Genomic DNA, 492949 nt, shown 5'->3' with positions numbered 1-492949 from the left:
TTCTAGCCACAGGCATAGATCCTTAGCCACAGAGGCACCACTCCACCTCAAATCTAGCTGAAAATAAAAATATTTTTTTGAACTTTATTAACAATATTAATTTATAAATAATTAATACAATATCACATATATTAATATAATATTTAGCTGGTTGTGGTAGGATATTCCAATTTCTTCATATACATCTAGAGGTACAGTAAATAAAATTATTTAATTCAGTCACTGGTGATTTTGGAAATGTTGTGACATGCTGGTTTTAATACATTTTGCTGTTGTGATTCTTGTAATGGAAAATAAAATGCTTTAGTTTCATTGAAACTCTTGTAGAAAAAGTAAAATGTAACTCCTGTAATTTTTAATTTAACTTATCCAGACCAAGTGATGCTTTGGTTCAAAGGTAGATTTTTTGGCTGGCAGCCTGGATTTGATTGTTGGCCAATATACCTGTTGTATTTTAACAAATAATGACTTTCTCCAATAGTAAAGTTTTATAAATAATATGTATGCTACATAATATATACAATACTTATATACAGTACATTCAATGTTTGTTATGTATGAAATGTATTATGCAAATATTACAATAATATTAATAATGAATACATAAATAATAATAAATATTAATAAATAACAGGAATGAGTTAGAAAAATGTGGTGTTAATGGCAGGAGTAACAACCAGATCTTTCCATTAGACCAGCAAGGTGCTCTCCAGGTATTTTTTGGTGAGAGTAGGAGAAGTTAGAGTTGTCTTTAAGAAGAAAGTGCAATTGAGGTTTTTACAATACATGCATATTTGCTTTTAAATACTAATCATCCAAGCCACAATGTATAATATATGTATATATCTGTAAGTGAAATCTAAAATAAGAAAGTGCTATTAAAAAGACAATAAACTACAAACAGGTTTTGTCCAGTGCTAAAGCTTTGCTAGTTCTTTGTTATCACAGGGGCACTCGTAGAAAGAATTCACAGGAATCCCTTTTTTGAAAGTTTTATTTTCTAAAAAATTTAAAAAACAATATAGGAGGTATTGACAGGTCAGGGGTACTGCAGGCTGCTAGTGGGGATCTACTGTAACTGCAGTACCAGACTCACCACCTCATAGTGAAGTTTTAGTGATACAGCAGTCCTTCCAATTTTGTTTTATAGATTTGTTATTAACTACTAAGATCAGCTAAGTATGTTGCGCCCGTAACAAAACAATCTTTATACTGTAATTCAATTTCCTTGTACTTTTTAATGTTTATTTGCTTTGCATAACATAATACAACATTTGTTTTTAAAGGCCGGGAGTTGCTCATTGTAAACTTTTAAATATGAAGCTCAAAAGAAAATCACAAATAATCTAAATTAAACGTTCGAGTAGGTAGCTGTTTGAGTAGGTAGCTACTCAATACACATTATTATTATAATATTTAACATACTGTGTAATATAAAATCAATAAAAACATCCATATTGTTTGTAGTATAGATAATTTATGGTATTTTAGTATTAGAGAAATAGTCTTAATTTTGTTACAAATACAATTTGCGTGTTGGCTGGGAACTGGATCCAGATTACAGGCAGATTACTGTATGTAAAACACATGGAACATTAAAGATTAATTTCATTGTGCCACTGTGCTGTTTTACAGAGTATCGCAGTCCTGTATCAAATTATTTGAAAAAACATAAAAAAGGTGTTGGGTGTTACCTTTCTAGTTAGAGTGGCATGCTGCAAAACACCCCAAGCATTCTGGGAGAATGGAAGTGGTCAGGATTAGGATCGAACCTTCTTTCCAAACTTCCATTATAAACTCCATACCCTGTATATTGTGGTTTCTCTTATTCATGTGTTTCTCTTAGTCCACAGGAGACAATATATATTTTATGAATTGTCACAATGCTACTTGAAACATAAGTTTTTGCATTAACTAGCCTTTCATAGTACATCTGGCCCCAATCTCTAAAAACATTAATGCATTGAGTAAGTCTGTCTTTCTCTGCCATTTCTGTCAGTTGAAGACCTTAATCCATTACAAGGTCAATTAACAGATTAATCTGTTAACTTCTCTTTTGCATATATAGATTAGTGAAGCAAAACAAATGGAAATCAGCAACATACCTGTAATTATTTTCTGTTATATCTTAAATACATTGTAGACATTGACAGAAAAGCAAAAAAAAGCATTGCAACAGTTAAACCTGTCAGTCAGTCATGAGCAGGCTTTATCTAAATAGATAAACAAATCAATTACTCAATAAATCAAACCATAATACTAGGGTGAAAATTCCATACTAGTTCATTGCCATAATACTCAAAGGACATGAATATTAACCTGATTTCTATCGTTTGGGAGGTCTGGTCTTCTGATGTCTGTATACTTACTCTATCTGAATTCCACAATATAAACCTGAAACAATACCAACAAACAGAAAATCGAAAGCAATTGCAGCTGTTTTCTTTTTACCCTTACATTTAATGCAGATAGTTATTGCCTCTTGGAGTCTTGTAAAGTTTCTCCAACTTTCCATTCATCATGAGGACAGTGTCCAGACACAGCACTTTTATCTATTGATTTCAATTATTTTTGTACACAGCAGTTACCTGTGTCAGACAGCTCACATGCCAAAAGATGAAAGATAGATGGCTACAGCAAGAACACTGACAGGCATTAAAAATGCAACTAATAAGTATTGGAACCAATAGCTTTTGTTGCATTTTAATGCCTCACAATATACATCAGATGTCTTTATGAAATAAACACGATCTTCAGTATTAAAATAAACCAATAGTTTGCTTTTGTAGACATATGCACACAGCAGAAATCACTTTTGCTTCACCGTACTAAGAGTACATATTTATAATGTACCTGTACAGTATACAGTACATGATGTATAGAGTATGGGGATATAATGAAATGTGTCACTCTATTGTTGTGTAAAACAGACAAATCAGTGGGAATATTCAAGTCTGATGGTCTGGACAGGAGTTTAATCACTACAGAGTTTTATTTTTAAAAACAGGCAACACAGAGGGCCTGAGAGACTATTTCGGACAATTCTAAAGGGAATTCAAAGGAGAATTCCAGGGCAGGACAGCCCAGGAGCAGAAGGCTCCCAAGGGCAGGACATTCTCGCAGCGCGCCTCCTGATCATCCTGAGACTCAGCCCAGACAACCACGGAACAGCCAGTGTGTCCGAGTGCCAGAACCTTCCTTTGTTCTAAGAGTCGAGGTTGCCTGAGAGTAACCCAAGGATCCACCCGAGGTTAGCACCAGCAGCAAGCCTCATGAACAGGTCGGAACTGTGAACTAGCGCTTCATCAGGAACGAACTGGTCTTCTTCCTGACTTGTTGGGACCCACAGTTATCTTTTCTCCTGTGCACAAACTGTGCTAGTTAAAGCCAACACGCCCTCTGCACTCCTACTCTGTCCTGTCCCTAGTTTCCTGCTTACTGTCCTTCCGGTTTCCCTCTTTCCTTGGGATATATAGATGCAGCCATTCAAAATGTGCAGGCGATACCGCATTATTTTGCGGTGCGCTTTACGCAGTCTACCGCGAGTTACCGGTAAATACCGCGAGTTACCGTAAATTCTGCTATAATACCGCAAGCAAAATAATAGTATCCGGAATTTCCGCAAGGTGTAGCTAATAAAGCTCAACCTCTCATGTTTGAGCTGTCGCCATCAAAGTCTTTAGCGAAGATATTACTAATAGTATTAATAATGAATGACCTTGGATAAGCTGTAAACTCAAAGTATTGCCCTGGTCCACATTCTTTTTTTCATTGACCGTCTTTTAAAAGTAACACCACAGCATTTTGTAATCACGCATTTGTTTCCAATCATGCAAAGTACAGTAATTTTTGAGAATCTCCAATTCAACATGCGTTTCACATGCTCATAAAAGAGATTGATTTAGGAACATAAACATATTACTGTATGCAAACTGTACTGTATACAGTATGTATATGTATATTTAATGTCTTTACTGTGCCCGTTTAAGTATTGAATATTTATATGGAATTTTACCACTGAAGGGAAATCTTAGTAGCTGAGCATAAAAAGAATAGGAGCATACTGTAACACGTGTGAAGGCCATAAACGATATTAATTTTTGAACATAAACATACAGTATATGGCTGGTCTCGGTACTTTAAACAAAAAATACACACCAGTATTTCATTTCTCCCTAAACATTTTAAGCATCAAAGTCTTTTACTAACGTAATACCTGAGTCAACAAGCATACTTTTAGAATTTGATTAAAAAGGAATATAATATGGAATCGCGTATCTAAAGAAATTAATAATTATATAATTATATTCATGTACCGCAACACAAGAATAGTACACGCTGTATGATGTCTGTTGATAATGTTTCTGTAGGGCTTTTTCAACACTCCTCATGTGACCTTGCCAGTGGTGCTGTGGTTTAGCTTCCTGACTCACACATCACATGTTGGGTGTTCGAATCCAGCCAGAGCCATGACTTTCTTTTAACAAACATTTCTTTGAAAAAATAAAATAGGGTTAGTGTTAGGGTTACTGTCAAACTAAATCAACAAATGATTTAAGGACGATCTGTCAAAGTGAAATTAAATACAGTATTGTTGTTGTTGTTGTTATTGTTGTTTTTATCCTGTAAAGGGTTTTGAGAAGCCACCTTTAAAGGCGCTATATAAAAGCGCTGATTCTTATAGAATGTGTTTTCTTTCTTCTTTTTTTCAGCATGGAATAAACCTATTACTTGATTCTTATGGATGCCCGGTTCCGCCCCAAAAAAACCCATGGAATCGCATATCTAAGGAAATAGCAATATAACCTTATTCATGCACAAAAAGTGGCATGTTACATTATTAATTTGGGTGTCTCCTCTTGCCAGAAAGCTCTAAATTGCATTTTGAGTGCAGTTTTTGACTTTTTAAAATTATTTAAAACTGTATTACGGCAGCACAATGCACAATGCAATGTAAATCGCTATCTTTGTCTTCTGTGTAATAATGTTCACCTCTCTGTCCAGCAAATTAACAATAGTAATAATAATGAACTTTATTGTATATAGCGTCTTTAAAGGTGGTTGTAATCACACTTCACCTGGACTCTGTGGATGGAATCAATGTACCCAAGTCCTATTCAACAATGACTTGACCACTGTGCTAAAAATTAGACAGTGTCCTTGCAATGTGCATAATGGTAATCATTGAGAATAAATGATTAATGGATAGGAAGATTGAAGTGTGACATTCTGGGGTTTTTAGTTACTCCACTGATGACAACCTGCCTGCACGGCACTACATTAATCAAGTCCTCATTCGCTGCCTTATTTGTGGGTTCATCCTAACTTGACATTATTTCAGCAAGATAACACATATACTCATTCTGCTCATGTAACAACAGCTTTCTTGTAAGATGTGAAAGTGACAGTTACAGTATGCTGTAGATACCCTGTTGCCAGACTTGAGCCCTGTTGAACCTAGGTTAAGCTGGGATCACCTGTGGCCTCTAGAGGTGAGCGATGTGAAAAGGTACTGTACAGTACATGTTTGTGCTGCCTCATGAGATGCATGGGATAGATACTGTATCTATAACATAGCATCTATAATCAGCATTATATTATTGAACTGCTCTCATCAGCAGGGACTGGGAAACTTGTCATAATTTGGACAGAACAAAGTACAGGTACAGTAAATTTTAAAGAAAAACTTGCTTCAGTCTGCTAAAGACTTAGAACTGGGATGCAAATTCACTTTTCAGCAAGACCACGACCCTGATGACTGAACTAAACTGATGACTAAAAATTCTTTAGCAATACTTGAGAATCAATATTTGTCAATAATCCTTAACCATCTTGATAGAGCTAGAGCAAATATGAGTGAAAATTTCACCATTTCTAATGTACAAAGTTTGTAGATGCTCATCCAAAAAAAACTCACAGTCATAATGACAAAGGAGCTTCCACCAAATAACAACATTTAGTAATTTAGTTTTTTCTTTGCAATTTTATTCTGACATTTAACATATTTCGTCCATAAAACAACTCAAGTTTGAGCATTGAAGTTGTAAAGTTAAAAATCTTCACTTTACAAATGTGTACTGATAATTTACAATTTATGCAGCCTTTTCAAGCCATTATGTATACAGTATATAACATAAACTACATGTTGTGTCTGCATTTGAATGGAAAACAAACTGTATCAGAACTGAAAGAGGGAATGTGGTAACACCACATTTTCAAAGTCCTTTGTAGTATTTGTGCTTTGTTCTCTCTCATCCTGATGAAGAAATTGGCCCTATCTAATTCCAATACAGAAGAGAATGTCAGTATAAAAACATGATCTTGAACTGCAGGTCAGCAATGGTTTCTGTACCTGAAAGCCATTCTCTAGTTCCACTTGCTTTTTTTATATTATGGCTTTGCTTAGAGGCCTTCAAATTCTTGTATATTCTGCCTTCTCTCTAGAAAGTGTTCTGCTTTCTATTGTCACATTTCACTAATAATGTTTGCATTGTGATTTTAAAATGTTCTTTTGTAATGTAAATACAATTATTTAAATTTAAAAAACAAAGAATTCATTTTAAAACATCCAAGCCCATGAAAGACCACAATTCTGCATCACACTAAGAAGATATCATTTCATTGAAATGTTGATGTAAGTTGTGGCTGGAAGCTACTGTATTACCAACATCCTACAATCTTTTATTTATAATAATAATAATAATAAACTTTATTTTATATAGCGCCTTTAAAGGTGGCTTCTCAAAGTGCTTTACAGGATGACAATAACAATAAATAAGAAGACTACAACAATAAATAAGAAGATTTCACAAGATAGGACACAATTATAATTACAACAATACAACAATAACAATAGAGGAGACCGTGGAAGGTGGTATTAAGAAGAGCAGAGGGGTGAAGAATGGAAGCAGTTAAGTAAAGGCTTTTCTAAAGAAGAAGGTTTTGAGTCTAGATTTGAAGGAGTTTAGAGAAGGTGACTCTCTAATATCCTTGGGCAAAGAGTTCCAGAGCTTGGGGGCATAGCGGTAGAAGGCCCTGTCGCCCATACAATGTAGACGGGCTTGGGGGACAGTAAGGAGGGCAGAATTTGAAGAGCGGAGGTTGCGAGGTGGGGAGTGGGGCGATAAAAGTTCAGACAGGTATTGAGGTGCCAAGCCATGTAAAGCCTTATAGGTGAGCATGAGGATTTTAAAGTCTACGCGGAATTTGACCGGAAGCCAGTGCAAGGACTCCAGGATAGGAGTAATGTGAACATTTGCACTAGACGTGGTCAGGATTCTGGCTGCTGAATTTTGGACATACTGCAGCTTGTTCAGAGTAGATTTAGATACCTCAGGGAGTAGAGCATTGCAGTACAAATATGTTGATCAGCTTTTCAGCCACAGTTAATGATAGCATAGGGCGTAGTCTTGCGATATTTCTAAGGTGAAAAAAAGATGTTTTGACAGTATGCTGAACATGTGGGTCGAATGTTAAGCCAGAATCGAATATAACCCCAGTGTTTTTCAATTTAGATTGAAGCTCAAGTACAGAGCCATCTACAGACAGGGTTACAGGACTGGCTTTACGAAGTTGATGGGGGGTACCAATAAGCATGACTTCAGTCTTGTCACAGTTAAGATGAAGGAAGTTTTGAGTCTACCAAATTTTTATGTCAGAGATGCAATTAGATAGAATAGAGACAGCCACATCAGTGTAGGGTTTGGTATGGATGTATATTTGAGTATCGTCAGCGTAAAAATGAAAGCTGAGGCCATGTGATCTTAAAAGCTGACCAAGTGGGAACATGTAAATGCTGAAGAGCAAGGGGCCCAGTATTGAGCCCTGGGGGACACCAGACTTGACAAGACCAATTTCAGACCTGTACCCATTGAGAGAGACAAAGTGACAGCGATCAGTGAGGTAAGACTTAAACCATTTGAGGGCAGTGTCAGAGACTCCAAACACAGTCTCGAGATGAGAACGTAAGATGTTATGGTCAACAGTGTCAAAGGCAGCACTGAGATCAAGAAGGATAAGTATGGAAAGAGAACCAGAATCAGAAGCAATTAAGAGATTGTTGGTGACTTTGACTAGGGCGGTTTCTGTGCTGTGAAGTTGACGGAAGCCAGATTGGAGGGGTTCGAAAAGGTTGTTTTTCATGAGGTGGTTATGTAACTGAAGTGTGACAGCACGTTCTAGAATTTTAGAGAGAAAGGGTAAGTTGGAGATGGGGCGAAAGTTGTTAAGATTGTCGAGAGCCATGTTAGGCTTCTTTGGCATGGGAGTAATAGCAGCAGTTTTGAGGACCGTTGGTACAATGCCGGTGCTCAAGGATTCATGTATTATATTGAGGACAATGGGACAGAGAGAAGAGAAACAGGACTGGAATAAAGTGGTGGGAATGGGATCAAAAATAGATGTGGTGGGTTTCATGCGCGTAACTAGTTTGTTTAGGGATGCTGAGTCAAGAAGAGAGAAGCTGGAGAGACGGGAACCAGAGAAGTTGGATGAGGAGGGAGGAGGTATGGAAATTATATCTGTAGTGGAGAGAATGTGATGCCGGATGTTGTCGATCTTAGAACTAAAGAAATCTAAGAATGTGTTGCAAAGTTGTGATGAGGCAGGTAATGTGGTAGGGCAGTTTGGCTTGAGCAGTCTGTTGATGGTGGAGAAAAGATGTCTGGGGTTGTTTTGGTGATTTTCAATGATGTGAGAGAAGTAGGTGGATCTAGCAGACTCATATTTATTTAAAGAAAGTAACTCTGGTTCTTAATATATTGTTTTACATGTTTTAAAAATGGCAAATAACATTAATACAAACAACTACAAAATCTAGTGTACACTTTCAGGTTTTAATTATAATCGTTTCTTGAATCTGAAAAAAAAAACTGTTCGGGAATGAATAAAATGTTGTTTTTTTTGTGCTTGGGCATGCCAGGAGATATTGCAGATAAACATCTAGTGAGCAAGAATTATAAAAATATAGCAAATTCCAATAGATAAAATATATTCCTGTGTAATTGTTGCTGTTTATGACAAAAAGACAACCTCAAAATGTACATGCATTTTTATGGTTTGTGTGATATAGCAGTGTTGCAACATTTGTATTCAGTACCTTTAAGAGGCAGTAGGACTGCTATGAAGAAAAAGCTTAAATAATATGCTAACCTTGTAGATGTTTCCCAAAGGAATTAGTGCAATAAAAAAATAGCTGATGCACAGTCAAATTATTTTCTGAGAGACAGCACTATAAGAAAGGGGAAAACATTTTGATGTTCATTCAGATAGGAAGCTAATAAAATTGTATTTTCCTTGTTCTTTTTCAATTTAGGTGGACTGCGAATGATCTGTTGATACTTTTAAGAATTCTGAGCTATTGCAACAGTGTGTGGTAGAAACTGCCTTGTATTATCTTGTTTTATGTGGTTGATATGCATGCAGATTTTCTGATATATTCTACTGGACTGTTCCAAAATATACACTGAAAAAATAAAATTAGATTTTGAACCTCTACATTATTCCCTGAGTAAAACTATAATACTTGTGGTGAGAACTATTCTATATTATAGAGTATTTAAATTTTACATTTTCCCTTAAAGTATAAAGTGAAGTAACATGATTTTACTCTACTGGAATTCTTGTTCCCAGTAGATTCCCAGTTCCTAGTAGGAAATTATGATTTATTACTCTATTGTACATAGGTATATTATGTCTAAGTCTAGAATACATTTCCATTATCTAAAACAAAATTTAACTCTATCAGTATACTGTTCTTGGACTGAAGGATCACATGACCAATCTTAGCTTATAGGATGAAGTGTAAAATATACCATACAACACAGTGGGCACAAATACCACTCAGTACCACATATAACTCAGTACCACAGAGTTCTAATAATTTTATAACATTTAATTGCTATAAAATTGTTATTTTATTTCAAAGGAATTGCAATTTTGCTAATCTTTCATCTGTGTGTTGCGAAGAAAATAATACATAAATATAAAGTAAACTCCTTGCTCTTAAAAAACCTTTTTCATAGAATAGATAGATACTTTATTGATCCCGTAAGGGAAATTGCAGTGCAACAGCAGCTTAGCACAGTCAACACAGCACAGTGTAAGGAAATGATACAATTATACAACAATACAATACAGTACTTACTGTACAATACGGTCAGTACAGTCAGTGAGAAGTGCAGTAAGAAGAGTTGCTCACAGTCCAGAATATACAAAGAACAAACCAGAACAGTACACAAAAAAGTTATATTGCACATATAAATATATATGTCCCTGGCATATATTGCACACAAAAAAAACAGTTGTAGACAGGAAAAGACAGATGTAAGCAGAGAGTTTACTGTTAAGTCCAAAAACAGGTCAATGTCAATGGTACCCTTGCCCAGACACTAAGTGGATGAGTTGTACAGCCTTATGGCAGAAGGCAAGAATGACCTTCTGTAATGCTCCATGTCGCATGGTGGTTGGATCAGCGTATTGCTGAATGTGCTCTTCATTCTCACAAGCATGCCATAGAGGGGATGGGAGATGTTGTCCATGATGGTCTCTAGTTTGGACACCATTCTCTTCTCAGCCACTACCTCCAGTGGGTCCAGGTCAGACCCAATGATAAAGCTTGCTCTTCTTATGAGCTTGTTTAGCCTGTTAGCATTCCCTGCTCTAATAGAACATATGTAGAATCTTCCTACATACTGTAAATTGAAGGACCCTTCTTGTAGATGACTTCGGTGTTCTTAGACCATTTCAGTCTATCGTCGATGTGCACTCTCAGGTAATTGTATGAGTCCACTATCTCCGCACCACTCCCATGGATGTAGACAGGAGTAGGTTGGACCCCCTTCCTCCTGAAATCTATCACCAGCTCCTTCGTCTTTGCCACATTCAATTGCAGGTGGTTCTCCCCACACCACTCCACAAAGCTACTGACCAGTCCTCTGTACTCTTCCTCCTGCCCACCCTTGATAAAACTGCAGAGTCGTCTGAAAACTTATGCAGGTGGCATGACTTTGAGTTGTATTCCAAAGTCCAAAGTATAGAGGGTGAAGAGCAACGAAGAAAGAACTGTCCCCTGATGAGCCCCTGTGTTACTCACTGCCTGCTCAGACACACAGATATACAGAGTACTAAAATGTCACGGACTTAAGGAGAATGAGAATGTGGTTGAAATACGGGGCTTTTATCAATTTCTTGCCTGTCATGTCTCCCAGACCAACAGAGCTAGTCAGGGCCCCAATATACTGTATATAGGTAGTTTGGTCAAATTCTAACGACTAAATGAGCCCCCTAGAAAGATCCACAAAACTGAAATCCAGATTTTGGAAACTGAACTAAGAGCAAGGGGGTTCAGTTGCACTTTCACTGGAAATGAGCTGAACCTGTGTGCAGCATGAAATGCATGAGAAGGAGGGAAAGGGAAAGGAAAGAAGAGTAGAACAAATCAGATTAGGAAGAGAGAGAAGGAAAAAAGGGGAGACAAAATCGCTCCAGTGGTTTGGAGTTTCGGGAAAGATTGACGACATCAGAAGAACTGAAAAAATGTATAGACAGCTTGGCATTAGCACAGCTGTTCGTTTTTGGTGGAGGACAGAGGATAAAGAAAGAAGGAAGCATCTCCACTCCTGGCTTGGTGGAGTTTAATTTGATTAAGATAAGGCCCTAGGAAAGCAGAGTGCAAAGGGAAGCAACAGTGCCAGATTAGAATTGTCTGTGAAAACAAAAACCGTAAAGAGTAAGTACTGGGACAGTAAAATTTGACATGGTTTTCCTTGTACTAATGAAATTTTTAAGATGAAGCAAAATAATAATATTTTAGCTTTTTTTCTAGGTATTACTGTATATTGCAAACATGCTTAGCCCTGTTACAACAATGTTATTTATTGGGTTCAATCCCCCCATTTTAGGTGAGTTCAAATATTGGGACAAATGGCTAACAGGTGTTCCATGCTACAATTATGAAAACCTAAAAAAGCAGTGAATGAAGTTAGAATCTATAAAACAAGATGAAGACTAGAGAATTGACTATGACAGAAAAGTAAGCAATTGTGAAGATAGAAGCAAAGAAAATTATAATTAGAACTGTAGCGGCAAGCCTTATTAAAAATACAGGAATTAAGTTTGCTGCTACCTGTCACACCCGACATCCCTCCCTAGAGGGCGCTCCACTACTCCCGTTATTGTTTCTGTGATTAAGCTCCCCAGGTGTACCTTCTTAGGTTTATTATTTAAAGACTAGCTCCTCCAGTCCTCGGGGCTCATCATTAGGGTAAGAATGTTGCGAGGCCCTTCTGACACCAGGAAACACTATGTCCATCTCCTGAGGGCATAGGCCTCATCCCCGACACCTCCTGCTTCCTGAGCCCGGGGTCTGGAGGATCTCACCCCGTCACCCTTGAACCTCCATGTTTTGTCTCTCTGTGTGTTCCCCCCTCCCGGGGATTTTAACCTTGTCACGTCCCAGGATGCATGTCACGATTATAGTCCCCCCTCCTTAAGGGTGATCCAACCCTTTCACTTCAGACTTAATTCTGTGCACCTGACCCCTTTTCCCAGCCCACCTTAAAAGCCAGGCGCTGATGTTCATCCTGGCTCTGCATCTGGTTTCCGCACCGTGCGAGTCCGGGACCTGGAAGCGCCTGGTCCCGTTAAGGTTTTAATCTCTGTTCCCGTTCCCTGTCCGCCAGTTCCGACCCTGTTCATGGTTTTAATTCCTTGCTTGGATGGATCACCTAGCTATGGACTTATTCTTGTGTTTTTGGATTCCCTCTATGGATTACTTCTGGATTGTTTGCCTAAGCCACATCTTCTCCGTGCACCAGCGCACTTTGGACACGCCCCCCTGTTTTCAGCCCCGTATCCCTGCATGACCTTTTCCTAGTGTTTCCCGCTTGTTCGAGATTGTGTCGTCCGCATAGGGTCCGGAAAGAACTGTTCGTTACATGCATTACTCGCCACTGAACTCCTGGACTGTCTCCTGACCTGCCTTTGGACCCATTTGGATTTGGATGCCGTTCTTTGTCTCCCCCGTTCACTGTCTCACACACTGTCACTATTTTGTGCACTATTAAACCCCCGTGTTTCCTTTTACCACGCCTCCTGTTTTCTCCTGCTCTTATCTTATCTTATCATAGGGTCTACAACAAGACCTGACACGGATCTCGGTCCGTGTTCATGACACTACCTTGCCAGTCTCTCTGTCTCTCATCTCAGTGGTGCTGGATACAGAGAGGCCATTCCATTTGGTTCACATTTAAGGTGTTTTTCAAGCTGATAGAGTTTCCTGATAAGGAACAGCTCCCAAGGCTGAGATTCACCAGCCACCCTAATAAATGGTCATCTCTGGTGCCTTACTGTCTGAGAAATTCCTTGGGAGAGTCTCATCCCAGATTGTTTATAACCCTAATGTCAGAGAGCATGGTTACACATCCTCCACCTCGTTCAGGCAATTAGGAACTGGTAGGGCAGGGTAACTCCACGTGGGTCTTGAATGCCTGCGAAACATTGGACGACCGTAGTTCCTCCAGATAAAACAGGCAGCACAAGGCCCAGAAGGGGCTCCTCCAGGACATTCTCAGACTCATCTCGGACAATCACATAACAGCCAGTGCGTCCGAGTGCCAGGACTTTACTTTGTTCTAAGAGTTGAGAACGGAGGTCGCCCGCACGTAACCAAAGGATCCGCCCGAGGTTAGCCCAGCAGCAAGCCTCGTGAACTGCCGGTACCCCACCGCAAATGCTCGCCTGATCAACAAGTGAAGTACGGTCGGAGAGCTACATCGGGAACGAACCAATCTTCTTCCAGTCTAAAGAGTGTGACTTGCTTGGATGCAGTCACTTTTCATGTGCACAAACTCTCGCTAGTAAAGCCAGAACTAACTATCCGAGAGATAACTTCAGAGAGCCCACTGCTAGCGCGCCGCAGCAGAAATCTCTCCCTCCTTCTCCCACACCTCCAGCCGAACCAGATATGCCTGGCCAGAGGATACCGATTGGACGCAGCAACAGCATGCCGCTGTTCCTTTGTGTCCGTGGAAGATCTGAATCCACACAGATTGGATGAGTATTCAACATTCTGCATTGCAGCTCGAAAGTTCAATTGTTACCTCGACCTGACTTGATATCAATTTAATTCTTATGAGTTATGTACTTGCTTGCGAGTATCTAGAGTAGAAGTTTTAATCAAAGCTCATTAATGAAACAATATAAATGAATGGTATACTGAATGTACTGTATGTCCCTCTTTGTATTTGTAACTCTTCATTATTGAATATACTGTATACCTTTTGTATTCTGCTTACCCTCACTATAAAATCTGTTATGTTTATTTGCACATTGTATTAATAAATGTATTGTTGTGTATTAGTATCTGTTTGCATTGCTGCGTTATCCCGCAAGGCCGGTTTTCTAATAGCCATCAAAGAATCATTTTGTGACTTACTGCTACAATAAAATAATTGTCCCAGTAAATGCACAAAACCCCTACAGAATCATTGCAGTGAGATTTGGCATTGCAAAATCAACAATATAGAATGTTCTGAAATAGAAAAAAAATGGAATGTCCAAGGACAATGAAAGGAGTTAAGAAAAAGTTCTAAGATCACAGTGCACAGCTGCAGAACACTAGCAATGGGGTAGACTGTGATACTGGACTGTTTTACACTGTAGTACACAGTGGAAAAATCAAGCAGTAAGATTTCAAAAAGATGTGTGCCTTTGTGACGTTTTTTCCTCAGGTAGACTTACTGTATTATATTTAAAAATTCCACAGTTTCCTGCAGTGCATTCCATGATTTAACATACAGTATGACTTTCCAGTCACTATTTCTTTAGCATGTTCTAACTGCTTTTATTCACTTGACTTGGCTTTCAGCCATTTGTAAAGTAAATACACTAATTGAAGTTCATAACAAAACTTCTGAAGAAAAACAAATGCCAGATCTCATGTATCTCAGGATCACTGTGGTATAAATAGAGTTATCTAGGCCATTCTATGGCTAAATGATACACCCTTTTGCCCTATCCAGGACCACTGCCAGTGTACAAACATTTTGATTTATCGTAGGGGGTTGTGATTACCTTATCCAAGCAGATAAAACATAAAACTATCTGTAAATGCTTTGTCTTTATTGGAATTGTAATGGTTGTTGTCTGTAAATTCTACTGTTATCATTCTTCTCTTTCAAAAGAACTTCAAATGCTAATGTTGTCATGTCTAAGCCTCATAGAATCTGGGGAATTTGGGTTTTCTTTTCCTTAGGACCAAATAAATCTTTATAAGATAATACCAAATGAAGCAATAAAAGACTTGTCAAATTAAAAGGTTTAAAACTCTTCTACAGTTGCAAATGGTGTGCATGAGATCTCACCCAATGTCTACTCTGTCCACATGGAGATCAAAGAAAAAAATCTTCCCTTACAAGCAGTTGTATTTCTCAAAAGAGTAACAGAAAATCTCATTAGAATTAAGTATACTCAAACAGAAAACACAATTTTTCATTTTTGCACCTTCACATGACATCGGACCACTCATGCATTAACTCTTTGGGAAACTGCTATTGCAGAGACTGGTAATTCACACATACTTTAGTTATTAAAAAAAACAATTACAATTAGTTTCATTGTAAATGTGTTTTGTGCATGGTATCCTTGCTCAATCAGTTGTGATGAATCATACTATAATTTTTTGCTATCTTCTTGGCAGCGATGATTTGGGAACCTCATGATTCTAACAAAGCTAAAGGTCTTAAATAAATCTTGTGAGAAAGACAGGCAAACACAAGAAAAGACCACAGATCTCTCCATTTTTTTAGTAACCTAATAGGATCTGGAGAATAATGGAGAATAGGGGACAAATAGACCTTACATTAGTAAATAGGAGGGCTTTCTAATACCTTGGAATCTATGTATTATAATAATAATACCTTTTATTTAAAAAACACCAGTCCAAACTCATGGATGCTGTACATAGTGATAAAAATAGTGATAACGGCTATGAAATACATATATACTGTATACCCTAGTTAAAAGGTGAGTTTTAAGATCTGAAAAGAGTCAAAGTCTTCTCTCAAAAAGTCAGAAGAAGGGTATTCCATAACAATGGAGCAGTGACAGAAAAAGCACAGTAATCAAACGTCTGAGAGTTACAGTAGAACTAGGTACAGTGAGCAAAAGACCAGCCTCAAATGAATGAAACCTGTGAAGAGGAGTGTAAACATGAAGGAGCTCAGAGATTTTGTGATTTTAAGTCTGGTGTGAATTAGAAGTCTAGCTGAAAAGTTTAGGACTTTTTCAATGTTCTGTGAAGAGTGATAAGGAGCCCATAGATCAAAGAGCTGCAGAAATCAAGCCATGGTGTTATAAATGCAGGCAATATTTCCAAGGTGAATGGGCAGGCCATCCACCATTACTGTGAAGCTCTTCCACTTTTCCAGCAGATATTTGCTGCCCACCAGTTAAATTTCTGTTTTGTCACAATTTAGTTTCAAGGAATTTGATGCCCACCAGAGCTTGATGTCATGCAGACAAGGGATGAAAATGTTAGAGGCAAAAGATCAGAGGGGGTAGAGGTTTAAACATAAATCTGCATACCAATGAAACTGAAGACCGTGTTTGAATATAATCTGACCAGGAGGAAGCATATAAATATTAAAAAAACAATGGGACCAAGACTGAACTCTGCGGCACACCACGATTGACTGAGACAATGGTGGATTTATGAAGACCAAGAACAACAAAATGCTGCCGTCAGATATGAGTAGAACCAATTATAACAGTACCATTGATAGACAAGAAAGTCTGCAAGCGTTTGAAACAACATTGAATGATTTACCAAAAGCCATACTATGATCAAGGAGCACTTTAAGCTCTGATTACTGTAAAGGCAAAGTGGGAGCACTTTGAAATCACTCCTCCAACATCTTCCTGTTCAGTTGAGTTACTTGCCATTTGCTGTGTTGCAAGAACACAAAAAACATAAGAAAGCTGCAAATGAAAAGAGGACATTCTTGCCTATCTTGTTGCTCTTTATTTAATGATCTCAGAATGTTCTCAGTCTGTTTTTTTTAAGGATAATAGTGAGTCAGCCTCAACTACATGACTAAGGAGCTGTTTCCAGAGTCACTGAAGACATTGAAAACGAATGAACTCCATATTTATCATTTGGTACAGACACCCTCTGTTCCTTTCTGTTTTTAATAATATATGTAATATTAATTAATAAAGGTTATACATAAAAAATAAAATATAAGTAATATAAATAAGAGAGCAGGAGTACAGTAGATGTGCTCATGTCTTAATAGGCTGTGGAGAACAAACCTGTTAAAAAACTGCAAGAACACTTTAATGAACACCTGAATGCATCAAGAGTTTATAATAAAATTAATAATTATTCAGTATGTTTTTTACAGTCAATTTCTGCAAGCCCATTAAAGCAAAAGGCTGAACTACAGAGCTGACACCTTTAACATGTTGATTGTTCCAACTGGTTAATGTGATTTCCTTGTCTTCAATATTTTTTCCAAGAAAATTACGGTTGTTTTGCTCTTCAGCATGAATTCCTAGAGGAGCAGGACCCCTGGGTTTTTAGCATGTGGCTAAAGCATAAATTTCTCAAGAAAACATCTTAATCTCCTAATCCTTTCATTTATTGCTTTTCTTTAGTTTTTTTTTTAATTCTGTGCCTACCACTGACAATGATATATACTTCAAAGCCAAAGCATTCTGTTTTGTGAAGGGTAGGTTTCAGAGAGCATGGGACCTTCAAACAATTTTGTGTAGATTTACAAAATCTGCAAAAGATTTGTTACAAACAAATTTTTAGTAGCATTTATTGATGCAGAACAAAAATCCTTCATTATTTCTTCTACTTCAGATACTGTATGCCAATTTATCATTACTGTTTATTTCAACACTCACTTTAAAACTATATTTGAGCCATAGCTCCAAAAAGGAATGATATGAGGTTGAATTGTTAGCAACCTCAATGGTTTTAGAACTAAGTGAGGTTTAGTTCATAGCCCACCATGCTTTTCAGGTGAGCACACTGTTTCCACTGGCAACCCATTCTCATCAATAAGGAGATGTTGAATTAAGGTCATTTGATTTTTTTAAAAGAAAAAAAAAAGATTAATGATTTTTAAAAAGCCTATCAATTGACTGTGACCTTTATATTTTTTAACTAGGTCATATATTTTAACAAGCAATAATAAATGAAAGTGCTCTTACCATTCTATTAATGCTGTAACTGTAACATCTATCATAGTTATTACTTGGAGAAAGAAATCTGTGCCCAATAGTGTCTTAGGAAATGTTTCACTTTTGACTCACACATGTTGCTTACTTGTCAATATGCTAGGTGTCTCTGATGTTTTGTAAAGCCATAATTAAAATGAAGAATTGGAAATGCTATTGTTCTACTGTATGTCCTAATTCAGATACAGTAGCTATACTACCTGCAAACAGCAACCAGTAAATCCATTCAGAACATTTTGATATTACAACAGTCAGTTAAACTATTATGACCCCATATGTAGTGTAGCTTAACAAACAGAGAACAAGAAGCTTCTGAGCATACATCCTGATCTTTGGAAAGTTTTTTTTTTTGAGAGAACCTCAGCAGCAACTGAAGTATTGTACCAGCAGTGTATCAGACTGCAGATCAATAAACTCAAGTTGTACTGTAGGGCGCTGGTAGTGTTATCTACATTGAATGTGAAAGGAGAGGAAAATACAAACATGGCATTTTCTTTTGTTTTAAAAATCCTCAAATCATTGGGAAAATTCACCTTTGTAGCGGCGAGGCTTATTAATAAGGCAGAATTAAGTGTTTCTGAGCTTCCCAAATGAGGCCCCATTTCTCTGTTCATCTCTGTGGTGCAGCCACAGAGAAACCATTCATGCAAGATGTTTTCTTTTGATAAGGACAGCTCCCAAAGGGGGATGCACTTAGCTAAGCCTGGCTATCATGATCAATGGTCATCTATTGGCGCCTATCTGTTTAGGGAGTGCCAGTTGGACATCTGGACTGCATTACTAAGTGTCAGGAGTAAGTGACTCATATCTCGCCTTGATCAACCAATCAGGGACTGGTAGGGCCGAGTAACCCACGTGGGACTCTGATGCCCATGGAACTTTCAGCCAATCAATGAGCTGAAGTTCCTCCAGGTAAAAACAGGCAACACAGAGAGCCTGAGAGATTCAGATTCAACAAGATTCAGACAAGATTCAGATTCAACAATTCTAAAGGGAATTCAAAGGAGAATTCCAGGGCAGGACGGCCCAGGAGCAGAAGGCTCCCAAGGGTAGGACATTCTCGCAGCGCGCCTCCTGACCATCCTGATACTCAGCCTGGACAACCACGGAACGGCCAGTGTGTCCGAGTGCCAGAACTTTCCTTTGTTCTAAGAGTCTAGAGTGGAGGTTGCCAGAGAGTAACCAGCAGCAGGCCTCGTGAACAGGTCGGAACTGTGGACAGCTGAATTACTATTCAGAACTAGCTCTTCATCAGGAACGAACCGGTCCTCTTCCTGACTTGCTGGGACCCACAGTCATCTTTTCTCCTGTGGACAAACTTTGCTAGTTAAAGCCAGCAATGAGCATCAGCAGCGCACCGTCGCAAGCCGCACAGCACAGCCTGGCACCGAGCCAGAGAGCGCGGATTGGACAGCAACAGCCTGCAACTGTTTCTTTGAGTCCGCAGGAGATCTGAATCCCCAGAGATTGGATGAGTATTCAACTTCAATGCATTACAGCTCGAGAATTCAATTGTTATCCAAACCAGTTGATATCAATTTAATTCCTAAGAGTTATGTACTTGTTTGAGTATCTAATGTAGAAGTTATAACCAAGTTCATTTATGAAACGGTCTTAATGAATTATATACTGAACGTATGTCCTCTTGATATGTATAACTCTTTGTAACTGACCGAATATACCTTTTGTATTCTGATAACCCTCTCGATAAGATCTGTTAGGTTTATATGCATATTCTATGTATTAATAAATGTATCCTCGTGTATTAGTACCTGTGTGTGCGCGTTGTTTGAGTTATATCGCATGGTTGGATTCTAAAGCCATCAAAAGAATCAACTTTGTGATTTACTGCTACAATTAATAATTGTCTCAGTAAATGCCCAAACCCTACAGAACTGGTGCCTTCAGAGAGCCACTATGATTACATATTTGGCGTCCCTGAACCGGCTTAATCTACACCTTGCATGCAGCTTTCAGGTATATTTTCCCCATTGGTCACCTAATATGTCCCTGTCTTTCAATGTGAAGAGGTGGGTAAGATTGTTGCTTTCCAACTGCGTCAGCAGGAGCAGCTTTGTCATGAAGGCCTTAAACATTCTATAAATCTGATACCTGAAAGGGCATTTGCCATATAGCTTGGTATTCAATTCATTCATAAGATCTGTAACATCCACAGCAAAGGCAAAATCTGCCAGCCACTCTATGTCATTCAATTCAGAGAAGTCCCCCTCTTTTCTTTTAACTTAAAAAAAATGACCAATTTCTTTACCCAAGCTAAGCCAATTAACTTTTGTATGATAGCTGAGGTCTGAGTTCTCTGACTCCAACTCTTCCAAAAGTGTGACAAACTGCCTCTCACTCTGATTGAAGCTCTGATTTGGTTACTAATTTCACAACATGGTTTATCTTCAGGACAGATTTAAAGAGAACTTCCCGATGAATAATGCAATGGAAAAAAAAACTATTTTCTGTGCTGGGTTTTCTCCTGCTACTTTAACTTGTAACCTTTTCAGAAGGCCAACATTTTTTCCTGTCATATTAGTGACACCCATCAGTAGTCACATTGGCTACCTTCCCCTAATTCAGTCCCAAATTTGTCCTAATAAATCTTTTCCCGTAGTGTTTTTCATTGACTGCACTGAAGCCAGCTTGATGAGTAGTTAAACCTCATATGAATGTTAATAGCTGGGCTGTGTTATATACATCACAGCTCTTGTCAAGGGCCAGAGAGAAATACAAAACATTGTTTACCTTTGCTTTCAACTGTTGTTCCAGATTTTAATCTATAAATCTACAATTAGCTAAATCAAGCCTTACCGTTATACAGTAACTGATTTGGACAACTATTTAAGCCCTAGTTTTTCAATCGACATTCCCCCTAAATTTTGAATTTAGCATAGTTCAATTCTTGTTGCCTAGATCCCATCACTACCTCTTAAAACTTTCCTGCCAGACATCTGCCCTATAATTGTCAATATTATCAACGATTCCCTTTCCATCAGTGTGGTCCCTATTTTTTTCAAGACTACATCAATCACTCTAATACTAAAGATCTAACTTTAAGTAACTGGATGCTACTTTGGCACAGCTGCCTGAGCCCCCACACAAGGCAAAAGCTCTTTTTCTCACTATCTTATGTCTATACCCAGGACCCTCCCAGCACAGAGAACCTACCACGGACAAACCTAGCCCAGCTCTGCTTACCAATGCAAAGTTTAAGCACATCAAGGATGCTTGGACAAATGGATTCATTGAGTTATTCACATGCTTCTCGAGAGTTGAACTGTTATTCCAAACATGCTTGATGTTGAGTTCATGATAGTAAATGCATATTTACTTTTGTCTGAGAATATAAATGTAAGTCAACTACGATCAGCTTTCGTATGCATGTTTTGGTTATATCAGTAAATTGTATATAGAATATATAGAATACATGTGTGAAACTGTAAGTTGTTACTGTATGTTTGATTCCTAAAAGTCATCAAGTACAATTTCTGATTGTTACAGTAAATTAAAACCCCCATCTCCAACACCTACTGTATAAAGTCATGTATTCAGATCTTGTTCCTGATGTTTAAGGCTCAATCACACACTTCTGAACATATTTACACATTTTCCTGTAAGCTTTGTTCATTTGAGACTGGTCCTTTGCTAACTTTACCTTGGACTAACTTTCAGACTTTTGTTGAGTATGTTTTTTCACTGCTCCATTCTTATGGAATACCCTTCCACAAACAAATTGTTTAATAATGATGATGATGATGTTGGTAAAAATAATAATTAATGTAGTTTGCCCAATTTACCCACTGGAATCTATCAGGGTCCTTAGATATCGCTGTAATATAATTTTGAACACAGGAGCAAATGTGATACAAGCATTCATATAACTCAAGGGCAATGTTAACCATATTCAGGCTGCATAGTCATGCCATTAAAATCGATGTCTTTCCTTCTTTCAGGAAACAGCTACTGTAGGTGGGTTGTTTAGCTACTGCATAACTTCCAAACTTCTTAATAGCCTCTTCTCTATTGTACCCTTTATGTTCTTCACTGCCAATAAATTGTTTGCCTAGAAACAATTTATTACAAAGGCTATGTTAAAATGTTAAGCTATTATTTGATATTATTTTAATTTCTAAATGACCAGGTAAGTCAATTGAGAACACAATTACATTTGCAATGAAAAATCCTTTCTTTTGATGTGCTGAACCCTAATCACTGCATTTATGATACTTGAACTAGAAAGGCATATAAGAAAGCAGCATAAGAAAATTACAGTATATTATACATATAATATACAACCAGTGAAATCAGAGAGACTCAGTTGTATTGTTTTATTTCCACTTTGCACTATTACCTTTTAAAATAAGATACTTTACAAGTCACTTTATATATTGCCCTTCTGTGACCCAAGTAATGTACAGTACATTTACAAGACCTGACAAATAGGAATCAAATTGAAATGTAATTTGTTTATTTCTCATTCTTGTCAGCAGAAGACATCTTCTGTGCTGGTGCCTAAATCAAAATAGGTGTCAGTCTTTGATGGTCCTTAAATAACCATGGCTATCAGTTTTAGGAAACCTTCCTTAAAGTTGATTTTCAATGTAGAGTTGCAAGAAATGAAAGCGGTTTATAAGCAGTGCTCTCCAAATTACTTTGTGTATTGAGCATGATGAGAAGCAAGTCTGAATGTCACTGGATATCTGACGTGCAGTAAAAGCAATCCTCAATTTTATTAAATAGACCTCAAAAACATTTGCATGAATATAAAAAATGATTCTTGTAAATGACAACTATAGGGAGCAAAAATAAAGTTTACCTGATTTGTCACATGTGATTTACTTAATTATACAATAATTTCCTTCACTATTTTATTAACCTGGTTGAGGACAGCCAGATGAAGATTCCATATGATGCTTTGTATATCAACATTAAACTGTTAAACTCCTCCCTCACTGGAATGAAGAATATTTAGAGACACATGTCTAAACCCCAGAAATCTCTTCTATACCTGATGAGGTTTTATGGTTGATATACAATTTCCCCTGAACTGTATTTTTGTCTAAAGAAGTTATGCTTCTTGCCTGCTTTATAAAGGTTTCCATGAGAAAATCACTCCATATAGCAAGGAAAAAATATTTTTCTTGCTTTCATGTGCAAATATGCGTTGTTGTTTACGTTCATTTCTCCCGTTATATTTATACTGAAAGCAGAAAACAGTATTTATTTCAGACTATAACAATATTTCTTTGTTTCCTATTAAAACTACTGAATATACAGTAGGAAATACAAAGAATTACTTCTTACTTAATTTACTTCTTTAATAGTAACTTGAAAATCTAAAAATCTGATACAAATTCACAGAGGTTAACTATTGAAGCCCAGTTAAATGTTTTTGTGAAATATTTTAGACTAAACTCCCTTCCCAGTTTAGGGTGGAAGATAAAAACAGCAGTTATAAAGCATTATGCATATACTGTAAATATTAGCCCATTCTTTGTCAAATCTATCATCTATCCATCCATTAATTTTCTAGGTACTTTATCCTACTCAACGTCCCGGAGCCTGTTTCAGCAAGCAACAGGTGCAAGGCAAGGCACACGCTGAATGGGCTGCCAGTCCATTTGTTATTCTTATTGTAAGGTCCCCATTTTGTGCCTATTACAGCCACCATAGACAGCTGTTTAAATTAAATTAAATTGAGCTCATCATCGTAACATAGATAAGGTTTAACATTTATACAGTCATACTGTATATAGTAAATGGCTCTTGGAATGAACATTTATCCAGTGTAGGGTCAGAGAAAACAACATGAGTCACAGTTAGTTATCTTCATAAACAATAGATTTTCATCCAAATATAACAAGAGGACAGAACTGCCTTAAGGCTTCTCTTTCTGCTTTGTTGTGCATACTGTATAAAGTCAAAGATGGACAGTTACTGTAAGTAATACTGATGATCATTAATAAGGGAGAAACAGCTGTCCATAGCTGCTAATTATGACTTTATATGTGCAAAAAGGTGGAATTAGATGTTATTACAAATTTCCATCTTCTGTAGCATTGTACTGTAATTTGACAAGGAGTTAACTCATATTCATACCAATTATTACTAAAGGTTGATTACAAAGGGTCATCTTTCAATTTATGTATAAGAGCCTGACGTTTTACCTGTTGACAGAAGACACATAGTCCTTCAATTTCTCCTTTATTCACACACTTACTAGTATGTGGCTCCAGAAAGTATCATATAGATCACATAGCCCACTTTATGGCTAATGCACCCCTTTTCCACAATAGTGCACTTATACTTCTTAGGTACTATTTTCTAATATACAATAATACTGGGTATTCCTTACCATCCATCATTTGTGAGAGAACTACTTCCTAGCTGACTTCCAATGTTTTTATTTGTATGATTACTTTACTAAAATATAGGACTTTAAGTTGTACGCAACATGTTCCTTGGAGTTCTGAAAGGAGATTTAATTGCTTCTGTACTTTTGACCATGTTGAGTTATGGCCTTTAATAAGTCACTTAGGTGTGCACCAACAGAAACAACATCAAACGTTTGGTAGTTTCCTGCTAGTTCTAGGTATGCCATGAACTGAATTGGTTTATTGGCCGAGCCCAATTTCATATGGTCAAAGTTTCTCTGGTGTGGCAAAAGCTGTTTTGTATCTTTGCCCTCTCTGTCAGTAGTACAGTATGTATTTATTGTAGCGGCAAGGCTTATTAAAAATACAGGAATTAAGTTTGCTGCTACCCTTGCCAGTCTCTCTCTCCCTCATCTCAGTGGTGCTGGATACAGAGAGGCCATTCCATTTGGTTAAAATTTAAGGTGTTTTTCTAGCTGATAGAGTTTTCTGATACGGAACAACTCCCAAGGCTGAGATTCTCCAGCCACCCTATTAAATGGTCATCTCTGGTGCCTTACTGTCTGGGAGATTCCTTGGGAGAGTCGTATCCCGGGTTGTTTATAACCCTAATGTCAGAAAACATTGTTACTCATCCTCCATCTCAATCAGCCAATCAGGAATGGTAGGGCAGGGTAACCCCACGTGGGTCTCGAATGCCCGCGTAACCTTCAACCAATGAACGACTGTAGTTCCTCCAGATAAAACAGGCAGCACAGGGCCCAGGAAGGGGCTCCTCCAGGACATTCTCAGACTCAGCTCGGACAATCACATGATGGCCAGTGTGTCCGAGTGCTAGAACTTTACTTTGTTCTAAGAGACAAGAACGGAGGTCACCCGCGCGCAACCAAAGGATCCGCCCAAGGTTAGCCCAGCAGCAGCTTTGTGAACAGCCGGTACCCCACCGCGAACGCTTGCCTGATCAACAAGTGAAGTATGGTCGGAACTGTCGACAGCTGAATATCAGGATTCAGGACAGGCGCTACATCAGGAACAAACCAGTCTTCTTCCCGTCTAAAGAGTGTGACTTGCTTGGACCCGCAGTCTCTTTTCAGGTGCACAATCTCTCGCTAGTTAAGCCAGTACTGACTAGCCGGTCTTCATAGAGCCCACTGCCAGCACGTTGCAGCAGGAATCTCTCCCTCCTTCTCCCACACCTCACGCTGAACCAGGACTGCCTGGTGCCAGGCCGATTGGATGCAGCAACAGCCTGCTGCTGTTCCTTTGTGTCCGCAGGAGATCTGAATCCACACAGATTGGATGACTATTCAACATTGTGCATTACAGCTCGAGAATTCAATTGTTACCTCAACCTGAGTTGTTATCAATTTAACTCCTATATGAGTGATGTACTTGCCTTTGAGTATCTAATGTAGAAGTTGTAATCAAAGTTCATTTACGAAACCTTATAAATGAATGGTACAGTATACTGTACTGAATGTATGTCCCTCTTGGTTTGTAACTGTTCGTGATTGAATATATACCTTTTGTATTCTCCTAACCCTCACTATAAAATCTGTTATGTTTATATGCACATTTTATGTATTAATAAATACTGTATTGTTGTGTATTAGTATCCGTGTGTGTGCGTTGCTGAGTTATCCCGCAAGGTCGGTTTTCTAATAGCCATCAAAGAATCATTTTGTGACTCACTGCTACAATTAATAATTGTCCCAGTAAATGCACAAAATCCCTAAAATATTATCCTTTAGAGTAGGCAAACATTTGCCTTTGCAGACCTTTTCAGTTTGTTGATGCTAGGCTTAAAGAAAATGTCAAACTTTGAGAATTTGTTTAATTTCCTAAAATCATTCCAAAAACATTATATCCTGTCTGACTTTCATAATCGCACTACTGGGTTAAGCCATTCACTGTTTATCACATCTACTAAATCTCCTAAAGTTAACATTTTCTCCATCTCCACTTTGGCATCTCTCCTCTTTGCCTCTGGCACCCTACCTGATTTAACTGTGGTTTTCACTCTTAGTGGTATCTTTGTGTTATATTAGTTTTACTCAGCAACTGTGTAGCTGATCTTAACATGGTTAACGTGGCTTTTATTTATTCTTCATTACTAAGCACCTCATCCAAAAGTCTGTGATCATGAGACTTGGTGATTATCCTAGTCTGCATACCCTATTAGGCTTATGACCTGTATTTTTTTATGTAACATTACTTTCTGGTGTTGGAACAGGTAGCATCACTCTTTCCTCTGACTCAAAGTTCTAATGGTAGATGATTGTACCCCTTTCTCCAGTACAATCTGAGTTGCACTCCTTCTGGAAACCACTGGACCTACCCAAGTCTCTATTACTAGAATTCCCTGTGGCTTTCTTCCGTATAGTGGTTCCACCATCCAGGCAGACAATTAAACTAGATGTCCCAGAGATCCACCTATGACCAAAGCACTACACTGCATGGAATACATTATAGACTTTCTTATTCTAGCTTTTAAGTGACACAGTTAACAGTGTGCTACAGTACATTTTTGCTTGTACACATGACATAAAAAAATCTGCAGTTTGATTCTGGTTCAGTTAATCTTAGATGACAGTTTGAACTGTCATAAAAACTGTAATGTTGGTTTTCATAGATGAAGATTTTCTTTTAACACAGATATAAAGAGCAGACAAACCTGATCCATTCCAGTTCACGCGTGAGTAGTAGTACCACATTAGTAGTGACTGTTCTGTGATAGGCATAAAGGTTAAAGCAGGACTAAGTACTATAAGCACAAGCTAATGATGAGCTGCTGGATGAACTTGTTGTTAGAGTGCAAACAACACTAGAAAATGCTCATAAAATGATATTTTTAATGATTTTTGAAAGATATACTGTATGGTTTAAACAGCAAATTTGGAGTGCTTGAAAAATAGAAAAATATCCTATGCCAAATCCTCTTAAGTGCTTCATTGTTTTAGGTGTGAACATAATGATGCTTGTTCTCTATTTTTATTGTATGTCTAAATGCTGGATGTCTACTTAACCTATGTCATTGAAAGATTAAGCCCAGCAAACACCTAACATTATTTCCTTCATTTAATATTTTATGTTTTTTATATTATGTTATAATATCCTATGCAACGAAGTACAAGTACATCAGATTAAAGTGTCAGTCATGAACATACTGTATGTGGTCAGGCAATGACATCATTCTCATGAGCAAATCAGAGGAAATACAGTTTGAGCAAGCCTATAATGTATTAGTCTTTTGACAATCTATAGCTTAAATAAATGCTCCCCCTTACTTCTTCACATAACCCATGCTGCTTACCACGATAGAAAAAGTATGTTGCTCAAGCTTTATTCTCTTTTGAAATGGTAACTTTGCTGTTGTATGATTGTCCTATTCTTTGCTATAACTGTAAAAACCTGAAGCAAGCAGAAAGAAAATATTAATTAGCTGCCAAGAGGGAAAAAAACCATATTTCAAAGCATATTTCTTTTGCTCATGTATGTATTAATGAATATAGTTCCTATGCTATTATTTATTACTTTTAAATGATATGGGAAATCAATGAAATTGTTTGGACTATTTCCTGCTGTCAGTAAACTTTTTGATGATACAGTAGATATTGATGCTGTTTTATATGAGACAAAGACATCTTGCAGCTTTATTGTATAGTGATGTCCTAAAGAATTCAATTACAGTAAATCTTGGTCTTAATTCTGTAGACCTGCAACATCTATACCGACTTTTAAAGGGTGGACATGAGCAGTGCTGTTTGTGAGCAGTTACCTCCATCTGCTGTTGCTTGCTAATTCACAAAATATAATACAGCTTAGCTTGAAAATCATTCCTGGGTATCACAGATACAGTAACCTGGCTAGCTTGTGCTTATGAAAAAATGCATAAATTCAAAACCTCTTTGTATAATGTGGTACAGAGCACTGTTTTGTTTTATTTCTTTTTGTAGATGTAATATGATGGAATAAACATTCATAGCTGACAGTGCAGCTGAAGCATCACAGAATATTCTGGAAATTAATATGGTTCTTTTCTGATTATGTCACCTTAGTCATAGGGAGATGAACAGAAGCCTGCCAGCAATGAATAGAATGACATTAAAGGTTGATTTTACTAGATATCTAGGCTGTCTTTTCATAATTTGGTACCATGTGATGTCCTTCTATTTTAGGATTAATATTTCAGATAGCAAATCTCATCGTGTCTAATCTGGATGAAACAGAATGTCCATTAAATGAAAACAAGAAATCATAACATTCTTGTACTTGGATATGACAGAGGATACAGATGAAAGTAAAATATGCAGAAAGTCTTATTGAGTCAATAATCATGAAACTTTTTTACTCCTAAAATATTTAATGCTTTCAGATTTAAGTACTAAAAGGCTAAAGGCCTCATTGTAAATACATATTGTATAAATTATATCTGGCTGTTTTCATGGATGGAAGCACACTGTTGTTTTGGTTAGGATTGCTGCCTCACAGAGCTTGAACTCTGAGTTCAATTCCTGGAAAGCTATCTACTGTATGTTCTACCCATGTCTGTGTTGGTTTTCTCTGGGTGCTTTGGTGTCTTCTAACAGTTGTGTTTCTATATGAGTGTGTTCTGTAATGGACTGGCATCATGTCCAGGGTGCAACCCGCTACTTCCTGGGATATATTGATCCTATATTGAATCAAGTTATTAGAAATGGATGGATGTTTTCACAGACTGGACATACCTCTAATTCTGTGAAATAGCAAGCTGTCCCAGGCAGTTTCACCCAGAGTAGCCCTTAAAATTTAAACTCCTTTACTCTAAATTGTGTTTTTTGTATGATGTATGTGTATCTGAATGAATATTTAGAGTAATTTAAATTGTACTGTACATTGCATATGTTTTTATTAATTAAATTCTTAATGATTGCTTCTTTTCAAAGTTTGTAAAAATGACAACTAAAAAAGATCTTTTAAACTAATCTTTTCAAACCACCAGTTAATTAGAACTAGGACTCAAAATGCAACAAGGACAAAAATTAAAACTAAAGCAAACAACATTGTTTTAAGCATTATAGAAAGCTGTGATAAAGATCCTCATAAAAGACTGATTCTCCAAATCTACGCCCATAATATCGAAGGGAAAGTTTTCACATGCTTTGAAACATTTTTAATAAGCAGAAAATAGTACATTACATTAGGAGATACAATCTATAATTCAGTAGGTGTAAGTAGGGGTGTACCACAGGAAGCCATTTTGTGCCTATTGCTCTTCCTGATTTACATCAACATGATTTTGATTTATTTGGCAAGTGACAAATACTAACAGAAACACAAGGGAATTACAAAAAGACTTCACATCATGGAGTGGGCATACACATGGCAAATTCAATTTAAAATTGATGTGCAAAGTGATCCACACTGCAAGTAGGAATATACATCATACAAGTCACATGGTAATTAATGCAGTAAGCTACAATTAAAATGTGCCTGAGTTTATATAGAGTTTCACTTGGAATTTAGTGTTCAGTTTTGCTCAATGTAGAGTTCAGTTAAGAGCAAAAGGTTCCTGTTCTCAAAAGCTTGTCAGCCTATGACAGGTCAATATCTTTTCAATCCAGAACAAGAGAAATTAAGAGGAGATTTGACTCCAATAGGTAATGACAGGGAGTATACAGTATACAGTATAGTGTTAACCCAGGGGATTATTTCATGCTGTTCAGCAAAGCAAGGGCACTGTGTCACAGTTGGAAACTGAAACAGAAGAGAAACAAAAGGAATTTGGAATATGTTTCCCAGCCAAGTGGTTGATGTCCTAACTCAGCTCAGGAACTACCAAATCAGCAAGATGGACCAGATGGCTTCTTCTTGTTTGTATTCTTTCTTATGTTCCATATGTATGGAAGAAACTTCTATATATAGAAACCTCACAAAATAGAAGTCCTATACCAATAATTTAGTGTGAGTAAATTTTCATAATCTGTTTTTAGTAGAAGACACTCTAAACAAAGTAATTAAGAAAAAAAACACACATAACATGCCATACCACAAGAGGATTCATCTTGTTAGCTATTTTGATTCTAAATAATTTTAAGAATAACATAAACATTATTACACATAAGGGAACTAGAAATACTGTCAATGGAAACATTATCACCTTTTAGTGCCAGTCATAACTTTCCTCTTTTTCAGTAACTGATGAGAGACCTCCTGGGGAAAGAGCAAAATAATTGCAGATGACTGTAAAATATAGGTACTCTGAATTTATTATAGTTTGCATACTGATCTCTTGCACTGACAATGTATGGTACAAATCTTTCATTATTACACTATTATTTAATATCTATGATTAATTTATGTTTTCAGCTCCTTGAGACTTTTGTATGCCCTATTAACTTTAGTGATTGCATTGGCTTCATTGGGTTTTCCCACTGGGATTTCCCACTACCTCACTAGTAATTTGTAATCTTAATAAAGATCTTACCTTGCACAAATTGAAGCGATTAGAGGAATCTGAGATGGTGAGAAATAGGAGTGATGCAATTGCCTGGGATAACTTTATGTTTTCTTCTAAAAATGTCCTGCAAAGTCTTAATTTGGGGCTTTGGAGGACAGAGCTTAATGGTTTTCTTCGCTTGTTTTGTATGGAATAAAAATGATTCTTTAAGATGATGTTTCATCTTCAAAAAGGTGCTTGTAGAAGTATGCCGGAGGTATCCAGTATTCAAACTTTCTTGGCTGTACGGTAGAAAATGATATTAACACTTACAAAAACAGATCTTGAAATTTCAGCTCTTTTCAGCTGGTGTTGTTTTCCCTAAAGACCACACTGTCATTTCTGAATAAAAACATTTCTAAGAAATATTTTGCGTTTTCTCTAGAACTTTAAAGATAAGGTACTGTAATTCAGTTTAAATTTGTACAAGTTAAAGCAGTCTTTAGGATATTTTAAATATCTTGTTTTGAACCCTTATTTGGAAAAATCTTGTGGACATACTTGTGAACAAGCCTTGTTGCAGGGCTGATGATAAGATTAATTGAGCTTTGTTTGGTGTGATAGGCACTGACCTGTGTTCTACGCAGAGGTCATAGCAAGGCTAATGATATTAACATAAAGGTTATGGACTGTCTAATTATGGATAGTTTGCTGAATTGCTGGCACCCTTAGGGCTACTTAGTCCTCAACATCACTTTTGGCAACACAGTGGAAAAGCAAAACAACTAATTTCTACTCTACTCTAAAAAATAAGAATATTGTACTACCATTTTCTCATTGTCTCAATTAAAAAGACAATCATACGGAATGTAACTTGTCATTTTTAACCTGAAAACCTATCTGCTACAAATCACAATTTAGCTGTCATTGGACTGCAATTCATGATGTTACATACAGTACTGTAGGTTAGTGATCCTAATTCTTGGTCTTGTAGAGCTACATCTCTATAGATTTATAGGGAGTTCAAATTCCTCACTAAAGCAAAAAGATATGTAATTCAGACAATTTTAATTAAGACATTAAAGTCAGTAATTGGGTTAATTAAATCTTTAAGAGCTCATGGACAATGAAGTCTGGAATACCCTGTACCTCTTGAACACCAAGACGTTCTTTAGAGTTGTGACTTAAATTAGGAATGGACTATTGCACTTTTTAAGGGCTGTATGGTCTGCTTGCCTTCACTCCAGACATGCTTCAAAGTTTGTAAAATTGCATTACTTTTTTGGATAAGTCATATCACATGTTTTTATCATGTCTTAGGCACTTGATAATTAAAAAGTATCTGCAAAACTTTCAAAACATGCAGTAGGTGCCGGAGGTGTTCACCAATTCCATGCTACATATCTGACACTTGACTCCTGTCTTGTAAGGTTAACATCCACACTCTGTAGGTCTTCTACTTTTGACCATTAAAGTAATCAAATTAGTTGATTTACAACACAATTAATTTCAATTTCATCTTTGTAAGATTATCCACAACATGTCTGGGTAATCTGTTCAACTCTCCCACAACCCATTGTGTAAAGACCTGCCTTGTTCTTAGTTTAAATATATTTCCACACATTTTCCCTCTGCGTTCTCTTGTGTAATGAGCCTCTAAACACACTTGAGACGGAATGGGACGGCGGTCTGTCTGGGAGAAAGGATGGATCCTTGTGTAGAAGAATGGTAACGGTGCTGAGCTCAGTGAATGAGAAGTGAGACAGTGAGGCTGCAGGCACAAGGAGGCAGGCAGGGCAAGCAGGTGGAGCAGGGGAGGCAAACCAGTGAGATGCAGCTAGGCAGTCCTGCAGAATTCGCAGACCTGCAACATGCAGTTGAGATTGAGATTGATACAGCTGAAGACAACAGGGTGGAGATCTGAAGAGGGAAATCACAGACTAGGGGCCCAAGATCTGTAGAGGGTCAACACAGTCGAGCTGTCCAGGTAAAACACAGGAGACAAAACAAGGCTGAAGGGGAATCCAAGATTCAATGTAAAAGGAAACAAGCATTAGTCACGCCTGAGAAGTTTTCAAAAACACGGGCTGAGCAAACTAAGACTGAGGCTGCAAGGTAAGCAAAAAGGGAATAAATGCATTCAGGTGAGCACCGTTTAATTCTGTGCTGGTGACATACCTGCCCCAAGCATGTTGTCATACTGTAAGAACAGGCAAATTGACCATGGTGTTACGGGAGCTGAAATGGCACTCAGCCAGTGCCATTGTGTATGTTTTGTTGATTTAAAAGAACTCCATGGGTTAATACTTAAATACTTAAAGCTCTTGTCCTTTCCTTTGGCTAAAAGGTGTTCATTTTCTGGTGTGAAGTAGTCTTGCTGCTTGAATGGTCTGCAAGCAGAAGTGCTCTGATAGTTGGTTGGTGGGGGAAGGGAGACCTTTCTTAAAAGTCCAGCAATTCTCAAAAATGTCTTTTCATGATTCCCAAAAGTCATGAAAACCCATCAGAGGCTCCTGTGGTTTTATCTAGATTGATTTTGTTGAAAAATTTCCTTTGTCATGCAGCACAGGAAAATGTCCCTGGAGGAAGGCTGGGAAACAGACTAATAATGTTCTTTTGGAAAGTCTCTGCAATAAGGTGGTCCAGCTGATGAAATTGTTATTTTTATAGGTACAAACTTAAAATCCACTTAACTTTCAATACAGTGGTGTCACTGGAAGAAAAAAAATTAACCCAAAGTACCTTCTGTCAAAGGACTTTCCCTCTTTTCACAGCATTGTGTAATCACTGTAATCAATCATTGTTGATCTAAAGTGGAGTATATCCTATGCAGAGCAGACTGGCAATATAACTATTTGAACAAAACAACTAACATTGTAAAAACCTTGTGGAGTGCTACTGTTTGTGAAATCCTGTTGAAGTTATGCAGAACAGTTTAATTAATTTTCAATACAACTTTCATACTCCATCTACTGGCAAAATGGAGAAGTACATATGTTGAAATGGAGCCATTGCTTTGTATATTAGTATAAAGAACAGAATTTCATGCTGTGTAATTTATACTAAAAAAAAAAGAACAAGAAAAACAGGTTCGTTTAGCCATGTTTTCCAGGCTAACCAGACGTACTTATAACAAGCTATTCTCTCTTTTAAATGCACTTTCACAAATTTCCAGTTGTGTTCTCTGGTTTGTGATTAACAGTTCTTCTGAACATGTCTCTGTGTCAACTTTGTCAGAGCCTTAGACTGTTTTAAATTCTTGTATCAGATCCCCTCATTATCTTTGTTCAAGACTTAAATGGTATGGTTCTTTCAGCTTGTAAGTGTAGGATATTATTTTAAGTGCCTTCTATAGTTTATTTTTCTCACTTGTATGCCCAATGAATCTTAATTTCATACCTTCAGTTAATCAATATATACTGTACATGTACCAATAAATTGGTCTGATACTTTTCAAACTTTTTTACTATTGCAACTTTTTTAACTTTTTGCAAATATTGAAAATCTTAATGAAGTTTCTTCATATAAGGTTTGCTTAGCTACTAAAACTCTTAAAATAACTATTATATAGACATGCTGTCCTAAAGAAGCAAAATGTTATGAGTTGTCTTCTTTTGAACTGTAGATCAGGAAAACAAAAAACAATAACACTTTAAATCATTTTTTTAAACAATGGTGCTTCAAAACGAATTAAGACCAAATGCCCTCAATCAGGGCATATTGCTCATATCTAAGGCCGGTTTTCCCCAAAAAGTAGACAAATCTGAACCTCCCTTTACAAGTGAGTAATAATACAGTGATGACTAATACTCCAGATCTACAGTATGGTTCAAACTCCTAGTGTATCATTATGTTTCTTCCATCCATCCATTTTTGAACTGCTTTAAACAAAACAGAGTCGTGGAAGAGCTGGAGCCTACCCCATCAAGGCAGTTTACACTCTGGACAGGACACACACAGACAGAAACGTGCACTCAGACCAGGACAAATGCTCCCAGAAACCGATTAACTTATCAGTATGGTTCTGGACTGTGGGAGGAAACCAGAGTACCTGGCGTATCAGACAAACCCATGTGAAAACATGGAGAACATGCAAACTCCATGCAGATAGTAACCGGGGAATTGAACATAGGGTCCCAGCTCTGTGAGGCAGCAAAGTTAATCACTGCATCACTATGCAGCACACCATTATGTTTCTTTAGAAGATAATTTCTTGTGGATACTGGGTATTTTTCTGGTTATTTGAAACGCTGATGAAACATTAGTAACACTTTACACTGTAATGAACTGGCTTGAAGGGGCATATTAGTCTACTGTTGGGGGGGTGGAATTAAAAAACTTAGTAGTCATTCCATTTTTATATCTCATTCATTGTTTAAATGTATTGGTAGCTGCACAGACACGATGTTTTGATAGCAGCGACCTTGCATTCAGCATAAAATGAAATTTGGACTTAGTGGACTTAGTAGTGTGCTAATACTTTCCAAGTATAATTAGAAATTGGTGATGTTATTTATATAATGTTCATATTCATGTTCAATATGTTTCAACCATCGCTTAGAATGGGAGCTTTGTTGCAAATAGAACACCAACCCATCTAAAAAGGTACAGGCAATATGGATTAAGAAAAAGGTTTTATTCAACTTGTTTACCGGAATTCTTTTACATTACAATGACGGTTAATACAGCTAAAGCACATGATATTACATATTTAGATTCCCAGGACAAATCCTCATGAATAAATAGTTAATTGTTAAACTCATACTGTAAGAATCCACAATAACGTCAGAGCACGCAGTAGATTGAAATCTAGTTAACAAATAGGAAATACAGAGTCTTTTTTAGAGGAATTACCTCTAATTGGACCAATGTAGTGCATTGGAGAAAACCATTTTAGGCCCATTTCTCATCTCGATTTATGTCAATTTAGATTCTGATATTAGCGGACTAGTTAAAATTGCAAGTGAGTAAAAACAGAAACAACAGCAAGGGAATTACACAACTTAAGTAAAATCATGGAATGGGCAAATACTCAGAAAATTCTAAATTGATAATGTAAAGCAATTTACTGTATAGCACATAGGAAGCAGGTGTATAGACTATTTGTCACGCCCGATATCCCTCTCTAGAGGGCGCTCCACTGCTCCCATTATTGTCCGTGTGATTAAGCTGTCCGGGTGTACCCTTTTAGCGTTATTATTTAAAGACCAGCTCCTCCAGTCCTCGGGGCTCATCATTAGGGTAAGATGTCGCGAGGCCCGCTTAACACCAGGAAACCCTACGTCCGTCTCCTGAGGGCATAGGCCTCATCCCCGACACCTCCCGCTTCCTGAGCCCGGGGTCTGGAGGATCTCGCCCCGTCACCCTTGGACCTCCATGTTTTGTTTGTCCGTGTTCTCCCCCCTCCCGGGGATTTTTACTTTGTCGTGTCCCAGAATGGATTTCTTGTTGATGGACTCGGACTGTGCTTTGACCTGCCCTTGGACCCGTTTGGATTTGGATGCCGTTTTGTCTTCCCCGTACACTGTCTCACGGATTGTCACTATTATTTTGTGCACTATTAAACCCCTTATTATTAAACAAAAAAAGACTGAAGATCTTATATAAGGGGCTATTGATATAGACACTGGGTCACAACTAAAAACCAAAATGCAATTAATTTATGGACAAATGGACAATAAAAATCAATTTTTATTTTTGCAATATATGCAAAGATTAATGGGTTTCTGGAACAGGCTTCTAAGCTTGGTGGAGCCCAGAGTAGGGCTTCCATAGTCATCTAGATGAAATTTTAGACTCATCTGCTAAGCTACCAAACAGGCAAGACAGGCAAACTTCCTTAAGTCCTTATGATCTTTTGTTTTAGAACCCCAGAGGAAGAGACTGAAATATTGTATTAGCCCCGAGTTATTCATTCAGAATACATTTAAAATTCCCAGCCTTTAAATTTATGCTTTACTTTTTCCTTATCCACTCTCAATGACAACATCAATGTTCTGTCTATGTGTCAAATCAGTTTTCTTTAAAATGCTAAAAAATTAAGGGCGGAACATAAACTGCCCCTGGGAAACACAAATTGTTCAGTTCCCACACATTCACCTTTTCAGCTTTTATGCATATTTGGATGAAAGGATCATTGCTGAGCACATCCAGAAAAATGCAAACTGCATTTACTATGTAAGAACACGTCTAGAGGACTCACTGCTTTATTAAATTATATAACTTTAATCTATATTTCTGAAATTGTATTACTCAAATCCTTTTTGTACCTGACTGACTTAACTTTCAAAGGGACCTATTTCTTCAAAAATCAATACTCAGCAGCTGAAATTATACAAAGAAGATATCTGATATCTCAATGCATTAATTGGCCTTGACAGACAAAATTTCCATTATTTTGAAAGCGATCTAAAGCAGTGCTTCCAAAGAATTGGTTGCATTTAATAAAGAAATGCGCTTTGAGTGAATACGCAAGAGAGGTAATAAGAAACCTCGATGGTGACAAAAATCTGAATAACCAACCTTTCATATACATAGCTTGCAGGTTTTTTCCTTGCATTAAATACAGTGCCTAGAAATTTTATGTAATGAGCACGATTGTATGTAAAATCATTGTTAAATAGGTTATTGTTTATTGGTTGGTCAGTTCGCTTGGAATTGAAAACAGTTTCATGTAGGATTTGCACCAATAAAATTCTTCCATTTTATTTTTTATTTTTTCTTTGAATTTAACCTTGTTATCAAATGAACACTGCCACTGGTATACTGGAATTGAAAAATAAGTTAATTTTCTAACTGAAAGTCACACTTTTAATCTTTATTATTGGATAAAGAACATGAGGGTCAATATGTTAATACTCAAGACTCATGACCGGCACATTTAAGAGTAAAATTTAAATTGCTCTCTAGCGGCTTTTAGTTCTGTTATATGAGATTGTTTTTATTAGACACATTTTTCTGTTGTAATAAAATCACACTAATGGTAAACAGTAAAATAAAAGCAGTACTATTGCACCATTTGTTTATACATACTGTGTATTGAGTAAACACAGTTATACCTGAGTTTATATCAGTAAAGACAATCTAAAATGCATCAACCCTTCTAAAGGACATTTAATGATTTACCTGTCTCTGAAATCATAAATAGGATGTAGGAGATAAATCCTGGCTCTACATACAGTACTTTCAAGCAGCAAGTGTTCAGTTTAATCCTTTTGCATTCATGGAGGTATTTTCACACACCACACCAACTTTCCTCTCACATTGTTTTCTGGGGGATTTGTATTTCCTAAAGCTCCAAATCTTGGCCAACATCCCAAGGACAGCTGAGCTGTACTGAACAGTTTTAATACTGGAGCTTTTTTTCAGATTTAAACCCCTCATGTACAGTAGAGGGAGTCTTTCAACTTATCCTTATGTAAGTATAAATGCCACAAGAATCAAAGACTGGAAACACCTCATACATGAGGTGCTGTCATTCTTACATACAGTACTTGTGACTTCTATCCTTGATGATAATAACTTAAAATAGCAATTATGGATAAACAAACATGATTTATTTTTAGCTCATAGTGTAAGCAGCAGTGTTGAAATTTGTCATTATCTGTGAGCTTCAAAACTTCCAAAGTGTTATTCCACAAGGGTATTTGTATTAAATCAGGCAGGGTGTGAAGGTTACGGCAAGGCCTTTGCTGTAGACAAGTAAAGGTCCCATTAAAAAGATATGAAGCAATACTGCTACTTTGTTATGTTATAGTGTGCCATTGAGGGTTAAAGATTATGAACATTTCATGAAGACCAATACCCACTGTCAACTCTAGTTTTATCTCAGGACGTGAACCAATTTATAGATGGTGTTAAGTGTCATTTTTATGAAGGAATGTGCACAGTAACTGACAATTCTTCAAACACTACCTGAATTGTAATGCTTCACAACTGGCATCTTTCGTTCAAAGAGAACAAATCAACATGTACTCTCAAAATGACAGGTACTGACACAGTGCATCAGAAACAACTCTGAATAAGTAAAATGTTTACTTTTCCCCTGTCTATTCTTCCAGAAGGAGCTTTTAATTCATTTTATTTGTGGATGATGTAAGTCTTTGCAATACAAGGCTTAAATATTTCTCAGAATCCATTTTCTAAGATGAAAAAAGTACTTTACAGCCTAAATAAACTATCAAAACCTCTAAAAAGTTGTTTTCATCTATATTTTTCTAACACTGTTTTTGTCTTCTGTGCATGTTTACAGTACAGTACATGGGTGGCCTTTGAGAATCTTGGTTGTCTGTAATGTTATTTTCCAAGCTACAGTACATGGGTCCAACACACGCTGAAGGTGGACAGTGTTTATGAAAAGAAATGACAAATGTAAAATAATGGAAGTTTATTCTTACACAACAGCATATACAGTATGTAATGTGCATCTGATTACATACCTCTGATAGCTCTAATAATACTCTTAATTTTACTCACTTAATGCCTCAATAGTTTAACAATGTAGCATTGGTTCTTATAATCACTTCACTGTAGTACAATTTATTATTATTATTGCTTACACTTATATAGTGCTTTTCTGGATACTCCACTCAAAGCACTTCCCTCCAACACCACCAATGTGCAGCATCTACCTGGATGATGCAACGGCAGCCGTAGTGCGCCAGAACTCTCACCACACATCAGCTATCAGTGGGGAGGAGAGCAGAGTAATGTAGCCAATTCATAGATGGGGATTATTAGGAGGCCAATGGGAAATTTGGGCAGGGTAATATTCCTACTCTTTTCGAAAAACGCCCGGGGATTTTTAATGACCACAGAGAGTCAGGACCTCGGTTTTACGTCTCATCCGAAGGACAGTGCCTGTTTACAGTATAGTGTCCCCATCACTATACTGGGGCATTAGGACCCACATGGACCACAGGATGAGCGCCCCCTGCTGGCCCCACTAACACCTCTTCCAGCAGCAACCTTAGTTTTTCCCAGGAGGTCTCCAATCCAGGTACTGAACAGGCTCACACCTGCTTAGCTTCAGTGGGTTGCCAGTTGTGAGTTGCAGAGTGATATGGCTGCTGACTATATATACCTAGTACTATACGTACATTTGCTGTGTGACTTAAAATATATCTACACTGTTTCCAACATGTATCCTATGCAGTCATGCAGCAATTTCACACAGTTGGTAATGTACACATCTGTGAAGTCTATTCATTTCTACCAGCTCAATTCTCAATGTCTTTGCCAGTTTTGCTTGTCAAAACTATAACATGGACACCAATTAAACTGTATAAACAACATATATAATAACTATAATACAGATAAGTAATAGGTTTATTCCATGCTGAAAAAAAGAAGAAAGAGAACACAACGTTTCGGCTGTGGAGCCTTCTTCAGGTGAACCTGAAGAAGGCTCCATAGCAGAAACGTTGTGTTCTCTTTCTTCTTTTTTTCAGCATGGAATAACCCTATTACTTGTTCCTTTGCAGCCTACGCATGCTGACGCAGCTACCCACCTGAACTATAATACAGATATACTTTTTAATTAATAAAAAAGGAACTACCATACAGTTGATTAAATAAAAAGGAACAAGTATATTTAACAATGGAGAACTATTGCTCTGAGGATCTTTAGTCCTCACTGATGTGTAATCTGAAACAGTCAGTCTTATTCTTGTCTTGCCAATGTAAATGTCACTTTCTGCAAGACACGCAGCAATGAGATTACGAGATATACATGATGCTCTCTGGGTAATTTTGAAATGGCCCAAGGAGTGATGTATATGAGTGAAACTGACTACACATTCACAGGTGTTGTCTAGTGCAAGTGCTCACATTACTCCTATCCTGGAGTCCTTGCACTGGCTTCCAGTCAGATTTCGTGTAGACTTTAAAATACTCATGCTCACCTATAAGGCTCTGCATGGCTTGGCACCTCAGTACCTGTCTGAACTATTATTGCACAACTCCCCACCTGGCAACCTCCACTCTTCAAATTCTGCCCTCCTTATTGTCCCCCAAGCCCGTCTACATTGTATGGGAAAACAGGAGGCGTGGTAAAAAGGAACACATAGGGGTTTAATAGTGCACAAAATAATAGTGACAATCCGTGAGACAGTGTACGGGGAAGACAAAACGGCATCCAAATCCAAACGGGTCCAAGGGCAGGTCAAAGCACAGTCCGAGTCCATCAACAAGAAATCCATCCTGGGACACGACAAAGTAAAAATCCCCGGGAGGGGGGAGAACATGGACAAACAAAACATGGAGGTCCAAGGGGGACGGGGCGAGATCCTCCAGACCCCAGGCTCAAGAAGCGGGAGGTGTCAGGGATGAGGCCTATGCCCTCAGGAGACGGACGTAGGGTTTCCTGGTGTTAAGCGGGCCTCGCGACATCTTACCCTAATGATGAGCCCAGAGGACTGGAGGAGCTGGTCTTTAAGTAATAACGCTAAAAGGGTACACCTGGAGAGCTTAATCACACAAACAATAATGGGAGCAGTGGAGCGCCCTCTAGGGAGGGATGTCGGGGTTACACTCTCCCTCCTACATATAGAATGATCAACAGCCAAAATCTTTTATTCTCATTTTCAGCCTCTACCTTTAATTCATTAATTCACCTCTACCTTTTCCTTTACAGACTGCAAATTAATACATTTTAGTAGATAAAATAACAATGCTGTGCACCAAGAGCAGATGAAATGGCATTCCAGATGACATCTCTTTTGTGATATCCCCGTAAAAAAGACTGTTGGGATCATGGAGCACTTTGTATTTCTCCACATAAGAATTAATTTAACATTGGTCACCTTTCAAATGATTCTCTTACCCTTTCAGTGAAACCAAACATGATCCAAGATATGGTTTTACACCTCATTGTTCACTTGACTAATGACCTCATCAATTTGTCATCCACCTCAGTCTCAAGGTTTCAAAACTTTTAACTTTTTTCTTGTTGGAATAGACTGTTGGGAGTTATTAGAAGTGTATAATGAAAAAAATGTAACATACATACTGCATCATATAGCCAATATAGAGCGTGTCTTTACAGTCCACTTATAAGGGCATGAAAAATAAATTTCTACAAATTTACTAGCAATAGAATTCTATGTGAGTCAGTGTAGTGAGTCTTGAAGCAAATGATACACAATATAAATAATGAATTATACAAATTATGTAAGTCGTTATTTTGAGTTATAACATCAAAATGTTTCTGGATTTAAAAATGTTTTGAATATACTACATCAAGTCAAAGAAACAAAGACTTATTTAAGTCTGTATTTCATAAAAAATACACTAAATAATCTTATGTACATGATGTACTGTAGCAACTGTGTTTGAAACAGAAACCCTGCAGCTAGTTCCCCTAGCAGATAAAATGTGTTTTCTTTTGCAGTATCTTTGCTCTCATAACTTTGCAAATGCCACAATCAAATTCAATTATTTATTTTCTAGTTATTTGTTTTGCTTTGTTTATTTATTTATTATTAAATGTCAAACACACCATTTGCCTAAATTTTAGTGATTAATATTCAAATATCTGTTACAGACATACAATACTTTACATTATCCATTATATGTGAATAATTTGCTCTGTTTAAATTAATTTCCTCTAAAATGTCAGATTCATATTTTAAAGTTGGTCTGTGTTTTTAAATATGGAATAACAATAATACAATTCTGAAGAGCAAGTTTCCAAAACATTTTTTATATTTATATTAATATTATAAATATAAATATTTATATTATATTATTTTAACACCAACAATAATAATAATTATAATAATTTTTATTTACATTTATATAGTGATTTTCTGGATACTCCATTCAAAGTGCTTTACAGGTAATGGGGACTCCCCTCCACTACCACCAATGTACAGTCCCACCGGAATGACGCAACAGCAGTCATAGTGCACCAGTACACTCACCACACATCAATTATCAGTGGGTAAGAGAACAGAGTGATGAAGCCATTTTATAGATGGGGATGGATTCATAGATTAGGAGGCCTTGATTGGGAGAAATTTGGCCAGCATGCCAGGGTTACACTCTTACTGTTGCCCTGGGGTTTTTAATGACCACAGAAAGTCAGGACCTTGGTTTTACATTGCATCCAAAGGATGGAGTCTAGTTTTTACAGTGTCCCGTCACTATACTGGGGCATTAGGACCAACACAGACTGCAGAGTGAGCACCCCCTACTGGTCCCACTAACACCTTCCAGCAGCAACCTTAGCTTTCTCAAGAGGTCTCCCATCCAGACGCTGGCCAGGCTCACACCTGCTTAGCTTCAGTGGATTGTTAGTTTTGAGTTTCAGGGTGTTAGAGCTACTGCTTTTAAGTGCATAAAAGCACCCTGATGATCACTGATGTCAGCTACAACAAGGGTGACATGCAGCAGTCTGTTTTGCTTACATGTTTCCTGACCTGGATGCTAGCCAAGACACTCCTACTCTTAGGAGTAGTACTTCAGATTGATATTTAATTGTGAGCTGCTTCATACAACCCAATGATTCCAGTCACCATATTGAGGCTTCATGTTGGGCTTTATAGTGAAGAATGATGAATGACCACTACTTACTTACTGGTCACGCTTCAAATATCAAATATTTTGCCTGTTCATAATGAGTTGCAAATGAGTACTACGTAAATATCATCAGAATGTTTTTGTCACATATACAGTATATGGGTTCAATATAAGGTTTGAGGGTGTATTGATGTGATCGGTATCGGATAACATTCATAAATATTATTATTATGAATTGTTATGAATTTTTATTATGAATTATGTGTACTAAGGCATGGTACTGTACAGTATATAGAACAACAATTTTTCTGGTAGAATGTTGTGAGAGGAAGATGAAAGAAGTGATGAAGGCAGCAAAACAAATTGACTTTTGCTTTGAATAAGACTTCTCTGATTGATCACAGAAGTGCAAAAACAGGTCCCACAAGAAGTACATAGGACATGCATGTATTGTTACTATAGTAATCTGTTGGAATTCATTATGAATTTGCAGCTTTTTAAAACTGTTACAGAATTCCACATTAGGTTGTCAAGTATAAATCTAAGCAACAACCTAACAAAAAAAAATAGTGCGTGAAACAAATTACTGAATAAAATTCTATAAAGCAAAATGCTATACTTTGAATATCAAGATGCTGTATATAGTACAAACAAAAAATTATATCAGAGTCTTTAACAGATACCATTAAAAGATCAACAAAATAAAAGTAAAGTAAAAGTTAATAAAGTGCTGTAGTTCATGAAAAGATATGTGCAAAAATATAAGAATATTTACAGATTCAGAATTTCTAATGAATGCTGGCAAAGAATTCCTTAAGAACACACTTAGTGAAACAAGTGGTAACACATGGTTTTTGACATAGATTGTAGCGCACACAACAATCTAGCACCTGCTGAAGGTAAGATGTGAAAACAGTTTGTATAAGACTGCATAAGCCTCTCAAATGCAGTTGGGCAAACTTATGTAAACCAGTACATTTTACATTGTTTTGCAGAGTTTACAATCAGTGAACTAGGAACAGAGGGATAGAGAGACAACAGAAGAAGGATGGTTAGATTTTGAAAAATATGATGTAAAAGGCCCAAAATAAATTCATTCCTAAAACAAAATCTAATTTTAGCTAAATAAAACCTAAATGGTATAATGGAGAAATAGAAAAAACCTAAAGGGGTATAAAGAGTCTATGATTCAAATGTAGAAATAGAGTATGTAGAGCTACATCTACACCTAAAATGTCAAATACACCAAATTTCAGAATTATCAAGAGGGAGTTTCAAATGAATATTGTGATAGAAGCAACATAATGCAATCATGTAATAAACTACAAATAAATCAGTCTTACTTCAGTTACTGGTAAAGGTATGGAACTTATAGTGCTAAATTAGTAGAATACTGTTATTAGAATACAAGAACAATTTAAAAGTCTACATGGAATATGGCTTTAATAATATACTATAATTATTCTAATACAGTAAGTAACAGAACAATACTAAAGCAAATGACATGATATAATTATATTTCTGGAAAACATTTTTTGAGGTCCCTCATAAAATGTTTATCAATAAATAAAAAGGAATCCAAGGTCATGTTTGGAATTGCTAATGGAATTGAATGGTTAACAAACAGAAAAAAGAAGAACTTCTAATGGTAGATGTGTTCTTGATATACAGAAGATACCAACAATCTACAGTATATTATGGTTTACATAGCAAACTAGTCAAATTTGCTGATGATATTATAATTGGGACAGTGGTAAACAAAAATAGTGATGAGATTTTCAGAGAGACTAAAACAACATGAAGGACTGGGTTGACATATGGCAAATGAAATTTAACAATAAATGCCAAGTGATCCTCACTATATTTACTGTATCACACAAATGCTTCTGATTTGCAGTTGTGGAGGTCACAGATGAAAAGGACCTAGATGTTTATGTAGATTATTTTATGTTTTTATCACGACAATGGAAAGCAATAAAAACAAGAATTCAGGTGAGGAAGGATAATAATAATAAACTTTATTTTATATAGCGCCTTTAAAGGTGGCTTCTCAAAGCGCTTTACAGGATGACAATAACAATAAATAAGAAGATTACAACAATAAATAAGAAGAATTCAAAATATAAGACACAATTACAATTACAACAATACAACAATAACAATAGAGGAGACCGTGGAAGGTGGTACTAAGAAGAGCAGAGGGGAGAAGAATGGAACCAGTTAAGTAAAGGCTTTTCTGAAGAAGAAGGTTTTGAGACTGGATTTGAAGGAGTTTAGAGAAGGTGACTCTCTGATATCCTTGGGCAAAGAGTTCCAGAGCTTGGGGGCATAGCAGGAGAAGGCCTTGTCGCCCATACAATGTAGACGGGCAGAATTTGAAGAGCGGAGGTTGCTAGGTGGGGAGTAGGGTGATAATAGTTCAGACAGGTATTGAGGTGTCAAGCCATGTAAAGCCTTATAGGTGAGCATGAGGATTTTAAAGTCTACGCAGAATTTGACTGGAAGCCAGTGCAAGGACTCCAGGATAGGAGTAATGTGAACACTTGCACTAGACCTGGTCAGGAGTCTGGCTGCTGAATTTTGGACATACTGCAGTTTGTTCAGAGTAGATTTAGATACCCCAGCGAGTAGAGCATGGCAGTAGTCAATTCGAGAGAATACAAATATGTTGATCAGCTTTTAAGCCACAGTTAATAATAGCATAGGGTGTAGTCTTGCAATATTTCTAAGGTGAAAAAAAGATGTTTTGACAGTATGCTGTACATGTGGGTCGAATGTTAAGCCAGAATCGAATATAACCCCAATGTTTTTCATTTTTGATTGAAGCTCAAGTACAGAGCCATCTACAGACAGGGTTACAGGACTAGCTTTACGAAGTTGATGGGGGGTACTTCAGTCTTGTCACAGTGTAACTTTGCCATAGCCAAAATGTAATGTAGTGTGCTCTCTGAAGGCACCAGTTCTGTAGGGTTTGGGCATTTACTGGGACAATTATTAATTGTAGCAGTAAATCACAAAATTGATTCTTTTGATGGCTTTAGAATCAAATGCGACATAACTCAAACAACGCACACACACAGGTACTAATACACGAGGATACATTTATTAATAACATAAAATATGCATATAAACCTAACAGATCTTATCGAGAGGGTTATCAGAATACAAAAGGTATATATTCAATCAGTTACAAAGAGTTACATATATCAAGAGGACATACGTTCAGTATATCATTCATTTAGACCGTTTCATAAATGAACCTGGTTATAACTTCTACATTAGATACTCAAAACAAGTACATAACTCTTAGGAATTAAATTGATATCAACTGGTTGGGATAACAATTGAATTCTCGAGCTGTAATGCATTGAAGTTGAATACTCATCCAATCTCTGGGGATTCAGATCTCCTGCGGGCACAAAGAACAAATGCAGGCTTGTTGCTGTCCAATCCGCGCTCTCTGGCTCGGTGCCAGGCTGTGCTGTGCGGCTTGCGATGGTGCGCTGCTGATGTTCACTGACCGGCTAGTTAGTGTTGGCTTTAACTAGCAAAGTTTGTGCACAGGAGAAAAGATGACTGTGGGTCCCAGCAAGTCAGGAAGAGGACCGGTTCGTTCCTGGTGAAGCGCTAGTTCTGAATAGTGATTCAGCTGTCCACAGTTCCGACCTGTTCACGAGGCCTGCTGCTGGTGCTAACCTCGGGTGGATCCTCTGGTTACTCTCTGGCAACCTCCGCTCTAGACTCTTAAAACAAAGGAAAGTTCTGGCACTCGGACACACTGGCCGTTCCGTGGTTGTCCGGGCTGAGTCTCAGGATGGTCAAGAGGCGCGCTGCGAGAATGTCCTGCCCTTGGGAGCCTTCTTCTCCTGGGCTGTCCTGCCCTGGAATTCTCCTTTGAATTCCCTTTAGGAAAGTCCACAGAATTCACAGAATCTTACTGAATCTCTCAGGCTCTCTGTGTTGCCTGTTTTTACCTGGAGGAACTTCAGCTCATTGATTGGCTGAAAGTTCCATGGGCATCAGAGTCCCACGTAGGTTACTCGGCCCTACCAGTCCCTGATTGGTTGATCAAGGTGAGATATGAGTCACTTACTCCTGACACTTAGGAATGCAGTCCAGATGTCCATCTGGCCCTCCCTAGACAGATAGGCACCAATGGATGACCATTGATCATGATAGCCAGGCTTAGCTAAGTGCATCCCCCTTTGGGAGCTGTCCTAGGAAACCTTATCAAAGGAACCTTAAATCAGCCTGCATGAATAGTTTCTCTGTGGCTGCACCACAGAGATGAACAGAGAAATGGGGCCTCATTTGGGAAAGCTCAGAACACTTAATTCTTTCTTATTAATAAGCCTCGCCGCTACAACAGTTAAGATGAAGGAAGTTTTGAGTCATCCAAATTTTTATGTCAGAGATGCAATTAGATTAGAGACAGCAACATCAGTGTCAGGTTTGGTATGGATGTATATTTGAGTATCGTCAGCGTAAAAATGAAAGCTGAGGCCATGTGATCTTAAAAGCTGACCAAGTGGGAACATGTAAATGCTGAAAAGCAAGGGGCCCAGTATTGAGCCCTGAGGAACACCAGACTTAACAAGACCAATTTCAGACCTATACCTATTAAGAGAGACAAAGTGACAGCGATCAGTGAAGTAAGATTTGAACCATTTGAGAGCAGTGTCAGAAACTCCAAACACAGTCTCGAGATGAGAAAGTAAGATGTTATGGTCAACAGTGTCAAAAGCAGCACTGAGATTGAGAAGGATGAGTATAGAAAGAGAACCAGAATCAGAAGCTATTAGAAGATCGTTGGTGACTTTGACCAGGGCAGTTTCTGTGCTGTGAAGTTGACGGAAGCCAGATTGGAGGGGTTTGAAAAGGTTGTTTGTCATGAGGTGGTTATATAACTGAAGTGTGACAGCACGTTCTAGAATTTTAGCAAGAAAGGGTAAGTTGGAGATGGGGCGAAAGTTGTTAAGATTGTCAAGAGCCATGTTAGGCTTTTTTGGCACGGGGGTAATGGCAGCACTTTTGAGGACTGCTGGTACAATGCCAGTGCTCATGGATTCATGTATAATATTGAGGACAATGGGACAGAGAGAAGAGAAACAGAACTGAAATAAAGTGGTGGGAATGGGATCTATAATAGATGTGGTGGGTTTCATGTGTGTAACTAGTTTATTGAGGGATGCTGGAGAGAAGGGAACCAGAGAAGTTAGATGAGGAGGGAGGAGGTATGGAAATGATATGCGTAGTGGAGAGAATGTGATGCCGGATGTTGTCAATCTTAGAACTAAAGAAATCTAAGAATGTGTTGCAAAGTTGTGATGAGGCAGGTAATGTGGTAGGGCAGTTTGGCTTGAGCAGTCTGTTGATGGTGGAGAAAAGATGTCTGGGGTTGTTTTGGTGATTTTCAATGATGTGAGAGAAGTAGGTGGATCTAGACAGACTCTATAGTAACCTTATAATCAGATAACTAATCTCTCCAGGCCTGGTAATGTACATTTAGGCCGGTAAGACGCCACATACGCTCAAGTTGCAAGAGGCTGCCTTCATGAATTGCAGATGGTCATTGTACCAGGGGGCAGGGCGAGAGAAGGAGATGGTTCGAGTTTTTAAAGGAGCTAAGGTGTCGAGGGTTACATTGTCAAGTAACTGTATTTTGTCCTCTAGAGGGTCAGAGGAAGAGAAACAGGATAAGGAGGACAGAACAGAATTTGCAAACCTTGGGTGATCAATTGATCGCCAGTTGCGGAAATTTACAGAGCGTGAGGGGGAATTGTTAGAAACAGGTAATTCCAGATTGAAGAGAATGGCTAAGTGGTCAGAGAGGCCTAGATCAAGGGCAGAGCAGTGGGAGACAAAGGAGTCATTTGCAATAATTAGATCTAAGGTGTGTCCTTTGTTATGTGTAGGGGTACAGACAAACTGAGTAAGGTCAAAGCATCCCAAAAGAGAAAGGAAGTCTTTTGCCAGACTGGAAGAGGTTGAATCAATGTGTATATTAAAGTCCCCTAGAATAAGGATCCTTTTAAACTTAAGGGATAAGAATGAGAGAAAATCAACAAACTCGCCTAAGAAGACTCCACTGGGTTTGGGTGGTCTATAAACTGTGGCAATAATAGTAGATTGGGGGATAGAAACATTTAAAACAAGATACTCAAAAGAAGTGGGAGGAGGTATAGTTATAGGACTTAGACTGTAAAAAAGGTTGTAAATAACAATGATTCCCCCGCCTCTGCCTGAAAGACGTGGAAGGTCAAACAAACCATATCCAGGAGGAACTAGTTGGTTGAACAGGAGTCCATCGTTTTGTTTGTGCCATGTTTCGGTTAAACACAGAAGGTCCAGTTGTTTTTCTTTGATAATGTCACATAAAAGAAGAGCCTTGCTGTTAATGGAGCGGGTGTTGAGTAGCGCTGATCTGACCAGTCTGCAGGGGGAAGCAGAGTGCGGTCCAGGTGCGGTAGTGAGAGAATATTTTTTAGATCGGTGCAGGTACGTGATGGACTTACAGACGTGCGCCGAAAGGCAGGGATAGAGGCAGACGGATTAAAATGAATGAAGGGTTAGGTACCATGAAACATCTACCCTTGGAAGACAAAACAAAACAAAAGTTTAGGATCAATGAACAGGGTGGATCAGTGGATCAGGGTGTCTGTGTGTGTGTGTGGATCAGGGTGTCTGTGTGTGTGTGTGGATCACATTAGTTATATCCCAAGAGATTGTTTTAGTGTGGCAGGGGTTGAAGAAAGTTAGAATATAGATTTCTGAGCCTGTGTATCTGTGAGTGAAGTGTTCACGGATCTTGTATTTACACTCAGGTGAAGCAAGATTGGTTACTAAAAAATCTTCCCTGTTTGGACATTTGGGTCCTTGGTATACTAATGTCAACAAGAGCTGAGAGTCTCCCAAGGAGAGGAAATAATAATATCAAGATAATCTCAGAGGAGATTCATTTCCTCAACAACAGGCAGGTTCTCACCTCTGTATACCATAAGGTAAGGGGAAGCCAGGTATCCAGTCCTGAAGCACACATCATTTTTCAGAGAAAGGATAGAGATTCATTACAGTCTTATCAGACCTGCCTAATGGCAGGACAATTGAAAAGCAACCCATCTACAGGATACAGAAACACCACAGTTTTTACAATTCATAACAGAGAGTGCAGAAAACGAAGTTGGCTCAGAGTTATGGAGTTCCTACCCTACTGTACATAACAAGGAAAAATGATATTAAAGTACACTATGTACAGTAAGATTGTATGGTGTTTAGATAGCTTCAGCCTAAGGTACTGTTTTACACTAGTAGTAACAAGTAGTAAAAGTAGTGAAACAAGGACATGGGGTCACAATTGAAACATAAGGGAAATGTATTAAGGACAGAGAATAGGAAACACTTCTTTATTCAAAGAGAGGTAGGTATCTGGAACAGGCTTTCCAGCTAGGAGGTTGATGCCTACACCAGAGGCACCTTTAAGAAACAGCTGGCAAAAAACTCACAGACATTTATTATATGTTCTTCTGTTCTTAGTATTATTAGAGACAAAGGGAAGCTTAAACAAGCTATTCACGATCTTAACATGTGTAGAGTAAAAATCCACAGGAAACCTTTTTGTCGAGCAGAAGAAGAGCTAATTGTATATTTGGCCAAAGGGAAGCACCCTCCTTGCAATTAGGAGGATGATTCTAACAAGAAAGAAAGTTACAGCTAACCTTTCATATACAGTAGTGTACTTACTTGATAAGGAATACAAAGAGCCTAAGTCTCAAAAAGAAAAACTTTTTTAATCTTATTTAAAAATCGTATTTAATTTCTATTGGTTAAGCAAACTTATACTTTAATCATACATTGTCTACATAACTGAGCTATATCAGTTTTTTCTAAATGCAGGTAGTTGCAATTGGCCTTCTACACAAAAGCAATTATTTGGGATTCTTAAAACAAGCCTTTTTGTGTCTGCAGGCCCCTAGTCTTATCAACAGCAGGTACTATACATTTAATGTTGCAGCTGGTGTTTTGCTGAACATGGTGTGCAGAGAAAGAATTTAACCCTTCAGAAGCCACACTGCATTGCTGCATTGCTTATGCAACCCTCATCCTGAAGGTTAAAGTGTCCCAATTTAAGATGTTAAGAATTCCACGTGCTTAAGTCATTGACATCCAAACCACATTTATTGGATGCCATAGTGGCAGGTCTAATCTTTCATTAGTTTTGGAATTGAACACATTATGTGAAAAGTCAAGATTAAGTAGAACTTTGTTGGATATTTTCCTATAGAAGTATCCAGTCAAGCTCTGCATACTGTGGCAATGCCAGGTAACAAACTCCTGGGTTACATGCCTTGGTAAAAACTAAAACATATGGTTCATGAGGAAGACCAAGCAGAATTATTTTTCAGGAAGCTGAAATCGTTTTTGTGTAAAAATCTTCCTCGTCCATATTGATATACTATAGTGAACTATATTAAAATATCCTCATCCCAATACAGCAAGCTATAATTTGGAGTATAACACTGTTTCATTTTCGAAGGACATACTGTATATGTTGAATACAACAAATTATGAAAAAAAATCAACGTTCACAAGTGGCTAACAGTCCAAGTGAAATAGTGACAGCAAGCTAAGTCATATTTTCTAAAACTTATGTTTAGGTATTCCTGAACACATAACACGCATGGATTAGATGTGCAAAAAGCTTTAAAATCTGTTATTATTTATCCAGTGGGGTTTCTCCTGAGCATTGAAAAACTGAATAAAACTTTGTGTCTTGATATATTGCCGCTGCATGCTTTCATCCTCCAGCAAGGCCTAAATGTAGTGTCTCAGCTTCTTTGCTTAACAGTACCTGACAACTTGGTTGACATCTGAAAGAGTTTCTTAATATAATCTTAAACCTTTTGGCATCCCTTCCTGCCCTAGATCTCATGAATAAAACATGCAGCCAGTCAGCAGCTCTGGCAGGGAGGAGCAGTAGAATTCCATCGATCACTGTCAGCTACTTCTTTACGAAGTGATTTCAGGTCGTCTAATAATCATGTTCCCTTATGTTGGTAAACATGTATGTTCTGCTTACGGCTCAAACACTTAGCAAGCAATGTTTAGATTCATCAAGCCTTCTGTTAAGCATACGGTTCTCTGTGCATGTTTGCAAGGAATTTCTCCTTGTGTAAAGGTACAGTAAATTTGGTGTCTGTCCCAGTCTGCTCTACTCCCTGTTTCCTACTAAAAGTATTTTTGCCAGCAATACAAGAGATTAGAATGCAAGAAGGTATGTGTAGCAAAATGTGGGTGGTGGTAATGAAAATACACATCTATTCTGCTGGAAATGTAGGATAACAAAACATACCCTTGAATAAACAGAGAATATCATTTAGCTTTTTGCTGGAATGAATGCTGCAACTCCTTAAACACTGCTTATACAGGTTTTGTGCTGCAGTATTTTTTCCCCAAGAGCGAATCAGGAGGCTCTACTTTGTTTTAATCATATGGATGTTAGGTCGGACAAGCAACATTACTTTGACGGTGAAGATAATTTTCTAGACAGAACCTTAAAAAGGTCATAGCGATAATGTACTAGGAGATGTAAAAGGCAGAAGCTGAGTGTTTCAGTGTGGGGTATGGGAAGCTGTTACTTACATTAGCACTGCCTTAGTCTGATAAGAGACAACTGTATCTTTAAAAGCCTACCTACAGATAGGAGGAGTGAAGTTAAAATCATATTACATTATGTGGCCCCTGTATAAGCCACGTACATCACCCCCTCGGTACTGGTGTAAATTTATCTTTAACACTTATAGCTTTCACATTTTCTTGCTTGCTTTTTTCATACAGGCAAGCTGGATTGCTGGGAAAAAGAGATGACCAATTAATATTTTTAAAGAAAGACATTACAAATTGATTTCAACTTCAATGCCTGTTGCATTTCAATGTCTGTAAAGGTAAATAAATTAAACGGTTCTTGTTTTACCCGAGAGATAATTCCAAAAGTCAAAGTTAAACTTAAAAAATAAAGTCAACCAAAAAAAAACAATTTATTTACTACTAACATTTCATGAACTAACACCAAAATAATTAATCAAGTTAGAATTTAATCCTATACAATGCCAACAAATATAAAATAATGTCTATTGAAATATATTTCCCATTACCAATCTCTAATATCACCCGACAGTTAACCAAGAAACTGGTCTAAATGACCAGGAGTACTTAAATTTTTATGTACAGTAATTAAATTAAATTTAAAACTATACGTACTGTACACATCAAACAAAAAGGCTCACCATGTTACAAATTCAAAGGTAAAACAGAACAAAACTACACCTGCTACAGAATAAGAACATACAATAAGAACGGTAACATAATAAATAACAGCCCTTATTGTAGTTGCTGTTTCTGAATTCCAGAGCCAATATACCCCTTCTGTAACATCATTTACAATATTGTGTACAATTTTGATTGTTGTACAAAATTTTATGTAACAAATATTATTGTACACAATAGTTCAGTGGGTAGCTGCGTCAGCATGCGTTGGCTGCAAAGGAACAAGTAATACAGATGCGATACCGCATTATTTTGCAGTGCGCTGTACGCAGTCTACCGCGAGTTACCGGTAAATACCGCTAGTTACCGTAAATTCTCCTATAATACCGCAAGTAAAATAATAGTATCCGGAATTTCCGCAAGGTGGAGCTAATTAAGCTCAACCTCTCATGTTTGGGCTGTTGCCATCAAAGTCTTAACGAAGATATTACTAATAGTATTAATAATGAATGACCTTGGATAAGCCGTAAGTGTAAACTCAAAGTATTGCCCTGGTCCACATTATTTATTTCATTGACCGTCTTTGTAAAAGTAACACCACAGCATTTCGCAATCACGCATTTGTTTCCAATCATGCAAAGTACAGTAATTTTTGAGAATCGATTCACCATGCCTTTCACATGCTCATAAAAGAGATTGATTTAGGAACATAAACATATTACCGTATGCAAACTGTACTGTATACAGTATGTATATGTATATTTAATGTCTTAACTGTGGATAAACAATAACAGATTTTAAAGCTTTTTGCACATCTTATCCATGCGTGTTATGTGTTCAGGAATACCTAAACATAAGTTTTAGAAAATATGACTTAGCTTGCTGTCACTATTTCACTTGGACTGTTAGCCACTTGTGAACGTTGATTTTTTTTCATAATTTGTTGTATTCGTCCTTCGAAAATGAAACAGTGTTATACTCCAAATTATAGCTTGCTGTATTGGGATGAGGATATTTTAATATAGTTCACTATAGTATATCAATATGGACGAGGAAGATTTTTAAATTGAATATTTATATGGAATTTTACCACTGAAGGGAAATCTTAGTGCCTAAGTATAAAAAGAACAGGAGCATACTGCAACGCATGTGAAGGCCATAAACGATATTAATTTTGGAACTTAAACATACAGTATATGGCTGGTCTCGGTACTTTAAAGAAAACATACACACCTGTATTCCATTTCTCCCTAAACATTGTAAGCATTGAAGTCTTTAACTAACGTGATACCAGAGTCAACAAGCATACTTTTAGAATTTGATTAAAAGGGAATATAATATGGAATGGCGTATCTAAAGAAATTAATAACGATATAATTATATTCATGTTGCAAAAAAACTGCAGCGGACATAAAAACTCCCTTGCTTTTAACAGAGCGTTCCATAATTTCTAACTATGAAAATTATTTAAACTGCGACACTTATCATTCAACCAGAGCTCGAAATATCACAAGGATCCTCTAGAGCACAGCAAAGACTGCATTAAAAGAATTGCGTATCTAAATAAATTAATAAGATATAATTATATCCGTGTACTGCGACAGGGCTGTGTAGGGCTGTTTCACCTCTGTCTTCATGTGACTCTATTCAAAAGCCATTTAGCAAAGAGGGGATGAGAAGAGTGACAAACTAGTATACAGTACAGTACTTTAGATCTTTTTTTATGAACCGGGGAAAATCTGATCATGTTTCTCTATAACAATAATAAAAAGCATTGCCACACCCGGACTGTTAAACCAACGCATATTCAATACTACAATGGGCACAGTAAAGACGTTTACTGTAAATCTTTCTACGACAGAGCAAAGGACCACAAGTGCCCCTGTCGGTCAACCAATCACATACTGCGGTACCGCGCGTCATCGTGCATCACAATGCGTGACGCCGTAGGCAATTACCTCCGGTACGTGTGTACCGCGCACTTTGAATGGCTGCATCTGTAGATTTATTCCATGCTGAAAAGAGAAGAGAAGAAAACACAACGTTTCAGGCCACACCTGAAGAAGACTCCACTGCCGAAACGCTGTGTTTTCTTTCTTCTCTTTTCAGCGTGGAATAAACCTATAATTAATACACAATTGTGTAAATGATGATCATTGTACAATTTTAACATATCGATACATTTTCCAGATTTCAATTCTAAATTTCTACCTAACTATTCAATATTTTTGTTGCCCTTTCTTTTCTAGAACAAAGGTCTCCAAACCTGGTCCTAAAAATCCCCAATCCTCAATCCAGTTTAAGTTATAGATTTTTCTATCTAAAGATCGGCAACACCTGTAAATTACAGTATTGATGAAGCAAACACACAAGCTGTTTAGAAGGTGGAAATTACAGAGATATCTCTCTGCTGTCCATGGTAGGCCAGATCATCACAATAACCCTCTCGAACTGTCTTATTTCTCTTGCTGAAAGCCATTTCCCAGAATCTCAATGTGAGTTCAAACCATCAGGTGTAAAAACTGCTGGATTAAAGTTCTCCATTGCCAAGGACATATCTCTGCAGTACTCTACTCGTAGCCTCATCACAAAAAGTGTATTCTCATCCCAAAAATAGTAGTATTCATCCCTTTTCTGTACAATCTGTTTTCAATTTAATAATCAATTCTGAGTCCAAATCTAAAACAGCATTTCCTAAATGCCTACCTCTTGCAATTTGAGGATTAATAGTTTATGGGCTTTATCAAAACCCTTCTGAAAATCTAAATATATCATGTCATATGCCCTATGTGTATCCATTTCTGTAAATGCTTGTTCAAACAATGCTAACAGGTTGGTTAGACAAGACATCTGTTTTCTAAATCTATGCTTTTTCCTAGAGTATCATTTCAATGTATGCGATCCTCTGGTTTTGTTCTTAAGAGTGTTTCGATAACCTAACTGATAGAAATCAGAATTATATGTCTATAATGCCTTTATTCAGATTTCTCAACAATTTATATGGATGGGCACTGCATTAGCAATTTTCCAGTCCCTGGGTACAACCACTGTCTTAAACTACTGTTGAAAGAGTTGTATCCAATGGCTTCTTAACAAAATCAATTGAATCTGAATTCAATCAGGAGATACCATCAGGCCCTGGTGATTTATTAATCTTGAGTTCTTCTATTAACCAAAAATGTATTATTTTTCTATACTAATACATATGATACAAAAAATTGTCCTTCTGCTGTTTGAAACATATTGTTTACTTCCTTAGTGAATACCTGAGTGCAATACTCCTTTAGTGCATCAGCTATTTTCCTTTCATTGTTTAGAAGTTTTCCATTTACTTCATCCTTGACAGTTTTGCTGCTATGGTACTAAAAGAACTTGTTATTTATATTAGCCTCAATTTAGCCTCAATATTCTTTTCATCTTATCTCTTAGCCTTTCTAATATTCTTTTTTTTATCCATGCTTGCAATTCATTGTCTGTATCAAACTTGAAGTATATGCCATCGATATTGTCAAAGAACAAGTAAAGGTTTATTCCATGCTGAAAAAAGAAAAGAACATTTCTGCTGTGGAGCCTTCTTCAGGTATGAGATTCAAGTGTGACAACAGATATTGTCAGCATAGAGAAGTAGAACAGTACAGGTTTTGGATTTGAAGCACATTGTATGTATTCTTTGAAATAATTCTGTCTGTATCCATGCCTTTACATTAAAAAGCTATATATAAAGCTTTCAGGACCCAAACAAATTAAAAAGAATGAAATAATGAAGGATATAGAAACTTCATTGAGAATCAAAGTAACACCAACACATGAAAATTAATTGTTTTAATGTGATCAGCCCTGCCATTAATGTGTTCAGACAGCAGAGACACATGTATGGCCACAAGCCTCCAATCCTTCACTGAGAGGCATGTGGTCTATTCTTCCCCATTGCGCCAGTGTAACATGTTGAGCATGCACAAAGCCAAGCTATTAACCTTTAGGCACACAACACCTGTAATACTTATTTGGGGAATGTCAGCTTAAACATTAAACCTTTAATGAAACAGTTTATCCCAAATGTAACAGCAATTAATGTTGTTGAATTACATGCATGGCATTGTATTGTATTTTGTCTTAATACTTTGGCTAATGCTTAAATTATTTTTTGTTTCTAAAAAATAGTTGTATTTTTAAATTATAAGGTCTGATGTAGTCTTTTTATGAGAGTTAATACAAGTTTACCTATAAGGAGATAGAAATTGTGAAAATGTCTCCACGTACAGTACAGTAGGTAGTAACTTCTGACAAATGTGACAATGAGGGGATATTCATTTTTATAGATCATAGATAGTTTCTTCTTTGAACGTGCCGAAACTGTTTGGGGGGTCTTCTTCTGTGGGGAGTTTCAATTTGCAGGGTAGAGAATAGTTAATAAAAAATAATGAGGATCAATGGGAAGTCCTCACTAAAACAGAAAAAGCAATGTGTGAGTTTGAATATCATGCACCTCCCTTTAGTTCAATAGCTAACTGCTGTCATCTGTGTCAGGAACTCTATTTCATTTTACTTCCAACCCAGTTCATTCCAATATCAGTCTTGTTCAAACTTGGCACCAAGAGCAAGTTCATAAATTCTTTTGGTGTATCACAAAGGAATCTTTGTTTTGTAATGTGGTGTGCATTCTGATTCTTAGAGGCTGCTGAGATTTACTAGTCCACTTCTCCTTGCAGAATGTAGCCTAGGAATAATGTTAATTGTTCTCTGTATTATCCACATTGTTAATTTAGCAGTGGTTTCAACACCTGGACACAATAAATGAATTGGTCTTAGCCCTGTGAGATATTTAAACACTTGAAGTATGTGTAATCAATTATTTTGAATGATATCCTTTGATCCAGGCTAGACAGAATGGATGGTATACAACACTGATTTATTAATATTCCCCAAACTCTGTAATCTCTGTGTTGTGCTGTATGTTTTGATAAACAGATCTATGATAAAGACAATATATTGGGCAACAGCAACAGAAATAAATAAACAATTTATTACAAACCACACACCTGAAGAAGGCATCACAGTCAAAACGTTGTGTTTTTTCTCTTCTATTTTCAGAATGGAATAAACCTATTACTTGTTCCTTTGCATAAACAAGGTACAGTTTTTTGCACTCACTGTGACCAGGTGGTTTCTTGGTGGTTTATTTCTTTTGCATGTAAAATACGATTATGTTTCCAAAAGCTAACTGAGCTTTACTAGCATATAGTTAAATATATGTAAAATATAAATCAAATAATTCTAATTAATGATTAATCATTTCATATCTGGGTTTAGATTATAGATGACCTCCAATGTATTAGAAAAACTTCTAGAAAATTCAAGTTAATTTCAACATGATTGCACTTTTAGTAGAGTAGAGAAAGTTATGAATAAAATAATATGATTAATGATTGATTTATATGTTAATATGATAATATGAATTATTGATTTTGATGTCAGGCAGCACTGCGGCAGACAGAGTGAAGTTTTTCTGCCTGTGTCTGAAAGAGCAGCTGGCAGGAATCTCATTTATGGGGGGGCATATATGAACAGTGACATGTACCACCAGTTCTGGGGTAACCTGCTTGAAACAGTCACCTCAGAAAAGGTTAAACAAATGTATCTCAACTCCTAGGGGAGATTTCAATCAGAATGGTTGAATATATTGGCCTATAACTATGTAGAATCTATAGAACTTAATGGAGAACTACAGTCCCAATTTCTCAGACCAGTTATTATAACTCTGTTAGAAAATTAAGTAGTTGATGGTATAGGAAAATTTTAGAAATTTCTAAGTAAGCACAAAATCATAAACTTTGTGTAAATACTTCAAATTGCCATGTTGTCGCAAACCCCTGATTCCAATAAATCGTGACGCTAGTCACTGTAATGTGATGTACGAGTGAGTTAAACACAGGTTGTGCACCAGTTCCATTTATAGGCAAAAACCTCCTGAAGTCAAGAGAAATATTTATTTTGGGTTAAAGTGTTTACAATGTCATAGGGCCACTTCACGTCAAAGTTTTGCTGCCTTGTTCTGAATCGCAGAATATGGTGCTGCACATACAGTACTTGGAAATCTTCTGATGTAAACTGGAGGTTTTACAATTTACTGTGCACATTTTATTTTTATTGTGGTTTGAAATGCACTCATCAATGCTGAATATACTGTATAATGCCGGAAAATAAAATAGTATTGCAGTTCCCCTTTAATATACAAAGATTGAAACATTATAATGGAGCAGCTGTCGTTTAAAGGGATTTTATTATTTTATTAGTTTAAGCATCTGTGAAAGGGTTTGAAATCATTAAAGTCATGTTTTAAGGGTGGCTTAAAGAGCTCAGTTTTGGAATGTGCAAGCATTTTTGCACTTATTTGCAACAGCATTCTGCTGCAGCTGTTGCTGGTTAGTTAAATAGGCTGAAGAAGGCTCATAGTTCCTGGATAATATCTCTGTGCTTAGGGCTCCTGGTGAGTGGATGGTCAACAGCAGTCTCTCGGTTGCAGGTTATTTTAGACATGATACAGTTTGACATGGATGGTTGGGCTGGATATACAGTGCCTTGCGAAAGTATTCGGCCCCCTTGAACTTTTCAACCTTTTGCCACATTTCAGGCTTCAAACATAAAGATATAAATTTTTTATTTTATGTGAAGAATCACCAACAAGTGGGACACAATTGTGAAGTGGAACGAAATCTATTGGATTTTTGAAACTTTTTTAACTAATAAAAAAATGAAAAGTGGGGCGTGCAAAATTATTCGGCCCCCTTGCGTTAATACTTTGTAGAGCCACCTTTTGCTGCGATTACAGCTGCAAGTCGCTTGGGGTATGTCTCTATCAGTTTTGCACATCGAGAGACTGAAATTCTTGCCCATTCTTCCTTGCAAAACAGCTCGAGCTCAGTGAGGTTGGATGGAGAGCGTTTGTGAACCGCAGTTTTCAGCTCTTTCCACAGATTCTCGATTGGATTCAGGTCTGGACTTTGACTTGGCCATTCAAACACCTGGATACGTTTATTTGTGAACCATTCCTTTGTAGATTTTGCTGTATATTTGGGATCATTGTCTTGTTGGAAGATAAATCTCTGTCCCAGTTTCAGGTCTTTTGCAGACTCCGACAGGTTTTCATCCAGAATGGTCCTGTATTTGGCTGCATCCATCTTCCCCTCAATTTTAACCATCTTCCCTGTCCCTGCTGAAGAAAAGCAGGCCCAAACCATGATGCTGCCACCACCATGTTTGACAGTGGGGATGGTGTGTTGAGGGTGATGAGCTGTGTTGCTTTTACGCCAAACATATCGTTTTGCATTGTGGCCAAAAAGTTCGATTTTGGTTTCATCTGACCAGAGCACCTTCTTCCACATGTTTGGGGTGTCTCCCAGGTGGCTTGTGGCAAACTTTAGACGAGACTTTTTATGGATATCTTTGAGAAATGGCTTTCTTCTTGCCACTCTTCCATAAAGGCCAGATTTGTGCAGTGTAAGACTGATTGTTGTCCTATGGACAGACTCTCCCACCTCAGCTGTAGTTCTCTGCAGTTCATCCAGAGTGATCATGGGCCTCTTGGCTGCATCTCTGATCAGTCTTCTCCTTGTCTGAGCTGAAAGTTTAGAGGGACGGCCAAGTCTTGGTAGATTTGCAGTGGTCTGATACTCCTTCCATTTCAAGATGATCGCTTGCACAGTGCTCCTTGGGATGTTTGAAGCTTGGGAAATCTTTTTGTATCCAAATCCGGCATTAAACTTCTCCACAACAGTATTACGGACCTGCCTGGTGTGTTCCTTGGTCTTCATGATGCTCTCTGCGCTTTCAACAGAACCTTGAGACTATCACAGAGCAGGTGCATTTATACAGAGACTTGATTACACACAGGTGGATTCTATTTATCACCATCAGTCATTTAGGACAACATTGGATCATTCAGAGATCCTCGCTGAACTTCTGGAGTGAGTTTGCTGCACTGAAAGTAAAGGGGCCGAATAATTTTGCACGCCCCACTTTTCATTTTTTTATTAGTTAAAAAAGTTTCAAAAATCCAATAGATTTCGTTCCACTTCACAATTGTGTCCCACTTGTTGGTGATTCTTCACATAAAATAAAAAATTTATATCTTTATGTTTGAAGCCTGAAATGTGGCAAAAGGTTGAAAAGTTCAAGGGGGCCGAATACTTTCGCAAGGCACTGTATGAGGATAGAAGCATGGTTGGTTATTACTATGGTTGGTTCTAGCAGGTCCAGCTGGAGAGTACTATCCTAGGCAGTGGAAGAGAAGACCTGGAGAGGAGGAGCACAGTTAACCATTCCCAGTGGATTAGGAGTTCCTGTCTTGGTCTAAAGATTAGAATGATGATGTAGCTCTTGTGTGAAAAATATGTCTGCACTGCATTGAGTGAAAGGGAATCCTATCACATATCAGCAAACACAGCAGACTGGTGAAGGAATAGCAGACCAGACTGTGGATGCAGGTTTGGGTTATGGTTAGCATCTGTGGCTAAACAGGATCAGCCATGCAAGTTAGGGTGCTGGTGGTAATGGTTATTACTGGTTAACATTAAGCAATGGGTTGAAGGCTAGGTTTCTGCTTAGGTTTAAGAATAAGGAAGAGTAAATCTTAAATTCACTCTCCCCATGCAGGGCGATATTTTTGGTTATGGTTACAAATCCCAGAATTCCAGAAGAACAAACCCCATATGGCCCCAGACCAGAGATCCAGTTTACAAATGTGCTGTAGCTGTGCAGATGCATGCATGTTTGTGAAGGTATGGTTTCAAAGATACTTAAGGCTTTGCATCCAAAAATAGTTTATTACAGTTTATTATGTTGTTTAGTTAAGGTTTCTCTTTTTTTCCCACAGCTAATCTTTCTGCACTCTTGTAGAACACTTTCACATACATTTGTGAAATAGTAGATGTATGTCTTCATGACCACCTTCCACCAAAAGCAAAGTAAAATATCTTTTCAATTAAACCTGAAAGTGATTCCTGCAAAATAAAAGTAATTGCTACTCTTATATATTCTCTAATTTATAATATAAAATAATTGAGAGAGAGTTCAGAGGAAGATATATTTTTATTTATTTCCATTATTTATGCCCTGCTTTCAAATCCCCTGACCCTGAAGAGATTACTGTCAACTAGCTGCCCAGATGAATGATATTGATTCTCACGTTACCATGTCAACATGTTAGCAGATAAAAGTGCATCATTTTTGTTACATATACTTTAAATGGGAATGTAAAAATTAATACACTAATTTCATATTTTGTATAAAAGTAGGCTTTATGATAATATCTACATTCCTTAATTCAATAATGACAAGATATAATGACAGAAACATTTATTAAACCCTTTGACTTTTAAAATAATGAAATAAGAATTATTTAAACAGCAAAATGTCGGTGGTGCCTGGATGTAATTGTGTATATAATACTTAGGGAAGGAAGAATTGAACTGTTCTGTTCAATGGGAGCCTAGCTGAGCCAGGCTGAGAGGGTTAACAAGTTTCTTCATCCACACCTTCTTCCCTGGCACTCTCTGTGAGAGACACAAGACATGAATAGCAAAGAAAATGAGCCATTTGTAGATGTGCATCATACTGACCTTAAAAATTGAAAAAACAGATTGTTTCTCTAACCCCTGGTTTCTCAGAGAAGACTGTTTTCTACTGGTAATGAGATGATAATGAGGTCTGATGATAATAAGCCCTACTAAGTTCTAAAGTGGTACGGCTGCCGTTTTATATATAGACAATGCTGTTTAAATTTCTAGCCTGCTTAGAAATGGTCAGTAGAACTGAAAGTTTTTGTTGGGGTTTCAACTTGTTTAGAATTTTGCTAAATATTTAATAAAACTACTGTTAGGAATCCCTGGTGGAAAGATTCATGGATCCTGTGCAGACGCAGGAGAGGGTAGTGAACAAACGCTTCACTAGTGTAGAGAGTGAGGAAATAAAGGGCATTGTAATGGGATGGATGGATTAAGGGATGTATTTAATTACTAGCAACTCAATGAGCAAGGCTGCCCAATCCCCAAGGAGAGCCAGTATCTCATCAGGTTCTTTTAATACTCTTTAAAGCAGAAGCTGTTTCATGGGTATGATTAAGTCCATAATTTGCAAAGCTAAAAGTTATGTTGGAATGAAAATCAGTAGACACATAGGCTCTCCAGGATCATGATTGGACAGTCTTGAGCTAGATGGTGCGAATGGCATCTTCTCATCTGTAGCCTTTTTTAAATTATAATCCAATGTCTGAAGCAGTCTCTCACTTCTCTACTTGATCTGATGTGTCACAGGGCTCCCATGCATCACCCCGGAGGAAGACATGAATCTGAAAAAATTATGTGCTAAGATTTGACTATTGCTGTTCATCAATGATAACAATAAAACTTAAAGTAAAGATAGATGGGAGAATATAAGATCTGGACCCATCCTGATGTGCAAAGGTGTTAGAGACTTATCTAAAGACGCTTACACAAGTGCAATTGCTGCCAAAAGTGCTTCTACTGTTTGAAGATTGACTCAGGGGTGAAAATATATGCAAATAACATGTTTTAGTTTAAAATTTTTCTTTGCAGTTTTTGCTTACTTTTAAATTCTTCCGTGCATCTGAATTACATCATCTGTATTTTCAAACAAAAAGTTACATAACTGGAAGTACCTTACTGTTGCAAGGTACTGCATATGAAAACCTTTTTGAAATATGTTGTGATACAATATAAATATATAAATATAAATACATTTTTTCAAGAATTTTATTATTACTATTTTATTGTTATTAAGCTTTTTAGTTAGTTTTATCACAGAATAATGTGAGTTTCTCAGTATATAAAATAAAAAATCTGGCAAAACTCATTCAGATAAGGCCAAACTAAAATGGCTGCAGGATGTCATAATATATTATTTGAAATACATGAAAAAATGAAAAGGAAAATTGACAGTTTTCTGCGGCTGTCTAAAAAAGAAATAACCAGTATTATTTTTGTATCATCCTTGAGTCTAGACTCTCATTCCTAATTTTCCCTCCTATCACTAGATAAACAAGCATGTACACTGGGCTACAGTTTAAAATGGTGTGATCAATACAAATGAGTTTGTTTTGATTTCTGTGATCCCTAATACTACAAAATTCTAATGTTCATAAATCATTTAAGGAAATCAAAATCTCTTTGGTCAAAAGGATTCAATAAGTTTAGGTTACAGAAACAAGTCCAATGACCTGCAAATGAACCCCTTCATTATCTGTCTGATAATAGTTCACGGGAATATCACAGAGACAACTGAAATTGAAAAGGTTACCTGACATGAGAACCTGTTACGCATTCCACACGCGTATCTGTTCTGTCTCACATTCCCACACACACTGTATTTAACAAACGCTCATGCCGCAAGTAATTTACCTATCACCACTCACTCCCGTCACAATTTTAGTTCCCCTCTTTCCTCACTTCCCCACTCAGTATTGCTGATTCTCTTCGAGCTCCTAAGTGCACATTTCAGAACTAGTTTGTATTCGTGTCTGGCCTTCTAGCTTGACCTTTGATTTAGTCTTTTTGCATTTTTGATTGTTGCTCTCTAGTAGTCTTTCTCATTTTCTGACCTTCTTGCTTGTTTTCTGGAATATGTTTTTGCTTAGCGATTTGGTTTGGTGTTCTCTCTCTCTCTTGAGTCCTGCACAGGATCCATACCTCCTACCTGCCTATTGTTACAGAATAGTGAGCCAAAACATGGATCTACTGCCTTTTTTCAACAGCAGTCCCAGGCTCTTGGACAAATGACCGCCGTGGTTCAGCGCCAAGTGGACTACGCCACCTGTCTGACACACCAAAAAGCGGCCCCGGTGCCAGCCCCTCCCCTGGCTGCTGCCACTAGCCCGTTACCCCTCCCTACTCCAGAGAAATTTGAAGGAGATCCGGCAAGACTTCTAAGTTTTTGGACTCAGTGCTGGATAGTTTTTCACCTTTGCCCGGACTGTTTCCCCATTGACAGAGAGAAGATCACCTTTATGGTCCCCCAATTCTCCGGTTGAGCCTTGGACTGGGCTACTACCCTCCTCCCTGTGACTGCTAACTTCAACAGTTTTACTGCTGCCATGGAATCCATTTTTGGTCAGCTCCATTCTCACCATTTAGCCGTCTCCTGTCTCACCTCTCTTTCCCAGAATTCCTGTACCTTTCAGGATTATGCCATGGAATTCCACCTTTTGGCGGGCCAAGTCCCCTGGAATGAAGAGGCTCAAATCCACCAGTTCTCCCGCGGATTGTCTGATGCCTTTCAGGATAATTTCACTTACCTGCCACTCGACTTTCCCTCCCTGTTGCACCTTATCTCCCATTATCCTGATCCTAGCCTCCCCTTTGTGCTCGAGGTTGATGCCTCTGCCCTTGGAGTCGGTGCCATTTTGTCTCAACACCATGGACAGAAGGGTACACTCCATCCATGTGCCTTCTTTTCTAGACGCCTATCCCTTGCTGAGATGAATTATGACATCGGGAACAGGGAACTCTGGCCATCAAGCTCGCCCTGGAGAAGTGGAGGCACTGGCTGGAGGGGGCTCACCATCCCTTTACGATTCTCACTGACCACAAGAACCTGGCCTACTTGCAGTTAGCTAAATGCCTCAACCCTCGCCAGGCTAGGTGGACTCCAGGTTCTCCAGGTTCTGTTTTTTCATTACCTATACCCCAGGCTCCAGGAACGTCAAAGCCAATGCCCTTTCTTGCCTTCTTGATCCCTCCGAGTCTGAGGAGTCCCCTGTGACCATCATGCCTCCTGACAGGTTTCTCACAGCCATGCGTAAGGACATTGAAGATCAGGTGAGACAGGAGACAGGAGATCAGGTGTGCTACGGAACCTCACAGTACCTCCCCAGTGCCTCCCGGACAGACTGTTTGCTCCTGGTTCTGTGCGTTCAGCTGTTCTTCAATGGAATCATGACTCCCCCTTTGCCCCCCAGGTGCACGACGTTCCATTGAATTCGTCTCCAGGGACTTCTGGTGGCCCTCTCTGAAGTCCAACGTAATGGAATACATGCAGGCGTGCCCCACCTGTGCTAGAATAAAGACCTCTCTGCAAAAGAAGGCAGGCCTCTTGCAACCCCTTCCTAACCCTTACACGACCTTGGTCTCATCTCTCGGCTGACTTTCTGATGGATCTCCCCAGAAGCCAAGGTAAAACCACGATCATGGTGGTCATCGTTCGCTTTTCTAAATCCTCGCAAATTGTCCCTCTCCCATCCCTCCCATCAGCCCCCCCAAAAAAGATCCCATTGGCTGATCTTTTTGTCAAGCATGTTTTTCAACTCCACAGTATTCCTGAGGATATCGTTTCTGACAGGCGTCCACAATTCATATCCAAATTTTGGAAGGCATTTTGTCATGTCTTGGGGGCATCTTCCTTGCTCACTTCTGGATACCACCCTGAAGCCAACACCCAGGCAGAAAGGATAAACCAGGACCTGCTAACTTACCTCAGGGCGTATGTCTCCGCTGCCCATGATAACTGGATCTCCCTTCTCCCCTGGGCCGAATAAGCCCATGATTCTCTTTACACCTCCTCCGCAGACATGTCTCCATTTCTTTGCTCGCTCGGTTATCAACTCTCGCTCTTCCCTGACACCATTCCTGACACCTACATTCCTGCTGTTCGGACATCTATGAATTGGCTTCATTACTCTGCTCTCCTCCCCACTGATAGCTGATGTGTGGTGAGCGTTCTGGCGCACTATGGTTGCCATCGCATCATCCAGGTGGATGCTGCACATTGGTGGTGGTGGAGGGGAGTCCCCATTACATGTAAAGCGCTTTGAGTGGAGTGTCCAGAAAAGCGCTATATAAGTGTAAGCGATGACCATTCCAAGTTCAAGTTCAAATTCAAGTTTATTGTCATTATACTCATCTACAGGTATATGGTATAACGAAATGCTATTTAGCTAGCTCTCAGACAATACATAGTACAAAAAACAACAACAATACTTCAACTGTCTTAGGAAGTACAGCCGCTGTTGCGCTTTCTTAATCAGACAGGTGGCATTGAGAGACCGTGTGAGGTCCTTGGAGGACAGCTACGTTGAGGTCAATTTGTCTGGCTTTCTTCCAAGAACATTCCTCTCTGGCAACCCTCCTGCAAGTTGGGTCCTCGCTTCATTAGGCCTTCCGAGTACTCTCCCGAGTTATACCCATCTCGTACCGCCTCACCCTCCCTCCCTCAGGATTAACCCCACCTTCCATGTGTCCCTCCTGAATTCCCATTTTCTGGACGTCAACCACGTCCACCTCCCCTCCCCGACTCATAGATGGCTCTCCCACCTATATGGTGAATAAGATCTTGGGCACCCGATGATGTAGAGGCTCCCACCAGTTTCTGATTGACTGGGAGGGTAACAGTCCAGAAGAACGTTCCTGGGTTTCAGAAGCAGATATCCTGGATTGAAACCTCATTCTGGACTTTTTTGCACCCATTCCACTTCGACTAGTAGGTCGTCAGGAGCCACCCCTGAGGGGGGGGTACTGTTACTGTTAACATTCTCTGTCCTGTCTCGCATTCCCATGCGCATTGTGTTTAACAAACGCTCACGCCACAAGTAATTTACCTATCACTACTCACTCCCGTCACTATTTTAGTTCCCCTCTTTCCTCACTTCCCTGCTCACTATTGTGAATTCTCCTCGAGTTCCCACGTGCGTGTTATTCATAAATAGTTTGTATTCATGTCTGACCTCCTAGCTTGCACCTTGTTTTCGATTGTTTTGGATTGTTGCTCTCTAGTAGTCTTTTTGCTTGTTTCCTGGAATACGTTTTTGCTTATAGATTTGGTTTGGTGTTCTCTCTCTCTCTTAAGTCCTGCACAGGATCCATAACTCCTACCTGCCTGTTGTGAATAATTTGCTAATTTTTTCATTATTTCCTGCTACATTGGAGTTGATGGCTAAACTACAAGAAACTGTTTATTTTAAACACAAAAGGGATTGTACTTACAGTGACTACATTACTATCTACTTGTCATTTTTCTTCTTGTTCTTCCTCCACCATGCCTTGGTTTGTAAGCCTTTTGTTTTTCTGAAGAGGGCTGTGGTTACCAGGCAACAGTTGCATCAGTGATGTAACTGGTTTTTAATAGATTGATGTTTGCTACTGTGCAGCTGCTCAGAGGTTAACAGTTGTTATTTTGAGTCTAGTGATCAGCACTTCATTGTTGAACTAAATGAACAGCATCTCTTAATGTGAGTTTTATATTCTTCTGGAATGCATTATGATGTAAATTGAAGCAGGGCTGTGCTAATGCAGACTTTTATATCTCACAGATCAAGGTGGAATAAAGCCCACTGCATAAAAACTGAACCATTGTACAAAAAGGTTTGATAGGATAGATTTCACATCACCTTGTGTGGTGGAATACAGTATCCTAATTTATTTCTGCAGCTAAGCGACGGACTGAGAGTGTAGCTACTTACCATAAAGCACAAGAGGTTCTTTATTATGGTAAAGAAGACTAAGAAAAAAATTAATTACAAGTCAGAGACTGTCGCGGTTTCTGAAACATTTGTGGGAGGAAAATTAGATTAAAATTAACGCCTCTGTCATTGGAGTGAGGTTTCATTAATTTCTCGAAGGAACCTACCTTCAAATTGGTAAACTTTCATATTTGCAATTTAGATCAGGATCATTTCTTTAACAGCGAAAATGTGCCTGTAAGGCACCTTCACACTTTATTAACAGCTCAATCAGTGCCAAAATTTAAATAATTTGCCACAATCCACATAGCAAAAACAGAGCATACGGTTTACACAGATGTGAGAGTAAGATTTTTTATCATGGTTTGTGTCTTCAAGTTTTCACACAGTTCCTAAAACAATAAAACTTATTTCCCTTTCTGCTGTGTATATCAACAGATTTCATTATCACTTTAATTTCTGTTGCAGCAAAAACATGACAATGCCTATATCAAGCACAATCACTACTGAAAGCAGCATGAAGCTGAACTGTCAGAGCAAGATGGACTTCATAATACATATTTGAAGCCACTTCTCCCCCAACTTGTGTTTCTTTTCATTACTTGTGTCCCTTCTCATGACAGTCATGAGAGACAGGATGTTTGGAAAAGCTTTAGTATGTGGCTATAGGGCTCAGAGAACACAAGTTGAGTACATTCTATGAAAAGGCAATAGATGACACAACCAAAAGCAAGACAAATAGCAGAAATCAATCCACAGTGTCATTTCAGATCTGGGACATCAATCTCCGAAGATTACTAAAGATTAATGACCCTGAAAGAAAACATCTTGATAATGAACTTTATAATGATGGATGGTGTCAGAGTTTAATAAATAAACTCTGAGATCAGGTTCTCATCATGGATTGTGGATGTAGATAGCATAGCATCCATGAAAAAGTTTTATTTTATCTGCATACTGTAATTCATGATAGCAGTTCAGTTTTCACAAACTCACATACATAGTAAAAACAGTGTGAATAGGTGTGAATGAAGAGTGAGAATATTCTGCTTTTTTGGTATACAGTATGGAATAACCTTCTGGCATATCAGTCTTTCTGTGCAACAAAAAGCCAATATGTCAAGACTCTTAAGGATGTGCTCTAAGTTAGTGGGGCAGCTACTTGATTAGAGCTTTCAAACTGCTTACTTTAAGAGGATGTTGAGACTAGCTGATAGTACTGCAACTCCTCTGATCCTTCACATGCTCTGCGTGAAGAATACCAACTGATGCCTTCAACCAGACATTTTAGAGTTCTCCACTGCAGAAGTAAAAAAAATAAGAATTTCTTTATCCCATATTCAATCAAAATACTCAGTAAATGAGTCCACAATAAAGGAGTATTGGTATATGGACAAGTGCAATTAGTGGTTATGTGCAAAAATGAAGGGGTTTTGTGAAATTATGGGGCTTAGGGTGATTGTGGGTGAAGAAACCTTACAGGTTCAGGTAACCTGTGTGGATTCGTGCAGGAGTGCACCATATTGACTATGTCAATATGTTTTATATATGTTATATTAATGTAATGTTTATATGTTTTGTAAGTCTCCTTGTATGTAAAACATAGATGCTTGAATGCAAAGCAAAATTCTGATAATTTAGACAATAAAGTATTATTGTTTCACTAGGGACAACAACATCCAAGAATTTAGATGCTTTGTGAATGTTTTGAATTTGATGGGATAGGTTTGGCTTAACATGCTTGGTAATTGGTTAGCCTATAGAATGAGGAGTCCCACACTATTCAGAGAGGAGTGAACTGAGGTGGAAGACAGATGCTTGAGACAAAAGCAGAGGGAAGTGCTTTTATTTTCGGTATATATATTGCAAATTCCTGTAATAATAGTGATTAGGAACAACCATGTCAGATTGACTTGTTGTTATCTCTCCCAAACACCAGTTAATAACTTTCACATCATACCATAAAGAAAGTGAATAGGATTTGTACTTTTTACCGTGATTGGATTCAGAGATCTTGTCACCAAGAGTTTTTCAGGGCCCTATGCAGACAGCAGAATCTGGAGGGGAGTGAGACAACACGGGGAAAAAAAGACTATTATTGTTGCTGGAAGAACAGGGGGGCGTGTCCAAGGTGTGCCTGTGCTCGGGGGGGCGTGGTCCAGGCAAACATGTCCAAAGGGGGTCCGTAAGAATTACCAAGAGTGAGCTAAAGTCCAGAGCTTAAAAGCCGGAGCGGGATCCGGCAAAGGGTCGGTGAAATAGAAGGGGTAAAGGGGCCAAGTGCTCCAAGCATCCCGGACCCAGATGTTCAGGACATCATTGTGAAGCCTATGCCATCGAGCCACTCCTGGACTGGGCGTCCATGTTCCAATGCTGAGCCCAGATTTTTAGGAACACTTGTCTTTTATAGGAAGGGGACTGGAACAGGATCAAGTGCAGGAAAAAAAAAAAAAAAAAAAAAAAAAATCAACAAACGGGTTGAAAATCAACAAACAAGAAAGGGCTGGAGCATCCTTAAGAGATGGGGTTTACGATCGTGACAGATCTAAGTTCTACGATTTTAAGTGAGTTTTAAAAATGTGCCCTAAATTGTTCCAAATATGTTCTACACTTAGAAAATAGCAATTGACTTTCAATAACCAAGTGTCCAGTTCTACAGTTACAGAATTATGAGAATTAACTCAAGTTCTGAATCTGAAGATGACAGACTGACATCTGTGTAAAGGGAGTCACATATTTACAGTTTGCAGGGATTTAAACCCCCTACAAAAAGTTCAAGTCACCAGAAAATTTAGAAAGAAAATACTCCACATAAATCAGAACAGCTATGTAGAGATAGGGGTTTCAAAATATACTGTCTTATAAAGTGTGTGTCAATGGAAATGTGGTGTGAATATAGTGTGTACTATTCAGTCTCCACTCAAGCCTTGTAAAGAAATGTTTTTCCAGGATAAATGATACAGTATTAGGTGTAAGTAATTTTATGCTAACTGTTGCATTAGGGATAGGCTTGAAGACACAACTAATTAGTGTGAATGGCCTGAAAAGCAACAGGCTTTGAAAGCTGGAGAAACTGCATTTCTGTTGCATGAAAATAACTAAAATGCCTGGATGAATACAAATAAATCATAAAACCCATTGTACTGTAGTTATCCATCAGACATGTCTAGACTTCATTGAGATAATTTAATCATTCCTGACCTGTAGCACTGGGCAAGCTGATTCAGCAGAGGACTGGTTACGAGCCCTGAGAGGGCATCAGGAGCTCAATTCAGACTGCTAGAACCATCCTGCATTGTGCAAGAAATGTAACACTGCTGTAACATTACATTGTTACACTGCATAGCCTTGCAAATAGTTTGTGCCACAGTTGTGAAAATGTAGGATAAGGAAGTGAATTACTTTATTTGACCTCCATCTTGTGGTTAATGAATATATATTGCATTCTTTCAAAGATTGATAACCCTGCAGAACCTATTTTACTAGTGTGTATACAGTCCTTACAGAATTCATATTATCAGTATGAAATAATCAACAATTTTTGACAAAGCTTTTACTTTTGTTTACTTTGCTAGGGTGCTCTCATGCTTGAATCCAACGGTGACCTGTATCAATCACGTTTCTTTTTAAATGGTATGCTCATTTTTAGTTCAAAGGCTTCTAATGGAGAGCATGCACAATGATTTATAAAAAGATAACTGATAGCAAGAATCAGGGCAGTGAGAGACCCAAGGTTAACTAACTTAATATAAGAATATAATACTACTCAGGATCTGTGTGTGCCGCATTAGGCTGTTTTTCTCAGAAAAGCCCATTCACTTGTCTTTTCAATTAATCATCCTTAATCGATTACTTAAAATGGATACGATTGGGTATGTTTCTGCTTTTTACTAAGAAATGAGGGACCATCTTCGTTTCTGTCTCTTTAAGACACGCTGAAATTAACTGAGATGCAGATAGCACTGGGGGAAGGTGTGGGTGGGAGACTATGTGGAGATGAAACTAGATACTTTTTAAAACTATATTACATTTCCACTTCATCTTCAATGAATGTGGCATTGGTTGTGATTGATCACTAAAAACTATTTTAATAATACTTCTATCCATTTTATAACCAATTTATTTAATACAGGGGCGAGGGGGAGAACAGGCACAAGCCAGAATACACCCTGTATGGGGCATCTGTCCATCAAAGGGCACACACTGTCACAAATGTACACATATCAGGGCCAGTTTTTCCAAAAGCCAATTAATGCCCCACAGTCCTTGTACTGTGGAGTTTGGATTTTGGAGAAAAGATACAAACACTACAACAGAGAGCATCATAAGTCCAGAATTGAACCCAGGGCCCTAGCTCTGGAAGGCAACAATGCTAACCAATGTACCACCATGCTGCCTTATTATGATAATAATAAAAAAAAATACTTTTGGAAATTGAATTTCCCTTGTACATTTTAGAATAACTTTTGAAGTGGTCAAACTACATATTGGTCCACATTTGTTCTCTTTTGTGTTCCAGAAAAAAAGCGGTCATAATTTGCATTTCACCAGGGAAAACTAGTTAATTATTACAAATAAAAATTGTGTCTTTTTATTAAACAGGACAATACAATTTTATTAAACAATTGCAATAGTGGGGTTATATTAGTTTTTTCAATTAAGTCACTTTACAATGGGGTAAGAAATACACTGAGCATCAAAAGAAACTTATTTAAGCCACTGAAGCTAAGCAGGTGTGAGCCTGGTCAGTACCTGGATAAGAGACCTCCTGGAAAAACGAAGGTTGCTGCCGGAAGATGTGTTAGTTGAGCCAGCAGGGGGAGCGCACCCTGCGGTCTACTGTATGTGGGTACTAATGCCCCAATATTGTGACGGGGACACTATACTGTAAAAAGGTGCCGTCCTTCGGATGAGACGTAAAACTGAGGTCCTGACTCTCTGTGGTCGTTAAAAATACCAGGACGTTTCTCGAAAAAAGGGTGTACAATGCACTATGGCTGCCGTCATATTATCCAGGTAGATGCTGCACATTGGTGGTGGTGGAGGGGAGTGCCCTAATCTGTTCCAACTATGTTCCAGGGGATTACCTGTAAAGTGCTTTGAGTGGAGTGTCCAGAAAAGCTCTATATTCTGTAAGTGTAAGCAATTATTATTATTATTCTATTCACATATATTTTTACTAAAATTAAGTATCTGTATTTTGGATATGGATGAAAAGTTTTTACTTTTTATTATTTTATCATTCTTGTATGACTGTGATGTACGTAAGTGCCTGGTACATAACCACTAAATTCTCCAATTAGTAATAAAATTGACTGAGCACAGGTAGGTGATATAACCTGTTGAATGTCAAGCCTGGTGAAATTCAAGAAAGAACAATACAGAATTAGAAAATATGCCCACTTATCAAAAAAAAAACTGTGCCTTCATGCCAAACCATGTTGAATGCTGGGGTTACTTGCATTCTGGAGTCTTCACAGCCAGCCACTTCTTACCTTGCAGGGCATTACAGCCAATTGCAGTCTTTCAAAAATAGCCCTAATCATAGAATCTCTGATTATAGGCTGTGATCACCGGTGACAGGGATGTCCAGGTATAATAGTCTGGGCAATATTTAGACACTACACAACTCCATTTGTAGTGATTGATGGCCACCTGACTGCATGACATAACACTGTCAATTCGTAGGACCTCATGTGCTGCCCTTTCCTTGGGTTTATCCAGATGTGACAACATCCAAGCAAGACAATGCAAGCTTGTGTAACAAGAGCTTTCTTACATGACAAGAATTTGACAGTTGTGCTGTGGATGTTTTACTTGTCACAACTGAGCCACACTAAAAATTTGTAGGATGAGCTGGGATGACTTGTAACATCTATGACTCAGAGATCAGTGATAAGGCACAAACTTGCCTAGGCTCTATACAGGGGATGTAGTGACAGAATCCCATTAGGCAGCATCTGCAACCTGGTGTAAAACATTTCTTGCAGATGTACAGCTTGGATTATTTCTAGTGAGGGCCACAGATAACATGACAAATTATTATTCAAGATAATGATTACCTATGATAAAGTATGTCTGATCACTAAAATGTCAGAGCACCTCGAACATTTCCAAAAAGTTTGTAATTTTCCTTCTTTGTTTGTCATGACGACACTTTGTACAGTATATGTTAGAAGACAAACTTATTGTTATGTTCAGTACTGCTGTGGTTTGAATGTATTTTTTTTCTGTTGTTGCTTACAATATAAAATTGATGTATTGCAAAACATTTTTTTATAGTTTATTTGTTGTTCTGATTTTTTAATTGTTGTTTTAAACAGTTTAATCATGCTTTGAACATTTTGTTTTTGACTTTCTGCTTCCTAAAGGTTAATATATTATTGTTCTTTTAAACTATTAGAATATTACTTTAATATGTATAGTATGAGGAATTAGTTAGGTGGAAAAGTCAAGAGAACAAGGACAAATCTGTTTAATTGCTCTATACAATTTAAATGAAATATTAATTAATTAAACTGAATTTTTCATCTTATATTTTTGTAACTAAGACACCCTTACTTTAATAATTGTCAACACATTACAAAACAAAATATTGTTATGTAATTTATGCTTCCAGTATTCACTGCCTATTGTGAAATACAAGTACTTATTTAACTACAGTACATCATTCTTTTAAATATACAGTACAGCATATTTAAATTCATGTCAAATTTCTATACAAAGCCATGGAAGCAGCAGACAGAACACAAAATAGTCTGTACCATATTGATTTTAAGGTCTTTTATAACAATAGTCTAAACCACGGTTAACACCAGGTGGTAGAAAATGTGTGAGACAAGGTTTAAAGCATAAACAAGTAATTTTTGAGAAAATTGAGCACTCAAAGATTTAATAGATGTATTCAATTTTGTGCAACAGCATTTGAATCTATTTCAGTCACTGCTTATTCAAAGTGCTCCATTTCTTTTTATAAGTGTTGTATAATATTCTAGTTGCACTTTCAGCTGTTTTTTTAAATGCTCCATTAGTTCACAGACTCAGACAATGCAGATAAGGTAATTCCCAGGTGTTTGCCACATTAATGGTTTTGAAGCTACTCTATATGTCGGTTGCTAATAAGAGTAACCTCAGGAGCAAAGGCAATTTATCCATAGATCATGCCTTAAAGTGATTGTGAATGAAACTGATAGTCACTAGTTATTCTGGATATATTCAAATGCTTTACACACTGACAGGTCTTCCCTGATGGTTTGTTGTGTTATCTCAGTACACTATATCCCATTTAACACTAGTATATGAAAGCAGAATTGTTAAAAGTTTTGGTTTTTTTCCAGTCCCCTCAGGATTTACAAACTAAATACAGCTTTTTCCAGTTCAACTTTAAAGAGCCTTTAACACCCAATGAGAAACACTTTACCTTTCTGTCATTTTTTATTAAGCTACATCCAGAATACGTCAGATTGTTCAGAGTAAGATTTTTGTTTTTAATTTAGAAACGTAAAGATTTTTTATTAATGACTCCTGTGATGATGGCGATTATTTTCCTTTGCTCCGTGTCTTTTTCCTTACTTTGCACACTATAGCCTTTTCAACATCACAGTGTAATTTGTTTTTGAAATTATAAGTGCATACCTTGTATCTTCTTGCTTTGTTGTAAAATCCTGAAACAACATGTCAGAGAAGCTTCAAAGAAGTTATTGAATGCTCCATTAGTTTTTCGACTTAGACAAAACAGACAAGCTAATTTCACTTGCTGTTACCATATTAATGGCCTTTGCTTTTTCCAGGGTGTCTGCTGCTAATAAGAGTAACCTCCAGAGCAACAGCAATTTATCCACACATCCTGTTCACAGTGGAGTTGACTGCTAATAATGGTTACTAATCCTCCAGGGTTGTTTTTCATCTTTATCGCTTCCTTTTTGTGTATTGTATTATTTTGCACTGCCGAGCATTATACGGAACAATAACTCAGACTAATGAATGCCCACAATTTTTAACTAAAGCTAAATTCTGCTGTTTGTGTTTATACTGGTCCACATAACTCTAAGATATATTCAACTCTGCTAAGACATGCTTTGACAGTTATCTTAAAACACTTAAATTGCACAATTTCTACTTTAGCAGTTTCCTGGTAATGGGACATATGAATTCAGAGATATCTTTAAAGATGCAGTCTTGAAAACAGACAAAGGGCTTGACTTCCTGAGGGAACATGTAACTAAAACTGAATTGAAACCTACCAACAATTACAGTACCACAAATACAACTTTCTTAAAAAAAACAATTTTATTTTATTAGTTGAAATTACTTCTATAATAGAACTTTTCAGCTACAATTAGTTTGTTCCTTTCATAATAAAATACAAAAATAAATATCTTACATCTGGAATGCCAGAAAAGATTGTCTGAAATGCTTATTTTCTATTTTGTTTTCAATTGAATGAAACCAACAGTAAGGCAAAGGGTAGAAAAGAAACTGTTTTTGAAATTCTCAAAGCACACATTTAATAAGGTTGAGATTCATTTAATTTGAAAGCCAAGAGGAAGAGAACTGAATTTCTAGCTGTCAAGCCTGTACAGAAAGAGTCTTGAAAAACTAAGATTACAGGGTTCCTTCTGTCCTGATATATGGTAAGTACAAATTTTCTTTCTACTGTAATTTACCCATGCATTGGCCATAGAGTACTCGTGACAGGTACTAATAGTTACAAATTCCTTGTGGGCACCTTTTCATTTTAAAGTATGACAGAAGTCTCTCTCTTGCATTGTGTATTATTTAAAACTGTCGGCTTTCACATTGGGCTATGACTGGTAAATCTGGCCAAAATGGAAGAGATTGTGTTATATAAGATGGATTGTGCATTAAGTACATTCTGTTATATGTAGTAATTATTTACAGCTAGTGTATTGTACTGCATGTATCCCTTATTCAGTTTAGTGGAGATAACAAGGGCCTAAGCCACTCTCATTCAGTGTGATGGAATATATGTGTTTTCTCTTCTGTAATGATGTTTCTGTGGCTTGCGTCTGGAAAATTGGATTTTTTTTTCTTATACTAAGATAGCGTATGCCTTTTAAGCTGATTTTTATTTCATTACAAGGCTACATACAGTATAAACCAGCTTCAAACAGCTTATATTCAGTACACTGATGTCAGCTAATACTTGGTATTTTCTTTAATTAATGTTTGTTGAAGTTGCTAGAAACAGTAAAGCTGATCATAGGTTCACATTCTATAGACCCATATTTATTTTTTCTTAATATTGCTCAGCATTGCTTCATTATTTGTTGCAGAAATCAGACCTACTGTTATTGTACCCCATTCCAGTGATGATGCATATCATTTGCTATATTTATAATACTCTTGTGATATCCTGATTGGTAGCTGATGTGTAATGTTTGTCTATAAGCCATTGTTAACAAACTGCTGTATGGGTGGTTAAACAGTTGCTGGAAGTGGAATGAGCACATATATTTAGGCTTTCTGATTTTTTTCAGTCATTGTCAAATATTGCCTGCAAATATTGATTTTCAGTCCAAATGTGCTTTTGCAAGACTAAAGATGATATTTAATGTTCAATACTAACAATTAAAGAATTGATGGCTATACACCAATTCAGCTTCAGTCAGAAGTCAATTTATCGACAACTGCAGGGAAACAAAACTGAGAGGAAGCCACTCTGAGCACTTCTGGATTAACAAAGTATTCAGCCAAGGATCAGTAGTAAAAGAGGGCTAGGACCACAATCACAAGTAAAAAAGACCAGTGTGATACAGGATGTTAAACCTGTAGGTGACAATGGATGTGTCTCAAAATAATCTTTAAACATTGGGTAATGCCTGACAATGCAAATTTCCAGCTTCAAAGCAAAGGGGATATTTGTTGAAATATAAAGGGTCTAGATTCTGTGATCAATGAAATCATAAAGCTTACCTTGGTTTACCTTAGTTAATTAAGTCCTGGATAAATGACTAAGTGTCAATCAAAAGTCCAGAAAAACACCATATAAGATGAGATCAAGACAAAAAAAAGGGAGTGAAGACCACACGAGTGAGAGGAGACCAGAGGAGACAGAACATGAAGCTCATGTCAGACAAGAAGAATTTGTTCAAGATAATCAGAAATGACCCAATTAGAGTTAAATATTTAAAACTTGCCAACAGATCTTGCTATTCTGTAGCTTTTAGGGAACTTGGAGTTCCTGAGTAAAGAATTTCTCGGTTTAAAACTGCCTCTCCTTTTAAGTGTGTGCATTTTATAATAGGGAGATGGGAATACTGTAGGTAGGTTCCCATTTATTTTGTCATATCTGGATTTACAGAGAGAGATTTAATCATAGGTTGTATTCTATTAAGTTTAGAGAGCAGCTTATCTTTCCTTTTGACCTTTATAGGCATTAAGAGTACTTGGTAGTCTAGGTTTTTCTGGTTGGTTTAGAAGTAGGTCTCTGAAACACCTTGTCTGTAAACTTGTACTGTACATAGAGAAACTTGGGTGTTGTGTGTTTATGTTCTGTGCAGTGTAGTTGCTTTGACAGTCATTGGTATACAGTATAAGATAAAAAGGAGGAGAGAAAGAAAGCAGCCTTGTGCAAACCAATAAAAGTACAAATAGAGTAAGATGCCAACCCATTAATAAGTACATTAATAAGTACATTTAGCATCACAGGATAGTAGACAAAATTGTGACTTGACTATTTTTTCAAGAGTCTTCATCATTATTGGAGTCTGTGCTATTGGCCTTAAGTCACTGAGAGATTTAGCTCTATTCTTCTTAGTAAGAGGAACAACTGTGCCAGTGTTCTGGCTGTTGGGAAGCAGTGTAAAGAGAGCTGGAATAGGTGTTGAAAAACTCCACTCAGTTCTTCAGCATAATAATTTTAGTATTAGCATTGCCACATTTCCCTTCTCCTGTTGCTGAATCTTTTTAAAATAGTTTATAACTGTACAAGTTGATATTTGCAGCATTTTTAGAGCTGGTTAAGATCATTGAGTTGCATAGAAAAGTATGCATTTCAAAAGGAGTAAAAAACGTATTTAGCTCATCAGGTAGGGTCTGTGTGCTAATTCCATCCACTATGATGAATTTCTGACCCTCACAGATATTGACAGTGGCCACAGTTGTAACTTTTTGCACAGTACAGAGATACTCAGAACTGTAAATACCTGACTCCAACTATACTTGTTGTACTAATTGTAAAATACTAATTGTTTTCACAACTGTCTCTGTGTGCTTGACCACTGGCTTGTAGGCAGGAGCAAACAGGATGTTATTATGCTTAGCAGCACCAAGAACAGGCATAGAGAATGATCTATATGCTCCAGGGAGAGAGCCGTAGCATCTGTCAAAGATTTGTTTATGGTGTGTAACACTCTTAACATACAGTACTAGTGATATGGTGCTAACACTTTCCAGGTAGTAATGCTTGAAATTACCTTAAACGAACTTCAGCATCAGCAGATGCTGAGGTGGGCATAGGCAGGGATGGAATCTAATTTATTAATAACATTAACACTGTATTCAGCTGCCTTTTTTACAATAACGTGAGAATGGATATACACTAAAGGCAAGCTCCGGCATCATCTACCTGCTCCCCCACCTGTCATTGGGCTCAGGAGAAATCGAGGTACTATCAGTAGATAGTCAGCTTGAGGGAACCAGGTTGTTCTGCAAGGCAAGGACTACACTGAGTTTCATCACTTTCCTTGGTATGATAGCATGCTCTATCTCAGGTGACTGTCATACAGTACACTGATTTCAAAGGGACAGGTCCTTGGGTACACAGGTAATAAACAGCCCTTGAGCAAGTAAAGAAACCACAAATGATGAATAAACATAATTTATATCTGAAGTTTGTTGAACATCCTTTGTATTTTTGTCTACCACCTGTTTCTCAGTTCTGTTTTTTCAGTTTTGCTTTTGGGTGGGCCAGTTTCTGCTGCTAAGGTTCCTCTACCGTCCATTGAAAATGTTGCTGTTGTGAGCAATAAGTTCATTGATCATCTGGTGAGTGGTCATTGAAATTGGCATTTTCCGCTCTTTCACTCACTCCATTGCCAATGGTTCCATTCCGCAGACTGGAATTTCTTCCATCTCTGACAATGATTCCACAAATTGTGTGATAAAGAAAACTTAGATTTGTCTTTAGAATTAAGATCAAAGGCCTGAGTAACTCACAAAGACAAAAGAACAAAATGCTCATTAATTCCAATATGATAGGGTGATTAATGATTTCATTCTTGATGACAAATGCAATTGATTTGATAGCCTCATAGAGAAATGAAATATTCAAAATAAGCAGTTGAGACAGATTATGAAAATGAAAAAGACAATGTATCACAGATGAAAGGGAGCAACCCTGGTATGTGTTCATAGACACAAAATACTGCTGAAAAGTTATTACAAAACCTCGATCATATCAATGAAATCTCATTCCAAGTTTCAAAATGTAAACACAGCCACAGATATTTCTACTTGGGTTGGTCAAAAGCTTTCTTGGCATCCAATGCAAGAACGACACAGAAGAAAGCAATGTATGTAGTCACATGTACAGTATAATGTGGAGGAGGTATAGATTTATCAGATGCAAGATGTTCCTAATTATAGCCTTAAATATAGCCTGTCTGATAACAGTATATTAATTATAGTAGGTCTCTAGCCAATGTGATTTAATCTTAAAATATAGAATTGCATGAAATTGGAGAGGCAACACCTTGTAAAACACCTAAACATATTGTGGGATCTTTGTCTGTTAACAAAAACATTAACTTCCCTCTGAAATAAACCCTTCTCATAGCAATATGTTGTTCATTTATAGCAGTAAGGGACTCAATTGGACCCCGAAATTCAGATAAAATGAACGCCAGTAATTATATATACAGTTTTTTCATCCTACACCAGCACCCTTAGCACAGACAGGGACATAAGTGCTTCCTGTTCAGCCAGCTTTAAAACACGGTAAATGAAGAGACTCAATCTCTGAAGAAACTTCACACTATTTCCATGACCACATAGAATGTCTAAATTGAACAAATTAGAATAAATGGGTAGAAATGTGGAGTCTGTGTATATGAAACAGCAACACCCAATGTTCACTGCTGCAGAGTCTCAAACCTTTTAAGTGGCTGGGTTCATTGCCATTAGTTCTGTCCAAATCTACATATACTGTACAAACTTCATGCAAATGTAATTATTTTCTAACAAGGTTCATTTCCAATACAGTGAACAAGTGTTATGTACGTTCTAGCAACGCTTACCTGGTTTCCAATTCAGTAATTCTCCTCAGATGAGATTGATGTAGTTGTCACACATCGACTGTGTCCAATATACTGAAGGAATCATGGTTAAAATCAAGAAAGGGTGGTTTATTACCTGCTGGCACATGAAGATTCATTATTTGGTATATATCTGCAGACATTAGCTGGTAATCAGAGAGCAAAATAGGTACTGTCTCAACAAAATCTATATTTCTATCATTAATAGCAAAAAGCTATTTTTTGCGAGGAAAAAATATAATCAATTCTAGGGCACAATGTATGTTTAACTGAAAAGGAAAGTAAATATCTGACCACAAGGGATAAAAGACAGTAATGCTCATTGGCAAATCTAGAATTATCCTGTTTCAAGTGAGATTCCTGTATAATGACAACATCTGTTTTGTTTTTGGTTTTTTTTTTGTAGCTCAGAAGGAGCACTGTACTTGGTCAGATTGACTAGACTGAACATTTCTCTCCTGGATCAGAGAAGATTACATTGAGTTTGAGTCAAGGGTGCAAAGTATTCATAGTTCAAATCAAGAGTGGCAATGCCTCTAGGACTATGCATTCACATTCAGCATTCAGCCTAAAAAATAGAATATACATATTACTCTGACAGTAGTGGGCATCTGGAAAAAGTTAATTGGCCACCTTGTTGAAACTGAGTCAGTGGAATCCTTTAAGATATAACCTGGTAAAATTGTTAGATCTCTCTTATCTGCTGTTTTGGCTCCACAACAAGTTCATTGCTGGTACAATTAGCTAATTCATCCCATTAGCCACAATCATTGTATCACAGAACTAAAGAGTTGAAGTTACCCTGGATACTAATAGTCATCATCAGTCTCTCCAGGTTCTTAGCAAGCTTTGGTTTAAAGAGACCTCTAAATCCTTCAGGAGGTTGCCCTCCAGGAATGGATTCTAAAGCACCCCGTCCCGATAACTACTTCTCTAACCTGAAAGGAAATGAGCCATGAATTTTACCCTGTATTGTATAGTTTTAGAGAACAGTGCTTCATGGAAAAGATCAGTGACTAGTGAATGTTTCCATCCCCTTCACTATTACTCTTTTTTTCATTTTGGTAAGATACAGAATTGTTTATTAAAATGCACATATGCTCTCAGTTGTCTCAAATTTCTACCCTTCCGTTCAATCTCAAGCAGATATATTGCACAGAGTGCATCATGTAAAGCTTCATGCTCACCTCTATTAGCTCTCTACTGGCACTTCATAATGAAAGATGTACTCTGCTACATGTAGATCATTTGTATCCCTTTGTGATGATGGCCTCTGTAACACAACAAAATGCCCTTCATCTGACACTCTGGAGTGTTTGCTAACATATGCAGTACTTTGTAGACAAAAAACAACTTTATTTCAAGGTGAGTGCTACAGTATTTGCTCTGCATCCATTTTAATGTGAAAATCTCACATGGTTGAGTGCTGTAAATGGAACAAGATTTATTTGCTTGCATTTTAATGAACGAATATGATGAAGAGGTTTGTTCAGAATCAGAGAAAATGATACAGTAAAGTAGCTCTACTGTACATTATCAAATAACATAGCACACCCTTGATTACTTCCTATGTCTAACCATTAGCATTAATAATGCCTGTTTGAATTATTTTCTTGAATTCAAATGTATATATAGGATTTATGGTACCACCAATTTCTTTCATTCATTATCGTCCATCAATCCAAAGTGTTTCAATTAACAATGTACTAGTTAAATTATGCTGAGTAGCATTGGGTTTTAATCCAGTATGCATTGCTTAACAATCTAAATTTAGCTAAATTAATCACAAAATGTTTAATTATGACCACCATCATCATTGTGAATTATGGTTACTGTCATTTTAAAACATGCAGAAATGTAGTAATGTCCTGATAATTTAATTAAAGCAATAGTTCTTTTCCCTTTTTTGCCATTAAAATATTCGATCAACGATTTGCAGCCATTTTATGTAACTTTAAACATGTAAGAAAACGAGGTCTACAAAACATCACTATCCAACATTATGTATTTTGAATGCAATTTTGAAATATGATAATATGTCATGTTTTCTGCCTAACCGTCAGAACGTGCTATTTTTCTCAGACTCTCTGATGCCTGTAATACATTGCTGTGTTTGAGTGATTTTGACAGTCGTGTGACAAGAAGAAACACATCTTCGAAGCCCTTTATTTTGATCCACTTTCCACTCCAACAAGCAATGAACAAGATTTAACTGAATTACCCCTCTCTGTGATTTAAGCCATTCCCTGAGGAAAAGAAAAGGCTTCTTTCAGTTTCACCAGATGATCTTTCCATTGTTTTACTAGGAAAGCTCTGTCAGAAACAGTCAGTGAAAAGGCCTGCTGTCTTTTGAAAAAAGTAAAATTGACACAATAATTACTTTACTGCAAGTGCTTTTTTCATCTTTAAACAAAAGACAATATCCTTGGATGAGTTTTCTGAATTTAAATATTGAGAAAAAATAAATGGATTCAATCCAAATCCATATATTTTACTTTCTCAATAGGCATACAAACAACAAGAACTAATCTTCTTGATTTGTTTAATGTAAGAATAGTTTGTCTTGAAGATCTAAGTTAAGTTTAATTTTTCTAGGTGAGGTTTTAAGCCATTTGAACCTAAGTAATTCTTGTGATATTAATTTACTGCTGTTAATTAATTTTTAATCTAGCATACCATCCACATCAGCCATCAAAATAATAAATTAGCAGAACACCCTTCCTAACATGAATCTTACGGCATGTTGTAGCTCTGCTGAAAAATATACTCCGCATTTACCTGAAAAAAACAGACTTTAAAGACTGGATTTGTAAATAATTTAAATTGAACACTTTAACAATTACTCAGACTACAGTCCTACATTTAAGTTGCCCACCATACAGTGAGTTTGATAGAGTTTGATCCAGGTGGATCTACAATGTGTGGTGGAATACCGGTGTAGCGGCAAGGCTTTATAACAATACAGGAATTAAGTTTGCTGCTCCCTTGCCAGTCCCTCTCTCCCTCTTCTCAGTGGTGCTGGACACAGAGACACATTCCATTTGGTTCAGATTTAAGGTGTTTTTCTATTCGATAGAGTTTCCTGATAAGGAACAACTCCAAAGGCTGAGATTCTCTAGCCACCCTAATAAATGATCATCTCTGGCGCCTTACTATCTGGGTGATTCCAAGGGAGAGTCTTATCCCAGGTTGTTTACAACTCTAATGTCAGAGAGCATTGTTACTCATCCTCCACCTTGATCAGCTAATCAGGAACTGGTAGGGCAGGTTAACCCCACGTGGGTCTCAAATGCCCACGAAACTTTCAACCAATGAACGACTGTAGTTCCTCCAGATAAAAGAGGCAGCACAGGGCCCAGAAGCCTTCTCCAGGACATTCTCAGACTCAGCTCGGACAATCACGTGGCGGCCAGTGTGTCTGAGTGCCAGGACTTTACTTTGTTCTAAGAGTCAAGACTGGAGGTCACCCATGAGTAATCAAAGGATCCGCCCGAAGTTAGCCCAGCAGCAGCCTTGTGAACTGCTGGTACCCCACCGCGAACGCTCACCTGATCAACGAGTGAACTACGGTCGGAACTGTCGACAGCTGAATCTCAGTATTCAGGACTAGCGCTTCATCGGGAACGAACCGGTCTTCTCCCCATCTAAAGAGTGTGACTTGCTTGGACCCGCAGTCACTTTTCATGTGCACAACCTCTGCTAGTTAAGCCAGGACTAACTGGCCAGTCTTCAGAGAGCCCACTGCCAGCGCGTCGCAGCAGGAATCTCTCCCTCCTTCTCCCACACCTCACGCTGAACCAGGACTGCCTGGCACTGGGCCAGAGGATGCCGATTGGACACAGCAACAGCCTGTTGCTGTACTTTGTGTCCGCGGGAGATCTGAATCCACACAGATTGGATGAGTATTCAACATTCTGCATGACAGCTCGAGAATTCAATCGTTACCTCAACCTGAGTTGAGTTATTTAATTCCTATGAGTGACTTTGCTTTCGAGTATCTAGTATAGAAGTTGTAATCAAAGTTCATTAATGAATCAGTATAAATGAATGGTATACTGAATGTATGTCTCTCTTGGTTTGTAACTCTTTTTTATTGAATATATACCTTTTGTATTCTGCTAACCCTCACTATAAGATCTGTTAGGTTTATATGCACATTTTATGTATTAATAAATGTATTCTCGTGTATTAGTATCCGTGTGTGTGTGGTTGCTGAGTTATTCCGCAAGGTCGGTTTTCTAATAGCCATCAAAGAAACATTTAGTGACTTACTGCTACAATTAATAATTGTCTCAGTAAATGCACAAAACCCCTACACTAGTGAGCTGTTTACATGTGATAAGACTTTCAGTTTGATATCTGTGATTTCAAAGTAAGTGCATTTAGGCTACACAAAAATTCAAAGGATATAGGATAATATGATGCTATCTATGTCATTATGCCATCTACAGTATATTTGCATGCACACAGATGTACTACAAATGTGTAACTCTTGTATTAGCAGGTTGTCTTTACAGTCCTCAAAAAACATGGTACTATCCATACAGTACCCCTTGCTGTGGTTATTCCCACTGCTTTTGACAGAGTGGGTCATTCTGTAATAGGAGCATTCCATTCTCTTAAATTATGATAGGGCAGAATAAATATAGTTACATTGTGGTCATTGCTGTTCTGCCCTGTGATAATTGAATTTGATGCTGAGGATTTTCACCAGGACCTTCATCAACAGCATTAAGCACCTTGTCATGTTGCTGTAAGTTCTGCATAAAAAAATATGTACTGTAACTACTGTAGCTCAGCTCCCTGTTTTGAATAGTATTAAACAATTTTGAGATGCTTTGAAGCTTGCAGTGGATTCTGGAAAAAAATACCTTGAATGTACTTAGCCAGTGCTTTTAGGCTTGTTTTCGTATTTCAATTTTAGTTGATGTTACACCTACATGTTGCACTTAAAAGTGTCAAATTATAATGCTTCCGTATGCCTTGTATGTTATTTTCCAGAGTTTGATTCCTGGAGTAATAAGCCTGAAAATGTCTTAATAAATGAATAAACTGCTTTTCTTCTTATATCAAGATCCTGCTAATACACTAGAGAAGGATCTCTGGCTCTGCAATATTTGTAGCCATTTTTAAGGCTTTTCTTTTAATGCCTTCTCTAAAGTATGATTTGCTTGCATCTTACATTTACAGTACAGTGATATATGTCGTAAAGTTGTAAAGGAGACAGAAATGTATTTCCCAAGTGAGGCAGATTCAACAAACAGCCTCAATAAATGATTCATTTTTATGTTAACTACACATTAATAAAACATTGTATCAACGTTATAATGCTGTATAAGTCCTCAATAGAGAAAACCACAAGAGGAAGGCTAGATGTGCACTCTGCATTTTAATGTACTAATGCACTTCCACTTTTTTGCTGGCAGGTTATTAATTCAAGTTTAATTTATAAAGAAGGTATTTTGACACCTTGTTCAAGATATATAAAAGAGATATAGACATTATATAAAGGAAGGGAAGGACATTTAATAAAATCATTATTAATATTTTTAATTACACAAGGATAAAATGAGTTTTTGCTAAATCACAATTAGCTCCAGGATTTAAAAGATTCTGCCACTCTGTCAAAAGACATGAACAAAACATTTTGTTATTTGAAGTCACAACTAAAACTTATACAGCCGCAAGAAAAAGTTTGTGAACCCTTTGAAATTATCTGGATTTTTGCATTAATTACTCATAAAAATGTGATGTGATCTTCAGCTAAGTCATAATAATAGACAAACACGATCTGCTTAAACTAATAACACACAAACAATTGTACTTCTTCTTGTCAGCACTGTCACATTTAAACATTCACAGTCTAGGCTGGAAAACTTATGTGAACCTCTAGGCTAATGACGTCTCTGAAAGCTAATTGGAGTCAGGTGTTTGGACGAATTGTTTTGCACCCAGGACTTCTTTTCTCTCTCTTGCACCCCTCTCATTATTCCATCTGCACCTTTGCAGCAGCCATTCACTCAGCCAGGCAATATTCGCAAAAAATACTCTCATTAGGATCTAACTAATCTACAGAAGACAAAATTAATACAGAAGGAGTGCATAAGAGAATAAGAGAGGAATATTTTGAGCACATTAGTGGAAAATGATGAATGATCAAGTGTATTATGTTTCCAAGGATTTAATAGTTATATTATTTTTATAATATATTTTTTTTTTATTTGCTGTTTAACATTGAAGACCGGAGAACAGATGTGATTCTCTACAGGAGTGGTAATGGGGGTCTTAGACCTTGATACAAGCAGGGTAATAACACCTAAGATGAATTATTATGAATTACTATCACAAAGCCTTAGGAAGCCACAACATATGTGGAAAAGTGGAGTAAGTCTAAGCCAACTTTTTGAACATTTTAATAATATTCAATCTACCAATGATTTCTTAATATTTATTTTTGTTTCTTGCTTAAAACATTATAGACATAAATTATTTTTTTTACAAATTCTTGTTATAAACTAAGAAATTTGTATTCCTTTTTGTTTGGCATCTTATGACTATATTTAAAGTTCAGCATTTTCATGTACAAATAGACAATGCTTCACAGTTCTTGAAAGTCAAATATTCAGTAATATTTTTATTTGAACTGACTAATTAAACTAGTATGCTAGTTCCTAAACACACCCTTGGCATATGTTTCTTACTTCCAAACATACTGTAATACATACAGTAATTATTCTTAACTTTAAAATAGGGGTCAACAGGTTTCCTGTTAACAGCCCTAAAGGGGAATAAAAATATATGCACAAAAAAGCTATTATGTCCTATGAAACCTGGAAATTAGAAAAGCTCTCAAGCATGGGCATTCAAATGGACTATGGGAGACAGTACTTTAAAGAACAGAGGTAATGTGCTTGTATATTCTGTCCAGTTAATCAAGGTCAGAGTTCTTTTGAAATGTAAGTGTTGTAGATCTACTCTGTTGCTATAGTGCTGGCTGCGTTGTGCTCACAGTTTTTAATGAAGGTAATGCACACTGTGAAATACTGCTGGTAGAACAGTGGGCCATCAACAGTGGCATGGAAGAAAATTTGAGGACAAGAGGGGATATGACAAAGTAATTATTAAGACGAATGCAGAAATAGTCCTTGTACCCTTAGTCTCCAAGTATCCATACAGAAGCCAGGACTATAGATCATATACTTCAGTTAGCAGGACACACAGGAGTATAATAGGTATTAGAGGTTAATAACATTAAGCAGTCATTTGATAATTGCTCGTATTCTTCTTCCTTTTGTCATGGGAAAATAAATTCACTTCCTGGAAAAGATAAGGCAAGACCTATTCCATCAAAAAACAAATAAATGTAGTAATTTTTTAGAAAAATGTTTTTTTTTTACTTAAGATATTATATAAAGCTGTTTAATTTCTATTTTTCATTGTTTTTTTAAGAAAATTGTATTTAATGTTAAAATAATTATATAAATGACATGGAGAAAACAGTCCACTGTTGCAGATACAGAATAAAACAGTGGGTCCCTCAACACTTTATACATTTGATATTTTTCATGGATACACTAAGTACTCTTACACTACAAAATATAATAATTTTATTCATCACTTGTTTCTGAACATAAAGCCACCACAGATATTCATTGTCTTGACAAGGTGTGACTGAATCTTGATTTAACAAAAAAAACAGCAGTTCAGTTTTCGACCACATTTAAATGTTGAAGAGACATACTGTACAAGTATTGATTTTGTTTAACCAAAGTGTAAAATCAATGAATTGCTTGACTTTTAAATTCAAATGTTCATTGTTTTCAACATTAAGGTCAATTACTGTAAGCAACAACAGCACTGAACCAGATTATAATTCTATTGTTGCTCTATTAATAATTATATTATTATTTAATTAATTCTGTTTTAGGCTACAAGGTCCATGTCCTGAGGGGTTTCTGGCATTAATACTTCTCTGCCTGTTACTTAAGGTGTCCCCAGGGACTACTGCCCTCATTTCAAATCCAGAACTGATAACAGCCTTCAGTTCTGGAGTCTAGTCCCCTGGTGACTCTGTGTCAAATGGAGTTGTTAAATAACCAGTGGGAGGTCAAATTGTAATCTTGCACTTCTACCCTCTTATTTATAAATACTCATCTGCTGCAAAATTTTGTGCAGATCTTTTCTAGCACCACATCCTAACTGTTGCAACAGCCTCCCTGCTTCATTCCTTGTTAGTCAGGGTGTTGTGACAGATGTGACCTCATGGCCAGGGATGTCATTTCCTCAGCAATTCAGTTAACGCCAAACACCTAAATATGAAGTACATAATCCCTTGATAATATGTTGTCTCATCTCATAGTAATTAGAATATGACTTGAACTACACAAATGTCAGGTAGGGAGGATGAAGATGAAGAATTATCTAGATTTCAGAACAAGCAACAAGAAAACACATTAAACTGTCAAATCCAGCAATGATAAAGTTATATCCTTTCCAATGAAGTACGACCTACCCATCAATCCTAATGTTTTTCCTCTGAAGCTAAATACTTCAGTAAGTTCATTTACATGAAGCATGCTAAAAACTCATCCTTTCCACACTGAATACATTCGTCAAATATTGAAACTGCCTCTGATTTTTAAGATGCAGAATTATGTTTTAGCTAGTTACTTTCCAAATGCTAGAACTTTTTATTTATATCATTTTCCATTAAAGCCAGATTGCACTGTCCCTAATATTACTAACAACTTGTTACTGTATGTCCCATTTTCTGATTAATATCTTATAGTAACAAAACTGTATTTCTCCAAAATGCATGAAATTTGTAATTGCTGCATTGCTGCTGCAAGGTTGCTGATTAATGTATCCTTCCCCATTCTACAAAAGCAATATTACGAATGAGAGTGGGACAGTAGGTCCACCTTGCTTGCTAATTTTTTACACAGTAGCTACTTAATCCGTCTGTTTCTTGGAAGAAGCCAAGGTATCACCTTTATCTACATTAAGTAGTTCAAGGCTTCCGCAACCCTTTGTCTAACAAACTGACTCTTGTTCTCAGTTTTATAACATATACACTTCCCTATAATTTTGTGCAATTCATGCCCTTTGTTTTGTGTTTCACTTCTGAAGTCCATAGTATTAGCATTATTGATAAGGATGGGGATTCTGAATACTTGTATCAGGCCCTCCCACATTCTTCTCTGCTCAGGGCTGGAAAGGCTCATTTCTTTTAGTTAGTGAGTGTAGGATATCACTTAACCTCTGGGAATATATTTGGTATATCAGGGAACATATTTGGGAATATGAGAGCCCTTTGGATTTGTTCCACAGCTGTAATACACTGTTGTTACAAATTGTAGGTAACAATTATGGTGAATAACAGGAAATGACTGTCACGATTGTTACTCCTCCTATTAAGGATGCTCCAGCCCTTTCTCGTTCTGTCCCATTCCCCACACCTGTTCCTTATTCCAGCCCCTCTTTAGTTCCACCTTTAAAGCCAGACGCAGGCGTTTGCCCAAGGCTTCTCATTGAATCCCGTTCCTGCCGTGTCTGGCTCCGTTATGCTTTTAGTTTCCTGTTCCTGATTCCCTGCCCCACCGGTCCCCACCCGGTTCTGGTTTTTAATTATTTTGGATGGATCCCCTGGTCTTGGACTCTGCCTCCCATATTGGATTTTCCTTTTGGATTTATGCTTGGATTGTTCGCCCCGGACTCACTTCCCCTGGACACCTGCTCACCTCGGACACGCCCCCCTGACCCACTCCTGCATTATATTTTTCCCTACTTTTTCTTCACCTTCCGGATCGTGTTGTCTGCATAGGCCCCGGAAAGAACTGTTCGTGACAATGACCAAGCAAATTACTCAATGACCAAAATAATTAATCAGAACCCCAACTTCTAAATACAAGTATACAGTATCTCCAAGAATATACTTGAGTGGTTGGTGTAATTAGTGGAACATTAATTCTTCATTCTCTGGTACAGCTTTGGTGAAGAGAGTAATTCAGGCACACATTTATTAACAATGACAGTGACACACACTACACTACACACAATATAAATATACAATACACAAGTTTCTCTATGTATACAGTATGTATACAGACAAGGTGTTTCAGAGACCTACGTCTAGACCAATCAAACCCCAGACTTCTACCAAAAATTTGACTCCTACAAAGGCCAAAATAAGAATACAGTAAGCTGCTTTCTAATCGCAATACAACCTGCAGTTTAATCTCTTTCTCTGAGATACCACAAAATAAATGGGAGCCTACTGTATCTCCCTGTTTTAAAAATGCACCAACCAAACAGATGAGGTTGTTTTTAACCATGGTATTCTTTACTCAGGAAATCCACGTTCACTAAAAACACATATAGTCAGCCCTCTTTAGCAAGGTTCAAATACTTAGCTCCAATTGGGTGTTTTCTGATGATATTGATGAAGGGACTCTTGCCTGGCACATGCTTCAAGTTCCCTTTCCTCCTGGTTCCTCTCTCTTAAGGTCTGTTCTTTTTCTCCTGTTTCCTTCCGTTTCTCTGTCAGTCTTGTTCTGATCTGATATGGTGTCTTTCTGGACTGCTGATTGACACCTAATAATTTACACAGAATTAAATTAAGGCAAACCAAAAGATTCTTTTAAATAGTGTCTCTCATACCCTGCACAACTAAGTAAAAATCCCTTGGTTTGAAGGAAGGAAACCAATCTAGGTACCAACCAAGGAAACATCCCTTGATAGGAAGTGGAAATATTTAAAGTACTGTAGGTATCTGCATTATCATGCATAGGCTGCAATGGAACAAGTAGGGTTTTATTCCATGTGACACACCTGAAGAAGGCTCCAGAGCTGAAACGTTTTTCTTTTCTTCGCTTTTCAGGGGAGATATTGACACTAGTTAGGTATTAACCATTGCCTAGATTCATGAGAGACCTCCATTGTCACACTCAATGCATTCTCATTTAATAAACTTATAAATCAGCAGGTCAGTGGAGTCGCCATGAGCACCAAGATGGGACCTAGCAATGCAAATATTTTTGTAGGCTGGGTAATAATAATAATAATTGCTTATACTTATATATGCCAGCAGCCATATCACCCTGCAACTCACAACTGGCAACCCACTGAAGCTAAGCAGGTGTCAGTACCTGGATGGGAAAAACTAAGGTTGCTGCTGGAAGAAGTGTTAGTGGGGCCAGCAGGGGGTGCTCATCCTGTGGTCTTTGTGGGTCCTAATGCCCCAGTATAGTGATGGGGACACTATACTGTAAACAGGTGCTGTCCTTCGGATGAGATGTAAAACTGAGGTCTTGACTCTCTGTAGTCATTAAAAATCCCAGGGTATTTCTTGAAAAGAGTAGGGGTTAAATCCTGGCGTCCTGGCCAAATTTCCCATTGGCCCTTATCAGTCATTGCCTCCTAATAATCCCCATATATGAATTGGCTTCATTACTCTGCTCTCCTCCCCACTGATAGCTGATGTGTTGTGAGCGTTCTGGTGCACTATGGCTGCCGTCGCATCATCCAGGTGGATGCTGCACATTGGTGGTGGTGGAAGGGAGTCCCCATTACCTGTAAAGCGCTTTGAGTGGAGTGTCCAGAAAAGTGCTATATAATTGCAAGCAATTATTATTATTATTATTATATAATGCTTTTCTGGACATTCCACTCAAAGCACTTTACAGGTAGAAGAATGCTTCTTTGCTTCCTACTGTATACTGACTTTGTCCCTGACCTCTACAAACAATACATCAATGATTGCGTGCTGCTACATGCTCTAATGACCAGCTAGAGCATTTCCTGCATCAATTCACTACCTCTCACCCATCCCTCAAATATACAGTTAACATATCTTCCACCAGTCTTTCATTTCTAGACATTAATTTATCCATTAACCTATAAACTATCTATTAACTATCCCCGACTCTCTACCTCAGTCTATTACAAATGCACAGATTCACACTGCTATCTCTGGTACAGCTCTTCTCACCCCACTCACACCAAAAACTCTCCCTTTTTAACAGTTCCTCAGGCTACAGTATGTCAACTCTGCATTGACAACATGGATTTCAAGAACCAAGTACTTAAAATGCATATTTTTTTCATCAACAGAGGATACCCCACCCATGTTATTGATAGGATCCTTACCCGGGCCAAAAAGAGCCCTTGGTTCATCAGGTCGATCGGGAACTCCCTGTCTCACAACCACATTGCTTTGGTGCTTCCCTACCATACTAACACACTTTCTACCCCCAGGACCATTATTAAACAACTAATCCATTTTACAGGAAGAAAGGTTTCTCAACTCCCATAGCAGAAAGGCAACAGAAACAAAACTAGGTTAACACCTTCCCTCTTTTCTCAATGATAGATTTATTTTCGTGTAATCTTCTCTATTCTCATGCAGGTTTCGACTTCACACCTTTCTTCACCCGTCTCCACTTTGCACCACCTGAGTGTCCTCTCTGACTCTCCCCTCTCCCACCTCCTCCCCTCTCCCAGCTTTTGTTCTTTTGTGTTATTTAATCTTTGTTGTCTTCCCTGTCTTTCTCACACCTGAAGAAGACTCCACAGCTGAAACGTTGTGTTTTTTCTCTTCCCTTTTAAGCATGGAATAAACCTATACCTAGTACTTGTTCCTCTGTAAAACAGTACAGTATATTGTTGAAATGTGGTGACAAACAGTGTTCAGGCTATTAAAAGTCTCAATAATGTATTGTATAATTTTACTAACACATTGTATGATTTTAACATAGCCTCTAAACTCTTAGTGGCAGAGACCCATTTAGGCAATGTCCGCCTGGAATTTCCACCCCTTAAACATTTTGTTATATCTCTGCAGCAGAACATAGCAGGAGCCTGGTTGAGGTCGTAAATTGAAGCTAACCCCCTTGGCTTTTTATTAATGTGTCCACTCAGCAGACAAACATATGAACCCCCCCCCCCCTTCTTCTTCAGAGGTCAGAATTTTCACTTCCAGGCCTGGGAATGAAAACCTTGTTCTAGGTGACTACTAGCTTGGATAAAAATCTGGCACAAATTGATCAATTAGAAAAAAAGTCTACATAATGTTTTGTGAAGACTGGACTTCGAATGAAATTTTCCACATATAATAAAAAATCATAAAAATATTAAAATAATAACAACAAAAAATTGCAATTGCTATAAAAACCTTTAGACACTGCTAGAGAACCTTTATCTGCTGTTATACAATGAAAAAAAAACAAAAAAGGAGCACTGATAAGAAACTGATAAAATACTGATTGATTACTCCTTCTGAGTAAATGATTGACAGCTAAAAGGCAGGAGGAATGCAGCCTGAGGCTTCTAGAGGAAGTCTTACTCCACAAGGGCTCTGAATGGCTGAAAATACAATGAATGACAGAGCTTTTTACCAATCAGATCGCCTTATTTCTGGCTGTCCTGCTTCAAACATTTACTAAAAAGTCAATAACATTCAGTAGCCTCCAGGTCTGGAGATAAACTAGTGTAGGCTTCTGTGGATATACAGATGCAGCCATTCAAAACAAGCGGTGCACTTTACGCAGTCTACCGCGAGTTACCGTAAATTCTCCTTTAGTACAGCAAGTAAAATAATATTATCCAGAATTTCCACAAGGTGGAGCTAATTAAGCTCAACCTCTCATGTTTGAGCTGTCGCCATCAAAGTCTTTAACGAAGATATTACTAATAGTATTAATAATGAATGACCTTGGACAAGCTCTAAATTCAAAGTATTGCCCTGGTCCACATTCTTTTTTCATTGACCGTCTTTGTAAAAGTAACACCACAGCATTTCGCAATCACGCATTTGTTTCCAATCATGCAAAGTACGGTAATTTTTGAAAATCTCCGATTCACCATGCCTTTCACATGCTCATTAAAGAGATTGATTTAAGAACATAAACATATTACTGTATGCAAACTGTACTGTATACAGTATGTATATGTATATTTAATCTCTTTACTGTGCTTATAATAAAATAAAGTTTATTGTTATATTTAATATTGATGATATTCTTATTCTTATTGATATTCTGATGTTTTATCTAGGGGCTGCTCGCTCGCCTGCGTCTGAAGGGCGGCTTCTAAACTGAAAACATGTGTCTGTCTTTCCGTAGGGGGAAGGGAATCTGATCTGCAAGGCCCTTTTGCTACGAAAGTAAAAAGAAGGCGCTCGCTCTCTCTCTCTTGATTATTACATCCAATAATCAAAAATGACACAATAAACATAATAACCATAATAACGACCAACCAACAAAAACAACAATATAAACATAATACCAACCAAAAACATAGATAACAACCACAATACAAAATCAAATATATCAAACCATTAAAGCAAAACAGTCCTCCAATTATCAACAAATCTCAATATCTTGTACGAATTATTCATAATACAAACCAAAAATAGCCCGCAAACTCTCTCAAATTCATCCAATTATCATAATCCCGCCCCTTATGCAAAACCAAACCCTCCTCCCATCCCAGTTTATCCTCTTTATCATAAACAGAATCCACCTCAATTTTCAACATAAAGCATTACACAAAATCAATACCTCAACACTCCATACTCAACAAAGATAATTCCCAAACAGCCAGAACATGTAACTCCACATTCCCAAATAGACCTCATTTCCATAGCCCCGCCCCTTATGCAAAACCAACATCCCTCCCCTGTTCTCTCTTTCCGCTGGCGTTTTTAATCGTTTTTATTTTAAAATTAATTTTAGCAAAGTCATGTATTTTAAAAATCTTAAGATTTCTATATGTATGTCTTTATTTAATGGTTTCATTAGTGACAAAGGCTAAACTTTCTTGGAAAAATGTCTTTTATGTAAACCATGTTTGCTATTAATTCATTTAGGGCTAGAATATGTTTTATTGTCTTCCAATGAAAGAAGAGTTCCTTTCGCCATAGTCGGGTTGACATTAGAAGCTTGCCACGCCCGGACTGTTACACCAATGCATTAGCATGTTAAAGCGATTTCATTGAGGAGCCTAGCTTTCTTAACTAGTAAGTACTGTACTTACTGGGTGGTTTTGGAGGCGGGGAAGTGTCTTTCGCTGGAAATCTCACCCCCTTCTACTTCTGAAAATACCTGTGAAACCGGTTTAATTCGTCACAGCCAGCACTCCCGCAGAGAGGGGGATGTACTTGCAGTGCATCGGTATAGATGGTAAAGCCAGAGCCGACCACTACGCCGCCCACGTGTTATGCTGTTCGTTAATGTCTAAGCCGGAACACATCATTATCTCTCATTTTATATTTCTTAAAAGAAATTGTTTGCCCAGCCTAACAGTATTGTTGTTATTGTTTTTATCCTGTAAAGCGCTTTGAGGAGCCACCTTTAAAGGCGCCATATACAATAAAGTTCATTATTATTACTATTGTTAATTTGCTGTACAGAGAGGTGAACATTATTACGCAGAAGACAAAGATAGCGATTTACGTTGCATTGTGCATTGTGCTGCTGTAATACAGTTTTAAATAATTAAATGTCTAAACAGTATCAGCTTTATTTATGTGTTTTAAACAAAAGGCAATTTAAACCCGATTTAAATCAATATAAATGTTTATATTGTAACGCATAGGTGACTATTCATTGTTATTAAAATGACTTAAATTCGATCATGTTGTGATATTTAGAAATATAAATTTGTTTGGTGCGAGTGAAGTTTTATTTAATCTCTGAGCCAGGGAAACGTTTTATTTTTTCAAAGAAATGTTTGTTAAAAAAAAACTCATAGCTCCAGCTGGATTCGAACACATGAGGAGTGTTGAAAAAGCCCTACAAACATTATCAACAGACATCGTACAGCATGTACTATTCTTGTGTTCCAGTACATTATTAATTTCTTTAGATACGCGATTCCATATTATCTTTCTTTTTAATCGAATTCTAAAAGTATGCTTGTTGACTCCGGTATCACGTTAGTTAAAGACTTCGATGCTTAAAATGTTTAGGGAGAAATGGAATACTGGTGTGTATTTTTTCTTTAAAGTACCGAGACCAGCCATATACTGTATGTTTATGTTCCAAAATTAATATCGTTTATGGCCTTCACATGCATTACAGTATGCTCCTATTCTTTTTATGCTCAGCTACTAAGATTTCCCTTAAGTGGTAAAATTCCATATAAATATTCAATACTAAAACAGGCAGAGAGATAGACAGAGAGAGAGACACCAAGGGGTGCGGAACCAGGGAACTATTTACATGGAAAATGGGCAATCTCCCCAGGTTTCACTGTTACCTGGATACCTCTTGGGGGATATCCTCTATTACTCTTGGGGGAATATCCTCTTGGAGGATATTCTAACAAGTGATTATAAGACGATCTGTCAAAGTGGAATGAAATACAATATGCTGGACAGTATCCTTCTCAAAGCGCTTTACAGGATAACAACAACAATTTTACAAGTCCTGGGAAGAAGAATATCATCAATATTAAATATAATAATAAACTGTATTTTATATAGAGCATTTTAATGTGGCTTTTTTTTAAAAAAAACGTTTTTTTTAAATGCATTTGCATTTGCACACAGAGCAGTGTTTACTTGAGCATGGAGATGCCAAACTGAATAATTCCTGCACACAACCATTGCAGCGGAATTTACATCATTTGGCAGGGCTGTGATTCATACAAGCGGTGGTGGATTTGTAGACAAAATGTATTTACATTGGGTTGCTGTAAGTGGAGCACTAATAAGCCCAAAGCTCTACTTATTATTTTACATAAGAAAGCACCTGACAAGCTGGACAGTATGCTTCTCAAAGCGCTTTACAGGATATCAACAATTTACAAGTTCCGGGAGGAAAATATTATCAATATTATTATTATTATTATTATTATTATTATTATTAATAATAATAATAATAATAATAATAATAATAATAATAATAATAATAATAATAATAAAAAACTTTATTTTATATAACGCCCTTAAAGGTGGCTCCTCAAAGCGCTTTACAGGATAACAACCGATGAAACAACATTGGTTGGGGGTTGAAAATACCCGTGAAACCGGTTTGTTCACAATTTACTGTAGACACAGAGTGTTACACCAACGCATTAGCATGTTAAAGCGATTCCATTAATTGTTTTGTTCCTTGATACAGTATCTGATCTGCAAGGCCATTTGAAACAAAACAAAAACTAAAAATAAGATCTACAGACATTCACAACATAAACATATCTTAAAACATTTACATATATTGTTAAATTATTACTTTAGATATATTCTTTAGGTTACTGAAACAGCCTTCTTTAACCAATCCGTGTCTGAGTCACTGCAGGTAGAGACACGTTTGAAAAACAGTTAATCCCAGCTACATTACATTATTTTTAATATTGTAACGCAACGGGGGCTCAGGCGGGCGCCCTTGCCGCATTAGGTCGGCCCCTGCACCGTCCGGGGCTCGAACCCGGGACTTCCGCGTCTCTCTGCAGTGACCTAGCCCCGTGAGCCAAAGAGGGATCTCTCCACAGCCCAGTAGCTGTGGTCCTGCTATCACAGGGAAGGGCGGTGACGTCACCCGCTCTGGTACACCGGCTCTTACACAGTGCCTGTCGGCCGTAAGCGTTACACTCTCTCCCACTTAAATCGCCGTCCCCGGCGAAGGGCTATCCCGCCCCGCTTCTGACACCAATGTAACGCAACGGGGGCTCAGGCGGGCGCCCTTGCTGCATTAGGTTGGCCCCTGCACCGTCCGGGGCTCGAACCCAGGACTTCCGCGTCTCTCTGTAGCGACCTAGCCCCGTGAGCCAAAGAGAGATCTCTCTTCAGCCCAGTAGCTGTTGTCCTGTTATCACAGGGAAGGGCGGTGACGTCACCCGCTCTGGTACGCCGGCTCTTACACAGTGCCTGTCGGCCGTAAGCGTTACAATATTGTTGTGGTAAGAGGGAGCAAAACATCAGTATTTACTGCTAGTAATTAGTGTACGATCCGTAGTTGAAATCTGAGCCTAAATAAAAAGAAAAAGCATTGTCAGAGAGCAATTACGCTGTGTTTATGTAGAATAAGTGATTAGGTTTATGAGCAATCTAATTACTTATTCATTTAAAACGCTATATAAAATAAAGTTTATTATTAATTTGCTGGACAGAGTGGTATACATTATTATGCAGAAGACAACGATAACGATTAACGTTAAAAGACATTTAATTAAACACGGGTTTGTGATTTAAATGGAATGGGGGTTACGGGAACTCTTAATCTAAATAAAAATAAAATAAATAAAACAGGTTTCGATCGTTAATAACCACTTTTTATGCACGAAACACGGGTGATTTTTCTTCCTCCTGATCAGTTTAGAAATCTGTGTACGCTGTAAGGTTTTTACTTCTTTAATTAAACTTTTAAAATACGTTTCGAATAGAAATAAATCCTCTTCCTGGTATAGTATATGTATAGCAGACCAGCACGTCTTTTTTCTCCAATCAGAGGGGTGTCAGATGGTGTCAGCCAATCACCATTGCGAAGCCCTACCGTAATCTCTGGTATAGGGAAACCCCAGAATTCTGTCCCATGGTTTAGATAGGCGATAGATAATTTTATTTATCCCGTGAGGGAAATAAAGTAAATCATTTTCATTTTAGGAAATTATTAAATGCTCGGTTAAAAGCAAAGGAGATTGTCTGTTATAGTGGACATAAAAACAAGTGTTTGCTGCGGCGTTATTGGAAACCCAAATTTAACAAAAATCGCTGGCATTATATCCTAGAAGTAAGCTGGGCAAACGATTTAAATTTTGAAGTAGAAAAAATGAGATATAATGATGTGTTCCGGCTTAACATAGACATTGCCCGACTTTAAAACCTATAAAAACAGGTTTCGAGAGTTAAAAAACACTTTTTATGCGTGAAAAATGGGTGATTTTTCCTCCTCGTGATCAGCTCAGAATCTTTGTGTACGCTGTAAGGTTTTTACTTCTTAATTAAACGTTTAAAATAGATGAATTTCATAAAGACAACACACGTTTCGAAGAGAAAAAATCCTATTCTTTTCTCTTCCTGTTGTGTGAAACTCATCAGCAGGTCGTTTTTTCCCAATCAGAGGCTCTGAAAATACTGCCCACTGCACTCCGTCAGATAGGGGCGCGGCACCGAAAGAGGGAGGAGGTGCGGAGCTCAGCAGTACAGATCGAACGTTCTGCTGCCTGGAGCGCTTATGGGAGCAATCGCGTCTGCATTTATAACTTAGTTTCTAAAATTAATCAAGCAATATGAAGCATCTCTTTTTACTTTTAAGTCCCTTAATTATCATTAAGCACAGCTTTCTCACCACTTAGACTACTTTTTGATACCATCCTTAGACAAAGCAGAAACCTGTTGTTCTGTCTAATGACATTACAAGTGGAAAGATTACAGATTTTAATCGTCTTTAATTTTGTTACGTTATACATTTTAGAAACGTTTCATCCATACAAACGGCACAAAACTGTTCTCGATTGTATTTCTGAATGGTATGTTACACTAAGTTCACTGTTTTAAATACATCTAATTGAGAAAGTTAGGTGTTAGCATAAACTATTAGCAATCAATAATATTAAATTTAGCACTGTAATAAGTTGTTGCACTTTCCCCCACATCTTGTAAAAATATATTTTCATTGTTCAAATATACATTAAATCTGACTATCATATAATAAGTTAAATACAAAACTAAAGAAAAAATAGGGTTAAATATAATTCAAAATATTTTGCTAACAATGTTAACTGTTTATGAATAATAAAATGTATTAACTAAGGAGTAGGATGGCACAGTTATTAGTATGCTTTTTGTTTTGTTTCTTTTTCATAAATACAACAGTAGTACCTGATGTCTCAGTAGCTTTCAAAATTAAATTATGCATGCAAACCTGTGAACTAGAAAGATAACTAAGATATCCATCCATTTATAATGGTGGCGAAGTGGTTAGCATTGCTATCTTGCAGCACTGGGGTCCTAGGTTCAATTCCTGCCATCTTGTGTGTGTGGGGTTTGCATGTTCTCTCTGGGTTACATGGGTTTTCTCCATATGTGTGATTTGACTCCCTCTCACACTCCAAAACATACTGGTAAGTTAATTGGTTTATGGGAAAACTGGCCCTGGTGTGTGTGTGTTTGTGTCTGTCTGTCTGTCCTGTGATGGACTGGCGCTATGTCCAGGGTGTATTCTGCCTTGTGTCCATTGCTTACTTGGATAAGCTCCAAATCCTCTGTACTGGATAAAGAGATTAGAAATGGATGGAACTATACACAGTGTTAGAAACCCACTATGAAATGGCAGCATCTCACTGGGAATAAAATATTTTATAGTGCTGGCCTTTCCACCTCTCTTGCACATCAGTATCCATACCTAGTTATTTAAACAAATTGCCTCTAATTCTAAACATCTTAATATGCTGGCTCTGTGGATCCGCATCAGCTATGTTTGCCCATTCCTTTAATTCATGTGCATCCAACACACAGTTCAATGCTAGTAACTGCACAAAATACAATCCTCATTTCAGTATCTATGTAAACATACAGTCTGTTAACTTCATCATCTTCATCAAAAGTATGCCTAACCCCATTAGGAAGTGTTCTTGTTATCAGTGTATTCCTTAGCTTTCCCAAAATTATCTTCATCTTACCAACATCTCTAGTCTTTTATCCTGCAATAATTCAGCCAACACTTAAATCCCCAAAAGCTGATTGTGTTAATTTCTTTTAATCACAAATATCATGTGTAAATACTGGCCATTTAATACTCTGCATTGTGGAATAATAGTTTATTTTAAAGGGAACTAGAGAAACTAAGAACTAGAGAAATCAAGAAAGGCTTTTTTTTCCAGAATTAATAAATGCACATCCTGTTCACTGGGGAAATTAAATCCACACGGAGCAATCTTCAATATGTTCAGAATATGACAGCGAGAATCCTATCAGGGATGCATTACACCTGTTTTCAAGTCTTGCACTGGTTACCTATCAGGTTTCGAGTCAACTTCAAATTCCTCATCCTCATTCAGTACCTACAGTATATGGCTTATCTGTCTACTCCCCCACCTTTGTTCGTCTGACTCTGGTCTTCTAGCTGTCCTCAAGAACATCTACATTCTGTGGATGACAGGGTCTTCTCTAGCTGCACCCCAGAGCTCTCAATTTGTAGTCCCAGTGATATCAGGCACGTACCCTGAGTGCATTTAAATCTAACCTCAGAACCTTTCTTTTCAGAAGACTTAGTGTCTGTATCTGCTTCATTTTCTAATTTTGGTAGCCCCTCTAACTGCTTGTCTTTCTTATATGTAAGAATTATATTTTTCAGAAAAAAAGATCTAAAGTATACTAGTTTGTCACTCTTCTCATTCCCTTTGCTAAATGACTTTTCATACTAATCTGATCAATCTAACTGCCAGTTTTCTGTGCTTTCTCTATCCTGCTAGATTTGCAATTATTCTGAAAATTTTCATCTTGAAAGAACTCATTTCTAAATACCTTTTTCACTGTTAACATCTTGCAGCAACTCTGTGACGAAATATACACTTAGCTCAACCTGACAGTTCATCCTGCTACCAACATTAAATAAAAAAATCTTAAATTTCTATATTTATGTCTTTATTTAGTGGTTTCATTAGTGACAAAGGCTAAACTTTCTTGGAAAAATGTATTTTATGTGTTGTGGAAAAAACTGACTTGCTTTAACAAAATATGTTTACAAATCCTATCACCTGGCAGTTTACCTGAATGCCCAACTATCTGAGAAGCCCTCCATGAAACCATAGTTGCTATTAATTCATTTAGGACTCACTGACAGAATTGCTGTTTTTTTATGCATGCTAATTTTTTATTCCTCACTCTGTTTCATGTTTATAGATAAGACTTTATTGATCGCCAAGTGAAATTGATGTATAACTAAGGTTGCTGCTGGAAGAGGTGTTAGTGGGGCCAGCAGGGGGCGCTCACCCTGCAGCTCATGTGGGTCCTAATGCCCCAGTATAGTGACGGGGACACTATACTGTAAACAGGTGCCGTCCTTCGGATGAGACGTAAAACCGAGGTTCTGACTCCCAGGGCGTTTCTCGAAAAGAGTAGGGGTGTAACCCCGGCGTCCTGGCCAAATTTCCCATCAGCCTTTATCAATCATGGCCTCCTAACAATCCCCATCTTTGAATTGGCTTTATTACTCTGCTCTCCTCCCCACTGATAGCTGATGTGTGGTGAGCATTCTGGCGAACTATGGCTGCCGTCGCATCATCCAGGTGGATGCTGCAAATAGGTGGTGGTGGAGGGGAGTCCCCATTACCTGTAAAGCGCTTTGAGTGGAGTGTCCAGAAAAAGCGCTATATAAGTGTAAGCAATTATTATTATTATTATTATTATTACATGTTCATGTACATGATGAACATGTTTGCATGTTCTTTTGTAACATACACCTTTTTGTGATTTTTTTTTGTATATCTACGCAAGTGTTCCTGCATCCCTCTAGGCATGGCTTTTTTTCTTTTTGCTCCATTTCTAAAACTTTTTGCTCGTGTGCATGTTTGTATTTTTTTACACCTCTAGCACTTTAACGTCCTGCATTTTCATTTGCCTTAATTTGTAGAATTAATTTGAGTTTAAACATGAAAAATCTTAAGTTTTCACTATCTTTTGTTTCTTGTCCTACAACTGTTATTATTGATCACCAAATTATTGTACTTGACATGACTTCATTCAGCCTTTCCTGAACGTCTATGTCAGGCAGAGAGAGTGCTGTTTCTGGTGCGATCTTTTGCAGCTGGCATTTCACTGTTTTAAATGAACAAGAAATTAGATTGCTCATAAATCACTTATTCTATATAAACACAGTGTAATTGCCCTACGAAAATCCTCTTTTTCTTGTTCGTTTTAGAGACCTTGATCGAAACTGATTTTAGATGTCAGAAAGGATTTATTTTCTCTGTATTTCCTACAATGCTTTGTCGAGATTTAAACTTTATATTTAGGCTCAGATTTCAACTATAAATTGTACACTAATTAATAGCAGTAAATACTGATGTTTTGCTCCCTCTTACCACAAAAATATATATGTTTTGTAGCTGGGATGAACTATATTTTGTACGCGTAGCTACTGCGATTCGGACACGGACGGTTAAACATAGTGGCAAATCAAGCACCCAGAGGAGCGGGGGGGGCGTCTTCTCGCCTCCATAACTAAAATGCCAAATAGGAGTGGCTTAAGTGACATACACAGTCGTGTAACTGACAGTTTGAGGTAGCCTATCGTGTAAATTTCGCTTTGTTGCTGATAGGTTAAGCTTTCGAAACTCTGCCCCAAAGTCATTTGATTTTTCGCCCTGTTTCGTTGGTTAAACGCAATGATCACAAGCACCACCATGGTAACTGGGATGTGTAGTTTTTAATTCCGTTTGAATTATAACTGTACGTACTATCTTCATATTTGGCCAGGGCTTTAAAGAGAAGGCGCGGCAAAAAATTTCAGTGCCTTCGTCTCAGCTTTAAAGGTACCCCTGTGCTGAAAGAATTTGACCTCGGAACGTTTGCCCAGCGTACTAGAAGACACAGACCGGCGCCAGACCGGGAGAATGCCCGCAGCATAAAAGAAAATGCCTGATGAACTAGGGATTGGACAGTTTCCAAGTGCTTGCACAATCGATGGAAATGTTCAAATAAATGTGCAAAAGAAATAAACAAAATAATCATTTATTTCTTAATCATATTGGCTAGCTAATGTCCTCTCTTTGCTAGTTAGTGGCTGTATTTCTGTGTTGGGTAGCAACGGGTGACTACGTATGTTCTCAGGCGGAAGATGTTAACAGCTTAACTTTCGTATTAAATATTTTTTTTAATTAAAATTCATTCTATGCAGCAATCGCATATTTGGGTACCGTTTCATAAAACTTTCATGCTTAAAATGTTCAGGGAGAAATGGAAGACTGGTGTGTATTTTTATTTTAAACTACCAAGACCAGCCATACACAGTACAGTTAACATACAGTAATGTTTATGTTCCTAAATTAATATCCTTTATGACCGTCAGATGCGTTATGCTCCTCTTCTTTTTATGCTCAGCTACTAAAATTTCCCTTTAGTGGTAAAATTTCATATAAATATTCAATACTAAGCGGATTAAAATGCGCACAGTAAAGAGATTAAATGATTAAATCTTTTCACTACCAAGCAATGCACCACGAGTGCCCCTGTCGGTCATTTTGGCCAGCCAATCCCTTACCGTGGTGCCCTGCGGTGGCTTGTGGGTAGTTGCCCGTACCGCAGGTTTGTACCGTGCTTTTTGAATGTCTGCATCTGTATATTGTGCTTCAGAATAAGGTAAAAACATGGGATATATATATATATTTTGCTGGTTTTTGCTTTTTCTGAATTATTGATGACCTAATCAATGCTTTTTGGAAGTTTCGATGTGCATCATCAGATAAAAAGTGATTTTGCAATCGATCTCTTGATTTTTGGTTGGCTCTTGAAGTTCTGGTTGGCCTTTTGCAATTGATACCATGGTTTGGTGTTTTTGTTGTAATCGATAAAACGATTACAATTACGAAGGAATGAGAGGTAGATATTGATTTACACCGTGGACGTTTACGACGGTAAGGATAGTATATGTGTGACTATATGAACGTTTTTCTATAATTTTTAAAAACGGTTTTGTGAAGCCCTAGTTGAACACTTTTTGATTGATAAAAGGTTTTCTGTAAAGGTTTTGTGGTTTTGGTGATGTAAATTAATGAGACGGAACTGAATCTGATGATACAGATGCAGCCATTCAAAGTGAGCGGTATAGACACGTACCGGAGGTAATTGGCTGCGGTGTCGTGCATCATGACGCAAGATGACGCGGGGTACCGCGGTACGTGATTGGTTGACCGACAGGGGCACTCGTGGTCCGTTGGTCTGTCGTAAAAAGATTTACTGTACAGTACAGTAAACGTCTTTACTGTGCCCGTTGTAGATATTAAATTTTACCACTGAAGGGAAATCTTAGTAGCTGAGCATAAAAAGAATAGGAGCATACTGTAACGCGTGTGAAGGCCATAAACGATATTAATTTTGGAACATAAACATACAGTACTGTATATGGCTGGCCTTGGTACTTTAAAGTAAAAAATACACACCAGTATTCCATTTCTCCCTAAACATTTTAAGCATCGAAGTCTTTAACTAAAGAGCTACCGGAGTCAACAAGCATACTTTTAGAATTTGATTAATAGGGAATATAATATGGAATCGCGTATCTAAAGAATTTAATAATGATATGATCATATTCGTGTACTGCGACAGGGCTGTGTAGGGCTGTTTCGTCTCCTTCTTCATGTGAGTTCCCCTGTAGCCTACTGGTTTACGTGCCTGACTACCAACTCACTTGTTGTGTGTTCAAATCCAGCTGGTGCTGGACCTCTCTTTTAACAAACATTTCTTCGAAAAAATAGAATAGCGATATTATGGACAATCAATTGACTTTTATATTTCAAAATATCACAACATGATCGATTTTAAGTCATTTTTGATAACAATGAATAGTCACCTTCTTCCCTTCTGACAACGGTCCCTGCTTCTGCTTCCTGCTTCAATTGTGTGTGTGTGCAATAGAGTAAATTTTTAGAGAGAAATGGAGGCTGGACAGTATGCGTTACAATATAAACATTTATATTGATTTCTAATATGTAAAATAAAGTTTTTTATTATTGTTATAGAGAAACATGATCAGATTTTCCCTGGTTCAGAAAAAAAGATCTAAAGTGATACACATAACTTTCTTAATTCGATGTATTTAAAGCAGTGAACTACTGTAGGTGTAACATAACATTCAGAAATATAATCACGTATTTGACAAATAAAAACGATTATAATCTAATCCTTCCACGTTTGATCCCAAAATCCCAAGAAATATAAATCTAAACGGGTAGAAAGCTATGCTGAAAGTTTATTAAGATACTTAGAAGACAAAGATACTGTATCAATTTATGTTGTATTAGCCTGATTATGATTAAAAACACATATAATTAAACATGCGTTTGCGATTTAAATCAGAACACGATTTAAATCAATATAAATGTTTATATTGTAACGCATACTGTCCAGCCTCCATTTCTCAAATTTACTCAGTTGCACACACACACACAATAGAAGCAGGAAGCAGAAGCAGGGACCGTTGTCAGAAGGGAAGAAGGTGACTATTCATTGTTATTAAAAATGACTTAGATTCGATCATGTTGTGATATTTTGAAATATAAAAGTCAATTGATTGCCCATAATATTGCTATTCTATTTTTTCGAAGAAATGTTTGTTAAAAGAAAAGTCACAGTGCCAGCTGGATTTGAACACACAACCCGTGAGTTGGTAATCAGGCACGTAGACCAGTGGGCTACAAGGGAAGTCGCATGAAGAGAGAGGCGAAACAGCCCTGTTGCAGTACACGAATATAATTATATCTTATTAATTTCTTTAGATACGCAATTCTTTTAATACAGTCTTTGCTGTGCTCTTGGGGATCCTTGTGATATTTCGAGCTCTGGTTGAATGATAAGTGTCACAGTTTAAATAATTTTAATTTTAAATAAAATTAGTTAGAAATTATGGAACGCTCTGTTAAAAGCAAGGGAGTTTTTATGTCCGTTGCAGTTTTTTTGCAACATGAATATAATTATATCGTTATTAATTTCTTTAGATACGCCATTCCATATTATATTCCCTTTTAATCAAATTCTAAAAGTATGCTTGTTGACTCCGGTATCACGTTAGTTAAAATTGATCATGTTGTTGATCACTTTTGTTATAAAAGTCAATTGATTGTCCATAATATAGCTATTCTATTTTTTTGAAGAAATGTTTGTTAAAAGCACCAGCTGGATTTGAACACACAACCTGCCAGTTGTTAGTCAGGCACGTAGACCAGTAGGCTACAGGGGAAGTCACATGAAGAGGGAGGCAAAACAGCCCTACACAGCCCTGTCGCAGTACACTAATATAATCATATCGTTATTAAATTCTTTAATTACGCGATTCCATATTATATTAGCAGAAAAGCTTAAAACTACCACTTTTTCACACGCTATTTCACATGCTAGTTAAATACTCCGATGCTTAAAATCGTTAGGGAGAAATGGAATACCGGTGTGTATTTTTCCTTTAAAGTACTGATTCCTGGAATCTGACTGGCTGGCACCCTTCTGAAGTGGTTCCATAAAATCTGGTATACGGAAAAGAAAGCGTTGATACATACAAGTATCTTTTAATAAAGTCTTTGCTGTGCTCTTGAGGATCCTTGTGATATTCTGAGCTCTAGTTGAATGATAAGTGTCGCATTTTAAATCATTTTCGTAGTTAGAAATTATGAAACACCTTGTTAAAAGCAAGGAACTTTTTATGCCCGTTGAAGTAAAACAAACTGCCTGACAAAGTATGGCTTGGACAGATTCCAAGTGCTTGTACAAATGTGCTAAAGAAATTATACTTCGAGTTACAGCTTGTCCAAAGACATCCATTATTAATACTATTAGTAATATCTTCGGTAAAGGCTTTGATGCATAAATATTTCTGATAAAGGTAGGTTGTGTACTTTTGTCCAACTGAGCAATCTTGCTTTCATAAAATATACCAACATTTTAATGACTGATGATTAACATGCTGTAATACACAGTTCAAAATTAAAAGCTCAAATGCTGTACATGAGAGGTTAAGCTCCCCCTGGCGGTTTTACAAGGTGACGCCGGATAGTTTCCGGCATGACGTCAAATGACGCGCGATTAACCACGTGATACTGCGTGATACTACGTGACACCGCGTGACACCGCGAAACGCCCACCGGGGTATGCCGCAAAATACCCCACCCATTTTGAATGGCTGCATCTGTATATTTATTTGCTTATATAACGTATTCTATAAACTGGATTTCAACATTAAATCAAGGGCAGTTAACACCAGGCTCTGGACAATGTGGTTTATTTTTAAAATGAGACATTTGTCCTAAGAAAAATGTGAAGCTAGCAAACCACATTCCACCTGTAACTATGCAAAGGGTGCAAAGGATGCAAAATGCCCATCAACATACACATAATTTAGGATGGCTATTCCCATTCCCCTCCACCTGGTTAAAGGGTACAGTATAACTTTTTGCAGGAGGAAATGCATAACTGAAACCTTTTAAATAAAATGTGCTTTAATTTGTTTCCAAGTATGAAGAAAATATCCGATTGTGAAATGATTTCCTATTTTTGTAGCTTGGCTGGGGTATTAAGTAGTGCAAGGAGAGAGATCCACCTACAAGCTACTGACTCAACTCTACCCAGGAAGAAGTATTATTTTTAAGATTTTCTGGTTTGACAGTTCTTTCAACATGCAAAAATATTGAAAACAAAGCTCTAGACAATGAGAGCATTCACAATCCAACTAGAGACATTGGAAGAGTGTTACAAAATTTGAAATTTTACTAAGGTTTGATTTCTTTTTTCTATAACCTTTTTGGCTTTTTGGTAATTCCCAAGTAAGTAAATGTATCTTGTGCAATAGTTATGGGCAAGCTGTTGGAAAAATGTTTGAGTAATTAAAATTAATTAGCTTTTTTTGGCAAATATTATAGTCAGAAAACGTCTCAAATATTTAAATTAAATTTCAAAATGGATCTAGTGACGTTTACAGTAAGTGTTGGGAGATACAGGAAAAGATGCATTAAATGAAATTTCATTTAGGTTTGCGCTGATGTGCAATATGCAGTATTTGAAGGATATTGTTGAATACTTACAGTACAACCACTGATAGGATGGAGTTGGCCCTGTACCTCTAAATAACTGATGGAGAAGAAATATTTTTTAAATTTCTAATAAAAGAATCAATAGACATATTTCATATTATTTTAATCCTATTGATAGATTAAGGGTAAATTAAAATCTTGCAAAACCTATGAATGGTAAGTCAAACATAATTAAATCACACATTTTCTCAGAAAATCAAATCAAAGCTTATTTATCAAATGCACAACAATACAGTGGGCAGCAGAAGTTGCTGACAATGAAATGTCTTTTCTGTGAGCTCACAAAAATCACAGAAACACAAAAATCACAAAATTAAGGTTACAAATCACAAAATTAAGCACATAATATTATTAATATAATTAGCAGTGTGTGTGCTCTCACAGGTTAAACGTGCTTGAGAAAATAAACCTGTTTGATCAGCCTGTTTGATATTATGGCTTATATTATGACTAAGAGCTAGCAAAACATTTACTCATAAGCTTTATTTCAGTAGTTTGGTCAAATTCTAATAACTACAAAACAAACTATTGAATATAAAGGAATAGCATATTTAATACTTTTGTGTTAGCTCGTTTGGCTAATGAAATGACAAGAGAGAGTGATGAAAAGAAAAAGAAAATGGGAATATGGATTCCAAAAAGAGAGGTTTTTTAATTGGTTCTTTAGCCGCATTTGAATTTCTGGAACTGAGATTTGATTATCTGGTTTGAGTACACAGAGATATGGCAGTGCAGTGGTTACAAACCCAGGTGAGGTATCCCAATGATTTCAATAAGGAAATGGGAGACAAAAGAGTACCCCTGTAGAATAATATACAAATTATACTTCAATTAAAGAAAAAGAGAGACCTTGTGTGTGAGAGTGAGACTGGTGGAAAGGAATGTAATTATGCAGTCATGTTTGACTTGTGATCATCCAGGTGGATGCTGCACATTGGTGGTGGTGGAGGAGAGTCCCCATTACTTGTGAAGCACTTTGAGTGGAGTGTCCAGAAAAAGCGCTATATAAGAGTAAGCAATTATTTTTATTATAAGGAAATGCAGAAAGAGCTTGAGTTGCGAATCATCTTCACAAACGCTGCAAATCTTACACTCATCTGCTCCTTCTTGAGCTGAGTGGAACTGGTAAATTTGAAAAGACTTGGGTTAGAGTGGAAATGGACTGTGCTAGGGAGCAGGGAAATTTATAAGAAAGTCATTCAAAAGATGGAGATCAGAGGGGAGTTTATGTATATTAAGGAGAATACATTAAGAGCCTTGGACTGCTGGAGCACATTACAGTGAGACAAACAGCAAAGTAAAAATTTAAAATCCTTAGGATCACACCTTCCCCCTTATTGTTTTTGTCAGCCAAACATTTCTTCACATGATAGCTCGATCCCTGGTTGTGTAGGGCAGGGAAAAATTGGAACTAGGGATTAAATCATCATCACACCAAGCCAGAGGCAGAGCAGGGAGACCAGGGGTGGCAAGGATTGTGAATGAAGAGGCCCAGACGCAGTGCAGTCAGAACCATGTGCATGTGTCAATGGCCCGTGTTACAGCAGGAATTGGAGAAGGAGAAAATAAAAAATCACCAAAGACAGGTCTGGACTGTACAGTATGTGCAGAGGATTAAATGCTTAACCAGAAACTGAGTGGAAGAGAGACAGAAAGTGGAGCAAGTGGAAATTGCAGAATGATGAGAGGCACAGATATTGTGGGAGAGAGAGTGGAAAATAGGAAGAGGCCAAGTTGTTCCAGTATTCCAGGGAAGGGTGACATCAGGAGAACTGGAAGAGTGAGTAGACTTCATAGCAGGTGCAGGGTTTAGCAGACAGTTGTTTTATCTGGAGATGTTGAGGTTGAAGAGGCACTCTCATCCCAGCGTGGAGGAGGCAAATGGTGGTTGGATTTGCTAGGAAGGGAGGCAAGCATGAAAAGATGATTAGGTGGGAGCCAAGCTGGGATCATAAGAAGGCTGCAGAAACAATATAGTTAAGCTCTAGGGATGCCAAACGCAATACACCAGTACACAGATGCAGGCAGCTAGTGAGTTTTTATACCTAGGTAAGAGGAAGTGAGAGATTACAATTTCACCTCCTGCTTTTTTATTATTTGTTTTGCATAAGTTAAAAATACAAAAAATACATTGTCAGCAAAATACATACAAAAAATGTCTGTGTAAATCACGCAATAACAACAAAATAAGCTAAAATTGATCATGTCAACAATAATATAAAGGAACAAACAAAAAAAGATTTAAAATTCTGTTAAAAAAGATTATTCATAAGAGTTAGGGACAAGTAGGTCACAATGTACACTAAAACAAAGTGTGTAGAGGAGTTAATATAAATATGGAGGTTCAGCTTTAGGTTTTTGGGAATTCACATCTCTAAAGATCTAACCTGGACTGTGAACACTGACTCTATCATGAAGAAGGCTCAGCAGCGCCTTTATTTCTTGAGGTGCCTCAAGCGATGGGGGATGCCAATACATGTGTTGGTGAACTTCTACCGCTGCACTATCGAGAGCGTCCTCACCAATGGGATCACCGTGTGGTATGGCAACACCTCTTCGTGAGAAAGAAAGGCACTGCAGAGAATGGTCAATATGGCCCAGAAGATCATCGGCTGCGGTCTCACCGAGATTAAACAGCTCTATGAGGACCGCTGCCGTGGTAGAATTCTGGCCATCACAGAGGACAGTCACCACCCTGGGCATGAGCTCTTCACCCCACTGCCCTCAGGCAAGAGATATAAGAGCATACGGACACTTACCACTAGATTCTTCAATAGCTTCTATCCACAAGCAGTGAGACTGGCGAACACATTTAGCCATCCCCCTCGGACCACACCCACACCATCACCATCTACCTCATTGTAATTTATTTATTGTACGTCTCCAGTCATTGTTTACACGTCTGTATTGTTTACATTCAAACTGCCTGCATGTTTACTTGCACATTATCTATTGTTTGTTTGTACATTGTCTTGATGCACTGTTTGCACTTTGTTTTGTTTTTTTACACTTGTTTTACAATCGAGAGACTTTCTGTAAGTAAGAATTCCATTGTACCAGTACCGGTTACATATGGCAATAAAGTTCAAGTTCAAGTTCAAGTTCTGTATGACAGAATGTGAACTTTACCAATGTGTCTTAAAGGAGAAGACTTTTCCTATAAGAATGAAAGGATAAGAGTCAGGATACGGACCGTAATTTATTCATTTTTACTCATAGCTAACCAAATAAAGTTCATACTGTAGGGTCATCTTAAAAGCCCAGGTTACTTTAATAAATAATTAACTTATAGTGAAATGGCTTAGAAAGGGAAATTAATATCCAAAAGGAATAATGTATTTAGCTTGAGGTATGTTCCCAACACAGTTCAGACATGGGTATACACATTTAATGTACCTATAACTCATAATAAATAATAAATAGAAATAGTGTCACCAACTTCTTTTGAATTATGGTGTCATCAATACCAACAAAGTTTGTTAATGCTTCAGGGTAGATTTTTTTTTCCACACACTGTTCATGCATTTAAAGATAGAGATCACATCATGATCCACTGGCTGGATGAGCAATGTAGCACGTGGCCGTAAGTACTTGACTATATACAGAATAATTTTTAATGCAAGATTTTGCACTTTACAATATTTTTTCATTTAATGAACAAAAGTATCCACAAACTACTGTACCTAAATCGGTGGCTTCTGATTCCTTAAAAAACAAAATTAGTGAGGGGAAATTTTTACATCATGGTCCTCAATTAATCAACAAATTAAGTGCGGAATGATGTACAGTGGGATTCCTTATAACAGGGGTGGGGAACATCCATGGGAAATCATTTGGTCTGGCCCTGCCAAGGCAACCGCAGGCGTAGAGCCTGGCGATAATTCGATACCGATAATTATCGCGATATAATTTTCCTCGATATAATTTTAACAAAAGTTCGATAAATGTTCATGCTTTACGCATGATACGCGCATGCGCACTAAATACTGCCCGAGTGCGCGTGCGTGTTGCAGACCGGGCAGCTTAGATTTGTTTAATGTTTCTGTTTGGCAAGTGTGTTCTTAAAATAAAGAGTTGTTTAATTCACCAATTAACTGTCTGGTTTCTTCAATTTTCACTCAGGAGAAAAAAATCTGCCTTTAAACTTGAAAGAAATAATGATTTGACATTTATCGTGATAATTATCGATCTCAACTGATATGAAATTTTTTATCGTGATAATGTTTTTGGACATATCGCCCAGCCCTACACAGGCGGAACTTGAAATTCAATAAATCTAGGAGCTTTTTTCATAGCAACATAAATTTATATTAAGTGAATCATAATAATAACATTAATTTTGAGGGACAAGCAAGGAACGTCCATTACGGGATAGACAGGACACATACGAGTACATGACGGAACAGACACATGACGCATGCTTTTTGCCGGCTACCCGCGGCCCGTCTGCCTGTATTGCGGTGACTCAGAGGGCAGTCAGTGCCAGGCAGGCTGGAAGTGTACACGTTGCGAAAGTGTTAACACACTGTGTTTTACGAACTGCGGGATGAAGTCAAGCAGTTCATGGAGGTGAAGGGAAAACCTGTCAGGAAACTCAATGATAGCAAGTGGCTGTTTGATCGACTGCGCTGACTGACCGACGCAAACCTGGAAAAGCAGTTGCGAGTAGCAACATCATAAATACCAGCTAACATCGCACGCCTCACCAAAGAGAGGCAGTTCCAGCCATCACAATAGGGGTGAGTTAATTAAATGTTTGACCAAATATAGCAGGCAAATTTTTAAATTGATAATTTTGTATGGCCCGCAAATGATGTTATAAATATCCAAATGGCCCTTGGCAGAAAAAAAGGTACCCTATCCCTGCCTTATAACAAGACCTCTTTTTCTAAAATGAGTAATGACACTGGCTTTAATGTCTGCTTCATCCTAAGCCTCTGTTTTAGAACAGTGCAATATACGTATGTGTTTTTAATTTGGGGTAGAGCTGAAATCACGTTTTGAATAAGTTATGATATGTAACAACAGGAGGATGTTTCCTTGAAACATTTATAGTACAATTCTATAATCTTATCAGGCTCATCAGGCTTCGGAGTTTGTTATTCTGTAGTGGTTTTAATGAAATTTTGAAGTTTTGTAGTTTGTCTAATTGATTGCACCCTCACTTAATTTAGGTTTATTCATTGTCATTAAGTTATTCATTCTATTATACAAGTTATGGCTACATGTAAATTTGTACATTAATATAAAAGTTATAAAACATTTATTGATATCTTTAGGACATGTCTGTTAGAATGTTGTTTACTTCAGCTCTGACTGTACAGTATGTTACACTGGTCACCTGGATGTTTCATAATTACCTTGCTAGCAATTTATAAGACTTGTCCCTGAGCTAAATGTGTTTCTGCCTGTTTGTGAGTAGGTTACTCACATGTCTGGAGATTATAACATTATAATTAAGTTTACAACTTTTATTTAACATCCAAAGGGTAGGGAAATTAATGTTAATGTTATGTTATGTTAATGATAATTACTAGATGTATTCCGTATGTTATGTTAATTTCTCAACCTCCTGTAGTTTAGCATTATTCTGTTGTTGTTTTTTTAATTTGTAACTTGTATGATATAACAAAACCCCTAATAACTACCTTGAATGTTTCCCATAGGATTAAATCATTTACACCTCACATGTAATTTGTTCCTAAGAACAGTGCATTTTTTAAATAAATATTGTCAAAAATTGTTGCTGAGATGTGAGGCATTAAGGTGCCAATTCTGATCACTGTTTCTGAAACAGCTAATTAACCCCAATGTCACAGACTCAGGCACATTTTCTGAAATTAAAATATTAAGGCAGTCTGTTGCAATGATCTCAGAAATTAATTTAAAATCTTGTGAATCTTGTTAATATTTTTAAATAAGATTTATGAATCTGCAAAAAAGAAAGAATAAGATCCACTTGAAAGATTAATAAGTTTCCAAATAGTCATAAAATTCATACTTATTATTATTGTAGCGCCCTTGCCTAGTGATGAGGGGAAAGTGCACCTACAGTAGGTGCTGAGGGTACTGCAAAGCAGGCTGGGAGTTGTAGCAGAGGGAAGTCCGAGGGTCCATAAGATGACCAGCAGCTGACACTGCTCATGTAAATGAGAATAAAAGCTGGTGCTAATGTGTCTACGGCATCTCCGCTTATCCTTTGTCCTGCATGAACCTGTAAGCATAACATTATTTAGGAAGGTGCTAGAGTTCCATGAGACTGATTGCTGAGTAGAATGCAACTGAAATAAGAATTTATGTAGTATCTGAATTAAATTTAAATTCAAACTGTCAAAGCTGAGGCAATATACTGTACACTCACCAATATGAGTTAAATGGAATGAAGACTATCTGTCATGATAATATACTGTACCAGCTTTTGGGGTTGAAAAATGGAAAGTTATAAATGATATGGTACTGCTATACTGTCCTTCATATTCCAAGAAACTAATGTCATCCTTGTCACAATTTGAATTATTTGATTTATGCAACTCTGTATTATGTTGACATTTATTCATTTGGCACATGATTTTAGCCAAATCGACTTAGAATCACATCCGGTCAAGATGCAAAGGGTGGATATACTGAAACAGTACTATTTCATCTCTCTTTAAAGTCCAAAAATGTCCAGACTTAATATGACATGATATCATATATATTTATCTCACAAGAAATATAACTAAATTAAGCCATTTCAAACACTAGGCTAACCAATTCTCACTCAGGCATTAATTCTGCTTCCAGATCTTTCAGTTCTAAAACAGTCCTGTGCTTCACCTTATTGTGTCAGATGTATGTGTTTCTCTCTCAATGGTCAATTTCAGTTATTAGAAGGAGAGAAGATTAACTCCTGATGCTTTGTATATGCTGTACAATACCTGCAAACAAAGTCTCCATTCATGTTTCGGAACATTAATTTTTAAAAAAGTTTTTCAAGTTTGGCAATGTGTCTTTATAAAAGGACAGTACAGATGCAGCCATTTAAAATGCACGGTACAAACCAGTACCGCACGCAACTACTCACGTTATACCACGGTACGTGATTGGCTGGCAAAAATGACCGACAGGGGCACTTGTGGTGCATTGGTCTGTAGTGAAAAGATTTTATCCTTTAATCTCTTTACTGTGCATGTTTTAATCCGCTTAGTATTGAATATTTATATGGAATGTGACAACTAAAGGGACATTTTAGTAGCTGAGCATAAAAAGAAGAGGAGCATAATGCGTCTGATGAACATAAACATATTATCTAACTGTATAAGGCTGGTATTGGTATTTTAAAGAAAAAAAAACACACCAGTATTCCACTTTCTTCCTAAACATTTTAAGCATCAAAGACTTACATGTGGTTATTTACGTGCTCCTTCTGACCATTTTAAGTTTATATACTTTGTGAAAAGTGCTAATGTTTTAACCTTTTCTGCGAATACCCTCGTTATTGGAGTAAACAAAAGCATACTTTTAGATTTGATTAATAGGGAATATAACATGGAATCGCGTATCTAAAGAAATTAATAATGATATAATTAAATTCATAGACTGTAGCTCAAACAGTAGTGTGACACTTTCTATGGATACAGTATGTGTGCTTGTGTTTCAGTGCTTCCCATGTGACTATGTCTGTGGTGAGAAGGCTTAAGTGTATACATTATAAGCCTGTGGTCTGTGGTTCAAGTCCTGCAATGCTATCACTTTTCTTTTAACAAATAAACCTTTCTTTGAAAAACTAAAATAGCAAATGTTATGGACACTACTGTATATTGACATTTTTTATATTTCTAAATATAACAACTGTTCGAAGCTACGTCATTTATTTATAATGAATAATTTGAAGCTGCTCTTACTGTTGTTATTACTGATAATACATATTATCAACACTATGTTGAATTTGTGTATTTCTAAATAATGTTCAAAGTTAAGTGATTATCATTTTTCATGAATACTTTCGCTCGTTATCACAGTAAAAGAAACTCATACTTTTCAGAATTTAATTATTTAAGCAATAAGGCACTCGAGGCCTGTGCTATATCGTGGATATAGTCACACTTAAAAGGTATTGTTAGGCTTGAGGCGATGCGGAGGGCTGGCAACCCTTTTAACTGTGACTATATCCACGATATAGCAAAGGCCTCGAGTGCCTTATTGCTTTTATAAAACAGTCCCCAATTATGCGATTGCTGTACAGAATGAATTTTAATTAAAAAAAAATATTTAAGATTAAAATTAAGCTGTTTACGTTCCTCTGCCTGAGAATATAATCCTTTGTTGCTACGCAACGCAGAAACACAGCCAGAAGTAACATTAGCTAGCAAAGAGGGAGCATTAGCTAGCCAACATGATAAATACAAGGGAAAAAAGCAATTGGGGAAAAAAGATCTGCTGATCTGTTCTACATACCAGGAAGAGAACAGAAAATGATTTTTCTGTTCGAAACGTGTGTTGTCTTTATGAAATTCATGTATTTTAAACATTTAATTAAGAAGAAAAAAACTTACAGCGTACACAAGGATTCTAAGCTGATCACGAGGAAGAAAAATCACCTGTTTTTCGTGCATAAAAAGTGGTTATTAACTATCGAAACCTGTTTTTATAGCTTTTAAAATCATGCAATGTCCAAGTTAAGCAGGAACACATCATTATATCTCATTATTAATTTATTTTTTTTTAAATAAAAAAAAACGTTTGCCCAGCCTAACTGGGCATTTATAATATTGTGGTATTTTCGGGAAGAAGTCAGTGTTGTATAGTAATAATAGACGTGGGTAATGCTATCCCCATTAAACAATGTGCTTATCGTGCAAATCCTGCTAAACTTAAAATTAGACACAAGAAGAGTAGTGTCTGAATCACTGTGCCCGTCCTCGCCGAACCCGAAATATTGAGCAGTATTTCTCGCATTGTGAACATACTGTATGTACACAGCGGTCCCGCAGGGTGTAGGACGTAAACCCACATGAGTCCAAAAGCGCTGCATTATTAATAATACTTCTATGTCACATTAACATTGGAATGTTCTATTTTACAAGTGTAAAAAGAGGCGATACACAACGTTCCATATTATGTTCTGCATTAATCAAATTCTAAAAATGTCAATAGAGTGTCCATAATATTTGCTATTTTAGTTTTTCAAAGAAGCCTTTTAAAGGCTTGAGGCATCTGTTAAAATGCCCCACTGAATACAGTTTGAATTAAGCTGGTTTAACAGCTCTTAAGTTTTTGTTAACTCAACGCAGCTTTGTCAGTTAAAAAAATGACTGCAAGCACTTTTCCTTGCCCTCTTCATTCTCAGAGTAGAATAGACGAACCTTCAATTGAAAGACAGTCCCCCTTCCCCCCACGGACAGACTGACAAATGTTTTCACTACCTCACAATATTTACTTTTCTTTAGATACGCGATTCCATATTATATTCCCTATTAATCAAATTCTAAAAGTATGCTTTTGTTTACTCTGATAACAAGCGTATTCAGAGAAATACAGAAATAATTTTTAGAATCCGCTAAATGGAGACTATAATATGGAATCGATTATCTAAAGAATTTCATAACGATATTAATTTAAGGATCTAAATATATTGTAGCGTTAACAGGTTCTTTTCAGAACAAAGGACCAGTGGAGACGCGATTAACAAACTAAGCGCTAGCTTTATTCATTAACAACCACAAAACCAAACACAGGATATACACGCAGATGAGGAGACTGACGGAACACGTACACTTCTTTAGGGTGATAATTACTTAACAACAGGCTATACTCTTAAAAGACTACACAGGGCACTAGAACTACTAGGACATTATTTACACAGGTAGGGTCAGCCGCTGGTCATCGTGCTGACCCCCAGACTCTCCCCGGTTACCACTCCCAACATGCCCAGTGGTACTACGAGCGCCTAGGGGCGCTTCCTCCTCACCACCAGGCAAGGGCGTTACAATATGTATTTATATAGCTGGTAGGATTGCTGTAATCCTCTTTCTTTGTAAACATTTTATGTTTAATTTAAGTTAATAATTAGTATTAAAATTCACACTGTGATAAATTGTTGCACTTCCACATCTTGTAAAAGCATTCATTTGCAAGACTGTGTTCAAAAATATGTTACACTTGACTATCAAAAAACGAGGGTCTCTCCCTACTTTCTCTCACCCTCTGCAATTCGCACAATGGTTACAAATGGGAACAGGTCAGGCAGGCAGAGGGAACAGTGGGTGGAACTGTTTCCTGTCCTGGATAAAGTTGTTAGAAAATAACTGGATTTACACTTGTAAGAATTTTAATGCAATATGGAAGATATTATTGATAATAAATGACATTGGACGGTCTGTAAACTGAAGATTTATAGAGGAGACACGTTGTGTCTTTTCTTTCCACCTTGGAATTAACTTTTACTTTATGTTATGCAGCTCCGTACTTCTCACAAAGGCTAGGAGTGGTAACACCCCGCTGTGTAATGTTATGTAGAATATACAGTTCTGGGGGATGAGAAGGAATTTTCAGTCACATGCTCTGTTGTCATTGTCACTGTTTTCACAGCCTTCAATTTATTAAACAATTATTTTAGAGACAGCTTTGGTAAAATTTATGGATACTTTGCCCTTGAGCTGTGAAGCTTTTAGATTCTTTGGGTCCTTTAAGCAGACCTCTCAACTGTAGGAGCACCCATGATTTAAAAGATTTAAAAAACTATGGCTTTCATAAAAATGTGAGAGTAGCTTCATGCATTCCTCCTCATAGCACTTTACACTTAGTTTGAACTACTGAGTGTACTAGGTTTAATACCGCCAGCAAGGGGCAGGTCTTAGTTCTTAGTTAGTTGTGGGTCAGCTTCAACAACTGTCCAACTGTGTTTTTGATCATTTTACTTGGGCTTCTTTAAAAAAAGCAGGATAAGGTCACACTCACACTTACTTGCAGCATTGTGGGTGCTGTGGTTAAAATGCTATTGGCTTGTGTACAGCATACCCCTATCCCAATGTATAGTGCCACATTAAATAAAAGCACGAGAAAAAGAGATTCACAATGCAAAGCTACAGATGCAGCCATTCAAAGTGCGCGGTACAGACACGTACCGGAGGTAATTGGCTATGGCGTCGTGCATCCTGATGCGCGATGACGCAAAATACCGCGGTACGTGATTGGTTGACCGACAGGGGCACTCGTGGTCCGTTGGTCTGTCGTAGAAAGACTTACTGTAAACGTCTTTACTGTGCCCGTTGTAGATATTGAATCTTACCACTGAAGGGAAATCTTAGTAGCTGAGCATAAAAAGAATAGGAGCATACTGTAACGCGTGTGAAGGCCATAAACGATATTAATTTTGGAACATAAACATACAGTATATAGCTGGTCTTGGTACTTTAAAGAAAAAATACACACCAGTATTCCATTTCTCCCTAAACATTGTAAGCTTCGAAGTCTTTAACTAACGTGATACCGGAGTCAACAAGCATACTTTTAGAATTTGATTAAAAGGGAATATAATATGGAATCGTGTATCTAAAGAATTTAATACAGTATGATTATATCCGTGTACTGCGACAGGGCTGTGTAGGGCTGTTTCGCCTGCCTGATCATGCGAGCTGTCTTGTAGCCTACTGGTCTAGGTGCGTGACTACCAACTGGCAGGTTGTGTGTTCAAATCCAGCCGGTGCTGGACTTTTTAACAAACATTTCTTCGAAAAAATAGGTAAGCGATATTATGGACAATCAATTGACTTTTATATTTCAAAATATCGCAACATGATCGATATTTGCGATATTTTGAACATATCTTCCCTTCTGACAGCGGTTCCTGCTTCTATTGTGTGTGTGTGCAACAGAGTAAATTTTTATAGAGAAATGGAGGCTGGACAGTATGCGTTACAATATAAACATTTATATTGATTTAAATCGTGTTCTGATTTAAATCGCAAACGCGTGTTTAATTATGTGTTTTTAATCATAATCAGGCTAATGCATTTCTACATTTTCTGTATGAACCAGCTTAGAGGTTCATACAGAAAGACAGCTTGTGTTTAAATTGAGTGTAAGGTAATTTATGCTTCTAAAGTCATGGTCAGTATTATTGTACTGTGCTGTACTGTGTCACATTATTTTATAGCGTTTTTATTGCGTTATTAAATCCGGTGGCGCTGTGTTAGTTTCCTGACTCACATTATTTAAACTGCGACACTGATCATTCATCTCTAAATAAACTTTATTTTATATAGCGTTTTAAGCGAATAAGTAATTAGATTGCTCATAAACCTAATCGCTTTTTCTACATAAACACAGCGTGATTGCTCTCTGAAAATGCTTTTCCTTTATTTTTAAAGTAGGCTCAGATTTCAACTATAGATCGTATTATTATAAACTTTCTTGGAAAAATGTATTTTATGTAAACCATATTTACTATTAATTCATTTAGGGCTAAAATACGTTCATTGTCTTCCAATCGAGTCGAGTTGACATTGGAAGCCTGCCACACCCGGACTGTTAAACCAACGCATTAGCACGTCAAAGCCCATTGAGCCAGTATTGGCTTTAGTATTCCCCCCTTCTCCCCTCAGTTCAATTCAATTCAAGGTGTTTTATTTGCATGACAGATGGGTACAAGCAGTGTTGGGAATGTATATTGTAACGCTTACGGCAGACAGGCACTGTGTAGGAGCCAACGCACCAGAGCAGCGCACCGAGGGAGCATCTGCATTTATAACTTAGTTTTTAAAATTAGTCAAGCAATACGAAGCATCTCCTTTTACTTAGTGCCTGAGCATACTGCAACGCGTGTGAAGTCCATAAACGATATTAATTTTGGAACTTAAACATACAGTATATGGCTGGTCTCGGTACTTTAAAGAAAACATACACACCAGTATTCCATTCTCCCTAAACATTTTAAGCATCGAAGTCTTTAACTAATGCGATACCGGAGTCAACAAGCATACTTTTAGAATTTGATTAAAAGGGAATATAATATGGAATCGCGTATCTGAAGAATTTAAAGACCAGACAATCGCAAACTCATTTTCAATAAAATTATTTTATTCATTCAGCAGTTTGTGAGAGGGACATCCAGCAGGGAGAGACACACACACCGGTTTTCATTGACAAAATTGTTTTTTTTCAATTCCTCTTGTCTAACAGGAATGTTTTGTTTGTGGACAGACTGTTAGACAAGAGGAAAAGACCGCCTCCTCCTACGAAGCATTTCGTTGATCCGATCACGAATTCTTTGAATTGAGGGGAGAAGGGGGGAATACTAAAGCCAATACTGGCTCAATGGGCTTTGACGTGCTAATGCGTTGGTTTAACAGTCCGGGTGTGGCAGGCTTCCAATGTCAACTCGACTCGATTGGAAGACAATGAACGTATTTTAGCCCTAAATGAATTAATAGCAAACATGGTTTACATAAAATACATTTTTCCAAGAAAGTTTATAATAATACGATCTATAGTTGAAATCTGAGCCTACTTTAAAAATAAAGGAAAAGCATTTTCAGAGAGCAATCACGCTGTGTTTATGTAGAAAAAGCGATTAGGTTTATGAGCGATCTAATTACCTATTCGCTTAAAACGCTATATAAAATAAAGTTTATTTAGAGATGAATGATCAGTGTCGCAGTTTAAATAATGTGAGTCAGGAAACTAACACAGCGCCACCGGATTTAATAACGCAATAAAAACGCTATAAAATAATGTGACACAGTACAGCACAGTACAATAATACTGACCATGACTTTAGAAGCATAAATTACCTTACACTCAATTTAAACACAAGCTGTCTTTCTGTATGAACCTCTAAGCTGGTTCATACAGAAAATGTAGAAATGCATTAGCGTGATTATGATTAAAAAACACATAATTAAACACGCGTTTGCGATTTAAATCAGAACACGATTTAAATCAATATAAATGTTTATATTGTAACGCATACTGTCCAGCCTCCATTTCTCTATAAAAATTTACTCTGTTGCACACACACACACAATAGAAGCAGGAACCGCTGTCAGAAGGGAAGATATGTTCAAAATATCGCAAATATCGATCATGTTGCGATATTTTGAAATATAAAAGTCAATTGATTGTCCATAATATCGCTTACCTATTTTTTCGAAGAAATGTTTGTTAAAATAAAAGTCCAGCACCAGCTGGATTCGAACACACAACCTGCTAGTTGGTAGTCACGCACCTAGACCAGTAGGCTACAAGACAGCTCGCATGATCAGGCAGGCGAAACAGGCCTACACTGCCCTGTCGCAGTACACGGATATAATCATACCGTATTAAATTCTTTAGATACGCGATTCCATATTATATTCCCTTTTAATCAAATTCTAAAAGTATGCTTGTTGACTCCGGTATCACGTTAGTTAAAGACTTCGAAGCTTACAATGTTTAGGGTGAAATGGAATACCGGTGTGTATTTTTCCTTGAGATATTTTAAGCTCTAGTTGAATGATAGGTGTCGCATTTTAAATCATTTTTGTAGCTAGAAATTATGAAACGCCCTGTTAAAAGCAAGGAAGTTTTTATGCCCGTTGAAGTAAAACAAAATGCCTGACAAAGTATGGCTTGGACAGATTCCAAGTGCTTGTACAAATGTGCTAAAGAAATTATACTTTGAGTATACAGCTTGTCCAAAGTCATCCATTATTAATACTATTAGTAATATCTTCAGTAAAGGCTTTGATGCATAAATATTTCTGATAAAGGTAGGTTGTGTACTTTTGTCCAACTGAGCAATCTTGCTTTCATAAAATATACCAACATTTTAATGACTGATGATTAACATGCTGTAATACACAGTTCAAAATTAAAGGCTCAAATGCTGTTCATGAGAGGTTAAGCTCCCCCTGGCGGTTTTACAAGGCGACGCCGGATAGTTAGTCACGTGACACACGTGAACTGTGTGATACCGCGACACGCCCACCGGGGTATGCCGCGAAATACCTCACCCATTTTGAATGGCTGCATCCATATGTCAGTCTTCTGTGTGAAAAATCGGTTTGGACATAATGGGTGCTGGTTTTAATAAGCTGCTGAGTAAAAAATAGGAATTTTCCTGCTGTCAGCAGTATTATGTATATAGTTGACCTTTACCTGAATAAAAACAGGACATAAAGAAAGGGTTTCAGAAATCAAACAAAGCTTTTTTCCCGTGCTTACAGTCTGGGTAATTGGTGACTGCTCTGTTCTGCTTCCTATGCTGATATATGTATTTTTTTGCACGAAGCCGTATAGAGCACTATTTCTCGCATTGTGAACTTGTGAAATTGCGTACACATCAGTCCCCCAGGGTTCCAGTTAGTGCATAATTACGCATCACTGAAAAACTGGAGGTTTACAAAAAGAGAATTAGCTCACTGATAGTTTTCATAGTATTCACTATATAAGAAACAAACTGAAACTAATACTCTGATTGTGCTTTAAACCATTTGGTGCAGTGCTTTGTCCATTACTGCTATAAGGACAATAAATTATTTTAAAAAGAATCGGATGTCAAAATGTTTCCAAAACGTCCACTTGTGATATTTTAGCTGCTTAGTTACACAATTACGTATTCAGATAACTATCAAGTGATGTTAAATCACTACAATAACACTACAATAATCTTTTTACAATAACAGCAAGTGGTGTTATTACTTATTATTAGAAAAGGATAACACGTTTATAACTTTTTTTAACATAGGTTTATAACATTACTTTTAATGAAGTACAGAATATAAGATTTATAATGTTAGAACAAACACGTTAAAGCCAGAACCCATGTAAATTACCAAGTTAAAGACTTTGATACATAAAATATTTATGATGAAGGTGGAAGGTTGTGTACTTTTGTCCAACTGAGCAATCTTGCTTTTATAAAATATGCCAACTTTAATGTTTAACGATTAACATGCTGTAATACACAGTTTAAAATTTCAAAGTTCAAAGAGTATACAACTTAAATCCTTAATTGGATAAAGATTGTCCCTCAGCAGTGATCGGGATTCAAAACCAGGTGTTTTCTGGTGACAGCTCAAATGCTGTACATGAGAGGTTAAGCTTTATTAGCTCCATCTGGTGGTGATTCCGGATACTATTATAATACCTGCAGTTTAAAATTAAAAGTTCAAAGAGTATACAACTTAAATCCTTAATTGGATAAAGATTGTCCCTCAGCAGTGATCGGGATTCAAAACCGGGTGTTTTCTGGCGACAGCTCAAATGCTGTACATGAGAGGTTAAGCTTTATTAGCTCCACCTGGTGGTGATTCTGGATACTATTATAATACCTGCAGTATTACGCAGTATGAGGCGATATGACGAGTTAACACACGTTATGATGCGACATGCCCACCGTGTTTTCCCGCAGCGTACCTCACTTGTTTTGAATGGCTGCATCTGTAGGTTCAGACAAAATGGAAACTCATATCCAAAAGGCAGTAGTGAATGACCTGCCATCTTCAGTCACCTGAACGTTTGGCATGACAACTGGCTGGGTGACAACCTAAAAACCAAGAAACAGATGCATCCAAGTTGATCTTTGTCTACTGTTCGGGGATAGAGAGCAAATCCTTTGTTATACGAATGGAAAATCAATACTCTACCTTCCCACATTGTTACTAAAAGAGGTCAAGGAATTTCTGGTGATCAAGCGGGCACACGGTAGAAGCTAGCTGGTCACAAGGTCCTGCTGCAGGCTAGATCTCAGCTAGAATTCTGGCTTTATTTCCAAAAGTCAGAGTCTAACTTGGTGCTTTGGGAAAAAGTTTTAATCCCAAAGTTCAGACAACAAATGTGGCTGGCACATGGTTCTTGTCAGCCAAGTCACTGGAGAAAGGAGGGCAGTGCGGTTAGAGGTGATACACTGCTTTTTAACTGTTGGTGATTGGTCAAGAAGCTACCTGGTGGAGTGGGTATCCACCCACCCACACCCTCTAGATCATTGATTGGTTGGTCATCTTGTTGAATGATTTATCATGCCCTATGACTTTTAGGCTTATCTCCAGATGTGCCTATGTCCCTCTTCCAGACATCCAGGCACCTGCAGTGGAGATCCATCTTAAAGGAGTATTGATCATTGATCTGGACTGTCCCAGGAAAGATTCTTATACAAAAGGTAAGCTCATCTCCCTCACTTGCTCATACACAAAGAGCAGTACAGTAGGTCATCTTGTGGCCGACCACAGAGATGGGCCTCTTTCGTTACATTCCTGTGACAGGCAACAGACTGTTTGGTGAAGGCACACAAAGATTTTTAGAAATACTTGATTTCACTTAATTCTAAGTGAAATAATAGGCTTTGGCTCTACACTACTTAAATGGAAAATGGATACTCTTCCTTCCCACAATGTGACTAAAAGAGGTCAAGGAATTTCTGAAGTTTGGGTAAATCAGTATTTTATACTATGTGTAGAAATATACAAATAATATGGTATATTTATTATATAAATAATAAAAGAATATTATTATTATTATACTATATTCTAAACACGTTATGACTTTATCATTGTTTTTCTTTACGTTATCTGGTATATGAAAGATTATTATTTACTTAAAGTTAAAAGATTAAAAATTCCTGCTGCTGCTTCATACAGTAACTAGGGTCTTGGTTTACCCTTTTAGTACAATGGAAATTGCAGCCTCATCAGTTTAAGTATGATCTGAACATACTGTAAGTATAAGTTATAAGTTTTCTTTGAAGCTAACTTCTTCCACCTCGGATGGGATGAGCATGAGATAAATTCAGTGGGCTGACCATGTTGAGCTCCTTCTTGTCAGGTAACAGGAAGCAACGGGAGGTACAGATGCAGTCATTCAAAATGCACGGTACAAACCCGCGGTACGGGAAAGCCACCGCAGGGCACCGCGTTAAGTGATTGGCTGGCCAAAATGACCAACAGGGGCACTCGTGGTGCATTGGTCGGTAGTGAAAAGATTTAATCATTTAATCTCTTTACTGTGCACATTTTAATGTGCTTATTTTAATCCGCTTAGTATTGAATATTTATATGAAATTTTACCACTAAAGGGAAATTTTAGTAGCTGAGCATAAAAAGAAGAGGAGCAATACGCATCTTAAGGTCATTAACGATATTAATTTAGGAACAGAAACATTACTGTATGTACATTACTGTACTGTGTATGGCTGGTCTTGGTAGTTTAAAGAAAAAATACACACCAGTCTTCCATTTCTCCCTAAATATTTTAAGCATGAAAGTTTTATGAAACGGTACCCAAATATGTGATTGCTGTATAGAATGAATTTTAATTTAAAAAAATTATTTTACACAAAAATTAAGCTGTTTACATCTTCCCCCTGAGAACATAGTCACCCGTTGCTACCCAACGCAGAAACACAGCCACTAACTAGCAAAGAGAGGACATTAGCTAGCCAATATGATAAAGAAATAAATGATTATTTTGTTTATTTCTTTTGCACATTTATTTGAACATTTCCATCGATTGTACAAGCACCTGGAAACGCCCGTTTTCCATGTAAATAGTTCCATGGTTCCGCACCCCGCACCAAACAAATTAATATTTCTAAATATCACAACATGATCAAATTTAAGTCATTTTAATAACAATGAATAGTCACCTATGCGTTACAATACAAACATTTATATTGATTTAAATCACGTTTAAATCGCCATTATTTAAAACCCATAAATAAAGCTGATACTGATTAGACTTTGAATTATTTAAAACTGTATTACAGCAGCACAATGCACAATGCAATGTAAATCGCTATCTTTGTCTTCTGCGTAATAATGCTCACCTCTCTGTCCAGCAAATTAACAATAATTTGTATATGTATATGTTCATTGTATATGGCGCCTTTAAAGGTGGCTCCTCAAAGCGCTTTACAGGATAAAAACAATAACAACAAGGCTGGGCAAATGATTTTTTTAATAGAAATACAAAATGAGATATAATGATATGTTCCGGCTTAGACATTAACGAAGAGCATAACACGTGGGCGGCGTAGCGGTCAGCTCTGACTTTCCCATCTATACCGATGCACTGCAAGTACAACCCCCCTCTCTGCGGGAGTGCTGGCTGTGACGAATTAAACTGGTTTCACAGGTATTTTCAAAGTAGAAGGGGGTGAGATTTCCAGCGAAAGACACCTCCCCCCCTCCAAAACCACCCAGTAAGTACAGTACTTACTAGTTAAGAAAGCTAGGCTCCTCAATGAAATTGCTTTAACATGCTAATGTGTTGGTGTAACAGTCCGGGCGTGGCAAGCTTCTAATGTCAACCCGACTACGGCGAAAGGAACCCTTCTTTCATTGGAAGACAATGAACATATTCTAGCCATATAATAGCACATATAATAGCAAACATTGTTTACATAAAAGATATTTTTCCAAGAAAGTTTAGCCTTTGTCACTAATGAAACCACTAAATAAAGACATAAATACATTTAAAATATATTTATTTAAAAATAAAAACGATTACAAACGCCAGCGGGGAGAGAGAACAGGGGAGGGATGTTGATTTTGCGTAAGGGGCGGGGCTGTGGAAATGAGGTCTATTTGGGAATGTGGAGTTACATGTTCTGACTGTGAATTATCGTTGTTGAGTATGGAGTGTTGAGGTATTGATTTTGTGTAATGCTTTATGTTGAAAATTGAGGTGGATTTTGTTTATGATAAAGAGGATAAACTGGGATGGGAGAAGGGTTTGGTTCTGCATAAGGGGCGGGATTATGATAATTGGAGGAATTAGAGAGAGTTTGCGGGCTATTTTTGGTTTGTATTTCGAATAATTCGTACAAGATATTGAGATTTGTTGTTGTTTTGTTGAGATTTAACTCCGCAAGTCTGAGTTCTTGTGTCCTTCCTATCTGAACCCGAAAGTATTACAATATGTATCCTTATAGCAGGTGATGTACAGCTTTTTAGTATAGATTACACTTTTCTAAAATGTATTTAAAAAATAAAAATGATTACAATCTAATCTTTCCACGTTTGATCCCAAGATCCCAAGAAAAATAAATCTAAATGGGGAGAAAGCTATGCTGAAAGTTTATTAAGATACTTAGAAGACAAAGATATCAATTTATGTTGCATTTGTCTGATTGTGAATCAAAAAACACATATATTTAAACACGCGTTTGCGATTTAAATCAAAACGTGATTTAAATCATATAAATGTTTATATTGTAACGCATAGGTGACTATTCATTGTTATTAAAATGACTTAAATTTGATCATGTTGTGATATTTAGATATATAAAAGTCAATTAATTGTCCATAATATTGCTATTCTATTTTTTCAAAGAAATGTCGCAGTACATGAATATAATCATAATTTCTTTAGATACGCAATTCCATATTATATTAGCAGAAAAGCTTAAAACTACCACTTTTTTACGCTATTTTACATGTTATTTAAAGACTTTGATGCTTAAAATGTTAAGGGAGAAATAGAATACCGGTGTGTATTTTTTCTTTAAAGTACCGATTCCTGGAATCTGACTGGCTGACACCCTTCTGAAGTGGTTCCATAATATCTGGTATACGGAAAAGAAAGCGTTGATTTTATGAAAAATCAATTATGAAATTATGAAACGCTCGGTTAAAAGCAAGGGAGTTTTTATGTCCGTTGCAGGAAAAGAAAATGCCTGACAAAGTAGGGCTTGGACAGATTCCAAGTGCTTGTAGAAATGTGCTAAAGAAATTAGCAAAAAAAGTAATTCCTTTATCATTCCTTTATCGTATTGGCTAGCTAATGTCCTGTTTGTCAAAGAAAAAACTAAAAGTATTTTCGTTTAAAATGACGGTTAGAAAGAATGTGGACCAGCGTAATACTTTGAGTTTACAGCTTGTCCAAAGTCATTCATTATTAATACTATTAGTAATATCTTCGGTAAAGGCTTTGATGCATAAATATTTCTGATAAAGGTAGGTTGTGTACTTTTGTCCAACTGAGCAATCTTGCTTTCATAAAATATACCAACTTTTTAATGACTGATGATTAACATGCTTTAATACACAGTTTAAATTTAAAAGCTCAAATGCTGTACATGAGAGGTTTAGCTTTATTGGCTCCTCCTGGCGGTTTTATAAGGTGATTCCGGATACTTTCCGGCATGACATCAAATGACGCGATATACCGCGTGATACTGCGTTTTGCTGCGACACGCCCACCGGGGTATACCGCGAAATACCCCACCCATTTTGAATGTCTGCATCTGTAGGACCCTGTGTGTAGCTACTCTGGTGGAGTCTGACTGGGAGGTATATAGAATTCCAAAGTGGTATGGTGCCCAATCGAGAGATGAAGTCGTGGTCTTGAAGGTGAGCTAGGAGTCAAAAGCCAGGAGGGTTCTGAGGAGGCGAGGTACAAAAACAAGAGGTGAAGTTGTGGTCTGGAATGAGGATAAGGAGTCAAAAGCCAGAAGAGTGGCGTTTGAATAAACGCTGGGACAGGTAACAAGTTACTGAGCTCAGGGAGGAGACCTCAATAGTGAGCGAGGTAAAAGAGAAGAGTGAGGGTTTAAATAGTGTGGTGTTTATTGGTGCATGGGCGTTTAGAGAGACTAGAGCTCATGGAAATGTGGGAGTGCTTGCATGTTTGTGTGTGGTTAATGACATTTCTGGAATTTTCACAGGCTGGCTCTTAGATGTGTTTTAGCCACGTGTCTCTCTAGGCTTACTTGCAGGGCTAGATGACATCCCCTGACTCTGTCCTATGAAATAAATACTGTATTTAATATATCTGTCCTGGCAAAATAATATTTTTACCTTAGTTTCACATTTTATTTATAAATAAAAAATCTGTTTGGTCACCACAGTATTCTGTGCCCATCAGTTACTATTTCAGAGCACTATGCAATACCTGAAGTCTTTCTGATATCAGGATGTTTCTTCTTGTGCTGTGCTGATGGTGTTTGTGGTGAAAAATGACCTCATCATCTGAGATGTGAAACCTTACTCTCTAACTCATTGGACCAAATGCACTGGGAAAATAAAGCCTGTCTGCACATCATGGACCAGTGAACCTGAGCTAAACACATTAAAGAGACACAGGCACTGTACCCGGAGATCACAGCAGTAACCCAGGAAGGTTACTGGTCTCTAGTTTTAAATAATTTACATGTTGTTTTGATATTGTTTTAAATGCATGTTCTACCATTTTGACTGAAAAAGTGGCCATTCGTTAAGATTCTGAAATGATTGCTTTTAAAGGCACTATATAAAAGATTTAGTATAAAGGTAGTATAATAGATCAAATATTATTATTATTATTATTATTATTTTATTTTATTTTTATTATTCACATTTATGTCTATCCTGACAAAGGTGATTTCTCAATTTAATTGTTTTAACGTTAGACTTTTAAAACTATACTCTTATAGGGAAAAAATACACCAACAGTGTATGAAACTCTTTCCTGCGAAGAAAGTATGGGAGGTGGACTCCATTATGAGACAGTAGCAAGCAGCACTTTACCTTCATGGGCTTTTCAAAGTGGAATTAATGTGTTAGAAACTGAAATTTAATCTTCTACATAATCAAGAAGTGTCATGAAAAAAGGTGAAACTGTTAAACTCTGATTTATATGCCTTACTTTGGGATGACAGTGCATCGGACATGCTCAACATTCATTTTTAATCAGTGCAACAATAGTTCAGAGAGGGGTTGATTAAACCCACTGAAATTACTCAAAGCGTAGGACACACACCTGCTGTGGGTTGCAATAAAGGTCTGCCATTCGCTCTGCTCAGCAGAGAAAAAAAAAAGCCCTGACAAATATAATTGTTTTGTGTATTTTCTAAATATAATCATTTATTTTAACACTATTTTAAAACAACATTTTAGCACTTTTAGTATGTTTTCATAATTATGAATATGCTGTAATAATAATTGCACATCATCTATTAGTGGGGAGGGGCCCCTGCTGGCCCTAATAATAACTCTTCCAGCAGCAACCTTAGCTTTTCCCAGGAAGTCTCCCATCCAGGTACTAGCCAGGCTCATACCTGCATAGCTTCAGTGGGTTGCCAGTTGTGAGTTGCAGGGTGATATGGCCACTGGCACAATAGCAATCTAAAACAATGTAACAGTAATTGTTATTTAAAAAAAGTTAAATAAAAGCTGTATTTTGTACAATAACAGAAACAGGATTTCATGATTACAGCACTCAGGTGCTTTTCAGATACAAATATCCATTCATTTTCTAAACCACTACTTCCAATTTAGGGTCATGGGGGAGCAAGCAACAGGCACAAGGCAGGACACACCCTGGACAGGATACCAGACCATTATAGGGCAGCCAAACAGGCACAAATACAGACACCCACTAACACCTAGGGCCACTTTCCCCACAGTCCTGAATATTACAAATGTTATTTGAATGTTACAAATACCCAGAATGCTTTTGAGCTGTAAGAGGAAACCAGAGGGCCTGGAGGAAAACCACACAAACACAGATAGCACTGAGTTGGAATTGGAATTTAACTCAGGGCCCCAGCTCTGCTAACCAGTTTCCCACTACCCTAATAACTTAGTTCTCCGCCCTAATAACTTTGTTTTGCCTGACCCATAGGAAGAATAACATCACAATCTACATAGTTCTTTGAGTCTTCAGAACTCTGCAATCAATAAAATGTTTTCTAATAAAAATTGTGTTAATTAGTACTTATAGTTGCTATAAACTGTTACAGTACATTCATTATGATGAAATACTAGATACGTGAATGATTAAGCACCAGCACACAGAGCTATTTCCCTATTGATATGACGTTCATAAAGTAAAGCATCTTCTTGATAAACTTTACCTTTAAAACTAAAATAAGAGTTCAGATTTTTAAATGACATTGTGACTGGTTTAAACTATAAGTTGATCATTGAGGGAATGAGCCTTAATTGGCTCATTCCCTCAATGATCAACTTATAGTTAAAACCAGTCACAATATCATTAGACAAATAGGTTGTTATTATTTTGGGGAATGGGCTTTCTTGTTGTGGACTGTTTGCCTTCCAGGGGATAAGAAATTATTAACAGACCCCGGCAAGAAGCTATATTATTTAAAACTTGAAAGTTTGAAAATTCCCAGATCTTAGTTTGTCATTTTAGCAGGAGATGAGAAGGCTATCCCATTAGCTCAGTAATTATCAAGAGTGCTTGTGCATTCACCCTTTGCATATGTTGTAGAACTTGGTATAAATCCAACCCATTGGCCTTCCTACTGTGTTCTGCATATTCTACACATAAACACATGCAACTGAAATAAATTAATGTTTTTCTTCATTATAATATTTGTTGGCTCTGTTGCCAAACCAGTTTAGTATATATGAAACCAAGAGCAATTACAGGTATATATACGGTATATTTGACATTTTGCAGATTTTACAACTTTTTGTAATCTCAGTGGTCTATATGGCACTGGATCCAACAGAAGACAACTAAGCAGTTAATATTTTTCAGCTAGGTAGCTGTGTTAGCATGCATAAGCTGCAAAGGAACAAGTAATAGGTTTATTCCATGCTGAAAAGAGAAGAAAGAGAACGCAGCCAGCTCCATGAAGGCTCCACGGCTGAAACATTAGGTTTTATTTCTTCTCTTTTCAGCATGGAATAAACCTATACTTGTAATATTTGTTAATGTTATATATTAAATTGTTGAGGGTTTCAACAAAAGTGATAATGATTAAAATGACAGATAAAAGACCTTCTGATTGGAATATTTAGTACAAAGTACATTTTAAATGTAATTCCCTGGTTGCTTTTCAGGCATACACTGATAATTACAGTGTTATCATAGAGTCCATAATCTGTTGATGGTCATTTATTAAAATGCAGAAAATCTGAGTGCATAAGTTAGAAGGTATTGACTCATGTTTGAGAAAAAATGGAACAAAAATATATAACATATTTGGGTTAAGCTTGGGCATTGTTCCTCTGAATATTTTTACAGGGGAGAAATTAATTTTATTGTTTGTACTGTATACCCAGAGCTCAGCTTTTTAAATATATTTTTAAAAGATACCTGTATGCAATCCACACCCCTTGACTTCTGAGAATAATGATGGTCCAGGATTTCCCAATTCTTTTGGAAAATACAATACGGATAAACTCTCTTGGAAAATAAGGCTGCCTGTTCCCTCAATCTGTTTTGGGTCTGTAATTTTGCCTCAGTATCTGCAATCAGGAAGATAACTGGTTCCTCTATCACACACATTTGCTGGGATCTGATGAAAGGAAAAAAAATGCTGTATGTGATTTCAAAACTGAGGTCCCAAAAGAAAATGCTATAATAAAACTGGATACACAAAGATGCTCTTCTTTATTATTACAAACAAAAAGAAAATGGTATGTCTCTTGACCTTGCCTGCCCACCTAGTACATTCATGTCCTGCGCTTCTCCCTGAGCGCATCTTTGTTGCACCTGTCAGCTTCATACAGTGCTGATTGATAACACTGCAGATACAGGAAGGCAATGACTTTGGTGTGCAGGTTAGTGTATTATTACAGGAGCATCCAAAATCCAGAAGAGACATTATGTTCCACATGACTGAAGATCTTTAAACTGAACAAGAGTATACCTATGGACCAATGGACAAAGTAATCATCTGATACTGAGTATTATGCATGTTCTTACATTTGCTCAACAAAACAAAGGGAATAAAAAGTTCCCCCACCTTACATGTTCTAATTACATCTAAAATTTTAGGAAAAAAAAGGAACCTTCTAGATTTTAAGGTGGATTTTGGCATTGTTTACAGTGTATATGTAACTTCAAAATAACTAATATTTTAAGGTATCTCCCTAGCTGCCTCTTGTAGCCCACAGTTTAGGAAAGATTATTTCAATGTTTTCTTTTGAAGTGAAGCTGGCCCAGAACTGCTGGCTGCACAAGAGGCAGGTGGCTCTCTAGTTCAGCATTGCCTGATTTCTTCTTCTTTTTGAGAGCCATCAATTTTCAGTGCCTGTGCAGCTCCAAAACACCAGTGGGTATTGGCTAGAACATGAGATTGAGTCAGATGTAATGCTTTTTGCTAAAATTACATTCATGCCTCCACAATTGTTGCTGTAGATGAAAGTCTGTGTGACCGCATGGTTAGAAGAAAGAAGCATTGGACCCAATAGAGGTATTGATTTATCCCAGCAGTTTCAAAGATTCATTAGGTGATACTCTGATACTTCCCAAATTTGTAGCCAGAATCACTAAGCATGAGAAAAATTTACCCATAACCCATCACACTGAGTCTTAAAATGAAATAAAAGAAAAAGTGCTATTCAAAATTCTGCTGTTGCATGTTTTTGCAGTGTTAGATTTGCAGAATTACTTTCTTACCATTACACCAGCCCAGAGATCTGTGCGCCAACGCTTAATTTTTGTTAAGCTTCACACCATTATGTGATGTCATGGCTTTGGTGTGTTGATCAAGGATTTGACACAGCAATGAATAAAGAGCAATGCACTAGTCTGTAACGAACAGTTCTTTCCGGACCCTATGCGGATGACACAATCCGAAGAAGTGGGGGAACACTAGGGAAACATCATGCAGGAAAACAGGGCTGAAGACAGGGGGGCGTGTCCAAGGTGTGCTGGTGCACGGAGGAGGTGTGGCCGAGGCGAACAATCCAAAAGAGTAGTCCTTAGGGAATATCCAAAAACACACGAGAAAGTCCAAAACCAGGAGATCCATCAGAACAAGGAATTAAAAACACGAAGGCCGGGTCGGAACCGGCGGACAGGGAACAGGAACGGGAACAGAGATTAAAACCTTAACGGGACCAGGCGCTTCCAGGTCCCGGACTCGCACGATATGGAAATCAGATGCAGAGCCCGGATGAGCGTCAGCGTCTGGCTTTTAAGGTGGGCTGGGAATAGGGAACAGGTGCACAGAATAAAGTCTCACGTGAAAGGGCTGGAGCACCCTTAAGGAGGGGGGACTAATATCGTGACATAGTCACAGTAAAGAACCAATAAGAAAAGATGTTCAGTATAAAGACAAATTCTTTAAAATTCTCTTAAAGTCAAGTCACACATCATTGCAACATAATGCTTCTCACTTCTTTGGTAGGTCCATAGATCAAAGGTATTGGCACTACAGTATGTGGCAGTAGTTTAAGGTGCCCACAATGTCTGACTAAGCTCAACAGTATTTCAAGTGCTTTCTTGAGGGGTCCTTGACAAAATAGTTTTGCTTTACTGCAAATAATAATAATTATAATTCCTTGCACTAATAGCTATATAACCCGACAGCTCTCAACTTGCTACCCAACTGCTTTGGGAGACCTCCTGGGAAGCTATGGTTGCTGCTGGAAATGGTGTTAGTGGGACCAGCGGGGGCCGCACACCCTGCGGTCTATGTGGGTCCTTATGTCCCAGTATAGTGGCAGGGACACTATACTGTAGTGGGCCCGGTCTTTCGGATGGGACGTTAAACTGAGGTCCTGACTCTCAGTGGTCATTAAAAACCCCCGGGCATTTCTTGATAAGAGTAGCGAGTTATCCCGATGTCCATGCCAAATTTCCCCCTTTGGCCTTTACCGTGCCCTCCAAATTGTCCCCATGTATGATTGGCTTGTACTTGCCCTGCGATGGACTGGGGCCCTGTCCAGGGCGTACCCTGCCTTGCACTCGTCGCTTGCCAGGTAGGCTCCAGCTTCCTTCTGTACGGTATAAAGCGGTTTGGCAAATGACATGAGATAACATAATTTCTTGTACTTACAGTATATAGTGCATGATTGGACACTCCTCTCAAAGCGCTTATGGGACACCCCTCCACCACCACCAATGTGTAGCACCCACCTGGATGATGCGATGGCAGCCATAGTGCGCCAGTACATTCACCACACACCAGCTAACAGTGGGGAAGAGAACAGTGATGAAGCTAATTTATATAAGTGATCACAGGAATTCTTGCAAATCCACATGGATTAATATGATTTAAATCATTTAACTTGTTGTGTGAAGGTGTGGTATAACATACAGAATTTAAAATATTTCTAAATGCAAACAGAGCAAATATAGTTTAAAGATCCCAAACTGTAACAATGCTTTATTTAACTTCCTTTGTTAAGTCACAGCCCAACTTCAGTAAACTCTGAAAGCTTAAACAAAATCTTAACAACCAGAACATTATTGGTTGCTCATAATTAATAAGGGATGGCCACTCTATCACTCATATATAGCATTTACATTTTCATAGACAGTAATTCATATATAAGCTTTATTGAATGAGAGCATTTAAACGTTTAAATGAAATCGGAAATACCCATGAGTATGAGATCTTACAACTTAAGAAAATCCTTTGAGAATATGTTGTCCATGTCCACTCCATCATTCCACACTTATCTTATCAACCTGTACCCATTTTCTCACTGAAGTTTGGAGACTCTGCATCCATATCACATTGACATATAATCTGTATATCAGATTGTTATTCATATCTCCTAACTACCTAGTAGACTGCATTTTATAAGGTTGGCTAGGTTGTGCTGAATGAAAACTTCTTTCAAAAACCTTTCAAAAGTGCTGAACATGCTGTTCTTGTACAAAAGTTTGCTTTCAGGGATCCATTTTGACTCGCAGAAGAAAATGTATAGATTTCAGGAGCTTGGTCAGACCCTAATTAAGTGGAGAAGAGGCGAGATTTGCATAGGGAGCTTTATTGGTGTAACTTGCCTAACTGAGGTGAAAAACTTGTTGTCAGACCCCTCCTCCTCTTTGATGAAGGATGAGCCAGAGAGCTGTAGCAAGGAGTGAAGATGGGATGGTTTGAGGGATACAAAAATGAAACACACCAGTGAGTGAGCAAGAGTGACATTTACATGCAGTGGGCGAGATTGAAGATTGACCTTCTCCTGAACATTTAAACCTGGTTAAAATAACCAGTCCCACTCAGCACCTACTGTATATACAGTGTGTGATCGTTTATGGGTGCCAGAGAGGAGGTGTCCAGGCAAATGGACAGACAGTTCTCCAAATTCTAATAATGACAAAACAAACCTATGAATTTAAGGAGATAGTGTACTTTCCTGTTAATTTGCCTGGCTAAGGAAATGACAGCTCAGGTCAAAGGTCAGCTTTGTCACAACCTCCTGAAATGGATCACCAAAACATTGATACAGGTTTTGAAGCTAAAAGCAAGTCAGTTCAGCTATAAAGTTTCGCAGGAATTGGGCAGAATGTAAATGTAGCAAAAAATGAATGAAAAGTGTATATGATACAGGTTTGAGCTTGATTGATCAAGTATATTTAGATATGCAAAGGAACAAGTAATAGGTTTATTCCATGCTGAAAAAAAGAAGAAAGAGAACACAACGTTTCGGCCGTGGAGCCTTATTCAGGTGTGAGAGAGACAGGACAGTAGGCAAAGGTAAAGTAGCGGGAGAACAAAGGTTGAGAGGGAGGAGGAGTGAGAGGCGGGAGCAGGGGACAGAAAGAGAGGCCAATCAAGAGGTGTGAAGTCAGAATGGGTGCAGAGAGGTGTGAAATGAAACTTCCAATGAATGGAGAAAATTTAAAAGAACAGTAATCTGTCGTTAAGGGAAGGGAGAATGTGTGACCTTAGCTGCAGAATAATTTTAGTTTCGGTGGTCTTTCTGATGTATGAGTTCGGAAAACCGTCTTTGAGAACACAGACGGAGAGATTAGAGTGGTCGTGGCCGTCAGAGGTGAAATGAGAAACAATGGGCTTGGAGAGATCTTTGATCTTCACAGCCCTGACGTGTTCTCTGAAGCGGTCTCCGAGTCTCCTTCCTGTTTCCCCAATGTAGATGGCTGGGCATTTACTGCAAGAGATACAGTAAATAAGGTTGCTGGAGGTACAAGATGCTGTCTGGGTGATCCGGAATTGTCCTGAGGGGCCTTGAATGAGTATGGTGGTGGCTGTGTACTTGCAGGTGATACAGCGAGCTCTGTTGCAAGGGAAAGTGCCTGGTGTGGATGGTTGCTGAGGGCGGTCAAGGGAGCTGTGAACAAGGAGGTTACGCAGATTAGGTGGTCGGTGATATGAGATGATAGGGTGATCAGAAAAGAGGGCCCCAATGGAGGGATCATCCTGTGGGATGGAAAAGTTCTGGTTAATGGTCCTGGGGATAGGAAGTGTGTTAGGGTGGTAAGGAAGCACCAAAGGAATCCGGTTGTTACGGCGGGAGTTCCTGATCGGGTTGATGGTCCGGGGGGTGTTTTTGGCTCGGGCAAGGGCCCTGTCAATCACACTGCTGGGGTATTCTCTGTTGATGAAAAATGAGTACATTTCGAGGGCTTGGTTTTCGAAGTCGATGTCGTCGCTGCATAATCGTCGTAACCTAAGGAACTGTGAAAAAAGAAGAGAGTTTTTAGTGTGGTTGGGGTGAAATGAGCTGTACAGGAGGTAGCTGTGTGAATCCGTGGGTTTGTAATAAACTGAAGTGGACAGTCGGGGTTAGTTGATAGACAACTACCCCTGACCCACCTGAACTATATTTAGATATGCAGTGTTAGATATGCAGTGTTTCAAAGGAATACTGATGTTAAATGAAATTAATGAGAAACCTGTATGATGCAGGTGATGGAATGCACGCCAGCGAATAGGTAGTAACACTATCACAGTGGCTAGCCTGAGATAGGAACTCTGTGATGAGGAACAGAAGATGCTTTGGTAACTCAGAAAAGCAGGCTGTTGAAGAAGTTGGAAGATAGCTACCATTTACTGAAAGTTGCTAGTTTGTGGGGAATTTGAGGTTGAAGAGGTGCGAAAGCATCTCAAGTCCTGACTTGTATGATACAAATGCAATAAAGCTAAACTCTTAGTAATGCCAAGTGTGAAACATATCAGCCTCAGATGGCACCATAAAACGCTAGAAAAGATGTGCTCTGGATGCAGCCAGAAAGCAGATAAATTGGGGAGCTGAAGTGCATCGTTAGAATCTGACCACCTCTTAAACTCAGTTATGTAACACCACATAAACAATAAATCAGAACCATAGTATTCAATGAGGCAGGAGCTTCTGTCATGATCCATAAATAAGCAATGCATATTCTATAAATACCAGTATTTTGCTGGTATCACTTGAACAAGTAAAGATATTCCTAAGTTTGGTTTAGAGTATGGAAGAGCACTTACAACCCACTTATTAACAATTAACTACAGCCATAATATTTGTGGTGTGCAAGAACTTGCATATCAGAAAGGATGGGTTTCATTTCATGCAGTACATTTCATATCTGTAAGGACACATTAGTGTGCTCAGCTATTAAACTGTGTCTTTACAAGAGTGACAGAATTGCTTATGGCGGCAATTATAAGAATGTATTTTTAACACACTTCTCTGCAGTCAAGCACCAATAATGCACAACACCTTAGCAAATTTCAAAATCTCAAGAGAACACATTTAGGGTGAATTGATTTACTGTAATTGGGATATATCCATCTTCAGGCTAAGGCTGAAGTTTGCATTTGGGTTGACTTGATTATTTTGCTCCTTTATGCATACAATGCATGTTTGTGTGACACTCTTCTTCTTCCCATTTTTCCACTTATGTGGGGTCTGCTTTTTTGCACCGATTTTTTCACTTCGTACGGTCTGCGGCGTCTCGGCAGGTGACTTTTGCGAGGTGCATGTCGTCTTTCAGCCTATCCAGCCAGCGCGTAAATGGTCGTCCACGGGGCCGGTGGCCTTCCACTTTCAATTCGAGGACGGTCTTTGCCATTGATGTGTCATTGTATGGCACAGCAGCCGGATTGGCCTGTAATTGGAGCAGTCATTAACGTTGCCTTTGCCTTTCCAAATTGGCACTGTGATGCTGGTTTGCCACGTTTCTGGGGGTGCCTTTTCCTCAGTGATCTTATTGAAGAGATCCGCGAACCATGCTGTTCCCTGTGTTCCAAAGAGCTTCCATACTTAGGCTGGGATGTCGTCCGGGCCAATTGCTTTGCCATTTTTCATCTTGTTGATGGCGGTGGTTACTTCTGTGATTGTGATGGTGGGTACTGGGCCAGAGATGGTATCGGCTGCTGGTAGTGGAGGAGTGGAAATTCCTCGTTGTGTATTTTCTAGAAGTAGTCCTTCCAGCGCCGGAGGATGTCTTTTGGCTTCTGCAGCATCTGCCCATTTTCATCTTTGATGTTGATAACATGTCCTAGGTCCTAGGTCGCGTGCGCGGGCAAGTTTGTAGATCTTGTTTGCCCCACCAGGCGTGTCCAGTTGATCATAAAGGTCCTGGTAGTGCGCCGCCTTTGAAGTCGCCACGGTGTGCTTTGCAGTGGATTTCAGTGGCATTTTGTCTGCCGCCAGGTCTTGTAGGCATCCTTTTTTGACTTGGTTGCCTGCTGCACATCGTCGTTCCACCACCAGGTCTGTTTGTCGATAAAGCGCTGGTTTGGTTTTGTGGTTCCCAGGGTGGTTGCAGTGCATGTCTTGAAGCGTTCAGCCAGGTCATTCCAATCTTCGCCGACTGTTGATCTAGGATTGGGCACCAATGGTCCTAGTGTCGCCTTCATGACAGCTCAACGTGCTGGTAATTTCCACCATTTGATGCGTTCAATCTTGGTGGTTGGTCGTGCCGGGGTTTGGACTAGGTGGACTTTGGCATCCAACACCAATAGCCGATGTTGTGGGGCGATGCTGTTGTATGGGATTACTTTAGTATCAGTGACCATTTTGAAGTCTTGTCGTCCCACCATCCAGTAGTCGATCTGAGATGTTTGACCGCCGCTGTAGTGGGTGATGAGGTGTGATTCCCCCTTTTTGAAGAAGGTGTTGGTGATGGCCAGATCCCAGGCCTTCGCGTGCTCTAGGATCCAGGTGCCGCCTTCATTACAGTTGCCGTGTCCTTCTCCACCATGGTTACAATCAAAATTATCCTTTGCTCGGCCAACATGCCCATTGAGGTCTCCGCCAATGAAAAGATTTTCACTGTCATCGATGGCTTGGACGTGTGTTTCGAGCTCATGGCAAAATTTCTCTTTCTCCTCATCTGGGCAGCCAGCCTACAGTGCATAGCATGACACAATGTGCAGTGTGCTGGTTCCCATGCTGATTTTGGTGGACATGAGGCGGCCGGTGATTTGGGCTACTTCGGTGACGGTGTCGCGGATCCACTGGCTTACGACCACACCAACGCCATTTTGTGTTGTCTTCTTACAGTGGTAGATCAGCTTATAGCCTTCTCCGATTTCTCTTGATTTTGCGCCGGCCCATTTGGTCTCTTGGACGCAGGCGACGTCCACTTTTCGCTCCTTCAGGGAATTAGCCAGTTCTCGGCTTCGGCCCGTCATTGTTCCGATGTTGATGGTCGCCAGCCACATCCTTTTTGGCTGTTGCTGTTGCTGTTGTTGTTGTTGTTGATGATGATGGTGATGGTGATGGTGATGATGGACTAGTTTCTTTAACCGTCTCCGTCCTTGAGCCGGTAGCCCTCGCTCATTTCTCGCAGCGTCCGGGCGAGAACACTGCGCGTCGCCTGCGGGGGACGCCCTAGCATTTCCCATTTGTCATTGACCTGTCGTGTGCATTTTGAGGCAACAAGGAATTTTTCTTCAGCCGGCTTGTTGCACGGCCTGTCGCTGAAGTCCCTCCTCCTTTCGCAAACGGGCTTGGGCCGTCTATGGGGGAGTTTTGTGTGACACTGTGGGTATTAAAATATAGTTGGAACAATAGCCCTACACCCATAAAGTTTCTAGAAATGCATTCTAATTTCTATGGATTCTTTAAACTTTTCTAAAGAATCAGATTGCCTTGTTTACTGATAATGGAGTGAGCAACAGTACATTTCACACATGTCTCAAATTCAGTGCTGTGTAAAGTGAATGGCAGACACTGAGTAAGATGTTCATTAGAAAGGTTAGAAGATCAAATTTTAGTTAAGTTCCTCCATAGTATAAAGGTTTTTACACAGAATTTCCAACTTCATATTCATCTAACAGATGATGGAATTTACAAAACAGATAAAATAATTTATCTTCCTAAAATGATTTAAGCCATAATGGGAAAATAGGAAAACTGCGTGAAAACTGCACGTGCAAAATTTGAATAAATGTAGTCTAAAATGTAATTGATTTAGTTTCTGAATACAAATGTGAACCAATATAAGGAGGGAACTGGCAACAAAGGAGAAACTGAAAGATGTAGTAAAACAATATACAAAAAAATACACTATATTTATGGCCTGGAGTATTTCCTGACTAAGTTCCTAACATGTATATCAGTCCTCCCGCATGAAGAGGTTAATAGAGCCTCTCCTAAAGGCCGTTATTACACACTCATCCCATTGTGTTTAATTACTACAATTAAAAGCATGTAGATTAACAGCAATGTTTCTGACTACTTACACTTAATTATGCATCTAATTTATTCTGTAGTATCACAGACAACAGATCAATAAATTAAATTGATCATCAGGAATATGCACAATACATAATGTCACCAAATAGATTTGTTTTTTTGAGATGTAAAATATTGAATTAAGAAAGTGAAAGCAGTAACATAATTAAGCTTCAGAAACCTAAACACTGCAAAGCAAAAAACAAAAAAAATGCAGTTTAATGGGATCACATAAATATCACAGTACAGTGTGATATATTTTTCCGTTAATCTTGATGAGTTGCTTTATCCATTCATCTTTCATAGATTGATATTGCTGTGTAAAAAGCTTCAGATGCAGCAGTCTTTCAGTATCTATAGAATTGCTAACAGCTGACAAATATTGTTAGCCTTTTGTGATAAACTGGGAAATAGTTTTTAGTATTCATTCCAAAATTCCAAACATATTCCATAACAATATTTGGCATAGCTTTTGCATTTGTCCGTTTTGGACTTTTTACTCATCTTCAGTACCTGGAATATATTTTACTGGATCCACATCTAAATACTGCAGACTTGTTTTGGGTGAAATAGCCTGACTGCCTTCAGGAATTTGTGAGATGGTTTAATTAAACATTTTTTTAGTATATCTAGGATAAAGTGTGCAATCAGTTTTTCACCAATTTTACTGTCGATTTTTTTTAGAATCTACTTTATTGTTCTCATTCCTTTGGCCTTTTAGACACAAAAATACAGAAAACATAAAACATCAGTGCAACATAAATGATAACACAATAGAATATAGTCTAAAAATATAAGATTCAGGTGTGCATTATACTGTATATTGCACTTAGTACGTTTCTATTGTGAATGTTGTTACCTTGTCTATATACTAGTATAATATTATAATATTACTAGTAAAATACTAATAGTTTACTACTATTACTTGAAACTGCTAGTAGGAACTTCCTTGAAAGATTGCAGTTTACTGCTTATGAAAGTTTTTCTTCTTTTGTAAGCATTTTTCTGAACAGACCACTTTAGTAAACAGACACTTTTTTGTACAATCTTTTTTGTCTTCTTACAAACCCCTGGATTTACATTCAGGTACTTTAGTCACAATAACATACACATGCACATGGTGTGGAGAACACTAGTGGGTTTGTACCTATTACACATGCACACAGTGTAAAACACACAATTCAATTCAACTTTCAATTCAATTCAATTCAACTTTATTGTCATTAAACTTACACAGGTGCATAGTATAATGAAAAGTGTTTCTCAATAGTCACTCAGGTGCAGTGTATAAATAGGACAGAAGATAAGACAATAGACAGTAACACAATAGCAATAACAGTAATATGTAATAACATAACATAAATAACATGTAATCAAGTAATCAAAACTGTGCAAAATTCCGCAAACAGAGAAAATATAACAGGACAAAAACAGTGCAAGGTAATTCTTGGAACAGTGCAAAAATAGTATGGTTAATTAATAAATATTAAATATTATTACGACTGGTACAGTTTTACTGGGCTATTGAGGGGACAGTACAATTTCGGCTTACATGTGTGTTTAGTGGTGTAGGAGTACAGTCATTGTGGGTACAGGAAGACATTAGGAGAGATCATAATATGGTGGGGGGGAGTGGGGGCGTCACCAACTTGACAGCTCTGGGGAAGAAGCTATTTTGGAGTCTAGTTGTGTGCGACTGGAGTGACCGGAACCTTCTGCCAGATGGTAGGGGAACAAACAAGTTATTACTGGGGTGAGTGGGGTCAGTCATAATTTTGGTGGCTTTTTTCAGACTCCTGGTGTTGTATATTTCCTGGATGGATGGAAAGGCACTGGCGATGATGTATTGGGCAGTTTTGACCACCCGCTGTAGTGCCTTACGGTCAGATGCGGTGCAGTTGCCGTACCAGACTGTGATGCAGCTGGTCAGTATGCTCTCCACCGTACATCTGTAGAAGTTGGTGAGGATCTGTGGATGTACAGTAGGTGTATTTTCTTCAGCCTTCTCAGGAAGTACAGCCGCTGTTGTGCCTTCTTGATGAGACTGGAGGTGTTCAGTGTCCATGTAAGGTCCTTAGAGATGTGAACACCTAGGAATTTGAAGTTATTCACCATCTCCACCGCAGACCCTTCTATGTAGATGGGGGAGTGAACTTTTCCTTGTCTTCTGAAGTCAACAATCAGCTCTTTGGTTTTGCTGATGTTGACATAGGTTGTTGGTTCGGCATCAGTCTGCAAGTTGTTTTATCTCCTCCCTGTAGGCAGTCTCACAAGTGTGGTATTGTCAGCATACTTGATGATGGTTTTTGTGCTGAACTTGGCAGTACAGTCGTGGGTGAACAGGGAGTAAAGCAGTGGGCTGAACACACATTCTTGAGGGGCACCGGTGTTAAGGGTGAGTGTGTTGGAGGTGAGGTTGCCAATCCTGACAGTCTGGGGTCTGCTGGTGAGGAAGTCTAGGATCCAGCTGCAGAGGGTTGTGTCTAAACCTAGAGCCCTGAGTTTGGTAGATCGTTTTATGGGTATGATGGTGTTAAATGCTGAGCTAAAGTCAATGAACAGCATTCTTGTATAGGTGTTCCTTTTATCCAGGTGGGTTAGTGTGGTGTGTAAAGCTATAGAGATTGCATCCTCTGTGGAGCGGTTTGTATGATAGGGAAACTGGAGGGGATCCAGTGTTTTTGGAATGCTGGCTTTAATGTGCGGAATAAGTAGTTTTTCAAAGCACTTCATTATGATGGGGGTGAGTGCAATAGGGCGGTACTCATTCAGGCATGTGGGGGCTGATTTTTTCGGTACTGGCACGATGGTGGTCGTCTTGAAGCAGCTAGGTACAGTGGCCTGGGCCAAGGACATGTTGAAGATGTCAGTACAGACATCAGCTATCTTCCAGGCACATGTTCTGAGTACCAGGCCAGGGACACCATCAGGTCCAGCAGCTTTATGTGTGTTCACTCTACTTAGTGATTTCCACACATCTAGGTTGGATACTGTGGGGGGGTGGGGTGGTAGGGGAGTCAGTGGTCCAGGTGGTTGGTTCAGGGTTTTGAGCTTCGAAGCATGCGTAGAAGGTGTTAAGCTTGTTTGGAAGAGAGGGGTCAGTAGCGCTTACAGGGCTTGTTTTGCTCTTGTAGCTTGTGATTGTATTTATGTCTTGCCACATGCGTCGTGGGTTAGTGTTGGTGTTGTAGTGGTGTTCTATCTGGCATTTGTACTGTTTCTTGGCAGATTTATGCCAGCTCTTAATTTTTTCCTAGCCCCTCTCAGTTCTTCCTCATTACCAGATTTGAAGGCTGCATCATGGGCTTTGAGCAGGGAGCGGATCTCAGTGTTCATCCAAGGTTTTTGATTCGGGAGTTTGCGTATCTTTTTAACGCTCACCACATCATCAGCACATTTGCTGATGTAGCTAATGACTGCTGATGCATACATATCAATATCGGTGTGGGATCCATGGGAGGCTGCATCTTTGAACACACTCCAGTCTGTGCACTCAAAATAGTCCTGAAGCATTGATTCTGCCTCTTTGGTCCATGTTTTTACAGTTATAACTGGAGCCTTGGTGCGTTTGAGAAGTTGTCTGTAGGCTGGGAGTAGCAACAGGGAGATGTGGTCAGATTGTCCAAGAGGGGGGTGAGGTACTTCTTTGTAAGCACCGGGTACATTAGTATAAACAAGGTCAAGTGTGTTGTTTCCCCTGGTGGGGCAGTCAACATGTTGGTTGTAGCTACGCAGGACTGATTTCAGATTTCCCTGATTAAAATTGCCTGCAATAATAAAAACACCATCAGGGTGTGCTGATTCTTGTTTACTAATAGCTTTGGATAGCGTTTTGACTGCTTCCTTAGCATTAGCGTTAGGAGGCATGTATACAGCGGTAATAATGACCGACGTGAATTCCCTAGGTAGGTAGAAGGGTCGGCATTTTACCATTAAATATTCTAAGTCGGGTGAGCAGTGGATCGCGATTTCTGTAGTATCTCTGCACCACGCTTGGTTGACATAAATACACAGACCTCCTCCTTTATGTTTACCAGAGGCGGCTGTTCTGTCCGATCGGAGAGTTAAAAAATAATAATTTATAAAAAATAATAATTTACTATAATAATAATATTTATATAATAATAATATTAATTATTATTATTATATAAATTAAATATAAAAATAATAATATAATAATAAATGTGTGGGTTTATTAAACAGTAATAAACCCACACAAGTGGGTTTATTACTGTTATACATATGAACATTGTACAGCATCCTAGTAGGCCTATACTTATTACACATTCACACACAGTACAGATCTCTGCTGGGTTTATACCTGTTACACATACTACGCTCTAGAGAATACTACTGGCTATACCTATACCTTCTATACCTACTCTAGAAAATACTCTAGAAAATACTACTCTATACACTTAATACATTAGAGAATACTACTGGCTATACCTACTATGGCTATACCTATACCTACTGTACTATACCTACGGGCTTGTACCTGATATATAGACACAGTGTATAGTACAGTATTGACTTAATTCCTGTTACATACAGTATATTGTACACACACTAGTGCAGTACACTAGTGGGTTTAAACATATTCCATTAATTGGCTGCAAACTGAAGACCTTCAATATGGAAATAAGTTAATATATTAACCTGCAAATGAGTCTTACTGTTATTTACCTAATTGGCAAGTAGAACTGAAATTTTCCACACTGAACAAATTGCCCATTAAAAGAATGCTTTTCATCAGGAGATAGTAATCAGAACATTTCCTGTAAGCTTCGAAATGGCAAATTAATGAAGAAATATCTGTTGAAATCTGAAAGTTTGGGGAACATTCGCTATACGCTGAGGGATATCCCTGTAATTAAAACTTCATTTCAGCTGCAAATAAGCAACAGACTGCCATTATAAATATTTTCATTCTACTAATCCCAAACTCATTAACAATCAGTTTCTCATTAAACTGTGTGTTCACCACAATGAGTGTGCTTATGATTTCTTAATGCTGTTTCTCATCAAGGTTGTGACTCACTTTAAAGGGGATATGGTAGTATTAAAAGACCAATTTTTGGGGATTTTGTGTATCAGCAAAAGGGTTTACCTGTGAACAAGTTGATTATGGACATTATTTTAGTACCCCCAAAATCCATAAATGTTTTACTTCCATTAAGTTTTTGTGTTGTGTTAGAAGAAATATACTGATAGTGTACAATGGGTATTAAATGAAGCTATGAAGGAAATGGATGGCAATTCAATGTATCTAATTTTAAAAGACATAAAAAAACTAATGATATACAGCATGAAAAGGGGGAAACGTATTAATCCATCCGTGTTTTTATTATTCTGAAGCCAGTTGAAATCTTGATTGCATATTCATTTAACCTTTAAAAATAATCATTGTAAGAAATGTAGTAAAGACTGCCAAAATCAGAGATCGCTTCATAGTAAAAATGCATCCCTATAATGTCCTGCATCCCTTATAATGTTGCCTATGAATCCATGTACCTGAAATGCCAGGTCTATAATAAATATACAACCTGGAGCACATGGGAACTTTATATAATATCAGTGGCTTTAGTCAGCATTATCTATTCAATAACAAACAGGGCTATAAAAATGTTGAATCTGATGTTGAAGGTTTATCTACTACTAAATTATTGATGCTTCTATCCAATGCAACTTTCACTTATTCCATATCACTTTCCATATCACGTTTTACTGAAGTCAGGAGTACAGGAGCAATGCTCAAGATGGGATCTGAACCCATAATCTTTCAGCTACAAGTCCAGTGCCCAGACCAACACAGTATTCTAAACATGCTGTACTCCCCCAGGTATGTCTTATTTTTTTAGGCAGTGCATAATGATAGAGTAACAATATGAAGAATCTTGGTGAAATCAAATTTTTAACATTCAGTTTGTAAAAGAAAAATAAAGCATCTCACAAGACTGGAGTACTAAACATAAACAGTCACTGGTGTTCCTTGAACTTCAACCCACTTATACTTTTGTCAAATGTTTTCAGAAGATTGTTGAGGAGATTGAAACTTAAATCTTAAGTGGTTTTTACAGTCTAGACTTTGAATGATTTCTTTACTTGTTACAGGTGAATACTGCCTTGTCTTTTTCAATAGACTCGATAAGGAACAACTAATATGATAAAAAGCCATTTTCACCCCTTGTAGATTAACTAATTGCTCAACAACAAATTCATTATACCATTTTTATGTAAATATAACAGCAGTTCATTTGGTATACACACCCTAGATTGTTTTTAACCAATTATCTTGGCAATAGCTTAATATATCATTAAAATGCTTTCTAAATTGAATACAAACAGATGTGAATTATCTTACCGCTGTGGTGAAAATATGCCAAATGAACATTTAATATAACCCCTGATACTGTATTAAACAAATTATCTGAAATTATATTTCCCTCTTATGATGTTTAATTACATGGTTTGAAAATGAAATATGAAATGTTAATGATGGTATTAAATGCTTCACAAAGTAATTTGATCTTACCAAGGAAAGCGTATTGTTTGCTAGCATGCTGATGAATTCTGCAAGAAAGAAGAGAATCTAGTTATCAAAGCAACCTGCTGCATTTGTCTGCCTGATAGGACTCCCTTTGCATTATTGATGCTGGATAACAATGTGAAATAACCCTAAGAATTCAAGCTTGAAACAGATTTGACTTTGATGTTTGCCTCCCAACATTAAGAAGAAAAAACTAGAACAGTTGAACAAACACAGTCTTGGATTTTGTGAGTGACGTGGTATTCAAAGGCAAAAGGTGTTCTAATATTTTGCATATCTTGTTGTAGTTAATAACATTTAGTCTTCGTGAATTGTGTTACAATCATGAGTAATGTGTAAACTGTGAAAAGTTGTACATGAATTAATCAGCTGGATACAGACATCTTTGTTTCCACCCTTTGTAAATATATACAGTTGATTATTTCTAAGGTTGGAGAAAAGAAATGTAATCTGTGGTATCATTTTCAAAATTGGCTGAGGAGGCTCTAAAGTGTGATCTGTCAATATAGAAAATATGCTAATTATGTGGAATGAACCAGGACTGTAAAACCTGTTTCACTTGTAAGATTAGCATTAATTTTGTAATATGAGAAAACGCAATTGCTTTGGATTTGCTCCAATGATCATTTCAAGAAAACACTGAACTCTATTTGCATGGAGCATAGGGGTTTGTCAGACCTGTATGGGAGATCTGTTTGTTTTCCCGCCCGGATTTACATAGATTTAAAACACAGTAACAACAAAATGACAAGGAGCATAGTTTTAAAGGAAAGAATGGCATTTTTAACATATGTTTTGTATTTTAGTAGTTTTAGATAATAAACTACTAAACACCTTACACCTAAAGAAGGCTCCAAGGCCGAAATGTTGTGTTTTCTTTCTTCTTTTTTTTCAGCATGGAATAAACCTATTACTTGATCCGTTTTAGATAATAAGCCATACAGTTTACACCAGGGTCCAAATGTCATAGAACATCTGAAAAGGGGCAAGTTAGTTGGTCATATACAACAATACTCCATGACTTCATGAGTTAGATGTTCTGAAAAATGTTATGTAAAACCAGAACTTGAAGCAAATTTTTTGAAAGTGCATTAGATGTTCTTAGAATGTGACATTCGGTCCAATCAGAATCTGCCCGGATGGAATCATAAAGTATGATAGCTGGGGGGAGGCTTGGGGATGTTGGGGAAGGGGTTTCTCCTTCCTATACCAGCTCTCTTTTAAGTGAATCATTTTGAGCAGCACTGGTTCCTTGGCTGCACACACCCTTTCGCTGTAACAGATATAGAAACCTTTCTAGGGTGGGGTTACTCTATGGTGCCAATTAAATACTGTACCTGCTACCTTGAACACTGAAGACTCACACAGTAAATCCCCTAAAAGTAGTATTTTAAGTACTGTATGTAAGCAACAAAGATGCTATAGTGTAATAGAAATAACTTGACATTTCTAATGTAAGCTTAAAGTATATGTTTCTGTTTTTCTTTTGTTTATTCCTTATTGTTTATTGCAAGCTCTTTTTGTCATAGAATCATGCCTAACAGGGTGGCATGGTGCAGCAGATGGTGTGGTGTCTGGCAATATTCTATGAAAAGAGGGTCTAAGTCTAATATTTTATACCAAAGAAGACAGAGAAATTCAGTGCTTTTGTCTGTCCATAACAAACTCCCTAAATGTGTTATTATAGGGTGCTAATTGTTATACTCAATATGATAGGATGAGTTTATTTTTTTAATATTACTCACTTTCTAAACATTGAAAAACAGTACTTATGTCACTATCTCAAAGAAAAGCCTGTAATAAACTTAAAAACAAGAAAGTCTGGAAAATGAAGCTATGCAAAACTGAAAGGGAAATCCTCCAGAGTTGTGGATTTTAAGCTTATCTTACCCTTGTGGCTTAGGCATAGAATGTCTCATGGAATAAAGCCTTATTAAAACTAGATTGGCTTCTCCTGTACCTGTTGAATGTTTTGCTGGTTAACAGAACACAGCTTTGGCTTAATTCCTCTGAAAGGATTTACTGAGAATTTGCTTTGACAGGATTCATGATATTGTCCTAATAGATACTGATTTGGAAATGGGCCACTTGCAATTACCGGCAAGCAAAGCTGCACGAGATTAAAGGCAGTGATGGTACAATTTCTACCCAGCATCCCCAGCACTAGTGGATTTGTAACTCATCCAGGCTGTCCATCTGGGAAGCAAGCAGCATGTACTTCTTGATGAGAAACTAGGGCCAATCGGCCAGCTGTGAAAAAATAGATTACTCTTGTCATTTTTTTGCTAGGTAATTTGCCAAGGGCAAAATAAATAAATAATTTCTTTTTCTGATATATAGCTGGAAGACTTAGAATGTGTGCAACTTACATTAAGGTGTTCACTGCTCTGTGTGTTTTTGTCTGTTTAGTATTACTGCTCTTCTGAACAGTTCATAGAGGCTGGACACAATGATACAAAGCATCAGTTTTGACTGAGATGAAAGTGTGATAAATTTGAAATGTATGGAATAAGGGAACTGGTTTCTCTCTTTGACAATGTAAAATTGTTTTAAATTTTATATATTGTTACAAAGGGGGGTTATGAAAGTCAGGATTTGATCAATAAGTTAAATAATTATTCATTAAGTGATTTCTAGCAATATACCCGAGCGTCAGGCGTAATTAGACACACGTGAACTCTTAATTCTCTGGCACAGATTTGGTGAGAGGAGTAATAATCCAGGCACACTTGGTTAAACAAATATTTATTACAGTGACAGGACACAAACTACACTACACACAACATACAACACACAAGTTACTCTATGTACAGTATTTACAAACAAGTTTTCAGAGGCCTAACATTCTGGTCACCCAGAAAATCCCTTTCTGCTACTAAGCATTAAGCTCTTAATATGCCTACAGAGGCCACACAAGAGATGAGCTGCCTTCTAACTAAATATAATGCAACCTGCAGTTAGATCTCTCTCTCTCTGCACCCCGGATGCTACAAAATAAATGGGAGCCTACTGTATATCCCTATCCCTAAAAATGCACCCTAAGCGGGAAAGAATTTTCTAACTTCGGCATCTTTTACTCAGGAAACCCAAGTTCCCTAAAACCACTGACTAGTATGCTCTCTATAACAAGGAAGTACAGTAGCTCCAGTCAGGTTTGATTTGGATGATGATGAAGTAGGGGCTCTCGCCTGGCACAAGCTTCAAGTCCCAACTCCTCTGGACTCCTCTCTCTTCTCCTTGTTTCCTCCATTTCTTTCTCTCTTTCCTCCTTTTCCTTTGCTCTTAATGTGATCTTATGTTTTCTGTTTCTGTCCTGCTCCTTTGTAATCATTAACCCACAGCTAACCTAGCTACATATACAGTACTAAGATAAAAAATGTTTTCTGCTCAAGGGACCCCCCAGACCTCAGTAAACATTCTCTCTCCTTTGAAGTGTTTACCCTTGCAAGTGTCTCAAACTTTATCTGAAATCTAAGACACACTTCTCAGTCACCTAAAGCTGTAACAATATATACCTGACCTGGTAACTTGGTATTGGTATCCACAGCCTATTTGCTGTAACCTGAATAATAAATCTGACAACCTGTGAATACTAGGTCTAAGGCCAGACCAACCCTGGTGTAAAACCCTTCAAAATGTGACTTGGTCCGGTTTCTGCGTTTACTTTCACTACTGTTAATCTAACCTTACATTTCAGAAAAGCTGAAATGAACGCCTGCTTGAATCAGTAAATGTAAGCCTACTGAAGGGCCAACCCTTTCTCCCTTCAATCCTATGGTAAACTATAAACTTTTCCCTGGTCTAGCTCTAATGCTAAACTAGCATACCGACAAATGCTTTTTAACATAATGAATTTACCTATACCCATTTAGACTCATTACAGTAACATTTAAGTGCACCCTTTCCAAAAGAATTTGCTGTCCTCATGGTTGATCTGTGCATTTTTGTGGTTATTAAAGATTGGTATAATTTTTGGTTCCAGTACTCTTTTGTTGTATTTTGTTTTATTTTGGTGTTGGTGTAGGTATAATACTTTGCAACATAAAGATATGTGCATTCTAATAAATATGTAAATATTAATAATAAAATCAGAATGCACATTCCCTTGACAAATACTGTTCATCTAACTAAATTAAAAACGGGAGAGGCAAGAATATTTATACCACATTTTGAACATTCATACAAAAGCAATTTATTTTACATTATAAGTCATATTCTCATGTCTTCGTTATCTATATGTGTGATTGTCAAATAGGTGTGTGTTTGAACCAAACTATGGTTAGATACATTTGTAATTGAGGGAACAGAAGCATTTTATTATTGGTTAGTATCAAACCTGTGCTGTACGTGTGATACTGAGTTATACAGGTTATCACATCATATTAATTTTTATATGAACTCTTATTATTACTGGTTTTAGATTTAGGAGATTCCTAAAAAAATGTCCTACCAAAAATTGAATGATATTGTCCCTTTGAACGATATGTTCTGTCACTGATAATGCAAATAATCTACTTTTTAATAATCTATTTTCCTAAATACTGTAAAGTAATAGCAGACCACACAATTTCCTAAGTGTGCAGTGAAAAGCTGATGTAAGTGACCTCAGAACAAGCATGGCTGCTTGTGGCAACAGCAGATCTGGCTCATGTTTCTGTTTCATGGTTTGTGAATAAAAGAAAACATGAGCAGGAAGCATAATTCAGATTGCACATTTGTGTCTTGTGAGAAGACGTCTGAAGTTCACCATCATCAGAGGTTCACCATTGTGAGGAATCTGTGCTGAAATGTGTTGCAGCTGCTTCACTCACTGAGGATGAACTGACTTAGTATTAGGAGTATTTGTTTTCTAATATTTGAAGAAGGCAGATTATATTGAATCAGAGATATTTCATTTTTATAGTGACTAGGAAATTATTAAAAGGCAATAGGCTTAAAAATCAAATGGCAAATATTTTCTTGAATTTTATAACTAGAAAACAACTTAAAATGTATTTGGAAGTATTCAGATCAGTACTTTCAAATTGTTAAAGTTTGACCTCAACAATATCATCACATTTTTTCTGTTTTGGGGGAGCTGGACTTGCAGGGATAAATAATGACGTTGGAGAAAATTATTATTCTAACCTTCATTGTGAAACAGATGACAATAACCTGCAGATCTTCAGAAATATTGCTTCTATAAATGTGCTGTAGTTGCCATGGAAACAAGAGTCTGTTGTTACTGTTGCTGTGAGAGATATTACACATCATTTATTATGGTGTGTGTAACAGGATCATAGGATCATTTAGTATGGCCTAAAATTGGCAGTCTTAATACAATATGGGTATATTTATTTTTAATTCTGATTTTAGCATAAAAAAATATTGAGTGTTTACAATGAGCATAAAGAATAAATAAAGAATATTTAAACTAAAACTCTTAAATCAGACAAGTAACCTCTTCAGAAGTGCATATGAGGAACAGATATTTTAGCATTTAACTAACCATTACCAATGGGAATGTCTAGCTTTCCATATTTTGGTAATGGATTAAAATCTCATTGCTTTAATTGGGTTATGTAAAGATCACTAACTGTAATTTTATGTCGTTGTGTTTTTATCTCGCAGCTCAACTTGTGAAGTAATAGTAAAGATGGCTCAGGACATATAGTAGGAACACTGAAAAAGTAAAAAAAAAAATACTACAAGCTGGACTAACCTAAGAAGAATTCAGAAACCTTAATACATTTCCTTGTTCCTTGATCTTAATGATGTTGTGGAGGGGAAGGGATGTTACCAGAAAAAGAGGTACTTAGGTTTCAGTTAAAGCTTTAGAACATAAATTACCATTAGTCTTGGTACTGTAGTACTTTAGGTTTAAGTAATTCAGAGCAAGGTCTTTAAAATTCCATGAATAATGAAAGGATATGTGAAGAATGATCAAGAAATAATTTGAAATACAAATAGTTATTTAAAAACTACAAACACAGATACAACACAAAAAAAGAAAATGCTACTTTCAGGGTATTTTCAGTAGGAATGAGCTCTCAGAGCTTGACACCATACAAACCAGCTCTCTCCACTAAATCCCTAACCTTGAGCATGCTAAAGCGCTCAGAGGTGGTCAGAAATCTTTTTGGGGGCAAATAGAACCATTTTCATAAACCAAACAATCTTCCACAGATCCTCTAAATTGATTTTCAAAAGGAAACTTACACAAACATGAAAGTGGGTGTTTCAATTCTTCTGAAGGAAGAATCCAGTTACAAAGATGCATTTCATAATAGCTTGCTTGCTCCTGTCTTCTGCTCTATTCTTTACACACTCCTCTCTCTAACAACTGTATACACTGTATACAACTGTATACATATTCCTTATAGGCTGTCTCTCTACGTACATGGCATGGTTATATTGGCTACTACTCACAGTTGGAACTTTCTGGAAATTTACAGTATTATCAGGTGCCCAGCACCTGTCTCTAGCAACTGTACTATATTACTATAACTCTTTAAATGTTATGATTACATTGAATTACATATTCTGCGCTTTTAAAATCTTAAAAAATATAGTACTTAAATTAAATTCACTTATGCTGTAACCTCAGTGACACATAATAATAATAATCTGTGCAAACTTTATGGCAAATGGTTTGTACAATGCACACATACAGTGCATAATGTGGGAATTTATTAGCCCCACAGCCCCACAAATTAATGACATAAAATGTCTTTATGTCATTAATTCGGTCTCAACTCTCCAGAGCAGCACCAGAACACTGCAGCATAAATCTAGTTATGAAAGTTGGTCTCTTGAACTGATGAAGGTTGTCTTCACTGCATCTCTTCCTCCTGGCTACACTCTTTGAGCACAAGGGACTGGGAGAAGTCCTGTAGTAGCCTGTTTGCTTCTGAGCTCTGAAGTCTAAGTGGGCATGCCAGTGACTGAAGGCAAACGGTTCTGTGTGTTAGTGATGGACTTTTGTGACAGTGAGAGATACTGATGAAGAATGCAGTAACAAGCCCTCTTGTCAGAAACAGCGTAGCTGTGCTTACTGTTGTTCACAGTACAGCTTCTAGTAGAGATGGGCTGGGACACAGACAATACCAGATATACTGGGTGATAAGGAAGCATGGAGTTGGCAGGTTCAGACTTTGGACTACCTAACCTGGTGACTTGCAGCGAACCAACAATGGCATAACAAGTGGTCTTAACAGGAAATCTACAGACTATCCTTGGTTCCCATTCAAAGTGTACGATTTGGTCCAGCCCTGCAGTACAGATACACTAAGCTCATACCCCTTGAACAACATTTTATGGTTAGCAATGCATTTCTTCAGAATAATTTTCCTATTTCAGTAAAATTCACAGTGCTTACAATTACATCACGTTTGAAGATGTTAAATCAGGGAACCAAGTGCGACTTACAGTATATACAAGTACTTTCAAGGAACATCAAAATATGCCATCTACTTAAACAAACAACAAAGTTTAGGTAGACCAAGTGGATAGTGAATAGTATACCCAGTGCATAGTGGTAAAACTAGGTAAGGACAGGCATGGGGGTGCAGTAGTTAGCATTGCTGCCTCATACAGTAGCACTGGGGCACTAGGAATGATTCTTCTGGGTGCTTCAGTTTCTTCCCACAGTCTCAAAACATAATGGTAGGCTAGTTGGCTTCTGGGAAACCTGGCCCTGGTGTGAGTGTCTGTGTCTGTGTTTGCCCTGTGATAGACTGGCATCTCCATCCAGGGTGTACCCTGCCTTATGCCTGTTGCTTGTTGGGATAGGCTCAGGCTTCCCCACGCCCCTGAATTGGATGAAGCAGTTACAAAATACATGAATGGTAAACTTGTAGATTTTGTTTAATTATTTATATTCCTGTTATTATTAAATGATAATAAATAGGTTATCATCAAATATGTGTACTTATGTATTTTACCTACATCTATTTTTTGTAACTTTTTGCAATAATGATAGACGCTTTAGACAAGTAGATGTGAAGAAAAGTTTTATTTAAAATGCTGTAAATTTCTTATCAGTTTAGAGAAGCTTTATATTATGTCTCCTAATGACTATACTGTACAACCAATCACTCTCTAAGTACCTTCAGTTGTCCAACGATGTGAAAAATCAAAGATAAAATTCCAGCTTTGGTTTTCTTCAACAGGATTAGAGGCTCATGAGTTCTTTGTTCTCAAGGACAGCTTTGGTGAAAAGAGTAATAATGCAGGCACACTGGATTACAAATATTTATTGATAATGACAATGATCCACTAAACAACACTGAACATAAACATACAACATACAAGTTACTGTATGCTACTTGCACATTTCAAGAGGCCTATGTGCTAACCACCCAGAAAAACCCCAGACTGCTACCAGGTAGTCAATGCTTAGGTATCACCTACAAAGGCCAAAAGAAGACAAACTTCCCGTTACACTAAACAGAATATTACCCACAGTAAAATCTCTCTCTCTCTCTTTAAACCCAGATGCTGCAAAATGAATGGGAACCTATCTCCCTGTTCTCAAAATTCACCCACTAACCATGAGAGTCCCCTTTTCACAAAGCGATTCTTTTCACTGGAAGAGATTGTATGCTGTTCATTGACTTGAGTTCAGCATTTAATAAAATCATCCCCCAGAAGCTGACCGAAAAATTTAGCTTGCTGAACCTTAACACCTCCCTCTGTAACTGGATTCTGGACTTTCTGACCGAGAGACCTCAGACAGTCCGGATAGGTAATAGCATCTCCAGCACCATCACAATGAGTACTGGAACCCCCCAGGGCTGTGTGCCCAGTCCACTTCTGTTCACATTGATAACTCATGACTGTACTGCCAAGTACAGTTCAAACTGCATCATCAAGTTTGCCGATGACATGACAGTGGTGGGCCTCTTTAGCAACAACGATGAGGCACCATACAGAGAGGAAAGTGGAGCAACTAGTGGACTGGTGCACAAACAACAACCCATCTCTTAATGTAAACAAAACAAAAGAGATAATCATTGACTTCAGAAGGGCCCACGCTGATTGATCACTCCCCGCTGTACATCAATGGCTCCTCTGTGGAGCCAAGTTTCTTGGTGTACACATTGTAGATGACCTCACTTGCCCCCTCAATACCACCTCTCTGGCCAAGAAAGCACAGCAGCTCTATTTCCTGCGGTGACTGAGGAGGGCAAACCTTCCCCTGCCCATTCTTACCACTTTCTACAGAAGCACCATTGAGAGCACCTTGACCAGCTGGATCACTGTTTGGTTTGGGAATTGCAATGCTTCAGACCGCAAGACCTTTCAATGAATTGTGGAAACAGCTGAAAAGATCGTTGGAGCCACCCTCACTTCCGTTTCTGTCACCTATCACAAACGCTGTTTACACAGGGCCTCCAGTATAGTAGATGACCCTTCGCACCCCTCCCATAAACTCTTTGCCCTCCTACCATCTGGGAAGAGATATCGTAGTGTATGGGCTAGCTCCACCAGACTCTGTAACAGCTTCTTCCCGTAGGCTGTCAGGCTCCTCAACACCCTGAAATCTACTTGTACTCAATCCAATTCCAGAAACAGGGTTAAAATCCCCCCAGTGTGTTGTGTATATTGTATTATGTATTGCTTGTAATTTGCACTGTATTTGCACCATGGACCAGGAGGAACGATATTTCGTTCCACTGTATACTTGTATATGGTTGGAATAACAAATAAATAAACATGGTGTTGACTGTTCCCAAGTATATTCTTTCTGTATAGGTGATCCTCTAAATTAGTTTAAATTATTATTTCCTTAACATTTAATACAAATAAGACTTCAAATACTTGGCACTTGGTATAGTCATTCCTTTTATGGGATTTTTCAGTAATACACAATGTTGCACTTAAAGAATATCATACCACTCCTGTCTTGAGCAAGTGTAGATATTAGAGCTTTCTTATTGTCCTTAAAATAATAATTTTCTTTTCTTAAGTACAACAATTTAATGATTAATTTAATGGCTTTGTCCTAAGTAAGTAATGGAAGACTTTTTTTAAGCACCTGAATAACTTTTGCCTTTCTTAGAAAAAAAATGGTAGTACAATTTGGCCCTGAACATTTGTTTGTTTTAAGTAAATTAATATATTTCTTTCTTGGTAAAAAAGTGAAATAGCCAAATAAAGCAACAACCATTTCATTATCTATTGGTTTCCCATTTTCCTATAACCATTTCACTTTAGCTTTTTCATTTACACTTGCTGTTGAAATACAGAAAAAAACTGTTATTATTTTATTCTTTATTGCAATATTCCTATATACAGTAACTCTGCCTAATATCCTTTTTACTTGTGTTTGTAGATGATTTATACTCTTTCTTTAAATGGATTTTCTTATATATACATCATTTTACAAAGTGCTTTTCTTTTTTATAGTTGGGCTACAGCTTTCTACCCTTTGATTTTCCTGGTGTATGTGAGCAAAGAGAAGGTCTTCCATGGAAAACAACTTCTTCCCAGTTCTTCATTTACACATATTACTTTATTTATACAGAGGAAAGTTCTAATTAATATATGATTTGCTGTTGTTTAATACTGTCTCCTCCTGATCTGCTGTGCAGTGTGCTGCTAGTGCAGAATGGCTGTTCCTACAGTGATGGATGACATAGCTCTCCTCCTGTACATGATGAAGGATGAAAGGCACTGGTGCCCTAACCACTACTCCACACTGCTGCTGGCCGCCAGAGGCACTTAAGTTCTTCTCCCTCTGGTGCCTTAGAGTACATGTTCTCTGTGTCTCTGCTGTCCCAGTCCAAGGGCTACAGATGTTAGGTGAACTTATTTAAGAAACAGCAATTTCATTAGGAGAGGAAAAATATATTGGTGATTCTACATTTCTTGAATAAATTATACTTCGTGATATATTGTGTACCTTAGAAATCATAAATATGACACAAAGCAATTGATTTAAAGACAAAAATACTAATGCAATATATATTTTCTACTGTATGCTGGAGACATCGAACTCAATACATTGAACCTTTTGGACCTCTCTACATTTCAGGAAAGCCAATCTAAAATACACATTCTGCATTATGCTATGATATGTTAGATCTGTTTAGAAATAGAGAAAAAAATAACAGATGCAGATATGACCCGGTGCTCTTGAACGTAGAGTGGTTTGTTGTTTCCATGACAATTCAATTTGATGCTTTTTTCCAGACTCTGAAAGACAATAATAGACTGTTTCTTGAAGTAGTAACAAATGTAAAAAATGGTACTCATTTCATAACTTCAGAATCACTGCATAATGTATTCTGTTTTGTGATAACAAGTTTTGTTTTTTGCTTTTTTTTGAACCAATAAACAATTTTCAATAGCAATGAATGTAGATTTGAATAAACTTTGAAAGGAAACTTCAGTGTTATTACAGAAATAGAAAGACTGAACTCTTTAAGTAAGGTTCCAACTTTAGCAGGTCAACGGGTGATGATTAACTATAGGCCACAGTACCTTTGAGGGGTGATTACAGGACTCATTCCTTTGATTTATTTGTAGATATACAGTAGACTGTCTTCCTTTTTTTCAGGACAGACTCTGGCAATTGTTTTAGAGTCTCATTTTTTCTTATTTGGATTGTAGAGGTCTAATAAGTTTTATCCTAGTTGGATGTCACAGTCAGCAGTAGGGATCTCCAGACTGGACTGGAAGTGGAAGACGAAGAGCTTTGCTGGCTTATCTGCATGGGTCTCACCTTCACTTGCCATTTCAGTGAGTTCCCCTATTGGAAAAATCAGAGTTTGCAGTGGCTTCCTTGTCTACTGACTGTGGACTTCATACCATTCAAATTAATTATGTTTCTTGAAATTATTAATTACCTCTGATCTTTACGGAATATGATTGAAAACCCCTTGGCTATATCAGAACTGAATTATGAGAAGATCTCCCTTCTGAATTGAAAAGAAGGACAAACACTGCAGGCATTTAAAGCTGGAAAGTTGGATCATGTCTCCTGAATAAAAATGATTACTATGCTAGAAGCAAGTGCCAAAATTTCAGAGTCTTTAATGTTGATGTTCAAAAGTTTACATTTGTTTTGCATACTTTTTTGCCTTTTCTTTAGGGCAGGGACATATCCAGACAAAACATGCAGTATTGTGTTTTTCTCTGTTTTACAAAGGTGTGCTGTTTGTACCACTGTATATATTATAAATATATTAAGTACAGTACATAAGGTAAATGGGTTCATGGTGACATCTTCATTTCTCAGATGCTTTATCACTGTACAATATGTGCACTGTATGTTTTCCAAAAAAGTATGAGATGCTTATCAGCATCGCTTGGTTTGTTTAAAAAAATACATCATACAGAAACAACCACATATGTCATGTTAGTTTACAAGAATACATTTGTTTCTGACCCATCTTAGCATGTAACCAATGAAGGTTAAAAACTGATTAATTTTCCACAATAAAATGTAATGCCGTACATTTTAGACTTCCAAATTAAGAATAATATTGATTGTTTGAGCTACATTGAAGTCAATATATTTTAAGGGCATTAGGTATTGTTAAAAAAGGACTCTTAGAGGTCTATGCATTACGCATGAAATCTATTCATTAAGTGTACGTTCTAGATACTTTAAGTGTCAGTTTTCTCCTGCCCCACCAGCAGTGAATGAAATTTAAAAATGACCTTTTGGGATAACAAATAGTATGAGACAAATTAAATGATTTCTGTTCAACACTAATGAGAACAAAGTACATGTCGCTGTTTGATTAATGAATTTTTCTCATTCACTGAGGCAAAGATCATAAAGAAGTAATTTCCCTTTACAGCTACTCTGCTAAATTGTGTAAATCTTGTCAACCATAGAGGCCATGATTCTGTTGAAATCTGAGTTCAGCAAGTGTTGGGTTATTCAATTCAATTTATTTTTATATAGCACCTTTCACAACTAGGTTGCCCCAAGGTGAGTGACCATAAATGTTGAGAATGGTAAACGGGGCTTGCAATCCTCCTGAGCTACCCCTCTGTGGATGAGAGTCCTGTCAGGGAAACCAAATTCCTGCCCCTTCAGTGGAAGTCCAGGCATTCACCTGTAAAAAAGGCCTTTTAAACAGAGCTCAAAAAACAAAATGTTCTGTTCCTTGTTTCCAACTGACACAATGTTATTGGATCTCCTTTATTACAACACAGAGTTTTCAACAGAAGAGAATTCCCCAGGGCTATACTAGTCAAGTTTGTGTATCTCCTGGGTATCCAATAAAAACTTCTTATCTGAGATTGCTCTGTGTCATTAATGCCAGAAATCATTATTTATGCAAAAAAAGAGTTGGTTGGCCAGGAGTATCTCACTTTCCTGAAAATACTATGATTATTGAGGGAAAAACTAAGGGTTTAATAAAAAAAATGGATTGTTTAGCTAAAGTAAAAAAAATATTGTACTGTATATTATTATAAAATATATAAAAAAGAAATGTCAAAATCAGGGTAAAAATAGGACATCTCTGATCTGAAAGATTTCATGCAATAAAAATCTTAGGCTTTTAATTGGACTAAAAAAAGCTAGCAAAATTCAGTATTCTGATACTCAATTCTACCAATTTATACTGTATTAAAGCAAAATCACACAGATTTTAAATTATGCCAAATTATTGTTTTAGATTTATTTTTTATATAATAGCTACAAAGTAATTATTGCACAATATACAGTACTTAGAAGAAGCACTGAAGTTATGGCTCTGCATTGCCAGATGTCTAATATTTATTCAGAATGACTGTCAGACTATCAAACAACCAAGCTGTAACAGCTGACCCAGAATGAAACGACTTCTGTCTGGGAAGATATCTTAAATCATGTAATGCTGCATTACTTAAGAGGATACTCTAGGTCAAACTGTAAACATTAAATCCATCAAAAAGAGATATAGGGTTGAATATATTAAATTATTGCATTTTAGTGTGTACCTACTGTATAGACCACAGAAACTACAGTATCTATCAATTAGTGCTGTCTGTTATGGTGTATGCTGGGCGTGTGGTGAGCTATAAATGCTACATATGATAGCAATCCATCTCTAGTTTGCGTCAATCTGTTTTACAGTTCTAATCATCTACTGAATCTCTTTAAATCTTGTGTAATTTCCCCCACTTGCTTTTTTATACAGATTTAATCCAAACTTTGAAATCTCACAGTGTGTACTGTCATTTTATCAATGTATCCTTAACTGTGTTTTCCTCTAGGAGGATTCTAAAGGAGGTAGCTGGAAGTTAAAGTGTTAGTGCTCCTGTGTGGCAGGAGTGGGACATGAATAAAGTTTAATAATAACATCACTTTATTAACCCTTTACACTTTCTTGCATTAGGAATTATATTCTCACATACCCCAGCTTGCTCTCTATGAGATGCACAGACAGGGAGAGAACCTGGGGTCAGAGCACAGGGTCTGCCATTGTATGGCACCTCTGGAGCAGCTGGGGTTAAGGGCCTTGTTCAGGAGCCCAACAGAGTAGGATTCCTCTACCAGCTGTGGGATTTGAACCTGCAATCTTTCAGCCACAGGTGCAGATTCCTAGCCACAGAGCCACAGAGCCACCGCTCCGCCCCCTTTAGAATCGATCTTTGTCAACTGTATGCTGGAAATGTGACCAGAATGTTATATAAGGCTAAATGAAGGAAATGAGGGGCAGACACAACTCAAGTGAGCTCTGAAATCCAAACCAAACGTCAGGCTGATTGAAAACCGAACAATTAAAAAAAGGGGGTGATGGGCACAAATGTAAATGGTGCACTAGTGAGAATTTACAGTGGGTAAGTCTCAGGTTTCATAATGGCAGGGCTGTGGGTTCAAGCTCCTGCTTTGGACCCTACTGTTGTACCTTGAGGGAATTACTTTACCCCAGTTGATCCAGTCCATCTATCTGTATAAAATGGGAGCTATCATTTGCAGTTGTTCAGTTGCTCTATGGTGACATTTCTAGTGTGTTGAAAGTCATTGGTGGTCTGAGTGTTCTTGTTGTATGTTGTATGGCCAGCAGCTATATCACCCTGCAACTCACAACTGGTAACTCACTGAAGCTAAGCAGGTGTGAGCCTGGTCAGTAACTGGATGAGAGACCTCCTGGGACAAATTATGGAAATGCTGCTGGAAGAGGTGTTAGTGGGGCTTGCAGGGGGTGCTCACCCTGTAGTCTATGTGGGTCCTAATGCCCCAGTATAGTGACAAGGACACTGTACTGTAAAAAGGTGCAGTCCTTCGAATGAGACATTAAACCAAGGTCCTGACTCTCTGTATTTGTCAAAAATCCCAGGACATTTCTCGCAAAGAGTAGGGGTGTTACCCCAGCGTCCTGGCCAAATCTCCCATTGGCCTTTACCAATTACGGGCTCCTAATAATCCCCACCTATGAACTGGCTTCATTACTCTGCCCTCCTCCCCATTAATAGCTGATGTGTGGTGAGTGTTCTGGCGCACTATGGCTGCCATTGCATCATCCAGGTGGATGCTGCATATTGGTAGTGGTGGAGGGGAGTCCCCATTACCTGTAAAGCATTTGAGTGGAGTTTCCACAAAAATGCTATATATGTATTATTTCAGGTGGGTAGCTGCGTCAGCATGCGTAGGCTGCAAAGGAACAAGTAATAGGTTTATTCCATGCTGAAAAAAAGAAGAAAGAGAACACAACGTTTCGGCCGTGGAGCCTTCTTCAGGTGTGAGAGAGACAGGGCAGTAGGCGAAGGTAAAGTAGCTGGAGAACAAAGGTTGGGAGGGAGGAGGAGTGAGAGGCGGGAGCAGGGGACAGAAAGAGAGGCCAATCAAGAGGTGTGAAGTCAGAATGGGTGCAGAGAGGTGTGAAATGAAACTTCCAATGAATGGAGAAAATTTAAAAGAACAGTAATCTGTCGTTAAGGGAAGGGAGAATGTGTGATCCTAACTGCAGAATAATTTTAGTTTCGGTGGTCTTTCTGATGTATGAGTTCGGAAAACCGTCTTTGAGAACACAGACGGAGAGATTAGTGTGGTCGTGGCCGTCAGAGGTGAAATGAGAAACAATGGGCTTGGAGAGATCTTTAATCTTCACAGCCCTGACGTGTTCTCTGAAGCGGTCTCCGAGTCTCCTTCCTGTTTCACCAATGTAGATGGCTGGGCATTTACTGCAAGAGATACAGTAAATAAGGTTGCTGGAGGTACAAGATGCTGTCTGGGTGATCCGGAATTGTCCTGAGGGGCCTTGAATGAGTGTGGTGGTGGCTGTGTACTTGCAGGTGATACAGCGAGCTCTGTTGCAAGGGAAAGTGCCTGGTGTGGATGGTTGTTGAGGGCGGTCAAGGGAGCTGTGAACAAGGAGGTTACGCAAATTAGGTGGTCGGCGATATGAGATGATAGGGCGATCAGAAAAGAGGGCCCCAATGGAGGGATCATCCTGTAGGATGGAAAAATTCTGGTTAATGGTCCTGGGGATAGGAAGTGTGTTAGGGTGGTAAGGAAGCACCAAGGGAATGCGGTTGTTACGGCGGGAGTTCCTGATCGGGTTGATGGTCCGGGGGGTGTTTTTGGCTCGGGCAAGGGCCCTGTCAATCACACTGCTGGGATATCCTCTGTTGATAAAAAATGAGTACATTTCGAGGGCTTGGTTGTTGAAGTCGATGTCGTGACTCCTTGTTCACAGCTCCCTTGACCGCCCTCAACAACCATCCACACCAGGCACTTTCCCTTGCAACAGAGCTCGCTGTATCACCTGCAAGTACACAGCCACCACCATACTCATTCAAGGCCCCTCAAGACAATTCCGGATCACCCAGACAGCATCTTGTACCTCCAGCAACCTTATTTACTGTATCTCTTGCAGTAAATGCCCAGCCATCTACATTGGTGAAACAGGAAGGAGACTCGGAGACCGCTTCAGAGAACACGTCAGGGCTGTGAAGATTAAAGATCTCTCCAAGCCCATTGTTTCTCATTTCACCTCTGACGGCCACGACCACACTAATCTCTCCGTCTGTGTTCTCAAAGACGGTTTTCCGAACTCATACATCAGAAAGACCACCGAAACTAAAATTATTCTGCAGTTAGGATCACACATTCTCCCTTCCCTTAACGACAGATTACTGTTCTTTTAAATTTTCTCCATTCATTGGAAGTTTCATTTCACACCTCTCTGCACCCATTTTGACTTCACACCTCTTGATTGGCCTCTCTTTCTGTCCCCTGCTCCCGCCTCTCACTCCTCCTCCCTCCCAACCTTTGTTCTCCAGCTACTTTACCTTCGGCTACTGCCCTGTCTCTCTCACACCTGAAGAAGGCTCCACGGCCGAAACGTTGTGTTCTCTTTCTTCTTTTTTTCAGCATGGAATAAACCTATTACTTGTTCCTATATGTATTATTATCATTGTTGTGGTTCATAGTGCAGGGGTGTTCCTTATTTGAAATGGTCAGAGCCTTATTTATGAGCTGAGAAGAGTACCGGCTGGTTTGTCTTTTGATCTTTGAAGTTAACAAATTATTCAGATGGTAGTGGAGTTTTGGTTACAATCGGGTGAGCATATACAGATTAAATGTAAAATCTTTTTATGAGATTATTCTAGCTAAAATAAATACTGGGCCAAGAGCAGTGCTTTGCTTGTAGAGCACTGGAAAGGCTGTCTTACTCCTACCTGGGAGTTTAAATTAGTGATGAGACCTTTGTGCTAAAGAACTGGGATGGAATGGAGAAGATGAGGGACTGATTGCAGAGTTGAGTGTCAATGATATAACTTATTGGCATCTACTCTGTGAGAGTCTTGTTTAATACTTCTAAATAATCCACAGATTATAGTTCAGTGATTCCAACCCATATTTCTTGGTTTATTCTGGAGTGGGCTATGCCAATTGAGTCAGAGTGCACTTTATTTACCTGTGTGTGAAGTAGAACAGAGAAAGAATTTTGTGTGCTGGTTATTTGGAGAACCCTTTATTGCTCTGTCCTGGACTGGTGAAGAATCTTAGTGTCTTCCTCTATTTTTGTAGACGTACTGGTGAGGTCTGAAGTAGTAAGCAGAGGATAAGATATTGTATAGATTGTGTGAAGGACTGACATTGTCACCGGTCTATACCAGATACTTCCTAGAGTAAATGTTCAGAGATGGGATTATTATAGACACCCCAGCATTGCCAAAAAGATAATTAATCAAAAATTACAGTGGAGAATTTCACACACCATTGTTGCTGTAAATCCTTTTATGTGTATTATTAATTCAAGTGTTACAGATGGGTGCCCTTTCTGTGGTATTTTCTCTATGGTGGAAGACTAAGAACTCTTTGTGATGTGATGTTTTTTAAGGAAACTAATTTATGTTTAGTTTTAGATGTTTGCAGTCACATGAATATAGTTTTCTGATATTTGTATTGCTATTATTGGTCTACCCAAAATAACTGGTCATAATAAAGTGCCTGTGACTGTTAATTGCTGAATATTCATCACAATGAGGTTATACAGTACAATCTACAAAATAGTAGAAAACCCATATCTGTGTCTTGCAGGTATCCGTTGTTCATTACACTGTCCTATAGAGAAAACCACACAGGATAGCTTGTCAACTTCCTGACCAGAACATCCCCACATGTAGGCTACATCTTCTAAATGAAGGCACCATTCTGAGCTACACTGAATGTACAGAGTTGAAGTGATCTAGCATGGTTCACCTTGAGTGATAGGAGAGGGTGAGAGAGATAAAGAATGTATATCATCTTGAAGATTCAACTTTTCAGCCACGGTGGTTTTGTTTATCCAAATAAATGCTCCCATCCCTCATTAAACGAGCATTTTACTTAGGAGTAAAAGCAATGCATATGTAGACATTCTCATAAAAGTATTTTCCTATGCTAATATAAAGGAGTAGCTTCCATTTTTATTTTACATTCCTCTTGGCTGTTATCATCTTAACTACAGTATCTTAACAGAAATTATAAGAGTAATACTCCTAGTTATGATACAGGAAAATATTTTGAATGCTTATTTAATAATTAACTTGATGATGATATTATCCGGTCAGTCGGATCCAACTCTCGGCGATTCTATAAGCCATCTCTCTCCACGCTTTCCGGTCTTGGACTTTCTCTTTCAGCTGTTCCATGCCTAAGCCAGTGTCTGTTTTCATAAAATTAATAATTAAATTATTAATGAATAAATAATTTGTGGAATGACCTTCCTCAGACTTTACGAGAGACAACTTTTGTAACTCTCTGTAAATCTAAACTTAAAACTTACCTCTTTGTGTGTTATTTGATTATGAAACAAACAAAAGAAAACAAACAAAAACAAATTATGAAATGTGTTATTTTGATTGGACATACTGTACTATGAATTCGTGATATACATAACACTACTAGATAAGACAACTTGATGCTTGATCTTACTTTTAAATGTAAAGGTTTTGTCTTTGACTGCACTAGATTTATTGAATAACACTACATTACTACAGTTCTGTGTATTATACTTAGTCTGGGGCTCGGAGTACCTGGTCCCGTTAAGGTTTTCAGGGTTGAAGTAGAGCCAGTGGGTGCAAGACAGGACACACTCAGAACACCAGTCCATTGCAGGGCACACACAGAGACACAAACACACATACTCACACCAGAGACAATTTTTCTAGAAACCAATTAACTTACCAGTATGTCCTTCGACTATGCGAGGCAACCAGTTCACCAGGTAAAAACCCACAGGAACACATAGAAAACATGCAAACTCCACACATAAAGCACGCCAAAACTGAACCCAGGACTCAATGCTAACCACTGCACCACCATACCACCCCCAACCAACATAAAGACCAATACTGTATATATATAACACAAGATTCTGCTCTGTATACACTTCTGTAACTCTGTGACGTAAATCCTATACATTTTTTACAATGAATGTAGTGGTTTTACACCAGTTCAGAGTTATAATTCTATGTGTCTCTATCACAAATACTAGTACAGTATATGTACCCCTTATTGAGTCTTGTGATTATTTAAATCAATAAGTGTAAATGTATTAACAAATTAATTTCATTTTTATTTATAAAACTGAATACACAGTCTCAGATATAATTGTTTTATTCACTAATAACTTCTTGGCTCATAACTGCTAACTGGGTATTGATATGCACTTAGCAATGATTGTCATTCCATAGAAATCTGTTGCTTGAAAATGGTGCTGTGGTATAGCTAAGTCTAAATGCCAAAACATACGGTATATGAAGCAAAGTATAATTTAAACTTCACTGCACATGAATGGCTTAAACAGATTCTAAATCCGGAAGAAATACATCATGTGAACATAATAATAAAACCTCCAAGCAATATATGAATATTGATTAGTTAGTTGGCCTGCCATTTGCTTTCCACGAAGCTGGAGTCCTTGAAATACTGTTATGCATGTTTTGAAGTGTTTCTAGTAGAGCATTGAACCATTCTTCAATTCCTCCAGTTCAGTAAGGGATGAAGCAAGTGGAAATCTACTCTGCATCATGTGTTCTAGAACTTCCCATAAAGTTTAATGCTATTTTGATCTGTTAACTGGGGAGGCCATGGAAGGTGGTCGACTTCCTCCTGGCATTCATGAAATCATCTTTGAAGGCTTTTTAGCACTGTATATAGAGGCATTATTATCTTGAAACTTTGGACACATCTTGAGGAAACAGCGTATGATGAGGAAAGGAGTCATCTCCCTGCTCTTCAAGGAGGGAGATGCGGCCAACCTCAAAACCTGGAGGTCTGTAACGGTGCTCTGCATGGACACCAGCTGGAACCTCCAGCTCACTCAAGACGCCATCTTCGAGACGACAGGCACTGAACCAGTGGTAAGACCTGGGAGGCTTAGAGGGACTTTATTCCTCAAATCCAGCTTTAACAACCACTAGTAATATGGAAAGGTTGATAATGAACAATCACCACTTTGAGACCTTTTTAACTTCTGAATTGTGGTAATTGTAATGCATAAATTGTATTGTATTGCTAGTATTGTATTATTTGTTAGAAGTGTAATAAATTATATTTTAACTCACCAATAGTATTGGGCTGTAGTAGAATACTGTCAACAGCATAAATATCTTGCACCTTACAGTAAATAGCTCATTTATAAATTAGCAATTAGCATTTCGTGAATAACAGTTTAATCTACAGTTAATCTACTTCACTTTATTTAAGAAAGTGTATAGAAAATGAATTCATTATTGCAATAATCATTATGCATTGTGCATTGTGAAGCAATCTTTCCACCTGTAGTTCTTTAGAAGCAATATATTTTTTTCTATTGCTTCTGAAGAAACAATTACAAAATTCAGAAGCATTTCCATAATTTTTACAAAATTACGAAAACAATAGGAGGCAAGGAAATACTATTTGAAAGGTACATTTGTTAAAATGCTGAATCTGACCTTGCTGGGGTAACCTGTTCTTTGTACCTAATAACCTAAAGTACGCATGCTCTCGGAGAGCAGCAAACTGTAGCGTCTTGTCACCATAGAAACAGCTCTGCAATTTCCAGGAAGTCATGCGGGACTCTGCTGGGATAGAAGAACATTTTTGTTTTTTAAAATGGTACTTGAAAATGGTGGTAAATTATAAAATATGAATAAGAAATTGATATGGAAACTGACTCTTAAGATTTCATTAGATGTGGTGCATAAGAAGTGGTTTAGTTTACACTTTTAAATATCGATGAAAGGTCCAAAGCGGCAAACCGAAATTCACGCGTAAAACTAGATAACATTTATGAAATCAACCACTTGATAAATTGTCTGATACGGTTTTCGTATTTCGTACATTGAAGCTAATAAATCCTCGTAATACTTTACTATTTAATTGAAAGGGAAATGTGTTATCTTTGAACTTATTTTTTCTGCAATATTTAAAGTAGTCGCCTATTTGGAGGCATTACAGGCTAGCTGGACAGTAATCTTACATTATCTTTACAATTAATGCAGTAAAAGAGATTCAGTTAGTACAGTTGGAGGAAGAATTCCATCACTAATCGAAGATCATTATTAAGTTAGTTCTTATGTAGAAACAGCCAATCCAGTGACCCGCGTGACCTGTTTTGCTACCGTGGTACAGTAAAAACAAAGTAACAAATGAAAAGCCAAAAACTACGTTAAATGTGATGGAAAACAGCAAATTTATAAGTTGTGAATTGTAACTTTTGTTGCACTGCTGTTTTTATCGATCACTTTCCTATTTTCCTAGCATTCTTTTAAAAAATAAGTTTCCTATGGTACATCATCTATGAGGATAGAAGCTCTTTTATCACATCAAATCAGTCTGATGGAAGATTACAGGTAGAGGCAATTGTAAAATGTAACTAGAAAGCATGACACAGGGACACCAAGGTAAAAAGAAAATAGCTGAATGGAATTATACATGGCAAGGGGAAACAGCCAGGATCCCAAGCTTACTAAGCTAAGTTTTGATGGCCTATGCGCATCTCGTTGGTGTTACATTATAAAACATGGTTTTGCAGCAGAAAATGTTTGTTGTATAGTATATACTTTTTTAAAATAATATAAAATGTATATGCTATATAAATGGAGGCAAATACAGTATTAATAACTGATGTATCAGGTCTGACACTATTAAAGACTATATCTCCTTTGATTTTTTTTTCAGGTTATAAATCATAGCAATAAAAAACATAAGAATTTAAAGAAAATCCCAGCAAATCCCACCTCTTCATCTTCTTACTTTTCAGTGGTAAAGCAATGCTTCCAAGCATGTTCAAAAATGAATACCAGGTAAGACTGACTTATTTTTAACCATTGTTTGTATCCGCTACCAATATAGCTTATCTTTATTTACATTATTCAGCATTTGACCTATGTTTGTTAAATAATATTTGTTTCCCATTGCTTTAATTAGGCTTATCAAAAGGGATGGCATACTGGTTTGTTGTAATCATTTAGAAAAATGTAAGAAACAATGTTAATATGTGAACTGCTCCAGAGCACATCAAGGTGCTGTTTGTCTAGTCCCTTATTTTCTAATATTATTTCTAATATGATGAGAAAATATTCTAATGCTCACCTATAAGGCTCTGCATGGGTTGGCACCTCAGTACCTGTCTGAACTATTATCACCCTATTCCCCACCTTGCAACTTTCGCTCTTCTAATTCTGCTCTCCTTACTGTCCCCCAAGCCCGTCTACATTGTATGGGTGACAGGGCCTTCTCCTGTTATGCCCCCAAGCTCTGGAACTCTCTCCCCAAGGATATCAGAGAGTCACCTTCTCTGATCTCCTTCAAATCCAGACTCAAAACCCTCTTCTTCAGAAAAGCCTTTACTTAACTGGTTCCATTCTTCACCCCTCTGCTTTTCTTAGTACCACCATCCATGTCTCCTCTGTATATTGTAATTGTGTTTTATCTTGTGTATTTATTATTTATTGTTATTGTCATCCTATAAAGCGCTTTGAGAAGCCACCTTTAAAGGTGCTATAAATTAAGTTTATTATTATTTATTATTATAATATAAAAATTCAAATTAGAGCTGCTTTTCTGTGAGAAATTATACTTTCTTAAAACTAGTTCAGTAGATTTACAAAGAAAAAGACTGATCGTAAAAGAAAATGACTAAAGTCTGTTGTAGATCCTTTGAAATACAGTATGTTATATTTCTCAACTGAAGTAACTAAACTGAGTAAAGAAATCATTGTGCAATATTGTCTTTTAACTTTATTTCCTGATTTCATTTAAGGTTCTTTTGGGAGCCATTATTCATGTCACAGTTTTCTATTTTAGATACAACTTGTTTGTTATTTTTTATTAAAGGTGTGTTGCTCCTGTTTCTTTTGATCTTTCATTTATACCAAAAATGTTGTTTTTATTATATAAGCTTGACACATAAAGCAAGAGACTACACACTTGTAAAAATGAGCTGACAGACATATTCTTACACAGTTAAAGGCACTCTCTTGATAACTGCAGTGATTAAAGCTTTTACTGTGATGTAAAGAGGAGTGCTTGAGCTATTATGCATGTTTCACAATGAAAGAAAAAGAGATAGATAGAGACACCTGAAGAAGGCTCCACGGCCGAAACATTGTGTTCTCTTTCTTCTTTTTTTCAGCATGGAATAAACCTATTACTTGTTCCTTTGCAGCCTACGCATGCTGACGCAGCTACCCACCTAAAAAAGAGATAGGTTAGCTAACCCTGTTTGCTTTAAAAAAACATTTGGGAATATACCTGCTTTTAAATGTTTTGATGTTTCAGGGTGGCCCAGTTGTTGACATCTTCAGTGCTCAAGGGAAAGACCCTATGGCAAAATGGAAAGTGTTTGGTAGTCAAGCAGCTATTTGGAAAGTAAGTAGGAAGTATTTCTTTTTATCCTCCCTGAAATTTTAAAATATCAACATTTTATTTTTAATTTGTATTTTTCCTAGGTGTATAACATACATAAGATTTATAAGCATGCAATAGAAATGCAGGGTTACTAGTAGGAATCATTTCTTGGTAAAGACCAAGAATCTTTCAAGACTTCTTATTTAGAAGCCTCATATGGATTTAGGTACTGTATGAGGAGAAATGTAGATTCTATCTGTATTGGTTGTAGTTACTCTAGAATGCATACAGGTGGAATCTACATTTCTCCTACCTTTCTGACTGTAAAAATTTGTTTCACTTAAAAAAAGTATTGATTTTAATTAAGCATATAGTAATACTGTATATAAGTGATTCTCGGCAAAAAGTGGTCATAAAAAACATCTTCTGCTGTTTTATACTTCTAGGAATTTGACAAAGAGGTCAAGAGTTTTGTGTACGTTCTTGAAGGCAGCAGTCAAACAAATAAGATGCAGATGCCTAAAGACAGCAAAATGGCACGTAAGTGTTTGACAAACCCTTTAAAGTATTCAGGTTGATACTTTAATCACAAGAATGAGTGAGCATTTCAGCAGCTTGTTGTTTAATGATGTAACTAAAAGGCTAGACAAACAGATAATCTAAAACATTTTCCCTTGTATTTAATGGCTGTGAATTTTTCTGTGACTCCCCATGTTCCTGCATAAGAAATGTATACATAATAGATTTTTTTTCCATAGCAGATAAGAATTTACTAGGATTTATTTTCAAATAAATGACAGTACTAATGGCCAAAAAAGTAATGTAGTTTTACTTATATTTTATAAAGATAACTTTGTAAAGTAGTGCATCTGTGTTTTTATTTTTATTTTGCAAATCAATGTCTCCAAACTCCAAACAGGTTATTGGTTATTACAAATGTAGCTACTTGCTTTTAGACAGATACATTTCTCCTTTCAGTTTTTACTTCAAACATTTTTAAAAGACTTCAGTTTGTCTGTTGGAGCTAAAAATAATATTTTGAAAGTTGTGCTTTGTAAAATGAAATTCTTGAAGTGCATACGAAACATGTTCACACCATGGTATTCTGGTTATGTTTACTTCCCTTGATATTCTACATTGAAGTAATACTGTATACTACACTTAACCAGAAAACCTTGTTATTCAGCATGAATATGAAACAGTGAATAGTTTAAATTACCTTTGGCCTTATTTTGTACTATTTTGATTAAATTTACCTCCCTGATTATAAATTTGTTAGATAGAATGGCAACTGTTTTCACACAATATAAAAAGTTTAATTTCAATGACAGGAAAGGTAATACACTACTACATTTTTAAAATCTTTTCCAAGGAAGTGATCAATTTATGAAATATTATTCCATTTAAAAAACTAAGACCTTCCCTGAAATCAATTAATGTTGTATCATTTATAATACATCTGATGTGCAGAAGCCATTACAACCACTGCAACAAGCCACATGTATCCATATCCCAAGACTTTTTCGCTCGCTGCAAAACTGAGAGCCCTTCATTTATACATTGATGTGGATGTAAGACAGAGGACTGACTCTAATGTGCCACTAGGTGGCGTTGTATGTTAGTGGTGGTTAACACATGACTTCACATTTGATGGTTCTGCTTCATTTGGGTAGACTTCTCTTTTTGTTTTGTGAAAGGAGGACTGTCATCCACCGACTTTTGGACTTCTTTTAAAAAAATAGCAATAAACCTTTGTTTGGTTAAGCCACAAAATCTGATGTCACTGAATTTAAATTAATCGAGAGACTCAAAGTACAACACAAACTGTAAAAGGTGTGCAGTATCTGGTGATCTAAATATTTAAAATAGTAATTTGTGTAGAAATATGTATGTGTCTGTGTATGTGTGAGTCGATATTTTTATTTGAAAAATGTGTTTTGATTAATTGTTTTTTTGCATCTTCAAACTGGTTTACATCTTCTTGAGTCAGGACCCACATTCAGTTTTCTAATTAACTGTGGGATTAAGTTAAATTTAAGAAAAAAAAGACAGGTTTTTAATTAGACCTGGATTTTCCTCAAAAAGAGTGAAATATATGCATGTGTTTTTTGAGGTTAGTTGGGTTTTTCATTGTTAAATCAGTCACTGTAAAATTTCCATAGCTAGAAGAAACTAGAAGTCAGCTGAGTCCATATTTCCTTTTTCTTCTGTTCTAAAAGCACAAATCTGTCTTATTTCAGTGGAAAAATTTGCTGTTTCAGTAAACAACACAACACTTTTTCAGTGTTCTGCAAGGCAGGAGTGTGTGGGGTCCACAACAACATCTTTATTGCCCATTACATGTTATGCAATTTCAGTTGGCATATTTATAATTTTCTCAAAGATTGTAAAATATATTTGAGATTTATATCCAGTAAAGAAATCCAAGTATTACTATATTGATGGTTTCTTTTATGCTTTTTTATATTTGAAATTAACGTACTGTATATGAAGTAGTTCATCCAAGATAATGTCTTGAGCTCTGTTAAAATATCTTCATGGTGCAATAAAACTAATAACATTTATATCTGTAATTTGAGATTATATGATTACGTTTCTCTCCTTGCTGTGGCTTTGCAGTTTTTGTGTTATTCTCTGGGTAACAATTATCACAAAATAGGAGCCTCTTTTTAAGAAATCGTTTGTTGTGCTACTAATAGGGAACACAATCACAGCATAATGTTTAAAGTGCATAGTGACACATTTCTAGAAACCAAATATTTTAAAACTTCTGCACTTGAGAAACAATTTAATCATAAACACACTTTAGTCTTTTAAGTCATTTTACATGTCTTCAGGGTTTACATTTAATTTCAACATCAAATCAAATAACATTTAGATGTTCATCTTTGCTGAACTTACAATAAAAATGTACAGAAGTTCTCTTTTTAACTTTAATTTTAACTCTCTTCATAAATTTACAAGCAAATCTGTACATTATCACTTTAAGTAGACCTTACTTTCTTTTCCAATTTCTAGATTTGTTTCTTCCTTGGAATCTCTTGGAAAATATTTATACTGTGTTTTGTGACTGTTGACTGTTGCCTCACTAGATTTCCTCCTGGGGGTTTAATATTTTAAAGTGTGTACACAGGATCTAATTACAGTTCATTCAGATATACAGTACCAAGCAAATGCTGACCTTCTGTGTCTGTACTTTGGTATGTTTTTATGGTTAAAAAATTATATGAGTCATGGTACAGTAGTAGTAACAAAATGTAGTTTTATTTTTAGTTTCATTGTTAAAGACATTTCTTTTTCCTCGAAAGTAACAAACATAAGCTTAGTTTACACATTGATTTAAAACTGTGATAATTTCATATGTCTGTGTTTTGAGCTTTTTTAGGATAAACAGAAGGTTGTGACTAAAATTAATTTGAATTTGAATTAATCTAAAGTGTGTAGGGTACTAAACATTTTGAACTGCAATGAAACTTAATTAACAATTAATTTTCTTATTCCAGTTGGACTTACCCAGAGATACCTGATTCTTCAGATGTATGTACCTTTGGGAAATGACTTCACCACAGAATTGATGTAAGAATCTATGCAACTTTCTTAAATGTTTTGTTCAGTGTACAGTAGACACTTGATGAATGGCGTAAGGACTGCAATTTGTTAATTGGAGCAACCAGTTCTTTCCAGAAGTGAGAAATGACTTTGTAGACCCTTTGGAACGAATTAAGCTAATTTATTTTTATTTTTCCAAAACTGGAGTGTTGTGGCATGCCCATAAAGACAGGAGGTACACCAATATTTTTAAATGAAAGCTGTGTAATGACATTTCAATAGTTCTGATCTGAAACTAGGGATTTCTCTGCTGCCCTGTGTCCCTTCTTAGTTTCATATTTGGTTTCATCCCACCATGGTGGTTTTCAGGAAGTGGGTTTCTCTCAAATTAAACAGTCTCAGAACAACTGCAAGCTACAGTAAATGTCTCCAAAGCCTGAGAGTTAAATTATCTCGGCATCTTTTTCTGCCTGCTGTTGAAAAGTAAAAAACTGAAAAAACAGAAAATTTAAGAAAATAGCAGACTATTTTGATCACTCTAGCTTTAGCTTCTCATTTTAGAGAAGAGTTCTATTTCACTAGATTTTGGCATCGTTTTAAATGGTGTTTTTTATTCTTATAAATAGAAAGCTACTGTAGAACTGTACATGCCAAGCCTGTTGAAGGAAACATCAGTCTTGTGAAGGTGCAAACTTCAGTGCTTAATTTATTTGTGATGTTTAAAATGCTAACAACCAAAAAGTAATGTGACGCTAGAAAAAGAAATGAGCTCTGAATACTACCTTGCTATGGAACCTATATTCAGGAAATTGTCAACATGATAAGGTCTTTGACTATTAGATTGTCTATATTGCTAAAACAATCCATTTCATGATGCAATTTAGATAATTTAGTATAGTTCATCAAATATATTTGTAAAATTCATATTGAGAAGACTTGCAATGATAACATTTGTTTTGATTATCACTTAAAGATAAAATATGATTCTTAATTTAAATATAAAAAATGTTTTAACAAACAAGACTAAATTAAAATGCTACAGTAGTTTACATCTACTTTTAGCATAAGACATGTTTCCAGGCATTTATTAAGCTTACATTGTAATTGCTGTAGTTTGAATGGTAAACTGCTGTCATACCAGGGCTCAGTGTTGACAGGCCCCTCTACAGAAAAATAGGCAAATAAAATATGATCTAATATGTTGTTGATCTTTGTTTCAATTTAGACAAAAATTAATACAACAGTGACATTATAAAAATATACCTAAAGATATACCAGATGTCTTTGGAGCAGTAGAATAACAATAATGAATTAAAATCTGGGAATATCCGAAAAAGTTATGTGTACGTAAATGAAGAGAATGGGAAAGTTCAGTGATTTTGCAGCAATAATTTGCATAACAAAAAAGCTATTGATAGCTTGTAATTGTTGATATAACGAGAAAAATAAATAAAATGTATTTGAAAAAATATGACAACATTAATATGACCATCTGGAAAGTGGATTCCAGAAATGCCATCAATTCAGCTCTTTCAAGCTAAGCTGCTGCTCCTGCCAGTTTTATGAACTGAAGCATTTATCCGTTTAAAGACATAAGTTATAAATTGTATTTATAAGTATTTATAAAAATATCAGTTTTATTTGCAAAAGCAAAACAAAATCCTTTTGTGAAAAATTAAATTAAAAAATATTTTTAACCATCGGTACCCATCCCAAAATCTAGTTTCAGTTTGTTTTGTGATTCTTTGTATATTGACTGTCAAACGTATCTACTGTATTCCATGCAGCATTTAAGTGTCCAGCCATTCACTTTCAATGGTGTAAATTATACATCATAATTCATGGGATGTTTTATTTCTACTTCCTCTATGTACACTGTTGAGAGAGCAGTGCAGTGGCATTTTCAATATTGTTTTGAGTCTTTTTCAGTGTAATTAGTTTAATGAATTCAGTTGAAAATTAAGTTTTAAAGAAAAAAAGTTTTATGGGCAGACTTTTATCAGTGTCCCATTTACCTTCTTTAAAAAACAATCAGCTTATGCAACAAAATATAAAGCATCATGAAGCATAAAGAAAAACATCTGACTTTTGGGGGTTTTGCTTTACATGTCCTGCATGTTAATTTATATTTATTCCTTTTTTAAGTTTAGGTTAAAACTAGTTTTTCATAGTTAAACACAATTTGCCACAATGTAGTCTTGTGAAAAGCAAATTCACCCCTGTATCTGATGGGTGAACATTACTTTTAATGGTAGAATTCATATGTTCAAGTTTTTTTTTGTAATTGTAATTTGATTGATCTGATCAACAACTGAAATAATATTGAACTGTTCATCATCAGCATCAGCCAAACTACAGTAAACTTAAAACATTCTTATTCATTCCTCACAGATGCTTGATATATGTTCAAACATAAGGTTGTACGCATGAAAACAGTACAGTTTTCTGTAAATTTAAGATTTTGACTATAGAAGAATTAACAGAAGAGAGGTGAGTAGCATGGCATGCTGGCACAGACAGCACTAGGGCCTTGGGTTCAATTCTTCAATTCTTGTGTGTAGAGTTTGTATGTTCTTCCGTGTTCTTGTAGGTTTCCTCAGGGTACACCGGTTTCCTCACACAGTCCAAAGACATACTGGTAGGTTATTTAGCTTCTGTGAAATTAGCTCTGATGTGAATATGTCCATGTTTGCATCTACAGTACAGTATATGTGACCTGCAGTGGACTGGCCTCTCATCCAGGGTGTACCTTGCCTTGAACCCATTTAATGCCGGGTTAGGCTCTTTCTTTCCCCATGACCCTGTACTGGAGAAAGCAGTTTAGAAAGTGGATGGATGGACATTAGCATTTTTAATTTAATTATAATTGAGTGTAGAGCTGCATTCAGAAATTAGAGCTGTAATTAACACTACATTTGGATTCAAGGGTGTCCTGATGGACATTATGCAATCATGTCGTTATGTTATAATCTTAAATTCACAAAATGCAGTCTCGTGCACATCGGTGCTTGATTATCAGAAAGTCACACAGTAATTTCAGGTGCTTTTACATACAGTAAGTAGATGTGCCATCAAATGCAGCAGTAGTCAGTCAGTGATCATCAGATAATGACATTAGATATCCAATTGTACAAGTGTTGGGTACAAATTATGATAGAATTTTGTCAGAGGAGACAATGAGAATAACTGAATGTCCAGCTCAGTTACCAACTATTGCAGACCACACAGATCGTTATGGGAGCACGCCGGAGCTATGAGTAGTTCTGATTTGTACTGGATGAGACGAAATCACCTAAAAACTCAAAGTATTTTTTTTTTCTAATTTTGTATTGATGAAAAATCCTTTACTATGGAAATACACATTAAATCTGCAAGGGATACATCTCATTCTCAATCATTTCAACTGGTTGGTCTACACTGTTGAAATATAGCTTTTTTTTCCTACCAGATCGCAACACTGCATCTTTTCAGTTGGCTTGTGTTCTTCTTTACTGACTTTCACAGGCTTTACAGTTTTCCTGCTTTTATCAGGCAGTAAAGTGGAATAAACATTGATCTAATCAGTCAACTGAAAAAAAACCCATAGGTGAGCCCTCAAAAAAAAAAAAAGGTTGTTATTATCAACAGTTATTGTACGGCTTTAATGCAGTAGGACTGTACTTTAGGGCCCAGGGGATGAAATTTGCATGGTGAAACAAAGTGGAATTTACGCATGAAATGCATAGTTTACAACGCTTGATGTTCGGGCATCATATCTTGACTTTAAACTCTTTAAACTCATCATATTTAGACTTTTAAACAGCAGAATTATTTTTTTATTCTAAGGCACCGATATCCCTTGCTTTGTTACAATGATACCTTGGAGAAAAATATTTATCAGATAATTTATTGCTGACATATTGCTGACATGTTGATCCCCTGTAAACATACAAATTTACAAAAAAACTGTTACAAAATTATTCAGTTCTTTGTTAAAAGAAAAGATGAACTGACACATTTAATTTTTTTTAAGTTACCCTTAATTTATAATGATTGCAAAAATATGGAAATTGCTCACATATTATTTAATGTGTTGCTAAAATATATTCATGGAATAATAACAAGCTGATGACAAATGTATTAAGAACCAGTCAAGGTGATACGGTCTGGCAGGTTTAATTTAAAGTTACAGCTGATGAGAAGTGTTTTATCAACACATCATGCTGGAAGAGTATGAGGATTGAATATACAATAAAGGTTTTTTCAGAAAAACTAGATTTTAAGGGCTCAGACATTTCTGCAATTTGAATTTTCTTTTCTTACTTGAATCAAAACAAGTATGAACAAAGGAACATGATGCTATTAAAACAGAAATGTTCTGCTGTCATCAGAAAACGTGTTTTGAAACCAAAACATATTATTAAAAAAGGTAGAGCTTGTTAAACAAAGGAAATGATCCGTTCTCAACACAGTTACCCCATTTGGGTTGTTATGTGATATTGGACACTATTCTGCATCTGCGTCCTTAAACACTAAACAAATAAGATACAGTTGGAAGATGGTCTCATATGCTCATCAGTTAATAAGCGTTATATTTTTTTTTTAATCTTTTGGCTTTTGTAGTGAATTAGTAGCATATTTGATTTTTCCTAGGATACAGCAGGGGAACATATAACTGCAGTTCTGGTATAATCAAAGTATAAAAAAAGGAACTGTGATACAGTTTGATTCTTGGGCACCCTCTTACCGAAATATTTTGGCTTTATCAGCATAAGATAAGCTAATAAAAAATAAGCAATTCACCCTGTGTATGTTTGATGAATTCTGCCTGTTCAGACGTGTTGCTTTATAGATAGAACTAGTTTCAAATTCCATAGCTACTGCTACAACTTTGTTATGAAAAATAATTGATTTTAAAAGATGGTGCTTGAAACAAAACTTTCCTATGTTTTTTTTTTGTTTTCCCATCATGAATTGATGCATGGTTTAAATTGATCAGATTGATACAGTACACAATATTTTGGATTATTATATTATTATATTATAAAATTCCTATTGCTAAAGAAAATAATAATTTTACATTCTGCTTTTTCAGATAAGGATTTACAGTCAGATAATATTCAGAAGTCTTCATCTGTAGTCACAATGAATAGACTTTTCTGTAATACTAGCATAAGCATTACCATAATAATGTATCTTCCAGATAAAGTTATGATCAAAAGTTCAAATGAAAAGAATGGTTAAGTTTAATTCAGAGTCAGCAGTAGTTTTATACATTCATTTTATTTCATTGGAATTCTGTTTTATTTATCACTGTTTTTTTCAGAAGATACAGAAATAATTTTATTTCAGGGAAAATGCCTATATCTTGTGACCCCTGTCTGCTTCTACCCTTCAGAGATTTGATATGTATCCTTCTGATCATCTGGAAGCAATCTGCTATGAATAGGATAGCAGATTCTGCTGCATTTTGATTACAAAGACATGTCTAAGTATGAGAATAGTTTTATTTAAATGGTATTATACTAATCCCTAGAATCTCACTGGAAAAATGTTTCTTTATGGTGTCTTACTTTTGGTCTTGGGAGATTTGAAAACTTCAACACAGAATTAATTTCCTACCTCTGTAGGGAAAAGAATTACAAATGCTCGCATTTTAACATATGCCATTACGTTTCCATGTCACCATAACAGGAAGGGCTGCTCACTCTTTTAAGCAGAAAAAATAGAGAAATCTTCATGTCTTCCTCATTAGCGTGTAATTATGCAGAGCTCATTATCCAGCTTCTGCTGAAAATATAACAATTCATTACATGAATTGGTCATGCTATTTTCTATCCCTAATTAACTGATCACTGTAATGAGAAGTGTGTTATGACGATCGTGACAGCTGATGGCTTTAATTTGTTTTGTAACTTATGGTTTAGCACATTAAAAGTTGAACTATTAAGTAAAAGCATTAAAGTCAAATTCTGTTGAATAACACCCTTTCTTATAATTTGTGCCGAATTCTTCATTTTTGCAGTGTTATCTCAAGAATCTATAATGATAAAAAAGTATTGAAAAATTCCTATTTCATAGCTGAACGTTTTGATACAGTATATAGTGCCTTACAAAAGTATTCACTCCCTTCCAATGATATACCATTTTGTGAAATAACAAAGGATGCAGACGCTTTTGTTTAAAGTGAACATTTTAATCAAGACTTGAATGGTCAAATTGAGTCAAATTGAAGATTTTTTCTGGGTGAAAGAAGTTAAAAAATACCAGCAAACCCTGCAAAGAAAAATCCTAAACTAAAATGTTTTAATTAATTATTCACCACCTTTGTTATGAAAATGTAAATTATTTCTAGAACAATATTTTGTTTTCACAAATTTCATAATTAGTTGACCTCTCTCTGTGTGCATTTGTTCATATGATTCCAGAATAAATATGTTTGTCTGTATAAGGTTCCTCAGTCAGGAGATGAATTTCAAGCAAAAATTAAACCATCAAAACATCTTTTAAACTTTAAACTTTAACTTTAAATTTTTAAAAAGCGATAAAGTTGATCTGGAGCAGAATATTAAAGATACTGAATTGTGAAAATTCAAAAAAGAGAGAGCTTATCGTACCAGTGAGACACTTAAATCTGCCTAAATAAGACTCTCCTCCCAAACTCAAGAGATAATAAGGAGGAAACTGGTGAGGGATGCCTACATGAGACCAACAGTGATCAATGGCTGAGATGGGAGAATTTGGAACAAAGTAGTTAAGTGGTACTACAAACGTGCTAAAATAATTTGTGGTCAGACAAGACAAACTGCAAAATATTTGGTCTGATTAAATAGTGTGTAACATTTACATATCCGATTTTAACAGGGTTGCCAAGTTTAGGAAGTGGAAAGAGGGCTGAGACATTGAAGGGCAGTGATGAGACATTCCTTACACTAGATTTGCATCAGTCACTTCAAAAAGTGTCAATTTATCCTCACATAATCAGATTAATATGAGGAAAGGGATGTCCAGTATTGCCATCTGTCCATAAAATTATCAGTGAGAAAAAACATAATTTTGGAAGTAAACCAAGCTTGGACAGCTTAGTGGTGCAGTGGTTAGTGTTGCTGTCTCGCTCCCTGGGTCCCTGTCTTCAATTCCTGAGGTCTTATCTGTGTGGAGTTTGTATGTTCTCCCTGTGTTCACGTGGATTTCCTCTGGGTGATCTGGTCTCCCACAGATTTGCAGATTTAATAAGACATGCTTGTAGGTTAATTGGCTTCTGGGAAAATTGTCTCTTGTGTGAGTGTGTGCATGATTGTGTTATATGTGCACTGCGATGATCTTTGTAAGCTGTCAGATTTGCAAACAGTAATGTTGAGATCCTCTCCTCGCTAAACATCTCATGCACGTATGACAAGCCAGAAGAGACTCTCATTGGCATTGTGTGGTTGTGATAATATGATGCTTTCATTTTGGAATCATCTATTCAGTTTTTTACAGAACAGTTCAATCTCTTCAGTGACTGTACTGAAAGTTTCACAGTAGGTTCTTTTATTCACTATGCTGTGATGTTTACAAATTCTCCAAAGCCATCAGTTACTGCATTTGAAATTCAATTTCATGTGTTTGGGTAGTGTTTTAGCTACAGAACATAATTCAGCAGGATGAATGTTCCCAGTTGCGCAAAAAAAAACCTCTTATTAGATTTTGTTTGTTAAATCTGAAGTCCGTCAAAACGAGAGTTTACTGTACTTCATTTATAATTCAACAAATATGGACATCATTTCAATAGGGTAAATATTTTTGCAAGGTGCTGTAAATTTACTGATCACCGTTTTTAATTTATAATTAAAAATAAAGCATTAAAGTTACAACATAATATATTTTTCTAGCTAATTAATGAATAAATATTGCAGCACACATTCTCTTACAAAAATATTCTACCCTTTTCTCAATATTACAATAAGGATCTAGTCTAGATCTACAGTAGCTTACGGTCACTGGCTTTGATAGATGCTTATCAACCTTTTAAAGTTACTATTGATTATTCATTTTCCTCAGGCAATCAAAGCTGATGATAGTATTGTTCTTTCTCCTAATTGCATTGCTGCTGGCAACAGACTGACCTTAGAGTCCAAGAATTTTAATATTTGGCAGCGCAAAGGTAACAGGTGAGCAGTGCACTGAGCTGATTAGAATAGATAGCCTGCTGAGAGCCCTTCCTTGTAAAAGCTAGTTTAACATCAGGACAGTGTAGAAAATTTTGATAGCAGGCTTGTCCATCTTAATCTGTGTTTTGTTCAGTGTGCATTTAATGCTGTTGCTTCTAAGCAGTTGTTTGATAAATGCAGGTTGAGTAACAGGCGAAGGTACAATTTCATATTTCAGCAAAATAAAGTAAGTATGAATCTGTAGAATACTGTATGTAATGCATATTTATATAAGTTTTGTAGTGAAAAGAATCAGCATATTTACTCCCATAGTTTTAGTGCTGTGTTCCAGGATATTCAAGACTACTCCTGAAGGTTTATTTCAAATATGAAATACCAAATTTCATTTTTTTTCTTTATACGGGTTGTAACTATAGATATTAAGTGTGAAAAGATTGCAGCCAATGACTACAGAACCTGCTGATTGCTGAAATATTTTAATAAATGAGGTTGGTTTTCCCTCTGACTGCCTCATTTTTTCTCACCATGCTCTCATTACTCTCCTATCAACATATGTGTGACCCTGATATATGTATGTGTAAGTAAAGATGTAATGGGAAAACAAAAGTTTAGATTTTGTGTAGCTGTTGAACAATTATTTTTGATTTAATGTTAATATGACAAGGACTAATGAATGAAGACTAATGTTGTATTAAATACTGTAAATGACGTTGCATTTCATTTTTCTCTGAAGTACAGACATTGCAAATGTCTAATCTTCTGCTTTGGCATGATGTGTAGCTACACATTCCTGTTCATGTCAGAATACAATAATGATATATTGTATAGAATTATAGAATATGATAGAAAAGATCCCTTTTTTAGTGTGAACCTTCTATTAATACATTCAAACTGGACTTTTCGCTTACCTGTATTTAAAATGGCATTTTGAAGTGTTTGTACAGCAGTTTTGGATATGAATATGCATTTTATTTTCATAATCAATTGTACAAGTCCACATTTTGAATTATTTTCAAATAAAAACTGCATTTTGTCTTCATTTGCACCAGAAACACATTTGGTAAATTAATTGGAATTTGCATGATTGTTAGAGTGAAATATCAGTGCTTTATTCAGTCTTTGAAGACAGCTGATTGCTATACAACATAGAATCTCAAACACTGTGATTAGAGTGTTAGTGCCCACAATCATGAGGTTCTGTTACTTCAGTTTTCTCTCAGATCAAACATTTAGTTACAGCAAAGAGATGTAGTGGTTTGACTGTTTTACAATACTAAGTTTGGACTGCTGCAATGGTAATTATCTCCTTTAAACCATGGCTTCCTGGCTAGCTAACCGAACAAATTTGAATAACTGCATAGTAGCAATGCAGAAGAATAGTATGATATTTGTTTAGATTAATTCTAATTTTGTCAATGCAAAATTGTAATTACCAGAGAATTCACAATTCATAACAAAATGATGCTAAAGTGTTAATTTGTCATCTTGAGCTATTTTAAAATTCTGCCATGCTAGTAATTTTTTTTTAAACTTCCTGTAACGATATCTTTAATAAAACTTACATGACATCACGTCATGACCAAGACTATTACAGAGCAAACCCTTAACTGTCATCATCAGTGCTGACCATTACAGCACAAACCTTTAGCACCTCAGCCTCATCAACACACTGATCAGTACAGCACAAACCTTTTACAGCCCTGTACAATAATCACACCGACCATTACACCACAAACCATTAACAACCCAGTTAGGATGAGTGAGTCAGACTGAGTGCAATAATTTACTCTTTAAAAAAGCAAAATCTGTTTAGTTTTGTAAAGACAATTCCAGTACAGTGTTTCAATAATGGTCACCTGAAGAAGCAAACACAAATGGCTGTGTAATTCTTTTCTATACATTGTTCAAAGTACTGTAGTATTTTTCATATCTAGCACAAAACATTTTAAACTTACAGTAAATAAACACTATGTGTTTTGCCCAGGCTTTCCCGGTGTTGCCACTGGAAGTAAGCACATTCTCATGGGGTCTCAATCCCAAACCAAACCCCGTTTCCCGAATAATTCAGTTATCTGGTTCTGGAGCACACTCATATTGAGTGAGCTACAGCGTCAGTTGCACTGCTTGAGTGAACTGCGCCTAAGCCACCTAAGCTTTTTTCCCCAAGCCCTGAATGAGCAGAGATGTTTTTTCCCTGCTGCATTTTATTCTGGTTGCAGGAAGTTTTCTCTTCTCTTTTTGTTTGTGCTACTCTCAGTCGCCAGCCCTTTTTACTACCATCAAGGCAACACCTTTACCATTGCTTGCATTGCAGTGCCTTATATCTCCTCCTCCACTGCTTGCAAGTTTCCTACCTATTATTTTTTCCTTCATGCCTGACTCCATTAATCTTTCAATTATCCTGCATTTATTTCTCCCATACCTCATGTTTAAGCCTTGCTCCATCCAAAGATCCCCGAGGTTCTGAGACCATGAGACCCTGAGTTTGGAGTTCGGTCCTGAACTTCAGGGATAGCAGCATAACACTATGATTACAATATTCTATTACTATAGTATGTGTTGTATTTACCACCCAGGACACAAAGCAATAACATTTTACGTTTTACGTTAGTCATTTTACAAATGTTTCCAGGGTGCAATGATAACTTTTAAAAGGAAAATCCACCTTTGAATAAGGAATGCAGGATAAACAAAATCCACATCCTAGTAGTCTCTTTGTCTTGAAGGTAGGAAAAGAATCCTGCATCGTTATGTGGATATTGTTGCAATCTTTCCTTAAACCTACAGTACAAAGAGATGTTTTACTTCACATTCTCTCTTCCTTGTTAGGTTGCTGTACTCTCACAATCACTTTTTTAACTTTTTATTTATTGTATGTTTAAAGGACTCAATGGGCAATGTACTTTTTTCTCCTACTAGGATTGCTGCTGATTTCCAGATCCAGACCCAAACCCATACTAAACATTTAATTCTAAAACTAGATTATACAGTTTCTGCTTCCTGTTTCTCAGGTACTACAGTTCTGCATTTAAGTCTGAAAAAGGGAGCCTGGCCTATGAGAACCCTCTCGGGAACTCAGGAAATCATCCGAGATTCTCATCTGCTGTGACCTCACTCTCCCTAGTTCTAAACGCTACACAGGAATTGGTGCCAGATGGTTGGGACCCTTGTGTGCCAATGCCATTGAAAACTCCTGTAGGGATTTTTTGCATGTATTGGGACAATTATTAATTATTAACAATTAACTTAATTAATTAATTGTAAAGTAATTAACAATTATTAAAAGTAAAGCACACATTATATAGGAATGTACATATAATAGAAATACACAGACTACTTTCCTTTTTGTGAGTGTTTGGGGGCTCAGTAAAGTTAATGTTTCTGTACATGATTGTTCCAAAATATGCTATTCTGTAAACAGTGTTATCCACTGTTGATATGGTCATGTCTGTGCTAAAATTATAGGTTCCTAGCTCCAAGTTATGTGTTTTTAAACTGCATAGATTCGCTACCAAGAAAATAACATCCCTAATAAGCTTAAAATGTTATGAGTGCTCCTTCCAACAGAAAATAATAAAGTTTGACCACTGTTTCTTTTTTTCTAATCTGTGTAGCGGTGAGGCTTATTAATAAGAAAGAATTAAGTGTTCTGAGCCTTTCCAAATGAGGCCCCATTTCTCTGTTCATCTCTGTGGTGCAGCCACAGAGAAACTATTCATGCAGGCTGATTTAAGGTTCCTTTGATAAGGACAGCTCCCAAAGGGGGATGCACTTAGCTAAGCCTGGCTATCATGATCAATGGTCATCCATTGGCGCCTATCTGTCTAGGGAGTGCCAGATGGACATCTGGACTGCATTCCTAAGTGTCAGGAGTAAGTGACTCATATCTCACCTTGATCAACCAATCAGGGACTGGTAGGGCCGAGTAACCCACGTGGGACTCTGATGCCCATGGAACTTTCAGCCAATCAACGAGCTGAAGTTCCTCCAGGTAAAAACAGGCAACACAGAGAGCCTGGGAGATTCAGTAAGATTCAGGAGAGAATTCAGTGGACTTTTCTAAAGGGAATTCAAAGGAGAATTCCAGGGCAGGACAGCCCAGGAGCAGAAGGCTCCCAAGGGCAGGACATTCTCGCAGCGCGCCTCCTGACCATCCTGAGACTCAGCCACGGAACGGCCAGTGTGTCCGAGTACCAGAACTTTCCTTTGTTCTAAGAGTCTAGAGTGGAGTAACCAGAGGATCCACCCGAGGTTAGCACCAGCAGCAAGCCTCGTGAACAGGTCGGAACTGTGGACAGCTGAATCACTATTCAGAACTAGCTCTTCATCAGGAACGAACCGGTCCTCTTCCTGACTTGCTGGGACCCACAGTCATCTTTTCTCCTGTGCACAAACTTTGCTAGTTAAAGCCAACACTAACTAGCCGGTCAGTGAGCATCAGCAGCGCACCATCGCAAGCCGCACAGCACAGCCTGGCACCGAGCCAGAGAGCGCGGATTGGACAGCAACAGCCTGCAACTGTTTCTTTGTGCCCGCAGGAGATCTGAATCCCCAGAGATAGGATGAGTGTTCAACTTCACTGCATTACAGCTCGAGAATTAAATTGTTATCCAAACCAGTTGATATCAATTTAATTCCTAAGTGTTATGTACTTGTTTGAGTATCTAATGTAGAAGTTATAACCAAGTTCATTTATGAAACGGTCTAAATGAATGATATACTGAACGTATGTCCTCTTGATATGTGTAACACTTCGTAACTGACTGAATATATACCTTTTGTATTCTGATAACCCTCTCGATACGATCTGTTAGTTTTACATGCATATTCTATGTATTAATAAATGTATCCTCGTGTATTAGTACCTGTGTGTGTGCGTTGTTTGAGTTATGTCGCATGATTGGATTCTAAAGCCATCAAAAGAATCAATTTTGTGATTTACTGCTACAATTAATAATTGTCTCAGTAAATGCCCAAACCCTACAGAACTGGTGCCTTCAGAGAGCCACTACATTTACATTTTGGCTATGGCAACGTTACATATTTGGCGTCCCTGGGCTGGCTATGATTACATATTTGGCGTCCCTGGGCCGGCCAACGTTACATTTATGGCATCCCTGAGTGGCTATGATTACATCTGTGTAATCATGCATTGTACTCAAAATCTGTTACCAGTACTTCAGAACATTTCCAGCTTCCTTGCTCTTCTTGCTTCCTTCCTACCACAAAGGGCTTACCTGAATTGCAAACAGTAAAGTTCCTTGTTTTGCTGTGGTTATGTGCTTAGGAAGTGAAAGCGAAAAATGTTTTGTACTGTAGCTTACTTTGAGAATGCACATGCCACATGAGAACGACAGGTGCATGTTTAGAAAAGAAAGACCGTAATGTTTTCCTTTTTAGCAGTTGACAATTTGTTCTCATCATAAACATGAGCTTAAGGGGATTCAGAACAAGCACATTTATTATAGCCTCGTGGTGCCTCTCCTCACTCAAATTGAATTCTATTATGAGGGAAGAAACTGTTAAGATTCAGCAGTGAAGGTGGGAATAAATTAGCATGTGAATTCTATATATTTTGGGCCTACAGCCACTGACTTTACATTTGTAGAAAAAAGGAAATTACAATACTAAACTTAGAAGAAATAAAATCCAAACTTGACAGTCATTTTCTAAACTTATGTATTTTAACAGCAGCTATTCCACATGTTCTTCAAAATGTACCCCCATCATTTATTGTCTTATTTATTTCTAGGATCACAGACCTGGGTAACCTAAAAAGAAGACTTTATCTATCTACTGTTCATAAGGAAGTATCTGCTACCCCCTTGCATGCAAAGATACCTCTTTCATGTCTGAAACGCAGCATCGTAAGTACTGTACATGGATTCATTTTACAATATATCACTTTAATTGCCAGTACAAAAGTGCTGTTATAAAAAGTGTAAAATCAAAGAGTTAAATATAAAGAGTGGAAAAATTACTCTCTTTATCATTTTTAAACTAATCCTGGTGTTGGCATCCTTCCTTTTCTAAGAGGACACTCCCGTTGACATATTACTTGGTTGTTATTTATACAGAAAGTTTTTAATTTACTTGCACATGTAGATCCACATAGACATCTTCTTAATTTTTTATCACAATCATTACACATCCTTTTTTATAAAAAATAGAAATCATTGTTAAATTTATTTTCTTTAGAAAAAGACATGTGTTTTCCACTTATACTGTAAGAGGGTGGTGGGTGGAGGCAAGATGGGATACTTCTCGGAACTGTATAAGAGTTTTGAAGAGTCTCTGAGAAAGACTTAATTTTGTGAAAGAGTTTTGTGATGCTATTAAGCCCATTAGCTGCCCATCCCTTTATAGAGAAGGACAGAATAAGTCTAGTTATAGTTCAGACATAACTAGGCTTTTGTTTTTTGAGGTTTTTATTTTTTCCGTGCACTGTAAATAAAAAGGACTGCTTTTTTACCTGATGGCTTTTTAAATATTCCATTCACGAGTATGCCATATTTGGCCAATAATGTAAAGTTTTTTGGAGGGGAAAACCCAAAATGGAGTATTTGATTAAACAGCTGATCCTGTATACCCTGAAACAGCATACAGTAAATAAGGCCAAAAATGACCATAATTCAGTTTAGTTCAGAAAATATTTTTTTCTGCCCATTCAGGGCCTGGGGTGCAGTAGGAAATGAAAGTGTCTGTTTCTCAAGACAGTGTGGAACAAAGTCATGGGCAATCACTCCTAAAGCTACTGGAATGCGATGGATGAAAAAATGGAACAAGAACTGAGAGAGGGGATAGGATAAAAAGAATCACTGAATTACTGAATTTAGGTTATTAGCCTTTTCAAGAGCATGCAAAGTTCAACAGCATCTAACGTGCACCAAACTGATAACAGAACTGAATAAGAGGGCATAAACACTGTTGGCTAAACAGTGCCAAGAGAAAAACCTGGAGATCAAGGAGGCTGACCTTGAAAGATCAACCCCTTGCAATCTAGCCTGGCTATGAATAAACATACTTTGCAGAAGCATCTGAATGAAGTTCGGTAAGAGGTGAGGTAGCAACCAAAGAACCTAGAGACTGAGGTGACCAATTTAGCGAGACATATGAGCAAACGTCACTCCAGCCAAGATGTGAGTCAATGAAGAAGCCTGAATAAAGTAAATAAAGAACAGAACATCCTGCAGCAACAGCAGATCACCTTCCAGTAGAACTGGAAAAGGTCAAGCAAGAGAGGAGTACACTCACCAAGCTTCAATCTAGGGTGTTAAGTGCAATGGCAGAAGTGGAAACGGAAGAAACATCTTCAATCCCAGCTAAAACTGGCTGTTGCAGAGAAAGATATAGCTGGAGGAGAGGAGTCTCTCCATAGAGGCCTTCATAAGAGCAAAATAAAAGAATGAAACAAAGTGATTGAAAAGATAGAAATCCACAAACATGGTGTCAAAAGCTGGGAAACATAGTAAATTTACAGTAGCTTGCTAAAGAAATATGCAAAAAACAATTTAGTAGTGCTTAGACTGAAAACAATGTGTTTTGTAGCTGAAACCCTGGGAGAGAGGCAGCTTCCCCAGTTACAGTCTCTACTGAAACAAAACATGGCAGACGTTTAAACAATCAGCAATATCTGGCCCAGGAGAGAAGCTGGTCTAAGAGTAGGCCCTTGCTCAATAGACAATAGAGCCACTGTTTGCATACCAAGAGAACCTTGACATGAGGGAGAAGGAACTGCCTGTTCCCCAGGAGTCCCTGGAAGTGATGAACAGAAACAGCCTTGGCAAAGCCACCACCCGTGGAAGAAGTGTGTGAGAGGCTGTCTGACTGGCCCCTGACTGTGATGGAAGAAAAGGTTCAGGAGTAAAATAAACTTAAGACACTGTTTTCTAAAACCCTTTGCATTCTTAGATCGGGCAACCCCATTAGTAGCAGGACCATTACCAAAAGAGATGGCTGCCAATGCTGATGTCATTAGTTCCAAACACGAGCGAAGGGCTGATGCCAGTATTCACTGATAATAAAGATCAATAGATGGTACTTGTGGTGTGCTAGATGTTAGTCATAAGTTGAACTCCATAAATCCATTTTTAAAAAATGAGAATTTAACTATCATAACACTGATGTAAATTACGCTAACATACAGTATGAGTAAATCAGTAGTGTAAATTGTAAAAGTTATCATACAATGTAAATGCAGGTACTGTGGATTTAGGGGTTGTATAGTTCTATAAATCACATTCTCACACCAACCTCAAACATCAGGGCTGTAGCATGACTGCAGGCTTCTCCTGACCTGAAAATTCAGAGCCTTGACTGCAACCATCTAACAATTTCAGTTACATCTTGTAGTTGTAGTTCTTTTTAAAATCCACTAAGTATGGCATATTAATAGGGAATCATGTAACTAAAGGATCTTTATGTAGCTGAAAATAAAAATAGTTTCTGAACATCATAAATAATAATAATTTATGGATATAAACTTTGAATATACAGTAGTGAGTACTGATGACATATTCTATTTTGTATACATCTGCATTGAATTCTTTATCTCGTTCACCTGTGGTTATTTTGGAAACATTTTAACATGTTCGTTTTAACTACATTTTGCTGTTGTTATTGTTTTCATGGAAAATGAAGTGCTTATACACTAGCTTGGAATGTAGCTTGTCCAAACTGTGTTACGGTGGTAAAATGCTTACCAGCCACCTGAAAGGTCCCAGGTTTGATTCCTGGTCAATGCACAGGTTTTATTTTTAACAAATAAACACTTACTACTAATAAAAATATAATATTTAAAGTATGTTGTGAGTTTTATTTCACGTCAAAGTATGTTAAATATTAAAATAATTAAAATAATAGTATTATAACATGAATGAAAATGAGTCAGTTAGCAAACGTGAACACTGTGAAAATGGTGGGAGTGAAAACCAGTTTTGCCAGTTTACAACAACCCTTAAATAGCAACTGAGGTTTATAATTGTGTAGTTTCTTTTAGATTCTAATCATTATAGCCACTATGTATAATATATTTTTACAATTATAATCTAGTTTCATAATGTTCGATAATGTTTGATCTCCCACCACCCCCTTTTTCCCACCTTTGTGAACGACAAGGCTGGACTCTCCTGTAGAGTGAGAACTGCAAAAGTGAAAGAAGGGTACGACAGATTAAAGTATGAGTTATGCTTTACCTGATCATGTTCACAGATATAAACAGTTTAAACTAATGTGATATTTAACTGCAGTTAGTCAAGAAACAAACAAGTACAGCAGCCCTCACAACTGAAGAAGGCTCCATGCCTGAAACATTGTGTTTTCTTTCTTCTCTTTTCAGCATGGAATAAACCTATTACTTGTTCCCTTTCAAGTACAGCAGCTTCAAGTTTGAATTTCAGTTCATTTCAGTTCATTTCAGTTTGTCATATGCACAAGTGCTGTGAAATGCTAATTTGCATGTAAGCTCCAATACAAAGACATTAAGGAAATACCAAAAAACATAACCATAGAATAGTAGAAGCAACAAGTTAAATAACATACAACTTAAAAAAACATCATTGTGACCCAGTGGTAGGGATAGAATTTAGTAATTTGACTGCTTGTGGGAAGAAACTGTCTCTGAATCTGGAAGTTTGTAACTTTATGCTCCTATAATGCTTACCACAGGGGAGGAGGGGAGAAAAATGAGAAACCAGGATGACTGGTATCCTTAGCAATACTTCCAACTTTCCTGATACAGGGTGTTGTAAAAATGTCCGAAATAGAGGGGAGCTGTACTCCAATGATTGAGTGGGCTGACCTGTTCACCCCCTGTAATGCCTTCCGGTCAGACAACTAGCTGCAATCCCACACGTGAGCACACTCTCAGTAGCACACCTGTAAATGTAGTAAGGACAGTTGAAGATAGACCAAATTTTTTCAACTGTCTGAGGAAGTAAAGGTGATGTTGTGCCTTCTTTGTAGTTCCAGTTACGTGCTGGGACCATGTTAAATCATTAGTGATGAAGGTACCCAGGAACTTGAAGCTGCTAACCATCTCATCAGCCACCCCATTGATGTAAATAGGGGAGTGGTCCCTGTCCAGCTTTCTAAAATCGATGACCAGATCTTTGGTTTTGCTGACTTTGAGGGAGAGATTATGCACAACTCCACCTGGTTCCTGACCTTATCCCTGTATGCTGTCTCATCATTTGAAGTGATCCGGCCAATAATGGTAGTGTCATCAGCATATTTGTAGATGGAGTTGGAGCTGTGTCTGGCCGCACAGTCGTGGGTAAACAAGGAAAACAGAAGGGGGCTAAGCATCCTATGTTGACGGTCAGCGTGGAAGAAAGCTTTTCATCTAACCTCACAGTCTGTGGTATGCCAGTCAGGAAATCCATATTCCACCTGCAAAGAGAGGTGTTGATTCCGAGGTCATTAAGCTTCCTGACTAGTCTGGAAGAAACTATCGTGTTAAATGCGGAGCTATAATCAATTAAATAGCATTCTGACATATGCGTCTTTATCATCCAAATAAGGCAGGGCAGTGTGAAGAGTGAGAGAAATAGCGTCGTCAGTGGACATGTTATGCCGGTATGCAAACTGCAGGAGGTCTAAGCATTCAGGTACCACTATGTTAATGTGTCTCATGACTAGCCGTTCAAAGCATTTCATTATGGTGGATGTGAGCGCTACCAGTCTGTTATTAAAACAGGTCACAGTATTTTTCTTTGGATCTGGTATAATGGTAGTTTTCTTAAAACAAACAGAAATGGAAGATTATAAACGTAAAAAAATTAAAATATCCATAAAAACTGTGGCCAACTGGTCTGCACATGACTTAAGGACCCATCCTGGAACGCTGTCCCGGCCATTCGCTTTCCATATGTTCACCCATATGAAGGCTGCCCTGACTTCACTCTCCATGACTGACAAGGCTGTATCATCAGCTGCCGGGAGCACTGGCGCCGGCGATTCCGTGATTCCCTTCTCAAAGCAGGCATAATAGGCGTTCAGCTCTTCTGGGAGAGAGAAATTACTTTCAGTGGATGTAACACTGCTTATTTTGGCTTTATGGTTTGTTATTGTCTGAATACTGCGCCATATTTGGTGCACTTCGGAAGAGGCAGCTTGTACAGATTCAAAGTACAGAAGTACAGCAGCCATTCAAAGTGCGCAGTACAGACACGTACTGGAGGTAATTGGCTACGGCGTCGCGCATTGTGACGCATGATGACGCGCGGTACCGCGGTACGTGATTGGTTGACCGACAGGGGCACTTGTGGTTCGTTGGTCTGTCGTAGAAAGATTTACAGTAAACGGATTTACTGTGCCCGTTTTAGTATTGAATATTTATATGGAATTTTACCACTGAAGGGAAATCTTAGTAGCTGAGCATAAAAAGAATAGGAGCATACTGTAACCTGTGTGAAGGCCATAAACGATATTAATTTTGGTACATAAACATACAGTATATGGCTGGTCTTGGTACTTTAAAGAAAAAATACACACCAGTATTCTATTTCTCCCTAAACATTTTAAGCATCGAAGTCTTTAACTAACGGGATACCGGAGTCAACAAGCATACTTTTAGAATTTGATTAAAAGGGAATATAATATGGAATCGCGTTTCTAAAGAAATTAATAACGATATAATTATATTCATGTACCGCAACACAAGAATAGTACATGCTGTACATTGTCTGTTGATAATGTTTCTGTAGTGCTTTTTCAGCAGTCTACATGTGACCTTGCCGGCGGCGCTGTGGGTTAGGTTTCTGACTCCCACATCACACGTTCTGTGATCGAATCCCACTGGAACCATGACTTTTTTTTAACAAACATTTCTTTGAAAAAATGAAACGTTTCCCTTGGTCAGAGATTAAATACAACCTCACTCGCACCAAACAAATTTATATTTCTAAATATCACAACATCATCGAATTTAAGTCATTTTAATAACAATGAATAGTCACCTATGCGTTACAATATAAACAAGTGTAAAGCTGGGCAAACGATTTTTTTATAGAAATACAAAATGAAATATAATGATGTGTTCCGGCTAAGACATTAACGAGTACAACCCCCCTCTCTGCGGGAGTGCTGTCTGTGACGAATTAAACCGGTTTCACAGGTATTTTCAAAGTAGAAGGGGGCGAGATTTCCAGCGAAAGACACCCCCCCCTCCAAAGCCAAGGAAGTACAGTACTTACTAGTTAAGAAAGCTAGGCTCCTCAATGAAATCGCTTTAACATGCTAATGCGTTGGTGTAACAGTCCGGGCGTGGCAAGCTTCTAATGTCAACTCGACTTGATTGGAACACAATGAACATATTCTAGCCCTAAATGAATTAATGGCAAACATGGTTTACATAAAATACATTTTTCCAAGAAAGTTTATAATTATACGATCTATAGTTGAAATCTGAGCCTAAATAAAAAGAAAAAGCATTTTCAGAGAGCAATCACGCTGTGTTTATGTAGAAAAAGTGATTAGATTTATGTATCGGCTTGTTATGAGCAATCTAATTACTTATTTGTTTAAAACGCTATATAAAATAAAGTTTATTATTAATTTGCTGGACAGAGCGGTGAACATTATTATGGATAAGACAAAGATAATGATCCTGATCAGTTTAGAAATCTGTGTACGCTGTAAGGTTTTTACTTCTTAAACTTTTAAAATACACATTTCGAATAGAAAGAAATCATCTTCCTGGTACAGTATGAATAGCAAACCAGCACGTCTTTTTTCTCCAATCAGAGTGGTTAGACACTCGGTTAAAAGCAAAGGAGATTGTCTGTTATAGTGGGCATAAAAACAAGAGTTCGCTGGCATTATATCCTAGAAGAGACAGATCGGCGTCAGACCGGGAGAATGCCCGCACCATAAAAGAAAATGCCTGATGAACTAGGGATTGGACAGTTTCCAAGTGCTTGTACAATCGATGGAAATGTTCAAATAAATGTGCAAAAGAAATAAACAAAATAATCATTTATTTCTTTATCATATTGGCTAGCTAATGTCCTCTCTTTGCTAGTTAGTGGCTGTGTTTCTGCATTGGGTAGCAACGGGTGACTATTTTCTCAGGTGGAAGATGTAAACAGCTTAATTTTCGTGTAAAATAATTTTTTTAAATTAAAATTCATTCTATACAGCAATCACATATTTGGGTACCGTTTCATAAAACTTTCATGCTTAAAATGTTTAGGGAGAAATGGAAAACTGGTGTGTATTTTTTCTTTAAACTACCAAGACCAGCCATACACAGTACAGTTTACGTACATACAGTAATGTTTTTGTTCCTAAATTAATATCGTTTATGACCTTCAGATGCGTTATGCTCTTCTTTTTATGCTCAGCTACTAAAATTTCCCTTCAGTGGTAAAATTCCATATAAATATTCAAAACTAAGCGGATTAAAATGTGCACAGTAAAGACTTTAAATGATATGTTTATTTAAAAATTTAAATAAAGATTTAATAGAATATTTAAATCTTTACCACAGAACAGAGGCTGCGCCAGAACCTGGCACTGCTGGAGCAGCACTGTCAGACCTGGGCGCCGACAGTCAATCTGGACAAGACCAGAGTTATGGTTTTCCAGAAAAAAAGCCAGACCTCAGGGAAACAGGTACAAATTCACACTCAACAACACATTAACACCTAACAACGGGAGCAGGGACGAATTAGGCCAGTACCCACTATTGTTAAACATACAGAAAAGAATATTAAAGTATTGAAGTATTGGCTTTAGTATTAGCCATACAGAACATTAAAGTGCCCGTTTTCCATTCAGCGGGTGCCTGAGCCGCTGTGTCATATCTTCTGACAGTCGCCGTTGTGAATGTCTGTAGAGTGTATCTTATTTTAAGTACTATATTTTTGTATTATATTCCCTATTAATCAAACTCTAAGAGTATGTATCGGCTTGTCCCCTCCTCCCCCCCCTCTCTGTGTACAGTAGAGCCTCCTGTCCAGCCAGCACATGTCCACAGACATTCACAACAGTGACATATCATAAAACATTTGCACATATAGTTAAATTATTAGTTGTTTTTCGGGAAGTAAAACAAAACACTTGAATTACTTATCCAGTCTCTCGAAATAAAGTTATTTTTCAAGCAATGCAACAAACGTCGGGCAATGTGTTTTTTTTAATCCAACATTGACAGCCACATCTTAAATCTTGTCAGTCAGCTCTATTTGAATTGTGGCTTACACATCGCACGACTTTAAAAGCTAGAAAGACAGGTTTTGATTCACATTAGCTGGCGAGCCTTGTTAACAAAAAAACTAATAATAATGTAACATGCCACTGTTTGTTCATGAACAAAGTTATACTGAGATTTCCTTAGATATGCAATTAAAAAAAATTAAAAAAAATTTGAATCCCCGGCGGAACACATTCCATAAGAATCAGCGCTTTTACAGTATATATCGCCTTTAAAGGTGGTGTCACGGACGTCCAAAGGGACTAACCGTGGGGAGCAGGAGAGCAGAAAAAGACCCATATGCGTAGCGGCGAGACGGGAAAAAGGCCCGGGCTCATACAGTGCCTTGCGAAAGTATTCGGCCCCCTTGAACTTTTCAACTTTTTGCCACATTTCAGGCTTCAAACATAAAGATATAATTTTTTTATTTTATGTGAAGAATCACCAACAAGTGGGACACAATTGTGAAGTGGAACGAAATCTATTGGATTTTTGAAACTTTTTTAACTAATAAAAAAATGAAAAGTGGGGCGTGCAAAATTATTCGGCCCCCTTGCGTTAATACTTTGTAGAGCCACCTTTTGCTGCGATTACAGCTGCAAGTCGCTTGGGGTATGTCTCTATCAGTTTTGCACATCGAGAGACTGAAATTCTTGCCCATTCTTCCTTGCAAAACAGCTCGAGCTCAGTGAGGTTGGATGGAGAGCGTTTGTGAACAGCAGTTTTCAGCTCTTTCCACAGATTCTCGATTGGATTCAGGTCTGGACTTTGACTTGGCCATTCAAACACCTGGATACGTTTATTTGTGAACCATTCCTTTGTAGATTTTGCTGTATGTTTGGGATCATTGTCTTGTTGGAAGATAAATCTCCGTCCCAGTTTCAGGTCTTTTGCAGACTCCAACAGGTTTTCATCCAGAATGGTCCTGTATTTGGCTGCATCCATCTTCCCCTCAATTTTAACCATCTTCCCTGTCCCTGCTGAAGAAAAGCAGGCCCAAACCATGATGCTGCCACCACCATGTTTGACAGTGGGGATGGTGTGTTGAGGGTGATGAGCTGTGTTGCTTTTACGCCAAACATATCGTTTTGCATTGTGGCCAAAAAGTTCGATTTTGGTTTCATCTGACCAGAGCACCTTCTTCCACATGTTTGGGGTGTCTCCCAGGTGGCTTGTGGCAAACTTTAGACGAGACTTTTTATGGATATCTTTGAGAAATGGCTTTCTTCTTGCCACTCTTCCATAAAGGCCAGATTTGTGCAGTGTAAGACTGATTGTTGTCCTATGGACAGACTCTCCCACCTCAGCTGTAGTTCTCTGCAGTTCATCCAGAGTGATCATGGGCCTCTTGGCTGTATCTCTGATCAGTCTTCTCCTTGTCTGAGCTGAAAGTTTAGAGGGACGGCCAGGTCTTGGTAGATTTGCAGTGGTCTGATACTCCTTCCATTTCAAGATGATCGCTTGCACAGTGCTTCTTGGGATGTTTGAAGCTTGGGAAATCTTTTTGTATCCAAATCCGGCTTTAAACTTCTCCACAACAGTATTACGGACCTGCCTGGTGTGTTCCTTGGTCTTCATGATGCTCTCTGCGCTTTCAACAGAACCTTGAGACTATCACAGAGCAGGTGCATTTATACAGAGACTTGATTACACACAGGTGGATTCTATTTATCACCATCAGTCATTTAGGACAACATTGGATCATTCAGAGATCCTCGCTGAACTTCTGGAGTGAGTTTGCTGCACTGAAAGTAAAGGGGCCGAATAATTTTGCACGCCCCACTTTTCATTTTTTTATTAGTTAAAAAAGTTTCAAAAATCCAATAGATTTCGTTCCACTTCACAATTGTGTCCCACTTGTTGGTGATTCTTCACATAAAATAAAAAATTTATATCTTTATGTTTGAAGCCTGAAATGTGGCAAAAGGTTGAAAAGTTCAAGGGGGCCGAATACTTTCGCAAGTCACTGTAAGTGCAAAGAGTTCAGGAATGCCGTAAAGAAACCTATGCCCTCAGGGAGCGGACGTGGGGCGCCCTGGTGCTAGGCGGGTCTCAGGACATCCGAACATCAAAGCTGAGAGAGGACAGAGTGCAAGACCCGGAAATATATAGCCCAAGGAAGAGAGGGACAGGAAGGACAGCAGACTGGAAACTAGGGACAGGACAGAGAAGGAGCGCCCTCTGGCTGCAGAGGGCGTGACAGGTGGCTACTCAAAACGCTTTACAGGATATAAACAACAAGAACAGCAACAACAACAATATTGTATTTCATTGCACTTTGAAAACCAAGTAATAACTTAACAATATATGAAAACGTTTCATATGCTGCTGTTGTGAATGCCTGTGGAGTGTATCTTATTTGCCTTGCGTCCTGGTTATCTCGCCCTCCCCCCCTCTCTCCCTCAATTCAATTCAATTCAAGGTGTTTTATTAGCATGACAGACGGGTACAATCAGTGTTTGGTATTTACTTTGCTTTGAGATTCCACTTTTAAAGGTAATATATACAATTTTGACTAAAATAAATTGATATCTTTGTCTTCTAAGTATCTTAATAAACTTTCAGCATAGCTTTCTCCCCGTTAAGATTTATTTTCCTTAACTAGTATACTTTAGATTTTTTTTCTGAACCGGGGAAAATCAGATCATGTTTCTCTATAACAACAATAAAAAAAACATTATTTTACATATCACCTTTATGTGATATCACCTTAAGGATGTGCAAAGAAATTTAAAATAGTCTTCTTTAGGTGTGAGGGTAGGAGTGGATTGCAGCAGGCATAATCGGCAAATAAGGAAAACAAAGAACTGGACAGGCGAGACGTTTATCCAGAGAGCGAGTGATCAGAAAAAGGAACAGCTGTTACACCCAGGTTTTACGCTCTCTCTCTGTTGAATGAATGAAAGCATTTTATTAAAAACGCGTTTGCGTTTGTCTGGGAATTAACTTTGTAACCTGTGGTTTACATCTACTGCATTGATTTGAGATGCCACTTTTAAAGGTGATATGTAAAATATAGTTTTTTATTATTGTTATAGAGAAACATGATCAGATTTTCCCTGGTTCAGAAAAAAGACGATTAAAATCTGTAATCTTTGCACTTGTATGTCATCGGAAAATACAATCAGTTTCTGCTTTGTGTAAGGATGGTGTCAAAAAGGAATCTAAGTGGTGAGAAAGCTGTGCTCCTCAAAGCACTTTACAGGATAAAAACAATAACAACAATAGTGGCTGGGCAAAGGATTTTTTTTATAGAAATACAAAATGTATACTGTATAATGATGTGCATGAACAAAGTTATACTGCAATTTTCCTTAGATACGCGATTAAAAAAAAAAATTTTTTGAATCCCCGGCAGAACACATTTGATAAGAATCAACGCTTTACTTCGCGCTTTACAACCCTTACTTCGTGCTACTGGAAAAGAATTCATGATCGGATCAACGAAATGCTTCGTAGAAGGAGGCGCTCTTTTCCTCTAGTCTAACAGTCTGTCCACAAACAAAACATTCCTGTTAGACAAGAGGTATTGAAAAAAAAACAATTTTGTCAATGGAAACCGGTGTGTGTGTCTCTCTCTGCTGGATGTCCCTCTCACTCTCTGCTGAATGAATAAAAGCATTTTATTAAAAACGCGTTTGCGTTTGTCTGGTATTTACTTTGGTCCCTTTTAACTGTTTTTCGATCTACTGTATTGCTTTGAGATGCCACTTTTAAAGGTGATATGTAAAATAAAGTCTTTTATTATTGTTATAGAGAAACATGATCAGATTTTCCCTGGTTCAGAAAAAAAGAGCTAAAGTGCTACACCTAACTTTCTTAATTCGATGTATTTAAAGCAGTGAACTACTGTAGGTGTAACATAACATTCAGAAATACAATCGAGAATAGTTTTGTGGTGTTTGTTTAGATGAAACGTTCCTAAAACGTATAACGTAACAAAATTAAAGACGATTAAAATCTTTAATCTTTCCACTTGTACTGTATGTCATCGGAAAGTTTCTACTTTGTGTAAGGATGGTATCAAAAAGTAATCTTAAGTGGTGAGAAAGCTGTGCTCAATGTATTTAAGGGACTTAAAAGTAAAAGGAGATGCTTCATATTGCTTGACTAATTTTAAAAACTAAGTTATAAATGCAGTTATAAATCCCTCGGTGCCGCGCCGGGTGTAAATATCAAAATATACATTCGTCCCGGCAGAGGCCGAAGAGCGCCCGGCTGGGGTGCGCGGGGAAGAGCAGGACAGGAATGAAAGGCGGGGTATAGGAAGGCGTACAGTCTGGGCAGGTATAGATTACACTTTTCTAAAACGTATTTGAAAAATAAAACAATTACAATCTAATCCTTCCACGTTTGATCCCAAAATCCCAAGAAAAATAAATCTAAACGGGGAGAAAACTATGCTAAAAGTTTATTAAGATACTTAGAAGACAAAGATACTGTATCAATTTATGTTGCATTTGTCTGATTATGATAAAAATACATATAATTAAACACGTGTTTGCGATTTAAATCAAAACGCGATTTAAATCAATATAAATGTTTATTTTGTAACGCATACTGTCCAGCCTCCAATTCTCTATAAAAATTAACTCTATTACAAATTTACAATTTGTTGATAATAGAAATGTTAGGTCCTCTAAAGCTTTGTGATAGTTGACACACACAGGCAGCAAAAGATCAGCTGCACTGGTAAGATGCGACACCGAAGATATGATTAATAACCTTTTAAATCTGAAGGGAGATCTGAAGGGATCCCCCCCACACACACACACAAACGAAGCAGGAAGCAGAAGCAGGGACCATTGTCAGAAGGGAAGAAGGTGACTATTCATTGTTATCAAAAATGACTTAGATTCGATCATGTTGTGATATTTTGAAATATAAAAGTCAATTGATTGTCCATAATATTGCTATTCTATTTTTTCGAAGAAATGTTTGTTAAAAGAAAAGTCACAGCGCCAACTGGATTTGAACACACAACCCATGAGTTGGTAATCAGGCACGTAGACCAGTGGGCTACAAGGGAAGTCACATGAAGAGAGAGGCGAAACAGCCCTGTCGCAGTACACTAATATAATTCTATCTTATTAATTTCTTTAGATACGCAATTCTTTTAATACAGTCTTTGCTGTGCTCTTGGGGATCCTAATGATATTTCGAGCTCTGGTTGAATGATAAGTGTCGCAGTTTAAATAATTTTAATTTTAAATAAAAGTAGTTAGAAATTATGGAACGCTCTGTTAAAAGCAAGGGAGTTTTTATGTCTGTTGCAGTTTTTTTGCAACATGAATATAATTATATCGTTATTAATTTCTTTAGATACGCGATTCCATATTATATTCCCTTTTAATCAAATTCTAAAAGTATGCTTGTTGACTCCGGTATCACGTTAGTTAAAGACTTCGATGCTAAATGTTTAGGGAGAAATGGAATACTGGTGTGTATGTTTTCTTCAAAGTACCGAGACCAGCCATATACTGTTTGTTTAAGTTCCAAAATTAATATCGTTTATGGCCTTCACACGCGTTACAGTATGCTCCTATTCTTTTTATACTCAGGTACTAAGATTTCCCTTCAGTGGTAAGATTCCATATAAATATTCAATACTTAAACGGGCACAGTTAAGACATTAAATATACATATATAGTACATACTGTATACAGTACAGTTTGCATACGGTAATATGTTTATGTTCCTAAATCAATCTCTTTTATGAGCATGTGAAAGGCATGGTGAATCGATTCTCAAAAATTACTGTACTTTGCATGATTGGAAACAAATGCATGATTGTGAAATGCTGTGGTGTTACTTTTACAAAGACGGTCAATGAAAAAAAGAATGTGGACCAGGGCAATACTTTGAGTTTACAGCTTATCCAAGGTCATTCATTATTAATACTATTAGTAATATCTTCGTTAAAGACTTTGATGGCGACAGCTCAAACATGAGAGGTTAAGCTTTATTAGCTCCACCTTGCGGAAATTCTGGATACTATTATTTTGCTTGCGGTATTATAGGAGAATTTACGGTAACTAGCGGTATTTACCGGTAACTCGCGGCAAAATAATGCGGTATCGCCTGCGCATTTTGAATGGCTGCATCTGTATTTCTATTTTGTTACGGTATTGCCTTTAGTGTCCCTGATAGCTCTCTGCAGGTCATACCTTGCCTTCTTTTAAAGGTCCACATTACCAGTTTTAAAGGCCTTCAATCATGCCCACAGCATTTCGGATGTTAAACCGTGGGTTCTGTCTTTGTGGGCACACAGTCATCCACACATTTCTTAATAAAATCGGTGACTACTGTAGTGTACTCGTGCAAGTTTGCTGATGAACTTTTAAACAAGGCCCAGTCCAAAGATTCAGAGCACTCCTGCAGTACTTCATTGTCTCCTCCGTCCAGTGTTGAACTGTTCTTGTCAACACATTCTTCGGCTTCAGCTTCTGCTTGTAAGGTGGCAGGAGAAGCACCAAAAGATGATCCCACTGTCCGAAATGCGGGCGAGGGATGGAGTGGTAGGTGTCTTTGATAGCAGTGTAGCAGTGATCAAGAGCATTCACACCCCTTGTAAGGCAGGAGATATGCTGGTAATATTTCAGAAGAACTTTCAGCAGATTGGCCTGATTAAAGTCCCCTGCAACAACAGATACAGAATCAGGATAAGCAGTTTCGTAGCTCTTAATGGTGGCATATAATTCTCGGCGTGCTGCTTTAACGTCCGATTGGGATGGAATATACACCGCAGACATAATGACAGAAAATTCTCTATGTACTGTAGGTAGAAAGGAAAAAAAATTACAGTCGGATATTCCAGGTACAGAGAGCAGAATCATTTCCGAATTTTTACATCTGAACACCAAGAGTTGTTTATCATTATACAAGCACCACTGCCTCTTTTCTTACCAGCTGAACCAGACTGATCCATGCGTTAGATAGAGAATCCATCAAGTTGAACGGCCGAGTCAGGTGTATTGGGATCATCCAGGTCTCGGTGAAACAGAGAATACAGCAATCCCTAATGTCCCTCTGATGGCTTAACCTTTCCCTTAGCTCATCCATCCTGTTCTCCACGGATTGCACGTTGCCCAGTGGGACACTCGGGAGTGGGATCTGGTAGCCATGGAGCTTCAGTCTCGCTTGGTCCCCCCCGTCTACCTCGCTTCCGCGTCTGTCAAGTTCACTGGCTCTGCTCTGAATCCGGTGGAGGTCCGTATGCAGAGGCACCCAAGACAGTTGATTTAGATTCAAATAGGACATATCCGTGTTTAAATCAACCATTCTTGTTTAAGAATGCTATGTCCACAAGCACTTTTTGCTCATAAATAATTTCTGAAAAGACAGACTAGACATATAAAGCCCATAAAATGAAATAGACAAAGACATACAGATGAGGAGCAACACTCAACACGTTGCCTCTCTCCGGCCCCTGGTTGGATATATGACAGTTCAAATTTTGAACATTATAGTTTTTTAGCAGCTTTTATTTCCACTGAATAAATTATATACATTCATAAAAAGATCATACAGATGTTATGACAGCCACAGGGCAGAGAATGAACAGTGTTCCAAAGAACTGTCATAAATAATCACTTTAAAAAGTTTTTTTCTTTAATGTACCCTTACATTTGCCTACACAACTTATTCTTTGTATCCCCAAATTCCTAATATCCCTGCTTTCCCTGAGAACCAAGTGCAGTGTACTGTATTTCCTCAATTTCTGTTCTCTTCACTCCCCAGGATATCTGAAAATTCACTATCGCATACTAGAGGCTCTACATGGACAAGCTGTAATACAGCTACTAATATAGACTTTAATCTTAATTATTACTAAATTACACTTTTATTAATAAACACTTGTATTAATAAACTTAATTATTAATAAGTGTTGTGACTGAAAAGCAATTTTAGTTCAACATTCCAATAATTTTACAAGTGAGGAATGCATAAATGAATTACATAGTGACAATATTATTTCCAATGTGTTTGAGAAATGTTCTAATGTGTTAAAAGTTCCTTAAACCATGTGAAGAGGTGGTTTAAGCTAGTCCCCTACTTTAGTAACCTTTAGTGGACAGGATAAGAGGCTATTTAGATCTGAGGCAGAGCTAAGTGTTGGGAATATTTGTGATTTTTGTGATATTTCATCCTACACTGTAAATAAACCACACTTTATTTTTCTTTATCCCTAAGGTTTATTTTTCCCAAGACTTATCTTGCCATTTGGTATGTCAAAATACCCATTTTCTAGTTAGAGAAACTGCTTCAAAGGAATACATTTTAGGGTGCTATAGCAGCTGTCAAAGATTTGCTTAAAATCTATGTTGGTTTCAAAAGCTTCTAATAATTACTGGTATAGTAATACTCAGGGGATAAATGCAAGGATCAAATGTAGTCAACCTCTGAATACAGTATGTACATGTTGATGGAATTCATTTTATTTGTTTTTCTCATTGAAATTATTCACAAAATTAAAAAAAGAGAGAGTCATACTAACTAGTTTGAATTCTTCTTTTTTATTTATGCTAATACCAGAATGAACAGTTATTTTTTATGAGGCAGACATCAGTTTTCTGATGTCCCTGCTCACATCAAATATACACATTATTTCTGTTTCTTAATAAGAAGGGAAAGGTGTACTATTTTTCTATATTACATAATATTCTATTATCCTATATATAACACAGGGTTTCAAAGACCACCCTAGTTTCGTTTGTGGAACTTGGACATTGAATAATGTAGTGTCAGCATTGACAAGGTGAAGTACAGAAAGATTCAGTCCTGGAGCAACTTCAGTTAAACTCTCAACTGCGGAACAGTTGAAAGAAACTGTACCATCTATAATAGCTCAACAGATGTTCTGGAGGACAGGACAGGACAAGGCTGCAGCAAAATGAGACTTTCAATTGTATTGGTCTCCATACCATTGGATCAAGATGTTTTTGTCAAGATGTGTGTGGAAGCTGGTGTGCAACAGGTTCTCCGTTAAATATGTCATCACAGGCTTTATCCATCTCCAGCATATTCTCCAAATCATTTGGTGACAAGTTAACGATGGTGGGAGCAGGATATTATTGTTTGAAAGTTCTGGGTCATTACCTGGTCATGTAACTGCTGTAACTGAGCAGCCCTTTTTAGGATCCACTTTGCTCACCCAAGCTAAAAATGCGGGGCCTGTATTCTGGAGATATAACATCGACATTACATTGGTGTTGGCTATACTTTATGCTGGAAGAGAAAATCAAAGGAAGAATGTTTGATTTAAGGACTTGGATTTGCCTTGAACAATGAAATAATCAAACACCTGCACCAGGTTGCTATAAAAAATCAATAAGCTTCTCATCACACTTCATCTCAAATTAGATGCATTACCAGTCAAAAGAAAAAAAAAATATTATTATGTCAGGCTGAACCACTATTTTTTGGATTACTGAAAGACAGACATTCTAAATGGAGACTTCATTGGCATTGATGCTAGTCCCTAGAGAGGAATATTGGCATGGCAGCAGTTTGATATTGTCTTCAATAACATTTTTACCATTTTAGCTTAGGTTTGTCATCGCCAACACATTGTTACACTAGAAAAACAGACACAACATCCTTGTAACATTGATTTTGTTATTGTCCAGAATCACAAAAAAATGTCACTTGAGAAATTACTGGGGGCACCTAAAGATTGCCTGAAGAAGCAGCAAAGTTCTTGGAAAAGCATTGTGAAAGCACTGATGATGCCAACCAAAATAGGATGTTTTCAAGAATGTATTAGGAAAAAGCTTTCAAACCTCAACTAAGAATAGTAAAGTGCTCAGTATACTTGGGAAGACCTCATCAAGGCCAGGTTTGATTTGATGAAAATCACCCAGAAAATCTGAGACATGAAAAGTTTGTGGAGCGATAAGCCAAAGTTAAACATTTTACATTTTTTTCACAGCCACTGACCATCATTGAATTAATTCCACAAGCCATCAGTTATATCTCCATAAATTTGTAATGCTTGGCATGTTTGTGTTCTTTAATTAAAGATATTGTATAGTATTGTTAAAGGAAAAATATTTAAGAAAACAGAGCACTAGAAAAAATAATAAAATATTAAGAGATCTGTGAGGTTAGCCTTAAAACTTTTGAATGCTTATAATCTTTGCTTATAAAGTCTATTGAAGTCTAATTTTTCATGGAGTTTGAATATTGTATTTGTATGTTCATTATTTAAAATCTATTTTTATTTTCAGATACTACTTAAAAATGGACTGATATTTGGCTCAATGAGGATAGACAGGCTTTTTATATGTTAAGCATATGTAGGACTTCCTCAAGAACGGTACTGGCTGAGAAGGCACTTAATATAGCGATTAACAATAAGGTGACTAATGGCCACATTAGTGTATTTGTACAACAAAGATTTGTAAGCAGTGAAAAAATAATCACAGTATTACAGAATCAATACAGTTTATGCTCTGCATAAGTTTCTTATTTACTAAAAGCACAAATAAACTACTATATGAAGAGAAAACTATAGTGTAAAAAGAAAAAGACCCAAATAAATAGTAGAGCCTGTTTGCATTTACAGTGAATAAGAAATAAGTAGTTTAATAAATCATAATATCATTTTATATTGCTCTTGCTATTACAAAATATGGAATGATCTTATACACATGGTTTATCATATTGCTAGTGATATTTGATACTGAGTAATCGTAACTAATCCAAGTCTGAATTAGCTAATGAATATACTGTATTTATCAACACATCACCAAATTACCCCAACATGTTACTGGACAGGGATCCATAATTCAACAGTTAAGTAAGTAGTGGTTGAAAACAGTCATTCAGGTATAATTAACTTTGGGTAAGGAAGATCACAGTGTCGTGCATGATTGTTTTTATTTGGGCATTTTCATTAAAGGACTAAAACAATGCTTCTAAAAACAGCTTGCTGGTACCATCTGTGTCACTTATAGTGCATTGTGTGCAAAGAAGAATGTATTGAGGGAATGTTAACTATGTACTGTTTATTAACCTTTCATTGATCAATAACAATGAAATAACCACATTTCGTTTTTGTTTTTTTAATGCAGAGTTTTAATGTTTTGCATTGATTACTTAAATTCAAAACTGTATCATTGTTATTATACCACAGCCAGTTGATTCATACTTTGCTTTGATTAATTATTTTATCGTGGCATTAATATTGGGTTTCTCAGGGAGGATAAGCATCCTCTATATGTCTTTTAAGCCTTTTTTAGAAGGGTAGAGACCCTCTAATTTGCTGTCAAGATTCCACTACATTCTACAGGAAAAACACTAAATGGTAGTCATACACCAGATTCCCCCAAGTAAAACATACTGCTTAGAGAAATTCTTCATAGACGAAGCTTCAATCTCTTCGCCAGCTCATGTTGTATTATGCTATAGATCTTGAGTATTTTTTCATGAAGTTGAAATATATCACTACATTTACTACTTACAGGGGTAGTAGTGTACTATTAATTATACAGTAGTAATGTGTTATCTCATGATAATTCAGAAAGAGAACTAGAGTTTTTATACAAAGGTAAGAGGGAAATAAAGGAACCCCAAAAAGTTACATAGGGAGCCAAAACTGTTACACATTCCACTCGCACCTCTCTTTTCCTTCTTGCATTCCCACGCGCACACCCTGTAAAACAAGCTCACGCCGCAAGTAAACGCCAATCACCTTTCTCTCCTATCTCTATTTTAGTTCTCCTTTTTCCTCACTTCCCCGCTCACTATTGCGGATTCTCTTCGAGCTCCCTAATGCGTGTTTATCTCTTGCTTTTCTCCGGTTTTTGATCTCCTAGCCTGCTTCTTGTTTTCGTTTTCGCCTTGTGATTTGGATTGCTGCTTCCTCGTTTGTACTTCTGTGTTCTGACCTACTCGCCTGCTTTCTGGATTCGATTTGCCTAGTGTTTTTGGATTGTTGCTTCCTCCTTGTCTCTCCGTGTTCCGACCTACTCACCTGCCTCCTGGTTTTCGTTTTTGCCTAGCGTATCTGCTTAATGTCTTTCTCTTGTCTTGAGTCCTGCATAGGATCCTATTGCCCTAGCAGCCCTAATCTTACAAAAACAAGGTGAACAGCAAAGAAAGAAAAGTTCTCAATGAGAAGAATGAGTAGAATTACTTAATTGCAATAGGGGTTTGTAATACTGTAGGACAGCAAAGGGGCAGACATGGAAACTGTTTAATTAAATCCCTTCTAAAGAAGATTTTGACTCTTGATTTGAAAGTGGTTGACTCTGATATCCTCAGGAACTGAATTCAAGAGCTTTCGAGCTTAGTAGGAGAAGGCCCTGCCACCAATAGTATGGTTGCAAGGTGTGGAGTAGGATGATAGTAAGTCAAACTGGTACTGAGGTGCCAAGCCATGTAGAGCCTTATAGCATGAGGATTTTGAAGTCGACACAAAACCTGATAAGAAACCAATGCAAGAACTGAAATGGTATCTTCATTTAATTTGTTTTTTCTTTCTTAGTCCAGTAATCATAATGCTTGAAAATATAACAAATTTTATACATTATGTAACCATAATAAATAGCCTAACTACAGTTTTATAATGTAAGGCAGCTGTTGTTTCCTAATGTTAATTTTTTTTAAACTGAACACGTGTCATATCCAATTCATTTATCTAATCTATATCCCCATTTAAAAATATTCATGTACAGTGGAAATCGTATTTTCTACTACTCACATGAGCACATGATTTGTCTATGCACACACACTATATTGTCTGTTGCGAATGCAATGTTTTTATTCAAGTTTCCATAGTATCAAATTGACTTTTATGTAATGAAAAAGAAAAAGAGATGCACACAACGCTTGTATGCACTCTTTCAAATTCCCATCTTATGTGAAGAAAACCTATGCCTTGACTCGTATGGTTGACTTTCAGTGTCCACTGCAAGGAGATGATACAACCAGATTAAGGTGCAAGACACACCCATTTCACATCAGAAGTATTATACTGAAAAGTGATGCATATGAAACACCGCAAGACCAACAAAAATATTCATAAAGTCACATTATACAGATGCAGCCATTCAAAGTGCGCGGTACAGACACGTACCGGAGGTAATTGGCTACGGCGTCGCGCATCGTGACGCAAGATGACGCGACCGGTACATGTACGTGCCCGGTACATGATTGGCTGACCGACAGGGGCACTCGTGGTCCGTTGGTCTGTTGTAGAAAGACTTACAGTAAACGTCTTTACTGTGCCCGTTTAGATATGGAATTTTACCACTGAAGGGAAATCTTAGTAGCTGAGCATAAAAAGAATAGGAGCATACTGTAACACGTGTGAAGGCCATAAACTATATTAATTTTGGAACATAAACATAGAGTATATAGCTGGTCTTGGTACTTTAAAGAAAAAATACACACCAGTATTCCATTTCTCCCTAAACATTTTAAGCATCAAAGTCTTAACTACAGAGATACCGGAGTCAACAAGCATACTTTTAGAATTTGATTAAAAGGGAATATAATATGGTATCGCGTATCTAAAGAATTTAATAACGATATGATTATATTAGTGTACTGCGACAGGGCTGTGTAGGGCTGTTTCGCCTCACTCTTCATGTGACTTCCCTTGTAGCCTACTGGTCTACGTGCCTGATTACCAACTCACAGGTTGTGTGTTCAAATACAGCTGGTGCTGGACTTTTCTTTTAACAAACATTTCTTCGAAAAAATAGAACAGCGATATTATGGACAATCAATTGACTTTTATATTTCAAAATATCACAACATGATCGATTCTAAGTCATTTTTGATAACAATGAATAGTCACCTTCTTCCCTTCTGACAACGGTCCCTGCTTCTGCTTCCTGCTTCTATTGTGTGTGTGTGTGTAATAGAGTAAATTTTTATAGAGAAATGGAGGCTGGACAGTATGCGATACAATATAAACATTTATATTGATTTAAATCGTGTTTTGATTTAAATCACAAACGCGTGTTTAATTATATGTGTTTTTTTAATCATAATCAGGCTAATGCAACATAAATTGATACAGTATCTTTGTCTTCTAAGTATCTTAATAAACTTTCAGCATAGCTTTCTACCTGTTTAGATTTATATTTCTTGGGATTTTGGGATCAAACGTGGAAGGATTAGATTGTAATCGTTTTTATTTTTCAAATACGTTTTAGAAAAGTGTAATCTATACCTGCCCAGACTGTACGCCTTCCTATACCCCGCCTTTCATTCCTGTCCTGCTCTTCCCCGGGCACCCCAGCCAGGTGCACTTTAGCTCTTTTTTTCTGAACCAGGGAAAATCTGATCATGTTTCTCTATAACAATAATAAAAAACTTTATTTTACATATCACCTTTAAAAGTGGCATCTCAAAGCAATACAGTAGATCGAAAAACAGTTAAAAGGGACCAAAGTAAATACCAGACAAACGCAAACGCGTTTTTAATAAAATGCTTTTATTCATTCAGCAGAGAATGAGAGGGACATCCAGCAGAGAGAGACACACACACCGGTTTCCATTGACAAAATTGTTTTTTTTCAATTCCTCTTGTCTAACAGGAATGTTTTGTTTTTGGACAGACTGTTAGACTAGAGGAAAAGAGCGCCTCCTTCTACGAAGCATTTCGTTGATCCGATCATGAATTATTTTCCAGTCGCACGAAGTAAGGGTTGTAAAGCGCGAACTAAAGCGTTGATTCTTATGGAATGTGTTCCGCCGGGGATTCAAAAAAACTATTTTTTTTAATCGCGTATCTAAGGAAAATTGCAGTATAACTTTGTTTATGCACATCATTATACAGTATCTCATTTTGTATTTCTATAAAAAAATCCTTTGCCCAGCCACTATTGTTGTTATTGTTTTTATCCTGTAAAGCGCTTTGAGGAGCACAGCTTTCTCACCACGTAGATTACTTTTTGACACCATCCTTACACAAAGCAGAAACTGATTGTATTTTCCGATGACATACAAGTGCAAAGATTACAGATTTTAATAATTCCTGTCCTGCTCTTCCCCGGGCACCCCAGCCGGGTGCACTTTAGCTCTTTTTTTCTGAACCAGGGAAAATCTGATCATGTTTCTCTATAACAATAATAAGAAACTTTATTTTACATAGTATTGGCCATACAGAACATTAAAGTGCCCATTTTCTATTTTACAATACTAAAACCAATACTTCAATACTTTAATATTCTTTTCTGTATGTTTAACAATAGTGGGTACTGGCCTAATTCGTCCCTGCTCCCGTTGTTAGGTGTTAATGTGTTGTTAAGTGTGAATTTGTACCTGTTTCCCTGAGGTCTGGCTTTTTTTCTGGAAAACCATAACTCTGGTCTTGTCCAGATTGACTGTCGGCGCCCAGGTCTGACAGTGCTGCTCCAGCAGTGCCAGGTTCTGGTGCAGCCTCTGTTCTGTGGGCGACAGCGGGACCAGGTCGTCTGCAAAGAGCAGGAACTTGATTTCCATAATTAATGCAGATCAGTAAATCAAGGGACAAAAACAACTATTGCGCCCGGGTCCTCAATAGGCTTTGACGTGCTAATGCGTTGGTTTAACAGTCCGGGTGTGGCAAGCCTCTAATGTTTAACCTTTAACTGTTTTTCCATCTACTGTATTGCTTTGAGATGCCACTTTTAAAGGTGATATGTAAAATAAAGTTTTGTATTATTGTTATAGAGAAACATGATCAGATTTTCCCTGGTTCAGAAAAAAAGAGCTAAAGTGCTACACCTAACTTTCTTAATTCGATGTATTTAAAGCAGTGAACTACTGAAGGTGTAACATAACATTCAGAAATACAATCGAGAATAGTTTTGTTGTGTTTGTTTAGATGAAACGTTCCTAAAACGTATAACGTAACAAAATTAAAGACGATTAAAATCTGTAATCTTTCCACTTGTACTGTATGTCATCGGAAAGTTTCTGCTTTGTGTAAGGATGGTATCAAAAAGTAATCTTAAGTGGTGAGAAAGCTGTGCTCAATGTATTTAAGGGACTTAAAAGTAAAAGGAGATGCTTCATATTGCTTAACTAATTTTAAAAACTAAGTTATAAATGCAGTTATAAATCCCTCGGTGCCACGCCGGGTGTAAATATCAAAATATACATTCGTCCTGGGCAGAGGCCGAAGAGCGCCCGGCTGGGGTGCGTGGGGAAGAGCAGGACAGGAATGAAAGGCGGGGTATAGGAAGGCGTACAGTCTGGGCAGGTATAGATTACACTTTTCTAAAACGTTTTTGAAAAATAAAAACGATTACAATCTAATCCTTCCACGTTTGATCCCAAAATCCCAAGAAATATAAATCTAAACGGGTAGAAAGCTTTGCTGAAAGTTTATTAAGATACTTAGAAGACATAGATACTGTATCAATTTATATTGCATTAGCCTGATTATGATTAAAAAAACACGATTTAAATCAATATAAATGTTTATATTGTAACGCATACTGTCCAGCCTCCATTTCTCTATAAAAATTTACTCTATCACACACACACACAATAGAAGCAGGAAGCAGAAGCAGGGACCGTTGTCAGAAGGGAAGAAGGTGACTTCATTGTTATCAAAAATGACTTTGAATCGATCATGTTGTGATATTTTGAAATATAAAAGTCAATTGATTGTCCATAATATCGCTATTCTATTTTTTCGAAGAAATGTTTGTTAAAAGAAAAGTCCAGCACCAGCTGGATTTAAACACACAATCTGTGAGTTGGTAATCGGGCACGTAGACCAGTAGGCTACAAGGGAAGTCGCATGATGAGTGAGGCGAAACAGCTCTGTTGCAGTACACTAATATAATCATATCGTTATTAAATTCTTTAGATAAGCGATTCCATATTATATTAGCAGAAAAGCTTAAAACTACCAGTTTTTCACACGCTATTTCACATGCTAGTTAAATACTTTGATGCTTAAAATAGTTAGGGAGAAATGGAATACCGGTGTGTATTTTTCCTTTAAAGTACCGATTCCTGGAATATGACTGGCTGACACCCTTCTGAAGTGGTTCCATAAAATCTGGTATACGGAAAAGAAAGCGTTGATAAAAAAGCCTGGATTCTCATGTATCTCATACAAGTATCTTTTAATACAGTCTTTGCTGTGCTCTTGAGGATCCTTATGATATTTTGAGCTCTAGTTGAATGATAAGTGTCGCATTTTAAATCATTTTCGTAGTTAGAAATTATGAAACGCCCTGTTAAAAGCAAGGGAGTTTTTATGCCCGTTGAAGTAAAACAAAATGCCTGACACAGTATGGCTTGGACAGATTCCAAGTGCTTGAACAAATGTGCTAAAGAAATTATACTTTGAGTATACAGCTTGTCCAAAGTCATTCATTATTAATACTATTAGTAATATCTTCGGTAAAGGCTTTGATGCATAAATATTTCTGATAAAGGTAGGTTGTGTACTTTTGTCCAACTGAGCAATCTTGCTTTCATATAATATACCAACATTTTAATGACTGATGATTAACATGCTGTAATACACAGTTCAAAATTAAAAGCTCAAATGCTGTACATGAGAGGTTAAGCTCCCCCTGGCGGTTTTACAAGGTGACGCCGGATAGTTTCCGGCATGACGTCAAATGACGCGATTAACTGCGTGATACCGCGTTATACCGCGACACTCCCACCGGGGTATGCCGCGAAATACCCCACCCATTTTGAATGGCTGCATCTGTAAGTCACACATTCCATGAATGTTCACAAATTTCCACGTTGTACTCTATATTAACTACAGTGTTTTGCAAATAATCCATAAAATTATAGTAATTTTTTTATAGCAGTACCTCAGCAATATGAAATAAAATTGCAGTATTAACAATTTTAATCTGATTTTTTAATTTTGATCTAAATATAGTGCAGATGTATCAGCTAAAATTGAGTTTACAGTATGCGACAGTATGCTAATACAATAATAATACAATAATTATAATAATGCAGTATTGTCACAAGTCTCATTTGGAGTTTTGGTAGAAGTGTGGTAACACATCCTATCTCAACAATTTAAATATTGTATTTAATTAAATTGTCACTAGCATTCATACAATATGATTAACACAGGAAAGCACTAATGGTTTAATAAACATGTACCAATTTGTTTAACCATGCAGCTGTGCTACTTAAAGGATTCACTGTGCCACCTGTGACTTTTATAAAGTAGTGCAGATTATTGCACCAGATCCTGCAATTGATTATTAAAAAAAAAGTGAGGATGTTTTGCACTTTGTGACACCATAGTGCCTGCCACGGTATACCTACTGCAGGTGGCTGCATCTGTACATAACATCTCTTGTTTCCTTGAGTACAATTTGTAAGAAGCCTTCAGGCACATTAGGTTAATTCATCTTTAGTGCTTCTAATTCCCAAAACAATTCCTTTCTACTGTTCTAATAATACTTAATACTGAACTTTGTCCTTTAGTTGCCTAAGGCATATTTAGACTTCTTCCTTAGTGAACATCTGAATAAAATGCTTGTACATCAGCCATTTAATTTTAACTGTTTAGAAGTTTCCCATTATGATCCAATGGACACTTAACTTCATCTTTAATGTTTATTTTGCTGTTGTTACGCTGACAGATCTTTTTATTATCTTTTAACTCAGCTAGCAGCCATATCACCTTGCAACTCACAACTGGTAACCCACTGAAGCTAAGCAGGTGTGAGCCTGGTCAGTACCTGGATGGGAGACCTCCTGGGGAAAACTAAGGTTGCCGCTGGAAGAGGTGTTAGTGGGGCCAGCAGGGGGTGCTCACCCCATGTAGGTCCATGTGGGTCCTAATGCCCCAGTATAGTGACGGGGACACTATCTTGTAAACAGGTGCTGTCCTTTGGATGAGATGTAAAACCGAGGTCCTGACTCTCTGTGGTCGTTAAAAATCCCAGGGCGTTTCTCGAAAAGAGTAGGGGTGTAACCCTGGTGTCCTGGCCAAATTTCCCATTGGCCCTTACCAATCATGGCCTCCTAATAATCCCCATCTATGAATTGGCTACATTACTCTGCTCTCCTCCCCACTGATAGCTGTGAGCACTGTGGTGAGTGTTCTGGTGCACTATGGCTGCCGTCGCATCATCCAGGTGGATGTTGGTGGAGGTGGTGGAGGGGAGTCCCCATTACTTGTGAAGCGCTTTGAGTGTAGTGTAGTGTAGTGTCCAGAAAAGCGCTATATAAGTGTAAGCAATTATTATTATTGTAGCCGATGTTGAATTCTTTTCTCATTAACTATATCTAACATTTCAGTTTTTCTTGACACTTGGACTCCTTTTTTAACTCAATACTGTTATTTTTTAGTTGTTTTATGAAGAGCTTTTCCTTTCTAAGTTTTCTAATTGAACTAGTCAGGATAGTTTTTTTAGCTTTAGATTAACTGTTAGGGTAAACCTGTTCTGTGCTTCAAGCACAATCTGTTTAAATGTGCCATCAATTTTGACTGATTTCATATTTTTCCATTCTACTTCTCTTAAGTACTATCTAGTTCCTTTAAATTCTTCTTTCTAAAATTGTGAACACTTACTTTGGGCTATACAGTTTCAAAATTTACTTCAAATTATATATTATGAGTGCATTTATCCAATGATTCTCTTGCTTCTTTTTTTCTTACTCCATCTTTACTCAAAAGTACTCATTAACTATATCTAACATTGTTTTTAGACTATAGTGTAGCTCAGCTTTTAACACCAAAAGGCCCACCAAGCTTGTTTTGGAACTCACTGGGCTTGTCCTGCCGAATATTCTATGCAATTGGATACTGGACTTTTTGACAAATAGACCACAAATAGTGAAAATAGGTGGAAATACCTCTTCCCCAATTACCTTAAGCACATGAGCACCCCAGGTCTGTTGCCTAAGCCCAATTATACACACACGACTGTAATTCCACCTATGACATTAACATAATATACAAATTTGTGGATGATACAACAGTGCTTGGCCTTATTCAACATGATGATGAAACTACTTACAGGTAGCTAATTAGAGACATGACCAATTATGGTAAGGATAATGACCTTGTTCTTAATGCTTCTAGGACAAAATAATTTATCTTGGATTTCAGGCAAAACATCAATCCCCACCAATCAGTTTACTTTGATGGTACTGAAATTGAACAAGTCAACTCCATCAAGTTTCTTGGCCTACATATTGCCAATCCGCTGAGCTGGGCAGAGCAAACTAGTGCAATTGTGAAAAAAGCCCAGCAGCGTCTGTACTTTCTGAGGTGCCTACAAAGGAGTGCCATCCACAAAAAAGCACTGGTTAGTTTCTGCCATGGTGCCATTGAGAGCATTTTGACTGGAGGTATTAAATTGTAGTTCGGCAGTGCTAACTAGAAGGACAAATGCATCCTCCAGAGAGTGATTAGAACAGCTGAACACATTATTGGAACAGAACTCCCTTCGTTGGAGGATCTCGATACAGCCCGCTGCAGGAGCAAGGCTCAAGCTATCCTCAAACACCTACCCCACCCTAGCCAAAGTCTGTTTACCTGGCGAGACACTAAGCATAACCTTCGGTGTCATAGGTCAGAGAGCATTAAGACCCGAGGGAACAGGTTTATGACCAGTTTCTTCCCAAGGACAGTGAACCTGATTGCCAAGGACATGCAGACTAGCATAACATATTCGAGGCCCATATCTTCCTCAGCTCCGTATGCACAATGTCTTTTATCATGTATAACTTAGGAGCCATTCTTTTAATATGATTTATTTTTGGCGTAATAGTGTGTACAGCTTGTGTATAGTCTTTTTAAAGTTTGTGTATATAGTGTCCTGCACATAGTCTGTGTGTTTACCCTTTTTGTTTTTATGTTTTCTGACTGAGAGATACCATGTAATATTTCCAATGCACTGTTCGTGCAAATGGCAATAAAGGTTAAACTTGAACTTGAAGGAACGGAATGTGTTTAGTCATGAAATATTACAAGGTAACTGGATACTATTATTCACAATCTTGAAGGTCACTGATAAAGCAAGCCCAGAACACGTCTTTAGAATGAGCAGTGAAACATGAACTGGATGGCACAAATGGAAATTATGTGAAAATGCATTTATAACTGTTAACAAGAGGCTTTACACAACAAGTTATGGGAGTATGGAAGAAGATATATAGCCATTGTGATGCCAATACCTTGGCTTTTTTCAGGAAAAGGCTAGATGAGATGTTTGCATTAATTAGATATAAGTAATAGGTTTATTCCATGCTGAAAAAAAGAAACAGAACACAACGTTCCTTCTTCAGGCTCCACGGCCGAAACGTTGTGTTCTCTTTCTTCTTTTTTTCAGCATGGAATAAACCTATTACTTGTTCCTTTGCAGCCTACGCATGCTGACGCAGCTACCCACCTTAATTAGATATAAACTATCAAACAGGCTAAAAGAAGAATTTATCTGAATTGCCTGCTTGGTTTCTGTTTTTCTGTTCTTATAAGATGAAAAACAACACCCAGATATTTAATAGATCTAATATTATTTAAAAATGTGAGTGGTGTAAGGTGTTCTGCACTGAAAGGTAAGAAAAGCACATAACTTGAACCCTAGAGATTAGATAAATGAAATTCAGCTACCTTGATGTATATTCGTAAATCTGGTATACTGATGATTAGAAGGTCCAAAAGATTGTGTCATGTCACCTGGCCTTTAAACCAACAATTTGCATCAGTTGTTTTCTCTATCAGGTAATGTAATTTCTTTTTTATTACAACATTTTTCAGTCAGCAGGGTGGATCAACAGGTGTTTAACTGAAAGTTACACACTAGTAGCATGTTGGAAGCAATGCAAACTGTTCATTTGTGAGAAATGCACCAGGTTGCAGATGTCATCTAATGGAACTTTGGAACCAGAGCCTGGGGAAGCTTATGCCTCTTCACTGGTCTATAAATCCTAAACGTTAAATGTTATACCAGATCATTTCACAAATATTCAGTGTTGTTCAAGTTAAAATAACTGTGGATTACACATACAGTACAGTACATTCTTATCTCACAAGAGGTTTGTTACATAAGCAACATAAGGACATGTGCTGACATGCTGAAATATGATCTTGTCAGGATGAGTTCATGGGAGGTGCAGCAAGCGATGTCAGAGAACTGTGTTGTGCAGTCAGTTTGGCGATCAATTTGTTGTACACAATTAGCCTATTGTTCTGCACATCTGCACCCACCTTTCTGACTTCAGTCAAAACTTTGATTTATTCTTAAAGAGGCTCTATTGCTGGAGAGTGTATCTGAAGCATTGATCCAAAATACTGATGGTACAAAGATGTTGTTCTCTTGAAAAGCTGGAAATATTGCTTCATTTCTGTTTATATTACTTAATATTCAACTGCCTTGAGATTCAATGGGTTAAATAACCACATCAACTATGTCTAAACAGCTCTTTCATTAAAGAGATGATTTAGTGCTTTTGCAACAGTTACAACCATTGAAGTGTACAGTATCATAGGCTGTCATGAATGATTAATTAATCATAATAATGCCAAACCAAAAAAAATGTATTTCCTACAGTTTTTAACACTTTGTCATACAAATTACAAAACTATATAATTACATTAGACACATAAGTAAAAGTGTTATTCTCAGGTTCATTATATAGCTTAATGCTCTGTTTCAGTCTTATGCACCCTTTTTGAGATTTTTGGGGTTTTTGTTTTGCCAAATGGGGTAATTTAAAATAATTGCTCTCTCAGAAATTAAATTGCTGCAGAGGTGATTGTTCCTTAGTATTTAATTGGAACACAGTGCACAGTTACATTAAAATACTCAAACCAGTGCATGAAACCTTTTGTTTTACTTTAGAAAGCTTTTGTCATTAATATAAGCACTAGTGCAAAATCAGAACAGAATAATGATGGCTCTTTGTGGCTTTCATTAGCTATGATTTAAAAATCAGAAAGTTCACTGGGTCCAAATACAGTATGTCACGTTTTCTTGTACATGTCACCAGTCAAAATATTAAAGATAGTAGTTGCCTAGATTACACTGTGCATCTGTGACAGAAAATTAAATATTATTTGTGTTTAATTAAATGTTGTGGCATCACTTAAAACAAATATAAATATATACACTATTGTTTTCTTGGTATAGATGTACAGCAGATATCATAGATTTAACATAGTTTTCTTCTAAATCAGGTCTAATTACTCTTTTTAATGACAACAATGTCCAAAATCTGAAAGGATGAAGAGAATATCAACTATTTAAATATACAAATGGGGGAGGGGCTCATGCATTGCTCATTTCTTTATTTTTTTCATTGCCAACAATGTTTCCATCAAAATTTAGACAGAGTCAATAGAAGTGTCCACAAGACTTATTCAGTGGCATTTGTGAACTACATTATTTTAATTGCTCCTGTAAATGATTTGTAATTAATTTGTTTATTTCTTTTACCATTTACAGTGGTGTAACGTGTGTATCGACCTTGTTTCATTGACCAGTGAGATATTCAAAGGAGCTGCGTTTCTGTCTTTAGACGGAATAATTATCTCAGCAACCTGTAGGCTGAGAAAGATCTTCACAATGAAATTACAGCCACAAGGCCTTTTGGATGATGAAGGTATGTAATAAAACAACTTCTAACAAAATACCAGGGTTCCCACTCATTTTTACCAACAAAATTCCAAAACTTCTTTTGCTGCATAATTTACATCTAGCATGTCCTGGGTCTTCATCATTTTGGAGCTATACCTTGCATTTTTCATCTGGTAACCAGGGGTCACTGAAAACACATTTACCCGGCATTTTGACATGGGTGCTAGATTAACTAATGGCTCACTGTAAAATTCCCAGGAGAGGGTCTGACTTTACATTATAAGGTGTAATGTTAGCAACAACAACGCTGTAGCCTCTTTTTAAAAGTTTGCTAACTTATGAACACAATTACATAATACAGCCATAATAATTTGGGGTCAATTAAAAAACATTCCATGACTTTTCCAAAACTTAATGGATATTTTATCATTTTTCAAAACTTTTCCATGTCTGGAAAATGAAATTTCATTTTCCATAACTTTTCCAGGATTTCCATGACCTTAGGAACCCTGCAATACGTAAAACAAAATAAAAAAAAACTTTTAACGCTATAAATGAAGTCTTCTAAAGATTAATCTGTTCTTTTCAGCGCTGAAACTTGACTAATGTTGTGTCACCTCTTTTGAGCATTTTCCTTAACTTCTAGAATTTATGTAGCTTTATGTTTGATGAAGTTGATTTTGGGGGTTTTGATTAAAAACTTCTGAGCTTCACATTCTTATTTTGTGTAATTTCTCAAATATAATTTTTTATACTATTCCACCATCAAAAAATGTAAGCCCTAAACTGTGTAAAATATGATTTTAAATTCTGTGGCCAAGGAATTAATTCCAGTGGTCCTCGCAGCACATGGAACAGTGTTTCATGTACTGCACGTGGAGGAGTCATGGATTTAGGATGTATCCATTCCAAGAATAGCTGGATCTGTCTAAAACAGATTTTATGATTCTGAGTATGATAAAATACCGTTTTTTGTATTTGACAGTTATACAAAAAGACAAAAATATATAATTTGTTAAAATATGACAGACAGCATACATCTCAAACAATCTAAGCCGATATGAACCCACAGCTAATCCTGGCAGCGATACCAGTTAGCAGCATCTGCTGTGAGCTTTTTCTTAGCATTTACAACTCTATGGAGATTGCAGTGATTAGTGGTGAGAAATACATCCATCTCTAATTTCTAATCAAGAACCTTGTTTTGTGTGGGCTTGGATATATTTCATTTTGAATGGTAATTTGGGGAGAGGCTGTATCCCCTAACTAATTGTCACCTCTCCTTTTTAGTGTAAATTTGATTTTAATATTCTTTCTTAGCTCTTTGCAAGTGAAAGTTTTTAAACATGTTAAATTATCATATTTTTACTATATTTTAAGGACTTTTCATATAGTACCGGAGTGCAATAGTGTACAATCTTTGTTTTTCAGATCTGTGTATTTCCATTAGTGGTCCAACAGACATAATTCCAAGAATCTGTCAGTTGCCAGCAGATGTCCAGCATGTTACACAGCTGATAAACATGAATACACTGCGGATGGCTGAAATGAAGTTAATTGGGTGCTCTTTATCTTCAGAAACTGGTGGGTATCAAACCACAACTGATGATAGACACTGGACTCCGTTTATGCAGAATAATCCCGAAGAACATAAACTACAGTTGCTGTACACTGGCACTGTGCAGCAGCAAGAACAACATCCATGTTAAGCTTTAGTGAGCACCTACACAATAATAGGACAGAACACAGAGAGTTTTGAGGATTATTTGCACAACTGTGAGTGACAAGGTCCCATCTTTGTGCAGTAATGACCTCTAAGGGGAATTCAAATGCACAGTATAGGTAACTGTTTCACAATGCTCAGTGAAACAGGTTCATTTAAGACAAACAGAACAGGTTATAGTTACAAGTGGTATTTTATACCCACTCCAGTAGCTCATTGCATTCCCAGCAGTGCATTACCACATAAGATGTTGAATAATGGGCATGCCAGAGCCCTGTAGAGCAGAAGTATTCCATAACTGGTTTCCATATCAACTAAGCTCTCAACTGCCCAATGTCAATATGTAGTGGTGGATTGGAATACTTACAGTAAACTGCTTTAAGGTGTAAGTTCTTTAAAGAGGCTTACAAAACCTGCCAGACTATAGCACTCCTCATCAGAAGTGGACAGTCCTGCCTCAGGAGAACAGTGTCAGGTGCCATGATGCTCATTGCACATTTTTTTCTTGTTCAAAGTGCATATTTCCTGATTTATTCACATTATTTGGTTTTATAATAATAAAGATACATTTTGTCACAGGTAGACATCAAGAATTCAACTGTGACGTGGTTACATGTACAGTACAGTTCTACATTTTTCTAGGTTCAAATAACAGTGATATTGTGGTCATCAGAACATTTCACTAGTCAGTGACTACATTTAAGTATTTTATTTATGCTTTTATTAATGCATTGCTGGCCAGGTAAAAATTAATCTATCCTCAGCTTTTGGTTCCCTCGCATTTCTCTTTATTTGAAAGGTATCTTTTAAGGAAGCCTGTAATTATTTTTTCCATTGTCCATGCTGAGCCAAATTATATGCCATTTTTAATTATTATTAGAGATGCATTCTAAAGAAATCCCTTTGTCATTGTCATCCACTGTAATATTGACTTTCATAACCCTACACTCAAGTGTAATGCGACTTACTGACATCACATTTTATTTTTTACATTTTTTTATAGAAGGCCACTTTCCACTATTTTTATTAACTTCACTATATGTATTTGTTCACCTAATAGTATATCATAATAACAATAAGACAGAATTTTAGGTCAATATAAAAATTATACAGTATATAACATCAGGAACCAAGATTGTATTTAATTCCACAAAATCATGAAACCGTGTTCAGATAAAACTGTAGAAATTATGAGGCTGTTCCCTTTTGATATTCTGTTTAAACTTACCTTATCACCACAGGCATTAAAAGTAGACTTAAAGTCATTGCAGAATCCCTGGGGCTGATTATTATGTTTACTCTTATGTAAATGGTGTATCCACTTACCTCAGATGGATGTATCACTTCTTTAACAACAAGCTGTGGTGTTTTATTGAACTCTGAGCTGACCGCAGTCTAATACCAATTCGACTATTGCTCTAAATGTTTACTTTTGTATGGGAGCGGGCTCTTTGTGTTATGATAATAAGTCTTTTTAAAATATTTCAAAGTTAGTTTTGTGTGTCAAAGTTTTTCTTTTTTTCTGTACAAGGTGAGAGGGCTGTAAAATGTCCTAACATTAAATCAGATCAGATAATTCTAAAGCGACATTTCAATTAGTAAAGCCTAATATTTTAAGTGATGCACAATTATTGGTTGCCTTTAACTGTTCAGACTAAGGATTAAATAAAGAATTCAACCACCACCCATGTGCTAATTCCCAGTACTGCCAGCACTGGTGGCTGGTACACATAAGTCAGAAGCAAGCAGTCACTTGCAAACAACAAGCTGGCATCATGTACAGATCTAGCCATTCAGAATGCGCATGGGATAATGCATTACTTTTTGGTGCAGGTGCTGGATTTTAGCACACATTTTAAAAATACTCATTTATGGGAAGAATCTGGGCTGTTGCTAGAAAACACCTGGATCAAAATTTCAATACTGTTCAATACTGAAGGTCAATCTTTTTCCAATTATAGAATTTAAGTTGTATAAAGTAAGTGCTGGTTTATTACCACACGATGGGGAATATTAATGTTAGCTTAGATCCTGTTGTAGTTTCGTTCAGTTGAGTTTGAAATGTTTTTGAGTTGTGTGGAGTTCTCTGGTTCGGTTGCTGGATTGGTTTATGGGGAGAATGTGACAAGGGCAGGGGGAGATCAAGAAAAGATTGGGAGAGAATGCAGAGTAGTAGGTGGCTGTTCAGTAATAAATTGCAAAAATACAGTGGTGTGAAAAAGTAAGTATAAAAAGGATTGTCTTTTTTTTACATTTTTGGACAAAATTATATTTGATCGTCATTTTAACAATACTGATAGATAAAGGTGATCTAATTTTAAAAAATAACATTGAAAAATCCCATTTTGCACTCATTTGTTCATTTAAATCAACCGAAATGCAATTTCTTTGTGCTGAAAAAGTTAGTACACTCCTACCTTTATCATTGCATCAGATGCCTAGAATTAAAATCAGGTACACCAAAACAGGTGCAAATGATTAGAAAATCATTAGAGAGTAACTTAGAGGGCACTGCCTTTTATAAACATCAGAAACCTGTGGTCTGGTTTGGTCTTAGCAATTGTGGTGTGTGGCTACATTATGCCAAGATCAAAAGAGCTCTCTGAGGCCCTCAGAAGAAAGATAGTTGATGCCTATGAGTCTGGGAAGGGTTTTAAAGCTATTTCCAAAGCAATTTGTAGTCAATCACTCCTTTGTCCAAAAGATCATCTACAAGTGGATAAAATTTCAAATCACTGGCAATCTATCTAGCCAGGTCTTCTGCCCAAATTCAGCCCAAGAGCTGACCAAAAGATGCTGCAGGAAGTTTCCAAGAACCCCAGGATAACATCAAGGGATTTACAGGCAGGTTTTGCCTCAGTTAATGTCAAAGTGGATGAGGCAACCATCTGGAAGAGACTGCACAAGTTTGCCCTACATGAGAGGTTTCAAAAAAGAATATAGATGTATGACTGAAGTTTGCCAGACAATACCTAAGTGAAGATCAGGATTATTGGAACAATGTGCTCTGGATGGATAAGACAAAAGTAGAGCTGTTTGGCCCTAATGTCAGGCGTCATGTCTGGTGAAAACCAAAAACTGCCTTTGAACAAAAGAAACTCATACCAACTGTAAAGCATGGTGGTGAAAGCATTATGGTTTGGGGCTGCTTTTCTGCCTCAGGGCCTGGCCATCATAGAGTCAACCAGGAATTCCACATTGTACCAGACAGTACTTGAGGAGAATGTGAGGCCATCTGTCAAAAAGCTAAAGCTGGACCGTAATTAGACCATGCAATAAGACAATGACCCAAAACACTCAAGCAAATCCACAAAAGAATGGCTCAAAAAGAGGAAATGGAGGGTTATAGAATGGCCAAGTCAAAACCCAGATCTTAACCCCATAGAAATGCTGTGGGGGGGCTTGAAGTGAAACATCACACAGTTGAAGGAGTTCTATAAGGAGGAGTGGACAACAATTTATCCAAGTCAATGTAGGAGACTGGTAGACAATTACAAGAAATGCCTACAAGAAATTATTTCTGATAAAGAGGGTAATACCAGCTGCTGAAGCTAGGCTGTGTACTTATTTTTTTCAACAGCAGACAATTGCATTTCTGACTTTTTTTTGTTGAATAAATGATTGCAAAGAATAATTTTCATTGTTATTTGTTCAATTAAATCACCTTTATCTATCATTATTGTTGAAATGAAGATCAAATATCCATACAGTGCATGCAAATATGTTGAAAAAGACACACCTTTTATCGGGTGTACTTACTTTTTCAGAGCACTAGATATATATCCAGCTCCATCCAGTTCCCATCCATACCGGCCAAGTGTTTAACCACCATGTGTAAAAATATTTCACACATACTGTACTGTAGTGGCTTTAAAACCATATGGTATCATACTGTATGTACAGTATATTTATACAGTATACGATCACACCGCAGTTCATTGCTGTGTACACTACTGTCTCTCATCCTCATAAACTATTCACACTTTCATGCAGTTCTGGTTGGCTGGGAGCCAGAGGATGCCGTGATGATGCCTATTGACCGCCATTAGGATTAGACACAGCCACTAGCTGGTCTTTGGTGTCCGTGCCGGGAAATACAAATCCATTGGGTTTACTTTTCCAGATATGGATTCATTTTTCCCGGCACATTCCATCTCGAGAATTCAATTGTTACCTCAACACAAGTTTATATCAATTCAGTTCACATGAGTAATGTATTTACTTTTGAGTAGCTAATGTGAATTTATATCAATGAGACTGATTAGCAATAGTATAGCCAAACTGAAACTTTGTTGTATTCTTTGTGTTTTACATCTTTGTGATTATGTACCTTGCACTTTAATAACCCTCACAGTAAGATCTGCCATCTGTATCCAGGCTGATATGTTTTATATGCACCTTTTATGTATTAATACATGTATCTTGTGTATTGAATCCATGCATGTGCGTTGCTGATTGATTGATTTTCTGATAGCCATAATGAAGCACCTCGTGATTTCTGCTACAATTAATAAATTGTCCCATTAATATTCAGACAACCTCTAACCTGTAGCTTTCATTTAATTGAGCAGAAAGTCACCTTGCTCTTACAAGCGGCTCTATTAGCAGAGTTTGTATTAACACACTGCACCCTTTTGAATGCATTTTTTTCACCTTTATCACCTTTGTCTGTCCGGGAGATGGGGGTTGGGGACAGTGATGGAGAGTGAAATAACTGCCCACCAGCACTTTCCCTTCCTCCTAGTGTGAGGTGATAATGCGCTTGCTGGCATTAAATAATAATCCCTCCCAAACTCTTTCCAAGCATCTTGGAGATGGTTTGGAAAATTAATTCATATTATTATGTTATTATTCATATTAATATTATCATTTGATATATGCAATTATCAGAAATGTGAATATAGTGTGCATAGTATTTTGTTGTGAGAGAATTGCAGTTATATTTGTAATTGTATTAACAGTTACAACAGCTATTTCACACCTGAAAACACAGGGTTTTTTATTATACTGACAGTGTGATTGAGCACAGTGAGATTAACACAGTGAGATTAATGAGACGGATAAATTAAGTAAATATGTTCACAAATATTTAGATTTTCGGTTTCACGAGGCAAGATAAAATTGTATCTAGCTGTAAATTAGCTACATGACATTGCCCCCGTGACTTTTTACAGAAAGGGGGCTAGCAGGCAGTGTCCCTAAGTTCATCCTATCTTAATTTTAAATTATGTTTTACCTTTATTTTTTATTTATAAGTTTAAATTTTACTTATTTTTTGATAGTCAGATTTAACCTATATTTGAATAAAGTCTTGTAAATTAATGTTTTTATGAGATGTGTAAGAAGTGCAACAATTTGTTATAGTGTAAATATTACTAATTACTAATAGTTTATGCTAATGCCTGACTTTCTTATTCAGATGTCTATAAAATATTGAACTAAGTGCGACATTCAGAAATATAATCAAGAATAGTTTGTGGTATTTGTATAGATTAAACTTTTCTTAAATGTATTTAAAAATATACTTTTTCCACATGTAATGTCACTAGGAAGCTCCTTCTTTGTTTAACCATGGTTTCAAAAATAAAACTAACTGGTGAGAAAGCTGTTTAATTATACTTAAATGTAATTAAAAAACTTGAAGTTAAAAGAAATTATTTACGTTGCTTGTTTTAATTTTAAAAAGTTTTAAAGGCCATAACCGCTCCAGGCTTCTCTGACTGGGCTCAGTGGGTGGTGTGCTATTTTTTTAATGACCTGCTGATCTGCTTCACACCACAGGAAGACAGGAGACTGTAATTTTTTTCTGAACGCAACACATGTTGCGTTTACAAAATTCAAATGTTGAAAACGTTTCATTAAAAGTAAAAAAACTTACAGTTTACACAAAGATTCTAAGCTGATCACGAGGACGATAAATCAACCATTATTCTCAAGTAAAAAGCAGCTTTTAACTAGCCAAACCTGTTTTTTATAGCTCTTAAAGTCGTGTCTAAATTAGGCAGGGTCACATCATTGTTTCTAATTTTTGATTTTCTTCAAAAAATAAAATTTTCAGTTGTCCATCGTGCTGTACAGTATTATGTTACATTATTTACATTTTCAAGAGAATTCAAAACGCTTCGACTGATGCAGAAAAAATGTAGCATAATGTGTGAATAATCGTGAAAAAGCAATTATTTTACTTTATATAGTCAGGCATTTTGTATACATACTTTTAGTTCCATCCATTTTATGATCTCTTTATCCAGTACAGGGGAGCTGGAGCCTATCCCAGCAACCAACAGTCAAGGCAACTCCCTTACACCTGGAATCCGCTTTATTCAAATTAGGGTTTCTAAAAAAGCAACCAGGTAACCAGGTTAAATAAAAGTTGTGAAAAATTTCACAAATCGCGATTTTTAAAATGCCTGTGGTTTGAAGGCTCTGTCATTTGTTCGCAAAGTATTGACATCTGAAATATGGTGTCTTATAAATAAGTGTTTCAATAAGAAAGCGATGGTTATAAAAATCTGAGAAAACAAATGATCCTGAACAAAATACAGGAAGATTGAAATTATTTATTGTTAATAATGATCAGATATCTTACTTTAGTTGAGTTTCAGTGATCTTTTTAATACCATTTTGTTATTCTTGATTATATTGATAATATATACAATTTCCTGTTTAAGGCTTGTTGTAATGGCTTGTATTAAATTGCCCTACTGCGATAAATAATTTTATATTGAACTGATTGACAGTATTCACATTTGCTCATTTATATTTTAATATCATTTAACATCATATAAGATATATATAAGTCAATATAACTTTTCCAAAATAAATACAGTAAGTGATCGAGTTAAAGACTTTGATGCATAAAATGTTTATGAAGGTGGAATACTGTTGTGTAGTTTTTTTTTCATTTTAGGTATCACTCCCAGCCATATACAGTATATATAATATATTTATTTTCCTAAATTAATATTGATTATGACATTTAGAGACGTTATGCTTCTGTTATTTTTATGCACAGCTACCAAAAGTTCCCTTAAGTTGTAAAATTCCATGTTAAGCACATTTAAACATGCACGGTAGAGAGATTAAATGAAGCAATCGTTTCACTAATATCTAATGCACCACAAGTGCCACCTGTTGATCATCTTGGGCCGGTGAATCACATCCCATAGCAACCTGCAGCCTAACCTGGAGCCCCAGTCCCACGTTACGGGGTTTTTACCACACATTCAGAACATGTTCCCTATGAACATGTCGTTGATAGGGAACAGCTCCACCTCCTTGCAGGCCCTGTAGAGCCTGCGGGCCATTAATCCGGAGATGACGAAGCCTCCACCTCCGGCGTACGCTGGGTAGACGCCCTGGCCATAAATGATCTGTACTACATCTGTATTGGGTGGTCAAGGCTTAGGCCTCAAGGACTTCCTTGTTTATAAGTTTCTGTTTTCTGCAGATCCATCCATTCAGAACATGTGACGATAAGAAGTACACAGAACATCTGCAATAATGCACCGTACACAGTGTGTTACAAACAGGTTGCACTGTGCATGTTTAACATGGTGTATAGAAGTATTCTGGGCTGTCACCCAAAACACCTGGTTTCAAATCCTGATCAATGCTCAGCCCCATAGGATCAATCTTTTCCAATTTTAGAAAGGAATTTGTATACTGTTTCAGCTTTTTAGAATTTTATACTGTATATTGTGACTTTTTACAGTATTATACTGTAGTAGTATTTTGAAAGTAGTATTTTACAAAGCAAAGTTACTAAGCCAGATATATCAATTTTAGCTTGTTGTGAATGCTTGTGTTTTTTTCAGGTTTACATCCTCATTAAAATATTCTACATCTTGTCTGAATGCTTATTTCAGCAACAAGTAATAAAGAACCAATTTTGCTTTAGATTTTGAGTATGAAACATATATTTCACACATATTGTACTTTTGTGGCTTTAAAACCATATGATATCATATTGTATTTACTGCATATACAGGATATTTATACAGTATACTGATTATACTGCGGTTCATTGACTTGTACAGCATTGTTTTAGCATACTGTATCTGTAGATATGACTTCATGATATTCATGTGTGTGGCACATTGAAAATTGTAGTCCTTGTTCATGTATTTGATTCACATGGCTGACATTTTAAAACTACTGTACATGTTGTGAATTAAATATTTTCCATTTTCAAAAGACCATACCATCTCATAATAATAGTTGGACCACCTTTAATCACGCAATGTTATGTAGAAAGTAGCATTTGTGAATACTTATGCATTCAATTAATTTTTGGTTTTTTATTTTTAATTAATTTGGTCAAATGAATTTTTTTTCACTTTGACATTATAGAGTACTTTGTGTTGATGAGTGGCAAAAATTCTCAGTTAAATACATCATGGTCTACACCAATCCAGAGTGGGTGTAGACATTCTATAGGCACTGTATCTTGAGATATAATGTAACTGTTATGCAGCGGGCCTGAAGTTTTAGGGCTGTGGTAAAATGCACAGGCGCCAAGATTAGCCTCACTTCGGAGTCTTTAGAAATGCTATTGAAAGATGATTAGGTAAAAAAGCAAGGGCTCTCAACAGTGGCAAGTGACGTGTCATCCATTCCCCAATCCAACCCACAATATTTGCCGTGAACAGCAATACTTTAACCATGCTGAATTTGATCCTGGTCACTTCAATTCAATAAAGTTGAATTGAATTCCTGTACCTGCTGATACACTTGGACCCCCCAAGCAGGCAGGATCTCATTGCCCACTTGCATTGCCTGTGCTGTGGGCTTCTCTTCAGATGCCTGGGCTGCGTGCTTCAGGGAAGAGCATAGGAGTTTTGAGATATCCAGGATATTTAGAATAATAATCTTTTTAGCACTTTTTCTCAAGGCAGCAAATAAAACAATCAAGCAAAAGGTATCCAACAGTGTAAAACTGAGTTTTGATTTACAGAAATTATACTATAACCTCAGTAAGGGTTGTGTTTTCCAAAACAGTCATGTTTAAGAAGATATATATAGTATATATTAGTTCAGGTGGGTAGCTCACACCTGAAGAAGGCTCCATGGGCAAAATGTTTTGTTTTCTTTCTTCTTTTTTCAGCATGGAATAAACCTATTACTTGTTACTATATACTGTAGTATATACAGATGCAGCCATTCAAAATGGGTGAGGTATTTCGCGGCATACCCCGGTGGGTGTGTCGCGGTATCACGCGGTATCACGCAGTTAACGTGGTGTCACGTGGTTAACTATCCGGCGTCGCCTTATAAAACCGCCAGGTGGAGCTTAACCTCTCATGTACAGCATTTGAGCCTTTAATTTTGAACTGTGTATTACAGCATGTTAATCATCAGTCATTAAAATGTTGGTATATTTTATGAAAGCAAGATTGCTCAGTTGGACAAAAGTACACAACCTACCTTTATCAGAAATATTTATGCATCAAAGCCTTTACCGAAGATATTACTAATAGTATTAATAATGGATGTCTTTGGACAAGCTGTATACTCAAAGTATAATTTCTTTAGCACATTTGTACAAGCACTTGGAATCTGTCCAAGCCATACTTTGTCAGGCATTTTGTTTTACTTCAACGGGCATAAAAACTTCCTTGCTTTTAACAGGGCGTTTCATAATTTCTAACTACGAAAATGATTTAAAATGCGACACTTATCATTCAACTAGAGCTTAAAATATCACAAGGATCCTCACAAGAGCACAGCAAAGAGTGTATTAAAAGACACTTGTATTTATCAACGCTTTCTTTTCCATATACCAGATTTTATGGAACCACTTCAGAGGGGTGTCAGCCAGTTAGATTCCAGGAATCGGCACTTTAAAGGAAAAATACACACCGGTATTCCATTTCTCCCTAACGATTTTAAGCATCGAAGTATTTAACTAGCATGTGAAATAGCGTGTGAAAAACTGGTAGTTTTAAGCTTTTCTGCTAATATAATATGGAATTGCGTATCTAAAGAATTTAATAACGGTATTCGTATGCTGGGCTACAGGGCTGTGTAGGGCTGTTTCGCCTGCCTGTTCATGCAAGCTGTCTTGTGGCCTACCGGTCTACGTGTGTAACTACCAAATGGCAGGTTGTGTGTTCGAATCCAGCTGGTGCTGGACTTTTCTTTTAACAAACATTTCTTCGAAAAAATAGAATAGCGATATTATGGACAATCAATTGACTTTTATATTTCAAAATATCGCAACATGATCGACATTTGCGATATTTTGAACATATCTTCCCTTCTGACAGCGGTTCCTGCTTCTATTGTGTGTGTGTGCAACAGAGTAAATTTTTATAGAGAAATGGAGGCTGGACAGTATGCATTACAATATAAACATTTATATTGATTTAAATCGTGTTCTGATTTAAATCGCAAACGCGTGTTTAATTATATGTGTTTTTTAATCATAATCAGGCTAATGCAACATAAATTGATACAGTATCTTTGTCTTCTAAGTATCTTAATAAACTTTCAGCATAGCTTTCTACCCGTCAAGATTTATATTTCTTGGGATTTTGGGATCAAACGTGGAAGGATTAGATTGTAATCATTTTTATTTGTCAAATACGTGATTGTATTTCTGAATGTTATGTGACACCTACAGTAGTTCACTGCTTTAAATACATCGAATTAAGAAAGTTATGTGTAGCACTTTAGATCTTTTTTCTGAACCAGGGAAAATCTGATCATGTTTCTCTATAACAATAATAAAAAACTTTATTTTACATATCGCCTTTAAAAGTGGCATCTCAAAGCAATACAGTAGATCGAAAACAGTTAAAAGGGACCAAATTAAATACCAGACAATCGCAAACGCGTTTTCAATAAAATTATTTTATTCATTCAGCAGTTTGTGAGAGGGACATCCAGCAGAGAGAGAGACACACACCGGTTTTCATTGACAAAATTGTTTTTTTTCAATTCCTCTTGTCTAACAGGAATGTTTTGTTTGTGGACAGACTGTTAGACAAGAGGAAAAGACCGCCTCCTCCTACGAAGCATTAATCGTGTATCTAAGGAAAATTGCAGTATACCTTTGTTCATACACATCATCATACAGTACAGTATCTCAATTTGTATTTCGATAAAAAAATCGTTTGCCCAGCCACTACTGTTGTTATTGTTTTTATCCTTTAAAGCGTTTCTTTTTTCTGCGTTTTCCATTTCCTTTTTCTGATCACTCGCTTTCTGGATACACATCTCACCTGTCCTGTTCTTTGTTTTCCTGGTTTGCTGATTATGCCTGCTGCGGTCCACTCCTACCCTCACACCTAAAGAATACTATTTTAAATTTCTTGGCGCAGTTCATTAACCCTTGTATGTGCTGTCCGCGCCCAAAATGCAATTTTAAAAAAGTCAAAAACCGCGCTCAAAATGCAATTTAGACCTTAATAAGATACACTCCACAGGCAGAATTAAAGACGATTAAAATCTGTAATCTTTCCACTTGTACTGTGAGTCATCGGAAAGTTTCTGCTTTGTGTAAGGATGGTGAGAAAGCTGTGCTCAATTTATTTAACGGACTTAAAAGTAAAAGGAGATGCTTCATATTGCTTGACTAATTTTAAAAACTAAGTTATAAATGCAGACGCTCCCTCGGTGCCGCGCCGGGTGTAAATATCAAAGTATACATTCCCAACAAGAATTGTACCCATCTGTCATGCAAATTAAACACCTTGAATTGAATTGAATTGAGGGTGAGAGGGGGTAGGGGGACAGATACTGTAGACAGGACTCAAGGCAAATAAGATACTTATGGGTACGCAGGCATTCACGACAGCAACATACGAAACGTTTGCACATACTGTATAGTTAAGTTATTACCTGGTTTTCAAAGTGCAATGAAATACAATATTGTTGTTGCTGCTGTTCTGGTTGTTTTTATCCCGTAAAGCGTTTTGAGAAGCCACCTTTAAAGGCGATATATACTGTAAAACCGCTGATTCTTATGGAATGTGTTCCGCAGGAGATTCAAATTTTTATTTATTTATTTTTTAATCGCGTATCTAAGGAAATCTCAGTATAACTTTGTTCATGAACAAACAGTGGCATGTTACATTATCATTAGTTTTTTTAACAAGGCTCGCCAGCTAATGTGAATTGAAACCTGTCTTGCTAGCTTTTAAAGTTGTGCATGTGTAAACTGTACTAGAGGGCATGCAAGTTACTCTGCCCCTTTCAGCTGCAGGGAGTCCCTCTGCTGCAACACACAGCAGACAGAACGGGAGACTATTGCCTTTCATATCTGACACCATTGAAGTAAAAGGGGTGTCTAAAGGGGTGATTTCAGACCACATTTTAGTTACTTTATTTTGTTTACTTTTAACATTTCTGTAATTTACAGTAGATGTCACAATAGAAGCCCGAAGCCTATTATACTCAGTCTAGCCTTGGATCCTCTAAGTCCCATAACTCAGTCTTGTCTGCTTTCCTAGAATAAAACCAGTTAAGTCTCGTGTACTATGTAATTTATATTTTCTGATTCCATGCATTCCCTTAATGTTTAGAGTTTACTATATTCTCCAGACTCAAACACATAAGTACTAATAGCTCTGTCCCTTTAGGAGACATGAATTCTTTAGGTTGGGTCTAATATTGGGTCTAATTGGGTCTAATATTTTCCAGTAATATACAGAATGGGATACAGAATGGGATACAAAATGCTGTCAGGCAGGTAACAGAAAAGAGAAAAATATAAATATTTCCATTGTACAGACGTTCACACATATATAATAAAAAGCTAACCCAATAATTAAATGTGATAAAGTATAGTTTGGATGTTTATACATTCATGTTTATCGTATTCTTGATTTATTTCAATAAGTGTTCATGTTTCATTTGCTAACTTAGAGCATATTGTGCAATGAAGAATAAAATAGCTGCATGACAAGTGACTTCCTTCTCTCAGTGGAAATTAAAAGGTAGCCTGATAAATTATAAGACAGTAAGAAAGGTTCCAATCAGGAGGAGACAATTCTTTCCATTTTTTTTGTTTGATTGCTTGTAGCAAACTGATCTGAGGATCTACTCCAGCTCTTTCTCTTTTTATCATACAGTAAATTTTATTTTCTTGCTTTCTGAAACACAAACTCAAAGAAAAAATCCTTGCTCCCCCCCTCCCCTTGGCAGTACTTCCTCCCATGCTTTTAACTAAGGGCATCTAAAATACTGTCAAACAGCTACAATGGTATCTCTGTACAAGGCTTTGACTGTGTCAATCACAGCACCTACCGTTCCCTTACCAGCAACAACATGTATTCTAACACTCAGACATTAAAAAAAGTCAGGCCGAGAGAGAAAATACCGAGCTTTACAACATGCGGTACCAGTAACATTTTACCCACAGTAGACTCACCAACCAGATGTGTTTCAGTTTCTGTGATAAGCCTAGATTAATCATATCCTCTCCTCTAGTAGGAGCACCAAGTGTAAACATGTAACGTCCCTATTAAAAATAATGGCAAAACAGAAGTTCACTCTTTCTAGAACATACCTTCCTATGGACACTCCTAAAATGTATAAAATAGTGTCCACAGCATCTCATAATAGAGGCAAATGGGGAACTACAAACTCATTTCATACAATGCCATCCATGAGGGGTTAAATACACCCTGAGAGAAATTAATTTCTGGATAATTCAACGGCTGTGATTTCTGGAATATGTATTATCCCAAATATTTTCAAAAGAATTTAAATCATTTCAATAAATCTGTGCCATTCAAGTACCTGCTCCAGACAGTAACCACTGCTAAGGGTTTATATGAAGCTTGCATTAAAAGACTTTAAAAAAATGTCATGTTCCCATAAAAAAGTCATGCCTTGGAGTATAGACCCCCAAAGGAATGCCATAGACTCAAACTGCAAAATAAACACATACAGAAAGAAAGTATTTGTATTGTAATTGCAAATCCTGGTATGAGTGATTGGTATGACTTTCCTCATTACAAATCTCTTATTAGAATTTAAATTTCTCTGTAACTCCAGGTCAGAACAGAGAAAATGTAACTGCTTTAAGCAGTTTACGATTATGAAAAATAGAAGGATAAGCATGATACATATGTCTTCTGTCATTTTCTAAGTCATGTTACTGAGCACCATATCTTATTGAGAATATGAATCCATTTAAGGTTTATACCATTAAAGTAAAGGTTTATTCCATGCTGAAAATGTTTGTACCAGACTTTTTTGAGGCCTGTTTAATTGTGTCTGAAGTAAATAAATTTTATTGTTAAAAAGATCCATGAAAATGTCACTACTAAAGTTAGCTGGTACTGTTGGTATTGTAAGTGGCAAGTAGAGCTCATATTTTAGATTTTGTGTAGTTGCTAGCGTTGAACTGTGTGTTGGATGCACATGAATTGAAGGAATGGGCAAACAGCTGATGCAGATCCACAGAGCCAGCATATTAAGATGTTTATAATTAGAGGCAATTTGTTTAAATAACTAGTTATGGATACTGATGTGCAAGAGAGGTGGAAAGGCTGTTTCCTTAAGCCAGCACTATAAAATGTTTTATTCTCAGTGAGATGCTGTCATTTCATAGTGGGTTTCTAACACTGTGTATAGTTCCATCCACACAGTGCCTTTACTTCCATCCATTTCTAATCTCTTTATCCAGTACAGAGGATTTGGAGCCTATCCCAGTAAGCGACGGACACAAGGCAGAATACAGTGCCTTGCGAAAGTATTCGGCCCCCTTGAACTTTTCAACCTTTTGCCACATTTCAGGCTTCAAACATAAAGATATAAATTTTTTATTTTATGTGAAGAATCATCAACAAGTGGGACACAATTGTGAAGTGGAACGAAATCTATTGGATTTTTGAAACTTTTTTAACTAATAAAAAAATGAAAAGTGGGGCGTGCAAAATTATTCGGCCCCTTTACTTTCAGTGCAGCAAACTCACTCCAGAAGTTCAGCGAGGATCTCTGAATGATCCAATGTTGTCCTAAATGACTGATGGTGATAAATAGAATCCACCTGTGTGTAATCAAGTCTCTGTATAAATGCACCTGCTCTGTGATAGTCTCAAGGTTCTGTTGAAAGCGCAGAGAGCATCATGAAGACCAAGGAACACACCAGGCAGGTCCGTAATACTGTTGTGGAGAAGTTTAAAGCCGGATTTGGATACAAAAAGATTTCCCAAGCTTCAAACATCCCAAGGAGCACTGTGCAAGCGATCATCTTGAAAAGGAAGGAGTATCAGACCACTGCAAATCTACCAAGACCTGGCCGTCCCTCTAAACTTTCAGCTCAGACAAGGAGAAGACTGATCAGAGATGCAGCCAAGAGGCCCATGATCACTCTGGATGAACTGCAGAGAACTACAGCTTAGGTGGGAGAGTCTGTCCATAGGACAACAATCAGTCTTACACTGCACAAATCTGGCCTTTATGGAAGAGTGGCAAGAAGAAAGCCATTTCTCAAAGATATCCATAAAAAGTCTCGTCTAAAGTTTGCCACAAGCCACCTGGGAGACACCCCAAACATGTGGAAGAAGGTGCTCTGGTCAGATGAAACCAAAATTGAACTTTTTGGCCACAATGCAAAACGATATGTTTGGCGTAAAAGCAACACAGCTCATCACCCTCAACACACCATCCCCACTGTCAAACATGGTGGTGGCAGCATCATGGTTTGGGCCTGCTTTTCTTCAGCAGGGACAGGGAAGATGGTTAAAATTGAGGGGAAGATGGATGCAGCCAAATACAGGACCATTCTGGATGAAAACCTGTTGGAGTCTGAAAAAGACCTGAAACTGGGACGGAGAATTATCTTCCAACAAGACAATGATCCCAAACATACAGCAAAATCTACAAAGGAATGGTTCACAAATAAACGTATCCAGGTGTTTGAATGGCCAAGTCAAAGTCCAGACCTGAATCCAATCGAGAATCTGTGGAAAGAGCTGAAAACTGCTGTTCACAAACGCTCTCCATCCAACCTCACTGAGCTCGAGCTGTTTTGCAAGGAAGAATGGGCAAGAATTTCAGTCTCTCGATGTGCAAAACTGATAGAGACATACCCCAAGCGACTTGCAGCTGTAATCGCAGCAAAAGGTGGCTCTACAAAGTATTAACGCAAGGGGGCCGAATAATTTTGCACACCCCACTTTTCATTTTTTTATTAGTTAAAAAAGTTTCAAAAATCCAATAGATTTCGTTCCACTTCACAATTGTGTCCCACTTGTTGGTGATTCTTCACATAAAATAAAAAATGTATATCTTTATGTTTGAAGCCTGAAATGTGGCAAAAGGTTGAAAAGTTCAAGGGGGCCGAATACTTTCGCAAGGCACTGTACACCCTGGACATAGCGCCAGTCCATCACAGGACAGACAGACACAAACACACACGCACCAGGGCCAGTTTAAATCTAACCTCAGAACCTTTCTTTTCAGAAGACGTAGTGTCTGTATCTGCTTCATTTTCTAATTTTGGTAGCACCTCTAACTGCTTGTCTTTCTTGTATGCATTTACTTTGTAATCTGTGGTCCTTTTATCTGTTTTTACATCTACTGTATTGCTTTGAGATGCCACCTTTAATGGTGATATATCAAATAAAGTTTTTTTATTATTGTTATAGGGAAACATGATCAGATTTTCCCTGGTTCAGAAAAAAAGATCTGAAGTATACTAGTTTGTCACTCTTCTCATTTACTTTGCTAAATGACTTTTCATACTAATCTGATCAATCTAACTGCCAGTTTTCTGTGCTTTCTCTATCCTGCTAGATTTGCAATTATTCTGAAAATTTTCATCTTGAAATAACTCATTTCTAAATACCTTTTTCACTGTTAACATCTTGCAGCAACTCTGCGACAAAATATACACTCTGACAATTCATCCTGCTACAAACATTAAATAAAACAAATCTTAAGATTTCTATATTTATGTCTTTATTTAGTGGTTTCATTAGTGACAAAGGCTAAACTTTCTTGGAAAAATGTCTTTTATGTGATGCGGAAAAAACTGACTTGCTTTAACAAAATATGTTTACAAATCCTTTCACCTGGCATTTTCGTAGTTAGAAATTATGGAACGCTCTGTTAAAAGCAAGGGAGTTTTTATGTCCGTTGCAGTTCTTTTGTAACATTAATATAATTATATCGTAATTAATTTCTTGAGATACGCGATTCCATATTATATTCCCTTTTAATCAAATTCTAAAAGTATGCTTGTTGACTCCAGTATCACGTTAGTTAAAGACTTCGATGCTTAAAATGTTTAGGGAGAAATGGAATACTGGTGTGTATGTTTTCTTTAAAGTACCGAGACCAGCCATATACTGTATGTTTAAGTTCCAAAATTAATATAGTTTATGGACTTCACACGCGTTGCAGTATGCTCCTATTCTTTTTATGCTCAGGCACTAAGATCTCCCTTCTGCTTTGTGTAAGGATGGTATCAAAAGCAATTGTAAGTGGTGAGAAAGCTGTGCTCAATGTATTTAAGGGACTTAAAAGTAAAACGAGATGCTTCATATTGCTTGACTAATTTTAAAAACTAAGTTATAAATGCAGATGCTCCCTCGATGCGCTGCTCTGGTGCGCTAGCTCTTACACAGTGCCTGTCTGCCGTAAGCGTTACAATATACATACCCAACACTGCTTGTACCCATCTGTCATGCAAATAAAACACCTTGAATTGAATTGAATTGAGGGGAGAGGGGGGGAATACTAAAGCCAATACTGGCTCAATACCCTCAATGGGCTTTGACGTGCTAATGTGTTGGTTTAACAGTCCGGGTGTGGCAGGCTTCCAATGTCAACTCGACTCGATTGGAAGACAATGAACGTATTTTAGCCCTAAATGAATTAATAGCAAACATGGTTTACATAAAATACATTTTTCCAAGAAAGTTTATAATAATACGATCTATAGTTGAAATCTGAGCCTACTTTAAAAATAAAGGAAAAGCATTTTCAGAGAGCAATCACGCTGTGTTTATGTAGAAAAGGCAATTAGGTTTATGAGCAATCTAATTACCTATTCGCTTAAAACGCTATATAAAATAAAGTTTATTTAGAGATGAATGATCACTGTCGCAGTTTAAATAATTTTTGTAGGAGGGCTTGGACAGATTCCAAGTGCATTTTTGCAATTTACGTTGCATTGTCCAATGTTCTGTTGTAATACAGGCTAGAATACAGTTACAGTAGTCTAAGCTTTATCAGCCTATTTAAAAAATTTTTTTGAATCCCCGGCGGGACACACTCCATAGGAATCAGCGCTTTTATACAGTATATCGCCTTTAAACACATATATTTAAACACGCGTTTATGATTTTAATCAAAACGCGATTCAAATCAATATAAATGTATATTTTGTAACGCATAGGTGACTATTCATTGTTATTAAAAAGACTTAAATTCGATCATGTCGTGATATTTAGAAATATAAATTTGTTTGGTGCGAGTGAGGTTTTATTTAATCTCTGACCAAGGGAAACGTTTCATTTTTTCAAAGAAATGTTTGTTAAAAAATAAAGTCATAGTTCCATGGGATTCAATCACAGACCATGTGACATGGGAGTCAGGAAACTAACACACAGCGCCACCGGATTTAATAACTAGGCACAGAAAAAGTTTACAGCACAGTACAATAATAAATGCTAACCATGACTTTAGAAGCATAAATTACCTTACACTCAATTTAAACACAAACTGTCTTTCTGTATGAACCTCTAAGCTGGTTCATGCAGAAAATGTAGAAATGCATTTGCCTGATTATGATTAAAAAACACATAATTAAACACACGTTTGCGATTTAAATCAGAACACGATTTAAATCAATATAAATGTTTATATTGTAATGCATACTGTCCAGCCTCCATTTCTCTATAAAAATTTACTCTGTTGCACACACACACACAATAGAAGCAGGAACCGCTGTCAGAAGGGAAGATATGTTCAAAATATCGCAAATATCGATCATGTTGCGATATTTTGAAATATAAAAGTCAATTGATTGTCCATAATATCACTATTCTATTTTTTCGAAGAAATGTTTGTTAAAAGAAAAGTCCAGCACCAGCTGGATTCAAACACACAACCTGCCAGTTGGTAGTCACGCACCTAGACCAGTAGGCTATAAGACAACTCACATGAACAGGCAGGCGAAACAGCCCTACACAGCCCTGTCACAGTACACGAATATAATCATACCGTTATTAAATTCTTGAGATACGCGATTCCATATTATATTCCCTTTTAATCAAATTCTAAAAGTGTGCTTGTTGACTCCGGTATCATGTTAGTTAAAGACTTCGAAGCCTAAAATGTTTAGGGAGAAATGGAATACTGGTGTGTATTTTTTTCTTTAAAGTACCAAGACCAGCTATATACTGTATGTTTATGTTCCAAAATTAATATCGTTTATGGCCTTCACACGCGTTACAGTATGCTCCTATTCTTTTTATGCTCAGCTACTAAGATTTCCCTTCAGTGGAAAAATTCAATATCTACAACGGGCACAGTAAAGACGTTTACAGTAAGTCTTTCTACGACAGACCAACGGACCACGAGTGCCCCTGTCGGTCAACCAATCACGCACCGCGGTACCCCGCGTCATCTTACGTCATGATACGCGACACCGCAGCCAATTTCCTGCGGTACATGTCTGTACCGCTCACTTTGAATGGCTGCATCTGTAGTTGGTGTAGAATAAGTTACCAAGATTAAGGTTTATTGAAATTTAAATAATATCAGAATGTTTTCCTTCTCGTATGGGGAAATGGCCCTTTATTGATTACCTTCCAGTCTGTAGTGAAATGCACTATCAAAGCATTATTTTTATTCAAACTTCAAACCTCAAGTAGGTTGCAGGTGTAAGGAGACTGATAGGAGCTCCTTTCTCTCTTTCATTTGTGTTTTGTATTCCAGAGTGCTTAATGAGTTTTAAGTCAAGATCATCAGTAACATACCTTCAAAATGAAAATTACAACTGTTCAATGTTATAATCTTTAAAATATCCATGGGAAAGTGAACACAGGCATATCTAAAACATAAGAAACTGGGACAGAAAATTGTCTTTAATATATATATACTGGATATATATAAGTCTGTATGTGTTAAAGAGATTTTAATTTTGTGCCTGTGCTTGATTTATCATTATCATTTTAAAAGCCTCGAGGAAATATCGCAACGGACTGCATGGAATTGTCATTTCAAAAGAATTTAATTTAATGGTAACAGTTTCTATGCGTTGCAATGGAGTGATTTTACTTTGAAACCTAACTGAACGTGGGTCAGTGACTCATACCTGCAGACTGTAATTATCTTTGCTTGTTGTGACAAAAATAAATGCTCTAGTAATTCATTATAATTTCTATTTCCACTTCAATAGTCTTTTTTATCTTTGCATATTTATCTATTTTGACAGCTGTCTTATACGTGTTGATTTATCCTGTTACAGCACAGAAATAAATTATATTCATACCAGGAGAATTTTCATGTAAATGAGCCCTTGTAATTGGTCTCTGTGTTATTAGCATAACAAACCTAATAATAATTAGAGAGGATTGACATTAAATAAGAGTACTTTAATCTATTAATATAAAAATACTTTTGTAACTTTACGTTAATGTAGTATATTCCATTTAAAAGTCTTTCGTATTATGTAAGGAATAAGAAGGAAATCTAGAATGTAACTAAATACTAGGACTAGATTATAAATAGGCATTGTATTTGTCATCCCCTTTGAAGTGTCATATTTAATCATTTCAAGTAGGTAGCTGCATCAGCATGCACAGAATGCAAAGGAAGAAGTAAAGGTTTCTTCCATGTTGAAAAGTGAAGAAAGAAAACACAACATTTCGGCTGTGGAGCCTTCTTTGGGTGTGAGAAAGACAGGGAAATCAGCAAAGATTATAAATCAAGAGAGGTGTGAAGTCGAAACCTGCAAATGAATAGAGAGGATTAACAGGAAACGAGTCTGTTGTAAAGAGAAGGGGGAAGGTGTGAACCCAGTTTCAGGGTAATTTTGATTTCTTATTGCAAGGTTTCGACTTCACACTTCTCTTCACCTCTCTCGACTTCACACCACCTGAGTGTCCACTCTTCCTCCTCCTGCTCCCACCTCCTCTACACTCCCTGCTTTTGTTCTCCTATGCTATATAATCTCTGCTGATTTCCCTGTCTTTTTTACACCCGAAGAAGGCTCCACAGCCGAAACGTAATGTTTCCCTTCTCATATTTAATCATTATTAACTCTTTTATCTGTCTTGTCTTTTCATTTTGTATGGTGAAATATTCTAACCAGCCAACACATAGATATGGAACAAGTAATAGGTTTATTCCATGCTGAAAAAAAGAAGAGAACACAACGTTTCGGCCATGGAGCCTTCTTCAGGTGTGAGAGAGACAGGGCAGTAGGCAAAGGTAAAGTAGCGGGAGAACAAAGGTTGAGAGGGAGGAGGAGTGAGAGGCGGGAGCAGGGGATAGAAAGAGAGGCCAATCAAGAGGTGTGAAGTCAGAATGGGTGCAGAGAGGTGTGAAATGAAACTTCCAATGAATGGAGAAAATTTAAAAGAACAGTAATCTGTCGTTAAGGGACAGAGGGTCCTGCCCCTCAGGACAATTCCGGATCACCCAGACAGCATCTTGTACCTACAGCAACCTTATTTACTGTATCTCTTGCAGTAAATGCCCAGCCATCTACATTGGGGAAACAGGAAGGAGACTCGGAGACCGCTTCAGAGAAAACATCAGGGCTGTGAAGATTAAAGATCTCTCCAAGCCCATTGTTTCTCATTTCACCTCTGACGGCCACGACCACTCTAATCTCTCCGTCTGTGTTCTTAAAGAGGGTTTTCCGAACTCATACATCAGAAAGACCACCGAAACTAAAATTATTCTGCAGCTAGGATCACACATTCTCCTTTCCCTTAACGACAGATTACTGTTCTTTTAAATTTTCTCCATTCATTGGAAGTTTCATTTCACACCTCTCTGCACCCATTCTGACTTCACACCTCTTGATTGGCCTCTCTTTCTGTCCCCTGCTCCCGCCTCTCACTCCTCCTCCCTCTCAACCTTTGTTCTCCCACTACTTTACCTTTGCCTCCTGCCCTGTCTCTCTCACACTTGAAGAAGGCTCCACGGCCGAAACGTTGTGTTCTCTTTCTTCTTTTTTTCAGCATGGAATAAACCTATTACTTGTTCCTTTGCAGCCTACGCATGCTGACGCAGCCACCCACCTGAACACATAGATATTATACTTATTCCTATAAGTCCTGCGAAGAAAGATATTTGCAGCGTATAGTAATATGGTTTAGGAAATAAAGGAAAAAGTACAGTACAGTAGCTATATATTGCAAATTCTGCTCAGTTAAGATTTTTTAGCAGCTACACCATTTTATGATAATGATCTGATCTTGAAGAAAACTTAGAACCTGCATTTTCAGTAAGATCTTGAGATCTCTGGTTGATTTTTATATACAGTATGACATAGAGAATTTACATTGCAGATTAGTTTTGAGTATGTTGGAATTTCTTTCCTGACCTCTTCTACTATTAACAGTAAGTTTCATGAGTCCAAACAGAGTCTTATAGACAGTTGTAGAGGAGTTATGGAGTGGTCTTCTTTAGCTAAAACTTTGATTTCTATGCTCTTTTCATGTCAGCTCCTTTCCAGGGGCTATGGTGTTCACTGAATATATAAAACTCTACAATCATATCACTGTCTATCGTTATATATGCCTTGAGATACTGTGACACTTTAAAGCATTGTCTGATAGCTAATGACATTGTGGCATGTTAATATAATACTGTACTGTACTAGGTAGTGTTTCATTTTTGCACAAAAGCTACTTATTTATAATGCATAATCTAGAACATTATAGAACACTATCTTCTGACTTCTATCCTTGTGTTTCAATAATTATTTCCAACACTGTATAAGAAATTTATACAGATAAAAGGTCCAGAAACTAAGCAATTTACAGATGCTATATGATACACCTTGGAGCCAGACTCAGCTGGTTTACAATGGGTTCCTGCACTGCAAAATAATACAGAAGAGGGGAAGTTGAGAAGAAAGAATATACTGTGAGATTGAGAGAGTAAGAGACAAACCTGTAGATGAAGGTGAGGACAAAGGCTCGAGGTTATAAAGAAGATATGAAGAGAAGACAATTTAAGAGAATGTAAAAAAAGGAAAGCAAAATACTTTAGGAAGATCTTTTTGTGGGTTACAATTATAAGACAGTACAGAATAATTCATAATGTTCAGTATAGAACCACTTAACCACTACATAAGAATTTTTCATCTACTGTACATGCTTTTTATAATCAACTGGCACATTTGGAATCAACCTTCTAATTTTTACTGCAGTTTTATCTGCACAGAAAATGTACTATCTCAAAAGGTAGGAAGCACTAAAATGAATTATTTGGTGGTTCTTTACTCCCTGGATAAGTCTAGAGCATACAGTAGTTTAATAATACAAAACTTGATTCCATATGAAAACTTTTTTTTATATAGAAAAAGGTTCTGTTAAGAGCAAGCTTTATTAAACATCAGAAAGGTTTCTGCAAATACCATTAAATGTTATAATGTTCAGTGAGTAAATCATGATTCAGTTCAGATAAAAAAGACAATCAAATAAAACCAAGTCACAGGAGGGGCTAGTATTTCTGTCCCAGTCATTCATAGCTTTCATACTTCCACCTTGTAGAGTACATACAGTACAATAGGGGGCCTTGCACTGTATTTCCTATCACAATGCAAGTGGGATTTGCATGTTTCATGAGGTGTCTTTCACACTTGGTTGCAGCTGTCACTGTGAACCATAGGAAATGTAATTCCTATGAGCATTTTGCATGTTGCTCAGTCCTTACAATGGCTCTAGAATAGGTATTTCGTCATTGTAAACTGCTGCAATGTGCTGTTTGCTTCTCTGCATACAGTACGTGCTTATCTTTACCATTGTAATGTCACTTTGTGACACAGCCAGTTATATTTTCTGGTACACCACTAAAGAGGGAAAATGGCATTTTGGCATCCTCTTTCAGACTTTGGAGCTTTTCAAGAATGTAAACAACAAAATATTCATTTGTGAAAGTAAAAAAAATAAAACATTACAATAAATCAAAATGATCAAGTAATTAAAAATAATCAGATAATGAAATTCTATTTTATTTACAACTTCTTATATTGTCAGTATTTTAGCCATTAACTAATGTTTGCTTTTATGACATTTAACAAGATGTCCACTCTAATTGTGGTCCCAGGAAAGTATCTTTTATTTCTGCTGACATTTGACTAATTAGATCTGGCATCCTAAGTGAATACTGACGCCAGAGTAACATTAAATACAGCATCTTGCTTACGGTCAAAAGACCTTGCTCTCCATTTGTAGCTAGAGACAGATGGTTGTACTGCTGTTTGCTGAATGCAGAAAGAGTTCCAGCTGTGCTTTTTGGGAGAAATGATATGAGGATGAAGGGAGAAAGCAGTTGAGTGTTGTCTTTCTTATGTTTATGTTTTTGCATCAGTATATTATGATTATACAGAGTACCCAAACATTCTGAATTTTTAAACAGAAAATACGCTCCTAATTTGTGTAATTTTATTTACGCTTTGTGAGAGATTTAAATTGTTATATTTTATTAAGAGGTTAGTGAGGAAGTTCAAATCGATTCAATTTATTTTTATATATCACCTTTCACAACAAGGTTGCCCGAAGGCGTTTAACAATGCAAGTAACCATACATTTTGTGAATATAGAACAGAAGATCAGAAGAGAACAGAGGAGAGGAACCAAAAACTCCTTAGTAAGGAGAACAAAACCTCTAAGGGTCCCCAAAGGGGTTGGGTCTAAAGTCAACTGGCTGCCCAACTCCTTTGGGAATGCTAACATTATATAATTTAAAAAAAAAGAAAAAAGAGTTCAGCATGGTTATTCACCTTAAAAGCCATCTTGTTTTACTAATTAAATACTAACGAAATATGAATTTAAAATATTCTTTTTACAAAACAATAATTCAGTATATATACACGTATAACTGGAAATAAATGTTTACAATGATACTGTACATAGAAATGTCCAGAACTATAGATGAAATATGTATGTTAGATTGAGATTGCATCAATTTGATTACTCAGTGGTATGTATAGCTCACAGTAATTGTATTTTGTCAATATACTGTACAGATGAATGATTTGATTTTTCCTTTGCAGAACAAGCAAGCAGCACCAGGACAGCTAGTGCACGGAACAATAAAAACCAAGACATATCCCACATTGCATTTGGATCCAAGGTTCTGGGCCCTCCTCCAGCCACAGGAAGGAGAATAATTACGACTGGATCACGAGAGGTAGTATATAGACGGTTTTGCTATAACGTGCACTGTGAAACACTCATAGACTTTCTAGACTTCTAGATAAACCAGACACACAAAACCACATAAGATAAAGATAAACTGCTCTTTTATTTATAGTGCAGTGAAAATAGCCTAAACTCTGAAGTATAAACCAAAAGCCTAAATCCCCTTTTTAGCTTCTAACTAAACTTCTTCACAAGCCATCTCTGTAATAAGCTCAGTTGGGCAGTTCCTGTGAGAGTCTTCCAAAACCCATGTGTAGGAACTTACAGAAGTTTGCAGTTCCAGCTGTCATTCAGTTGGTCAGTCTGTCTGGTGCTAACTTCTCTTCCTTCCTCTGGTGAATATTGCACGTAACAGAGGATCTTCCCAGAGCAGATGAAGACTGATCTGGAAGCTTTTGCTTCTTGGTTTTAAACCATCTTAGGCCAACCATTTAGGTAACTGTGAATAGCAGATCATTCCTCACAGCTTTCTGGGGAACGTAGCTCAGATAAGAATCTCCATCTTGTGTGTACCTACCAGTCTTTCAAAGGAAGCTAGATAGAAATCACATCAAAAGCCAAGGAAAGTAGATTTTGTGTATGCTGCTTTATTCTCTCTCATTTAGTTAATCCTTATCTTTATCTCCTAGTGTTTGTCTTTGCTAAAAAACATCTTATGCATCAATTTCTATGCAATTTAAATTTTATGGTTGAATAAATGTAGTGTGTCATGGTTGTTTGGCAATTATCACTTCTGCCTGACATTCCTTGAGTCCTGTGTTTGAATCCAGATAGGACTTCAACTTGCTTGTGGTCATTGTAGAAAGAAATGAACGAGATGTGAATTCTGTGTATCTTAACAGAAAATGATGTTGCAGAGATCTAAAGGTTTGCAGGTGATTATAAGCCCTATCACTGTCAGCCTGACGTCCCAGAATAGATTGATAATATAGAAGCATGGGGATAGGTGATGGGTTGTTAAGCACTTTGGCAGTGGGATACGAAACCTTTCAACTCCAGGTCACTGTTTCAATTCCAGGCCCTGTTGGTAGTGATTACGAATTGATGTCTGCAGGAAGTGTTTCTGTGGTCTCAGTTCACTTACCACAAAACTACTGTCAAGTTAAAAAGAGGAGCTGGCTCTGTCTTACCTTCCATTCTCTGCCATGTTTCTAGTATATCATAGTGCTGTCAGATAATTTTGTAGTGACATAATTATAATTGACAAAGCAAATGCATGAATTGGACTTGCAACATTATTGAGTTTTGTTTCCTGTACCTATGAATAGAAATAGTTCCTTTACTTACAGTGTATATTTATGGAATTCTGTAATGATTGCAATACATTTTTCCTTTCCTAATATGAAAGTGTTCTGTTTGAAACCTGTTAAGCAATGCAAGTCCAAATGAAAAAGTATGATCCCGGGGAAAATTAAATTTAAAACATTGCATTTTGACTTTTGCTGGGGCTCCAAGGTTTTCATATTAGTGAAGATAAAATCAATCAATCAATTAATCAAGTTTGCCTATTTGCCAGTGGACGTTTGGGTAATTGCGTAAACCTGTTGGTCTTGATCGGTATCATTTTCCGGATGGTAGTAGAGAGAACAAGTTGTGGTAAGGGAGACTAGGGTCCCTGAGGAAAGACCTGGCTTCCTTGAGGCATCTAATAGTGTAAATTTCCCTGATGTTCGGTAGCACCCAGCCGGTAGTGTTTTGAGCCAGTTTCACCACCATCTGGAGTACCTTGCGCTCCCGGGTGGAACAGTTACCATACCAGGCAGTGAAGCAGCCGGTTAGGATGCTTTCAGTGGTGCACCTGTAGAAGTTGGAAAGATGTGGTGGCATGCTGAACTTCTTTAGTCTGTTAAGAAAGAATAGGTACTGCTGTGCTGTCTTGGCCACAAGGTTGGTGTGGTGGTTTTGGGTTAGATCGTCTGTGATGTTGGCACCTAGGAATTTGAAACTGTTGACTTTCTCCACTGCAGACCCGAAGATATGAATGGGTGCGTGGTCTGTTCCTCAATGCTTTCTGTAGTCCATGATCAACAAAAAAAAGGTTGTTGTCCTGGTCCCATGTTGTCAGCGTTTCTACCTCCTCCCTGTCCGTGGAGTCATCACCGGTCATGATCAAGGCGAAGATCATTGTATCCTCCGCAAACTTAATGATGGAGTTTGTTTTGTTCCTGGTGACGCAGTTGTAGGTGAATAAGGAGTTGAGGAGAGGGCTGAGCACACAGCCTTGGGGGCATCGATGTTCAGAGTCATGGTGGAGGATGTACTTGTGCCTACTCTCACCACCTGTGGTCGGCCCGTCAGAAAGTCCAGGATCCAATTGCAGAGAGGGGAGCTTAGTCCTAGGTCCCGGAGCTTGGTGATAAGCCTTGACGGTTCAATTGGTGTTGAATGCTGAGCTGTAATCAATAAACAGCAACAAACATTCTCACATATGTTCCTTTCTTATCTAGGTGTGAAAGGATAGTGTGTAGAGCAGTGGTGATGGCATCCTCAGTTGATCTGTTCTGTCTATATGCAAATTGCAGTGGGTCCAAGGTGTCAGGCAGTAAAGAGGTGATATGTTCTTTGATCAGCTGCTCGAAGCATTTCATGATGATAGAGTGCAACAGGGCAATAATCATTCAGACAGCTAACTCTGGTTTTCTTGGGGATTGGAGCAATGGTGGTTTTCTTGAAGGAAGAGGGGACTGTGCATTGAGTGAGGGAGAGATTAAATATGTCCATGAAGATGTCTGCCAGTTTATCTGCGCAAGCCTTCAGGACATGACCAGGGATAGCGTTGAGGCCAGGAGCTTTGCATGGATTAGTCTTTTTAAAGACTTTGTACACATCATCTCTGGAGACAGACAGTGGCTGTTCCCTCTAGTTTACTGGGATTTCCTTAGCTGGTTCCATGTTATGGACTTTGAACCATGCGTAAAATGAATTTAGTTAAGCAGGGGGAAAGGCAGTGTGTGTAATGTTGCTGTGTTTTGCTTTGTAGTCTGTGATGGTCCAGATTCCATACCACATGGAATGTCCCGGTTGTCATGATATTGTGATTCCAGTTTCACTCGCGAACAGTAATCCTGGGGACAACATCTTCTGTGCTTTTGCTGATGTAGCCAGTTACATAGTTCACATATAGGTTAATGTCGTTCCCGGCAACTTCACAAAAAATCTGCCAGTCAGTGGTGGCAAAGCAGTGACTTAGAATAGAGTCCGATTCCTCCGACCAACGCTAAATGGTCCTTGTCGCAGTCTTCTCCTGCTTGAATTTCTGCCTATTGGCAGGGAGCAGCAGGATGGAGGTGTGATTGGATTTGACGAAAGGAGATCGGTGGAGGGCTTTGTAGCCATCCTGGAAGGATGTAAACATTGTCCAACGTGTTTGTTCTGCGTGTTGGGCAATTTATATGCTGAAGCAGGTTTAGCTTGATTTTCTTCAGGTTCTTCAGTCCCCCATTGTGATGAATGCGCCCTCGGGAGCTGTGTGAAGTTGGCCCCCCTACAGACAGCACAAACGATGAAAACCACCTCATTCATTAGTACTATGTTTGTGCCGTTAAAAGTAGTGTTTGTGCTTCTTTCATTTCCAAGATATTGCGCCTTGTTTTTTTGAGGTCATGACGTCACTCAGCCCACCTAGAACGTCATAGGGAAATCAAACCGATGGGTTTCATCGTTTGTGCTGTCTGTAGGGGGACCAACATCAAGAAGCTGCCCTTAGGGTATAAGTTCTCATGTCTGCTTAGGTGTTTGTGTAGTTCCTCCAGTAATTTTGTGGTGTTAGCCTGCGACAGAATAAACACTACCGTGAGCACTACCAGTGTACACTCCCTCAGTAGACAGAAGGGGCAATATTTAATTGTCAGATGTTCAAGATGTGGGGTGCATGACGATGAAATCATCTCCACGTCCGTGCACCAGGAGTTATTAACCATGAAACATACCCCTCCGCCCTTGATCTTCCAAGAGTCCATTGTCCTGTCCTGGCAGTGCACAGAAAAAACTCCCGATAGAATAGGAGTGGATGTGTTGAGTCAGATTTCAGTAAACGCTAGCACGTTGCAGTTCTTAATGTCCCGTTGGAAAACAAGCCTTGCTCTCATTTCGTCCAGCTTGTTGTCAAGTGATTGAACATTAGCAAAGAGTATGCTCGGAAGCGGAGGGCGATTCCAGCTTTGTCTTAGTCTAAGCAAGACACCTGCCTGCTTACCTCTCTTCCTGCACCGCCGCTTGCTTTCGGGAACAGGTACACCTGGAACTCTGTAATCCAGGTAATCATACAGTATTCGGTGCAGACCTCTTTGAAAAAATATTCTTAGATATTCTTTCTTTTCTGTATCCATAATCATTACTGCCACTTTGCTTTATTGTAACATTTCATGACATTGTAAAACTTCTTACAGTTTTAATTTATATATTATAGTGATAGGTTTGTGACTAAGCAAACCAAAATGGTTGTTTGTAGCAAGTATTTGTAAAGTTTCAATGATATGGGAATATCAACGGCACAGGGATTAAATTTAAAGTTATCCAATTTCAACAACACCCAATCTTTCAACATTTCAACTTCTTCGTTTTTATAGCTGAAAGATTTTTCTTTTAAATTTTTGGTTATTATTTTTGTGTTCAGCTGATCAAATATTTTGTTCAATTTTGACCCATAATACAAACTGTTCATGCTCAGAAACTCTTAGAGCAGTTAACTTCAAACTTAGTATAAATCCAGTGCCAACAAGATTAAATGTCATCAATAAATATGGGCTGTCCACCAGTAGTGTCATTTGCACTGTAGTGTTCTGAAATTTAAACGGCTTGTGTGTGAACAAAGCGTAAACAATTAGATTCCGAACTGGCAAGTTTCATCTCTGGCACTTACTAATTGACGTGTAACATGATAATTATTGCTTCCTTATCCTCCAAGATGATGGCCAGAGCCATATTTTAGAAATACCTTTCAAACTTGTAATTTCCACAGACATTAACTGATTTGAAACTTGACCTATATCATCAAGATCCACACCTGCTTCATGAGCATAAGCTGCTATGGTAAATTTTGATATCTGAACTGTGGCATTAAAATACTGTAACAAATTTTAAACCTCTTTGTTCAAACCTGGTTAAATGGTTAAAACCAGATGTGGTATTTATCATCCTAGTGTAAATATAATCAATATATTGTAAAAAGATATGTTTGCATAAACCAAGATAATCACTTTACTTCCCTATTTTTCAGACATTTCATATAGTCTTTTTTGCAAGTCCATATTTAACAAATAGATGCACTAAAATTGCTCAAATCATGGTGTAAATTTCACACTGCATCTACTAAAAACTATTCAGAGATATAGTGCTAGCATCTAGTAGATTTAATCATGGGGAAATACAATTTAAATATCTACAGTATACAGTACAGTAAATGGTGATCCTATATTTAACATTTTTCCTAGTTATAACACTTATCAAATTGACTGTGAAATAGATTACTAGAAGCACAATTATTTCCATGTGTTTGTGCTGCCATCTTATTGTCATTATTTCATTGCAAAAATGAACTTTGAGTTTAAAATACACTGTAAATTTACAACTCAAGACAGAATAATGTTTCTGTCTGTGTTCATGCAACCAGCCATTATCATGGATTCTGTTGTGGTACTGTGTTGTCATGGTTTGTTTTATTACAAGGGTTCAACTGATGAAATGGAGTGGACAGAAAGAGCAATTTTGTTCTGATCAGCAAATTTTTAATTAATATTTCTGAGCAAGTTAAAGAAACAAGCTCTGTCACTTCCATTAAAAGCAGGAAGGCAGCCTGGCAAACCATAACTGGTGCTTTCAACATGCAAGTACTGTATATCCTTTGTTTATATAGTGAGTAGATTTGACACAGATTTCTAAACTTATGCAAGCAAAAGATCCCTTTAATTTTATACTGAGTTTTCTGTTCCCAAAGGAATTCTGTCTCCCTTGCCCCACTGAACGCACAAAAGTTTCTACCCCTTGATTGTACGCATACATAAATACAAGCTCCATAGCTTTATCTTTTATGTACGCACAATTGTATTCAGGGGACCATTGAGATGATCTATTCATTTTAAACATAAAACTGTGATAATCAAGGTACTAAACCTAACTAACCTTACCAACTTTCCATAGCTGACCATCTCCAGGTCAGCCTCTGTTGCTCTTTTATTAAGTTCAGGTGACACACAGTCAACACTAGTGCTTTCGTATTTGCTTAGTAACAGCCAGTTTCTTATACATTAATTTGTCTTTCTTAATCAGCAGGCAAATCAATTAACTCTATGTTGTTCATTTGAATTATTCACAAAAATAATCACTCAATGAGACACTGAAGCATATAATCTCGGTTTAATCCTTAATGCTCAGTTTTCAATTTTCACTTCACTAATCGCTAGTCACTTTACAGAATGAGACTCTAGAACATGGAACTTGACTTAATCCTAACGTCTAGCTCTTTCTCTTCACATTGATAAATACTACTATACAACTCTTGTCTTACTCTACACCAGCCACTAATTTTTCAAATAACTAACTTTTATGACTTATCCTGTTTCTCCTGAGTCACCACTCTCATAAAAAACTTGCTTACCTGACACAGCAACAGCCGGTTTATTGTTTTCTCTCTCATCACACTCAACACAGTCTACTTATGTGAAGACACAGAAGATATGCAATCTGCCCCAGGAGGGAACAAATATGTTAGATATAGGATCCCAGATGGATCCGAAAGACAGGGACAGACCAGCCACTGGATGCTGTTGATGTCATCACAGTGCATCCTCCATGGAATGCACTTCCATCTTTCAATATAAATATATTATATTTAGATCCTTAATATAGTTATTAATTTCTTTAGTTATGCAATTCCATATCATATTCCCTATTAAGCAAATTCTAAAAAGTACACATTTTCTTACTGGAATAACAACAGCAAATCATCTGTGCGTATCATCTCCAGGTCATCCAAAGCTCTGCTTCTCACCCAGTATTTTATCTGCCCTTTATAAAATCGATGGTATTGAAATGAATTCAAAGTTCTATAAATTTCTAGCATTTAAACAACACTAAATTTTATCAACTCTAAACATTGCCTTTCCATTATGAATCATTTCTTCAGTTCAGCATCCCTCTTTGATTTCATATCTTACTCCGTTAAAGGTTTGTTGATAAGGATGTGAAAGTAGCAGAGCATTGCATTTTCATGGCAGATAAGATTTTTGAAAATGGTAATAAATTTCAATTAGCCCATTCTTTTTCTTACACCCCTCTTATATCTGAGGTCATGATTTTAATTGCTTTTCAACAATACACTGCAAAAAATGACCTATTGCAACTCTTAAAAAGAAGGAAAAAGTCCATGAGTTTAATATATTAAAATTTAAAGTATTTAAGTAATGAAATGTTTCTTTTATGGCCACCCACATTTCTACTATAATAACTTATGAAAGCACCGACAATCATTTCAGATTTTTTTTTATTTCTACTGTCTTATAATATTTTCTGGAAGAAGAGCAAGAAATTGAAAAAAAATATTGATATACAGAGCCATATTATTCAAGTTAGTCAGTAATTTGTGAGTAACTTCAGTATCTTATATTCATTACAGACAGCATACTCTAGTGGTCCAAGAATAACCAGGACTTCTCACCAGTCAAGACACAACAGTGGAGACTGGACAGACAGAAATACAGACTGGTGTGAAATTCCCGGTGCCACAGATTCAGAGATACTGCACCACAGGAGTCAGGAAGATGATAAATCAACTCAGCACACCCCAGGTACCAAAACCTATGTTTCACTTTGATAATGGGGATACAATTTAAGAAGAAAGAAGCTTCAATTATCTTGGATAACACCATAAAATACAGTACTAATGGACTTCTCATATAATTTCCCCATTGGCTTTGCATCACAAAATGGTATTTAGATTCTCAACAGATTGCAAGTAATTTAAAGATATACAATTTAAATATAATAATCTTATCTGACGTCTTAGGCTATTCAGGCTATATACTGTACATTGTTCACATGAATCCTGTCATAAAATGGAATAGGAGAGTAGAACATTCGAGAACCTGTCTAAGGTTTACAGAAACCAAAATTCTCTACTTTGGCTACTAAGATTTAAGGACCTACAAAGGGGGTAATATAATATTGGTTGGTTAAATCCTGGAGAAGATTTAAGAACCCTGGAAGGGACAAAGCAATGTGGGTTGGTTACAGGTTAAGAGGTTCCTCAGTAAGGTAATACTAATAACAAAGTCCACCAGTAGGGGAACAGAAACAACATAATACAGTAGGTTACAAGCCAAGGAGGGGATTTGAGTAAAGGAGTAAAGTATTGAGGGTATAGGTTTAAATAAAATGATGAAGGTGAGCAAGGTGTGGGTCTTAGTTATAGAGACAGACATCCTGAAGTAGGGAATATCCAGGAAAGTGGACTTTAGTGGCTGGGTGGCTCTGAAGGAAGATAGAACAGGTAGGTGGAGGAGCAAAAGTTAGCTCTCTCCAAGTGCTGGCTTTAAAGCTTAGGTGCTCCAGTCTAACCTAGGTTAAAGAAGCTGCATCTCTCTAATGGTAACCTTCCTTGGTGCTTAAAAAAAATTAAAAATTAGAGACACATTTCAAATGCAGTGTATAGGTGTACATTTAAACACATGTTGTTGAACTATTACTATTAGAATAAACATCAAAGCATTTCACTTGTAAAGACAAGAAAGAGAAAAAAACATTTGACACATTATTGATGCAAGAATATAGCTTGCACCAGACAACCACAACATTTTGTATGAATATAAACCTCTTGTTTTCAGTCCTAAATCCAAGCTATATTAATTTCCACTTGTGTCCTCGAGTCTGTATTTCACTGTTGGTGCTAAATTGTTTTTTTTTTCAATTTTTTATACAGTAATTTATACAGTATCTAATCTAAATACAATTAATTAAACCCGAGTGTTTCAGACATCACTTTAATTCCAGGAAGTAATCTTGTTGCCATGATAGTATTCAGATCTTACATTCATATTAGATTAAATGAGTCAATCCAAATACTGTGTCACTCTGCAGTTACAGCATGGGTCTATCTTGATAATTAAATAATGCCGGGGCACCATGCTGCTTGGAGTCAAATGACTGCAGTGGAAAAGAGCTAAATATTTTCACCTGGGGCTATGAGTTAACTGAAACTGGTCTTTTCCTTGGAGATCTCCACAGAGATTAGTATTGATTCTTTTTTTATTACTTTGCAGTGCTTCTCCATTTTAATCGCATATTGTAGTCACAGTATGGAGTGTCATTTTTCTCGCACTTTAAGTGTATAATTTACTTTTTCGTAATAATGTCCAGCTGCGATGGTAGATAACAGCGTATAAAATTTTCTATACAGTGATTTGTTTTTTTGTGGCATTGATATTTGGGATCTTACAATGCAGATGAGAGAAAGATTATTAACATACTGTATCATGCTTAGTTATGCATTGCTTGGAATTTATTCATTCATTTATTAATTTTGATAGATATTGAATTGCGCAGCTGGTAAAATGTCTTCATTTAAATTTAAAAAATGAAACGTATAGCTCATATGACTAACACTTATAGTAATACTTAGGGTCTCCACAAAGATAAGAAAACCTATATCAAGAGAAAGTTTTAAAGATACAAAATAAGAATGCATTTTTATTTTAAATTAATGTATTTAAACAGTGCCACATCATGTGATTCAACCACACCTCCCACAGGACCAGTCCAGGGAGAGGGCAAGCAGAGGGAGGCTGCAAGCACAGAGTGCTGGGAAAGAGCAGAGCAAATGGCCTAATGCTACAGGTATCATATGTACTGTACAGTATATATACAGATACAGATGTTTTGCATGACTATCAATTTATAGACTAGAATCTGTAACGTGGTGAAAGACATCTTCATCCAGTCATTTTCACATTCTTGTACTTCTGTCTCTGGAAAATCTGTCAATGCACAATGCATCAAAGAAATGTTTAGGGACTTTAGCTTTGCTCCTTAGTTGGCCTGATCTGAAACATTCTGGGAACACAGGAGCCTGACAATGATATTTCTTCTGTCTGAGGCTCAGAGTTGTAGTGAAGTTTTTGTACTTAATTATTTATTATACATTATACACTAGGTCTATGTGATGGGCTATAGTACATTACATAGACAAAACAAGCCTTGTCTAGAAGCAAAAAATACCAATATCAATGTAAAGATGAAGAATTATTATTAATGTTTTAGATCTAATTTATTGACTATTCATGTATTTTGTAAATATTTTATTTATGGTATGGCCTTCCATTGTTATAGAATTCTAAATCTAAATGCTTTTTTAGTGTTCTTTCTGAATCTTTAGGCATTGCACAGATTCAGCATTGAAAAAAAGGGCAGTTCCATAGAGAAATCAATCCTTACTCTGTGCAGGAGAGTAAATAGTAAAGGGGGTTTAACCCCTGGCAAGCTTTAGGAGGAAGCAGGATATCAAAAAGCACCTCTGCTTTTTTAATGACTCTGCTTTATGTTTTAAAATAGCAGTATACCTTCTGTTTCTTTTTATTATAGACTGGCATTAAAACTCTCATAACAAAACCTGTACATAAAGTATATGGGGTTATATTATCTAATACATGCTGTATAAAATAGCTATCTAATGATGGTTTCTTTGTTTACAATAGTAATTGCTAAGAAGCATAAAATGTTTTGTTGGGTTATTTTGGAATTTATGCTGTCAGCTTGCACCTCACCAGTTCTTTGACCATGTTTGTGAATATTTATAGTTTATTTTATACACAATCGTTAGATTTTGCCTCCTTCAATAGATTGATGTAAAACTGCATTAATAGCTTCATATTGGAGGAAAGTTTAAATAAGTTGTTTACATTATATGATTCTATATGTTTAAACATAATACAGTGTTAATGTTTTAAACAACTCTATATTTATGTTCTCTAATATACTTTAGAGATATTAATAAGCAACAGCTTTGAAATAATCTAAATGTGCAGTATCACTTTCACTTCCTTTTTGAAGTTAAATGATAATGAAGCTCATCATCATTGTTTTTTTATTTTCTGGTGATCTCATAAATTTGTTAATTTCAAAATACGAATTTCCAATTATCTATAATCATCTTTAAAATAGTAACAGTCGTCTGTGCTATTGAAAATAATTATTGAAATTCAAATTCAAAGCAATTCAAATTGCATAAAGTACAGAAGAAAAAACAGAAATATTTTTTTTCATCAGGTAAGTGCTGTTGATTGTTGTTTAGTTTGATCTTTCTGCTCTTACCATAAGTTAACCTGCCAAAGTTGTCTTAGAAGCCTTAATTTGTTATTGAATAAAGTACTATGTCACCAAGAGCATTTTGTTTTTTGATTTTTTAACACGAGAAAGTAAATTACACATGTGGTTGATTAACCTCTTGTTGAATTATTATTCTGAGTTAGACAAGTAATGTCACTTCTAATATTGTAGTTTACATGCCAGCAGGTGTATAGAGCTTATACAAGTACAAATTGTTTTCCAGTGACTACAGAAGGCAAATAAATGAATATTGTTTTCAGTTTGTCAGCTTAATTTATGCATTGTTGAAATACTCATTAAAATGTTAGGCTGCAATTAGGAAACCTAGCATAAATCTCTCTTTGAGGAGAAATTAATTAGGTGCTTTAGTGATCATTCTTGAATTTATCTTTTCCTGCAATATTGTGATTACGTTGTAATTTGCATATTTCCCTATGAAAACACTCATCGTATTTCATTGCTCACATAGAAGCTTGTTCAAGAAGTAAAGTGATAAGATGTTCTTTGCAATTAAAGATCTTTATTATTAATATGTGTCATAAGCCTCTCTTGGCAATGTATTTTTTTTTTCAAGAAAAACAAAAAGTAGAAAAGATTCTTTTCTACTTTACTTCAAGTATCATGGTAGCCTGTGGAAGGTTAGGTGCTCTCAGGTAAAATATTGATAACACGATTATACACAATGCCTTGAAAACGCAGTCTGACAGGTCTCCCATTTTGTGAAATTATAAAATGATACATACATTTTTTAAACTTTATATTTTATTCAAAAGCTGAATGTTCAATCTTAAAACTTTTCTATAGGAAATGTAAGTCACAGTAAATGTCAGCATAAACCATACAAAATCTGAATATGTTGATTGTTTATGCAGACTTTTAAACTCAATATTTGGTTAAAGCACCTTTGGCAGCAATTACAGCCACAAGTATTTTTGAGTAAGTGTCTACCATCTTTCACACATTCTTCTTGGCAGATTTGCTCAAGCCCTCTCAAGTTGGTTGGGAAGTCTTTACACAGATTATCAATAAAAATCAAGTCAGGTCTTTGACTGGGACACTCAAGGACATTCATTTTCATTTTCAATTTATATTACTTCTATATTATTATACTCTATGAAACTATAATATTCCATGCTGTACTTCCACAACCCTTCACGTAAAGCAAAATAGGAATAGAGAATAGGAAACACGTCTTTGTTCAGAGAGAATTATGTATCTGGAACAAACGTCCCAGCTAGGTGCTTGAGGCCCAAACTCTTGGGGGCTTTAAGAAATGGCTGGCCAAAATCTTATTATTAAACTACCAAATGAGCAAAATGGGCAGATCTTTCTTATGTGCTTAAAAATATAACAATCAGTCATCATTCAACAGTAAACCCAGTGAAGAACTGGTGATATTTTTCTCCAAGATAGTAGATAGTCAAAAAAGTTTAGGCGACACAATCCTAAAACAGATCCAGATATGAGTATTCTCATATCATATGATTCTGTTACTGCCTATGAGCACAGAGTACACCTTGAGGTGTCAGTGAGACCTGTTTAAAAAACATCTCTGAGTAGTAATATACTGTAAGTTCTGTGACCAAAATTAAAATGCATTAGCAGATGATCAGGGTATTTAGAGGCCACATTCACATAGTCCAAACTTCATCCCAAGAATTGCCTTTATTTACCAAGGTAAGTCCTTACCCAAAATGGAATGATTGCAAATTGTTTTGATAAGACCCCTCCTGTTTTTCTGCTCTTCCTATATTTATTACTCTATGTAGATGAAGTGGAAGTTCTGTGCCCCAGTCAAATCTATAGGTACGGTAAATACTGCTGAACAAGATAGACAAAGAATGATGTACTGTACTTATTATGTTGGACTATGATTGCAGATTCTGCAATGTACAGTATACAGGTAATTGTATTTCGTGACATCTGATGATGTGTGAATTCACCTACAGTATATGAGCACTGGGGAAAAGCAAAGAGGTGTCAACCGGATAAAGGGCAATATTGGTAAATACAAAAACCACTTTGTTATGATTTTAGTGTTTTTCTTCCAAACGCCATACTGTGATCAAATGTATTTTGAATGTAATGTATCTTCTATTGTAGAAACTATTTGCATATCTACTATATCCAAATGGCAACTGTCTTTAATGGTGTGTTATTGCTCTGCCAATGCACAAAGGTGGTACAAAAAGTATATATAAACTATTTAGCTTTCACATTTGATTTCTTTTTCCCAGATAAATGTCTGTTCTCCATCCACTTAGAGAGCAGCTTTGTGTCTACAAAGTCTACAAGTCAAGTTCCAGTGCATTCCCAGCCTCACAGGTCTAGGGTACAGCATCAGCTGGATTGTGGTGACACCGAGGGCAGCAATGAGGATGAAGAAACAGAACCCCAGCTATGTCAAGTGGGCATTTTCACTTATTCTTCAAGGCCACACTCTGCACAAAAGCACAGAAGATCCCAAAGCACACCTGTGAAGAACTTCCCCTTCATATTGGATGAGAAAGGGGACAACAACTTGGGTCACAGGGGGGCTCGGTTGGAGGATGACTTCCTTGGCAGCAGTAGTGAGGAGGTATGTACTGTGGCTGCTCTTCCTCACTGGATTATATACTCCTTACCTTGTACAGTCCTAATGGGCTATGCCAGAAGAAAAGCAATATAAATCTAAGGTCCTCACTAGCTAAATTCTACACATCAAAATATTTTTATTTACTAAGCTGATTGTTCTACTAGATGTGGGAACATTTTTAATTAAATTTTTACTCTTTTTCTCCCTGAAAGAGTAATATAGGGCATTTCTTATCTCTGTTCAAGTGTTTTGGAAATTCCAAAGTTTATTTCAATTAATTAGCACAAATATTTTAAATAAGGCCATAGATACATATACTGTACATACAGTACCTTAAAAACATATTCACCCAAAGCTAATAACATCACATTTTCATAACTTTAAGTATAATGGTAGGTATTTAAATATAATGGTAATTATTATTTATATTTTTTTTTCCAATAAACGTGTTTATGTAAAGATCTAAACTTATCTAAACATAAATACTTGTCAACAATTTCTGTTGCATTTATATCAGGACTTTGACTGGACCATGATTGTTTCAGGTAATTTTAGTCCTACTGAGATCTGAACTTTAGACACAGTTTTAAAATCTTGGGTGACTCAAGCATATTGTCCACTAGGATTCAACTGTACTTTGTAGTATCTATTTTTCCACAGTCCTGCCAACATCCTAATCCCTGCTGAGGAAAGCACCCCATGATGCTACTACGACAATATTTGACTGCTGTGATAGTGTTGACTGGTTAAAGTGTCTGGCTTTTGTTCAGATTTTGAATTTACAAAAGTTCCGTTTTTATCACTTCTAATCATAGAACCATTTTCCATACGTGTGCAGTATACAGTTTCTCATATCAGATTCACCATAGAGGCCAGGTCTCCCCTCAGACATGGAACTTTCTAGATATAAGTTCACTGTTACCAGTTTCCTGCTTTGTTAGCTGCTCATTTGAAATACAGACTGATCTAAGTAGTATGTAATGCAGATTTCACTTCTTAATGATGAGCTTCACAATTCTTAATTCATTTCTTACTGCATTACAACTGTCAGTGAGATAATGCCATCCCTTTATATGCATACATTTTTAAATTAATAAGTTACTTTAATTACATATTTTGATGTATTTATATTTGTAAAGGTGTGTGTATATGTGTATATATTTATGTAAAATAAAGAGAGAAAAAATATAGACTTCACTGTACTCAAAAAGTACAGTAAGTTATTTTCTGATCTATGCCTTTCATAAGCTCTTTGGTCTTTACGGTCAATTTGTCTTATCAATATTTGAGTTATGGCTTGAATTTCAGTATCCATCTGAGGGAAATGAAAGAGAAAGATGTATTTACTCTGAAGTAAAGGTAAACCACTACTTTTAAATAATTTGAAATAATTTTGTGATAATACTGTCTTTAGCATTGGAACTAATTCACTGGGGTCACTGTAACAAAGGGGCTTAATACTTATGCAGGAAAAATGTTTTATAGTTTTCTTCAAATATCTAATTCATTTACATCCTACCAGAATTTTTAGCTTGGAGTGATTGTATAGATTCCCAATTTAAAGTCCTGTTTGTATATGCCAAGTGTTTTTGCAGGCTCAGACAACAACAAAATGTGTTAATAAAGTGTACTGCACCTCTTTAGGTGCATTTTACTCCAGAGATTTCATTGATGTTACTGTACTTCCAGTCCACTGTAGTATTATTTTACATAATATAACAATAAATTAAACTTCATTATTCAAAATTTACACTAAACAAGCCAGGACCTGGTGATCTGAGCTATAATTGTTTCTGTCTAAAGATGTCAGGAGAATTTACATACTGTAAATGTGAAATTAAAAAATGACAGTAATAAAATGAATAAATTAGTGAGCACCATGTTTGATCGTGAGAGTAGTTGGTAAAACTAATATGTTAGCAAATTTTTGAGTATTTTGACAGCTGCTGTTTTTTACATGGGGATTCTACAGGTAATAGAATTGAATTTGGAAATATGTTTGGGTTTTCTTGCAGCCTCAGTTCCAATAATTTGAATGTCTTCCTTCATGGTGCTTGTGTATTTTGGGTTCAGTAGGCCATGGCGATGCAAGAGTATTTGAAATCAAATTGAAAGGCATTCAGGCATACACATTAAACTTTCTAGCAGATGAGTTAAAGGGATTTGAGATTTAAAATATGCCACTAGAACACAGGTTTGTAGAGCAGACAGTCTACATTTTGAATTGTCTCAAAACAAGCGTTTGTCAAAAACTATTAGTAAATATGGAGCTGACAGATGCGTCAGCTCTGAATTGGGAAATTGGGGGAATCAAAATGATTAATGTTTGGTTGCTTGTATTCTAGTAATCTTTCTATTCACTTTTTACATACTGGCTGCCTTCAGGTAGGTAGCCTGGCCTGATACAATACAGCAGGTGAATCGGGAATAAACCTCTTAACTATAATGTGCTCAGTTTAAAAAAAATAAAAAGCCATGCAGACATCAACATAATGTGTAATATCTTCACAGTAGTCCCAAGCTAAAGTATTTTATTTTATTATACTTCAATGGTCTCTCATGATATTATACTGTAGGTTTTACTGGCATGTGCAGAACACGCCTGCTTAGTATCAACTTGCCCGTTTCTAACTGAGAAAAAAAGATATTATTTAAGGCTCATTTAATATTTATTAACAGCTGCTAAATAAAATCATATCAAAATTATGATCAGAAAGACTTTCAAGACCTGTAGATTAATTAAAATAAATGAACTTACAGCAACAAATTGTCTTGACTGGTCCTAATTTTAACTACTGAATAAATTATTCAGATTTAAGACTTTCATTAGTCTGACAGAAAAAATCAATGAACCTTAAAATCATTTAGCTCTTACACTTGCTTGGTAATGTTTAATGCATTCTGCATAATACTTTACATTGTATCTCACTTCAGGTCAAGGTTTGATTCAACTTGAAATACTGCATTTTTGTGTGACACCCGAAGAAGGCTCCCCAGCAAAAATGTTGTGTTTTCTTTCTTCTCTTTTCAGCATGGAATAAACCTATTACTTTTGCCTTTGCAGCCTACGCATGTTGACGCTGCTACCCACCTGAACTACTTCAGTTTTTTTATGTACTGTATTTAGAAATAGCAAAAAGTAGTGCCTTGTATGTGAGAAGGCAGCAGTAAAAATTGTAAGATTAAAATTGTTAAATTATGGCTTTGTTAGAAGATTGTCAGGTTCACGTTTCTACTGCCTTTCAGTTTCAGGTCATATTCCTGTTGATAACTGACTTCCAGTGTTCAGAACACAGCCTTACATACAGTATGGCACTGCAGGACTGCACATCAATCAGCCAGATTCATAGCTTCAGTGACAGCTTTTCTCTGCACTTTTACTTCTTCTGTGTTCAGCTATGTATATCAATTTTAATAGTGCTGAAGATGAAGAATAAAATATTCATGCATATAATAAAATATTTCTATCAAAATACTCTTTGGAATCAGTTGGCATTGCATGTTTCTCTATTGAATTTTGCATTGCAGCAACAGATGGTTTTTCTTTTTTGGCACACTGTTATGGCAGAAGCTTTACCAGCTTGTAGCCTGATCTTGTCAGATCTCATAAGCTTAGCAAGCCTAGACCTAATCAGAAGTGAGATGGAAGACATAAACAAATAGGTTGCTTCTGCACGTGGTGCTGGTGAACCAATATGTATTTTTTCCTTTGGAAAAAACTTCTTCAGTATAGGTTGAAGAAGTTCAAGTAGGTAGTTGTATCAGCATAGACTGCAAAGGAACAGGTAAAGGTAATAATGTTGAAAAGAGAGACAATGTTTCAGCTATGGAGCCTTCTTCAGGGATTATGGATTGGGGAAAATGATTACTTCATTTTCTGCTTATTGGTTCTGCATATAATAGAATCAAGATGATATTCACAAAGCACCAAAATGGAAATTGGAATGGAATCAGACAACAACAGCACTTTTTTTTGTTCAACCCCCCATATTTTAGATGAGCAAAAGTATTGGGACAAACTGACTTTTTCAATTCTTTAATTTGCTTTAAGTGTTCCAATACGTATGGTCACCTAAATTTGGGGGGGAACAAAATTTGCTTTGGCTGAAAAAATATTAATTGTGTTTGCAAAATATATCCTCAAAATTAAAGGTGGCCTCCTGAACTCTGACTCGGAGTAATTTGTTTTATGTGAATTTCAATTTCTTGTGTATACAACAGGAAAATGCCAATTTTAGTTTTTTGTCCCAATTCATTTGGAGGGCACTGTATATAAATTCGTTACAAATTTATATAAATTAGTTACAAATTTATATTATTTTAAAGTGATCTTAAATATTGATTATCCCTTTAAATATAATCGTGGAACTGTACTAGAATTGTCTATAAACCTAGATACTGTATCTAACATGCTAATGAAATGAATTTCCTTTGCACATTTTTTATATTCACATGATGAGGATCTCAGAAGATGGTAATTATGGAAGCCTGAAGTACATCTTAAAACCATACAGGTGTAAACTACAGTGCCCTCTCGAAATGCTAGTCTGGGTTCATATAACCTGGACTCCCAAAGGTTCCCCCTTGATTCAAGTAGTATAGGAATGTCTCACGTCTAACCCTGATCAGCTGCGTAGTGGGACTGGTCGTTTAGAATGGTTGACATAATGTTTCACACAGATAGGTCTGCAGTGGTTAATAAAGTTTGATGGGTCTCCTCCTATAAACAAACTGCTTTAATATCCTATTGAATGAAAAACATGGTATAAATACCAGGAGATATTTTGAATAACGGATGAAAATAGCTTCATGATGCATAGTCTTCTGTTCCCTCCTTGCATCAACCTTTTTGCTTTACCCTCGTAGAATGCATGTACATAGCCCTTCAAATGTATTCATACAGTAGGTCAGATAAATCTAATCACCGAAAGATTTCCACATTGGATGCTTTTTTCTATATATTATACAGTAATATTAATAGCATTACATGGATCTACTGTAAGTCATAATTGTGATAAATAATTTAATTCCAGAAAATATGCAGATTACATTTACAGGACATCACCACTGTAGTTAGTATTTTTTAAATTCTCTTCTGGCAGACTTAACACTGACTAAACCACTTTTGTAGTGTGCTATGAGGTTCTGGCACTTCAAAGGGGAAACTATTAATTTTCCTCAATAAACAATTGCTCTCATCCTTTGGTTTCCATTAGTGAACTGCCATCTTAAATTATAATCAGAAAAGCTCAAATGATTGAGGTCTAGAAATTGAGACGTACAGTCAAGAATTTTTATTCTGTTTGCAGTTAACCATTCCTTTGTCAATTTGGATATTCTGTATGCTTTGGATCACTGTCATGCTGGAATGTCCATTTTCAGCCAAGCTTGAGCTTCATGGAGAAAGAACCAGGTGTCTAGTGACAATGCTCTGGTATATGTTGACAAGGGGTTCAACCCGTTGCAAAACAATCCCAGAGCAGAATATTACCACAGGTTTGCTTTTGATGATTTTTTAAAGGATTACTTACAGTTGTGAATACATTTGACCCTGCTGTTTTCGGAATTTCAGTTATATACAGTATGATAAATCTTTTCTCTTTGAAATGCTATTATGTTTACCATATAACATTATTAGATTTTTTAAGTAATTCATTATCCAATCCATAACTCATTTTGCTATGATTTTATTTGTTCGTCTTTCGTTGGGGAATAAATCTATATATGAATAAATCCGAAGGGCTCTGAAAGTTAGGATTGAAAATCACTTGGTGTCTTCTCATCCCATGGTCATGCCTACAGTCTCAATCAAGGCAATGAATTGAACCTCATAAGAATCAAAGAGGACAAAGGATTCACCTCAAGTTAGTCTCCCAAAGGCATTACCAGAAGGCTGCACCTTTGGAACCCTATGTAGCATGGTGTGCACAATCATTCCCTACTAGTTTCCTATCAACTGAAAAACAAAACAGGAAAATTTATTCTGGATCTCAATTTAATGATCGCAAAGTTCACATTGTGGTGATTTTGCATAGACTAATTTGCATTGATTTCATTCAGAGTATTATTGATTGGGGGGAATGATTAGTTCATTTTCTGCTTATTGTTTCCACATATAATAAACAGAATCAAGATGATAATCACTAGGCGGTGAAATGGAAATACCTAATGCTGTTTACAAAATCTGAGTAGATTGTATCATGTTTTTTTCATTGTCACAGCTTAGAAGAGATCAGAACATTTTACATTTTGTTAAATGTATTTAAGGCAAAACCAGAAACAATTTAAAATACATTTAACAAATATAAATTAGTAACTAATTTTTATTATTTTCAAATAATCTTAATCTTAATATTGATTATTGTCTATAAAAATAGATATCTAACATACTAATAAAAATTAATTAACTTTGTACATTCTCATAATCACATGCTGAGGATCTCAGAACAACAAAGCTCTAGCTAAGCTAACAATATTTTCCTGATGTGTCACAAAGTTGGAAAATAATTTGCCTCCACTCAGTTCTACAAGTAGGACTATCAGACCTCTAGTCTTCCCAGTGTGTGTTATTCAGCTAAACAGTCTGTTGTACTGTTATAAAATTATTGTTCATATATTCATTTGCATCTTCTGTGAAGAAACATTATTCAGCTGTTGCAATGCTCACTCCTGAGGGAAATCAATTTCATCTTCAGGATACATATGTTCTGCTACAATTAATTAGGCCAATCTGATTGATGTTCCTGGCAGTTTTGCAGCATTTCATTTCTTTAAAGAACATAGTTGACTCCCATCTGAGTTCTTTATGCGTTGTTTTGCAAATTGGATTTTAAGTTTTTTTTTCAATTTAGAATCTATATTTAATTTTAATGAATAATGCAGCGTATTTTTAACCATGTCTTTTAATTTAATTTATAGGCTGAAATACATTTCATGGTAGGAAAAGTAACTAGTCTTGCGTTTAGTGCCCTTTTATATATCTTTATTAAATTACCTATACAAAAAATGAAAGTTAAATAATTTTGAGAATTCCAGCCATACACGCATTAGCTAAAATATTATTTTTATCTTGTGAAGTATTATAGAATATATCTTGTATTATGGGCTTATCTATCATTGTTTAAGAATTACAATTTATAGTTTTAGCAACATCAAATGGGTTATAATTTTAACAAGCACAAATATTAAATTTAGATTTTCTCCATTAAATATCCAGCTTGCCCTCAGGTTTGTTAAATTAATGTAATATTTTCTGTTTCTGTATACTATGTATTTATTATGTATTCCTGAGGAATGCTCTCATTTACAGCCTGTGGAATTTTTGCACTTAGTATTTGAATGTATATAAAATTTTCATAGATCTGGCAACTTGTGATTATTTATCATGAGGACAGTGTAAGAAGTTGACTGGAAAAATATTTGTCAAATATGCTAGATTTTACATTATTGTGGAACCAAAGGGAAGCCTGCTGAGAAATGCATTTTATTTTCAATTGTTGTGTTCCCTATAGCAAGATATGAATTAGTTTGTAATCAGTAACAAATTTACATTAGATTGTTAATGGAAAAATGTAATTGTTCAGGACTGTAGCTGCTGACTTTAAAAGACAAACTTATTTCTGACAGGCAATTAATTAATAACAGACAGTTACTGTAAATCTTAAATAGAGTTTTTTTCTTGTTTCTTGCTAAATGATGATGGATAAATGAAGGGAAGATTGTTAAACCCTATGGGAGCATTATGAACTTTTACGAATCCTTATGTAAAATGAATAGCCACTGGATGTAGAATATTGTACAAAAAGTACGAAACATTTATTTTTATCATTAATTATTATTTAAAGGCAATAAATTAGTACAATTAAAATTGAGAACAGCAGTTCTTTATTTACATCCTGAATATAACTCAGTTTTTATTTCCATATTGACCCCTGTTTTTCCTGAAACACTAAGGAACTCACATACACACGAGGTTTGGAATCTGATTGACATAAAATTCCACATCCTAGTTATGAGAGCAGTAAGGGGCGAGCTCCATATTTAACCACAATTCAATTCCATATCCTTTTTTTCCAAGAGTTACAGATTGGATCTATATTGAAAGAGATTGCTTTCTGCACAGAAATGTTCCAGTATCAATGGCAGTACTCTTTAACACTGCCATCTCACCCTCTAACTGAGGCCATGCTAATTGGTACGTAATGATAAATACAGTATGCATACAACAAAGAGTAGGAATATGTAAGGTGTAGCTGGAAGGGTCGATGAGTCTTGTCAAATGTGCTGTGTCAACAATTCAACTCCTCAGGTGTCTCATCAGCGCGGTTATCTTTACCAAAGTGGCATTCTTCAAACCAGAAGTGACAAGCTAAAGATGAACTTACTAGAACATAATTGTCAGTAAAATTATTGACTAAAATAGATACACCTCACCATAAGTGATGCTCTAATTCTTTCAGAGATAACCCAAAAGAGCCTATTGTTTTTCCGAGTATTATGTCTCCCATAGGACACATATTTCCCTCTCAATTTTTAAAACCGAATTAATTTAAGAACCTAACTTGGTTAACCAGATGTTTTTAGTGGAAGTAGTGGGTTATAGATTATCCATTTAAAAATTCTTTCTTGTGACTTGTTTCCTGGCATTTAACCTAATTAAAGTATTCATTTAAAAGTGTGTGGATTGTTCTAAATAGAATATAGGTTTTAATTTCTTAAACCTAGTACTTATTTACCAAAGTAAGTTTCAAATTCCTGTTATTTTCTAAAATTGCAAACATCACATATGTTACTCTAAATAATGTTTTTACGTTGCTAGTCAAAAAGTAATCCAGGGTAAGCAAGCTATAGTGTAATATACTGTACATGTACAGTATATACTGTATAGTATATATATAGTACATATATAGTATACATACTATACAAGGATGGTATAATAAATTCCAGCACTTGGACATAAGTGCAAACACCACAGTTTGGCCTACATAAACTATTTGGGTGAATACAATTATTTAAATGCAATTCATATAGTGTATGTGATGTGGATGAAATGGATTTAATATATATGTTTATTTTAATTTCCATTCCTGTGAAAGATCCTGGATGGATAGTACTGGACTCTAAAATGATGTAGCTATTCACTTTGATGACACGATAAAAGACAAGCCAGTTTTATCCTCAACGCTCTGTCTTTTAATCTCAGGGACATCGTATATACTCTAAAGAGTATCAAGTTGGCCTGAGTTTCCTAGTTCATCAATATTTTGACTTTTATCTTGAGGAGGCATTCAGACATGTCTAATTGAATGTTTGAGTCATATTTCCAGCAGTCAAAGCTGATTCAGACAGACAGATTTCACTTGTGACCTAAGTCAGGTTTCAGTTCACTTCTCCAGAGATCAAAGAGGAAGAATTTAAAAAAGCTCTTAAAAACCTCTAAAACATTTTTCAATTTAGTATTAGGTATTCCTCCCAAAATTTTTCAGAGAAATTTCATGAAATTTAAATCGATTTTTATGACTCTATATTATGTATATGCTGGTCTTTGCTTTTTAAAATGTTAGTAAAAATTACTTGCTTTTAATTTCTTATTTTTCTTAAGATAAAAAGATACATGCATGCTTTAAATATACTGTACATTAATTGGAGGAACAAAATCCTCATTTTCTCAACTGTGATTAATGAGCTTTATAACCCCTTTTCCTAACATTTTCCCTTGTTTTCAGGATGAGGTCCATTCAAGATTTATTGTCCAAGATCCCCACCTCAGATCAAAATCCAGCACATTGCTATCACTAATCTCAAATGAAAATTGTGAGCCCTGTGCACAAAGGATATCCTACAGTCCTCATTCAACAGAAGGAGAATCATTAAAAACTAGACCAGCAAAGAAAAGTATGACTCTGGAAGATCGTTCTCATTTGCCAAAGTCAAGTAGAGGAAATATGCATACTAATACAATTCCAGCCCAAAGCCTTTCTCCAACTGGAAGCAGGAATGGACACATACTGGCTGCTAACACAATTATTAGAGGCATCTCAGAGGATCAACTAAGGACCTCTCTGAGCAGAAAATCACTTAAAGAAATCTCACAGGATGACTCGAGATTGAATGCAGAAAAAGTAGTAAGTTATTTTTTTCTTAATGAAATAGCAGTTGCAATTGTTAAAAGTAATGGCTGAGGTTGTTAGCCAGGATTAGGATTGTTAAGGTACTCATGGATTGGTACACAGTACAGAAGATGATGATTCATTTTCACTGAATTTGTACTGCATTTTTTCAAAATGATTACACTGGGTTTTGCAATTTTGCTTGAAAACTTAGTAATGTGTCATAACAGATCTAGTATTGCACTACTGATTATTCCATTACATTACTTGAAATCCCTGAGAAATACACATTAGAGATGTAAACAATGTATAAATAATGTATTATTAAGAAATTATGTAATTTATGAATTAAAAAAAGATTTTCCATCAATCATTGATCAAAAATATTTAACTTTTTTCAGAGATTTTCAGATTAATACCAGCCTTATATATTAGAATTAACATTATTTTGTATTTAAGATACTTTAGGTTCCAAAAAAAAAAACATTTAAAAAATCAAGCAAAGTCTTTCAATGGAAATTGGGAACTGAAGGACTACAATATTGCTTTGTTGTGAAATGTGGTGGTATTTTTGTTTTTGAGCCAGATTCACTTTTGTTGTCAATCCAAGTACCATTACCTTTGAATACTAGAATAGCAGTAGCCTCAAAGGAGTTTTGTATGTGTCTGAAATAGAACTTCTTCTACCATGCCTCAGGCACTTACTAGAATTATTTACAACTTATACAAAAGTATATGAAACTGGCACAAATTTACTCTAGCACATTTTAATAATGCTTTGCATTTGTATAACACGTTCAAGTCCTAAACACTTCACACATACAATGCCTTACATAAGTATTCATTCCCTTTCATTGATGTATAATTCAACTAAAATGAATTATATCATTTATAATTCAGCAGAATGAGACATAATTGGAAGGAGATGAATACTATTTCAAGGAGCTGTATGGGAGGACCCACTTCATCCATCCCTGAAATGCAGCCCATCTGGGTATTTATTTCTGTTCTAGTTGCCCCACAACAGATTAGGTGAAAAAGTGTAGCTTCACCAGTTGAAATAAGTTAAAGTTTGGGAAATTCACTGGTAGTTCAGACTCTTGGACACGCTCGAATTATTATAAAACATTGCACCTGTGGACACAAATTGAATGAAATGTTGGAATACATATATGGGTTTAATTATTGGACTGAGCCTATACGTAATGGGCTGTCTGTAATATAAAGATGTTGGTTTATTAATTGGAGATTGGTGGATCAAAAAGGATTTGTCTGTAAACCATCTTAAATTAGAAAAGGTGCGATATTGAGTAAGCATTGTTAGCTGTCCTGGAGAGTTCAATAAGTCTTCTAATATTGACGTATAAAAGGCTTGAGTGTAACAAAGGTTTGATTTGTATGTTAAAAAAGTCATAATGGGGTGGACTTGTGTATGTGCAGAGATTGCCTGAGCCATGCATAAATAAAAGGATCTTCCACAGTGGTGGAAATTAACACAGAAGAGTTATAAAGGCCTTGTAACGTCCTGTGAATCTGAATGACCGGCTACACTGAATTGGTCTAGATGATGATGATGATGATGATGATGATGATGATGATGATAATAATAATAATAATAATAATAATAATAATAATAATAATAATAATAATAATAATAGACTCTTAAAACCTAGAGACATTGTAGTCAATCTTGAAATTGAAAACCTACAGTGTTGTGAAATACTAAGTACACCCCCTTAAGGGTTTATGATCTCAGTTAAGAGGGTACTGTATGTACAATCAGGTGAAACAAAACATGTGCAAATTATTAGTTTATCATTAGGAAGTGATTCCACAACACGTGAATGAAAAACAAAACTTCTGAAACAATGATAGATGAGTCAAAAGTGGGGCTGTTTTGGCATAGTGCGAAATGTCATGTTTGGTGAAAACCAAATACTGCCTTGAACCAAAAGAATCTCATGCCATCAGACATGGTGGTGGGGTGATATTTTTGGCCTGCTTTGCCATATCAGGACCTGGACACTTTGCTATCATTGTGTCTACCTTGAATTTAACTCTATACCAGAGTATTCTAGATGAAAATGTGAGACCATTTGTCTGAGCTAAAACAGAACCAAAAGTGAATTGTGCAACAGGACAAAATACAAAACAAAATACAAAAGCAAATCCACCACGGAATGGTTCAAAAAAGAAATGTGGGATTTTGGAATGGTCAAGTCAAAGTTCAAGCTTAAACCCTATAGAGATGCAGTTGCAGCTTTTGCTGTTGGAGCTCCGCTTCAGTGATCCTTCTCTATGTAATTCTTGGCCATTCTCTCTTCATTTTACCTTCTGGTGTTCAGCAGGCAGCTGTGCAATGAGCCCAAGCTTACTCCAACTACAATTTTGTTTTTTTTGGAGGTGTTCTGTGTTAAATATTACTGTAGATTGTGCCAAATGGTATTGCATTATTCTGCGAAGGCATGTTGTATGGAAGCTTGGTACTGTAGTTTATTTAAATCTTGCTCAGTTATTTTGCAGCATTCTGGGTTTTATAGTAATATAGTACCTTTGGTTTTATTTTAGTCTTTGTAGTAAATTTCCACATTTTCTATAACTTTGTGAAGGTTGTTAATACTTTTTTGATTCTAGTACTGTCTTTGCCGATTCCCCCCATCCTGGTAGATGATTCTTCCAAAGTGGGTAAAACTGTATGTTGAGTCAAGATAATGTTCACATACTGTAGCTTGATGGCTTGTTCATTACTAGCATTGGGTATCACTTTGGTCCTGTTACAGTTAATAGTCCTAGGTTTTGGCAGTAAGACGGCAATCTACAATAACTGTTTTTTGTTGTATGTAATGATGTGTACATGTGACAACAGCGCTATGTCATTTACATAATCCAAGTCCTCCTGTATTGAATACAAGGTCTATTGCATTCCTCCAGCTTGGTCTTCAATTGTGCACCACATGCCCCAATCAATGGCCAGATTGAAAAGTAGTGTAGTGATCAAAAATCCCTGTCTTACTCTGGACTTCATGGCGAAGCCTATATTAGTACAGTAGCTCCATCAGTATATGAAAAGGTTTGGTAAAACTGTTTAATTAGGTTGACTATGTGGATTGGCATGCCATATCTCCTTAATATAATCTTCCAAAGACTTTTGCGATTGATGTTGTCGAAAGACTTCTGAAAGTAAAGAAAATTTATGTAGAGTTGTACAGTAGATGCATCTTATTGCTCTGCTCTGTGTTTCTTGATCAGGGTGAATATCTGATCTGTACAGCTCAGATATGCCCTGAGTATTTTATCTATGATTGGGGACATTGGTTGTATTAATATTTAGCAAAGGTATATTTCCTTGTATCCAGTTGCTGGTAAAGAATGGAAAGAGAATTTTAGCAACAAATTCTGGATCAGCTTTTAAACAGCTGTATTCAGATGGTTGATACCTGGAGATTTTCAATTTTTACAGTAAGTGAAGATATTGCAGTGATCATTTCATTTCTGGATGGTGGATCAGTTTTAATACTGAGGTCTTCTGGAGCTTTATCATATCTATAATATCAGTGGGACAATCTCTGCTAATAACCATTCAAACAGAGCAATATGAAAATGTGTTAAATGCCTTTGAGGTGTATTTTAATAATGGCACTGGATTTGGCATGGAATGCATTAGTTCTGTTGATATAGAGGAGGAATGTACACTTAAATAATAGGTCACCTTGATTGATCAAAGTGTTATATTTGATGGAGGTCAATATTTCACAACAGCATAGGTTATTCTCATCGAGGCAGCTCCTAAATTAATCCATTTCTAACATAACAACTTATGAAGACGCTCCTAGTTTTTCAATGTACTGTACTGTAGGTTACGATAAGAATTCTAGAAAGAACAGATATGGTGTTTATTTACAGATTAGATATATTTGTTTCACCATATTTTGCAATGAAATTTGGAATCAATGCCAGTGTTTCTAAATAAGTTAACTCAGAGGAGAGGCTTTTTTTTTCTGTTATTCATGCTGTCCTATGCTATATTTTACTGAACTCCTACTAAATACTGTAGTGTTGAGCATTTGTTGTACAGAGCATGGGAAGCTATGAAGAGCACTATGAGTAAAGTGTCAAATTATTTTGTACTTTTAATTGCAAGCTTTAGTGCTTAAGAGTTTATTCTTTTTGAAGTTCTTTTATTGCCTTGGGATCTGGGCAGGAGTATAATGTTGTGGGAACTTGTGTTGAGACTATAGTACTTGGTCCTTTTACCAGAATATGCCCTGAAACAGTAATAAATCATTATATTTTGGACTTTTGACTGGTGTGTTATTTGAAAATAATAAAGGATGTGATGGAAGGTTTGCAATGTCAAAGTCTACATCCCCTGCGTTTTTCAGAAGGCCGTTTTCTAGTCTATGGCATTGATTCTTGTTCCCATGTCTCCAGGCCATTCTTTAGTTCCTATCAAGCAAATGAAGTCACACAAACATGCTATTCTTTGTAATTTTTTAATCAATGACAGCCCAGATTATAGACTTTTCTGTTCGGAGCATATTGCAATTTTAGACAAGAGAGTGGATCAAGTCACTAGCCCCAAGGACCTGCCTTCAGCTGTTTTAAATAAAGCAGTACAAATTTAATGGATGTGACCCAGAGGCACCATTATATTATTCATTCTGAATGTATAAACAAATAAACGTACCTTTAATCATGCACTTGCTGCTGAAATATTATGTGCCTGTAAGCTGATTAAAACCTTAATTCAGAACTGTGATTTTCTATGGAATATAAAATATTTGCTTTTGGAGAACATTATTCAGCATTACCCTTTTTGCGTTTTAAATGCATGTTAAAGGCCACTAATCGTATTTGAATTACATTTAAAAACATTAATATTGTTTTAAACTAAAAGGCAATAACCACTGACTGCTGTGATGGTTTTGATTAAGTCTTCAGTACTACAAATAGTCTTCAGAAGTATTCCCATTTACTGACTTTTATACAAATACTGAACATCTCCTCGCTCAAACCCTAATTGTAACATAATATACTTATTGACAAAAAAAAGTTTAATCATTGAAATACTAGATGTGGTCATTGCTGGGTTGGGAGACCTCTAAGGAAAACCAGACTATTGCGCTCCCATGTGGTACGTCAGATGACCCTGGAAATTTGTTGTGTGCACTGAAAAATTGGAACGCGTTTTCATATTTTCTATTTTAATACAATTATTTAATGTGTCAAATACGCAGCCTATGTACTACGATACAGCGCGTGTTAATATTTGAGTGGACACGAGCTACTATGCAATTCTATACCATAGTATAGGAATGCGTGCTACGAACGTAAGTGACTGGTTGTATTTAAAAAAAAGTTATCTTCAGCAAATAGAGAGGTAGGAGAATATGCGTGATTTTGAAACAATACCAATTTTGTAAGCACAGGAAAGCATAGAAATGTGTGCTACGAACGAGTGACCACTTGTATTTAAAAAAGTTATCTTCCGCAAATAGGGAGGTAGGAGAATGCTCATGGTTTTGGAACAAAAGATTGGCTATCTTGTGAGCACAGGAAAGCGTGATAGATAACATAAAAATATTTAAGGACTGTTGTAGGTTAATTTAGGAAAAATACACCGAGCTTCTCTGTGTTTCGCTCCCTTGCGCATGAAATAAAAACTTCTTTTAACTTCTGAGACGGATTCCTGAAATGGAAACAGATAAAAGTACAAGCTTGCGGTTTGCAAAAGCAGGTAAGCCACAAAGTAGAACTTCGCTTACCATTGGCAAAAGAGCTGATATGTACTACATTATGTGTGGATGTATGGAGAAAATGCTGCTAAACAGCTTGACCTGCTACCACCCACGAAAGACACAGTCACTCGTAGAATTATTGATATGGCAGATGATGTCAAAACTACGCTGACAGAGCGCGTTGATGAGCAGATGCTTTTCACTGCAGTTAGATGAGTCTGTAGATGTCGTTGATTTGGCCAATTTGCTTGTTTACGTTAGATACAAGTTTGAGGGTATATCCCATGAGGACTTTCTGTTCTGTAAGCCGCTACCAACAAGAACTACAGGAGAGCACATATTTCAGCTTTTGAATAAATCTATTGAAGAGAATGGCATCGACTGGATAAAATGGGTTGGAGGTTATACAGACGGTGCTAGAGCGATGACAAGCCGATGCAGCAGTGTACAGTAGTTGCATGAATTAGAGGTTGCTCCAGATATGAAGTGGACGCACTGCAGCATCCACCACGAGGCCTTGGCCGTCAAGAAATTGCCTGATGATTTAAAATCTGTTAGACTGTGCTGTGAATTGTATCAAGGCTTGACCAATTAATTCACATCTGCTTTGCTCCACTGTTGCTTTTTTATTGTGTATTCTTAATTGTTGTTGTTCATGTTGTCATTCTGTAAAGCGTTTTGAGAAGCCAACTTCAAAGGTGCTATATCAAATAAAATTTATTATTATTATAATATTTATTATATGTGTATGTGAGTGTGTGTGCACGCGTGCTCATGTTTGTCATTGAGATTTTCTGTAGTTCCTATGAGAAGATGACTTATAGGTGGTACTTGGATGCTTTGGTTTGATCAGGGGTGGTACTTGGTCCAAAACGTTTGAGAACCACTGGTCTAAGTGGTATAGATGGACCAGTAGGTGGCACTATTCCATATAAACTAGAATTTCCAAACCCATTGGTAACCAGGGACTGGTACGGGCTTCTGTGCTTCAGATAAAGACCAAGGTTCTGAGTCCTTGACCATGAAAGACCCATTTATACATGCACCTCACATTCACCTGTAATTCAATTGGTAAAGCAGTTTGTCACATCCCCACCTGATCTGCTATGAAATGGAGCTACAGGTATGTATTGGCTGCTGTCTATCTTCTAGGCAGGTGTTGCACTTCAGTCATGGATGAAATTAATGTTCTCCTGTATATACAGCAATTTGAGATAATATTATTAACATGAATATCACCAGATGTTCCCTTGAAAAGGGTCTGAAAAAAACGTGATTTCAGACATGCTATTTAAAAGAACACTACAAATCAAGCAGTGTGATAAAAGACAGAACAAATCAATATGTGTAAAACGTAGTGTAGTGATTAAAGTAGTTTTATCATACATTTATCAGAGTCATTGACTATGCCATGGCATATAGACTTTACAAAACAGCTATTGACTTATTTAAACAGAATATTTTTTAACACATTCATGTTTTAACATTTAAAATTCTGATTTGCATTTTTAATAAGGAATATGACTTGAGGAACCTTCAGCCGACCAGAATGAGCTCTTGGGAGTGCCACATGCTAGCCAGCCTTTGGAGACAACAAAACAAGGAGCTGGAGGAGGAAGGCAGATCTCCTGGTCTTAGTGCATCCCAGATTGACAATTGTAATGTTAGCATCAGCACCAGCAGCGATGACACAACCACATGGAATTCCTGTCAACCTCTGGTAAACCTCAAACTGAAGTCATCACTGCTAAAACTGTTCAAGACACAAGGTGTCAGTTTTTGAAGGGGTTAAGTACAAAGGTGTAGAATTATTCTTTCTTCCATATGTGAATGTTTCATTTTATGTTATCATAGAAGCTCAATGTCTTGAAAATTAATTCTCCAAATTAATGTGTGGTATCCCTGGCACTGGGAAATAGAAATATAGTCTGCCAGTTCTAATGAAAATAATCAACAAATATTACAAAGTGTATTACAAAAAAATGAAAGCTTTAATATGCATTTTATGGTGAAGCTCATACTGTACATTTTCCTGAATCACAAGAACAAAAGGGCTACTTTTTAACCTTCTGTTTCAAAGAAACAGATGAAGATTTTATTCTTGTTAGAACTTCTATAATCAAAATAATATGATATTTGAATTAAATCTATACTGCCATTGATTTGGAATATCATTACATTAATTGTATTAACAGTTTTATCATTTTCACAGATTCATCCATTTTCTAACCATTTCTTCCAGTTCAGGGTCATATGGAGCCAAAGCCTTTATTGGCAAGTAAAGAACACAAGACAGGCCACACCCTGGATGTGATACACAACACAAACACACACTCACACTCACATCTAAGGCCAATTTTCCCAGTAAGATCACTTTATTGGCCATAGACAACTTCTTGTATTAGGAATTTGTCTTTTTGCATACCCCAACTTGCTCTCCATGAGACACACAGACAGGGGGAGAAGCTTGGGGTCAGAGCGCAGGGTAAGCCATTTATACGGTGCCCCTGGAGCAGTTGGGGTTAAGGGCCTTGCTCAGGGGCCCACCGGAGTAGGAGTCCTCTGCCAGCCACTCGATATGAACCGACAACCTTCCAGCCACAGGTGCAGATCCTTAGGCACAGAACCACTGCACCTCCCCCAATTTTCCCAATAACCAATTAACCTAGATTTGTTTTTACTAATGGTACAGTACTGTACTTACTCTCTGACCAGAATGGCCTTATGACATGGAGATGTTTTAAGACAGTGCAATCAAACCTATGGTCCTTTCTAAACCTGAATGAAGAAATGCACCAAATGACTACCAAGTCAAGTGTAAGTACTGTTAGTGAATGGAGTTGTAAGGGGGAAAACATCAAAGAAACTCAATGACAATTATGTATTTTCAAAGTATGGCAACCTGTTCTGAATATATTGATAGGAATAGCAATTTAGAATGAAAATGCACTTTTTAGATGGATATTTTTTTCAGTATTGCGTCAATACAGATAATACTTTTGCGTCAATACAGATAATCCAGTGAATGTAAAACCAATGAACAATTGTTTGGAATCTATGTATTCCTAAGGGCTTACCAGTGTTAAACCAATAACCTACTGTATGCCTAAGTAGGAGAACAAGTGCAAGTTAATAAGCCACATTTCCTTGAAGTGAATAACTGGATTTACCAAAATCAACCTCTGCAGTTTTCAGTTTGCTGAACTTCAGTAAATTAGAGACTTTTCTGAACACTTTAATAGGAAGTGAGGTGTAATGTTTCACTCATGATAGTAATGAGAGTTTGTGTAAGACTGTCAGCTACTGTAGTGAAATATAAGCATATTCTCATCTCTTTTTAAAAGTGTGTGGTATCCATCTGCCTGTACCTTTGTATTCAATGTACCAGTGTGTAATTCAGTGGGAAATCAGCCCTCATGTCAGCTAGCCTGTGCTGCGCAGTCAGCTCTGAAATGACAGCACTTTGGTTTAAAATTCAGAGAGATTCTCTCCAGACCACCAAAGCCTGGGCTTTAGGTGCTCCTGGTTAAATGCTTCACAGACTGTATCATTCAAGAAATACAAATGCTTGTCAGAATTACTTCAGCACTTAGCTGAAGGTGGTCAAAAGGCATGTGGCTGTTCTATGGTTATGCTTATCTGTGGATACTGCATTACAAATTAATTCAACACAGAAAAATACAGAAGTACATTTATCTAAAATACATTTTAGAAACCATTAAAATATAAATGTTTTGCTGAAGAATTAGAGAAGTTGTTTTTATTTCATAATTGTATCTTATGTGATCAATCCTTAAAATTGTTCAAAGAATTCACCATAGTGTATGTTGTCCTCATATGGACTTTTTGTCCTTCACATTCAGCCAGAAAATGGTCTGAGTGTAAAATGTAGCAACAGCACCACCATTAGACCAGCCATAAATAACCTCTTTTAATTAAAAACATTTCCTATAGTCCTATATGACTATAAAAAAATCACTCTTTAGTAAATTCATTATGTAATGAGGATACCATAGGATATTATAGAAATGTAATTTGGTTCCTCCCTTTCTCTGAATACTCTGAAGCATCATGATCCTATACCTATCCATATACCTAATCTCAAATCATACTCTTACACTAATTACTGGAAATAAGACTACAAGATATTTAGGTATTATTACTGTGTTATTTGCAGTACATTTAAATGCCATTGCCAATGTTATTCTATTCAAAACATTTGTAGATATTGCCTCATAAGGTGGGGGTATTTGCAAGAAACAATTTGCCAGAATAGAAAAATTTGCTTTGAAAGTTTACCTTAAATGGTTGTAGATTGGGAAAGCAGGTCAGACTCAGAAACAGACATATATTATATTACATGCAAAGTTGCATACTGTAAGCTTTCTTAACTATCTCAAAATATCATGTAGTTTTTTTTATTAAAAGCAAATATGTTTCAAGATTAATAAATCAGTATCTTAGTGTCGAAAATATTCCTTAAAACAATTGTGATATTAATCCAATAATTATTTTGATGTGATAGACTTAGATTAAATATGTTTCAAATGCAGCACACCAAATCCCCAAGTGCAAAAAATGATATGAATGAATCCGCAAATGGCTGCTTTAATGACAAAGAATCGGAATTCATAACTGCCTCAGCATGGGCATGTACAGTATCTGCTGTAAAGAGTGAATAGGACACTACAGTATGTCTTTTTTACAATGCAGCCGAAAATGTATTATCAGTCAAGCAGCAAGAAATGCAAACCTCACGATAACACCATGTTGTTAATCCATCTCAGTGTTATGAAGCGAAACCTGCTTAGTTTTACATTTACTGTAGCTATCCATATCATCCATACTTTATATTGTACATATATTTTTTCATGTTTAATTCGGTGCAAAATTATGCTTTGTGTGACAAAACATAAGCAATAAAGAATAAGAAAATATATATTTTTAAATTGTATATAATCTGTGGGTCTTTACAGTTACTATTTTATTTGGTGCAAATTTTTCAGTTATTTGTTTTATTTGTCTTTCACAGCCTGTCAATCAAGGACATCATTATCAGAAAGAAATGAATCCATTGTTACATTCTAATCCGCGGTAAGTGATCATCCTTCACTAATAACTGCCACTCAGGATGAATTTTCCATGAATTTGTTTTCCATTGTAATAATTTTAATAAACTATATTAATGCAATATGTTTAATAGTTTGGAAACATATAATTACCATAGTTTCTCAAATTGCTGTATATCATTGCAGTCTTTTCTCCCTTTAATTTTTCTCATATAATTTGCAGTAAGATTGTGCAATTACTGCTCTGTGAGAGTATTAAAACTGGAGAGACCAAAACAGCCATTGTGCACTAACAGAATTTTCTTTCCCCCATAAATGAGAAATTAGTCAATTTCAGAATCTGTTTATGTATATATAATACTTCTATGGGTGTACCATACATAGCCTGCAAGGCAAACAAGCAATTAGAAAGGAATTTGATTCATTTTGCAGATATTAGAACCAAAGAAATATTACTCCAAAGAAATATTCCAAATTCATGGTTGAATCACATTATCAGAACAGCCAAAAGGGTGAATTATATTCTGAGGTTGTGTAGAATTTTACAGTTTGAGTCCATATACTGTATGTGAGATAATAGTAGATGTTTCTGTTGAGAAAGACACAAGGTTGATCTATACTGTAAATTACAGGATATCTTATGACATGGTTTCTTGAATCTGAAGCTGGGTAAGAAGAATTCTTTGATTTATTATATCCATTGTTTCAAAGCCAATGTATATAAGCACTTGGGACTAAGCTCAGACTCCCAGTCCCAGATGCAGATTCTGCCTGTTTTGATGAGACCCTTTTTTAGCTTGACCTCCAGAGGCCCAGATATATCCCCTAAGTATTGGGACAAGATGTTGCCAGTGAGGTATGATAGCCATTTTACAAACTCCTCAAAAATAGCAGAGAGCGAGAGAGGCTGTTTGAAATTTATATCAAAGAGTTAGAGTTCTGACAAACCCTTTTTGGTCCAAGTGGCAGATGTAAAAAAAATCCAGGGGGATTTTCGACTATTCTTGTGGAGCTGAGCTATATTCATATTCAAGTAAACACTAAAGTTAACCAAAGTCCTCAGTTGGTTTCTTTACTAATCATATTGTTTTGCATCTATTTTTATAGGGATTGTTTTATAGTAATTTTCTAATAATTTTTCTAGTAATTGCTCAAACCATAGACTTGGTTCAGAGGCCTCCCAGGTGCATGGGTTATGTTACCAGCCGATTGTGACTGGGACTCCACAAGCAATGGTGTATAATTAGCTGATCAGCTCCAAAAGTAGAATGATAAAGTGAGATTAGTTGTCCATGGTTCTCTCAACTCTTGAGTGCACAGTGATCCCTGCAACCTCCTAGGTTGTGGTGTTGTCAGTGAGGGATATGCCTTTTCTACAATTAGTGCTCAGCTTTGGTATGGTTGTGTTGCCTGTAACATGTTAAGAAATGAGTGGCTTTGAGGTATCTGGATCAGACGAACCTGAGAAGGACTTCCTCAATCTCTCCCACGTGCAGTTGCAGGGAAGTCCATTCTATTTTTCTAAATAAAGAACTACTTGGTTTAAAAGTTTCTGAAGTTATTAGAACCTTTACTTTTTTACTGGACAAAGTAGATGCATACAGTATACTATGTAGTTGTGTGAGAATTATATCCAATATAAGGTGGTTAAAATCTGCTATTGTGAAATATGGGTGTTAGAGTTTTCAGTACATTATGGTTAAAATAGTCCCTGTATTTAGGTTTTTCTGAAAAGAGTGTAGTATTAAGCCAGAAGATTAGTTTTTTCCACAAACATAGCGGAGAATATGAGAACTTGTTTTCACAGCCTCTTGATTTTAAATCAGATTTAGAAGCCTAAAAGAAATAACAAAAATATGAATATATGATATTGAATGTCCATGGGTATCCATGTGTAGCGGCGAGGCTTAATAATAAGGCAGAACTAAGTGTTTCTGAGCTTCCCAAATGAGGCCCCATTTCTCTGTTCATCTCTGTGGTGCAGCCACTGAGAAACCATTCATGCAAGATGTTTTCTTTTGATAAGGACAGCTCCCAAAGGGGGATGCACTTAGCTAAGCCTGGCTATCATGATCAATGTTCATCCATTGGCGCCTATCTGTCTAGGGAGTGCCAGTTGGACATCTGGACTACATTCCAAAGTGTCAGGAGTAAGCGACTCATATCTCACCTTGATCAACCAATCAGGGACTGGTAGGGCCGAGTAACCCACGTGGGACTCTGATGCCCATGGAACTTTCAGCCAATCAATGAGCTGAAGTTCCTCCAGGTAAAAACAGGCAACACAGAGAGCCTGTGAGTTTCAGATTCAGATTCAGATTCAACAAGATTCAGCAAGATTCTGGAGAGGATTCTGTGGACTGTTCTAAAGGGAATTCAAAGGAGAATTCCAGGGCAGGACGGCCCAGGAGCAGAAGGCTCCCAAGGGCAGGACATTCTCGCAGCGGGCCTCCTGACCATCCTGAGACTCAGCCCGGACAACCACGGAACAGCCAGTGTGTCCGAGTGCCAGAACTTTCCTTTGTTCTAAGAGTCTAGAGTGGAGGTTGCCAGAGAGTAACCAGCAGCAGGCCTCGTGAACAGGTCGGAACTGTGGACAGCTGAATCACTATTCAGAACTAGCTCTTCATCAGGAACGAACCGGTCCTCTTCCTGACGTGCTGGGACCCACAGTCATCTTTTCTCCTGTGCACAAACTTTGCTAGTTAAAGCCAACACTAACTAGCCGGTCAGTGAGCATCAGCAGCGCACCGTCGCAAGCCGCACAGCACAGCCTGGCACCGAGCCAGAGAGCACGGATTAGACAGCAACAGCCTGCAACTGTTTCTTTGAGTCCGCAGGAGATCTGAATCCCCAGAGATTGGATGAGTATTCAACTTCAATGCATTACAGCTCAAGAATTCAATTGTTATCCAAACCAGTTGATATCAATTTAATTCCTAAGAGTTATGTACTTGTTTGAGTATCTAGTGTAGAAGTTATAACCAAGTTCATTTATGAAACGGTCTTAATGAATGATATACTGAACGTATGTCCTCTTGATATATGTAACTCTTTGTAACTGACTGAATATATACCTTTTGTATTCTGATAACCCTCTCGATAAGATCTGTTAGGTTTAATGCATATTCTATGTATTAATAAATGTATCCTCGTGTATTAGTACCTGTGTGTTTGCGTTGTTTGAGTTATGTCGCATGGTTGGATTCTAAAGCCATCAAAAGAATCAACTTTGTGATTTACTGCTACAATTAATTGTCTCAGTAAATGCCCAAACCCTACAGAACTGGTGCCTTCAGAGAGCCACTATGATTACATATTTGGCGTCCCTGAACCGGTTTTCCCTACACATGTAATGAACATGGTGTATATCAACTACTCTGAAAATAAATTGTAAAGGCAAAATTCAGTAATGGTATAAAAAGTGATGTCAGATGACTTAATTCACTTGAACTGTGTTACCAGTGCACTGAACCCTCCTACCATAACGGTGGGGATTACTGCCAATCGTGAATGTCCAGTACAAGCTGAAACAACTAGAACCAAAGCCTCCTACAGTGCCACCCCTCTCTTTCCCATGACAGTTTCTCATGTTTCATGCACTAGTGTGTACATGTATTTTATTACATCACTTCTATTATTTCCACTTCTGTTATTGGTTTCTGGATGTTGTGTCTACAATTAACTGGTACTGTCATGTTTGATTAATAGTCTGTGACCTGCGTCCACTCTAGATGCACAAAGGTTGAATATGAGTTGCCTTGCTATCATTATTTCAACATCTATCCTGCTGTTCAAAATAAAGGGCTAAATATGTATTTAGAATACTTTTAAAATTTGTTTTTTTTTATCAGTTATGAATATGAAATACTTTGATAATTGTGGTCTTTTCTTTCTACAAAAGAAAAAGTATTTCTAGACTTTTGTCCCATACCTGTGTAGGGGTTTTGTGAACTTACTGGTACAATTTATTTATTGTGGCAGTAAATCACAAGGGGATTCTTTTATTGCTTTTAGAGGATCAATCATCAGAACAATCAGCAATGCACACACACGGATTCAAATACATGGAATACATTTATTAATACATAAAACTGTGCATATAAAAATATACAGTATCAGTCTGCCTGGATACAGATTGCAGATCTTACTGTGAGGGTTACCAAAATATAGAATTTATCACAAAAGATACAAAACACGAAGAGATTCAAACAAGGAATATGCTTCAGTATATCATTCGGATATACTTTATCGTTAATCAGTCTGATTAATACAGAGTCTACATACGATACTCATAAGTAAATACATTACTCATACAAATTAAATTGATATCAACCTGTGTTGAGATAACAATTGAATTCTCAAGATACAATATAGAATATTGGGTTTACTTATCCAGTTGGATCCAGATGGATTTATATCTCCCGGCACGAACAGCAAAGAACAGCTGACTGGCTCTGTAGATCCAATCAGTGCTCCACTGACTCAGGGCCAACCAGTCCTGGTGCTCTGAGTCGAGGGGAAATGGAGAACTTTCTGCTGATTCACTGGCAGTGTTTCTCCAGGGACCGCTAGTTAGCCTTGAGCTGAACTAGGAAAACTCTCTCTTTTCACAAAGGGGTGACTGAGTCGCTCAAAGCAAATCACTCTTTAGGGGGAAAAAAATTTGGCTTCCTTCTGGCGTAGAGACTACTTCTGTATAAGAGTATCCATTTATTGACAAGGGTCTGACCGCATGCTCCATTGATCAGGCGGGCGTCCACTGTGGGTTGCTAGCATTCACGAGGGTGGTGCTGCAGGCTTGACTCCGGGAATTCTGTCTTTACGTATGGGCTTTCCCCCTCTGGGTCAGCACTGGGAACACAAAGTTGCAAGTCCCACACTTAGACAACAGTGCTGGCAGTCACGTGAGTAAGTCTGAAAGAGAGCTCGAGAGTGGATGGAGGAGCAAATTCTGAGGCCTGTAAATGCCTTTTTAACTAGAGACAATACAGCTGCTCGAGAGGTTGAGAGTTTGGCGGGCATTCGGGACCCACGTGCTTGCAAGTTCCTGATTGCTTACTCACTTCTAGGAATGAGTAACAATGAACTCTGACCCATGGACTGCAATCCAGATGTTCCTAAGAATCTCAGAGACAGAGAGGTGCCAGGAATTGCCATTGATCACGATAATTGAGCCACATCCCCATTCTGGGATGGTTCCTTATCAGTAAGAAAACAGTTTAAATCAGAAGCTACATGGGATGGCCTCTGTGTCCTGCACCAAAGAGATGAGAAAGTGGGGCCTTGCTGGTAGAGGTACAGCAACACCTAATTCTGTTTTATTAATAAGCATTGCTGTTACAACCTGTATCCATTCAGGGACAAATAGTGAATGTTAAAAAAATATATTGTTAGAAATGACTACATTTAAAGGGAGAAAGCATTTGTCAAATTCTAGAATAATGCCATTTTTCCTATTAATGCTGAGACAGGTGTTTTATTCACTGTGTTGCAAAGTGTATGTAAAACTGTATGTGTCTTTAAGCCTCATTGCCAGATGTAATTGAGGGAAGAAGGCAAAGATTGTCTGAAAATGACTTTTCCACAATCAAAAGAGTTTTAAAACATTGGAAGAATATAAAATAATACCAATAATACAAACAATAAATAAAATATATATTGTGCATTTTGCAAAGAGTAAGATAGCTTTGAAAGTCCATGGGCTTCTGTACATATCACAAGCTTTCTCTAAAAGAGACACAATGATTGCATAACTTTCATCTCCTCAAAGAGATGGTGGTCTCTTTGTCACTTGGTGACTTTCCAGGAGCTGTCTCTGCTAGAAGGAAAAGGACACACACTAATAGTGTGGAAATGACCCTGTTTATCTGATGAAAGTAGTTTGCCACCTACCCTTGTCTTTATGTTGGTTGCACTCAGGCATCACTTCTCCTGTATCCAAACTCGCACTGTTACTCATCTCAACACAGTGACACGATTAAAGGATCACAGACCGATTATCAGTGCTGCTATCTTAATAACCTAACACTTTCAATTTTCTGTGTTGCTTTGTTCCTCATTATGTTTGATAAATAAGCACAAAGAGGTTTTGCGAATGAAAGCTAACTGATTTAAAAAGAACACTATTGTTTTTTTTCTTTTACCAAATAATATTAACAGAATGATAATAAAATAGAATCTTATGTTTGCTTTTACAAGTGTGCCATAATTTTGTTTTTACACACAGATTTCTCCAAGAATTCTTTTTAAACTTCTGGGTAAATCTCTTTATTTTCACCTGTTATTAAAGGTGTTCACCTTACTGAATATTATAAGAAGCTTTTAGTTTTTTATTAACTGATATGATTAATTTGAACACCAAAATAATTATGTTAAACAATGTCAAAAATATTGGAAAATTTGAAATTAATTAACAACTCCCATAAAGGTTTACAAAGATATGAAATGACACAATGACAATTATGTGGCAAAAAATAATTAATCAGGCACCCCTGAGAGTTTCATCCAGTAAGAGTCCTGGCTGGTTCCTTACTGGAGTGGCTGTGCTTCTAGCCATTTGTGTCTAAAAGCTCTATCAGAATAGAACAGCAGTTCACCGGCAACCCCTGGTGGCAATGTGAGTGAGGGCTTTTAGTTCCTCATCTCACACAGCAGCTCTGCTGTTGAAAGTCAGGCTTGCACTGGGAAAAGAACTGGGCAGCGCTGGAGTATACTGTATGTGTAAGAGAATGGCTGTGTGTGGTACAAACACAGTAATTATCTACAATGTCCTTATATCCTGCAGGCATAAGTATATATTTTAGAGATATATACTTATGTGTAAGTATATATCTTATACCTACGTGTGTGGTACGAACACGGTAATTATCTACAGTTGCCTTATATCCTGCAAACTACCTTTTGTGTTATTAGAGCAGAAAATATCTGTTATTACTGAGTCTTCATTCAGTAAAGCGGATAATAAAACTAATGCTATTCCAGAGTCAATTAAACTACATTTTTGTTTTTTTTGTCAGTTTCAGTGCACCAATACAATAATATTTGTAACATTAAAGTTAAGAAAATACTGTACAATTAAAACAGAAATAGAGCGTATGGGTCTACAGGCAACTTGCTTCCTTTCATATTGAATGTCTGTGACAGTGTAATCTTCACTGTCACTTTAATATGAATATTAACTAAATCAAACTCTGCACAGAAAATAGTCATCATGAAAGCTACATACTACAGCTGTGAACATTATTTTATATTTTTGAAACATTTCATTTAATTTACTAAGTGGTGCCAAAACAGTAGTTCAATGGACTAAGTAAGTAAAGTATCAAGCTTAAAAAACATGCCAAAATGTCTGATGAGATGAATGTCAACTTAAAGACAATCTTTTTTGTTCATTCAAAATCTTATCAAAGTAATCATAGGTTGTTTTTTTACACTAGGCTCTAGGTTGCAACATGTTGTCAGAGTAAAATATTGTGCGCTCCATTTTTTGTACCATCAGTTTACTATCTCTCAGAAAAAAAATCTGTTTATTCCATTTGCTTGTCAGGAGTTTAAAGACAAGTAACACTTTCTTCTATATCTAGCATTTGAGTCTGCCTCTGGCTTGTAAACATGCTTTGAATTTCTTAAACACTCTGCCATATAAAGACGTTGTGCTATACTCTATGCAAGTATTTTATCTGATATGCTGTATTTCATAGAAATTGTTTAAATTGGGGGAAAATAATCTTAGCAAGTGCATCAGTATTATATGAGAAGGATCAAATTAATATTAGATGCATTAACATCAAAACTGTTTACATAATTGGTGAAATTAGGTTTAGTGGATGAATTTAGTTTAATTCATTCTGAGTTGCAAATCATGTTGAACTTTTATATCCAAATCTCAGTGTTATATAGCATTTGCATTCGATCTCAAATGAGGTACAGTATATGTGGAAAGAAATGTAGGGACCTAGGTCTCCTGGATCCCTTGTGTGTAAATTTCTAAATAATGTTTCTTGTACATTGTATGTTTATGTTGTTTGTAGTTTAGTGAGTGTATTGTCATTGTTAATAAATATTTATTTAGCCCAGTGTGCCTGAATTATTACTCTTATCACCAAAGCTATGCAGAGAACAAAGAACTCACGTGCCATTAATTTTACCAACCACTCCAGTATGTTCTTAGCCACATCATGTACAAGCAGGGGGTTATGATTATTTATTTACTGATTAATCCACTCGGACTATTTATGTAACTTACTGTAACTTTCCACTGAAAAAATCAGAACTCGATGCTAGAAGTGGCATAATAGTATTATAAGACAAATTTTTTTAGTCATGCCAAGGTTAAAATTATTTTTAATTTATTAGCTTTATTCATTGCTATTCTTTTTTTGTGAGTTAACTGGTCTTTCCCATAAATATGACTGTGTGGGGACACTTGTGGCTTGGCTGCTGACAAGTTATCCTGTGAGCCTGTTCTGAATAGTAATGGGACTGTTTCTGTCAATGAAATTAATGCAGATGTGTCGCAAAGTCCAAAAAAATTAGGGATGTGCAGCAAAGTGCTATTTATCAAATGCACTGCTGTCTGTGTCTGCTGAGACGATGAGTTAACACACTAACTGGCAGCACCCACAGCTGAATATTGAATTGTATATTCTGTGCTCTATGAACTATAATACCATGAATTAAAGGGCTAAAAACTCTTTGTAGTACAGAAATGTGGCAGCACTATATGTAACATCAGTGCTTATTGTTACCTTATTTTGTTTTTAGTTCTGCATTTCTTCAGTATTCTTTATATTTATAGTTGATAATTAACTGGTGCTTTAATCACCTCTTAACAAACATTTCAGCTTTACTTAATATTCAAAAATTTGGATCTGGATTGTCAACAAACTTGTAAATTAAATAGTAAAATCTTAATTTTTTTTTAATTCAAAAGCATTAATACAAAAACATGATGAAAAAATAATACAAGATGAACCAATTGTTCAAATAAATTTAGAGGCTAGTTCAAATCATCCAAACATGCATTTTGTGTACAACTGTAAAACTAAATATCAGAGTTGGCTTCTTCATAGGTAACAGTCTGGATACACTATGCTTTTGTGTCCTGTACAATAACAGTTATCTTCAAACATATGTGGCTAAAACTGTACTGGTTTCTAATCCACAATAACATGTTGATTGTTTTTTAAAATATTTTAGCAAGCAATGAAAAAAGTTTATGCCAATCTTACAGTAATTTAAGATATTATGTATAAATCCCAGAATAAAAGTGTCAGTTTGACAGATTGCAAGGCGTGAAACAAATTAAAAGATTACTCACAGTCAAAACAGACCTTACCTTGAAAAATATGCTGCCTGTGGTAAGTAGAACTTTATGCTGATTTATTGATATTTTAAAAAACACAAACTCATGTTGATGTAGCACAATCACGTTTGCCATATTTTACTTCCTACTACAAAACTAAAATGGTGATTGCATCATCCCTTTTAATTACTACAGTTGCAAACTGAATTCAGTGGAAGAAATGTTTTCTTTACAGTACTCCTGATTTTGAGTTTAAAAAATAAATTGATTTAAGCACTGACACATCTATATTTCATATCATTATTGTTTGAAGAAACAAATATTTGAATATTTACAATCAAAAGTGTTGAAATGTCCATTTTCTGTACGAACTGTACACCCATCTGTTTTATTATATCTTGATGTTATTCAAGAATTGTAAATATTGAAGGTTCTTGGTTATTTAATTCAGCGAAAGCTTATTAATCATACACAATTTGATTTTACACCATGGCATTGAGATAATAATAAGAGCTTTCTGATTTTTGTCACATTAACTGTTTCATCTTTGTTTATGAAAAATGGCACCCTGCTACAGATGGGTCTGACAGATTCAATCAAATTCTGTTCCTGAAATAACTCTTATTAAATGTTTCCCTTGTGAAATGTAAAAAGAAAAGAAGAGAAATGCGTGATTTTGAATGTAAGAACATTGCTGGAGAAGAAACAGGGCAATAAAAGGTGATAATACATTTTAAAGGACAAAAGACTGAAGAACAAGGCCATTCCTGTCTGTTTTACATAAAGTTTAAATTGAAAGCCAGGCATCTGACAAAATACTGAATAGCTTTATTTATCAATTTGTAAATTGATCTTGAACACTGCCTGGGGCATGTTTGCACTTTGAATTAAAAAAAATAGGAAATGGGGGGGAAATCATGTTCTACTAAATTGTTTTCAGTCCGTAGAATACTTTTATTAAATAGATGGTACTCTATATACAGTAGCTGTGTTCCTGGGAAAATCTCATACAACACAATCATTCTTTATGCACTTCATTAAAGAAAAAATAAACAAAACATGAAACAGCATTGTTCAATTTATACATAGTTTGACCTCTGTTTTAGTCATTGTCATTTTATAATTAAATAAAAGACTTGAGTCTCCAAGCAGCAGTTTAGATAGGCATTGAGTCTCTGAACTGCAGCAATGCAGAGTGCCAGAATAAAAGCAACTACAGCAGGTCCCAGTTGCAGCTATACCATTTTACCTCACAATGGGAGACATTGAAAGTGTTTTTCTGGCCATGTTATTGACCTGACAGATAGGAAAGAATTAATAAAAATACTGACCTTGAGACACTGAAGCACACACCAACACTGTAGAAGGATAACATCAACTATCTGTTTTGTTGTCCATTCTTCTCTGATCATAATTACAGTGTCAGTAAGAGATCCCCTAAGAGATTCTAAGTCACACATATTAACATATGTTTAAACTGCATTCTTTACTTTGAGGGATGATTAAGGATACAATAAAATCTGGTCCCATTGAGCCACTTTTTGGGAGACGGGTAGATCTTTCAACTTTTGAATAAAATACAAACATTACCTGAGGTTCAGCATTTTTATCAGGCTATCAAACTGTGAAGGTGTTAGGCTATAATGTAATGAAACACCAGGCACAATAATGCAATAATCTAATTAAATGGCACTATGTGTTGAAATGAATGATTCATGATTGAATTCTCACAATCATTGAGTTTATGACGATGCTTTTCCTGTCCTTGTTCCTGAAATTGAAAAGGTAGAATTTAATTAAATATGAAAGGAGTCTTATGGGATCCTTAAGAATTCACCGACTGCACTAATTCTTCTACTTAATATTTTTGAAATACATTGTGTTTTGAAATATGATTTTTTTTATGAAACTGTAAAGACTGAAGCCGTGATCTCAGCATTCTGGGCCACATAATTTCATTATAACCAATATTTTATAAATACTTGCTGATTTTTCTGATTAGGGAGAAAACACGTTGTTTAAGTAACCAAATTTTGGAAATATTTAATATGTTTAACTCTACAGTTATAATAGTACTGTTATGGAACAAGTAATAGGTTTATTCCATGCTGAAAAAAAGAAGAAAGAGAACACAACGTTTCGGCCGTGGACCCTTCTTCAGGTGCATGGAATAAACCTATTACTTGTTCCTTTGCAGCCTACGCATGCTGACTCAGCTACCCACCTGAAATAGTACTGTTATGCTTTGGCTGAGACCACTCCTGCAGTTGCCTGGAGAAACACAAACATTCCCACAAGCTCTCAATCTATCACAGAGCCTTGTTCAAACGAGGTCGGGATGCCTCTCGATTAGACCAACAATCTTCCAATCAGGCAGTCAATGGTGATCTCAGTTGGTCTCATCAAGGTCCCTATTTAAGGTTGGTTAACCCACTGTGGCGTTGTTCCATCATTAAGCTTCCTAGTGCTTATGTTATCTTTTGCTCATCACTCACATTTCTCCTATAATTTTTGCTGCCTTAAGGAAGACTCAGTGGAGGACATTTTCCTGACCTCACCAGCTCTTATCATTTTTTTCTCCTCTTGCCGTTTTTGTATTTTTTCATCATCCTTTTCTTTTCAAGACTTCAGTTCGCCACCTCCTTCCCTTGTATTTTTTTGGATGGGAGTCTCATCTCAATCAATAAGTCTTCCTACAGGCTTACTTGCTCCAGTCTTTTCTCCCTTGGAAACGGACAGGCGCTTTCTGTATCAGCTCTCTCCAAATTCACTCTTTAAGCCATTCTCAATTCAATCCAATTTATTTTTATATAGTGCCTTACACAACAAGGTTGCCCCAAGGTGTTTAACAAAACAAGTTACCATACATGTGAGTACAGAACAGAAAAGACCAGAAGACAACGGAGGAGAGGAACCAAAAACTCCTTAGTAAGGAGAAAAAAACCTCTAGGGGTTCAATGTCAACTGGCTGCCCAACCCCTTTGGGCATGCTAACATTATACAATTAAAAAAAGGGATAAATGAATAAGGGTATTAATCCATCCATCCATCATGTCTTCTGTACGTCAGTACTCCATGCAGATCTCTGTAGACCAGCAAAATCTTCCTATACGATAGCTGTATCCATAATGTCCCTCTTGGATCCATGGCAGTGATGCAGCATCCAACTCAGATGGTGCCCAACCCGAGCAACATTCAGACATGTGGGGAGGAGAATAGGATAGTTTGATCAGGACAGATTATCTACCTGGTGGGCCAACACAGAGACACGCAATGTCATGTACAGCAGCACCAGCAGCCATGGTTACAGCAGGCTATGATATAAGGTATGAGTAGGCTAGCCTGAAGTAATAGGTTTTCAGTCTGGAGTTGTGAATACTGAAATTGACTTGGCGTCCTGAACATGGGGTGGGAGATTATTCCATAAACTAGGGGCCCTGTAACTAAAGGCTTTACATCAACTGTTTTTTTTATTAATGCGTGGAATATGAAGAAAACCTGCATTCGGTGATCTAATCGGGAGACTTGGATTGTGTACATTAATAAGTTCCATTAGACAGACAGGTGCCTGACCTCTGAGAGTCTTATAATTAAGTAGAAGGATTTTAAAGTCCACCCTGTATCTGACAGGAAACCAATGAAGAGAGCTAAGTATAGGATTTATATGGTCGTACTTTCTGCTCCTAACAATTCTAACTCCCGCACTCTGAATTTGTTGTAAGGTGTTGAATGAGTGATGGGTGCTCCCTGATAGTAGGGCATTGCAGTAGTCTAACCTGCTGTATACAAGAACATGTATTAATTTCTCTCTGTCTTGAGTGGAGAGAAAAGCCATTACCATTCTCTGTTTTAATTCTCTGTTAAATTTTGAAACACTGCTCTGAGATCTGTACTTGGGCTTTGGCTAATCACCATGCTGCACTTCAGGCTTGCAGCTGCTGGAGCATAAGAAAATGTTGGAGGCAGGAAAAGGAGCTCCAGAAGAACACAAAAAAATGGCTGGAATTTTATATCATTGAACAGTCTTGCTACAACAATAAGAAAGAAAAAATATGTGTAATATACTGCATGACACGAGACTGCAAATGCTGGAGATGATGTGTGTAATCTCAGCTTTATCCGTGCCACTTTCCCTCTCACTCTCTCCACATGAGCAGTGCAGGCACCATTTCCCTTGCCCCAGCAAGAGCTACCCTTAAGGCAGAAGCTCAAGTCCACCCTTTCTACGGCAATCCAGGTACTGTACTTGTGATGATTTTTCTCAATCAATGTGACATTACATTCTCCATGCAGCCATCCTCCTTCCCTATCAAAAACTCTGAGAAGGCCTATTTAATCTCCCCGTTAATAGTTGAAAACCTGGCTTGGGCATCATTCTTCTGGAGACAGTTAGATCACTTCTTCAGCAACAAAACTTTCTTTATGGAGGCCATACAGCAGGCTTTTGACAAATCTAGCAGGGAAGCTGAGTTAAAAAAAACGACATTCACTTTAAATCCCTTGCCAGGGGATGGGGGGCGAAAGCTCTACTGTATGTGCAGTTTCTGCACTGAACTGTCTAATGGAATCAAGGTCTTGCTGGCAGGCCTGTTAATTCCAAACTCCCTGGAAGAGCTGACTACCTTGGTCACCTGTTCATCTTCAGAACATTCAGAACATCAGAACATCAGAACATTCATCTGAAGAACACAGTCAGGAGAGGCGTAGAGGATTCCACCTGACACACTAACTACCGATTTCTCAAACCCTCTACTTGTCTGAGGACCCGAGACCACATCAAACTACAACAGAGAAACCCATGCAGCCTGGCAAACATGGCTTTTCCCTTATGAACATAAATGGGGCAAATGAGAAGGCCTCTACCCCTATTGCAGAGCAAAAGACCATCAACTGAAGAACACTCCAACTTGTCTGGGAAACACACCTGGCCAGTAGATGGGGAGCAGAGTAATGAAGCCAATTCACAGAGGGGGATTGTTAGGAGGCCATGATTGATAAAGGCAGATGGGGAAATTTGGCCAGGATGCCGGGGTTACACCCCTACTCTTTTTGAGAAACACCCTGGGATTTTTAATGACCACAGAGAGTCAGGACCTCGGTTTTACGTCTCATCCGAAGGACGGCGCCTGTTTACAGTATAGTGTCCCCGTCACTACACTGGGGCATTAGGACCCACATGAGCCGCAGGGTTAGCGCCCCCTGCTGGCCCCACTAATGCCTCTTCCAGCAGCAACCTTAGTTTTTCCCAGGAGGTCTCCCATCCAGGTACTGACCAGGCTCACACCTGTTTAGCTTCAGTGGGTTGCCAGTTGTGAGTTGCAGAGTGATATGGCTGCTGGCGGTGACTCAGAGGACAGTCAGTGCCAGGCAGGCTGGGAGTGTACACATTGCGAAAGTGTTAACACACTGTGTTTTACGAACTGCGGGATGAAGTCAAGCAGTTCATGGAGGTGAAGGGAAAACCTGTCAGGGAACTCAATGATAGCAAGTGGCTGTTTGATCGACTGCGCTCCAAACTGACCGACGTAAACCTGGAAAAGCAGTTGTGAGTAGCAACATTATCAATACCAGCTAACATCACACACCTCACCAAAGAGAGACAGTTCAGCCATCACATTAAGGGTGAGTTAATTGAATGTTTGACCAATTATAGCAGGCTTATTTTTAAATTGATAATTTTGTATGGCCCGCGAATTATGTTATAAATATCCAAATTACCCTTGGCAGAAAAAAGGTTCCCCACCCCAGACTTAAATGAAGATCTGATCACATTTTAGGTCAAATTTATGCAGAAATTCAGAAAATTCTAAAGGGTTCACAAACTTTCTAGTACCACTGTAACCCCAGCCTGGAAGGGCAACCTGACAATTAGTGTCATGGGTATCAAACTGACAAAAAGGATGCCTGAGGAGTATCAAAAGTTCAAAAAGTATCATTGATGCATTTTCCAAGCAGAAAGCTCAAATCTTTCCATGCATTGAGGCTACAATTGTGTGATTGACCTGCTTCCTGGAACCATGCCCCCTAGTGGACCCCTGTTAACTCTCTTACCCCCTGAATCCAAAGCCATGAAGGCATACAATAAAAATAACCTCTAAAGGGCTTCATCTGTCCTTCCTCATCACCTGCTGGGGCTGACTATACAGGGACTTAATAAAATCACTTGAAAAAACAGTATTCTCTTCCTTTAATTCCATTTCTCTTGGAAAATGGCACCAGGGCAGCCATTTTTTCTCGAAAATAGACCTGTGGAGGACATACAGTTTAATCTGGATCCGAGAAGGGGATGAATGGAAAATGGCGTTTAACACCCACTCAGGACACTACAAGTACCTAGTCATGCCATTTGGACTATATAACTCCCCTGCCATCTTCCAAATATTACATCTTTTTGGACTTCCTGGATAAATTGATGGTGGCCTATTGAGATGACATTCACATCTTCTCTCAAAGCTACTTGGAACACATTCAACATGTCTGCCAGGTTCGCCAACATCTCCAGGAAAATCACCTCTTTGCTATACTTGAGAAATGTGAGTTCCAGAAGTCTGTGGTGGCATTCCTGGGTCATATATTATTTCGTTCTGGACTTTGAATAGATCCCAGCAAAGTTGCGGCCAACAAAACCTGGTCCATACCCACCTCCCTCAAACAGATTGAGTACTTTTTGGGTTTTTCTAATTACTAACAACAATTTATCTGACTTAAGTATGTTTCCTCCTTCACCTTACCAAAAAGAGTCCCAATCAGGGAAAGTGGAACCCAAAAGAGCAGCCTGTTTTCAAAAAGCTGAAGAAGCAATTCACCTCTGCTCCCATTCTTCAACACCCTGTGCCTTCTTAGCCCTTTGAAATTGAGGTGGATGCCTCTGACACTGGTGTGGGTGTGATGCTGTCCAACAAATAGGGTCACCACCTACTGTATGTTTCATCCCCGTGCATAGAATTCCTGAAACATATCCTCAGTGAAGTGAAATTATGATGTAGGAGAACGAAAATTTCTGGTAGTGAAAATGGCCCTTGAAGATTGGAGACACCTTCTGGAGGGAGCACTGCATTCATTAATGGTTCAAGTTCAAGTTCAAGTTCAAGTTTATTGTCATTATACTCATATACAAGTATATGGTGAAACGAAATGCTATTTAGCTAGCTTTCAGACGATAAGTAGTACAAAAAAAAGACAGAGACAACAGGCAGTGTGCAAAAACAACAACAGGCAATGTGCAAAACAACAAAAAGATAACAGGTAATGTGCAAAAACAACATCAGATGTGCAAAAACATGCATATCTAAAGGATAGAAATTATGGGGAGTGAACTTTTTGACATGTAAGGTAGAGGTGGATTTCAATGTGTGCTTGATTTTTTGGTAAGATAGAAGGCACTGTGAGGTTCAGATCATAGGTCAAATCAAACAGTCTCTGAGTCTGGTAGTCCGGGCCCGAATGCGCCAGTATCATTTTCCAGATGGTAGAGGGTCATAGAGTCTGTAGCTGGGGTGTGTGGGGTCTTTGATGATGCTTAGAGCTTTCCTCAAGCACCGTCTGTCATAAATGTCCTGTATAGATGGGAGGGCAACCCCAGTGATGGACTGGGCAGTTTTCACTACCTGCTGTAGGGCTTTACGATCAGCAATACTGCAGTTGCCATACCACACTGTGATGCAACCTGTAAGTGTGCTTTCTGTAGTGCATCTGTAAAAGTTAGTGAGGATCTGGGGACATATCTTAGCCTTCTTCAACCGTCTTAGGAAGTACAGGCGCTGTTGCACTTTCTTGATCAGACAGGTGACATTGAGAGACTATGTGAGGTCCTCGGTGATATGGATGCCAAGGAATTTAAAGTTACTGACCCTTTCGACTTCAGTCCCATTGATGTGGATAGGGGCATGTCCGTTTTGCAGTTTCCTGAAATCAACGATCAGCTCCTTTGTTTTGCTGACGTTGAGGGTGAGGTTGTTGTCTTCACACCACGTTGTAAGGAGATTGACCTCCTCCCCGTAGGCCCTCTCATCATTGTCTGTGATCAGACTGTGGTGTCATCGGCAAACTTGATGATGGGGTTGGTGTTGTGTTTGGCCTTACAGTCGTGGGTGTAGAGTAATGGACTAAGCACACACCTCTGGGGAACCCCAGTGTTCAAAGTGTGCCGGAGGTGTGGTTTCCAAGCCTGACAGCCTGAGGTCTGCCTGTCAGAAAGTCCCGAATCCAGTTGCAGAGGGTGGTGTTGAGACCTAATGCACTGTTTCTTGACTAGTTTCTCTGGAATGATAGTGTTAAAAGTTGAGCTGGTCAATGAATAGTAGTCTTGCGTATGTATTCTTTTTGTCCAGATGGGATAGGGCAGTGTGTATGGCAATGGAGATTGCGTCATCTGTGGATTTGTTGGGCCGGTAGACAAATTTGTACAGGCCCAGTGTGTTTGGAATGGTGTCCTTAATGTGCTTCATGACCAGCCTCTCGAAGCACTTCATGATGACAGGTGTTAGTGCCACCAGTTGGTAGTCATTAAGACATGTCGCTGTGGTTTTCTTCGGTATTGGGATGATGGTGGTTGTCTTGAAGCAGGTGGGCCAGAGACATGTTGAAAATGTCTGTGAATACACCCGCCAGTTGATTGGCGCAGGCTCTGAGGACACGACTGGGTATGCCGTTGGATCCTGCAGCCTTGCGTGTGTTCACTTTTAGCAGAGATCTCCTCACCTCATCTGCAGAGAGTGAAAGTTGCTGGTCATCTGCGGAGGGTGCAGCTCTGTTGACTAGTTCTGTGTTGCTGGCTTCAAACTGAGCATAGAAGGTGTTGAGCTCATTAGGCAGGGAGGCATCATGGGCAGGTGCACAGATGTTCTTCCTCTTGTAATCTGTGAGGGCCTGTATACCTTGCCACATATGCCTTGGGTCATTAGTAGTGAAGTGTTACTCTAATTCTTGTTTGAGTGTGTTTTTTGCATGTTTAATACCATTGTTTAGATTTATCCTGGCTGACCTTAGTTCTGATTTATTGCCCGATTTGAACGCTGCATCCTTTGCTTTGATAAGGATGCAAACCTCACTGTTCAACCATTGTTTCTGGTTAGGAAAAGTTCTTATTTCTTTTGTGAGTGTGACATCATCAGCACATTTCCTGATGTAGCTAGTGACTGACGATGCATATTCCTGTATGTCGGTGTATGATCCCTGTGTGGCAGCCTCTTTAAACACACTCCAGTCAGTGCGTTCAAAACAGTCCTGCAGAACTGATTCAGCTCCTTCAGGCCACACTTTCATTGTTCTGACCACTGTTTTCACTCGCATGTGCAGGCACGACCACCTTCATTGCTGCATATCCAGTGTGCAAACATACAAAAGACTCTTGACAAGCACCAACAGGTCACTTACACACCTTTCCCTTTCCCGACGAACTGTAGCAGCAATTTCACCACTGGTCTCCTCAGCTCCCGGAGGTATTCAGTCCTCCTCATAGTCGACCATTTCTCAAAATCCACACACTTCTTCCCTCTGCCTAGATTACGACTGCTGTGCAAATGGCAGACATATTTACAAAAACAGTGTTCAGGCTCCAAAGATTCCCCTCTACCATTCTTTCCAACAGAGGATCTTTATTTTTTTGCCAACATTGACCAAGTGTCTACCGCCAACCGAGCCCTAGATCTGGTGGGAATTCGGCTAGTGATACGGGACAACCTGCAGAAGGCAGCCCAGTGGAAAGGACTGTTGTCAATGAAATACCCCAGTGACAGCCCACTGAAAGGAAAGGACTGTCATCAATGAGATACTCCTTTCCTTTGTCCGGAAGAAGTTCTTTACTTGACACCTCTGTCTCCAGCTGCCCTCCTGTAAACTGGCTCATCATATCAGTCCATAAAAGTTCCTGGAGCATGTGAGCACCACCACCTACTATCTATGCCTTCCACACTCCCTAGGGTGAAAATTATCCTAGGCATAAGCAGCCTGTCTTCACTTTCTAATTCTTCCAATGAAACTACAGGTGTCTTTGCAATGATACGAAACATGAAGAGACAGTGGTGATTCCACATTAGTTGGATGAATAATATAAAATAACAGCCACTTCAAGTTTTTTTTTAAAACAAAAAATATAGTCTCTTATCTAATCCATACAACACTCAACATATTATAGAGTGTCACATTCAAAATAATATCATTTTTATATATTATATCGGTGCAAACTTAAAAAATTACTCCCTCTACAGTGCCTGGAACCCACACCGCTGCCCCCTGACTCCCCAAGACTGGTGAGATTAGCGCTACTAAACACCCACTCCGTGAACAACAAGGCTCTTCTCATATGTGATTTTATTACAGAACAAAAAAAAAACCATGACTTTCTGTGCTTACCTGAAACCTGGCACAGACAAAATGAATGTTTCCTCTTCAACCAACTAGTCCCTCCGAGGTACAGTTTGTTTCACCTCCCTCATCTTTCAGGCAGAGTGGGGGCATTATTGTTTTTCTCATCTACTTTACAATTTGAGTCCTGTTACTGTACCTCTTCTATCTTCTTTTGAATGTCTTGTTTTAAATGTCTGTTCCCCAAACTACCATCATTGCCAGGGTCTATAGACCACCCAGCCTTTTTAGGTGAGTTTTCTGATTCACTTTCATTTTTATGCCTCAGATTTAAGAGGATCCTTATTCTTGGGGACTTTAATATACATACTGACTCACAGTCTTCCAGTTTAACTAAGGATTTTCTAGCTCTGTTGGGATGCTTTGATCTAACCCAGTTTGTTCTTAGCCCAACACTTTCAAAGGACACATTCTTGATTAAATATTTGCAAATTACTCTTTTGTTTCTCACTTTTCTTCGCTTGAACTACGCGTCTCTGACTATTTAGCTATTCTTTTCAATCTGGAATTACCTGTTTCTTACACTTCCCCCCACATTCCATAAGTTTTTGCAATTGGCGATCAGTTGATCTGCCTAGGTTCACATATTCTGTTCTATCCTCCTTGTCTTGTTTCTCTACCTCTGATCCTCTAGAGGACAAAATACATTTGCTTAATAGTGCTCTTTTATCAACCCTCAACACCTTCGCTCCTCTAAAAACTTGATCAATTTCTTTTTCTCACTCTGTCCCCTGTACACCGACCATCTGCAATCAATGAAGGCAGTCTCCTGGGAACTTGAACATAGGTGTATCTTTCTGGGCTAAATGTACGTTATCAGGCTTGGAAGGACTACTTGTCTGGATATAAGGATACGATAGAGCCTGCTAGATCCATCTACTTCTCTCACATCCTTGAAAATAACCATAACAGCCCTAGACACCTTTTCTCCACCATCAACAGACTGCTAAAGCCAAACTGCCCTACTGCATTACCTGCCTCTTTGCGACTTTGCAACACTTTTTAAAATGTATTTCATTCCAAGCTTGACAACATCAGGCATCTCATTCTCTCTACAACGCATATCATTTCCACACCTCCTCTCTGCATGCCGAGCTTTACTGGATCCTTGTCTCTAAGTTCTCTCTACCACCTGTATGTTAGGTCCCATTCCCACCACTTTATTTCAGTCCTGTTTCACTTCTCTCTGTGCCATTGTCCTCAACATAGTAAATGAATCCTTGAGTACAGGTGTTGTACCAAGTAATCCTCAAAACTGCCAAACATGGTTCAGGACAATCTAAATGATTGTTGCCCCATCTCCAACTTACCCTTTCTTGCAAAAATTCTAGAATGCACTGTTACAGCTAAATAATTACCTCATTGCAAATAGCCTTTTTGAACCCCTCCAATCTGGTTTCCAAAACATCTTCATGGACAGAAACTGTGCTGGACAAAGTCACTACAATCTTAGAGAATCTAAGTACAATTTTATTAACTTCTGATTCTGGTTCTCTTTCTATCCTCATTTTCTTGATCACAGTGCTGCTACTGTTAGCCATGATATCTTACTTTCTCATCTTCAGACTGTATTTGGAGTTTCTGACACTGCTCTCAAATGGTTCAAGTCTTACCTCACTGATCAATGTCACTTTGTCTCTCTTGGCTTGCGTGGTCTGAGAAAAGCATACATTTAAAAGGTTAAACTGATTGAACTAGGTAAAGAAGTTATTAGAAAGATTGGAGCAAATGTGTTCAAGTGAGTTACGAGCACACATTTGCATAAGAAAGCCAAACTACTAGCTGTATGTACAGCGGCAGTTAGCCGGTCTCTTTAAGAAGGGGTTGAGTTACAAAGCAGGAGCTCAGATAAGGTAACATCAGAGTAAAGACAAAGTATTAGACAGAAAGTTTACAACAAGACCATCAGTTATGGGACCATGGATGCCAGTCTCTGTAACCTAAAGAAAAGGTTTACAGTCGTCTCTCAATTAGAGGAGATGGATTAGGTACCATTCAGAGAGGCATCTCCAAGGAATACATTGACTCTGAGTGAAGAGGAGAGAAGCAAGGGAGGAGCAAGGGTCAGCACTCCCCACAGTTATTTCTAATAAATAACTAACCTCTAATTGTTAGTCACTGGGCACTGGATGTGGTCACACAGAAGCACACTTGGTAGCTGCCATGTCAGAGCTTCCAGTAAGAAACAGGTTATTGTACAGGGGTCCAATACAAACAGGAACTACCTGGATTGTACTGTGGATATAGTGGATTGTGCTGCTTCTAATCTAGGGTTAAGAGCACAGATGAAGGCTAGTATTCTCTCACCTCACAAGGTGAACCTTTTAACATTGAATACATCAATTCAAAATCAATGAGGGAGAGGGGATGTATAGTATGGATAGCTTGGTTGTAGATATCTACCAGATTGATAGAGCTCTCAGTAATATTTTCACAAATACTCTTGGTTTCAGGGATTAGACAGGTGGGTGTCGGAAATGGATAACCAGAGAGCATTCTTTGTACAGAAGAACAAGTAATAAGTTTATTATTGATACGCAGCTACCCACCTGAACTTCTTTGTACAGAAGTTCAGTAGAAAAGTAAAAGTTAGCTCCCTCCATAGGTTACTGTAGCTCCAAAGGGAAGGAGCTCTGTTCTTATCAATGGGTGAAAGCAAATTAGCTCTTTTGGAGGGGATGCTGCTCTTTTAGAGGGGATGCTAACCCAGTTCATTGCTGGGTTAGGTGATATGGTTTCCATCAGTAGCCAAGAGCCTAGGGAGACATAGTAGTAGGAGTGATTATATTACTTTTACTGAAAGATTTAAGACTACAGGAGAGATCCCTGGTAGTAACCCCAGAAGGGGACAGGGTTGTTCAGGTTAGAACACTAGGAAAGACTGGTTACAAATCCTGGAGGGGATTTAAGATTCCCCAAGAGGGGGAATTGGTTAAATCTTGGTTATGATTACAAACTATGGAAGGAGTTTGGAAGAGAGGGTGTCCTAGTTGAAATTATGCTCCTGGTTAGGTAAAAGTTTCCTCTTGGATGTATATTTAAATGGGTTGAGTAAGGCAACACCTAGAGAGCTATCTCTGTGGAACAGGTCGGTTCTGAAGAAATAGATGTCTGAGAGGGGCAAAGGCTAGCTTGCCCCATGGTTTAACTCTGTTGGATATGTGCACCAGTAAAAATCCCAATGTGTAAAGGAGATTCAAATCTATAGGAAAAGATGTCTTAGAGTTTAAGCACTATGCATTTAAAGTAGTTAATGAGAGATAGAAGATGGGTGATTGAAATACGAATGCTACTACACTAGGGTATTGAGTAGAAAGTTTTAAAGCACTGAAGAATAAAACAGGTGACTTGTCTCTACCCTGGAAGGGGACACAGTTAGATTAAAGGATGTGGTTACAGACCCAGAGTGTGCTTGGGTAAAACAGGGCGAGTAGCAAAGGGAGGCTGAAAAAGGGAGAATTATCTTCAGTCAAAATTCTACTCCAGGGTAGTACTACTAGCAGAGTCAGCTGGCAACATCTCAGAGTTTTTAGTCTATGAGTTAAGGGATCCTGCAGTGAGTAAGTCCTTGTGGTAGCAAGGGAGCACTCTTTGGATTGGTAGTCAGACAGAAGCACTGATCTCAGCAGGTGGCAGAGTTTTCCTTCCAAGATGAAAACAAAGTTCTGATGTACTATATAATCTCAGAATAATAATAATAATAAAAATAATAATAATAATAAACTTTATTTTATATAGCGCCTTTAAAGGTGGCTTCTCAAAGCGCTTTACAGGATGACAATAACAATAAATAAGAAGACTACAACAATAAATAAGAAAATTTCACAAGACAGGACACAAGTATAATTACAACAATACAACAATAACAATAGAGGAGACCGTGGAAGATGGTATTAAGAAGAGCAGAGGGGTGAAGAATGGAACCAGTTAAGTAAAGGCTTTTCTGAAGAAGAAGGTTTTGAGTCTGGATTTGAAGGAGTTTAGAGAAGGTGACTCTCTAATATCCTTGGGCAAAGAGTTCCAGAGCTTGGGGGCATAGCAGGAGAAGGCCCTGTCGCCCATACAATGTAGACGGGCTTGGGGGACAGTAAGGAGAGCAGAATTTGAAGAGCGGAGGTTGCGAGGTGGGGAGTAGGGCGATAAAAGTTCAGACAGGTATTGAGGTATTTGACCGAAAGCCAGTGCAAGGACTCCAGGATAGGAGTAATGTGAACACTTGCACTAGACCTGGTCAGGATTCTGGCTGCTGAATTTTGGACATACTGCAGCTTGTTCAGAGTAGCTTTAGATACCCCAGGGAGTAGAGCATTGCAGTAGTCAATTCGAGAGAATAAAAATATGTTGATTAGCTTTTCAGCCACAGTTAATGATACCATAGGGCGTAGTCTTGTGATACAGTGCCTTGCGAAAGTATTCGGCCCCCTTGAACTTTTCAACCTTTTGCCACATTTCAGGCTTCAAACATAAAGATATAAATTTTTTATTTTATGTGAAGAATCACCAACAAGTGGGACACAATTGTGAAGTGGAACGAAATCTATTGGATTTTTGAAACTTTTTTAACTAATAAAAAAATGAAAAGTGGGGCGTGCAAAATTATTCGGCCCCTTTACTTTCAGTGCAGCAAACTCACTCCAGAAGTTCAGCGAGGATCTCTGAATGATCCAATGTTGTCCTAAATGACTGATGGTGATAAATAGAATCCACCTGTGTGTAATCAAGTCTCTGTATAAATGCACCTGCTCCGTGATAGTCTCAAGGTTCTGTTGAAAGCGCAGAGAGCATCATGAAGACCAAGGAACACACCAGGCAGGTCCGTAATACTGTTGTGGAGAAGTTTAAAGCCGGATTTGGATACAAAAAGATTTCCCAAGCTTCAAACATCCCAAGGAGCACTGTGCAAGCGATCATCTTGAAATGGAAGGAGTATCAGACCACTGCAAATCTACCAAGACCTGGCCGTCCCTCTAAACTTTCAGCTCAGACAAGGAGAAGACTGATCAGAGATGCAGCCAAGAGGCCCATGATCACTCTGGACGAACTGCAGAGAACTACAGCTGAGGTGGGAGAGTCTGTCCATAGGACAACAATCAGTCTTACACTGCACAAATCTGGCCTTTATGGAAGAGTGGCAAGAAGAAAGCCATTTCTCAAAGATATCCATTAAAAGTCTCGTCTAAAGTTTGCCACAAGCCACCTGGGAGACACCCCAAACATGTGGAAGAAGGTGCTCTGGTCAGATGAAACCAAAATCGAACTTTTTGGCCACAATGCAAAACGATATGTTTGGCGTAAAAGCAACACAGCTCATCACCCTCAACACACCATCCCCACTGTCAAACATGGTGGTGGCAGCATCATGGTTTGGGCCTGCTTTTCTTCAGCAGGGACAGGGAAGATGGTTAAAATTGAGGGGAAGATGGATGCAGCCAAATACAGGACCATTCTGGATGAAAACCTGTTGGAGTCTGCAAAAGACCTGAAACTGGGACGGAGATTTATCTTCCAACAAGACAATGATCCCAAACATACAGCAAAATCTACAAAGGAATGGTTCACAAATAAACGTATCCAGGTGTTTGAATGGCCAAGTCAAAGTCCAGACCTGAATCCAATCGAGAATCTGTGGAAAGAGCTGAAAACTGCTGTTCACAAACGCTCTCCATCCAACCTCACTGAGCTCGAGCTGTTTTGCAAGGAAGAATGGGCAAGAATTTCAGTCTCTTGATGTGCAAAACTGATAGAGACATACCCCAAGCGACTTGCAGCTGTAATCGCAGCAAAAGGTGGCTCTACAAAGTATTAACGCAAGGGGGCCGAATAATTTTGCACGCCCCACTTTTCATTTTTTTATTAGTTAAAAAAGTTTCAAAAATCCAATAGATTTCGTTTCACTTCACAATTGTGTCCCACTTGTTGGTGATTCTTCACATAAAATAAAAAAATGATATCTTTATGTTTGAAGCCTGAAATGTGGCAAAAGGTTGAAAAGTTCAAGGGGGCCGAATACTTTCGCAAGGCACTGTATTTCTAAGGTGAAAAAAATATGTTTTGACAGTATGCTGTACATGTTAAGCCAGAATCGAATATAACCCATTGTAGAATGGAATACAATTATTAAATTCTCTGTCCTCACAGGTGAAGTAAGTAAATTATGGTAGTAATTCTTGCTTGTAACGTTCAATAGTAAACTCGAGTGTGTAAGTTACAATTAGGGTAACAGAAAGGTAGCTCTACGGAAGAGTAGAGATATAGTAGCAGTACAAATCCCTGTAAATCCTAAGTTCTAGGTGTCATCAAAGGCTGGTTGTTTGGTCCTAGAGTGTGCAGGATCTGGGAGATTGTTAGAGATTTCAGGTCAGCCTCCCCAGAGCTGAATAACAACAGCACTGTAAAAAAATAGTTTCAGGTCAGCCAAATTGCCACATAATTTAATTCAGCTAACAGAACAACCATAAATCACTGGTTTGGCATTGCACAAAATGAAGTGACGAATCGCTGCTCTGTTACAATGGGTGAAAGTTTTCTGTAATCAGAATATTATTTTCAGAACATTTAAAACAGATTAATGTTATTTGGAGATTTTAACTTGGAATAAAAGTTCATAAAACCTATTTCTTAATTTTATTTTATAGATGTCTCTGTATGACTGTTTATGCTGTTTAGGAGGAACGTCTAAATGTTCTTATTTTGAATATTTTGTTATGTTGTGTTGTTTAAAAGCCTGTTTGTATTTATCTTTTATCTGCATTCAAAAAACCCAGAAGCTGGGTAGTTTTTAAACTCTATACAGATGTGATTTGACCTTACTTGAGAAAAACAGCTATAGGTTATTGAAACACTTATGCGTGCATTGTTGTTATTCAGGAATAATTTGTGAAAAGCCAAGCCAAATAACAGAATATAATAATCAAACTACAATGCTGCAGCTATAGATATAGAAATGCCATCTGTTTGTGATTCTGGGCTGTTTAATTTAATTCTACAGGCAGAAATATGATTTGGAGGGAACAATACAGATACACTTGAGAAAATAATCACAATGTCATATGAAAAAGGGAGCTGTTGTGCTGAACCAGCAATACTATTTTTAACAAAATAGCCAAACAGACCTTGGAAGTGATGAAGGATGAAAAACCTATTTTAAGGGAACTCTATTGCAATCAATGCAGGAGTTTGCTTTTGTTGTTTATAATATGTTTAATGTGGGCTATGATTTCAATTTGCACAACTGCATCTTTAAATCACTTTTATTTGTTTTGCAGAGACTGGCTGAATGTTTTCAGTCCACCAATCATTCCTCCCAGTCAACAAATGAGAGACCAAGATGACAGCCTGATCAAAAGGGACATTTCAAAAGGTATAAGTTTAAACTCTGTAACCAGGTAATGAGGATAGCAAGGGAATGATAACAAACACACATTTGTCAGGTAAAAAATGAACCTTGCAGTGGTTTGGAGGAAGTAATAATCCATAGGATTATTAGTAAGAATGAGAAAATGTGGGTAAGGTGCACAAAATGCATTTACGCAACAGAAATTAAAAGAAAGATTCACAACTGCAAATGTACCTACAGCTACAGTTTCCTCTTCCCACTGATATAAGAAAGGCATGGAAACAGTAGTGGGGACATCAAAGAACCTAAGTTAGAGAGGAAAAGTCAGTATGTAACTATCTGGCTACTTTTTAGGGAAACCTACTCACATCTCTGCTACAATAATAGGGTAGTTTAAAGATAGGTGATTCATTGGGTTCTCTATTCAGAGCAGTTCTGAGTAGAGGCAGTGGTCAAAGGTAGGAGGAGAAGGAGGCTGGCTCCCTGCAAATGAGCTCATACCTGTTAAAGAGCTCAGGTCTCCTAGAATTAAAGAGACAGCAGCCAAGGAAATATAGAATACTCTAATGTGAACTTGTAAAATAGTAGTAGACTCAGTTGTTGCTACTGTATGTCAGGTCTGCTGGTAAGGTAATGAAGACAGTTGAGTGGACCTGGCCAAAGTATATCAATCATGAGAAGGTTTACACTGCTACTAATGGGTCTACTGAGAACAGACTAGGGTTTCTTTTCTGTCTTAACTTTCAAGGAGTTGGTTAATAACAACATTATTAGTTTGTCAGTTGGTCTATGAGGGGTTTTCACCAGTCGGGGAATAACCCACAAGCAAGAATTAGAGAGGGACACTTCAGGATTAGACACTAATGAGCATGGCCTTGGATTCTCTGCTGGTGGCTGAGTAGTGTCCAGCAAGGATGTTACACCTACTCTACGGTTTAGGGCAAAGCTGGGTCCAGTCCTGGAGTAGTCCTCCGAGCAGATAGTACATGAGTACTCTAACTCAAGCTGTCGCTCAGTTACTCTAAGAAACATGGCTATAGTCTCTTTTTACCCCATCTTCAGCCTTTAAGATACAGTGCCTATTCTTTCTTGTTGCTGTTGTTTCAATTAGGTTCAGCATGTTTTTTCCTTATTGCACATTTAAAATTCTGAACACAGAGAGTGTATCAAACTGCAGCTTGAATATCATTTTGTACATGACATTGTGCCTCTTACAGTACAATCTGACAGTGGCCAGTGCCTGCAATTCACAGAACTATGATTATTTATTTCCTCTCACTTGACTGTAAGTCTCGCTGAGATACAGAAACACATCCTCAGGCATTGATTCATTTTTCCATGCACCGAGACTGGTGATGGTTGTATATTGATCTAACTGTTCAGACTTAAAGGGTTTGAATTTCAGTGATTTGTTCTATAATCTCAATATATTTCCAAAAGAGGGGGAATTAGACTTCTTTTAATATGTATTGTAATCTTAATTGGTTTATTCCCTGAGAGAATTTTGATTTGAAAAAGCATTTATGAAGTCTAGCTTAAACCTCAAAAATACCATCAATAGTGCTAAGGGAGGGACAACATGCACATGTGAAAATTCAGAGTGATTAATCTATTTATATTCACCTGTGAAGCCAATTCATAGATGGGTTTAATTAGGAGGCCTTGATTGGTAACACCAATGGGAAATGTGGCCAGGAAGCCATAGTGACACCCCTAATCTTTTCAAGAAACGCCCTTGGATTTTTAATGACAGATAGTCAGGACCTCAGTTTTACGTTTCATCTGAAGGATGGCACCTTTTTACAGTATAGTGTCCCTGTCACTATATGAGACAAAATAAAGAGTGAGGGCTGAATGGCCCAGCTGATTCATTACGCGTAAATCTAGGAAAAGAACAAGGTGTTTGTCAGATGAACATTTCAGTACTGCAAAGCTTAGCACTGACCTCTTAGTGAGAGAATGAATAAACATGGGAGAGAGTTAAATTGTCTGTTTAATTGCCTTATTGAGATTGGGAGGGTCAGCCTGATTGAAAAACCTCTGTAAAATGTCAGCAACAAGTAATTAGGGAACAATTTTTCTATAGATTTTGATTATTAAAATATATTTCACACATAGTGTGGCTTTAAAACCAAATAGTATCATACTTTATATACAGTATATTTACACAGTATGCCAATCACATTGCAGTTCATCAAAATGAATGGTACTGTTCCTGTATATTGTATCAGTGGATATGACTTCATGTGATTCTCGTGTGTGTCATGTTGGGAATTGTTGTCTTTGTTCTTTGTCTTTGTTCTGCCACTGCGAGTTATAAGAAAACACTAACTTAAAAAATCTTGCTTGGCAGAAAGCTGTTCTATGGATGATTTTTTTCCTCAGTCTAACAGTGTGACTTAACAATATGTAAGAAACTTTACCATGAATAAATAAAAATTCATATTCGATTTATTGTAAAACCACAACATCAACAAACACATGTATATGTGTTCACATTTCACATTTTTCAATGTGAAAATGCAAAGACTGAATCTGTGAGTAACTCCAATCTCTACATCACTGGTACTGTACAGTAGGTAACAATATTTTGTTTTGATTATACTATACTGAATACTGAATACTGAATTAATCCATTAAGCATATCATCAAAGGTTTCAAAATTATTAAAAAATCAAACCTTTGTTAAATTTACACGAGAGAAGGGATTACTTTTTGAGAAGACAAGTACTGTTTGCAACCTTTTAAACAGAAGTTTTTAACCATACTGCATTTCACACCTGCAGGTGAGATCATGGTGTGCCCAGCGGGAGTTTTGTTTTGATTGTGCTATTATATCCTGGGGCACAACGTCAGAGGTTTCAAAATTATTTTAAAATGAAACCTTCGCTGAGTTTGCACTAGAGATAGGGGTACTTTTTGAGAAGTTGTGTATTGCTTGCAAAGTAGCTGATTATGACAAACATAAACAGCTAATTTTGCTTGAAAAATGTGTCTGCCTGAGTGTATTATAACTTATTTTGTTGAGCTGAAAGTTACCTTGCTCTTACAAGCAGCTATTGCTAGTAGATGGGTTTGTGGAAAATAATGTGTTAAATAATTCTGTTTGACTTTCCTCTCAGGAAAATTCTAAAAACCCAACAATTCCCACACCAACTGTGACATTAGGTTTGTTTTGGTCTTTTAATGCAAAATGTTTTAGTCCCATGTGTTTGCTTATTAAACTCCAATATTTTACATTCTTTTTGTCTCATTCAGCTGAAACAGAAAAAGAATACTTTCCATAGTTAATAAACCTTCTTATACCTGACTTTAGAATCTTCATATTTAAAAGGCCAAACAAAACTTTTGAATAGTAATTTGAATGTAGTTGTTGTGTACTGTAATTTGCTTTACGGTAAGGTGCATTAGTAACCAGGAGATGCAGATGCTGCTAGAATGTTATCCTGTGGGGTTCATGGGAGTTGGAGTTCCTAAACTAAAACTGCATCAGTGACTATTGGGAATGTGAATTGATGGAGAGTGAAAATAAAAGCACACACCCAGCTTCCCTCCCACTTCTGAGAGGACAAAATGCACCACCATTCCTGAAACATTCCCTACATGTTCAGAAATGTTAAGCTGAAATATGTGCTATGAATCACAATTTTTTGTTGTTGTTCTAGTGTATTTTTAACAACTGTTTCTAACAACTCTGATGAAGTCAAACAATTTCAAAAACAACTAATAAACATAATGCTCTCCTGATGAGCTCGTTCAGCCTTTTAGTATCCACTGCTCTAATCCCAGGGCCCCAGCATACCACTGCGTAGAAAATGGTGCTCGCTACCACCGACTGATAGAACATATGTAGCATCTTACTACATACATTGAAGGACCTGAGCCTCCTCAAGAAGTAAAGTTGGCTCTGTCCCTTCTTATAGATGGCCTCGATGTTCTTAGACCATTCCAGTCTATCGTCGATGTGCACTCCTAGGTACTTGTACGTGTCCACCATCTCCACGCCACTCCCATGGATGTAGACAGGAGTAGGTTTGACCTTTTTCCTCCTGAAATCTACCACCAGTTCCTTTGTCTTTGTTACATTCAGTTCCAAGTGGTTCACCCCACACCACTCCACAAAGCTGCTGACCAGTCCTCTGTACTCCTCCTCCTGCTCACCCTTGATACATCCCACAATTGCAGAGTCATCTGAGAACTTCTGCAGGTGGCATGACTTTGAGTTGTACTTAAAGTCCGAAGTATAGAGGGTAAAGAGGAATGGAGAAAGAACTGTCCCTTGAGGTGCCCTGTGTTGCTCACTACCTGTTCAGACACACAGTTCTGAAGTCTCACAGACTGTGGTCTGCCAGTCAGGTAGTCAGTGATCCACGAGGTCATGGAGACATCGACTTGCATCTCTTCCAGCTTACTCCTTAGAAGTAAGGGCTGGATGGTATTGAAGGCACTGGAGAAGTCGTAAAACATGATCCTTACAGTGTTGCCAGCCCTGTCCAGGTGTGAGTAGGCCCTTTGCAGCATGTAGATGATCGCATCCTCCACACCAACACTGGGCTGGTAGGCGAACTGTAGGGTGTCCAGTGATGAGCTGACCAGGGGTTTCAGGTGGGATAAGACCAGCCTCTCCAGTGTCTTCATGACGTGAGAAGTCAGTGCAACTGGTCTGTAGTTGTTGAGGACAGAGGGGTGCCCTTTCTTTGGTACCGGGACCAGGCATGATGTCTTCCAGAGCACCGGGACTCTCTCCAACCGCAGGCTCAGGTTGAACAGTCGCTGGAGCACTCCGCTCAGCTGATCAGCACAGGCCCTCAGAACTCTGGGACAGATGTTATCTGGTCCTGTGGCCTCAATCACATTAATATATATGATATATAAAAATAACAGAAATGCGAATATAGTTTCTACATTCGGATGAGTATAAAAAAATTAAAGGTTTTGGTTTGACCAGGAATTGACCTTTGGACTTTCTAAACAGCAAGCAAGTAACCACTGTACCAGAGCATCACTCAAGTGCAGTGCCCTACATTACAAACTCAGGTTTCATTGTCCATTGCAACAACAATGACACCAAAATGTAGTTAAAACAAACGTCAATTTTTTTAATGTAATAACCACAAGTGAATGAGTTAATGAAATCAATGCAGATCTTTACAAGAAAGAGGAATATATATATATAAATATAGATAGATCCATAAATTAATATCATCAATGACTTTCAGAAACATTTTTTTATTTTCAAGTACCAAAAATTCTTTAGTTACAAAACAAGATTCCATATTAATATTTCCTATTAAGCTAATTTTAAAAAGTATTTTTTACAACAATTACAACAGCAATTATTCATAGAAATGGTGAAAAACATTATAGCATTTTATAACACTAATCCTACCTGTTCAGATCTTATAAAGTATATAAACTTTATATGGTGAGAACAGAACTTTTCCAAGTAACTTGACTTTGATGCAAGGTGGAATATTGTTGCATACTTTATTTATTTTAATCTACCACTATCAGTATGTATAATATGTTTATATTTATAAATTATTAGCATTTGTGACATTCAGGTACATTATGCTTCTGTTTTTCTTCTGTTTATTGTCAGCTACCAGACTTTTCATTTAGATATTCAATTTCATATTAATATTCCATATTAAGTGAATTTAAAGATGATAAACTGTAGGGAAACAGATTAATGAATCAATTGTTTCACTAACGCACCACTAGAACCACCTATGGTCTTTGCCCAGTAAATCACACAATGTACCGTGCTGCATTACAGGCATTACAGCAACAAATTACTAAGATTTGACGTGCATTCTGAGTGGCTGCATCTGTATTATATATATTACAATCAAAACCTAAATGAAGTTTAACTACTATTTAATTTCCTGGTTAATACTTCACTGAACAGGCACATGACATGTTAAACATTCACTGAGCCACCTGGTGATTTTACAAAGTAGTGCAGTCCTCCATCAGATTATTTGATAAAATAAAAAGGTGTTAGTCATTGCCTTGTGATGTAATAAGGCATGTTATTTAAAGAATAGTGCATTGTACCTCAAGCATTCTTTATGACTGCCTCTGTATAATCACTACCTTACTAGTAGTAAGATAAGTGATTCCATCTGTTGTGTCAAACAAATGACAGCAATTCGGGTGTCCATGTAGCAGAAGTCTTCTTTATTACATATGCATATGAAAGCCTAGCTCTTACAGGCCAGACTCAAAGAAGTATTACAAAGAGTGGTCTTTTTATACAGTAAGGTCTGTAAAACTTGTCCATAAAAGGGATTTGACATTGGCTGTGCACATGAAGAAGCCGTCAAGCAAGTTCCTCATTGTGTTAGCAACTCTGATAGGCAGTTATGGCAGTTATGCCTTGCAACATAACATATGTTGACAATTCAGCATACAGTATATAGACAAAAGCAGAACTACATACTTTCATACTTTCACAACCATTGGAGTTCCTTAGGAATAGCATAATGCAGTAACGTGATTAACATTCAGGTTTAGCAGAATAACACTGAAGCTCGTGCTTTAGGCTCATGTCTCCCCCACCCCCTTATTTAATAAGGTTTTGGGGGGGTCTGTATGTTGGAGGCACTGAAGAGGCTCTATCCCCAACTTCAAGCAAGAAAACACTAAGACAGAATCTCTCAGATTCAAGGGCAACTGTAGAGAACTTCAATGCCTAGACAGCAACACTTCCAAAACCTATTAAATACATTAAACTACATCTCAGGATAGCAATGGGCAGAAAACTCAGACACCTAATTTGGAAAATTTGGAGGTGTCTTTGCTACAATTAAGATGAGTTATATTTTATTGCCTTCATCCTACATAAGAACATAAGAACAGTTATAAATTAAAAGAGGCCATTCAGTTCATCTGGCATTTTATTCTATTTAGTAGTAAATTGGTTTCAGGATCTCATCCAGCTGTTTCTCAAAAAGAAGCCAGGGAGTCAGCTTCAACAACATGGCTGGGCTGCTTGTTCCACACTCTCACAGCCCTTTGATTAATGAAGTTCCTCTTGTTCTCAGTTTTAAATGTGTTATATTAGTAGAAAACAAATCCATGAAATATATGTTTTTCTCAATTTTTTATTCTTATTTTTTTCATTTTTGTCTCTTAACCTTTTACTGGAGTTTTCGATTCTGGTGGTAGTGCTAGAAATTGGTGGTGGTGGAGGGGAGTTCCCATTACCTGTAAAGCGCTTTGAGTGTAGTGTCAAGAAAAGTGCTATATAAGTGAAAGCAATTATTATTATTATTATTATTATTATTATTATTATTATTATTATTATTATTATTATTATTATTATAGTGGTGTTACTGTCACAGATGCAACAAGGGGTGGGGAAAAGGGGCTCCCAACAAAGGTTCCCTTGGGAAATATCTTTGTTGAGGGGGGGATTATTTGGTAGTCATTTCGGACAGTGGTAGTTGGAAGTACATTTTCACTCTGATAAAGAGCAAGATTAAGAAGTTCACCTGTGTTATTCTGCCTCTTCACACTTTTGCAACTGCTGTGTATTTGTTTATTTTAGTCACCATTCGCTTGCTTGCTCTATTTGGTGTTTGTCACTTGTGATTAATGTTTCTACTTCATTGTGGAACATACGCAGGCAGAATTCTCTTAACAATTGTGTTTGCTGTCTCAGCAATGGAGAAATATACAGTTGATACTGCCTGAAACGCAGTCTGGAGCAGGCTGTCATAAACAGGGAGGTTGATAGGCAGGTTCAGGTAAAACAGAAACACCAACAGCCATAACATAATGTGAACCCACTGTTTTATTTATAACTCAAACAAAATAGAAAAATAGACCAAAAACTAAATCATACAAAACAAAAGTCTAAAATATTCTTTGAGCTACTAATTAATTTCTTCATAATTCCCTCATTATCTATATTCAGAACCTGCTGGGCTTCCCAAATAATTCTCATATACAGTACGTCTCTCTCAGAGACTAACGATTCTCTGAGACTATACCTAAAACTAAGGTTCTCTTTGCGACTTCACTTAAACTCATTTGTTCGGTTGGTCAGTCAGTCTGTGAGGTGATTGGTTGCTTCCTTCTATTTTCTTCCCTCTGGTGAATTTACATCACAGAGAATCTGACCTCTGTTGCCAGAAAGCAGATTTGATCCTCCTCTGGCCTCCACTTCCCATTTTTAAATTCTCATACAACCAGTTGTTGTTCAAGTGAGTGAGAAAAGCGAGCTGTTCCCCACAGCTTTCTGGGGAAAGCTGTGACAATTTAGACAAGAGCATCGATATTATCTGAATATGCTTCACTCTCATACTGCCACAATAAAATAAATTCATTTGAATCAACCAGACTTTGGAATATTTTGATACTCATAAAGCTCTTCTTCTGCAGAGAACAAAAGTATAAAAGTATTTAATTGTACTGCATTGAATGACTGAATTTATATATAAGGGCCAGAATGTGATAAACTAGGGTATATGACATATTTGAAAATTAATATTTCAGGAAAAATAATACTTTTGTTTCAGGTTAATGCTCCCATTGAGGAAGACTTTTTTAACCTCCTGTCCAAATATCTGTTGGACTTGGTGACTTTGATATTATTCTAGGTGCAAATATGAAAACTGTCATGAGTCACATAGTCAATAGATCAAAATTGAAAGAGACGAATGTTCAGTCTCAGGCATCTGCAATATTAAGAAATTTTATATCTGATCTGGGAGGGATAGATAAATGGTATGTGTTTAACGCTTCAGCCAAAGAAGCCTTTTTTTAGACAGACATAAATCATACTCCAGAATTAACTACAGTTTGCCTCCCAATCTCTTTTTTTTGTGGCACACAATACTAAGACACTAAGCATATCAGAACACTGTGACAATTTCTGCACCCCCACTGGCATTTTAAAACTACACTGCTGCCAGAAGGGACAATATTTTTTTTTTAAATAAGAATGTCTTCATTTTAGCCATGTTCAGTTGACAACTGTTATATCCTGTGTTTACAGTCAAAGGTTTTATTAAAGATAATTAAACTCTATTTGTCTTACAATTATTGAAATTGGAAATTTGTCAAAATTATTGAATTGAAGACTGAGTTGGCTTAACTGGAGCAGACTCAGTAACTATATTTCTAAGGTCACTGCCTTGGAAATATTATTAAAATAATAAATTAATTGCTTGTTGAGTTGCTGAGTTGTGCCACATTTCTTATGTGTAGATTTTGCAAAAACTATTATTTGAATGACCATGAGCACATTTATCTGACTTTGGTACCCATTTGGGTTCTCTTTTATTATTGTTTATGTTTATATTATTTTTCAAACAGCTGTTAAAGCTGTTACAGTATATCCATATTAGTAAAAAAGATGAAAAATTAAAGACGAAACCATTTTGTGAGTTTTTGGCCCATCTCACTGGGCAGTCAACGCACCCTATCCAAAGTAACACATTAATCATCAGAATCATTACAATTGAACAAAGGTGGAAGCTACTTAGCTTTTCGAGGCATTTTTCCCCATTTATTCAGTGTTCCGTCATTGAGCTAGAGCTATCAGTGCTAGCTTGCACTTTCACTTTACACTCACCATAACAAATGCCTTTTTTCTAAATCTTAGAACACAGAATCAACACTGTCCTTGCTGCATTATCTGCAGGCTCAAATGTTTTCCCCCTTTTTTGTCTTGCTCAAAGGGTTCTAATCCCCTGCCTTCTCCACTGCCACTACCTGGCAGTCTTTTTCCACTTATTCTTTTAGTGACAGCTCTTTTTCATTCCTGCCAAGGTGCTGGTCTCCAGCCTCTCCAATGCAGTTAACACAGTTTTCTTCCTGCTGGATAAGAATCCTTCATTCACTCATCTCCTCTCAACCTTCTTATCAGTGTGCATCATTTTCTCCAACCACTCATTTAAGGCTCACTCCCACCAAGCCTTTATGAAATCTCGCGAGGCTTCTCTGAAATCCTTGGAGCCCAGCTTGTGATTTGCCACGGCCGTGTTACCTGCGGCTGTGGCATAACAGTCTTGATTTCAGGGTGTCGAAAGGGCATGTACACTTTCTATAAGCACTCTATTAGAGGCAATCAAGTTGCCTGGAGGTCTTTATGACCGAAGTACAGTAGTTCATCATGGTCAGAAGAGAATTATTAGAAGCTATCTGGCTTCTAATTTTGTTTGTTATCTTTTGTTGTTCAAGTTTTCAAACTTTATTCTATACCTTTGTAGGGGTTTTGTGCATTTACTGGGACAGTTATTAATTGTAGCAGTAAGTCACAAAATGATTCTTTGATGACTATTAGAAAACCGACCTTGCCGGATAACTGCCGGATAACTCAGCACCACACACACACGGATACTAATACACGACAATACATTTATTAATACATAAAATGTGCATATAAACATAACAGATCTTAAGAGTGAGGTTAGCAGAATAAAAAGGTATATACTGTTTTCAATAACGAAGAGTTACAAACCAAGAGGGACATACATTCAGTATACCATTCATTTATACCGTTTCGTAAATTAACTTTGATTACAACTCCTACACTAGATACTCAAAGGCAAGTACATCACTCATAGGAATTAAATTGATATCAACTCAGCTTGAGTTCACAAGGCTGCTGTTGGGCTAACCTTGGGCGGATCCTTTGGTTACGTGCGGGCGACCTCCGTTCTTGACTCTTAGAACAAAGTAAAGTCCTGGCACTCGTACACACTGGTCTTCACGTGATTGTCTGAGCTGAGTCTGAGAACATCCTGGAGGAGCCCCTTCTGGGCCTTGTGCTGCCTGTTTTATCTGGAGGAACTACGGTCATTCATTTTTTGCGGTTTCAAGTTTCGCTGGCATTCGAGATCCACGTGGGGTTACCCTGCCCTACCAGTTCCTGATTGGCTGATGTGGCTGGTGAATCTCAGTCTTATCAGGAAACTCTATCAGCTAGAAAAACACCTTAAATGTGAACCAAATGGAATGGCCTCTCTGTAGTCAGCACCACTGAGATGAGGGAGAGAGGGACTGGCAAACTTAATTCCTGTATTTTTAATAAGCCTTGCCGCTATACCTTTATACACTTGTTTTTATGAATTTCCATGACATTGATACTTTTCTAATGTCAGTAATAGCCCTACTTACATTTATCAGTTTGGTTAAACAGTAACTCTCTTGTATCTTGGTTTCTACTTTAAGAAGGTCTAAATTTGCTTTCTAATATTCAGGATTTGATTTAAACCGGCATACCTGGTATTCAGCCCTTTAGTTACAATCTTAATTAAGGCATGGATTAATGAGTAAAAAGACAGAAAATGATAGAAGACACACAGTGCCGATAAAAAGTCTACACCTCTCTTGGACTTTTTCACATTTTATTGTGTTACAGCATGGAACCGTGATGTATTTAACTGAGAAATTTTTGCCACTCATCAACACAAAGTACTTTATAATGTCAAAGCAAAAAAAAAATCTACACATTTTATTAAATTAATTAAAAATAAAAAACAGAAGATAATTGAATGCATAAGTGTACACCCAGCCCCCCCCCCCCCCCAGAGTTAATACTTGGTAAGACCACCTTTGGCAGCAATTACAGCTGTGAGTCTCTTTGTGTGAGTCTCTATCAGCGTTGCACATCTTGACACTAGACTTTTTCCCCATTCTTATTGGCCAAATTGCTCAAGCTCCATCAAGTTGGATGGGGACCGTTTGTGAACAGCAATTTTTAAGTCATTCCACAGATGCTCAATAGGATTGAGGTCTGGGCTTTGACTGAGCCACTCCAGAATATTAACCTTTTTGGTTTTAAGCCACACCAGTGTGGCTTTTGCTGTATGTTTCGGGTCATTGTCCTGTTGGAAGATTGTTGGAATGATTATGTTTGTCATCTGCAGTGTGATCTATGGTGTTCCCTGCAGGGCAAGGATGTCTATACACCAAATACATAATCTGTTAGATTTTGCAAATAATAATTGGTATCAAATTTAATTATTAGGGATTTGGTCATTTTTATAGGACAAAACAACAATTTGTACAAGTGTTTAATGATAAAGTTTATAGTTGTCCATGAACATTTTGTGAGTGTCCAGATGTTGGAATCAGTTCTGGAGTTCTGGAATCAGATCACTTTCTGTTTGTCCATTGTTCTAAATTGTGCTTTTCTCAGGAGAAACAGATCTGAGTGAGGGGTCTGACTGCAATTACAAAGTTTGTGGTGCCGCATTTAGAGCCTCTACCTGCCCTCTCCCTGCATCCCTGACTGGTTGGACAGTGGAGGCTCAATGTACAGTACTCTTGTCAAAACAGTCAAAGTCTAGGGAGCAAAGGGGGTTCCACTGCAGCAGTTTGAGTCCTTAGGTAGAGTGGGAAAGAGTGGTTTGAGAGGAATAGTTATTGTCATCTTTGTATTACATTTTAAACGATTTGGGAAAGTAAAAACTAAACTTTTTTATCTAAAAAGAACTTAAGAACAGCCCGCAAACAAGAGGGGGCCATTTGGCTCATTTGGTAGTTTCGTAACTAAGTAAATCTAAAATTTCATGCTTAATGGTGCCGAGAGTTTGGGTCTCAACCACCTGGCTGGAAAGCCTGTTCCAGACACCGATTACACTTTGAATAAGGAAGTCTGTCTTCAATTAATTAATTTAACAATTGTGATCCTGTCTCTTTATCTCACTACTGAGTGTGTAACAGTCCCCTGGATTGAACGTATCTGTACACTTTTGATTTTTTATACGTGGATGAAATCTCCAATTCATCTCTTCTGCAGTATTCCAGACTGAAGAGATTTCCCTCAAACTGTTCATACAGTATATGACATTCCCTAAAACCCCAAACAGTTCTTGCTTCTCTTGTTTGAAATCTTTTTCATGCTGTAATATATTTTCTGTGTTATGGTGACCAGAACTGAATAGATGAGGTCTTAATATTGTGTATCGTAGAGCTTGAGCTCTACCTGTATTTTTAAATTTCTCAGCCTTTTGCTTTTTTACTGCTTACTCACATGGTGTTGATATGGGCGTAGAAGAATTTAACATAAACACCCATATCCCTTTAATTGTAATTGTAATTTGAATGAAAACACTATGTAATATGCATAGTGTACTGTATATTCCTACTACTGGTGTGTGAATCACTTTGTACTTATCAATGCTGAATTTCATTTGCCAAGTGACACTGCAGTCCAGGATTTTGTCTAAAGTCTTTTTGTAATTTTCTTGCCAGTGTTTCTGTGTTTGCAAATTTGACTGGTTTGTGAATTATACGAGAGTCTACACTTGTATATGAATAAGAAACAGTAGTGAGTCTGAAACAGATTCCTGTGTCATTACTGGTCTCATCTTTCCAGTGAGACTTGTTGTGAAGACGAATGTCTTTGCACAGACTGTCCATCTCCTGAAGCAGTTTCAGACTGCTTGTGCATCAAGGCAGATTCAGCAACAGGAACATTCAGTTTTTTCACCACTGCAGTCATCACATTATTCAACTCATGATTTGAAATCTTGACACAATGATTTCCCTAATGAAAATTCTGCGTAGGGTAAATTTAATCTTCTGTTTTCCAACCATAGCAAGGGCATTTTCAGTAGTGATAGAAAATATTTTCTTGTTGTCAATTCTTCTTTCCTCAAAATTATTAATAAATGTCTTAGCTATATTTTCCCTTGTAGTTGTCCCATGCATTGGTTTTAGAGAGTTTCATTTGAGTCACAGTATCTCACAAAAATTGCTAATCAAAGTATGTTGTTTATATCCACACACTCATCAAGCGCAACACCAAATACTTTTACTGTACATCTTTTAGCACCAGTGTCTGCTGTTTGTTAACTTTTTTCCAGCCATTTCACTGACACATTCCAGCCATGTAGAATGCATGAGATGTCAGTAGTTCGGCCTCGGTAGGCACCGCAGTGTACAAAGGAGATGTGTGGTACCTCATTTTTATTTTCTCCCAATTATTAAATACAGAGCTGACCTACTCTGTAACACTGCCAGGTGGCACATTGGTGTGCTATCAGTTGAGGTCAAGTATACATGTAAAAAACATGGAAATGTTGAATGTAAAATACCACTAAAAAAGCCAAAAAAATAGTTATTAAAATCCAGAGCACTTATTTAAACCATCAAAGGGTATTTAGAATGTCGGGATTTCTTAATCACATCATGAATGGGGCATATACAGTAAATGATTTTTATGATTTTAGCTTCTGAGAAAGTGAACTGCAGTGAGATTTAAGAATTTTTACAAAGTGTGTCATGGGTGGAATAAGGTTGGAATTGTTGCCTTAAGAGTACACTTTAGTGCGGTAGGCGTGGCGCATCACAACGTGCATCACAATTATTTTTTAATTGACAAAAAGTAACACCACACTCTCTTGTTTAAACGGATTGTTTTGTTGCTGCACAGTCTGTTAAACCAGAGGAAAACAGTGCCTCTTTCTTCGAAGCATTTCGTTGATTCGATCACGTATTCGTTTCCGATCATCCAAAGTAAGTTTTGAAAATCTCCGATTCACCATGCCTATAATAGTTTCCCGGAGAATGTTCATAAATTATGTTAATTTAGAAACATAAACATATTATGTATACTGTATGTGGCTGGTATTTGGTAGTTAAAAGAAATACACACCAGTATTCCACTTTCTTCCAAAACATTTTAAGCATCAAAAGTCATTCAAAATGCTAGTTCTTAGTTCAAGCATTAACTGCCACGAGCTAGATTAAACACTGATGGGTTTATTTGATAGAAAGTTTCATTTTCCATTACACTGCAAAAAAACATGATATAATGCATGTAAACATGATATCTAAACAACAAATAATTAAGATTACTGACGGAGAGGAAGTGAAACTAAACAAAGTGTAAGTGTTTAAAAAAACAATATGAATAAAAAATGTGTGATGAAAACACACAACATTATAGAAAAACACAACAAAAAACAGAATATTATTAACCAAAAACATTTTATCATAAATATTGTGCCATTGTGGCAAAAGTGTGGTTTCTGTTCCTTAAAGAGAAAGTCTGTTGCTCACTGAATCTACAGTATACACCCTCAGTAGTCTAAACACAACTCCCACTGGACACACCCTTATCTCACAGTCAGATGTGAGATACAAAAGGTTAACTTCTGGTTTAAAAGATTTCAAATTTGTTTTAGAATTTTTGTTTGTAAGTGTTAATACAAGGCAAATATAATTGTGATTTTACTGTTTAGCATCTTATATTGCGAGTCATACATGTGTGTTGTACCTCTGATGTGGTTGGGTGTACAGTATTACTAAACAGGTAGAGTCTTAGCATTTTCGCAATGGAAAAAAATATCCAGCTGCTGTGTTGATTTAGGCTATGTTTCATTACATTCTCTCCATGCAAATCCACACAGAAAAATATTTATTTATAAAGCATTTATTGCCTCTGATTTCTTAGATTGAAAAAACTTGATAGTACATACTGTACATTCAAATATCAGAATGCCCTGACAGCAGGGGATACTTCTAAGGACATAAAGACAATGGGCCATCAAAATAACTGGTTTCCGAGTTGATTTACATGATAAAGACACCTCTCATGTAATTCAAAACCAGATTTTTGGCATCTGCTGGCAATGTTTTGAGCTGGGGCAGGAAGATGAATGCAAATGCTCTCTTCTCAAACTGCTGATTCTACAATTGCAAATACATTTTGTAACATTTGAAAAGTTGTTTACCAAAATAATATTATTTTGTAAAAGCTTTTTGTTTTATAATAACATGGTTTCAAATATATTGAAAAAGCACTTTGTGCAGCTTAATGAGAAAATCTAGTTGTGTTATTTACTATTATGAATGAAAAAAGTATTTAGAAATGTGTTTGGGCCACTTACGGTAAAAACAATTCATGGATATACAACACTTCATGAGTCTCTTGACCCATTTTTAAGTTTGTTTTATCTAAAAAGAAATAGATTAACATCAGGTGGGTAGCTGCATCAGCATGCCTAGGCTGCAGAGGAACAAGTATAGGTTTATTCCATGCTGTAAATAGAAGAAAGAAAACACAATGTTTTGGCTGTGGAACCTTCTTCAGGTGTGTGATTAACATTATTAAATGATTAACATCTATTAAATCTGAAACCTCAAAAAAACATTGTGATACTACCTTTTTTCTCACGAACTACACAGCTGTAGTTGTGTTTTGTGCCACCATAACATTTTGTCAAGAAATTGTATTTTTCATTTTTTCAGCTTCCAAAAATTAACCATACAATATAAATTGAGATGATCCAGTCCTTCCACTAACTGCAGAAACTGCACCTCCCTGGGTCCTGCCCAGCCTTGGTGGTTTATAAGTACTCATATAACATATGTTCAATCATACTGTATATATTTTATTGAATAATGACCACATTAAATAATTTGATGTAGAAAATGTTTATAAAGAAGGTGGAATACATTTGTGTATCTTTTTAATTTTCTACTACCACTATCAACAATATAAATATCTTAATATTCATAAATTAAAAATGTTAATAATGTTGCAAAATGCTATGATATTTTGGTTTATTTCTGCTACCAAAATTAATTTAAGGTCCTTGATTCCATAAAAAATGGATTTAAAGAATCCAGTACATGAATGCCACAGTACTGCACTTTGAAGTACCATACATAGTGGACTAATGCGGGAGCTTTCAATCTAATGGATCCAGGCTCAATTCAATAAGATCCCCATTTCAGAAACAAAATGTGTACAGGTACATTATATTTTAAAAAAGTAGCTAGGCTATGTAACCTATGTTTATGTACTGTAACATATAAAAGATGTTATATTTTCAAGAACTCAAGAATTACTAGACTAATAAAAAAATATATTAAATGAAACTACCATTTCAATTACATCTAATGCAATACAAGTGCCACCTATCGATCTGTTTTGAGCAGTGAAGGGCTGAAAGCAGCGCACTGAGCAGAACTATAATAAACCACAGTGTGCTTTCCTCTGGCATGAATTTTGAAGTGCATTCTAGATGGCTACATCTGTATCCATTTATCCACCAGTCTAGTAGACAAAAGTAAGTTCTTAATTCTAGAAATAATCATGTCTTTGTTGGGCAAACCATTAAACATCCAAACGACTAAGAAAAACGTCTTCTATACAGTATATTCCCCAACTGAAAATGGCTTTCTGTGTTTCACAACATATATAGTTTTGTAACTTGCTTTTGTGGCTTGATTTTTACTTACACAGGAATTAATATAAATGCTGCATTGTCCTTCATACCTTGCTATGGCCTGTTTGATTGTCTTAGCCTTGTCTTAGCCACATCGTTGAAGTATTACGCATGTTTTGAATTGAATTGCAATTGAATTCACCCATTATAACTATACATCTCTGGCTTTGTCTGTAAGGTCATTGCTGGGACTGGTTACCTTTGCTTCAGGCAGCAGTGCAAGTCCCCAAGAACAGGGGCTGATAAATATGGGTTGAAAAGATGCAGCAGTAGCTACGCTCATTCCCAACAAGTGGCATGCACACTCCCTGTCTATTTTAAATTTGATTACAAAGTTAAAACATCTGTTCTATTCTAAATCCTTAGAGCTTGATTTACAGAGATCGCATATTACCCAACTATCTAGTTTACTTAGGGGGGTGCACTAACTACATGGCCCTGGAGGTAAACCAGATAATGTTTATTAGCAGTTTTAAAATAGGGTTTTCTAAATGCAATAGGGTATAATCACTTTTAACACACACCTTTTTTTTTCTTATCTGTTGGCAATACTGTTTGTGATATGGTCAAGAAAACGAAACCTTTAAAGAAGAAATTTCATTCTAAAGATTGCTTAAGGATTTTTGGTTAAATATGTAAGTTCTTTTTTAAGACATACTAAATGTCTTTTTATTAGAATATTTAAAATTAATATTAATTTGCTTTCCTGCTGAAAATGTTAATAAACAGTCTAAGTGTGCTATGTAAAAACAAATGAATAAGCTCCAAAAGTCACATTAGACAAAACTGCAGTGATGCATAAAGATTTACATGATGCCTCACTGCCCAAGAGGAGGAAAAAAGAAAATGATTGAAGAGTTGTTGTATTTTTTCTTTACTTAATTTAAAATCATGAAAGAAGAATGTATGTTTTGTGAAAATATTCAATATCTATAAATAACAATAACTAATGACTGGCAAACCCTCGGGACATGTGAACTGCCATTTGTCAGTCAGATCGATGAGCAGACAGGTGTCTTCTGTCTGCTATGAAAAAATACTCGACTCAAACCCAGGCACCATCTGCAGCTCATCAGTAGGGGAACATTGTCCCCTGTAACATCAGAAAGTGCAATCATTCCTAATAATATTACCATTAAAATGATATTAATAATTTATTTCTGATTTCTGATTATCTCTGATTCTTTATCCAGAGTAACTTATAAACTGAAAAATATGAAAAAATCATTATGCATTCAATTAAATCACAAATTTCTTCTCTTTTCAGCATGGAATAAACCTATTACTTGTTCCTTTGCAGCCTACGCATGCTGACGTAGCTACCCACCTGAACTACACAAATGCATAAATATAATATAAAAATAAAGCTTAATAAGTAACTTTGGCACAAGACTTACAAGTATGTAGTAAGAAACACTCCAAAGCTCCACAAGTCTACTACAATGCCAATAAAGCACACTGTATAAAGAAAGGGTTAGCAGCAGTACACTAGACAACAGAGGTGAGGCAGGAGATTTTTAGATCTACAAGTGCTGTCTAGCTTTGATGTGACTCCATAATTAAAAGTATTCACCTTCTGCATATGTGTAACATCATTTGTTTTCAATAAAACAGCATTTATTTCTCCCACATGTGCCTCAAAGCCCAGACAGAAGTCCCTACACAACATGTCATTGGAAGCAATTTGATATGTAGTTGCAATTAAAACATCCAGACTCCACCATGAAGCACAGGATGCAAAAAACAAAGAATACAGTTTTATTTTCTGAAGTCCAGCTTTAAAAGTTAAACCACCTGCATTCACATATTTAAAATCCTTTGACAATAAACGGTATCTTTGTGAACTTGTAAAACAGTAAAACACATGAGGACACATGAGGACAGAAAAAACAATTCACCATTAAACTGTTCCACTTCATTTCACCTTTTAGACCTTTTATGAAGGTTAATATTTATTACTGATATTGTAGGCACCCCTCAAATCCTCCATGTCACTTTTAGTGAGTTTTTATTTCTCCTTGAAACATTGTATTAATTACACAGTAGAATGAAACTTTTACTTATCAAATGTTTATTTGAAAAAACAAAAACATACAAGTAGATATACAGTACTGTAGACAAAACATTATGCTGGCAAACTCTGGCTTTCAAAAAAGATACACTGTGACTCAAAGAAGCTCATTTTAGGTTAGAAAGAAAGTCACAAATATTAACTTGTGACAGTTTGTACAAGAAAAATCTTAAAGAAAATGTCAATATTCTATTACAGAACTGTCTAAATATTATGTAATAATTTAATTATTACATGGACAAGATGTAATAATTAAATTATGATCTGGGTATGAAGTTTTTCACAAGTTGCCATTAATATCAAGTAAGCACTTATCCCATTATTGTATTTCATGTATTGTGTTAATAGAGGTTTCAATTTAAATTCAACTTCTTAAAAATTATTTTAAAAATTTTATTTGTGGAAGAGTTTATCCTTTCAATACATATAAATGTATATTTTACTTTAAAAATCTTTAAATTGTTTATTTAAAAAAATTAACAAATGGAGACGATGAATATAAATGGGTACCTTGCTTCTAGTGTTTGACATTAACTCGTCTGACTGAGGAAATGATAGCCTTGGTCATAAATTCAAAGCTGAAAAGCCCTCACTCCTTGCTTGCAAAGAGTGAACTGGAAAGGCTGCTGCAAGCCTGAAGGTGGGATGGAAATCTGTGTGTGACAAAAGATATGCACAAAAAGAATGTTCACCAGTTGAGATATGTATGCATAAGAGAGCAGTGCAAGTGCAAGATTAGCATTTGACCTCTAATTAGCATAAAATTGATAACTTTTGGGCATTGGTCACTTAATTGTTCTTTAAATCAGTCTAATTAGAGTGACTATACATTTATGTGGTTACGTACTGACATTAGATTTGTCAGGTCATTCAAATTCACCTGTCAGGTTCATCATACCACAAATATAAAAATATCTCTATGACATACTGTATGAGCTCTCCGTGCCTCTGTAACAGCATTTTCCATTATGTATTTTCTCCTCTCACAGTTACTTTTTTAATTTTATGTTCATTAATCAATTAGACACAATGTTAAACTGAGGTTTCCAATTCACCTACAAATTTAATTGTGTGGATACCAGCTGTTATAATACTTTGCACTTCAATGCATATTTCTTCCTTCATCTTTATTAAGCTAAGAAACCAGAATGTCCACAAATGAGAGGTCATTGTGCACATTTGGTTATATTTCTTTAGAGTTCTAAATTATTGGTAATAATTGCTTACACCTACAGTATATAGCGCTTTTCTGGACTCTCCACTCAAAGCACTTTACAGCGCTTTACTGCCCTCTACCACCACCAATGTGCAGCACCCACTGGAGGATGCGACGGCAGCCATAGTGTGCCAGAATGCTCCCCACACATCAGCTATCAGTGGGGAGGAGAAAAGAGTGATGAAGGCAATTCATAGAAGGATGCCATGATTGGTAAAGGCCCATGGGAAATTTGGCCATTTTGCTTGTGCCAATAAATTTTGTGCTTGTGCATTTTGCTTTTGCAAGTGGACTTTCATTTCAAATGTACATACTAGACAATACATACAGATGCAGCCATTCAAAATGGGTGAGGTATTTCGCGGCATACCCCAGTGGGCGTGTCGCGGTATCACGCGGTATCACGCAGTGTCACGTGGCTAATCGCGCGTCATTTGACGCTCTGCCGGAAACTATCCGGCGTCACCTTGTAAAACCGCCAGGGGGAGCTTAACCTCTCATGTACAGCATTTGAGCCTTTAATTTTGAACTGTGTATTACAGCATGTTAATCATCAGTCATTAAAATGTTGGTATATTTTATGAAAGCAAGATTGCTCAGTTGGACAAAAATACACAACCTACCTTTATCAGAAATATTTATGCATCAAAGCCTTTACTGAAGATATTACTAATACTATTAATAATGGATGACTTTGGACAAGCTGTATACTCAAAGTATAATTTCTTTAGCACATTTGTACAAGCACTTGGAATCTGTCCAAGCCATACTTTGTCAGGCATTTTGTTTTACTTCAACGGGCATAAAAAGTTCCTTGCTTTTAACAGGGCGTTTCATAATTTCTAACTACGAAAATGATTTAAAATGCGACACTTATCATTCAACTAGAGCTCAAAATATCACAAGGATCCTAAAGAGCACAGCAAAGAGTGTATTAAAAGACACTTGTATTTATTCCATTTCTCCCTATCGATTTTAAGCATCGAAGTATTTAACTAGCATGTGAAATAGCGTGTGAAAAAGTTGTAGTTTTAAGCTTTTCTGCCGATATAATATGGAATCGCATATCTAAAGAATTTAATAACGGTATGATTATATTCGTGTACTGCGACAGGGCTGTGTAGGGCTGTTTCGCCTCCCTGTTCGTGTGAGTTGTCTTATAGCCTACTGGTCTACGTGCCTGACTAACAACTGGCAGGTTGTGTGTTCAAATCCAGCTGGTGCTGGACTTTTCTTTTAACAAACATTTCTTCGAAAAAATAGAATAGCGATATTATGGACAATCAATTGACTTTTATATTTCAAAATATCGCAACATGATCGATTCTAAGTCATTTTTGATAACAATGAATAGTCACCTTCTTCCCTTCTGACAACGGTCCCTGCTTCTGCTTCCTGCTTCTATTGTGTGTGTGTGTACAACAGAGTAAATTTGTATAGAGAAATGGAGGCTGCACAGTATGCATTACAATATAAACATTTATATTGATTTAAATCGTGTTCTGATTTAAATCGCAAACGCGTGTTTAATTATATGTGTTTTTTAATCATAATCAGGCTAATGCAACATAAATTGATACAGTATCTTTGTCTTCTAAGTATCTTAATAAACTTTCAGCATAGCTTTCTACCCGTCAAGATTTATATTTTTTGGGATTTTGGGATCAAACGTGGAAGGATTAGATTGTAATCGTTTTTATTTGTCAAATACGTGATTGTATTTCTGAATGTTATGTGACACCTACAGTAGTTCACTGCTTTAAATACATCAAATTAAGAAAGTTATGTGTAGCACTTTAGATCTTTTTTCTGAACCAGGAAAAATCTGACCATGTTTCTCTATAACAATAATAAAAAACTTTAAATTTTATATATTGCCTTTAAAAGTGGCATCTCAAAGCAATACAGTAGATCGAAAAACAGGTAAAAGGGACCAAATTAAATACCAGACAATCGCAAACGCGTTTTCAATAAAATTATTTTATTCATTCAGCAGAGAGTGAGAGGGACATCCAGCAGAGAGAGACACACACACTGGTTTTCATTGACAAATTTTTTTTTTTTCAATTCCTCTTGTCTAGCAGGAATGTTTTGTTTGTGGACAGACTGTTAGACTAGAGGAAAAGAGCGCCTCTTCCTTCGAAGCATTTAGTTGATCTGATCACGAATTCTTTTCCAGTCGCTCGCAGCAAGGGTTGAGAATCTCCGATTCACCATCGTACTAATGGTTTCCCGGAGATTGCAAGGCAAGGCACTTTTGCCTCTGGACCCATCGAAATTTACAGACGTGGTCCACCCCCAGTAAATTTCAAAAGTCACAAGATTTCGAAACACGAGGGCGGCGTAGCGGTCGGCTCTTGCTTTCCCGTCTATGCCGATGCACTGCAAGTACAACCCCCCCTCCATCTCCTGGGTGATGGGTAGCGGTTGGACATCTGGGAGAATTATTCATCCCACTGGCGTCTGTGAATTCCGCTGTGCTTCCTGGGGGGAGATAGACAGCGGGGATGGCATCAACAGATTCCTGCGGGGTGGTGAACGGAGAGGCCGGGATGGAGTGTCCTGAGGCGGTGTGTGCTCTGCGGGGGGCAGAGATTCCGCCAGGCATTGCAACCTGCGCGGTGGGGAGACGAACTTTTCGGGAGACAGCTGCTCAACTGTTTGACTGCTGGAACATACTGTCTCCTTCCTTTGCATTTTCAGGAGTGTCTCTAGCCTCCCAATCCTCCCCAGTAATGCATCGTACTGCTCCCGCTGCTGCCGAAATGTCTCCATACAGGTGCTGCTTCTACAGGTTGGCACCCTGGCCAGTGGCCGAGAGCAGAGACCCACGGCCTGTGGCAAAATAACATAATTCATGTAAGAAATAAAGTCACACAGTAGTATTCATCAGTCGCGGAACAGAAGTCAAAATAAACTTTTCTTTTTTTCCGTCTTACCGCTTTCTTTTTTACTGTCCTGGTGGTAGATTTCGAAGATCGTTTCGCCCGTGCGGTGTTTTCTTGAAGAACAGGCTACGAAGAAATAATTATAATTGAATTTAAAATTCAAACGGCAGTAATACCTTGTAATATGCGCTGTAATCGCATATTTCAGATGAAGTCTGCTGTATTTGCTTACCCTTCGCTCTTTGGAAGCTGGGGCGGCAGAAGCACCCCGTCTCTTCCCATAAAAGTTCTTGGTCTCCATACTGTACTATGGTCGCTGTAGTGCAGGTTCGCAGTTTTTTTTTGTGATGGGAGCTCACCCAATCCCTTGGTGTATTTATGCTATATTCACATGTACGGCTAGAGTGTGTTCATTGTCTTCCAATGAAAGGCGGGTGCCTTTTGCCGAAGTCGGGAGACATTAGAGTTTTGCCACACCCGGACTGTTAAACCAACGCATTAGCACGTCAAAGCCCATTGAGGACCCCGGCGCAATAGTTGTTTTGTCCCTTGATTTACTGATCTGCATTAATTAAATCTTGTCAGTCAGGTCTTTTTTCTCTATTTGAATTGTCGTTTACACCTCGCACGACTTTAAAAGCTAGCAAGACAGGTTTCGATTCACATTAGCTGGCGAGCCTTGTTAACAAAAAAACTAATAATAATAATGTAACATGCCACTGTTTGTTCATGAACAAAGTTATACTGAGATTTCCTTAGATACGCGATTAAAAAATAAATAAATAAAAATTTGAATCCCCGGCGGAACACATTCCATAAGAATCAGCTGTTTTACAGTATATATCGCCTTTAAAGGTGGCTTCTCAAAACGCTTTACAGGATAAAAACAACCAGAACAGCAGCAACAACAATATTGTATTTCATTGCACTTTGAAAACCAAGTAATAACTTAACTATACAGTACGTGCAAAGGTTTCATATGTTGCTGTCGTGAATGCCTGTGTACCCAATGTGTTTTTTCTTTGGGGTCTCCTGATGTCAGTAAGCCCTCCAGAAACTCTCTCTTCCTAATGCATCAACTCTGTCTTGCTTTCTCCACCTTCTTCTCTCTTAGTTTCTCCTTGAGGGTCCAACCTGCCAAATCTATGGCTATAGTCTATAGTATACAGTAGGAGTTGTTTCCTCTTCCCCTCTCCCCTGTCCTTCTTTATCCTATCCTGTTCTGGAGTCCCCAGTTGTTGACTCTGCCCCACAAGTGCATGACATCAGTCTGTACCAGATCCAGGATTCCAATTTATTTTCCAATTAATAGTGCTTAGGCCTGGGCAGCTACAGCAACGGATTCCCCTCCCACTGACACCCACGCCCCCCATTCACCCCTTTTTTGGATGACATCCAACTGGTCAATGTCAGCCCTCAACTCTTTCTGCTGCTTATGTAGCTGCATATAACTTTACTTCGCTTTTGGAGGGTCTGCTCAGAATACATTTCACCTTGTAAACTTAAGCAGGCAGCACCTCACCTCTGTATTACATGTCAGGATAGTCTTCCAGGTCACCACAGTTTTCTGGTGCCCACCATAGAGTTCCAATCTCAAACTTGCCAGGCCGCTACCTGCTATGCAGTAGTTCTCTTCCTGCTTCCATGTCTTCCATTACTCTTTTTTTTTCCTGCACTGTCTTCTACTCCCCACCAAAGAATTCCAACCCCAAGCCAGCTGGTCTTGCTGTTGCTAGCTTCTAGTGCTGCTACCTTTTGGCTGACTCACATTTAGTTACCTGTAGAACTGTATACGTACTTTTCATGCCCTGCATCTTCAAACAAGCTGAAGCCTCTATCCTATGCACATTTGTTTATTGTTTATGTCACGATTGTAATCCCTCCTCTTAATGGCGCTCTGGCTCTTTAACATTTTACTTGATCATGTGCACCTACCTCCAATCCAGCCCCTCCTCCAGACACTCACTCTATTCCCAGCTCTGCAGTGGAAGATGGACTCCCGGAGGCCTGCCTACCACCGAGTCGCCCTACATCCGTGGCTTGAGGGCATAGGCCTCCTATCGGCATCCCAACCCAGCTGAGGGCACAGATCGCCTGGTCTCATTATCCCCATTTTTTATTCCCTCCTCCCTGTGTCTGTTTCACTTCTTCACTGCAACTGATACTGAGTTGCACTTAGCTTACTGTTTCATATCTGCATCTGTGTTTTGGTGATTCTTTTGGGGGGATGTGACAGCACTGAACTGTGACCAGCACTGTCATTTCCTCTGCAAGGTGTGTTAAAGCCAAAGTACTAAGCATACTATTCCTTTATATTTGTTTGTTATTACTTTTGTTTTGTTATTACTAGAATTTGACTGAATAACTAAACACTAAGAAATTGTGGAGCTAATTCCTTATTCCCTATAAGAGCAGCTATAAACCAATATCTGATGAAGAGCAGTATGTCTGGGATGTTTATACCCTGCATGCTGAGCAGAGTGCTGTAAAAAACACCAATAAGGAAGAGATTTATACTGTAACACATTTTCTTTTTTTGCCATAAAACTGACTACAGCAAAGCAGAGGGAATTGAGGAGAATTTCTTAAAGTCTTTAAATGCCTTTGTACAATCATAGTACATTCACACTGCTTTTGCACTTCATTTGTAAAATGGTCCTCAGGGTCAAACAGAAAGCAGACTGACCATTTGGCATTTGTTCCATTGACACTGGGTAATCTCCAGCACCTTAAATGGAAAAACCTTGTCTCAGCAGTTTCCTTTTTTCCACTTCAACGTAAAGCAGAGATGTTTAAAGCACAAATGTAACAGATGTGAGATACATTATGAGATGCAGTCTTTGCTCCTACTGTATACATTTTAGGACCGCTAGGAAGTTTATTTGTTTGCCTAAAGGAAAAACTGATGAATTAATACATTAGAATTGAGACAGTTTAGATGCCAGTTTTTGTCATTAATCTACATATATTTATTTTCCTATTTTCAGGAAATGAGATGCGAGCTATTGAAGATAATGATGAAGATGAAGTTTTAACTTTGTTGTATGACCCTTGCCTGAACTGCTACTTTGATCCAGAAACAGGAAAATATTATGAATTAGCATAATATGAATACATATCTGGTGGAAACATCATTTTGATTTAGATTTTTTAATGTAAAAAATATTTTAAAATGTTTAAAAAACAGCTTGAGAGATTAAATTTGTTTTTGCTGTAATATATGCATGTTGATATATATTGTTACTCACTAGCATGCAAACTATATTTGCAATGTTTAAAATCAACATCTAAAATAACTGTGAATGAAAAGGAGTAAATAAGTGTATATTGCTTGTGTAACAGTCAGTGAAATTCTTTGGAACCAGCTAAAAGCTGGGAAGACATGGTGGGTGCACTAGAAACCACTGAAAAAATGTGTTCAAGTATCGATTCTATTGGTAATGAAATAAAATGTGTGGGCAATACAACAACATAACAATGGTTAAATTGAAACTTCCAGGATACTGAGAAATATAATCTACACTATGCCATTGAGCAGCAGATTATATTTGATTTTGAAAGCAAAAACATTTATGTTGGTTTTTATGTATTGTCTATGTTAAATTAAATATTTGTAATAATGCACAAAAAAAATGCTGTACTTTTTCTTTATTCCATTAATATCAGTAGTTAAAGTACTTTGCTGTGAAAAAGTAGGTATTCAGTAGTACTTGAACCAGTCCCAGAGGAAGATTAAAAAGGCATTCTTCTCACTGCCAAGGAGAGAGAGTAGTGTACAGTATTTCCAGAGTTAACAACTGCACAATAAAATAGCATAACTAATTATTTAATGCGACAGCTATGTAAAAACACATAATGAGTTTTAATGAAAGGGAATCTTGTGTAGGTTACAAACAATCACTTCCCAGTGGGGGACTTCACTTGGGGAATTTGTTTAATCTAAAAAAGACAGCTTGGCATTGAAATATTGCATTTTTTAGAAAGATTTTGTTTTTTGTTTTATGTGGTATATGCATATGCAGTCTACAAGAAAGAAAGAAAGAAAAGCAAGGACCCCGTTTCTGTTTTCTTATGCAAGGAACATATTCAACACAAATTGAAGAGGTTATTGAAAAGAAAGCAAAGACCAAACAGTTATGTATTGGAATAATAGTTAAAAATATAGTAATGTCAAGAACAGCTCTGTTTCTATTTACCTGATAGTTATTTTAGGTCAATAATATCTCAGTGATGAGCAACCATTGTCTACACTCGAGGACATCTGAGAAAAAAATGGATGAGAAGTTCTCTGTGGTATGAAATGGCAGATTGTGCAAAAGTAATGTTTTTTAGGGGTTTTTTTAGGCAGAAATGGGTCCTCAGTATCCACTGTTTCAGTGGGAGCTGACATTATTGTATATTAAATGTGTAATACTGTCAATTACATTTAAATAATGAAAACAGTGTGGTGTAGATATGTACTGTATAGTAAGTATCTTCTATTGTGCTTTTACAGTAGCCTAAAAAAATAAAGTCAACATTTTTAAACAATAAGTCTTTTTCTGCAAAACGGGACTCAGCTGTGCTATATATATTGTGCAGAAATTGTACTGAAAGTCACCATCATAGGTTTTTCTTTCTTTCCATTCAAATTTGCTTTTCATTACGTGAATAAACTCCTACCTTATATTTTATTATTTTTTTATTAAAAAACAAAATATTTCACAGGTGACCACTTGCCATTTTAACATTTTATACATTTCTAGGAGGTTAAAAGGATCCTCTGTATTTTGCCGGCAGTGTAGTAAACAACTAGACCCTATGCAGAGCATTTAATCCAGATCTGAGAGCTATCTGATTGAGGCAGAGCAGAAAGCTAAATCCAATATTCAAAGCTGAGGACGAGCATCCAGAGAATCCAAAGGAGAGAAATGAGCGAAAAGAGTAAACTGAGCTGGCAGCAAGCTGACAAGTCAGAGACTCTAATACCAAGCATGGCAAAGTGAGACAAGAGGGTTTAAATAGAAGAGAGCTGAGACGTGATTGTAAAATTAGATAATTAGTGAGGACATGTGTAGAATGTGGTTTTTACACTGGGTATTTGTCATCCTACAGTATATAAAAGCCATTACAAAATTTACATTGAGATTATCTTCAATTATTTTTTTATAGGAGCCTGAAGAAGACTTAAAGAATGCATTAAGACATTTATAAAGAACGGTGTCTGTTGTGTCTCTGCAAAAGAATCAGGCATCAGCAGAAGCAATATAATACTAAAATTGAGAACAAGGAAATAAAAAAATTACATGTGAGTTTGGGAATTATTCATGGATGGTAACTGAAGTTAATTCTCTTTGCAAACTACACAAAAACTTCAGGAGGCACTGACAAAAGTATTGTACAGTAATGAGTATGCGTTAATGCATGCAAAAACAATGTAAGTGTTGCTTCCAATTATAAATTACTTTATTTTTACACACTACAGTACAGCTGGTGTGGAAAGAGCTATTACTACACTATTTATACTGTACATACAGTATTAGTAGAGATATTGCTACACAGATATAAAATAAAAGTTGATTTAGATATATTTCACACCTTAAAAGAGTTGTTACTTTAAGTAGCAGATATAACTCACCAACCATCCATATTCATACAGAACATTGCTGTCAATGCTTTTTGTTGCTCTCTGCGTAAGACAGGTGGCAAATGATTGAAGACCATTTGGCCAATCTACAGTAGCTCATTAGGCTGCAAGCCAATTGGTCTAAGGGTCTCATACTGATATTTACTGAAAACTGCCAGGATATCAGCTTTGACAACGGCTGGGTTGCTGGGTAGCAGACTCCCACAACCCTTAGTATAAAGATGTTCTTCCTGATCTCAGTTTTAAATACAATTCCCTGTAGCTTCCACTTGTGTCCTCGGTCTGTGTCTCACTGTCGATTCTGAAAAGTCCATTGGCTTGAGCTTGTTCTCACTAGTGCATTGCTCACTTTTAAGATAACATTATTTTATCTACAGTACGTTATATATCATATGTTGTAGATTATCTATGTTGTATAGTGTATAATGAAATTATAGTTTTAGTCTGTCTAAATATTTTTCTTTACAAATTTATTTTCAGCTTCAGACTTGTTTTCTAATTCTCCTAATTTGGTATCTTTCAAATATCATTAGTTTACTAATTATACTAGAGTCTAGGTCAGTGATTTCAATAAGGAACAGTAATGGTCCTAATACAGACCACAATATCAGCAAATAGTGATATTTGTATTAGTGATACTTAATATAACACGATGTAATGTATATGATAATGTAACACTAATTACATTACACCTGATTAGAGCATGTCTCTTATGTATACACTCTGTTTATTTTATCCATTATTTAATTCACAAATGAAACAAGCTAGTTAAGCAAGACCTACAGTATCTCTTCTGAATACTTGCTCACTATTTGCTGATATCTTATTTCCACATACAGTAGATTATCTTCTAGCGTAGCGTAGTTCAAATGATAGATTCAGTAATCTTACACATAATAGAATCATTCTATAATTACTTAGTTCGGTTTTGTTACTCTTTTTATGAAAGGCCACTACATTAGTAATTTTCCAGTCAATGGGTATTACACCTGCCTTGTCTTTTCCTTCAGTGCAATAGGTAGAAATCCATTAGGACCTGGAAATATTTTTATTTGTAACTTTGCTTGAATATTAAACCAAACTCAAATGTAGAGCGTACAGCTATCCTGCCAGTAAAGGTACAGTACTTTATTTCTTTACATTTTAAAACCAGTAAAGTCACCACACAAGACTTTGCTCTAACATTTAAGCACTTCATTTCCTTCAGTGATCTCCAAAATTATTTAGCTTTAGCTACTGTACATCACCCTCAGCGACTTTCATGATACCTTTACTTTTAATACTACATCAACAATTATATAGTTACCAGTAGGTGGTACCGACTACCAACTAGCTCAACTGTACGCGCAAAAGTACAGTTCAGGGGTCAGGTTTTTTCCCAGAAGGGACTCGATTCATTGATACCTGTACATTTCTGTTGGGACATTTCTGTAAAATCTTTACGCCAATAATGTTAAACGTTTTGCTTCTTTATACGATTATTTAAACCCTCAGCTTTGTTAACAAATTTAATTTTGTTTTCAAAGGAAAATGCAAATCAAGCATAAACCATTTAAATGTTTTTAATCGCACACTATGTCTATATAAAATCCTTTATAGACATTTAGCCAGCTAAGATAAAATAAAATTATAGTATAGTTGATAATATAATACAGTATTCTTTTTCAATATTTACTATTTTCTTGACGAAATTATTAAAGCTTGACGCAGTTGATAATCAGTATGACTACTTAAATAAGTCGTCTTTTCTTCTACTATTTTAGGTAGACTGCTCGGGTTACAGCTATTTAAGATTTTTCTATTTAAGATTAAGAAATCTATAGTTACAGCAATGATTTTCAGGAAACTTTATTTGTAGATTAATGTACTGGTCCTGGTCACGTCCTCCCTGCAAGGAGAAGTGTTGTACAGTATCTTCACAGATCATATAAAACTGTCTATTATATAGTGTATTGTAACGCAACGGGGGCTCAGGCGGGCGCCCTTGCCGCATTGGGTCGGCCCCCCCACTGTCGGGGACTCGAACCCGGGACTCCCACATCACTCTACAGGGACCCAGCTCGGTGAGCCGAAGAGAGATCTCTCTACAGCCCAGTAGCTGTAGTCCTGCTATCACAGGGAAGGGCGGTGACATCACCTGCTCTGGTACGCCGGCTCTTACACAGTGCCTGTCGGCCGTAAGCGTTACAGTGTAATGTCTGAAGAGTTCACTATTGACATCATTGAGTGGGTTAGGATCCCCTAACCCACTGCTGCTACTGCGGCTTAGGAGCTGGAGTATGAAATTACCGTACACTGCACTGATTGGCCTCAAACAGGAAAAAAGATCTAAAGATATTTACCACCATGATCTATCGAGTTGTATAAATCTGATTAAAAATGTCACGTAGCACATTAAGATATAATGTTTTTGTTTTTAACCTGCAGCTTTGTAATTTGTCCTCCTTGGGGCTGACATTACACTGTACGTCTTTACAATCCTGCATTGATACTGAATGATCTAATTGTTCCTTTCAAGCTATTTATTTTATACACATGGGAAACTGATATTCACTAACTGGTGCCCTTATCTAAATTCAAAAACATAATTTAGCTTTTATGAACAATCTTTTGCCTTTGTATCATGAAGATCTCGTTCTGTTCAGAATACATAAAGCCCATATATATAACAAGATGATAACGCTAAATATCATAACTAAAAGAAATCACTAGGAGCTCCGATGTGCCTTTATATTGAATTCATATAACTTCATCTGCGTATATATATATTAGTTTAGTGTGCCTCTCTGTGGCAGACAGAAGAATTGCAAAACCTGACATTTAGTATTTACTATGTATAAGAAAAACATCGTTATTCTAGTTTCTTAAAGTATTGCTCATTTAATTGAAAAGATCGACTTTTAATGTAGGTGTAATAACGCTTATCCATAGTACATCTTCGTTGCAATCAAAAGGGATTTTTTGTATTCTATAATGTTAGCTAAATGTCCTTAAGAGCATCAGAAATCATCAGTTTTAATTCTTACTTCTACTGTGTGTTTGCGGTTTTGTGAAAGCGTCCCTCCCTCTTCCTTGAAGATATTTCTTTGCTTTCTCTATTTATTACTGCACATGGGTGACCTATGTGTTTGCTGCCAGTATCCTGAAAATATGATATGCGATATAATTGAATAGGTTTAACGAGTTGTGAAACTCGTTTCAGAAAAGACATAAGAAATGTATGGTATATAACTAATGTATTGACCTACAGTATGTGACGTAGTGGATATCTATCCAGTGCAGGAGGGACTGGCGAAGAACAGAGCAAAATTGAGGAATAGCCCTAAGGCAGGTGGCAGTGGTACAATGGCTTAGTGTTGATCTAATCTGATTTAAAAAGTAAATCCCTGAATTCTAAGCAGGGAGATTTGAAATTCAGAATCTCAGATAGTTGTGAAGCACACATATAGTGATAACAATGGCCTGGTGTTTAGTCCGGTAGTTGAAAAAAATGGCACAGCCACTGTAGTTCTGTTCTTTTTTTTCAAAGTTGGTTTTCATTGATTCAAATAAGCATTAAGCTTATTCATTATTAAGACATAACAAACACAGCAAACGTTAACTGAAACGTTAACTAAAATCAAACTTTAAGTAATCCTTTAGTTAAGCCTGTTGGAAAATTATATTACGGTATTGTTGGAAAAATGTAATGAATTATTCCTTAGACAAAGTCAGCTGAAACAACCACAGTACGGGTCCCAGGATATTCACTTCACAAAATTAGTTACAATAATGGCTCCATGGTCTTAAAGGTTATTGTATGTACTGTAGTACTTTTCAAAAATTGAAATAAAAAACCCAATGCATCAGAAATGAAAATCTATTAATTAAAAGTCTTAAGTTAATACAGAAGACTTGCGTTTTACGCGGTACACTGTAGATTCCTGACATACTGCGTACAGTATATCTAAAATCGCGTATAATTAAAACACCCCACCTAGACCTTCCTACTGGATGTCCTATCTGTATTTATGCACTTTAAAATGAAACAGTAATACAGGAAATACAGCAATGTAAAGTATACAAAATAAATCAAATAAATGTTAATAATAATAAAATGCTGGAAACACAGCAGATGCATAGCTCTGATACACCTTTCTCTCTGTCTCTAATTGCATGAATCGATGGTTCATTCTTTCCATAGGTACGCGCCAAACTGGTTACCGTCATCCCATCTTAACTTCTTCAAAATCAGACACTTTTCTTGACTTGTCCTTCCCTTCGTACTTTTTTTTCGGTTTACGAACCACATCGAGGGTGATGGCACATGATAAAGAAAGCACTGGCGTGCTATAGGCTCTGTAAGTATTGTAGTTCCCAAAGTGTAGCTTTGGTGCTTGTCGTGCCAGATTGGAATTTATTAAATTTCCCGAATTGTCTGGTTTTTCATTTTCACTTATTTTGTTCGTGGACGACCGCGTATACACAAATTCGCATAAAAAATATTTAGCGTAAGTGTAAGTGTAATGTACTTTGTTTTTCATCCACGACTTACCGGAATTTTTAAACGTGGAAAAGAACTACAATAAAGAGAATTTCAAAAACAGTGTAGGGTAAGTCATCAGGTGTACTTAAATGTTTTATCCTTTATCTAGCTGTGTTACTTTAGTACAATTCATATACTGGCAGAAGACATGTTCTAGCATTTCTTTTGTTCTAAAAACATGTTTGAACAAAGGTTTTCCGTTGGAATGTGGACAAGCTTGATTTTAAAACAATTTTATCTCTTCATTTTGCTTGTCCTGGTGCTGGAAGTACTGTTCCCATTTTGGCAAGGTTGTAATTTAGGTGGGTAACTGCGTCAGCATGCGTAGGCTGCAAAGGATCAGGTAATAGGTTTATTCCATGCTGAAAAGAGAAGAAAGAAAACAGCGTTTTGGCTGTGGGGCCTTCTTCTTCAAGGTTGTAATATGTCTTGGAACGAATACATTAAAAGCGTGGTCCTCCTAAATTTTACAATAGCAGTAAGGTATGCTCTGTTTATCTCTAGAATGGGGTAAGCTCTGTTTTTTTTTCTTTCAGGATTTTTATTTATCTAAAGTGCAACATGCTAACTTCTCTTTTCTTTAAGTCTTTCAATCTGAACCATGTATATGTAGGTATGTTTTATTTGTGTCACGGGGTAACAAAAATGTGATTAGGGCAGCAGATTAGGGGCTTTTATCTTGATTTTTTGTATTTTTATATTACCTGCATTGTGAAAATGCAAAATCTTGTACCTTTGCACTCCCTTTGGACTCCTGGTGAGAATTGGGTTCTCCTTGAAGCAAAGAGTCTATTATATCTGTATCAGTATATTTAGAAACCTTTATCAGCAATATTTGTTATGATGTTTATTATGTTTAGTGCATGTTTTCATTTATAGTGGATAGCTTTGCCTTTGAGATTGTACTGTATTTTCTTACATGTTTGACAGTGACATCATGTCACTGCTTTTTCTGTGGAATGCTTCTTATAAAGCAAAATACAGTGCACAAGAAACTTCATAGTTTTTTAATATTATTATGGCTTTTAATCAAAATGCCATTTAATTATTTGTGTGCATGTTCTGCTTCACTATCATTTTAATGTCTAACATTTTAATAATTTTACATAGTAATCTGAACACAAAATAGCTTCCTTATGATATTAAAATTAAAACTGAGTGTTACCTGATTTAAGGCTTGAATAAAATAGCTAAATGAATGTATTCCCATGTTGTATTAGAGTATGTTCATTCTGGATTCTCAATACAAAATGCTTACAGATTAACATTTATATAGTATTGCAGTACTTGGAGTATTGTATTGCTTTGTAGGACTTGAACCAGTATAATGCTTGAATTTCTGAACATTATCAACAATTGGTAAAATAGATGATTTCCTGAGAGAAAATGACTTTAGTTTTAATATTTAGTTCATGAAGTTCTTCAGAAACATGCAAGCAAAGATTATCATGATTTCATGATCATGTAAAACATGGTAACCAGAAGAGATGCAGAGATGTTGAAGTAGAGTACAAAGACCAGAAAGATTTGTTTAATTCATTGTATTTTCATATATTCCTTTTCTAACTGCTTCTTCCAATTCAAGGTTCCAGAGGAGCCTGAGCCTATCCTGTCAAGAAATGGGAACAAGGCACTGTAGATCCTGGAGAAAACACCAGTCTATTGCAGGGAAGACAGACATAAACACAGAAACGCACACCAAGACCAGTTTTCCCAGGAGCCACCAGTATGACACCTGTATGTTTTTGGAATGTGAGAGGGAACTGGAACATACAATACAAAGTCCACGCAGTGAGCACCCAAAGCTAATCATTGTGCCACTGTTTAGCTACATTACTGTGTATCTTCCATCCATCCATCCATACATTTTCTCTCCGCTTTTCCTGGTGAGGGTTGCAGTTGCAGCAAGCTGAGTAGATAAGCCCAGACTTCTCTGTCCCCAGCAATAGATTCCAGCTCCTACTGGGGGTCCCCAGGTGCTCCCAAGCCAGCCAAGAGATACAGTATAAACCCTCCAGCATGTCCTGGGTCTGCCAAGGGGTATCCACCAAGTGGGACGTGCCCGACCAGGGGGGATCCTTATGAGATGCCCAAACCCACTCAACTGGCTCTTCTCGATCTGGAGGAGCAGCGACTCTACTCTGAGGCTCTCCCGGATTGCCAAGCTCCTCATCCTGTCACGGAGAGTCAGCCCAGCGGCCACGTGGAAAAACCTAATTTCTGCCTCTTATATCCACGATCTTGTTCTTTCGGTCATTGCCCACAGCTCATGACCATAGATGAGGACAGGGATGTAGATCGACTTGTAAACCAAGAGCTTTCCCTTCAAACTCAGCTGCCGCTTCACTACCACAGACCAGTACAGTGCCCGCAAAACAGCTGATGCAGCCCTGATCCGCTTGTCGATCTCACACTCCCCTCTTCCATCATTTGTGACCAAGATCCTGAGATACCTAAACTCCTCCACTAAGGGCAGCTGTTCACCTCTCACAGCAATCCACTCTTTTCCAGGAGAGAACCATGACCTCAGTCTTGGAGGTTCTGATTCACAGGGATGCACAGAGCTACATTATGTCATCTGGAGCCTTGTGCTCCCGGAACGGTCTCCCTTAGCGTAAAGGTCTGAGGAGAGGTCAGACAAAGAACGGTCCAAAAAAAGACCCTCATGACAGTACAAACTTAGATTGAATGCACTCTGCCCGGGACAGGGTTACCAGGACCTACCCCTGGAGCCAGGCCTGGGGGTGGCGTTCGCCAGCGAGTGCCTGGTGGCCGGACAGATCACATTACCCGGCCGAGCTCAGCCCGAAAAGGCAATGTGGGGCCGTCTTTTGGGATCACCACCTGCAAAATGATGTTGAGGGTCAGGTGGAATGCCAGCCTAGTGGTGGGCATAAGTGGAAAGTGAAAAGGACTGTGTATCTTAAAATGTAATTTTCCAATTGTATGGAAATAGTGAAAAAAATACCAATGATGAAAGAGTAATTTTAGCAGTATTTCTGTATTGTTTAATTTCATGGCTTGTTTTTTTAATCTTTTTGCTGGAGAATGAAGAACATGAGATTTTCTAGTCAGGCATCCTATTCCTAACCATGGTAATTAGCCTATAGTCGTTTCTTACACCTTCAAGAATAAAATGTCACTCTGCACCAAAAGCATCTCATGTATAATTTACTATTAATTAACCTTACAATGGTAACACAGAAATCTGTCCTTCTGATGTAGTAACCTTGCAAATAGATCCCCTAGATTTTACTATTTTATCAGCATCTTTTTCTTCCTTGCTAAATAACATTACTCCTTCAAGATCACCCTGTTCATTAATATTTTTTTATTTTAAAGGAAAGATTTTACCAATGTCAATGTAGCACATTGAACACACACCTTAAGCAAACAGTTGCTTTAGCAAGATTTACTATCAGTCCAGAACTCTAGGTACAAAATATTTTATAATATGAATGAAAGTGACTCAATAAGGATATAGTTGTGTCAACATTATACCAGCTGGAAGATTGAAAGTAAACATTTCTGCAGGGTATCCTGTTTCTTCCTTGGTTTTATGTACTATGGATGCAGGTTTTTAGACACCTTTACAAACTGTTTTTGCACACAGTAACTTTGCGCACAGCTATCTAAACATGGGTGAAAAGATTATAATTAAAAGGACTTCTTTTTTTGAAAATGAATATTGATGGAATTAGTGTTAGCCATTACAGTACCACATGAAACAGTACTTTTTGTAATAATAATAATTGCTTACATTTATATAGCGCTTTTCTGGACATTCCACTCAAAGCGCTTTACAGGTAATGGGGACTCCCCTCCACCACCACCAATGTGCAGCATCCACCTGGATGATGCGACGGCAGCCATAGTGCACCAGAACACTCTCCACACATCAACTATCAGTGGGGAGGAGAGCAGAATAATGAAGACAAATCATAGATGGGGATTATTAGGAGGCTATAATTGGTAAGTGCCAATGGGAAATTTGGCCAGGACACCAGGGTTACACCCCTACTCTTTTCAAGAACTGCCCTGGGATTTTTAATGACCACAGAGAGTCAGGACCTTGGTTTTACATCTCATCCAAAGTACGGCACCTGTTTATAGTATAGTTTCTCCATCACTATACTGGGGCATTAGGACCCACATGGACACCCCCTGCTGGCCCCACTAACACCTCTTCCAGCACCAACCTTAGTTTTTCCCAGGAGGTCTCCCATCCAGGTACTGACCAGGTTCACACCTGCTTAGCTTCAGTAGGTTACCAGTTGTGAGTTGCAGGGCGATATGGCTGCTGGCATATTTGTAGCAATTTCTTTATAACATATATTTATTTCAAAAGTTAAAATGCATGGATGTACTGTGATGTTTTATTTCTAATTGTATTTCAGTTGATCTGTATACAATACATGAAAATACATGGTTCACTAAAGTTAAAAAGATTAGTGCTTTTAACAGGCCAAAAGGAACCATTTGCTCATAAGCTTATTTTAAGGATATACTGTGGGAATGCTCACACTCTTGAATTTACAATACCTCTCTAATAATCATAAAATAATAGTACGCTAAAGGTAGGATACACCCTGGAAGAGATGCTAGTCCATCACAAAAGTGCACACATACAGTATACTCAGCCATACATATGGGACAATTCAGAGAGACTAATTAATTTAAGCTGAGTCTTCAAACAGTGAGAGGAAATCAGATTGAAATCAAACCCAACAGTAATGACAGTAATAATAATAATCATAATCATAATAATGACCTTTTATTTATGAGCACATTACTAATTAATAAAAAACTGCACACCAGCATACATTTTCATACACTTAACAAATGTAGAACTAAATGCCCAAAAAAAGATCCTACCATGGAAAAAAGGTGTAAAGATAAAGTCCAAACCAGAGTCGCAACAGCTCTTACGGCCAGAACTCATCTTCATTTATGCAGAGTTAAGTGGACTAGTGAGCATGTGACTCCCCTGCCCCCATCCTGGATTGGGTACTGGTCCATCATAAGCCAAAAGCTGAGAATATAATTACACTTATACTTTATAGTGAAAAAACAGGTCTTTACACAGTGAAAACTGTAACTTTACAGACCTGTCTTTAAAATGTTGACAGTTGCAGAAAAATGTTATCAATCACGGTGAGGAACACAAATGAGGTACTGCACACTACAAAGCTTTATCATTCACTGCATGTGGTCTGGTCTTTGGCAGAATGAAAAGGTTTGAAGACCCCTTTTTAAGTGCTGGACAATACTCATTCAATAAATCCTTTATAAAACCATTCAATGTTGTATTCATAAGTAAAAGAACCTTAAAGCTCCCTCTGATTTCCAGTAACTTGTAAAATAAAGTTTTTTATTATTGTTATAGAGAAACATGATCAGATTTTCCCTGGTTCAGAAAAAAAATCTAAAGTGCTACACATAACTTTCTTAATTCGATGTATTTAAAGCAGTGAACTACTGTAGGTGTCACATAACATTCAGAAATACAATCACATATTTGACAAATAAAAACGATTACAATCTAATCCTTCCACGTTTGATCCCAAAATCCCAAGAAATATAAATCTTGACGGGTAGAAAGCTATGCTGAAAGTTTATTAAGATACTTAGAAGACAAAGATACTGTATCAATTTATGTTGCATTAGCCTGATTATGATTAAAAAACACATATAATTAAACACGCGTTTGCGATTTAAATCAGAACACGATTTAAATCAATATAAATGTTTATATTGTAACGCATACTGTCCAGCCTCCATTTCTCTATAAAAATTTACTCTGTTGCACACACACACACAATAGAAGCAGGAAGCAGAAGCTGGGACCGTTGTCAGAAGGGAAGAAGGTGACTATTCATTGTTATCAAAAATGACTTAGAATCGATCATGTTGCGATATTTTGAAATATAAAAGTCAATTGATTGTCCATAATATTTTGTTTGAAATGTTTGTTAAAAGAAAAGTCCAGCACCAGCTGGATTCAAGCACACAACCTGCTAGTTGTTAGTCAGGCACGTAGACCAGTAGGCTACAAGACAACTTGCATGAACAGGGAGGCGAAACAGCCCTACACAGCCCTGTCGGAGTACACGACTATAATCATACCGTTATTAAATTCTTTAGATACACGATTCCATATTATATTGGCAGAAAAGCTTAAAACTACCACTTTTTCACACGCTATTTCACATGCTAGTTAAATACTTCAATGCTTAAAATCGTTAGGGAGAAATGGAATACCGGTGTGTATTTTTCCTTTAAAGTACAGATTCCTGGAATCTGACTGGCTGACACCCTTCTGAAGTGGTTCCATAAAATCTGGTATACGGAAAAGAAAGCGTTCATAAATACAAGTGTCTTTTAATACACTCTTTGCTGTGCTCTTGAGGATATTTTGAGCTCTAGTTGAATGATAAGTGTCGCATTTTAAATCATTTTCGTAGTTAGAAATTTTGAAACGCCCTGTTAAAAGCAAGGAACTTTTTATGCCCGTTGAAGTAAAACAAAGTGCCTGACAAAGTATGGCTTGGACAGATTCCAAGTGCTTGTACAAATGTGCTAAAGAAATTATACTTTGAATATACAGCTTGTCAAAAGTCATCCATTATTAATACTATTAGTAATATCTTCAGTAAAGACTTTGATGCATAAATATTTCTGATAAAGGTAGGTTGTGTACTTTTGTCCAACTGAGCAATCTTGCTTTCATGAAATATACCAACATTTTAATGACTGATGATTAACATGCTGTAATACACAGTTCAAAATGCTGTACATGAGAGGTTAAGCTCCCCCTGGTGGTTTTAAAGGTGACGCCGGATAGTTTCCGGCATGAGCGTCAAATGACGCGCGATTAGCCACGTGACACTGCGTGACACTGCGTGATACCGCATGATACTGCGACACGCCCACCGGGGTATGCCGCGAAATACCTCACCCATTTTGAATGGCTGCATCTGTATATGATTACCATGACCCCTCTCAATAAGACTAAGGTTTTTCAATATAACACTATCCAGTGGGAGCAACAAAAGCATTTAAGAGCAGATAGTCATTTAGAAAGAAAAAATCACTTTCTGATCAATACAAATGTATTGAGAATGATAGCCTTGTTATTTAATGATCAAGCATTAAAGTAAGAAAATCTGGAAGAGTTCCTTACCAAAGATAGTTTAAAAACAGTACAGTATGTCACAGTTTTGAATAGCTAGTGCAGACAACTGTGATCAATATGACCTAGTATTCACCTACAATAACTGACCCCAAGATAACACTAATATTGGATGTATTATTATAGACAAATTGCAACTGTCACACATTGTGCTGAATTGTGCTGTCACACATACTGTATCTGGTGGGAATTTACACTACTTACCACTTACACAACTTACACTACTCAATATAGTTTAAAAGGAATTGAGATCTTGAGAAAAAAATAAGGGATCATGCTTATGGAACCAAAAAACATACAGTACATTAAAAAATTCCATTAGTGATCTGATGTTGTATAGTTAATAAGACGTACAGTAAAAAAATCTTAATAATAGTCTTAATGAAATCATATGAATATACTGTATAAAGTATAGATCAAGGCTCTATCATGTATATATTTATATTTTTTTTAGAATTTCCGAATCTGAGAGAAATGAAAGAAACCAATTGAGCAAGCAGGACTAGTGAGTGTGCTTTCTGATCCTTGAGCAGGTTTAAAGTCCACCTGAAACACCAGGACCTATTAACACAGGAACACAGGAATAAACAGGATATAAATGCCTGCATGTAAAACTCTTTATCTCATTTATGAATCCCTTTTTAAAGTAAATAGAAAGATATCTATTTCCTTTTACGTTTTGTGTTTCTTTGGCAAAGCAGAACATCCTTCTGCTTTGGAATTAGGAATGGTTTATCCTAAACTATAGCATTTATTAATATGCTGCTTTGAAATTGTACTAAAATGTAGGTAAAATGCCTAGGTAGCTAAACATATTTAAATCATGGTAATTAAATATACAAAATTAAATGTTTTTAATAAAAACATTTTAACTTTAAGTCACAATTTTGGAAGTGACATAACCTAAATAGTTTAAAAATTCCAATAAGAAAGTAATTCACTTTGCTAGGAGTGAAGTTTCAGGATTTTTTATCAGCTTTCTCCAGTACTGCCTGCAGCTTCCTGGTTCTGCATGTGCTGTTTCAATAGCATAGCCCAGCCTCCTGATTCATTGATCATAGCTTCCTTAAATGTGCAGACAAACTGTGAACAGGTGTAACAAACCTGTCTGACAGGAGACTTAGGACAGAGCAACAGAAACATCATCAGGTACTGTAAACTGAATATTTCCTTTACCTTTGGTGTTGCTACACTTCATTTTTAGTGGTGGATGTTAACTGTTCTTTTAATGTTAAAGTCAACATTTAATTTTGACTCCAGTGTTTTAGCACTTTTTTTCTCCAGAGTTCTGATGTTTACTAGATTAAGAACTAAAACAACTAACAGACTAAGTCTAGCATTAACAGGTTATTTGGCCTACCTATCTTGATCCAAGGGTCTAACTCTACTTGAAAGAAGGCAGTGTATCAGTTGTGACATGGCAGGGTAGTTTCAAGAATTCTATAAAAAGGTTGCTATGGTCTCTAGTTCTCACTGTACTTCAGTGTGACAAGGTTAAGCATTAAATATAAAATTATTTTTATTATTATTATTATTATTATTATCAACTGCATATTTGTGTTTGCCTTCAGTTTTTTTATTGTGTTCTAGACATTCTAAACTGTAAATGTAGTACATCTAAACAAATAATCTACATCCTGTAACGCTGCTATGGTCACACCCATGCTTATGCTTATGGGCTGGGCATTCCATCTACCCTACGAGCCTGCTCATCTGGTTCCCAGAAGCAGCAGTAAACGAGAGGCCCCAAGACTAGCAGTGTTTGCTGTTCAGGAGTATCCATACGCACATATAAAGATGTAAATAATTCATTGAAGTCTAACTTGGAATAGGGAGAAAATAGGCTAAAAATAATAAATTAAATTTGTTTACAATAAATACAAAGGAGAACATTTCAAAAGAACCAAAGGCTGGAATTAGACAGAGGCTGGAACTGGAAGTGGCTGGAAGAGTTTTTTTAAAAGAAGAGCACTTGCCTTCTGGCAACATTCTGGGAATCACAAGGAAAAAATAAAATGTTTTAGTTTTCATTGTCAATAGAAATTTTAAAAGAAAAATTCAGGGACTACTCTGTCTTGCACCCTTTGCTTGCCAGGATAGACTCCGACTCCCCCGTGTCCCTGAATTATTAGAAGCAGTAAGAAAATGGATGGATGGGAATACAATGACTAAAGCAAATCTTTCTTTTTCTGTGTCTTTGTACTCAACCTCAGCATCTCTGCATCTCTTCTGGTTTTCTAAAATGAAAACAGGCACAGGAAAGAAATTACATTTGTTTTTGATTTGCATGTTTTCTGAAGAACTTCATGAATTAAACAATGTAATTGAAGTTCTTATCTCTCAGGAAATCATCTATTTTAGGAATATATAAATTTAGCAATACTGTATGTATAAAAGTTAAAATATAACCAATCTTATTCTGCTGCTAAACAAACTAGTAAAATTAACTGATGACTTATGTACAGTAAAATGAAAGAGATATATTCTGTTAGGCTAGAAATTCCAAATCATAAAATTAGCACAGCAGATTTTAGGAACAGTGGTAAATGAATGTGTGAATTATGTAAGTAGAAAAGGAGTATCATTACAGGGAGTTCAACAAATACTGACATACTGTAGATGAATTCATCTATTCTAGAAACTGTTGATTAAGTTCAGAAATCAAACATTATACTAGTACAAGTCCTATAAAGCAATAAAATACTCCATGTACTCCATGTCTGTAATCACTTTTATTGAATGCAATAAAATCTAATAATAACAACCTTCAGACTCTGAATGGCAAAAAGGGAATTATATATTTTGCTGCTAAACAAACAAAAGAAAGTAAAAGTTAACTGATGACTTATGTAAATAACAAAAGACACACTGTACATTAGCACAGCAGACTATAGGGACAGTGGCAAATGAATGTATGAATCACGCCAGTGAGACTGGACCATCATTACAGGGAGTTTAGCAAATAATAATAAATTAATTTTACCTGGAATCCTTGTAACTCATGATACATATAAGTCCAGGAAATAAAGCTTTACCCTGGTTGCTGCTTTTTGTTTTATTTTTCAACATGCTCATTTTATTTCTTTATTATTTACCGTAGGTGGTTCTTCATTTACATAGTGACGAGTGTTTTATTGATCCTCTATAGCAGGAATGAGGACAAGAGGTATGGTGGCTGTTTTTATCATCTAAGAATCTATTAAATGCAGCAGCATACTGTCTATTAAATAAATATCAAATGCAACGTATCATTTTCCCTTATACTGTACATGTCATATTTGCACACGGTTATTTAATGTTAATGTTTCTTTATTAGCCCTATACAATTTCTTGCATTAGGAATGCGTCTTTTCACAAACCCTAGCTTTTCTCCATGGAGACACAGACACAGAGACAGGGAGAGAAGCTTGGGGTCAGAGCGCAGGGTCTGCCATCGTACGGCGCCCCCAGAGCAGTTAGGGTTAAGGGCCTTGCTCAGGGGCCCAACGGAGTAGGATTCCTTTGCGATATGAACCGGCAACCTTCCAGTCACAGGCGCAGATCCTTAGCCACAGAGCCACCGCTCCGCCTTAATCTAGCAACAATTGAATATACTGGATTCCTGCTACTGTACATCCCACTAGCGCACACCAATAGAGTATTATTTTTTAAATATAGATATACACAAAAATAGTCCATTGTTTTCTCATAACAATTTCAATAAAGAAAGTTTATTGTTTTCTTGTAAATAAAATATCGGGGGTAAAATTCAAACTGAACTCTTTAGTATACTCTGAGTATAGAGATTTCTCTTCTTAAGATTCAAAGGAAAGGACAGAGGCCCAAGCTGAAATGAATAAAACTTTCTTTTAATCAGAACACACTATAGTAAAATCAAGATGACACAAAAGTAGTTAAAATTATAACATTAAGTGTCTAACAGCCTACTGGATAGGATATTTTCCATTCCCCTTTAGGGTAGAAATGGTGGTCATAGAGTCTCCTCAAGGCCCACAATTATTTCTCTTGTCTGCTCTTTTGCCTGAGACACAGATGGATTTATAAACCTAAAATGATGTGATCCAGGTCCACCAATCAAGACCTAAAAGCAGTGCCAAGATGTACTAGTTAGGTGTGGTTTTCATCATATTAAATTACATGTACACATTAGGTGTTGACCACTGACACAAAAGACTGGAACACTACATGTACATGACAGTCGTAAAAATTGGAACACAGACAAAGCAATCTAACAATATAGCCATTCCATGGATATAGTTAAATCTAAATTCATATGAAAAAAACACTTAATAAAAAAAGAAAATATATAGTAAATTAAAAGGAATCCAAGAAAAAAAAAATATATGAAAATATGAATACAGTTTGAAAAATCCATGTCCCTGTCATAGCCTTAAGGAACATTACTAACTACTGTAAGTTGCACTCTTTCTATGGGCTGCTTCTTAATGTAATTGGTCCTCAAATGAGATAACATGTTATTGTCCCTTGAGGGAATTATTTATGGACACAAAACACTCCTGTACATTTAAATAGAATGCAAACAAAAAAAATGAAGAAAAGAAAAACATTGCACATTATTCTATTAGATAAAATAAGAAAAACAATGGGAAGGGACCTTAGGAAGTTGGTTCCTAGTACAAAAACAATTGAGAATCAGTAATGTACAATATCACCGATTGTAATTTATTTACAGATGCTATTCGTTTGATCCTGGTTCTTGCTTCAGTCCTCCTGATGTGGCTCATTGCAAATATGCCAATAAATATTCAGCTGAAAATCAAGGACACAAAGGACATTTTAGGTAATATAGCAAGACTGTCTTAAAAACTATCTGGTGCCTAGCTGTTCCTAATGGCATGAGTTCCACTTGGACAACAGTGAATGTGAACTTGTGTGAACCATCTTTGAATGGGAATCGTTTCGAGAAAATGGGAGGCTGGCTCTTCACCACTAACCCATTTGCACTGTTGTACAAATACGTCCACAAAGCTAAAAGGCTACTGTTGGTGCGATAAAACACATATCTTGAAGGATTAACTGTCAGCTTAAAACAAAGTGCCTGAAATGATGTAGAAGATCTCCCTCGTTTTTGAGATCACCATGGAATTGTTTCAGCATAAAGAGGAAAAAGAATTTAGTGAAACGAGTAGACTATAAAATGTCTAAAAGCTTTGAATATGTATATAATGTAATACATTATACTGTACATACACTTTTGACTATAATTGAATACCATCTATAACATAACTATCTTCACTTGTTACAGGGCTTCTTAAACCAACACCTGCACATGGTAAGGATCTTCAGAAAGCTGAAAGAGGATATATTTGTTTTCAAGCAAAATATTATTTCTCCCTTCTGTGACCAAATGCATGGCAGTAAGGCTATTTGTGATTGATGCCTTTCAGTTAAGTGTCAGCATGCATCCTGAACATTCTCTTCTTCAAGGAAAATAGATGCCTTAATCCATTACATAAAGTCATTAAGGGTTGTCCTGATCTGCTCCTGATTAGTGCAATTTAGTTAATATTGTCTGTTATGTATTCATTATCACAGATTTTGTATGGGTTCCCTGTGTTCACAAATCCATAAAACGTGTCATGTTAAAGCTCTTATGTTCACCCTGTACAATTTAAAATACCATACCTTATGGATATGTCCCCAGATCAGTTTTAGTCTCCCTGTTTCTTCTGCAGAGTTTTGCATCCTGAATCACTATTCCAAATTATGAATGAAATCTGCTATTTGCACTACTAAGCCATAAATTAACTTTATGTTTCCTTCTATGAAGTAACTTATATTATATATTTTGGTAACAATAACTTATATTGTTGTTTCTTTTCCAGACTTTCTAATGTCTGCCTATGTCTAATAGCTTTCAATAGTTTTCAGGTCAACAGGAGAGTACCTAAAACATTTCGCTTCATGGTTTATAACAAAAGTTCGCGAGAGATAACAACCAAGTCAATCAGACTCAGCTGTCAGTAATTAGCAATTGCTCCTGACATCCATTCCTCTCCCAAACACTATAAATACCTACATGATCCCTATCTCTTTCTCTTGTATGTCTCTTGCAATAGCCTCGCTGTCTCGCATATGTCCTTGCTTAGACAGTACTATGACGCTGCCTACACCATACGATCAATATTCCCATTTGCTGCTCCGATGCACAGTTGATCTCAGCCAGGAACAGAGACTTCCTTTCCTGTTTACAAAGTTATCGCAAATCCAGAGCTATTGCGGATGTTTCTTCCAACTCAAAGCTGCCTCCTTGCTGCTCATGCATATTTATTTTAATAAACAACTCACCTACAGTAGGTCATCAGAAGCCTTCCTTCTTCTTCTTACCATAATTCTGCACTGGTGGTTTGGGGTCCCGCTTGGTTCTTTTGGGGGTCCTGGCCTCCTTGTCCTATGGCTGGGAGGTAAGACCTCAGCCAAGATAGTTAAGCCACAATTTCGCTCAATGACTCTTTCATCTTGGATGTTGTCGTTCCTAGTGAATTATTGTATGTGTGAAGTATGCTCACAGGGCTTTGTATGAGGAATATGAATATCTGAGTTGTACATAGAATGTTAAATGTTCAAAACTGATGTGTTGTGGTGACAGAAAGCCCTGTACTTCCCCTGTACTGCACTTCTCTCTGTTTGTTCTTCTAGCAGTGGTCACACCAGCTAATAAATGTGGACTGTCAAAGGAGTGTCCTGCCGATCACTTTCCCTTCCGTATTAAAAGTGGGGCAGCAAATGTTATTGGACCAAAAATATGCTTTGATGGCAAAATGTAAGTACTCCAAAAGCCCTTTATGTTATTATAATTCTTAGTAAAGTAGTGAAATATTTTGTTTCAAGGAACATGCTGACCTGTAATATACTGTATAGACCACTACAGCAAACTCAGTGTGTCAAGCAGAAATATCTGTAAATATTTACTTTTTTCGTTTTCTTATTATTAGAGTACAATTCTTATTGGAAAACATTTTCCACAAAACCACAACAAATGACATTCCAGCACCACAGGATGTGTATGAAACATTCTTGGCTATCTGCATAAGTGCCCCCTTGTGGTTTGTTATGCAAATGCTAGCAATACTATCAATGAGGACTACTATTCTTGATATCCCAGATGCCCCCAAAAGTGCTCCTTATGCTGTGCGACCCACTTTGTGAGAAGAACTTAATGGTCTTGGTAGAACAACAGTGCGTGTTTCAGAGGAAACATTATCGTTGTTTCTCTTGTGCTAGTACCAGGGATACAGGGATGACCTGAGTTGATCCCTATGCTAATGTAATATGCAGTACTATAATAATCTTGAATGATTATTATCCAGTCAGTTACATGGCCTAGTGAAAATGGACATTACTCAAAATAAACCATTGAGAAGCATCTGTAAAAGCATTTCTCAGACACAGTGATTTTATCCAAAACTACCATCCATCCATTCATTTTCCAACAGCTTTATCCAATTAAGGGGAGAGTCACAGCCTATTCTGGTTAGCCAAGGGCACAAGGCAGGGTACACCCTTGAGGAACACCAAACAGTCACAGGCACACAGAGACACAATGTACTGTACACACTCTCACTCCAGGGCCACTTTTTCCAGAAGTCCATTAACCTACACCAGTATGTATAAAGACATACCAATGTCTTTGGGCTGTGGGAGGAAGCCAGAGAACCTGTAGGAAACCCATGCAAACATGGGAGAACATACAAACTCTACACAGATAGTACCCCAGAACTGAACCCAGGGCCCCAGTGCTGCAAGGTAGCAATGATAACTATTGGGCCACCATGCTGCCTCTAAACTACCAGGTTTAGTATTTTTTCTATATCACAAAAAGGTTTTTTTTAATACTTGTAAAACATAGAAAGAAACTTGTAGTGAATCTTAGGGCAGCTAGTCCACTACTTTTATCTGTTCATAATTATACAAGACTATACACTCACAATACTTAAATTATAAATAAATTGCATTTAATGTATAATATTACAGCAAGATTTAGTATCCAATATCACCTCAATTTAAAATTGAATAACGCTGAGACATTCACACCAGAGGGTGGCAGTATACTATCACCATTGATTAGATCAGGACGTTTAGACACTAGGGACTGCACTGGTGAACACAGGTGTACTGTATTAGTGTTAACATTTACTTGCCTTACGACTTGAACAGTTACTTCAAATTCTGCACTTCAGTCATTCTGATATTCCCTGAAAGAATAAACTATACATCAATAATAAACTGCCTGATCTTTCCCATTAAGAAAGCTACTGCCAGTAATGATTGTTGCAGTATGTTGAGTGTTTATAAATAAAATGAACAAAAAAGAGGACTGTTTTGGCACCAGTAAACTATAACATACCTTTGCCATTTGCATACTTGTAAAAAACATTTTTTTTATTTTATCTTTTTTTATGATATTATTACTTTTTAAAAGTATTTGATCTTTTTTTAGTTTGTTTCACTCTTCATTTTGTGGAAAAAAACAATATTTCACCACTTTTGTTTAGTATTGGAAAGAGTTGATATTGTTATGCCCTATACATTTCAGATCTGTACCTCTTTGTGTTATCTTTCCAGTGTTATGAGTAATGCATTAAATAATGTTGGATCGGGACTGAACATTTTGCTTGTAAATGGTAAGTGCAATTACTTCCATTAGAATAGGAGTGTTTAGGTTATCAGCAAAATTATATTCAGTAAAAGGTCTGCAGACATAATGAAGCTCTACATTCAAGTTGTTAATTGTACCATAATTACTGGTTTTATTCGGAAGGTAGGTTTAATCAAATGTTTTTTAAAATATAATGTTGATTTTAAGTCATATAAATTGTTACTCTTATGGTTAGAGTATTAATTTCAATGACATTTAATTCACAGAAATTTCAAAAAATATTTTAAAAACATTTTATGAAAATGTTGTAGAAAACTTGATAGCAGAGATGATATAACTACTCTTTCGAAAGACTACAAGAAAATAGAATTACCATTAGATTAAAAACATCTTTCTTGGTTTATAGGGCAGACTGGGGAAATAATTAAGGCTGAATCCTTTAACATGTATGCTGGAGGTAAGATTTCCTTTATGTGTTAAGTTTAGGTGCGGATGTATCTTCTCTCAAGGTAACTGCTGAAAGTTGACAGATGAAGTTTAATTAGCAATGACTATTCACTAGTAAGACATAAAGGACTCCTTTGCACTATGTAGTAAGAAAATCAAGAGTTTTCTGAAAGTAAGAAAAGCAGCATTAAGCAATTATAAATGATATTGTAGTGCCTTGCCATTTCACAACAAGCCTGTGACTGCTTTCCTTTAAAAGCCTTCACTTCTGAATGCATTAAAATAATAAAATGTTTCTCTTGCTATATTTTGGAATTGATTTAAAAAAGATTTGTAACTGTAGATATGCATGTAATATTATTAGCAGTGGCGATATTGGATATAGTATATATTTTTTTTTTATTTCTTCATTCTAACTGAATTAGTTATATTGTCATAGATGTCAAAGGACTACTGGAATTCCTTAAAGCAATAAAGCCTGGGACAATTATTATAGTGGCTTCATATGATGAACCAGCAACAAAGTAAGTATTACGATGGTGAATATTTTTTTCTGAATATGAATTTCTTCATTTCTGATGGAAGAAATAATCCTGTTTTATAATATGTCTTTATATTTTAAAATCACAATCAATATTGTTCTCTATTAGGTTTTTTAGAGTTTAGAGAACCTAAATGTTCTCTAAAGTTATGGTGATTTTCATCTAGTTTTGAAAGTTCCATGTTTACCAGATAGTCTACCTGTGAAATCATTATAAAATCATAGCAGACAAGAGTACAGATAATTCACATTGTGCAAGCTAAGCCTTTCTTTTTTTCTTTCAGCATGAATGATGAGATCAGAGAAATATTTACCAGGTTTGGAAGTAGCATGATAAAATCAGTGCAATATCGAGATAACTGGCTTTTCATAGGAGCTGAAGGAATTGAAGAGAAGAGTCCATTTGAAAAGGTAATGAAGTCTGAAAATATTAAACATTTGCATGAAAAAATGTTCATTTTGTAAGTAATCATATGATGCAAAAGATAAACCTTAAAACTAATTAAAAGTAGTCTATAAATGCAAAAATAAATATACCATAAGTTACCAACACATAAAGTGCAATTTATAACAACATGTTCCTGAGTTGAGAGGTCACCATAACTTAGTATGGTTGCCCAAACCTAGAATAAACTGAACACCAGCCCTTTCCACACCTCACGGAATGTTAAGTATAAATGTGTGCATAATAGTAAGTGAATACTGTGTTATAAACAGTGCTTTACTTCAGTTCAGTGCCACAGCAATCTAAGGATAAATTGTACAAACTTTGTTGGCATAATGACAATTTTTGCAACAACAATAATCTTCCACTATTGCCAGGTAGCATTTTTTCATGTGTTTTACTTATCTGTTGAAGCATTTGAAAAATGCCCAGGATACAAACATCTATGATGGCTGGCCTGAGATGATTGAAATGGATGGATGTTTTCCTAAGAAGATATAACAGATGTACAGTGGGGCTCAGACTGACAGCATGAATCACGTTAAGTTAAATATTGCAAAGAAAGATTTTGTTTGTGATCCATTTCTTATATTCTTTAGCATGCATTTTGTAAGTTCCATTTTGTCAAACTTATCTCTCTGTGTCAATGCATTACTTTTCAAATGAAAAATGTGTTAAAAGCTGTTAAAAAAGGTCAACAGTACAGACACTCAAACACTTGGGGTGAACTCTGTTCCCCACCATTAATAAATCAGAACTTGGAAGTTCAGTCATTAAGCACAGGATTGGTGCTGTGTTTAATATGTTATTGACTTTGAATCTTTGGTTTTGTCTTTTTTACATCGAAATGTTGTTGAGGTCTAATTACACATTATATGTAATGTAAAATTCAAGTTTATTTATATAATTGAGGTGTTGTGCTGTGTTAGTATTTTTGCTGCACAAATGAGACTGACTTGTCTCTCATTTTCTACTGAAGGTTTTTGTCTGAATAATAAAATTAAGAGAGTTCTCAAGCCTTTGTTAATTTGTTTCCTATTCCACTGTTCATTCAGCTCTGACACTTTCACTTTCTTTTACAATTCAATGTTTAATTACTTTATAGTCTGTATTCCCCTTGAGACAAACATTGAAAAAAACAACACAGGTTATCACACTGGAACTCAAACTTTTTCAAATGTTTTCAGACAACTTTTGACTGAGAACAAAAATGTTAAATCCTGCATGATAATTATACATCTCCTTATTGCACCAAATTACTATATATTATATTTACTGTTCAATGGTGTGTATTTAGTTTTTAAAAGACAAATGTTTACTTCCTGGGTTAGCTTTACAGTTTATCAATCCACGCAATACTTTTGTTCCACCTTAAGCTTTTAGTTTCCTCAGTCCTGCTAACAAAGCGCATTTGATAGAGGAACAGAACAGTTTCATTGTGTGAGGCAGCAGCAGTGTGTTCTGCTTGTAGGCAGCAAAGAGGTTTTATAAAGTTCAAGAAGTGCCCATTTGTGATGTCATTAGCTAAAGCTCAAACCAGAGGCTCCTCTACACCCAGCTGCTCTGAGTCCAGGCTGACAGACAGGGAGAGTGCATTTTCATTTCAATTAGTTTTCATTACTATTAAGTTCTGTGAAACAGATCCTTAGCAGAGGATTGAAAAACAGGTACGAGGGATAGTACTGTACCTTGCCTTTAAATCAATGACTGTCTCTTTCTGTTTTTCCAAGCTATAATAGTCATTTTCCTGCAGTGAGGCTCTCTGTAAGACTGGCCATGTGCTCTCTGTGGTATCCTGGCCTGTCAGTGGCAATTAACATAATCTTCACTTATGTTCCTAAGCCTTTAAGAGTGGGGAGTCAGCCATGCACAGGTGGCCAACCAGGTTCTGTTCTCTTTTGTTATTTATAAAAGTGATCTTATGCTCTCACTAGGTGTGCTGTAGGAACTGTAGTATGCCATCTTCCCTTATTGTGGCTTCTGTCACCATTGTAGACTGTGGTCACTTCCAGGGACCTGGTGCTGAATGTGCTTACTTTAAGATCCTGCTGATCTAGCCTGCCAGTTTCTGTAGAATAACCTAGAGCTGTCAGGGAGCCAGGGACTGTTTTTTTTTACACTCTCTGCTGCAGCCTGTGCCTTCTACAGATTGTGTGGACAGCAGCACTCTGCTAGCAATACAGAGGCACAGTAAAGTGGAAACTCCTTCTCCGGACACTGCTAATAGGTACTCCAAGAGACTCCAAGGACGGCACACAGGGACCAGACAACATGGGAGCAGCTCATGGAAAGAAAGTAAGGAAAATGATCCCTTTCTTATGTATTTGCTGATTGGGTTTTTTTTCCCCTGAACTGGAATACTAGCACAAGTGTCAATATGGAACATTTCCTACTGTCGACCATTTTGAATTAACTATTTAATAACTGTTAAACTGTTAAGCACCTACAACTACCAGGACAAAATACAAACATGTACAAAATGAAAAAAAAAACTTCTATTGAATTCTGTAAATAGCAGGCCATGCTTGAAGCTCAAGGATTTTAGTATTTACTTATAAATATACTTATACTGTATGTACTGTATAAGGTCTCTTGTTTTTATGGACTTTCTACTTGTTATCCAGAGGAGTAATCTTTTTTCAATTTAATTTATTTTAAACAAGAAATGAAAATAGGAGCCAGACAAATACAGAATAAACATTCAGAGTTGTCTTAGGTTCAAAAAGAATTTAACTGATTCAACTGTACTGTTATTTAATGAAAGACACGTTGTTTTTATCATAGTAGTAAAAGTCCACGTAACTGTAGATTAGATAATTTTTAGAATAAAATGAATGTGGGACTTGCATCTTCCTCCAGAACCTCAGAGCCATTTTAAGTCATACAATGTCATCAACCACCAAATTGCCATTTACAGCAACACTTCATCATGACATTTGTAACACACGTATAAATACTATAACACTAGTTGAACTACAGATTCACAAAGTCCCAGAGACTGTTTTATTAACCAGTGAAACAGTATTGCAGCTTTACAGCAAGCTAGCCCTGTCAAACCCAGCAAGCACACAAGTTAAAGCTGAGTAAATTCCCAAATATTTAAACTATGGGGTGGAGCATTCTAGCTGAGGGCAGGGAGAGAGTGTGCAATTAGAGGTCAAGGAGCAGGCAATGACAACTGACAGCTGCGCAAATCAATAAGCTTTGTGGCTGTAAATAAGGAATGTTTTAGGAAGTCCAGACTATATAAAAACTATTTTTTAAAGGTATTTTGTAAAATCTTGTATAAGCCATTATTGTTTTTTATAGTTAATATCTACAAGCCCCTGTCATTCTACAGAATATATTATGCATCATGAGTACATATAAAATACGTTAAATGTAAATGTCTTGAACATAAGTTGTAACACAAGAGTAAAATAGTCCTGCCTGTATTATCAGGGGTGAATACTATATAGTTTGCTATTGAACAGATGAAAATAAAATGATTGGAAACTAACATTTGTTCAAAAAGGATAGCAACAGTCCTGCTGATTATGCGTTTTTCAACAAGATGAAGAAATTAAATGTTTTATATAAAATTTTGAAATTTCAGCTTTCACAATTACTCAAGATCACAGAAAGAGAGATCTAGGACATGACACAGAGCGAAATGATCACAACACAGTTAATCTCAGAGCAAACAATGGACATGCGGGGTGATTTTCCCCTATTCTTCCAAAGAAAGAAGCCTTCCAAGGAAACAAGATCACCATTAAAAATAAGTATGCAAAACTGCTGGTCTCAAATTTATCTAGTTCTCCTTCTAGCTAGCATATACAGTACACCATACTACCCTGAAACATTATGCTATGTGGAAATGTTACCATGCTATACAAGGTAATCCAAATGTCATACTAATGTGTGGTTTTTAGTGTGACTTCTAAATAAAGCACTAAACAGAAGCAAGTATTATTATGTTTTACATAAGTATTAAACCAAACACGGACCTCATAATAAACATATAAACAATAAAAACAAATATGTACTGTACAGCAATATAAAGATTTTGAAAAATATCAGCTGCAGCTGTTACCTACAGTAGATGATCATTAGGTCTGATATCTACATTTTGCCTCTACAGTGTACCTGCTTATCCAATAAGTAAAGGAATGTGCAGGCTTGGCTGGTAATCCACAATTGTACTGGACTATACCAGCAGTCTACAGCTTGCTAGAAATGCCAGTCTGAGTGATGGCTGAAATTTCATCCATGTTGCCATCATCCAGACCCTTCAGGAGTTTTGTGAATGTGCCAGAGGTGACATAATACAACATGTGCTTTAATAGAGTGAAAATGGTATATAAGTTACAGAAAGCTTAAAAAAGTCACATTATTCTAAATTAAATTTTATAATAAATGGATTAATATTCTAAAAGGCAACAAAAACTATGTGTTCCTATTATATTTTTTTCTGTTTTTACATTTCAACTGCCTCTCAGTATTATATATAGATTCATATAAACAAACATTAAATGTAATGTTCTAAGCACTTTGCCCTTCATTATAATGAATACTGTATATCCCTATCTGATGAAAACTCATTAGAATATTCTGGTCTGATTAATAAACTCTTTCACATCTAAGTCAGAGACAGAACAATATCTGTTTCAGTTTTTATGTATCTGACATTGAAATTACTAAACTGCATGCCATTGCTGTACATGCAGATTAGAAAATTATTATGGAAACAAAGGGAAGCCAATGCATTAATCCACATGATAAATCAACTGTTCTATAAAATTAAATGTTACAAAAACAGAGGTGGGCTGAGTGTACAGTGTATTTAAATAACTGAACATGAACATTGATTTTAGTTAATTAAATAGTGTTTTCCTGTGACCCTGAATTGAAAGAAGTGATTAGTAAATGGATGGATAAATTGAGTCATATGTTTAACTAATTTCATTTCATTTAACAAGGAAATTTTGTTAGAAATAATAAACAAAAAAAACAAGAAAAGATTGTGACCAGCCATTTTAAAGGTGCCCAGAGTTTGAGACTCAAACACATGGTTGGGTGGTTTGTTCCAGCTATATACTGCCCCTTGATTAAAGAAGTGTTTTCTATTCTCTCCCCTTTTGTTTCTAATTGTGTGACCCTGTGTCTTTATTTCACTACTGAGTGTGAAACAATCCCCTGTGTTGAGGCTGTCTACTCCTCCTAGGATCTTCGATACTTGAATCAAAGGTCTTACTAGTGCATTGTAGATCTTAAAACTAACTTTCCTGGATTTAAATACGATGGGTTTTGCTATATGCCCTAGCACTGTGTTTACTTTTTTAATGAGGACATAAATGAATTTGCATAAGTATCTGCAGACAATCAAGTGTGGAGAGAGGTGTAATGACTGGGAAGTCAGGCATAGAGACATAGAGACAAGTCCTTAATCTAATTTGCTCACTGCACAACTCAATCCTCACACCTCACATCTGACTCCTCACTCCAAACCTCACATCCACACACCTCTTAATATTTAAATGGGGGCTGGATCACCATTGTCGTCTTCCAGTTCTACTCCAATATATTTTCTTGTGGTCGTACAAGGATTGTGTTCTGCTTACCTCCCTGATAATCTAGGAGGTTGACTCTGTCCAGCAGCATGCAGATGAAAACGTACTAATAGGTGAGACAGGATGGTAAACAATAGATAATAGATTTTGTGATTTACATAGCACATCAAATCTTTACCAGTCTTTATTGTTGAATATTAAGCATTATACTACAAGGTTATCAGCGGTTAGTTTCAAAGTCTAGCCTGTAATTGATGTCATCAAGTGTGGTCTTTCTTTCCACTATGCAGGTTCTTCATTAGTTGATCGCCCTTTTGGGTGTTGGACAGTGACCTCTGACCCATTGTCTTGCATACCAGATAAAATAAACTCCAAGCTGCACCATATTTCATTAGGGAGTTTATGAAGGTACACTTCACAATGTTCAAGTCTGTTACAGATTTTTGGTATGCTTCTTATCACTGTGTGATAGTGTGTAATGGGAAGTGCCGCGGCGAGCACCAGTTAAAAGTCAATGCCCTGGGTGAGGGGATGGGAGCACCAGTGTGAGGCTAGTGTAGCAGGGACCAAATATAATACAAAAAGAGAAGAGTGGAAAAAATACAACAAAAAGAAAAAAAAGAAACAGTAAAACTGTGCTGCATTACCTCCAGGCTGGGCTTACCCTATTTAAAGGAGTCCAGCCTGAGAAAAAAAGATCCGCTAGCACAGCCATTCTCACTTTTTCTGCTGCTCAGGCCCTAAGGCAAACCATCAGCAGGGTCATAGAATTGAAGTACTAAAGCACTTAAGCAAGTGGAAAGCAACAGTACTAATATGGTGGACCTGTATGGTATAAAAGAAGCCGAACAACCTAATTTACATTTTATGATTTAATTTTCATGACAGGATTTTATTTTCTCTTATCATCGTCTTTGGACCTTCGGCACAATTTCATCTTGAACATTAATTCAAGTCTGAGACCCTTGTCAATAAAGCTTTAATAATTCTGAGGTAGATGGCGGTGGCATTACAGTACTTCTGCCTCACTTGGAGGAGGTGAAAGCAGTTTACTCTTTCTGCAGGTGATTATATAGAAATACTTAACTATGTGCTGATTTACTCATACAAATTGTATGTGTAGCCTATATGATGCTACTGTATATCTAACCTTCTGTATAATAAGATGGCAAGCTATCCTCTAGATCCATTTCTTCTTTGGAAATAATGCATTTCTCAATTTAAAATATTGGGTTAGGATATTAAAAGATTTTAACACTTTGCTGTATCAGCCACAAAATTCTGGAATGGTTGCTGGAAAAAAAGGATATATTGTATGTACAAATAGGTGGTACAGTACACACACAAGTCCATAAGCATAAGCACATGTGATTTCAGCAAAAGAGAAACTATATACATAGATATGTTACTACTGTATACAGTATAAACTGACCTCTGCCAGTCCAACAAAAACACTCTATAACAATAAAGAACACATTTAGAGATGTGTAGGGGCAAGTACTGGTTCAAGAAGTTTACATAAGAATTTAACACCTTGAAGGGTGAAGATAAGAAAATATGTGTTGTGCATTGACAGGGTCCCCTGTACAACTGATTTCTACAGATTTACAGGTGTAAGTGAAAACAAATCTGAACACACCATATCCAAAATGTCCAAACATTCAACAAACTGAAATTCCTGCAAAAAAGAAATTTAAATTCTCAATTGCTAGTTCATATGAAATATGTATAAATTACTTTAAATACTGTATATCTAAATAACTTTTCCTGTAAGTTTTAATTTACCTGAAGCACATACAGTACTTACAAAACTTTCAACTCAGCCTTTGTTTTCTCAGCTGATGAGTGAGACCATTAGAACCCTCTCAGATTTCTCAGAAGTTACATCCAGTAGTAAAAGAGAACTGGCTAATAGCAATCCATCAATTTTCTTTTCTTTTTTTTTTTCTTAAAGTGCACTGCAAATTGATTAAAGATTCAAACAGGAGTGTTACATCTTTATGTAAAGGCACATAAAACCATTACACTTTGTTTAATTTATTCCTATACTGTCTTAGTTAACTGCAAATTCACAATGGCTTCTGAGCAGATACAAATCAAGTGAGACCATTTGGAGCTAATGTGTCTCTTTTACTGTTCTTGAAGAAATCTGAACACCTGTACAGGCAGCAAGGGCACTTGCAAGATCACCACCGGATTGTTGTCTGTCTCTTTTGGATAGTTAGGGTTTTAACTTTGATTTCTATCCCCTTGTTGTTGTCTTTCTTATTTTGCCGATAACATGCACCTACCCCCAATCCTGCCCCTCCTTATTTAAGCCAGGCATTCTCGCTATTCTTGGCTCAGCACTGGGAGATGGACACCTGGAAGCCCACCTACCAGCGGGTCCAGGAGCGACCTGACGACATAGGCTTCATTAAGGCATCCTTACCATCTGGGTCCGGGGCTCAGAGCACCCAGCCTCGTCATCCTGTTTTTATTCCCTGTCCCTGCACCGGATCCCATTCCCGTTTTTAACCTCATCTTGTTTTGTCTCGATTGGATCACCTGGTTTTGGACTTTTGGACTTCGCCCCTGATTTCCCCCCTGGACTCCTTGGACTAGTTTGCCTTGGCCACGCCCCCCCAAGCATCAGATCACTATCGTCACACCCCATGTTTGTCAACCTGCCCTGATCCTTGTGGTCTCCTCCCCGTTGTCCTTCTCCACTTACTTCCAGATTATACCGTCTGCATAGGGTCCTGAACAAATCTTCATGGGAGCCTGGACCAGCTCCCATTACAGAATGCAGAGCCAACACAAGGACCCCGCGGACAGTAGTCCAGAAGTCCAGGACTCCATTGGTTTTCTTTTTTTTTTCCCATTGGACCTTTTAGTTTAGGGCTTCGGAGCTGCACAATCACAATCATAATTCCTCCTCTTAAGGGCACTCCAGCACCTTCTTATTTTGTTGATAACGTGCACCTGCCCCCAAACCTGCTACTCCTTATTTAAGACAGGCACTCTCACTATTCTGGGCACTTACTTCCAGATTATACCATCTGCACAGCGTCCTGAACAATGCTTCACAGGAGCCTGGACCGGCTCGGTTACAATTGTATCATTTCCGTCCCAGTAGCAATAGTGTTGGCTGCATTTTTAAAACTCCACAGTGGTATCGCTGCTTGAATAGGTTTTAAAACAGTGTCACAATTATGAGCTGCCTCATAATACTAATGTTATTGTTACCAGTACTGTTCATATTTTGTGCTTCTCTGTGCAAATTTTAATTTACCCATTTCATTAGGTTTTCAGGTTCACATACACCTACTCTTGTTCCACTGGCTCTGTCAACTTGTATTAAAATGCATTTTGCCAGACACACAAACAGATTATTAAAAATACTTTTTTAATATTTCCAAAAACAATATAAAAATAGTAAGTATTTCTGAATAAATATAAGCTCCCACAACACAATAATAGATTTTTCGAGCTACCAATCAATTGCCCAGTCTGCCCATTCTTGTGGCAACATGGTCAGGCAGGTTGTTAATACCACCGGCCCGTAATTAAATGAGGCACTTACCGTACCTCATTACCAGGAGGACATTTATTCCCTCTTCTCCAACATTGCAGCTCTAGGTCTTAGCCTTGGCTCTGTGACACATTGTTTTTCCCGTGCATGTGTAGTTTTCCCCCATGTTTCTATTCCAGTTCCAGCTTGGGTCTCAACTTTGTTTCTCATCCTGGCTCTGTTTAGTCTCTCAGTTTAGTTTAGTTGTTCCCAGAAGTTTAGTCGTTCATAACCTGGAATGCCTGACTTTGATACCTTTCTCCAGCATTTGGACCTCTCACCTGCCCAACAATTCCCTTTTGGTTTCTATGTTGAACTTTTGCCTCTATTTCCTTGGCATGCCTGCCGCTCTGCAACTGCTGTGTGGCTGCCTGGCTGCACAGCTGCATCCTATTTCCATGTCCACCTGTCTGCTTTGCCTGCTAGCCTGCCTGCCTACTTGCTCCTGCAGCCTCCATGAGCTCCAACATCACCTACCATGAGCTCAGCATCATTCTTCTCCTGCACTAGAATGTTTCCTCCAACATGGGCAACTGCCTCCTTCACTTGCATTCAGCAGTCCATCATGCAATTAACATTTCATTGCAGATAGATTACATGTATATAACTTAGGACCAAATCACTGGGGCGTATGAATCCCATTGTATCATTTTCAACATCTTGGCTGAGAGCTGGTTTCAGTCACCCACCAGACTTTGTGTAAGGCTATGGCATTTGGCCCAAGCCCTAAAAGCACCTCCTCTTGGTTTTTATTGCTGTCTTTCAGTTCTTTCAGGATCGTAAAGATAAATCTTCTCCCCCATCTATGAATTGGCATTATCTTGGTGGGTGCTGCACATTGCTGGAGGTGGAGGGGAGTCCCCATTACCTGTAAAGCAGTTTGAGAGGAATGTCCAGAAAATTGTTACATAAGAGAAAGGAATAATAAATCACAGAAGAGCCATTACCACCATGTTGCCTGATTGTATAGGAGATTTAAGGCTGAGTCTAATTAGGATTGTGAAGGTAGACCTCTAAGAAAAGCTGTTTGTGGACCAGTAGGTGGCCCCTCTGGACAAGAATGTCCTAGACAATTCCCCAGCATGGACGTTGCAGACACAAATAGTAGTGTCTATGTACTGTATATAGCAATAAATGGTCTAGTTCCAGATTATTTTAAGAATTAAAATAATCAGCTCTGAACATCCGATTTGTGTTCTCTAATCTTATTCTGTCAAAGACCAGTTGCCACACGATAGGCTTCTTATGCACAGCACTTATGAAACTCGTTGTCAAAATTGTGCTGTGTGGCCAAAGAAGGCCAGTATACAGTATCTCAGGCCATGCCCTTCATGTCTTTATGTAGCATATGATGGCAATGTGAGAAAACTACACATTCCAGGATTCCGTGTAATAGTCTGCTGGAGCCAAAACTAACCACATGACAGGTTCAGGGTAGAAAAATTGGCAGACCATATTAACTGGTACCACAAGACAGGTGCAGTGCAAAAATGACAGTAACAGAAACTCCCACTACTTTGGAAGGTGGTAGAACAACTGTGAACCCTGTTTGTAAATACTTAAGTGGTATAATTCCTACCAACTAGATTAGATGGAGTAAAAAGGCCTGATTAAGACTGGAGATAAAGAAACATGTCACATGAGAGATTAATGAGTGAACTTTCCTTTCTGTTTCCTTTCTGTACCTCACAAGGAAGAGAGAAAGTGTTAAAAAAAGAAAAAACAACAGAAATAATTATACTTGAATGTCTTTGTTCAGTTTTGTTCAGTTTCCAACTGATTATTTCAGCTCCATCCTATGTTATCCTCTACTGGTGTCACACTGGTGTCATACAATGTACAGTGTTTGATTCCAGAGAACATGATTGTAACAAGTCTAACAAGAATTAGACAGAAGCAAACCAGTGCCAACAGGAAGCTAATATGCTTTTGGATGGCAAGTGAAAAAAAACAGCAGGAGATAAGAATTTAGGCAAGTATGCCTCCTGGCCCAGGAAACGAAGCTGACAGAACAAAACCTTTTTTCTTCCATTTCCACCTACTGCCACACAATACATGTGGCAAGCAGACACCAATGAGAGTCTGCTCCCAGGGAAAAAGACAAGAAAGAATAGCCCTAATTAATATGAAGGACAATAGGAATATGGAAATAGTAATACCACCAATGGTCTTGTATCCTAATTACTAACCCATTCACGAAATGCTGAGACGCTCTGCTGAGGTTGCTCATGTATCTTGGGATTGTACAGTCTGCAAGGAAACAATTCCAGTGGAATCCAGCAGAGGCACATATCACTTCCCCTCTCTTAAATTAGCCAGGCCTCTTCTACCTAACCTCAGTGAAGGCTGACAATCTATCATGGATCAGTTAGACTTTGGTTGTGTGCTTTCTTTGGTTAGACAGAACCTGGTTCCCCTTGGTAACCTCAAACCTGATTAAATTATCCAGCTGGATGAATCCACTGGGACATGTCCCTATCCATTTATATCCATGAAGTTTTAAATAGTGGAAGGAAGAATTTTGATGAAGATGGGCATTATAGAACATCTACCCTTTCTTTTGCTGCTTGGTCAGAACTGTCTACATTTCCTCTCCCTTTTTGAATTGATACCTGGAATTTATGGAAGGCCTTTTCAGCCCAATACATATGAAGATGTAGCTGGCAAAATGGAAGAAATTCGTACTTGGCTCTTTCATCAACTATAAAGTGATGGGAAAACTCAGGACCATCTTAAAGGTGGCTATAAGAACATGGCTCTGGCTGCAGATTGATAAAACCAAGACACCCTTTATTACGCTGTTGTGTCCTTAGTCCTGCATGGAGCTCTTTTAAAGGTTGATGGACAGATCACACTTAGTTCTTACATTTCCTGGGTGTGATTACATTTACATTTACCTAAACAAATGATTTGGAAAAATGCTGAAACCACCTTCAAAAGGTTTTTGATAATCCTAGAGTCAAAGTTAGTGTAAAGAAATGTCATCTGGGGCTGGAATAAACTGACTAAATGGCTGCAGCCTTATGTAAGTCGGATATTCTAGACAATTTCTTAAGTGTATTTAACCTGCTCTCTGAATTAAATTGAAACACAAGCTTTTTATGGTCCACTGGGCTTTGGAGATTAAATGGACACGGGCTTTTAAAATGCTGGAAGTAGAATTCTGTGCCTCTCCTGTACAAATAGAGAAAAGGAGTTTATGTTCCAGATAGATACATCTGAAAAGAGACTTGGAGCTCTTCTCTCACAGGTCCATGAGGCCCAGGACTGACTCATAATTCATACTAGCTACAGACCATTCTCCACTTTGTTTTAGCAGAGCTAAGAATGTATCGGTGGATTCTAAATTTGCAGCCCTTCTGTTTTCAAGTATAACACAGATTGGGGGCATTTCAGACAATGCAGAGGTATTGAACATTGTGTCCCTTAGTTATTTATCATTCCATAAGTCCTAAACTGAGGAGGAGAAAATAAAATAAAAAAACAGTATAGAGGCAGATACAGTATATCCTACAGTAGGCTCTGACAACTGATGCAATACTGTAAGAAGTGCATCTGGGATAACCTGTATCAAAATAGTTTATTGAATGACTTGTAGGATTGATTGTGACTTCCAGATTTTCCATAAAATTACATTTAATAACTCTTTACAGCTATATTTAAAGGTTTAAACATTTCCTTCATTTACGGTACATTGCAGACAATCCCCACGATCCCACAAAAAACACTGCTAGTTTTATGCTGGATATAATAAAAGAAAGAGACTCCTGTGGAGCTACATTATACTGCTCCATCACTGTCATTGTGTGTGCTACACATTTTAATACACTAGTCAACAGGGGAGGTTCAGGAATACACAGAACAGGATAATTGTTTTAGTGTAAAATATGGTGCTTTCATGTTTGTAATACTCCTGACACTGGAAGCTGAAAAAATCCTGAAATATATTAATTATATAAATGTATTTTAAAAATAATAATACATTAATTGTTCTAGAGTGTTCTGAACATCATAAGGGATGCTTTTACTTAGAATTGTGCTTAGAATTACCAACTTATAATAAATGAAGAAAGAAGGAGCTTCTACTGGAACTTTAGAAGCTAAGTACCTAAGCAGATTTATGTACTTTAACAGATACCTTCACAACAAACCAACACTATGCATATTGTTCTACAGAGAAACCACTCACTTTCCTGAATGTTAGAGCAGATCCAAGTAAGTGGAGCTTCAAATACATATTTGCCTTTAGGAGCATGTTTGGTCAGTGTTGCATGTTTGTTGGCACAATAATAGTTGTTTCAGATCACATAGTACTCATAGAGTTTATCAAAATGAACATTTTTAAATGTTTAGCAGTGATAAACTTTACTCTTTTTTACAGTATAAACCATAAAGTGCTAATTTGATAAGTGGTGATGTGCTAATATGATACACTGTGAATGTATTTATTTTATAGGTTATAACTATACAAATCAGAAGACTACTGTAGAATGAGGTACAGAGTTAAGTACACTTTATACTGTAAGTCACATTATATTTTTGAAGTTATAAATGAGCAAAATTTTATATTCATTATTTCGTAGTTTTATTTCATGAATTAAAAACAGTGATCATTTCAGAATGAAATGCTACCCAATGAGGCACAAAATGGGCCCAATCTGAGAACTGCTTGTTCTACATTCCAGGATCTGTTTAAAAGGTCAGCTAACCCTACTCTGCAGCTGAATGAGTACAGAACACATTCCTTTAATATTCATTTGTAGCACAAGTCCTTTAAGCAAGAGCTACCCACAAACAAAAGTGAAAACATATCATGTAAATATAGCACATGACTGGCTGATGGAACAAAATACTTTTTTTGTACTCCACAGAAATTCCAAAGTAGAAATAAAGATGTCTTGAATATCATATCTCTATCAGATCAACCAAAGTCTAAATTTAAAGCAGGGCTCAGAAATAATGCACACTAAGAAAGAAAACACACAGTTTCAGCCATGGAGCCTTCTTCAGGTGTCACCGAAACATTGTGTTTTCTTTCTTCTCTTTTCCGCATGGAATAAACCTATTACTTGTTCTTTTGCACCCTACGCATGCTTACGCAGCTTCCCACCTGAGCCATTTTAATGCATGCTGAGAATGCATTTCTTTCCATTGTATACCAGACCAAATCATGTTGCATTTGTCTAGATTCTGAGTTTGTAAAGGGGCAGATTGTTGACACATGTTAGTCACATCTGAGACGTGCACCATCATCTTAGCATCACTTATATGCTGTCTAAAGGAGCAAGCACCAGGCAAGAAACAAGTATTTCTGACATACAATATAAAACTGAGTCTCTGCACATTTTGCTCCATTAAGTGTTCTTACACATTCCGCACTGGAAAATGAGAGAGGACAGATTCAAAGTGTACGGGTATTTTTCACAAGCCTGGTGAATGAACAAACAGGCTTTTGCAATCATATAACAGTTCAGAGTTCAGTACTTGAAATATTGATCAAAATTCTGGGCCAAAGATTGCTGTTTTCCTTAGGAAAGATTTGTCTGCATTATGTGCCCCACATTGTCTTTTGTTACAGCCTCTTTAGACAGGTAATTAGAGCTGTCTGCATTGATGTGAATCACTGGGAAAGTGTACTGTAATTACTTTCCTCCAACAGACCCTTCAGTGTTGCTTTTCAAATAGAGGTTACAGTTACACTCCATTAGCGTCTGGAGTTGGTCTTTCAGCTCTTCATAAAGAAACAGCCTTTATATTGCGGGATTGGTTTAGAATCACAATCTCTTTACTTTGATGTTATTAGTACTGCTTTTTGAAGAATGAAACAGTAACTTCAGCTAAATGTTCTCTCGTCGATTTGGGGCTGGGGGTTGTTATAAATCATATTATAAAATCACCCCTTATCTAAATGCAAGGCTCAGAATTAATATTGTAACGCAATGGGGGCTCTGCCGGGCGTCCTTGCCGCATTAGGTCGGCCCCCCACCGTCGGGGGCTCGAACCCGGGACTCCCGCGTCTCTCTGCAGTGACCCAGCCCCGTGAGCTAAAGAGAGATCTCTCTGCATCCCAGTAGCTGTAGTCCTGCTATCACAGGGAAGGGCGGTGATATCACCTGCTCTGGTATGCCGGCTCTTACACAGTGCCTGTTGGCCGTAAGCGTTACAATATTCTTATCCATAAAAATCACTTCATTAATTCTACACTATGATGGTTTAAGTTTGAGAGGAGAATCATATCAGGGTTTGAACTTAAATTTCAGTTAATTCAAAGTTGAAAAAGTCAGATCCTGCTGTACCACCATCTTCGCCTCTTATATAAAAAATATTCTCTCTGCAAATAATTTATAAGAAAATTTAAATTAGGCTCCTATCTCTTAATCAGGAGGTTTCAAAATAAGATGTAAAATAAATTGAGCTTGATAATGTGTATTTACTAATAACCTCACTAGACAAACCATCACTTTCAATTTTATTGAAAAATGCTAATAAAAATAACAGCTCCACCTTCTTTTCGCAGTCTATAAACAGAGCTGACCATTTTCAAGGGCAATTTATTGGAGCTATAGTACTGTATGTTTGGTCCAATACCCTCGGGTCAAACCATATGCACTATAGTATGCATTTATAGTAATCAATTAAATCATTGACAGAGAGGAGAAAACTAGGCACTTCAAATGCAGGCTCTACTATATTACGAAAAGTAAAAACTTTTCAAACCAAGGAGTGAATACAGTGTTTAAGCACAGGCGCCCGGTGAAAACTACGTGGATTGCAACCTGGGTCATAAAATAAACCAGAGCACTTGGACAAAAGTAAGTCTCTATCCTCTGTGTCTTTTAACAAAATCTGGTCTTCTAGTTTGTATACAGTGCCATCTAGTGGTAATTGTATTAAAAAGGCTGTGATCCAATTTATGATTACAACTTTCGGTGCTGCTGCTACGGAGTAGCGTTTAATGATATAGTTCCACATAGCTAGTCCTCGGTGTTTTCTCTTTCACAGCTGAACGTAGCGTGTCTCTTAAAGTTAAGAAGAATTTTATGTCTTTTGGATAAGGAATCACCTTTCGCAAATGCTTTCGCACTTGATTTATCTGAATTTATAAACATGCCAGAACAAACCAAAACTTAACAATATCGTAACCCTAAATGTCGATCTGACCTCCATTAACAATAATACGGATCCATAATTAAGGATTTGTTTTCTAGGAGATACTTAAAGCACTGCATATTGCTAGACATGATCATGTCTCCAGATCTGATTCTTCCTTCTCAGTCCTGAAGTAGTGATCTGATTTCCAGATGGTTCCAAACTCATCTCTCAAAGCTCGCAAAAGTTGTGTCTGACTGTGACAAAGTGACAAACATTAGCTATGCTACAGAAACTGCTCCTCTGAAATCACTTTACTGGGGGAAAATAAAGGAATGCAAATAACAGTCATGTTATATGAAATCTGAATTTACTGTAAATGTATGATTAATTAGTTAACAATTTCCAAAGTACTGTGGGAACTGTGAATTATGTTTTTTTCAGTTAAAAAAAATCATTGGCATGAACAAAACAGGGTCAGGCAACTAGGTAACAAAAATCTAGGACTTTGTATTTGTTCTACTCAGTGAAGCAAATCTTGCATTTAAAGGACAGAAGGCTAATTATTCAGCTAAACCTTACCTTGTGCTAAATTCACTTTGTCTCAGATTCAGTCCTGCAGTTCAGTGTTAAGGCACTTTTGTTCATCTCCTGCATGATTTCTCCTTTCTGTACTGATTTCTGGATTGTTAAAGCCATGGGAGCTAGTTATTGAGCTGTAGCAGATAGAATAAAATGAGGGCTGGGAAGGTGAACCGCTTGTGAATCACATAATTTCTAATTGACTAATTTCGTTGAAGGAAATCTTCACAGAATTGGAAGTAAAATATGAGATTAGGATTTTGCGATTTCGGATTCACTGTATATCGCTAATGAAAGGGGTCCGTTAAACTGTCATCATGCATTGTCTTGAAAGGAGCATGCAAAGATTAATTCCAAATTGAAAAAGTAAAAACAACACAACAAGTTGAGGTGTGAATTCACACTCGAAGAAGCCTCAATAGCCAGAATCTTTCCACTACTTTTCAGACTGAAATTAATGTCTCAGATCACAACGATGTGGACCTCCATTTGATGCTTTTAAAGTCAAGTGGTAGCACAAAAATATATATACTGTATTATTAAGGGCTAAGTTAGCTGTAATGAATCTTAATGCAGAAGCTAATAAAAAATGAAGAATCCTATAAAAATTCTTTAAACTTTAACAAAGAAGGGGAAATAATTCCATTTAAATGTAAGCTTAGTTTTTTTAAAAGAAAAGTCTCGAGCCTCATAATGAGCAGCACATCCAAGTCTGACTTTGACACTGGCTTTATTCTTGAGGACTTACAAAGGGATGCTGGGATATCTATAATAATATGGCAAATTTCCAGCAATGAAAAGAAAAGCCCTTTCATGATTACTAGAATATTACTGGATAACAGTAAGCAATTTCTTTGAACAAAACAAAGTGCTCTTTGTTTTCCCAGGGGTCAGACCAACTATATACTGTACAGTATATGGGCAGAATAAATACTATAACTGAAATATATTTAATGACATGGTAAACAACAACATGTTTCCAAAATAACCTTGTTCTGATTAGTTCTGATTAATACTGTAAAAGATAAACTTATGGATTTAGGAATATACAAACCTATATTGTAAGTGTCAACAATATTAAGGAAAACTATGCTGTCACGTAACAGTTCTTTTCGGCCCTATGACGACACGATCCGGAATTGTGAAGATACACTGGGGAAAAAAGTCATGCAGGAGAGGGTATGGAGACAGGGGGCGTGTCCAAGGAGTCCAGGTGTCCAGGGGAAGTGAGTCTGGGCCGAACAATCCATATTGAAAATCCAAACGGATAATCAAAAACAGAGGCAAAAGTCCATAGCCAGCCGATCCATCCGGGGGGAATAAGGAACAGGAACCAGGTCGGAACCGGCGGGGGGAATCAGGAACAGAAAATTAAAACCATAACGGAGCCAGTTTGTGTAACAGGAGCTGGTCCAGGCTCCCGTGAAGCGTAGTTCAGGACCCTATGCAGACGGTATAATCCGGAAGTAAGTGGAGAAGGACATCAAGGGAGGAGACGAGGATCAGGGCAAGTTGACAATCAGGATTGAGTGACGACAGTGAACTGGTGTTTGGGGGGCATGGCCAAGGCAGACAAGTCCAAGGAGTCCAGGGGGGAAATCCAGGGTGAAGTCCAAGGTCCAAAACCAGGTGATCCATCTGAGACTAAACAAGACAAGGTTAAAAACTGGAATAGGATCCGGTACAGGGACGGAGAATAAAAACAGGAAGGTGGTCTGGACACCGTGATGAAGTCTATACCATCGGGTCACTCCTGGACCCGCTGGTAGGCAGGCTTCCGGGCGTCCATCTCCCAATGCTAAACCCGTAATAGCGAGAATGTCTGGCTTAAATAAGGAGGGGCAAGACTGGGGGCAGGTGCAAGTAATCAGCAAAATAATAAAGAGCCGGAGTGCCCTTAAGAGGAGGGATTATGATCGTGACCGTTTGTTCCTAAAATAATAACATACATACTGGTAATAAACAAACACACACCAATGGCCATGACTATCTATCTTAAATTCCATGAGATTAACATGCTCTTCCGACAGCTTATTCAAAACATCAACTAGTTAAAGTAACAGTCAGAAATAATTATTAATAGATTAAAGCAATGTTTTTCTATAACTTAAACTTTTTCAAATGTTGTTTGCACATTTTTACATTAAACTGTTTATAAATGTTTACAGCTAATGTCTGGAACACCATAGTTTACATATTCTATACACTGCTAATTTTAACTATCTTACTGTACATACTTAAAAAGCTTTCGAGGAAAATAATGCACCTTGCAGCTTTACAGTGATTATGGTCATTTCAGAGGATTCTTGGGAAAGTTTTAGGCACCAAAGGCTAGCAGTGTTCCAGTGTGTAGCACTAGACACCATTGTGACCACAAGATGTGTCAAAATAAAGAAACCAACACATAACACATGCTTGAACAAAGATGAACAGTGACAAAGGTCACATTAGAAGTACACCTGCACCAACAATGAGCCTACGTGGGGGAACTTCTATTAGACTTTACTGTCTTTTGAACTCACAAATTGTCTTTTCACTCATTGAACCAGTCTAGTCTGCTAATGTCAGGTTTACAAGGGTCAGAGTTTATGGAGATGTTGAAAAAACAGAAAATCTTCTGACAGACTGTAGTCCCAAGTCTGGTGTCATCGCACGTCATTCTGATAGCAGATATATCATCCTGCAGCTCACAACTGGCAGCCCACTGATGCCAGTTATATGTGTATTATATGTGTATAGAACTGTTTAGTTTTTCAAGCAGGTGTGAGCCTAGCCAGTACCTGGATTGAGACCTCCTGGGAAAAACTAAGGTTGCTGCTGGAAATGGTGTTAGTGGGGCCAGCAGGGTGCGCTCATCCTGAGGTCTGTGTGAGTCCTAATACCCAAATATAGTGAAGGGGACACTATACAGTAAAATAGGTGCCATCTTTCAGATGAGACGTAAAACCGAGGTCCTGACTCACCGTGGTCATTACAAATTTCCTGGGCGCTTCTTGAAAAGAGTGGGGGTGTTACCCTGCCGTCCTGGCCAAATGTCCCATTGGCCTTTGCCAATCATGGCCTCCTAATAATCCATATCTCTAAATTGGCTTCATCACTCTGTTCTCCTCTCCACTGATAGTTGATGTATAGTGAGCGTAATGACTGCCGTCGCATCATTCAGGTGGATGCTGCACGTTGTTGGTGGTGGAGGGGAGTCCATTTGAGTGGAGTTTCCAGAAAAGCACTATATAAGTGTAAGCAATTAGAAAACACTGGCAAAAGGACAAACCCAGGACAGAAGGTTCCCATCCCTTGACTTTGAAGAAATAGTACATTAATTTACCATAAGCTCCCTGCCTGGCAGGGAAAGGAACCATTGGACCTGAGAGCCCCAGAGTTTTAATTTTTCATACTGGGATTTTGTGTTTTCCTCTTCTCCAAACCCACATGGTCTAGTGTTGCTGTGCAATATTGTCAACTACTGGATAATTCTGTAAAGCACTCTGTGGCAAACTGTTGTGAAGTGTGGTGTATTAAATAAAATTGTTTTACTTCATGTACATATGATACGGTTTGGGTCCACAAATCTTCTCACTTCTGTACTATTTATGATAATGTGTTATACAACAGTATTCAGCAGTACATCTTAAACTTGGCTCCCATCTTGTTTCCTTTTGATTTGTAATTTGCACCTTCTGTGTCACAGGACTCTGTCCATTGACCAGCTATGGCGGCATTAACGCAGATGGAGATTGTTTATTTCTTTGGATTTGCTTTAATTAAAATACCTGCACTGTTTATGTCTTCGAAAAAATTAATAATCCTCAAAGGTACCAGTTTCCAATACTGAGCCCTGAAAAGCAGAGATGGCAAGCTTAAATAATAAAAAATGGTAACAAGACACAGGTGTAGGAACTTAAACTAATGGGAATACAAAAGGGTAGGAGCGCCCTCTAGAGGAGGGAAGACGATCATGACAATTTGTGGTGGCAGTACGTACTGTTTTGAGTAGAAGAGGACCTACTGTACAGCAACTGAAAAGTGAGATACAATTAAAGTGAAATATTTCAGATCCCAGGAGATTCACCTAAATTTCATGTACTGTACAAATTCCTTTAGCTCAGAGATATACGCGATACATGTTTCCAGTACAGTAGCTACTGCAGTTGATAGACTAGGTAAATGAAAACACTTTTTTCGATCAAATTGAATGTCCAAAATGTATAATAAAATCAGAAATATCCAGAAAATATGCATTGTGACTCATACGTAGGTATTGGATGGGTACCTAAACTGCCATCAAACTAATATTTGTTATAAAGTAACAAATTTAATTATTTGCTAAAAAGATTGATTTCCAATATAGCTGCGTAAGAAAGAATTGTTAAGAATTTTCTAGACAATCCAACTTGGTCCACAATTCTGTAACTTTCTTTTGCCCAGTTTAGCAGACTCAAGAGACATGCGTTTGTTCAGTTTCTTCTTAACTGAGGAAAGGCCCAGTAGTCAGTCTTCTTTTGAGTCTCCAGATATTTGGATGGACAAATGAAGAATAGTCACAAAGAAAAAGCAGGGTCAAACAAAAACAGCTGAAGTCAACTGTAGTCCTAAACCTGAGCCACAATCCTGGCATATTGGTTGTGAAATATCCGCACTTACTAACATCTTTTTATGTACCGTAAACCTGAATTATATTTTTGATACAGAGAAATTAATTATTTTGTGGTTGTAAAAGCACAGAAAGGAGCTTTCTTTTTTCTTCTGTATTTCAAGTGCCAAACAGACATTAGTGACAGGGCATCCTAGTAGCCAGTTGTCATTGTTAACTCTTCTGCCTGAGGCCTTTTGACAGTAAGACAAGACAGCTACTCAGACTGCTTCCATTCAGTTTCTATAACTGCCGCTGTGAGGAAGGACTTGGCTTGTCAAACAGGGCTCAGCAGGACTGTTCCAGTAAATGGAAAACTTTACTGAAATGATCACAAAGAACAAAATAAAGCTTTGGTGTTAAACCATGCAAGCCTGCAGAGATTCACCAGTCATGTGATGACACATGGGTCTGTTAACAGAAAAGCATGAAACATCATCAAAAATTTTCCTGTGATACGTAATTATGTCATCTCACATAAGAAAGGTTCAGAACTAGAGCTGGAATTGGTAAAACCATAAATGTGGTCTCTTCTCTTTGTCACTCTCCCTTTAGGGACACAAACTCAAAACAAAATTTAAAAACAAAAATAAAATGCTATCATTAAAATTGTTAAAAGATTTGCTAAATTCAACCATTTGTAATACCCTTGTATCACAAAAAGAGGTTCAAGATGTTATATTAACATTATTTTTTTATTTTTGTGCTTAAGGAACATCACTCTGAATTCATCTTCAGGATTCAATCTTACCTCTTATGATTTGTTTACATTTTTTCCATAAATGTCATACCAGATAACAATAAACCAAATGATTCTAGTAGTGTCGATCTGTTCAATATGAGATAAAGTCCGGTAATTATAAAAAATAAATTGCAGTAGGTGGAGGAAAAAAATAAGTATAAAAATTCCAGTAGGTGGCATTGTTATCCTGGACTCTACATATCCCTGCACATGAGCACCATCTTCATTAGCAGCATTAAAACAGAACTATAAGATAAATAAGAAAATAACAAAGGATGTGAACAAGAGGAGGCCACCTTCTTGCTTGTTTGCTAGTTTAGTAGCTAAGGGAATCTAGATTTCTTTCCAATCATTTCTTGAAAGAACCATAGTATGGGCTTCACCTCCCTGATTGGAAAACTTATCCCAGACACTCACAACTTTGTCTGAAAAAGTGTTTCCTAGTATCCTTTCCTCTTTCCTAGTCAGAGCTGATTAAGGAAACGTACTTCCTTAACTATGTCTGTAAAGTGCCATCAGACCCTGGTGATACAGTATGTACTGTAAGTTTTACATTTTTCTAGTTGCTGGAAAACGTCAGTGTCAATCACATTAAAATGGCCCAATACATACAAGCTCCTACTGTACTTCAACATGGTGGATAGTAATGTAATAAAGTAAGCATTTTTGTCAAATAATTGTATGAGATTTTTTTGGCAAATTTAATATTTATTTTTTTCTTCTAGTATAACAGAAAAACATTTGATTTAAATGTTTTGCATTATCTTTATCTTGTAATGCAATATTTTTTTTCTCTCTGTATTATCTATTTATGTAATATCTTGCTGTTCAGTTATGCCTCAAGCTTGGTACAGTATACCCTTTTTCTGTCTTTGGCCCTTAGGTTATGTTTTTTAGACTTGATCCTTTCTGTTTAAGGGGTGAATTTGTTTGGAATCTTTTACATGTTTTTGAAATATAATCATCCTTCTATTGCATCTGTGTTAATCTTTTCCCAATTCACAACAGGTGAGCTTTGCCTCATTCCTTTTTAATGTTTTTTCTTAAACTTTTGCACTAATTTTAGAATCAATCTTTATGGTAAAGTATCAAAGGTTACCATATTATGGTCAGAATTAAATTATTGTCCTATCACATCTAATCTCTTTGTTTTTCCACGTTAAAAACCTTGTAATGCACTACAGGGTCTGCGCTTTACTATGTCATGTGATTCACTGGCCAAAGATGATCGATAGGTGGCACTTGTGGTGCATTAGATGTTAGTGAAATTATTGCTTCATTTAATCTCTCTATTGTGCATGATTAAGTCTTCTTAATATGGAATATTAATAATATGAATTTTACAACGAAACGTAAATAGCTGGAGCATAACGTCTCTGAACGTATACTGTATATGGCTGGACATTTTATGCGTCAAAATCTTTAACTTGGTCACTTCCTGTGGTTATTTTGGAAATGTTTTGTCATACGTGTTCTGACTATATTACGTTCATATACTTTATAAAATGTTTTAACCTTTTTCTATGAATACTTGCTGTCATTATTTCACGAAAGAAAATGTGTCATTTTTAAAGTCCGCTTAATAGGGAATATAATATGGAATCACGTAACTGAAGAAATTAATAAAGATATTAAAGGATCTAAATATAATATATTTATATAGCTGGTAGTATTACCGTATTCCACTGTCTTTGTAGACATCTGCATCAATTTCTTTGACTCATTCATTCATGATTACTTTGGAAACATTTTGACCTGTCCATTTCAGCTATGTTTCCAAGTAGTGTGTTGGTACAGTGGATTTGGTGGATGGCTTTACCCCCTGAAAGTGTACTGTATGTTTGATTCCTGCTCAAGGTACAAGTTTTTCTTCTAACAGACTCCTTTTTAAAAATAAAATAGTAAAAATGATGTACACTATACTGACTTTTTTTATTATTTTCATATATCACAATGTGTTCAACATTAAATGATATTATTAGCAACATGAATATGCAAATGTGAATACTGCCGACAGTAGGAATAAAAACCATTTCAACCGGTTTAATTAAATTCAATTCAAAATACTTTATTCATCTCAGTAGGGCAATTTACCACAAGCCTTTACAACAAGCCTTAAAACAAAATCGTACATACTATAATGATATATATGCCTATTATGATTATTAAAACATCTATTATTATTAATTATTAAAACACTGATTTATGAGACTCCGTTTCAGGACAAATGACACAGAGCCCTTAAACCACAGGCATTTTAAAGATCACGATTTGTAAATATTTTCACAACTTTCATTTAAACATCTAGTACCATCAACATCAAAATTTTAAGCTAAAATGCTGATTTCTTGATGCTGAAATTCGCATCAGGATCATTTCAATTGTGAAAAAGCCTGAAAGAATCACATCAGTTCACAACAATCCACAGTAGAATAATGAACTATTTTTCATATACTGTATCAAACTGAGAGTAATGTAGTTTTTATATAATATTCCTCTTTTTACTTTAATGTAATATTTAAAATAGTGTAATATACAGTTTAAAATTAATAAAAGTCTAAATAGTATACAACTTAAATTCTATAACTGGAAAAAGATTGTCACTCAACAATGAGCAGGATTGGAAACCAGGCATTTTCTTGCAACAGCCCAAATGCTTTCACATGCAATATTAAGCATTCGCTGCTCCACCTGGCAGTTTTACAAAGCAGTGCAGTCCGACAGATAAATATTTTAAAAACGTGCAGCGTCCTGCAATGTGAGCGCCACAATAGACTGCATTATCCAGCACGCATCACGAACGGCTGGATCTGTAAGTACCAGGTGTTTTCAAGGCAATCATCTAGCTGAAATTATTCACAGAACTCTCCCTCCATGTCTGTATCTAAAAAAACAAGCATCTTGCAAACCACACACTGCAAAAGCTATAGCCGACTATTTCTTATAAACTGTTTGATTAAAAGTTAGCAACACAGGACAGAGTTCCAAAAATATTTCTAAGTATTATGTTAATTTATGGACCTGGAGCCTTTCAGGGCAAGCAATGGGTGCAAGGCAGGATGTACCCTGAATTGGATGCTGGGCCATCAAAGGGCACACAAAGAACAAAGTCACACACATTCACACCAGAGCCACTTTTCCCAGGAGCCAATTAACTTACCATTATGTGTGGACTGTGGGAGGAAACCAGAGAACCCAGAGGAAACCAAAGCAAAAAGAGAGACAACATACAACCTCCACACAGATAGCACCCCAGGTCCAGAACTGAACCCAGGGCCCAAGCAAATACAAAAATACAAAATACAAACCACTGTACCATCATGTTGCCATCTAAGTATTATTTATATTACTTCATTTCATGTTTGACATATCCCATTTTATGTTAATGCTCGGTTTAAATACATAGGTTGTGAGGAAATTACATATAGATGTGTCAAAACTATGAGACACTAAAAAAGCATGATCAAAAATGATAAACCTACAGCAGTACACAATACTTTCTAAGATGTCTGGGACACTTATACATTACCAGCAATCTTTGCTGATTATTCATAGGTGACATTATTTATGCCAGCAGCCATATCACCCTGCAACTCACAATTGGCAGCCCACTGAAGCTAAGCAGGTGTGAGCCTTGTCAGTACCTGGAGGAGAAGCCTCTTGGGAAAAACTAAGGCTGCTGCTTGAAGAGGTGTTAGTGGGGCCAGCAGGGGGCGCTCACCCTGCCATCTATGTGGGTCCTAATGCCTCAGTATAGTGACAGGGACACAATACTGTAAAAAGGTGCCTTCCTTGGGATGAGCCTTAAAGCTGAGGTCCTGACTCTCTGTTGTCATTAAAATTCCCAGGGCGTTTCTGAAAAGAGTAGGTGTGTAACCCCTGCATCCTGGCCAAATTTCCCATTGGCCCTTACCAATCAAGGCCTCCTAATAATCCCCAATCTATGAATTGGCTTCATTACATTGTTCTTCTCCCCACTGATAGCTGATGTGTGGTGAGCGTTCTGGCGCACTATGGCTGCCATCGCATCATCCAGGTGGATGCTGCACATTGGTGGTGGTGAGAGTCCCCATTACCTGTAATAGTGCTTTGAGTGGAGTGTCCAGAAAATATCGTATGAAATTAAAGTTACAAAGTGCTGTTCAAGAAAATATTAGTTTAGCTCATGTCAACAAGGTCAGTGTCAGTGACAATTTGGACAGCAAATGTAAATAAAGCTACTGTAGTGATACTTAAAAGATCAAACCAGAGACTCTGGTAATTAAAATGTATGTTAAAGGGTATTATACATTTGTATTATAAACTCCTGGTAATATGCTCCATAAAGAAATTAATGGATATTTCTACAATATGTTCAGAAGCATATCAAATTAGTATAGCAGAAAATATAGCAGCAGAATATGCTGCCCCTACAATTTATTGTGAATGAAAACCTGTTGCTATTCTGCTTACTAAGGGTTAATACAGTATGTCTTCAATAAGCCCACATTGTATATCAATTCTATTAACAAAAACAAATGATCAGTTGTAAGAAACACCAATTTGTTACACTTGTAATTTTGTGCCTGAATAATAATAGTGTTGCTGCTCTCCTCTCCAAAGCCTGTATTAATTGTCTTTGTAGTAAGCGTAATGTGATAACAGGAGCTGTAACAAGATCTTGAAACCTGGATCAAAATCTATAAAAAACTTTTTTGTTCCCAAGTTTATTAGGGATGTAATGTCACCGGCACAGCATTGAATGAAAAAAAAAAAGAAATTTCCAACACTTTTAATAAAACATTAACAGGACTCGCACAGTTCAGATTTGAAAGGTCAAATGACCACTTCTAGAAACATTACACCAGCAGCTAAGTGTCTTATAGTTCACCTTGAAATGCAATATTCAATCCTCCATGCTTTTATGGGCTGCTATATGTCATGGTTATGGAAAATGTTTCCCTTATAAGTTTATGTCCTTCCTAAAAGGATTTTAAAAATTACAAAGGAAACGTGTATTCAGATTGTAGGATTAAAAGTTGATTGAAACTGTGATCAGTCACTGTCTTTTATTTTAGATTAAACTGTGTTGAAAGTACAGAGGTGAGCAATTACTGTTTCCTATTGTAGCAGGATAGCAATAACTGGGAGTTTACATGGTTTTAGGATTCTATAAAGCCATGTAAAGCACTCCCTATAAGTACTGTAGCTCTAATTAGGTAGAATCACATGTCTTTCATATTGTTCAATAGGAGCACTGCTCTTGAAGAGAAGCTGTCCTAGCACCATTGGATTAGGCATTTAGGTCCCTGTCAAGGACCGAGAGACCAATAGGGTGAAGGAATAGGAGAATCTGTAGCTGTTGTGTCAGGGTCACTTGCAAGCTATGAGTTATTATTCAAGTAGCCCTAGTAAAACAAGACCCACCGAGTAGTTGCACAGCTAAAATCTTAAGACTTAAGATCACAGACACAGGGCTGGGTTCTATCACACTCCAGAAAGGAAAAAGTTAAACAACCAGATTGTCAGGTCAAAATCCTGCAGGAGTTCTGAGTTTCCCCAGATGTGGATGGCTATAGATTGCTTGTAGAGAAGCCTTAGGTAAAATATCAGTCTCAGTAAAGGATTGCAAGGTTAGGTTAAGAGCTATATCTCTATAGGTTCTGCATAGCTTGGTGATTCCAAAAGAAGGTAGGAGCAATACAGGGAGAAGTAAAGAACAGGTGTTACCCAGGATTAGCTCCTTCGAGTAGGAGCTCTGGTCCCTAGTTGAAGGAGAAGCAGTTCTTTAGGGGAAGCCTCCTTTGCACTTAGGCGTTAGAGATTTCCTGTCAAGAAGCAAGAGAAGAGAAGAGGGCAAGACAAGCTATTTCTCTGTAGTGGACAGGTTAAATGAAATGTTTTGGTTAGTTAACCCAGTATGTGGCTACAAACTCTAGAGGGAGTCTGGGGTAAACAGAATGAGTGTCTTATGGAGACAATGAAAGGGATATTTTTCCTCACTCCTAATTTCACTGTACACCGGAGGCACCTGTCAGCATCTGACAGTAGCTGGAACCTTCTGGTAGAAGGTTAGGAAATCCTGAGTGGTAAGTTCTCATATACCATGAGGTAGCAATAATGGAGGAATCCTCATATCTGTTGTTAGCAAAACAGGAGCCCTGAACTCAGCAGGTAGCTAATTGTTTTTCCCCAAAGGAGAAAGAACAACAAAAAGTCCTAGGCGAGATTACGAAAAAAAGGGTAAAAGTTCTCTGATAGGTAATGGTTGTGGTCCAAACATATCTCCCAGTAGAGTATTCTGAAGATTTTGGTGTCAGCGAAAGCTGGGTGTCCAGTCCTAGAGCGCACATGCTCTAGGAAATGATTAGAGACTCCAGGATACAGTCTCCCCAGATGTGTGTAACGACAGAACTGTAGAATGAATTCCAGGTCACAGGGCAGTGAAATCACAAACTTAAATTCAGATAGCAGGAAAGCCACTAATCACCTGTCAGACACTGAGAAAAACAACGTCCAGGTGGAGCTGCACATCTGTAAGTGCCTTTTCAACCCTCTGCACTTACAGAACCAGCCTATCTTTGTTGTTTCTCCCTTCCCCAATCCTTATTTCTGCTGTCAGCATAGGACCTGCCCCTCTATCACCCCACTGTGTCAATCTGCACTGGGACTCACTGTCCCTCGTGCCCGTGGCAGTGATGCAGCATTCAAGTCAGATGGTGCCCAGGCCAGGCGCCATCCGGACATGTGGGGAGAAGAATAGCATAATTTGGTCAGCACAGATGTATTTACCTTGTGGGCCAACACAGAGACACACAGTGGCATGTACAGCAGCACCAGCAGCCATGGTTGCAGCAGGCTATGATGTAAGGTGTGAGTAGGCTGGGCTGAAATAATAGGTTTTCAGTCTGGATTTGAATAATGAGATTGACTCAGCATCCCGAATATTGGGTGGGAGACTGTTCCATAAGCTAGGGGCCCTGTAACTATAGGCTTTACCGCCAACTGTTCTTTTATTAATGCTTGGAATATGAAGAAGACCTGCATTCTGTGATCTAAGCGGCAACTTGGATGTATACATTAATAAGTTCCATTAGATAGACAGGTGCCTTATAAGTAAGTAGAAGGATTTTGAAGTTTGCCCTGTACCTGACAGGAAGCCAATGAAGAGAGCTAAGTATATGGGCTATATGGTCATACTTTCTGCTCCTAGTAACAATTCTAGCTGCTGCAATCTGAATTCACTGTAAGGTGGTGAAAGAGTGATGGGTGCTCCCTGATAGTAGGGCATTGCAGTAGTCTAACCTGCTTTATACAAGCTCCCACACACTGTCCTGATCATCCAGGCTCCTGAGAGTCAAGCCCTCTCCAGATATCCGGACTCCTACTTGTCTTCAGTGACCTCTTTCTGAGCTCCTTACATGGTTGCTAACACTTACTCCACCTTACTTGTGGATTCACCAGTCCACAGTGGGCCAGTCTCCTCGTTCACAGCAATCACCACCCCATGCCTACTATTTACCCTCAAGGTCTTCTAGTATCTGGGCTTCCTCTCATATAAAGACCAGAAAGGTTAGGGCATACAGTATGTGGTTAGTGCATCAATCTTGATTCCGATATCATGCCTGCACATCTCTATTTTAATCACTCTGTCATTGTATCACCTTTACTGTGTTACATACAGAAAAGGTGAAATGCATAAAGGTTTAACAATTTATCTAACAAAAGACTACTGTGTCATTGCCAACGTGTTGCTCCATAGACTGACTTGATTTTTGCCAGTTCTCACATGACTCTATGGCAACTTGTGAAAACATATAATGAACACCCTGTTGTAACTAATACAACCGTTGCTGAAAACACACACAATAACACTAAGAACATAACATGTCCTCTCCTGAAAATATCTGTGAGTAGCCAACCAAAGCCAACCTCAGCACTGGTAACCCCAGGCTGCTCCCCAGTGGGACAGTGAGTCATATTGCAAACAAATGATTTGAAAAAGAGAGTGTCTATGATTTATAAGTTACCTAATCTCACTGCCCAGCTATAAGAGAACCACTGGACCTGGATACCCAAAGGTTTATTTTCTCCCACCCGGAGTTTATGTTTCCTCTCCACATGACATTTTCACATCTATCATCCCAGAACGTGCTGTTAAAAACTATAACAATGATTTTAGACTGGGAAAGAAAAAAAGAAGAATACAGAGGTACAGTAACCATATTTACACAAAAAATAAATTATAAATACCAGTCAGGCCACAACCACAGCAGAAAAACGAGATTGCTCAAATAAGCCATAACCTGAAGAAATAATCAAAAATTTGCTTTGGTGGCTCCCTGTTTTGCAAATATCATTAACTCCCTCCCCTGCAACAGAGGATTGACAGTCTACTGGGGTGCATGATACCGCGCTCTTCTGCTGCCCATTTTCAGGCTTACATTTTATCATCTCCATTACCTACGGCACCTCTCAGTCATCACTACAGTGCTCACGCTCAGAATATCTGCCTCTCCCAATTTTAGCCTCTCCTATCAGACTCATCTTCCTTTCCCCATCATCAATTCTTGTACTCTCATTAAGATCAGAAAATGCCAGGGGGTTATACTATTATCTCCACAGGAGGAGGACAAGTCTGTAAGTTTTAACTCAATGGAATGCAAAATCTCCTGCAGCTTTGCAAAGCAATAATTCTAGCTGCATGTCCCCAATGACCATCTTCCTTGTCAACTCATTCAGTTTCCCCAGAATGATTACCGTGTTTCCACCTATTAATATTCACATACTTGACTTCATCACCTTCATTCATTTGCTTTTAGACAGTCTCATTTCTGACTTTCTCTGAGACTTGTCATTATCGGTTCATTCTCAATTTCTCCCTTTTTCGAGTTAGCCCTTTCAGTGTAGTTTTTTACAGTGAGCAGTGCTCTGTGTTTTTTTGGTCTTCTTCATCTTTTGGTTGTTTAGGACTGTGTTGTTAGATTCTATTTGTTTTTAATGTGTGTACAGCAATACCTTATGGTGGTTGCAAGTAGTGCATTAGAATAAAAGTTACAAATATGTACTCTATCTGTTTTGTACAAGTCGGTGGGTATACTGGTGACTCTGTGGCAATCTGACAACCTGCTCAAGGAGAAGGGTCCTAGAACTTTAAAAAGTTGATATACTGTATAGCATCAGTATCTGCTATTGGTCACTAATATATATTGGTCAGAAAATAAAGAGAATGACATTAAAACTGTTACAAAAATATATCTTGAGAATTCAATTAACTCTTAAGCAGCTAAGCATTTGGCCAAGGTACTTCAGAGAAGTGCGTTAGAATCAGCAAAAGAAAACATGCAAAAGTTGACAATTTTGATTAAATTTGAATTAATTTAAGATTTAATTTTTTTTCTAAGTTAAACACAAATGGTGTTTATTATAATTAATTATCTTGATATTTATTCATATTTATGCATTTGATTCCATATTCTGGTGTTATCTTGTTATAGTATGTATGTCTAAATTTTGAATGTGTAGGAGGTAGCATTAATATAACAAAAAGAAACACATGCACATCTCATTTGTTAAATCTGAGCAGTAGTTTCATGCATGATTTAAGCATAACATTTTGATGTAAAGAGATATAAAGGCATTTCTGCAACTGTCAGATACTCTATACATGAGTACCTCAAAAATATGTAAAAGGAGCAGCCAATAACTGGCATATTGAAAAAGACCTTTCACTATTATGTACTAACCAGTAAAATATTCCCATCACGCTTCCCTAGTGGATTAAAAGAAGTGTACTTGCAAAGAAGTTGGGTAAGGCTGCAGACAGAGAACGCCTTGTCAAAGTACCAAGCCCGAGTGAGTCTCTCCTAGCAACCAATAACACCACCATCACCAGCACAATGTGCTTTCACAGAATCATGAAGACATCCAAAAAGCCTTTTTGAATTCATCCTGTAAAATGTTCATACTGCTCAGACGCAATATGGAAAAGCTTTCAGTAGTGCAAGCCAACTTTGACCACGTGCTTTGAATGTTCAATACCAATAAGAGTGTCTAAAAAACAAAAACTTCCTTACATTTTGTATTGTTACAAATAGCTTCAATAACATTATAAAACGTTAATGTTTTATTCAGTCATACTAATACACATCAATGCACAATTTAGCATTCTAGCAGTAATTTTATATATAAAAAAATAAATGTTATTTTTTCCTGTGTCAACAGAAAGAGTACTCCTTAGAGCACCAATGTATGGAAAATGAAAAACACTTGAATGGCTCTGGTAAGTATCTCTTCAGAATGGTAATGTGAAATAGGGCCATTTTTCAGTTTTTCCCTTTTTTACAATGATGTACTGTATGTCTGCACAAAGTTAATTACTTTTGTAAGTGCACAATGATCAAAACACTCTTTACACATTTTTTATTTACCAGCTGCTGATTTCTGCAGTAAACAGTATAAACTGTTTAGTTGTTTTGTCCTACTTCTTTAAAAGAATAAAATGATTTAAGTAGGTTACAGTATTAAGTGCATTCCCGCAATCCTGAATTGAATAAAGCATATAGGTAATGGATGGATTAAGTGCAATATTTCTTAAAAGAACAGGTGTCTGCACTAACAAAAGACAGTCCAAATCGTAAATTCTTTGTCTCCTTATTAATAGTTTATAATATGTTTTTTAAGACATAAAAAAGCAGAACATCCGAATAAATATGTTTTTACTATACAATCTTCCCCTGTCACCACTGATATAGAAACACTGTGGTTTGTGAGGTTGAAACACTTAGCTTGTGATGATGCCTATTACTGCACCAAGCTTTAACTGAATGCAGGGCTAGAACTGAACATATCACGAGAAATCTTTAGAAACCTTTTCAAGATATTTAACTACAAAGTGAACCTTGAGGAGTAAATTCTGATTCCTATTAATTAGGTCTCCAAATCTGGAAATGATCCTGCTACATTTCATATATGTGGGTTTTCCTTGATTTTTACATTTTCAATCTGAAAAACAGGGATCTTGAGCAAAGTTAGGTTTAAATTAGGTTTCATCCTGCAAACTTTTGTGTTGACTCAGCAAACATGTACAATGGAACCAATGTTTATCTATATTTACTGTAAATAAACTTACTGTATGTTCCATCTGCTGAATGGAAATTAAACAATTGTCATCAACAGCCTAGAAATTCAAGTTGATTAAGTAGTTAAGCATGTTGAAGTTTTGAAAGCGGCATTGCTCCACCTAAACAGATTGGTATTTTTACCATGTGCAATATAAAAAATACTGTTTATAAAATACTGCTTTGCTCATATATTTAAATAATCAAACCATAAATACAGTTTCAACAAATGTTCTTTCTGGAATAAAAATACATATTCTTCTTTCAAATTAGCATACAGTTTGAACTTTGATGACTTAATGTTAATATCAGCATCAAGGATTACTCAGGCTTCTAACTAATCCACGCAGCAGGACATTGCTCTGCGGAGGAGGACGTGTCTCCTAACAGGGAGGGAGGGAGCTGTGGAGTGCCCTGGTCATGTGACTGTTTATTCTAGCTCAGACTCAGAACATGTTAAAGAAGTGGGGCTGCTTAACAGCCCACTGCCAAAAGTCATGTTAGGCTCTCTGCCTGGCAGTATTTGATAAATAAGACTTAAAGAGAAATATAGAAAAGTATTTTTTGCTCAATGTCGCAGAGAGTCACTCAGGGGCTGATCCCGGTTAGGGCTTCTGGAAAGCGCAGAGAGATGATGGTGAAATCAGGTAGGCAATACATTACTTTAAACAACACTTCAATTAGTGTCGTCTATACCATAAGGTGTGCTTATGTTTCACTGTAAAATAAAATAATTTGTAAAGTCATGAAATGTCCATTTTCATTGTTGTCCTCAGCACAATTCACACATTGTGCTTTTTGAATTGACTTCATATATTTGTTTTCAATGAATTGCACTACTACAGCAACTGCATTTTAAAAGGTAATTCTCTATGGGGAAAACATTTGCTTGTTCATGAAAAATACAATTATGTATAGAAGAATTATGTACAGAAGTGTGTATAGATGTATAGATTATGTATAGAAGTGTATTTTCATTTAAATTCCACAATAAATGGGGATAAAAAGTTTTTCAACATGTGAACCCTTCATTAGCCCACCCTGGGCTTTTGAGGTATCAGATATTTTGCTCCAGAAAACCAGAAACCTTCAGTCCAGATCCATTTGTGCTGACTGAAGGATGTCACCTGCAATGCTAACTGATGCCTGCAAAAGCATATCTAAAATTATTCTCATTTCCCAATGTACTGATTGTCTACACAACCCTTGAGAGGCAGTTTTTTTTACTCCTTTTGTTAAAAACTCTCTACAATTTATCATCTGATTTAACAAAGATATTTTGATGAAACTGTGCATTTTTTATTCTGTTATGGAGTAGCATGGCAGGGAGCCATTTAAGGCAAAGTTTTCAGCATTGTTCAACACCACCTGCTTCATGTACACCTAGGTGTGCACGGCATATTTAACTGCTGTACCATTTTCACCGTCTTCAGGCTGCATAGAGCAGTAAATCTCATTTGATGTTGCATTAATCAAGTTTTTTTTAACTGAGACATTCAAAATTTGTATACCCTTTTCTATTTGTGAAAACTCTAGTTTTGTTTATTTTTTGTGTATTTGTCTATATCAATTTAAATGTATGAGCAGAAATCATTGGAAAACAACTGCTAGGATTGTCTCAGAATGTGATAGGTTACACTTCACTATTATTTTTGTCAATGTAAATTATGAGCTGTTCAACTTAATGCATAAAGACCGTTCATTCACTGTTTAAGTCACCTCTGATGGGCACCAATTTAAAGGTTATTGTGTGAAAATGCATTTCCGTGCATGAATGGAACCAGGCAAATGAGACTTATATTAGGAAAAAGTTTTCATTTTATATTAGAAATAACAGCCCACTTAAAAATATACTGTGTTTTCAGAGCCATTGACAAGAGAACCCCTGTTGACATCTCAAGTCAAGGCTTTGTCTTGTGGTTTGTTTCAGGCATGTTTTCCACTGAATGTTTTGGTTCTGTCAGTCTAGCCTATTCAGATCAGGCCAGGACAAACATTAATGTTTATTAATTCTGAAACAGAACATTTTTCCTCCACAGCATTACAAATGATAATGTAACAACTCCTGTCAGTCACATCCCCCACTTGGTGGGTCTGTTAATAGGACTGCATAGATTTAATCATAACACCCACAGGAGCTGAATTTCATTAGCAGTGTCAGTAACTTCACGGAAATACTGCAGAGCCTTGATAAGCAGCTTAGAGATGGCAGTGCCTATATTATCAAGGGAGTCCACTTTAGCAAAGTAATTATATCACTGATAGTGCTGCTGAACCAGAATCTTACTAAACAACTGTTCTCCTGTAAGAGATCATTGTAAGAGATGAATCATAGCTGTTTGACAACAAGAATGTAAATATTAACTAACACACACTAATTTCCCTTTTAATAATACAGCGTTTTTTGTTTTGAGATTTTTCCAGTATGTTTTAACACAAACCTGAGTAAGTGGCTAGCTATCATGAATTTAGTTTAAATTGAATTTTATAACAGGACTAGCATGGGAAGATAATTTCTGACGGTTTCTAATTTGACATCTACTGGCAGTACTGCTGTAATATGCATTAAATAGAATATGATTGGTGGTTTAGAGATAGTATTGTAGTGTTCTGCTCCCCAGCATTGGACTGCTCCATGACTTTCACCCTGTAACCTTAGCCAAGCTTACTTCTTTCTCTTTCCTATCCTTTACAGTGGGTATAGAAAGTCAACACCCCCTTTAATAATTTTTACATTTTGTCGTATGACACTCTGAAAATAAAAACAAATTAAATTAGGCTTGTTCCATTTTTTACACACAGTAACCCACATTAGCCAAGTGAAAATAAAATTCTAAAACATTCTGAAAATTAATAATAAAATTAATAATTAATAACAGTAAAATACCTTATATGGATAAGTGAACACCCCCCTTACAATTGCATATATATACTTGTATAGGTATAACCAATCACCTTATAGGTCACACAACAAACTAATTGGCTCCCACCTGTGATCAATTGTGGTGATTTTGATTAGTTCAGAATAAAAGAACTAATGTTTCTAGTATGAACTGTTTCTAGAGGATTCCACTGCTTGGAAGTGCGTTTCGAAGCAAAGAATCTACTATGGGCAGAAAGGTGCTTTCAAAAGAACTTTGAGGTAAAGTCGTGGAAAGCCACAGGTCAGGAGATGAGTATAAAAAGTTTTCAAAGGCTTTAAGTATCCCGTGAAGTACAGTCAAGACCACCATTAAGAAGTTAAAGGCGTATAGCACCACTCAGACCTTGCCTAGATCAGGCCGTCCCTCCAAACTGAATGACTGCCAGAAGGAGACTGATCAGAGAGGCTACCAAGAGGTGGATGGCAACTTTAAATGAGCTACAGCACAGGCCTTTATGGCAAAGACTGGTCATTGTGTGCATGTGACAACAATATCACAAGCGCTCCACAAATCTGGCCTGTATGGGAGGGTGGCAAGAAAAAAGCCACTCCTTAAAAAAAGCCATATCAAGTCTAGTTTATGTTTTGCTAAAAAGTACCTTAAAAGTGCTGTGGTCAGATGAGACCAAAATCGAACTTTTTGTTCTGGCAAAAACCCAATACATCTTACCATTCAAAGAACACCATTCCTACAGTAAAGCACTAGGTGTACAAAGTTGGTAGAGATGTATCCAAACAGACTCAAGGCTTTAATTCAAGCAAAAGGTGCTTCCACCAAGAATTAACTCAGGGGGGTGTTCTTTTCTCCATCCCAGTTTTTATACGTTTTTAGATATGTTTTTTCAGAAATTGTGCTTTCTTTTTTCACTTAGATGTTGCAAGGTGCATTTTGAAAATAAAACTGGAAAAAGTCTGATTTTATTTGTCTTCTTTTTGGGCTTTTAGGGCAACAAAAGGTGAACATTTTGAAAGGGGGTGGTGTCCTTCTATATCTTGATTATCTAATGGTTCATGGCAGGTCTTTTGACAGCATTCCTCAAGCTCTCCACTTGGTCTTGGAGAGAATCATGGCTGCTGGTTGCTGGAGAAGTGCCACCTTCAAGAGGGAAGTCTCTTTCCTCAGGCATTGTGTGAGTTGAATTAAAGTAGTTAAGGAGACGGATAAGGTGAGAACTTTAAAAAGTGGTCCCTTCAGTACTATGGACAAAGGTATTATTAGCCTACCATTTACCTCTGAAGGTAGGACATTTCTGGATGACAAAAATTCTCTAAATGTCATCACTGGAGGTGTATCTGACAAGACTTCTGCTGCTGCTATGATGCCTACATACAGAAAGGACACTGAGGGGTAATTGCTTTGTGTTGGACCACTTCACTGGCTAGTCTACACCTTGCCTGATTAGGAGGTTGAGAGGGTGTGTGATGTTCTGATTATAGGGTTTTTCAGCCAATTTGGAGTTCTGGACGAAATCCACTTAGATCAAGGGCAGAAGTTCAAGTCTTAGGTGTCCCAGTTGATGGGCCAGATGTCCCTGCATCCTGAAAGAAATGATGTCATGGAGCGATTCAACCACATTCTGAGGACTCAGCTATCACTAGTTTTAAAGAAAAACGAAATAAATTGGGACCAAAAGCTTCTCCTGGTGCTCCTGGCTTATTGCTCTGCAAAGCAGGAAACTGCACATGCCAGCAGAGATAGTCTTTGATCAGATCACTCCCAAGTTAAATACAGATCACTCTCAAATGACAGATAGACCAACTGCATATGGAGGCTGTCCATCACTATGCTGCTAGATAGGCGAGAACTGCTCTAATAATAAACAACAATACAGGTGGAAGTACAATGTACAGTACAGGCAAGAGAACAGCTCATCCAGCCCCAGAAGGAGGTCTGTACCTACAACCCTCACTGGATCAGAGGCTGTAGTCTAAAACCCAATCCCAAATGGGTGGAGCCATGCAACATCATTGAATGGATGAGCTAGAGAGTACATGGCTATGGCCCAATGGGGCCATCTGATTTTGCTACATCAGGACAAGATGCCCCCTACCGGGGGAGGGCGGCATCTCTTCGTATCCACTCCCACTCTACTATTCCAGTCCCTTCTGAGGAAGAAGAGACCCCAGAACTTGAGAGCCACCATTAATGGAGACTGAAAGCCTCCATGACTTTGAAGTCTCTCTTGGAAATAAGGGGAGCTATGGGATGGGCTCAGTATCCAAGGCATATTTACAAGAACACAAATATGGCAAAATGTGTGTATAACATGATTTGAGCAAAAAATGTTAAAATGTTTAATTTTTGTTTACTTATGATAAAACTATTGCTTTGAGTATATCTGTCACGAACAGTTCTTTCCGGGCCCTATGCACACGACACAATCCGTAATTGTGAGGAAACACTGGGGGAAAAGTCATGCAGGAGACGGATATGGAGACAGGGGGCATGTCCTAGGGGTGTAGGTGTTAGGGGAAGTGAGTCCGGGGCAAACAATCCAAGACGAAGTCCAAACGAGGAATCCAAATCTGAAGCATAAGTCCATGGCCAGGCGATCCATCCAGGGGTTTAAAAACTGGAACTGGGTTGGGACCGGCGGGGGGAACAGGAACAGAAAGTTAAAAGCATAAGGGAGCCAGACGCAGCAGGGCCTGGGTTCTCACGAAACAGAATTCAATGAAGAGCCTCGAATGACATCTGCGTCTGGCTTTTAAGGGGGAACTGAAGAGGGGCTGGAATAAGGATCAGGTGTGGGGAATGGGGCAGAACAAGGAAGGGCTGGAGCGCCCTTAAGAGGTGGAGTAGCGATTGTGACAATATTAGTTAAAAGTGCTAACTTAAACATGTAAAAATAGTTCAAATGGATTTAGTAACTGGTGTAAACCCTCTTCTCTGCCCTTTCATCTCTTGTGTCTTCAACTGGCTCCTACTCCACCCATCACTTTTCTCTTGGTTGTAATGAACTGCTCTGATGGGAATTTCTTATCGTTTTTTTAGTTTACATTACAGATACAAAATTGTTTATATCTTGACTAAAACATTTCTTCACATACTGTAATTTTAAATAAATGGTAAATTAATAAAATTTTAAATTTAATTTTAAATACCATAGTAAAAATAATTTTGCTATGTTCTTCACATGAAATAAACAGAAAGACATTTCATGCTACCTACTAAAACTGTATATCCATTCTATTCCTTAAAGATAAATACAAAAAAAAAAGAAAACAAGGTGAATAAAATAATATAGCATTTTGTAATGAAAAATGCGAGTCACGGAAGCATCCGCCTAAACCTATTAATTAAACTATTAATTTCCATTAATAGGAGTAGATAAATAAAATTTACTACATTGTGGCATGATATATCAGGAATGATATAAATGATTTTTTCAGTAACTTTTCTTTTCCAGATAAGAAAGTGTTCAGGTACAAAGGTGAATCATACAGATTTTTAAATATTAAATAGCAAAGGTGAGTCTTGTTCCACATGAGGAATATTGCATTGTTCAGGCCAGGGCTCATACTTTATTAAATTTGATACCTGGAATCACTTGGGCATCAGGTCCCCTTTAATCTGTTTGTACTGTTGAGCCAGGCCAAACAAGGGGAATAGAAGTTACTGAAAATACTGATGAGTAGAAATAATTGGCTAGGGATTAGTGAATGCTTGACGTTAGAATATATATGCTTTACAGCATGACCTATGGTATGTTGAAAAAAATAAATATGGGATTTAGAAATTTTCAGTTTCACTTGCTTCAAAGTGTTTCTCATCTTCAAAGCAACTACAATAAATTTTAGGAAACAGAGGAAGGAACAATTCTCATGAAAGGGAAAAAAACTGCAAAAAGCAAACAGATTTTCACTTGTGAAATAAGTTATCTTGAGTTTGAAGAGGTAAAAACACTCCTTGCTAAAACGAAAAATTAGATTTTGAATGAGTGTTTAATTGTAACTAGAAAAAACATTCATTTTTTCAAGTTCACCATTTTCTCAAACTCAAGATTCCAATTCTTTTGATACTGTAGAAATGGAAAAAATCATCACCTCCAAGGCCTTTGTGTATAACTGAGATTTAACCAGTAAAAAAGGTTTAAATTAATTGATTTTGTACACAATAAGTCTTAATCAAGAATAAGGTTGTTTGATAATTAGAGTTTTTTACAGGCTTTCCAAGGTCTCTGTCATTCAGGGGTAGAAAACAACATTTTCATCAAGATGAAAGATGTGCCAAGTTTCTTTTGGACTGAAGTGTTGTTTTTGTCACAACCTTCTCTATTGTAGCTTAAGAAATAAAAAATAATGTATGTTTTTTTTAAATTGATGGATTGCACATATTTGTAACTTCTAAACTATGGACATAACTCTTTAAAACACCACCTATTGAGTTTATTGTACAGTTTATGGTGTACAGGACACCAGCGAGTATAACTGTCTAAAGAGACTACAAACTCTACTTTGTGTACATGAAGCCCAAAGTAGTTTGGAATTTATTAGGACTTAGTATGAGAGTTCTTATCTGGATCATTGAAGCCTGTGTATGTGACTTACAAACTACTCATTTCAGTTTTATTTCAGAGCGTGTTTAACTTTGATGGTTTCATAATTTGAAATCTATTCAGAAAGTTTTGGTTTCCAGCATTGTGAAAAAAGACAGAGAAATTGATATTATCATTAAAAAAGAACAAAACCCTGGAAGCTGACCCTGGACATGTAATGTATGCAGCTCTCCCTACTCCTGCTAGAATTCAGTCCCAGTTGCTTACAAGTTCCAAGCACAGCGCCCCTCCCAGGGTAGTGGATAACTGGTTCACACATCAAAAGACCAACTCCTCTGCTGTGGCAGAGTTTCACACTGTCTAGATTTCAGAGGGGGTAACATCACTTCTGTAACTGACTCATGCATGGGCTCTGTTACCTGACAAATTATCTACAATATCTGTGTTTTTGTTATTAACCTGTGGAGCTTATATGACAATGTCTTTGTAACAGCTGTAAGCCCTGTTGGTACTTTGCAATGGGACCCCTTGTCTTTCTCATGTTCAAGTTGGGTGCAGTGCCTGGAGTTTACACACACACCACGTGTAATGTTCTCAATATCCTGACACCTGTCTCTCCACAGGGTCCACCTACACAGGTCTGCAGAGGGATCATCACACACATGGGAGTCCCGTGGCTCAGCCAGCCTATATGGAAGGAGGTGATGATCTAATCAAACCCAAAAAGCTACATAATCCAGTGAAAGCTTCTAAAAGCCACCAGGAGCTTCACAGGGAGCTGCTGATGAATCATAAAAGGTAATATTCTGTACCACACTATATTAGGTAAAACAATACAGTCTCATGTTCATAGCTCTGGATGCACTTGACTATGTTTAGATAGCAATTTAAACAATGTAAAAGATTAGCCTTAATTATACAGATGCTACCTTATAGCATCTATTATATATATATAATTAAAAGAAATGGATCTACATTAAACATTAAAATCCAGTTAGACTGAAATAAATGAAAAACACTAGCAAAATCAGAATTCAGAAAATAAAATGTAGTGTTCTCTCAGTGTACAGAGACCACGCAGGCAAAGCAGTCAAAGTCACTAAAGCTCCTAAAATACAATGTAATCTTAATGTAGAAACAACTGGCACCAGCATAGGGTGTGTTCTCTAATAATTAATGGAATTATTAGTTATGTTTAGCTAAATCAAATCAGTACTGATTTTTTTCTACACTTTTAAACATGCCTGTCTGGTTTCAAAGCCTGTTTTGCATAATAAAAACAAGACTGGGTTGACATAGATTTCTCCAAGGTTTTACAAGAATTGTCCAGTCATGAGTTTACACTGTCATACCAAACGTCGCAGATAGAGTATGCTACTCAGTTATTGATTCTCAGTTTAGTGAGTACTCAGTTATTGATGCATTTTCCAGTAGTTTAAAACTACCATTTATGTTTATGAAGAAGAAAATGTAATAATAATAATAATAATAATAATAATAATAATAATAATAATAATAATAATAATAATAATAATAATAATAATAATGTAGGATCTTTTATACATACATTCCACTTTATACAATATATTGAAACTGGTAGGTAGGTATTGACTGTGTAAAATCATGTGTTTAATATTTGTGTTTTGTATAGTATTTGTAGGTCAATAAGATAGATCTACTATATTAATGTAACAACATTTAAAACTTAAAACTTAAAAATGCAAATCAGACTTTTAATATTAACTGCTATAGAATGCTTAAAAATGAAAATATTTCATTTAGGAACTGCTTTTACAATAAATTATTTTCACTTAATTTAGTCATTTGAAAAATAAGATTATTAAAATCTAATTTAAAATAATTTTGTACTGTTTAACTTCAATAAATCAGACCAAAATAAAAGTTCATATTTTGTGACAAATTTGGTCACAAAAAGTACTGTATATACAGCATATGGCTGACATATGTTGTTTAAGGCAGCTAGAAATTCAACATCAAACAGCCTTAAGGCACTAAGCACTTTCCTGTTTCTACATAAATAGTAATTAGACGTGTACATACTGTAAATGGATCCCTTATGTTTAAAATTGCATATTTGAATTAAAGTTCACACACAGTGAGCTATGACACTCATAGTTTTCTTTCAAACAAGCTCCCGTGTCTAACTATACCTCTCTAAGGCATTTCACCTTGGCAATTGCTTTTCCAAAATCCTAGTGTTGTCATTGCCATTTATAATCACTCTGTAACAGCAGGCTTTTCTTCCTCCAGTGTTGAAGGATTGGCTATTAGCTTTCAGATTATCTTTATACCATCTATACAGTACATTCTATTAAATTAATTAAATTGTATAGTTTGTGTTTTATCTGCTGTACATGTATTAAAGCAGTGTGTCCAAATCCTATATAATTTAATCTACTGCATGTATTCAAGTTAATCTTCAACTTCAAGTTCTATTTGTCTATAAGATGCTCATGCAATCATTGTGTCACTTTGCTCAAGTGACAATCCTTCAAAAGTTTTCTTTAATGATTATATATTAATTTTGATTGAATATTGTAATGCCTTAGTCTCTGAAGACTTTAAAACATTTAACAAACTACATGTTCCAAATTTGGCAGCTGTAATCTATTAATTTAATGGAAATTTCCAATTCAATTTGTTGCAAGTTCTATTAAGTGCATTAAAAGATGTCTATACCATAGCTATAAATATAAATATTGAAGTATTAAAAGACTTTGACACTAGTGGCAGGAAAAGTGTATGGAGTTTGACAGCACCCTGTGGAAATAATAATGGTAAACAGATTTAAACTAATATAAAATCTTGCCAAGAAATAATCCTGGAAGAAAATAAGGTTAATATCTGTTGGTGTCTGAGGAAGGCACAAGTATACAGTATAAAGATACAGCATTTATTTCCACATTAAATACAGGTGTGTGGAGATAGCCATAACGTTACTGGTTATAGCAGAGTTGAAAAGTGACTCGACTAAGGTGAAAACAGAATCTGAGTTCTATCATCGTGCTGATCATTCTCAGTCTTCCTAACGATATTCAGGATCTGCCATCCTGAATGTAACATGGTGTCAATACAGTGTCTCTCAGTCCTCCATGGCTGTTGCTAGGTAATGCAGTGCTGCAATGCCATAGATCTGAAACAGACTCTCAGAGTTCCAACCACCTGCCAAGCACACTCACAACCAGGGCACTTAATACTTCGCTGTCAGAAAGTGGGGGATCAGACATTTCAGTGTCAGTGCAACAGAGAGGTCTTTATCCTGCAGAAACTCAGAGTTCCCTTGCCAGGCTTAGCACAAGTTAGAAGGTAATGTAGAGCAGTGCCTGGAAACCACAGACTAGCTGAAAGCAGCAAGACTGGTAAGAATATGCATGATACAGTCAGGTAAAGTTACATTCACCAGTCCTCTTTTTCATTAAAGGTTATTTTATACTGCTTGTATTGTGATTAATATTGGTCTAAATGACCGAAATAGGTAAAACTTCGGATTGTTGGTCATAACATGTCTGTGAAAATATGTCTTAATGAAGGTGTTATCCCTAGATACTTCAGCTGTTCCTAGATAATAAAAGCATTACCATCATATGGAGCTGAAACCTTGTGAATCACTTTAAGGAAGTATATATTAGCAGTTTATTTGAACATTTTGTAATGTTTACATTTGATATGCCTTAGCAATGATAAGGGAGTAAAATACCTCAGCACTTAGTGCTGCTATGTAGATATTGTGCAAATTAATCACATCCTGATCACATTTGTCGATGATTAGTCTTTTATTATTACCCTGAAATGCATTCCTTTGCAACTGGGAGGAAGACTGGAAGCTCGCCATGTGAGCAGTTACATGTGTAGTAATGCGGTCACAGGTTTATTGTGCTATGTGATTTAGCAGAAGGCTAAACTACCAAAGGCACATTGTGGACACCACTCTCTGAGGGGAGATAAGAGGTGCTGGGAGTAGTTAAATTGTTGAGGGAAATTAAGCTATAGCACTACATAAGTGTCTCACCAGATGTTTAGACCAGACTGTGATTTCTGGATGACACTTGGAGCAGAAAAACATCACTTTTACTATCACCAGTGAGTGTTAACATATTTTTATTTTAATTTCTATTCTTTTTATCAAGGCTACATAGGAAAGAAAACTTAAATATGATTTATATTTTTGTTTATTAAATCTCACAACATGTTAAGCAGATGCAATTAATTAGAGAAAATACTGAAACAGGACTGTGATAACATGCTGCTCTTTTCTCCAGAGTCAGACAGGCAGAGGCATTTCTTTCTTTAATTGCCATGTGTTTTAAACTTTTTTTCTTGTGTTCTGTTTCTTGTTCAACAAAATCAAAATTAAAAAAATAATAAAGCCATGCTATCTTAATTAAAACAAATAAAGCCCTATTTCCTTAAATATTCTTGATGCGTTTTCCACATACTCCCCTGACTGATGTCACAACTCTCCCACCATGCATTCCTCAGGGGGTTCTGCTGTCAGTGAGGCCACAACCTGACAATGAAATTCTTCTGTCCACCAGTATACCACCAGGAAGATAGAAATATTCTGTCTATGCTTTACAGAAAAAATACTGTAAAAGGATATTTCATAAATAAATCATCTGTAACCTTCCTTTTATATGTTTTGTATTACTGACTGGTCCTTTAAGAAGGAAATTAAAATTATGCAGTAATGTCAATGATACTATGTGCCCACAAGGGGCAGTGGCATTCCTGTTTATTGCGAGAAACAAGACAGTGTAACATCTATCACTTAAACATTCATTCACCCACTGCCACATTACCAACACTACAGTTCTCTCTCATGCACTTAGCCAGGAGAAGACATAAAAAGCACAATAACAAATAGTTATTTTGAAGACACAAATTCAGAACAATAATTCACTCCTGAGTTCCTACAGAGTGGGTCCCTGGCCAGCACAGTACACTGTACCTGATCTTCAGGCTCCCTTAAGCTGAGGTGCTGGCTTACAGAGTCATGGTTCTACTTCTAAGTGAGCATCTAGGTTATAGAGTCAACCCACCCTTGAAGCCAGTGTCTTTCTTGATCAAGCTGCTCAGAACTTTGTTTAGTTTTGCTTAAAGATGGTGTTTCCAGGATCTTTTTCACACTGTTGAAACAGGACCTGGTGGCAGTGGTTAAGAGAAATTAAAGGAAATCAAGAACATGAGGTCTGAAATTCAATCATGGATAATTAAGCAAGGGTGCTATTTAGAGTATAATGCTGTAATGTGCTACACCAATGCTAGTTACCAAGCATAAGGCTGTTTTCAAAATAAAACAAAATAATAAGAGAAACACTGTTGAACTAAATCAATGTCAGGGTTTACAGACTGTGTTACATATTCAAAGAGCATTTACACTTTGATGTCCAAACGCACACTCAGTAAATAAATGGATTAGAACTCAGTGGCTTACTTCAAGCAACAGACGCAATAGCAATGCAGCCTTGGAAATACTACCAATTATTCTTCTTCCCTTTATTCTGAGTCTGTCAGCTATTTGCATACCAATCACTTCTGTGCTCTGTTATTAGTACCTCTGTAGGGCTTGATAATTCACTGGCACTTACTCAGCTCAATGATCACGTGATAGAAAACTACAATGATATCGCTGCCTTATTTCCCCTACGACATAATGTTTTTCATTGTTCACATAGCATATACAAAATCTAAAATGTAATCTTCATACAATATAGGTTACACCTAAAATTAATGAACTCTGCAGAGTTTGGAAAGCCTCTGTATTATGTTTGAAATTGTGATATTTTTCTCCTTTCTCTGGCTACATTAATAGGACATGACTGCCCTCTGGGGGTCAGAAGTATATGCATTAATTCTAGTTTCTTACTCAACATCACAAGTTTGTCTGACCAGAGTTTAGCAATGTTGGTCCCCATTTATACAGATGGAAGGGCTAGAACCCTGTGACCCCGATTTAAAAGAATAGATTAGAAATTGATTAATCTTAAAACATATCCCCAGTTGCAAAACAATTTATAAGAAACAAAGCTCATCTTTCAGTCATATCTGTTATATTAACACATGAACAGTGAGTTGTGTATTAAGTAATAAACTTTAAGTTCTATGATGAACTTTACCTGTAAAAGACTATCTAAAATTTTAAAAAATAAAACAGAGGTGTATACAAAATAAAATAATAAATTGAACAGAATTAAATGTTAGAGTAAAAAATGAGTTTTAAGACAGGTTTTGAAAGTTCTGACAGATTTATACGATCTGATATAGACTGGGAGATCATTCTACTATCTAGCAGCATAATACAGTTTTCCAGGACTAGCACTGAGAACTGAAAAAAGAGTCCAAGAATGAATTTTCATGGGCTGTTTCCTGTTGTGAATTGTGGCCTGCCTTGTGAAAGTGAGTGATTTCATTACTGACATTGCTATTGCATTCTTCTTCTTCATGGAATATGGACTTTCCTACTGTGTTTAGATAGGCAGATTAATTACAGAATTGACATTTGGAGGTACAAAAAATAATGTCATCATTAGTCTGCTATATTAGGAGTGATACAGTATGTAAATATATTGAGCACCTCAAGAAACCAATTTCTTGAAGAAAGGCAAATTCTTAAAGCTGAATAATATTTGTTATTAAAAAAGTTAATCAGAAAGGGGTCTACAAGTCAAGTTAGGAGTGTGCGGCCTTTCAAAGCAATACATACTGTAACTAAGTGGATACATGCTTTGCATAAGGTTGCACATGATGTCTTGTGGGATTCTGTCCCAGCCCATGTGACGTCTTCCTTGACCGCTTTAATATGCAAGGCTTGCACTTTCCTTCTGCACGTCTTATGTGAGGGAATGCCCATACTTAGATGCTTTACCCCAGCATAGTGCTCAATCTTGTAGTTGTCATTCAGCAAGCCATCTGACATTCTGGATCCTTGAAGTTGAAGTGTGGAGGAAGAAGTGATGCTCATACTGTTTATTGTAGATGTGAGTGGGAGAGCTTCACAGCCTCAAGTCATGACCCAGTCTGAATATGACTCACAATAATTCTATTTTGCTTTATTCAGAGCCAGGCTAAATTATTCCAATCACCTTCCCCTTGAACAAAAATGTGAGAGTAATATTCTGATCTCCTCATAACATCATCACTCTAATTTGTGTCCCGGCTTGGGATCTGGGTAATCCAGGACAGAGGATTAAGTCAGTGTCACTTTTGAGGCTTCAAAACAGGCTCTCTATTTGACTGAGATTCCTTTTTGCCAGTCAATATCCTTTAAAAAGCAGTGGCAATGCAGCACAAAGCTGCCACACAAAGCTCTTCACATCCGTGATGTTAGAGACCAGGCAAGGCAGCATGGCAGTGATGTTTTCTGATTCACTTGCCACTCCATCCAACTCCGACTTTATCACATTTTATTGTGTTACAGCATGGAACTATGATGTTTTTAACTGAGAATTTTTCCCACTCATCAACACAAAGTACTCTATAATGTCAAAGTGAAAAAGAAAACAGACATTTTACTAAATTAATTGAAAATAAAAACCAGGAAATAATTGAATTCCTAAGTATTCAACCCCTTGCTTTGACATACCTACTGTAAATTACCTCTGAAGTAACTAACTAATTACTTGATGTCATATAATTACTTGACTGGAGTCCACCTGTGTGCAGTTGAGGTATTTCACATGATTTCAGAATAAATACACCTGTGTCTGGGAGCTTCCCCACTTAGTGCATTTCCAAGGAAACACTATTCCATGAAGACCAAGGAACATTCCAAGCAGATCTGAGACAAGGTTCTTGAAATTACCAGACAGGGCAAGGATATAAGAAAATTTCCAAGGCATTGAATATACCATAAAGCACAGTGAAGTCCATCATTAAAAAGGTGAGAAAATATGGAACAACTGTGAATCTGCCCAGAACTGGCCTTCCTCCAAAACTGAGTGTCCGGGTAAGATAAACCGTAGTAAGGAAGGCCACCAAGAGGCCTACGCCAACTCTAAAGGAGTTACAGTCCTCCATGACAGAGATGGAAGAAACTGTGCGAAACTGAGACAACAATACCACGCACACTTCATAAATCTGGCTTGTATGGAAGGGTGGCAAGAAGAAAGACTTTGTTGAAAATAACTCATATCACATCTTGGCTGGTGTTTGCCCAAAGGCATGTGAGAGACTCAACAATTTGGAGGAAGATTCTATGGTCTGAAGAGACCAAAATTGAACTTTATGTTTGGCACAGCACATTACACTGAGAACACCATCCCTACAGTGAAGCATGGTGGTGGCAGCATCATGCTTTGGGGATGGTTCTCTGTGGCAGGGACTGGAAAATCCACACTGGGACTGCAATCCGCACTGGGACTCGGAAGATGATTCATTGACAAACGGTCCCCATCCAACTTGATGGAGCTTGAGCAATTTTGCCAAGAAGAATGGGCAGAGATTCCAGTGTCAAGATGTGCAATGCTGATAGAGACTTACCCAAAGAGATTCACAGCTGTAATTGCTGCCAAAGGTGGTCCTAACTCTGGGGGGTCTATATGTATGCATTTGATTATTTTCTGGTTTTTATTTTTAATTAATTCAGTAAAATGTCTGGTTTTATTTTCACTTTGGTATTTTATAGTACTTTGTGTTGATGAGTGGCACAAATTCTTAGTTAAATACATCATGGTTCCATGTTGTCACACAATAAAATGTGAAAAGGTCCAAGAGGGGTGAATACTTTTGCATGGCACCGTATGACTCACTTCAGGAGTTTCTCCTTGTTTCTCACAAAAAAAAACAAAATGGAGAGATGACACACACCATTAACAGTACACAAATTGTTAAATACACATAACAGAGACAACAGAATCACAACATAGTCCTTAAGAAAAGATCTAGGTGATGTCCAATGAATCAAGGTCCCACAGCTCTCCAGGATGTTGTGATTATAATATCTCAGGAATTATGGATTTGTAGTATGGCTGCTACACTATAACATATAATACACTCTTTGTCACGGGAGCCAGGTTGGTCTCCCATTGAGGATGGTGTTTAGACCCTATGCGAGGCGGACCATTGACCGGGTTCAGGGGAGACACATGGGGTTTATTGGTGCTCTAAGTGAAGTAGGGAAGTTCGTGCAGAATTGTGGGGAATATCCGAAAGGAAAACATATCCAAGGAGGTTCAAAGGGGAGAGAGGAAGCAGTCCATTGCCAGGAGATCCAACAGGAGACACAGTCAAACAGGAACACATGACGAGACAAGAATCCAGGAATCCAGGAAATACAGGGCTCCCTTCCCTTCCCTCCGGGGGAGTGTAAACGGGCCTATGCCCTCAGCTTTGCTCCGAAGCCTGGTACTAGATGGGCCATCAAGCTACCATCTACCAAAGCTGAGCCCCAAAGGCAAGAAGGAGTAAACTTAAATAAGGAAGCTAAAACAAGGCACACTAGGAAGTGTTGTAACAGAAAGAATAAGGTTCTGGATCCCGAGATGAAGTTAAACAGATGAGTTTATTGCATACAAGGAAAAATAAAGCCGAAGTCTTGTTTCCCGCAAGAAACAACAAAACCGAAGTATTGTTCCATTTGCCGGTACAAACTTTTAGGTTATATACTCCTTCCTTGCTGCTCCGGATGTCATTCATTGTAATGGTAAGGGGCGGGTCATGGTATTTGGCCAGTTAAGAGACCATGGCCAAATGGTCAGTTTAAGATTATGCCCCCAGGGGGTTCCTAGCTCGCATCAGTTAACCCCCTTTCCTGCCATAAACCCCTGTTGCTTAGAAGTCTAATTTTCAGGCAGAACTGACTTAAATTAACCCTTTTTACATCTTGTGTCTTACTTCAGAAGTAATGCAGCTAATAACTAAAAATACTAACATGAGGTTGAAGCGCCCTCTGTATGAGAGGGTGGTAACCGCAACACTCTTGTTTCTTTCATGGCAGGGGTTTGGGAATCGAGAACAAGCCAGAGCTCCAGCGAGTACTTGAGCACAGGAAACGAGAGCAACACATTCGTCAGAAAAAAGAAGAAGAAGAAGCCAGAAGACTGAAGTCCCCCTTTGAGCAAGAACTTCTCAAAAGACAGAAGAGGTTAGAGGAGGTAAGGCGAGCTAGTGTAATATGTCAAACACAGGGCCAACAGTAGAAGTACGTTTTATCCAGTTTGCAGACTGTAAATGTACATTATGGGCAAGAGATTCTAAGAGAGCAGTGTGTTAAGCGAGAAAAAATTGACACTTTCCAGAACTGAAAGTGTTAACATAAATCATATCTGTATTTGTTTTTTTAATGATCAAAGCAATCTCTGTGTTTCAGCTTGAAAAAGAACAAGAAAATCTTGAAGAGAGATCTGAAAACGAACCAGAATTCATTAAAGTGAAAGAAAATTTAAGAAGGACATCTATTTTAAATCCGGAGGAGAAGGATGTCTAAAAAGTTGTTTTCCATCTGTGGAACATACTGTATGTGATGAGTATTACTCATGTATACATACATGGTACAGAACATCTGCAGAGTGTTAGCTATCTCCACTAAGTTGAAGCAACTTACAGACAACAGCACTCCCTTTAACTGAAACAAGAATCCCAGGTTTATGTAATAAAGTGATTTTCATTCAAGAAGTTCTCACTAAACTGGGAAAAGATTCTACTCCAGACTTGTTCTTAAAATGCTCAATGTACTGTACCACACACCAGGAAATGGCATTATCCTCATAAACCATTTATCTGTTGAAATCATCAGTCAGCCTATATAACACAGACGGTTATCTCAGTCTCTGAAAATACGGTAGGCAGACAGCTGAGAAGGGATAAAAAACGACAATGAAATTCAATCAGAAAACAAACGTACCATGGAAAAACATGAATTTTTCAGGAGCTTGTCAGTGGTTTTTTGCAGCTTTAGTGACAGTGAGACTCACTTGTGCTAAGATTTAGATCTACATCCTGAAATATTTAGTATTAATGGATCTATTAGACTTTCACGCATTTGCAAGAAGTTAGTGAAACTACAGATTCAAAGTGAGACTGAATCTTCTTCAGACACATAAAGGTAAAAACCTAAAGATTACTAAACTATTTATGATATTTTATGGAGGGAGAATAAAGAAGAAGTTTTGACTTACCTTTCTGTGAAAGTTAAATTATATGTTGAAATGCTATAGTATGAAATATATATGGTGCCTGTGTTTTAAAGGGCGTAAGCATAAAGAGTATACTAGTTATGTATTATATGTTAAGATTATTATTCCTAAACTAGTAGAATTTAAAATAAAAAGAGGTGTTAGGCAATTTTCCTATACAATACTCAGTAATGCCACAGAACGTCAGGTAAAATGGCAATATAAACAGTATTATATAAAGCAGGCTGTTATCACAATGCTAAGATAATATTCACCCTTCAATAATTCTCTAGAGCTCAGAATGTTGTCCAGACTGGACTGTTCCTGCACTGGTTAAACAAATGAAGTCATATGGCATTCAGAATTTCCACAACATACTGTATGAAAAGTTTAATAAGTTTAGTTAATTATATATTTGAAAAGAAGAAATAATTAATTCAATATATGCTGTATATATTCTGTATTCTCTACATGTACAGTACATGTACACAACAAATTTTTAAAAAGTGCACAGCAGACCCGACTAGTGATACTTCTGCTGTTCATTGGAAGAATATTTTGCCGCATTTAACAAATACAGACAATTGCACTTCTGTAAATAACTGGATCAGTTGTGACTATACACCTTGCAAATTCAAAATAACAAAATAATTAAAATTAACAGTTCTACCAAAACATCTCACAGATTCAGAGACATGTGGAAAATGTCTGCTATTGCACTGTGCAGAAAATTATCCAATTAAAGTGTGTTTACGGAATGGATAAAATTATATAAAATATTTTATTTTTTTATTCTGATAATTTCATATCCATACACTCACTTTAAAACAAACAAAGTGGTGAAACAGAGCTATGTCAATGGCGATATTGTATTGTATTGGAGATATTGTACACTTAAGATTTATTCAGTGCCTTCCATGTTCTGTAATGCCAGCTGAGAAGGTATGAATGAACTAGATTGGTTTAAAACATGTAGCAATTTTGGACAGTGTACAGTGGCATTCTTTGATTCATTCTTTCTTTCCTTTTCTAAAAAAAACATCCAATATGGAAGAGCCAACCCATGGAATGGATGTATTCTAATTTAAAATGGTCTGTGTTTTTTTAAAATCTACATTGCAGGCGAACTGTGTTAGACTTAATTTCTTCCAGCATGCTCTCCTGCAATTAAACTATTTTTTTCATACAACACAAATGCAACACTACTAAAGACTAGTGTACAAGGAAAATGTCTTAATTAAGGAACTTGAAAATCAGGAATAAGATATTTTTTTCTATGATAAGTTTTACCTTTTAGAATATGAACAATTTTGTTACATTTACATTTGTATTTAGTTAAAAGAGATCTGTGTTTTGATGTGTATCTGCTGGCCTTTAACCTTTAATGTTAAACAAAATGCCACTTAATTGTTCTTTTTTTTCAATTGTGTGCAGATGTGTACTTTTCATTAAAATGTTTTTATTATCACAAATAAACTTTCAGTATATGTAATGTTTTGTAGGACAGATCTGATTAATTTAGACAAATATGGGTTATTGTATTTAAAAACTGGTGAATACTACAATATTTCTCTTTATTCATAACAAATAAAGAACTAAAACTAATTTTAGAGACAATAACAGTGGTATGTTTACTTATTTATTTACACACATTTATACTGTAGAAATGCAAGAGGTATGCATTTCAGCAGAATTTGACATTAAAGTTGTGGGCACAGTACTGTTTTACATCAAAACTGCTGATTTAAAGCAATCTTGAACAACAGGGGACTTTCATAATGGTATTCAAAGTCTTGATAAACTGAACCTAATGGATAACTTTATATTCAATAATTATTCAAGGACTTTAAAGCATGCTTGGAAATTGAAGGAGTACATTTAGGACTCAAATCTCAAGGCAGTTTTATTACACAGAGGGTGCTGAGTATATGGAACAAATTACTCAGCTCTTGTTGAAATCAAGTAACTTTCAAGAAATGGCCAGATGAGATCCTTCAAAATATGACTTACTAGCAACCAACCATAAGATAAGGTATGTAGCTTCTACTCATTCATAACCCTTTCCCTTGTTTTCAGTTATGAACCGCCATGGCAGAGAATTCAAGAGTTAGAGAAACATTTATTTTCATTGAGACAGGAATTATTTCATATTGTAAAAAAAAACCAAACAAAATGTTCAGTGGAATATGAATTATATTAGATATAATTAATTATAGAACTGATTATGAATTTATCTGAGGCAATTTTAGTATTTGGATAGTTTTACAAACAAGACATGTTCCTCAGAAGCAGATTTTTCCCACAGATTAAATTGCTTAGTCAATTTCCAAATTCTTTTGGGTTTTTCTTGTTCTCACTTGGCTGCACCTTTTCAAAGTATTTTTAGAAATAACATACAGGCAATACAGGCAGGGTATCACAAAGGACGGGGGTGGGGGGGGGGCTTATTAGCATTAGTAAGACCTCACTTAGAATATCATGTTCAGCTGTTGTCTCCAAATCACAAAAAGCCTTAAAGAGTTCAAAGTACAACAATATTGATCAACCTGGAAAACTACCAATGTTACAAATACACTATAAATTATTAATTAATTACTCAATTAATTAATTGTTACTTCAGTATGCTATAAACATTACATATAATACATACACGTTGAAAATTTTAAAAAATGTAAGTGGGTATTTATGTTCACACCCTGGAGTTTGACATATAATACTGATGGTTTGTTTTCTCTAAAGCAGTTAAACACATTTCAATTTGCACACATAACCAGACAGGTGCTGTGTGTCTTTTACAGCAGGTCCCAGTTCTCCCCATTGTTATTGTGAAAAGGTACTGTACCATGACCTTAGCTTCAGCAAATTACTCTAATTTGTTTTTCTCCATCTTATCTTTCTTGCTAAAATTGAGGTTTGAAGTTCCCAAATCTTTCGACAAAAATGTGACAACAGCAATTCAAAAAGAAATTGTTAGGGCTAGAATCTTAATGGTAATAAATAATAAATAATCTCTTTATTAGAAAATTACTTTTTCTTTCTCTGTGATCCTACCCTCAAAAGCTATACTATTTAAGAGAGCTGATTAAACATCAAATTAATAAAATCTGCTTCTTTAATTTAGTAGCTTTAGGTGTAGGCTTTCAAATAATTCTAAACTATTCACTCACCTATATACAAGCACAAACTCCCCTACTTGCTTCTTAATTGCCACACACATTTCTACTAGTAACAGAATACTTGAAATCACAGGGCCCTTTGTGTGGGAAACATGTTATCATTTTCCAATCTTTATAATCCAAAAGAATCTTCAGTATCAGATTTGTTTTGCTCTGGTTAACAAGAGCCGAATTGTTTTAGTTCAGCATAAGTGGACCTGAAATCTGGGATAGCTAGAAATAACAGGGCTCAGTAATAAACCACACTAGTGTAGAATCCAAGATTCAGAGAAAGGCTTATTTACACAGAGGTAGGGATTGTTTTATGTTGTAAAAAGCACAAAGGATATAAATGAATGGAATATTAATTAAATTGGATATAACTAATTATATTATGTAAATGTTCAGGAAAGTATATGAAGCATGAATCAGACTATTAACATAATTTGAGCATTTGGGTAAAAATAGTTTCTCAGATGTTTGCATTGTGTTAATCAAAGCAGACTTTCCCCATACGTTACATTACTAATTCTGAAAATGGGGAAGTTTTCCATTTCACCAGTAATCAATAATCAGATCAACAACATATGACTGAACTGATAAAAAAATAATTCCACTTACCTTTGTCTTGTGGGAGCCTTGGAACTGTTTTTAGAGTATAGGAGTTTTTCATTTAAGGTTGTATCTATTTTAGCTGCTTGAATTAAAAAAGAAGAGAACTAATTTAAATGTAAAATAAATATAGCCAATACGGTACTGTATGTATCTCTTCCTTGGCTAACAATTTGAATTCTGTAACTTTAATATAACTAAGCAGTGGTGTTCTTGAAGTAGGGTCTTTTGTGCTACATGTAATAATGTACAATTCTGTAACGTACAGTATTTCACAGTTTTTTGTAGTTACTTTATGCAGTTACTGTACATCTGATGTTCTGCATAATAAAGCTTTTTTGGCTCTCTTCCTGGCACTAGGGTTAAAAACAGTTGAATTGCTCCTGAAGAAAAAAAAGAAAAAACATTTAGTTAATTAAACTATGAGACAATTATGATGTATTCTTTGATTCTGAAGACAGTTCAGCAGATAGCACAGTATAGTATGATTGTGACCAATGTGCTCTTCCAATATAAAAAGATTTATGTATTTATGATTTACATGGTTTGAATTTATCAAAGTCACCCATTATGAAAAATGACTTAAGTTTTGACCAAGGGATTTCTTAAATCCTAAAATGAGAGACCCAGAAACTGTATAAGCATGAGAGTAAAGGTAACTTTTTATTATGGTGTTTCAACACTTAAACTAATGATTGTTAAAATGTCATTTATTGTAAAACTTTATTTGACATTTTAAAATGTGGAAAAATTCAGAGATTCCATGCAGTGAGTTAAGTTCAAACAGAAACATAGGAGTTATACTCATGTTTTTTAACAAAGGCTTCAGGAAACAAAATGCAACAGAGAAACCTGATTTAATATTCCTTCTGTAAATCTTTTATTGACAATTTCCGCTTTGACTACACTGTGATTCAGTTAAGCCAATAAAGTTCTATGAATTTGATATATACAGCACTGAAGAAGGTCATTGTGTGTGAACAGTATCATAAATATGAAAGTTTGCTGTGTCCCTCCCATTGATCTGTACTAACATCCAATACTAATGAACCTTGATCTTGGTCTTCAGCTCCCAGAGTAAAAAGAAGCAAAATACACTACTGTAGTTGCAAGATCTGGAAAGAATTATCTTTTTGGCTATATTCCACTTGGGTGAGGCTTATTTAGACCTGTAAAGTTCCTTCCTTTCAGAGGCGTGGTTACTGCACAGGTACTGTACAAAGTACTAAGACTTTGAGAACACATCAATGAACTGTACAAGAGAAGATGGCAACCACATTAAAGATGGCCCTACCCTTGTTGATAATGGTTCTTGCAACCTACATCACCACTGAAGCAGGTAAGACAGCAGCTTTACATGTCTGTTAATTCTGATTTTTAGTGGAATAGTTCTGTAACTGTGGGAGCCTACAGTACCTGCATATCAAGACTATGTCTTTTAGTTTAAAGCAATTCAGAGGATGTCACATTGGAAGCATCAAATACAACTAATAAATTTGACTGGTTTTAAAAGGTTTCCACATCTTGTTTTAGCATTTAAGTTAAATTTTGGTCTTTAATTCAATTTCCTGGATAAAGGTGTTCATTATATATATATTACTAGAACATATGTATGCCTACAGTATATGGAATCTATATTGTATTTTATTCATTAAGTGTCCATTCTCTTAATGAAAAGATCTCTGGATATTTCCCGTTACTTATTTATGATTTTTTTGTGAAAAGTTAGTTTTGAGACTTTTACATGAACTATCTAAAATAAAGGGTTTATGCCAAACAAGACAACATCAACATGCACAAAAACATATATTGTTAGTATTCCAAGGAATTAGCAAGATGTTTTTGCAATGTTTTTCAGCCCTTTTGAGAAAATCATCTGCCACTGACTTTCTGACCAGAGGCAGAGATAAGCGCTCTCCAGAGTGTTCTGAAGTAGGGTGCAGCATTGAGGAAAATGAGCCAGAAGAGCTGCTTGAGTCTAAATCTGACTATGTGAGTAAAACAATGTGTTATAGGATTTCATAAGAGCTGTCTGTGTGACTGCCTCCTTCCCAGCTGTAGAAGCATTACTAACCAATATCCCCTGACCAGATACTGTATTTGGGTTCCCTTAATTCATTTTAATATCTGCACATCTGAATAATGCTCTGATTGTATGGAGACAAAATTGTTTTCCCTTGTTCGACATAATTTAATTTTACCTGAGAAGTTATTTTGCTTTGTATCTGTGGCAACCACTTCTTTGCTGCACTTATTTTATACATATATGAAAAAGAGATATTTTGCTGACAAATGCAGTCCATTTTATTGCCATTCAACACATGAAGGTAACTGAGCTACTGTATGGTTTCTTACTTCATAGGATGAAAAACTAAACTTGGGACAAAATGGTGGAACCAAAACAGGGAAACAACAGGTAAGACAAAGAGATGTGCAGTGAAAAGTTTCTTATGTGATAGTTTCCATTGGCTTATTACTATGACAAAAGTGGTTGGAACAATTTTCTATGCATTGTTTAGTAACATTAGCAAACCCAAAACAGTTGAAACAGTCGAACTCTTCCTAAAGAAAAAATACATATATTCTGTTTTTACCAATGTGCAAACCAACAAAGAATAAGCTAGTAACTCAAAATACATAAGAAGCACTGCATTTTCAAAGTTCACAACTGTAAAATGTTTCTGATTCCTTTCTTCTTTCATTTCAGCAGAATGAGAATAAATCTAACTTCGAGGAAGGCTCTGGCATGTAGCTCACTGACACTCAGCATTAGAAACTGAGCAAGACCCTTACAAGATGTTAAAAGCATCTCTAGAGTCTTTAGTGCATGATGGGGAAGTATTATTAAGTCCTAATATTATTCGTGGATCATATCTCATAAAACTGTAATGGAAAAACATTTGTATAAGAAATTAGAATTTTCAACCATGTAAGGTTGTGAAAACATAAAAAGTCAGTTTACTGCACTATACAGTATGTATTTTTGATTTAGGATTTACAAAAAGGTGCACCTCAAATGCATTTCACACAATATGTGGGAATGGATCCATTTTGTGGTTAGAATGTAACACTAAATCAAAAATGCATTTACAATTTTGAATGATGTAATTGGTATATAAAAGATTAAAACTTTTAAAACTTTTATTTTATACCATATGTCAAACAGTTTAAAAGCAAGTATTAACTGGTAATGTTGATCAAATGGTGCTTGTCAGCCTTGGTGCTCATTTTCATTATTTTCATGAGGGATACAATCCAGACAAAGTATGTCCGGTGCTAAATTGTATTCTAACAAATAGGCAGCCAACTATATTTGTCTTTGGTGTAACAAACAGGTGCTGAACTTAAATTGTACTGGTTTAAAATACAGATGAGCTGCTGTGATAATGATTTTAAGCCTTAGCTTTGAAACCTAAATATACCGACCTGGTAGAAGAAGGCTTAACAGAATTTCTTGACATGGTTTTATTAATGACACATCAAAGTACATTTTCTTAAGATAAAACAAACACCCAGGAACTTTGTAAAGTTCCATATGTTTTTAACGCCTTGATGAACTAATTACTGTTGCTGCTTATTTGTTGCAGTAGTCATTCACAGCAGCACCACAGATGATGGAAAGGGGAAATGCTGTATAATGTGTGATACAGTATGTACTGTACCTTCATCATCTTAACATGACGATGAATCATAGGCACTCTATTCTATTCTTATAGCAATCCACCTCCCGCTGTTAGGATTAATGAATAGAGTAGACTGTGTGTAATCTCTGTTTACGTTCTTTAATAAAGCATGCTTGCACAAGAAATGCCTTTTGGTTTACTTTGCATTTGGACTTCTCTCTAAGTACTTGCCTCTTTCCAGTGAAACAGAACACATTTTGAAAAGGTATTTCCACAAGGTGCCAAAGTGAATGAATTGTTAGATTTTATGCAACAGACTTAAGCTGTCTGAGCTGTTTCTAAAAGCTTTTTCCAGTTAAAGCACTCAGATAATAATATGTCATTCTAAACAATAACACTGCTGGTCTGTTGTTTGTGTCTGACTGACATGAAAAATGACTGAAAAACTCAAAATAATTCAAAACAATTTCTAACTTTATTGTTAAAATTATCAATCGGCAATTCATTTTAACAAATACAGATAAGCACAACTATGTTTGAACATGTATTTTGTGCCTAAGAGCCAGGTGTCATACGGGAACAATTAAGAGAAGCAGTAGTGAAATCAGCACTATCTTAGCTAAACAAACTAATCTTCACCAAATCAAAGATTATTTCAGCCTTTTACTTACTGTGCTTTCGAAATTACACCCCAGACAGGAACAATATCTATGAAAAACTCCAAAATTATGTGTAAAACATTTACACTTTCTCTCACTATGAAGTAATTTAGAACTTAATAAGTACTATTATTATGGTTCAAATGTTATTAAAGAAAATCCTTGTAAAAGTACAACGATTCTAAATTGTTACAGCTAATAATTTAAAGCGACCTTGTGATGTTTTAAAATGTAACAACAGGCAGAATAATAATACTTCTAATACTTTTTTATTCCTATTTTCTTTTCAGATTGCATAAAATGCATGCCAACACTTTATTGTTCATATTATACTATGTTCCAGATTTATGTCTTAGTGGTGCACTCACTTGAACTTATGTTTTTCAGGTAATTTAAAATACAAAGGTATGCCAAGACCACCCAAGAATAGAAGAAACCCATTAGTAGTACAGTGGCAATATCACCTTACAGACATCGTCCTCCGAGTAAAAAAATCAGTTCCAAAAGTTACCCTTTTGGAACATGACTGAAAGGTGATCTCATAAAATCCTCTCAATGTTGTGTCTGAAGTGCAAGTTTAAAATAGAACAAAATTGTAATTACATAGACAAAGAATTTGCAGAGTAACACAAAAAGGATATTGGTCAAACCTTAACTGGATTAGCACTGAACAAATGGCATGATTGTGGAAAAGACTGTACAACAACCAAGATTTTATTTTAATTAGAAATGAAAAAGTTGACAACCTGAATTTGATTCTCATTTGTATTATTTCTCATTTCTATAAAATAACACAACCAATACAAATTACTGTCTCTAATGCTTAAATACAGTTTAATCTGGATAACAAAAAATATTAATTTACTAAATATTTTTGCAGCATCTTAGATGCACTGTATTCAAAACAATAAGAAGCTACAGTATCAAGCCTTGAAATACAACCATCACCTCTAGATACAGTACATGTGTCTCAGGTAATGCAGGGACAAATCAATGAAGGGTCAGTACTGACTTTGCTGCCCCCATCTGGTAATAAAGCAAACACAAGTTTCAGAATAAAGATTTGAATCTGTCCTTAAACAGATTTTAATCATCATTTAGAATTTCAGGAATCTTTCCCAAACACATACACAAATATAAATGTGTGCAAAACAATGATTATACATATCAAAAAATGTATTTTCAAGATATCCTTTATAATATACAGTAGTCCCCTCCATATCAGACTTAAAATCAAACTGAAGTCAATAAGCATTGTGAATTATATTTGTGTTGAGTATAAAGAATTGAAATCAGAAGATCCTATACCCATTATAAGTCAGAGTAGAACCACAATATGTGTGTAGCACCATTCCGTACTTAAAGGACCCCCTTGGGTCCCCTGGACCCGTGCTTGAAAGCCCTAGAAATAAAAAGATACATATAGGTTAATGACAAAATGACAATCGAGTGTTGGAGTTTTGCCGTGGTAAACTATCATGTTTTTCATTATTCATTTGTGCTTACAAAACTAAAACTTGATCACCAATTATCTTCATCCATGGTGAGTGGAAGAGTTGTGGGCACAGAAACACAACACCATGACACGGGCTGTATTGTTGCACTCTGGAGTCCCCAGTGTGAGGTTGCTAGGCAATCCTGTGCTGAATACCGTGGGAGACCAAATGGTTCAACAGTCTGAGACTGGGATGGTGAGATATCAAAGAGCCCAAAACAACACAAATAAAATACACTCAGTGGCCACTTTATTATGTACACCTATCTAGTACCGAGTAGGACCCCTTTTGCCTCCAGAACAGCCTGAATTCTTCATGGCATGGATTCAACAAGGTGCTGGAAACATTCCTTAGGGATTTTGGCCCATGCTGACTCGATAGCATCACACGGTTCCTGCAGATTTTTCGGCCTCACATTCATGCTGCGAACCTCCTGTTCCACCACTCCCAAAGGTGCTCTATTGGATTGAGATCTGGGGACTGTGCAGACCTTTGGAGTTAACTGAAGTCACTGTCATGTTCGTGGAACCAGCTTGAGATGATGCGTGCTTTGTGACAAGACACATTATCCTGCTGGAAATATCCATCTGAAAACAGGTAGCCTGCAGCCATAAAGGGAGGCACATGGTCAGCAACAATGCTTAGGTACACTGTGGCATTCAAATGATGCTCAATTGGTATTAAGGGGCCTAATGTGTGTCAAGAAAACATTGACACAAGGCATGATGGAGCCATGGATTCATGCTGTTTATGCCAAATTCCGACCGTACCATCAGCATGTCGCAGCTGAAATCGAGATTCATCAGACCAGGCAACGTTTTTCCAATCTCCAATCATCCAGTTTTGGTGATCACGTGCCCACAGTAGCCTCATCTTCCTGTTCTTAGCTGACGGGAGTGGACCCCGGCATGGTCTTCTGCTGCTATAGCCCATCCGCTTCAAGGTTTGAAGCGTTGTGCGTTCAGAGATGCCCTTCTGCACACCACTGTTGTAAAGAGTGGTTATATGAGTACAGATGCAGCCATTCAAAATGCACGCTACAAACCTGCGGTACGGGCAACTACCCACAAGCCACCGGAGGGCACCGCGGTAAGTGATTGGCTGGCCAAAATGTCCGACAGGGGCACTCATGGTGCATTGGTCAGTAGTGAAAAGATTTAATCATTTAATCTCTTTACTGTGCACATTTTAATCCGCTTAGTATTGAATAATTATATGAAATTTTAGCACCAAAGGGAAATTTTAGTAGCTGAATATAAAAAGAAGAGGAGCATAACGCATCTTAAGGTCATAAACGATATTAATTTTGGAACATAAACATTACTGTATGTAAACTGTACTGTGTATGACTGGTCTTGGTAGTTTAAAGAAAAAATACACACCAGTCTTCCATTTCTCCCTAAACATTTTAAGCATGAAATTTTTTTGAAACGGTACCCAAATATACGATTGCTGTATAGAATGAATTTTAATTTAAAAAAATTATTTAACACGACAATTAAGCTGTTTACATCTTCCGCCTGAGAACAGTCACCTGTTGCTACTCAACGCAGAAACACAGCCACTAACTAGCAAAGAGAGGACATTAGCTAGCCAATATGATAAAGAAATAAATGATTATTTTGTTTATTTCTTTTGCACATTTATTTGAACATTTCCATCGATTGTACAAGCACTTGGAAACTGTCCAATCCCTAGTTCATCAGGCATTTTCTTTTATGCTGCGGGCATTCTCCCGGTCTGGCGCCAGTCTGTGTCTTCTAGGATATAATGCCAGCGATTTTTTGTTAAATTTGGGTTTCCAATAACACCGCAATAACAAACTCTTGTTTGAATGTCCACTATAACAGACAATCTCCTTTGCTTTAAACCGAGCGTTTAATAATTTCCTAAAATGAAAATGATTTACTTTATTTCCCTCACGGGATCAATATAAGTATCCATCATCTATCTAAACTATGGGACAGAATTCTGGGGTCTCCCTATACCAGAGATTACGGTAGGGCTTCGCAATGGTGATTGGCTGACACCATCTGACACCCTTCTGATTGGAGAAAAAAGACGTGTTGATCTGCTATACATACTGTACCAGGAAGAGGATTTCTTTCTATTCGAAACGTGTATTATAAAAGTTTAATTAAGAAGTAAAAACCTTACAGCGTACAAAGATTTCTAAACTGATCAGGAGGAAGAAAAATCACCCGTGTTTCGTGCATAAAAAGTGGTTATTAACTATCGAAACCTGTTTTATTTATTTTATTTTTATTTAGATTAAGAGTTCCCGTCACCCCCATTCCAATTTAAATCACAAACACGTGTTTAAGTAAATGTCTTTTAACGTTAATCGTTATCTTTGTCTTCTGCATAATAATGTATACCACTCTGTCCAGCAAATTAATAATAAACTTTATTTTATATCGCGTTTTAAACGAATAAGTAATTAGATTGCTCATAAACCTCATCACTTATTCTACAAAAACACAGCGTAATTGCTCTCTGAAAATATAGCGCTTTTAAAGGTGGCTCCTCAAAGCGCTTTACAGGATAACAACCGATGAAACAACATTGGTTGGGGGTTGAAAATACCTGTGAAACCGGTTTGTTCACAATGTACTGTAGACACAGAGTGTTACACCAACGCATTAGCATGTTAAAGCGATTCCATTGAGGAGCCAGGCGCGATAATTGTCTTGTTCCTTCATACAGTATCTGATCTGCAAGGCCATTTGAAACAAAACAAAAACTAAAAATAAGATACAATCTACAGACATTCACAACATAAACATATCTTAAAATATTTACATATGTTGTTAAATTATTACTTTAGAAATATACTTTAGGTTACTGAAACAGCCAGTTAATAAAATTGTTGCAATTTTGTTTTTGTTTGGAGGTGGGGATATTCTGACAAGAAATGATTTAAAGACAATCTGTCAAAGTGCAATGAAACAATAATTACGCTGGGTGAACGTTCCGAGGTCAAATTCTTCCGCGACAGGGGTACCTTTAAAGCACAGACGACGGCACCAAAAAATTTTGGCGCGCCCTCTCTTTAAAGCCTTGGCCAAATACGAAGACAGTACGCACAGTTATAATTCAAACTGAATTAAAAACTACTCCCGCGGAGAGTGATGAAAACCGCACAGCGTCAGGCGAATGCACATTAATATGTTGGGCTTTTGGGTTCGGGTGGATTTACGCCCTACAGTTCAACCTGCGGTACCGCTGTGTACTGTACATACAGTACGAACATGTGTTATTTTGACAAAAATGTCAATATACTTTAGGAGAAATTGAGTATTGGTGTGTATTTTTTCTTTAAAATACCAATAACAGCAACATACAGTTTACATAATATGTTTATGTTCCTAAATGAATATCGTTTATGACCTTTATGACCTTCGTTATGCTCCTCTACGTTTTATGCTTAGCTACTAAAATTTCCCTTTAGTGGTAAAATTCCATATACATATTCAATACTAAGAGGATTAAAATGTTCACAGTAAAGAGATTAAATGATTAAATCTTTTCACTAACGACCAATACACCACATTATCTTCTGTGTCGCATTAACATTGGAATGTTTTTTAGTGTCAAAAGAAGCGATACACAACCTGTCTCCTCTAAAACTCTTCAGTTTACAGAGAAATTCCGCCAGAGCCTCACAACATTGTCCATTAATACTCTTCTCGCGACTAATTTTTAGTTAAGCAGGATTTGAGCTACAGACCATAAAAGACCAAAAAACAGAATCCACCTGCGATTTGGGTGTTAACAAAACGTATTTACAAAGAAAGTGAAATACATTAATACTACCAGCTATATAGATACATAGATTTGGAAATTTAGATCCTTAAATTAATATTATGATTAATTTATTTAGATACGTGCTTACATACTGTATTCTCGATTATAAAACAGATAACTCCGGTCCTGGAATCTGACTGGCTGACACCATTCTGAAGCGGTACCATAATCTCTCGTATACAGACGCACCTGAAATTTGACTTGTTACTGCGTAATAAATTTTAAAGACGTAGATAAAAAGGTTTTGATTCTCATGTATCTGGTACAAGTATCTTTTAAAACAGCCTTTGTTGTGCTCTTGAGGATCCTTGTGATATTTTGAGCTCTGGTTGAATGATAAGTGTCGCAGTTTAAATAATTTTCATTGTTAGACATTATGAAACGTTCTGTTAAAAGCAAGGGAGTTTTTATGTCTGCTATACTAAAAGAAAATGCCCGACAAACTAGGGATTGGACAGTTTTTCAGTGCTTGTACAATCGATGGAAATGTTCAAATAAATGTGCTAAAGAAATAAACAAAAAAAGTAATTTATTCCTTTATCATATTGGCTAGCTAATGTCCCGTCCTTGTTAGATCAACGAAATGCTGTGTTGTTACTTTTTGTCGATGAAAAATAAAAAGTATTTTCATTTAAAATGATGGTTACAAATAATGTGGACCAGCGTAATACTTTGAGTTTACAGCTTGTCCAAGGTCATTCATTATTAATAATATGAGTAATATCTTTGGTAAAGACTTTGATGCATATGTAACGCAACGGGGGCTCAGGCAGGCACCCTTGCCGCATCTGGTCGGCCCCATCCCGATTGGAGGCTCGAACCCGGGACTCCCGCGTCTCTCTGCAGCGACCTAGCCCCGTGAGCTAAAGAGAGATCTCTCTACAGCCCAGTAGCTGTAGTCCTGCTATCACAGGGAAGGGCGGTGACATCACCTGCTCTGGTACGCCAGCTCTTACACAGTGCTTGTCGGCCGTAAGCGTTACACTCTCCCCCGCTTAAATCGCCGTCCCCGGCGAAGGGCTATCCGACCCCGCTTCTGACACCAATGTAACGCAACGGGGGCTCAGGCGGGCGCCCTTGCCGTATCTGGTTCGCCCCATCCCGACTGGAGGCTCGAACCCGGGACTTCCGCGTCTCTCTGCAGTGACCTAGCCCCGTAAGCTAAAGAGAGATCTCTCCACAGCCCACTAGCTGTGGTCCTGCTATCACAGGGAAGGGCAATGACATCACCTGCTCTGGTACGCCAGCTCTTACACAGTGCTTGTTGGGCCGACCAGATGCGGCAAGGGCGCCCGCCTGAGCCCCCGTTGCGTTACACATAAAATATTTCTGCATAATTAAAATATTTATGATAAAGGTAGGTTGTGTACTTTTGCCCAACTGAGCAATCTTGCTTTCATAAAATATACCAACTTTTTAATGACTGATGATTAACATGCTGTAATACACAGTTTGAATTTAAAAGCTCAAATGCTGTACATGAGAAGTTAAGCTTTATTGGCTCCTCCTGGCAGTTTTACAAAGTGATTCCGGATACTTTCCGGTATGACATCAAATGACGCGATACACCGCGTGATACTGCGTGATACTGCGTTTTGATGCGACACGCCCACCGGGGTATACCGCGAAATACCCCACCCATTTTGAATGGCTGCATCTGTATGTGTGACCTTTCTGTCAACTTGAATAAGTCAGGCCATTCCCCTCTGACCTCTCTCATTAACCAGGTGTTTTTGCCCACAGAACTGCTGCTCACTGGATGTTTTTTGTTTATCACACAATTCATTGTAAACACTAGAGACTGTAGTTCATGATAATCCCAGGAGGTCGGCTTTTTCTGAGATGCTGGAACCACCATGTCTGGCATCAACAATCATACCAATGTCAAAGTCACTTTGATCACATCTTCCCCATTCTAATGTTTGGTCAAACAACAACCAAAACAACAACTTTCATCAATTTCCCTACAGGATTAATAAAGTATTATATATCTATCCAAACCACTTGACCATGTCTGCATGCTTTATATTTTGAGTTGCAGCCACATGATTCGCTGTTTGGCTATTTGTGTTAACGAGCTAGCAACCTAATAAAGTGTGCATGGAGTGTATAAGGATGTCACAGTCACACCATTGAGTAGTTTGCAAGCACAGATGGAGCAGAATAGTGATGATGGCACAGCCACAATTACAAAGAAATGCAAAAGTGTTTATTGGGAAGAGCTGTGTTCCAAAATCCTCACGGAGAAAAACATGAGAAAAATAACAATTAATCAAAGAAAAAAAAAACTATATTTACAAGAATATGTAATAATAATCCTTATACTTATATAGTTCTTTGAGTGCACCACCACCACCAATGTGCAGCACCCAGCCTGATGATGCAACGGCAACCAAAGTGTGCCAGTACACTCATTTCACATCAGCTATCAGTGGGGAGAAGAACAGAGAACAGAGAAGCCATTTCATAGATGGAAAGAGGTTTTGACTAATAAAGCCCAATATACATTTTTGGCCAGGACACTGATGTACACTGATTACTCTCATAGAGTAAATTGTTGTAGGCACCTTCTACTCAGAATTACAACACAAGCTTCCTCCTATCTTTTTCCTCCCCACCTTTCCAGTGGAGGTCCTTTTCTGGCTTGTTTTAATTATTCAAATAACTGTTATCGAAAAGTGTATGGTACTACTTTGATTTTTTTATTACTACCCAACTGCAGAAACGTGAAAACGGCAAACATACCTCACATCTCAAACCTGGCTAAACCAGGAAGCCGAAACAGGAATATTGTAGTAGTGACAGAATGATTGTTTCTCCAGCCAGAGGCAGGTTACTCCTTACATCACCCTCAAATCCTCCCACCATTGCCAGCACACTCCTTTATTTCATGCCCCAACTTTTTAGTTTGCTCTTTAATTTGCATGTCCACATTTTTTAAGTTGTATGTCCATAGTTTTTTTTAAGATCATGCATCTTCACTTTTCATTTTGCATGTCCACACTTTTTAATTCACACTACTTCTCTTTTTAGTTTGTACAACATCTTTTGAATTTGCATGTCCATGTTCTTTAGTTTAAGCCACTCTTTTTTAGTTCACGCCACATCTTTTTTATTTGTGGCATGTATGTTTTATTTGCTTGTCTTTTGCACTTATGGGCCACCATACTTTACACCACAAAGCAAGCAAAGCCATCCCTGGGGTTCCACCAGCTCTATCGTCTTTGTTTAGAAAGTGATTTTTTGCATGTATGTGTGTGTTGCGTACGTGTGGATAACCCTCGAGTGCTGAGTTGATCTGGAAGTGGAGTGAGCAGCTCTGCAACACATACTAAAGCAGAGCAAGTCTGAATCTGAGTATCAAGTAGTGACTGTGAGTATCAATCACATCAGAAGCCTCTGAAGTTACAAGGTCAATAAATGTAATGAATCATATGAAAGAAAAGAGAAATTCAAACAGTAAAATCTCAAGAGGTGAGAGAAAGGTTAAAACAGCTGGTGAAAACATTGTTTTCTGCATCATCCCAAACTGGTTATTTCTGCAAGTGATATTCAGGAGGTTAACAACCTCATACTAGGCTTTTTCCACACCACCAGAATTATTAAGTGCAGCTGACGCCCTCAAGATTATTGAGGCACTGTCCAGCCACCTGGGAGCCATGCTTTTCCTGGTTGGCATATCTTTAGATGAGTCTAGATCCATGTGACCCTTGAGAGAACCCCCTCCTGTCTTCACCAGTGCTGCTACAGGCTGTCCATTTTCTCACTGTATTGTCCTGTAGCTCCCCTTTGTGGAATAACAATTTCACTAACGTAAAAGAGGGAAAACCAAATTAACTTTACCCCTTGAATGAAAAAACAAGCAGTAGAAAGTGATGTATTCTCATTTTGGTATTTTTCAGAAAGGAATGTGTTGATTGGAATTAATTAAATTAATTAATGGATTGATTGGAATATTACAGGATATGAAAATAGATGTAATCTTTATTTTGTTTTTGGTAATTTAGATTAAGCAAATTATTTCAGTAACATCAAGAAATTACATTCAATATCAGTGAAGAAACTTGTAACCAACTGCATATAGTGTATACAATAGAGTTTCACTCTGTCTTATGCTGTGGCTGTTATTTAGTTATCTGCAGCGTTGTGATAGACCAAAGCCCAAGTGCATTTCACAGAGCACATCAAAAGGCCTTTCTATGGAAGCACTGAATGGTTAGATCAGGGGATTTAGAGAGAGATATGATGCAGACAGGTGGAATGTAGACAGTCAGTTACTGTAAGGAACTTTTTTAGAAAAAAGTAAAGCAGAGCTCCCAGCCGAGACAAAAAAATGGGGTGAGGCTGTTGAGCCGACACTTTTAAAATAAAACAAAAGGAAAAAACAAATAACGCAAAGAAACCAATCAAGGAAAAATTAAGACTGGAGAGAATTTCTAGAAACTGGGTCATTGCTAGAAGTAAAAAATAAGGGGAAACTAAGATGTTACAATTTACTAGCAAAAAGTGAAGCGACTGCAACACGTAGCTAGAGACTCTAATGACAACGACAAGGCAGGTTGAACTGTTTAAAATAAAGACACTAATTAGATTGTTTGTGACCTAAATTGGGAGCCTGATTGAAAAAGAGCTGATCAAACCGAAAGGTATCCCAATCTAGTTTGAGTGACAAGCTGAGAGGTCATGGGAATGTTTCTGTTGCCAGCCTGTCCAAGCCCGGGTATGACTGTTTATGTGTGTTTTTAGAAGAATAGACTTAAATGGATTTTGGATACTTATTAATGAAGTAAAGACTTGGATGTGTTACTTGGATGTGAAAACATTTTGTTACTCAACTCTGATAAAACTGAGATTCTGTTGTTTGGAGGCAACAATACTGATAGGACTACTATAACTTCAGCACTTAACTCAGAGGATTTAAAAATTTGCCTCAAAGACTCAGCACGTAACCTAGGCGTCATATTAGACACAAGGCTCTCATTTTACTCTCATGTTAAAACAGTATCTAAAACATGCTTCCTACAGTTAAGAAATATTGGAAAACCAAGGCAGTCTCCAAAATCCTCCTATTTACTTACAAGGCTCTCAGAGGTCAGGCTGCTGTCTATCTAATGGAACTAATTAATGTTTACCATCCAAGTTGCCTGCTTAGATCACAGAATGCAGGTCTTCTTCATATTCCACGCATTAATAAAATAAAGCCTTTAGTTACAGGGCCCCTAGGTTATGGAATAGTCTCCCACACCATATCCGAGTCAATCTCAGTATTCAAATCCAGACTGAAGACCTATTACTTCAGCTTAGCGTACTCGCACCTTACATTAAAGCCTGCTGCAACCATGGCTGCTGGTGCTGCTGTACATGCCATCATGCGTCTCTATGTTGGCCCACCAGGTAGATACATCTGTTCTGACCAAACTATCCTATTCTCCTCCCCACATGTCCGGATGGCGCCAGGGCTGGGCACTGTCTGAGTTGAATGCTGCATCACTGCCATGGGTCCAAGAGGGACATTGTGGATATAGCTATCATTTAGGAGGAATTTACTGGTCTAGAGAGATCAGCATGGAGTACTAACACACAGAAGACATGATGGATGGATGGATTAATACCCTCATTAATTTATTTCCTTTTTTTTTAATTATATAATGTTAGCATGCCCAAAGGGGTTGGGCAACCAGTTGACCTTGGACCCCTAGAGATTTTTTTTTCCTTACTAAGGAGTTTTTGGTTCCTCTCCTCAGTTGTCTTCTGTTCTGTATTGACAAAATGTATGGTCACTTCAATTCAATTCAATTTATTTTTATATAGCGCCTTTCACAACAAGGTTGCCCCAAAGCACTTAACAATACAATTGACGATACATGTTGTCAGTAGAGAACAGAATACCAGAAGACAACGGAGGAGTGGAACCAAAAACTCCTTAGTAAGGAGAGAAAAAACCTCTAGGGGTCCAAGGTCAACTGGTTGCTCAGCCCCTTTGAGCATGCTAACATTATATAATTTGCATTGTTAAACGCCTTGGGACAACCTTGTTGTGAAAGGCGCTATATAAAAATAAATTGAATTGAATTGAAGTGACCATACATTTTGTCAATCTTCATGGAGTTTGTTTGTTCTCCCATTTTTGGATGGGTTTCCTCCAGCACTCCAAAAACATCTGGGTAGGTTAACTGGCATCTGAGAAAATTGGCCCTGTTGTGAGTGTGTGTGTTTGTCTCTGTCTGCCCTGTGATGGACTGTTCCACTTTGCGCCATTGTTTGCTGAGACAGGATCTGGCTCCCCAACAACACTGTATTGGATAAAAATGCTAGAAAATGGATGGTTGGATATTAACTTAACATTTTTCACATCATTCTGATTATTTGATCATTTATGACTGGCCGTGATAGTCAAGTGAGTGTAGTGAATGAACTGACTGGGCACTGACTTTAACCTGTTGAATATCAAGCCTTGTAAAAATCAAAACAAAATGTGCGAACTCACTAAAGGTACACTTGTCCTCAGTAGAACCAAGTCCTCTCTGGTGAATGTCAGACATACAAAATGATATCCTAATTGTTGTGTCCAGTAGAACAACCAATGTAACAGCAGCTTTGTAACAATGTTACAGTCATATGGTTATGCCATGAATGTCCTAGTCACCAGACCTCAGCCCCTTGAACCTCTGTGGGATAAACTGCGACAATTTGTGCTCAGAGACCAGGGAACACAAGCTGTTCAACTTCTAATAGAGGAACAGAATCCCATAAGACAGCATCTGAAACCTTCAAAGCATGCATCAAAATACTGTATACAGATAGCATTGCATCTAACAGAGGCCATCCACACTACTAGCCTGTGACTTTCACAAAAAAAAACAGTCAGAGTCAAAGTCAGAAGAGGATGCCTAATTCATCTTATCTCCTTGTAATCATTAACTCCTTGTGATTATAGTTAAATTAATTTCCCTGTGTATATTAGGGAAAGGGGTGACTCCCCTGGAGACTCTAATCATGCACAGCTGTTCTCCATTTCTATGGATTTAGAAGACAAGCTCCAAGGAGAGCTGCTAAAAAAATAATATTGGTTAATAGTAAGAAAATGTGATTTTTCCTTTTTGTCTTTGATCAAACATTCATGGCTTTGTGGCTAAGGATCTGTGCCTATGGCTGGAAGGTTGATGTTAAATTGCAGCAGAATAAAACGTTTAATTTTGATTCTCAGAATAAATTTAGTAATTGAACACTAGAGGGAAGCAAACAAGCACTGTTGTAGATAAACACTTCAGCAATTTTTAAAACTATATAATTTTCCACCATACTGCATATTTCAAAGCATTTGCTAGAAAGACATTGTGACAATTAGTCCATACAGTAAGTGTACACCGACTGTATCATTTGTAAATGCTACTTTAAACATTACTTCAGTTCCCACAGGAAACAGCATTACCCAGAAATCCATTCCCTATGCTCACCTGTTTCAGACACAGCAGGAGTTTGCAAATAACAAACAGATGAATCTTCCTGCACATTTTCTTTCAGTCAGCACTCCTCCTTAATAAAGCTACTTACTTTGACAACACAATCATCACTTTTGCTACTGTATACCTGGTTTAACCCCAGGACAAAACATTCAACTCAAGACAATAGTTCCTATTATTGTGATAGCTCTTTCACATCCTTGAAATCATTAGCAATTCCAAAGATCCTTTACTTTCTTATAACAAGCTTGATGATATTCAGTTGCATTTTTCCACCTTCTTGTCAGTTACGTTATGCTCAAAGGGAACTTCTGTCCCTGCTGGGTCACCTCAGCTGTGCCATGTGGGTTATATCCCATGGCTGGTCTTTTATTTCACCTTTTCTCAAACTTGCATCATCTCCATCCTCACGCTATCACACTATTCTTAATTCAAATTGCAAAGTAGAACTTTTGTTGTAACACTTATTTTTAACATACTGGAAAGGGTTATGTTTTTCTCTTTCATCTTCCATTAGCTTCGGAAGCTACTGTATTATCAAAACCAGTTGTTCATAGCACTTTGGCTTTCTGAGTTCACTTTCCTTTCTCCTTCTGATTGATCACTTATCTTCCCATTGTCATAGCTGCTTCTTTTGGAGACAACAATTAACAACTAAAATCAATCCTTATCTGTTCAGGTAACATAGTTATCAATAATCAACAAAGGAAGATCAGCCTCTCAACTTATCTTGAAATTTCCCCATTATCTTAATCGTTTTCTGTTACACTCATCAAGCTTCCAGGCAGGCTCTGAATTGCTGTGAACGTTACCAGGATCTGAAGTTCTGGTCTTCAGATAATTCATTTTTAATCTTTTTTAAATCCTCAGAGCTTCCTTAACTTGTCATATGATGGCTGAACCTGAAGAGGGCGGCAATAAACAGAAATTCAAGAATGCAAAATTTTGGGGAAACTGACCATCCCCTGTTGAAAAATGTTACTAGTTTCAGCAAGTTTTATTAAAAATGTCTTGCTACAATACTTAATATTTTTACAAAACTGTGATTTCATTAATGGCCTTTTTAAAATAAAAATAATGTCCTGAAGTTCATGCTGTTTTCCCATTTGTTTCAATGATTTAAAGATAACAACATGATGATTTATTTTACACTACAATAGAAATTCTAGAATAGTAGAAATAAAAAAGCTTTAATATAATGAAACACATGCCTCAATTTTTTTATTTGGAATAAACATGACAATGAAAAAATATGTTGAGCTTAAGATAAATTAAGTCCCATTTTATTAAAACCTTATAATCTTTATCACAGACAAATTCATTATGAATCATTGCTGTCCAGTTATCCATCTTGACAGCCTGCGTGCTGCCTGGCTGATCAAAGCGCATAGGATTTCACTCATCTCACATGCTGCACTGTGCACTGAAACATCAAACAGAGAAGCACATTCACACAGTGAATCACAGGAATCCATTTGCTTATCTAGCTTTGAATGGTAAAAACTACAACATACTAAAGAGGCTCTTCTGAGCTCAGACCTAAGTCAACAATAAAAATCAAGACAATTAACACGTTTGCATTTTATAAATTGTCCACATATCTCAGTATAACATGCCATTCTGTCTCACAGATCAGATCCCTGTCTTATTGGGAAACACATGTGTGTGTATATATATATGATACTGTATGAACGTTGTGTGACTAATGCTGTTTCTCCTGTCCCACAAAACCAGATTTTGTTTTATTTGCTACAGATTCTTGCTACATCAACAAATGAAAAATTTTAAATCGGTAAGACGGTGTTGTCAATTTCTTTGTTTTTATTTAGAAAACAAAAGAAAACAAGTACAGCAAACATTTTTTTCATGTGAAGGGTTTGTAACGTACTGCTTGAAATCACAACATGCACAATTGTACAAATTTACCTTAAAGTGCTAAAATGCAATTATTACACTCAAGTCAGAGTAAGGTAAACATTTTAAAGGTTATATAATTTTGCAACAGGAGGGCTGACTTAAGCTCTCTCTTTGAATATAAGCCCAAAGCCACAATATGGCTTTTAACTTAAAGATTTTATAGCGCAGTTATGAGGCCTACCACTACCAAAGGAATGTGAAAGATATAAAACCACAATGTGTTTGTGAAAATCTCAGGCACATGTGTAATCAATGGATCTGGAAAACAAGCTGAAAACATCACACTCTGTTAAATGCTTTATGGGGGACGAATAATTTTCAGGATAAAATCATGCACTTGACTTTGAACTCTTTATTACTCCAGGAAGAAACCAAACTGGTTATCAAGCTGTTGAGGTTTTTGATTACTTTGAGATGTGTTTTTTTTATCTATTGATGGCTAGCAACCACAGTCTTCTGTGTTGGAAAATAAATATTAAAATATACTACCTCACAGTAATAATATTCCTAACAGCAGCTCAGTTCCCCTCCAGAGGTGATTACATCTGCATCACATTGCAGGGACTCAGATGTTTGCAGAGGTCCATGGAGATATAGGACCTCTTGGTGGACATCTTACAGGATACAAAACAGCAGCCTGTCCCTATGGTTCAAGAATGTCTTACAGGCTGTGATTATAGGGCTTCTATTTTTTGTTGTTTTATCTTCCATCTTCTCCCTGTACACCCTTGAAGCTGTATGAACTGACACATTAGACAGATCTGCTATTTCCTTCATTTATGGACCACGATCAGATACTGTACACCAACAAATTTGCCTACAGAAAAGTATCCTGATAAAAAAATGCCTTATCCAGTAACTGTTTTACAATCCTTGGAAATCATGAGACAAACTGGACTATTCCTACAATTTTGAACAATATGGTGACTTTTTAACATTATTTTTTAAAAATTTGGTAGGATAGCGTATCAATTAAAGCAGGATAATCTTCATTATTCTTTTTCCTTCACATCCCCTGTAAATTTCTTAGATGAAAGCCATGTCTCAATGGCTAGAGCTGTACCTGACATATTTAAAATTCAGCTTTTACAACAAGATTGATATTAACCAGTATTTGTCATATGCCTTTTATTCACATCCAAACAAGACAATCATCTTCGCCTTTCCATCTATCCATTTTCTATCCACTTCTTCCAATTCAGGGTTGCAGGGAAGTCACAGCCTATCCTGGCGCACAAAGGGCACAAGGCAGGGTACACCCTGGACAGACACTAGTCCATCACAGGACAGACAGGCACAGACAAGAACACACTCACGCCAGGGCAATTTTATTCTAAAAGCCAATTAACCTTACAAATACTGTATGTCTTTGGACTGTGGAAAGCAACTGAGTCACCTGGGGGAAACCCACTACACAAATACACACAAATACATCCCAGGTCCAGAATTAAACCCAGGGCTGCGAGGCACAGGGATTGAAGATTATGGGACACCAGGAGCTGAAATTCACCTGAACTGTGCCTGTCCAGGAGCAAGAAGTGTTACAATGTGTTTAATATAATATGGTGATTCATGGGGTTCAATATTTAGCTCAGCTTTAATCAAGCCAATAATACACAAGGCAGGACAAGATTTAAACAATTGAGTGTAAATGTAAAATTGAAAACCACCAAAATCAATAATTAACTCCCCAAGCTCACACCCACAGCACCATCTCACTGTGAATACATTGACAGGAACTTAAACTGAGACTGCTTAGCCAAACCTATGGCTGAAAGCAGGATCATAGAAGCTTAAAACAAAGTAAATGTTAACACATAAAGACAGAAAGCCAGATTACAGTGTAATAGAGCAAAGATAAAGTGAACAAGAGATCTCACAGTTTGATCAAAACTTAGTTTCCAAAGTCTAAGGTACTGTACAGTACACACAGTCCTTTCAATTCAATTCAAGCTTTATTGACCCCTAAGGGAAATTTATTTTACAACTGCGGCTCTCTTCTTTGATCCAGTCCTGTTGACAAAAAAATCCATCACTTCTCTTTAACTTCTCTGCTTTTAAACACTGAATTTGATGCTTTGGGTACCTACTTTACATTCATTAGTTGCAGTTCTTTAAAGGTGTAATACATTTAATAATCCTCTGTTAGAAAGTACACTATACAGGGCCTTCAGAAAGTATTCACTCCCTTGAATTTGTTCATATTTTGTTCCTGTTACACCTCTAAATTTTAAAACATTGAAATAGTTTTTCTCCCTTCAATAAAACAATTCAACGCATATGAATCAAATTTTTTATTCAAGAACATTCATTTATCCAGAATGAAAGACTTACATTTCTCATTTACAAAAAGTAGCCCCCCCCCCCCCACCCAAGTCGATACTTTGTACACAGTTCTTCAGCGGCAATGAGTCTTCTTGGGTATATCTGTATGAGCTTCGCACATTTAGATTGTGGAGTTTTCTTCAATGCAGATTCGCTCCAACGCTGCCAAATTTGATGGAGATTGTCGGTGGACAGCAATTTTCAGGTCATACCATAGATTTTCAATTGGGTTCAAGTCTGGGCTCTGGCTGGGACATTCCAGAATATTACCCTTCTTTTTTTCCCAAGCCATTCCTTGATAGTTTTTGCCATGTGTTTTGGGTCATTGACCTGCTGGAAAATGAATCTTCACCCTAAATGCAGATCTCTGGCTGACTGAAACAGGTTCTCCTCAAGGATTTGCCTGTATTTGGCTCCATCCATGTTATTCTTGATGGCAACAAGCTTTCCAGTTCCTCCTGCTGCAAAGCAATCCCAGAGCATGATGCTGCCACCACCATGTTTAACAGTAGGGATGGTGTTACCTGGGTGTTGGGCTGTATTTGGTTTGCACCAAACATAGTGCTTTGCTTTCAGGCCAAAGAGCTCAACTTTAGTGTCATCAGACCACAAAATGCTTCCAAAAGGTCTCAGGGTTTGTCACATGGCTTCTAACAAACTACAGGCGTGACAATGTTGGCCTTTCTGGGAAGTGGCTTCCTTCTAGCCACTCTCCCAGAGAGGTTGAATCTGTGAAGTGCTGAAGAGATTGTTGATTTCTTGACAGCTTCTCCCATTTCAGCCAAAGAGCTCTGCAACTCTGTCAGTGTTGTAGCTGGCCTCTTGGTCACTTCTCTGACAATTGCCCTTCTTGTCCGGTTGCTCAATTTGGTAGGACAGCCTGATCTTAGTAGTGTCTGGGTTGTGCCATGTGTTTTCCATTTTGTTACAATGGACTTCACGGTGCTCCTAGGAAGGTTCAAAGCTTTGCCAATCTTTTTATATCCTTCTCCATCTTTTTTCCTCCTAACAACTTAATCGCAAAGTTCCACGGGCAGCTCCTTGGTCTTCATGACAGCAGGACTGATCTGATAGGCTGTTTTAGTTGTGAGACCTGTCAGTGATATTTATTGTGCCATCAAGCAATTGAACACAGGTGGATTCGAATTAAACACAGGGGTACCTTGTTAATGTATTTAGTATGATACCTCTTAAGATAATTGAATGCCTCACCCAATTTAGGTTGTTAAAACAAAGGGAGTGAATACTTATCAATTAAGTAATTTTCAGATTTTTATTTTTAATATAATTCTGAAGACATCCAAATACTTTATTTCATTTTAACATTATAAAGAATTACTTCTACAGGAGTGGAAAAAAAACAATTTAAATATGTTTTAATTTGACTTTGCAACACAGCAGAATGAGAAATAATTAATGGGGGATGAATACTTTCTGAAGGCACTGTACATATTTTATAATGTTCTATTACAGTACATTAGATCAAGACTGTTGATAAGGCAGTAGTTAAGGCATGAATATTACATTATTTGCTATTATGGAGCAATATCAAGTAGACAACACCAATGTCTAGTTACAGCTAAAGAAACCTAATCAGTTTTCCAGTTCTTCAAAAACTTTTCGTTTTCTATTTCTTTAAATATTTTTAAATCTTTCTTCTTTTTTTTAAACTTCCATTTCTTTTGTTGTCAGGAGTACTGGTTCTGGTTAATGATTCGTGAACTTTATGCTTATTAACATACAGTAATGTTTGTTTGACTTGGAAAGCTTACAGATCTGAGCGCTATATAAAGTATAGCCAGAGTTGTACTGAGCAGCTTGCTTGATCAGACTTAATTATCCTGTTGCTGTTGCTGTTGCTTTTTCACAATTACAATAAGTAATGTCTTGCAGTTTCACCTTTTAAAAGCAAGATGGTTAGTGGAAAAAACAGCGAAATAAGACGTTCTCTGCTGACACCTGGGGTGAGTCAGGCGCCAACCAAAACTCCTTTGGCTTTTGATGAAACACCCACAGTCATCAAACGTCTGATAAATTCGAAAAGAAATCATGTAGAGCCTAACAAAAATCTGAAAACTATCAAAAACTACGGAACACATTACAAAGAAGAGAAATCCCCCGAAGTGCCATGTTTTGTTTCTTCAACGGCTGCAACCGACTTCAAAACGGAATCACCAAAGGATGGAAGTAAGGTCACTTTCAATCCTATGGAGGAGGACATCAAAACCAAGAGAAGATTTTCTGTGCCCGAAGAAGCCATCTCCTTTGTCCCCAAATCCATTCTCAAGAAGCGAAGCTCCATATGCCTGGGAGGACTCACTGGACAAGTTAATCGGAAAGTGGACTTCGCTCCTGGGGCTTCCGCTTTCTGTGAAAGTGCTGAGGCGTTTGCCTTGGGCAAATGCTCTTGCGAGCAAGACCGCATTAGAGCACCGCGAAAGAGCCAAGAACGAAAAGCTGAAATAACAGGGAGCGATGAATTTACCAGGATATTACTAGAAATGAAAAACGAAAAAGTTTGTGATTCATTAAAAAATACGAACGATAGCTGAAACACTAATAAAACTAAAGATGACTGCTTTAAGATATACAGTACAAAGTGCATATTATGCGCAAGAACAGATCGCGAACTAGACATATTTTCCAGGTTATCTGAAATGAGGGGGGAGTGGTCTTTAAAAAAACCTTAAAAATAAGAAATGTCATTGAAACACAAAGCAGTTCATTATTATTACTGTTGTTGTTGTGTTCACAGAAATACCAGTATAATGTGTTGTCTTTGCCAGTTTAGCTCGGGTTGCCATTGTGTACTATTTGAAGTTTATAAAATTAAACTTGTCTAAAACGGATAAACGTTGCTCAAGTTTAATTTCTCATATATCTTTACACAGTTACTGATTCTTTGTAAAAGGAAAAGAAAATTTTGGCTTATGCATAACTGTTCCATTATACAATATATACATGTAGAATACAGTATGTACATATGTTTCTGTGTTATTGCACTAGGTTGTTTAGACTCATCCTTGAGAAAGAATGAGGTAGTGACTATCGCTGTTTTAACATTTTATGTTAGCTACAGTATGTGGTTACTGTTACAGGTGCTGAAATTCCTTTTATCTGTTCTTTTTTAAAACTCATTTTCATCCTTAAGAGAAGTCATAAACGCTAAAAAAAAAACCGATACAGGGTACTTAGTGCAGATTTACTAGAGGTGGGGCCTAAAACGTCACTGATTTATGACAAGAAGAAAAGATCCATCCCTCCTAAATTCAGCATACTGCTACTGTTTCAGAATACAGTATATATAGTATATATTTTAAGACTAATATACTTACAGAAAATATATGGCGCACTTAACAAAGCAGAAGCTGTATCGCAGTTATAAGAAGTCGGACAAGCTGCTAAGGAGGCAGACCATAGCATGAGATGAAACAAAACCTGTAACTGATCCTCCGCAGTGTTTCGTTTCGAAGAGTGACGGAAAATTTAAACAATCTAGCGCCCAGTTAAACTGCAGTCAGGACCACAGTGTCTCCACTTACTCCGTGTATCTGCTTCGCCTAACCCTGGCGTCAAGGCTTAGATCCCCAGCGCACAGAAAGAAGCTGGGATGAAGATTTTGGGAAGCGAAATGTTCCGGAGCTCTAACACATACGCATTTTACTGAATGGCTCTCTTACTTTTTTCACACCAAATCTGGTTTACTTGCAGTGCAGGTAGCCCCTATACCTTATAGATTACGGGACAGCAGGGTGTGTGGAGTGCTTTTCTCCATGGACCTTTTCCGTTTAAGTCAGTTTACAGTATACAGTATGTTAAGGAGAAGGGTTTAGCGGTTTGGGATCTATTTTGTAGTAAAATACACATTAAACAACAGCGCTATATTTTAGTCTAGATTTCGTTTACCTGCACTTCACTGCTAGTGTCTTGCGATGGGCACTGTGTTGGCATTGGTTTTGCTCACCGGTCTCGGGGCTATTTGGGGATGCCAGCTGCCCCATGACTGGAGACCCCAGACCGAATCCTGCCGAGCGGAGCTAGCGGAGATAATTGTTTTTGCTAAAGTCTTGGCCCTCCACAAGGATTCTTACAGCGTATACAACTACCTTCCCTGGCAGTACGACACGGATCTGTTTTATTCCGCCGAGATCGAGCTGCTATGCGACCAGGCATGGGGAAGCATGCTGGAGGTGCCCGCCGGCTCGAGGTTCAATGTCACCGGCCTCGGGTACTTCCCGTGTTACACGTACGCGGTCATGGAGAACAATGCGTATTATTTCTTCCTGAGGTAAGAGAAATAAATATGTGATTTAACTGCATTCTCACAACAGGAGTCATTATAGGTAAATACCAACCTAACCACAGTCTGCCTGTGCTCTGGACATGTCGAGTGAGTTAATGTACACAGCATAATAGCTCCATCATTTCTCAGACGTCTTCATTAATGATTCACGAATCCATGGTTAAATAGTATAGTTTTATGCAAAAATATGAAAAGTAAATCAAGAAAACTTCCAATAATTTTTAAGATAACTGCTAAAAAACTATATAAATGTTTGGTAAGCTTAAGAAAGATTATTGCATCTTGAGTTATTTAGAATTGTAGAAATAAAAAAATAAGGTTTTACAATCAGGGAATAAAATAAATGGACATTGAGAAATGCTTTTGTTATGAGGCTGTTTTCTTCTGGGTCTATACAGACTACACAGCAAAAGCAAGCCAGATATATAGAATGTGACCTTTTTGTTGCCCCTAAAGCTACTGCCTCCTAATATCCACAATCTATTGATAATTCCTAAAAGTGCCTTGTTTTTTAAACATTTGTTCTAATTCTAATCCTCAAATGTGTTTGATAATAAAGATCCACTGAGAAGTCACCAATGCTTGTTTATGAGTTAATTTGGGATTTAAGTTTTTGGATTTAGTTTTGGACTTTGTGTCTCCTGTTAACTTTTTCCTTTTCTGACTCATAAACACAGATCTGGGAAAAATAAAGTATGGTTTTGCTCCAGCTAGTTACTGAGAAGAACAGTACACATTGTCATATCTGGGGAATATAATACTGATTATCTATGTTTACTGAAAGTCAAAAACCCAGCTGGCACAGGGACAAACCAGGAACATGTGTAACCCAAACCAGCTGTATGTGAAGGAGGGGATCCATGATAGCCAGCATTGTTAAAAGACTGGTGATTTCATAACGTAAGAGGGCTCATTGTTGCAGTCACAGAGGTTCCCATTCCCTCTTCTCAGTCTAAATTTGTTGTAGCAGACTACACACCTTCCAAAGCTCTGTGTGTTACTGTTTCGTGGCTCCAGGACATGCAGTATGTAGATAATACAGGAAGGAGACATAACCTTAGAGTGATTTAAAATATGAAAAATGTGTTTCTGTGCTAGAGGGGATATTTAGAATTTGCACATACAATGGAATATTTTATTACCGGGCAATCAAAGCTTTTGGAAACATAAAGTGTATCCACCCTTTTAAACATATTAAAATTATAGAAAAGGGTTGACTAAACAGTTCTTTTGGGAAAAGAAAAGGGAAAGTGGTATTTTTAGGGACTCTGAGTCTTTTCCCCCCTCATTTATTTGGTTTTTGGAGTCTGTAGCCTGTAATCTAAATTATTAACTATCATTAAAGTATTAAGTCTTTTACCCAGTTCTTCAAGGCTGTGCCTATATTTGCATGTCCAAACTGAGCCAGATCATTTTAAATAAATTCTGATCTCACTAGAGATTTATTCTATTTAAATACCATTCATAGCTAAGTGTAAACGATGCCCTTCCCTAAAGCCAAGTACAATCTCCAGTGTACCAAGCACTTAGCTGTATGACTTGAAAGTCACAGAATACCTGATAATTAAGACATTGCATGTGCTACAGTATGTGTTACAAAAGAACAGTGGCTTCTTCAAAAGATGAGGGACAGGTTTCTACTCATCTTCCATTGTAAAAGTTAGCAGAGAAATAACAGCAAAACATCCGCTACATTCCAGCTGCTGTAATTATAAAGTGCCACAGCAGCCAACAGCTCAAGGGCATCCTACACATGGGAATGAAAGTACTTTACTTGATAACTACCTCTGTCTTGAAGCAACAGGCACTATTTACAGATTAAGCAGATTTAGCTCACTTGATTTATAACTCTTTAGTGTCTCTCCTGTCATTCTGAATGCAGGGGCATCAATGGAAGTGTATTTTTTAAAGCATTGGGACAATTTTGATGTTGTGATGTTTTTTACTTGCAGTTTTGTGCTTTCATAGAAAGTCAGGATGCTATCAAGGGCAGGCGGTTCCTGCAGATGGCCTTTGGAGCATTAAACTCTGTCTTTTTGATACAATAGTTTTAGTTTGTCAACAAAGCGAAGACTACAAACATTTAAGCTACAAATGATCCTAGGAATTGTGATTTAACAGACCAGAATCATTCTACACCATCAGAACAACTACACTATAGATGATGAATGAAGAAGCACAAATATGTTCTGTCTGACTGTTAGCAAGTTAATCAAGCAAATCAAAACAATCCATCTGTAAGATACAAATATCAAGCAATTTTACAAATTTACTATTAATTGTGTGAAAAAAGTTCCATCAAGTCCCACATGGATCTCATTTCTTGGAAAAGTCCTGCAGGTTGGCAATTGCAGAACAATGTTACAGTCAGGCTACTTGTCTGACCTTTTCAAACAATTGTTGCCAAAATACATAGTAATACACCACAAACTATAAATATGAAAGCTGAAAGGACAGAACCCTGTAGTATCAACATGGAAAAATCTATTTTAGATGAAAATGGAGACTTTAGTTTTATTTCAGGTCATTTCCTACTACTGCCACATACTGTACTTTATCAACCACTGGTCAGATATGAACTGGTCAATATACACATGGCTTTCAAACATATTTTATGTTTCTAATTATATGACTAGTCTTCCTCTGAACTACCTTAAGCCACTCTTTAAACTTTGGATCTTGTTGTACAGTTAACTCTAGGTAAAGGATAACACATGCTCTAATTACACCATTGATTTATTTTAGGAGAGTCCAAATGCATTGCTGAGTTTTCATCTGGTTGGCCTTAGGTGAAACATCAGTGTTCTGTATTTGTACATAGGTTTTAAATAAAGAAAACATACTGTATCCACAGAGATACATGTCTATGTGTAGACTTAGACCTTTGCAGATTTTGGAGATAGACTTTTGACCTTCTGACTTTGGAAATTCTCTTTTGCTGGATAATACTAAAGCCCTTTCGCCCTCTCATTTTAAGCCATGGTGCCTACACATAATTTAGTTCTTGCTGTTTCCCTGATTCAGCACAGCTTGAACAGTCCCAGCCTGGCACATGTTTCCTGTTTAGTGGATAGTCAATTCCTTTTTTTTAACATTTTGTGATTACACAAAATGGGCTTGAAAAAATCAGTGCCTGATGTTAAGCAAAGCAACATGTCCTTATATAAATAATGTTTGCATCAGCATTGTAGCCCTCTTGAGGTGCCAGTGGGCCTTTGTAAAAAGTCACTTTTAACCTTTACCTCCTTGAACACAGGAAATGTAAATGCACAGAGAACATCCTGCTGTTCAGCTCTAGAGACAATTCCAAGTGACAAGCTGGAAAGAAAAGACTTTTCAGGAGGTAGTGACTCGAGGGAATGAGTTGCACACACACTTTGTGGAACATGTTTCTAGTATTATTAAGCTATACATTTCATTTAAAGGAATTTCTAAAAACATTCAAAGAAATATTTGCATGTAGATTCTACAAACCTTAATCTGGAAACTAAGAGTGTGGAAATCTTTTATATATCTATTTCTGTAGATTTCTATCACAGAAGAGGAAGCTAAAAACTTTTTTGTCTTAGAAAACTTTGCAAAAATAAAGATCTTGTCATGTGGGTTTTATTAGAAGACATTTCTATTTTTGTTTAATAGACCTCTTGGGTGCACTTCAGATGTTTTTTGGGAACCTGTTTACACTGCCCTACTAAATCGTTTATGGCAGCACTATAAAGATTAGTGATTTTTCTTCTGAATCCCAGTTCAGCAACTGCATCCAAAAACAACGCTGTATCTTCAGTAGATTGTGGAAGGTTCAGTTTAGACTCCAAAGGAAATTGTCCTATTGAACAGATGTTGAAAAAGTCACTTGCCATCAGATCAGAGTTACTTATAAAAAATACATTTAGGGAATTTCATAATTTCAGAACCTAACACTTTCACCTTGGTTTTGCTCCATGTATGTTTGTAAATAAAACATACACGGTAAATGCATCTGTGGAACTGTGAAACTCTTCTTAAATGGTATGTTTACGGGAGTATTAACATTTCTATAACATACAACTCTAACAAGTGGAAAAACCTACTGTATCAGGACTGAACTGGAAGCCAGGATTTGTCCTTAAACTGAATCCAATATCAATTTCAATGATAGACAAGAAATGTTCTGTGCTTTATGTGTTTTGTTTTGCCAAAATCAGCATTGCAAATGTCTAAATACATCTTTACACAATATTGATCCCACAGTTATCATTCTAAGCTTTTCAAGAGAAAACTGAAGAAAGCAAAACAAACAAAATAAATTAGAGAGCATCGTCCTGGCACATATTTTTTTTTCTCTAAGTGGTTGACAATGATGAGACAGTATTGATAAGTTATGTTAATTTAAGCCTCAGTGTGGGATGGTCTTAGCTATGGAGCGTTTATATGATGAACCTAATGCAATCACACCCCCACCTTTGTGTTACTCTGTTGTAAAGCAGGGGACAGAGAGGCTCAGCTTGGCTGGGCTGCCTGCCAAGACTCAGAGTAAATGAAAGAGCAACCGCCCTAATGAGACACAGATGACATGAACTGCCTTTCTCTCTTTTGTTCCAATGTGGCCACATCTTGTTCTATTTTCAATGTTCTACTTTCTTGCCACCATCATGCCTTGGTAACTGCATTTCTTCATGCAACTCGTCTGAGGGTAAATCATTTCTTTTCTGGATATCCTACATTTCAGAGAGGTGGCAAAAGAAGGATGTCAGGCCCCTATCGCCCCTGGCTATGAGTGAAATCCTGCAGTTGTAACAGATTTTTCGTCATTTTAAAAGAATGTATTTTTTTATGTTTATTTTCTATATATGAGTTGGTATGCTTCAGAACAATGTCCAAAGAGAGTTGTTTTTTCCTCTGGGTAATAACTATTTCGTATTTTGAATCAGTGCATTTGTTATTAGTTGATTTGCATTGCTAGTACACAAGTACTAGCCTAGTCTATTTATTTTTTCTTATCTAAAACGTGCTTTTAATGTGCTGTGGTACCAGTGATTCATTCCTAAAACATACTGGAAACACTGAAACACAATTGTTTTCTGATTCTAATTTTGGGAGATTTTCATTCATGAATATTTAACTTCTTGATGGAAATTTTTAGCTCCAAGCGTTGTTGAAGAATAGCTTACAAGATTCACACATTTTAGGTGGAAAAGAAAATCTCATTCTGACTGAACATAAACAACATACTTAACGTTTAGTTGGTTAAGTCTTTTTTGAACCTGAACTTTAAAGCACTTAGCAGCTCCGTCCTGTTCTCTATCAAGAGGCCACAAGATGAATGAACTACAAACACAAAATTAAAAATACAAACAGTGAATAGGTGACATCATTTTCCATACATCACTGCAGAAGACAAATATATAGTTTGCCTTAACTGAACATCTACTGTACAAGCATGTTTCATTAAAAATGTAATGTAAACATAAGTACATGATACACATTGCCATGCTGTGACCTACTGTACACTCACACTGACTTACAGATTGTTATTTTACCATACAAGATTTTTGGTGTTAATTCACTGAAAGAAGGAAAATGATTTGTTTCTGTATTTCATAGATGCAGCAGAACTAATGTTTTAGCTGGTATTCATAATTCATCTCAGTTTGCAGCTATCATGTTGACATCTAAAGATTATTCACAAAATAACTTTCTCATGCTTTCTCACATTAGCTTGAGCAATTGTAGCCTCAAAATAGCCTGCAGCCATATCACTCTGCAACTCACAACTGGCACCCACTGAACCATAGGTGTGAGCCTGGTCAGAACCTGGATGAGAGACCTCCTGGGAAAAACTAAAGTTGCTGCTGGAAGAGGTGTTAGTGGGGCCAGCAGGGAGTGCTCACCCTGCGGTCCATGAGGGTCCTAATGCCCCAGTATAGTGAGGGGGACACTGTACTATAAACAGACACTGTCCTTCGGATGAGACGTAAAACTGAAGTCCTGACTCTCTGTGGTCATTAAAAACCCCAGGGTGTTTCTTGAAAAGAGTAAGGGTGTAACCCTGGCGTCCTGGCCAAATTTCCCATTGGCCCTTACCAATCATGGCCTCTTAATAATCCCCATCTATGAATTGGCTTCATTACTCTGCTCTCCTCCCCACTAATAGCTGATGTGTGGTGAGTGTTCTGGTGCACTATGGCTGCAGTCGCATCATCCAGTGCTGCACATTGGTGGTGGTAGAGGGGAGTCCTCAATACCTGTAAAGCGCTTGAGTGGAGTGTCCAGAAAAGCGCTATATAAGTGTAAGCAATTATAATTATTATTAATTAAAGTTACCTTTGCAATTTATTTAAAATACTAAACTAAATGTACCTTCAAAGCTACAGTATATTATTTTAACTAGTAAATTTGTGTGTTCTTAAAAATCAATTAACTGTACCCGTACAGGTTTTTCATTCATATTGTCCTACTCCCTCATCCCTTGCCCATTTCAAGGTGCTGTGCATCTTTTGAAAGAGCTAAATGTGTGACAAATCATGGTTAACAGGATCTCTCATAGGTGACCTACTGTAGATAGACTTTGATATATTATAAGTAAGTTTATTTGATGAATAATAAAGGAAATTAAATTTTTTTCTACTGAAAAGAGTCAGGAGCCAAACTGAGTGTACCCTAAATGGTTTTTAAATTAGAATGAGTCTTAAACCATGCAATAATATAATGCATGTAGTATTTTATAAAGGCCTTTTCCTTTATACTTTATACTTTATACTTTAGTGATACTAAAGTAACTATTCAAGCTTCAGAGAAAATCCTGTTTCTCTCATTTGATATGAGAACAACTGAACTGACTAAAAACACATTGAATTGATGGAGATATTTTTATAAAGAATCTAAGACAAGAAGCTATATGCCTATATCCAACGAATGTAGGAATTTTTAACTGAATTTTAATTAAATCAGGCTATATCAGCATGAAAAGTAAACCTGTGTACAGGGAACATAGTTCTTTGTAAGCCCCCACCTAGAAATGCAAGTGCTAATTCTAATTGAAGTCTCGCTGTAAAACCTGCAATATGTTGTGAGGTAATTGTATTTGTTGTTATGATTATGAAACACAGTACTTCTCAGATAGCACTTAGATGTCACAATTAACATAAAATTTTTCTTTCCCTCAGGATGGATGAGAATTATAATATAATCCCACACGGAGTTAACTTCCAGGATCCCATATTCCCAGACACACCAGAAAACCATCGTATGTTTGCAAGCCTCTTCCAATTTGCCAACTGCTCCAGTGGAACATTTATCCACACCTACACCCCTTACTGGGAAGTCCAGGAGGACAGTCGGGTAAGAATCTTAGACTGAAACTGCTCAGGTGAGACAAAGTGATAGATCATCCATCCATTTTCTAACCACTCAACCCTTGTCAGGGTTACAGGGAGCCACAGCCCAGTTTTGTTTATCTCAGTAAGCAAGGACCACAAGGTGGGATACACCCTGAATGGGATGCCAGTCCATCACAGGCACACACACACACTCACATGAGGATCAATTTTCCCAGAAGACAATTAACATGCTAGTATGTCCCTGGCCTGAGGGAGGAAACTGGAGCATCCTGAGAAAACCGATGTAAACACGATCGCCACGCAGAAAATACTCCAGGTCCAGAATTGATCACTGGGGCCAAGCACTGTGCAGCAGCAATGCTAACCACTGCATCACCTTTCTACCAGGTTCAGATCACTGATATTGACTACAACCAAACAGGCCCTAAAAAAGACCACTAACAAGTCCCAGATCACTACTATCAAGTGTATCTTATTACAAATAAGTGAATGTCTATACTTATCTCAGGCCCATCATCAGTCTTGTTATGTTGCATGAATGGGTTCTGTTCCTTTTTACATTGAGCACAATTATGAATTCAAAGCCATGACAAACTTTTGGACAGCATTTCTGTCATTCTTGAAATGGACAGGGTATTACTCCTCAGGCTTTGCCTTTTATAATAATAATGTTTCTTTATTAGCCCTATACAATTTCATGCATCTTTTCACGTACCCCAGCTTTTCTCCATGGAGACACAGACACAGAGACAGGGAGAGAAGCTTAGGGTCAGAGCGCAGGGTCTGCCATTGTACGGCGCCCCTGGAGCAGTTGGGGTTAAGGGCCTTGCTCAGGGGCCCAACGGAGTAGGATTCCTCTGCCAGCCATGGGATTTGAACCGGCAACCTTCCGGTCACAGGCGCAGATCCTTAGCCACAGAGCCACCGCTCCGCCCATCATATCATAAGATGAGTAGTAGGAATGTTATGTGCTAAAACAATACTTTGGTGTGGGAAAGATATCTGTACACCTATGTTTAAGAAAGTAATTTAGCAAGCTTATTTGAGATGATTTAACTTGCTGTTTCAAAGTCAATAGCAGAACAGGGAGTAGTAGGAGATCTTTGGAAACTTTCTTTACTGTCTGATGAGATTACTGTACCCTAAAACGTTAGGGTGAGAGAGAATTTGTAAACATTACCTTCCAATCTGAGGTGAAGTTCTCTCATTGTCTTGTCTTATGAGTTTTGCAGCTGAGCACATTGGTCCAGACATTGAAAGTCTTTTGTCATGGGAAGAAATGAGATATCAGAATGAGATTTCATTGAAAAATAGAAAGCTCTTTTCTATATCGGTATTCCATCACACCCTATTTGCAGTGTGTTAGCTCAACATATACTGGATCTCTTTGAAAAGTCTCATTAATCTGATTGTTAATAGCTATGTCTATGCATTGACTTTTGTACCTAATAAAGAGATAAATTAATGGTTTAATCCTACTTGATCTGATGTCATACCATATAGTTTGTAAAAGAATTTAAATTAAAAAACTTTTTTTTATTTAAATAACAGAACTGATCTTTAAAATTAAAATTAAGTAGAGTAAAGTGATACTGAAACACTGCCTTTAAAGCTGCTTTTAGGTGTGGCCATACAGTATAGTTTAGTTATAGCACGCAAGATAACTTTCTTCATGTCAAACCTGTGCTAATGTGGATCTGAAGATGTGCTTTATAATGTGATGGTTAATCCTTGATTCCCTCAGTCCATTGAAATCACATTTGTAAACAGAATAGACTAACTTCTTTTGGTCCAGAGTTCTACACATGTTGGACATGTGCCTGTGTAACACTTGGCCCGAGAGGTAGTTAGTAACTGAAAGTGCTGTGAAGTGATGAAAGAGGAGCTATGATGGAAACGAGAAAGAGTTCCACACAACTAATTGCCCACAAAAATGTTCAAACAAAGCACTGGACCAGAAATAAAACTGACTGTAATGATTAAAACATTGAAACAACAGAGCTAGCAGAGAATGCAAATATAATATAACAAGTAGAAAGAAACTATACTTTAGTGTTCTCCAAAAGTTAAAGGCCTTATGAGCTGTCCTTATGGAGGATTTCCACACTGCATTTAAGTGCTATTTTTCTAGTTCACAATAATTTTATTGTGCTTAAAAACACACTTGCATTGCCAAAGCCTCACATTTTGAAACATGATTTACCAGTCTGCTGTGCTCTAGCTATCCTCTGGTGTAACACAGTAAACATTCAGAAAGACATGTACTGAGTAGTTACAAATGTCACTTGCCTTCTGGCTTTATACAATACTCCTTATGTTAAACTTTTGGACTTACAGTAAGATATGTAATTAACTTTGAGTGATTAAATTGTGCAGTTGTACTACTCAAGAACTATTTTTATGTAGTCAGACTACTATTATAGCACAATGTATTTTAACTACTAATACTTTCATAATGACACTGAGTATTTGTGTAAAATGCTTAAAACTATGAGTACCATCATGAACATACAATGTAAGTGCACAATATTGCATTTCTTGCTAGTTCTACTCAAACATTAAGCTAGACATATGCTGAGAACATCAAAGTGCCTACAGTGCCTACTGTAGGAAAGGCTGTAGAACTTCTTTTAAGCCCTTTGAATTATTTTAAGCCCTTGGAAGGCACATGGTTTTGCTGCTTATCAAAAACAGCAGGGTAGGAAAATGATACAGGAAGTTTGGGATGGTTATATATAACCGCAAAAAACAAATTAATTTAAACCAAACACAAGGGCTGCATTACTCTAATTTTACATTTATTCAATATTGGAATCATGAATTTTTTTGGAATGTTTGCTTCTGAATATTTGTGTACCTTAAATCAATGTAATGACACAATTTACTTTGCAGAAAAAATTGCATTGAATTAGCAGATTTTTGACGTTTCTTTTCAAAACGTCAGGTCTGCTTCTGTTCTAATCAGTCTACAGTGTGTCATGGTGCACGCTTACCAGTGTGTGGCTTTGATCCCTCTCCACTCTCATGCAGCTGCTTTGCTCCACGGTGCAGAAGGCGCTTTTTGAGGAGGAGGAGCGGGTGAAGACACTGTCGCAGAAGGTTCGATCACTTGAGAAGGCCAACAACCACCTCAGGGAGAAGGTGAAGAACATGAAAAGACTTCTGAGGCAGGCCAAGAAGGACACCATACAGCAGAGCCTTATTCTTAAACAGCTGCATGACAATGAGCAGGCCATTGATAAGAACACAGACCCAAATCAGGACACCACCCAAGATGTCCTGAAACCTCACAAGAAAGTCATGAGCAAGAAACCGAAAATTTGATTTCCACATTCTAAGTCTGTCTGAAAAGAAAACTTTAAATCCCACAATCATATTCTGAGTTTTCATACTGAGTAATTCTTGCACAGAGAATCTTGTATAGAGTGAATACAGTATTTTGCTTAAGATTTTCATTTGGCAATAGTATTATGTAATGTGTACACGTATATTTCTGCTGACACAGAGCACATGCATAGTCTTTATGTTAGCTGGGAATGAAGGAGTGCTTTAAGGTTTCAGAAAATCATCCCAATTATGAATGAATTTACCTGTTTCCTTATCAAGATCAACGATTAAATAATAATCTTAATAATAACAATGATAAAAACAATACATTGTAATATGTAAAATGTCTTACTTTTTTAAAATACAGTCAACAACTTTCTGGAAGCATTTAGTAGCGAGGTTTGTTTCTAGCCTTAACAAATTCATTAGTGGTTTCACGAACACATATCAGGAATACACCTACAGTACCATAGTCAGAATTGCTTGACTTAAAGTGTCTAGTTTCTGGTTTATCTGGGTGTACAGCAAGTATCATGACTTACTTGCCATATAGCCATATCACCCTGCAACTCACAACTGGCAGCCCACTGAAGCCAAGCAGGTGTGAGCCTGGGCAGTACCTGGTTGAGAGACCTGCTGCGAAAAACTCAGGTTGCTGCTGGAAGAAGTGTTAGTGGGGCCAGCAGGGGGCTCTCACCCTGCAGTCCATGTGGGACGGAGACACTATACTGTAAACAGGTGCCGTCCTTTGGATGAGACGTAAAACCGAGGTCGTGACTCTCTGTGGTCATTAAAAATCCCAGGGCGTTTCACGAAAAGATTAGGGGTGTAACCTCGGCGTCCTGGCCAAATTTCCCATTGGCCCTTACCAATCAAGGCCTCCTAATAATCCCCATCTATGAATTGGCTTCATTACTCTGCTCTCTTCCCCACTGATAACTGATGTGTGGTGAGCGTTCTGGCACACTATGGCTGCCGTCGCATCATCCAGGTGGATGCTGCACATTGGTGGTGGTGGTGGAGGGGAGTCCCCATTACCTGTAAAGAGCTTTGAGTGGAATGTCCAGAAAAGTGCTATATAAGTGTAAGCAATTATTATTATTATTATTATTATTATTATTTTGACAGGTTCATAATTAAACACACTGATATTAGGAGATGCATGATATCTTAGGCAACCAAAGGTACAGTAAACTCTTAATTCATAGTCATCTTGTAAATTCACTTTCATGGTGAGATAGCTTAACTGTTGAAATGTGCTGCCAGGGTGATCACCACAATGCTGAAGTAAAAGCAATGAAACTGAAATGTGACTAAAAAAGAAACAGCTTTTACTGATACTACTCAATATTGTGTGTACCAGGCATACTCTTCCTGTGATCAACAAAGATCTCCCTAACTGACTGCAGCTTATCTAGTTACACCAATGCCCAGGCCTGCACTGTCACTGAATACTTTGTAACAGCTGGCAAGAGGCATTACTTCATCTGACCCTGTGACTTCTAGGTGGGGATCACTCAGTGCAATTCAAGTATTTTTCTGGATGAACCATACAATAATCCCTATGGAAACTGTTATAATCAAATTAGTTTTCAAATTAGATTTTGCAGTTATCATCTATTGTAATTTTATTCTCGCATTACAAAAATTAGGAAATTGTATAATAAAATTATGATGGCTATAAGGATCATGTAACAAGGTCCAATGACCATGAAAAGATGTTTTGCATGTTTTGTTTACAGTGTCAGAATTAAAAACTGCTTTTTTCTGAAGGAGAGCAGGCATTTTGTTTTTCTACAAGAGTGCAGAGCACTAGTTACAGTAAATACAAAACAAACACTACAGATTAGTTTATAGTTAGTCTGCTTTTCAAACTGAATCCTGTAGATCTAAAGACAGATAAATCTGTCTCCATCTTCTTCTTTACAAAATATTAGAATATTGTGGGGGTCTAATTATTTAAGCTTATTGGATATTGTTTATTGTTTTGTTCATCTGCAGTATATTTTATGTGTGTTAATGCTCATCAATCAGCAAACTAAATGGTATTCTGAGTTATCCATGTTGTTGACAGTTTTTATCATGCACAAGTGTTTTGTTACAGTTTTGTTACAGTTTTTTTATTCCTTAATAAACAATACTGTGCTACCCATACTCTAACATTTGTATAAAACAAAATGTTTAAAATAAAAGAGTTTTCAATGATTTACATGTATTGTATTCTCTGTTATATCTTGCTCTTTGAAAGCAAGAGAAGTTTCAGCTGAGTATGTATTTGAAATGCACCTTCCAAAAAGGATTGATAGATTTTTTCTCTTTAATCAAATGTCCTTGCTTACAAGGCCTGCTCCTCAATGGTCAGACCTTTGATGGTTTTGTAGGCACCACAAAAGCTGTGTATTACAGTGGTTGTTTGTAAGATTCTGGATTTCCTTTAATTTGTCTCAACAATATCTGCAATTCATGCATTGGATCCTCCTTTGAATTACTTTCTTTTTGGTGATTTGCTTTATTTTTCTTAGTGCCAGCTCATGAACAAATTGTGGATCAAATTCTTGCTTATTAACAAATTCTGGGTCTCTCTGTCTTTTTCACCACATCACTTCTGATGTTCCCTGGAATAGAATCCAAATTACAGGCACTAATGATGGTGGACATGAGGGCACCCCAAGTACTGTTGGCACTCTCTCACCGTTATTGTTTGAAGAGATCTCATTTGATTGGGTCCCTGAGACATTGATACTTAGCTATGCCTTGGCTGCAACCTTCATTTGGAACTCAGTTTGATGAACAAGGCCAAGTTGATGAATTGGTGATTGGCCCAGCAGTGTTGAATCCTAGTAATATGCAAAGGATGTGAACATCTTTGAGATACTAAGTATGAATATTGATGAGTTCAAGAATGTGTAGGTGCTCATACCAGAGGTGAAATGACATGCTCGTTTTCTTCAAAGAATAGGGTGTTGGTGGTGTAGTGTGCTCTCTGAAGGCACCAGTTCTGTAGGGGTTGGGCATTTACTGGGACAATTATTAATTATTTTGATGGCCTTAGAATCCAACCATGCAATATAACTCAAACAACGCATACACACTAATACACGAGGATACATTTATTAATACATAGAATATGCATATAAACCTAATAGATCTTATCGAGAGGGTTATATCAGAATATAAAAGGTATATATTCAGTCAGTTACAAAGAGTTACATACTGTATATCAAGAGGACATACTGTACGTTCAGTATATCATTCATTTAGACCGTTTCGTAAATGCACTTGGTTATAACTTCTACATTGGATACTCAAAACAAGTACATAACTCTTAGGAATTAAATTGATATCAACTGGTTGGGATAACAATTGAATTCTCGAGCAGTAATGCAGTGAAGTTGAATACTCATCCAATCTCTGGGGATTCAGATCTCCTGCGGGCTCTCTGGCTCCGTGCCAGGCTTTGCTGTGCGGCTTGCGATGGTGCGCTGCTGATGCTCACTGACCGGCTAGTTAGTGTTGGCTTTAACTAGCAAAGTTTGCGCACAGGATAAAAGATGACTGTGGGTCCCAGCAAGTCAGGAAGAGCGGTTCGTTCCTGATGAAGAGCTAGTTCTGAATAGTGATTCAGCTGTCCACAGTTCTGACCTGTTCACGAGGCCTGCTGCTGATGCTAACCTCGGGTGGATCCTCCGGTTACATCCTCCGGTTACTCTCTGGCAACCTCTGCTCTAGACTCTTAGAACAAAGGAAAGTTCTGGCACTCGGACACACTGGCCATTCCGTGGTTGTCCGGGCTGAGCCTCAGGATGGTCAGGAGGCGCGCTGCGAGAATGTCCTGCCCTTGGGAGCCTTCTGCTCCTGGGCCGTCCTGCCCTGGAATTCTCCTTTGAATTCCCTTTAGAAAAGTCAGAAAAAGTCTCCTACAGGCTCTCTGTGTTGCTTGTTTTTACCTGGAGGAACTTCAGCTCATTGATTGGCTGAAAGTTCCATGGGCATCAGAGTCCCACGTGGGCTACTCGGCCCTACCAGTCCCTGATTGGTTGATCAAGGTAAGATATGAGTCACTTACTCCACTAAGGAATGCAGTCCAGATGTCCATCTGGCACTCCCTAGACAGATAGGTGCCAATGGATGACCATTGATCACGATAGCCAGGCTGAGCTAAGTGCATCCCCATTTGGGAGCTGTCCCTTATCAAAAGAAAACATCTTTAAATCATCCTGCATGAATAGTTTCTCTGTGGCTGCACCACAGAGATGAACAGAGAGATGAGGCCTCATTTGGGAACAGTTAATTCTGTCTTATTAACAAGCATTGCTGCTACAGTGGTAAGTCAATATTCCATGTATTTTGTCAGGCCTTCCTTGTGAATAGTTACTGAACATTCCAGAGATTTGAGTCAAAAATAAAATGTATATCTTCCTGCAGAAAACCAGTCATGCTGGTTTGAATCCAATGCTGGAGTTGTATGAAACAGATCACTCAGATGGTACCTCTTAACCTGATGTGCTCAACATGGAATCATTATTTTTAGTTAACAATTGTGCTACTGTATATGGGCAGGGTTAAAGCATACTGTAGGCAAACTAGCCACATGTCTAGAGCCCAGACATTTAGAAGGGGACTGAGTTTTCACCAGGCTCTCCAATGTAACACTCCAGCTACTCTCACAGCACTGGCATTAGTTCAACACCTGCAAAGCAGCAGTCACAGGCTGCTGTGAGAATGCCACAATCTATTCTTGTTTCCCTAACGGAATTGTGCTAGGCCAGTCTCTTCGCCTGTTGCAACAATGTTAAGCTGTAAGTACACCACTGATTCTCTTGGATCACCCACTTCTACGGACTGAAACAGCTTATGGACCTCTTTTTTACAGTCTTTCTCTGTCACGATCACTAACCGGCCCAGACCAGCTCCTAAGAGGTCTAATCAGTCCCAGCAGCTGGGTATTAATTACAAACACCGCCCCACGTGTTAATTCTCTTCAGACGCCTTACCGTGCGGCAGGCTGCATTATTTAAGCCTCATTTATCCGCATATCACTGCTCGGTACTGAGTCCACTACCTGTTGCTCTACCTAGCGTTACTTTCCCTTTTGCCTTACCGGATTTTCTGACCTCTCCGTTTTGCCTTCGTGATTATTTTTGGTTTCGACCCTGCTGCTCTTGTTCCGACCACGAACCAGAGCTGATTCACAACCCATGGATTTCAACGGCTTTGCGGATCATCTTCAGGCACGTTTTTCGCAGAACAGTCTGGACCTGGTTCACCTTCGGCTCACGGCTATTCAACAGGGTGATAGACCTCTACAGGATTATGTGGAGGAATTTCAGTCTCCTGCCACAGAGTCTGCCTGGAACCCAGAGGCGCTGGTTTGCCTTTTCTGTAAGGGTTTGTCAGAGGAGTTGAAGGATCACTTGGTATTCATGCCAATCCACTCTCATTCCCTGGAAGCAGCGATCTCCCAGGTCCTGGAATTGGACACCTGCATCAGAATCTGGAAAGCAGACAGACCCACTGGAAGCAGACATGGCCCTCCCGAGGCATCGCTTCCTGCTTTGCCAGCTCTGCCACATGCTCCTCTTTCCCTTCAAGAAAAGGAAAGGCGCCGCCAAGAGGGACGATGTTTGTACTGTGCTTCTCCTAACCATCGGCTCGCTACTTGTCCTTCAAGACCACCGTCTGCACCTCGTGCTCTACCTTCAGCTAAGGTCAGCAGTGCTGTTTTTTCCCCTGCCTCTTCGGGCACTCTGTTTCCGGCGGAATTGTCGTGGTCTGATACTCATCTTCCCCTGTCGATTTTTGTTGATTCAGGTGCAGAAGGATCATTCATAGACGCTTCCTTCGTCCACTGATGGAATATCCCCGTGGTCTCTGTGTCACCCCCCGTCAGCATTCTAGCCCTAGATGGTTTTCCACACACCCCTGCTCAGGTTTCTCTGCAAACCATCCCGCTCTCTCTCAGGGTTGGGGCCACTCATATGGAAGATATTTCATTTCTTCTCCTGGACTCGCCTGCCTACCCGCTGATCCTGGGCCTTCCCTGGCTCAGGAAACATGACCCCCACATCTCCTGGGCCAAGAATGAGATCATTGCCTGGAGTCATACTTGCCATGCCAATTGTTGTGGTCTTCCTGTTAAGGTCTCTGCCGCTATTCTCCCTGTGGATGCTCCACCTTCCATTCCACCTCAATACATTCACCTGAAACAGGCATTCGATAAACAACGGGCTCTCTTGCTTCCTCCTCATCGAACTTATGACTGTGCCATTGATCTATTGCCAGGATCACTCCCCCCCAAGGGTCGCATTTACCCTTTAACCCAAAAGGAGAATCAGGCCTTACAAGACTACATTAAGGAAGCCCTGGACTCAGGTTTAATTCGCCCCTCCTCTTCTCCTGCCTGTGCTGGTTTCTTTTTTATTGAAAAGAAGGATGGTTCATTGCGCCCATGCATTAACTACAGGGGGTTGAACTCCATCACAATTAAGCATCGCTACCCTCTGCCTCTAATTCCAGCGGCTTTGGAGTCCTTACGTGGAGCCACCATCTTTTCAAAACTGGATTTACGTGGGGCTTATAATCTTATCAGGATTCGGGAGGGGGACGAATGGAAGACGGCCTTTATGACTACGCATGGGCACTATGAATACCAAGTCATGCCATTTGGCCTTGTCAATGCTCCGGCTGTCTTCCAGTCCTTTATGAATGATATTTTTAGGGACATTATTGGTAGCTTTGTCCTGGTATATCTCAATGACATTTTGATTTTTTCTACCGACCCTCAGGATCATGTCCGCCATGTACAGGAGGTCTTGTCAAGATTGATTGACAATAGGCTCTATGCTAAGCTGGAAAAATGTGCGTTCCATGTCTCCAAGATCCATTTCCTCGGTTACAGTATCTCTCCTCTGGTTGTGGCAATGGACTCATCTAAGGTAGCAGCCATTAACGACTGGCCAGTCCCGCGCAATCTAAAGCAGATCCAGCATTTTCTGGGTTTTGCTAATTTTTATAGGCGGTTCATTAGGAATTTAAGTTCAGTTGTTGCACCCATCTCTGCTCTAACTTGCAACCGACCTGGCCGAGGTAAGTGGAACCCGGAGGCAGACAAGGCATTCCTACGCTTAAAGCACCTCTTCAGCACTGCTCCTCTTCTCCGTCACCCGGATCCCTCCCGGCCCTTTGTAGTGGATGTAGATGCCTCTGCCTATGGGGTTGGGGCAGTCCTCTCCCAGCGTCAGGAAGAAGGACAGGTTCTACACCCATGTGCCTTCTTCTCCAAAAAGCTCTCTCCTGCTGAAGTGAATTATGATGTGGGTAATCGTGAGCTCCTTGCAATCAAGCTGGCCCTTGAGGAATGGAGGCACTGGCTGGAGGGGGCTCAGCATCCTTTTGATATAATCACGGACCACAAGAACTTGGCCTACATCCAATCGGCTAAACGCCTCAATTCTCGTCAAGCTCGCTGGTCTCTGTTCTTCTCGCGCTTCAACTTCGTAATCACCTATACCCCTGGATCTAAGAACGGTAGGGCGGATGCACTTTCCCGGCTTCACGACCCCCCGGATCTGGATTATGCACACGAACCAATAATTTCAACTGACCGTGTCGTGGCAGCAGTTCGTTGCTCAATTGAGGATCAAGTCAGACAGGCCCAGGACAAGACTACCATCCCGCTCCGTTGCCCCGTGGACAAATTATTTGTGGTGGATAATTTACGTTTGGCGGTTTTACAGTGGAGTCATGACTCACGGTTCGCAGGCCACCCTGGGGTCAAACGTACTTTGGATCTCCTGAGTAAGGACTTCTGGTGGCCTACCATGAGGACGGATGTAGCAGACTATATTCGAGCATGTCCTACCTGTGCCAGAACCAAGACCCCGCGTGCCAGGAAGATGGGTCTCTTGCACCCCCTCCCGGTCCCCTACCGCCCTTGGTCTCACATAGCGGTGGATTTCATCACGGATCTCCCCAGCAGTCAAGGTAATATGGTTATCATGGTGGTCTCTGATCGATTTTCCAAATCAGCCCACTTTGTTCCGCTTCCAGCCTTACCCACAGCCCAGGAGATGGCAATGTTGTTCGTCCAGCACATATTTCATCGACATGGTTTGCCCAAGGATGTGGTCTCAGACAGAGGTCCCCAGTTTGTCTCGGCCTTTTGGAAAGCTTTTTGTCAAGCCCTGGGCACTCATGTGTCCTTAACGTCAGGATATCACCCTGAAGCCAACGGGCAGGTGGAGAGAACTAATCAAACGCTCCTGGCTTTCCTTAGAGCCTTTACTTCATCTTCCCAAGATGATTGGTCATCTTTACTTCCTTGGGCAGAGTACGCTCATAACTCCCTTACATCCTCCTCCACAGGCCTCTCTCCCTTCCTTTGCTCCTTAGGCTACCAACCTTCCCTCATCTCTGACACCCCTCTGATTACGACAATTCCTTCTCTGAGACAATACATATCAAAGTTAAGGAGGATCTGGAAGGTGGCTAGAACATTTCTTCTCAAGTCAACTCAGCGCCAGGCCGCCTTTGCCAACAGACGTCGTAGACCTGCCCCTCAGTTCAGGAAGGGTCAGTTCATCTGGCTGGCCACCAAGAATTTACCCTTGCGCCTGTCCTCCAAGAAGCTAGGCCCCAAGTATATAGGTCCTTTCCGGATCCTCTCACGAATTACACCAGTCACCTACCGACTAGCGCTCCCCCCCACTTTCAGAATCCATTCCGCCTTCCACGTCTCTCTTTTGAAACCATTTCACCGTTCACCCCTGGTAGCCCCTCCTGCTTGTCTACTACCTCCTCATACTATTCAGGGGCGTCCGGCGTATACAGTTAATAAGATTCTGGATTCAAGATGGCACCCTAATACCATTCAGTATCTTGTGGATTGGGAAGGATATGGACCGGAAGACAGATCTTGGGTTCCGGAGGGGGATATTCTCGACCCAGCTCTCATCACCGACTTTCATCGCAATTTTCCCCAGCCACCGTCTCGGGCGTCGGGAGCCGCCCATGAAGGGGGGGGTACTGTCACAATCACTAACCGGCCCAGACCAGCTCCTAAGAGGTCTAATCAGTCCCAGCAGGTGGGTGTTAATTACAAACGCCGCCACACGTGTTAATTCTCTTCAGACGCCTTACCGTGCGGCAGGCTGCATTATTTAAGCCTCCCTTATCCGCATATCACTGCTCGGTATTGAGTCCACTACCTGTTGCTCTACCTAGCGTTACTTTCCCTTTTGCCTTACTGGATTTTCTGACCTCTCCGTTTTGCCTTCGGACTTCGTTTCTTGTCTCGCCCCGTGGATTGTTTGCTACCCGTGATTATTTTTGGTTTCGACCCTGCTGCTCTTGTTCCGACCACGAACCTGTCTCTCGTTCTGGATTGCTCGCCACCAGTGCCTTTAACGGATCTCAACCTGCCTTATGCCTTTGGACTACGACCCAGCTCCTGGATTAGCTCTGTCCGCCTACTCACTGCCCAAGGTATCCTGCATCTGCATCGGACCCTTTTCACCACAACCCAGCTTCGTTACATTCTCGCTACTGCTAGGTGTCTTACTCCTGTTCTGAATTGTTCATAGCACTTATAAGACTGTGTCAGTGGGTGCAGAATGACAGACAAGAGAAGCAGTTTCTTTCTCTCTCAGTTGTATTGAGTAAAGTTTAAGTAGCACAGTTGTGTGTGTTAATCAGGAAGATGGGTGAGGTGTATGGATAAGGAGAGATGTTAAGCATTATTTGTAAGAAGCACATTAGGACAAAGTGGAAGAGGGGAAACTTTGCCTCTCTAGAGTAGGGTGGGCAAGATAAAGCAATAAACTTGGCTTATGTGACATGGTGAAGGTCAAGGTGCTGTCCAATGCCAGTGAGCAGAACACTACAATATTATTAACAAATCGGATTTCAACATTTAATTTGAATTTGCCTCAAAGTGCACAGTTACCTTATCGTAATAGGACCAGATAATGATGAAACGTGGAGCTCTTGTTGAACTCCTCTCAGGCTTTCCTCTGTTTTTAGTTTTTATGTACAATGTGTGCAGAGCATAAGTGATTCCCACAAGAGCAGTCTTAGAGCATGGGCCCTATCTCGATTGTGAACACCAAATGTGTGAGACAATACTACAGGTACTTCACAACACTAATATATAAATACAGTATAAATAGTATTTAAATTTTACAGTTATTTATTTTTCTTATATTTTGCATTTCCAAAATTCCATGGCATCCAGCTGAGAACCATTAGACCACACCATGGCTTCAGTACTGGTCTGACTGTTGTTTATGATGTCAACGTAGAGAGTGAAGGTGTTATAAGATAATTTTTCCACAATAATATTCCATCAAGAGTGTATAATAATTTAAAAATAAGAATTACACAATTTTAGAATGAGGTGTAATGAGCTGTAGAGGCAAACATACTGGTGTTTGCAAGTTTAAAAATGTACTTATATTACAGTGGAGGATGGGCAGAACAACACCAAGGGTGGGCTTATTGGGCCCATGTGAAGCTTATTGCATGTCAGGTTTCAGGTTATACAGTATATCATATCAGTTTATGTCATTGGTTCTCAAGCTTTTCTGACTTTCAACAGGCACACTGAATTTACACAAAAGCAAATTAAATTATATAATTATTGATTATGATACTTTATATGTCTTAATAATAACAAAGTAGAAATATTATTTTTGAAGTATGACTATGATGATCTTCATAAAGAATCAAGGTAAACTGCCCTCTTGTTGATCCTTTTATGCTCCCCACTCAAACCTTTTCACTATACTATACAGTAAGTATTTTACTCAATGCTAAAAAAAGGGGTGAAAAATGTTCCTTTACAGTATGTTTGGAACCCCCCAAAAATATCTGAAACTCTGGCTGAGAACCTGGAGTTTATATAATAAGTTAAGTTTTATTCAAGATAATTGTGTTTATTTTTTATTTCATAACGTATCAGAAGAGATCATCAAGAAATCAGAAAGTGTTCAGATGCAGCAACATTTCTTTGCACTGGATTTTTGTCTCTGCATAGGTTTAACAGCCTGAATCAATTATAGCCATACAGAAGAGTATATACTCATGTATAATCACACCCCTAATTTTCTCTTTCTGTTTAAAAGAGCACCCTTATACTAAGGATCAGGTGTACAGAGTTCTTAGGCTTCTTGAAGATTTATGTTACATTTTTTTAAAGGGGTATTTTTTTCCTACACCATGTCAAAAGGTATGAACTACTGTATACAGTATCTTAAGTCTTAAATCCCATGCTTAGCCTGCATGCCCCACAGCAGTATGGCTTTTACTTCTGCTTTATGGGACAGCTGTACATCTGAATTATTCGCAACATCAGTTTGACACTTGACCCCGTTGGGCCACTTAAACTCAGAATTATGTTTTGTCTATGAAATAAAACACATGTGAGCCTCAGGAGTTGCCATGGAACTCATACAGTCTGAGGCCACAGCTTTATGATTGCTCTGCATTTTGAGAAAAGAAAAGGATTATAGTTCTTTGGCATAGCAGTATTATGGAAATGTTCTAATATTGATGTAGAAGTTCATCTGATTTTGCAGTATACTCTATGTGTTGCTCTTCAGCATATCATGTTACTTCAGGTAAAGCTCTTTCTGACAATAATGTGGTGATATTTGTACATACCAGAGCTTTATTAATGCTACCTAGGTCTAAGTCTAGGTCTAGGTCCACTGCTTACTCATAACACAGGCTGAGCCACATTGTGCTGACATTTCAGTCTGAACTTGTCCTAACAACAAAGAAGGTGGCTGAAGTTGTCCAAATGCCACCGGGCTAGGTAAGTGCGAGTAGGCCAAGTTATTGACCCTATGTGCAACAGCAGCACCTTGGCCTTGCAGAGTGTCAGATGGCAAGCAGCCCAAATAATAATAATGTTGCTTTATTAGTCCTATACAATTTCTTGCATTAGGAATTCATCTTTTTGCATACCCTAGCTTGCTTGACACAGACAGGGAGAGAAGCTTGGGGTCAGAGCACAGGGTCAGCCATTGAACAGCACCCCTGGAGTCACAGTCACAGATCCTTAGTCACAGAGCCACCACTCCGCCCAAAGCCACTGGAGTAGCCAGGAAACATAGATTGTGGTTATACTGTTGTTCATCTACCATTTGATATTAATTATATCAAAATAACCGACAGAATTGAGGAATGTGATAAAATCGATAATTCTCTTGTAGAGCCTCTGAATTGTTTTCAAAAGCTAAGAATAGCAGTGAAAATACAAAAGGAAATGTATTTCTTTCCAAAAATAACAATCTGAACTTTAATATTGCATATATTTTTCAGCAAAAAGAATCTTTGAAAATATTTTTTTTTCTCTAGGCAGACATACTTTAAGATAATAGAACTTTGTCAGCCATTTTTCAGTGAGTTTAACCAGAATACTAAAGGATAACCATGCCTTGTGAGTGAAAACAAAAAATTCAAAAGTACAAAACAAAATTAGTTTTAAAACCTCAGATACTGTAGATCAGTGACTTTAATATACTGTAGATAAGAGAGTACTGAGGAGATCTACGAGACAAGGGGTTGAATTTTAAAGTTTTTATTTTTCTACATGCATTAAACTTTACCCATTAGGCTTAACATATATATACCCATTAGGATTCTGTGTGATCAGCTAACAAAGTACAGTAAAAAATTGATCAGCACCAATTCATACACAGGTAATGTGACTGTGAACAATGACAATCTCACTTAACTGAAAGGTTTGAAATATACAGATGGGTGATGGTACTTTATATATAAAATTCAATATGATATGGCACCATCAATGTAGGCTTGTGTGGTGCATGGTAGCCGCAGAGAGATCTTGTCACAGCAATATCTGGAATTTCAGCATGTTCTACCTTGATGGAATTAAAGGTCTGACCTGGGAGAATGAGAAAGATCCAAGTAGTAAACTTGCTTTCCGTTTAAGGATTAGTTTGTTATAATAAATGCTTTAAGGATTACCCCACTGCATATAACTACATATATACACAGAAATACATTAAACTGAATCAAGAAGCATTAACAACAACAGCACTTTTAGAAAACGTATTATTTTTCAAGCAGTCAGCCCTGTGAGGACGGTGAGCTGCTGTTTCTACTAAGTCCTACTCTACAAGTTCCTTTAGGTCTGAAACATTTGGCAAGTACTTCACTTTTCCATTCTCAGTGCTATTTCCGGATAGTAAATTTGATTAAATATCCAACATGTGTTAGCATTTATGACTGAGAAAATATATCTTTTTTTAAATAAAGATAAGTGACAGTTTTCAAGACATTTATGGTATGCTCAATTAGTATGATATATACTGTACACTATGAGACAGATCACTGTAAGGGACATTTACTGCTTTTCCTTAACACACTCTGCTGGCATGTTAGTTTCTCCTTCAAAGAGGAGGCTATAAAAAATGACCTTACAAGCACCCTGTCCAAAAACACTACATTACTTATTGAGGGAATCTGTCACAATCAAGTGATATTGCGATCCAGAGATGAGATACACATTCTACCATTTTAATATACACAGTATGAAAGACAAGATGCAGAAACAGCTGTCAAACAATACAGTAGTAATATTACGAGGGTGATGTTTAGTGTAAAAACACATATTCCTGGGTTTCAAATACTGCTTGATACTCACCCAGGGAAAAGATTTAGGAATTTAATTTTTTAGTTGCTTTCAGTAAAAAACTAACTTTTTAGCAGTTTTAACAATATATTTGCACTTGTATGGCATCCTGTTTAAGCAGAAATTTCAAATTGAACATGAGAAAGGAAATATGTTTATATTTTTTAAAAAATTCTCAATGTTTCTAAAACCAGCAGTTTGACAAGGAGTGGTTTCATAATAACTAACAATTTCACATAGCAGCTTAGATGACAGCAGATATTCCATAGTTTATTGTGCAAAAAATGTAAAGTTGAATCACAGTTAAATAGTAACACCACAAAACACATTAAAGGTACAAACCTTGACAATAGTACAATAAACATACAGCAATAGTAACAGTTTATTATGGCAAGTTTTCACAAGTGCTCTGCTTTATTATTCACTCAGAAAAATCTGACACATTATTTGATGCTTGTGAAACTTCAGCCCTTTTAATTATAGCATTTTGAAATGCAATGAGGCCATTTTTGAAAACTACCAGATAACTACACTGAAAAAGCTGTAGGTTGTAGTCCCATCTGGTTTTATTGTTAATTATATCAAATAAGAAGTTTGATATTTCCAATACATGCTGACATACCAATGTCACCTATCTTGTGTCTGCTGCATCTTGAATTTTCTTAGCCTTTATATATATAGCTATTTTAGTCCTCACCTGTTTGGCATACAGCAAGTATCTCACCGAGTTATTGATAAAAGTTTAGTTACTCCTGTAACCTTGGTTCCCTAAAATAAAAATATTATCTGGCAACCTGGAAGTAGCAGTATTCAATTAGAAATGTTTGAAAAGTGTTCATCTAAGGCAAAGGTTAGATGAAAATTTTTGAGTTAGATACCTACCATCCCTCTTCCAAGAAAGACGGCAAAATGTCAGGTTTACCACAGTTAGGCAATGGATCAGATTTTGACTATGGTCCATACACCACTGCTGAAAAAGGTGTCACTTATAAGAATCAAGCTCCCACACTGAAAGTGATCAGGTACTCCAGGCAGTAAAAACAATAATCAGTGACAAGTCCAAACCTGACAGTACAATGGCTAAACCAATGTGGGGTTTGGGTACCAATGTGGGCTCTAATCCTGGTAGAACAGCCTCAAACAAATGAATCCAAGTGTAAGGAACCTAATTGGATTTAATTAGATATTAAGAGAAAAACAAAGTAAGAGAATTATCTACAGATTGAATAACATGGCCCATGTTTTGAGGATTGAAAGAGAGTATACTGAACTATAGGTGCAGCTGAAAGATGTTATTAGAACTGCAAAGAGAAAAAAAAACTGCAATAGTAAAATATAATGCAAAGTATTTCCAGTTCTACAATAGTAAAATTACTGAAAACAGGAGTAAATAGTTTATAAAATAACAGCTGATTAATAATAAAAGACAATAAAGTTATTGTTAGGGCTTTAGGTGACTGAGATGTGTCTCTTAGTTTTAGATAAAGTTCGTGACACTTGGAACAGTAAACACTTCTAGCTTCAAAGCAGAGAGGATGTTTGTTGAGGTCTGGGGGGGTCCCTTGAGCAGAAACAAAGTTACAATTATACTAGTATACCTAGGTAAATTGTGGTTTAATGATTGTCAATGAGCAGTACAGAAACACAATATAAGATCAAATTAGGAGCACAGAAGAGGAGAAGCAAAGAATGGAAACAACAAGAAACAGGGAAGAAGGAGAGGAGAGACAAGAGTCTGGAGGGGTTGGAACTTGAAGCTTGCGCTTGGTGAGAGTCCCTGCTTCATGATCATCCAAACCAAACCTGACTGGAGCTAAGTATTTGAACCCTGCTAGAAAGAGAGTCCTATTCTGTGCTTTATGCAGCAGCCATATCACCCTGCAACTCACAACTGGCAACCCACTGAAGCTCAGCAGGTGTGAGCCTGGTCAGTACTTGGATGGGACACATCATGGGAAAAACTAAGGTTGCTGCTGGAGAGGTGTTAGTGGGACCAGCAGAGCTCACCCTGCAGTCCATGTGGGTCCTAATGCCCCAGTATAGTGACGGGGACACTATACTATACTGTAAACAGGCGCTGACCTTCGGATGAGACGTTAAACCGAGGTCCTGACTCTCTGTGGTCATTAAAAATCCCAGGGCGTTTCTCGAAACGAGTAGGGGTGTAACCCCGGCGTCATGACCAAATTTCCCATTGGCCCTTACTAATTATGGCCTCCCAATAATCCCTATCTATGAACTGGCTTCATTACTCTGCTCTCCTCCCCACTAATAGCTGATGTGTGGGGAGCGTTCTGGCGCACTATGGCTGCCGTCGCATCATCCAGGTGGATGCTGCACATTGGTGGTGGTGGAGGGGAGTCCCCATTACCTGTAAAACGCTTTGAGTGGAGTGTCCAGAAAAGCACTATATAAGTGTAAGCAATTATTATTATTATTATTTATAGGTGAAGTGGTATATATCTCACTTATCCAGCATCAAAGTATCACCACTTAAGCACATTGTGAGGGGTGTTGATGGGGTCTGTTAATTTAGCCTCAGACAAAAGTTACACTAAGATGCCATAAAGTTGACTTGCTTTAGCAGCCCCAGTGGCTTAACACTATATAATAATAGACAGGAACGACACCCACAGACAGGACAAAGCAGACCAATGTCTATTGCATATCAAAGAACAGAACCTAGAGCAAGACAGAGTAGGACAAGAGGTAATTACATATCAAAAAACAGGACAAACACTCAGATTGTGAAACAAACTTTCTTCTGACTATATATAAGAGCTGGGCAACTCTTGCAGTTTGTCTAATCTGTGGGGCAGACCCAGTGAGCAATGTCGGACGTATTGAGCTCAATAAAACTGAATCTACACAAGACTGTGTCCTGCTCCTCTGATGAAGAACATCCCACAATAATATGGAGTTTGGGTTTCCTGAGTAAAAGATACTGTACCTCAGAAATCTTTCCTGCTTAGGATGCATTTTATTTACAGGGATACAGTATATACTCCCATTTATTTTGTGGCATCTGGTGTGCAGAGAGAGAGATTTAACTGCAGGTTGCATTGTATTTATTTAGAAGGTAGCTTATCTCTTATGTGGCCTCTGTAGGCATTAACAGTTTAATGCTTAGTAGCAGACTGGGGTTTTCTGGGTGACCAGAATGTTAGGCCTCTGAAAAGCCTCGTTTGTAAAAAATACTGTACATAGAGTGAATTGTGTGTTGTATGTTTTGTTGTGTGTGGTGTAGTATGTGCATTGTCATTAATAAATAATTGTTTAACCAAGTGTGCCTGAATTATTACTCCTCTCACCAAAGCTGTGCCAGAGAACAAAGAATTCACGTGCCTCTACTTATACCAGCCACTCGGGTATATTGCTAGAAAATCACTGGAATAGTTCAAGTAAGTATAGTAGCTGCGTCAGCATGCGTACGCCACAAAGGAAAAAGTAAAAGGTTTATTCCATGCTGAAAAGAGAAGAAAGGAAACACAATGTTTTGGCTGCGGAGCCTTCTTCAGGTCTGAGGCAAGGTGAGGTGTCCCTCACTTTTTACTTTTTATTGGTTCCACTTAGTTTCACTAAGTTGAGAGTTATTAATATTTCACTTATTGACTTAACAGCTCAGTTAATTCCTGATTTTTACCATTTTTGTAACCCACCATTTGTATAGCACACATGCTTAAAATATTTCTCACAAATTATCAGTAAAAGACTTCAATAAAACACCAGATATTATAAAACAAACTCAAGCAGAACTGGAAAACAGTTCTGGAAAGCATAAACAACGCAGAGGTTCCAAAGGGGTTGGTGTCAGCCTAAAAACAACAAATTAGGTCCTGGTGGTATTTTTGTCCATCATACTCAAGGAAATGAGAGATGTTATTCATAGATCCATCAGTTAGAAAAATTCAGCTCTCACTTAGAACTGGAACATTGCCCTCATATATTTATTTATATTTATGAAAGGGGGGCAAAACTGAACCAAGAAACTAGTCCAATGAATGCTGCATCTGTTACTGGTAAAGTACTGAAAATAATAGAACTAAATTTGAAAAATACTTAAACATTTTCTTAGTTATTTATACATTCTGTATGGAATGTACTGATGAATGCTTGTGTCTGCTGAAATGCTGACAATTTGGACAAGTTTTAAAAAAAAGTGGGGGGATAGAGAGAGTGTACATCCTGCTTATTACTTTTACTGATTTTTGGGAATTGGGAGTTTTAGGAATTTATTTTCGTTTTTTATACATATATCCATAGAAAGGATTATACAGGTCCTGTATAAATAACTTAGTATAGTAGATAAACCCACAGCTAAATCATGGTGTATTTAAACTTCCAGAAACTTTTACTTGATAAAGATTGATTCTCAAATTAAAAGCCGTAGGCATCCAATGTCATGTCTGGGCATGCATCAGGTACTGTGTAACAAAAAGGAAACAGAATATCAACTTATGGGTCACATCCTGTAAGTGGGCAGAAGTATGCATTTCTGTGCCACAGGGATCTGTTTTGGGCCTGTTGCTCTTTCATTCCATGTCAATGACTTACTGTAGATTTTCAGTTGGCAAACTAGTTACATGTGTAGATAATATAAAAAACAGGGGATGTGGCAAATACAGATCAGATCAATTAAATTACAGAGACTTAGATTAAATAATGGGGAAATGGGAAGCAAAATGGCTAATGAAATACAAATTAAGTGCACAGTTTTCCACACTTTACAATTTGAAATTTCATGTGATTGACATCAGGGTTTTTAATGTAGATTTTACCCATGAGAAGAAATTAAAGAGGATGAGAAGGAGGCTTGCCATTATCTCATTGGCTGCTGGTGACTCTTCAAAATGAAAGGGAGCTGTTTTGTATTTGTTTATTATAACATAAATTAAATGAATATAACTAAAAACTTGCTTTAACATAAGCCAAATTTTTCAATTAAATTATCACATACTAATCATTACAATGCAGATTTTGTCTTAAACAAAACCACACATCCATAGGCTCTTATCAGTCAATGCATACAGTGTATTTTTTAAGGAGTATATTTATATTTTTCAATATTTTTAAATATATCACCTGCACAAAAAAAAGAGTCTAAATATTTTACTTTCTGAATAACCACCGAATAACTGAATTCCTCTCAGTCAGTTTTAAGAATCCTTTTTCAGCAGCACCTTCTGCTGAAACAATTAGTTGAAAAGGCCTGTTGTAACAGCAACAACATCACTGAGAACCTACAGAGCACACAAAACAGAAGGAATAAAATGATAGGAAAACAGCTCAAGCCACCTTTTCATTCATGGATTTAGAGACATGGATATTAATATTATCTGAAAGCATCGTATCTCATCGGAATGTCAAAAACAGAAAAACGAGTATCATTTACTACTTCTTAAGTAATCCACAGATATATATCAAACTTTGCTTGCATTCAGACATTAACTCAAAAGGCATGGATTTGCACCATACTTTCACTGTACAGTGTTAAATAAGAGTTCATTAAAAACAACTGTTACAGAAGTGGCTCTGAATAATCAACACAAATAAAATTTACAAAGTGGTCTATTTTTCTTTACCAATAATTTCCACTTCTTGTAGTGTTTTTTATAATTCTAGTTTTTAAGTAGGTCATCAATCAAAAGTACACTAACAAATTAACAGTACAATAAACTGCAAAAGGAACATGTTAGAATATTTTTGTATTGATTTTGTTTAAGAAAGTGAGCTGCTTTTACAGTCTTATTTTCCTGGCGATCCCTTTAATAAGTCTGGTAATTGCAATTACTCTTGTCTCTTCCTATAAAGGTAAGAACTATTGATCCTGTGGATTAAACATCTAGCAGCAAATGTCCATGCCAAGATTTTCAGGACTGCTCAGTGCTATGGTAAACTACCATATTCACAAGGCTTATCACAGGTGCAGCCTGCTGGCAAAGGACCATACCATCACTTGCAGGCAAGATAATCACATCCTTTAGATCACTCAAGCATTCAAGACTTCTCATGCCTCAGCTACAAAACAAATAGAAAAGACCTGTTGAAGCACATGGACCTAGAAGTGTTGGAATTTCATATTGCAGAATAACTCCGTTTTTGACCTGTCTTGCTTGACAGTTTATTCACCGAGTGAAACTAAAATTTAATTGGATCATTTTTAAAAAGCACCAGGAGTTTTAACCTTAACAACTTGGCTAGGAATCCTATTCCAGTCAGCTGCAGCTCTTTTTGTAAAAAAAATATTCTAGATTATTAATTAATTCCCATTTAATTGCCCCTTGGTTGGCCCTATCGATACACTCGACCCCTGAGAGCATAACACTGAATAATTCTGTTACTCTTTTTGAATTGTTTCTAAAGGTATAATTGAAATTCTTTTTATGTTTTGCTGAATGATAACTAAAAATGAAAGTAGTGTTCTAGATGAGCTCTTAATAGTACTGTATATTGTAAAGCTTAAGCATAACTTCCCTGAATGTATTTTCTATAGTATTTACTATATAGCCAAGGATTCTGTTTGCTTTTTGTTGTTTCCCAACATTGGGAACATATGAAGGCATAACAGAATCTATTTTAACAACCATAAACATATAATCTACATTTAACTATTGCTTTCATTCATCCTAATGCCATTACATTTTTTAATCAACACTATAAATACCAATATAACGAAAAAAGCCCACAGGCCACATAAATTTAAATAAGGAAGTTGGACGTTCTTGTTGCACAAAAATGTTACATCTTCATTGGGAATTCATAATAAATCATCTGAGAATGCAAGCAGACCAGAATGGGCCTCAACTCAACTAAACTTAAGAGGAAATGTATGACATGCATAGTTGTTCCCAATGGAAGCTACAGAAACTAAAAGGTTTTGGTTTCTAAATAAACTGCTTCAAGACACAGCATGTTTTGTGTAGCATGTAGAATAATGTCAAGAACTTACCTGAACATACTGTAGTTCATAGTTTCATTTATCAATGCATACTGTATCTGAACATCCTAGTCTAACTGCCAACACACACCAGTAACAGTAATAAAAAAATTAGCACTGTACTAAGTAGATTCAAGTAAGCTGTTATGCTAAAATTTGTTGAAAAAAATATTTTATGATACTGTACATTCTCAATGCAAGTCAATCAAGTGCAAGTTCAACTAGTTACCCATGATATCTTAAATGTGCAATGGGCTTCCTGTCCAGGATGTATCCCATCTTGTACCTGTTGCTTGGCAGGTTAGGCTTCAATGTCCCCCACAGCCCTGTACAGTAGAAAATGGATGGATAGATTGATAGCATTTTAGAGGATTCTTTCTCAACTTTCTGTAGGCAGTGGCTTGACACAACCAGAAAAAAACAGCACACAGTTTCCTAACTTTACCTACACTACACTGGGCATTTAATTAAAGTCAAGTTTATTTTATACTATTGATGTGGAGCCATGCCAGGGAACTTAATGCAATATAGCTTTGTACCTCGTCTTTTTAATTACCACCATTTAGCATGATGCATTTCTAAATAAATAAGAAATTAAAAGGTTTTTGCTCTCTTTTCTGTATCACTCCCAAGAACTAACCAATAAAATATGCTAATAGAACCTCTTCCTAAGAGCCTTCTAAAAGCTCCAATGAATCTGAATTTCAGCAGCCATTTCATCTTTGAAAAGTCTTTCTTTACCATTTCTTTAGCAAGCAGTCATATCACTCCGCAACTCACAATTGGCAGCCTACTGAAGGTAAACAGGTGTGAGCCTGTTCAGTACCTGGATGGGAGACTCAGGAAACCTCAGGTTGCTGCTGGAAGTGGTGTTAGTGGGGCCAGTAGGGGACACTAACCCTGCAATCTGTGTTAGTCCTAATGCCCCAGTATAGTAACAGGGATACTGTCACACCTGACATCCCTCCCTAGAGGGCGCTCCACTGCTCTCATTACTGTTCGTGTCATTTAGCTCTCCAGGTGCACCCTTTTAGTGATATTATTTAAAGACCAGCTCCTCCAGTCCTCGGGGCTCATCATTAGGGTAAGATGTCGCGAGGCCCGCCTAGCACCAGGAAACCCTACATCCGTCTCCTGAGGGCATAGGCCTCATCCCCGACACCTCCCGTTTCCTGAGCCCGGGGTCTGGAGGATCTCGCCCCGTCACCCTTGGACCTCCATGTTTCGTTTGTCTGTGTGCTCCCCCCTCCCGGGGATTTTAACTTTGTCGCGTCCCAGGATGGATTTCTAGTTTATGGACTTTCGGACCATGCTTTGACCTGCCCTTGGACCCGTTTGGATTTGGATGCCGTTTTGTCTTCCCCGTACACTGTCTCACGGACGGTCACTATTATTTTGTGCACCATTAAACCCTTGTGTGTTCCTTTTTACCACACCTCCTGTTTTCTCCAGCTCTTACCGCATCGCATAGGGTCTTCTACAATATCTGACACGGATTCCAGTCCGTGTCCGTTACAGATACTATGCTGTAGAATTGCATTGTCCTTTGAACAAAACGTAAAACTGAGGTCCTGACACTCTGTGGTCATTAAAAATTCCAGGTTATTTCTCAGAAAGTGTAGGGGTATTACCCGGGCATCCTGGCCAAAATTCCCATTGGTGGTGAGTGTACTGGCTCAGTATGACTGCTGCCACATTGGTGGTGGTGGAGGGGAGTCCCCATTACCTGTAAAGTGCCTTGAGTGGAGTATCCAGAAAAATGTTATACTGTACAAGTGGAAGAAGAAGAGGAAGAAGAACAGGGAGTCAGATTACTGTATATTCAGTCAGGGAGTCAGTGCCTGTCTTGCCAGGCATTTGGAATAGGCATCCTCACCTGCTTTACATTTTTCTATTTTTAGGTCACCCCATAACTTTCCAGGACTGCAAAAGAAAAATCACTATTATGTGGCATGCTGTAAACCAGTATAGTTATACAGTATGTGCATTGTAACAAATATTACTGTGCAGTTAATCCATAATACAAAAATGACAACAGCAACAACCAAAAAAACACTGAATATGCCTTTAAAACTTTAGGAAAACTTTACCTCCACATTTGATGAAAATCCACATTAGTTTCTATTATCACCACACGTTTGAGAGTGGTAAAATACACACATCCCCAAATTCTTTGAATGATAGAAAATATAAAGACTGAATAGCAAAGTATGCACTTTAGAGTTTAAGCAAGACTATGTGAACATTTAAAAGTGATATTATAAAAGTGAAAAAAATATGCAAAGAAATAGTACCTTTCTAGGTTACTATTTCAAGTTATTGGAATTTTCTATCTTAACATTATAGAATTGTTGCAGATGGCAGTTTTTTGAAAAAGTTCCTGCAAAACGCCTGATTAAATCTGTCTCTGTTCTGAAAATTTCACATCCTAAGTCTCATTTTTCAGGTCTACTTCTCATTTTAAAGGTATCAATATAATTTGGTGTGTCAGCAAAATGGAAAGTATTTTCTTTTTGAAAAGGTAATTGCTACCAGTTGTCTTATTATCAAACAGCTTCACGCTTGCAAGATTGTCTCTGTTCTTACCAAACACTTCACAATTGTACCTTCCTTTTAATGTTTTTTTTCTGTCATTTCTTGAATAGGTAACCAAAACAACACACAAATGTACTGTATGTACCAAGTACATAAAACAAGCTTAGACCATTTTACTGGATTAAACTTAATTTGCTTATAACTTGCAGCACTCATAATTTACAGGAAAGTCACAAAAACTCAATCCCTGATTGCAGCTACTAAATCAAATTCAAAACAATCATGTTCAAGTGGATTAATCTGGTATTAAGAAAAATAAGAACTATTTTTTATATTCCAAAAGAATATACATGTCAATGATAACACAACACAAGCCTCCAAATGTAACACCTTGGACCAAGTCCTAATTAAGGATATATAAAAACTTAAACAATTTAAAGAGCAATGCATGAATATTCAAACCAAGTCCCCAACCCCCCCCCCCCCCCAAAAAAAAAAAATAATTAGCCTATTCACATCCACAATGCAAAACCTACAAAAAAGGTCAACATTCAGATGAACAATCAGAAATTGCAGCACCACCCTACTCCAACATACCATGGACATTTAGAATTTGGTAGAAATGATGCTGGTGTCAGGATTTATTTATATTTAATTATTACCGAGTCAATAATTACATGAAGAGAGAATAAGGAAGTGTAGGCAGATTCCTCTAATCTGTCCATGTAACAATCCTGCTGCTCAGTGAGACTCGCAGTGGATCAGGAATCATGAGATAAATCCATTTGCTGGGCAGAAGGCACATACTGTAAGACCAAGGGAAACTGCGAGCATTTCACTGTTAGGGGCTGCTGTGCAGTGCTGTGCACAGGCAGGGGAGCAGTACTACAGGCAGGATGGTGGCGTAGCAGGCAGGGGTTCAAAGCAGAGATTGCAGGCAGGTAGAGATGCAATGGAGCAGCCAGACTGCCACGCAGCAGTTGCAGAGCTGCAGGCATGCCACTGAGGTGAAAACAAGCAAAAGCACTGGGGAAAGATCTGAAAGAGTAAGTCAAAACAGGAAAGAAGTTGTAGTGCAGGAGTCCAAAATGTATATCAGAGTCATAAGCAGAGTCCAAGCAGCCCTCAAATACCCCCAAATCACCTGAAGTGGTAGAGGTAGTAAAAAGGCTCCAAGTCATCCAGGTCTCCTGTCAATTAGTGTTCATTGCAACTGGCACTGAGTGACAGGTGGGTAGAGCAGAAGCCTTCTGCTTTACCGTAGAGTCACCTGGGACCCTCAAAGTGCACAGCTTTTAATATTCACCTTCTTCTGGTCTTATAATTCTACTATTTCCATATAGTTTCCTGAGGCTTTTTGACCTTTTTGTTATATGTCCTATAACAAGACATGAGGTTAGAAACCGGTGTGGATTTCCCACCTGCATTTAAAAGAATCTGAAGGTTTGTCTTCATCATTATTGTGACTCGCGCCTCTTCCTACCAATAAATTGTACTATTTAGTAACTTCCTGGTACGTTTCTGGGATCTGGAACCATTACAAACTTCTAGTAATGTGCTCAGCATTACATTTGGAAACATACCCAGATTTACTGTAAGTCACATGTTTTATGAAAGAAATCACTGGAATGTTGTATTAAATCCTACATGTCTCTATTCTCTGTCTGACGTAAATACATAAATGTTAATTTAATCAATTTCCTCCTAACTGGAGCCAAATGGCTGAGGCAGGCGTAAAGTACCTCTTGCTTTTACAGTACTGGTGTCAAATGTTAAGAGTTGATCTTCTGATTCATCATCACAATATCAGTATTTTACTATCTTTGTGAGTATTCTGAAGACTAAGACCTGCACAGTTTCTCCTTTCCCCCACCTAACACGACTTCCGTAGGAGGAGCCAGCTCACATTTTGACCTTTTTTTAAGTAAAAGCTTACATGTACTGTAAATGAATATGAATGAACAATTATCAAACTCCTAACATTTCTGTAGCCAGCTCACAACTGTAGCCTGTAGGGCAAAGGTCTCACTCTAACTGCAGCCAGGTGTGTCTCTGTGTGGTACAGTTAGTCACGCCAGGAAAAGCTTTGAGATTTTCAGAATGCATTGTTTGTAAAAGCTGAATAGAAAGAATTGAAACAATGATACCACTAATGCCTTCTGTAACATGGCAGATTGCTTTTTAAGCTTTAACAGAAATTCCAAAATAGCACAGACCAGAAAAGAAATGCTAAGGACCAGATCCATATCGGTTTAACAGTTTCTTACAGATCATAAATGTCATTTTCACTGTTCAGAACTCACATTGTGTGCCATAAACTATAGACTGGTGTCATCTGGCAGAACAGCTCCGTATTGAAAACAACAACCAAACACTGCACCTGAGGATAGCATTGTCTGATAATCATTTAAGTGGAAGATAAAAACTATAGAATCAGCAGCAGTGATAGAGAGATTCTCAAAAGCAGTTCTTCTTAGCAACTCAATTCCATTGTACTTAATATTTATTTAACCTTTTCCAAGGCAACATACATTTGATTGGACTCAAGACTTGTAAATAACGATCAAAATAAAGATAATACTATTATTCAATAAAATAACTACTGCAATGTCAGATACAGAAATTATTGGAAAGCATGAATTAATCACATGCTTCAATACAATTAGTATGTGAATTATCAAACAAGCACAATGTTTGAGGGCCTGATTGGAGCAGTTTCCTAAAACACAGAAAATGTGAAAGGCTGAACAGGTTGAAGGTTTGAACAGCTTTGGTCTCTTAGCAGGATCATGCAGTTTTTGAGCTCATGATCAGCACTAACCCAATAAAGTCTTTAATGTGGCCACAATGGTGCCTGGTTACTGCATTCACTATCACACACAGGCACAGAAAGCCCAGTCCTCATCCTTGGTAAATGCAGTACAGTTTGTTCTTTCACCTTACAACACTCCATTTCTGGGTTTTTCCCTTTCTACAACCTTATCCTTAAGGCACAGGTTTAGAATTACAGCTCTGAAGATTATATGTATTGTAGTTAGAAATACTTCAAGCACAAAGAAACAACATGTTTTGGGGAGTCTCTGCATACTTCCCACTGTTTCTAGGTCAAACAAAACATAAATCTTACTTTTGTTTATAGCAACAGAATTTATAACAGATGTGATTTTGACATTTGAGTGACATTACTCATTTGAGGACATTTACAGTACATGACCTGGTCCCTCTCAAGTCAGGTAAATGCATTCAGCTGTTGAGAATTTCATCAATGTTGAAGGGAATTAAATCACAGCCAAGCATCACTTACATGGGTGTTTAAAGACTTGATTACCAATATCATAGCCCTGGAGAAGTTGGTACATATTTTTTCAGGAAAAAGAAACATCATAACTTCCTGTCAACTTTTTTCTCTGTACTTTTTTTGGTGTATTACCTAATTGAATCAAATCTGTTTTTAATCATAAATGTATATCTCATTGAATCTGTAATATTCTAATGCCTCTTCAATAACAAGAACAACAGCAAACAATTATTTTCCACAACATTTTCATAAAAACAGTCTGGTGTTATGTTTTCTCTATTCTGTCATGCACTGTGAGGAGATGCCAGCTCCAAATTACAGAGTGATCTGAAAATTGTCTCATTGCCAAAGTATGATTGCACTTACATACCAAACTAAAATGTACATTTGTTAAAAAAACAGGGAAGATGTGAAATTAAAACTTAAGCACAGTACAAAATCATACATGGATCTGAGAAAGTACTGTAATAGGTAATACAGTACATTGATCCCTCAGACAAACAAGAATGTTTTAGACACACAGTTACATACTTCTCCGTTCAAACCTTTTTTTTTAAATCTTCCTTATGTTCCCTATAAAACAGTTCCACACACTGTTATATCTGGTAATTTACGGGACTATATTGGCATATAAATGTCTAAGCTCCAAGGCCAGCTTGGCAAAGAAGTTGAATCCTGATTCCTTTCTCTTCCTGTTGGACAACCCTTAAAACCCATGACATGTTACATTCCTTTCAGAGCCAGCATTCTCCCTGCTTGTCTCCTTCTCTCCCTGTTTCAACTCAGCAGACAAGTTCTGGACTGTATGCTTTGTCTGTAGCTGGCTCTGCAATAAAAAAAAATTAAATGAAAGGGACAGAGTGTTTCAATAAAGCAACAAGTATAAAAGAACAAAGTAAAAACAGAAAAGGAGAGAGTGCCAATTTTCTCTGAAGCCAGACGAACAATATCACACTAGGGATTTATATGCAGGTGGTAGTAAAGCATGAGCCAACATAAAATCAGTGTGGAATTCAAATTCCAGTTATCCAGTTGGACATCTATACTGAAGTAGTCTCCAGTTTGTCTCCTTTAGGACCCGCAATCGGGCAGATTTCTCTTGTTCTATTGAAGATGAGGAGAAGGGTGAAAATAGTCCCATTTAGGGGTTCAGGAATATAAAAAATAACATGAAAAACCTAATGCTAAGGAATCACAGGTTACTAACTGTACACACCTCATAGTGAGTAGGAAAAAAGGTTTTAATTGCTGAATCAATGCAGAGAATGAAAAATGATGTTTTTCCCACATAGGTAGTGAGTTGTGGTCTTGAAAGGACCGTCCAAATCCTGTAAACCAGGGACTTCCAATCCTGGTTCTTAAGGGAGGTCTGTTAGCAGCTCTTTACAACCAATATCAGCCTCTTTATTGGCTTATTGGACCTATTTAACAACAGCTCCTAGTTCTTCAGATGCAGCTGCTTTTACAGAGACCTGAAAACCCTTCAGACACACTGGTCCTCCAGGACTAAGACTAAACAGATTTAATACAAAAAGAAAGGGTTTGTGACTGCAACCTTGGATTAGGCAAGATCTTGTAATTCCATTCCCTCCAATGATGTCTTTGATTCCTCATTCAGACAAACTGTCTTGAAAAATCTGTTTTCCAAAAGGAGATCCAATTTGGAATCAGTGAGGTTCTGCCAGTGCTTGCTTTTTTATTTTAATTCTTATGCTGTTCTGAATGGTCAAGTCCCCAATTTTATGTATAAATGTATGTATACTTATGATAATTTTCCTTAATTGGAATTAACTTTCATGAATGTTGAAGCAGGTTCACAGTGCAACAGTGCAAGTCTGCATGTGTATGTAGCACATTCTGATTCAGCATAAACTGCTGAAATGTTTAAGCACTACAAATTATATTTGTAGCCTACTAAATAGGATGTGACAGAATCCAGGTCTAGATAGGTGAAATGCATCCTCTGTGCTGTTATTATTTTCTATTCCATTGGCAGTGCTGCACCACTGTGTCAATTCCAATGGGAAGCTGGCATCAGTGAGCCTATAATTCAATGGTCATAAAACCTTTTTACCCCTAATAAATATATATGTTTTGTTTTGAGTTCTTTTAGTTTGCTAGAGAGATTTACAAATCCAAAAAACATTTATCTTCTTCTGGTATTTGCAGAAGATTGCTCTTCAGGGACCATCCTAATTATAGTGTCCAAGAAGTTTCCCTAAATAGCTGTTGCCCTCATGTAGATTTAAATGCTCTTACATCTGTGTTTTGTCTGTCCGCCAAACCACATCTAAACAATTTTGCTTATTCTTACTAATATCATGATAATTTTGTTGTTAACCTTCTAATGATATATTTAGTGTCTTTAATAAGACTATCCATAGAATTGAAAGGTGTTATGATGCAGCGCTGACCTGGGGAGTGCCACGGCAGTGAGACTGAGGAATCCAATAACAAGGTCAGGGCAGGCAGGGTTATACACACAGTCAGCAACTGTGCAGCCTGCTGAATACTTGGGTTTTGGTAAAGATCCTGGTACAGAGTCAGATCTGAAGAGTCAGGCAGATGGAGGCAAAAGGAAGGTTTAGCAAACTTAAGCGGGATCTGCGACAGAACTGTAGATCTAAGAGATAGAGGGATTGATCGAAGGTTGTGGCATGTGCCTACCTGCTTCAAAGATATGGGGAAATGTCCAGTAGGAGGGAGGATGGAGAGAATGAATGGTAGAAGGTGAGAGGAGCTAGATCAGAGCAGGAGCAGGGACAGGAACAAGAGGACAAATAGAGTGAGAGTAAGTTATAAGACACTAGCCTCAGAGAGAGGGTTGAAAGAGGAGAGGACTGTCTTAGCAGGAGTCCGCAAAGCAACCAATGCTGAATAAATGGTTGAGAAGAGAGAAGGTGGAGAAAAGGTTATGAGGGTTGGAAATAACACTTTGTATTTTGGAGTAAAATATGTTGCATTTGGTAGAGGTTACAGAGATAGAGAGGAGGATGAAATGTCTTTGCAAATTATGAAATCAGTATGGTCTCTGGACTCTAAATCAATGAATCCAGGAGGACAGAGAACTGAAAAAATCAAGACAGGTAGAAATTGTGGACAGAAGAGCAATGGTGACTTTGTCTGAAAGGAGAGAGGAGGAGATAACAGCAGAAGATAGAGCAGAGGGCAGAAAGACAGGGGAAAGGGGAGCAGTAGGGAGAAGAACAAAAGAACCAAGAGTTATAGGGAGTGGATGTGAGGTCAGTAGTACAGCAGTAAATCCTGTGAGAAGAAGAGGTCTAGCTGTTTGCCAGCCTTGTGTTAAGTATGAAGTAGAAGAGTGTGAAAGTGCAAGGTCAAAGAAATAGAGAAGTGGAAGGAAGCCAAACTGTGGATTGTTAAAACAGATTTTAAAGTTCCCTGGTAGAATCAACAATATGAAGTTGAATCTTCATATTGAAGAATATCTTCACACCTGAACAACAATCAACAATATGCTATCTGTCACGATTATAGTCCCCCCTCCTTAAGGGTGGTCCAGCCCTTTCATTTAAGACTTTATTCTGTGGACCTGATTCCTATTCCCAGCCCACCTTAAAAGCCAGGCGCTGACGCTCATCCGGGCTCTGCATCTGATTTCCGTATCCGGACCTGGAAGCGCCTGGTCCCGTTAAGGCTTTAATCTCTGTTCCCGTTCCTGTTCCCTGTCCGCCGGTTCCGACCCGGCCTCTGGTTTTAATTACTTGTTTTTATGGATCTCCTGGTTTTGGACTTACCCTTGTGTTTTGGATACTCTCTAAGGATTACTCTTTTGGATTGTTCGCCTCGGCCACACCTCCCCCGTGCACCAGCGCACCTTGGACACGCCCCCCTGTTTTCAGCCCCGTATTCCTGCATGACGTTTCCCTAGTGTTTCCCCACTTCTTCGGAGTGTGTCGTCCGCATAGGGTCCGGAAAGAACTGTTCATTACACTATCTTCAGGAAGGTGCTAAATAAGATGTCTAGTTCCACAAAGCTCCCATGGTGGGCTTGAGAAAGGATGAGAGCAGAGAGGGGAAAGGTCTGAAGTTGGACAAGGTTAGACAGGTTACAGAATTATGTACATTCAAATGGAATGGTAATTATTCAATGTATCAATGCTTATGGAAAATGTCCTGTCCTTTAATTACCTCAAAAGATTTCACCTTGAGGTGCCTACCTTATGTTTAAACAGATAAACAAATCAAATAAATTAACAGAAGTTGGTAATTAAACAACTATAAAAGAGTGTTCTATTCTTGTGTTTTAGGGAACTTGGGTTTCATGGTTAGAAGAAGAGTTAGAAACATCTTTCCTGCTTAGGGTGCATTTTATGAATAGGGATATAGGCTCCCATTTATTTTGTGGCATCCGGGGTGCAGAGAGAGAGATTTAACTATAGGTTGCATTGTATTTAGTTGGAAGGCAGCTCATCTCTTGTGTGGCTTCTGTAGGCATGTTTAGATTTTAATGCTTAATAGCAGACTGGGGTTTTCTGGGTGACTAGAATGTGAGGCCTCTGAAATGGCTTGTTTGTAAATACTGTACATAAAGTAACTTGTTTGTTGTATGTGTTGTTGTGTGTAGCGCAGTTTGTGTTTTGTCATTGTAATAAATATTTGTTTAACCTAGTGTGCCTGGATTATTACTCCTCTCAACAAAGTTGTGCCAGAGAATTAAGAATTCACATGCCTCCGATTATACCAACTGCTTTGGTATATTGCTAGAAAATCACTTACAAGTCGAGGGTGTTACGATCCCTGTCTACCGGCAACGGAAGAGGCAGAAGAAGGCATAGCCTTACTTTATCAGTCTACCTATCAGTTTACTTATTCACCACCACACCCCCGTCTCATCCTGTACTTAAACACCTGTCTTTTCCTACCTCCTCGCTCAGTATTGGTTTTCCTTTCGAGCTTCCTAGTTGTGCTACTCCTTCTGCTTTGTGTCTTTCTTGGTTTTCGGATTACACTTTTTCCCCCTTTGACGACGGTTTTTCGGATCACCGCTTGGGTTCGGTACTCACTCTCTATATTTGATCTCTGGCTTCCCCTGGACTCTCAGATTGCTCTATTGTCCACAGTTTCGGATCACGGTTTGGCTTCGGTAACTCTTTCCCTGTTTGGATCCCTGGCTTCCCCTGGACTCTCGGCTCGTTTCTTCGACTACGGCTTTCTTTGGATCACGGCTAGGCTTTATGAGCTCCTGCAAGTGGGTTCATTCACTGGTTTCGGTTTCTCTTACCGTTTCCCTAACAGAGGGTTATGAATAATTATTTCACTGATTGACTAAACTTCTCGGTCAATTCCTGATTTTCACCAGTTTCGTAACCCCCAATTTGTAACAATTGGTGTCAGTATGGGATTATCTGGTTTAAACAGTTTTGTACGAGAAGTGTGATAATTTACAGATGGTTGTGACTCTAAGGAAAGTGAGATTTATGTGGCAGAAATGGAACTATTCCCTGTAGCTGCCCTATAGGGCTATAGGACAGGTAAACATGAGTGCTTACATGCAGATTATGAGTGCATTTCAAAAAGAGATAGTAAACAAAACAGAAAATACAGACAAAAGGCTAACAACTAAAATAGGAAATGAAATAAAATTCACTCGAAAAGATAATTGGTGTTCAAATTTGGGAGAGACAGAAGAAAAGACCAACAGGTCAAAAGAGAATTTGATACATGTAAAGGTGCCAGGGTCAACTGAACCTACAGGTTTAAAGACTGTGAGATCAGAAGAGAGATTGCTGGAAGACATGACGGGTGTTGCTGTGAACACTCTCAGTGAAAAGGTAGAGGTGTGTGAGCCATTTGTTCAAAATGCCCATTCAGCTTTGTTTCTTTTCTGCTTTAGGTTGTCAGAGACAGAGTGATGTCAGAGATACAGGGACCTAGACATTCAAGAATGAGTACTGCAGGTAGAGAAGTCAGAGACAGACACAAACATCAAACAAACATCACCCATATACAGTGCCCTCCAGAATTCTTGGCACCCAAGCAATAAAGGTTATGAAAAAATGTCTTTGTGGTTTATCAGCTTGCTCTTACACTAAAAATATGAGAGAAATCTAACCTTTCAGTGAGGTGAAATTATTCAAAGAAAAAACAAATCCTAAACATTTTTCTCAAAAACATGTGTCCCAATTATTGGCACCCCTGGAAATTCCTATGAACAAAATCTAATTGACATATATTCTCATTCATATTTTACCTTTTATAAGCACACCTGAGTCTTAAGGATTTCTTAAGTGGTCATCCATGACTTCCTGTTTCACTGGGGTATAAATATGAGGTGATATGCAGGCTAAACACCCTTAGTCATCCATCAACATGGGAAAGTTCAGAGAATACTCAAATGAAATGAGACAAAAGGTTGTTGACCTTCATAAATCAGGCAATGGCTATAAATAAATAGCTTCACACCTGAAAATACCCATCTTATTTTAATAATTATGAAGTTTCAAACAACTGGAGCTGTGATGAACCTGCCTGGAAGAGGACGCAAATGTAGTTTGTCCCCAGGCACAGTAGGAGGATGGTCCTAGAGGCAAAACTTTCTCCAAGGATCACAGTTGGACAATGGCACGAGATGATTGCATCCTGGGGTCACCAAGTCTCCAAAACTACAGTTAGATGCCACCTCCATGCCAACGAACTATTTGGAAGGCTCGTCAGAAGAAAGCCTCTGTCATCAAACCACAAACATAAGCGCCAGGAGTTCGCTGAACATCACTGAAATTTTGATTGGAACTGGGTTCTATGGTCAGATGAGACAAAAATAGAGCTGGGTTTGGTGTAAAAAGAGTCAAGGTCATGCAGAAAAGAACCTAATCCCCACTGTAAAGTATGGTGGTGGATCTGTGATGTTGTGGGGCTGTTTTTCTTCCAAAAGCCCTGGGAATCTTGTTAGGATACATAGCATTGTATGAATTTAGATCAAAATCTGGCTGCCTCTGCCAGGAGGCTAAGACTGGGTCGTGGTTGGATCTTCCAGCAGGACAATGATCCAACTCTTACCTCCAAATCCACATAGAAATGGTTCACTGACTACAGAATCAAAATTTTGCAGTGGCCATTCCAGTCCCCTGACCTAAACCCCATTGAAAACCTGTGAAGTGAGCTTAAGAGGAGAGTCCACAAGCGAGGATCAAGGACTCTGAAGTAAAGCCAGCAGCCATATCACTCTGCAACTCACAACTGGCAACCCAATGAAGCTAAGCAGGTGTGAGCCTGGTCAGTTCTTGGATGGGAGACCTCCTGGGAAAAACTAAGGTTGCTGCTGGAAGAGGTGTTAGTGGGCCAGCAGGGAGTGCTCACTCTGTGGTCCATGTGGGTCCTAGTGCCCCAGTATAGTGACGGGGACACTATACTGTAAACAGGTGCTGTCCTTCTGATGAGATATAAAACCGAGGTCCTGACTCTCTGTGGTCAGTAAAAATCCCAGTGTGTTTATTGAAAAGAGTAGGGATGTAACCCTGGCGTCCTGGCTAAATTTCCTATTGGGCCCTTACCCATTCATGGCCTCCTAATAATCCTTAATCCTAAACTTCATTACTCTGCTCTCCTCCCCACTGATAGCTGATGTGTGGTGAGCATTCTGGTGTACAATGACTGCCGTCGCATCATCCAGGTGGATGTTGGACATTGGTGGTGGTGGAGGGGAGTCCCCATTACCTGTAAAACACTTTGACGCTTTGAGTGGAGTGTCCAGAAAAGCGCTATATAAGTGTAAGCAATTATTATTATTATTATTATTAGGTGGACAGATTTTGTATGGAGGAATGGTCTTAGATCCCTTTGTACTGTATGTGTTCTCCCACCTCATCCAGGATCATAAGAGAAGACTAAGTGCTGTTATCTTGGCAAAGGGAGGGTGGACAAAGTACTAAAAGCAGGGGTGCCAATAACTGGGACACGTGTTTTTGAGAAAAAGGTTAATTTTTATAAGGATTTGTTTTTTCTTTGAATAATTTTACCTCACTGAAAGATTAGATTTCTCTTTTATTTTCAGTGTAAGATCAAGCTGATAAACCATAAAGACATTTTTTCATAGCCTTTCTTGCTCATCTTTACCAAGGGTGCCAATAATTCTGGAGGGCACTGTATTCACTTGTTTGTTTCATTGTTGCATCCCTGCCTCAACCCTAATCTTGCCCTGTCAGTAACTCCCTGACCATTACTCATTAAAGGGGGGAGGTTACAACAGTCCACCAGTACACAAGTGTTGTTTTTCAGCCAGGTGAGTTACCCACAAGAAAACTCTATTTAAATCTCATTTCTCTCCACCTGTTGTTAGGGTCTGACCAAGCTACTGCACGTCAAATTGTATTAGACGTTTCTTCTTGTCAGCCCTTAGATTGCTCATAACTAGCAATCCAAGATGGCGGCGCACACGCAGGCAGCAGCCCAGCGAGCTCTCTTATCAAGGTTTTTATAATTGTTTTTTTTTTCATTCTTTCTTTTGTTACTGTCTTAGTCCTCAGTTTCCCTCTCCACCACGTTCACGTACATAACTTATGATCCACAAACACTTTTAGACATCGGAACAAGATCCGCAGGACTATCACCTAGTCTGGAAGATCTGGACTGCATCAGCTCGCACAGACTTCTTCGACAAGGCCTGGAAACTGCGGTATCACCTGAACAAGGTAACCAAGCCAGGAAGCGTCGCAAACGATGTGAACGAAAACGGAAACGCAGTAAGCGAGCTGGGCTACAAACAAGACTAAAGACCAAACAGAACAAACATCCTTTACCAACCATTTTACTTGCCAATGTCCGATCCCTCGACAACAAACTCGATGATCTCAGACTGAGACTCTCCACACAACGAAAAATTAAAGAATGCTGCGCTTTTATTTTTACTGAAACATGGTTAACAGACAGTATTACGGACTCGGCAATACATCTAGACGGATTTTCTGCCTCCCGCTTGGACAGAACTACAGAATCCGGTAAAACCCAGGGTGGGGGAGTGTGCATTTTTATTAACAACGTGTGGTGCAACAATGTATCTACCATCACGAAACATGCTCACCTGCTCTGAAATTTTTAATGATCAAGTGCCGCCCCTTCTATCTGCCGAGGGAATTTACAACTGTTATTATCACCGCCGTCTACATCCCCCCTGACGCTAATGGCAAAGAAGTGCTAGAGGTACTGCACACTGCAATAAACAAACAGGAATCTGCACATCCTGACGCAACCTTTATCGTCGCGGGTGACTTCAATCAAACAAATCTCAAATCCGTCCTCCCAAAATACCAT

At 37.3% G+C, this 492949-nt stretch overlaps 4 protein-coding genes, 1 long non-coding RNA gene and 1 pseudogene across 13 annotated transcripts; 5 read left to right on the top strand and 1 right to left on the bottom strand.

The window, feature by feature from the left end:
• Positions 1-20219: 20219 nt before the first annotated feature.
• Positions 20220-20783, bottom strand: LOC138238039 (general transcription factor II-I repeat domain-containing protein 2B-like; annotated as a pseudogene).
• Positions 20784-173579: 152796 nt separating this feature from the next.
• Positions 173580-341668, top strand: cfap20dc (CFAP20 domain containing). Of its 3 annotated transcripts, none has more exons than XM_069189315.1 (17): positions 173580-173650; positions 174716-174840; positions 176318-176407; positions 176833-176926; positions 179890-179962; positions 193820-193934; positions 225655-225811; positions 227218-227370; positions 252711-252847; positions 260471-260642; positions 262567-262686; positions 266412-266752; positions 276475-276873; positions 284113-284316; positions 287629-287690; positions 314603-314697; positions 341037-341668. In XM_069189315.1, the coding sequence occupies exons 2-17, from the start codon at positions 174808-174810 to the stop codon at positions 341153-341155; spliced, it is 2364 nt and encodes a 787-aa protein (XP_069045416.1). In that variant the 5' UTR covers positions 173580-173650; positions 174716-174807; the 3' UTR covers positions 341156-341668. The 3 variants fall into 3 exon arrangements, with proteins under 3 accessions (XP_069045416.1, XP_069045415.1, XP_015202577.2); XM_069189314.1 differs by having other exon boundaries at positions 173593-173650; positions 174798-174840; positions 266439-266752; XM_015347091.2 differs by having other exon boundaries at positions 173593-173650; positions 174798-174840.
• A 6851-nt stretch (positions 341669-348519) lies between these two features.
• On the top strand, positions 348520-351355 carry LOC138238179 (uncharacterized). The gene is made up of 2 exons (XR_011189319.1): positions 348520-348710; positions 349786-351355. It is a non-coding gene; the product is annotated as an uncharacterized lncRNA (long non-coding RNA).
• A 5098-nt stretch (positions 351356-356453) lies between these two features.
• Positions 356454-366461, top strand: LOC102688775 (FAM3 metabolism regulating signaling molecule D). 5 transcript variants are annotated; one of them, XM_015347111.2, is made up of 10 exons: positions 356454-356541; positions 358493-358558; positions 360086-360193; positions 360659-360685; positions 362056-362176; positions 363979-364037; positions 364419-364469; positions 364899-364983; positions 365285-365411; positions 365860-366461. In XM_015347111.2, the coding sequence occupies exons 2-10, from the start codon at positions 358546-358548 to the stop codon at positions 365944-365946; spliced, it is 678 nt and encodes a 225-aa protein (XP_015202597.1). In that variant the 5' UTR covers positions 356454-356541; positions 358493-358545; the 3' UTR covers positions 365947-366461. The 5 variants fall into 5 exon arrangements, with proteins under 5 accessions (XP_015202597.1, XP_015202596.1, XP_015202600.1 ...); XM_015347110.2 differs by having other exon boundaries at positions 362053-362176; XM_015347114.2 differs by lacking the exon at positions 360086-360193.
• Positions 366462-366830: 369 nt separating this feature from the next.
• Positions 366831-418851, top strand: si:ch211-236d3.4 (actin-associated protein FAM107A). Of its 3 annotated transcripts, none has more exons than XM_015347074.2 (5): positions 366831-367740; positions 397797-397854; positions 406738-406912; positions 416070-416226; positions 416442-418851. In XM_015347074.2, the coding sequence occupies exons 1-5, from the start codon at positions 367717-367719 to the stop codon at positions 416556-416558; spliced, it is 531 nt and encodes a 176-aa protein (XP_015202560.1). In that variant the 5' UTR covers positions 366831-367716; the 3' UTR covers positions 416559-418851. The 3 variants fall into 3 exon arrangements, with proteins under 3 accessions (XP_015202560.1, XP_015202562.1, XP_015202561.1); XM_015347076.2 differs by lacking the exon at positions 366831-367740 and adding an exon at positions 378727-378765; XM_015347075.2 differs by lacking the exons at positions 366831-367740; positions 397797-397854 and adding an exon at positions 399124-399339.
• A 26726-nt stretch (positions 418852-445577) lies between these two features.
• ccdc3b (coiled-coil domain containing 3b) lies at positions 445578-459458 on the top strand. The gene is made up of 3 exons (XM_006630665.3): positions 445578-446591; positions 453752-453926; positions 456956-459458. The coding sequence occupies exons 1-3, from the start codon at positions 446236-446238 to the stop codon at positions 457247-457249; spliced, it is 825 nt and encodes a 274-aa protein (XP_006630728.1). The 5' UTR covers positions 445578-446235; the 3' UTR covers positions 457250-459458.
• Positions 459459-492949: the final 33491 nt, after the last annotated feature.

Source organism: Lepisosteus oculatus, chromosome 4 (genome assembly GCF_040954835.1).
Source record: "Lepisosteus oculatus isolate fLepOcu1 chromosome 4, fLepOcu1.hap2, whole genome shotgun sequence".
Classification (NCBI taxonomy): domain Eukaryota; kingdom Metazoa; phylum Chordata; class Actinopteri; order Semionotiformes; family Lepisosteidae; genus Lepisosteus; species Lepisosteus oculatus.
The sequence above is the reverse complement of the archived record's forward strand: the minus strand, read 5'-3'. Positions and strand labels throughout refer to the sequence as shown.

Excerpts from the sequence above, each read along its gene's own strand:
- ccdc3b (XM_006630665.3), top strand. The coding sequence starts at position 446,236 with ATGGGCACTGTGTTGGCATTGGTTTTGCTCACCGGTCTCGGGGCTATT. Across the intron at positions 446,592-453,751 it reads GCGTATTATTTCTTCCTGAG|GATGGATGAGAATTATAATA; the intron begins GTAAGAGAAATA and ends TCTTTCCCTCAG. Across the intron at positions 453,927-456,955 it reads AAGTCCAGGAGGACAGTCGG|CTGCTTTGCTCCACGGTGCA; the intron begins GTAAGAATCTTA and ends ACTCTCATGCAG.
- LOC102688775 (XM_015347110.2), top strand. Across the intron at positions 360,686-362,052 it reads TAAACCAACACCTGCACATG|CAGTGGTCACACCAGCTAAT; the intron begins GTAAGGATCTTC and ends TTGTTCTTCTAG. Across the intron at positions 365,412-365,859 it reads AGAAGAGTCCATTTGAAAAG|CATTTGAAAAATGCCCAGGA; the intron begins GTAATGAAGTCT and ends TATCTGTTGAAG.
- cfap20dc (XM_015347091.2), top strand. The coding sequence starts at position 173,604 with ATGCGGGACTCTGCTGGGATAGAAGAACATTTTTGTTTTTTAAAATG. Across the intron at positions 174,841-176,317 it reads TGTTCAAAAATGAATACCAG|GGTGGCCCAGTTGTTGACAT; the intron begins GTAAGACTGACT and ends TTGATGTTTCAG. Across the intron at positions 176,408-176,832 it reads GTCAAGCAGCTATTTGGAAA|GAATTTGACAAAGAGGTCAA; the intron begins GTAAGTAGGAAG and ends TTATACTTCTAG.
- si:ch211-236d3.4 (XM_015347074.2), top strand. The coding sequence starts at position 367,717 with ATGGGAGCAGCTCATGGAAAGAAA. Across the intron at positions 367,741-397,796 it reads GAGCAGCTCATGGAAAGAAA|AAAGAGTACTCCTTAGAGCA; the intron begins GTAAGGAAAATG and ends CTGTGTCAACAG. Across the intron at positions 397,855-406,737 it reads AAAACACTTGAATGGCTCTG|GGTCCACCTACACAGGTCTG; the intron begins GTAAGTATCTCT and ends GTCTCTCCACAG.